The sequence below is a fragment of the Phodopus roborovskii genome, unplaced genomic scaffold (genome assembly GCF_943737965.1).
Source record: "Phodopus roborovskii unplaced genomic scaffold, PHOROB, whole genome shotgun sequence".
NCBI classification, from domain to species: Eukaryota; Metazoa; Chordata; class Mammalia; order Rodentia; family Cricetidae; genus Phodopus; species Phodopus roborovskii.
In genome coordinates, this window is record NW_026126448.1 from 6,646,618 (window position 1) to 7,161,832 (window position 515,215).

A 515,215-nucleotide genomic window follows, 5' to 3' on the forward strand; every position below is an offset into this window, starting at 1 on the left:
AATCTCCACTAGAACATTGTCTCGTAGGTATTTTGGACTTCAGAGAAAATGCAAGGTTGACTATCTGTTCCCTTGACACCCCACCCCCAAACCTACAAATCTGTCTCTAGGCACATCAGTCTTCTTTCTGTTAAATTACAATAGGCAGCTCTCTTCCAACCAATTCTATCCTTCATATGTATTTTGGATTTTATTTCTTCTCACTTCTAATCTTTTCAGTTTTTTTTTTCCTAGCTGGATCAATCAATCTATATTTACACTTAAAATGGCTGGGTGTATAATGCTGGAGAGATGGTTGATCTTCCAGAGGACACAAGTTCAGTTTCCAGCACCCACATGGCAGCTGACAAACACCTGGAATTCTAGTTCCAGAGAATCCTGACACCTTCTCTGGCCTCCGTGACATTGCATGCCTGGTGGTGCAGATATACAAGCAAAACACCCATACACAAAAACTAATTTGTTTATAAAACAAAAATAATTTGGTTGTCCTCACTCTACTCTTAAATTCTATTCATACATTTCCCCTATCATCTTTCTTCATAGCAATAACTTCCTTCACTCGAAATTTCCTTTGAAGCGTTTAGTAACCATTGCTTATTTTATGAAAACTCATCTACCACTATAAGCCTTCCACCTAGTTTTCTTCTGACATGTTTCAGCTTTTCTAGTCTCACCGTAGGGTCTCTTTGCCTAAATTTTGACTCTGTCACTTAATTCACCTACTATGTCTCGGCCACTACTTTGTCTTGCCCAGACCTCCATCATAAGGTATCTCTTACATTGACTGTACTGGCGTGCAGGGTGTGGTGGTCTGAATGAGAATGGCACCACGTTCATGCCTGAATACTTGGTCCCCAGTTGATGGAACTGGGAAGGACAAGGTGTGGCCTTGTTGGAGGTGTCTCAATAGGGGTGGGCTTTGAGGCCATTCCTTTTCTCTCTCTGCCTTCTGCTTGAGGTTCAAGACGTGAACTCTCCGGTCTCCCTGCTGCCATGGTGGGGTTTGTTGTTAGGTGTTTGTGTAACTCTGGCTGTCCTGGAGTCACTGTGTAGACCAGGCTGGCCTCAAACTCGGGAAATCCTCCAGCTCCTGCCTCCCAAGTGCTGCTGGGATTAATAGCATGTTCCACCATGCCTGGCAGGTGGTCTTACTAATAAGGATCTCACTTTTTAATGTTTTCCGTATTAGCTGTGTCAATTGAAGTGTTGGGGACCTTTTGGGTTTTCTTTCTTATTTCATTACATAGGCAATCCTTATGTAAGTTTAATTATCTTCTGGATAGTTCCTCATTGTTGACAGGTTTGTGTACTATTTTCTCATATGAACTATTGCAACCTGTCTACAGCAGAATAGACAAGCTAAAACAAGCCCGATAGCACTTCTCTGAAGTTGCCTTTCAGAAACTCCTCCCACACTGCAGTTATAAAAGGGGTACTGCTGTACTTGGGTTGATGCGTGGTGGCTGTGCTCCCTCCTGCTCACTTCCAACCTCCCAGGACTATTTCCAGGAAATAGAAAATGTTCCCCCTCCCCACATCCACCCCCTTCGCCTATGCTCTGGTGCGTCTGACCAGATCCTTACATGAGACAATCACCACAGCTTCATCGTCCTGTGAGCTTTTAAACAATAGCCTGTGACCTGACTTCAGTACCCAGTGCACCAGCCCAACCTCTGCAGCTAATACATAACAGCAGGTACAGAACTGTCAGAAATGTACAGGGAAGGCATTCCAGACGGACCAGGTATCTCTTGGAGCCACCAAGTCTTCTAGCCTGTGATGCTACTAACTCTAATCATAGCACCTGATGTACTTTTATTCAAGAACAGAAGTAAACCATATGTAACCTTAGCTGCTAGCATACAGCTTTTATGTAGAAAGGCTTCAGTTCGTGTTGTATGGGAACCTGTTATTGTCAGTCTTATTTTCATTTTCCCCACGTACAATGGCAAAGCTGCAAGCTGCAGTGGACTGGAACACTGACTTTGGCCTCCAGGTCTCCCAGCACTTCCTTCAGAGGCACATCTTAGATCACGGGGCAGGATGTTTGCAACTCTGGCCTTACCACAGAGACTCTTCCAGCCTTGACATTCCAAGCCTGCTTCCCCACAAGTACAGTTCTAATTATTAAGAGCTACTCACTACAATATTTACCAGAAGTCCTACCTCACAATAGAAATGGTCATCTGTCTTGTCAGCATTGTACGTGGCCACTCTACCTCCTAGTTTGAAGCTCTTTGCCTCTCTTGGATCTTGTGTACGTGTTACTGACTGAACTCATGCCAGACAATTCTACCACTGAGTTTTATCTCCCAATTCCCTTTCTTTAAGTTGCTGTGCCTGGGTGTCACTGTTGAGAAAATGTAGCTCTCACTTCCATATATTTTATTACCTTCTGGACACCCCATATATCCTCAAAGTAAATATATCCAAAGTTAAACTCATCACTTCCTTGTGTCAGAGGCCTGAGTCCCAATCCCAAACTGTATTGCCTAGGGCAGGAAAGCCCATTTCCCTTATCAAGGAAGCAGGCATGCTAGTGGCCACAAGTCTTCGTCCAGTGCTCTCTCACCCAAAGGGTCTGGGGACTAGCATCTGCTTTGTTCCTTGTGTAAACTGCTGGCTATGCAGAAGGGTGTAAACCAGTCTGTCTTTAAACTGTCAGACCCTGTTCTACTTTGTGTGTAACACTCTCGCCATTCTTTCCTGAACCACTCACTACTCTCAGAAAAGTTTACCATCCAGCACCCACTTATGTCTGAGCTCAGATATTTCATAATCTGAGAAATGCAGCTGGATTGGGTTCTCTTCCAGAGACTGGAAACTTAGTCATTATAATATGATCCCAGTAGCAACAGGCCCCAGACCTAGAGTTATCATACACATGACCAATAGAAAGAAGCAAACAAGGGCCAAGAATGTTTCTAGGAGGGTGTATTACACAGGTGTGTAAGGAAAGCAAACCCAACTGCTAGGTTTGCTTTAAAAGCTCATCTGATGCCAGTGCCAAGTCCTGACGCTTTTGTTGGCCCCCAGGTTCTTGGCTTCTCCAGAGCAGACTGTGTCCAGTTTCTGTGCTGAGGGGGTAGGCTCTGCATGGAATGTCCTGCCTCCTGTCACCTGAGGCATCAGGCACTTCCATGATGCTCAAGGCTGGCGGCTCTTTCTCCATTTGTTCACATTCAGACTCCCATAGCCAGTCTTGGCTGGGGACCTCATCAGGTGGATAGGTTAGCCCAGGGACACTAAGTGATGGTGGCTTCTCCTGTTCAGGAGACAGGTTCTTAGGAGGAGTTTGAACTGTGGTTTCCAAACCTTGGGAGTTAGCTGGCTCATCTGTCCTTGTTATATTCTTGTTTGGGGATGCCCTGTCTGGACCTTCAATAAAGAATTTCCAGGACCATGTTCCTGGCTTTCCAGAGGAGGCGGCGGCAGCAGAACAACTGGTAGGGGGAAGTTCTGAAGAGCTGGGACAAAGTGCAGCTAGTGCCTGTGTGTGGAGGTGCTGGGCCTTCCAGCAGCCTTCGGAGGGGGTGGGACTTGTGGGCCCAGAAGTACTCAGGCTGGGGGCTTGTAAGGAATTGTTAACTTCCTCAAAGGTTTGTGGTTTCCGGACCCTCCTCTGGGAAAGCCCAGGAACCTCTATTTGGGGGGATCCTAGTATGACCCCTGTCAATAGGCCTGTGAGTACAGGACCCTGGTTCTTTAGATCTCTGTTCAAGAAAGCTTCATCATCCTTTCCCTGTCCTGAGCCTGTAGGGGGTGGGTGCTGGCCTGCTTCTGGCTGGGGTGCCAATCCTGGCTCCTGTGTGGCCTGGCTTTTCTCAGGTTCATCATCAGTGTCGTCTTCTGAGGAGTCTACTTCCCTGATAGCCTCTTGCTTTTGCAGTGACTCTCGGCGTTCAGCTCGATCCTGCCGGAGGGTCCCAAGGGCCCTCGAAGGAGCAGGCTGCAGCACCCCTTTTCCTGGAAGTGGCCCTTTCCCGGACAGCACACTTCTGGGTCCTACTACCTCCAGAGGGCTGGCTTCCCTGGGTGGCAGTTCCTTCTTTAGCTCACCATGGGGCAGGTCAAGACTATGCTTGCGGGAAGGGGCTAACTTTTTCTCAGAAGCTGCCAGTGCAGCAGCCAGCTTTTCAGCAGACTGCACCCTCTTAAGCAGTGGAGAACGGGGTGGTTCTGCACTCTTGGGCCGTGAGAGCTGCCTACCTAGTGGAGGAGACAAGTGAAGTTTGGCAGGAAAGGCCTGGGCTCCGTGTCCAGACAGAGGCGATGGGGAACGCTGAGGCGAAGCTGCTGCTGCTGGTGGAGAAGGGGTATGGGCCAATGGTGACAGCGGGATGCTGCCTGCTGACTTGCGCCGTGGAGAGCGGTATTGGCGTTGGAGCTTGGGTGCCAGACCATGTAGAGAGCTGGGCCGTGTGTGTCCAGAGCCAGCAGGGGAACTGGGCACACTGGAGCTGGGAGAGCTGCTCTGTGATGAGTTCCCTCCCACTTTGGTTAGACACATGGATGGAAAGAAACAGAAAACAACACATCAGTGTTAGTTGTTAGAAGTGAGTGGCAAGGCAGAACTTAACACTGAAATGCCCTCAGGCTGTCCTCTTTTTCCACCCCCATCCTCCATCAATTAATTCCTCCCAGGACTTCCGGCTCTTCAAGGGTGGGCTCAAAGAGATTTAGAGTGGAACCTATGGGAAGCAGAGGGCTAGGGTTCATTCCTGTTTCCCAAGGAGTGGTTTCTGATCTGCAGAGAGCTCCCTGTACCTGAGTGCACAGTGTCAGGGGCTACCCGGTAGCCCTGGGGAGGAGATCTTGGAGAGAGGCTGTGGCTGTGTGTGGGAGAGCCTGGACCGCTCTCTCCTGATGACAAGGAGCGGTTAAGGGAAGAGAGGCTGCGGCTGGTGTGTAGCAAGGAGGCCTGCTTGGTGATCTTCCGGAACAGGGAGCTTCTTTTTCTGCTGTAGAGGTAAAGGCAACATTGAGTTGCAGAGGGCATCGAAAACGCTAGGCTGTGAGCCCAGACGCACAGTAAATGTGAGCAACCAGGTCTGTCTCACCTTTCTTGCCCATCCTTGCCTCGGTTCCGTTTGCTCCTTCGGGCCATCTTGGCTTTGTAGCTGCCTTTCCGCGCTGGCCCCACTTTGATAGAGGTATTCTCTAAGGGAGTTGTTGATATTGATACCTTGTTTCCACTCTGAGAAACCACACAGAGAAAAGAATGGCTTTGGTTAAGGGTGGGCTCTTTTTTTGTCTTGCTCTTACCCTTTGCTGCACCACAGTTCCAGCTTTTGCTCTTACACACCACATAGAAAATGGTTCCAAGTGGCATCCCAGAGTGATTTAGGAGTGGGAGGACAGAGCAGCACCTCTCCTGTCCTGCTCATCTCTCCCACTTAACAATTTAGAAGAGTCATTGGGCCTTGGCCAACAAAGGCTAATTACCAAGTGGAGAAACTCTCCCTACATCTGCCCTTAATGCTGCATGTATGTGTATCTGACACTCCCGCTCCCCCTACGGCTGGGCTAGCCCAGGTTCACAAGTCTAGGACCATTCATAATACCGCACAGTCAGCATTCCCAGCACTAACCTTCAGGACCAGCTCCACCACTTCTGTATGGACCAGCCCATGCACAGGCTCACCATTGACATGGGTGATGAGGTCACCCTGACGAAGCCCTGCCTCGCTGGCTGGACCACCATCCTCCACATGCTGCCCCAGGAAGAGAAGAGTCTTTAATTTGGACCTTGTTTCTGCTGCTGTGATCCCTTGACCACCACCCTTTGGTTTCTGTGAGTAATGTGGGCAGTGACCAAAGAAAGGGCGGATAGGCTCTGGTAAAGGGAAGGTAGGAGTAACAAAGCTAGAGGACACCAGCTCTGCCTGGCCAGACATACCCACACCATGTGGTGTACAGTGTAGACATCTGAGTCACCCATGTAGACACGAATGGCCCTCAGGGTGAAACCATACTTCTTGCCAGCTCGGTGGATGATGATGGGAGGCCTCAAGCTGCCAAGGGCTGGCAAGAAGTCCCTGCTTGGAGAAGAGTCCCTGGAGGATGGATTAGATGACTGGGAATGCGGGGACATGGGGCTGGCCAATGGTGAGCAGGTGTGGTGTTCTAGAGGAGAAACCAAGACTTAGTGATCAGAGACCTTGACCTGGCCACGATCCCAGCCCACTCATAGTCTAAGGGCTAAGGGCACTCTCACCTGTACAGAAGTTTTTGGGCTGTTGGTTGGGGAGCAGGTAAATGTTAAGCTAGCACTTCTGTGTGTATAATGGACTATGTAAGCACATCATAAGCATTTGAACAACACAATTACCCTGTGAGATCATTATTTATATATCCATTTTTGTTGTTGTTTCTCTATATAGCTTCGTAGCCTGTCCTGGAACTAGCTCTGTAGACTAGGCTGGACTCCAACTCACAGAGATCCGCCTTTCTCTGCCTCCCAAGTGCTGGGACTAAAGGCATGCGCCACCAACACCCGGCTCTCCACTTAACATTTTAAAACAGTGATTTATTTCTATTTTATGTGAATTGGTGTTTTGCCTGCATGTATGTCTGTGTGAGGATGTTGGAAATTTAACCTGAGTCCACTGAACCATCTCTCTCCAGCCCCATATTCCACATTTAAAAAATGAAGAACTTGGGGCTTAAAAGAGTCAGACAGGGTATTCAATTCAAGGTCAAGAACCTTTAGCATTGATGATTTAAACATTAGCTCTTTGCCCCAAAGTCTATACCTCATAGACATCAACACGAATCTTCAGAGACAGTCTCTCAGACACCTGCTTGTACACACATAGCTATCTGTTGCACAGAGACTCCTGTAGATCCCCAGCCTCCAATGTCTTTCCTGTGAGTTTTATTTTAGTTCCCTGGTGGCCTTACCTGAAGGTATGAGGAGGGAAAGGGCTGTAGCTGAGGCAGACTTGATTACTTTGTTGACGGGGCGAGTGGTGCGCTTCTCTATAGAGTCTCCAGAGAGTAGCCGGTGACGAGCCCTACGCACAGCAAGGTCACTGATGGCTTTGGCTGCTCCTTCCTCAGCCAGCTGTGGGGTCCCGCGGCCTCTTGTCTCCATGGCTGTGGGCCCAAGTGAATAATGAGACCTTCAGTGTAGCTAAGCCTCCCTCCCTGTATGCATTTCACCATCCTCTGGGCCACACCTGGACGAGTCCCACTGTTTTGGCTAGGAGGCTCTTCATCCAGTCTCAGCTGCCTCTCCAATGGTCGTTCAGTGATAGGTCCAGCTGACCCCTCTCCAGATGGCGGTGTGAGGATCCATATGCCCTCCTGTTGTTGCCTCCGAGGGGTGCTACTGGTCTCCTCAGGGAAACGAGGCACATCTGGGAGGCCTGAACAACGGTGTCGTACTGTCATTGGAGGACTTGAATCGCTCTCTGTGTGGGATGATTCAGACACAGACAACCGCTTCCGTAATCTGTAAAACAGAGGGCCCAGGTACTACAGTGTGAAGCAGCCAGGTCATCTCCTCTCCCGCCTCTGCTGAGACTACCAACACCCAACTCTCTCTCGAATCTGATGTATGAACCCTGGTGAACCCTGGGTGCTTACATCTCAGGGGAACCAATCACCCAGCTGCGGTCTTTGCCCTTCAGCCCTGCCAAGCCATCTGAACGATCTTCCTTCTCCTCACTCAGGCTGCGCTTAGTTGGGGGTGGTGTCTGGCGTTCCTCCAGCAGGGAAAGCCGCTCCATGCTACTGTAAACCTGTGGGCACAGGAGACACATGGTATGGCTCTGACAGCTATATTTTTCCAAGGAACAAAGGGTCTCCCAGCCTTTATGCCCTCCTCCATCCAAGTTGCTCATTTGCAGAAGCTGTTCTGCTGACCTGACTCTGGCAGGACCTGGGTGATCCTACAAGCTCCTTCTGTATGTAACCCTAGCCCTCTGATCTTTTTTCTGGAAGTGGTTAAAACTCCTTGAGCCTGCCCTAGGTATATCCTCCAGGAGGCTCTCTTCTCCCAATTCCCCCAGCAACCTGGGCTTTCTTAGCACACCTTGCTGAACCTTGGAGAGCAGGAAGAAAACTGGCGGATCTCAAGGCAGCCATCCTCACTCACTTCCTCTTCATCCTCAGAGTCTACATGGTGGTATCGTTCTGAACGGGCTAGACCAAATACACAGTTTAATTAACTTCAGTGCCCTTGTTAGTGGCGTCTTGGTAGTACCAGCTGGGCCCCGAGCAGCTGCTCCTGACCAAGGGATGCATAGATATTTCCTGGCAAATATAGGCTCATGCTTCACTTCACCCCATCAGCAGTCTTACTGTCAAAGTAGCTGGTGTCGTCCTCTGACTCCAGCTGAGGTATGAATTCAGCCTTTTGGCGCAGAAGTCCTGTCCAGTCCAGGCCCGTGAAGAATGAGTGCTGTTTCACTTCACAGGCGCCACCTGCAGACAGAGGGCAGGCCATTGAGTCATGTGAGAAGCTAGACTAAGACAGTGGGACTTCCCACTGCACTTTAGGGTACACAGACTCAACCTCCATGACCCCCTTTCCAAGTGGTGAGAAACAGGAGAAAAGCCCAGCTTACTTGTGCCTAGTCTTTCCAGTGGGTTCTGATGAAGCAGTTTGGAAGTGAGGTCTTGGGCATCTGGTGGAAGTGCATCATCACCCTCAGGCCACACAATCTCATCTACAGATCACAGGTAAGAGAAAGGAAACATTGTGGGCGGAGTGGGGAGATGTGTAAAAACAGCCAAGTATAAGGAAGGGGAAAAGCTGGGCTTTGAGCTCCTCAAAGCCTTGTTCCCCTGCTAGGGGAGTCTCACAGCCCCCAGAACATAGCTTGTTCTTTGATGCAGTGTGGGCATTCCCAACAGTGGGTTCCTGCTCCTGAAGCTCCACAGAACTCACACTCACAGATATAAGCACAGCACAGAGCACCATGACACAAAAGCGACATGAACATGCTGCCTACAAGGCACACACACTGACTGAGAAAGAAGCTCAAGAGCCTCCCAGCTGTATGTATACAACCTGACTTCACACCGACTGGGTTGACAGTACCTACCACTGATCACTTGCCCAAAGAGCTCCTCCGGAGTGTCTCCAAAGAAAGGGACGCAACCCACCAGGAACTCATACAGGATTATGCCCATGGCCCACCAGTCCACTGGCTTCCCATATCCCTGACGCAGGATCACCTCAGGTGCTATATATTCCGGGGTCCCGCATACCTGAGCAAATAGAAAGCAGGCTGGCTCAGTACCCTGAGGCTGGAGCAGGGAAATCTCTGAATGAAGATGCAGCTTTCCTTAACTAATAAATAGCAATCCCAGAGACCCAGAGTTAAAGTTCTTGGTCAAGAGGGTTTCTTTATTTTTCCTAATTAACCAAAACATCTAATTCTAGCCTAAACACATCATTCTCTAAACCCTAGCTCTTTTGGGTCTGGTCTTCAAATTGGTTCCTGTCCCCAGAACAGAACCTACCAGTCGCCTTTGGCCATCACAAACTGAAATATTAAGTCAGAAGACATCCAGGGGAAGTGTGGAGCTGTGTCTCAGACTGACCTCACATGAAGATATATCAGCAGTTAAGACACCTATTTCATCCACATTCCAGGGAAAATTTTATACCCATTTTCACAGGGCTCATCCTGTTTTCCAAATGTGCTATCTATTTCAATGCTTCCCTGAAACTAAAGGCAAAAATGTGGGTTCTTATGTTAATACTCAGGAACAGATTATAACCAAGTAGCTCCAAGGCCTTATTCTGAGGCCTGAATTTCAACCCCCAAGGTCCCCCATGTTTCCTACCTGCTTGTCTAGGAACTCCCGGGCATCCTTTTCAATGTGGCCCTCATACAAGTTGGTTGTCAAACTCATGAGGCCAATTTTAGAGAGTCCAAAGTCAGTGAGTTTGATGTGCCCCATGGATGTAATCAGAAGGCTGTGAGACCACAAAAATAACATGGAGTTATATTAGCCTCTGCATGACACCAAGTGGAACAAATGGGGAGCTAGGCAGTTAGAAAGCAGCAGCCCTGGCTTTGTGAGTGCCATTTTCCAGCCCTCCCTGCAACTCCTCCTCTTTGTTATTCTACCTGCATTCTACACCCGGACAGGTATTGGCAGAAGAGATTTCCTCCAGGGCTGAGATCAGCTATCCTAAAGAAGCTGCTGTAGTCATTAACAACCCCGCTATAAGCTGAGGGACTTACAGTACCCATCTTAGGGAGAAGATGACTGATGAAATCTTTTTTTCATCCTTGACTTGGGAGGGAGAAACTAGAAACCAGAGACTGCTTACATACTTTGCCTGGGCCATTCTACTTGATGCTAAGGGCTTCGCCCTGCCACCCCTCTATTCTGGTTATTCCCAATTACTATCTCTGGTCCTGACTTCATTTATTTATTTGAGATGGGGCTTTTTTGATTACTCCTGGCTGTCCTAAAACTAGCTCTGTAGAGCTCTACCTGCCGCTGCCTCCCGAGTACTGGGATTAAAGGTGTGAGCCACCACTACTCTGCCTTGACTACTTTAATGGACTCTGTGTCGATTGCTCAGGTCACAAACTCAAACTATCCCAAAGTCAGGTTTCATACCTGTTTCATCATCTGAGTAAGAAACATGTTCTGTGACCCACTGAGTTCTGTGATAAGTGTCTCCAAACTGTTCTGGAGTATCTCACTAGCATGCATGAGACCTTGGTTTTGATCCACAGCACCAAAGGGAAAAAAGTGGGGAGACAATGATACTGTTTCTAGAATACTCAGCACAGCAACTGTGCTATTTACAGAAGGAAGGAATTTGAGATTCAAAACTGACTCAGTTAATAAGCACGAGTGGCCATCTGCATAATTTCAAAGCTATTTTCTTTTTTAAAGTCAGGGTTTCTTTGCAGCCCTGGGTTCCTGGAACTTGCTTTATAGACCAGATTGGCCTCAAACTCACAGAGATCCGTCTGCCTCTGCCTCCCAAGTGCTGGGATTAAAGGTGTGCACCACCCTAGCCTGGCCCAAAGCTATTTTCTAGAGTGATTCTTAGATGCTGATTCTTTTGCTCTGCTTAGTTTCTTCTGTTTCCTACTAGTCATTCACGTTTTGGTTGTCCCACTTATCAAGAGACTTAAGAGCAAGACCTGGACAACAGAAACAGACAGTGGGCATACTTGTCAGGTTTGAGGTCACGGTGCACAATGCCGTAGTTATGTAAGTATTCCAAAGCCAGTACAGTTTCTGCAAAGTACAAACGTGCCATGTCCACAGGTAGGGCTCCAATGTTCTTCAGCAGAGTGGCGCAGTCTCCCCCTGTAAAAAGCCCAGGCAATCATGTTCCAGTATCCCGCTCCAGCCAGTTCTCAGGCTCTGTGGTCCCTATGGAGATAGGTACTAGAAAGCAGGAGATGGATTTGATGGTGACTTTCAATGGACAGAAGGAAGGAATCTATACCTTCATAATGACTTGCAAGTAAAAGACTAAGTATTATTTTTGTTTTATTTTTCCAGACAGGGTTCCTCTGGAACTTTGGAGGCTGTCCTGGAACTTGCACAGTAGACCAGGCTAACCTCAAACTCACCTGTCTCTGCTTCCCAAGTGCTGGGACTAAAGGTGTAGTTGAATACTGTATTCAACAAATCTGCTAAGACATTCATGTTTGTTCACTTATTTCCCTCTCTTTCTAACTAAAGTAAAATGCAAATACCCACTACAGTAAAAGCATGGTTTTGTACAGGTTCAGTTTTTTTTTTTTTTTTTGTAGCTGTACAAAGTGAGGGGGTCCTAGGAAGGACTACTGCAAAGCTACTGCCTGCTGATGACAAAGAGATCTTGAAAGCTGGAGCCTGAACTTCACTGCTCTACAAAGAAGCTGTCTTTAATTAGGTCAAAGTTCAGACTGCACTTTGCCTTCCACACAGATCACGCTCCCCCAGTACCTTCGACATATTCCATCACCATGCATAAGTGACGCTTGGTCTCAAAGGAGCAGAACATGCTGACCACAAAGGGGTTTTCAGCGAACGTCAGTATGTCTCGCTCCACAAATGCCTGCTGGATCTGGTTCCGTAGGATCAGGTTCTGCTTATTAATCTTCTTCATAGCAAAGCGCTGCCGAGTGGACTTGTGCCGCACCAGAAAGACAGCCCTGGGGAAGACAGCCAGCCCAGCCCAGCACCCAGGGGCTCTTAGCACCTCAACTGTACCTTCCATAACCCCAAACTGCCTCTTCATCCCACATATGTTCACAGAACAACAAATTTCTTGGGGATATGCCTACTAATGAGAAGAATCTGGGCTTCTGGCCCAATTAATTAAATCTTCCATTTCCTGGCAGAGGAGGTCCTGAGGACCCAGTCAATGTTTCCAGAACTCAGAGGAGTGCTACCAAGACAGGTGGGAATCCTGGCTGGTCAAAGGACTCTTGCCACTCCAGGAGAATTCAAGGAGGGAGTGGCTCCACCTTGGGGCATCTTTGCCCAGGGGACTGGGAATCATACACTGTCAGAAGGAAGAGACCAAGGGCCAATTCAACTCTAGCCCTGGCCTTAATCTGACCCATGCCTTTACCCATAAGCGCCATTGCTGATAAGCTTAATGGTTTCAAAGTCCTCTTCAGATGGGGTCTTTTTATTTGGCAGAGATGCCCCACGACCCTGGAAGACAAAGGAAAAGAGAGGCAGTAGATATGATCTTCAGAGGATATATGCTTGGGGAAGCCATGTATCCCAGTCTCAGCTGGGCATTCATGCAGCTCCTGCCCGTTCTTTCCCAGGAACCACATGACTTCTCATTATTGGTAGCACCAACTCCCCATGGTTAGTATTCAGGCATCTATAGTGAACTGCCCTTGGGGTCCTGACAGGATATGTCCTTAGCTGCAGCCACGAAGAGCACCCACTGTGCACATTTGCTATGCTCCCCTTTAAAAGTGGGCCTTGCCTACCTCCCATCTCTCTCCCTCTCTTCTACCACTCTTGTCACCAGGGACCAGTCTCTGCCCCGTCTCTTCCAATAAACCTCCCATGTGAAACTTGCTGTATGGTGTCTTTCTTTCTAGTGTAGCCTTTTAACTACAATGCTCATCCCTTCAGCTGTTCCTTTTTATTTAAAAAAAAAAAAAAAAAAAAAAAAAAAAAAAAGACTGATTTATTGTTATTTTACGTGTATGGGTATTTGCCCACATATATGTATGTGTGACTAGTGTCTATGGAGGTCAGAGGAGGGCACTGGGTCTCCTGAAACTACAGTTACATACAGTTGGTTGTGAGTCACCAATGTAGGTGCTAAGAACTAAACCTGGGTCCTCTGAAAGAGGCTCTTAACCACTGGCCAATCTCTCCAGCCCCTAGATGTTCTTTCAAGGGAAACTTATAGGACTTCAGTCTCCAAAATTGCAGAGGATCTCAGGATCTTTACCTCAACTGAATCATCTGTCTCTGGAGTATCAGGACTGTCATAGCTGCTCAACTGGGCCATTTCTAGAAACCAGAGGAAATTGCATAGCAGTGACAAGCATTTCAACAATACCCTCAGATCAGACAACACATACATGTGCAGTAGGTATCAATACTGATACAGTTATCAGCCCAAATTATAAATCTAGTCCTGTGGTTCTATCATCAGTAAAGTACAGATTTTACACAGGGAAATAAGCTAAATATATTACTCCAACATTTCTAGAAGTTCAGTGCCATTTACACAGCCTGGCACAATCTAGAAAAGCTTCTCTCAAGCTTGGGCATTTCCTGGATGATGGCCTAAGGGAGGCTTCCAGTACCCATCCTGCAGGCAAAGACTACTTTACTTATTGGGGCAGGAAAGCAAGCAGATGGGGCAGAAAATCTACAGAACAGGACAGGGAAGCCCAAGGTTCATGCTGGAGCTCATCATAAGGTTCACAAGAACAGCTAAACTCTAAAGAAGAACTGGACAAACCATCAACAGGAAGGCTTATAAGGTGGCCAGTAAGAGAGGGAACTATATAGAAGGGGAATACTTTTTAAATGTTGATAATGGCTCTTCCTTGTTGACCTTGTTTGATCTGAGGCTCTAAATCCAACCTCGCTGGGCCCAAGGGAACTCTGTCTAGGACACAGCACGCGAATGTGAATAGTGGTTCCAAAGGAAAGGCCGTGTAACAGCAGAGATCACAGAGTGTCTCCTGCAGTCCTGAGACCCCTGAGGTCACATTATGTCCATGTCTATGCTAATCTCTTTTTTATGGCCACTAAACAGCATGCTTACCCTCTAGGGGATCCCGTGTGAGACCCAGCTGGCTAACAATGTAGCGGGGAATGTCACATTTAATTCCGTGTCCCTCTTTGGCATGACCCTCAGCTGCTTCTAACAGGTGATAGAATTCTTCAGGGTCAAATTCCTGTACCAGAGAAAAGAGGTGGTCAGTGGGGAGAGATACAAGTGTATGCTGCTGCCTTTCTTGGCATTAAAGCACATACCATGGGTAAAGAAATTTGGTCCCTCGACATCCAGAAAAACCTGTTACAGATCACGTAATAAAGCTGCCTTATAGGTCACCTCTAGGTGATTATCCAAGGATAGTATAGTCAGTCTTCTTAGAAATAAGCACAAGAGCTATAGCCTGGTCACCTGTTACAAGTCGGATTCTTTCACCCAGGTGGCACTGTCAGATGTGTTCAGGTGGTCAGTCTGGAGCATTCCTGGTGTATACTCAATCATAGCTGATTTAGCATGTGGGTAGGCCAGACTAATAGTTCTTACTGCCAGTCCCCCAAGTACTTGCAAATCATATTTTAAAAAATAATTCACCAATAGAAATGTTAATGGTACTGTCAGTTTTGTTGTTGGCAAGACACTTCCTTTGCATCCCCCATTCCCCACATGCACACCAACCCTCCATGCTGGCTCACCAGGCATTCCAGGAGACGAGCTGGGCGGGCAATGACAATCATCAACTTTTTTACCAGCTGTATCACAAAGGCTACATCTGAGCTCTCTGAGCGCTCGTGAGCCTACACAGGAAAGAGAGGCTGTTTATATAATTATCCTACTATGGGTAGGTTAAATAGGATCAGATTGCTTAAAGCTAACTAGAGGAAGAAATATGGAATTAGAAGTTGAGGACTCAACGGCAAATTCTTTGAGACACAGCCTACACTGAATTCCCCCTCTATTACAAGGACCAAGTAAATGAGGGAACAAAATTGGAAATGACCAATTAGAAAGCATCAAGTGTTCTTCCAAAGGCACCAACACCTAACCTCAGGGATAGTCAGTCTGAGGAAAGGCCTGAAGGGTTAAGCAAGACTGTAACTTGAACATTTTCTATTTATTTAACTTTTATTTTTCTGTGGGTACTGCCACACAAACTCAGGTCATCAGGCTTCATGGTAAATAGCTTTACTTGTTAATAAAATCCCTTAACTCTGACTTGAGCACTTAGGAGCATATGTCCTCTGTCTAAGCTGACCAAGAGGCTCTGGTAGAAGGATCACTGGAGCCCACTAATTGAAGACAAACCCAGGCTACACAGTGGAAGCCTGTCTTGAAGAAAAGCAAAAAAACCTTTTAAGTCATTCAATGTCAATTCTTTGTATGATCTACCTATCAATTTCCTGATTTTTTTTTAAAATTTATTTACTTATTATGTATATAGTATTCTGTCTGCATGTTTGCCTGCAGGCCAGAAGGGGGTGTCAGATCTCATTAACAATTGCTGTGAGCCACCATGTGGTTGATGGGAATTGAAACTCAGGGCTTTTGGAAGAGCAGCCAGTGCTCTTAACCACTGAACCATCTTTCAAATGTCTTTGGGAACCTCCCAACTCACCATTAAGAAAAATGTTAAAAGAAAGCTATTCTTTATTTTGTTGACTTTTTTCTTTCCATTTTACATGTGTATATCTATGGCAAGTTTGTATGTATCATTTGTCATACAGATGCACATATATTTAGAAATCGATATTGGGGTGTCTTCCTTTATTGTTTTCAAAAAAAAATTTTTTTTGGGGGGTGTTTCGAGATAGGTTTCTCTGTGTAGCCTTGGCTGTTCTGAAATTTACTTTATAGAGCAGGCTGGCTCAAACTCATTTTTTAAGACAGTATCTCTCTTACTGAACCTATCATTCATTGATTGGCTATACCGCCTAGCCAGTGAACTCCAGGATGTTATAACCCGTTCTTTCCCCTAAGGGATTATAGAAACATGTTCTCACACTTGGCTTATTACATGGGAACTGGGGATCCAAACTTAGGTCCTCAAGCTTATGTGGCAGCCACTTTATTAGCTGACCCATCTCCTCTGCCCCTTGATGTTTTTTTTTTTAAAGATAGACTTACTATGTAGCCTAGGCCTCAGTCTCCTTAGTGCTGGGGCTGTAAGTGTGCCACCATATCTGGCCATATTTTATTTCTTGGTTAGAAATATCCACCCCTGCCAGGCAGTGGTGACACCTTCATTCCCAGCACTTGGGAGGCAGAGGCAGGTGGATCTCTGTGAGTTTGAGGTCAGCCTGGTTTACAGATCGAGTTCCAGAACTCCAAAGTTACGGAGAAACCCTGTCTCAAAACACCAAAATAAGAAATAAATCTCCACTCTAGTACTAAGAATTACTAGGACCTCATACAAACTACATTTCTGTTTATTTTGTGTGCATGTGAACATGCTTGTGCCATGGTGTGCATGTGAAGTTTCTCTCCTATCATGTAGGTCTGGAGGATCAAACAGATCACCAGGCTTGGCGCGAGTGCCTTTACCTGATGATCTGTCACCAGTCCCAGAACTTTACTTTTTGTACAGAAACAAACAACCGCTTTTCATGGGAATTTGACATTCTCAAGTTGCTCTTATACAACGTTTATATTTAAGTATCCATTTTGAAATCAGAGAAATTTTTATAGGCAGAATTACTTTTTAAACATATTTAAATAAAACTTTCTCACTGTAAAACTACAGGGTACAGGGACTGATTTATTAGCTGTCTAGTATTTGACAGTAATAATCATGATCAGTTTGAAACATATGCCCCTAGATCAACTGAAATTCCCTGCTCTTTCTAGACCTGTATCAAAGTCCTCAGCTCCATTAATCTACTCCTGAGAGGAGTCTAGAAGAGACAGGGATTCTTAATTACTTCAGTGACATGAAGCACCTGCCAAAAACAAGTGCTTCCTTCTCCTCAAATGTGTTAATGGTATCAGCTAAGTGAGAAGGCATCTGAACACCTGACCTGAGAGGTTGACAGATAGCAAAGTGAGTGAACAAGGGCCTGAGGAAGGCAGTGCTTAAGAACTTATGTATGCTTTGGTTTTTGCTACTACTGGGTTATTTTGTCTTTTATTTCCCAGAGACTTAAATTTTTCTTCTTTCTTTTTATTTATGTGTATAAGCTTGTGTGTACAGAGACATGAATGAAAAGTTCCTGCAGAGGCCATAAGAGGGTGTCAGATATGCTGGAGATGGAGTTATAGACACTTGTAGTTGCTGGGAACCAAGCTAGTCCTCTGCAAAAGCAGTACGCACTCTTAACTGCCAGCCATCTCTCCAGCCTTCTCAGACTTAAAATTTATTTATTTATTTATTTTTATGTTTATGAGCATTTTGCCTGCGTACGTACGTATGTATGTATGTATGTATACCATGTGTGTACCTGGTGCCTGGGGAAGCCAGAAGAGGGTGTTGAATCACTTGGAACGAGAGTTATAGATGGCTGTTAGCCATCATGTGGGTGCTGGGAGTTGAACCTGGGTCCTAGGAAATACCAGCAAAGTGCTCTTAACTGCTGAGCCATCTTTTCAGTTCCTCCCAGAGACCTACCTGTTTATACTAGAAAGGGTCACATTTTTAAAGTTAGAGCTTATTACTGTGTCAATGAAATATCAGTTAATGGACACACTCACAGGTTAAGCCCTAGCCCCGCTTCCCCTGGGTTGAGAATGGTTTTCTAACTTTCTAGTTGTGCTGAAATAAATGATTTTCAGTAGAAGACAGTTCATATATCCACTGCTGTATTTTGTATTATTACTTGTGTTTATTTGTTTTAAGGTCTCACTATGTAGCTCAGGCTTGGCCTGACACTGGTTTAGAATTTACTAGGCTCTGCCTCAGTCTCTCAAGATAGGATTCAAGGTGTGCATCACCACATCTGGTCAACCTCTGCTGCATTTTTATAAAAAGTCAAGTATCTATGTATAGTACCAAGGTTAGTTGGTATTGGTAGACTCCAACTACCAATGTTGGAGAGTCTCAGACAGAGGAATGGCTTTGGTTTTAGAAAACCACTCACAATGAGGCTGGAGAGATGGCTCAGTGGTTAAGAGCACTGACTGTTCTTCCAGAGGACCTGGGTTCAATTTCCAGCACTCACAATGCAGCTAACAACTGAATTGTGTGAGACCTGACACCCTCACACAAACATACATGCAGGTAAAACATCAATGCAAGTAAAACAAAAAGAAAATAAGCTGAGTCCCTCTGAAAATAAGCAGGTCTCTCTTAGTGACAGAGAGGCATATGAGCTCACCAGCACCAAAGCTGGAAGTTCCCTCATATTGGTGAGGAGAGCTGGTGGTGGCTATAGCATCTGGGAAGAGTAGGCTCTGTCAATTCCTGAAATTACCTTGTGGAAACTTCACCAGTTCCTACATCAAGACACTTACATCTTGCAAAAGCTTTTCCAAATTCTCTTGAAGTTCGTAGAAATAGTGTGATGTAATGAGGCCACTCCGAGATTTGTCCAGGCAGTCTCGGGCCATCTCAATCACCTGATGGTGAATAAAGCTTAGTGTGCCATCTGCCAAGGGCAACACACTCTCTGGAGTGTTACAGGAAATGAATTCAGCTAGTCGCTCTTCCATTTGTGCAGTGGCCTGGGAATAAAAGAAAAAAAATGATAATTCCCTTCTGGTCCCACCTTAGCTGCAGCAAATTCTGAAGGGCTGGATCTTACTTCCTCATGCTACCCTGGGAAACCTAATGAAAGAAGACATGAAGAGATCACTTCAGATAAGCCAGACAGCCCAACACTAGATCCGAGGCCCTTTATCATCTTGGTTTGCCTGTTTCTTGCCATACCCTATACTGTAAGCTTTTTGGTTCTATAGACACACAGGTTTGCTAGACTCTTACTGGCCATATTTCATGCCACTGTCTTTGTTACACATTCTCTGGGGTGGTCTTACTTAAGCATCATCAATCCCCAGATGAGACTTTTGCTTCCTGGGAAACAAAAAGTTCTCTTTCTTCTGTGTCTTACTTGGTCTCCCTGACTGCGTAACTCAGTGCATAGATGATGTTGATTTCTGAACCTTTTTCTGCACAAGAAGTTCTGGCAAGTCAGAGAGTTTCATTATCGTAGGGTTCTCCTTTTAAACATGAGTTCACGCTGAATACAACATGTGCTCAGAGAACATGTATAGAATACATGAATCTGCCTGGTTTTGGAAGCCAGGATGGAATGGAGGGGTCTGATTGCAGTAAGACCCTGGCCTCTATCCCTAGCAGAGAAGAAGGGAGGTCTGGCTCAGAGCTCTTTTGGGCCCTTAACTCTCTTAGGCGTTGACTCTGTATGTGTACAGAGGGATTTTTAAAAAGTGAGAGCAGCAGGGAGAGAAGGGAAGAATTCTTAACATATTTTCTCTAACAACAGCCCATCTTATTTGAAGGACAAAGAAATAACTATAAACACCAAGACATAGTGCTAGGTGTGTCAGAACACATCTCTGTACAAAGAGGATGAGACATGAAAAACACATTTTTCAGTACTGCACACTCTGCAATTTCATTGTCAAGTGTAACAACATAGCTTCCTAGCTGCTTTCCTATTCTTCCTTTATTCTTACTCTTGTGTCTACTGCAAGGCTACCATGGGAAGACCAGAGAGAACAGATTAAACAGATTATCAGCTAATATTACTGAGTACTTATGTCCTGCATACTGCTAGAAAACCAGTGTTCATTTATCCTCATATGAGACAGAATCAAATAGGATTCTATTATTATGAAGTGTCAATGAGGCAAATGAAGCTTAAGGAAAGTAAATAATCTGAACAGAATCTTGAAGCTAATAATGGAGCAGAGAGAATGTAGGCAGTCTGGGTCCTTGTTACAAGGTTTCACTGGTGTTATGTCAAGAAAGAAAAGCACAGAATATTTTTGTCATCTTCCTCAGTTGTCATGTGTATGCAAGAGACTGTATAGTTTAAGGGAAGGACTTTCGGGAGCAGCAGGAAGCACACACCCCAGATATAAACAGAAAGACAATCCAGGGAGGCCTGGATAGAGAGGATAAAAGAGGCCTGAGCACCTCACCCCTCCTATTGTCTCTCAAATAGGGCTTGTGATTGCTATTTTGGTTGTCATCTTGACTACCTCTAGAATGAACTAAAATCCAAAAATGGCTGGGCACACCTGTGAGGAATTTTGTTTAATTAAATCTTTGAAGTGGGAACACCTACTTCTAATCTGTATCTTTGAGGTGATAAGACACACTTTTAATCAGACCTTTTGAGGTGGGAAGACCCATTTCTAATCTGGGCCACACCTGCTTTGAAGCCTATGTAAAAGACATTTCTTTCTGTCTGTTTGCTCTTGTCCTTGCTAGCAAGTCCATTCCTTCACCAGCACTAGAATCTTTGGTATTCTGGTGTATACTGAAAACCAGCTAAGACACCTATCCACATGGACTGAACATCTACTCAGTTATTGAACTTTACATTCATAGGCAGCCATTGTTGGATTTGCTGGACGAGAGCCTGTAAATCAGTCTAATAAATCCCATTTCTTTCATTTTTCTTTTTTGAGACACAGTTTCTCTTTGTAACTCTGGCTGTCCTGGAGCTCACTGTGTAGACCAGGCTGGACTCAGATTTGCAGAGATTCGTCTGTGTCTACCTCTTGAGTACTGGGATTACTGGGATTAGAGGCATGTAACACTACTACCCAACCCATAAATCCCATTTCTATATAGATATATTTTTACAAATTCTATTACTCTAGAAAACCCTGACTAATACATGGCTGACTGCTTTCTGTAGGAAACATGTCTACCCTCAGAAGGTCAAGAGGTTCTTGATCAGAATTGCAAATTCACACCCATAATTCCAGCATTCTCAAGGCTGGGGCAGGGCCGAGTTTCAGGCTGGTTTAGGTTAAATATCAAGTTCCAGATAGTTCCTGCTACAAAGTGAAACTGACTCAAAAAACAAAACAAAAAAACCAAACAAGCAAATTTAAAAAAAATAAAGGAGCATAGTGGAAAGGTGGGGAGACAGGCAAGGGATGTCCTGGTTCCAGACTTAAGGTTTGTAGTAGAAGTATGAATACTATTTCCCAGTTATCTTGGGATAGGACCAATCTCCCTTCTCACTTTGAAATACAAATGTTAGCAAGCCACTCTAGGTCTCCTGCCTCTTGCCCTATTGTTCTCTTGGCTGCTTTTTCTACCAGCTCAGTGTACCTCTACCTGTGCATGTTCTGGGGTGCTACTGAAGAAATCTTTGTCAAATGAAGGTGTGACCAGAGGGCAAATACTGTCAAAGGTGGGAGGAGGAGATTGGGGACAACCTTGAGTCATGAATGCACTAGACCTCCTTACTCTGGAGTCTTTCTGCTGGGTTGACTATAGGTAGTCATCTTAGGATATTATTTTTTTTTCCTTTAAAACAAATCCTTACCTTAGGGAATCTTTCTTTGTACACATGATTCATCATTATTATTTCACTGTCGAAGGAAACTGGGGACCGCCCCGGACTGAATTAGAAAGAAACAATCATGTTATTTTAACGTCACAAAAACATCAATGAGAAATATGGCCATTCCTTGAGCCCAAGCCCCAAACTGTCTTCAGTATCTCACATATTCTTACATTCATGAGAGCTAAGTTCAGGCTTTCTTTATTTGTAGAGCTCCTAGCACATTTGTTTATAGTTTTAAAATGGTATTATGTGGAAATATGCTACCTTCCTTCAACAAGTGTAGCTTTTACACAGCTCTCTACCATGGCTGGGTAGAGGGGAATCTACTTGCCAGTCCATCCATGGCTGGCTTCCTTAGGATAACCTCTTTGAGAAAAGGACTCACTGTCCTTACAGCTTTGCTTAGTGGGATAAGCAAACATGTCCTAGGAATCAAATCAAATAAGCAACCAAAGACTGTATATACCTATTTTCATCTCTAAAACAAGCTACAGCTAGTAGTCTACACTGACTGTCACCTAGAGGATGCAAAGCCACAATAAGTTCTAAGTCTAGGTCTTTTTCTGAGATTAGACAGTAATTTTTCATAGCAACCTGTAGCTTTCCATCTAGCACACTGTGATCATATCTCCTTAAACATTTCAAATATTGAGTCAAACAGTTGACTATCCAGTTTAGCGCCTAGATACTTGAGCTCAGATGTCAGCTGGGTTAGATTTAGAACTGTCCTTTGGCTTTTTTTAGTTTAGGGACTTCCCTGAATGTCACTATGGTCCTCACAATTTCAATTGGCTTATAAGATACCCATAGTCCCTGTGAGTCATGAGACGATCATGATCTAGGTGTGCCTTTATGAAATCAAGAAAATCCCTAGGATCCACACTCTCATTGTATACTCTTTACCTTTTGCATTTAAGCCCCAGTCATATTTTCAGTCTGTGAGTCTCAATTATGTCTTTGCGATCTGGCCAATGACTCCCTGTCACTCACAGTGCCAACATGGGATTTTTTCCTGGAAGGTACAGCTCCTCTGGAATTACAACCGTCACTTTAGGCACCCAAAGAAAGCCGAACTTAGTGATTAAAGTCATGCTCATTTTCACAACTGATATCACAAGCCTCCTTTACCAAATGGAGTCTGGAGGGAAAAGAAATCCAGCTACCTGCACTTGATGCCAAAATGGTTGAGTGTTACTGTACTTGACTCACTCAAGTTTTGACCAGGAGTCAGTGAATTATGGTTTGTGATCTTTTTGTAAATAAAGTTTCTAAGGAAGTTGCCCAAGGAAGTTAACTGTACTGCAAGAGTAAAGGGACAGTTTGATAGAAATGACCTGACTGCAAAGCCTAAAGCATTTACCCTGGTGGCTCTTTGCGGGACATATGTGCTGAGCCCTGCACCATGCAGGAGCCCACAGGTATGAGGGCAATAAGTAAGAGTAGCCCTTACCTGAGGCTGCGGGAACGGGGCCGCATAGCTGGAGACTGCCGTCCCTCCTCATCTGGTACATTCTCTGTGCTAAAATGCTTTGTCAAAAAGTGTAGCTCATCAGCTGTAGGCTGGAAAGGTAACTGATGAAGCTTTTCTTGTGAGGAACATGATGACTAGAAAACAAAAACAAAATGCACCAGCATTAAAGACACATGCAAGGGATCTGGAGAACTATTTCAGTGGTTAAGAGTACTTGTGGCACTATCAGAAGGTCGAGGGTTCAGATATCAGTAGCCATACAACAAGCTGGGTGAGTAAAAATCAGATTCTTCTACACGAACTCTTTGCCTTCATTAAAGCATCTAGTTAGTTGGACTAGCAATTAACAAACCACGCTTCCTGCTCCAAAAACATTCCAGTTGAATAAAGGTACCTTATTTTCCGTTCCATAACCCTGACCCTGGGGACAACTCAGCAATGTTTACTTTAGTTATTTGTTGTCCAGAGAATAATTTTGCTGAAGTTAGAATGACCATGGTGGGATTCCAGGGAAACTACAAGTAAAGAAAATCCAGCAGCAAAGAAAACTGCTGTTAGATCTAGATTTAAACATTAGACTTGGTATAAAAAAACAATCTCAAGTTCTCAACAAGACTTAGGTACTTAAGAATTTCTGACAAGGGTCCACCATTCACAGCAGACCAACTGAGGGAACAAGTTGGTGCTATGGTGGGAATTCCACAGATGTAGGAACTCTGCAAGAGTCACAAGATTTCAGGACTCCAGAGATCTTCCTTTACTCAGTAAGATTAGCCCAGACAGCAGGAAAATCAGACATCACTGGCCCAGTTTTCACACATCAATCAATTGAGGGCTTGGAGTTCAACTACCTAAATATGCTTAGTGTTTAAGCTTCTGTATCCACTGAGAGAACTACAGTTGTAGGGTCATGAAGTGAGAAATGAACTCTGACTGGGCCATTAGTACAAGCCTCTCTCATTAAATGTTATAATGCATGAAGCTTAAAAAAATTCTTATTTTGTGTGTGTGCCTGAGTGTGTATATATATATATGTACCACATGTATACATAAGCTCAGAGAGGTCAGAAGAGGGTGTTGGATCCCCTGAAAATTGGAATTACAAGCAGTTGTGAACAACCATGTTGCCTCTGAAACTGAATCCAGATCCTGTGGAACAGCAGTGCTTTTAATAACTGAATCATCTATCTAGTCCCTAAAGCATGGAGTTATAAACAGCTTGTGTGGTTTTCACAGGGTTTTGATTTGTATCTAAGGTGTAAATAGACTACTCACTCATTTGCAACTAATAAGGATCTAGTGGGCAATGTAAGTTACAGCATACAAAACTGGTATTTTAAAGAATTTCAACAGCTGCATGTGGTGGAAATGTTTGTAATTGCAGCACTCAGGAGGCTGAAAACTTTTGAGGCCAGCCCAGAGTACATGTGAGGTAGAGACCCTGTCTCAAAGTGTGTGTTGGGGTTGAGGAGAGTAAGTATTCTGATAAGCTGGAGTAATAGGTTGGTCTACTAAAGTTGAATGAACAGAAATACTTATGTGCTACATACATACACACAGAAAGACACATTAATATGACTCTCCTTAGGGTTTACAAAATACCGTTTGTTTGAGTAAAAGATTATGGGAAAGGGGATGTTTATTAGGGGAAAGATCTTAAGTTTAACTGCCAAAGACCAGTAAGACCTCTGGATTAATAGTGACTTGGAGGCCAATGGAAGAACTAAGTACTTTTTCTTGCTTGTGATTTATGACTATAGATAGCAGAGAAGACCTGAAGACTGATATAAGAAACAGGGCTAGGGTCATCAAGTTTATGTTCTACAAAGCTAAAACACTACTTGGTCCTTTTCTGACAAAATCTGTCAGCTTTATCATCCTAGCTTTGCTGAAAAGTTGCTCCAAGAGGAGGATGCAGGATCAATTGTACATAACCACATTAAGCACATTGGAGGGAACTATTGTCTAAAAACTGAAACTCTCTCTAAGACAAACATTTCAGAGACAGATCTAGCTTTTTGTTGACATAATAAACTGAGATAGCAAATAACCTCCTTGAAAGGTTTTAACAATGATGAAGGCTACCAAGCCTTTGGGAAATGGAAAGAATGATAAGACTTTCTTGCAATCCTAGAAATAAGGTGTATATGCGTGTGTGTGGGGGGGGGCAGGGAACCATGATTAGTAGCTCCCACACCTGATCTCATCACAGAGAGAAGCTATTTTCTGAGTTCACTAGGAGGAACTGGGGAGACGACAGTCTAATCCTTCCAAGGCCTTGTAAATACAATTATGGCTGTGAAAGTTACCAAGACTCTTCCCCTCAAAAAAGTCTTTTTATCCTCAAGAAATCTTGCTGAGTCTGGAAGAAAAGCTGAGTATCATCTCGAAGGACAGGATGAAGAACAATTATCTGTAAGAAAATACTTCCAGAGTGAAGAAGGAATGATTACAGCTCTGGCTACTTACCGAGACAGTAGAGCTAGGAGTATTGGTCCCATATCCCGAAGAAGGCAAAGAGGCCAGAGACCAGCGCCGTCCATCAGTCCTACATAAAAAAGTAGTATTATCAAGTTCCTACAGAGTCCCACTCTAACTGTCAGGGCCATTGACATTTTTGGGCAGTTAATATTCTGACTCACAGTACAAGGTATGTTGTCTGTCTAGCTTGAGGTCTCATACCTCTCACTGTGTGGGACTTGCTGTGTGACTTTTGTTTCAGAGACACCTACCAAAACTAGAGTCTATGAATCTGAATGAGAGTACTGGTTATGGAGAAGTCAGATGGCCTGACAACCTCAGTTTCAGTACCCATATAGTAGAAGAAGATCTTATAAGTTGCCTTCTGACCTCCACAGTTGCACTGGCACATACACATTCAACGAATTTAAAGCTTTGGTGACACAGTATGTATGTGGAGGTAAGAGGGAAATACGAAGGAATAAGTTCCCTCTTTCTATCATGTGGGGCCTAGGTACCAAACTTAGGTCATCAGGCTTGGCAATAAGAACATATATTTGCTGAGTCATCTTGATGGCACATAAAAAGCTTTTTTTTTGTTTGTTAAATCTGGGCATGGTGATGCACACCATTAATGCCAACACTTGGGAGGCAGAGAGGAAGGGTATCTTCGAATTGGATAACAGCCTGGTATACACAGCAAGATCCAGGCCAGCCTGGGATATAAAGTGTGATCTTGTCTGAACAACATTTTTTTTTTTTTTAAAGGAATGTATATTACGTGGTTGGTGAGATGACTCATTGAGTAAAGATACTTGCCACCAAGCTTGATGACCTGAGTTTGATTTCAGGGACCCATGATAAGTAGGTAAGTATGGCCCATGGACTGTTTTCTGACCTTCATTTGTGCTCTACAGCACTCATGAGAGAGAGAGAGAGAGAGAGAAAGAGAGAGAGAGAGAGAGAGAGAGAGAGAGAGAGCGAGCGCATACACACACATCTGATAAATGTAAAGAGTATTAAAAAAATTACTTTATGCCACATCCCATCATCCAGACAAATCATTACACATCCATGTTACAAATGCTGCAGCTCAAATACCTGCTTAATTTTTGTCTATGACAGTAAAGCACAGAATTGTGTGGTATTTATAAAAATCCCCACTAGTCGGTTTCACTGCCAATACAATAAACCAAATCAAACCGAATTAGTAAGACCAGATTTAATAACAGAGCAAAGCAGAATGAAGCAATTCCCAGGTGATTCTTGGGAAGGGAGGAAGAGAGATCACATGGCAGTCCTAAGGTCTGGGTCTTAAATGCCCTGTAGGTATGGTCTTGAGCCTGATGGGGATGGGGGGGTGGGGGCTGAGGCAGAGCTTACATCTAAACACTGTGGCTCTTTGTGCAGAAAGCTTTAGGGCCATCACTCTGAAAACAGCTGGAAGCCTCCTCCAAAGTCGGAAACAGCCAACAGTCACTTCCTTACTTCTTCACAAGGTTACTACTGCTCTTTGGTAAATATTCTTGAAGACAGTTTATGTCTTCATGGATCCTACGGAGTCTGGAACTATTTACTACTGATGGATATTTACTTCAGACTCAAATAGTGTCCACTTCTTTCTGTCAACCCACTGGCCTAGGGAAGACTAAAGAGCCTTTACAAGGGGTGCACATATGGAAATAAGAAAAAGATGGCTTGTGGGAGTTGGTTCTCTCTTTCTACCACATGGGTTCTGAAGACTGAACTCATGTCATGTTTGACAAGCTTGGTGACATATCCTTCTCAAGTCGAAGCTCAATAAAAATCTTTGCTACCATTCATTGAATATTTAAAAAAAAATTAAAATTCATTTTTATGTGTATAGTTGTTTTGTTTGTGTGTATGTCTATGTACCATATTTGTGCAGTGCCCATGAAGGCCAAAAGACAGCTTCAGCTTGCCTGGGCCCAGAATTACTGAGGTTGAGAAAAGCCATGTTGGTACGTGGAAGTAAATCCTGACTTCTACAAGGGCAGCCAGTGCTGTTAACCACTAAGCCATCTCTCCAGACCTGACTCACAGATTTTAAAACATCAACAATGGAGGATCTTTAGCAGTTAAGCTCTGACTACAATTTGCATGGATTTGTCTATTTGTTCAAATCTTGCCAGAGCTTTTCTTTTTTCAAGTCTTCCTCCTCATCTTCACCAGTATTATTTAGCTTTTCTACCACAATTTTTAAAGAGAGGTTCCATGCTACATGCACAGGATTCAAATTTCATGCTACTCAGACAGATGCGTATGAAAACTAGAACTCTGCTGGAACTCAGTCTCTGAGGCAAAACTGTGTCCAGAAAGGTGCTAAAACATGTTCTTTCTTACCTCTTTGATGGGTCCTGGGTGGTCTATCAAGTCCAGGAAAACAGAGCTTAGCAAAGATTAGTCAAGTAAAACTCAGGGATGGATTTACTATGACCCTAACAAATTTGTTTTTTCACAGGTTTTTTTCAATCCTTTAGATCAGCAGTTCTCAACCTGTGGGTTGAACCCTTTTTGGGATTTGAGATACCCTTTTTTCACAGTGGTTACCTAAGGCCATTGGAAAGCACAGATATTTACGTTATGATTCAAAACAGTAACAGACTTACAGTTATGCAGAAGCAATGGGAATAATTTTCTGATTGAGGTCACCACAATGTGAGGAACTGTATTAAAGGGTGTTAGGAAGGTTGAGAACCACTGCACTAGAGAAAAAGCAAACTACTTGCAAATTGCTACTTCTCTGTATATACTAAAGAGCAGGGACCAAAGTCAACAAGAAATGTGACCACTGAATGCCTGTTTCCTCTTCTGTTCACCTCACTGGGAGACTGAGGCAATATGTAAGAATGAGGGTGACTTGTCTCTAGGCTTGTTTGAAACCTTGGAAATTATCCAGCAAATTTTGTCTTCAACCATGAGCTTTCTGAGTCTGAGTTCCAACAGGTAAGACTGAAATCTCATAGGACCTCTTTACTAGAAAGGCTTAAGGTTCACAACCACATTCAGAAAAGCAAACATCACAAACAGTTCTCCCATCAAACACAAAAATCACAAACTATATTGACAGGACATGCAGAGCATTAGCCAAGCCAAGCCCCCCACCAAACCCATTATTACCTGTCTGCTCTGTGGCCATGGCTGTAGTGAAAAGATGTACATATGAGAACCAAAAGGAATCAGTATAAGCAATTCAACCCCCAGTATTTTATATAGCTTGGTAGAGACAAACCTTTTGTTTAAGAATGAGTGTGAGGTAGTTTGAAGAAGAATTGTATGACAGATGGTCTATCCTTAGCATTTAATCAACTCTGTCTTTTCTGTGATATGATACAAACCTGTTCCTGAAGGGATCCTTACTTTACACACCTGGCCATTTTCCCCATATGTTCTATAAAAGGATTGCCTGGGGACTTATATTCCATGACTATAACTCAAATGTCATACTCCCTAGCCCAGTCATGTTTGATTCACATTGGTTGATATCAGGCTTCAAAGCCTTGGCTACTCCTTCAAGTATAAATGAAGCAGTTACAAGGGCATTCCCTCTGCTTAGAATAGTTTTTATGCCTTTGTCCTCATGCCCAATTTGGTAGCTACTATTTCTTAGCCTCCAGAGGGGTTTTATATATCCACCTGGTGGGGACCTTGTTCCCTTTCTTTTCTCTCATGCAGCATTATGTTCCCTCCCTTTAAGGATTATTAGTTTTTAAATTTGTCTTCCCTGCTCCCCCCCCCCTTTTTCCCAGAGTTGAGGATGGAACCAGGGCCTTCACTGAGCTAACCTCTACTACCTGGTTTATAACTATGCATCCCTTTGCTTCTTCATTTACTCATCTGACCAATAACCACCAAAGGCTTATTATTTACCAGTAGGAGGTTTTCAACACATTTAAGGTATCTCGAATTAAAAGATGATTTGATTCTAGTTTAGGCAAGATAGAAAACATGCAAGCAAGAAAATATCACACACTAAGATGGAATGGAATGATTCAGACTGTGTGGTTAGAAAAGGTCTCTCACGGCAAGAGGGAGGGCTTAGTCCCTACTACTCCAAATGACTTGACATATTTTGTTGATCCCTCCTGGAAGGTATCACCCTCCCTATGGAGTAGGGGATGGGGGGTGGGGGAGATGGGAGGGTGGAGGGGTGGGGGAAGAAAGGAGGAAGGAAGGGAGGGAGAACTGGGATCAATATGTAAACTAAGAAAAAATTAATTAATTAATAAAAAAAGAAAAGAAAAGGTCTCTCACTGGGCGGTGATGGCGCATACCTTTATTCCCAGCACTTGTGAGTGTGAAGCCAGCCTGGTCTACAAAAATAGTTCCAGGACAGTTAAGGCTGTTACACAGAGAAAGCCTGTCTCAAAAAAGAAAAGAAAACAAAACAAAACAGAAAAGGTCCTCTCTAAGGAGACAACATTTAAGATATAAATGGCAAGAATGAGTCAACTAAATTAAGGTGTAGGGGGTAGTTCCTTATACCAGGGTAAGTACACAGACTATCTAGTAAGATCAAAGTTTCAAGAAATCTGAGTATATGTATGTTCACTGTGTTACCATGGAATAACTAAGCACCCAAGGAGCCTGGCTCAAAGTTAGTTCTCAGTAAATACTTATTGAACAAACAGGAAATAATCCAATGCCACCTATGTGAATCTGGTAACAGGTCTTGTTGTCCCAGCTCACACTTAACCTGGTACTATGTTCATATATAGTCCACATTGATCAGTTCAGCACAATCTTACAGTATCTTCCTACTTGAACCCTTGATTAACCAGATGTATGTTATATGAGACATGTGAGTTCACAGAACAAACCCACATGAGATTTCTTAAGAGTAAGGCAACTGAGCAAGGAGAGGAGAAGCATCAGGGTCAGCCTCAAGTCCTTCCTCACTTGTCCTTTTCAGCCACACAAAATTCTAGAGAGGAATGGGATGCATTTCTTCTCTGTTGAAATGTGAATAGTAAGTACTAGTCCTATCAATCTCTTTTGTTTCTGCTTTTTATTTTATATGCATTGATGTTTTGCCTGCATGCATGCCTGTGTGAAGATGCTGAATGCCCTGGAACTATATACAGACAGTTGTGAGCTGCCACATGGATGCTGGGAATTGAACCCAGGTCCTCTGGAAGACCAGCCAGTGCTCGTAATCATTGAGCCATTTCTCCAGCCCTCTGCTTTAATTTTTGTTGTTATTATTATTATTATTTTGAGACAGGATTTCACATAGCCTAGTTTGTCTTCAAATAGGTGGCTGAGGATGATGTTCAAGTTCTATTCCTCTTGCTCTGACATCCCGAGTGCTGGGATTAGAGGTGTGAGACATTAGACTTCATTTATGTGGCATTCAGTGCATATTAAACAAGTCCTCTACCTACTGAGCTACAGGCCCAGCCCTCTGCTATACCTTTTAAGAAAGTAACCCTCTCTCCCAGTGCCACTCCTGAGACAGGGTTTCTTTGTGTGGCCCTGGCTGTCCTGAAACTCTATCTGTAGACCACGGTGGCCTTGAACTCAGAGATTCTCCTGCTTGTATCTCCTGAGTGCTGGGATTAAAGGCTTGTGCCATGACTGCCCGGCCAAGAAAGTAGTCTAATAGTAAAAACTGCTCTTAGGTTTCAAAGCTGGAGCTTTATTATTGTTTTTTCTAATGGGCTTTCCCATTTATAATTAAAGACCACCACCTCAAAAACAAACAAGCAAACAACCCCCTTAAATTAAAACAAAAACCCCACAAACTTGAACTTTGGCTAAGAGGGAATCTTAGAATAAGTTCTGAAAAGAAGCCATGCATATGTAGAGAGGCTTAGCAAAAGGTCTGAAGAGATTCTGTAGGCACAGGCTTCTCCAGAGGCCACTTAATGTGGTCTAGTCATGGGCGGAGCTGTTAGGGTTGCTAGGAAAGGCCAGAGGCAACACTTTATCACTTGCAAATGGGAGACAAATGAGATGTGCTAAATCCTTCCAAACTCAGGTGATAGGTTTTTCTATACCCACACTTGGACTCCCAGCTCCAAGCTGAGATTTGTAATCCTTGCATTTGGAAGGCAGAAACAAGGCAGATCTCTGTGAATAAGCAGCCCATATGGTCTATATAGTGAGTTCTAGGCCAGTCAGGGCTACATAGTGAGACCCTGTTTTGTATTTTTTTTGTTTTGTTATGTTTACAAAACAAAACGAATTAAAAACAAAACAAACAAAAAACCACAAAAGCTGAGAAGAAAGGTATGCCAGGTCCTTTTAGCTTCTTGGAACTAGATGGGATACAAGGTAAGAGTGTTACTTTGGATCCTTTCTGAGACCAGAGCCCATTTTCTTATCTATCATCTGAGGAAAACTCTAAATTAGGTATAGTGCCACGGAACATACTCTTAGGGCACAAATGCCTTGTGTTTAAAGATTATAAAAAAAACAATCTAATATTTTTCTGTTTAGCTACAAATACATAGTCACCTCAAAAGCAAAATTTGAGCAAGATAATTATGTTCTGGGAGGAGGACGACAAGGAGAGTTTTGAAGGCTAGTAGTTCAAGGTTACCCAGTAATCATGAAAGAACACAGATTTGAAGGAGGACTCTGCCATTTAGCAAGCACACAAGTCAGCCAGGAGGCAGTGGCACACACTTTTAATCCCAGCACTTGGGAGGCAGGCAGTTCTCTGAGTTCAAGGTCTGCCTAGTCTATAGAACAAGTCCCAGGTCAGCCGGGGCGTGAGGGGTGGGGGAGAAGAAAGCACACGCCAGTCAGAGGAGTTCTCAAGCAACTTACCTACGGGCAGGAACAAAGGAAAAGTGAGCAGGAGCATTTGGAGAGAAATTCCGAGGGCTGTCCAAGGGACTGTTACCTGTGTTGAAAAAAGGAAAAGAAAGCTTTGAGGCCTGCTTTGGGGGTGAGAGGTGAGTGTGGGATGGAACTGGTGTAACTTCAGATAAGAAATCGTCCTCTAGCATTAAATTAGTATATCTGATTATTTTCTCATCAGCAGTTTATGATTCTTTATAAAAGTTTCACAGGCCAGAGATTTTTCTCTCTTGCTCTCAAGGTGCCTGTGATAACCTGTGACTCTCTGACATCCATTTGAACATAATTTATATGCCTCCTGTCCAGCCAGGAACTGATCAATTTATAGTATTTCAAAGGCTTAAAGATTTTTCTAAAGACAACAGGATGGCTAATCTAAAAGTTACTTGCACATATAACTTCGAACACTGCATCCAAGGGGCTAAACAGTAACGTGCATACTTTGAAGGTAGACAGAAAGTCTCTGGCAGGAATTCTGAATAGAAGCATACCATAAATCCAAACTCTGAGGTCAGAAAAGCATGGTCAACCTCCTCAATTAAAATGACGTGCTTTCATTTATGCTAGTTACTGGTATTTTGAGACAGAAGCTCAGGTTGTTTTTGAACTCTCAGTCCTTTTGCCTAAGCCTGGATTCACTCACAACCTGACGTTTTGATTTGTGAAATGAGGTGTGTGTTTATCTTACTTACTAAGATGCCTAAGGTGACCTAAAACTCTTGAGCTTCAGTGATCCTCCTGACTCAGCCTTCTACTCAGCTGGGACTATGGGTTCTACCTAGACAGGTAAGATATGCATATTTCAAACAAATCATGTATCATGTCAGAGGATTCCAAGAAATAGAAAATCTAACCACATTACAAATGCATGAAGTGCCAGGTCGTGGTGGCACAAGCAGTCAGATATCCGAGTTTGAGGGTATCCTGGTCTACAGGACAGCCAGGTCTGCACAGAGAAACCCTCTCTTGAAAAACAAACCAACCAACCCAAAACAAAACAAATACACAAAGCAGTGTCAATGAAGGAGTAAGAAACTTTAGAAATGGAGTCTATAAAGCTAAGGGCAAAATGGACTATAAAAGGAAGTTCTGAATTCAAGTTGACAAAGATGTTTCCTACAGGGTACAGGGGAGTAGGGAAAAATGTATAGCTCAATAAAAAAAAAATATATAGACAACTTTAATAACACTAACAAGCAATTTTATCTAACTGACATAGAATGCTACAATCCAACAGTATAATGTACATTCTTTTCAAGGACAGAAGACTATCACTGACTTAGTTAAGGTTTCCATTTCTCTGAAAAGACACCATGACCATGGCAACTCTTATAAGGAAAACATTGAGGGGGCTTGATTACAGTTTCAAAGATTGAGTCTATTATCATCATGATGGCAGTATGTAGGCACTTAGGGTGCTGGAGGAACAGTTCAGAGTGCTACATCTTGCAGGTAACAGGAAGTCAACTGATAGTCACACTGAGGGAAGCTTGAGCAAAACAGACCTTAAAGCCCTCCCCCCTCAGTAGCACACTCCCTCCAACAAGGCCACACCCACTCCAACAAAGCCACACCTCCCAATAGTGCCACTCCCTATGACATTATAGGGACCAATTACATTCAAACCACCACAATCATATTCAGAGCCATAATAAAATGCAATAATTTTAAAGGATTTAAACCATATAAAATAATTTTTGCTCACCATGAAATTTAATGTTAGCAAAAGAAACAATAAGAGAAATCTTTGGGATTTGCTTTTCATCAATTAATGAAAGGGTATAAGTGTGTATACAGTGTATGTGGAGGTGAGGGGGGCTGTGAAAGATTTTTGAGCAAAAAAAAAAAAAAGTTTTTGTAAAGCAAGGGGAAATAATGATGGGTTCCTAAAGCTAGGCAGTCTAGAAAGAAGGTCATTCCCTCCAATGGTCCAGAGCTATTCTGATCCCACCTCTAACTGGGGTACTATAGTTCAGCTGTGAGAAAAAGCATAAAAGCCTTAGTGTAGATCTCAGACAGGTTATGAGCAAATCTTCAGTAAGACTTCCTGGGGTAGGAAGTTCCTTAAGACCACAAATTTGTTGAGTTTCCATAGTTCCCCTTGGGGGTTCAATAATTCACTAGAACAACTCACGGAAGCAATACACTTACTCTAGTTGTATTTTAAAGAATATATGAGGGGAGGATTCGGTCTGAGGGAAATCAGAGCTTCTGTGCCTGCTCTGTGGAATAAGGAAGTATCACACTGTCAGCACATGAATGTGTTTACAAATCAGGAAGCATGGATGGAGGAAAGATGCCCCTCAGCCTACAGTTGAGGCAGGTGGGTAGCTTGCCCTACATCTCAAAGCACCCCTGGGCAACACAATAGGGCCAACCCTGTTGGGGGAGGTTTGCATGAGCCAGCCCTGAAGCTGTGAGCATGAGAGAGCTGCCCCCCCACCTTACCCCTCCCTGCTCCCTAGCTTCAACAGAAGGAACTGCCCCTCCCTCTTACCAGCACACAGCAAAAATGGAACCTGCACCTTTGGGCAGCGCAGTAGGGCTGACCCTATTGATGGGGGTAGGGGGAGGATGGGTAGACTACCTGAGAATGTGAGCACGGGAGAGCTGGCTCTACCCCTCACCTGCCATATGGTGGGGTGTGTGTGTGTCCTCCATGCATCTTGTCCCTCGCTGCTTGTGGCAGGTGGGAGAGCTGAGGTCATAAGAATGGGAGAGCTGCCCCTGACCCTCACCAGCTATAGCACTAGGGAAGGTGGCCCCTACACCACATCTGGGCAATACAATAGAGCTGACCCTGAAGGTGCAGGTGTGATAGAGTCAACCCTGAAGGTGTGAAAGCAGAAGTAGCCTTGGCCTTTGCTCATAACTACAAGTGGTGAACTAGCCAGGGAAGAAATGCTTGAGAACTCACCCTCGTGGTAAAGATGGGGGAGAGGGGTTTGGACTAGAACTAGACTTGGCCTACCCCAACCTCCAACCCATCTATGATCTTTTAAAGAACGTAAAGGGGCTGGTCCTACAGATCCAAAGCAGTAGGATCTCCATGACACAGGGCAACAATAGGACATCCAAGACAAGTCCCACTGGGGGCCCAGCATTGATAGTGTGGCCTTGAACCAGACCAATGACTCTTGGCAATGAACATTTGCATGGCTACTCACTATGTCACACTACAACTTCCATGACTAGATTTTTTTCTTGTCTTTTCCTTCTTTTTTTCTCTTAAATTTTATTTAAGAGGTTGCAAGGTCAGAGGATGGATACAAAAAGGTGGGAAATGCATGGGATCTAGGTACATGATGTGAAAGACACCAAGAATAAAGTTTAATAAAATAAAAAAAAATTTACTCTTCTTACAGCTCTGCCTGTTACAGTAGCCATGTTTTGATCCCCTTTACCTCTGACAACCACTAGGCTCCTTTCTGTTTCTAAGGAATGCCTACTCTGGGCATGTCATGGAGATGGAGTTACATGAAATGGCCTCTTGTGTTACAGTTTGTCTGTTTTTCAACTTAAAAAAAAAAAAAAGCCAACCTTTTTGCAAAATGGTCCTACTATTTATATTCAGGGTCATTGTATACATATACATACATACATACATACCCTGATCACTTACTAAGCTATTACTGGCAATCACAGAAGAAAATCATCTTGTGACTTTGTTTTTAATTTCACAATTACTAATGAAATTAGTGTATCTTTTCATATATGACTTTAGATATTTCAATCATACTATCTATTTACAAGGGTTCTGAATCCAGAGACCCTGTCACATATAATTACTTTCTTTTTCCTGTCTTTGGAGTTTTTTGTTTTGTTTTTAATTTTTTTTGAGATAGGGTTTCTCTGTGTAGCCCTTGGAATATCTTTTAATAACTAGAAGTTCTTAATTTTCTTTTTAAAAAGACTTATTTATTATGTACTACAAGTTCTGCCTGCACGTATGTCTACAGGCCAGAAGGACGCCATATCGCATTATGGATGGTTGTGAGCCACCATGTAGCTGCTGGGAATTGAACTCTGGACCCTTGGAAGAGCAGCAGTGCTCTTAACCACTGGACCATTTCTCCAGCCTTGAAATTCTTAATTTTTATTGTCAGGTTCCAAAGAAACCTGGGACAAGTCTCAGTACTTGTGGTTCCATCCAGCATCTCCAATCCTGGCCCCTACACTAAACCTCTCCAGCCAACATTGCCTTCTGATTCTGATTCCCATATAATCCAGTCATTTTGATCACGTGCTCTCTTGGTCCTCCTCTCTTGGCCTCTTTCTCATTTATGTAGGCCCAAAGTCGATATGGATTTCTTCCTTGTTTTCCATTTCACTTACTGAAGAAGGGTCTCTTGTTGAACCTAGCACTCAACAATTCTCCAGCTATTCTCACTAGTCAGGTTCTCAGGGAATTTCAGGTGCAGGGATTATAGGCAGGCTTTCACTCCTGCCAGGCTCTTACATGGGTTCTGGGGCTTCAGATGCTTGCCTGACAAATGCTTTATCCACTTGTAGATACAGATATTCAACTGTCCCAATACTTCTTAATGAAAAGAAGTAACTTCTGTCATAAATCAAGTGTCTATGTGGACACTGGAAGAAGAGTCCTACTAAATCTAGTCTTTCTAACATTTGTTCCTTGCCTCAATTAATGGCATCTTTACCCATTAATCACTCTAACAGGAAATATGGTGGCACTGCACACCAGTTGATTTAGTCACTCATATTACCTGCTCATGTATTTCTTCACTTCTAATAACCTCTTATATCTGGATAATGACAATGGTCTCTTAACTGGTCTTCCAATTGCCAGCTGTGGCCTTCCTTTTAGTAACATTTTTACTAATTTATTTATTTATAGTTAACTTTTAGGGCATTGGATCTCCTGGAACTAGAGCTACAAATTGTTTTGAGTCACCCTGTGGGTGCTGGGATCAAGCCTAGGTCTTTGGAAGAGCAGCCAGTGCACATATCTATCGAGTCACCACCCCAGGTCCAACTTGGATATTTTTAATCAGATAATTATATACCCATGGTGAAAAGGTAGGGCAAGCTGAAAAGTAGCAAAAGCTTTGCTTCCAAAAAGTTGTTTTAATGTGTGTACATGCATACCTCCACAGAGGCCACAAGAGGGCACTGGATTCTTTGGAACTGGAATTACAGGCATTTGGGAGTCATTCAACATCAACATGGGTAGTGAGATCTGAACTCCAGTCCTCATAAATGGAACAGCAATGGCTCTTAACCCATCTTTCTAAGTCCCCAAAATGTTTTTTCGTTTTTCTTCTTTTTGTTACTGTGGTAAATGCTCACTTTTAGGATTTTGTGGTTCTAATTCTTCTAGACTTTTGTCTGTATTCCTATTAAATCTATTTTCTATATTGTTCTAAAAAGAAATTTAAGCATGTAAACCTTAAACTTTGTGATTTAACCCTTAAAGAACACTCACTTTTTAGATTAAGAAACAACCTTTGGAAAATTTCATAAAGTCTCCTTCCAGGAAAATGAAGAAGGTAAATGCGTAAAATTGGCAATTCAACTTTAAGAGACTTACAAGACCTCATAAAAACATTCACAGTCCACATATTTTAGGTAAAATAAATGACAAAAGATATTAATATATTAACTCTTTATACAACTTATAGCCCTCCCATGACTTCTTGTTTAGACTCTTAATCAAATTCAATTAGCACTTTATAACCTGGAAACATACACCATGAAGGCCTACACTTTTTAATTTCTTAAATACAGCATTTGATACTTCAGAGCTGTTGCCTCTGCCTGAACCAACTCTGAAGACACCTTATTATACATCTACGTTAGAAGGTATCACCTGATTTTTGATAGTAAATTAAATGAGCATAAGTTTACTGCAGCCCATAGTTCAGGCTGAGCCTTGTAGATGAGCTGGGGCAGCTTCCTCTGCAGCTCTCTTTTCATGTAGCCCTTATGACACTGGACCTAAACATCTTACGAGCTTTCCATTTCCTTCCAGGCATTCCCCCTTCTCTGTTACGAGCAGGTCTGAAATCACCTAAACAAAGTACATACACCTTTTCACATACCCTTCACTTTAAATATATTTACTCTTGAATCCCTGACATTCTCTTTACCATGATTTTGACAAGTGATTTCAATGTCCTCACAGGCAATCTTTCAGCATCCCAGCCTCAAGAAGTATCTAGAGAATGCCACACAAGGCTGTCCAGTTTCATATTATACTTATGATTCACTGACCCTGGTTCTGCATAAAAATCAGACCACAGTTTTATTGTCTTTTTTCCCCCTCACCTTTGTTTAAGACATTATTTTTAGAAAATATCCTCTGTCCCCAGGCTCTCAGCTAATTACCTCACTTTTGACTTCAGTTAAGGAAAAAATACCTCCAATAGGCTCTCGTTACTGTACCCTTTATTCCCATCTTATTACTTAAAACATAAAAGAATACTTTTTCAAAAATATTAGTAATTTGAGACCAGCAAATCTATTTTCAAAGAAGTATTTTTAAAGCTCCATAAAGAATAAATTACATAGGTAAGAAAATGATTCCACATAAAGAAAGCCTATTAAGTGAAGGTAAATAAAAACCCATTTTTCTTATTCTTTTAAAAATTATCTTTTGAGCCGGGGAGATGGCTCAATGGTTAAGAGCACTGGCTGCCCTTCCAGAGGACACAATTCAATTCCCAGAACCCACATGGCAGCTCACAACTGTAACTCTAGTTCCAGAGGATCCCACACCCTCATGTAAACATATGTACAGGTTAAACTTCAAGGCTGGAGAGATAGCTCAGTAGTTGGGAGCACTGGCTGCTATTCCGGAGGTCCTGAGTTCAATTTCCAGCAACCACATGGTAGCTCACAATCATCTGTAATGAGATCAGGTGCCTTCTTCTAGCCTTCAGGCATACTTGCAGGCAGAACACTGCATACATAATAAATAAGTCTGAAAACAAAACAAAACAACAACAACAAAAAAACAAAGAAACCACCAATACACATAAAATAATTTTTCTTATTCCTTTAAAAAATCATTTTTAGTAAATATTTTTAAAGTTGTATTTATATTTTTTTTGAAACAGGGTCTTACTACGTAGTTCTAGCTGACTTGGATCTCACTATATAGACCAGGCTATCCTGTAACTCACAGAGATTCACCTGCCTCTGCTGCCCAAGTACCAGGATTAAAAGCATAAGCCACCATGCCCAGTTCCAGCAATGTTTAATAATAATAATAAAAAATAATAGGAATTATTTATTTTTAGATTTTATCTTCTGTGTGGGCATTTTGCCTACATGGATGACTGTACCACTTGAATACCAGGTACCTTTAGAGGTTTGAAGAGGACAGCAGATCCATTGGAACTTAAGTTATAAAGCTTGAGAACTGCCATGTGGGTACTAGGAATTGAACCCTAACCCTCTGGAAGAGCAAGTGCACTTAACCACCAAGTCATCTCTCCAGTCCCAATTTTCTCATTCATAATTCACTTAGCAGATGTTCAAAGTAATGACTGTGATGGTAAATATTAGCTGTCACTTGACAAGTTAATGTATAAGGCAAGTCCTCTTCTAGGCATGCTTTTGAGTGACTGGATTGGGTTAACTGAGATAGGGAGACCCTGGGCTGGAGGGATAGCTCAGTCATTAAAAGCTAGGCTCACAGCCAAAAATACAAGAGATAGGGAGACCCATCCTTACTATGCCCATTGTATGAGCTTAGATTCTGGACTACATTAAAAAAAAAGAGAAAACAAACAATACCAGCACTCATCATTCTCTCTGCTTCCTGGTTACAAAAGAACCCAACTATGTTGCTTACAAGCAACTAACTTTCAATATAAGGACACATACAGGTTAAGAAAAAGGGAATGGAGGAAAACCTGGTTATATTTACTTGTTTCAAATATTGCTGATACCTGAACAAGGAAAATTATCAGAGACAAAGAGTAGCATTACATAATGGCATTACTCCAGAGTGGTAGAGCACTTAGATAGCATGTGGTTGACTTCCCAGCACTTGATGAAAAAAACAACACATAGAAGTTTCTTTTTCTTTTTTTTTTTTCTCCTTCAAAATAAGGATTTATTATTTTTTATGTGTATGAGGAGTTTTGCCTGCTGGCATATAGGTATGTATGTATTCTACATGAATGCCTGGTGCCTGATAAAGACAGAAAAGAGAATGTTAGATCCCTAAACAGCACAGTTAGAGACACCTGAAGCCACCATGGAGGGGGACACAGCTGCAAGCCAAATCTGGATGCTAGGCTAGAACAGCAAGTGCTCTTAACCATTGAGCTCCAGTATGCCAAGACTTAAAGTGTATTTGCCAAAGAACAATAGAGCATCACAACACATATGGCAAAAATGGAAGAATCGGGAGTGACAGAAGATAATATAATAATTTGAATGTTTTTTCAACAGAAATGGGTCTAGAAGGCAGAAAATTACTGAGGACTTAGTTAAGTTTATCACAGTAAATCACATGAATATAAGAGATATCTACATACTTTTTGCATGTTCATATGAAACATATATAAAAAGACCACATTCTTGGTAACAAAATATATCTCACTAAGCTTAGAACAGAAATCATTTTATATCTCCATAGAACAAAATGAATTAAGTTAGAAAGCAACAAAAGGTTATCTAAGAAACTCTACAAATATTAATTATCATACCCTCAAAAATCTCAAAAGTAATTTCAACAAAATAAAAACAAAAACACAATTTATCAAAAGTTGTAAGATGCAGTGAACTTGGTACTTTAAAGCATTAACACACATCAGAGCAGACACACAATCTACGTTTACACTATTTGAAACTAGGAAAAAAGGCAAATTAAATTATTATTTAGGCAGAAGAAAATAAAATCTAGAGCTATGATAAAATTATAAATCAACACGGTGCAAAGTTGGTTATTTGAAAAGATAAACCAATTTGCCAAAGTAAGGTTCAGGAAGAGAGTGTGGGAACACAAGTGGGGAGGGAGACCTGGGTCAGGAATGAAGGGCTGGTTACCAGCAAAGATCTCATGAAATAAAAGCATTAATAAAGAAATTCTATGACGAGCTGGAGAGATGGCTCCAAGTTTAAGAGCACTGTCTGCTCTTCCAGAGGACCACTGTTCAACTCCCAGCACGCAGATGGCAGCTCGCAATTGTCTAAAACTCCAGTTCAGGGGATTCAACACTCTCACACAGTCATACATACAGGCAAAACACCAATGTATATAAAATAAAAATCAAATAAAAAATTCTATAAATAACTGTCCACAAATCTCATAATTTAATTAAAATGGACTAATTTTTAGAAAGGTAATTTGACAAAGCTATTTCATATAATAAATAGGAAATATGAATAGGTCTCAATCTAACAAAAAAATTGAATCAATAATTAATAACCTTCCAAGACAGAAAGCACAAGTTCCAGACAGGTTCATTTTGTAAATTCAACCAGACATTTCACAAAAAAGTATACCCTTTCTTCACAAGCTCTTTTAGAAGAGAGAAGTACAAGGAATGCATCTCAGTCTATTTTGAAACCAGCATTAACCCTAGTACCAAATAAGACAAACACAAAAATTAAAATCATAGACTATTATCTTTCAGGAACTGATGGAAAATTATCAAAGAATTATTAACAAGTTGATATAGCAATGCTTAAAAAGAACTATACTCCATGACCAAGTAGACTTATTTCAGAAATGCAAGCTAGTTCAACATTTGAAGAAAATCAATAAAATAGGCATAGCAGTGGAAATGTTTCTGCATGGTACTATAAAAGGGAACACATATCATTATGAATATGTCTAATGTGTATCATCAGTAGTACACTCAAATGCAAAACTACTGCTTGGGTAGTAAGGATTTTTCAGTATAGGTTTACCACCTGGAACAAGCGTACCATTCTGGTAGCCTCTTAATCTGTGGGGACAGAGTATATATCTTGAGCTTTGTTATTAGCCTAAAATTGATCTAAAAAACAAGGATCACTTCAAAAAATTTACAAGAAGGTATAGTATACAGAAAGTTGAGGGTTTAAACCTGTGTGTGTATGTGTGTGTGTCTTTCTCATTCCCCCTCCAAATAAAACAAAACTAAGAAATGCTCATTTCTGGAATTGCCTATTGAACCAATCTTTACTAGAATTGTACCTGTAAATAAGATATTTAATACTATGGCCTAAAGAGATGGCTAAGCATATAAGAGCTCATACTGTTCTTCCAGGACCAGAGTTCAGTTCACAACACTCTGACAACTCAAAAACCACTTATAACTCCAGTTACAGGGGGAATCCAACATCTCTGGCCTGCACGGGCACCTGTACCCACATGCACATGCTTAGACATATAATTTAAAATAAAAAAGATCTACTTAACAATACACTGATCTGTACAGAATTTAGTTACTTTCAAATTAACAGATCTTTATTACTCAACAGATTCAAATCCTAAGAGCAAGCAAATAGGACTTAGAAATTTCAGATGTCTAAGATTTGACAATATAACTGATGTCAAGTTGGAACTGTATGGAACAACCAGTGCTGCTCAACAGATGATTAAGAATTGTGAGACTAGCACAAAGACCTGAGCAGGATGCAGCCCCATACCCTGAGTCAGTGGGATGTAACTAAGACCATGAACACCTCCCCCAAAAGGGAGAGGCCCATCAAAAATGGACAAATAACTCAAGATGTCCTTCTGCTGAGACTAAAATGTTGCAACTTACCCAAAAGAGCCAATTAGATCAGTAGTGATAACTCTAACTAGATCTTGAACCATTCCCAAGAATGTAACTATGCAGTTTTGGATTCCCCCAAAGGGCCCCTTGTCTAAACACAATAAAAGCCCCCACCCTATGCTGCTCAAGGTCTCTCCTGGTCTGCTGCTGTGTGAAATGGACAGAGAGGCCTGAGTTAACTTGCAACAAAGACTCTTGGCTTTTGCATCTTATCAGGTGCCATGGTGGTCTTTTGGGGGTCTGGGCTTTGGGCACAATCCAGATCCCCAAGCCTACCATAATCACCCTCTGCTGAGTTTTGAGATGCCAACTATTAGTTAAATTTCTGAATTGCCAGGCAAATTCTGTATTCTGTTTCTTAATGATGGAGCTCTTTCTGTGAACCCTGCTTAAGACATGCTGGAGGATCACAGGCAGGGAGCCCAGAGGATGCTCAGGGATCCTGCTGTGGGTCAGGGAGCCCTTCTGAGAGGGACTGCATCCCCCTAGTTCCTTGGCAGAGACTGAGTGGGTCACAACTGCGGACCATTAATCTGGTATTTCACTTTCATATCTGTACATGGCCACCTGTTTTTGTTATTGTGTATGACTTTGGTTGTGTTTGTCCTGTGACCATGGTTGAACATCCTGAAAAATATGGGCAAGACATCCAGCTGCCCTCCCACCCTCAAGCATCCTCCTTGAGTGTTTAAAAGATTTCAGGGACTGCGGTTAGTGTTAAAAGATTTCAGGGACTGCGGTTGACAAGATGGATGAGAACACCTAAAGGCTCATCGCCTCTGGAACCTCTGTGAACTGGAGTGGCCATCCTTTCAACTAACTGGCCCACAGACGGCACTTTTAACCTATCTCTCATTAGTCGAGCTAAGGATGCCATCTATGGATAGATACCCTGAATACCCTGAGCAGGTTCCTTAGATCAACATCTGGAAGGACCTGGTTAGAGATAATCCCATGCCCATCTAGCTAAAGCCATTACTCACAACTGACTTGGGGGGATTCTCAAAAGTGTTTTCCTTGGGAAACACCAAAAACTCCCCCAAGGATCCCAAGTTCTCAGCCCTCCCCTGCCGCCGATTCCCCAAGGGGGACTGGAGGAAGACCTACTATCATCAACCCTACCGTATCTCCTTCCCCTACCTATTTAACCCCAGGCTGGAGCTTCTCTCCCCAATATCACCAAATGTTCCAGGGGAGGCTGAGCCCATCCTTAGTCCCCCTGGTAACATGATAAAACAAAAGATCCAAAGACAGATATTGGGGTTTAAGCTTCAAGCTGAAGATCAGAGAAGCAAAGAAGCCAATAAGCCGGCCACTAGCTCTTACCTCTACCTATGCTCAGACCATAGGGGTGATCCTCAAACTAGTCCATTTACATTCACAAATTGAGAGAAAATACATTATCTTATCTTAGTGAGTTCAAAATCTTGTACCTAACTTATTTTCTATTCTAATTGGTATTATCAAATTATCTTTTAATGGCACTCAACATTTTATACTTGACATTTTAGTGAGTCTGGTAAACAACGAAAACTATAACTACCTAGTCTTCAACTCCCTCAGAGACCCAACAAGGAAACAATATTAACTGAGTAGACAGGAAGCGGAAACAAGTGAAAAAATAACAAAAACAGCTGACTGCCTGTACAGTTACCCAAGATTCCTCTGCAATATTGGGGCACCCATTTTTGGACTATATGCCTAGCATAACTGACAGACTTTTCTGTGAAACAGTATTTTCTTAAGGAACGCTCTGCCTTGTCTTGGCAAGGTTTTCAGTCACTCTTTTTGGTGTCCACTTTGGACAGCACACTGTCAACAGTTGAGGTAAGGGCACTTTCTTGCCCAGTGGCTTCCTTTCACCACAAGAAAGTAAACTCCATGTGAAGTTACTTTGATGTCCATCATTTTCTCTGAAGTGGATTGGTTCTGTCAGGAGCAGACATGTCTCACTGTCATAAAGAGTACCTATGTTACTAAAACAAATTAAATGCCATATTCTGTAGATCTTGGAAGTGTTTGGAAGTCTTTCTAAAATATAAATGTTTGACCTTGATAACATGCCTAAAATGAGAAGTTTTCAATAGTTGCCTACTCACCCACTTAACATTTTCTTATTTTTTACAGTTGGTAATAACTTTCAAGAACTATAAATTTGCATTACATTGATAAATAAGCTGCATAGGTACAATACTTTGAACAATATTTGAAACATATGTATAGTATGTTTTAAACAATTAATTTCAAATTTTTATTAATATACAATATTTTATATAATAAATAAAAGTCCAATCCCATGTAAAATATTTAAAACTAGTAGTTGCTTTTAAGGGTAGATTCAATAATCTACCTTTTTAATCTCGTCATATCTATACTTTTTTAGAACTAGATTCAATAATCTAGCTTTTTATCTTATCATATCTATATCCTTCCTTTTTTCCTTTCAAGAGTAGATTCAAAATAAACCTCACTCCTTACATATGGCACCCACTTGGCTAATAAGAACTTCCACTTAAAATTTAACAAAAGCTTTAAAAAAGGGTTTTAGAAACAAAAGAACAGAGACAAGCAAGGTTTCTTGGTAGCAGCATTTTTCTCAGTTGGACTATGCTTTGTGAGAGACAAGCAGATAATTGTCCGGCTCCTTTAAGGGAAGATTCCTGACTCAGCATAAGTGGCCAAAAAAAAAAAAAAAAAAAAAAAAAACCGAACAGCTTTAAAGAAGCACTGCTAACAATTTATTGGTGTGTACGAGAGTTGGCAATGTCAGTGACCACATTTCCAAGCTGGCACCATGCAGCTGGATGGCAGCGTAGACAAGGCAATGAGCACAGCTCTGAGTGCTGGCAGTAAAATAGCCGCCACCATCTTTGATAAACTGCGGCAGAAACAACTATGACTTTCATTTCAGCATTCAGCAATGTTGTTGTTTACCAGATAAAAGACTGGTGGCCAGAAAAAGATAGAAGATTTACAGTAAAGACAGATTCACATTAAAAAAAAAAAGTGCTAAAGGTTTACAGTGTGTTTTAAAATATACGTAGGCTTGGCAGAGGGGAAAAAAAAGTAATAAAATGGTTTTAAAAAGACAGAGAGGAACTGGGTATGGTGGCACACGCCTTTATTCCCAGCACTTGAAAGACAGAGGCAAGCAGATCTTGTGATTTCAAAGTAAACCTGGTATGCAGAGTGAATTCCAGAACAGATAAAAGTTACACAGAGAAACCTTGTCTCAAAAAATGAAAAAATATAAGTAAAATAAACAGAGTAATAAAAAAGCCACGTAAAGATGGAAAGCACAGAAAAATTATGGATGCTATATGCTATTCTGTTGTCTTTAAATTGTTTGACTGCTGAGGAAATAACAACAACTGATAAAAGAAATGCTGCTGGATTAATTCAATTTATATATTTTAAAAATGCCTTGACTCCAAAATTTAAGTCTAAGGACAAGTTACTGGGGAAAAGGATTTCTATTTTTGTTTCCATAGAAAATGAAAAGCTGTGGATTCCTTCCAGACTAATGTGGTTTGAGCAAGCCAGACCCCCTGAAACAGAGTACCAGGTGATCCTACATTCAAAACAGCTGGACAAAGCAGCTTTGCAGACTACAGCCCAAATTCCCAAATATTGTTTATGTTTGTTTTCATTTAAATGGGCTTTGTTATAAATGGTTAGTGACCATAATCAATCTTTTAAAGGTAAAAGGGGAATTATGGTATAGATATGAATACTTTGTTTTGAAATGGATTTTCATTTATTAATTATTTTGTGTTGGAATGGATATTCATTTATTGATACAATTTAAGGTCAATTTTGTGATATGTATATTTCTCCTCTTGTTTAGGTATTGTGTTTATATAGCTCATTTAGAAATATAATGTATAATATAATACAGATTTTAGATAGTTACCTATGATAGTCAAAGCTTAGAGTTAAGTTAGTTAGGTTTTTCAAGATACACAAAGATGTATTTGAGATAGACAGGCATTCTTCAAACCTTTCAAAGACCTACAGAATATGGCATTTAAAATGGTTTAGGGTTTTTTTTGACAGTGAGACATAGATGCTCCTGGCAACACCACCTGAGTAAAGATGGACATTGAAGAAACAGGTTATGAAGTTTACTTCTAATATGGAAAGGCAAGCCATTTGGACAAGATACTGCTCTTGTCTGGACTGTTTGACTTTATGCTGTATAAACTGGACATGCAGGACCCACAGAAAAGTGACTGCTGATTCAAGATGGACATTGCTACACAGAGTTCCTGCTTCATGGAAGAGTCTGACAGTCTGCAGGATACAGAGAAAAGTGCCAATACAAGAAGACAGTTTAAAGTTTCCTGCTTTGCTGAAGAGTCTGCCAGACACACTATGGCCTATGGGCTGAAGATGGAAGATTACAGAAGAAATTCGGGTTACTGACCAGGAAGCGAGTTGTCTCTGTCATTTCTAGAGTTTATATATTATCCTTCTGTGGTCTTTGATGGAGTTGAAGACAAATTGTTATGGTTATGTTTTCCTTAGTTAGGATTAAAGTTACTTAGACTTTAGACACACAAAGATGGGATAGATGATGGAATATTTTCTTCAAATCTTGCTAAATGTTAATGGACTAAATATTGTTAACTGTGATTCTTACTGGATAACTCTTGTGTGATATATTTTGCTATGTTAAAGTTAAAACCCTTTTTATTTTAGACAGAAAAAAGGAAATGATGAGAGATGCCATTCTGTAAATGTGTTTCTCATACTGGTTACTGAATGGAACACTGTTGGCCAATAGGAAAGCAAGATAGGTGGGACTAGGAGACAAGGAGGAAAGAGGAAGAAGGAAGGAGGAATCAAGATGGAAGATGGAGAGAACAGATGCCGGCGGGCTCTCTCTCCAGTAAGATAAGACCACGTGGAGATTAATAGAAATGGGTTAATACCTAAGACAAAGCTAGCCAATAAGAAACAAGTAACTGGCCAACAGCATTTATCTAATACATAGTCTCGGTGTATTAATTGGGGCTGGCGCAGTGGCGGGACAAGACCAGCAGCAGGGAAAAAAAAAAAAACCTTACTCCTTACAATCTGTATTCCTTAAAAAAAAAAAAAAAAAAAAAAAAACTTGAATCTAATATCCTTTGTTCAACTTTTTTCCTGACTGTAACCAAAAACATTTTATAAACAATCTCCCTAAACAATGACAAATATCCATAACCCATTGAATGTTCAAAAACCATCCACCCCACCTCTTGGGAATGTGGGCATTGTATTCTTAAAAGTTAATTCCTGCTATCTGGGGGTGACGGCATCTTTATGGGATCCTGAAAATAAAAAATTGGGATTAACTGTCAAGCTATATTATATTTGTCCAGTCTCTGCACAAATGGAAAGTGCAGGGCTTGTCTCAAGTCCTAGCTAGAGTAGTCTGTGAGGCTGGGTCATCTCAGCTAGCAACCTCAAAATTGTTATGAGCAGTGTCTGTGAGGCTGGCCACCTCGAAATTGTTCTAAGTAGTTTGTAGTCCAAACTCGATCTAGTTGGTATTGTACAGCTTTTAGGTCTTGGTGAAATTGTTGTGGGGCGCCATCCTCCATCTGGAAACTTCAAAGGTCACTGTTAGGCATAGTCATGATCACTGTAGAAAGCTGGTAAAGACTTAAACCCAAAATCATGTACAGGAAAACAGATAAAATCTTTTCCTAGAATTAGTTAGAACTCTATGTGACCACTGATATCATGACAAAAATTTTAAATACATCTATATTCCTACAAATTTTCATATAAATATAGTATTTATGCTTTAAGAAAAGCTGTTAAAAGTCAATATAAAACCAAAGGATTATGAGATTATAGGCAATATAATAAATAGTCCTTAAGTATTTGTTTTTCTTCTGTTCCGTATCAGGTGGCTCTTCTGACATGAGACAGATGTAATGAGAAATCCACCCCACGTGCACCTGCACCTGTTGCACTGACCGTGCCCATTGGGGACATGGGTACAGGTGCAGATGTGACCAAAGGGAGGTGAGGTCTGGGGTCCCGGACCCCAGCTTTCTCTCTTGCTCCTGATCGGGTCACAGAGGGCAGCTGGTGTGGGTCTCGGAGCAGGGACTCGCGGCGGTCATCTGCATTGCATGTAAGTGATTTTTCTCTGAATAAAATTATATTAATCTATATTTGAGCCAGTCCCGTGAATCTTGTGCCATGTATCAGTTATCTACTTCAGACAGAGGTTTCTGACTTTTCTTTAACAAGTATGATTGGGATTAGAGAAGCAGAGAGCCACACGCCAACTCCAAAGTCAGCTTTAATCTTTAATTGGACTAGGACTACAAAAGAACCATTTGCATTATGTCTATAGAGAAAAGCAGAAACCAACATTTGGCAAGATTTATGAAACTTTAATCTTTTAGAAATATGATACATCAATAGGTCAATTTACTCCTTGCCTGGGGACCATTTCTCTAGATTATTTGTCCTTTTTCTTCAGATGTCTCATTTGTTCAATGGTCCCCAGATTCCTTAGATGGCTATCATTATTCTCCTGAAAAGACAAGAATATAACCCTTCTCAAACCCTAAATTTTGGGGAGGTTCTCCTTTTGCAATTTGTATCTGATCAAATAAAAACATGTTAGTTTTATAGATTAAACAGCCATGCTGCTTGATGAACAATCATTTCATCTAATTAAGAGGGATCTTGTTCAAATTGAATCTTTATCAATTTTGATGGTATCCATAGCTTTTCTTCACCTGTGGAAAACAAAAGCAAAACCTCTTCCCCAACATAACACATGTCCTGGTTCCCATTCAGAGGTCAAGATATCTTTAAAGTATATCGGCGGATTTAATTATGTAGTTTTATCTATTGTCCAATGTCTCTCCACAGCTGTTGTTCCTTTCTCATAAGCATACAGAAAATTCAAAGTTAATAAAGTACTATGCAATCTATTTTTGGGGTGTTTATCATCCCATTCTGTTAGTTAGCATATCATTCAGAGTTCAATTTGACATTTCTGTAAATGTCTGCCCTGTAGGATTGTGTGGTATATCTGCAATATACTTTACAATAAGCAAAAAATTATTTCATTGTACTAGAGACATATGCTGGAGCATTTCATATCTTTATTTGTACAGGTATACCCATGATGGCCATAAATTCTAGAAAATGTGTAATTACTGAATCACCCTTTTCCATACTCAAAGCAGTTGCCCACTGAATACCTGAATAGGTATTAATGTGTTCATATTTTAATTTTCTAAATGGAACACATCCATCTGCCAGATTGCATTTGTTTGAGTACCCTTTGGGTTACTTCCTGCAGGAAGAAGAGATAGGTTGTATAGAGAACAATTAGGTCATTTTCTTATAATTTCCCTGGCCTGTTGCCGTGTGATAGAAAAGTCTTCTTGGAAACCTTCGCTATTGGCATGGTGTTTTTAATGAAATTGTGAGGCTTTTTTTTTTTTTTATTAATTTCATCATTACCTTGTACTAGAGGGCCTGGCAGGCCCGCATAGGATCGACTGTGTGTGTGTGTGTGTGTGTGTGTGTGTGTGTGTGTGTGTGTGTGTGTGTGTGTGTGTGATGATTACTGTCTCTGACTATCTTGTAACTGAATAAATAATAAACCAATTCTTTATTATGTGGTATAAATTAAGCACTTTCAATATGCACAAAAACTCTTTCTGCACATTGGGTATCAGTAACTACATTGAGAGATTCTCTATGATCCATTAACACAAGAATGGCATATAATTCTGACCTTTGGATACACTTCACTTAAATTTTCTGATTTATAACCTGCCTTTCCTGATTTATGAGCATCAGTATAGAATGTAGCAGCTCCAGTTATTGGGTGTTTCCCATACAGTGTGACAAAGGATCCAGTTAGTTCTTTGTAAGTTTAATTCTCTTCCTTTAGGGATAATTGTTTACCTCATCAAAAAAAAAAAAAAAAAATCTACAAACTTTTTGCCAAAGTTCACTGTCTACTTATAATTTGTGAATTTCATCATTAGTAAAAGATACTATAATTTCTGCTGGATCTATTCCTGCTAACTGACAAAGTCTCAATTTTCCTTTTAGAAGCAACTCAGAGATCTTTTGCATATAAGTTTTTATTTTTTTACTTGGTTTATGTGGTAAAAAGATCCTTTCTATGATAATAATGTCTTCCCTCTGCATTAAAATTCCTGTAGGGTATGCTTAGAGGGTAATATGACTAGAATGCAGTTAATCTTTGGATCCACACGATCCACATGTGCAATCTGTAAATCATCTTTCACTCATGCCAATTCTCTCAAAGCTTCAGGACTATTTAAGTCCTTATCATCATCTAAGGTTTTGTTTAATTGATCAGGTTTTATTCCAATAATGTGTTGTAGATGGCAAATGTTTTCTAGCAATCTTTGAAAGTCATTACTGAGTCTGCAATCAATCTCTCTTAATTTGCACCTTTTGGGTCTTTTTTTTTTTTTTGTATAACTATTTTATAGCCTAAATAATTAATAGCATCTCATCTATTTTTCCAAAGGAGGCAAATTTTTCTTTCTAAATTATCTACATTTGAGCCACACAGTAAAATGTCTTCCATGTAATGGTAAATTATAGATTGAGGAAATTGCTTACATATTATTTCCAACAGCTGCCTTAGAAAATATCGGCCCCGGGTGGGGCTATTTAATATTCCCTCTTCCACTGATCTCTCTTAGCAGGCTAAAAATTATTATAAGTAGGAACTGTGAAGGCAAATTTTTCTGTCTTTTTCTTGTAATAGTATACTAAAGAAACAATCTTTTAAATCAATAACTATGAGAGGCCATCTTTTAGGCAGTAGAGAAGGCAAAGGAATTCCAGACTATAAACAGTCCATTGACTGAATCACCTTATTAACAACTCAGTTACCATTCTCCATTTTCCTGATTTCTTTTTAATAGCAAATACAGGAAAATAGCAAGGGCTGGTTGGTTCTTCTACATGCTGAGCATTTAGTTGCTCCTGTACCAGCTCTTCTAAAGCCTGCAGTTTCTCAGTTGTTAAAGGCCATTGTGCAACCCATACAAGTTCATCTAGAAGCCATTTTACAATTGGGCTGTTGGTGTCTTTGGACCAGCTGTCATGTCCTATCTGAATGGTCAGTGATTATTTTTTATAATACCTTCTTTAATTTTTTTCAGAACCATACGTTAATTTGTTTTGTTTCTAATTTTGAGATATGTTTATCTTATTCCATTGTTGTAATAAATCACACCCCCACAAATTCATTGCAATATTAGTAACATACAGCTTTAACACTCCTCTCTGCTGTTTGTGCTCTATACATTTGAGCCATCTCATGCTCTGTTTTACCTGGGAAAAAGTTCCATTCCCTAAAAGTTTAACATTTACCTCCCAAAGAGGCCAATTTGAATGCCAAGATTCTTGGGCTATAATTATTATGTCTGCACCAGTGTCTATCAGACCTTCAATGATAACATCATTTATTTGTGCTTTTAATTTTAATCTCTGTTCATTTATGTAAATTGCCAATATACTAGCTTTGTGATTTTTTTTTTCTGACTGTTTTGTTCTCTCTTTTAAAACTCTATCATCCAGAGCAGTAGGTTTTCTTACAATAGTTATTAGGCTCTTTAATTGCTCTGGGAAATGGTTTCCATGGCGACAGGAAGGACTAAACTGAATCTGGCATAGGGTTTTGCATTGGGGCCTTTAAGAAGTCCTTCAAGGTGTTTCCTGAGGGTAAAGTATTACCTTGATCATTTCTTGTCAACCTACATTCCTTTGTCCAATGCTTGCCTTTGACACACTTTTCGCATAATTCAAAAGGAGTGTTCTGTTTGGATTATGTTTATAAAAAGAATTGTGTCTAGAAATGTCATGTTTAGGATCCTTTTTCAGGTAACCTTGTCTGCCATAAACATCTGATATTTCAATTTTTCTTTAAACATCTTGAAATCATTTGTTCTATCCATGTTTCATCATTCTAGCCATGAGATTCAATATTAATTATATCTCAGATCCAATCCTCCAAAGGTGCTGATTTTGCTTTTAAAGGTCTAATTACCCCTTTGCATTGGGCATTAGTATTTTCAAAACCCATTGTTTCATTTATTATTATTCTAGCTTCTCAGTTTGGTATCATTCTATTTATTGATAATGACAGTCTTTGTAAGAAGTCCACGAATGCTTCCTTTTGGCCCTGTATAAATTATGTAAATGATTCAATTTTCTTTCCTGCTTCTCCAATTCTATCCCAAGCATTCAAAGCTGCTATACAGCATAAACCCAAGAGGTGATCATCATATTGACATTGCCTTTCTGAAGTAGCATAATCTCCTCCAAGAATTTGATCTTGGGAGTTATCTATACCTCTAGCTTTAGCACATTGTTCAATATTCTTAGCCTCTTCTCTGAACCAGGAAGTCCATTGTAATTGTGGTCCAGGTGAAAGCAAAGCTTTACTCAAATCTATCCAGTCTATAAGGATAACCCTATTACAAACTGATTACTTGTTTATCTTCTGCTTCAAAACTGGTGAATGGATGCCATATGAGATTACAGCTTCCTTGAATTTCCCTAAATCTAACATTGTCACAGGCTTCCAAGTTCCCCTTACAGAAATCTCTTTCATTTGGCACTTCCTGTAGGGTTACTGGCTATATGAAAGGTGGTTCTCTTAAGACCTTAGAGTGGTCCTTTTAAACCTAAAATTTTAATGCTTGTTTCTTCAGGTAATTAATTCCTCAGTGTAGGTTTGAATATTCCTATCATCTGTATTAATATGTTTTTCTAAGACCTGCACCTTAACATCCATATCAACCAACTTTTTTTGGAAATAAACCAAGAATTATCAAAATGACTACAAAGATTATCAAAATGATAATTAACAGTATGTAAATTCTAGTTGATTATCCCTTCATGGTCCTTTTTTTTTTTTTTTTTTTTAACCATCCATTATATAATCATACAAAGGCTAAATTCTCTCCATTCTAAGTGGGTGGTTTTGTTTTTGTTTTTGTTTTTTTCAAGACAGGGTGTCTTGTATTGCTTTGGAGGTTGTCCTGGAACTAGCTCTGTAGACTAGATCCGCCTGCCTCTCTGCTGGGATTAAAGGCATACAACACCAACACCCCATCACCCAGCTAAGTATTTCCTACTTTTTAGTGTGGGGGGTGGGGTGGGGGCCACTCTTTTTAATTAATCCCTTCCTTTAAGAATTTCCAATTGGCTTATCAAATTTGCTGACAATGTCAGTGAACTGTGAGGCATAGTACGTATGAATCAAAGCACTAGCTTGTGGCCATGAGTTCAAGGAGAAGGGCTCTAGGAAAGGGCCAAAAGCCTCCCAAATTTTGGTGACAGATGAATACTGTTTAGAAAAACTACAACTGAAAATTCCATACTTGCAAGGCAATGGCCACTATGGTTCTCAAGGACAGGTGCCATCCTGAGTTGACAAGGTCCAGTCTTTCTGAGAGATAAGTCACTGGCCTTCACCTCTGAGTTAGGCCTCCTTTGGCTACTTCTTTGTTTTTGCATACATATAGACAGAAGGGCATTGTGCTATTGGTTAACAAATCGCCATCAGCCTATCTTAAGATTAATGGAGGCTTTTAGGGCATACTCTTTTATGGATTCCGAGGCAACTGAACATAGGTTAGCAATGGTCCTACCACCTGATATCAGAAAAAAGCTCCAAATGATAGATGGCTTAGGCAGTAAGTTGATAAATGACTTGATGGCGGAAGCAAATAAGGTATATAATAATAGAGTCTACTATAGAAAGACAAGTTAGACTGAAGACAGAAAAAAATGAAAGGCAAGAGATCAGGGCAGCAGAAAGAAAAAGGATCAAAGAGCCAGAGCAGCTGCAGATGAAAATCAGGCTCACAACATAGTTCACATGCTGCTAGTGGCATTGGCTGCAGATCCAGAGGAAAAGTGAAAACAACTTCATTTCTGACCCATGAACAAGATAAGGTGCCTCAACAGAGCAACAAGCCAAAGTTGCCAAAGTACCAATGTGCCTATTGCTAGGAGATTGGGCACTTGGTCAAGGGAACGTCCCATAAAGAGGGGCCTTAAGGAGCCCCACCACAAGCTGGCACCTCCCTGAACCCTATTCTTGGAGGAGAAACCTGTCCAATTTATGGTTGGATACAAGTGCCTAACATTCAGTTCTGACAGGCCCCTTGGGTCCAATTTCAAAGGAAAAACTTGGGTACAGAGGACTATAGGCATGAACCAATATTCATAGACTACTGGAAGACAGGTGGACCTTGGCATGGATCTGGTATCCCACTCTTTCCTAGTCATACCTAATTGTACCCCCTTTGGGGAGTGACCTACTCACAAAGACAGGAGCTCAGATATCTTTTGACAAGGACAGGGTGACCATGACTGACTGAAGGGGAAGATCGGTACAGTTTTTAACCATATGACTAGAAGATGAATACAGACTTGCAACCCGAATTAATAAAGACCCAGAGACTGATACTGGAATTCAAGTTCAAAGCTAAGGTTCAGTAAAGCAAAGCAGCCAGACACTAGCTCTCAGCTCTAGCTCAGGCTGAAAGGGCTAATCCTTGTAGGAGCTCTTCACCAAGTCTCAAACTGCTGTCTCTTCTCAGTGCGGCTTGAGAATGAATGTCTCTTTAAGACTTTGCTTCTGTCTTATATACTTCCGTAATGTTGTGATTAAACTTGTGAGCTATAATTCTTTTAGACTGATTCACTCCTGTATAGATCTGGGTGGCCTTGGACCTGACAACCCTGAGACTCAAACCCACTCCACTCTTCGTCTTACTAACCCTAGACAGGGCAACCAGTAGCCCACATCAACCCCTATACCTTATGTGACACTTCTTAGGCATCCATGGATGTTAGGGTCCAGGAATTATGCTGGCCCGACCCCTGAGATGTAGCAGGATGCACCCACCCACTTACATTCAGGCAACTATTTACTTAGGCCAGGGGCCCTACAGCCGTGTGTCAATACGTCGTCTGTTACATGGCTGAGTAAGACTCTGATCATATGCACAAATGTTCTCTTTTAAGCAAGCCCTGCCCCCCCCCCTTTACTTTCTTTCTCAGTTGATCAATCACCATAAGCTCTCCCTCCCCCTCCCAAATCCCACAGTACCTAATGTCTAGTTCAAGACTTCTGGCCCCTCTATCTTGTGGTGCCTAATCCCTACAACCTTCTCTCCATTATCCCCTCAGGGACCTCTCATTTCTTAGTACTGGATCTCAAGGATGCCCTTTTCTCTATCCTACTCAGCTCAGTCTCAAAATATATTTGCTTTCACCTGAACTGACCCTGAAACTTGTCTCTCCACACAGCTCACCTGAACTACTCTACCTCAGAGATAACCCAACAGTCCACATATATTTGGGCAGGTCCTAGCTTCTGACCTGCTCTCTCTGTCTCTCCCCAAATCTAAATTCATATAGTATGTGGATGATATTTGGCTTTGTAGCCTGTCCTTAGAAATTAGGCAAACTAACACCTTTGCTCTTCTAAATTTCTTGTCCAGCAGGAGCTACAGAGTCTTAACTTCCAAGATCCAACTGTCCATTCCCCAGGTCACCTACTTGGAACCAAACATTACCCCAAATCACAAAGCTTTTACTTTAGACAGAAAAAAAGCAATCCAGTGCCTTGCAATCCCCTCTATTAAAGATAGTATTTTGTCACACCTAGGAATAGCTAGATTCCCTCTTCTTCCCTCCTGGCCTGCCCCTTATATGAGGCAGTCTTAGGCCAACCACATGAATCTTTCCTTAATCCTGTTACTCTAAGCACTTTCAGAAGCTCCAACAAACTTTAGTCCAGACTCCAGCTCTTCATCTCCCACACCTAACTTGTCCTTTCTCCTTCTATGTAACAAAAAAAGAGGGATATTTCCTTGGGGTTCTAGGCCATCAGCTGGGGCATTCCTCTGCACCTGTAACATATACCTGTCAAAAAAAAACGAGATCTTATGACTCAGGAATGGACACCCTGCATATGCGCGTTACCATCTGCTGATCTCCTTATTCATTAATCAAAAAACTAACTTTGGGTTACACACCACTATCTTCTCCCACAACCTGTCCCATCTCCTAACTTATAAAAGCTTATAAACTCAACCTCCTTCCCGAGTTCTTTCTCCCCAGGTGGCAGTAGTAGAAGATGCCACACTCCAGGGCCCAGACTCAGGGAGTTCATACACTACAACCCATGTCCCCACAGTTACCCCCTGATACTTGACACATTCTGTCCTACTTACACCAGCTCTTTCATCCTAATAGTCAGGCCCTGTCTCATTTTTGTCAACCCTCCACTTCAGCCCACTCCCGAGGACTTGCATTCTTAAGAACTATTACTGTTTCTTGTAAAACCTGTCAGATGTCAGACCCTAATTCCAGTTATCAGTCTCCCTTTTCCTACCCACCAGTCCAGGGGCTCACTCTGAGGGACTGACTGGTACCTTGACTTTACCCACATGCCTACAGTCAGACGTGTCAAATTATATCCCAGTATAAGTAGATATGTTTTCGGGGTGGACAGAAGTGTTTCTGACCTCTAACAAGATAGCTCAGAGAGTCCCTGACCTTCTTCTTTGGGAAATGATCCCCCAATTTGCAATTCCAGCCTCTCTTTAATCAGACAAAGATCTTGAGTTCACCTCCCAGATTTTCCATACCTTACCTAAAGCTCTCAGCATCTCTTGGCATTTCATATCCCACGCCTACCCAAGTCCTCAGGAAAGATAGAATGACCTAACTGCTCCTTAAAAACACTCTCACTAAAATGTCACAGGAACTTCGCCCTGACTAGGTCAACAATATCCCCAGAGACATCCATATTTCCAGACTCAAAAAAAGACTCACAGAACAGGTTTCAAAACAACGTTTTACTATTAACAGCCCTCAGAAAACAACTACCTGTGCCTCCTGAGTGTTGAGGTGACACCATGAGGAAGAAACAGGTGCTTTAAGGTTTGCTTATGTAAAGATAAAAAAAGAATAAAACATGTTCTAGTGCTCTCTCTCTCTCTCATTATGCCTACCAAAGTTCATAGTCTTAACATTAATTGATAAAATCCTAATAAGCTATTAATCTGGCAAAATAACTACCACTACGTGAGTATACCACCTTTTCAGCAATATGGACTTCTAATACAAATTATAAAGTGAAAATGCTAATGTATTTAAAACTTACCTTTTATAAACTTGTAAGTTCCACGAAGTCAACTCAGATTCACTTCAAACAGGTCAGACTCACCCAAGGTAAGTACTGTCAATCAACAGCCAAAGTCCCCATCACCTTTCCCTGGTCTTGACACCCCCTCCTTCAATTACCAGGACCTAAGACAATTTTTTTTTCCTAAATTTAATTTTATCTTCTGCTCTGATAGCATCTCACCATGTCCAAAAAACAGTGGACAGTTCCACATAGCCTGGATAGCAGTGAAATGATCAGCTACTGATCAGCTACTAGCACCCCAGCTTTCTCGGGTCACCTAAAGATGGTTGATACCCTCTAAGTCAGCTGGAAGCAGTTTTAAGAACTTGGCACCCCCATCCATGCCCCACCTGGTACAGGCATTAGACTGGCCCGCCCCATCAGGATGTGCCCATTGGCATTCAGGCAAATACTTACTCAACCCAGGGGCCTGACATCCATGAGTCACTATGTCATGTGCTGTGTGGCTACGTCATGGGTTGCATGGCTCTGTACATATGCACAAGTGTTCTCTTTTAAGCAAGCTCTGCCTGCCTCTCTCTCCACTTCCTTTCTTGGTCAATCATCACAAGCTTCCCTCTCCCCACCCCCAATAAACTGCCACATGGATTTGTTGCACTACATTACTTTTTTCTCACCACCAAACCATCTAGGAGCCATATTTATTCTTTGGTTGATAGTCATGGCCCCTTCTCCCTGCCCTTAGGGGGATAGAATACGAAAAAGATAGGGCCCAACAAAATACTGGCTCAACCTGTACCACCCTTTTTCCCCAACAAAGTGCCAGATGGCCCCATGCCAACTCAGTCTCCTTGTCAGGTTGCTACATCCCTAGACACACTCCATTTCCCTACTTCATTGTCTATTCCAGCCAGATTAGAACCAGACCCCCCCCCCCAACTTGGGTTTGCTGGAGGCTTCATACCAGGTCCTGAATGCTACTACACCAGACCTCACCTGTTCTTGTTGATTGTGCCTTGACACCAAATTCCCCTACTACGCAGGGATAGCAGCAAAGAGAAACTACAGAATCTGACCAGCCTTCTCAATGTTGTTAGCAACATTGAGGGGGAAACCAGGCTCACATTACAGTCAGTTAAGGAATTTGGCTTTTACCTAGGGACCATACCTGACACCTATAAACCTCTAGGCAACCAGATAGTCCAGACACCCCCTCACAGTTATCTCTTACCTCTGGTAGGTGGGCATGCTCTTCCGGGCTGGCCCTAGTGTTCATGGGCAAGTACTAAGTCAGACTAAGGACTTCTGCATATTATTATGTCTGTCCCAAAGATAACTTATCATACAGACAGAGCGATATATCAAAGACTAAAAGGATACCTGACTGAAAAGGGAGCATATAACCACCCTCACATTAGGTGTCCTCCTGAGCTTTGGGCTGGCAGGTACAGTGACTGGAACAGCATCTTCGGCAATGCAAGACAAATATTACAATAATTTATGGACTGCCATTGACCTAGGCATAGAAAGGCTAGAAAACTCCATTGCCTGTTATAGGATTCTCTATCCTCCCTGGCTGAAGTGGTGCTGCAAGGGGATTAGACCTTGTATTTTTACAACAAGGTTGGCTTTGTGCAGCATTACGATCATTCAGGAGTGGTAAAGGAATCACTAACCAAAGTAAGAGAGGGACTAGCAAAAAGGAAAAAGGAATGTGAACCATCTCAAGACTGCTTTCAATCTCTGTTTAATAGCTCTCTGTGGTTAACTACCTGAGTCTCCACATTGCTAGGGCCCCTGACAATCCTAATATTCTTACTCACTTTTGGGCCCTGTATCCTTAATAGGCTGCTTAACTTCATTAGAAAAAGGATGACACAGTGCAGTTAATGGTGCTACAGTCTCAAATACATCCCATCAGAGACCCTCAATGAGAACCCTGAACCCATGATTGGGTCCTCTAGAGTAAGTTCTATAGGGGGGAATGAGAGACCTAGGCCTTAGCAGAACTGCTGCCACAGCACAAAGGCCTGAGCAGGATGCAGCCCCCACCCCCTCAGTCAGCGGGTTATGACTGCCCCTGACCTTAGCTCTAGTTATAGGAAAGACCATGAGGCCAATCAGAAATGAATAAACAACTCCAGATGTCCTTCTGCTCAGACTAAAATGTTGAAACTCCCCTAGACCCAAAAAAGCCAATCAGTTCTTCAGTCCAAATACCCCTAACCAGGACGTGAGTCAATCTCAAGCCTGTAACTACGCAGTTTTAGAGTCCTTCAAGCCCCACCTTGTCTAACCACAATCAACGTTCCCACCCCGTACTGCTTGTGGTCTCTCCTGCTCTGATGCTGCATTAGATGGATGGAGATGTCAGAAGGACAGGGATCAGAGTTAAGTTTGTGGTCTCTCCTGCTCTGATGCTGCATTAAGATGGATGGAGATGTCAGAAGGACAGGGATCAGAGTTAAGTTGCAATAAAGACTCTCTGCTTGTGCATCGTATCTGGTCTCTTGGTGGTTTTTTGGGGGGTTCTGGATTTTGAGTATAGTCTACAGTATAGTCTACACTCATCAATGGAATGGACTTTCACAGCAATTTTTCCTCTCTGTAGTTTCTGCCATGATTTGTTGAAAGATGATGATGACTCAAACATTTATGAAGTACTAGGCATGTGAGAAATACTAACTCAATCAAAGCCATTTGAGTAAGGAAGATTTAGTCCTAAACTCTGTCAGAAATCTAGAGATAATCAATTTCAGAGAGTAGCAGCCAGTAGTAATTACTGTCCAGTACTCACATTTACAGCTATATAGATGAGCTAGATTTGTTGTTATGTAATGAAAATACAGGTCAGATATATGTTGAAATTCTACAAAGTTCTAGAGTAGGACTGCTATTTAAACAAAATCAAAACCCACTTTAAAAAAAAAAAAAAACAAATAAACAAAAAAACCAAAGACGTATATAAGAAAAATGAGAGCTTTTCTGTAAAGGTCAAATGTGTCTATAATTCCCCATAAACCCTTTGTTGCTGGTGATGTCTTCTTTTGTTTTGAAATAAATTTCCCCCTTTTAATTTAGAAACAATCATTTTACATGGTGATGTCTTCAAAAGTGACAGTTTTTCAGATGAGTCCTTTCTCCAAAGATGAAATTTAAATCAGAATTCCTCTCAGGTTATTGGCATCTAATCAAACAGTAAACAATGAGCAAAAAGACAAGCCCACAAGAATATATAGGTCTTAATGAGTTTGATGTCCACCTGTTTCACTATTTAATGTCCCCTTTTATTGTTCGAAGACAAACAAAGATCAAGCTAGGGATAACAGTCCCCAAGGATTAGGAAACCCAGGAAATGATCTTCGAACGACTTCCTATCTTTCCTACCATTCCAAGTCTGCACCATTTCCATTAACCCTATATTAAGAGGTTCTATTGTAAATGCTGACAATGAAATTTCAGGGTACCACAGCAGTTCTTTCAGCAAAGGTAGGTCTGACTCTGATCATACAAGCCATGAACAAAGTACCTGGCTAAGTCAAATGATGTCTTCTGACCCTCTCCTAGGAAGTAGTGTAGGCCTGAGTGAGTGCTAACCTCATTGTGAATACATCTTTCTCTTAATCAGATGCAAGTAAATTAGCTCTCACATTGTAAAAGTTCATATTCTAGACAGAGCTGATATCGATTATACAGAGCCATGTGTTTCAGTTCTAATAGGCAAAAATCAATGTCAAAATGAAGCAAATATCCCTCACATTTTTTGCTTCCTTTGAGTTTCAACAGGGAAAATTAACAACAATCTCACAGGGAAGGAAAGTCTTATTGACCTAATTCTTGGGCATGATAGGTGTGGTTTAAGTTTTCTCCGAGATCAAAACATTACAGCCTGTAGGGAAGATTAAGAGTAGGAACATAAACAACTCAAAATAGCTTCAGGAAGTCCCTAAAACTGACTAGATCCACTAGAGCCCTCCCTGCCAGAGTAAACAATAAAAGCTGAGAGTCCCTCAAACAAAGCTAAGCTATAAAAAATTACTCTTAAACTAGTAAAGCTACAAAGAAGATTCTGAGACCATACCAGCTGCCTAAAATGAAGCAAAAAGCTGCCTAGAAGGGGTTTACACAAGCTAAATCACTTGGAAACTATACTTTCAAACCTGCTGAGTTGTCTACAGGTTATCCAGTGTGCTCTGGGATCCCAGCCTTTGTGAGCTGTCACCTGTGCTGGGGTGGGCTTTGGTGATGTAGCTACCTTTGAGCCATTTCTGTGTCTGCAAGTACCCCAGTACAACTCACTGGCTCACCACTGAGTGGACTTTAGTGGTACCTATAATTTGGTTTGTCATCAAAAGACACAAGTGGCTTCAAAAGATGTACAAGATCAGAAGGAATGTTGTAAGGGCAAAGAAGACATAAGGGTCAAAAGTCCACTGTACAAATTCTCACACAGAAAGAAAGTCTATGAACTCTATATGCTGAATCCACAATGTGAGAAATAGGAAAGGAATCTGGTATCTGCGGATATGTTTTATTAAACTTTTTAATAACCTGTAAGCACTTACCTGTGTGGCCATGGAGTGGGGAGTGTGGCCGTGGTAGTGTAGGTGATGTGCTAGAAGTTACAATCAAACTCTTGCGGTTACTTGTCCGACAACTGCAATAAAAACAAAATGTCAGTTATAACCTTGTCCATGGCCTTAAGTGGTAGATTATGGAGGCACCTGAGTAGCATGACTCCCTGGGTTGAGCAATATAATGCTTTAAACTTCATTGCTCAGCAATTACTATGTCAAACACTCAGACTTCATAATTCAGTGTATTCTACTTTGGAATAATTTTTGTCACAGACCTGACTATTGTCATGACTAGCATTTTCCCTGTTTGCTTCCGGAAGAAACCCGTGAACATCTCTAAGGGCAATAACCTTGCCCTAAATTAAGTTTAATTTAGTTTAATTAAGTTTGCTTCTGGAAGAAACCCATGAACATCTCTAAGGTCAATAACCTTGCCCTAAATTGTAAACTTAAAATCTGGAATTAAACATGTCAAAATATTATTTTATCTAGGTTAGTATAGGATACTTGTCAAGCACATGCAAAGCCCTGAGTTTGGCCCTCAGCATAAATTACTAAACAAATACACAAAAGACCCCAATTTTACATCACAAATTCAATGTTTTGTTATTAAAAAAAAAATAAGGCCATTTAACACAAAATGTTAAATTGTTATTTTTACAAATAGTTAATTGATGAATTACCTAACATCCTCATTTTGGAGTTGACAATTCAGTAAAACTGAATTTTCTTACAAGTTAACAATGGCTTTGTTTTTCCTATGGTCAGAGAAAACCAGATCATGATGAAAAGCCATTTTAAGCTGTATTTGTTACTAAAAAGAATCTTAAAATGCATTTGAAAGTCAGCTCATCTTTTAAAGACACCAGAAAGCAACATTCAAAACCTAAGAAAAACAAAAACAAATATAAAAGGCATAAAGAACTCGGTTTCCCCTGCTAGCCATGGACCATCCACCTGAACCCACCAATAGTTGACAGGGTACTCATGAGGCAGAACAAAAATCAAGACCTGTATGGTCAATGAAAATATAAATGAAAAATAAACAACCTAACACGACAAAAAGTCTGAAAAGAAAGAAAGAAAGCTGAAGATGGTGAAAACCATGTCATTTAAAAGCAGCCAGTAATCATGCAAGAGTCCTGGATGATGATCCCAGACAGCCAGGAAAGGTTAGAGGCTGCATACAGTGAAAAAGTCTTAGAAAAAGTTGATGAGTTTGGATTCCATGAGGTTAGAAGTCTGCAAGTTTCATGTGCAGGTTGTTAGTATTACTTACTAATGAGTTCATCTTTAAAAGAAAGAAAAGAAAGAAAGAAAGAAAGAAAGAAAGAAAGAAAGAAAGAAAGAAAGGAAGGAAGGAAGGAAAAGAAAGAAAGAGGCATCAGGGAAATTTGCCATGGACAATAATCGAAATAAGTTTAACTGAGTAGACCACCTTTTACATACTAGGTACTGTTCCAGGTGCCAGGAAGGAAGTGAGGAGTAAACAGACCCAAGGAAAAAAAGAGAAAACGGGAAAAAGAGAACGAGGGAAAAGTGGTGAAGAGGGGAGAAAGAAAAAGGAAATAAGACTGTCCTGGCAGTGGGAACAGTTGTACCCAGGGAAGGTTTGACTCCTGAGAAGAGGTTTGAACAGAGATCTGAATGTTCTGAAAGACAGAGGTACAAGATCCCAGGGAATAGTACAGGTATAGAGAAAGAAGATATTTACTATGCGAGAGACCCAGGCTCCAGAAAATCCCTGATCTGCAGCCTCTACACAGACCCTAAACTGTTTGGCCCCAAGCCCCAACCTAGTAAAAAAAGAAACACACCCTGGATTTGGGACCTGAGCCAGCAAAAGAGACACTTTATCCCTGAGAATACAACCAGGAAAAACACACTAACTCTGAAACTAGCGTCAAAGGAGCACACCTGGCCCCTGGATTCGCGACATGCAAAAGAAACTCTCCCAAGGTCCTAGAGTAGGAGCCATCTTTGTCCCTGACTCAAAACTAACCAATGCAAGGCCAGCAGTCTTGGAATTCTCTCTGGGTTTGGAATCTCCTCAGGCCCCTAGGCAGGGAGTTCCCACCACTTCATGGGGGCAGCCAATCACCATCCAGAAGGCGTGGAATTCCCCTAGATCCAGGGCAGCAAATAAGCTCAGTTCAGGCTTGAGCCAACTGCTGTAACCATGCAGTTTTGGAGGAACTGAACCAATCCCAAGTCCGTAGCTAGGCAGGTTTGGCATTCCCGACACCCCGCCCTCCTGCCTGGCCACTATATAAACCCCCTTCCCTCAGTGCTCAGGTCTCTCTGCTCTGCTCCTGTGACTGCTCCACCACCTCCAGACATAGACTGAGGGACCCGAGTTAACTTGCAAATAAAGGCTCTTTGCTTTTGCATGGGAGTAGGTCTCATGGTGATGATTCAGGTTCCACATTTGGGGCTTAACACTATGCTTAAATACTATTGGATACTAATACTAATTCACACATTATCCTCAAATAGTACATCCAATTTTCCCTCATATGCCAACGTTGCCTTTCATTGAACACATGATAGATAGACTTTAGAAAAACTCAACATGGTGGACTACTCTCTTTGCTATGCAGATGATGGGAGATGTCATTCTGAAATGTTTCTCATGCTGGTTAATGAATAAAGCACTGTTGGCCAATAGGAAAGGAAGATAGGCGGGACTAGGAGACAAGGAGGAAATAGGAAGTAGTAAGGAGGGGTCAAGATGGAGAGCCTGGAGAAAGCAGTATGCAGGCCGGCTCCCCGGTAAGAGAAATACATAGATCAGGAGAAATGGGTTAATACTTCAGACAGAGCTAGCCAATAAGAAACAAGTACCTGGCCAACAGAATTATATCAAATACAGAGTCTTGGTGTGTTAATTGGGGCTGGTGCGGTGGCGGGACAAGACCAGGCGGCGGGCGGAAAAACCGTACTCCTTACATGCAGGAGCTTTTCAGTTTAGTGAATTCCTATTTCTTATTCCTGCTTTTGTGGACTGGGCTTTTTCTCTGATAACCTAAAAAACTTGTACCGCCAGAAAGAAGAAAGGATCACAAGTTATAGGCAGTCTGGGCTATATGACAAGGTCCCTCCTGGTGAGACAGCACTTGCTATCCTTCCCAAGGTTCTGAGTTCATTCCCAGCACACAGGTGGTTTTAAATACCTGTAACTCTAGCTCCAAGTGAAATCCAGTGCCTTCTTTAGGCCTCTGAAGGAACCTGTGCACCTGAGCCATTATAGACACACACAAATATGTGTGGGAAACATTTCTCAAAAATAAATTAAACCAAATAAACAAACAGTAAATTGAACTCCTTAGGTCAAAGGAAAGTGATAGCAGATGCAAATCTGGATAATTACAAAAAGAAGCCACTAGAAACATGCATAAATTCTAAGTCTCATGTTCCTTTTAGAATAATTTTAAAGAACAGCTTTTAATTTTTTAGTGACTTATTTTTATTTCATGTGCATTGGTATTTCCCCGCACATATGTCCCTGTGAGGTTGTCAGATACTTATAGATAATTATAGACAGTTGTGAGCTGCCCTGTGCGTGCTGGGAATTGAACCCTAGTTCTCTGGAAGAGCAGGCAGTGCTCTTAACCACTGAGCCATCTCTCCAGCACCTTAAAGAATATTTTTAAAAGGAATTATCATTAACTTGGAGAGAAGAAATATAGATATGCTGCTTTGAAGCTCTTATATTAAATATGACATGGTATGAGGGTCAACAATCACAAAGTACATTTTTGTTGTACTATAAATACAAAATATTAAAAAAAAAAATTTGAAGAGAGCTGGTGAGATGACTCAGTGGGCAAAAGTGCTTTGCTGCCATGGCTAACCATGAGGACACCAGAGTTCAATCCATGCATGGGTTTCATAGTGAAAGGAAAGAACTAACTCTTAAAAGTTGTCCTCTGACCTCCTTCATATGTATGCTATGACACAATTACACATGGCTTACACAAAATAGTAAATGCAATTAAAAAATTGTTTAATGAAAAAAGTCAAAACAGGACTCAAAAATTACAGTTGAAGCCAGGTGGTGATGGCACATGCCTTTAATCCCAGCACTTGAAGGATGTGGACCTTTGTGAGTTGAATCTAGCCTGGTCTACAAAACAAGTTCTGGGACAGGCTCCAAAGCTACAGAGAAACCCTGTCTCAAAAAACAAAAACAAACAAACAAACAAACAAAATGGAATTATACAGTTGAACTAAACAGAAAGCTAATGTTAGACAATAGATAGTAATACTAATCCAAGCTAAACCAATAATTACATTATGTATCAATGTTCTAAACTATGTATTATCAATTAAGCAGAGATTATCAATAAGGATGAAACAGCAGAACTCAACAATATTATTTGTGACAGCCAAACAAAACAAAATAACAACTCAGACCTACTGCTGCCTGAAAGATAAATCATAGTACACAAACCATTTTACTCAGTGAAAGATTACTCAGCACAGCAATAGCAAGGAAGGAATTGTTGACTCACAAAATGGATAAATATGAAAAATAAATCAATACTTCAAGGCTACTACAAGTGACATTACCTTTGCTTATGTTTTCACCAGAGAGCACCAGGGTTTGATTGCATACCTCCTTCAGGTCTTTGTTAAATACATTCTTAGTGAATTTCCATCTAAGCCAGTGGTTCTCAACTTTCCTAATGCTGCGGCCCTTTAATTTCTGGTGTTGTGGTAACTCCAACCATAGAATTATTTTTGTTGCTACTTCATAACTGTAATTTTGCTATTGTTATGAACTACAATTTGTAAATAACTATTTTCTGATGGCCTTAGGTGACCCCTGTGAAAGGGGTCACAACCCACAAGTTGAGACCACTGTCCTAAGCATTTCATTTAAAACTGTACCCCTCCCAAACTCTACCCTCCTTTCCTGATAAAGTTTTCTCCACAGTACTTAACATTATTATTTTACTCATCCATTTTGCTGTCTGTTTTGCAATTAGACTCTGAAACTCTAGAGGATAGTGACTTTTATGTTTGCGATGCTTATTTCATGTTGCTAAAGGCCTAGAACAATGTTAAGATAGGCTCTCAAATGTTTACTAAATGAATAAATTAATGATTATGATTTGCAATAAGGACTAAATAAAGGCAGTATGTAATTACCTGTTATATGTAAATCAAATTATTACATTTAAACTTACTATGTATAAAATGAAAATCCCATGAAACAAGGGATGAATATATTAATATGAACTACATTTGCTTCTTTAACTTTGAAATAAAATATAGAACACCAAAGATCATATTTCTAGGCCACATGCCTTTTAACAAAGGTACACATAATCTCACTTGGCTAATCTGTTAACAGCTACAAGAGGGAGAAGAAAGGTCAAATACTCTGGTACAGATGCCAGGATCAGCTAAGACCCAAAACAAGGAACTGGATAACTTTTCCCTTTCAAGAGGCTCTAGCTGTTTCCCCAGGATCAGAAGAGGATCAAGACTTCATTCTTTCATCTCAATGAGGAGAAGGTACTTGGTGTCTGAGAGTCAGGAATACTAACTCAACTGATGGCAAGTAACCTGAAAGTTCACTGAGCTGATGCTCTGCTGCTAACTACAAAAATCTGGTCAGTAGAGTGAGGCCTGGCATTTCATCTCACATGCCTCACTGTGGCCATCTCAATGGACTGTGGAAGCAGCACAATGTAGACAGGATGCTCAGCAGATTCCTTAAGCATCTCCAAGTTTCCAATCCCAGAGGTCTAGTTTCTGTTTGAGCACTTGGCTAGTTACTTTAGGGTCAGGAAAAGACCACTTCTGTTTCATTCCGTGTAAACAAGATAGAGAACCCAGAGCAATTTCAGGCCAACCATTTCCAGACACTGTTTTATAGTAATAACAGAGATGATGTAATAACCAAAATGATGTCCTTGTTAAGACCAAGATATGTGCATAGTAGAAAATTATGGGAGGTTTACTTAAACACCACATAGTAATAATTATCACCAATGCATTCTATTTCTTACACAGATTACTTCTCCCACCCCCCCTCTCATTTATCCTCTTTTCCTACTTCTACTTTATTCCTAACACAAGAAGGACACTAATGACCTCTTTAAAGTATAAATTATACAACTTCACTCTTCTGCACAAAAGGCTATTGATTCTAAATAGATCTGATATGTTAACTAATGGTTCCCTTTTTCCTAGAATGACCTTTTCCAGCAAACATGGCAAAAAAAAAAAAAAAAAAAAAAACCTCTGTACTCCTTTAAAACTATTCAAATGCTACCTTCCCCATTTCACTAAATGGCAATAGGATTTACTCTCCTTTATCTTCACTTCCTAGGAACAATTATCATCTTCTGACAAACTATACAAATTAAAAAATTTGTTAGGAATTATGTCTATCTCTTCTCCAAGAGATATTCCTGTCACTCAGAAATAGTGTCTCTAGCAAGGTCAATTTTTCTTTTTCCTTTTTCAAGGCACTGCTTCCCTGCACAGCCCTGCCTGTCCCCCTGCACTCAAGAGATCTGCCTGCCTCTGCTGCAAGCTAATTTTTCTAATGTAAACAAATTAATATATTTCCATAGCAACAGGTAGCCAGAGTCCTCCCCACTCCCCAGGATACCCAATCAGAGAATCTAGAGGGAAGGCCTCTATTATAAGCCCCAAATTCCTTTTCTCCAAGGCTAGTGGCATCTCTCCTTGAATTAAGCTATCCATTAGAGATGCTTGTTTAATTAGCCTCTTCATCCTCTTTCTGACAGGGGCCAGAAAGATGGCTCAGCAGTTATGAGTGCTTACAGAGAATAACCATTTGGTTCCCAGCACCCATATCAGGTATCTTCAGCTCCAGGGGATCTGCCATCCAAAATAGCCCTCTACAGGCATCCTCACCCTCGTGCATTCCATCCCCTCCCTAACACACTTTATGATGGCAGGATAAACTTTGTTTTTAAGATAGGGAACTAGTCTGGAAAGGAGGGAGAAAAGACATAAAAAGATATATACAAATGGTCACAGAAACAGCGTATGTAATTATGTGTAATAGTTCTAACTGGAAACAATCCAAATGTCTATCACCTGGTGACTGAACAAAATACTATCTATTGAAAAAGGGAATAATGGCTGGGCAGTGGTGGCGCACACCTTTAGTCCCAGCAATCGTGGGGCAGAGGCAGGTGGATCTCTTGAGTTTGAGGCCAGCCTAGATAGCCAGTGCTATTACACAGAGAAACCCTATCTCAAAAATAAATAAATAATAAACAAAAACAAAAAAAGTGATAGCAAAAAGGGAATAATGATTAAACTGTAAAAACATGTAACTCAAATTAAAGAAGCTAGAATTGAAACACTAGAACAATAAAATGTATGTGAAATGTTCAAATACATGTCTTCAATCCTAGCACTCCAGAAACAGACAGATCTCTATAAATCAAACCCAGCTTTGGTCTACATGGTGAGCTCCAGGCCAGCTAAGACTAAATAGTGAAATCCAGTTTCAAAATAAAATATCAGGTCATCTGCTGCCTAGGGGTAAGACTAACACAAACACAAAGATTAAATACAAATGGGTAAAAGGGAAATTCCCAAGAAAAGGAAACATTCTACACAACTGTCTATTTCTCTAAATGTAAAAACTACCACATTACTTATACTTGGTGTGTTATATAACATGCAAATTATATCTTAAAAACCTATTTTTCTTGAAACCCTGTACCCCTGAGCCACATCCCCAACTTACTTGTGGTACATTAGTGGTCTTCTTAATTCTTTTTCTTTCCCTTCTTTCCTTTCTTCCTTCCTCCCTCCCTTCCTCCTTCCCTCCCTCAATAATTAAGTTTAGAAAATAGCCAAGCAGTGGTAGTGCACACTTTTAATCCCAACACTTAGGAGGCAAATGGATTTCTGTGAGTTCAAGGCCTGCCTGGCCTACAAAGCAAGTTCCAGGACTAGCTCCATAATGACTGAGAAAACATGTCTTGAAAAATCAAAAACCAACAAAACAAAACATAAGATGTGTGGTGGTCATATGGGTCAGGGTAGGTAGTAAGAGATGCTGAGGTGTTATCTACTTAAAGAAAATAGTGGTATTGGTGTGTCATGAAGTGTAGGAAATCAACAAGGTAAGGAAAGCTTTTGTACCCACATATGGTCAGAGGGTACAGAGATTCATTGTAAAGTGAAGAAAAAAAAGTAACAATAATGAGGATAACTGTAGTCAAGGTTCTCATTAGCAAAAGAAAGAAAGAATGAATGAATTATAAAACAGAAACTACAAAAAAGCTAGAATGAGCTAGAATTGAAAGCAGAGATATCAAGTAAGCCAAGAGTTTTAAGATATGTGTAATACATGCATGCATTACCTAAAACAGTGTACATAATAAGTATCAGCAAGTTCTTTTAAATAACATTCTCTAACCACAAGAACTATACATTAGATAGAAATAGTTAAATCCAGGGTTAGAAAAGAGAAGGTAAGAGATAAACTAAACAGGAATACTTTATGGGACCAAAAAAGGAAGTTTTCACAAGAATGACATGTCTATCATATATATACTTGATATATAATATATTTCAAAAGGACAGAGGCCAACATAAAGAAACACCTTTGGAACAAATGGTGTAACTTCAGCACCAGCACATATAAGGATAGTAACAGATTATGGGACCGAGAGACGGTGATGGGAGATATCATTCTGTAAATATGTTTCTCTTATTGGTTAATGAATAAAGCACTGTTGGCCTATAGGAAGGGAAGACAGGTGAAACTAGAGACAGGGAGGATTCTGGGAGATGTAGAGAGGAGTCAAGATGTAGGACGTGAGAGGAGTAAGGGGTCTGGACCCTCTCTCTGGTAAGATAAGACCACGTGGAAACAATTAGATTGATAGAAATGGGTTAATAATTAAAAGAGATCTAGCCAATAAGAAGCTCTAGCTATTTGCCAACGGCTTTATAACTATTCTCTGTGTTATTTTGGGACTGATGTGGCTCTGGGACCAGGCTGGCTCCTACAACATGAGTACTAAGAACTTCCACTTAAAACTTGACAAAAGCTTAAATAAGGATTTTAGAAACAAAAGAACAGACAAAAACAAGGCTTCTTGGTAGAAGCATTGTTCTTGGTTGGGCTCTGTTTTGCTAGACAGAGACTCTTGAGGCTCCTTTAAGGAAAGTTTCCTGACTGGGCCTAAGATGCAAAAAACCCACAGGGCTCTTTAAAGAGGGCCTAAAAACAACTGAATGGTGTATACAGAGCTGGCAAAGCAGTGACCACATCTCCAAGCTGGCAGCATGAGGCTTGATGGCAGCATAGACCACAGGATGGTGGTAAACGCCAGCCGCCGCCCCCCCCCCCACCACTGTCCCTTTCTCTACCTCATGGTGTTGTTTAGCAGATAAAAGACTCGTGGCCAGAAAAGGGTAAAGATTTACAGTAAAGACAGATTCAGATAAAGGAAAACTCTAAAGGTTTAGAGTGTATTTAAAATATATGTGGGTTTGGAAGAAAAATGAAACAGGATAAAGTGGTTAAAAAAAAAAATAGAGAGTAGCTGCATATGATGGTGTACCCCCAGCACTCAGGAGTCAGAGGCAAGCAGATTTCCATGATTTCAAGGCCAACCTTGTGTACAGCATTAACCCCAGGACAGGCAAAAGCACACGGAGAAACCCCGTCTCATAAAATGAAAAAACAGAAGTAGAAGAAATAGAGTAATAAAAAAGCCTCGTGAAGATGGAAAGTACACAGAGAGTCTGGATACTGTAATGCTATTGTGTTGTCTTTAAATTGCTCAATTGTTAAAGAGGGAACAATAACTGCTAAAACACACAATTATCAATGTTACTAAATTAATCCAACTTATCTATTTTAAAAATGACTTGACTTCAAATTTAAGTTTAAGGACTGAGGAAAAGAATTTCTATTTTTATTTCCACAGAAAGTGAAAAGCTGTGGATTCCTTCCACACTAATATGATTTGATCAAGTAAGACCCCCTGAAACAATGTCACAGGTGATCCAATATTCAAAACAGCTGAGTCAAGGCAGCCTTGCAGACCACTACAAACAGAATTTCTGGATCTTCTTGAGATCCCCAAAACAGCATCCTCAACCAGCAGGAAGCAGTTTGGAAAGAGATATTGCGGTAAATAAGGATCAGGATAAACAAATAGGCCGAATAGATGTTTATTCAGGGAGAAATAACTTACAACCTAGACAGATGAACACCAGGAAATTCAACCCGATCCTCTCCTGTCCGAGTCACGCCAGAAAGAGAGAGCGCCTTCCTGGCCCCCTCCGACCTCCTTCCTCAGGTCACCTCCACCCATCGCTCCACCCCCCAATGGGCGTGGTCAGTGCTACAGAAGGACTACCTCACTACAATTCCCCTTTTAGTCTAAAGAAAAGATTTAGGCTTAATACAAAACTATATACAAAACAGTGAATAACAAGTGTGCTCTAAGAAAAGGAGAATCGAGAACAAAATGACCTACATATCTAGTCCTAGGGTGAGGGCATAATGGAGTTTACAATAGAGTTGTCCTAAGCTGGAAAATGTAAGTCTAGTACCTAATATATCTAACTAGGAAGAGAGAATAATAGTTGTGATAGTTTAATCTTCAACCTCATCAAGACCTGAGAAGGAAATTAACAATACTAGAGTAGACAGGAAATGCGGATGGACAACTTCCAAAAGGTGCAGCAAGGACAGAAACAGCAAGCCACCTGAACAGTCACCCTAGGTCTCACAGCGACGTTGGTACACCCAGATTTGGCTAAGGCCAAGAGAACTTGACAGACCACAACAACAGCAGGGAAATAGAATGGCTGTCTTACCCTGACTTGGCAAGGTCAAGCAGTCTTGTATATTTGTCTCCTTAGGATCCCCATTATGAAGTTTGCTTCCAATATGGCAAGACTAGCCATTTGGACAAGATACTGCTCTTGTCTGGACTGTTTGACTTTGTTCTATATAAACTGGACATGCAGGACCCACAAAAAAGTAACTGCTGATTCAAGATGGACATTGCTACAGAGTTCTGCTTCATGGAAGAGTCCGCCAGACAGTCTACAGGACACAAAAAAAGTGACTGACAAACTGCCAAGATGACAGTTTAAAGTTTCCTGCTTTGCTGAAGTGTCTGCCAGACACACTATGGCCTATGGGCTAAAGATGGAAGATTACAAAAGAACTTCGGGTGACCAGGCAGTGAGTTGTCTCTGTCATTTCTATAGTTTATATACTATCCTTCTGTGGTCTTTCAAGGAGTTGAAGACAAATAGTTATGGTTATAGTTTTCCTTAGTTAGGTTTAAAGATAAGTTACATATAGGACTTTAGACTCACAAAGATGTAATAGATGATGAAATAGTTTCTTAAATCTTGATAAATGTTAATGAACTAAATATTGTTAACTGTGATTCTTATTTGATAACTGTTGTGTTATATATTTAGCTATGTTAAGGTTAAAACCCTTCTTTTTATTTAGACAGAAAAGAGGAGATGATGGGAGATGTCATTCTGTATATGTTTTTCATACTGGTTAATAATAAAGCACTGTTGGCCAATAGGAAAGGAGGATAGGAGGGACTAGGAGACAAGGAGGAAGAGGAAGTAGTAAAGGGAGTCAAGATGGAGAGTCAGGAGAGAGCTGGACGCCAGCCGCCTCCCCGGTAAGAGAAGGCCATGTGAAAATACATAGATCAGCAGAAATGGGTTAATAATTAAAAGCAGAGCTAGCCGATAAGAAACAAGTAACCGGCCCAACAGTATTGTATCAAATATAGAGTCTCTGTGTATTATTTGGGGCTGGCCCGGCAGCAGGACAAGACCAGCGGCGGCAGGCGGAAAAACCATACAGGTTACAAAGAACAACACCAAAAATCCTAAATGTTTGTTCTCATTTAAATGGGGTTGGTTATAAATGGTTAATGATCACAACCAATCTCTTCTTAAAAAGTAAAAGGGGATTATGGTACAGAGATGAATACTTTGTTTTGGAACGGATTTTCATTTATTGATACAAATTTAAGGTCAATTTTGTGATATGTATATCTCTCCTCTTAAGTATTGTGTTTATAGAGCCCATTTAAAAATGTAATGTATAATTAAGTACAAATTATAGTTACCTGTAATAGTTAAAACTTACAGTTAGGTTTGTTAGGTTTTTACAGATAGAGATATATTTCAAATGGATAGGCATTCTTCAAACCTTTCAAAGACCTACAGAATATGCCATTTAAAATGGTTTAAGGGCTTTTCTTGACAGCGAGGCACAACTACTCCTGGCAACACCGCCTGCATCAGAAAGGAAGATGGACATTGACAAAACTCGTTATGCAGTTTACTCCCAATATGGCAAGACTAGCCATTTGGGCAAGAAACTGCTCTTGGCTGGACTATTTGATTTCATGCTGTATAAACTGAGCATGCAGGATCCACAGAAAAGTGACTGCTGAAACAAGATGGACATTGCTACAGGATTCCTGCTTCATGGAAGAGTCTGCCAGACAGCCTGCAGGACACAGAGAAAAGGGACTGACAAACTGCCAATACAAGTGGACAGTTTAAAGTTTCCTGCTTTGTTGAGGAGTCTGCCAGACACACTATGGCCTATGGGCTGAAAATGAAACATTACAGAAGAACTTTGGGTGACTGTCCAGGCAGCCAGATGTCTCTGTCCTAGAGTTTATATATTATCCTTCTGTGGTCTTTGATGGAGTTGAAGACAGATAGTTATGGTTATAGTTTTCCTTAAGATTAAAGATAAGTTACATATAAGACTTTAGACTCACAAAGATAGGATAGATGATGGAATATTTCTTTAAATCTTGCTAAATGTTAATGGACTAATATTGTTAACTATAGTCCTTATTTGATAACTGTTTTGTCATATGCAATTTCACTATGTTAAAGTTAAAGCCCTTCCTTTCATTTAGACAGAAAAGAGGAGATGATGGGAGATGCCATTCTGTAAATATGTTTATCTTATTGGTTAATGAAGCACTATTGGCCTAGAGGAAAGCAAGGCAGATAGGTCTAGGAGACAAGGAGGATCTAGGAGATGTAGTAGACAGGAGGCAAGATGTAGGCTTTGAGAAGAATAAGAGGTCCAGATTCTCTCTCTCTCCAGTAAGACTACGTGGAAACACTGAGATTGATAGGAATGGGTTAATATTAAAAACAGGGCTAGCCAGTAAGAAACGCTAGTAACAGGCCAACTGCTTTATATCTAATACAGCATCTCTGTGTGTTATTTTGGGATTGATGTGGCCATGGGACCAAGCTGACAGGGAAGTGCTTGCAACAAGATGGTTTGCAGTTACATCAGATTCCCAGCACCTACATAATAGTTAACAATAGTCTGTAATGCCAGTTCCTGGGGGATTCAACACCCTCTTTTGGCATATATGGGTACAGCACTCATGTGGCACACAGATTAAAACACAGGCAAAACATACACCTACATGTGTAAAATAAAAAATTAAAAATATTTTAAAAAACAAATTATACCACATTGAGTAAAGTAGGAAGCTATTAAATTCATGTGATATAGTTAAGTGAATAAGAAAAGGAGAAAGTTTTCTAAAGTACTATTTAGCAACCCAAGCAATGTAATCATCACAGAACAATAAAAATCAGTGGGTAAAGTTATTATTATTCTATGTATCTATTTATGTAGCTATGTGTCTATGTATGTATGCACATCTATCTATCTATCTATCTATCTATCTATCTATCTATCTATCCATCTATTATCTAATCTATCACCTTTCACTGATTCTGGGTTTCAAAACCAGAGCATTAAACATGATAGGCAAACCACTCAATCACTGGATGACATCACCAACTCAATGGGTCAAATTGTGATGGAAAATAATTTAAATATTAAAAATTTGATAAGGAATAGGGGCTTAGGAAAACAATTTCATAAAATATTTGTCAATTAAGAAGAGATTTAAAAGTGCTGGTAAGATGGTTCCTTGGATAGAAGGGTTTGCTGCTCAGTCTAATAATGATCTGAATTCCATTTCTAGAACCAACAAGGTAGAGAAAGCCAGAACCAACTTCCCCAAGTTGACCTCTGACATCCACAAATTTGTTGTGACATGAGTGCTCAACCCAAATACATTAAAACATAATTTTAAAAACTGTTTAAAAGTTTAAAAGTATTTTAAGGTAACAACACTGAAAACAAGCATGTATTACCTTATTCAGATCATCAAGGTTAACTTCATGATAATGGTATAAAAATGAAGCCTGTGTCACTGAGTGGATGACATTCTTACCTGAATCTAATTGTAATGATTAGCAAGCATGAATAGATGAATGTTCTATCAAATAGCTGGCTGCAGTGGAGTTTTTGTTTGTTTTGTGGGGACTGTTTTGGACAGTCCTGTGTAGCCCTGGCTTTCTGGAACACACTCTGTAGACCAGGTTGGCCTGGAACACACAGAGATCCACCTGCCTCTGCTGCCAAGTGCTGGGATAAAGGCATGCACTACCACTGCCCAGCTTCCTCATGTGATGGGAGATGTCATTCTGTATATGTTTCTCATACTGGTTAATAATAAAGCACTGTTGGCCAATAGGAAAGGAAGATAGGAGGGACTAGGAGACAAGGAGGAAATAGGAAGTAGTAAGGAGGAGTCAGGATGGAGAGTCTGGAGAGAGCTGGACGCCAGCCGCCTCCCCGGTAAGAGAAGGCCATATGAATATACATAGATCAGCAGAAATGGGTTAATAATTAAAAGCAGAGCTAGCCGATAAGAAACAAGTAACCGGGCCAACAGCATTGTATCAAATACAGAGTCTCTGTGTATTATTTGGGGCTGGCGCGGTGGCAGGAAAAGACCAGGCGGCGGGCTGGAAAAACAGTACTTGTTACACTCATGCATCTCTCTCTCTCTCTCTCTCTCTCTCTCTCTCTCTCTCTCTCTCTCTCTCTCTCTCTCTCTTTTTAAACTCTGAAGTTGTTACCATTCCTCAGGTTTTTAAAATGTGTTTATTTATCCTGTATAGTGTTCTGTCAACTTGTTTGCCTGCATACCAGAAGAGGCCATCAAATCTCATTATAGATGGTTGTGCTTAACTATGTGGTTGCTGGGAATTGAACTCAGGACCTCTGGAAGAGTAGTCAATGCTCTTAACCTCTGAGCCATCTCTCCAGTCCACCTCTTGTATAGTTTTTATCACTCTTTTATTATATAATTTTCCCTTATTATTCTAATTGAATTGTTTTCTGTGCTATATAGAAGCTTTTTTGCTTTTTGGTTTTGTTTTTCAAGACAGGGTTTCTCTGTGTGACTGTCCTGAAACTCGATTTGTAGACCAGGCCTCACACTCACTGAGATCCAGCCACCTGCCTCTGCCACCACAGCACTAGGTTTAAAGGCGTGCACCACCACTACTCAGCCTGTAGCTTTTTCATTATAATCCTACTTATCTATTTTTATTCTCATTTCTTTTACTTTTTTGGGTTATACTGGATTAGATCTTTGTGCTTTAAGAGTTTACTGGGACAGTAGCTGAAATATGAATTAACATTATGAGTCAGTGACAGTATTTATGAATTTACTGGCTTAAATGTATATTTCATAACTATAAAATGTGCATAGGAAGTATGTACTATTCAGAAACTGATCCTTGAATACATTAGGTATGAGGGAGGGTCTAAGCTTGTTCTGTAAAGGGGCACATAGTGTCTTGGCTTTAGTGGGCTACATGTAGTCTGTATTGCATTTTCTTTGTTTTGTTCTAAATATATGTGTGCCATGGCACATATGCAGCACACATATGCAACACACACAGGCAGGCAGGCAGACACGAGAACAGTAAAGAAAAACGGGATCTTGTACTTCCATATATACATACATACATACATACATACATACATACATACATATATCTTTATCACTTTCTCCTGTTACAAGCTAAAACTTTGAATGGTAGACAGAGAAAGTGATGGGAGTTGGGGGGACAGGGGAAGAGGGGAGGGTGAGGTAACTGGGATTGACATGTAAAACAATCTTGTTTCAAATTTAAATAAAAAAAATATCATAAAAAAAGACAGAAAAAGTGGATAACCTTGTGCTGTTCCTCATTTTAGAGGAATTTCTTTCCATTTTTTTCCTGTTTGGTATAATGTTGGCTAATGGTATGTCATGAGTGGACTTTATTATGTAGTAGTATGTGGCTTTTATTTAAAGTTTCTTCAGTGATTTTATCATGAAGGGATGTGGAACTTTGTTAAAGGCTTTCTTCTTGCAGCTATTGAAATGTTTTTGTTTTGTTTTTGTATCTTAACCTGATGTATGTTTTGTACTATATTTCTTAACTTCTGTATATTGAGTCAAACTTGGATCCCTAAAATGCAAACAATTAGGTCATGGTACCTGGTCTTGCATTTAATTTACAAAAATTTTATTGTGAACCAGGAATGGTGGCACACAACTTTAATCCCAGCACGTAGGAGGCTGAGACAGACAGCCTCCTATGAGTTTGAGACCAGCCTGGTCTACATATCATATCTGGCATCAGGCCAGATAAAGTGACACAGTGAGACCGTGTCTCTTATAAACAACAAAATATAAGAAAGAGTTTTACTGCATTCTTTTTGTATCTATGTTCATCAAATAAATTTGTCTGTGCTTTTCTCTTTGTATTTTTACTCAGTTTGGGTATCAAGATAATACTGTCTTTGAAGATTAATTTTAGAAAATTATCTTGATACTATCAAAACAGAGGCTTCAAAAATTGCTTCATTTTGTAGGAAGCCCCTAAGAGCACCTATCTTTTTGCCAAGTAAGTCTATAGGAAGTTTCTTCTACCTGTGGTACAGGAGGTGCTGGTGGACCCAAATGGCACCAACCACTGCAAGCTTCAGAAAGAAACTACCTGTTGATGACTGTTGTTAGATGCTGTATGGAAGGAATTACTAGGCAACAGGGAGTGAGCTAAAGCTAGAGTCCTTCAAATACTGGGCAGTGGTGGCGTACTCCTTTAATGCCAGTCTTCAGAATGCAGAGACAGGCTATCTCTTGAGTTTGAGGCCAGCCTGGTCTACAAATCGAGTTTCAGAACAGGCTCCAAGGCTACAGAGAAACCCTGTCTCAAAACACCCCCCAACCTCCAGTGGGGGGGGGGGTTTAAAGAGTCCTTCAAATACCAATTATCACTCTCACAAAGATTTCTTGCTGTAGCCAGGTTAATCTCTGTGAGTTCGAGGCCAGCCCAGTCTACAGAGCTAGTTTCAGGACAGTTGGGGCTACCCAGAGAAACACTTGAAAAACAAAAAAAGAACAAAACAAACAAAATTCCTCAGTGTGAATCAAGAGAGCTGTAGTAATTAAAAACTGACTTCTGTGTCCCACAAAGTTGCTAATAACAAACTTTTATTTCCAGTTAATTTACAAGTGGGTAAGTGACTAAACAGAGAAACAAACACTACTTTGTGTTATCTATTGCTTACATTATTTATCCTCTGATGACAAATCAACCAATACATATAAAGCACTTAAAAATGTTTAATACAAACAAATCTCAGCAAATAGCACATACTCTTATTCTTTGGTAATTTTATTTCTTAACCTTTTCTTGCTTTTTCTTTTTAATGTTATTTCATTTTAAGCAAGGCCTCATAGCTGGCTTTGAACTCCAATCATCCTGCTTCACATCCCAAGAACTGGAAATTTTATAGGCATGCACCACTTGGTCCAGCTTCACAGCTTTTCTTGATAAAGCATGATAAAACACAATAAAAAGAACCTGGTACATTTCTACTAGGTTTAACAATTGTGTGAGTTGGTCAAATATCACTATCTCATATCAGAAACATGAGCTCAAATATTAAGAATACTAAGATGATGAGGAAACTAATCAGAATAACTTTTGTGTCTTTAATACCATCCAGCCAACCAACAAGCCAAGCAACAATCATCCAGGTATGGTGGTATACAGCTGTACTTCCTTTCAACTACTTAGGAGGCTGAGACTTGTAAAAGGGAGATCTTAATTGGTCTAGATAATAAAAGTCCAGAGTCAGATATAAGGGGAATTCTGAGAGATCAGAGAGAAGGAGCAAGCCACAGCATACCTTATCTAATAAGGGTCGCTGCAGAGAAGAGAGCAATTTCCTGTTTCTCCCTGCTTATATCCTGTTTCTGCCCAGCTACACCACTTCCTGTCTGTCTGAACAGACCACCAGACCTCTATGATTAGCTACTGGCAGGCTCCATTCTCTGACCCCTAGACAGGCTTTATTTGTGCAAAAAAGATAACACCACAGAGGCTGAAAGATCACTTAACTCTATAAGGATACACAAAAGAGCCCAAAAATCTCTCTTGAGTTGAGGAGACCGAATTTGGAAAGGAGAAGTTGACCAGAATTTTCAAGACAGAGTATCATAAGGAAGACAGCTACAGAAAAAACTATGAAAATCGGCAAAGCACAATTGGCTGTAGCTGAGTACTAATCACAGAAAGAAAATAAGGAGGTGGCATACTCCTCCACCTCACACAGACACAACACTCCACATTCCCACCAATCTGATTGCAAAAACTTACAATGCATAGAAATCAAGACTACTACTCAGAAAAGGGGAAATGAGTTCCAAAATATGTTCAGATTACACCAAAGATTAAAAGTAATCCCTAAAAGGATCCAATGGCTTAATAAGTACATTCTAGAATCTTAAGACTAAAGAAATACAAAAATATTCTGTAAACATTAAACTAGTATTTTACACTGAATAGTGAACAAACATGCAAACAAGTCTACCAACAAACCAGCAGATTCATATTTTCATTATGCCTATTAATGTATGATACTGTTCTAAAACTACAGTTAACTAATCCAAGTCATGTGCCAAAACTAGACCCAAATTAGGCATCAGTGTCTGTGCCAACCTCACACGTGAAGAGGTGTTCAAAGACAGGGTCAAGCTCCTGGCATTGTTCAATGTCTAACATTATCCCAAGACCTGCAGATTTTGATCTCCAAAATCAAATCATGTCATTTAAATCTGAATACTCTGTAAGTAAAAACTACTTAGCCTTTTGACTTCTCTGGCACATTTTTCTTTCTTTCTTTCTTTTTTTTTTTTTTCCTAGTAGAAAACTTGGCACATATATCTTCATTAATTAACCTTCCTTTTACAAAATTTTACCCCGTTGGCTTCCAAGATATCTTTTTGGTTCTTGCTGAGCAGTTACTCCCCAGTCTTTACTCTGCTAGTTCATTATCTCCCTACCCTCTAAAAGTCACACTGCTGACTCTGTCCTTTGACATGTCTTAATTTTCTATCAACAGGAATTCACAGATGATTACATAAATCACTAATATGCTCTTAATTTCTAAATATATTACCTGTTATCTAGATTTTTGCTTCTTACTCATTGACTATGTAACTAACTATCTTGCAATTTTCAAATCTGTTACTTAACTCCAGTTTTTGGTTAATGAATCCAAAATCTTTAGCCATCCCTAACTTCCTTTTTCTTAAATCCCACACTGATTCCTTTAACAAATCCTATCAATTATACCCTTAAAATAACACACTAGGTCTAAGGAAATGGTTCTATAGGTAAAGTACTCACTGTGTGAACATGAGGACCTGAGTTTAGATCCCCAGCAACCTATACATAGGCCAGGAGTGGCTACATGCACTTGCAATCCCAGTGCTGGGAAGGTGGAGGCAGGAAGATAACTGGAACTCATTCACTCACCAACCAGTTTAGCTGAATCTGAGTGAGGTTAAGCTTATTTCTTAAAATATAAGAGAATGGTTGAAGCAGACACCCAATACCTCAATCTGGCCTTCAAATCCAAGTGCACATTCATGTATGCATATTTGCACACTCATGTACACGAATCTTCTCAAACAGGTATACTACACTAATACAAACAGTAAAAATAATTTCCCAAAGTTGATCACTTTTCACCTGCACCATCACAGGTTCAAACAAAGGTATCTTAACCTGGATAATACCACTAGCATTCTAATTATAATCAGAGTGATAATTTTATTTACACTTGATTTTTATTTTACATACTTTTTTGTTTTACATATTTGTGGCAGTCAAAGGACTATGTTGAACTACTTTCAGGCGTCAGTTCTTTCCTTCCACCGCCTGAGTTCTGGGGGCTAAACATAGGTCATAAGGGCTGGCTGCAAGTACCTTTACACACTGAGCCATCTCTCTTAACTCTCTTTTAATTACTTTTGAGACCATGTCTCATGTAGTCTAGGGTGGCCTGTATGCACATACTATGTATCCAGGTTTGCCTTGAACTTCTGACCTTCCTTGCTTCTGATTCCCAAGTGCTAAGATTTCAGGATTGGGCCACCATGCCTGTCACAGAGAAACCTTTGTACCCATCAATTTTTGTGCTTTAAACATTTTGTGTCTACTCACCTCAGCATAAAAACAAATACGCATACACTGGCCTTCAAAGCTCCACTTAATCTGACCAGCTCCACATTACTCCTCACATCTCATTTCACAGTATTCCCCATCTAGCTTATGACACACCAGCTTTGTGGAACTCTGTTGTACAAATCACATAGGAAGGGAACTCTTAGACCAGCGGTTCTCAACCTGTGGGTCACAACACCTATGGGGTTCAAACACCCTTTCACAGGGGTCACATCAGATATCCAGCATATCAGATATTTACATTACAATTTCTAACAGTAGCAAACTCATAGCTATGAAGTAGCAACTAAATAATATTATGGTTGGGGATCACCATGACATGAGGAACTGTATTTTTTGTGGTGTTTTGAGACAAGGTTTCTCTGGCTATCCTTGAACTTGCTCTGGTCTCGAACTCAGAGACCCACCTACCTTTACCTCTCTGTTCTGGGAGAAAAGATGTGTTCCACCATGTCCAACCAAGGAACTGTATTAAAGGGTCACACACAGCATTAGGTAGGTTGAGATCTACTGAGCTAGACCAAGTCCATGACAGGTAATATGCCTAAGCTTCAACATTCTTCCTGTAAATAGCTTTAGCAGGGCTCTGTGACAACTTCTTTTGTTGTTGTTGTTGTTTGTTTGTTTGTAAGTTCTCTGAGGATAGGGACTTCACCATTTTGTGGCCATTGCTTTGTCTCCTGTACCTAATGCAGTGCCTAACAACATATGTTCAAACACCACTGGATATATAAAAAGAAAAGTATAAAGAAAAAGAAGGAGAGCTATTTCCATCAGTTGGAATAAATCATTTGGCCTTTTTTTATTCTTAAGTATGAGTGTGTATTTAATGATTCATTTATTTTACTTTATTTATCCAAATCTTCTGCCTATATGCCTACTTGATCCCCTAGAACTAGTGTTACAGTTGTGGGTGATGGGAATCAAAGCCTTATCCTCCACATGAGCAAGTGCTCTTAACTGCTGATCCACCTCTCTAGGCCCTATAACACAGATATTTGTGCTATATAAAAGATGGATGTGTAATGAGGTGACCGCAGTCACAGGGTTAGGATGCCCACAAAAAATATCTTATTACCAATAAACTACCCTATACTTTCTTCAGAAAATTTGAATATAGCAGAGATCCATGAAGGACTTTTACAGCCTCTTACCAAAGTCTTCCCATTACTAAGGAGCAAAGTACAGATTTTATCTATGAGATCAAAAGCAACTGCCAATAATCCAATCAATTCATTGCAGGCTTCCTTACCTCCACTGCAGTGTGCGGCTGGAACAGGGACTGCAGGGACTGCTGTGGGCTTGAGGGTTCAAGAAAAAGACAAGAGGAGAAGTAGACAGCACACAATCAGCACTAAATGGGACTTTAGCCAGGGAGAGGGCTGGAGCCGATGAGGGTGAGAACATGTGCTGATTTACGTCGGCTCCTCGGCAAAGAGTAGAGATTCTGACAAGGTATCATAGTAAAAAAAAACAAAAAAAAAAAACAAAAAAACAGGGTCAGTGTTAATTTCTCCACCAAAAAGAAGCATATTCAAAGTGAATTAAGTTACTAAATTTAAGCAAGAGGCTTAAAAAAATTTGGTCAAAAATCATTCTCAGATATTCTATACCAGTACCAACGTTGGCAAACAGCACACAGACTAAAACGTATCCTACAGAGGACAGATAGTGCCTCAAATGGTACATGTCTATAATCTCAGTGCTTGGGCAGCTGATACATGAAAATCATGAGTTTAAAGCCAGCCTGGACTACATAGCAGGGCCCTGCCCCAAAAGAGTAAAATAAATTATAGTGCCCCCCAATATTATGGGCATACCTGAATTTTCACAAATGTAACATATTTTCCCCTTGTATATATGTTAGGATTCACTAAACCCTACAATAAGCTACTCTGTTGTTATCCTGTAAAATAATCTTAATTTTTAAATCTTTCTCCTTGAGTTGCTCAAGATGGTCTCTATCTTGTGGTATCCAGGGAATTGGATTATAAGCACCCATCACCATACTTGGCAGTCTTAAATCTTATCACATAATGTGAGGCTTAGTCACTTCAATGTATGTTATCAGGATTATAAAAATCTGGAAAAACAATCTCATTTTTATTTTGCTCCTAATTATTACTCTGCAACTAAATTATACAACGGTCTGTAGTCTAAAAAGGACAGATAGTGCCTCAAATGGTGGTACATGTTTATAACCTCAGTGCTTAAGAGGCTGATACAGGAAAATCATGTGTTTTAAAGCCAGCCTGAACTACATAGCAAGGCCCTGCCTCAAAAAGAATAAAATAAATTATAGGCATACCTAAAGTACTACAATGGACTTAGTCTAAAATGGATTGTTGGGGGGGGGTGGAGAGTAACAATAACAGTGGCCAGTTGTGGTAGCACACGCCTTTAATACCAACACAGGGGAAGCCAAGGCAGGTGATCTCTCCAAGTTTGAGGCAGGCTGATCTACAGAGTTACTTCCAGGACAGCCAGGGCCACACGAAAAAAATTCCTGTCTTGAAGGAAGGAAGGAAGGAAGGAAAAAAGGAAGGAAGGAAGGAAGGAAGGAAGGAAGGAAGGAAGGAAGGAAGGAAGGAAGGGGGGATGCTTATTGGCCCCTCCATCAGGGTTCTATTTCAAATTCATCTCTGAAACTGATATAAGACTCCCAATATAATGCACCAATGTTCATAGATTGTAACTTGACCATGCATATTTTTGGAAGTTTGCAAACTCCATTTAAAAATTTATGCTCAGCTAGATAGTCATATTGACTTTAAACACTATTTCAATTGATTATGCTTCCTTTTGTGATCTTTTTACTCTAGTCTCTGGTAAATCAAGTTTTGGGTTTTTTGCTATTGTTTTCTTTAAAGTATATGAATATGGCAATTGGAATTCAAATGAGTGCTATTTTCTAGGGACTAGTAGAAGTAGTAATTCAAGGAATGAGCATGATAAGGGCTTTAACCTACAAAAAGTCACTGTAAGCACTAATACCCAGGAAGACAGTATGCTCCCTCCACTCTGGGATTTAAGGCATGGCTCAAACATACTGAGGAAATATGGACATTAGGATTCTTTCCTCATCCATGACTTACTCAATGATTTTTCCAAACACTTCTTTTCTAAATAAACCCGAGCAAATCTTGAGGAAACCACCCTGAAAATAGAAACCACCTTATTTCTCAGCTTTAAAATCTTCACCTCATAGTTTCCGTCTAAGGCAAACGATCCCACTTGGATCTGCAAGGGAGACCTGAGGTTAGGAGCTGATAGGCCAAGGGTTGAAATACAACCCACCACACCCTGAGTCAAAGGAGGAATGCTTTTCATTTCCATTTTTGTTTTTGTTTTCTCATTCTTGAGACTTTTATTTTCAACTTTAATAATAACTTTACAAATTTGCTTTCAAGACAAGGGGAAAACTATGATTATTGTTAACCCAGATTCCCCAAGCACCTAAGAACTCCTAAAATTACATCTACATATGAATCCAAAAAGAAAAAAAGAAAAAAAACACAGGTCGCTACTAAGGACCACTCTTTTGACCTTGAATTGACAAAGTCAGCTCCACCCTCTTCCTAACAGACATTTCCCATGCAGAGTCTTCATCCAAGCAAATGAAGGAGTTAACTTGGCATTAGTTCTTTTTCTGACACCTGCCAGTTTCGAGTCAGAGACCCCAACCTCCTTACTGAATCCGTAGGCACGGTGCTCCCAGTCTCTCTCGCCTCCGTTTCATCATTCTCCTGCCTACTCAAGAACTGCCTCTCACACTGGAATCTCAGCAGACACTTCTCTCATACAAGGGGCATTTTAGCCCATGAAAACCTAAAAAGGTTCTCAAAACTCATGGGTAACATTGAGGTTTTTTTTTTTTTCAAAAAACAAAGTAACCAGATTGGCAGTCAGAATCCCCTCACAAAAATCAAGAGCCCAAGAGAGGGAAAAGTTCCAGTCCCCAAATGAATCAGCTGTCCTCTGATCTGCCTGACATCATTCACACTCAGCCTGCAGCAAATCAGAGACCCAGAGAGCACCATGTTCCCTCATGGTCACAAGCACCCTCCCCCACAAATCAGCTGTACCCTCCTACTCTCAGACTTGGCAGCAGCAAAGGCTCTGGCTGAAATTAAAAATACCAACTTGAAAACTCACACTGTGTCAGAAATACTATTAACCCAGGAGCCATGGGGCAGCACACAAACAGCTGTTGCAAGGGGTAAGGGATTGGATGAAAGCCTCTTACAGATCCCAAATTGGTAAATTAAAGAGCTAAGAATAAGTAGGTATTTTGGCAACACTATTCATTCTCAAAACCAGGCCTGGTGGAAGATAACAGGACTTTAATTTTAAGATTCTAAGCATAGTCATTACTCAAATTCTAAAACCAACCAATTTAAATATTTTCATTCTTTCTTTAAATTTTTTACGTCAATTTTAATTATTCTCTTATCATTTCAATAACCTTGGTGAGAAATGAGGTAAGAAAATAAGTCCAGGCATGGTGATACCTAGACTTGGGAAGTAGAGGCATAATGATCAGATTCACGGTCATCTTTACCTACACAGCAAAATAAGACCTGTTTCAAAACAATACAAACAAACCACTGTAAGCCCAGAAACTAATGTAATTTGATCTAATAACTGTACAGAAACCATTTGCATTAAAGACATGTAAGACTTTAATGTAGATGGGTGTTGGTGGTGCACGCCTTTAGTCCTAGCACTCGGGAGGCAAGAGTCAGGGGGGTCTCTGTGAGTTTGAGGCCAGCCTGGTCTACAAAGTGAGAAAGCGAGTTCCAAGACAGCTGGGGCTGTTACACAGAGAAACCCTTTCTCAAAAAAATTTTTAGAAAGGACTTTAATGTAAACTACTTATATATACTTTAGTTTTCCATCTGTAAAATGGACGAATAATATGTAAAACAGAAAGTGCACAGCACAGAGAAAGAACTGTGGAGATGTTGGTTACTATTACACATCTTTCTGTTTCAAATAAAGAGACACACCTGAGTAATAGTAAATCATCTGAGAAAAACAGCCCGATCTGTAGAAAGCTAAGCAATCAAAGGAAACTGTACAGGAGCTAAAGAGTAAGAAGTCTCATCCCTTGCTCTAGAGCTCCAGCCAACTGTGACAGACTCTTAACCCATCTACACAGCAAAGTATGTCCAACTATTCTCCAGGTTAACGTCAAAAGATAAATTTATACTCTAACAAGTGATTCTGCAACTGCAGGTTTAGTCACTCATCAAATCAAGGGAGGAGGGCAGGATCAACCTTTTTTTTAAAGGGGGAAACAAAATATAGTGTGTCACAGTATTATACACAATAAGGTTAAATGCTGTTTTATGAAATTACTTTGTTACAATTACTACTGAACTATATAAAATGTGTGCAAACATGTATGATAAGATATAATGTAAAATGTTACTAAAAATCTAAAACATTTGAGCTGGGTAGTGGTGGTCCATTCCTTTAATCCCAGCACTTGGAGGCAAGAGGCAGGTGGATCTCTTTGAGTTCGAGGCCAGCCTGGTCTACAGACCAAGTTTCAGGACAGCCAGGACAAATCCTGTCTCAAAAAACCAAATAAATACACAAGTTTCTGCCCAATATTTTCCAGTTCTTTAATATCCAAACCAAAATGACATAAAAATCAATCTTTATTAAGTGCTTAGTCAGTAAGTTAAAATCTAAGTATTTCCCAGACAATTCCCATATACTCACAGAAGCCCTATAAAATATGTACTATTAATATTACCATTATTTCAAACAACACTAACAACCCAAAACCAAACAGGAGAGGAGTAAGCCATATTGGTAAACTGAAAAATCAACCTCTCCTCAATTCTTATGCTTAATTTATGTATGAATTTTATTAGCCTAAAATATCCCTATCTTCAGTTTCTGAACCAAAGCACTCTGTCTCTACAGTGATAGAAATTTCTGAGCTACACTTTTCAGTGAAAGTGTCTGACATCAACAGCAAACAAATCTTTCTCTAGATTGCTTTGCACTAATAACTTCAGGAAACTTAACACAACATTGAATTTCTTTAATAATTTTGAAAATGGAAAGTATTTATGATCTTAGAGAATATTAAGTCATATCTTATATCCTTTATTTAACATCAAAGAGGATACTACTTTTACCTCCAGAGTTTATTACACCACCAGACAGAATACTGAGGTCCATATACCAATATCCCTGTGCCTTTGCCAGGATTGGGAGGACCTAACACTTTATTGAACTAACAGGGTTCAAATGTAGCACAGCAAATAAAATGTCCAACTTTTCCTATTCATTCATAGAAATAGTTGCAGACTATGTTATCACTCAAATTAGGGGGAAAGGGCCTGTGGGATATATCATTCACTTTAGAGATCTGCTAAATAGTACAAACAAAAACTAAGCTCCTTATAGAAATGAAGCTGCCTCTATCACAAGACCTAAGCATCTACACTGGCAAAATGGAATGCTAAAATTCCACCCAAGAGCTAATTGTTTGGAATGCAGGAAGATTACATCTTTTTTCTCTCTCCTTAAAAGTATGGAGGGAAAACTATCAGAATTCCACAAATGTGATAAAAATAAACCAACAAACAAACAAAACTGGAAACTTCAGAAAGAGAAAGAATTCTGTCTGAGAATAATGACTATCTAAGCAGAAAAGGGTCTAAGAAACAAGTGAAAAGATAAAATAACCCATGACATTTATCCACTTAGGAATCACAAATACAATTGATGTCTAACCTAGAAAATTATATTCCTCTGGTGGTTTAAATAAGAATGACCCCATAGGCTCATATATTTGAATACTTCCAGGAGTTGCACTATTTGAGAAGGGTTAGGATAATAAGAGTTGCCTTGGTTATTGTATGGTCTGTTCACAATGACTAAGACACTTCTAGTAGAGTAAACACCAACTTACCTGACTGCATTTTGTTTCAATTATTAGTTACACCGGTACTTATACTACAGGTCAGTGTTCATACAGTTATGTGACATTTTGGAGAATTAAGGAATTCATATTAATAGACTATGTTTACAATATAAGCCTACATATAACATGTAAGGCAAGAAATCAATACTCTATACTAAAAAACACTTAAAATTAGAATTATATCTAGCTTTTTAAAAGCATACATTAGATTTAGAGCTGATGGGTGAAAACAACAGAACAAGTGGTCACTGGATAGGAAAGAGTATAAATAACATTAACTTGGCTACGTGTGGTAGCACAAACCTTTAATCTCAGAAGCAGGAAAGGAAGATCTCTTAGAGTCAAAAACCAATAAAAAAGTACCTGGTAATAAGAAAACTCATGCCTAACCTTTTATAAGGTATTATTATTCATCTATATAGATTACAATAGGAACAGAAATCAAAAATAACAAATTTTATTGTGTGTGTTATTGAGTATCTTGAAGATGAAATCAAGGAGTAAAAGTAAGAAACTTCTCATTAGCTTAACTTGATACAAAAATATAGTACTTTTTGAGAGAAATAGTTAAAGAAAAACTTCCAACTTTAGCATTAACCTACTAGCAAACTTCTACTTGTAGCTGACTGAAAATACTGAAATAGAACTAGTTATTCTTAACAAAATACATGAGGCAACAGCTTTCAGATATATATATATATATATATATATATATATATATATATATATATATATATGGAATCTATAACTGAAGGGGCCAGGCATGTCAGCACACACCTACATGCCAGGAATTCAGAAGGTGAAGGCAAAAGGAACAGTAGTTTAAGCCATCCTCTTCTTCAAAGAGTTCAAAGCCAGTCTAACATACAGAAGACTCTGCCCCACAAGAATAATTAAAAAAAAAAAATCAAAATCCATGCCTGTTTTTCTATTGCATAATAAATAGCCAAAAACCTAGCCACTTAAAGTAACACATATTTATTTGCTTACAATTCTTATTACAAACTCAAAAGCAGCCTAGCTATGTTTCCTATTTAGGGTCTCAGAAACCTATAATCAACATATTATCTGGGCTACTTTTTTCACAAGGAATCTTGATTCAGAAAAAAATCCAAATCTAAGTTCAGATCACTGGAAGAATTCACTTCCTTGTGGTTTTAAGGAAGACAACCCTAGCTCTTTGCCAGCTATCAACTCTAAATTACCCTTATATAACCTAGAAGAAGCTACTTAGTTCCTTTTTACATGATGTATTAGTTACTTTTTCTTATTGTTATGATCAAATACCAGTTAAGAGCAGATGAAGGGAGGAAGGCTTAACAGTCCAGTCCAGTGTAGCAGATAAGTTGAGGCAGCAGAAATGAGGAGTAGGTGTCACACTGCATCCACAGTCAGAGAAGAACGCTAATGTTCAGCCTACTTCCTCCTTTTTCAACCAAGCCTGAAGTCCCCGGCCATAGAATAGTGCCATCCACATTTGGTGTTCCTAGATTAATCCACTCTAGAAACTCCCTCACAAGCATGACCAGAAGCTTGTTTCCTAGGCAATTCTACATTATCAGTTTTTGCAATCTATATTAACCATTACACTTAGACCTTTGCCAAGATGGATGCTTACTTCATTAAACCAGTACAGACAGCCTATGATGAAGTGTATAGCTACACAATACTATATGTGTTGTAATATAGCTACAGAGGCTGGAGAGATGACACAGCAGTTAAGAGCACTAGCTGTTCTTCTAGTGGACCTGGGGTTCAACTCCCAGCATCAACATGGCAGCTCCTGTTCCAGAGGATCTGGCACCCTCACACAGGCATACACACAGGTAAATAAAAACAAATGAATCATGGGGGGGGGGGGGAGAGTGCAATATGGTTACAAGAGTGACATCCCAATGACCTGAAAATGTTTTGCCATATCTTATTAGGAAACAACAAACAACTCAGTACCTTTAATATTGACTTCAATTGTCTAAAATACTCATTTAGTAATTACATTGCTTTAAAATTTGTTATCAAATATCTTATGGATCAATGTAGTACCCCTACTCCTCCAGACAGGGTTTCTGTGTAGCTCTGGCTGTCCTAGAGCTTGCTCTTTAGACCAGGGTGGCCTTGAACTCACAGAGATCAGCCTGCCTCTGGCCCACTCCCGAGTGCTGAGATTAAAGGCACTGCCGCCACTACCACCTGACAGGATCAATATAGTTTTACAAAAATATTCATGTTTTATATTTATTCTGGACTCCCTTTTTAAGATTTATTTTATGTTTATGCACACAGTGTTTATGCATACAGTGTTCATGGAGGCTAAAAGAAAAGTATCAGATATCCTGGACTAAAAATTGCTTGTAAGTCATCATGTAGGGCACAGTTTCTCAGCTTATGAGGTCTCAACCCCCATGGGAGTTGCATATCAAATACCCTACATGAGATATTTACATTACAATTTACAACAGTAAAGTAGCAACAAAAGTAATTCTATGGTCGAGTCACCACAACATAAGGAACCATATTAAAATGTCGAAGCCTTAGGAAGTTTGAGAACCACTGACTGATGTAGAGGATAGAAATCGAACCTAGGTCCTCTGGAAGAACAGCCTGTGCTTTGAGCCACTGAGACATCTCTCCAGCCCCAACCCTGACTCTTTTTACATGTTAATTCCTAGTTATTTTTAGTACACATATTGAATAACAAGATTAGCATGTCATAATATTAAGCCTCTGAGTGATTATTTAAAATCAGGTATGGGACAGGGTGGGACAGAGAAACCTCCCTTTACATGTGGCACCTGAACACTCACACAAAGCCTGAGAAAGCTTTAAAAGGATTTTAAACAAACAAAAGGACATACCTTCTTGGTAAACTTCTAGGTTGTTTGCTAGTAGCAAACACAGCTCCTTTAAGAGACAGCTTCCAGGTTCAATACTGGCAACAGGGATGGCTCTTTCAGGAGGTCCTGATATGGAACACTTAAATGGGGTTTGTGGGCAGCAGGCTGCATGCTACTTAGTAACTGCTTCCCAGAGTTATGGTGGTAAGCATGACTCTTGCTGGTACCTCCACCATGAGACTAGACACTCAGAGAACTGAGGAGAGGCTAAAAGCAATGTGCTAGTGCCATTCCCTAAAGCTGAGCAGTGAAGGCAGCAACCATCCTGCATGAGGTAACCCAGTCACAAAAAGAGGAACATGGCATGTGCTCACTCATATATGGATTTTAGTAGACACAGAGCAAAGATCACCAGCCTACAATCCACACCGCCTGAGAAACTAGGATACAAGGAGGAACCTAAGAGATTCATACAAGGTCTCTCACAGAAGGGAAAAGGGACAAGATCTCCTGAGCATATTGGAAGTGGGGGTGGGCAGTGAGTGGAGAGGGAGTTAGGAGAAAGAGAAGAGGAGGAGAGGAGAGGAGACCAGGAAGATTGAGTCAGGGGACAAATAGACAAAAGCAAAAAAGAAGAGATACCATAATAGAGGGAACCATTATAGGTTTAAAGAGAAAACTGACTCTAGAAAAATGTTCAGAGACATACAAGGATGACCCCAACTAACAATGAGATTGATAACTCACTTATATGCCATCACAGAGCCCTCATCTAGTAGCTGATGGAAACAGAAGCAGACACCCACAGCTAAACATTGAGCCTGGAATGAAGTTGCAGAGAGGAAGGAGTGATAACAAAAGGGGTCAAGAACAGGCTACAGAAACCCACAGAGACAGCTGACCTGAACAAGGGGGAGCTAATGGACCCCCAGACTGGTAGCTGGGAAACCAGCATTGGGAGACCCCCTGAACATGGGTCTCAGAAGGCCTGGGCAGTCTAAGGGACCTCTGACAGTGGAACCAGGACTTTGAGAGCACATTCCCCATGGAGGGATACTCCCTTAGCCTAGAGGCAAGAGGGAGGTCCTAGACCCTATTCCAAATGACCTGACAGATTTTGATGATCCCTCCTGGATGATCCCTTCATGTGGGTGGGAGGGGGGGGGGCATTGGAGAGGGGACTGGGATCTATATGTAAAATACGGAAAAATATATACTTATATAAAGATTCATCTCATGCAACCAAAAAACAATACAGACAGGCAATGAAGACAGATTCAGACTGGGGGGGGGAACAAAAAACAACAACAAAAAACCCTCTAAATGATTACAATGTGTTTAAAAATGTCCATAGCCTTGGGAGAGAGAAAAGGGTAGAGACAGTCATATAGTTTTTAAATGATTTAAAAATAATAAAATAAAATCCTTAACAGAACAGAGTAACAAGAATATATAAGCCACATAAAAATGGAAAATACACAGAGTCTGGATTATGTGTATTATGATGTTATCTTTAAAATTCTTTAACTGCTAAGTAACCTTGGATTATAAAAACTGCAATATTAAACTAACCTACATATTTTTTAATTATCTTGATTTCAAAACTTAAGTCTAAAGATAAAACACTTTGGGACAGAAGTTTTGCTTTTATTTCGACAAGAAATGAGAGGCCATGGATTCATTCTGGGATTAAGAAAAATCAGGTTTGGGCTGGGTAGAGGTGGCACACACCTTTAATCCCAGCACCTGGGAGGTAGGCAGATATCTATGAGTTTGAGGCCAGCCTGGTCTACAAGAGCTAGTTCCAGGACAGCCTCCAAAGCCACAGAGAAACCCTGTCTCAAAAAACCAAAAACAAAAAACAAAAAAAAAAAAAAAAAAAAAAGGAAGGAAGGAAGGAAAAAGAAAGAAATTCAGGTTTGACTGAGGAAGACCATCTGAAAAATCTCCCACTGATAGCCCACATGATCCAACATTACACAGTGCCTCTGCTACAATTTCCTCTGAGTTCTACATCCAACATAGTTTCAAGGCTGCTGGCTGAGATGATCCAGCCTCTAAGTCAGGACTTGACCATAATTCTAAATTTTTTTCAGGGTCCCTCAATATCACCAAAGCCAACCAATTAACAGGCTAGAGAACTATCCCCAAATTCCCAAAATATTGTTTATAAAATGTTTGTTTCCATTTAAGGGGGATTGGTTACAAATTGTTATTGGTCATAGTCAATCTCTTTCCAAAAGAGATATGATATAAAAATGATAGAAGGGAAGTATAGATTATTGAATCCACTTTAATTAAAAAAACCTGTTAATCTCAAAATATTTTACATTAGTATGGATTTTAGTTTACTGATATAAATTTAAAGTTACTTTGTTATACTGATATATATTTCTAATCTTGTAATGTATATTAAGAAATACAGATTAATAATCATTTACAATATTCAAACTTAAGGTCATGTTAGATTTTCTAGATATACAAAGATATATTTCAGATACATAGGTATTCTTCAAACATTTCAAAGACCTACAGAATATGACACTAAAATGTTTTAATAACTTAAGACTTTTGATGACAGTAAGACATGCCTGCTCGCGGCAGCACCAATGTACTCCAGAGAAGATGATGGGCATCAAAGAAACTCTGTAGAGAGGTTAGTTTCTTTATGGCAAAAGGTAGGCATGTGAACAAAGAAACTACACTTGCTTCTCCAAACTGAACCAGTAGGACACAAGAAAGGCACTGCCAAGCTTTGCCAAGACAGGGTAGGACAGTCCTTCAAAATTCCCTGCTTCATAGGAAAGTCTATCAGATATTCTACAGGCCTTGGGTGACTGTTTAGGCAGTCAGCTGCTTCTGTCATTACTCATATTTTTCTGGAATTCATTTGTCTGCACTTTCTGCTTACTCAGATAATATTATTTCCTTCTCAGGTCTTTGGTGGAGTTGAAGACTAGGTTTTTATTATTATAGTTTTTCTTAGTTATGACAAAAAGACAAATCAGATATAAAACTTTAGACTCATCAAGACAGATAATAAAATAATTTCTCTAATTTTTGTCAAATACAAACAGACTAGATATTGTAAATGTAATTCTTACTTGATTAACTGTCTTACATGTAAATTTTACTATATTAAAGTTAAAGCCTTCCTTTTTGATTAGACAGAAAATGGGAAATGCTGAGAGAAGATCCTTCCATATGCTGTGAAGTTGTATTGCTATCATTGATTAAATAATAAGGCTGATTTGGCCTATAGTCAGGTAGAAAAAAGCTAGGTAAGAAAGCCAAAGGGGTAAAGAAGGAGAAAGAAAGGCAGAGTCAAGAGAGATGTGAGTCAGACACCCAAGAAGCAAGATGCCAGAGAACTGGTAAAACCACATCCACATGGCAATTCATAGATTAATAGAAATGGGTTCATTTGAATGTAAGAGCTAGTTACTAATAAGCCTGAGCCAATACGCCAAACATTTTGCAATTAATATTAAGCCTCTGGGTGATTACTTAAAAACAGCTATGGGGCTGGGTGAGACAAAGAAATCTCCATTTACAATGTCACATTTTAGGTTTGTTTTCTCTATAATTATATTCATCATGTTTTTTAAATCAGATACACCATTACCTTCAGAAAGAGCTATTTTATAAACAGTTTGTTCAAATCTTGAATTGGCTTTACTGTTTTTTCCCTTCTTTTTGGGGGCTGGGTGGGGCAGCGTTTGTTTCAACACAGGGTTTCTCTCTATATATGTTGTCCTGACTGTCCTGGAGCTTGTCCTATCGGTCAGGTGGCCTTAAACTCCACAGATCCACCTGCTTCTGCCTCCTCAGTGCTGGAATTAAATGCAGGTGCTACTACCACCCAACTGTTTTGTATTTACATGGTATTAAGCAATTTAATTCATCTGTTAATTGTATCCTCTTAATAGATTTTTATCAGAACTTTTACATTTTAAAGTTACTGGTAAAATAACCATAATTATTTCACATCTCCGTCATCTACAGAGACCCTCTTTCATAGTTATAAATCAATTAGTAGCCAGAGTCTGTGTTCTCAGCAAAGAAAGCTTATCTCAGCTACAAGGCACAGGAGTCATCAGGTATTTAAAACTATTGACATGTCAAAGAATAGACTCTTGGGCACAGGCTTCCAGTGGTATCATTAGGACAATTGGAGAACTTCCAGATCATTCCAGTAGACTGAGTCAGAATTTCCAGAACTCTTTTTAGTAGAGAAGCAGACTGCTAACATCTAAACCAGTAAAATAAAAATTAATATACAGGACTGAATAAGCTGAGGAGGAATGACTATAGTTACTTGTCCAAAATATTCATTTATTTTCTAATATATAAAAGAAGCCCATTATCTTTCTCTGTAGGCTATTTATAACCCTTCAGTTTGTAGCCTCAATTCTTGAGTAATGAAACACTGATAAATCACTCCAACTAGGATTGAGAAAGGCTTCCTAAGTCTCCTCACTTTTCAAAGCAATATAGTTAGTTATCTGAATAGGAATTAAAAAGTCTCTCTCTCTCTTTCTCTCTCTCTCTCAAATAACTGTAAACAGTTTTGCAAGTGAGAATTTGCCTCTAATGTCACATTTCAGAATGATATTTGTTCAATCAGGTTTAAAAAGACATTTTAAAGGAGGTACAGATAATTCTGTGTGACCAGTACAAATAAAATCTTCCCAGGAAAACTGGCCTGGCACTTGACTTATGGAGTCAAATCCTAACAGCAAGTATGGAAAATCTTTTCCTGGAATGGCCAGGGCTTGTATCTGAGACCATGAAAGAAAACGAATCCACCAATCCAATGGAAAATTCCTTAGAGGCTTCCTATCCTCAAAATAGAAATAATGGAAGCCTTCAAATTTTCATGAGATTTTTTTAAAGTAAAAATTTTACTTATTTTCATTGATGTGTATGTGCCTGATTGTCATCTGTGCACCATGTGCATGCACGAACCCTCAGAGGACACACAAGTGTCAGGTCCTCTGAGAGTACAGTTACAAGTGTTGGTGAGCCACCTGATGTGGGTGCTGGGAACTGCAGTCTTCTTGCTAGAGCAGCAAGTGCTCTTATCACTAACCAACCAATCTGAGATTTGTTATGAGTTAAAACAACATTAAAAGGAATATGGTTAAGAACAGGTAAAAGGAGGGGACAAAATAAGAAGTAAAGGGAGGAGAGGATAGAATAAAATTTGAACACTAGGTATTTCCAAAGAAAGGCTATATGTTGAGAAAACATTTTTCTATTTGATTGTAGTCTTTTATTGCATTTAAACTAGTTCTTATAACTAACAAGTTACCTATAACTGATGGCAATACAAAATATTTTGTCTATCTACATGCAAATAAATTCTGTAAAGATCCAGTTACTTCCTGTTTTCCACAGAAAACCCCAGTTTGCAAAGATTTGATAAAATCTTTTCTTTAATCCATGTAAACCATACTTCTTTGAACTGTTACATCTGTCTGCTTACCTTACTAATAGTTTAAAATAATTAACATGTTTTTTAAAAACAGTATTTTTATTCATATTTTACTTATATCTATCAAGTAATTCGATTTAAAGTACACATTTTAGGGTTCTAACTTTACTGGTTTTTGTTGTTGTTGTTATTGTTGTTTTTTTGTTTGTTTGTTTGATACAGAGTTTCTCTGTGTAGCTTTTTGGAGCACGTCCTGGAACTCACTTTGTAGACCAGGCTGGCCCTATCGCACAGAGATCCACCTGCCTCTGCCTCCTGAGTGCTGGGATTAAAGGCATGTGTCACCACCACCCAGCCTTTTCTAGCTTCTTTACTGAAAATGCTAAGCAGTACTTTTGCCTGTGACTAAACACTGCCTTAAAAGCCCTGTCCAGTTCTATGTAAAGAAATAAAAATAAAAAAAATAAAAAAGGTTCCATGAAGCTTCGATTATCTGAGGAAATGACCAGGCATAGAGATAAGGTAGTCATTCACTTCAATTCATATAAGAAAATCAAAGTGCAGAAATTACAGTTCCTACTTAAAGCTACTTCACCTCAAGGTAGGAAGAAGCAGGAATAAGGGTCACAGGCAGAAAATGTTAAATGGGAGTGATAGCTGTAGTGGGATATTCCCTTTGGCTCCTTCTATGGCACTGACCACGCCCATTGGGGGTGGAGCCAGGGGCAGAGGTGACCTGTGGAACTAGGTTTGAGGAGCTGGGGAAAGCTCTCTTGCTGGAAGGACACAGAGAGGAGAGCATCCGGTGGAATCTGCTGGTGTTCATCTGTCTAGGTTGTAAGTTATTTCTCCCTGAATAAACATCTATTCGGCCTATTTGTTTATCCTGATCCTTATTAAACTGCAATAGACAGCCTCATTTCTTTTAAAATAATTAAATCTAGTACTAGGGTTATTATATCAAAAAGAAGAGGGAAAGACCTTTTTCTGATTATTATTAACTTAAAATGCTTGGAGTAGCTTAACTTTCTTTGCTAATGTTTAAGATACTTTGTTTTAAAAATAGAGTATCTCTATCAGTAAAATTATATCTCTCCTTTTCTTTCTTCCCTAAAACTTTCTTCACTTGTTGGGCTTTGATTTCATTTAAGAGTGTGAGTGTGTGTGTGTGTGTGTGTGTGTGTGTGTGTGTGTGTGTGTGTGTGTTGGAGGTGACTGCCTTTACCTAAATGAGCAATCTTGCTAACTCAGTTTCATTTAATATTAAGAAATGGAAAATCTCAGAGAGCTTCCAAATAAAGAAAAAAGGGGAAAAGAATGACATATAAAAAATAACCATATACGGGCTGGCGAGGCAGACAACATGGTGGCGTCCTTGATGGGCTCGCTGCTGCGGACTTTCCGGCAGGCAGTTCCTCCATCAACATCAAGTCAAGTTCGAGGTTATTATGTAGACTGGAAAATGTTGCGTGATGTGAAGAGACGAAAAATTGCTTATGAATATGCAGATGAGAGACTTCGGATCAATTCGCTCAGAAAGAATACCATTTTGCCAAAAGACCTTCAGGAAATAGCTAGTGAAGAAATTGCTGCCCTTCCACGGGATAGCTGTCCTGTGAGAATCAGAAATCGGTGTGTTATGACATCCCGTCCACGTGGTGTAATCCGTCGTTGGAGGCTTAGTCGAATTGTGTTCCGCCACTTAGCTGACCATAGACTACTTTCTGGAGTTCAGCGAGCAATGTGGTAAATCAGCTTCAGAACCTACTCAGCTGCCCAAGAAGTCAATTCTGGCTAAAAGATCAAACCCTAGTTTTTATAGGGTCTAGTTTGTTTAATCTACATGATACTGTCTACAGTTAAATTGTTTTTAGGTTTTTAAATGAAGAAATGCAATATACATATTACTCCCATACTGGTTTAAGAGAGGAATAAAAATATTTTCTGTGGGAGAATGGTGTTTTCCTTCAAGTTTGATGTTTAGTAAAATAACTTGTTTTTTAATAGTGGTTTGACAAAACAGTTATAGATGTCCATCTAATTGACTAGTTGCCTTTCTATGGCATTGTACCCATCAGCTTGCTTCCCTGGCCTGCAGTTACTCTCACTTTTGGAATAACAATAGAGGAAGAGTTAAAGAGGGTATCTTAGATCATGTTTAGTGTTAACTTTGTGTGATGGTGAATAAAAGGACTGCTAACTTAAAAAAAAAAAATAACCATATACATACATACATGCTGAAAAGCCACCATTTCTCCTGCATAATCACTCAAGACATCCCTTCAACTGACTCCTAGTGGGGATCCTGACTTCACCAGCTTTGAGAAGATTCAGGATACATGGGAAATAAAACCAACTGTAAAACTGAGTTTAAATAGAGGGGCTAAGAGAGGTGGTCAGTGGTTAAGAGCACTGGCTCCTATTCCAAAGAACCCAGATTCTGTTCCTAGCTTCAACAACTCTAGTTTCAGTGAGATCTGAAATCGTCTTCTGGCCTCCTTTTTGGCACTTCATTTCAGAGAATAGGAAACTAAGATTTAATTAAAAATGAAGTCATCTATCTAAGTTTATAAAGTCTATTCTGTGATAGAGTCAAGACTGAATCCCAGTTCTGACTTGTAGCCAGAGTTCCTTTACATTAAACTCTACTAAGCTTTTGTAGGAGGAGGAGGAGAAGGAGAAGGAGGAGGAGGAGGAGAAGCAAACAAAACATCATTCAGGAACAAGTTAAATACAAAAGTACTAATACAAGTAAAATACTCAAATAATAGTGACAAGACTACCTGTTTCACACAATAAAATATACAGAAGTATATTGGGGACATGGAGACAAGTGGATTGAGGTCAGTGGGGTAAACAACAGAGAGTGGGGCAGGCCAAGCATGCTCATGTCACCCACAGGTGGCAAAAGCCCTCAAAACAAGGTTTTCAAATACAAACAAAAAGAGGAGGAGGAGAAAATTTGAAGAGCCAAAAGCCAAGGCCATGGGGGAGGACACCTAGGTCACAAACAGAATTAAGAAATCTGGCAATAAGTTGTTCCTTGTGATGGTGACCCTCTTCCATTCCTACTTAAACACACAGATTCTCTGCCATTAACATCTTTTACCACCTACAGGTGGAATGAGGTGTTGCCATGGAGCTTGTTGTACATTTTAATAAACTTTTGTTTAAAAAAAAAAAATAAGAAACTGGTTGCTATCTATAGTTCTCATTCAGTCACTCCTACCTCAACTCCTCAACTGTGAATAGTAGGCCAGAGCCTACTATTCCATCTTTGTTATAATCTGACTTCTGTATCACCTTGAATTGAAACAATTCATTTAAATGGCAGGGGAGGAAAGGCATATGATGCAGTGTATGGGGGGGGGGGAATAGACAGACAGACAGACAGACAGACAGACACACACACACACACACACACACACACACACAGGCCAACAAATGGTTCAAAAGGTAAAGAAAGGCATTTGCATTGACCCTAATAACCTCAGTTCAAGCCTTAGATAGAGAAAATGGGTTCCTGCTAGTTGACTTCTGATTGCACATATATGGTAGCATAAGCATGTTCATCCACACATACACTAAATCTCTTTAGCATACTTAATAAACAAACAATACTATTGTACCCACCTCATATACATAAATAGCTCATGTTTTCATAAGGAAAAGTTTCAAAGCCATTGTTTTAATAGTCACCAATGTGTTCTCACAGGTGTGTATGTACAGGCACGCATGTTTGTGTGTGAATACACGTATGTCACAACAAGTGTGAAGGTCAAGAGGGCAACCTCCAGTGTTTGACACTGTCTCTCTGTTGCTTACCTGTACCTGCTCAGCTAGCTAGTCCTTATTTTTTTAGGGATTCTCTTACCTTCACCTCCCATCTCCCAATAAGAACACTGAGATACATATATGTGGTACCAAGCCACCTTTAGGTGAGTTTGGGGGATTTGGTCCAGGTCCTCCTGCTTGTACATCAAGCATACTGTCCACTAAGACATATACTCAGCCTGGTGTTTTCCAAATTTTGACCCTTACTCAGTCAATGGCCATTAGAAACACAGCAGGATAACTAATATTCAACAGGCTGACCTACCACATGAGTCATAGGGGAGCTCCACCTGGCAAGGCTATGGAGTCAATGGCTGTGAAAATCAGTTGTTCCTGTCTGTAATTTCTCTCATGAGTCACTTCATCTCTTCCCTAAGAATAGCTTTGGGTGTTTCCAAAGCTTGAGTGCATTTATATCATGAAAATATTCCATCTTCTGAGTATATTAATCTGTGGGAAGTCAGGAGGATGACTTTTCATTTGGCTGTATAACCTTGATATATAGAATATATTTCTGGGAGCCTTAAATTCTCAAAAAGGCCCCAGAGAAAGGAATTCCTTCCTTGTCACTCAGGCATCAACAGTAAAGAATTTCCACTGCTTACCCTGAGGCTAGAAGCAGCAGCCTCTGGATTTTACACTACATACCCTTAGTTTTTCCCATTGATAGAGTGCTGAGATGTTCCCTTTAATCAACTAACATTTGACAAAAATGCTAATGCAGACCAAATGCCACCTGTTTTCCTTCCACAGCTTATGCAGCTTGCATCTTACAATGGGGCTTACATAATCAAAGCAACTTTGGAAGAAAGCAGAAGAAATGTTTGGAGAGCGAGTATCAATGCTGTGCTTTCTTCCCCTTTTTTTCTACGCTTATCAACTACAAACTTCTAGCTTACCTGGCCACACAAATGTAGTTTTACGTACTAACATCCCTTTTCCCTTCATTGAAATCATAGCCCCTTACTCCATTAACCCTTTTTCCTGCCTCCTAAGTTTTTGCCTGACGTTTACAAGTCACATCCCCTCGGAGACATCAGGTGCCCGCTTTGTCATATCCTTGAACTTGCCAGAGAATTGCTAATTGTGTTTGTGTGAGTATATAAACTAGAAACCTTGTGGGATCTGGGAGAATTCTGGAAGAATAAAGAGACACATTGAGAAAAATACGTGTATGAACTGATTCATTCATCCTCAGATACCCTTAGCAATATTCCATGCTTGCTTAGCATCCTGGGAGGACACCAGGGCTGGAACTTGGAGGTTCTTGATATTAGTCAATTATAGAAGATGTTGGTATGAGTGTAAATTAGGAAAAGGTGAATCAAGTAACAACCGACAGGCCTTAGATTGGAAATTCTAATTCAGTAAATTCATATTCTACCTTTTCTTCCTCTGTATTGCCAGAAATGGAACCTCATGCATGAGATTCAAACAAGCTAAGCACATACTCTGCTGCCACCGAGTTACTACTTCTCAAACACTAATTTATGCTTTTTAATACATATTCCACAGATCCTAATTAGCCAAATCAGCAATGAGTCCCCAAACATTCTTAGGAAAAAAAGTACGCAAACAACACATAAGAAATTAAAATCCAAGGACAAAGACTACTTTCCAATTTCCACTAACCTTGAATCCAGAATAAAATAAAGAATAATAATAAACAGGAACCTGTTTTAATCTACTCTCTAAATGTGGCAACCTTTGCTTCAACTTATCAGAAGAACCATACTCTGTGGTGATATCTTGTTTGTACAAATAAAGCATGACTTAAGATCAGAGGGTGGAGCTTGCCACTAGCTAGCTAACAGATAGACAGGAACTCGGTCTCTTTTTAGTGGGAGGTTATCGAGATAAAAGGTGGCTGTGGCTTGCTCCTATATCTCTCTGATCTTTCAGCTTTTACCCTGACATCTGACTCTAGGCTTTTATTATTAAGACCTATTAGAACTTGTGCTACAATTCACCATAACTGTGTTGTGGAATACAGACACAAAGAATTTCAGATTAATTCTCTAACATTGTTAGTTTAGTAAGTCTACTAAAAGTAAATCCCAAAATAAGAATATAATTGTGATGGATATGTGATAGCACCTCTACCAAACTGTTAGGCAAAATTTGGGCCAGAAAAGTGGACTAAGGACAAAGAGGTTACTGAGGAAAAAAGTTTTTGACCTAATGGGAAGCATAGCAGTAAACAAGATTTTGCACATAAGCATACACGATGTCTGTATTCCACGTGTGTGCTTGAGTGTGCCTGTTGCCTGTGAAGGTCAGAAGAGGGCATCATATATCCCTTGGAATGGAGTTATGGGCGTCTGTAAGACATCATGTGGGTCCTGGGAACGGAACACAGGAAATGAGCCATCTATCTTTCCAGCACCCCCCAAAATAAGACTCTTGAGTGAGATTTCTACAATGGATACTAACAATAGGTTCTTAAGGACAGTTCCCAATCAGGAGATCATCATAGAAAAAAATCATAATGGTAAGAACCATCTACTTACAAGCTGCCTCTCCTTGGAAGGCTCAATTCCTTCTGAAAAACAAAACACATCAATAAGTTAGACAAAAGAAAAGTGCCCATCTGAATCCTATGAACCTGCCTAAATGGCCTAAGAAATGTATAGCATCATCTTAATAATAGCACACTAATGCTTCAATGTAGTAGTCTCTTCCTTTGCCTCTAAATTTGATGAAAGTTGGGCATGGTGGTGGAAGACTTTAACCCTAGCACTCAGAAGGCATAGACATGCAGATCTCTCTGAGTACCAAGCCAGCCAGATCTATACTCCAATGTCTATTGTCCCTCACTGCAGCTGTTTCAAAAGCAGCAAAAGAAGATGAAAGTCAGGTTTTACCATAAGACCTACATCTGAACCACTTTTCATGCTTAACAGTCAACCCCTATACCAGATGCAGGCTCCTCTAGAAAAGCTGCTCACATGCAATCTTCAGGCATCTTTTTACAACTAAATGTATAGATGTGCAGTATATGAATTTTTTCATTCCCTTCTTTTTTGCAGCACAGAGAATTCCAGCCCAAGAATAAGGCCATCACAGAGTAATAAAGCCAAGTTGTGATTCTTCCAACTAGTGTCTTCTTTCACATAAATCATTAAATAAACCAGTGTATGTATACTCTAGTATTTGTTATCACTATTTTGTAACAAAATTATTACTCTACTTTTTTAAAATTTCTTTTACTTTCAAAACAGCTGATCTGATAAAGGCCAATAGGAAAGCAAGATAAGTGGGACGAGGAGGATTGAAGGAAGTAGTAGGGAGGAGATCCAAGATGGAAGACAGAGAGAAAAGAACGCCAGTCCCTCTCTCCAGTAAGATGAGACCACGTGCAAGTACTTAGATTAATAGAAATGGGTTAATAATTAAGACAGAGCTAGCTGATAAGAAACGAGTAACTGACCAACAGTGCTTTCATTAACCAATAAGAGAAATATATTTACAGAATGAATCTCCCATCACGTAGACCATCCCCATCCCAAGACCAGTACATGAGGTTAACTATTGAGCCATCTCTCTAATCTCTATGCTTAGTTTTGGGGGTTTTGTTTGTTTGGATTGATTTGGTTTTGTTGATACAGGGTCTCACTATGTAGCGCTGGCTGTTCTGGAACTAACTATGTAGACAAGGCTAGCCTCAAAACTCACAGAGATGTGCCTGCCTCAGCCTCCAAAGTGATGAGACTAAAGATGTATACTACTATGCTCAGTTTTTGTTTGTTTATTAAACTGTCTTCTTTAAAGTTACTGCAGTTTTCTCCCAGAAGTTAGTAATCACTTAGTTGTGTCGTTTGTTTGTTTTGAGACATAGTCTCCCTTATGTAGCCCTGGATGGCCTCAAACTCACAGAAATACCAAATGCAAGGACCAAAGACTTGTGCGCCACTAACTACATCACAACATCAGGCCATTCTCATCAACTGTACAAATTAACATCTTTATATTACTGCTTTATAATACCATTGTATATAATGGTATTGTATATAATGGTATTATATACAACACATCTTTACTTCTATCAAAACATTTCATAGTGTTTCTTTGTAAAGGTTATTTTTTTAATATGGGGAAATTCTATTGTTAGTAATAGTAATGTGTCTTCTATGTATTTTTTAAATGGCTACTACTAGTATACTAGAATATTATTTTTTGATCTTGTGTCTGATAACTTTCTTTAGCTGTTTAAGACCAATCTCTGCCTAAAATTTATTTCATAGCTGAGGCTGGCCATAAACTCTTGTTTTTTTCTGCCGCCACCTCTCCAGTGTTGGCATTACAGACTTGTGTCACCAGACCTTTCCTAAATATCCCATTTTCTTTCTGAGGAAATATATGTATCCCAGAATGATCTCAAAGTCATTATATAGCTAACACAATTTAGACATGTGGCATCACTTCCTGATTACAGGCACAAGAAATCACACCTCGTTTATATGTACTGGGATACATACTGGGATTCAACCCAGGGACACATCCATGCCTGGAAGGATGAATGTGTGCGTGCGTGCGTGTGTGTGTGTGTGTGTGTGTACGTGTGTGTGTGTGTGTGTACCTTCATATAATGTAACCAAGACCTAAACTTTTTAAGTTAGTAATTTTTAGTTAATTCCTTAAGCATTTCCAGCAAACAACAATCTCAATGCATCTATTAGAATTTTTTTCTTTTTAATCAATATTTATGCAGTTTTATTTTTCACTTATTACACTGTCTAGAACTTTTTAAACTTAGTAACAATAATAAGGAAGCTATTCTTTACTTCACCGTTGTGCTCACTCATGTATTCAGCAAATGTGGCTTTGTACTTGGTCTATTCTCATCACTGGCTATAGAATGGCAAACTATCACATAAGGTCCCTTCTCTTGGGGAAACAATTACTGTATTGCTTCTTCCAAGAAACCTCATAAAGGAAGTTGGTAGGATGAAATCAGCTTTTACCTTGGCCGATTTTCTGAAAAAAAACTTTTAGGTAGTCCAACTTATTTCACAAAATTACTATCAGTGAGTACTTACTTAACTAGGTACACAATTACCTTTGGTATGCTTAGGCACACAAACCTAAAACTTGCTTGGAAAGTTTTATTTCTTTGAATAACTGAACAATCTAAAGTGCTGCTTTTCAAACACTGTCGCTATTTCAAAATTTGTCAGTGCAGTCTTCTAGAAAATAAACCTTAAGGTAATTATAATAAAGAACATACAGCTATTAAAAACAAAACAAAACAAATGCACCCTCCAGCTATGTAATCTGACAGTTTGGTACTCTCACTAGACAAAAATAGATTCAAAAGAAAGGGCTTCAATAAACAAAGTAGCAGATCCTAGAGAATGCCTTAGTCAGTAGAGAAAATAAAACAAAACACTAAAATTTACCACCAGAGGAATAGGATTCCATTTATAAATATCACCAACTAATGAGAAATACATATATATTAGGAAATATAATTAAGCATCTTTATGAAACCAATCATTTTTAATTAGCAGTTATACTTGCCTATACACTACTACTTATGAGGGAGTCTTCTGAATACTTCTTAAATGTATTTCAGAATTTCCCTGAGACATCAACTGACAAATCACTGAATCAACTGTTGCAGGAGACAATAAAGCCCACAGGGGTTTGTGGTGAGTTTTGAATGGGACAACTGCTGAAGAACTCCATGGGTGTTCCTCATGGCTTTTGAGTGTTTTCAATACACAAATATTAATAAGATGCACTATCCTGAGGCTGGAGAGATGGCTCAGTGGTTAAGAACACTTATTGCTCCATCAGAGGAATACTGGCACTCCATCTGGTGGCTCACAAATGCTAGTTCTGTGGTATCTGATGCCTGCCCCCACCACAATCTCTCTCTCACACACACACACACAAATACACACACACACACACACACACACACACACACACACTGAATAAAAAGTATAATCATAACAGAACTACAAATACCATTTGTTTCAACTTATTTTAAGTTTAATAATCCTATCCTACACACATTCTTTCTGAACACACTAAGAAATCAAAATAAAATTAATTCACAGGGATTAAGAGGACCCAATGGGAAATGGGATGGGAGGGGGTGAGGGGTGGGGAGAAGGGAGGGACAGGGAATTGGGATCCATATGTAAAATAAGAAAACAATAATAATAAAAAACAAAAAGAGGACCCAATGTGCTTTGGGAGGGTGGAGGATAGCTTTACAAATGTCAAATAAGACAAACTAAATACTGTTTTTCACAACTAGATCATTGTAAGTTGGTTAACTAGCTAGAATTTATACTGGAACTGTTATTGTGACAACTGGCAAAAACAATCAGTGATGAGCTAGCTGGCTTGTTCTTTACAAATAAGAATAGGGCAAGATGATCTGATTTATATCGTATGATAAACATCACCAAATTTGAAAGAATTTGACAGGTTATTTTAATGCTAAAGGTATTCATTAAAATTCAATTTAAAGTTCTCTACTAGTCTCTATATTTCCTCTCATTCTTAAATACCTTATTTGCCTTTTCATGTACCAAACATTTAGGAACTGAGGAAGATGGAGGATGGATGGACAGACAGATAGATAGACAGATAGACAGACAGACAGACATAGACAGGCAGATATAAATGGATGGCATATATGCACAGCAATGTTACACACACGCATGACTTCATTATGAGGTAGAAACAAGTATGATGGTCAGAAACAGAATGTTTACATATCTAATATTGAAAATTAGGTTTGTATCCAACATAAGTTTGATTTGATTGATCTAATCATTTAATTCAATTCATGTAAGTCTAAGCAGCATTTTCTATCAAAACTAATAATAGATAAGCAAGGTGTGGTAACACCCTGCAATACTAGCTATTTAGGAGGCTTGGGAAAGGAGAATCACTTGAGCTCTGGAGTTGGAAACCAACCCTGAGCAATACAGCTCTATTTTCTAAAGAAAACAGAGTATCAAGGTCTTAACAAAAATCCTCTAGTCTGAAGTATATATAATGACACACCCCTTCCTTGCATGCACTGAATAAAATTGCAACAATCTAATACATCTTCAAAAGGTGCTAATAGTATTTTTTAAAAAGGCTTTCTTTGACTCACCTGTAACCCTCTCCTTCTCAGAATACTGGAATCATCCATAGCAAAGATCAGACAAAAAAAAAAAAAAAAAAAAAAAAGCCACTCCCCAGACACCAACAACTACTAGCGCCTACTTACTGCTGGATAAAGAGGTACAGCCCATTCAGCACAGCAGGCTATGTCCAGTAACCCACCGCACTGCTAATCCAGCCAGCATCAGGACACAATTACCTATTACTAAGAAATACAGAAAGCTCTCAGTAGAATCAAAGCAAAAACAGAGAAAATATTTGACATTTGCTTTCCTTTTCCATACATAGGTTCCTTTGTCTGAAACTATCGTAAATACCAAGAAAAGAACAAAGATCCCAGGAAAAGAAATTCCAGTCTTTGCTATGCAGACTTCCCTGATTATTAAAAAGGCTTGGCAAACAAAACAAGAGTCTCCACCTACAGCTACTATGCTTATAAAATCCGTGTCACGTTTTCCTTTCCAAAAATAAAACTGCTCCACATCCATTTCTTAAGGCAAACAATTCTTCAAAACCAAAAAACAAAAACAAAACAAACAAACAAAGAAAAAAAAAACCCACGTATTATTCTGCTGCCTGTTTTCAGGCTCAAACTCATGCGAAAACCAGTTATTGTTTTGGCTAAGTCGGCAAAATTCCTTTCATCCTTTGTACAGACAAAGCAAATGTCAGATTCTTTCGATACTGTCACAGGCTCTTTTGTTTCTGTATCGCTACATACACAGATCTTCTTTTGGACAGTCCTGAAGCCTCTTTCTCTACCCCCCCCCGGCCCCGCCCCCAAGCCCACATCATTGCTAAGGTTGGTCTTACTGCTCTTTTATGTCCCTGTAAGAAGAAAGTACACATGTTGTGAGTTCTGAGCACGGATGAATTCATTCATCTATTCATCGCAGACAGTGCTGCCACAGGAAATGCTCCCCGTTCCTCCAGATGTCTAAAAGGACACAGCAAGCAAAAGCTTAGCTTTACCCAAGCTATAATAAGCTCAGAATTCTTTCTTTGGTCTCTGCCTGCCAAACTTAAAGTAGGACTTCTGCCAAGTTTTAGGATGTCTATTCCTTAAATCATGGATCAAAATATTTTTTAAGATTTCAAGAGCAAAAAGGTTAGCTCTTATGATAAGATTGTGTCACGTAAATATTCCTAAGTGTTTAAAATTTCTAGCATTGTAGGGATTGTTAAAATCCTAGTAGACAATGGAAAATTCAAGCAACCTGGTGATTTTTCTAATAAATCACAGGAAAATTCGTGGAAGTGGAACTACATAATCAAGATGATTATTATCTCTTAATTTACAACCATTGTTCTTCAAACTACAGTACACATTGCAAAAACTATTAACCCCACAAAGTTCAGGAATTAACCCAAATTTACTACTTTGACTGAGAAAGCTATGTACAGAACACCTGAATCAGCCTTTCATGATCTCTAAGGAGTAAATACAGCAATAGCTATAGGGCAGATTCAATCTGTATCCCACAAGAGGAAAAGCTCCCCTCCTATAGCTATGACAGCTGCAACCAAGCCTGGGGCTTAAAGGAAGTTCTATTTAAAAGATCTTTTTCTGGTCCTCTTATACACTGACTATGGAAACAAGAGTTAGCCTCACTGCTGAAAGCAGCATAGAAAACAAGATGCATCTCTCTTTCATTCATCAAAAAAATTAAAATCCTTTAACACAACCAGTGTAGTTGTTCATTGTGAAAGCTAATAAATCCAACCTCCTTCTTCTACTTCTTTAAACAACCAGATTATATCTAGGGGGAAAACAAACAAGACCTGAGCAGACAGCTGATTTGCATAAGGTATGCAACATGGTACATTACTATCTACAAAGTCACAGACTTTTAAAGCCATAGAATCTATCAAACTTTACTAGCCAAAACATATGTGAGCAGAAATCAAAGATTTCATTCAAGACCAATTTGTAGAAATATTTTTAAAGTACATTCTGATAAGATGTTCAGATAAAAGATTCAAAACTTCTTTCTATTCCTTTACTAAGGGCTCACTTATTATGCTAACTCCTGAGACAGGGATGAAAAGATTATAACAACCAATTACTTTTGAATATATTCAAGAAAAGCCCAAATCCACATGAAGCCAAAGAGAAGTAAGTTATGACCTAACACAAATTCTGTATCAGGTACAAAACAAAGTGTATAGTGGTTAAGAAGAGTCAGTTCATTACACTGGGAAAGCAGCAAGAAAGACTTCCAAGGAAAATGTCATCTGGTTACTGAAATTAATGTTTCAGAAATATCACTGCTTGCTTATAACAGGACTTCATACATAAGCGTGTACAGAATTGAAAACCTTTCAACTGGGCATGGTGGCACAAACTTTTAATCCCTGCTCTCAGAAGGCAGAGGCAGGTAGAACTCTGTGAGTTTGGGAATAGCAAGTCTACAAGCAAACCAGAACAATAGTGAAACCCTGTTTTTGTTAAAAAAAAAAAAAAAAAAAAAAAAAAAGCTAAGTAACAACTCCTTTCCTTGGTATTCAGAGTCCCCACAATTTACAAAAGAGCAGATTTTTATCTCCATCCCTCCCCTGTAACTTAGTCTTCCACTCAGAAAGAATAATATATTAATTTCTGAACATATTCCTCCTCAAATACTTTCTGAGTTTGTTGTGAAGGGCCATTGAAATGATAAATACCATTTTTTTTTTTTAAGTAAAAGAAAGTTCTTCTTTGAGATTTATCATATATTTATGTTTGTGTGCCTGTATGAGTTATGGGAATGTTTGTGTAGGTGCCCATAGAAGCCAAGGGTATCAAATACCCTGAAATTTACAGTTACAGGTTTGCTGCCATATGGGTACTGGAAACGAAACCCAGGTCTTCTTCAGTAGGAACAAATAAGACTTTTAACCAATAAACAATCTCTCCGGCTTTTTTGTTTGTTTTTGGTTTTGGTGTTTTTAAACATGTATTTATTTATGGTGAAGGGATAAGCATGCAGTTGGCTGAATAGATTATCTCCTCCTACCATGTAGGTTCCAGGGATTAAATTCAGATCATTGTTAGACTTGACAGTAAGCACCTCTACTTACTGAGTCATCTCATTGGTGCTTCTTAAACTTTTTGAGTATCTGATAGGCCAGAGTGCACACTCTGTATTAAATTTCCTCTATAACTTGGATTCTCTACAATCTAACATTTGATTAAAGTTTATTTTTTCAAAACTTTGCAACCTCCTAATAAATATTCAGTATTAAAATAGTATTTGTATTTATAGTATATTTATAGTATTTACTACTGAGTAACTATAAGAAACTGAAGATGAGTTATCAGAGAAGTAGAAGAAACCCAAGACCGAATGCTATGAAAAAAAGCATAGTCAACAGTAAAACAAGATGCATAGAGGCCCACTGCCAAAGAAGTTCCCTTGAATGTATAGTTTTAGAAGCTGCTGGTATCTTTTTAATAGTTTAGGGGGTAGGTGCATGGGTGGTAGGAGTCAAAGTCCAGAAACAAAAGGCTGTACAGTGAGTATGAGATGAGAAAATTAAGAGAGTAAATAGAAATATTTAGACAGTTGAACTGATTTTTTAAACTTATTAATTAACCTATTATTTTATGTGTATGAGTATTTTGACTGCAGGTAATATGTGCCCCCACCTGCATGCCAAAAGAGGCTAGAAGACAGAGATGGATCCCCTAAAACTGGAGTTACAGACAGTTTTAAGCCACCATGTGGGTTATGGGAACAGAACCCAAGTCCTCTGGAAGAGGAGACAGTGCTAAGCCATTTCTCCAGCCCCTCCACTCAATTCACAACCATCTGTAACTCCAGTTCCAGGTGGTTCAATCTTTGTGAGTTCAAGGCTAGCCTGAGTTCTAGAACAGCCAGGGCTACACAGAGAAACTCTGTCTCAAAAAAAAAAAAAAAAAAAAAAAAAAAAAAAACTAAAACTATAAACAAAGGAGAGGAGCTGACAAAAGGACTGACTCAAAGAAATTGACCTCTAACCTCCACACAAAATCTACAGCTCATACAGACTTGAGGATATGCTAGCGCTCAAGCGCACTCTCTCCCTCCCTCTTCCCCCACACTCACACTCATTTACTCTCTGTGTAGCTCTGGCTGTCCTGAAACTCATCCTGTAGACCAGGCTGGCCTCAAACTCACAGAGATCCACCTATCTCTGCCTCCCAAGTGATGAGACTAAAGATGTACACCACCACCTCCTGGCTACCAACCTAAATTTGATCCCCAGAGGAAGAAGAGAACTAACTCCTATAAGTTGTCCTCTGACTACCACACAAACACTGTGCCATACACACATCCACATATATAAATAAATGAATGAATAAATAAAATGAAAAGTTTAAATCTATGCCTATATATCATTGGGATTGGAGAATATTTAATGCTTATTGACTGGTTTTGACATTGTACTGCTTGCTAAGTGACACCACTGGGAAATTGGAGTCACTGAATTCTCTATATTCTATTTTTTAAGGTTTGTTTAATTTTTATCTCTTGTTTACACGTGTGTCTGTGTGCATTTTGTGTGTGCAGGTGCCAAGAAGGCCAGAAGAGGGTTTTAGACACCCTGAAGCTGGAGCTACAGGCAGTAGAGCCACCTGATATGAATGCTGGGAACTGAACTCTTAACCACTAAGCTATCTCTCCAGTCCCTCAACTTTTTCTGCAACTTCCTGTAAGAGTGTAATTATTTCAAAATAAAATGTTAAATAAACAAATGTAAATTCATATTTCCTGTCTTCCTACAAATGCACTTTACTTTATCCTCTAATTTTCCATACACTAAAAGACCTTGTCTTGCTGAGTTTTAACCCTATTCAAAGAAAATCCTCAATATGGCTGGAGAATGAATGCCTGATCTGACTACTGAAGACCCTGCTCCTACATTTTATACCTCTCTGGTACTGGGATTTAAAGGTGTGTGATTCCAGGTGCTGAGATCACCTTTGTGTGACCTGTTTCTCTTTAGGACTGGATCTATCTTGTCTAGATCTGGGTGGTCTTGAACTCACAGAGATCCATCAACCTCTCATCTTAAATCCTAGGATTAAAGGTGGCACACACCTTTAAATACCAGAACTTTGGAGGCAAGAGGCAGGAGGATCTCTGTGAGTTTGAGGCCAGCCTAGTCTACAGAGCTAGTTCCAGGACAAGTTCCAAAACAATACAGAGAAACCCTGTCTCAAAAAACCAAAACAACAATAAACAACAACAACAAAACAGCCAAATTCACACAAAACCAAAAGGAAGTAGATTAAATCAACTTTGAAAAGGAACAAAGCTATCATATATTATGTAACATCTAGAACTTTAGTGCTCTAATAAATAATATCATACTGTCATCAACAGAGACAGAATGAAGTTATAGAAACAGGCTGAGAATCCATTTTTTTTTTTTTTAAGGTTTTATTTACTTACTAATGAATACAGTGTTCTGCCTGCATATATGCCTACACACCAGAAGAGGGCACCAGATCTCATTATAGATGGTTGTGAGCAACCATGTGGTTGTTAGGAATTGAACTCAGGACCTCTGGAAGAGCAGCAGGTACTCTTAACCTCTGAGCCATCTCTCCAGCCCCAAAATCCACCATTTTTAATTGAGGTGCAAAGTAAATCAGCAAAAAAAGGACAGTCCTGTGGCAGAAAGTAGCTCAATTGATATTGGATGCTTGCCTAGGCTGCATGAAGACCTGAGTTCTATCCAAAACATCACATAAAATGCAGTCTGTGATTCCAACACTTGGGAATAGATACAGGAGAATCAGGAATTCAAGATCACTCTCAGCTACATAATGAGTTTAGTCTACATGAGAGAGAACAGGCTGAAATGGTTGAAGGACAGAAAGCATAAGGGGGGAAAAAACAGTCATTTTAACAGTTTTACAACAAAAAATATCTACATTAAAAATACATATAAAACAAATCCATGCCTCCTATTATGTACAAAAATTAATTCAAAATAAGAAAACATAACAATACTGAAGAAAATAAAAGAGAATATTTCTAACATTTGATTAGGCAAAGACATTTTTGATAAATCAAAGCACAAACCCAGAAAGTATAAGAACTTATGTATTTAATTTGAAAATTGGAGAGGTGGTCTAGTTAAGAGAACTGGCTGCTCCTCAGTGAACCAGGTAATTTCAAACATACACACAACAGCTCACAACTATCTATAACTCCATTCTCAGAGGAATGAAACCTTCTTCTGTCCTTCAAGGGCACTGCACAATCATGGTACACATACATACATTAATGTAAAACACCCATACAGATTAAATTTTAAAAATAATAACAAAGGGAAAGCAATTTTTAAAGAAAGAAAACTATGAATTTCTATTCTTTAAAAGTCATTGTTAAGAGAAAAAAAGCAAGAAATGAAGAGACAGCTCGGGGGACTGGAGAGATGGCTCAGAGGTTAAGAGCACTGTATGCTCTTCCAGAGGTCCTGAGTTCAATTCCCAGTGCCCACATGGCAGATCACGTCTGTAATTTCAGTTCCGGGGGATCTGATATCCACATACATACATACATACATACATACATACATATATACATACATACACACATACATGCAGGCAAAACACCAATGCACATTGGATGTATGGATGGACAGACATGTCTGGGTGGTGGTGGTACATGCTTTTAATCCTAGAATTCAGGAAGCAGAGGCATACTGATCTCTGTTGAGTTCAAGGTCAGCTTGCCCTACAGAGTGAGTAGATACATACATATACATATACATATACATATACATATACATATACATATACATATACATATACATATAGTTGCCTAGACAAGACATACACAATAACATCAGCAATAAAAAGGAATCAATTATTTTTACCTCTAACAACTTGAAAAATCTCAAAAAGTATGCTAAATAAAAGAAGTCAGGTAAAAATAGTATATAGAATATAATTCCATTTATATGAAAGCCAATAGGAGCTAGGTGGTGGTGGTGGTGGTACACAACTTCAATCCCAGCATCCCAGAATTTGGGAGGCAGAGGCTGGTAGATCTTTGTGAGTTTGAGGCCAGCCTGGTCTATAGAGCTAGTTTCATGACAGCCAAGGCTACATAGAACGTGTGTGTGTGTGTGTGTGTGTGTGTGTGTGTACGTGTGTGTGTGTACACACACGTACACACACACGTACACACACACACACACATATATGGATAAATAAGTTTGAAAAGGTGGCCTTTTAAAAATCCATTAAAGTATGGTGGCATAATCCTAGTACTTGGGAGGCTAAAGCCAGTTTGTTCTACATAGCTGAATGGTTCCAGGCCAATTCTTTAGTTACATAGTAAGAAACTGTATAAAAATCTTTAGGGCAAAAAAAAAAAAAAAAAAAAAAAAAAGAGTAGGCCAGATGGTTCAGTGGGTAAAGAGCAATGTCATCAAACCTCATGACCTGAGTAGACCCACCTGGTAGAAAGAGAACCAAATTCCTGAAAGCTATCCCATGGATTTCCATGCCTGTTACAAACATCAGGAACGCACAAGCACACGCACACGCACACACACACGCGCGCACACACACACACACACACACACACACACACACACACACACACACCAAAACTTTAGAAGGAAAATGCTCTAAGGAATATCTTGGATTTTTTAAATTTTCTTTCAAATTCATAGCATTCATGTGACATAAAAATAATCTGAGGCAGGGTGGTTGGTAGAGCACACCTTTAATGCCAGCACTCAGGAGGCAGAGACAGATGGATCTGAGTTCAAGGCCATCCTGGTCTATAGAGCAAGTTCCAGGACAGCCAAAGATACACAGAGAAACCCTGTATTGAAAAACCAATATAATAATAATAGTAATAAATTAATAATAATCTGAAATTCTATTTAAATTAAAAATATAAAGCCTTAGACATGCCTCAATACCCATTAGGAATGACTATTAGAAAGACAAAGATTTAAAAAAAAAAAAAAGAAAGACAAAGATATACTCAACTTGGAACACTTACATTTTGCTGATAAAAATGTAAAATGCTATAACAAATCATAGTTATGTGATTTTTCAGGAAATTAAACGTAGAATTATCAAGCAATTCCATTCCTTGGTATCTACTCAAAACTCCTAAACCACATACAAATGCTCACTGCAGCACTATTTTAAAACAGCCAAAAAGTAGAGACAGTACAAAAGTCCATCAAGTGACGGACAACAAATAGATACACAAAATTTGATACCATAATCCTGCTCCCTTACTCTAAGAAGGTATGCTTCAAGACTTCCAGTAGATAACTAAGACTATAGATAGTACCAAAGCCTACACAGTATGTCTTTACCTTTTTGTTTTATTTCATTTTATATGTATGGTTATTTTGAATACATTAATGTCTATGTACCACCTTCTGCCGGTATCTACAGAAGAGGGTGTTAGACCCCCGTAACTGCAGTTACAGACAGCTGTGAGCTACCTTGTGGGTACTGGGAAGTGCACACGAATCCTCTGAAGAATAGTCAGTGCTCTTTTCACTGAGCCATCTCTCCAACCACTACCCTGTATTTCTCTATTAGTTAATATTCTGAGATCAGATAATGTATAAGGAAGAGATTTACTTGGCTCATTATTTGAAGAACTAAAAGTCCAAGATCAGGAGACACCACAATTTTAACCTCTAATGAGGTTAAATTTTTTTTATTTTTTATTAAATCACCGCAAACAGCATTACAATGGTCATGACAAAGGAAAAAAAAAGTGTGAAGAAGAAACAGACTTACTCTTTTTTGTAGTACTGTCTTTTAAAAATGTTTTTTTCCTCTTCCAAGGACAGTACTTAGAGATATTCAGAATCCCCCCTCCAGGGGCTTCCAGTATCTTACACACCTCTGTAGGCTTTCCTACAATATTGCTGCTAACAAAACTAGGCTATCTTTGAACCCCTGGTAATAGAATTGTTTACCTTTACACCAAGATTTGCAAAGCACCAAAATCCACTTGTGGTGTGTGCCCACTTCAAGGGATTCATTCTATAAAACCAAAGTCCTTATGAGATTATCTAAAACAAAGAAATCAAGAGGCCTAAGATGGTTCCATGTGTGCTGCTTCATGACCAGATCAAGCAGTCTTCCTTTACTGAGCAGCATAAAATCAATCCCTTGTGTTGAAGGCACAAGTAGAGGTAGAAAATAAACATGAAGCTTTTTTTAAGTAATAAAAAAAAGAAAATCAAGTCTATATCAAGAAAAATGTTTATACATGATAGAAGGACAATCTCTAGGAACCAGCTCTCTCCTTCCACCATGTGGGTCTGGGGTATGTCAGGTTTAGTATCAAAAAGCTTTATCCATCTGGTCAGGCCCCAGGCTCTCTTTCAAAACAAATTATCTACCCAGAAGGAACAAGAATCTTACAAGACCTACCTTAATCTTTCTGTGAGCAGCATTCCCCAAAAACCAATTGACATTCAACTAGATCCTACCTCAACATCACCACATTGAGAGCAAAACTTCTACTGTATGAACTCTTGGAGAACAAACTATAGTAACAGGCATATCTATGATAAAGTTTAAGGTATAAGGTTATATTAAAACAATTACAGTAATATATGTAGTAAAACTGCCATATAACTAACTGTTCTTGTGCTTTGGGCAGTTATTAATTAAAATCAGGATTACTTTAACATTAAGTATAGTGACACTAGGATGGTTGTTTGATAATGAAGATGGTTATTAAGATACAATCAGGTGAACAACATATATGGGTGAAGAAAGGAATGACTCACATCCTGGGAACAACTAGATAAGATGATACAAGCTTCCATCAATCTACTCAGAATATATGCAATTTAAAAAATTATAAATTATTTATTCCTGGAAATTTCCAGGATATATTTTTTAGACTGCTAAAACCTCTTGTAAATTAAAACCTTGGATAATAAAAGTAACTATAAACAGGAACAACCATATATCTACACAATGGAATCTTATTTACTCATAAAAGAGTAAATTTATATGTGTTACAATGGAAAAAAAACTCTTTAAAAGCTAACCATTAAGACATTATCTGACCTCCTTTGTCTGAAAATAATAAATCCCCACTTCAAAAAGAATTCTCCTTTATACCTTCATAAAGAAACTATAAAGTAATTTAAACAGGCAAACCTAGCTGGGTTTCCACAAACTATTAGCATCTGATAATAACCATTTCTATACCAATTCTCCACACTTCAAGCATGCCTACAAATCTCCATAAATAACCCTAAAAACCTAGAAGTTTACACAGCTTCTGAATGACTGAGAACATGAAGGCTTGGCTTATAGGCAGTCCAACAAGAATTCATTCATATGCCAATGGAGACGGTACACCCCAACTCACAAAAACACTTGGGACTCTTCCAAACCTAACCTTATATAATTTTTCAGCAGCTTGTTTATATCTGTCCTTAAAGTATCATTCATAATAAACTGGACAGTATATATTTCCCTGGATTCCAGCTAGCAAGTTAATCAAGCCTATTCAGACAATCATGAGAATGCGAATTTGTAGTCAGTCAGAAATTCCAGGGGTCCAGACGGCAAATGTCTGAAATGAAGGTACCTTCATTGTTGGGATTAAGCCTTCAAATGTGGGATCCTCAAATCGTCTAGGACGTTGGAATATATAGTAAGAAAAACTGAAATTGTTTTCCTTTAGTAAAATTACATTAATGAAAAAAATTAAAATAACACAGTTCCCAAAAGTATGTACATGTTGGGCAAGAGCTCTATATTGAAATTATATACCTAGTCCCACTGCAGGACATTGGAGGGGTGTTTGTTTTAACAAATATTCCTTACAAAATTTATCAAGAGGAATCCTTTATCGTCAAGGTGCCAAAGTGATGATTAAGAAAAGGAAAATAAAGTGACATCATGCCAGGATGGTCATGACATATTTAAGCAATCTTTTTATATGGAGCATCATACTTCAAGGAACTTTTATAAATCCAATCAGATATAACACATAGCTAACATACTTATCCTATAAGTTCTTTGCTCCTTTAATAACTATAAAATTATTACTAGATATACTCATGTAACTAGGAACACAATGGAAAGACATACTCCTAACAAATGATCATACCTGTAAAAAAGGCAATACTTTCTCAAAATAAGAAAGGGCTGGTGAGCCAGGCATTGGTGGCGCACGCCTTTAATCCCAGCACTTGTGAGGCAGAGGCAGGTGGATCTCTGTGAGTTCAAGGCCAGCCTGGTCTACAGAACTAGTTCCAGGACAGGCTCTAAAGCAATACACCGGGGGGGGGGAAGAAAGGGCTGGTGAAGATAGCTCAGGGTTAAGTAAAGGTGCTTTGCTGGCAAGCCTGATGATGACCAACATGATCCCCAAGATTAGAAAGAAAGAACCAGATCTCACAAGCTATCTAGGAATCTTGGGACTTCCATCCCATACATGTGTGGCGGCACATGCACACAGAGAGGGAGAGAGAGACAGGGAAAAAGCAAACACACAGTGTAATTTTGAAGATTACTCAAGAAAAAAAAAGAAAAGAAGTTAACATTATTTTACAGATAAGAAAATGAAGGCTCAAATAAGTTTAGTCTTCACTCAGATTCAAATAGCTAGTTATCAGACAGATCTTGATCTTCTAATTTCTCACCTAGAGGTCTTTCTATATATCTACTATATACCCTAGCTGACCTGGACTCATAGATATTGACCTGCCTCCACCACCACATGTTCTCTTATGAATCTTCAACACTAAATTTTAACAGTATGTATCTTTTTAGGGGCTGGGAGGAATGTCTATGCAGTCCTGGCTGTCCTGCAACTTACTGTAGACCCGGCTGGCATTGAACTCACAGACATTAATCTGTCTCTGCCTCCTGAGTACTGAGATTTAAAGCTTGTGCCACCACACCCATCTACAGTATATACTATTTAAAAAATAGTTATAATCTTGAGTAAAATGTTACCTTTTTATCCATTCCTAGGAAGAGATAAAGATATAAATATGGGATCTGATTAATAATATGTTCTGGGAATAACCAATTAGAATCATAGTTTCTACACACACATATAAAACCTCAACATGTCCATTTCATATTTGAAATATTAAATGAGAAGTCCAAATATCTTTCCATAAACATAATGTCAGTGGTTCTCAACCTTCCTAATTTTGCAACTCTTTAATACAGTAATTCCTCACTCATGTTGTGGTGACTCCCAAATCATAAAATTACTTTACTTTGTTGCTACTTCATAACTGTAATTTTGTTTCTGTTATAAATCATAATGTAACTATCTTATATGCAGGGATATTGGATGTGTGATCCCCCCACAAAGGGGTCATGACCCACAGGTTGAAAACCACTGCATTGTGTAGTTGGCCTAAAAATTAGAAGATTTGCTTCATTAAAGGCTTTTGCTTACCTGTTTTCCAGACTCCAATTAAGTCTAACCTTTGGCAAGTTACCTCCCAGATAATTAGAGTCAAAACAATTCTTGGTTGCTTTGAGTTTTTGTCTTGTTTTATTTTTCTTCTTTTGATTTTTGAGACAGGATTTTTTTGTGTAGTCCTGGCTGTCCTGAGCTCACTCTGTAGACCAAGCTGGCCTTGAACTCAGAGATCTGCTTGTCTCTGCCTCCTAAGTGCTGGGATCAAAGGTGTTCATCACCACCACCCAGTACTTTTAGTTCCTTTTTTAAGTTTAGGGATTTTATTTTGAGACAAAGTCTTCTGTATCCCAGCCTGTCCTCTTTAACTATAAAGTTAAAAAAGATCCTGAAGTTCTGATTCTCCTGTCTTCACCTCCTGAGTGCAGGAATACAAACATGTACTACAATATCAGATTTATGGATTGCCAGGGAGACAACCCAGGGCTTTGTGAATGCTAAATAAGGATTCTAGCAACTGAGATAGATCCCCAGCTACCTTTTAGTCACTTTAAAAATCATAACATACAATTTCTGTAAGTTTTACATTTTATTACTCTGACACTGGATGTTTATTCTACGTTGTCTTGTTATAATCTAAAAGCTCTCTAATGGCTGGGTTTTAGATTAGATTAGATAGATAGATAGATAGATAGACAGACAGACAGATAAATAGATAGATAATGACTCTAACAAATTCTCACTTAGATTTTTTTCAAATACATAACAGCCAGAGCAGGAGAAATATTAAATACATTTCAATATGCAGCAGGACTTTAATACAAACTAGTAAATGTGCCACCAAACATAAATATTCAACTGGAAATTTTTAAGCATTTGAATAAAAAAATCTAGCCTGAGGTTACAGTTGGTAAATAAACATGATAGAAAAGCACCAGAGAAAATTAAAGGCAGACTGCTAGGAGAAAATAATTAACTCTTCCCTTGAGACATCCACCAGGGACTGATTACAAAATCTCTCAGCAATATTAAAATCAGAGAACTGTTCAAATTCCTTCTATAAAATGCCACATATTATTAGGCTGGAGAGATGGCTCAGCAGTTAAGAACACTTGTAGTTCTTGTAGAGGACAACCTGTTGGTTCCCAGCACCAACATACTGATTTACAACCATCTATAATTCCAGATCCGGAAGATCCAAAGTCCCCTTTGACCTCCCCGAGCACCAGGCACACATGAGGTGCCATATCCACACATGCAGGCAAACATTTTCACACATAAAATAAAAACATCTAAAAGCTATACATTTACACATGATCTAACCACATCCCTCCATATACTTTAAATAAGCTCTAGATTACTTATAATGTCTACTATAATATCAAGGCTATGTAACTGCTTATTATTGTAGTTTGTAGAATGAAAACAAGAAATGTCTACAATGTTAAGAGCAGATAAGAACTGGCTGTGCCTACAACTCATCACTTCACACAAGTGGGTCTAGGGTAGCGTTCGGTACAGAGCAAATTCAAGTTTAACATCTGAAAACTTCCTGGATTTTTCTTAAATATTCTTTACCCTATTTTCAATTGGCAAGATTCAGAACTCATAAATTCAGAACTCATGAATTCAGAGAACTATCAAGTCAACATAAAAAAAAACTAATAGTAATTAAGTAAATAATGAGAATAAAAGTACTCAGTTTTAGCCAGATGGTGATGGTGGCACATGTCTTTAATCCCAGCACTCAGGAGGCAGAGGCATACAGATCTCTGTGAGTTTGAGACCAACCTGGTCTACAATATGAGCTCCAGGAGAGCCAGGGCTGTTACACAGAGAAACCCTGTCTCAAAACAAATGAAAAAAGTACTCAGTTTTTAAAATGGGCAAAGAATTCAGACACTTCTTCAAAGAAGATATACAATGTCCAATAAGCACATGAAAAGATGATCAACACTGTTAGTTATTACAATGAATAGCATCAAAGTAACAAAAACTACTTTCATCTGGATGAAAAGAAATGATAATGTAAAGAAACCAAAATTCTTCAAATGATTAAATACCATATAAGCAGTAATTCCATGCCTAAACGTACATGAACACACACACAGGAGGTGATATTTTAAGATCTACCAAAGCCTGCTACACTTGTTAGCCATAGAGGCCAGGCAGTGGTGATACACACCTTCAAACCCAGCACTTAGCAGACAGAGGCAGGAGGATTTCTGTAAGTTTAAGGCCAACATGATCTACAGGGGGAGTTCCAGAACAGCCAAGGCTACATAGAGAAACCCTATCTCCAAAAATCAAAAGAAAAGTTCAATCATACTCAATTATTTTCTCGATAAGAAGTAATCAGTACAAATTACAAAGTAAGAGATCAGAACATATTTAATAAAAATTTCAATCTTATTCACTTAGAGAAACTACTGAAATCCTAAAACTGAAAATAAAACACACATCAATGTGATAAATGAGGATCAAGCATTCACTCCTAAAGCAATCCCAAATCTTTACTAAATAATCACTTACCAAACCAGCAGTAAGGGAAGGTGCAGACTGCCCAAGCGATTGGTTTCTCATTCGTACCAGGTTTGACGCTTCTCCTGTAGACTGCCAAGTTACCTGCCCGACACTGCTGTGTACACTGCTGGACAAAGGGAGCAGCTGCTTACCTTCAAACACAAGGCAGAAAACATTCATGTAATTTTATTTTGACAAATGAATGAAAAAATACAAACACAATGATGTCAAGTGAACAAAAAATATTGACCCAAACCAAAAGAGGTTCTTCCTTATCCATGTTAGAATCTTACAGGGTAACTATACCAGTGATGAGACATGCAAGTAGGATACTGAACCAAATTAAGCATATTCAGTTCTCAGTAATATTCAACCACCATGCTAACCTCACACCTTAACACTTAGTCTAGCATTGTTAAGAGTTTTCTAAGTCCTTCTACTACCCTACTCAAGTGCAATGAGTGGTGCATAAATATTGTTCAAAACAAGCCTGAGCTAGGTGGTGGTGGTGGTGGTGTGGTGGTAGTGGTGATGGTGGTGTGGTGGTGGTGGTGGTGGTGGTGGTGGTGATGGTGGTGTGGTGGTGGTAGTGGTGTGGTGGTAGTATGGTGGTAGTGGTGTGGTGGTGGTGGAGTGGTGGTGGTGTGATGGTGTGGTGGGGTGGTGGTGGTGTGGTGGTGGTAGGGTGGTGATGGGGTGGTGTGGTGGTGTGGTGGTGGTGGTGGTGGTGGTGTGGTGGTGGTAGTGGTGTGGTGGTAGTGTGGTGGTAGTGGTGTGGTGGTGGTGTGGTGGTGGTAGGGTGGTGGTGGGGTGGTGGTGGGGTGGTGGGGTGGTGGGGTGGTGGTGGTGTGGTGGTGTGGTGGTGGGGTGGTGGGGTGGTGGTGTGGTGGTGGTGTGGTGGTGCAGCATACCTTTAATCCCAGTACTGGAAACAGAGGCAGGCAGATCTCTGAGTTGAGGCCAGTCTGGACAGAGAGTTCCAGGAAGAAGAAGGGAAAAGAGGGGAAACCTGAGCCTTGTGATTTCAGAAGGCAAATACTAAATCTAAACTGTTCTCACCAGATTCCATGTGCTCAATGTAGGTTTACAAACCACATTAATTGCAAAATTAATGAAAAAGTGGAAAGGGGAAGAAAGGGGAAAGGGAGGGGAAGAGAAAGGAAGGGAAGGGAAGGGAAGGGAAGGAAAAGATAAGACCTAAGGGATAAAGCAAGAGACAAGGTTGAGGGAATGGAGAAATGGCCCAGCAGGTAAAAGCATAGTTCAATTGGGCAGTGGTGGCATACATCTTTAATCCAGCACTAGGAAGGCAGAGACTGGCGGATCTCTGTAAGTTCCAGGCCAGCCTGGTTTACATAAAGAGTTCCAGGACAGCCAAAGCTACACAGAGAAACCCTGTCTCGAAAAACCACAAAACAAAAGAACACAGAGCAATTCCAAAACCCACATGGTGGCTAACAATCATTTGTAATCCAATTCCAAGGGTGTCCTACACCCACTTCTGGCCTCCATGATACACAGACATACATACAAAACAAAACAAAACAAAACAAAAAAAAAAAAAAACCTTTTTTTTTTTTTTTAAATGTAAGGCTGGAATCAAGGTAACTAAAAATGCCACTGATAGAATAGTCAAATAATTTCCACATTTTACAACACTCTACCACACAGAATGAAAGAGAGCATTGAATAATACAGGAACTGAAGTTTTTTTTAAAAAAACATTAAGGAACTAAATAGACAGCTTAACAGTTAAAAGAACTTGTTTCTCTCTTAGAGAACCCAAGTTTGATTCCCAACACATATAGGGCAGATCACAACTAACTAACTGTAATTCCAATTCAGGGGGACCCAACACCCTCTTCTGACATTCTTGAGAACCAGGTGGTGTATAAACATACATGCAAGAAAAACATGCATTCATACAAAATAAAACATTTAAGTATAAAGGAAAAAAAACTAAAGAAAAAAGAAAGTCCAATGTGGTGGTGAACACCTTTAATCCCAGCACTTAGAACAAAGGCAGGTGGATCTCTACGAGTTACTGCTAGCCTAGTCTACATAGTGAGTTCCAGGCTAACCAGGGCTACATACAAACCCTATCTATCTATCTATCTATCTATCTATCTATCTATCTATCTATCTATCAATAAATAAATAGGGGTAGAGAGATAGCCCAGCGACTAAGACTGTTTGCTGCTCACCCTATAAATAAATAAATAAATAAATAAATAAATAAATAAATAAATAGGGGTAGAGAGATAGCCCAGTGACTATGACTGTTTGCTGCTCACCCTGGCACCCATGTAGTCGATTACAACCCTCTATAACTCCAATCCCAAAGGATCCAATGCCCTTCTTCTAGCCCTCCTCTGGCACCAGGTGCCCAGACATACATTCAGGCAAAAATACTCCCACACATGAGATAATACATTTAAAAAAATAAATAAATAAAACATATCTTTAAAAGAAAAATTTAACCACTTAAATTTAAAAATAAAACTGAGGGATTGGAGAGATGGCTCAGTTGTTAAGAGCACTGGCTGCTCTTACAAAGAAAGGTCCTGAGTTTAATTGCCAGCAACCACATGGTGGCTCACAGATGATGAGATTTGGTACCCTCCTCTGACCTGCAAGGTTACATGCAGACAAAATACTATATACATAATAAATAAATCTTTAAAATAAATAAATAAAATACCTAAAAGACCCAGGCATGGTAGCTCATATCTTTACTTCAAGCACTCAGAAGGGGAGGATCTATGAGTTGTACCAGCCTGATCTAAAAAATTGTATGTGTGCACAAATGCATAAGTATATTGAGATATACATGTATGTGAAGACTTGGGTGTTTTTTCTCAGGGTGTTTTTCTCACCTCAATTATGTGTGTGAGAGACAAATTCTCTTGTTGGACTGGAATTCACCAAGCAAGCAGGTTGTGTGCTAGCCAATTCAGTACACTGCAGCAACCTTCAGAGCACTGGGATTCTAAGTGATGCCACTACACATGACTTAGCCAACTTAGTTATCCCTCTAGCACCTACAGTTTTCTTCTTTTTTAACGTTTTTTTTTTTTTTAATTTATTTACTTTATGAGTATGAATGCTTTGCCTACATGTGTGAGTATGCATGCTTGGTGCCTACTAAAGTCAGAAGAGTTAGACATCCCTCAAATTGGAGTTACAGATGGCCATGAGGTAACATGTGGGTTCTGGGAATAAAATACTGGTCCTATGCAAGAGCACCAAGTGCTCTTAACCTCTATGCCATCTATTCAGCCTCAATTTTATTTGGTTTTGTTTCCCTTTTTATATTTGTTTATTTTTTGGTTTTTCAAGACAGTACTTCTCCTTTAGCCTTGGCTGTCCTAGACCTCACTCTGTAGACCAGGCTGGCCTCGAACTCAGAGATCCATCTGCTTCGGCCTCCCAAGTACTAGGATTAAAAGTGTGCACCACCACTGTCTAGCGAATTTTTCTTTTTAATTCGTAATTCAAAACTCTATTTATAGGGCTACTGAAATGGCTCAAGGGGTAAAGATACTTTGCAGCCAAGCCTTATATAACCTCACTGACCCTCCAGATCAGCATGGTAGAGAACGAACTCCTAACAGTTGTCCTCTGATCTCAACATGCATGCCATGGCAAACACCACACACATACACAAATCTGTAAGGTGTTTTTGTCTTTTGGGTTTGTTTGTTTGTTGTTTTGGTTTGGTTTGGTTTGGTTTTGGTTTTGGTTTTTCCAGACAGGGTTACTCTGTGTAGCCTTGGCTGTCCTGGAACTCTATGTAGACCAGGCTGGCCTCAAATTCAAAGAGATCACCTGCCTCTGTCTCCAGAGTACTGGGATTAAAGGTGTGTACCACCACCACCCAGCAGTAAGTTGTTGTTTTTCTTTTTTTTTTTAAAGTTCAAATTATCCACAATCCTTTTCTTAAAAGATGAGCAGAATTCTATGGAAAGAGCAGAAAGCCCAAAATAAAAATAACAGCACAACAGTGAGACAATAAGGCCTAGAGGACTATCACTGAAAAGGAACTAGAAGAAAAAGAACTGAGAACTATTTACTTTGGGGAAGAAGTACAGCAGGACATTTTCCTCTCTACTTACCTTCTCTACTGGCCATACTCTTTTTGTTTTTTTTTCGTAAGTCTATTGATTGAATAAAATTATACTGTATCTCAACTGTTTTCTACCAGAACCAAGACTTCTTTTACAATTTTGTACCTTGAGTCTTATAATTGTCTTTTCTTTGGAGGAGGCAGAAAGGTAATTATGTGACTCTGCTGGAGTTATTGCTCAGTGGCAGAGCACTTGCCTAGCATACACAATGTCCTGAATTTTTCCAGCACAGCTGGAGGACAGAGGTAGGGGTAGACATGGGGAGTGGGATGGTAGAGGTGAGAAGGATGTGAAATCTATAAAGTTGTAGAAGGAGAAAAAAGTCATACTGGGGTAGCCAAGAATACTAGTTAGTCAAGAGAAATGTTCAGGTGGCTAGCATTCAGAGAATCTATAAAATAGTAGAAAGAAAACAACAGTATTCTATACAATACTATCAAAGAAGATGCTGTCAAGAAGCCATAATAACTGATTATCTTTAAATATTAGCAACATGCAGGGGAGTGGTGGCACACACAATCCGAAAATTATTCCCCATCCCCCCTTTTTTGTTCCAGAGATTGAATCCAGGTCTATGCACACTAAGCACACTGTCTACCACATACTAACATGCCCACTGTCCCACATTCCATTAAAAAACCAAGTTTGGTATTTACCTGACAGAGAACTGGCCAGGCTTCCTCTCCGTAACTTACAGTCATCCTGACTGAGTTGTCGGTGGAGTTTAGCTTTTCCAGTAGACGAGAATAAGTCAGGATTACTAAGCTTCCTGAAGATCAAGGGACTAAGTCCAGTAACCATATCCTTCAATGAAAAGAAAAAGGATGAAACATGAATCCTTAGTATCTTTTCTAAAGAACTTTATAGTAAACATCTATACAACATTCATTTTAATTATAAAGTACCATTAGGGCTAGAGAGATCAGTTGCTCTTCCATTGTACAAGGGTTTAATTCCCAGCATCCAAATAGCAGGTCAGAACCATCTCTAATTCCAGTCCCAGAGGACCCAATGTCCTCTTCTGGCCTCCACAGCTACTATGTATACATGATGCACAAACATATATACAGGTAAAATACCCATACATATGAAATAAAAATACAAATTTTAAAGTACCAATTTTCAGCACTTGGCAGAGGCAGGCAGATCTCTGTTGAGTTCAAGGCCAACCTTGAATGAGCTACAGAGTACATTCCATGACAACCAAGGCTACAAAGAGAAACCCTGTCTTAAAGGAAAAAAAGTGACCATTTTTAAAGAACATTTATTCAGTTATTGGAGAAGGGGTATGTATGTACATGGCACAGCACAAGTATAGAAGAAGTTAGAAGACAACTTCCAGAAACCCATTTTCTTTCCATCACGTGGTTACAAAAATTAGAACTCAGGCCAGATCCCTCTTACTAGCCTAAAAAGTACCACAATAAACACTGATGTACAAATATCTCTGACAGGTTAACTTGAAGTCGTTTGGGTAAATACCCAGGAGTAATATAGCTGCATCAAAAATGTATTTCTTAGATACAATTCAATGTCCTATTCAAGGACATGAAATATTAACATGGTTAATATTATTAACATGGTTAATATTTCATGAAATGCCAAATGAAACAATGAAAGGATCAGTTTACAAGATGAATTAGGACATTTTGATATGAGTGTGAATCTGTTTACTTAATTTATTTCTTTTTATTTTCTCTCTCATCACCACTTCTATCATGACATACATAGCAAAAAGTGCCCTCACTTTGAGCTCAAGCCATCCCAGCCTCCAGAAGTGTTAAAGATACATTTATATTAGCCAGGTAGAGGTGGCACATGCCTTTAATCCCAGCACTTGAGAGGCAGAGAGGAGGATCTCTGTGAGTTCAAGGCCAACCTGGTCTGCAAAATGAGTTGACATCCAGGGCTGTTACACAGAAAAACCCTGTCTAGAAAAAACAAAAACCACTTATAGTTTGTAAGCTAACTGGTTTAAGGTATTTTGTGATATATAATGATACCTCAGTTAAGAACAGTTACTGCTCTTGCAGAGAACTTGGGTTCAGTTCCCAGCACCCACATGGAGGCCTGAACAGGTACACCAGTGCCACAGTGAACATAAGGATGTAAAAGGAAAACTTGCAGGAGTGAGTTCTCTTCTTCCACCACGTGAGTCCCAGGAATCAAACTCATGCCATAATGCTTGGCAGCAAGTGCTTTTACCCAATGAGCCAGCTCAAGCACGGCATCTGGTTTTCAGATAAATCACTCTGTTGCCTGTTTTCAGAGCATTCGATTTCTGTTTGCTTTCAGAACTTTTGGTTTGCTAATTTGCTAGTCTATGTCTTCTGCCACTGCTCCAGTATCTAATTCTGTATTTTCCTGCATCTTATGCTTACTACAATGTTTCTTGGTTTAGGAGTTTTTTAAGTGGCTGATTATAAGGAGGCTGAACAGATACTTGCCTCTTCATCTCAACAGGGTAAAGGGTAACAAGGGGAATACCTCTATAAGCTGTAATTGCCTCATACCAAAAACCAACAAACCATACCCCACTATTCAAGGAATGGCTGGAACTTTATTGGCTCAGCCAGAAAGATACACAAAAGGGTTAATTATCCATTGTCTTGAGCTTCCTCATGTTCTCAGAAGTGCCAAAGACAAGCCCAAGATTCAGTGGGAGAAAGCAACCCTTGGGTTCAAGAGAAAGGGCAGCCAGGCTCTGGTGGCACACACCTTTAATTCCAGCACTTGAGAGGCAAAGGCAGGCGAATCTCTGTGAGTTCGAGGCCAGCCTTGTCTATAAGGCTATACAGAGAAACCCTGTCTCGAACCCCCCCCCAAAAAAAATCACATAAAGTTCATCCAACACAGAGATCTCCAGTCAGTGTAAAAAGCTAACAATCTTAAGTATAAAACAGAAAGAAAAATTATTGGAAAAAAATGCCATTTTATTTTATATACAATTACTGTATTGATATAACTCCAGCTAATTTTATATACAATAACTGTTTTGAGGTGCAAGTATTTGAAAAAAAAAATAAGATAATCTGGCTACAGATTTTCCACAGTAGGAAATAATGATATTCCTGAAATGGATCTTGTGGGATGTCCTTCTGTATGCTGAAAATATGTGTAGCTTTTATTGGTTGATAAAGCTGATTTGGCCAATGGCCATGCAGAATAGAGCCAGGCAGGAAATCTAAACAAAGACATGGAGAGAAAGAAGGCTGAGTCAGAGAGATGCCATGTAGCCAGGAAGGAATAACATGTCAGAACATTACTGGTAAGCCACAACCATGTGGTGATATGCAGATTAATAAAAATGGGTTAAATTATATGTAGAGCTAGTCAGTAATATTCCTGAGCCACTGGCCAAGCAATTATAATTAATATTAAGTCTTAGTTATTTGGGAACTAGTGGGCAGGATGAGAAACCTCCAGCCACACCTTTATGTGAGGGTACTGGATCCCCTGGAACTGCGATTACAGATAGTTGTGAGCTTCCTGTGGGTGCTAGGAACTGAACCCGTGTCCTATGGAAGAACAGCCAAGGTTCTTAAGCACTGAACCATCTCTCCAGCCCATTTCTATCTCTTTAGCCCCAAGAGTTTTTAAAATTTCATCTAGGTTAAGAGATGTTAAAAAATACCTAGGATGCCAGAAACTTATAGGATGTGATGTCAGAAACTTATAGGATTTGCTGAAGGAGGCAGAGGCAGGAGGATCTGAGGTCAAGGTCAGCGTGATCTACAGAGAGAGGTCCAGGTCCAGGACAGTCAGGACTATACAGACACTTTGTCTCAGAAACACTTTGTCTCTAAAAAAGGAGGGAGGAAAAGAGGGAGGGAGTCAGGAAATCAGGAAGTCAGGAGTCAGGAAGAGAAAAGTTTTGGAGCCAGGTGTGGTGGCACAGGCCTTTAATTCCAACAGACCAGAGATCCAGGTCAGCCAGGGCTAATACACAGAGAAACTCTTGTCTCAAAAGCTCAAAGGAAAGAAGAAAAAGAAATAAGTTTTGCATACAATTAAAGTTAAATTATTACCAATTCAACAAGGCAGTAGTGGCTTGTGCCTTTAATTCCAGCACTCAAGAGGCAAAGGCAGGCCTCTGTTGAGTTTGAGGCCAGCCTAGTCTATGTAGAGAGTTATAGGACAGGCTCCAAAGCTCTACACACCACACACACACACACACACACACCAGTTTCAAAAAAAATAAAAAAAAAAAAAATACTACTAATTTAACTTAGAGTGTTAGAAATTTAGGGGTTGGAGGATGTAGGTCAGTGGTAGAGTATTTAGCATATTTTATACCATGTATTTGATCACCAGCACAACAAAAAATAAAAACTGCAAATTTAGGATGTCATATATATAATCTCCATAGTAACCAGAAAGACAAGACCTAAAACTCACATACAAAAGAAAATAAGAAAAGAACCAAACAGTTCTCTACCACACACACACACACACACACACACACACACACACACACACACAAATAAATAAATAAATAAATAGGACACTGAGGTTATAGTTCAGCTGGAAAAATATTTGTCTAGCATACACAAATCCCTGCCTTCTATCCACAACATTTCATAAACAGAGAGTGGTTGGCACACACCTATAATTTTAGTATTAGGGAGGCAGAGGAAGACTTCATCTTCATCTACAAAAGCCCAGCCTATAGTTCCCTCCCCCCAAAAAAAGCAGGGAGGGGCTACATCCCAACCTCTATAAGTAATTCATTTAAATTATATTACACGGATAATATCACAATCTAATAATAGATAATAATCAAGGCTTATTAGTGTGGGAGGAGTCAAAGATCTGCTATTCCAAAAGCAAAGGAAAACAAGTTTTTTCAGATTTTCCATCAGGCTTGGGGAGCAAGGCTTTTTCTTGTATTCAAAATGGTTGTGACTCAAAATTCTGTGGGTTCTGAAGGAATAAATGGAAACTAAAACTATACTAACTATACTGAGGTTAGAGATCCACAGCACAGAATAGCAAGAAGTTGAGAAAATTGATGATTTCCCTTCCTCCTAAGCATCTACATCATGTTCTCAGCCCACTAGCAGTTAGACAAAGGCCTGTAACTGAGTCTGAAAGTAAAATACAACTGAAAGTGACTATGCTGGCCCATCATCCCAGTTTCCTCAGGTGACCTTGCAAGAACCTAGATAGAAAATGGGAAAGTGTGTATCAGTCTAGGTCACTCTGAATGTATCTGTTACAGCAACCAGTCCCTAACTAATATAAAAACCAAACCTGAGCTGGAATAACAATGTCCCCTTTCTTTTACTAGTCAAAGGCAGGAACTAAATATCCCAGGTTACTGAACAAAATCACATTAGTAAGATGCATTTGAAATAACTTTAAAAACTATTATCAACTATATCTAAATGCTCTGATTCATAAATCATTCCTAAACACCTAACAGAGAGCCTAACAATACTAGAAAGTAGCTCTGCTTTGGTGAAACACAGGCAGAGGTAAAATAGGTAGCCAATTAATCTCCACTCAACTAAGTATTAAAAAATTTTGCGACAGCTCAATGTCTCCCTCTGCGAACAAGCACTGCTAATACTATATAGTTGCCACAGCTGAGATGATACCTCAGAATTCAGAAATGAGAGTCTCTTAGAGCTGATCTTAATTACATTCTCAAACTAAGGGACATAACTGCTGGCCACTGGTGGTGATTGCCTTTAGTCCCAGTACTCGAGAGGCAGGAGTATCTCTGTGAATCATATATTCCATTCAATTTCTTTCTATCTTATCTTTCTTTTTCTTTCCTTTCTTTCTTTCTTTCTTTCTTTCGTTGTTGTTGTTCTTCTTCTTGGTTTTGTTTGTTTGTTTGTTTGTTTTGAAGCAGGGTTTCTCTATGTAGTTCTGACTGTCCTGGAACTCACTATATATACCAGGCTGGCCTCAAGCTCAGAGATTCTCCTGCCTCTGCCTCCTGAGTGATGAGATTATCACCACCTGTCCTATAACAGTTTCTTAATAAAGAAATCTATACATTTCCCTAAAGCCTCCGTTTTAAGTACAGGTACACTCTAGCCACAGTACAAGTATAGAGCTCAGAGTAAACTTTCAAAAGTTGGTTCTCTCCTTCCTTTTCTTGAAGGTGGGGTCTTTCTTACTGACCTGCTCCACTTCATTCTTCAAGCCAGACAGATGAACTTCTGTTGATTCTGTTTCCACCTCCCACCTCAACACTGAAGCGCTATAATTATAGATATGGGGGGCTTGTCTTGGGGGATTGTTGTTTTTTGTTTTGTTTGTTTGGTTGGTTGGTTGGTTAGTTTTTCAAGACAGGGTTTCTCTATTGCTTTGGAGCCTGTCCTGGAACTCGCTCTGTAGACAAAGCTGGCCTCAAACTCACACAGATCCACCTGCCTCTGCCTCCCAAGTGCTGGGCTTAAACTCAGGACAGCCAAGGCTACTCAGAGAGACCCTGCCTCAAATCCCCTCCCTCCAGGACTATAGACTATATATAGTCTTACCCTGTCTTGTCTTTCATGTAAGTTCTATAAGTCTCCTAATTCATCTTCCAATTCTATACTTTTTTCCTCAGTGTTTTATTTTTATGTGCATGGGTGTTTTGTTTATATGTCTGTGTGAGGGTGTCAGATCTCCTGGACCTGGAGTTACAGGCAGGTGTGAGCTGCCATGTGGGTGCTGGGAAATGAACCTTGAGACCTCTAGAAGAACAGCCAGTTCACATTACCACTGAGCCATCTCTCAAGCCCCTCTAGTTCTATACATAATGTTTTTTTTTCTGTGATATTTTGCACATAGTAAATCATTCCATAAAACCTTAAGAGCTTGTCACTTTTCTACTTAAAAAAAAAAAATAAAATTTACAGTTGTTTCTGTCACAATTTAGATCCAAGTCCAAAGTGCTGATGACTTTGTCCTATAAGACATTCTGTAATCTGTCCTTTGGCTCTCCTTGGCCTCATTTCTTCCTTTTTTTTTTTTTTTTTTTTTTTTGTTTTGTTTTGTTTTGTTTTTTGTTTTTTGTTTTTGTTTGTTTGTTTTGTTGTTGGAGACAGGCTTTGCAGGCTGTCCTGAAACTAGCTCTTGTAGACCAAGCCGGTCTCAAACTCACAGAGATCCACCTGCCTCTGCCTCCCAGGTGTTGGGACTAAAGGCGTGCACCAACACTTCTTCATTCTTGTTAACTAGTTCCAGTCACACTGGCTGCCTTGGTGTTCCCCAAGTATCTTAAGCATTTCTTTCTACCTGAGAATACTTTTAAAAAATGACTATTACGTTAGGAGTTTTTCACTTGATGATTTTTGTACCTGGAATTCCCTTTTCCAGATGGGTGCATATGGCTGATTTTCTCATTTTGTTCATATATGCTGAGATAATACCTTTTGTTGTTGTTTTGTTTTTGAGACAGGGTTTCTCTGTACACCAGAACTGGTTGTCATGGAACTCACTCAGTAGACCAGGATGGCCTCAAACTCACAGAGATCCACCTGCCTCTGCTTCCCACGTGCTGGGATTAAAGGTATCACTACCTGGCTCTGTAATCTTATAGTATATGTTATGATGGAAACAAGTAGGGCAGTTTCCTCAACTAAATGTAGTACCTGACAGACACGTGGAATGAAAGGTTAATAGAATCATAGCGCCAACAGATGAACTCAATGAGTAAAGGTACTTGTCATATAGCCTAATGCCCGAGTTTCAGCTTCAAGATCCACATAGCAAGACTCCTTAAACTTGTCCTGTGACCTCCACATGTGTGTGTCGATACAAGTATACCAACACACATACATAAAACATACAGGGTGGTGGTTTGAATGAAAAAGGAACCCATAGATTCATTGAGAGTGGTTCTACAGGGAGGTGTGGCTTTGGAGTGGGTGTGGCCTTGTTGGAAGAAATGTGTCACTGGGTGCAGGCTTTGAGGCTTCAAGCCCAAGGCAGCCCAATGTCACTCTCCCTGCTGTCTACCTATTTGTATGCAGAACTCTCAGCTCCTTTCCAGCACCTGCATGCTATCAGGCTTCCCTCCATTATGACAATGGACTAAATTTCTGAACCTGTAAGACAGTACAATTAAATGTTTTCCTTTATAAGAGTTGCCGTGGTCATGGTGTCCCCTAAGACAAACAGATATACAAATAAAATAAAGTTTTATAAAAAGAAATGAAATGGATCAAATCAGTACCTCTTAGGTTTAAGTAGGAGGATTTTAAGTCTAAGACTATCCTCTGCCCCTACCTCCCAAGTGTTGGGATTAAAGGCAAGCTGCACCACCACCACCTGCCCTTTTTTTTTTTTTTAAGATCCTTCTTCCAGCTTGTGATAATATAGAGGTGATGGTGGCATTGGCCTATGCCTTTAATCCCAGAACTCTGGAGGCAGAGGCAGGCAGAGCTCTGTAAATTCAAGGTCAGCCTGGTCTGCAAAGCAAGTTCCAGGAAAACCAAGACTATTACACACAGAAACCCTGTCTCAAAAACCAAAAGGGGGAGGGATGTAAAAGTATGTGACAAATTAGCCAAGACTTTAAAAAGGAAGTCCATACTGTTGACAAGAATCATCCAGTGAAAAAATAAAAACAACAATTAACCATTTTTTTTAAAAAAACAAGTCTTACTACATAGCATTGGCTGGCCCAGGTTTTCGTCATCATACAACACATAATTATGTAAATATGTGAGGTATCACACAGTTTTAATACATTTCTACGCTATATAAAGATCAAATTAAGGCAATTAACATAGCCACCAAACAATTATGGTAAAACATGAAACTTTCTATTTTTAGATACACAATGTATTGTTACTGTTTCTTGCTATACAAAGAATACAGATTTTTGGTTTGATTTGGTTTGGTTTTTTGGGACAGGGTTTCTTTATGTAGCTCTACAGGCTGACTTTGAACTCAGATATCCTCCTGCCTCTACCTCCCAAGTGCTAGACTTAGAAGTCAGTTCACCAACAACAACCAGGATGACATTAGAATTTATTTTCAACTACAAGTTTGAACCTACTGCCCAATCTCTCCTTAGCCCTCTATTTTCATTAGCCTTCAGTAACCACCATTTTCAGTTTCCATGAGGCTGGCTTTATCAAATTCAAATGTGAGAGACCACTCAGTACTTTGTCTTCCTATGTTATATACCCTCTAGGATTAACCATGGCAAATTATAAGTTTCCATCTTTTATAGCTTAATTGTGTGTGTATGTACATATATCACATTTTAACTGCTGATAAACAAGTCGATTTACTATCCTGTCTATTCTAAGTAGAGCTACCATAAAAACGGAGTTGCTACTTTCTCTTAGATATAGACTTAATTTCTCTTAGATATACAGACTTAATTTCCTTTAGGTATAATACCAATAATAGAATTACTGGGTTTATAGAGGTTCTTGTTTTAGTGTTTTGTTTATCTCTGGTACTAGGATTTCAACCCAAAGCCTAACATATGGTAAGCATGTATAATGCCAATGAGTAACATTCTCAACATAGCTATCCTTTTGCATAATCTTCATACTACTGGCTATAATAGCTATAGTGAAAGTACTAATTAACAATCCTATCAACAGTCTGTTTACTTTTCTTCACATGCTCCATGGTACCTTTTATCAGTTCTTTTATCAGAGCCATTGTAACTGAAGGTGCTCTACGACTTTCATATGCATTTGCCTGATATTAGTGATATTAAACATTTTTTCATGTAATTACTGGCCTTTTACATGTTACCTTTTGAGAATGTCTAGTCGGATGTTTTGGCTATTTTTAGTCAATTATTTGGGATGTTGCAGTTGAGTTCCTTATATATTCTGGATACTAACCCTAAATCAGAAAATCAGCAAAAGTCTTTTCCCATTACATAAGCTGTTTCTTCATTGTTTCCATTATTGTGAGGAGCTTTCATCTGATGTAATCATTTATCTATTTCTACTTTTGTTGCCAGAGCTTTAGATCTTACCCAAAAATCTTTGCCTGGTGCACTGTCATGAAATATATCACTGGAACATTTTCTAGTAGTTTCAGGTTTTGCATTTAATTCTTTAATACATTCTGAGTTTATTTTTATGTATGAAATTAAGGAATAGGAAAAAGAGTCTAGTTTTCTAGTTTCCTTCTGCATGTGTGCATTCAGTACTTACAACAGCTTATTAAAAAGATTATCATCTCTTCAATTATGTACTTAACATCTTCATCAAAAACCAATTAGCTGTATAACCAGGCAGTGGTGGCTCATGTACTTAGGAGGCAAAACCAGGCAGATGTCTTAGTTCAAGGACAGGTCTACATAGTGAATTCCACTGACAGCCAAGGATACAGAGAAATTACATATGTGTGTGTGTGTGTGTACATATACATACACACAAATAAATAAAATCAGTATTTAAGCTCTAAATACTCTATTCTAGTTTACTGGTTTACATATCCATTTCTATGACAATACCATGATTGATCATAGCTTACTAGAGTTTTCTGTTTAGTTTTTGTTTTTTTTTTTTTTGTTTGTTTGGTTTTCATGGCAGGGTTTCTCTGTATTGCTTTGGAGCCTGTCCTGGAACTAGCTCTTGTAGCCCAGGCTGGTCTGGAGCTCAAAGAGATCCATCTGCCTCTGCCTCCAAAGTTCTGATACTAAAGGCATGCGCCACCACTGCCCAGCTCAAGGCACAACTCTTTTTAAGAGGCCCTGCTACTAAGCACTTGATTGGGTTTTATGAGCTGCAAGCAGCACAATACAGATGTCTTTTACCTGCTCAAACAGAAAACAGAAAATCATCTCTAACTGACTTGTGCACATTGCACAATTCAAAATTGTGTTAATGAATGTATGTATGTTACCTTTAAAAGTTTGTGTATTTTCAGAACAAAAGAACCAGACACAAATGAAGACAAGTAGCCCAGGTGATCCAGCCTCTCAAAATGTCTCTGTTGCAATTTCCTCAAAATTCTGCAATCAGACCAAATTCAACATTGCTAGCTGAGATGGTTCAGCCTCAGACTACTCCAGCCAGAACTTCTGATAAGGTCTACTTTCCCATCACACAGAGACTAAACAAAAAATATTACAGCAGGCTGGAAAGATAGCTCAGAAGTTAAGAGCACTGGTTGCTCTCCCAGAGGTCCTGAGTTCAATTTCCAGAAACCACATAGTGGCTCACAATCATCTATAATGAGATCTGGTGCCCTTTTTTGGCATGCAGGCATACATTCAGGCACAACACTGTATACATAATAAATAAATAAATCTTTAAAAAATATTACAACTAGCTCTCCCAGGTCTTGACCATTATCTCAATTTTTTCAGGGTCCCTAAAAGATGTCATCACCTCTAGATAACAGGAAGGAGTATAGAGAAGACAACATCCGCATATCCAAGAAGTGGGGGTGGGTGGTTTTTGGTCATTCAGTACATTATGGATGTTTAGCATCATTTAGGGGAATTGATTACAAGTAGTTTTTGGTCAAAGTCAGGAAGGAAACTAAGCAAAGGAGATTAGATTCAAGGATTTCATTCAGAAAAGAAAAAGGAGGATATAGAAATGATAGGATAAAAGGGTAGATTGTTGAACCTACTTTTAAACTAAAAGAGCAACTTACAAATAGTTTCCAAGTATGGGTTTTTATACATTAATACAAAATTTAAGGTTATTTTTAATATAATATATATACATACATATATACATACATACATGTGTATGTATATATATGTGTGTATATATATATGTTTCTACTCCTGTTTAAGTAGGTACTCTTGTACCTATACAGCTCATTTGAAAATGTCAAGTTTTAGTCCTTGAGAGCTATATAAGATAATAAAGAAACACAGGTTAAGTCTTCTATAACAATCAAATTTATAGTCATATTAGATATGTTTTAAAAGTTAAACAGATATATTTTAGATAGATAGATGGTCCTCACAGACATACTACATACAGAATATGCCATTTAAAATGTTTTGTTAACATAGGGCTTTTCATGACAGTGAGACACGTCTGCTTCTGGCAACACCAATTTACTCCAAAAAACAATGATGGGCATCAAAAAACCATATGGAGGTTTTATGTGGCAAACCTAACCATAGGGCAAGAAACAGCCCTTGCCTCAACTGCTAACAGTATGCTGTCCAAATTGGACAAGCAGGAAACAAAAGAAGACAATTGCTGCACTTTGCCAAGACTAGGTAGGGCAGTCCTTCAAAATTCCTGCTTCACAGAACCCACATTGCAGAGAAAGCTGGGGTGACTTTGCAGGCAGCCAGATGTCTCTGTCACTTCCATAGTGCTTGCTCTGCACTTCCTGTTTACTCGGGTTATATTATCTCTTTCTCCAGACTCTGATGGAGGTGAAGACTAGATAGTTAAAGTTTTACAGTTTTCCTTGTTAACTAATTCAGAAAAGAAATTTACATAAGAGATGTAAAGTTTATGAGGTTGAGAAACATAAACGCTTAAGTTATTTATCTAAGATGATGTTTTAAGGTCAAAAAGATATTTTTAGGATGGTAATACAAGTTATGATAGAAGGTGGTTTAGGTATAAAACTTGGACTTTGGATAAGATAAATAACACTATTTTCTCCGAATTTGCCAAACATATATGGACTGGACATTGTAAATGTAAAAGTGCTTGCTACTCTTCCTGATGAATTGAATTCCCAGTACTCATTACTCCAGTTCTAGGGAATCCAATACCCTCTCTGACCTTGATGGGCACCTGCTCCCACACACAAACACACATGCAACAAACATACACATAATTTTAAAAAATGGAATAAAATCTTTATAAAAGAAAAAGGTGCCTCTAATTCCAGCAATCCAGAGGCAGAGACAGACGTATCTCTGTGAATTCGAGGCCAGCCTGATCTATGGAGTGAGTTCCAGGACAGCCAGGACTAAATAGAGAAATCCTATCTCAAAAGGCAAAACAAAACAAAACAAAAAGAATAGAACACATGGTCAAAAGTGGCAAATATTTCGCATAGCTTGAGAAGATGAAGATTAAGGAAAAACTATGAGATTTAATTATATAAAAAAGTTCTGAGCCATTCACAGAATTCTCTTTTTAACTTTTTCAAATAAGACTTTTCACAAATATCCACACCCTATTTTAAGTTGCAAAATAAGTTTTAGTATGACTACAACTGTGGAAAATTATACAACAATGAAAAAGAAACATATTTCTATAAGAAACTAACACAGAAGAGATGCACAGAAATTGTTTGAATAAAATATTTCAGTAACAAAGACTGCAAACTTCATTGACTTTTTATTTACATTCGATATTATCTAAAAGGCAATCTATGGTGCTAGGAGTGAGAAGTTGGGTAAACTTTGGATAAAGGTAATAAGTAGAAGAAAGAGTAAAGGAACAGTCTGGGAACTGGAAATGTTCTCCACCTTGATATGAGTAGTGAAAATATGGGTGTATTAGTCATAAGAATTCATAGGCTGGCCAGGTAATAAATAGTGGCACATACCTTTAGTCCCAGCACTCAGGAGGCAGAGGCAGGCAGATCTCGGTGAGTTTAAGATCAGCCTGGTCTATAAGAGCTAGTTCCAGAACAGCCTCCAAAGCCACAGAGAAACCCTATCTTGGGAGGGGAGGGGAGAGAATCATAGACTGAATGAACCTTAGATTAGTCAAATCCCAGTGTTAAAAACAAGCCAAATTGCTGGGAATTGGTACCACACACCTTTAGTCCAGGCACTCAGGAGGCAGAGGCAGGCAGATCTCTGTGAGTAAAAGGCCAGCCAGCCTGGTCTACAGAGCTAGTTCCACGATAGAGAAAACTTGTCTCGGAAAAAAACAAAAAAACAAAAAACAAGCCAAATCATCCAAATCATGACCTTGAAGGCAGTTTGGGGAAAGTATAAGTATACAAGACAAACCATAATATTAAGATTATATACACAAAGTAAAGAAACTGAGACAGAATACAAACTCAAAAAGGTTGTTGGTAAACCAATAAGATAAAGCATATTAGGAGGGAGAAAATAACACATTTCAAGAAAATTATAGTTTTTATTTTATTTGAGCTATAAGACAGAGAACAACATAACTAAGGCCTTCAACAGACAAAAGGATTATCAAAGATTTAGCCTCAGAGAAAAGGATAAACACTTCTTTCTCTGTGATTGCTAAGGATGGGTGAATATAGAAATTACCTTTTAAACGAGGACAGAAACTAGAGAGACGGTTCAGCAATTAACAGTACTTGCTGCTTTTGCAAGAGACCTGGGTTTGGTGAGAGCCACCAGCGGCTCACAACATCTATAACTCTAGTTCCAAGTGAGATGACACCCTCTTCTAGTGTCCAAACTATGTGATATACTAACATACATGCAAGCAAACACTCATATACTTAAAAAAATAAAAATAACGGGGGGGCAAGATGGATCATTGATTAAGAGCAAGATGGATCCATTGATTAAGAGCACCGGCTGCTTTTTCTGAAGTCCTGATTTCAGTTCCCAGCAACCAGAAGATGGCACACCATCCATAGTAGGATCTGAACTCTTCTGGCATAAAGGCATATATGCAAGCCAGGCGGTGGTAGTGCACACCTTTAATCCCAGCACTTAAGAGGCAGAGGCAGGCAGATCTCTGTGAGTTCAAGACCAGCCTGATCTACAGAGCTAGTTCCAATCCAGCCAGAGCTGTTACAGGGAGAATCCCTATCTCAAACCCCCCCCAAAAGGCATACGTGCATATTAAACACTCATACACATAAAAAATATTTAAAAATAAATAGTAATAAAAATTATTTTTTCAAGACAGGGTTTCTCTGTGCATCCCTGGCTGGACTGAAACTCTCTCTGTAGACCAGACTTGTTCCAAACTCAAGAAGGCCTCTGCCTTCCAAGTGCTGGAATTAAAGGCATTCACCACCATCACCTAGCTAACAAAGTCTTTTTTAAAGGGGGAGAATTGGGGCTAGAGAGATGGCTCAGCTTCTGGCTGCTTTGACAGAGGACCTCTGTTTAATTCCCAGCACCCACATGTTGCTTACAACTGTGTAGCTCCAATTTCAGGAAATCCGATACCTTCACACAGAGATAAGTGAAGGCAAAAAAAGAACTAATGCACATAAAAAACTAAATCATTAAAATTTATTTAAAAAAGAAAAAAGAAAGACCAAGTAGCCTTGAGCACATCACTGAAGCACACAATAAGGTCGACTGCACCAGGTAAACTAAGTCAGAGGAGGAAATACATTTCAAAAGTTTTGAATAGATATTAGAAGGGGAATAAACGAGTCTAGAAGTCATGGCAAAGCTCCAAGGCTCAGAGAATAAAAAGTTGGGAAACAAAAGGGGAGAGGTGGATTAAAAAAACATAGGCTAACATAGTATAACTCAAAGTATATAATTATGCCTAAGGAAGCTTATTTTATATGAAGGGCAAGATTCAGGAGACCTGGAAGCCCAAAGACTCAAAGATGAGGTCTCAACTGGAGTCTGAAAGAGAACTGTACAAAAGCAACGCTGTCCCTGGAATTCGTTATTACGGAACATTTTCCTACAAATCCAACAAGATCAAGGATCTTCCAATGCCCCTTCTTGGCAGTCTCCTTTCACTGAACTTTTACCGCTGTGAGTGGCAGTTTATCCTTTCTGATAAACTTTGCTGACCTTTATTCCCTACTCATAAATACACCCTACTGTTGTCTAATAAAGTATATAAACACATCCAGTCCATTCGGAAATCTCACGACTACTTTTACATTTCTCTTTTCCCATTAAGGGTAAACTAGAAGGCAGAGCCTTCATCTATAGGTTCTCTGTCCACAGCACAGGTCTTGAAATTGCACACACGCAGGTATTTGTAAAGTGGTTTGTCATTCAGGAGGTGGTTACTGAGAATATTAACGATTGTGAATACTTGCCTATAAAAGTATAATGACTACCAAATCAAAACGCCCAGGAATGACCCGTTTTTGTAAGTGTGGGGATAAACTCTAAAGAAACCATCAACACTATCAAACTGGCATTCCTCCCTTAAACTATCCACGCCTCTAGATAACTCAATAAGCCTACTCTTTGCTGCTCATTCACCCTGTCTACATTCCAGCACCCCTTCTCTCCATCCAGAACCCTGGACTACACATGCCCCCAAGAAGCAGTTTATTCATTCCTCCAACCCGCCCTTCCCCAAGTCCACTGCAACCCCAGGCCCCCTTTTCTCAGCCTCCTCAGAACTCCCACTCCTCCCAACCGACTCAGTCCCCACCCCTCACCTCCGCAGCCCGGTCCTCCCGCGAGGTCCCCTCCCCCACGGCGCCCACCCTCGCCCGCCGACTCCAGCCCGCCTTACCTGCTCCCTGCCGTCGGGCCCCGCGGGCCCGCTCCTCTCCTCCAGTCGCTGCCTCCCGGGCGGCGCTCGCCGGCGCGGGGGCAAGGGCTGCGGCTGGGGCAGCTCGGCCGCCCGCGGAGCCGCATCCTCCCGACGGGCGGGCGGCGGCGGCGGCTGCGGCCGCTCGCGGCAGCGACTCCGCTTCATCTCCGCGTCTGGGCCCCGCGGGCGTCAGCACCGCGACTGCGTCGGCCTGGCTCGGCCCCGGGCCGCAGCGCTGCCGCGGCAAGCCCGGTCCACAGCCACCATGGCCCGGCGGGCGCTCGAAACCACCCGCAGCCGGCCCGCGGCGTCTCCGCGCTTCCTGTCGGCTCAGGCGCCGAGACCTTCCCGGCGCGCCTCACGGAGGCAGCATAGCCACCGCCGCGCCCTCCACGCCCGGCACACGCTCGGCCGGCCACCCGCCGCCGCCGCCGCGGGCTCCGCAGCCAGCCGCCGGCCCGCCAGCCCGCCCGCCGCCCGGCCCGCCCCGCCCCTCGCGCGCGCGCGCGCGCACGAGCAGCCCGCCTGCCGCCCACAGCGCGTGGCCTGCCGCGCACGCGCTGGCGAACGGTCACGAAGACCCGCCCGCGGCCGCGCTGCGCGGTCTAAGGCGGAAGGGGGCGGAGACCCCGGTGCGCCCGCCGCGGCTGCGGCTCGCCCATTGATTCTTCCATTCATCCCTTTGGTTTAAAAAAAAAAAAGTGCCTGCGGAACCGAGCGCTGTCCAGGCTGGGGATCCGAAACTGACTTCTAACGGGAGGGGCGATACTAACACAGTTTACCGGCAGATGCTCACCTAGTTCACACCTCACTCCTCAGAGACAAGTTAGCTCACCCCCCCCCCATTCAGATAAGGAGACTGGGGTTTAGGGAAACGGACGTGGTCACCGACGTATCAATAGTCACGTTAGAGAAGCCCTCAATGCTCGTCCTCTGTCCTGTTTACACTCTTTGACCCGTCCAGACTATGTATAAAGTCCTGTTTAAAAAAAAAAAAAAAAAAAAGTGATGCATTCCTTCGGGGTGCAGGGACTTAAAAGGTTCCGGAAAATATAGGCTTCCCACTGACAATGAAGTCATCTTGTTGCCACGGTCCAGCCCGCTGAGGCCTGGGCAGCCTGACCTGCCCCTTCCAATGACTCATCTGCTTTAACAACACGTGGCAGACAGCTCAGCCATGCCTGGCCTCCTCCTGGCTTCAGACGTTCTGCCACAACGCTGTTTTTCCTCTTTGACCTAACCAGAGTTCATTCCCAGAAGCCTTTCCTGCCTGTTTCATCCATTTGTCATCGTCCTCCTCCCTGAATCCTTTCTGAGTAGTGATAATGGATAGCACAATGACGCCTAGTGGATTCCAGACACTGCATTCAATTCATATACACACAAAGATGGGGTCAGAAGTTTCCATTTTACAGTTGAGGGAACAAGCTGAGTTATAGTGCAAAGAGGACTCAGACCTCAGTCTGTGAGAAACCAGAACCCACAACATAACCAGTTTGTTAGACGACTCATGCTGCTTGCTTCTGTTTTCCCTGTTCCAGCTCCTCCCTATCCATCCAGTTACCTCAAATAGACAGAGCCATCCTTGGCTCCTTCTTTCTCCTCATTCCCTCTTTTCTAATAATGAAGAAGGCCTGTTGCTCTGTAACCTCACCATCTCTCCAGTCGGCTTTTTTTCCATTCCACTGGCACTGACTCCTATCCAGATTTACCTTTCTGCATCTGTTTGACTGGGAAAGTCTCCCAACTGGTTCCCCTGCATCATCTTATTATCTTAGGACCATCTTCGCAAGGATCTTTATAAGAATCTTCATAATACTTTCTTGCTTAGAATAGTAAAATAAATCTTAAGATAAAGTGTACACTTTCTAAGAAGGCAAGGCCATCACCCAAAATCCAGTCTCTACCTACCTTTTTCTTCTATTAATCCATACTGTGACCACTATTTATAGTTATCCCTGCTACTTAATAGGGCCTGAACATACTTGCTTACAAACAACAGAAACACATGCAGAATCTGGAATGGGCATACAAGAGAAGATTAAAACTTTTTGCCTGGGGTCTGAAGATACAGCTCAACGCTAGAGCGCTTGGCTGTCATTCACAAAGTCTCAAGTTTAATTCTTAAGATCTTTAAAAATGAAATGTTTTTTGTTTGGGGGCTGGGAATGTAGCCCATTTGGTAGCATGTTTGTCCAGCACACACAAAGCCCTGAGGTTGATCCCAAAACTACATAAACAGAGTGTGTCAAGAGAATTCAAGAGAAACATGAAACATTAACATTCTCAAAACAAAATGTGACAAAAATGAATTACTATACACCCTGCAAAGCAGTGTTACCCAGCATCTGGGGATATTGGGGAAGAAACAGTATCCTGAGTTGTTTGTTGATGTTTCATGAGGCTGTTTCTCCAATCTCTGCTTGATTCTGTGGTCTTTTCTAAACAAACTCCTCTAGGCTTAGGCCAATTCATCTCTACAAAGATAAACCATTGACTCAGCTTTGAGATCAAAATCTCATCTACCACTATTAGGAATGGGAAAGCTGGAGGTACAGACAGACACTGAGGTGGGTCTCATAGTCACCCCTTCCCTAGGATCTACACCCTTATGTGATTTTTACCCTTTGACTTGTTAAACAGAATATCATCACTTCCATAATTATGTTACATCATGTAAGATGGTATCTTGGTAGAAGTCTTACTCTCAAACTCATAATGGCCTTAAAGACGAAAATGTCCTTTATGACAGGGTAGGGTATGTAACCCATCCTCCTTTTTCTTCTCCTCAAATGCTCCCATTAAAGGACTGTGCCATGACACCTAGCTACAAAACTCATGTTTTACATTGGTGATGGAGAGGTCCATATAGCAGGAAATAGCATGGCAACCTGCAGGAGATTATAACAGTAGAGCAGCCCTAACCAAAAAAACAAAAACAAAAACAAAACAAACAAACAAACAAACAAAACAGTTCTGTACCCAGGAAGAAGTTAATTCTGACCAATAATGAGTGTGTCTCCAAGTGAAAACAAAGCCCAGCCATTACTTCAAAGGAAGCCTGATGAGATCCTGAGACAGAGAACCCAGCAAAGCCAGGGGTAGACCTGTAACCCACAGAAAGCATGAGATAAAAGTGTATTATTTCAGGAGATCATACTAATCAGTTTTGTTTGTTTGGGTTTTATTAATCTGACACAAGCTGGAGTCATCTGTAAAGAGGGAACCTTAACTGAAGAATTGCCTTTATCAGACTTGCCTGCAAACTAATTTGTGGAGCATTTTCTCAATTAATGAGTGCCAGCCCTTGGAAAGTGGTCCTGAGTTGTATAAGAAAGCAGGATAAGTGAGCCATGAATACCAGGCCAGTAAGCAACATCGGTCCATGGTCTCTGCTTCTGTTCCTGCCTCGAGTCCCTGCCCCGACTCCCTTTCATGATGGACTGTGCCTGGAGTTTGTAATCCAAATAAACCCTTTGCTTCCAGGTTGCTTTTGGTTATGATAGAAAACAAACTGGGACAGGACTAGAGAGACGGTGGCATAGTTAAGAACACTTGGTGCATTTGTCAAGGACCTGGGTTTGATTCCTAGCACCTGTGTCAGGAAGCTGACACCCTCCTATGATACCAGCTCCAGAGGATCCAATGCCCTGTTCTGTGTGGGATATTTGTACTCTATACAAAGATGTGTTATTGTGACTGGTTTAATAAAAACTTTAATGGCCAATAGTTAGGCAGCAGAAGTTAGACAGGACAGAGAGAAAACTCAGGGGGTAAAACAAGGCATACAGCCTTATCCATTGAGACATGGAGGGAGTCAGGCATACAGAATGCAAGAGAGGAGAGAGAGAGAGCTATGTGGTAAAATGTAGATTAATAGAAATGGGTTAATTTATGTTATAAGAGCTAGCGGGACAAACTTAAGCTAAGGCCACACTTTCATAATTAATAAAAAGTTTCCATGTCGTTATTTGAGGTAGGTGGTCCAAAGAAAGCCTGCCCACACTGTTCTGGACTAATTGTGTACCCGCATCCATGTGTGCAGACACTCACAGATGCATACACACATATAAAAACTTTTTAAATGTGACCAGGCACCGGGTGTTGGTGGTCATGCCTTTAGTCCCAAAACTCGGAAGGCAGAGGCAGGTGGATCTCTGTGAATTCGAGGCCAGCCTGGTCTATAGAGCTAGTTCCAGAACAGGCTCCAAAGCTATACAGAGAAACCCTGTCTGGAAACACCCTCCCCCCCCCAAAAAAAAAGTAACCAGGCATAGTGGCACATGCTTTTAATCTCAGCATTGGGAACAGCAGAGCTTCCTGCACACGCCCACACTCACACACATACAGTTTAAAGTGATTGCCTAAAAACAACAAATACTTCTCTCTTTTTGTTTTTTGTTTATTTGTTTTTTGGTGTTTGGGGGGGTTGTTTTTTGTTTTTGTTTTTAGTGTGTGTATGGTGCTTGCATATGAGTGAGTGGGTACACATTTGCATGCAGAGGCCAAAGAAGAACATCAGGCATCTTCCTCTATCACTTTCCTTATTATTATTTGAAGTTAGAGTCTCTCACTAAATCAGAAGCTTTCTTTTTATGATAGGCTGGGTAGCTAGCCAGCAGATTCCTGGTATCAGCCTATCTTTGTGCCCCAAATGCTGGGCTTATAGGCACATGAAGCCATTCTTGGCTTTTTGCATGTGTGCTAGGGATTCAAACCGAGGTCATTGTATTTTCACAGTAAGTACTCTTACCCACAGAGCCATCTACCCAACCCCAACAAATACTTGTTTAGAGTTGCCAATTGTGTGGGCCAGTTCTATGGGTCTTATGGTCTAGAGTAGTCCAACTGGTCATTGCTGAGCTTGGACATGTGTCTGCAGGCAGCTGAGTGTGGTTGGTGACTAGATCAACAGGCCTCTCTCACACATCTGGCAGTTGGCTATAGCCGTGAAAGCAAACAGGACATAGATGCTGCATCACCCATTAGGCATGCATGAACTTCTTCACATGCCAGCAGTAGTAGGAATCCCAAGAGAAAAGCAAGACTTAAGATGAAAGTACTTTTCAAGTCTCAGTTGGTTCCACATTGGTGACTGTGCCATTGCCAAAGCAAGTCATGAGTCACAAAGCAAGTCTGTGTGGGTATATGTCAAAGAAGACTGAATTAAGGGAAAGGGAAGATTTTGTGACTATCCCTGAACTCCAAGTCCAGCAATAATTAATCTATTATAACATTTGTCTTCTACAACTATGTTATAGATCAAATGTTTCTGCTACCTCAACATGTATATGTTGAAATCAGGCATCCCAGCACTTGGCGAGAGTGAACATAAGGACCATTATTTCCAAGTCATCTGACTACTACTTTAAGGGGATCCAGACAAAGAAAAAAAATTCTAAATCTCATCAAGAATTTAGATACTATTGCCAGCTTGCAGTAAAACTAGGGTAGGGAAGGATGAAGAACCATGTCATGAGACCTATATTAATCAGGGTTCTCTAAATTAACAGAATTTATAGAATGAATCTCTATATAAGTTTATTAGAATCACATACAGACTGTGATCCAGCTAATTGGATAATGGCAGACTATGAAAGGAAAGTTCAAGAACCTGGTTCAGTCCATGAGGGTGGATGTATCAGCTTGAATTCAATGTACACCAGAATCCCAAGAAATAAGCTCTAATGCCAACAAATGAATGGACTGGTAGTGAGGAGATTGGATGGACTGCTAGTAAGGTAAAAACAAGCATGCAATGAACAAGAGCTTCCTTCTTACATATTCTTACATAGGCTTCCATGAGAAATCATGACCCACATTAGAGATGGGTCTTCCTGCCTTGAAAGATCTGGATTAAAGATGTGTCAAATTAAGCAAAAGTCCTTCACAGCTGTCCCCCTCCATTTTTGGGTTTTAGTTCATTCCAGATGTAATCAAGTTGACAATGAAGAATAGCCATCACAAGCCTAATCCAGCCCCTAACACTGGCATTGCAGGCATGTATCACCATACCAGCCTAGACATGGTTTCCTTTTCAGGAATATTCCATGTGTGCTGCTGTATACTTCCCATTGTACCAATCAAGAAGCACACAGTAACAATAGATGCCACTGGATTGTTTTGTTTTGTTTATTGTTTTTCAAGACTGGGTCTCTCTGTAGCTTTGGAGGCTGTCCTGGAACTCACTCAGTAAACCAGGCTGGTCTTGAACTCACAGAGATCCATCTGTCTCTGCCTCCTGAGTGCTGGGATTAAAGGCATTCACCACCACTTGGTGGATATTCCACTTTTAATGATGATAAGAATAAGCAGGTTCCTATGCTGTTAACTGGATCCATTTATTATAGACTTTCCTATCAACCATTCATCTAATGGTTTTAGTAGATAGTGATGATCATTGCCTGACTACATTATTACATTATGAAGTCTAAATATAATGTTTGATTTTATGGAAAAGCCAAGATATATGACTAATTTTTATCTGTTTACCAATTTTCACAATAATGAATGTTCTACTGTCTCCATAAGAAACTGGTAAGGTTTGTTTCATATAACAATAGCTATAGATTCATAGTTTCAATAATTATAGTCATTATCTTTTTATTTGTTGCATTATTTTTGACTAGTGGGAGACTCTTTATAATGGCTCCCAAGTCATCTTGTTCTTGATAAATCTCAATCACCTTTGGTACTTTCTTTGCATTCTGTCAAAAAAAGGGTATCCAAAGATTATCTTGTTTACTGTATCAAACCTGGAACCAACCTGTTCTGCCTTCCGAATAAACTTTCCTATTTAGCTAGCAGATGTTGAGTGGCACTTTCATCTATCCAGTTGCCTCATCAGAAAAACTAGGAATTAGGTCAAGTGATGGTGGTTCATGCCTTTAATCCCAGCACTAGGGAGGCAGTGAGTTTGAGGCTAGCCAGATCTACAGAGAAAATTTCAAGACATCCAAGGCTACACAGAGAAACCCTGTCTCGGGAAAAAGAAAAGAAAACAAACTAACTAGGACCCACTGGGCAGTGGGCACACAGCTTTAATATCAGCACTTGGGAGGCAGAGGCAGGCAGATCTCTGTGAGGCCAGTCTGGTCTACAAATCAAGTTCCAGGACAGTCAGGGCTACACAGAGAAACCTTGTAGTCAGATTTTCTTTGGACTGCCAAAGCTGTCCTTAGCTTAGGCTTGTTCCCAAATAGCTCTTATAACTTAAATTAACCTGTTTATATTAATCTACATTCTGATATGTAGCTAGTTACCTCTCCTCCATACTGTTAAGTCTGACTCCCTCTGAGTCTTGCTGGTGAATTCTATCTCTCCTCTTTCCAGAGTTCTTATTTCTGCCCTGAAGTTCCACCTATCCCCTCCTGCCTAGCTATTGGCCATTCAGCTCTTTATTAAACCAATCAGAAGATAACTTGGCAGAGATACATCTTCACGGTATAGAAAAAGATTATCCCATAACATTATTCTGTCTCAAAAAACAAAACAAAACAAAAACAATAACCTAGTAGTCATTCTTGATACTACAGACTAGTTATTGCCCCATTCAATTAACTACAAATTCCTGTTGGCTCTGTCTATAAAGAAATATGTCAGTTCATCAACCTACTTCACCTAATCTCTACCACCACGTACTTAATCAAATCCATTATCATTCCTCATTTTCAAAACTGTAGTAACCTTATAATTGGAATATTTTTTTGCCTTTTGTTTTAGTCTTTCTACATAGCAGAGATTTACCTTTAACACTGAATCCTCCTGCCTCAGCTCCCAAGTGCTGACATTAGAAGCATACAGTGTCAGACTCGGACAAACCAAGGCCTGATGTCTAAGGTCTATCTATATTCTGAATTTGAGATTTAGAAACATTGGTGGGGTGGTATTTGTTTGTTATGCTAAGAATTGAACCCAGGCCCTCTCTGTCTTCTCTACCCTGGGAGCAGCTCTCCTGCCTTGGCCCCTCACCCCTGAAAATGTATGCCTGCTCCAAGTTCATCTCCACCCGCTCCTTGATCAGGAGCACCTCTCAGCTGCTGAGTCGTCCCCTGTCTGCAGTGGAGTTGAACCGACCACAGACTTGGACAGATGAGGGCTTCAGCAGCTTGGCAGCCCCTCGTCCTCTGACCTCACTCATCCCTAGCCGCAGCTTCCAAACCAGCGTCATTTCCAGGGACATTGACACAGCCGCCAAGTTCATTGGGGCTGGGGCTGCTACAGTTGGGGTGGCTGGCTCTGGGGCTGGCATTGGAACTGTTTTTGGGAGCCTCATCATTGGTTATGCCAGGAACCCTTCTCTGAAGCAGCAGCTCTTCTCCTACGCGATTCTGGGCTTTGCCCTCTCAGAAGCCATGGGGCTCTTCTGCCTGATGGTGGCCTTTCTCATTCTCTTCGCCATGTGAAGCAGCTGTCTCCACTTCCACCTCCCATAGTTCTTTCGTGTCCGGTCTGCCCTGTATGTTCCTTTTCCTGTACCTCCCCAGGAAGTCTGGGGAAAGTGTTTGGCTCAGGGTTTGACAGAGAGAAGACAAATAAATACTGTATTAATAAGAAAAAAAAAAAAAGAATTGAACCCAGGGCCTCACCCCTGGCAGGCAAGTGCTATACCGCTGAATTATATCTCCTGCCCCCCAGCACTGTTTTTTAAAGAATGTGTGTCAAAAGACTTAATTTAATATGCTAATCTGAGCATATGCTTTCACAATTTCTCTTCCAAAAATCCCACTGGACTTGTACCAAAAATTAATAAAATAAATCTAATTTGTGACAAATTCCTAGAAGACAAAAAGCTTCTGAATTGTTTCCCCATAGCTATTTCACTGCCAATCCCTTTGTGGTTAGTTTGTTTCTTTCTTTTCTTCTTCTTCTTCGTTTTTTTTTTTTTTTTTTTCCTTAAGGTTTTTCTGTGTAACAACACTGGCTATCCTGGAACTCCCTTTGTAGACCAAGTTGGCTTTGAACTCATAGATATTGGCCTGCCTCTGCCTTCCAAGTGCTGGGATTAAAATTCCTGCTATTTAAATTAGCTACAATGGGGACTGGAGAGATGGTTCAAAGTTTAAGAGCATTGACTGCTCTTCAAGAAGACCCTGGTTCAATTCTCAGCACCCACATGGTAGCTCACAATTGTCTGGAGTTCCAGCTCCAAGGGATCCAACACCCTCACACACATACAGGCATACATGCAGTCAAAACACCAATGTACATAAAATATAAATAAATAAATATGCTACAATGGCATGGCCTCTGTTTTTCTGACTAGAACTTGGCAGATATAATTAATCTAAGTACACACATAGACCATAAGAATTAATGCCACAGGTTAGAGAGAGCACTGATGGCTCTACCAGAGGATCCCGGTTCAATTTCATCACCCACATGGTAACTCACAGATGTCTGTAACTACAGTTCCAGGGTACCTGATACCCTCACCTGAACAATCAGGCAGACTAAACACCAGTGCTTATAAAATAAAAATAAATACACACCTTTAATCCCAGCACTTGGGAGGCAGAGCAGGCAGATCTCTGTGAGTTCCAGGCAAGCCTACAAAGTTACACAGAGAAATCCTGTCTCAACCCCCCCCCCGAAAAAAAAAAAAACCTGTGTGTAAATGGAAGTAATAAGGAATATGGATAGAGAAGAAGCAACTTGTAACCAGATCTAAGAAATGCTCTGAATACCAATCTTCAAAATATAGACCTTACACACTGGGTCTTGGTTTAGCAAACTGCCACACTAGCACCCAATTTGGGCTGTAACTTGATTTTACAGTTAACACTGACAATCAAGTTAATGATAGAGTTCCAAGTAAATGAGATATTATCTTTTCCCAAAAGGAAACTTCATTCTTTCCACTAGTAGCTTGTATTATATTTTAAAGAACATACTCAATTTTTATTTGTTTAGGATATTTTAGATAGGGTTTCTCTGTGTAGCCCTGTCCTGGAACTCACTCTGTAGACCAGGCTGGCTTTAATTCAGAGATTCACCTGTCTCTGCCTCCCACAAGTGGGATTAAAGTCATGTGCCACCACCTCATACTATAATATTTATTATTTTATTATTTTTTGAAATTTACTTTTAAAAATTGTAGAGATTTGCTTTCTCTATTGTATACATATCTGCAAAATATCCTTAATATTTCCTCTTGCTCCACAAAGACAGAAATATTTACTATATGACTTTTTACTATGGACCAGTATGATGGTTCAGCAGGCAAAAGCATTTGCCAACCAAACCTGAAGACCTGAGTTAAAGCCCCATGACCCACAGAGGAAGAAGAGAACCAACTCCCAAAAGTTGTCTCCTGATTTCCACACATATTTATACTCTTACAGACATCACACACACACACACACACACACACAAATAAAAAGAACTTACTATATGTCTCTTTGCAGAAAAAGTTAGCTTATCTCTGTATTGGGAAGTAAATAGCAAAACTGAGGAATATGCTTTTGAAAGGCTTACTACATTTACATACATTCCAAATAAAGCAGAAAATTAAAAACAAATCACCTTTAATCCCAGCATTCAACAGGTAGAAGCAGATCTCTGTGAGTTCAAGGCGAGCCTGGTCTACAAAGCGAGTTCCAGGACAGCCAGAACTACATAGTGAGAGACCCTGTCTCAGAAGAAGGGGGGAGGAAGAAAGAGAAGAGGAGGAGAGTAAAAACAGGAGGAGGAAGGAAATATCAAGTTCATCTTCAGCTACATAGTAAGTTCAAAGCCAGCTTGGGCTATATGAGATCTTGTTTGGAAAAGCAAAATGAAAAGGAAGGAAGGAAGGAAGGAAGGAAGGAAGGAAGGAAGGAAGGAGGAAGGAAGGAAGGAAGGATGACAGAGCCAGCAGGAGCACAGAGGTTCCTGGGTCTTTTATGACAAGCTTGTACCTGAAACAGCTGATCAAGTCTTAGAATGCTTTTCTCCAAGTCTTTGTGAAAAGGAAACAAATATCTATATGTTTAACACACTTGAAGTAACATCTCTTAACTGAGTTATAGAATTGGTTAGAACAAGCCTACAATAACTGGCAAATAGCACAAACTGAACTGGAACTCAGGAACTATATTTGGCAGTAGCTGGAGCTGTCTAGTTAGTTCTTCCCTTTTCTGCGATTGGCTTTGACTGGTTTCTCTCCTCTCTTGCTTTCGTCTGTCTTTCTTTACTCCTTGGTCCATGTGGCATTAAATATGGCCAACAATTTTTGTGTTTTGCATTAAATGTATATAGCCAGAAGATATTCCTGAAGAGATCAACTGCACTGTCTTCCTAGATATAGAATGGTAAAAAGAAATTCACTGGTCCAGTGTCAGCCAGATTAAGATGATCAATCATAGGTAGGTAGGGAAGGTCAAGTTACATAATATCTACAGCAAGAACCAGATGGATAAAATTGCAGCAGTGATTGTTCTTACAAGAAAGGGAATGCCTGCCTGTGGAGAGCTGAGGAAGCCCTGAGTGTGTGAAGTCCTGAATGAGTACTATTGACATAAGCTGAGTCATGTCAAGGACTATAGCCTCAGACCCAGGGGAAAACGCCAAAGACTTCCCTCTTGGTTCAAATGTGGATATTGGTAGTGTGTGCAGAAAATGTCTACCATAGCTTTCTCTCTCCTCCCTCCCATATTTAAGGCTTGAAGACTTCCCTACAGAGAATGCACCTACACAGATTACCTAAACCTATCTCCTTGATCTAGCTGTATGCCATAATCCTAGTCTCCTTGTTTATTAAATGTGAAAACCCCACCTCCTTGTTCAGCTGTATGCAATAACTGGGCCTCCTCTGTTCCAATCTATAGAATAAACTCTGAGCTTGGGGGAGGGGTTGGTTTCTCTATTAGAGAGCCCAGTCCTGTGTGTCTGGTGTATGTCATTTCTTCATTCACTCACAACCCCACTCACTACCCCAGTTAGACTGAGGACTCAGCACCTGGCAGACAAAACAATAGATATTTACTACTGTTGCTTCTGTTTGTTAGAGGAGGGATTCTAAATACAATTAAGGGAATAATTCATAGATCACTAGGGGGAGGAATGGAGAAAAAGAAGTTGAGAATGACTTCAAAGTGTCTTTTTTTAATTTTTATGTATTATATTTTATGTATGAGTGTTCTGTAGGTACACCTGCAGGCCAGAAGAGGGCATCATATACTATTATAGATGGTTGCGAGCCACCACGTGGTTGCTGGGAATTAAACTCAGGACCTCTGGGAGAGCAGCAAGTGCTCTTAACCACTGACCCATCCCTTAGAGTGTCTTCCTTCCTTCCTTTTTTTTTTTTTTTTTTTTTTTTTCCTCTTTGGTGCTGGAGATTGAACTAAGGCTCTGGCTCATCCTAAACAAGAGTTGTCAGTGAGCTAAATCTCTACCCGTACAGTTTCTGTTTTCTTATTTAAAAAAGAAAAAGAAAAAAAAAATGAAAGAGTGGGAAGAAAGACAAGGATATACTTCACATGGTTTTTGTTGTTGATTTTGTTTTTCAAGACAGGGTTTCTCTGTGTAACCCTGACTGTCCTGGAACTTGCTCTGCAGACCAGGCTGGCCTCAAACTCACAGAAATCTACCTGCCTCTGCCTCCTGTATGCTGGGATTAAAGGTGTGTGCCATCACCACCTGTTGTGGAATATTTCTTTACACTGTGTGAAGATATGTCACTGTGATTGGTTTAATAAAAAGCTGAATGGACACCGGGCATTGGTGGCAAAAACCTTTAGAGCTAGTTCTAGGACAGGCTCCAAAGCAATACAGAGAAACCCTGTCTCAGGCCTAATAATCCTCTTATACAAAGTTACATAATCATAAAAATTATGAAAATTAAAATTATGTAGCAACATATCATAAATATCCTTGATTATGGTAGCTTTAATTATAATTATGTTATACTCCACATGTAAATCAAATAAAACAAAAGCAGATGAAGTAAAAGATGAGGCTGAGGCAGGAGAATTCTAGATTCAAAGTCATCCTGGATTATAGAGTAAAACTACTGTCTTGAATAACAGCATTTAAAAAAGGAACAAACAGAAATGTCATAAAGATACTGGAGTGTTTTACTGAGTAGACATGGAAATGTGGGGATCAAAAAAGCACAGTGGAATGCCTAAAGGAGGGTTTTTTTGTTTTGTTTTTTGTTTTTTGCCTCTTTTTTTATCTCTTTCCAGAGCTCTGCCCCATTCTTCCTTTTTTCTGTAGACATCACAGTTCTTTCCATTCAAAGTAGCCTAAAACTAAGCCAGAACAGAATTCCTGATCGACAAGCATAATGCAACTCATCTTGTTTGGTCAGTTGTCTGTCCCAGTACAATTGACAGCAATCAGTGAATACAAATTGTACTCATGGAGCTGGAATCTGGGAGGTAGTGCTTTCAGAGACAAGTGAAACTGTATGCTGGCAGGATACCCCCCAAAGACATACACGATGACCTCCATGTGCCCAATTCCTTCCTTAACAGTGTACAAGCAAGTAAAATCGTTCAGTCAGATGACTCAAACATTTTTAGGATGGCTTCTATCATCTGTATAGTACTTGTGTTATTTGCCTATTATCCTTCTTTTTCTGGCTCTGAGCAAATAGGTGATCTGATGTTTTACTAATTTGAAAAGAAAAAGTGTTACTCATTGTTTTAATTTGGCACTTTAAAAAAAAGATTTATTTTGGCTAGGTATGGTGATGCATGCCTTGAATCCTAGCATTTGTGAAGAAGAGGCAAGAGGATCTCTTATGAGTTCAAGGTCTACACAGCTAGTTTTAGGATAGCCTGTCTCAAAAAAAATTTTTTTATTTGACTTTATATGCATGAATATTTTGCCTGCCTGCATGCATGCATGCATGTATACCACATTCGAGTGCCTGTTGGATCCCCTGGAACTGGGGTTATAGATGGTGTGAGCAACCATGTGGGTGCTGGGAATGGAACTTGGGTCCTCTGCAAAAACAACAAATGCTCTTAGGCACTGAGTGATCCCTCCAGGGAATTTGCACTTTTAAAAACATTGTAATATTGGGTACTTTCTCAGAATTTTGTATCCTTGCACTTGTTTGTTTTTCAAAATAGGGTTTCTCTGTGTAACAATCCTAGTTGACATGGAACTAGCTCACACACACAGAGATCTGCCTGCCTCTGTCTTCCAAGTGTTGGGATAAAAGGCATGAGCCACCACCTGATGTATCTTGACACTTGCAATGAACAGGAAAGACTGTTTTTTCCAACACTGTTGGTTAAAAAGAGGAATTTGGCTTTCTGAGAAGAGAGACAACTGGAAAGGACACACACACACACACACACACACACACACAGAGTCATCTTTTCCTCTTCACAGGAGCCATGGCTGTATTTGTCCTGGTCTCCCAACTCCATCTGCATTAGGAGGCATTGAGAATGTAGCAGCTCTATCATGCAGCGCAGAAGCTGAGTTCTTAACTGTAATCCCAGAATTGTCTGCAGCCTGGAGAATCCATCTCTGCTCACTGTGAACTCAGACCAAACCTTCATCCCCTTACCCTGCGTCACTCCATGAAATCCCACCCACCCAGTCCACAGCCTGTAGCCTAGAATTTCACCATGTCATTTGATATATTGTGTTGTCATTGTACTTTTGTTTAAAGCCGCCCCACTGCAGCAGAGTATCAACTCCCTGAGACTGACAGTTTCTGTCCTGCTTATCTCCTGTGCTCAGTGCCAGAGTATTCTACAAAGTTTTACAGCCAGCACCAATCAGGCCCCCGTAGATAACCACCTGGTAGAGAAATGGAACCTAAGAAAGATCAGTTGTCATTCAAAATACTAAAGAACATGTAAAGGGAAATGAGCATTTTCTAAGGACCTGCAGAGAGGTGAGCATTTATGTTATTTTTAATCTTCTTCTCACTTGTTTGTTTGGTTTTTGTGTTTCTTCCCTGCATATGGGAAAGAGAGAAGGCTGTTTCTTTTGGCCCACCAACCAGCTCCCAAATCATGACAGGGATACTTCTTATTAGTTATGAATGCGCAAACTAGCTTAGGCTTGTTTCTGACTAGCTCTTTTCTTTCTTTCTTTCTTTTTTTTTTTTTTTTTTTTTTTCTTCTTCCCAGATAGGGTTACTCTGTATTGTTTTGGAGCCTGTCCTGGAACTAGCTCTGTAGACCAGGCTGGCCTCAAACTCACCAAGTACTGGGAGTGGCATGTGCCACCAACACCTGGCCTGGCTGGCTCTTTTAATTTAAATTAACCTGTTTCTCTTTATCTACCTTTGGCTCTGGGATTTTTCCTTCTTTTCCTGCTTCTTCTGTGGCTGGCTGGCCTGGGTGTGTCTTTCTCTCTCCCTCATTCTCTTCTCCTTCTCCAGCTTAGATTCTTCCTCCTATTTATACTCTCTGCCTGCCAGCCTCGCCTATTCCTCTCCTGCCTAGCTATTGGTCAGTCAGCTCTTTATCAAACCAATCAGGTGCCTTAGGCAGGCAAGGTGAAACAAATGCAACACATCCTACATTATTAAATAAATTTATCAGAAACAAATGTAACACACCTTTATACAGTTAAAATAATATTCCTCAGCAGAAACAAATGTCATGCATCTTTGCCTAGTTAAAGTAATAGTCCACAACAGAGCAGTCAGAATTCCCCGGCTTACATTTTCTCAGAAACTACACTCTTCTAGTAGTGAAATGGATCAACAGGTAAGGGCACCAAGCCTGACAGGCTGAATTTGATCTCCAGAACCTATAATGATGGAAGAAGAGAAATGAATCCTGAAAGTTGACTTCTGACTTCCATGTGTGTACTCATGGCACATGGAGGAGGAGGAGAAAAATGAGGAAGAGAAGTAGCCACTCTCGGGCAAAAGGGCTGTACAAGCTAACAGTAACAACAACAATAATGTTTCTGGATTTGATGACAGGAAGATCCCTTGAGACCAAGTTTTAGGCCAACCACATAATAGAGAGACCCCTATCTCAAAACAAAAAGAAAAGGAAAAGAGCAGTAGAAAGGAAAGATAGCAAACCTAGGTGGATCTGCTTCTGTTTCTAGATCTTCAGAATTGATGTTAGGATAGACAGGAAAATGTCAGGTCCAGACAGCATCATCAGTCCCTAAGCAACTGGGATTGTTTTGAGACAAAACATAGTCACACTTTATTTATGTGACCTACTTCCTTCTCACTACTCTTTACAAAAAGAAAAAAGATTACTTGGTCCTTCAAACTGAGTTCTCCTGTTATCTCCACTCTTTTTTGTTTTTGCTTTTTGTTTTTCAGAGATCCTCCTGCCTCTGCCTCCCAAGTGCTGGGATCAAAGGCATGTGCCATCAATACCCAGCTCCACTTGCTTTTTAAAATGATCTTTTAAAAACATCTATCTATTGTGTGTGAGAGAGAGAATGTGGGGTGTGCAGTGATGGCCCAAATGTCACAGCATATGTGAGCCACAATGTGGGTGCTGGGAACTGAACCTGCGTCCTCTTCAAGAGCAGCAAGTGCTCTTAACCATTGATCCCATTGATCCCATTGATCCATCTCTCTAGCTATCCTTTTTTTTTTTTTTCCTCTCTCTGTGAATCTGGTTGTCCTGGAACTTGCTCTAGGACCAGGCTGGCCTTAAACTCACAGAGATCCACCTGCCTCTGCCTCCTGAGTGCTGGGACTAAAGGCTGTGCCACCACCACCTGGTTCCATTTACTTTTAAAAGCAGATGTATTGCCAGTTGAGTTGGCACAAGAATTTTTATTCCTCACTCAACAAACAGAGGCAGGTGGAGCTCTGAGAGTTTGAGGGTAGCCTGATTTATATGAGATCTAGGCCATCCAGAGCCACATAGTGAGACCCTGTCTCAAAATAAATGAATAAATAATAAGGTCTATATAGATATGTAGATATATGTTGTATGAGCATGAGACTGTAAGTGCACTTATGAAGGTCAAAGGATAACTTTCAGAAGTCAGTTTCTCCTGCCATGGATTCTAGGGATGGCCCTCCTGTTACCAGGCTGGGTCACTAAGTGTTTTTAACCCTGTGTCTCTCTGGAAAATGCTAACGATTGATTACACAAGTTGACATAGTGTCCTACTGTCCTGCTCTAATCCTTTTTTAATTCAGTCACATGAAAAATATAGGACATTTTCTTCTATCAAACAAATAGACCTACTTAACAACCAGGGGCTTGGAAAAGAAGTGTTTTTCTAAGTGTTCTCTCTATCTAATTTAACACACATTCACATATGTACTTAGCCTCCACTTTGGCCCAAGGATAAATGGTTCTGACTTCAGCAGCTGTCTCTTCAGCTGACAGTTTATCTCTATAACTTAGCAACAACAGTAATAACAAGGTAGGCCCCACGCCAGTTGCTCAAAGATACCTCTGACAACGTGGCTACTTAGTAAAGCCAAATAGCCCCCTGGCTTCCTTATCCCTGTCCTGTTTCCAGACAAAGTCATAAAATTGATTTCTCCTGGATAGAATAATCTACTCCCTAGCTCCTGTGCTGCTATATGAATTACAAAAGCTGATGAGAGCTCTTGGGTCCTTTGAAATAGAAGTACAGTACTTTCTAGGCTCTCCTAGAACTCAGGGTGAATTCTCAAGCCTGGCCTGGATCTCTCTGTGTTACAATTTCCAGGTGAAACTGGTTGACCAGCTAGTCTTCAAAATTAAAGCCGAAGGCAGAGGCAGAGGAGGCAGAGGCAGAGGTCAGTGCTACACAGAGAAATCTTGTCTCAAAAACAAAACAAACAGACAAACAAAAAACTAAATAAAGAAACAAAAAGTAAAGCTTTCAACCCACCTAAAACCTTGTAAAAGTAAACAAAGGATTAGGAGTTTGTCTCAAGGGTAGAATAATACTTGCCTAGCAAATACAAGGTCCTGGATTCAATCTCTAGCTCCAAATGGGGGTGGGAGAAAACAAACACTCTTCTCTTTCCTCTCTCCTCTCTCTCTCTCTCTCTCTCTCTCTCTCTCTCTCACACACACACACACACACACACACACACACACACACACACACAGACTGGGCTTGCTAGATGGCTCAGTGGGTTAAGGCACTTGCCACCAGCCTTGATAACTTCAGTCTAATCCCTGACACTTCCATGGTAGAAGAAGAGAACCACATTGCCTGCTGACCTCCAACTGAGCATAATCCTTTCTCACATCTACATATACAAAATATGTGCAATAAACTTTTGGGAGGTAGGAGTTGAGACAGGGTCTCTCTATGTAGCCCTGGTTGTCCTGGAACTCGATCTGTAGGCCTCGAACTTATAGAGATCCACCTGCCTTGCCTCCAGAGTGCTAGGATTAAAGACATTCACCACCATTGCCCAAAAGAAGTCTTATTTTCATATAGGACATTTCTACTGTTTAAGATTAATTGAATTATGATTTGTATTGAGTCAGTATATTTGTTTGTTTTTAGACAAGTTCTCGCCATGTAGCCTAGGCTAGCTTCAAACTTGCTATGAGTCTATAATGGCCTCAAAGTTGGAATGTTTCTGCCTCATCCTTCTGTGTGCTGGAATTATAGGCCTTTGTCACAATGCCTACCTCAACATATATTTTGGTAGAAATGGAATCCCAGTGTTCAAGAGAAGGAAACTCTGCAGCTCAGCCTCGGCAAGTTGGAAAAAGACAGATAATGGCCTGTGGACTTCATGGAAGTAGCTTTGAAGTAGAATGGAAAATATATGTCCATGGCTAAAAGAACAGACTGTAATTTGTGAGAAAGTTATTTAGTTTTGTTTTGTTTTGAGACGGGGACTTTAGCCAAGGCTGGTCTTAAACTTCTATCCTTCAGCTTCTCCCTCCAAAGTGCTGCAATTATAAGCCTGCACCACCATGCCCAGTTTATGGAGTGTTAGGGATGAACCCCTGGGCTTCAGGCTTGCAAGTCAAGCAGCTTACTACATAAACTGCAGTCTAAGCCCAAGACAAGAGCCCCAATATAATTTTTCTCTCTGAGTTTATTTCTTGTAATAAACTCAAATCTCTACTTTCCAGTTTCTTAAATTGTGGATTATAACCTATGGTGTTTGCATAACTGGGGCTGCAAAATTTTTTGATAATAATGAAGGATTTCTGACTCTGCAAGGACCAACAATTAATTCAAAATAAAATGCAAGGTGAATCTTAAGCATTTATTCATGCTCACTGTGTTGTGTCATGCAACCTTACTACAACCTTGGTTTGGAACATACAACACACACACTTCCCACTGCATGTGCTATTATACCACATATCAACAATGAACCTGACTAAGGCACTCTGATTTGAGACTATTTTATATTTGAACTGCAGTTTTTTACTTCAGGTACATTTTATTTTTCTATAGAAACATAATAAATAAAAGAAGGCAAAGTCTTTTAATATTTTCCAACCATCAAACCTTAGCATGTAAGTGATGGGAGATGTCATTTTGTAAATATGGTTCTTGTATTGGTTAATGAATAAAGCACTGTTGGCCAATATGAAAGCAAGATAGGCAGGACTAGGAGACAAGGAGGATTCGAGGAAGTAGTAAGGTGTAGAGAGCCACCGGTGCCATTCCTGAAGATGGTGCCGGTTTCCTGTCCATAAGCCAGCAAGGCACGGATGTGCAATCCACCTCATGGGGTGACCATTACGGCCGTTGCAGGCTGCAACTGTCAGTAACGGACACAGCTCCTCTGCAACTGTCAGTAACGGACACAGCTCCTCTATATAAGCAGAGCCCTTTTTCCTCCTCGGGGGTCTTCCCTCAACTTGCTGTAATGAGCCGCGCAATAAACATAGCTGCAGAAGAATCCTGTTGTTGAGCGTAGTTCTTGCAGGCAAGGCGATAGCACTTGACAGTAAGGAGAAGTCAACATGGAAAGACTGGAGAGAACAGAGGTCCGGGCCCACTCTCCAGTAAGATGAGACCAGGTGGAAATACTTAGATAAATAGAAATGGGTTAATAATTAAGACAGATAAGCCGATAAGAAACTAGTACCTGGCCAACAGCATTATATCAAATACAGAGTCTCGGTGTGTTAATTGGGGCTGGCGTGGCAGTGGGACCGGCGGGACCAGACTGGCGAGAAAACCTTACTTGTAACATGTAAGTATCAGATTAGTACATTTCCTGAATCGCTTTGTATTAGAATATTTGATTATGGGGCTGGAGAGATGGCTCAGTGGTTAAGAGCACTGGCTGCTCTTGCATAGGACCCAGGTTCAATTACCCCCAGTACCCACATGGCAGCTCACAACTGTCTGTAACTCTGGATCCAGGGGATCTGATACCAATGCACATAAAATAAAAGTTAAATAAATTAAAAAAAAGAATATTTGATTATACAAATTGCTGTTTGAGGTGCAGCAAGATGGCTTACCACAAAGCTTGATCACTTAGGTTCTCTGCCTTAGGCTACATGCTGGAAGGAGGGAGAACCAATTCCCACAGGCTGTCCTTTGATGTCTACAAATGCACCATGATAAGCCCCATGCTCACAAATATAAATCAATCAACCAATCAATAAATAAATGTAAAAAAATTACATGAATTTTGGCCTAGGACAAATTTTCCAACACTTTCTATTCTTTTGTTTTTTGATTGTTTTGTTTTTGAGACAGCATTTCTCTGTGTAGCCCTAGGCTGTGCTGAAACTTACTCTGTAGACCAGGGCTTCAACTCAGAGATACCCCTGCCTCTGCCTCCAGAGTGAGGTGATTAAAGTTCTGTGCCATCACCTCCTGGCCCAACACTTTCTGAAATAACACTAAACATGCTCATCTTTACTACACATTTATGAAGAGTGATGTTCTCAGCATTGACGATTAGAAATTCAAAATATTGTTCAACTTTTCCCCCACTGGACTTTACTCTGTAGACCAGACTTGCCTCAAATTCAGAAACCTGCCTCTGCCTTCTGAGTGCTGTTAGTAAAGATATGTGCTATCACATCTGATACTGGTCAACTTTAAAATTTTTAAAGATGATTTACATTCAGCAATATGAGTTATTCAACCAAGGTTTTATTTTTTACATAAAAATAAACAAGCACATTCATCTCATTAGTATGCACATTTACTTTAATTTTAAATAAATAGTAAAATTATATCCAATATTTATTTTATTTTATTTATTTACTTATTTGGATTTTTTTGAGAGATGGTTTCTCTGTGTAACAGTCCTGACTGCCCTGGGACTCACATTGTAGATTAGGCTGGCCTCAAACTGGGAGCTGCCTGCCTCTGCTTCCCAACTTCTGGGATTAAAGGCATATGCCACAACCACCCAGCCTTATTTTTTTATTTTTTAAGACTTATTTTTATCCAGTTGGTGGTGTCACATACCTTTATTCCCATTACTTTGGAGGCAGAGGCAGGTAGATCTCTGAGTTTTGGAACAGCCTGGTCTACAGCATGAGTTACAGGATGGTCATGACTGTTACACAGAGAAACCCTAAATGGGGGGGGGGAGCAGAAACATATTTTTATAATTTTTATTTATGTGTATGTATCTGTGTGACAGAATATCATATGTGTGTACGCCTATTGTCTTGACAGTGTTCTATTGCTGTGAAGAGACACCATGACCATAGCAACTCTTACAAAAAAAAAAAATGAGGTTTTCAGAAGTTTGGTCTGTTTTCATCATGGCAAGAAGCATGGTGGCAGGTAGGCAGGCAGACGTGGTTCAAGAGAAGTAGCTGAGAGCTCTGCATCCAGTTCCTCAGGCAGCAGGAGAAAAGAAAGAGCCACTGGTCCTGGCTTGGGCTTTTAAAATCCCAAAGCCTATCCCCAGGGACACATCTCCTCCAACAATGTCACACCCACTACAAGGCCACACTTCCTAACCCCTCTCAAGTGGTGCCATTCCCTAATGACTGTGTATCAAATATGAGCCTTTGGGGACCCTTCTTATTAAAACCACCACACCTGTACGGGCCAGAATAGAGGGTAGGAGCTAGAGTTACAGGACATGGGTGCTGGGAACTGAATTCACATCTTTTGAAAGAACAGCAAGTATTCTTAACTGTTAAACTATCTCTACAGTCCCAAATAAAAAGTTTAAATAAAATTCTTTGTGACTTATTATCAGTAAATGTTTGATTTTCATGTCTATTTTATATCCTTATATACTCGGAGTCATGCAAAAATTTCTGTGACAGCCGGGCAGAGATGGTGCACACCTTTGAGCCCAGCACTCGGGAGGAAGATACAGGCAAATCTCTGTGAGTTCCAGGCCAGTTTACAGATCAAGTTCCAGGACGGACTCCAAAGCTTCACAGAGAAACCCTGTCTCCAAACAAACAAACAAACAAAAAAAAAAATCTGTGACACAAAGAGTTTGCAAGTGGTAATTTTAGGAAGCCCCAGTCTCATGTCACCATGTTCCTGGTATCAATGACAACATTTTGACACCATAACTCATCTAGCATCCACATGTAAAATGCCTATCCAGGAACAGCTATATAGAGAGGTCCTTAGATCCCAACCAAACCTCACCATAGATAGTCAATTTCCTTCTTAATCCTCAATTCCTTCCTCTGGTAGATGTAACAGGATATATTGGATAAAGCTGAACTAAATTCAGAATCTGAATTATGGTTTCATCAATGAGCTGATGTGGGTTCTCTGTGTGTAAATTAACACACAGGAGGATATTCCTAGAAGGAGACAAAAGTGGTAAATGGGAAGGAAGTATCATGGACTCAGTCCTATGTATGCCACGGGGATCAATTTTTCTCTGGAAAGTGTATGCTTTCATTTGGATTCCCTAGAAATAGACCCTGAAGCAAGAATGCAAGTAGTTTATTAAGAGGGTTGAGGCTGGAAGGAAAGAAGGCAAGGAGGGAGGGAGGGTGAGTTACATTTGTTTCTGCTGCCTTTGTTAATGATGTAAAGATGTGTTACACTTGCTTATGCTGCATTTGTTTAATTATGAAATGATGTATTGTTGTTTCACCTTGCCTGCCTAAAGCACCTACTTAGTCTAATAAAAAGCTGAACTGCCAATAGCTAAGCAGAAGAGGGATAGGCATGGTTGTCAGGCAGAGAGAATAAGTAGGAGGAGAAGCCTAGGCTTGAAAGAAGAGAAGGAGAAGAGAACAGGGGAGAAAGAGAAGGACATACCTGTGGCAAGAAGCCAGGCAGCCACCAGCCAGCCACCAGCCAGCCCAACATGAGAAGCAGTGAAAGTAAGATACAGGAGGAAAGAAAGATAAAAAGCCCCAAGGCAAAAAGGAGATGAAGATAAACAAGTTAAGTTATAAGAGCTAGTGGGACAAGTATAAGACTAAACATTCATAACTAATAAGAAGTATCCATGTCATAACTTGGGAGCTAGTTGGTGGCCCAAGAGAAAGCCTGGTACACAGCATTTCTAATGTGTGTGAACCTCTGGGTTTGATCTTTAGCACAAAATAAAACAGACATGGTGGTATACATGTGTAATCCCACCACTCAGGACGTAGAAACATGAAAACCAGAAGTCCAAAGTCATCGTTTGCTACATAGTGAGTTCCAAACCAGCCTGAGCAATGTGAAATCTTCTTTCAAAAAACAGAGAGAGGTGGGTGCTGGGAGAAAGAAAATAAAGAAAGAAATATTTGTGGGATTTGTGGCATACATGGGGAAATATTGGAACCCCAGTTACAGAGTTCAGGAGCTGATAACTGATTTTTCTCTTTCCCTTGTCCTCCACCCCCACATGCATGCTGTGGCCAGCAGGAAGATGCTTATGCCTGCTGGAGATTCTAATGAAGCAGGCCAGACAAAGAGAAAGCTCCTAGAAGAGGTGACTAGAGCATAGGAATAGAAACAAGTCCCCTTATTTCTGCATATGAAGGTTAGACTTAACTGCCAGCCTGATTGGAGTTAGAAATGTCTGGGAGGTTATTAAAGCAGACCTCAGTAGACCTGTGAGGTCACTGCCAGAAACAATTAAATCATGACGATTCTGACTTAAAGAACAGATTAACCCCCTTGACAGATTTCATTTTTCTTTTTTCTATTTTTTTTTTTTTTTTTTTGGGTGGAGGAGGTGGTGTGGTGGTTAGAGACAGTAGAGAGACATGGTTTCTTTGTGTCTGGAATTCTTTCCATAGACCAGGCTGGCCTCAAACTCACAGAGATCCGCCTGCCTCTGCCTCCCATTTAAATAGAGACTAGTTAAATGTCTAAGTAGATGACAGGATTGAATTGATGATTTATAGTCTAGGGAGGCCCAAGCCCTGAGCCAAAGTGTAAGAGCGCATGTAGACAGTGTCATAGCCATTTCGTCCCAAATAAACACACTGAGGCTTATATTAATTATAAACTGGCCAATATCTCAGGCTTCTTATTGGCTAGCTCTCTCTTAATTGTTAACTCATTTTTATTAAACTATGTATTGCCACCAGGCTGTGGCTTACCCATAATGTTCCGTTGTGTTACTCCTTTGAAGGCTACACGGCATCTCCCTGGTGATTCTGTTTGTTCTTCCCAGCCTTCTAGTCTGGTAGCTCCACCTATACTTCCTGCCTGGCTACATCCTGCCTGTCCATTGGCCGAAACAGCTTTATTCATCAACCAATAAGAGAAACATAATTCACAGCATACAGAAGGACTTCCCCCATCAAGTGCTTTTATGAGCATAAGCCGGGAAACTGAAACAGAAAACAGGAAAAGAAGTGATAGGTGAGGACAGAAACAGAATGAGGTGGCATAAAAGCTGGAGGCAAAGGTGAAGAGCAGTGACACCCTTATCTATGACATACAGGATCCAGAGAATGGTTTTCCAACTGCTTATCTCAAGAGACTCAGATCAACTAGGCAGCACTTCCTGGATGGAATCTGTTCAATGCCAACCCAACCTGAAGCAACGCCAAATGACAAAATAAACCATTTGCATGAAGGAGGAAACTGAGCTTGGCTACACAGGGACCCCCACAGCAGCTAGAGCTTGAGCAGATGCATGCTCCCGGTGCAGGAAATCCATTAGCCTATTTGGCCATACAGGAAACAATCACACTCAAAGGAACAATGCTGTGTGTTTACACAGGGACAAACCAGAGCATGAGGTCCTTTAACTACGTTATCGCGTTTTCCTTTCTAATTTTTTCTAACATGTATTTATTTATGTGGGTGTCACACATGTGTGCGTGTTGGAGCTCAGAGGACAGCTTCCAGGAGTAAGTTCTCTCTTTTCATTGGGATCAAACTCAGGTCATCAAGCTTAGTGATAGATACCCTTACCCACTTAAGCATCTTGGCAGCCCTATTATCCCTAATGAAACTTATGTAGGTTCCTTGGGGACAATGCCCTATCTACTGATAGATAAAATAATGCATAAAGGTTAAATGGTTTCCTGTGTTTATGTAACTGGTTGGTGACAAGCTGAAACTGGAATTTAGATGTGTGTCCAAAATGCAAAAGATCTGTTTCTTTTGTTTCCTTCCCCACATTGATTTTTTCACTGTTCCCTTTGCAGAAACACGTGGGATCCTGTAGAAAAACAGGGTTCCCTTTCAGTTGAGTCTAAAAATTTAGTTTTCCTTAAGTAAGTAGGGCCCTCAGTTCTCACGCACAATTCTCTCTCTTCCTGGAAGTTTACCCAGGAAAACTTGCATGAGCTGAGAAAGCAAAGATTTGAAAGCAGAAAGTTTCTGATAAGTGCTGTGTGTTTGCAGCAAGTACTGGTTCAGCTCAGACAGAGAAAGCAAAAGTAATTCTAGGAACTCCCCGTCAAAATCAAGTACTAAGACCCTCATCCTAGAAAAAGACCTGGATGCCTTTAGCTCCTGGTTATGAAAATATCAATTTTCTTCTAGAAGATTCTTAGATTACTAATAATATTTACCTGAATTTATAGAAGAATAAGTGAACTAGATTGTCCTTTTGCATTTCAGACCCTCCTCCTTTTTCTTCTCTTACAATTGAGTGAACTCATGGCTTCACTTTCCATCTCTAGAGAAAAAAAAAAAAATGACATCTCATACTGAAAACTATGCATCTTCGTTTTCAGAGTTAAAACTTTTGACTGCAAGTGCATATGATGGAATAGAACAAGCTTCCTGTGCCCAAGACTAGCTTGGGGTATAGGAAGTAGAAAGTAGTTGAGGGGAAGCGAGGAGGGTGAACTGAGTCCAGGCTTGATTGATGGGGTGTGGTTATGGCAGAAACTTCAGTCCTGGAGAGAATCCAATTACAACGTGAACCTTGGCATCCTTTTAGATAGAGGATACAAAGGCAGCAAGCCCAAATAGAGATGTTTTGGTGGTGTTCTTGGGTAAACAAGTCTTTGGCCTCTACACCCTATTCCCAGGGTAGGCAGAGAGGAAGTAACAAGATTCTACTGTTCCCTAGAGTAGCATGGAAATATCAAGTGACAGAAAGTCCTAGAGTTTCACGTGACCCTAGTAAGTTATAAGAGCAATAGAAAGGTCTAGATCTCTGGTTACAGTATGAATGATCTGAGACAACCGATATAAAGAAGCCAGGGTGGGTATGGAGAGATGGCTCAGTGGTTAAGAGCACTGGCTGCTCTTCCAGAGGACCCAGGTTCAGTTTTATCACCCACATGGTAGCTCTCAACTACCTGTAACTGCAGCCCCAGGGGTCCCAGTGGCCTAAAGGTCACAACATATGCACATTGTTATAAATACTTTGCAAGATTGGACTGTGGTGAGAGGCCCCACAGCAGGTGAGGGACAAATGGCAGGTGAGGGACACAGACTTGGAGACAAAACTTATGTGGAAAGTTTATTGGGGAAAGGGAAGAGAGGGGAGAAAGAAAGAAAGCGACAGAGAGATAGTGACCTGCCTTCTCAGAGAAAAGGCAGAAAGTAGGCAGAGCTCGTTTCTTAAAGGACCTTTGCACCTGCATACAGAGCCAGGGTACTGCCTGACGTGTGCCAGGTCCCAAGGGGTGGGGTCAGGATTACATTTGCCTGGATGGTAACATTCCTCCCTTGTTTTTTATTAAAAAGGTGAGGAATTAGGTGTGGCAGGTTAGGAAATGAGGGCATAAAGTTCTTGAGATTGCTTTTGCTGATCTGGGGATGGAGGCATTGACCATCTTTGGGTGACCTGAGAAAGCTGGGGTGCTGCCATGTTTTAGAATAGCTGGTTATTTTTATTGCTGTCCAGACTCTATGGAACCATCTGCTGTTTCTTAGACCTGGCAAGATGTTGGCAGAGCCGAGAACAAGATTAAGTTTAGGAGGAAATTTTTTTCCTTAGGTCCTGGTGATTGATGGGGAAGGTGTCAGGACCAGGGAAACGTGGGGAGGCTTGGGCTGCTTGGGGCCTGGTAATTGAGGGACAGATGCATCTGATCTGTTTGAGGTGAATCTTTCACCTGGAATTAACAAGAATTCTTTAAGTCTGTGAAAACATAGGTTTTAGGCACATTAGCATTTCCATTGTTTATAATCTGTACTGAAATTTGCATTGTAGAAATGGCAGTATACTCATGTCAGAAATTATTTTGGTTGAAAGATATAACACTCTTCTTTGCATTTGGAAAACTGACAGATGTTATTAGCACAATGAAAAGCTCCTTTGAAGTCTATAGTTAGAAAACAACAAAGGGAATTTAAAATCTTGAGTTTGTGGTTATGGTATAGTGGTGTAGTATGGTGTTTAGTACTCTGTCAGAGTTGGATTAATAACTTATCATAACTTTATTGATTAATATTAAGACAATGAACAATAGCATAATGAGAAAGAAAAATCTGGAATGTGTTCATTTTCTTTTAAACATCTCAAACCACTTTCTCTTCATCCTCAGACCTTCATAACTTGCATACAGCTTAATAACTTACATTTGTACATCTTAAAATACCTTCTTAGACCCTAAAACATTCTTAAATCCTCACATCTTAAGCTTTCATGTCCTCACATAAACTTTATACCTCAAAGCAACTTCTTAGACTCTAAAACACTGCACCAAAGTTATGAATACAGCTCCAGGTGGGATCTTGGCCGGAAGCCCCATGGTAGGTGAGGGGCAGAGACCTGCATATAAAACTTACGTTATTGAGGAAAGGGAGGAGAGATGAGAGGGGAAAGAAAGAGAGATGGAGAGAGAGAGGAGAAAGAGAGAGTGACTTACCTCCTCAGAGAAAAAGTACAAAGAGAAGTAGGCGGAGCTTGTCTCTTAAAGGGACCTTTGCCCCTGCATACAGAGCCAGGGTACTACTGCGGTTAAATAAGGATCAGGATAAACAAATAGGCCAAATAGATGTTTATTCAGGGAGAAATAACTTACAACCTAGACAGATGAACACCAGCAAATTCCACCGGATGCTCTCCTGTCCGAGTCCCACCAGCAAGAGAGCATTCCCTGGCTCTTCCTTAGACCTCCTTTCACAGGTCACTTCCGCCCATGGCTCCACCCCCCAATGGGCGTGGTCAGCGCCACAGAAGGAAACAAAGTGAATATCTCACTACAGGGTACTTCCTGACATATGTGCCAGGTCCCTAAGAGGCAGGGCCAGGTTTGCATTTGCCTGGATGGTAACAAACATGTTATACAGATCCATATGCAGGCAAACACCCATACATATAAGATAATATACAAAATTTTAAATTTACTGTGCCTTTAATCCCAGCATTCAGGAGGCAAAGGCAGGCCGATCTCAGTGAGTGTGGGGCTAGCCTGGTCTACTGAGAGTTTTCCAGGGCAACCAGGGCTACACAGAGATATCCTATCATGAAATAACAAAACAAACAAAAAAGAAAAAGTTTTGTACCACTCTACATAGATGTAAGCAGTAGCTCTGGAGGTGAAGAACATTATAATTTTAAAAACCCAGGTGAAGCCAGGTGGTGGTGGCTCACGCCTTTGATCCCAGCACTCGGGAGGCAGAGGTAGGCAGATCTCTGTGAGTTTGAGGCCTGGTCTACAAGAGCTAGTTCCAGGACAGCCTCCAAAGCCACAGAGAAACTTTATCTCAAGAAAATAAACAAACAAACAAAAACATAAAATAAAAAAAGAAAAGAAAAACAAAACAAAAAACCTAGAAAAAATTCTTTCTTAATTGCCTTTGGAAAGCACTTTGTGGGAGAAAAAGACTCATTTGGAAGAAGATACAATGGTAGGGATATGATTTTTCTCTGGCTAATCCCAACTCCCAGAAGTACTGGAATTGACCTCTAGAGGAAATAAAATCCAGATCACAAGGTACCCATCCAGCATTCACCTCTCTCCTGCTTAGCCAAAATAAAACCGTAAATGTTAGATAAAAGTCAAAGCCAGCATGGCTTTTTTAGTCAGCATTCAAAGAGGGCTGAGGTTTGAGGGAAGCAAAGACAATGGTGGACTGTGAACTTTAAGTTCAGTTCTCTAGTGTGCAAATGAGCTACTTAGCCTCGGATTTCCTACTGATTTAAGCATCAAGTGAGCATATGAAATGACTGCAGGATGATTGAGTGCTTCCAGGCTGGGCACTTAAACCAAGCAGAAGGCACTGTGTATATATAACTTGCTGGCAGTTCCTTTTCTTAATCCTCTTCTCTAGGAAACCACCACATTGTTTCCTTTCTTCTCTGCATTTCAGGGTTAATTCAAACAGATCTGCCTTGCCTCTGCCTCTTCCTCTGATAGTTTTACAGCAAACTTTGCATCCAAACCTGAAAACAAGCTCTTTTATGTAGAATGATTTTGGTTTTGGTTTTTAATCTTTAAGAGACATTATTACATTAATGTTGCTGGAACAATAGCTCATTAGTTAAGAGTGCTTACTGCTTTGGCACCTCTTAAGTGCTGAGATTACAAATACATATCATCATGCCCTGGGTTAAACAAGGTTCCCCCCCCCCAATTAAATCTTCTAGACTCAAACTCATCACTTCCACCTCAAACTATTACATTTCAGAAAAAATGAGAGAACTAGAGAACTTCACTTAAAAAAAAAATTTTTTTTTTTTATCTATTATGTGTACAATGTTCTGCCTGCATGTATGTCTACAAGCCAGAAGAGGGCACCAGATCTCACTATAGATGGTTGTGAACTCAGGACCTCTGAAAGTGCAGCCAGAGTTCTTTAGTCATCTCACTAAACCAAGAACTTTGCTTTTGATTAGTACATTTTTAGATTAGCTGTTGTGAAATAGGTTAATTGGAAAATCTGCGCTCTCTTATTAATATGATCTTCCAAAGATAAGGGTTGATTTGTTTGTTTACTTTTGAGTATACCAGGCTGACACTGAATTTAGCATTTTCTTGCTAGTAAGAATTAAAGATATATCCCACCCCAGCCCAAGAAAATGTTATTATCCAAAAACTGGATTTTACCAACTCAGAATCTTCTGAAGATAATACATAGGTTCTAACTCTAGCAATTAGTTGTTTGTGGTACCCAACTCTAAATGCCATTTGCCATTATAAAGGATCTTTGAGGTATGGCTGGAATTTCTTTCCAGCCTGATCCTGCAGCCAATTCACCCCAAATAAACACACAGATGCTATATTAATTATAAAACCGTTGGCCAATGGCTAGGTTTTCTTATTGGTTAGCTCTCTCTCTCTTAATTATTAACCCATAACCACTAACCTATGTATTTCTACATGGTCTTATCTTTTTTTTTTTTTTTTTTTTTTTTTGGTTTTTCGAGACAGAGTTTCTCTGTATAGCGTTGGAGCCTGTCCTGGAACTCACTCTGTAGACACCAGGCTGGCCTCAAACTCACAGAAATCCACCTGCCTCTGCCTCCTGAGTGCTGGGATCAAAGGCGTGTGCCACCAATGCCTGGCTTACATGGTCTTATCTTAACAGAGAATGATTGGCATTTCCCAGCTTCCTGGTCTACATGGTGCCTCTCTTGTGGCTTCCCTCTATCTCCTTCCTCCTTCCTCTCCTAGCCCTGCCTATACTTCCTGCCTGGCTATTAGAAATCAGTGTTTTGTTCATCACCCAATAAGAGAAACATATATTCAGAAGGATACCCGCCATCATTAACAGGCTGGAGAGATGCTGCTCTACCATTATTATTATTTCTTTTAAGTTTTTCTTTGAGACAGGGTTTCCCTGTGTAGCCCTGGCTGCCCTGGAACTCACTCTGTAGACCAGGAAGCTGTCTCTGCCTCCCCAGAGGGATGGAATCAAAGGTGTGCATCACCACAGAGCAGACTGCAAGATAGTTCTTAACCTTTGGCCCCCCTCTACACAATCTTTTTATGCTGGGAGAAATTGATTTTTACCCTAAAAGAAATGGAAAGTCACCGCAGAGCTCTGAGCACAGGAATTACATGGTCTAACATTAAACAAGCACATCAGCTTGTTTATTGAGCTATAACTCATATGCCACAACATTTACTCTCTTATGGCAAACAGTTCAATTTGTTTTTGTTTTTGTTTTGTTTTGTTTTTTTGTTTCCATAGTCATGCAACTGTCACCACTACCTAATTTTAGAATGTTTTTATTATATCAAAAGTAGTCCTGTATTCTTTAATAATTATTCCTTCCCTTAGTTCCTTGTAAATGCAAATTTAATATGTTCCTATTCTAAATATTTCATATTAATGTAATCATACAATGTATTTTTTTAAGATGGGCTTGTCATGTAGCATAAAATTTTCATACCTATTATAGCATGTACCAGTCCTTCATCCTTTTTAAAAATGTTTATAAACTTTATTATAGAAATAAACTTTGCAAATAAAATAAACATCATACATTAAAATTAACAAGACCCAAAGTCTAACATCTCAATGACTTCTATCCAGCTATTCTGCAGCTGTGGAATTCATACTGGATTTACATTTCACTATAGAATATATTTTTCTTCTCTCATCAACCACCAAAAATGAGAAAATTCCAACAAAAATTAAAACCAGAAAAAAAACTAGTTTTATACACTCTTTAATAATTAGTGTCCATTCAGAACTTCCTGATCCCCTGATATTTAGACTTTCTTCTTCTTTTCTGTGTTATATTTATATTGTACTCATATGTACAGTTGTTTGCATATAAAATATATTACTGGCTAGACCCTGCATATGAGGGAAATCATGTAACTTTTCCTCTCTGAGATTGTGTGACTTTGCTTAATATTATGCATTCTAAGCCTATCCGTTTTCCTGCAAATTTCATCCTTTTGGGGGGATTCAATTTCAAGGCAGGCTTTCTTGGTGTAGCCCTGGCTACCCTAGAACTTTCTCTGTAAACATGGCTCGCCTTTGGTTCCAGAGTACTGTGATTAAAGGTGTGCACTACCACTTCCTTTTACCTTTTTCTACGTCCTCAACAAGATTCCTGCAACTTTTTGCAGAATCTTTTTTTTTTCTTCCATTTTTTCATAATGAAACGTAAAGCAGAAATTTAAAGGCATGTGGGGTATATATAAGTAATCAAAGTTTTGTGACCATTTTGTTTTAGTTACACATCTGTATCTACAAGTGTGTGGTATGTGTTTGGTGTGAAATATTTCTGTGCACTATAGACCAGGATTTAAAAACAAGATCAAAGAATTTGAAGGTTGGAGAGATGATGGCTCAGTGACTAAAAAGACATCTCTCTTTCCCCCTCCCCCACTGGTATTTTTTGAGGAAGGGTCTCTCTACATAGCCCTAGTTATCCTGGAACCATGTAAACTGAACTAACCTCGAATTCAGAGATCCTCCTGCTTCTGCCTCCTGAGTGCTGGGATTATAGGACAGGTTGTGACTCCTGGCAAAGAGTTCACTTCATTTAAATTAAGGAGGACCTGAGTTGTTCCTAGCCTGTGCTCCAGCAGCAGGGGATGGCTCTAAGGCCCTCTTCGGGGCCCTGCACTTACAAGCACACACATTTAAAATTAAAATCTTTAAAAATTATTCGGAAGTCACCAACGAGACGCATTGTGGTGTTCTACACTGAAAAGGAGCTGGGCGTTTTGAATCCTTCCCTCAAAGTAGGCAGGAGTCTGTCAAACAGAGGCTCAGGAAATGATTCCATAAAACTGGTAGAGAAGCGCCGTGTACTTGTTTTTCCTCAAAGCTGACATCGATGGCGGGGCTGGGACACCTCAAGACAGAAAATGTGCATGTACGGGGCTAGGGGAGCCCACTAGCCCAAGGCATGGAGGAGGCTTGCAGATCGAACAGCTGCAGCAGCGACCCCTGCCTACAGTGCCTGTGGCTGTGAGACGACGGGCCCAAAGCTGAGCATGCGCAGTAGAAAGCCCCCCCCCCCCAGGGCGTGGAGGCTGCGCCCTCAGCTGTCGCAGCCGCCAGTCACTGCGAGCTGTCCCCGCCCCCTCGGCTGCCCGCCACGACTGCGCGCGCTGAGCCTCTGAGGGCGCCGGCGGGAAGGGAAGCGGCGGGTAAGCAGTGCGTGCGTCCGGTGTTTCTCAGGGTTGGGAGCTTCCTCGTGTCTGGCTCTCCGGACCGGGAAGATGCGAGTGACTGGTGCTTTGGAACGCACTTTTCCTCGGCTTTCCTCCTGCCACCTCCAGAGGCCCTCTGACCGTCCAAGTGTTGTCGCCGTCGCCGCAGCTTCCTCCCGTACACAGCGCCGCGGCCTCTGCTCTCCCCACCCCCACTGGGGAAACCCAAAGCCGGCTGCTGTCCCTGACTTCTGCCGGCTTTGTGGTCTGAAATTCCTTACCTGCTTGCGTTGTCAGTAGCACCGAGTTGATTTTCTGCCTTTAGTGTCGATCAGTTTAGGGAGAATTCTAGCTACAGACTCCAAACTCAAGCACAAAGAGTCTCAGTTGTTTTGATGCTCAACTGGACTTCTGATTACCTTACGGAATCAACTTTCAGATGCTCTTGAGAGGAAAATCGAGGCCACCGAAACATAGGTCCTCTTTAATTTCTCTGATCGTGTCCATCGTTAGCCAATAAACTGCTTTTCAAGTTGTATCTGTCGAGGCATAGTCCTTAGATCCCTCCCTATGCACTATCCCAGAACTATGTTTTTCCTATTTGTGTGTACAGTCATTTCCCATGCTACATTTTGGGATGAGGCACTCCACAGGCAATGGGATAGACTCAGCATTTACTGGGAACAAACATTTCGGCTCTCTACTGCCAAAGTGAATATTGAGATAACTGTTTCTTGTAATAGGAGGCATTTTGACTTAGTGGCTGTGCTTTGATACCTTGAGTAAGAGACAAATGTAGGAAACCTGGCATCACACCTCAGGGGTTCAAAATATGCTACCAGGGAGAATACAAAGCAGAAACAAGCCTGACAGCCATGTCATGATTAGTAACATCTACAGGTTGAATTTCTACATGAGGGAAATAGACTTCCTTGTAGGATGTAGGCATCCTGTTCATGCTGAAGTGAAATTTTAGTGGCCCCCTTCCAGCCTCTCAGAAAGTTTCTAGATAGCCATGATTATCAGTTTTATTATTAAGACAAGGTATCGCTATAAAGTCTTGGCTGTTCCAGAACTAAGAGATCTGCCTGCCTCTTCACGGCCACACCCAGCCCTAGCCTGTTTTTACTGATAATTTTGACTGAATGCTGTGTATCAACTATTTTTTTTTTTTGTTTTTTGTGTTCATTGGTGTTTTATCTACATGTATGTCTTTGTCAGAAGCCTTAGAACTTGAGTTATAGACAGTTGTGAGCCACCACGTGGATGATGAGACTTGAACTGGGGTCTTCTGGAAGAGCAGAGAAGCTGGTGCTCTCAATCACTGACCCATCTCTCCAGCCCCATGAACTAATTTTTTTAAAATGTCAGCTTACAACAGTTCTATCAATGTTATTACTAGTTTTCCTTCATACCTAAATTTCAAGACCTTAATCATCTTAAATTTTCCTCTGCTTTATCTGCCAGAATTCATGGTTTCTTTATTTAGTAACTTAAATTTATCCCTTTGAGTCTCATTGCAACCTGTCACATTACTTTATCTCCAGCTTATTGTTGTGACATAAGAAATGCTAAAAGGATTGGAGTTTTGTTATCTCCTATTCAATGCCTACTTGAAGAGCCCAAGAGTTCTGAAATAGCTATTGACATGTTTTTGTTAAACCTATAAAGATTTAGGTTCAAGTTTCTGTACTTGGGTTCCATTTTCTACAACCCAGTTTGATAATTCCTTTTCTTGTTTGTTTTTGGGGTTTTTTATTTTTTTATTTTTTATTTTTTTGAGACAGTGTTTCTCTAGTTCCTGCTATGAAGGGACTATCTTTAAAGAACTTTGTGTGTGTGTTTGTGTATGTGTGTGAGCTGGGGTTAAGATGGCAGGAGTATCTAACAAGGTTAACTATAGTATAGGCTATAATATAGTAAGATTAGGGTGGCTGAAAGTCTAGAGGAGGGAGAAACAGGAAAATGTTGTCTGGAAACACTATATTTGAACAGAGTCTTGGGTTATGACAAAGATTAATAAAGGCTTTGCATGTTAAGGGAATCATGCAAATTGAAAGATTTTAAGCAGACATTTGAGCTGGTCACAGCTGATTTTTAGAAGTTCATCCTGCCAGCCAGGAAGTGGTGGTACACACCTTTAGTCCCAGCACTCGGGAGGCAGAGGTAGGCAAATCTCTGTGAATTTGAGGTCACCCTGATCTACAGAGTGAGTTCTAGGACAGTCAGGACTGTTACACAGAGAAATCCTGTCTAAAAAAAAAAACAACAAACAAAAAAGTTCATCCTGCCTAAATGTCTACTTGTAGCAATCCAACTTCTGCCTTCGAACCTTTATTCCTTTACCCAAGAAGGGTTTATTATCATTCCTCACACTTTACTGCTATTTACCTTTTAGTGCTCAATTTAATGCTTATTTCTTCTGTGAAGCATCCTTTGGTGTATACATTCCATCACCAGAAAGTGTATTAGAAATCATACCATACAATTTAGCCCTTATTTGTTTGGTATGTGTTTTATGATCCTAAATAAATGATAGAGAATGTTTCATCTAATTGTGAATATAAAATATATTAACACAAAGATATGTTGTTTGATCTTGCAGATAATGGGTAACAGTCAGTATCTTTAACTAACCTGTGATCATCATGTCTAAGGAGGAGTGTGCCAAGGCTGGTGATAGTTCATTCTCCTCTGATAAGCATGCCCAGCTCATCTTGGCCCAGATCAACAAAATGAGAAATGGGCAGCACTTCTGTGATGTACAGCTACAAGTTGGGAAGGAAACCTTCCAAGTTCATCGGTTGGTCCTGGCTGCCAGTAGTCCATACTTCGCAGCTTTGTTCGCCGGAGGAATGAAAGAGTCTTCCAAAGATGTTGTACAGATTCTAGGAATTGAAGCTGGAATCTTTCAGTTACTTCTAGATTTCATTTACACAGGTATATCCATGTATTAGCTTTCTTTTGCTGCAATAAGATATCATGACCAAAGTAACTTATATAAATTTATTTATTTGTAAAGGTGTAATGTATTCTTATTCTATATGAATGAATGTTTTACCTGCATGTGTAGAAGTGTACCACTTGCATGTAATACCTATAAGATCAAAAGAGGGCATTGAATCTCCTAGAATAGGAATTATAGATAGTTATGAGCCACCATATGTGTTGGGAACTGAAGACATGTCCTCGGGAAATGCAGCAAGTGCTTTTAACTTCTGAGTCATCTCTCCAGCCCTTAATTACTCTTAAAGTTAGGAAACAAGTACTTTATTTGTTCTAGTTTTGACAACATACTAGTTCTTCTTAAGAAAGTATGTAGAAGGATCTAGTTGGATGTTTCAGTGGGTAGAGGTCCTTACTACCAAAGCCTCTTGACCGGAATTTAATCCCTGAAACCCACATGGAGGAAGAAGAGAGCTGACTCCAGGAAGTTGTTCTCTGACCTTCATTCGTGGTGTAGTGATGTGCATGTACGCACAAACACACATAGGGTGGGGGTGGGGGGAAATATTTACATGTCCCAGTAAAGTATTTTGCTTTTTAAATGCTTGCTATTTGAGGCTGGAGAAATGTTCCCATGGTTAACACCACTTACTGTTCTTTCAGAGGATCCAGCTTTGGTTACCAGCATCTGTATAGCCCTCAAAACCAACTGTAGTTCTAGTTCCAGGGAATCCAATGAACTCTTTTGATCTCCACCTGTATGTCTATGGTGTAATACATACAGTCACACATGTACATATATATATATATATATATATATATATATAAAATAAATATTTTTAAATTTGAGAAAATACAAAATGATTTGTTTTCTTGTATTTGTTCCTTGGAAATTTTCAGTAAGCAATGATAAAATTACTTCTGCAGCATATATATATATAATATATATATATATATATATATATATATATTATATATATATATCACCTTGCCGGATCCTATGGTCTTATACTTTTAAACCTAAATTTGTATTCAAAATACTCTTCCTGTTACTTTAACCCTTTTGGTTATTCACTCATAAATAATTTTTTGAACATCTAGTTTGACTAGATCATTGGGAATAGAGAAGGCAAGCCATGTCTGAACAAACTTTAATATATATATATTAAATCATTATATATATATATATATATATATAAAATTTTCTTCCCCCAAGACAGGGTTTTCCTGTAACAGCCTGGCTATTCTGGAACTTGCTCTATAGACCAGGCTGGCCTCAAACTCAGAGATTGACCTGCCTCTGCCTCCCAAGTGCTGGGATTACAGGCATGTATCACTATGTCCAGGCCAAATTTTATAAATAGAACCAAGAAAATTAGACAAATAGTTTAATGCAGTGATTGTTATAAAAGGCTGGGGGTGGCCAGCTATGGTGGTATATACCTTTAATCCCAGCACTCAGGAAGCAGAGGCAGGAGGATCTCTGTGAGTTCAAGGGCATCAAGGTCTATATAACAAGTTCAGGTCGGCCAGAGCTACAGTGAAACCCTATCTAAAGAAATAAAATAAAATAAAAATAGAGTATAGTTTAGTGATAAAGTGCTTATCTATTATGTACAAGGCTCTACGTTGTCGACAGATTCTTAAAAGAGATAAAAGTATAAGACTAAGAAGCACTAATTAAGAGCACTTGCTGTTCCAGGACCCAGGTTCAATTCCCAGCACCCACATGGCAGATCACAGCTACCCATGACTCCTGTTCTAGGAGATCCAACACTCTCACACAGACAATACATTTAGGCAAAACACCAATGCATGTGAAATAAAAATTTAAAAAAGCACAAGACTAGATAGAAAGTTTATTAGGTAAGAGAATTATAGTGTTTCTACTACCTTAAATATAGTTAGCTATTTGATGTCCTCCAAAGATGTTCATAAAGTATGAAAGTGAAGCGGAGTATGGCAGCACGTAATTACAATCCCAGTTGGGGAGTAGAGGCAGAAGAACTAGGAACTCAAGGTCATCCTCAGCTATACAGTGAGTCTGAGACCTTGTCTTAGAAAAGAAAATGAACATGGAGTCTTTGGGGGAAGAAATCCAAATATTTAGGGAAAATGTTTAGTAGTTTCTCCTGTGTTAATAGATTCTTAATTATACCTCATATTAAAAAACTAACACTGTATGACATTTTATCATAAAAGAATATAATAAATCTGCTTTCTTCCCCCTCCCTAGTAACTCAGTAAGTTTGTTAATTGCATATAATCTATGTTAAAAGTATAAATTTTACCAGATGTAGTGTGCACTCCTTTAATCCCAGCACCCTGGATGCAGAGACAGGAAGATTGGGAGTTGGAAGCCAGCTTGCTCCATATAGTGAGACTTTGTCTCAACAAGCAAGCGGGGTGTTGGCTTTAATGTCAGTCTCTAATCTGCAGCTTACTCAGTCAAACAATATTTTCAAAACTTTTTTTGTCTCTTCAAGACAGGGTTTCTCTGTGTGGCTTTGGAGCCTGTCCTGGATCTCACAGAGATCCACCTGCCTCTGCTTCCCCAGTGCTTGGAATTAAAGGCCTTTGCCACCACTGCCTGACTTCAAAAACATTTTTAGAGAGTTATTCATTTTTAAGTTCTGTGTAAGAGTTTTCACCTGCATGAGTGTATGTGCATCACATGTGTGCAGTGCCTGCAGTGGCCAGAGAGGGCTTTGTATTCCTAAGGGAAATTAAGTTATAGGCCACTGTGAGTCATCCTGGAGGTGCTAGGCACTGAACCATGGGTCCTCCGCAAGAACCGAAAATGAAGTTACTGCTTAGCCATCTCTCCAGCCTTTCTGTCATATAATTTGGAGAAGAATTGTTTAAACTCCTTAATTCTGTTTACTTAATACAATAAAATTTATATCTACTATCCAGGATTACAGTGAATATGTAAATGAGTATAAAGCAACTAAAAGTGTGACTGGTTTATTATAGTTATTCCATAAATGTTGGGGTTTTTGTTTTGTTTTGTTTTTTCCAGACAGGGTTTCTTTGTGTAGCTTTAGAGCCTGTCCTGGAACTCGCATTGTAGACCAGGTTGGCCTTGAACTCACAGAGATTCATCTGCCTCTGCCTCCAGAGTGCTGGGATTAAAGGTGTGCACTACCACTGCCCTGCGATGGGTTGTTTTTTTGTTTTGTTTGAGATGGAGTCTCATTATACAACACTGGCTGTCCTAGAACTCACTTTGTAGATCAGGCTGGCCTTGAACTCACAGAAAGCCTCTTGTCTCTACCTTCCAAGTGCTGGTAGATTAAACACATGCATCACCACATCAGGCCTAGTTGTTCCTAGTTAAATATCATTGTCAATTTAATTACTCCCATATATCCTGTTTACTTAGTTTCTACTCTGCAAAAATTAAACTATTATTGAAGGCAAGTTAAATATTAAGCCAAATGTTTGTTTTGACTCATTGACTATTTTATCTTCCTGTTTCCTTAGGACTAGTGAACATAGCTGTGAATAATGTTCAAGAGCTGATTGTTGCAGCAGACATGCTACAGTTGACTGAAGTTGTTAATCTTTGCTGTGATTTTCTGAAAGGACAAATTGATCCACAGAACTGCATTGGACTCTTTCAGTTCTCTGAGCAGATTGCCTGCCATGATCTTTTGGAATTTACAGAAAACTATATTCATGTCCATTTCTTGGAAGTTCATAGTGGAGAAGAGTTCCTGGCGCTTACAAAAGATCAGCTGATCAAAATTTTACGAAGTGAGGAGCTTAGCATTGAAGATGAGTACCAAGTTTTCTTAGCTGCAATGCAGTGGATTCTGAAAGACCTGGGAAAGAGAAGAAAGCATGTGGTAGAAGTGTTAGATCCAATTCGATTTCCTTTATTACCATCTCAGAGGCTTTTAAAGTACATAGAAGGTAACTCTTATACTTTGTATCAAATTAGTTGATCTCTAAAATTTTTTTACTGTTGTGTGTTGTTTGTGTGTGTGTGTGTGTGTGTGTGTGTGTGTGTATGCAGATTTGTGTAAAGAAGGTGTGTGTGCATGCACTTAAAGGCCAGAGGTTGACCTCAGGTGTCTTCCTCAGTTGCTCTTGACCATATGTTTTGAGACAGGATCTCTCATTGAACCTGGAGCTTGCTGATTCATCTAGACTGGCTAGCTAACAAGTCCCAGGTTTCTTATTGTCTCCATCTCCCCAGCTCTGGGATTTCAGGCTCATGCCACCATGTTGGGCATTTTCACAAGGGTGCTAAGGATCAAACTTAGGTCCATATCCTTTGGTCAGAAGTAGTTGGCCAACTGAGCCATTTCTCTAGCACCACAAGTGGCTTTTTCTTATCTGAAACTGAAATGTGGTAGGATTTTTGTATGTGTGTGTATTTTTTATTTTGTATTTTTTGACAGGGTTTCTCTGTTTAGCCTTGGCTGCCCTGGAACTTGCTTTGTATGTAGTCTAGGCTGGCATTGAACTCATGGAGATCTACTTGCCTCTGCCTCAAAAATGCTGGGATTCAAGGTGTGTGCCACCACTGGGCTTTTTTTTTTTTTTTTTTTTTTTTTTTTTTTAATGTTCTACAACATTAATGTCGCTGGGTGGTGGTGGTGCATGCCTTTAGTCCCAGCCCCTGGAAGGCAGAGGCAGCTGGATCTCTGTGAGTTCGAGACCAACCTGGTCTACAAGAGCTAGTTCCAGGACAGCCTCCAAAAAAAGCCACAGAGAAACTCTGTCTTGAAAAACAAACAAAAATCAGCACTTCATGTCATTCTTGAAATTAATTATTAATAATAGAAGATAATAGTATTGTAGAGACTGACAGAACTAACACTGCTATGCTGTTGAGAGTACCAGCTTTTTCTGATCATTCTTTGCTGTTTGATTGAGGAGGCAGTATGACTTCCCCCTCACACTGCTGCCACCATGCCTCTCCTGCCATGACACTCTGTAACCTCAAACCCTAACTTACTTAAAAGAAGTTTTCTATTACAACTTTGAAATACTCACCAAAACTTAATATCTGTAGCCATGGGGCAGTGGTGGGATTGGGATTGGCTAGAGAGACGGTTCAGTGGTTAAGAGCAGGTTTGATGCCCAGAATACAAATGGTGATTCATGACCACCATAACTCCAGTTCCAGAGTATCTCACCTGGCATCCTCTGGCGCCAGGCATGCAAGTAGTGCACAGACATATATGCAAACAAAACACCAGTGTACATTAAACAAAGGAATAAATGAAATGATAAACCAATAAATAAATAACTACATTAAAAATTCATATAACCTGGTTGAGGTCACAGGCCTGTAACACACCCACCTACCCCATATCCTGTCCTTGGGAGGCTGAGGGAAGATTGTATTTGAGGCCAGAATGGTTTACATAACAAGTTCCAGGCTAACTTGGTATGTGGCAAGTTCCTGGCTCCATTCAATCAATCAGTCAATCAATCAAACTTCAACAACAAAAAGCTATTCCTATATTACCACAAACAAAATCAAAACTTGATACTGCTGCAAATCCTATAGCTATAACTTGAGGTTTGTTTGCTTGTTTGTTTTTTCAAGACAGTGTCTCACTATGTAGTTCTGGCTGTTCTGGAACTCACTCTGTAGACCAGGCTGGCCTCTAACTCAGAGATCTGCCAGCCTCTACCTCCTGAGTACTGGGATTAAAGGCATGCACCATTCCACTTTTCTTGAGTTTTACATTGATATTGTATTAAGGCTTTGTGTAAACTTTGACTCATCTTTGGGGGTTCTAAGCATTTTCTTTCTTTCTTTTTTTTTTTTTTTTTGTCATTGTTAGAGATTTTTTAATTATTTTAAGGTGTAGTCTAGGCTGGCTGAAGCTCATAATCTTCCTGGTGGGGTTTCTAGTTCTGAAGTAACAATAGCTGAAAGGAAACACACACACATACACAATTAATAATGAAATAAAACATTAAAAATCACAATAACCTAGCAGCTGACTTTGGACTGTAACTTAGTGATAGAGTGTATGAAAAAGCAAGGGTTTAATCCATACTATAGCAAAAACCAACCACCTAATGATAAATTACCCAGAGTTAGCCACCCAGGAATAATCATTTTGACACAGCCAAAGTGGCTCATGCATGTAATACCTAGCACTTGGCTGACAAAGGAGGATTGCCATTTAAGATCAGATTGATTTACATGTGGAGTTACAATGCAGCATGGGATATAGTGCAAGACTATCTTCAAACAATAACAACACTGGGTATGGCACATACTTTTAATTTCAGCACTTGGGTGTAGAGGTAGGTGGATCTCTGTGAGTTGGATGCCAACCTGCTCTACAGAATGAGTTCCAGGACAGCCAGAGCAACACAGAGAAATCCTGTCTCAAAAGACACACACACACATATATATGTACACATACGTACATACACAATACATTTATATAAATTCTAAATAGTAGCAACTATCTGCTAAGAAAAATTAAGGTCTTAACATTTTTATTTTTCTTTCCATCCACTTTTCTGTCTAAGCCCTCAAGGTTTATAGCCATTATTTATATTTATGTTTACAATCATGAGTCCCTTGGTTTTATGCCTTTAGCTCTGTATTCAGATGATTTTAATGCCAACAGATTATCAGTTATAGTTTGAGTGTTTAAGATAGGGTCACGTGTATCTGGGGTTGATCATTAACTAAATATGTAGGCAAGAATGACCTCACACTTCCATTCTTCTTGACACTATCTCTCAAATGCTGGCTTATAGGCGCATGATACCATACCCAGCTTCAAATATGGTATTTCCGTTACCATATTTCCCTTTTTGGGTTAGTCAGATTAAAATTTTATTTTTACTATTTTAAATTTTTATGTATGTATTTTGCTTGCACGTATGTCTATGTATCATGTGTATGCCTGGTGCCCAAGGAGGCAAAAAGAGGGTGGTCCATATCCTCTGGAACTGAAGCTACAGATAGTACCACATGGGGGTACTAAGATCTGAACTTGGTCCTTTGCAAAAATATCAAGTGTTCTTAACACTTGAGCTTCATGGATTGGCTGAACTTTTTTGTTTATGTTTGATGACCTAATTTTATCAAGTTTTTCTTTAATTTGTTTTGCTTTATTTGGTTTGGCTTGTTTCTTGAGATAGGGTTTCTCTGTGGAGCTTTGGCTATCCTGGAATTTTCTATGTAGACTAGGCTGGCCTCTAAGGCACAGAGATCCACCTGCCTCAGCCTCCTGAGTGCTGGGATTAAAAGCATGCAGCACTATGTCTGTCATTTTTCTAGAAAAACATGACTGTTTTAGTTCCTGAATCTTTTCAAATTTGAAAATTCCTGGGTGTTGCTTTTTTAATTAAATTTTGGTTTGTATAATATTCTTTAGTTGTGATGGTATTCCTGTTCTTTTTTGATTTGGTAAGGCATAGTTGGTTTTTTGGGGGGTGGGGATGCTTGTGTTATTTTGTATGGTTGGCTTTGGGTTATGAGAATGCGTGTGAAGGTCAGAGAACAACTTGTAGGAGTGGTGTGGATTCTTTCCTTCTACCTTATGAGTTCTAAGGATTAAACTTAAGTTCTTCAGGCTTGATAATAAATGCTGTGACCCACCGAACCATCTCAAATCTATAAGACAGTTCGTTCTTGTTTTCAGTGATTTCTTTTTTCTGGTTGAATGCCTTACTGATTCTTTTTTTGTTGTTGTTTTGGTTTTTTTTTTTTTTTTTTTTTTTTTTTGTTCTTTGAGACAAGGTTTCTCTGTGTAACAGCTCTGGCTGTCTTGGAATTTGCTGTGTAGACTAGGCTGGCTTTGAGCTTCCAGAGATCCACCTGCCTCTGCCGAGTGCTGGGATTACAGGCATGTGCCACCACCACCTGGCTTATAGATTCTTTCATTATTCTTGGTGTTATTGTTGTTTTTTTTTTTTGTTGTTGTTTTGAATTTTGCTATTTTTTTAAAATTAGTTTCTCTCACATTTTCTTTGTTTTTGAAGGTTCTGAGTGTGAGGGGGCATTGTGTAATTCCAGTACAGGTGGCAAAGACAGTAGAATCATTGCAAATTTGAGGCCAGCCTAGACTACGTAGTGAGTCAACCTGAACTAAAAAGTAAGGTCCTGGAGCCGAAGAGATAGCTCAGCAGTTAAGAGCCCCAGCTGTTCTTCCAGAGGTCCTGAGTTCAATTCCTAGCAACCACATGGTGGCTTACAACCATCCATAATGAGATCTGGTTCCCTCTTCTGACCTGCAGAAACATATTCAGGCAGATCATTGTATACATAATAAATAAATCTTAAAAAAAAAAAGAAAAGAAAAGGTGAGGTCCTGTTTCTCCAAAAACAAAATGAGTTTAATTTTTCCTTCTCTTTGGGGAGTTTTTTTGAAATACTGAATACATTTTTTTTTTTTTTTCCAAGACAGGTTTTTTCTGTATTGCTTTGGAGCTGTCCTGGAACTGGCTCTGTAGACCAGGCTGGCCTCAAACTCACAAAGATCCACTTGCCTCTGCCTCCCAAGTGCTGGGATTAAAGGCATGTGCCACCAGTGCCCTGCTTAATGGATAATTTGGTGGAAGAATGAATAATTAAAAAGCAAAGCAAAGAAAATTGAGAAATAAAATAATCAGTACAGTATTTTGGTTGGGGTAGAGTTCAGATGTGGCACTAGGTTTGATCCCAAGTAAGGACATGAACCCTAGTAGGGCTTTCTTCCACCACCCTCATGTTTCAGGTTAGAAAGACAGTGAGACGTTTTATACTGCAGAATACAAAGTAATTGTACAAAGATAAAAAGAATGAGAGGGAGAATTAGTTCTTTGTCAGAGCATGGTTTGAATAAGAAGGCCATGTAAACAAGATACAAAAAAAAAAAAAGTAGATCCCAGGGAAAAAAAGAGAAAGAAATTGAAGAATTTAGCCTGGGTGAGTTGGGGTGGGGTTGAGGGGGAGATTAGTCATAAACAGTAACACAATCCTCTTGAAATTCAGACAATAGAGTTACTTGAAAACGATAAATTTTATGAAACAGGAATGTAGCAGGAGATGCAGTACTAAGGAAACAAAGTGATAATTGAAACACCAGGCATATACATGGTGCACAGACATGCATGCAGACATTCATACTCATAAAAAGAATTAATTACACAAATTTAAAAGATTTTTTATTTGTTTCTTGCTTTGTCTTATCATTTTGAAGGTTTATAACATAAACGTATTTTCTTTTTGTTATTATATTTTATGAAAAAAGCTTGTAACTTTTAAAGCATTTTCTTAGAACCCAGGTACTCACACATGTAGGCAAGTGAACCTGGCCCTGATAATTGTGAATTTAGTTCATTTTGCCATCTCTGTCTGGAAAGCATTCTCCATCTATTTGCAATTTTCTGTTGTTGATTTTTGAGACAGTGTTTCTCTGTGTAACAGCCATTGCTGTGCTGAAATGCACTATGTAGACCAGGCTGGCCTCCAACTCACAGATACCTGTCTGCCTCGGCCTCTGCCTCTGTCTCCTGAGTGCACTTCCTGGCTGGTATTGCTTTTTAAAATATTTTTTAAAACTTTTAAACTACTTTTTTTTTTTAATCTACTTGTGTGCGTGGGTGTGGGTGTGTGTGTCAGGGGAGAGGGTCCTGAGTATACCTCAGCATGAGTGCAGGTCAGCAGACAGTTTGAGAGAGTCGCTTCTCTTCTTCCTCCATATAGACCCCTGAGGGCTTGGCAGCAAATGCTTTTACCTGTTGAACCATCTCCCTGGACTCTTTAAAACGGTTGGGTAGATTTAAGGAAAGTATATTCCTTAGCAGCAATGATAAAAAATAACATTTTCTGTTGTAATAAACATACTGTTGTTTAATGATAAGTTTGGGTTTTTTAATGGTTTTATTTATTTATTTTTGGTTTTTCAAGACAGGGTTTCTCTGTTTCTCCTGGAACTCACTCTGTAGACCAGGCTGGCCTCAAACTCAAAGAGATCTGCTTGCCTCTACCTCCTGAGAGCTGTGATTGACGGATTTATTTTATCTTAAATACTGTATATGTGTGTAAGTATGTGCATGTGAGTTTGGGTACCTTCAGGGTGTGGGTGCCCATGGATGTGGATCTCTTTGAGCTGAAATTATAAACTGGGAACTGAACTACTAGAACAGTATACTCCATTAGCTTTCTCTCCAACACTGGTGATGAGGGTATTTTCCCTGTTCTTTTTAGCTGCTGTTTTTTTGTTTTTGTTTCATTTGTTTTCTTTTTGAGACTGGGTCTCACTGTTTAGACCAGGCTGGCCTCGGACTTGAAGAGATCCACATGCCTCTGACTCGTGAGTGCTGGGATTAACAACTTGTGCTACTCTGATTGACCAGCAAATGTGTCTTTTCAGTAATATGTGAAAGTCTTTTAAAACATTGTTTTTTAAATACTGTTTAGGAGTATCTGATTTTAATCTTCGAGTTGCATTGCAAACACTTTTGAAAGAATATTGTGAGGTCGGCAAGTCTCCCAAAGAGAACAAGTTTTGTAGTTTTCTGCAGACATCCAAAGTTCGACCTCGGAAGAAAGCAAGAAAATACCTGTATGCAGTAGGTAAGAAGCTCTCAAAAATAATAGAGATTATTTTCAGGATAAGATCTTTTTAATAGTTTGCTGTTATTACTATGTAGGTATTACTAATATACAAATCTATCAAAGCATTTAATTTCATATTTAGGCTTAAGACTAGTAAATTGAATTTGCATAATTTAAAACTTAACAGCTCCTCATTCAACATTTAATTCAATGTTCTGAATCTTTGGTCTCTACCTAATTACCATCAAATGTCTGCAGATTCATTTATTATGTATATGCACATGCATGCATCATAGTATGTGAGTGAACATGAAAGGACAATTTAAGGGAATTGGTTTTCTCTTCCCACTTTGTAGGGATTGAACTCTGGTCATCAGGCTGAACAGCAGTTCGTTGCCTTTATTGCTGAGGTATTTCACCAGCACAAGAAACATTTCTGTAAAAGTTAAAATTTTGCCAGGCATAATGGTTCATGCCTACAAGTCTGGCATTCTGAGACTGAGACAGGAATGCTGTGAATTCAAAGCCAGCTTGGGTTACATAGTAAATTCTGGGTCAATCTAGGCTACAGTATGACACTATCTTAAAAAAAAAAAAAAAAGCAAACCTAAATAAATAAATTGATTAAAGATCTTAAATTCAAGTGAAAAACAGGGAAATAGAACTGTTGTTTTAGGTGGTCATTAGGGGTGGTAGATAAGTGGTTTTTAAAGTGTCAGCAGCACGATCCTTAAAAATATCAGAGGACTCTTTCTGCCATCTTGGCTTCTCTGGAAGCATGTTGGGAAAAGAAGTTTCAAAAGCAAATATGTCTGGAAGACTGTGGTGTGAGGCCATTTTTGCTGGCTATAAGCAAGGTCTCCAGAACTAAGGAGAGTACACAGCTCTTCTTAAAACTGAAGGTGTTTGTCCCTGGCAACAGAAGGAGTTCTTGGGAGAATCTGATCCAGCCAGGCATGTTTCTGGGCCAGAGCTCCAGGGCTACAAATCCAGAGTCCCTCCAGGGTTCACAGGATGTCCATTGAGTTACTTGGCCATCTGTGAGCCAGTTGGTGACTGAGGCTTGGGGTGTAACATGAAATAAACACTTTGTTCCCCACCTCAAACAAACAAACAAAAAAAGAAACCCAAAAAACTGAATGTGTTATCCCTGAGATGAAACTGAATTCTACTTAGGCAAGAGATATGTACATAAAGCAGAAAACAACACAGTGATTACTGGAGGCAAACCAAACCGAACTAACCTGGGGAAAGGAAACTTGGACCCATGTGTCAAATTCCAAAGCAACCTTCCTATGAAAGTCACTGGGCAGAGAGTTTCTGTCCCGGTAGTCCCAAACAAACACACAGAGGCTTATATTAATTATAAACTAGGCAATGACTCAGACTTCTTATTGGCTAGCTTTCTCTTAATTTATTAATCCATTTCTATTAATCTGTGTATCTCCATGTGGTATTAGCTTACCTGTGATGCCCAGACCTCTTGCTCACTCAGCAGGTACATGGTGTCTCCTTCACTGCACCTAATACTTTTCTTTATCCCTATTTGGATTTCCTGCCTGACTAAATCCTGCCTGTCCATTGGCCAAAACATTTTTATTCATCAACCAATAAGAAAAACATATTCACAGCATACAGAAGGACATCAAACATCAGTAGGAAGGCAGAGGGAGGCACATCTCTTGAGTTTGAGGCAATGTACACAGCCAGGGTTATGTAGAGAGACCCTGTCTCAAAATTTTTTAAAAAGTGGATTTGTGTAAAAAAGTATCAGAGAAACGTTAAAAATTTTCATTTTAAACCATTAAAGTTGATAGGTATAGAGAATGTATGGTTGTCCAGAAATCTAGATATACTATAGTTTCTATATAATTTTTTATGTATAATGTAGATTACAATTATATATGATTAATTTTATGTATATTTTACCATATAACAATATGTAAACATTCTTTTGGAGTATATACCAAAGTTTTTAGGTTTGGTTTGTTTTTTGATTTTTGTTTTTTTGCTGTACAGGGAAAATATGAATTTCAATCCACTATTTTTACTTCATATTACTTTTATTGTTTGTTTTGTTTTGTTTTGTTTTTAGAGGAAGGATTTCTCTGTATTACCATGGTTGTCTTGGAGCTCACTGTATGTAGACCAGGCTGGCCTCAAACTCAGAGACCCACCTGCCTCTAAGAGTGCTGGGACTAAAGGTGTGCACTACAACTACCCAGCTTTTGCTTTAGTTTTTAAACTTATTTTTTATTATTGTGTGTATGATCTATGTATGTTCATGCACATGCCATGTGCATGTGTGGAGGTCAGAGAACATTTGTGGAGTAAGTTATTTCCTTTCATCTTAATGTGGGTTCCAGGAACTGAATTCAGGGTTTCAGGCTTCTGTGAAAAATGCCTTTATTCACTGGTCATCTCAACAGCCTTCAATCCACATTTTAAAAGATATATTTTATTTATTTATTTATTTATTTTTTATTTCTGGAAACAGGGTTTCTCTGTATTGCTTTAGAGCCTGTCCTGGAACTAGCTCTGTAGACCAGGCTGGCCTTGATCTTACAGAGATCCACCTGCCTCCACCTCCTGAGTGTTGGGAATAAAGATGTCTGCCACTACCACCTGGCTTATTTTTTAATTTTAATTATATGTATATATGTGTGTATCTCTGTGTGGAAATGTGCATGTTTGAGTACAGGTGCCTGCAAACTCCAGAAGAGAGCATCAGATCCCTGGAATTACAGGTGGTTCCCTAGTCCTCTGCAATAATATGCACATAACCACTGAGCAATCTAACCATCCCCTCAATGCACTGCTTTTTAAAAATATTATTTCATTTATTTTTATTTTATGTGCAATGGTGTTTTGCCTGCATGTATGTCTGTGTGAGGGTGTCAGATCCCTGCAACTGGAGTTACAAACAGCCATGAACTGCCATATGGATGCTGGGAATTGAAACCAGGTTCACTGGAAGAACATCCAATGCTCTTGACCACCAAGCCATCTCTCTAGGTCCATCAGTGCACTATTTTTAATTGAGACATTTAGAGGTGATAATGCAACTTTATAATTAGACAAAGAATGTTGCCTAGATTTATATTTTATATAGTCTTCTATTATAACTGAGAGAGATGGTAAAACATTGAGGTTAACCTTCTCATTGCATGGGTAAGCCATAATTTTCCAGGGCTTGGCATAATTGAGAGTTACATATTTTAAATACTATTTTTATAGAGGTGACAGGCACTAAGCTGTATAAATGTTTAGATACAGGGCCCTGTATTTTCTTTATTACTGCCATTTTCACATTTACAATAAGTGGTTTGCTGTATATTTTTTCCTTCTCTGATTAGGTGGATATACACGGTTGCAGGGGGGCCGTTGGAGTGATAGCAGAGCCCTTAGCTGTGTAGAACGTTTTGATACCTTTAGTCAGTACTGGACCACTGTTTCTTCACTTCATCAGGCTCGATGTGGACTTGGAGTAGCAGTTTTGGGAGGGATGGTCTACGCTATTGGAGGTAACAATAAAAATATCTCATTTCTCTCATTAATCTACTTGACTACATTGTATATGTGCTCCCCCCCAACTATGTAATGTACTTTGATCATCTTCATTCTCTTTAGTTTTCTCCCATCTCTTTGAACTTTCCTTTATGCCATTATGCACTTCACATTTAACGTTCTACACCAAAACCTGTCGTTTCCTCCCATGACTTGCCATATACTGGATAGTAATGATGATTTGCCTAGTGGGTAAGAACAAAGCTTTAAACGTACTTTTTTGTTCCTTCAGTACTGAGTAATTAATCCTAGGGCCTCGTGTATGTGAAGCAACCACTACTACTGAGCTAAAGCCCCCTCAAAGCTTTTGTCATTCCATGTTGTCTTCCTTTCACGAATACAGTCAGTCCATCTGTATTTATGTCACTATATCTGCTTCAAGATTATAATAGCCAAGTCTAGTTGTTTCTGTTTTTATCTCTAAAGCCTATTCTTACATTATGAATCTATTCATGTTATTGTCCTATTCTCTTTTTGTTGTTGTTGTTTGTTTTTGAGACTGGGTTTCTCTGTGTATCCCCAGCTGTCTTAGAACTCACTCTACAGATCAGGCTGGTCTTGAACTCACAGAGACCCACAAGCATCTGCCTCCCAAGTGCTGGGATTAAAGGCATGCACCACCACCACCGAACTTATTTTTCTTTTCTTATAAGTTCATTTATGTTAAGAAACTCTGTACCATTTTATTTAAAAAATATTATTGTTTTATTGTTACAGTTATGTATATAATAAATCTGGAATTGAGTTTTTATGGATAATAGGCAATAATAACTCCCCACATATATAACCAGTTATCACAGCCAGTATAAAAGACTTATTCCCCATTGTTCTGTAGTAACTTTGACATATCCTGGAATGTCATGTTTCTTTAGTTTTTTATCTGTCCCTATCTTAATTACTTTGACTCTCTTAAAAATTCTTAGTTTAGGGCCAGCAAAATGACTCAGCAGATGAAAGTGATTACACCTGAACCCGAGTTTCCTGTGTGCTGGCTATTGTTTAATCAACTTGACCCAAGATAAGGTCCTTGGGAAAGGAAGAATCTTTTTTTTTTTTTTTTTTTTTTTTTTTTTTACATGTCCATCCCAGTTCCCTTTCCCTCCCTCCCTCTCTCTCCCCCCACATATGCACCCTGACCACCCTCCCCTCCCATGCCCCCATCCCAATTCCACATGTAGGGTGATGCCATCCAGGTGGGGTCGTGTAAATCTGTCAAGTCATTTGAAGTAGGGACTAGGACTTCTCTCCTGTCTCTAGGTTAAGGCAGTATCCCTCCATGGGGAATGTGTCCGCAAGGTCCTTTTGTGCACCAGGGATACATCCTGGCTCCACTGTTTAAGGTCCCTTAGACTGCTCAGTCCTTCTAGCTGAGACCCATATTCAGGGGGTCTGAGTCAGTCCCAAGCTGGCTTCCCAGCTATCAGTCTGGGGGCCCATTAGCTCCTCCTTGTTCAGGTGAGCTGTCTCTATGTGTTTCTGCAATCTGGTCTTGTCCCCTCCCTCTGCATCTGGATTCTAGTTCGACTCGGTGTTTACTTATGGGTGTTTGCTTCTGTTTTCAACAGGTACTTGATGAGGGCTCCATGATGGTGGATAAGTTAGGTGTTGCTCTCACTATCAGGGAAGGGCATTTATGGTAGCCTTTCCACGGTTGCTCAAATTGTTAGTTGGAGGCAATCTTGTAGGTCTCTAGACCTTTCTTTATGTTCAGTTTTCTCTTCAAACCAATAATAGCTCCCTCTTTTATGTTTGTTCTCTCTCTCTCTCTCCTGTCTTCTATTCCTACCCCGACTCAATCTTCCTAGTTGCATGTGCTTTCCTTTCCTCCCCTTTTCTTTCTCCTAGTTCCCTCTCCATTCACTGCCCCCACCCCACTTCCCATGTGCTCTGAGGGACTTGTCCCTTCCCCCTTCTGTGAGGGACTTTATATGAATCTTTTAGAATACACCTTGTATCTTAGTTCCTCTGGTGGTATGAATTATAGGCTGGTGTGTAAGGAGTACGGTTTTCCACCTGCCGCCGCTGGTCTTGTCCCACAGCCATGCCAGCCCCAAATAATGCACAGAGACTCTGTATTTGATATTATGCTGTTGGCCAGGTGCTAGTTTCTTATCGGCTAGCTCTGTCTTAATTATTAACCCATTTTTATGTATTTCCACGTGGTCTTACCAGCGAGAGGCAGCTGGCGGTTCTATTCTCTCCAGACTCCCCATCTTCGCTCCTCCTTCCTCCTTCCTATTTCCTCCTTGTCTCCTAGTCCCTCCTATCTCCTTTCCTATTGGCCAACAGTGTTTTATTCATTAACCAGTATGAGAAACATATACAGAATGACATCTCCCATCACTGGTGATCCTTTGCTCTAGGTCTAAAATCCATATATGAGCAAGTATATACCATGTTGTTCTTTTTTGTGACTGGGTTACCTCATTCAGGATGGTTTCTTCAAGTTCCATCCACTTGCCTGCGAATTTCAAGATTCCATTATTTTTCTTCTGCAGAGTAGTATTCCATTGTGAAAATGTGCCACATCTTTTTTATCCATTCTTCAAAACAGCTAAAAGAATACAATGGGGGGAGGAAAGCATCTTCAACAAATGGTGCTGGTACAATTGGATGACGGTGTGTAGAAGACTGTAGATAGACCCATGTCTGTCGCCATGCACAAAACTCAAGTCCAAATGGACCAAAGACCTTAACATAAATCTAGCCACACTGAACCTCTTAGAAGAGAAAGTAGGAGGTACCCTTGAACAAATTGGTATAGGAGACCGCTTCTTGAACATAACTCCAGGGGCACAGACACTGAGATCAACAATTAATAAATGGGACCTCCTCAAACTTAGAAGCTTCTGTAAGGCAAAGGACACAGTTGACAAGACCAAATGGCACCCCACAGACTGGGAAAAGATTTTCACCAATCTTACATCTGATAAAGGGCTGATCTCCAAAATATACAAAGAACTCAAGAAACTAGTCAACAAAACACCAAATAACCCTATTAAAAAATGGGGTACAGAACTGAAGAATTCTCAATAGAGGAAATCAAAAAGGCTGAAAGTGGAAAGGAAGAATCTTAATTGAAAAATACTTCCATTGTGTTGGCTTGCAGGGAAGCTTGTAGGGCATTTTCTTAATCGGTGATTGATGTGGGAGGGCCCATCACACTGTGGATGGTGCCAACCCTGGGCAGGTGATCCTGGGTGCTATAAGAAAGCACCAAAGCTGGCCGTTGGTGGCACACGGCTTTAATCCCAGCACTAGGGAGGCAGAGGCAGGCAGGTCTTTGTGAGTTCAAGGCCAGCCTGGTCTACAAAGTGAGTTCCAGGACAACCTCCAAAGCAGTACAGAGAAACCCTGTCTCAAAAAAAAAAAAAAAAAAAAAAAAAGAAAAGAAAAAGAAAAAAGAAATCAGACTAAACAAGCCATGAACGTCACGCCAGTAAGTAGCATTTTCCATGGCTTGTTCATCAGCTCCTGCCCTGACTTCCCTCAGTGATGAACTACAAAGTGTGAGATAAACTAAATAAACCCTTTCCTCTCCAAGTTGCTTGGTCATGGTGTTTTATCATAGCAGTAAAAATGCTAACTGGCTGGGCAGTTAGCCTTTAGTCCCAGCACTGGGGAGGCAAACACAGGTGGATCTCTGTGAGTTCACGGGCCAGCCTAGTCTACAGAGAGAGTTCCAGGACAGGCTCCAAAGCTACAGAAAAACCCTGTCTCAAAAGAAACAAACAACAAAAAAAGAAACCCTAACTGTGACCTTGTGTAACCCACATTGTTGACAGAGAGAACTCCTGCATGTTGTCCTCTGATCTCATGTGTATATACATTCCTACCCCTGCCAAAAAAAGAAAAAGTTAACACATGCCAAAGTTGTTTTTTTCTTTCTATTCTTTTCTGACTATTCTTGGTTGGTTGCACTTTGTCTTAGCTAGTTTCATTGCTGTGATAGACACCATGACCACAGCAATTCTTGTAAAGGAAAGTATTTAATTGGAGCTGACTTACATTTTCAGAGGTTTAGTATAGTAATATTTTGTTTGTAATCTTACAAATAATGCTTGCCTGAAGATGAGAATGCAGAGCTAAGCCACTAGTTAACCACAAACCCAGTTAACAGCTAAGCCACTAGTTAAGCCATACACCTAAGCCACTAGTTAGCCATAGAGGACAGGCCATGGTTGCATGGGAGACAGAGGCAGTTGGATCCCTGTGAGTTCAAGGCCACCCTGGGCTACATGAGAGTGAATCAGTCTAAAAGAGAAACAGAGCTCACATCTTTAATCCCAGCACTCAAAAGGAATATAAGACAGGATCTCAGTGAAGTCTCAGGGCAGTCAGAGGTGGAGAGCATTGATTGCAGTCTGCAGTCACTCTGGGGACAGGATCATGTTACGGACAGCTTCCTGCTAGCCTGGTCCCACAGCATCAGCCCCAACCAAATAACACACAGAGACGCTGTATTAGATTTAAAGCTGTTACTAGCATTTCTTATTGGCTAGCTCTGTCTTAAATCTTAACCCATTTCTATTAATCTAAGAGTTTCCACATGGTTTTATCTTACTGGAGAGGAGAGAGGGTCCAGACATCTTCTAATCTCTCTAATCTCTACCTCATGAATTCCCTCTTACTACATCTCCCAGGATCCTTCTTGTCTTCTAGTCCCGCCTATCTTGCTTTCTTATTGACCACCAGGGCTTTATTCATTAACCAATAAAAGAAACATATTTACAGAATGTCACATCCCTTTTGTCTGAGCCTTGGTAAAGGTAAGAACTCTGTAGTGGCTTGGCTGCTTTACTTTTCTGATCTTCAGTTTGAATCCCAATATCTGTCTCTAGGTTTTTATTATTTGTGCTACAGTTTAATCCATTATCAACATGGTGGTGCAGGCAGACATGGTGCTGGAGAAGCTGAGATCGAGATCCTCTGGGAACAGTGAGAGACAACTGGGCTTGGCTTGAGCATTTGGAAGTCCCAAGCTCACTCCCACTCCCTTGACATATTTTTTACAATGGCCATACCTCCTAATCCCTATCAAGTAGTGCCACTTCCCAATGACGAAGCATCCAAATATGTGAGCCTATTGGGACCATTCCTATTCAGACCACCACATACTTCTGTGTAGGTGGAGTTTTCCTGTCCCAGGAGCCACTTCCAAATAATCACTCTGAAACTTATTTAATTATAAATGATGGGTTGATAGCTCAGGCTTATTACTAACTAGCTATTACATTTTAGGTTAACCCATATTTTTATTTACCCTCTGCCATATGGAGATAGCTTTATTAGCATGGCACATTTATCTCCTGATCCCTTTGCATCTAGCTGGTGACTCCTCTGACTACGCCCTTCTTCCTCCCAGAATTCTCTGTCAGGTTGTCTTACCCAATGTCTTCCTGCTCAGGTATCTGCCAATTAGCTTTTTATTAACAATGAAAGCAGTGCACATATACGGTATACAAAGATTGTCCCACAGCACTTCTATATCAATTTTTTTCACAAGTTACATATGCTTTTATTTAAATTGATTTATGTCATGGTAAATTATAAAATGTAAATTGTGACACATTGATGTTCAAATTGAAATTCAAGACATTTCCGATGAAGCAACGAACTAATTTTTTGGAGGGCTTTCGTAGTTGCTTCTTAAATATGCTATAAAAATTGGATTGGGGTGCCGGGCATTGGTGGCACATGCCTTTAATCCTAGCACTCGGGAAGCAGAGGCAGGAGGATCTCTGTGAGTTTCAAGACCAGCCTGGTCTACACAGCTAGTTCCAGGATAGGCTCCAAAGCTACACAGAGAAACCCTGTCTCAAAAAAAAAAAAAAAAAAAAAAAAAAAAAAAAAATGGATTGGGGCAAGGGTTACATTAAATCTGTGTATTAGCCTATGGATCCTATGGATACTTATTATCTTTACATTGGCTTTTTCTGAGTTTTTCTGTTGGCCCACAGTAATATGTTTCATTATGGCATTTGTCTTCCTCCATCTCCTTCTTGTGGATTTCCTTTATCCCCAAGTAGTCCTCCCTTTTGCTTTTATTTCACATGTATTTCATTACCCTTCGTGTTTTTTGTTTTGTTTTGTTTTGTCCTTCTCCCTGTTTAAGGTCTCTTTCTCCCACTTGGAGTTACAGTGATACCTTTTTAAAGTCTTGTTTATTTTATTGTGTGTATATGAGTGTTTTGCATTTATGTATATATGTGTACCACATGAGTGTAATGCCTGAGGAGGTCAGAAGAGGATAGATCTTTTGGAATAGGAGTTATGGATGGTTGTGAGCCATCATCATATGGGTGCAGAGAACTGAACCTTGGTCTTCTGTAAGAGCAGCAAGTGTTCTTAACTGCTGAGGCAACTCTCTAGCCCCTATCCCTATTCTGGACTCTTTCAATTTATGAAAATGATACACCTTTATTTTTCTAGATGTTCCCTAATTTAGAATTTTATCTGGTTTATCTTAAGAATTTTATTTTAAGACCGGATCTCACTATATATACCAGGCTGGCCTTGAACTCACAGAGATCCCCTTGATTCTGCCTCCTGAATAATGGGAATAAAGCAACGCACCACCATGATCTGATATCTCAGTATATAAATTCTGTCAATGGGAGTTTTGCAAGTCTTTGGTTAGATTTGTGGTGTTTGTGTGTGTGTGTGTGTGTGCGCGCGCGCGCACACTCATCTGTATGGGTGCACATGTGTGTTCTGAAGATTTAACCTAGGGTTCATGGATGGATGCTAATCATACCCCTTCTTCCCAGGAGTCCCCTACTTATTTTCATTTTATTTTATTTTTTGGTGTGTTTGGTATGGCTACTAAGTTTAATTAGTTGCTTTCATGTAGATAAGTACAGAAGTACAGATTATTTACCATAATGTAGAAATGCCAGTGCTTAACCTATCTAAGAAAACAGCCTTCCTTTATCTACCTTAGTCTATTAAGTATAGTGTATTTTAAAATTCCATTTTAAGAATATAGTTTCTTAAATTTTATTTTCTGTTTGCTGCTACATATGGATTATAATTACATTAAAAATCAAATTGTACCAGGCCATAAACTTGTAAAAGGAGATTTTCCCATCTAATCTGGGTCCCACTGGACCCATTTTCTCTCTACCCACCAGTTTCCACAACTGTTTAATACAATAACCATTTAGAGATTTAATATATATATTTATAATTGTTTAGCCAATGGCATAGGCTTCTTACTAGCTATCTCTCTCTTAATTATTAATCTATAATTATTGATCTGTATATCTCCACCTAGCCTTGATTTACCAGAGAATGCCCAGGCATATCACCTTCCCATTGGCTACATGGTATCTGTCCTTTGTCTTTCTTTTCCCTGCCTCATTGTTCAGAATTCCCACCTAGCTAATTCCTGTCTGTCCATTGGCCAAAACAGCTTCATTCATCAACCAATAAAACAACACATATTTGCATCGTACAGAAGGACCTCCCACATTAATAAGCCTAAATTATTACCTGGAAAGAAATGGGAGTGTTGAGATGGAAATTGTTTCCTCAAAATTTATGAATTGTTTCGGGGGTAGAACTAGAAATAATTAGAATGTCATGTGCTTTTGTTTCATAAATGGCCTTTAATAAATGGCAGTGTTTTGAATTAAAAATCTTGCTTGTAAGGCAAACACTTTTAATGGGTATTTTAAAATTAGACCCAATGGTTGATTTCTGAAAACAAAAACTGTTAATGCTGTTGAATATTGTATTCTAATTCTATTCTCTTTTTCAAAATCAGGTGAAAAGGATTCGATGATTTTTGACTGTACTGAATGCTATGATCCAGTTACAAAACAATGGACAACTGTTGCTTCAATGAATCACCCGCGCTGTGGCTTAGGAGTATGTGTGTGTTACGGGGCTATCTATGCTTTGGGTAATTATGCTGTTTGACTTAAGAATAACTGATATTAATTAAGGTCTTGGGGTCTGACAATTTTAGAGATGCTCCTTACTGACATAAGAAATTTGCATCTAGATTTGGGGCTGGAAGAGGCAAGGTAGGTAGATGATAGTTCAAGGCCAGCTTGGTTTACACAGTAAGTTCCAGGCCAGGGAGGGCTGCATAGTGAGACTGTGTCTTGGAAAAAAAACAAAACAAATGAATCTTCTTAAATTCCTTTGTTTTCTTCCTTCCTTCCATTATTTATTTATTTTTATTTTGAGACAGAGTCTAGGGCTCAGGCTGCCCTAGAAACATTGAACTTGCCATTTTCTTGCTTCTTGAGTGCTATGACTGTGGGTGTCGGCTGTGATACATAAATAAAGGGAACATTTTCAGTTTCAAAAACTGGAGAATGGGCCAGTACTCTGGAATTAACACTCTCAGGGATTACTGCAAATAACCATCCCTACACAATGAGTTTCAGGCCAGACTGAGATACATTATATCTGTTTCAAAATACAAGACACAATATCACCTAAGGCTCAGAGATTATTGCAAAAGAGGAGATAGAAAGAATGTAGGTCAGTTTGCTATGAGACTGTCTTCTAGGAATGTCAGAAGATACACCATCAAGTCTAACCAGTAGTAGACATACTAACATGGATGCAGGGAAGCCCCAACTCTACACAAAGAATTACCAGCAACCAAGAAATGCTGAGAGAGGAGAAATAATCTTCCCCAGGGAAGAGTACACCAATTGGCTTAAATGGTCAACCCTGAAAATATACATACAAGTAACATATAGGTTGAACAGGTTTACTATATATATATATGTAACAGTAACTAATGAAACAATATGGGAGAATTTGAAGGAAAGAAAGAGAAGGAAGAAATGATGGAATTATAATCTCCAAAAATTAAATAAATAAAAACTAACTTACAAAAACAAATACAGCACAAAAATAACTGGATTTGAGGCAGAGGCAGGCAGATCTGTCTGAGTTCAGTGCCAGCCTGATCTATGTAGTGAGCTCCAGGACAATGAGGGGTACACAGTGACACTGATTCAAACAAACCTGGAGACTATTTAGAAAAGCCTTTGTGAAGTCTCTAAGTACATCCTAAATAAGTAGTATGCTGTGGTTTGGCTTAGAATTGGCCTTAATAAGTATTAGCAATTTTGAAGATATAGAAGTCATGTTAAAAACTAATTTGGGTGACAGGGCATGTTATCCTATGCCTGATCCCAGTACTTGGGAGGCAGAGGCAGTCAGATCTCTGTGAATTCAAGGTCAGCCTGGTCTGTAGAGTGTGTTCCAGAACAGCCAAGGCTACACAGAGAAACCCTGTCTCAATAAACAAACAAAAAAAAATCTTAATAAATTTTTAAAAGAAAGAAAGAAAAGAAAAAATAGTTTGGGGGTTAGGTGTATTAGTATTTATCTTTTTTTATGGTTTTTGACGACAAGATTTCTCTGTATAGTACTGGCTGTCCTGGAACTCAGACCCTTCTTCCTCTGCCTCCTGAGTGCAGGAATTGAAGGGTGAGCCACCATCATTCAGCTGTTATGTATATCTTTAATCCTAAAATTCTGGAGGCCGATCTCTGTGAATACCAGAATAGCCCAGGTTATGTGGTAAAACTGTTTCAAAAATTAAAAATGAAAAAGTTTTGGGAAAAATCATATTTCTCATACTAAGCTAATTTTTTTCTTTGTTTTATTCTAATGAGAAAATCTGAACTTTAAATGATTATTTTTTGTTTTTTTCCAGGTGGGTGGGTTGGAGCTGAGATTGGCAACACCATTGAACGATTTGATCCCGATGAAAACAAATGGGAAGTTGTTGGCAACATGGCTGTGTCTCGCTACTACTTTGGGTGCTGTGAAATGCAAGGTAATGCTTTTATAAGGTATTTTTTCTGTTCAGTTTCCAGCAATACAGTATTTATCACTTGGTATATAAGTGTGTGTTGACTTAGAATTGGTCTTGATTAGTATAATAACTTTGAAGATATGGAAGTCATGTTAAAAAATAGTTTGAAGACAGGCCAGCCCAGCATCTGGGCCATGGGCAGGCAGGCACCTCTGTGGTGATGACCAGGTATATGGTGTAGAAATGGGAGAGAAGGAGGAGCAGAATGGTTCATGTACTGTGGAGAGAGGCAGAACTGAAGATGTGGTGAGGAACAGGCTGATATGGGTGGCCTACATTACCACCTGGGGCCAAGTGATATCTGGGCCTGTGCAGCAGCAGCCAAGGTCCTTGCCAGGCCCTACCATGGCTGGGTTCTGTGTTGATGTCTGTGGCCTAAGTTACCTGAGAAGGCCTACAGATGTAAATGGAAATTTATGTCCCATCCCATCCTTCAGCCATTCAGTCCCAAATAAACACACAGATGCTTGTATTAATTATAAAGTGTTTGTCCTATTGCTCAGTTTTATTACTAACAAGCTCTTACAACTTAAATTAACCCATAATTTTTATCTATGTTTAGCCTCGTGGCTTGGCACCTTTTCTCAGTAAGGCATTCTCATCTTGCTTCCTGTATCTGGCTGGTGACTGTTTCTTGTCTTTCCTCTTCCCAGAATTCTCCTAGTCTGGTAGCCCTGCCTATACTTCCTGCCTGGCTACTGGCCAGTCAACATTTTATTAAGCTAATATGAGTGACAAATATTTACAGTGAGCAAGAACATTATCCCACATCATACAGATGCCTGTGGTCTGGGCCTGAGGCCACCAGGGGCATACTAATCTGAGTTGTCTGTGCTGTCAATCAGGGCCATGGTGATGTCCGGCCCCAGCTCCAGCAGAGGGACATTTTTGGGTCTTTGCCCTTACTGCAGTTGTAGTCTGTGTTGATGTCTGAGGGTTTGTTACCATTGGGAACCATGGGACAGCTGGCTTTGATAGCATGTGCAAGGGAGAGCTGGCCCTGACCCTTGCCTGAGGGAGATGGTCCTGGTGGAGGCCTGGACTGACCAACTCAGCTACCACCCAGGCCCATATACAAGGCTTTGAGGTTGGTCAACCTCATCCGCTCCCTCTATGAACTGCTGGAGTGTGCAAAGAAACAGGCCCTGAAGAACCATAGCCACAAGATTTACATGACTCAGGGCAACAGCAGGATATCCAAGAGAAGTTTCATGAGGGTCCAGTATTGATAGTGTATCAGAAGCCAGAGTCCTTGAACCAGAACAACAATACACTACAATAAACATTTGCAAATAAAGCTGTTTGGGCAAAAGAGCATACTGTGTAATACATTGCAGCTCCCAGGGCTACTAGGACAAATGAATATGTGATAGAGAGGAGGGAAATATGGAGGAGTGGAGTTTTTCTTTTTTTATGTTGTGGGGAGGCTACAAGGGTGGAAGGCAGACATAGAAGGACTGGTAAGTTAGTGGGATTGGGGTACATGATGTGAAATACCCAAAGAATCAAAAGAAAATTTTGGGGAACCAAGCATGGTGGTGCATGTTTTTAATCCCAGCACTTGGGAGGTATAAGTTTATATATAAAATTCTGTGTATAAAAATAGTTTAAGGGGCCGGGTGGTGGTGGTGCATACCTTTTAATCCCAGTACTCAGGAGGCAGAGGCAGGCAGATCTCTGTGAGTTAAAGGCCAGCCTGGTCTACAAGAGCTTGTTCCAGGACAGCCAAGGCTACACTGAGAAACTCTGTCTCAAAAAGCCAAAATAAATAAATGAATGAATAAATAAATAAAGGAATGAGTAAGTTTGAGGGGCAGACAAGACAGCTCAGCAGGTAAAGGCGCTTCCACCAGGTCTGGCTCAGCTTGATTTCTGGAACCCACATGGTAGAGGAGAGAACCACTTCCTGCAAACTGTTCACTGAATTCCACACATGTGCTGTCCTGTCGTATGCACACACAGGTACACATGAACATACAAACTAAATAGATATAAATTAAAAAACTGATCAAGGCCTTATTTTCACAATGTATTTTAAGACTTATTGAAGAATTAGTGCTAATGATATAGAAATTCTCACTTTTACCTCTTGTGTTACTGACATTTTGTTTCTGTGTTGCTAGAATAATTTTCCTGTAATGAAGAAAACTAAGTTAAAAACTTAGTATGATAATGCACACCTTAATTCTAGCACTTGGGAGGCAGAGGCAGGTGGATCTCTGTGAGTTAGAGGCCAGAATAATCTAAACAGAGAAATCCTGTCTCAAAAAAAAAACCAAACCTAAATAAGTAAGTAAATAAATCCTTCAGGTATGTGCTAGAGAAATGGCTTAGTGAGTAAATGTGCCTTCATCCAGGCCTGACAACCTGAGTTTGATACTGAGGACCCAAATAGTAGACTGCAATTGTTCTCCCTTCCCCTTTGGGGGGGGGGTCTGTTACCCAGCTCCCAAATAAATACATGGAGACTAATTCTTACTTACAAACGTCAGCCTTAGCTTGGCTTATTCTACTCAGCCTTTCTTAAATGATCCCATCTACCTTTTGCATCTGGGCTTTTACCTTTCTCTATTCTATATACCTTTCTTTGAGTCTTAACCTGTGACTATATTGTGGCTGAGTGGCTGGACCTTAGCATCTTCCTCTCCTTCTCCTTTCCTTGATCCTCTATATCTCTCTCCTGCCTTGCTATTGGCCATTCAGCTCTTTACTAGACCAGTCAGATGTTTTTGGTATTTAAAGTAACACAGTTTCACAGAGTTAAACAAATGCAGCATAAAAGGATACAACATATCTTTGCATCATTAAACAAATATTCCACAGCATAAACAAATATAACACATCTTAACCAATATTCCAACAACTGTGGACAGTGTGAATTGACTCCCATAAATTGTCCTTTGACCTCAACATTCGTTACATGGCATGCAGAACCAATTTATCATTCTTTATTGAAATGGTCGCCACCAGTAAGTGTTCAAATTGGTTTTATACCATCTTTCTTTTACAGATCCATAGACAATCATTCAAATAAATGCTTTATTAAAAAATAAGAAAAAATAGGCCAGGCAGGGTTGATGTATACCTGTAATCTTAGCATTTAGGAGGCAGAGGCATACAGATCTCTGTGAGTTCAAGGCAAACCACAGAAAGAGTTCCAGGGCAGGTTCCAAAGCTACAGATAAATCCTGTCTGGCCAAAAACAAACAAACAAACAAATGAAGGAAGTAAGGAGGGAGGAAAGAAGGAAAGAGAGGGAAAGAGAGAAAGAAAAGAAAAATTAGGCTGGGCAGTGGTAGCCCACTGCTTTGATCCTAGAACTTGGGAAGCAGAGGCAGGCAGATATCTGTGAGTTCAAGGCCAGCCTGTGTTCATGCGTAGTGAAGTCCACAAGAGCCTGAATAAAAGAATATTAAATACTTATTTGGGAATAACAATAAATGTAGATAATTGCTTAGGTCTTCTAGCCTGTGGGTTCAGGATGTTGTGATTAGATCTCTAGCCATTAAACATGAGAGAAAACATGTTTCTTCTCCCTCTTTTCAGTCCACCTGTAGCACCTGAGACCACGCATTAATGGACCAGTACAGGATTCCAGAGGCTGTTGGTTGAATGAGTTCTCACAACACCAGCCTGGTCTACAGAATGAGTTCCAGAACAGCCAAGGCTACAGAGAGAGAGACACTGTCTCAAAAAAAAAAAAAAGGAAAATTTCAGATGGTCAGAAGTAACTGTATTTTAGTGTATCTTACATTGTCATTTTCTCTTATATTAACATCTAAGTTATTTTTCCAAAGTAGAAAGTACCAAACCAGTTTCGTTTCTGTTTTGTTTATTTTTAAGATTTATTTATTTATTTATTTACTATGTATACAGTGTTCTGCCTGCATATATGCCTCCAGGCCAGAAGAGTGAACCAGATCTCATTATAGATATTTGTGAGCCACCATGTGGCTGCTGGGAATTGAACTTAAGACCTCTGGAAGAGTAGCAGCTAGTGTTTTTAACCTCTGAGCCATCTCTCCAGCCCGTATTTTTTATTTAAAAAAAAAAAAAAAAAAACCAGAGTCTCACTATGTAGCTATAGCTGTTGTCTTGGAACACTGGTCACTATGCAGACCAGGCTGGCCTTGAACTCAGAGATCTGACTGCCTCTGCCTCCTGAATACTGGAATAAAAGGTCTGAACCACCATAATTGGATTATTTCTTTTCCATAGAAACTGAGCACAAATCTTCTGTTTTTCAGGTTTAATTTATGTAATTGGAGGAATCAGCAATGAGGGACTAGAGCTTCGTTCTTTTGAAGTTTATGATCCACTTTCCAAGCGTTGGTCCCCACTTCCTCCTATGGGAACCAGAAGAGCCTATCTTGGGGTAGCAGCACTCAATGACTGCATCTACTCTATTGGAGGGTGGAATGAGGCACAAGATGCTCTTCATACAGTGGAAAAATACTCCTTTGAAGAGGTAGGTTAGGTGATTTCAAATGTTTAGTATCTTATTTTCTTTTAGTACCTGTTAGATCTGTAGTGATTTGTTCTCTTTCACTCTGAAGTTCTGGCTAGAGTGTTATAAGAAGTTGGACCATCTCAGCTAGCCAATTTGGAATTGTCTTGAGCCATTTTAGTCAAAAGCCAATCCTTGAATGGTGTTTATTGGCTTAATGGCATCATTATGAACCAGGTAGATTTGTTGTTGTGGGACCCCATCTTACTTCTGGAGACTTCAGACATTGCTGTTAGGAAAATTCATTGTTCACTGTAGAAAACTAAAACATTATTAATATCAAAATGGAAAGTTTAAATTTGTGGTAGATATGCATTCAAAGAAGGTTACTATAGAGATGAAAATAAGGATGGGGAGAAGTAGAATTTTGAGGAGATAACAGAGTTTTGACAATAGTCCCTAGATTTTTTTTATTTTCTTTTGTCCTACACCAGGTGGCTCTTCTGATATGAAACAGAAACTCTGAAATTTTCTTTTAACAACAGGCTTGGATTTAGAGAAGTACAGAGCCACACTATCAATTCCGAAACCAGCTTTAATTTTATTTATTAATTTGTTTGGTTTTTGAGACAGGGTTTCTCTGTGTTGCTTTGGAGTCTGTTCTGAAACTCACTCTGTAGACCAGGCTGGCCTCAAACTCACAGAGACCCATCTACCTCTGCCTCTCGAGTGCTGGGATTAAAGGTGTGTGCCACCACTGCTTGGCTCAGCTTTGATTTTTAAATTAGTCAGGACTATAACTATTCTGAGAAGTAAAGAGATAGAGATGTGTAAGTAGTTAGATTGGTACCATAGGTCAGATTTCTCTTAGCTTGGTAATTTTTTTGGATATCTAGACATCTAGATGTTCAGGGTCTTTTGATTTCTTTAAGGTGGGTATCTCTACTTTCTTGAAAGACAAAAACAGAACCCTGCCCTGACCCTTGTGAGTTGTCCTTGCAACGTATAGGATTATCACACCAGTGGATGAACTATTTTTTTCTCCTTATCAAGAGGCTTCTCTTGTTCTAATAGAATCTTAATTCATTTTGATGGTATTCATAGCTTTTCTTCTCCTGTGGAAACAAAAGTGAAACCTCTTCCCCAATGTAGCACAATCCTGGTTTCCATTCTGAGATCAACACATCTTTGAAGTACATAGGCTGATTTAACTCAGAAGTTCTTTCTATTGTCCTGGGTCTCTCTGTAGCTGTTGTTCCTTTATAATTAGCATTAAGAAAATTCAAGGTTAATATGGCATAATGCAACCTATCTCTGGGGGGTCTTGGTTCCCCCTCCCTGTTTATTAAGTATTTCTTTTGAAGTGTAATTAGATCTCTCTACAACTACTTGTCCTGTAGGATTATGTGGTATACCTGTGATATGCTTTATATTATAATATTAAAAAAAATTGTTTCATTTTACTAGAGACATATGCTGGAACATTGTCAGTTTTAATTTGTGAAGGTATACGCATGATGGCCATAACTTCTAATAGGTGTGTAATTCTAGAATTAGTCTTTTTAGAACTCAGAGCAGTTGCCCATTGAAATTCTGAAAATATGTCTATTGTATGGTGTATATATTTTAATTTTCCAAGTTCTGCAAAATGAAACCATCCATTTGCCAAATTTCATTTCTTTGCATACCTTTAGGGTTACTTCCTGAAGGTAAAGGAGTTTGGTTATAGAAGGAGCAAGTAGAACATAATTTTACAATTTCTTGGCTTGGATGGAAAAATCCTTTTTCAAACCTTTGATATTATTGACATGGTATTTTATTAATGAAATTCTGAGGCCTCCAGAATGCTTCCTATTAATAGTTGATCAATTTCATCATTACCTGGTGCTTGAGGACCTAGCAGACCCATATAAGATCTGATGTGATGTATATATTTATGCATGTATATTTTTATATATGATGATTCTTACTCCTGATTATCTCCTATAGCTGTATAAATAAGAAGTTAATTCTGTTTCATAAGGAATACATTCAGCAGTTTCAATATGTAAAACAACTCTTTCTACACATTGAGTCAGTAACTATATTGAAAGGTTCTGTAAAACCCATGAGTACCATGAGAATGGCACACAATTCTGACTTTTGCACGAAGTTGTAAGGGATTTGAACCACTTTACTTAAATTTCCTGATTTATATCCTGCCTTATCTGATTTGTTTGCATCAGTCTAGAACATAGAGATTGGTGTTTTCCTTACAATGTGGTGAAGGACCCAAGTGGTTCTTTTTAGGAATTTAATTCTCTCACTTTTGGAACAATTATTGTTAATCTGCCCCCAAAAGTTACTGCAACCTCTTTGCCAGTATTCATTATCTTTCCATAAAGAGGAAATTTACTCATTAAAGTGCTATTTCTTCTGGGTTCATTCCTATCAGTTGAAAAGGCTCAATTTCCCTTTTAAATAAAATCTGAAATCGTTTCCACATAAGTCTTTAATTTCTTACTCTGTGTATGTAGTAGGAATAGCCATTCCAATATATCTTCTCTCTGCATCCAAATCCCTGAAGGGTGTTGCCTAGAGGATAATATAACTAGAATGCAGTCAAGCTTTGAATCCATAAGATCAACATGTGCATCTTGTATTTTCTTTTCCACCAAAGGCATTTCTCTCTTAGCTTCAGCTGATATTTCTCTTGGACTACTTAAGTCCCTGTCCCCTTCTAGGGTCTTGGCCAAATTATTCAGTTCATAGTTTTCTACTCCATTAGTGGGCCTTAGATAGGAAATGTCTCCTAGCAATGTTTGAAAATCATTAAGAGTCCAAAATCGATCTCTCCTGATCTGTACCTTCTGTGGTCTAATTTTTTATAGACCTATCTTATAACCTAAATAGTTAAAGTTTTCTCTCTGTATTTTTTCAGAGCAATTTATAATCCCCAGTGAGGCAAAACTTTCTTTATTCTTTGAACATGTTTTCTAAAGGGTGTCTATCTTTGAATCAGCCAATAACATATAATCCATAGCTGAGCGTTGGTGGCACACACCTTTAGTCCCAGAGGCAGGCAGATCTCTGTGAGTTCAAGGACAGCCTGGTCTATGGAGCAAGTTCCAGCAATACAGAGGAGCCCTGTCTCAAACCCCAAAAAAGATATTATCCATATAACGGTGAATTATAGATTGTGAAACTGTATCAATTATTTCTAACAGTTTTTGTACAAAATATTGGCATGGGTGAGGCTATTTAACATATCCTGTGGGAGGACCTTCCATTGATATCTCTTGACCAGTCTAGAGTTGCTAATAAGTAGGTACTATGAAGGCAAATTTTTCCCTTTTTCTTGTAAAGGTATAGTGATGAAAGTCTTTTAAGTCGATAACCATAATAGATCATTCTGCTAATGAAGTTGGGCTTGAGCAAGCCTTGCATCAGGTATCTTTGATAACCATCTCTTCCTTACAGCTCTGGTCCTGGTCAGCCAGCAGTATGTGCATGGCCTCACAGCACCCTCAAACTGAGAAGTAGACAGTGGTGTCAGTGGGATGGTTGAGGTGTCGACACACACATGGCCTCAGTACTGTACAGACCATAACAGATCTTGGGCACAGACACCTTTTCTTTAAACTTTTTATCTCCTTGATTGAGCACTGTACTTCATTCCATTACACGTCCTCATCCCCTTTCCTTCTCAACTGTACATTTTCATTTTTCCTTGTCTGTGTGGTCCTTTTCCATTGTAGAGCTGTGTAAGAGTGACAACTAGTAACCACATAACATAGTCAATACTAGGTTGTCTTGAAATCTCTGTCAATTCTAATAATCTAAACCTCTTCAACTTAGCCTCTGAATGAAAAAAAAAAAAACTAAAAAAAGGAAAGGACATAATTGTTCCTAGGTATGGTGGAGAAGAAGGTTTGTTGTAGATAAAAGGGAGAGGGTAGGTAGAGGCAGAGACATCTGGAAGAGTCCAGAGTGGACATGACTAGACTGACCTGGGTCATGGCAATGTGTGGGATGGGGGCACCAGGTACAACAGCCAGAAGGCCACTGGTCCAAAAAAGAGTGTGTAACCAAAATGTCTAGATTATATAGGGAAGAACCTCTTGAGGAAGGGCAACCTAGCTCTGGGCTGCAGAGTTCAGGGTAGAGGGTGGGATTTGCCAGCCATACTCTGTAACAGATAGGGAATGTGGGATGCTAGGAGAACTTGGTGGCCAGGTCCACTTTGATATGTTATATAAGTACCTCAGCCTTTTGCCCTGGGTTTGAAACTTAATAGCCGTTAGCAAATGTTTAAGACAAGGACAGAAAGTAGCTATATTCTTCACCCACATATCACAAGAATGGTCTCTGGGCCACTTATTAGTGTATTCTTCCCCTCAAACTTCTTAGGTGGCGCCATCATAATTTACATTGCTCTCAGCACCACTGTCTTACATGTTCCTACTAGTATGGCCATTAAACCTAGCTTAAAGCATCCAGATGATTTTGTATCCCAGAGTCCCAAAGTCTTTCATATTTCTCCAACACAAACAGCTAGGTCAGACCTGTCACAGCACTACCTCACTTCTGGTTTAGTCACAGTTTTATTGCTGTAGAGAGACCATGACTAAGGCAGCCCTTATTAAAGAAAGCATTTAATGGGAGCTTGCTTGGAGTCTCAGAAATTTAGTCCATTATCATCATGGCAGAGAGCATGATAGTATGCAGACAGGTGCTGGAGCAGAAGCTAAGAGCTACATTCTGATTCATAGGCAGAGAGAGAGAGAGAGAGAGAGAGAGAGAGAGAGAGAGAGAGAGAGAGAGAGGAGAAGAGAAGAGGAGAGGAGAGATTGATCCTAGGGCTGGTATGAGCTTTTGAAACCTCAAAACCCACCCCTAGTGACACTTCCTCTAACAAGACCACACTGTTGCCTGATTAGATAAATGACCCAGAGACTGATATTGGGGTTCAAGCGTCTAATTGAAGGTGAAAAAAGGAAAGTAGCTGCCCACTAGCTCTTACTGATACCTCAGGTTGAAAGGACTGATCCTGCTGCCTCTCCTCAGTGTGGCTGGAGAATCCTGAGACTGGATGTCTTCCTAGCCTCCTTAATACTAATCCTTCCTATCTTCAGTGTGGCTGGAAAATGAATGCCTCCTACTGAATACTGAAGACCCTGCTTCTTTTATACCCCTCTAGTGCTATGATTAAAGGCATGTGATCTGTTATTCTTTTAGATTGATTCAATCTCATGTATCCCTAGGTGGCTACCTCTTAATCCTGAATCCAAGGATTAAAGGTGTGTACCACCACCTCCTAATTTCTGGCTGCTGGGATTAAGGATGTGTGCCTAGCTTCTATGGCTTGTGGCTTACTTTGCTTTCTGAATCCTCAGGCAAGCTTTAATAAATCGTAAATAAAATATCAGTACACCACACCTCCTAATCCTTCTAATCCTTTCAAATATTACCATTCACTGATGATGAAACACTCAAAAATGTCACCTTATGGGGGCCATTATCATTTAATCTACCACAGGTAGTTAAGTCCTTTTAACTCCTGAGCTATCTCTCTAGCCACCTAAATAAAAAATTTGAAGCATTTTTCAAAAATAAAGGCTTTTAATATATAAATTCCCCCCCTTGGATTTTTGTCATCTCTGTTTTGAATATATATTACTTACTTACATTTTATTAACTTAGGTTCTCAGAATGCTGGGCTTAAATGAATCCTAAGCATTTTAAACCTGATTTATTTAGTTGTGTGGGTGTTTTGCTTACATGAATCTTATACCACATGTATACAGTGCCTGTAGAGTCCAGAAGGAAGTATTAGGTACTCTGGAACTGGAGTTACAGATTGTTAGCCACCATGTACTGAACCTCAATCCTCTGCAAGATCAGGCAGTGCTTTTGACCACCAGCCCCCTCTCCAGTCCCTCTATATAGTGTCTAGATCATTACCTGACCATATTTTATAGTCAGATATGTTTAACTATTCTCTAGATTCACTGTTATCAGAACTGCCAAAGAGTTTATTTTAAAATGTAGTATATACTTACTTGAATTGATTTTAAACATGTAAAGTCTAGAATATAGGATTTCTCAGAGATTTCATTACCATTTTATGACACTATTAATGTTCTTTTCTCACTTTACTAGGAAAAGTGGGTTGAAGTTGCTTCAATGAAAGTGCCTAGAGCAGGCATGTGCGTTGTGGCGGTCAATGGTCTCCTGTATGTTTCTGGAGGCCGCTCTTCTAGCCATGATTTCTTGGCCCCAGGTACCTTGGACTCAGTTGAAGTTTACAACCCTCATTCAGATACATGGACAGAAATTGGTAACATGATCACTAGTCGTTGTGAAGGTGGTGTTGCTGTACTATGATACAAAAAGCATAAAAGCACAGGAAACATTTTGAAAATGTAAGTTCCGACATTTTGTAAATCAAACATATATTTATGATATGACCCTCTGATTCTTTTGAAGATTACATGTATTGAATAGATAAGTGTGTTTTTTTTCTAAAAATTTGAGTGAGAATGGATATGAAATATATCTTAATAAAGAATGCATACAAATTTCCAAAGTTTAGCAACAATACAAATGGTATTTATGCCCTACAGTTATTCAGTTATCAATAGAATCCTCCTTGTAAAAATTGTTTCCTAGAAACTTCTGGGAAATTGTGCAGTTCTCTCGTGCAGTTCAAGTTGTAACATAGCCTGTATACAATGTAAGGATAACAATCTCCATGGGACAGTATAAAGATTTCTACTTCATAATTGGTCCATAACATAGTTTCCATGGCGTCATTTAACCTACAGAGAAAATCCAGTGGCAGGAGTTTTCACTATCCCCAAGCACTAAAATATTAGGATGGACATAGTAAATATGTGGGGGTTTTATTGTTTTGGGTTTTTTTTTTGTTTGTTTGTTTTGAGATAGGGTCTCTACATAGCTTTGGATGTCCTGAAACTTTCTGTGTAGACCAGGCTGGCCTCAAACTCACAGAGATCTGTCTGCCCCTGCTTCCCAATTGCTGGGATTAAAGGTCTATGCCACTATACCCAGCAACATCTAGCTATTTAGACAGTTAAGTTTCTGCTTTTGGTAGTTTAAGAGAAATTTTACCCACTCAAATTTCCTGTTTTGATTCTGAGAACACAAGTAAAGAATTAATAGTTTCTTGCTGAAAGTTCTTTATAAAAATAGTTTTACTTTTTAAAATGTATGTGTTTCTGCTTGTCTGTATGTGCACCATGTGTGCACAGATGCCTGCTGAGGACAGAAGAGTGTGTCGTATACCCTGGAAGTGGAGTTACAGGTGCTGTGAGCTGCCTGAGGTTGGGTACAGGGAACAGAACCTGAGGTCCTCTTAAAGAGCAGCAAATGCTCTTAAATTTTTAGATATGTAGTCCCCCTTGATGGCAGGGTTTTTATTATTATTATTATTTTGGTGTGTGTGGTGTGGTGTGTGTGCGTGCGCGCGTATGCTTTATCTCTTAGTTTTGTCTGGGATTTGGCATTACAGATACTTGTGAACTGCCATGTGGGTGCTGGGGTCCTCTGGAAGAGCAGCCAGTGCTCCTAACCTGAGCTATCTCTTTAGCCACTTGATCAACAGCTCTTGATTGAAATAATATGTAATGAGTATAATCCCCCAGATATTATGTGCTTAGAAGTTTCTTCTTTACTTTCTAGAGTCACCAATATTATCTATTTAGTTTTAGGAAGAGGAACTTTTGTTAGATTATTAGACTTTCTTTAATTTACATGTGTGTTACTTGGGTAAGCATATGTAATAGCTTAGTATAATGTCTCTGCCTGGCTTGGAAAAAACTTGTAGTTAGAACTTTTTTTGTTTTGTTTTTTGTTGTTTTTGAGATAGTCTCACTATGCAGTCCAAGTTATCCTTGAACTCTAACAATCTTCCTGGGCTAACAGGCATGTGCCATGAGTTTTGATGAACCTTAATGTGAAATCAGAAAACTTTAAATGCTGATATCCAACGCCCCCCCCCCAAAAAAAATGTAGGTTTCTGATTTTCAGAATAGGGATGCTCAGCTGATAAATGCTGCATAGTCTAAAATTTGGTGTATTCTGAAGCCCAAAACATTTCCAGTTCCAATCATTTCAGATCTTTATCAGGAATTTAACCTGTACACATTTTTATAAACAAAGATTGTGTGAGTTATAACTACCTTGGATCTAAAACCAATTCTAAAAACTTGTTTTCCCTAATAATCACTCTCAAGAAATGCTGAGTTCTGAAGGCTGTGATCACTGCTTATATTTTTGCTAGACAGTGAGAACCACATTATTAAGCATTTGCATCTTTTAGGTTTAACTGGATGCCTCAAGGTTATGCTTTCTCATTTTTTTTTACTAAGGTCTTTCAGTATATTGTTAGAAACATCAACACCTTAATTAGGTAGAAAACCTTTAATCTGCATTAGACATGTTATACAGCAGTCAGAAAGCAGTGTTTCCTATAAAATATCCTGAAAGTTTATAGTTAGGATCTCTTAAGATGGCAGAGAATGAACACCAAGAGTATTTTATTGTCTACTTAAGCTAACTCACGTGTTCCTAACATTTCTCATTAGAGAACCTGCTTTTTGGTTCAAAACAGATTCACAACATAAAATTCAGTTTCCCGTTATTGCCCCGTATCAGACAAAACTGGCAAAGAATAAGATACACATACACACACATCTGTGGTAAAATGTAATGTCAACACATTCAGGATTTGCTATGTATGTGTGATTAGTCAAGAAGTTCCCTGAAAAGTTAACTAGATGTGTATTATTTCTCAGGTGATAATATACTGTATTTGAAAGATTGTACTAATAAAGTTCTATTTTCTTTACTTTGAATTAACTTGTTCACCAGCATTACTAGATACCCAAACTATAATAGGATTACACTAACGTTTGTTTTAACTTTAGGAATGTACACATTTAGTTACATAATTTCATTATTGGAAAAATTAAAGTGCTCTTTCCAGAATGTTTGGCAGTTTCAGTATGTTTATTTTCTTTCTTTTGGTTTTTCTTCACAGGGTTTTTCTCTGATGCTCTGGCTGTTGTAGAATTCACTCTGTAGACCAGGCTAGCCTTGACCTCACAGAGATCCACCTATGCCTCCTGAGTATTAAAGGAGTGCACCAGCACAGCCTATCTAGTTTCATTGTGTTTCTAAATACTCTGTCCATTTTATGAGGTGGCAGATACCTGTGAATCTCATCTACTGGAGGAAACTGAGGACAGAGTTTAAGGCTACATAAAATACGAGAGTTGGAGGACTGCATTTAATCCCTAGCACCTCCAAAAAAAAAAAAAAAAGTTAACTTTTTTCTTTTAAAAACCATGTGTAATGTAATTGAGAATCCGTTTTCAACCTGGTATAGTGACTCACACCTTTAATCTTAGTACTTAGGGAGTGAACAAAAAAAAAAAAAAAAAAAAGCATCATAAATTTGAGATTAGTAAGGTCCAGGCCAGAAGCAGCTATGTAATGTGGTCCTGTCCCAAAATACGTAACCTTTTTTTTTTTTTTTTTTTTAAAGACACAGAATCTCACCGTAGGCCTGACTTGGAACTCCCTGTGTAGATCAGTCTGTCCTTGAACTCAGAGATCCACTTGCCTCTGCCTTCTGAGTGCTGAAATTAAAGGTGTGTATCACTGACCAGCTGTAACAAGTTCTTAAAGTATTGTAATTAACCTACAAATTAGTATTTTGAAAGTGAAACTGGGCAGTCAGCTTGAAAGTATGACTAGCTTCTCTGGAAGACAACACATTTGAGATTAAGGGAAAACTTGAAGTAACTAAATATAAGCAATTCAGACGCAAAGAAGCACTTCCTCATCAAAATAGTTGACTAGAATCTGAAAAGCTCTGTATTCTGTATATATAAAAAAAGTTCTAGCAGGGCGTTACACCCTTAGTCCCAGCACCAGGAAGGCAGTGGCAAGCGGATCTCTGTGAGTTCAAGGCCAGCCTGGTCTACAAGAGCTAGTTCCAGGACAGCCTCCAAAACCACAGAGAAACTTTGTCTCCAAAAGCGAAAAAACAAACAAAAAAATTCTAGCCATTCTTACAATACTCAGTGGTAATGAGGCCTGGTGTCTATTAAATTGCTATTGCTGCTGTTAACAATATGCTGCAGAAATTTAAGCAAAGGGTTGAGGAGTTGGCTTGCTGCTTACTTCTAAAGACCAGAGTTCAGCCCTCCAGTTATTTACTTAAATTTGGGTTAGATATGGCGGTTTGCATCTAATTCCAACCCCAGAAGGATGAGGTGGTATCTCCAGAGCAAGCAGAACTATCTGTATCAGCCAGTTCTGGTTTTGAGACACCCTGAATCAATGATTAAGATGGAAGAGTGATCAAGAATGATTCATGCCATTGACCTTGGGCCTCCACATGTACAAAAATAAACATACACACATGAAAATTGTCAGGGGTAAGGGCAAGCAATATATTACTCCTGGAGGATATAACTGTGAAATCCGTGTTCAGTTACTTCCTTTTGAGAGTATGAGGAATGACCACTGATCTGATCTGGTTGGTGGTGATTAACCATACTCACATGGTATTTTTTCCCCATGTTCCCAAATATTCCTTTTTTTTTTTCTTTTTCTTTTCCTTTGTGTAAGAGCCCTGGCTGTCCTGGAACTCACTTTGTAAACCACTTGTAGATCCATCCAGCTGTCTCTACCTCCCATTAAAGGCACGTACCATCAACACCTGGCCCAAATATTCCCTTTACAAAAACAATAATTATCATGTGAAATTCCATCACAATTACAAATTAAGCCTAATTACATAAAGGCCCCCTTTATGAAAGTCACATGACTTCCTAGAGGTTAGGAGTTCAAAAGTTTGATTCCTAAATGGATCTATAAAAAAGTAAACAGTAGCTATTCTTGTGTCTATAATCAAACCCACATAGATCTCAATACAGTATGTTAACCTTGAACAGATGGTGAAAAATTAATACTTATAAACCAGTATGGTAATTAATGTACTGTACCAACTCACCACATAAAACTGGCATGCTCTTTTCCAAAGTTGACACAGAACCTGAATCTTCAAAAATTCAAATGTGTATGTATGCAATATATGTATACATGACCTATAGCATCAGTAGCAACGACTTTTCTTGGTTCTAAATTCACCTGAATAAAATGTACAAACATCTAGCATATTTCATAAAAAGATAAAAAAAATACAGCAAAGTTTTGTTACTGTTGTGATACCTGGAATGAAAACATTTTAGAATAACATAAAAAACAGCTCTGAAAAAGTTATTATGTTTACCTTCATAGCAGGAATTACTAGAATAGAGTGTGTTTGTGTATATACACACACATATACCTATCTATAGTATAATTTTCTCATAAAACTTGTTAACTGCTATTAGAGTACTTGTTTCATCAAAGATAAGACATTCAAAATGACATAATTTTGATCCCCTGAATTGATCTCATGAATGCCAGGATTGAAGACTTCTGTTACATTTAGTCTGTGGAATTCAGGAACCAAATAAAGGCTTTGTGCATGGTACCACCTGCTACCCTCCAACCCTTTTAAGTTAAAATCGAATGGATTAGGCTGGGGCTGTATTGTTCAGTAGCAGTGCATTTATAGCATTTATGAAGCACTAGATTCAATCCCTAGTGCTATGGAAGGACAAAGGAACAAAAGTCGTATTTTTGCCATTTTACTTGAGACATAGCCTCTCTATGTAGTACTAACTGACCTGGAACTTGCCAAGTAGATCCAGCTGCCTCTGGATTAAGGGTGTACTCCATACTCCACCAGACCTGGTTGTATTTTTTTTTTTTTTTCTTTTTTTGATTTTTCTAGACAGGGTTTCTCTGTATTTCTTTGGAGCCTGTCCAGGAACTAGCTCTATACCAGGTTGGCCTCAAACTCAGAGATCCAACTGCCTCTGCCTCCTGAGTGCTGTAATTAAAGGTGTGCGCCACCAATGCCCAGCAGAGGCCTGGTTGTCTTTTAGTTTTTTTGTTTTGTTTCTGTAGACAGGATTTCTGGGTGTAGCTCTGGGTAACCTCAAACTAAAGAGATCTGCCTGTTTCTGCATCCCAAATGCTAAGAGTAAAGGTGTGCAACACCACCACCCAGCCGTATTTTTATTTATTTGTATGTTTTCGATTTTTCGGGAAAGGGTTTCTGTTTGTAGTCCTGGCTGTCCTCAAATACATAGAGATCTGCCTGCCTCTCAAATGCTGGGATTATAGTTGGGCCCCAGCACAACCTGGCTTTAATTAAAGAATTTTGTTTTTTGTTTCTTTTTAATGTGTATGGTGTTTTGCCTGTGAACCACACATGTGCCTTGTCTCAAGGAGTCCACATTCAAACCTGTTGAACTGGAGTTACAGTTGACAGCACAATGTGGGTATTGACAATAGAGTATGATGCTTCTTAACCACTAAGCCACTTTGCTATTACAGTAAAAGATCCTGTAGGCTAGGTCTGGTCAGAAAACACCAGCAAACAAAAACTAAGAAATTTGTCAGCTTTTCTGTGAAAGTGGCTTTTCTCAGAACACTGCTATCCACCACCTTTACAGCCATAGGTCATTTCAGTTCATAAAACTAAATTATGTCAGTCAAAATAAGCTTAGTATAGTGGCACATGCCTTTAATCCCAGCACTCGGGAGGCAGAGGTAGGCAGATCTTTGCGTTGGAGACCACCCTAACCTACATAATAAGTTCTAGGACAGACAGAGCTACATACTGAGACCCTTAAAAAAAAAAAAAAAAAAGGCTTAGACATGCAATTTCCAATAGCAAGTACCTATGCAAATTGACAGAAATATCTTTATTTTTAGCATGTCATGGACTTCCTAATGAAAAAGTATTCCTTTCATGATATGTGACTTCATGTTTATTAGATTCTAACAAAAGATTTTTCACATGGGCCAACATCACCTAGCTAAAAGAAAAAACTTTTAGAAAAAGATAAAGAATAAATTCCTGCTGGGTAGTGGTGGCACATTCCTTTCTTTAATCCCAGCACTCGGAGGCAGACGTCTGTGAGTTCAGGGCCAATCTGGTCTACAGAGCAAATTCCAAGGCAGACTCTGAAAGGTTACACAGAAACTCTGTCTCCAAACAAAAAAAAAAAAAGAAGAATGAAAAGAAAAATAAAATCCCACCAGTAAAAGGAAAAAAGAGCCAAATAAGGAAGCCAAGTGTGATGATAAAGTGCAAGTTCACAAGCAAGAGATGGAGGTCTCAGTGGTCAAGACCATGTATTATGGACCCAAGATTAGTTACCAGCCCAGACATGGAGTGGCCTTTAACTATAGCTCCAGGGAACTCAATACCCTCTTCTGGCCTCTACAGGTACTGTACTCTGCACACACATCTTTCATGACATAACCGAAAAAAAAAAAAATTAAAATGTAGGTTTACAATATTTAGAGCCAAGTAGCAAATATCAGTAGACTTCCCAGTCCCACCAGCCAAAATAACCACACAGAGACCATATTAGTTATTGATACTTAGCCAATAGCTTAATCTTGTTTCTGGTAGCTGTTAAATTAGCCACTTCTATTAATCTATGTGCTGCCTGGAGGCTCATTTACCTCATGTACTTACTTCCCATCATGCTCACTGGTGGTATCTCCTCTGACTCTACCCTTCTCCACAGCATTCTCTCTGCAATGAAAATCCTGTCTTGCCATCGGCTAATGAGCTTTTTATTAATGAGAACAACAGATCTTCACAGTATACAGAAGGATTATTCCATAGCAAAGTAGTTTTATATTTCTACTTCACTAAGTCTCTTAGGTCCTTTTTCTGGATAAATATTTTTAAGTATTAAAGTGACTACAAATGAGAAAAAAGCCACTAAAGTACTTACTAGCCTCAAGGCTTTGAACCAGTTGGGATAATGTGGCAGAAGGAAAGTTTCATTATGTAATGCTATCCCTAAACCTATTATTACTATGACTATGGCTTCACTGAGTCTTTCAGAAAAGAGGATGGCTATCCATGAAAATAGAACAGGACTCATACTACTAGCTAAATTCATGTAGTCTGGTTTGGCCGGACTACTTTCTAGCAAAGCATAACCCCATCTGACCCCTCCCAAGAAAGCTAGGAAACCAGCTCCATAAGCCATCTGAGTAAAAGCTAGTATGGGGAAATAAGACTTTGTTATGACCATAGTGACTGGTGGAGCAATAAAGGGGATTAACCCCACCAGACTTATATATAATGCTGGCTTTGGGCTATCAGGTAGGTAAGTGATGGTGCTTGGTGTCTTGGAGAGAAGGAATGCTTCCTTCTGATGTCTTTTAAAGTTGCATGGTGATGCATGATAGCATTGTATCTTCTTCATACACACTTGAAATGATGTAGAAAGCCAAGTCCTTGGAGACAAAGGGGAAAGATTCTGCTGAAGAGATGTCTTGGAAGAAAGTATATCTATTCTGCTGGCTCTGAGTCTCACTGTAGAAGGGTACTTTAGCATCTATAAAGGAAATAGAACCAGGAAAGAGAGTTTAAAAATAACATGTGGCACACAGACATATATGCAGGCAAAACCCCATATATATAAAATTTTGAGATTGGAGAGATAGCTCAGCGGTTAAGGGCACCGACTGTTGCTCCAGAGGACCCAGGCTTGACCATTCCCCCACCTCCATGGTAGCTCACAACCAGCTGTAATTCTAGTTCCAAGGACACTGAACACCCTATTCTAGCCCCTACATGCACTGGTACACGGACATATATGTAGCAAAACACCCATACACCTAAAAATATTCCTTTCAAAATTAAAAAGGAACAGCTATTTAAGAATCTTGATAAGCCCTCAAAGACATGCTAAGAATGATCTCACTTGGCATTACTCCTTTTGTCTCCAGTTAGAATTTTTTCTTTCAGCTATCTACAAGGCCATTCTTTCATTTCTGACTTATAAAAGTCCTATCTTTATTTTCTAGTAGGATTTATTCTTAGGTGTGAGTGTGTGCCTTCACAGGAAGCATCAAGTCTTCTAGAGCTGGAGTAACACTAGTTGTGAGTCACCCAACATGGTTGCTGGGATCAAACTAAGGCCCCAGCAGTATGTTCAAGGCTGAGCTATCTCTCCTGGTCCTGTCAATTCTTGATATTCCCTATCCTCCTTCCCTAATGTATGATTCTCCAAAGCAGTTACTACTTGACATAGTAAATATTTTACTTATTCATAATTTATTCACTGTTGTTCTTCCTTACTAGCACACACATACACACACACACACACACACACACACACATACACACACACACAGAGCCCTAGCCAGACAGTTATGGACAAATAGTGCTCAACTAACCTTTGAAGAGGCTCCAGAAAATCTCTGGAAGAAGTGAAGCATACTGGTCTCTATTCAGAGTCTTGTTCCAGAAGATGCAGTTCTGATTAATATATTTTTACAACTAATTGATCCAGCTGAATTTGAAGCAAAGGTGCTATACAGAAAATAACATATCACTTAGTTGTCCTCATTTTATACATTAATTTTACAATAGTAATAAATCATGAAAATCTCTTGGATGGAACACGGTTTCTTTAAAAAAAAAAAAAAAAAAAAAGAGTTTTTCCCCCAAAGAATAACACATAAAATAAGATTTTTTTTTTCCTGATCATTTTTAGTTTTGGCTGTCCAAAAAGAGCACTGTGCAGAAACTGAACATATGAATTTTAGTAACCATCTCTAACACTTCCTTAGATGCTAGTTTTCTCATCTTTAAAATTAATGGTCATACCAATCTCTTCCCATTAAATATCTATCCTCTTTAGTTATTGTCTACTTTGGAGCTATGGAATTTTTATACTTCGAATAATGATAGCAGCCACAAATATAGCTTAGTTGTGAACCAGGCATGGTTAATTACATGTTTTTCATATATTATCTGTACACCTTTTGGAACTTTGTAACCACTGTAGCACATGGTTTTGAATTTGGAAGTATTTCAAGAAAGTGTTAGTCTGAACGGCAAGCACTTCGGAGAATAAGGACAGAAGTTCAACGCTCAATTCTCCCAGTATAGTGAAAACGATCAAATGTTTTCATGTCGCCGATACCACACTCAGAACCTTAAGCTGACATTTTAGATAGGAGAATTTAAATGCAAGGATTCGTGAGACGCCTAGGCTGACAGGACAGCTATTTACCAGCCCTTAGTGACACCCCAACCACCTCCTGCCCAAAGTACACCCTTTATATCCCTTATTCATACTTGCCACTATCGCGCAGCGGAAAAGTCGAACAACAAATTCACCAAGAAACACAGAAACCGCACTTCCGGCGACTGGAATCACACAGCCTCCACACTTCCTGAGACTAGAAAAATGAGTCCGGGTGGAAACTTAAAAGCTCCGACTTTCCTTCTTCCGTTTTTGTGCGCTTTCCTCCCTCAGTTATATTATTTCTAATGTGCGATCGTGCACTTGAGGTGCAGATCCCCTACAGTATAAGTACTGGGAGCTGACCCTTGAGCAAACTCTGTAGCCCCGGAGGCTAGTCTAAATTTAATTCTATTGATGTCGACTTCAAGGTACCTTACTAGTCTCCAGGATTTGTAACCAGCAGAATATATTTAGCAGTTCAGGAATGTAGAGTACAATTTCTGAAACATTCTTATGAATGATAGTGGAAGAATTTAGAAGGAGACTTGGAGTTTTCCTGTGTTATTTGGACGAATTAGTATCTACGGAGCTTTATTTTTTCTTTTTAAAGACAAGATATCATTTAGTGTGTTACTCTAATGGGCTGGAACGCTTAACTTTGCAAAAAAACAACGGGGTTGAGTCGACTGGACCTATCTTCCCTTTTTTCGACTCCTATTACTCGGCAGGGGTGAAGGGAACGATTCTGTTTTTACTTCCATTCTCTTTACTAGTACCTAGAAATTACATTGAGAAATACAGAGGCCTAGGAGCAAAATTCACAATGAATTAAGTTGTGGCGGCGTTAAAGACCTTGAGCTTGGAGGTCATCCAGGAAGTCCTTTTTTTTTTTTTTTTTTTTTTTTTAAACTTATTCACTGTAAGTGCCTCCCATCAGCTATTAGTCGGCCAAAGGTACAGGCACCAAGCAATTTGAGCATTCTTGGGTCTTTGTGCAAAAAGCTGAAAACAAAAAGGAGCTCACTTACATAGGGGCCCACTGTGGCCAGTTCCTCCACTCTTCTAGGTAGGACAACTTGCAGATGCGTTCCCGTGTAGTATTGAGAGTCTCGGGCAGCTATCAAGGGTTTCGCATTTATTCCCTTGTGCCGCCTCTTCCTGTCATGCAATACCCCAATGGAATGCTAAGAGACCCAGAAGTCTATTAGCAAAGACCAGGCTGGACCAGAATTCCAACCTGCGCCTGGGTGGCTCCAGTACGCCTGCAATGTCCAAGAACTACAACTCCCGGCAGGTAGCGCGCCCCACACCGCTGCGCATGCCTCTAGTGCTGAGGTCTATGGTTCGCCGAGGGCTGGAGTCTCAACGACGCGTGCACGTGGAGGAGGAGCGAGAGGTGTGCAGGGGCCGGAAAACACGCTGTCCCATAACTGGTTTGCTAATTCCGGTAGTTGGCGAAACATCTGGGTTACAAGTGAGGTGTGAGAAGGTGAAGAAAGAATGGGCGGGGAAGAACTGGTGCAAATATACCCACCCACATTTGCATTCACGTGCTCCCAGGCCGGAGTCCCGGCAGGGAGCTTTAAGGGGAAGTGCTGAATTCGGCCTGCGAGCGGCGCGAGGAAAGGCGAAAGGCTTTGCCGAAGGGAGAGCCGGCCAGTCTAAAGTCGCACTGAAGGGCGCCGGGGGCGGGGCGGGAAGTAACCGCTAATGGAGCGGCCCAACGTTTGCAGAGCGAGCCGCGGGCGCCCGTGCAGGGTCACCGAGGCATGGTCATGCGCATGCGCGTGCGCCTTTGCTAGTGGGCGTGTGGGAGGCGGGTCGGAGCGGCAGAGGGAGGGCCCCGCTGGTTGTCGCTCCTCCTCCGCCCGCTCTGCCCCCTCCTGTGCCTTGTGGGCCGGGCAGCCATTTTGGGAAGAGCTTTGTTATGGTTGTGGGCTAGTCACCTCTGCTGGTCGGAGAAGCTGGGGACGCGTACTTTGACGCGGCGACTCGCCCTTGACCGTATCCCCGCGGCTGCCGGGTGAGTGCGAGTTGGGGACATCGAGCAGAAGTGGACCTCGAGTCGTCCCGGCACGGGCTCTACCGGCTGCCTGACTTAGCGTCTATGAAAACTAGTTGGAAGAAGGTCTTGCACAGGTGGTTGGGTGTAGGTCCGCCTGGGGCGGATGAGAGGAGCTGCGAGCCGTCTAGGTGGAACGTCCCCCTCCCCCACGGGAGGAGCCTTGCACACTAGCGTCGCCGCGGCGGTTCCAGAGCGCTCCGACTTCAACTTCGGTTCTGGGTCGGAAACGCTCACCTGCGGCTGCCGCTGCGGCTGCGGCTCCGGCTCCTTAGTGGTGGTTGAGTGGCTTCGTTTACTCGGTTTTTTTTTTTTTTTCTTTCCTTAAAATAAGAGGGGAAGGCTTCTGTTTTCCAGTCAAAGAGAAACAACGATACGAGACAAAAAAGTCGTGTAAGTCAAATGTGTATCTGGGGGAAAGGGAACTTTCACGCCCGGAGTCCGGGTTCTCCGGGGTGGTGAGACCTTTTCCCTCAGATTTTCTTACCAGTTATCTACCACACTCCGTCCCATTGGGAAGGAGGATTTGTCTTGAAGTGGCCTAACTAGTGATTTTTATTCCATGCTAAATCTCCCCAACCCATAAAATTAAAAAAAAAATAGTAATTTAAAATGGCTGTAGCCTGGGGAAGTACCCTCTTTAAATGTTTAAATACGGAAACATTTCGGTCGTTTTTCCTTACGGGACATTAGCTGGCCCTTTTTGCAATTGGTCTCTTTGGAGAGGTAAAAACAAAGGTGAGTGAGGCTCAGGAAGTTTACTTCAGAAGTTTACATAAGAATGGGTGCGGTTTTTTGTTTTTGTTTCTTGGTAGTGGCGAAAAGTACTGAAATTCTGCTGGGGTACCAGTTTTTCTGCCGCTTCTGTGACCTGAGGTTGGCTTGTATATTGTATTGAATAGTTTGATATTTCTTGCTTACTCGGAAGACCTGAAGTTAGTGGCTGTTATGTTTTTTGTTTAGTAATCATCATCTTTCCTTTGTAAATCTCATTAGAAAATGAGAGTTACACCTCGGGAGACGGAAATTTGTAGTTTATGGAAATGTCATTTTTTTTAAGGTCGTTTCATTTAAGATTCCACGAAGTTTAGGTATTTATAAAATAACAATTTTGTGAGTGAAAACATCAGAAGTGAAATGCCAGGTGGTTGTGCCTTTAAAGGGGGGGATGGGGATCTTTCTGTTTGTTGCTCAAAACAAGCGAACAGAAACCCACACCGCAAGAAGTAAACAGAAACAACAGGAAATTTTAGTTTTTGGAAAAGTGATTGAGTTGAAGTTATCTATTCAAAAATTAAAATAGGATGCCAATTGTGAATGGAGCTTTAAAATCCATTCACAAGATAAACTGATCTTTCAGAGAGTTGGTTTCAATTGCTTTCATGCATTCTTTTATAAACAGGAAGGTTTTTGTCTGTTCTAGGAACTTTATTTTATTTGTATGGGTATTGTGCCTGCATATATGTCTTGAGTACAGTGAACATCCCCTAGAATTGGAGTCAGACATTTGTGAGCTGCCATGTGGGTGCTAAGAATCAAACCTGAGTGCTCTGCAGGAGCAGCCAGTGCTCTTAACTTTGTCTCTTCAGCCCCAGGGTTCTTTATTTTATTGGTCTTCGAAGAAAATCATGTAAAGTTCTTTTCATGAATTACAATTGCTTTCGGTTTTGACCTTATTACTTATAGTATTTTGGAGAGGCCTTACTATAAATTCACTTTTACTTTTTTTCTGAGGGTTCTCAAAATGGTTTGCATTTGTTCATCCAAACATTCTTTCAGTTTATTATGGACAATGTTTTCAGGGTTCTTGAAATTGGGGAGAGGTTTGGGAAGCCTTTATTTTGAATTTAACATTTTTTAAAGATTTGATTATTTATTATGTGTACAGTGTTCTGCCTGCATGCCAGAAGAGGGTACCAGATCTCATTATAGATGTTTGTAAGCCACCTTGTGGTTGCAGGGAATTGAACTCAGAACCTCTGGACAAGCAGCCAGTTCTTGTAACCTCTGAGCCATCTCTACAGCACTTAATTTAACATTTCTTATCTTTGTTTGTTTAAATCTTAGTTGAAGTGAAGGGTATATTCAACCACTATCAATAATTTGCACATGATAAGAAATCTTGGAATGTATTGTGTGTGTATACATGTATACATACATACTTTTTTTTCTTTAGTCTTGCTTTGTAGGTTGGTGGTACTCAGCTTTCCTACTGTTCCAGTAATTACTAATTACTGAATAGTACAATACTTCCTAATAAAGTTCCTTATGTTGTGTTGATCCCCAACCCAAGATTTTTTTTTTTGTTGTTGTTTTTCGAGATAGGGTTTCTCTGTGGCTTTGGAGACTGTCCTGTAACTAGCTCTTATAGACCAGGCTGGTCTGGAACTCAGAGATCTGCTTGCCTCTGCCTCCCGAGTACCATAAAATTATTTACTTGCTGCTGTTATGAATCATAATGCAAATATGCTGAAATTAAAGGTATGCACCACCATACCTAGCTACTCTTTATTTCTAAATTGGAGAAATTGAATCCATGCTACAAGCATACTATCTCTGTGCTATATACCACCGACCTATAATTTATTTGTTTTTATTAGTTTATTATGTAATGTGCATAAGTGTCTTGCCTGTATGTATGTATGTATATGCATCACATGTATGTCTGGTGCCTTCGGAGGTCTGAGGAGGGCCTTGGATTGCCTAGGACTGGAGTTACATTTGGTTATGAGCTATCATGTGGATTCTTGGAATTGAACCCAGGTTCTCTGTAAGTGCTTTTAACCACTGAGTCAAATCTCTAAGCACTATAATTTATTTATCATTTTTCAAGACTGGTTTCTCTCTGGAACTTGCTCTTTTAGACCACTGACCTCAAACTCAAGAGATCCACCTGCCTCTGCCTTCCAAGTACTGGTAATTAAAGTCAAGTGCCACTGCCCAGCCCTGTATATTTTTAAATCCTCATTTAATGATAAAACTCAGTTCTAAATTTTCTTTCAGAAGATAGCATATCTTAATTTTATGGTTTAAGACCAGGGAGAGGCTGTTGCCCAAAATTTCGTTTCTTTGAGACAGAGTCTCACTGTATAGCTCTGGCTACCCTGAAACTCTGTAGACCAGGCTGCCTCCATCTCCCAAGTTCTGGGATCAAAGGTGTGTACCACCATGCCCAGCTCAAAGTGCTTTCTATTTATTAACTTAATTACTTTGTGATGGTATATGGGTTTGTCTTTTACTTTCCTGGTATTGAAAATTGATTGAATTGAGTGCCTCATGGGAGTTAAGCAAGCACTTATACTTAACTGTAACCCTAATGTTATTGAGACTAGGTCTCACTAAGTTGTCATTGCAGGCCTTGGACTGTGAACCACCTGCTTTGCCTCCTCCCAAGTAGCTATGATTACAAGTGTACAACATGCCTTGCTAAGCTGATAATTTATTCCTTATTTTGTAGTTGAGAAAAATGAGGACAAGACCTATTTGGTTAAATAAACAATTGAAGCCACAAAAGCCTATGTGGACTGTCTTTGGGTGACTTGCTGCCTTTAACTGGGGTGTGCATATGTGTTTGTTAAGATCTTGTTGGTTGCTTGTGGGTTTTTGTTGTGTTTTGTTTTGATACCTAGTCTCACTCTGTTAGCTCTGGTTGGCCTACAATTTGCTGTGCAGGCATAGTTGGCATCAAATTCAATAGAGATCTGCCTGCTTCTGCCTCTCTAGTACATCTGACCTTAGTTTTTTTTTTTTTTTTTTTTTTTTTTTTTTTTTTTTGTTTAGTTTTTGAAATAATGGAGGTTGAACTGCTTGCCTTTAAATATGAAAATTAAGCTGTTGTAGATAGCAGTAAGGGGCAAGAGCCATCCTAAAAGAAAAATAAAATGGTTCACAGAAGAGGCAAATTTAGGGTGGACAAGATAGCTGGGTTGGGTAGTGAAGGAATGGATTTTCATTTATTGATACAATTTAAGGTCAGTGTTGTGATATGTATATTCTCCTTTTGTTTAGGTATTGTGTTTATATAGCTCATTTTAAAATGTAATGTATAATTTAGTACAGATTTTAGATAATTACCTATAATAGTAAAAACTTAGGTGAGTTAGGTTTTCTAGATATATAGAGATGTATTTGAGATAGATAGAAATTCTTCAAACCTTTCAAAGACCTACAGAATATGGCATTTAAAATGGTTTAGGGTTTTTCTTGACAGTGAGACATAAATGCTTTCTGACCACCTGAGTCAGAAAGGAAGATAAAGATGAACATTAAAGAAACTTGTTATGGAGTTTACTTCTAATATGGCAAGACTAGACATTTGGACAAGATACTGATCTTGTCTGGACTGTTTGACTTTATTCTGTATAAACTGAACATGCAGGAGCCGCAGAAAAGCGACTGCTAATTCAAGATGGACATTACTACAGAGTTCTTACTTCATGGAAGAGTCTGCCAGACAGTCTACAGGACACAGAGAGAAGTGACTGACAAACTGCCAATACAAAAAGACAGTTTAAAGTTTCCTACTTTGCTGAAGAGTCTACTAGACACACTATGGCCTATGGACTAAAGATGGAAGATTACAAAAAAACTTCAGGTGACTGGCAAAGGCAAGATATCTCTGTCATTTGTAGAGTTTATACTATCCTTCTGTGGTCTTTGAAGGAGTTGAAGACAGATAGTTATGGTTATAGTTCTCCTTAGTTAAGCTTAAAGATAAGTTACATATAGGACTTTAGACTCACAAATATAGGATAGATGATAGAATAGTTTCTTCAAATCTTACTAAATGTTAATGAACTAAATATTGTTAACTGTGATTCTTATTGGATAACTGTTGTGTTATATATTTTGCTATGTTAAGGTTAAAACTCTTCTTTTTATTTAGACAGAAAAGAGATGATGGGAGATGTCATTATGTATATATGTTTCTCATACTGGTTAATGAATAAAGCACTGTTGGCCAATAGGAAAGGAAGATAGGAGAGACTAGGAGACAAGGAGGAAAGAGGAAGTAGTAAGTAAAGAGTCAAGATGGAGGAGAGTCTGGGGAGACGAAACACTGGCCCCTTTTCCCGGTAAGAAGACCATGTGGAAATCCATAGAAATGGGTTAATACTTAAGACAGAGCTAGCCGATAAGAAACTAGTACCTGGTCAACAGAATTATATCAAATACAGAGTCTCTGTGTATTAATTGGGGCTGGCGTGGCGGCGGGACCATACCAGGCGGCGGGCGGAAAAACCATACTCATTACAGGGTAGCTGCTAAGCCTGAGAGGACCTGAGCTTCATCCCTGTGATCTTAAGAGTGTGGTTGTTAATAGAACCAACTCCAGTAAATTGTCCTTGCCTCACAAGCATGAGGACTTGGATTTGTAACAGAGCTCATGTGGAAGCATTTCTAGTCTTTTGTCCAGTATTCGTACTGGAAAACAGAGACAGGAGAATACCAGAAAGCATGTGCACCTAATAGCCTGGCATTTGCAGCAAATGAGACCATCTCCAACAATTAGATGACATGACTGACATTGGGGATTGTCCTAGTAACATCTAGTGCAGTGGCACATGTTCCACCTTCATTCACAGGAACGCACACACCACGTACACAGATTTACTTACTTATTTTTTTAGGGAAAGGGCACATGTGGGTTTGTGTCTTTTCACACAAATGGGAGGGAGGCTCTTGGTACACAGATAACAATTCCTTTATAAGTCATTGTAATTGGTACTATTTGGAATTTAGCATATAGTTGTTTGTGCTGGAGATCTAACATTCCACGTTACTTCTACATCAGACCCAGTGCTATGTCTGCCTCAAACAAAACTACCCACAGCCAAAAAAAAAGGTTCTATAAGAGAAGCTGAACTTCTTTAACTTTAATTGTAAGTTCTATTACCTAATGTAATATAAGTTGAGTTTTATGAGTGATTTCAGATACACCAAAAGCTATAAAAGGGGAACTATTACTTTATTTGCTTTTACTAGAACAGTCAGTCAGCCTTTACTGATTTACTTGGCAAACTAATTTTTCAGCGAAACAGACATCAGAGTCAGTACTGTTGGTGCCAGTTTCAGTGGCACCAACTGGTGGCTGGGGGGGTATCAGGTAGACCATAAAGCATCATTCCCACAACCAAAGAGTTTCACAGTTTGCCAGCTGAAGTATAAAAACACAGGACAACACCACAGCTACATTTTTCCTTTTTTCTGTTTTGGGGGAGATGGGATGATGGAGCATAGAGGTGGTTCTGGGGATTAGGCCAGGGGCTTTATACATGACACATAATCAGTGGGCTATGCAACAGCAGCCCAGTAGTCTTTTTGTTTGTTTTTTTGAGACAGTTTCTCTCTGTAGCTCTGTAGACCAGCCTGGCCTTAAATTTACAGAGATCCATCTGCCTCCCAAGTGCTGGGATTAAAGGCATGTGCCACTCATTGGACTCTTTAAACAAATTTCATATTTATTTATTTGTTTGTTTATTTATTTATTTGTATATGTGCAATTGTATGGGTATATGCATGCCTTGGCACATACGTTGAGGCCAGAGAACAACTTTTTTGTATCTTTGAGACAAGATTTCTCTGTGTAGTTTTGTAGACCAGGCTGGCCTTGAACTTACAGAGATCTGCCTGCCCTTGCCTCCTCAGTACTGGGATTAAAGGCATGAACCACCCAGCAGAGTCAGTTCTAATATGTGGGCCCAAGAATGGAACTCAGATTGTTGTGCTTGCCAGCAGATGCCTTTATCCACTGAGCCATCTTCCTGGCTCTTCACCTGAGTCTTAAAGCACCTAAAAAGTCTATGATGGAGTGGAGAAGTTAAGAGCACTTACTACCCTTGAAAAGGATCCAGTTTCAGTTCCTAGAACCCATGTAGTAGCTCACAATCTTTTCCAGTCTAGGATCATTGTGCATGATAGACAAGTACTCTGAACTGAGCCATGTCTCTTCTTGAGAAGAGATTTTTGTTTGTTAGTATTTCAAGGCAGGGTTTCTCTTGTGTAGTTCTGGCTATCCTAATGCCTCTGCCTCCCGAGTGCTGGGATTAAGCCCAGTGAGATTTATTTTAATAGTTTATTTTGTATGTGTCACAGTGCTAGTGTGAAGATCAGAGGACTTTTCAAGAGTTTGTTACTTGAGAACAGATTTTTAGAAATAATTCTTAGAAAAATTCAAATGAGGTAAAAATGTCTTATATAAATATACCCTTTCAAGGTCAGTGCTGTGTGAAATTATTGATAAGTTATCTCTTTTTGTTTAATTGTTTGAGTTGAGACAGGTTCTCATTTTGTAATCTAGGCTGACCAGGGACTCTTTAATCCTTTTACCTCAGCCACTTTAGTGCTATAACTACAGACATGAATCACAAAGTTTTGAGTGTGTGTGGTGGGCTGGGGGAGGTGGGGAAGGTGACTTTACTAAATAACTTGGTTGTTTGTGTTTAGTGACTTGGAGCAGGTGTTGAAAAAAAAAAAAAAACCAGCAACAGAAAAATGTGGGGTTTTTGTTTGTTTGTATTTTGTTTTTTCTGGTTTTAAAATCTTGAAGTTTTGCTGGGCATTGGTGGCATATGCCTTTAATCCCAGCACTAGGGAGACAGAGGCAGGCAGATCTCTGAGTTCGAAGCCAGTCTGGTCTACAGAGCTAGTTCCAGGATAGGTTCCAAAGCAATACAGAGAAACACTGTCCTGAAAAACAGCAACAACAAAATATCTTAGAGTTTTAGGCTGGGCAGTGGTGCACCCACCTTTAAATCCCAGCACTCAGGAGGCAGAGGAAGGTGGATCTTTGTGAGTTAGGCACCAGCTTGATCTACAGAAGAAGGTCCAGAACAGGCAGGGCTACCCAGAGAAATCTTGTCTCAAAAAACAAAACAACAAATTGGGGTTTTAATATTTAAATGTTGGGGATTTATCCTAGTGTTATATTATTCCTGATCTGGGTTATTTTCTAGCATTGTAAAAAGAAAAGTAAATAACCTTATAATTTCATAAACAGCATGGTAGGTAACTCAATACCTATAATCCTATCTCTTGGGATGAGGAGGCAGGATAGAGTTGACATCTTCCTCTGACATGTATTTAGTGAGTTAGTTGGAGGCCAGCCTGGACTAAAAACTAGGGTTGTGGTTCAGCTGTGAAGAGCACTTGTTGCTTTTTCACAGGGCCCAGGTTTGGTTCAGCATTCACATTGTGGCTTCCAGCTGTCCGTTAACTCTAGTTCTAAGGATCTGATGCCCATTTCTGACCTCCATAGCTACCACATACCCACATCATACATATGCACACAAACGCACATAAAATAAAATTAAAAAAGCAGTTTCCACCAAGAAAATGTTTCAAGATCTTACATAAATATAGCCCCTTTAATTATCTGAATCTTAAAAGCTAGAAGTAATGATCAGATTGGTAATAAATATGCTTCTTTGTTTTGTATTCTGGGCTCTGCTAGAGTTTATTTTATCTTGGTTTTATTTAAATATGTCATTCTTATTTGGAACTGTTTGCTTTTTAGTGGATTTAATTTTTGAAAGGTTTGATAATTTTATTAGGTTTGATTGCATTCAATGTTTTCTGAATGAACTACTTGAGAAAGGTTACAAATATTACTATTTTCTGAGAATTTCAGAAAGATTTTGGAGCAGACATGCAGGAGGTATATAAGATAAGAGTTTATCACTTAGTTTTGTTTTCTATGTTTTGATGTTTTTGCCTACCTGTATATTTATGTGAGGGTATCAGCTCCCTAGGAACTGGAGTTACAGTTTTGAGCTGCCAGGTGGATGCTGGGAATTGAACCTGGGTCCTCTAGAATAGCAGCCACTGCTATTGCTCTTAACAACTGAGCCACCTCTCCAGCCCCCACTATTTGATTTTTAAAAAATTCTTTTTTATATTGTGTGGTGGTCAGAGGACAACTTTCAGAAGACTTTTCTTTTTTCACTTTATGTGTTCTGGGGATCACATTCAGGCAATCAGGTTGTGAGCCATCTCACTTAACCAATAGTGTTTGTTTTGTCTCTGCAATTTTAGCCCCTTTTATATTGGTTTTTCATGAATCTTGCTGGGAGAAAGTGCTTAAGAGGGTGCATACATGAATATGTATACCCAGGCTGTGCCAGTGAGCTACAAAGAAGTAAAGACAATTTAGAATTCATTCCTTTGGCAGTTGGTTGGATTGCTAGCAGGCAGTTTTCTAAAACCAGCCTTTCCTGTGTTGTGACCATGGTATTGGTTTCATCTGCTTAGCCTCTGTTGTTTTGTATGTTTGTCAAGTCAATCTCTTAATTCTCTGAACTCCGGTGGTGTTTTAATGAATTCCTTTTCTGGTTAAGTTACCTAAATAAGGCTTCATTTTGTTTTCAGCTAAGGAGCTTGATTTGCACAATTTGCTTTCTCTAGTATATTTTATTACTTCTATTTATGGTAGTCTCAATACAACATGAAGTTGAAAGCTTTTGTGTATGTTTTTTTTGTTTGTTTGTTTGTTGTTTTTTTGAGACAGGGTCTCTGTAGCCTTGGCTGTTTTGGAGCTTCCAGAGATCTGCCTCCTGAGTACTAGGATTAAAGACATGCACTACTATCCCTGGCAGGTTTTTCTTTTTTTCTTTCTTCCTTTCTTTCTTTCTTTCTTTTCTTTTCTTTTTTTTTTTTTTTTTTTTTTTTTTTTTTTTTTGAGACAGGGTTTCTCTGTATAGCCAGGCTGGCCTAGAACTTAGCAAAGAGATCTGCCTGCCTCTGACTTCTGAGTGCTAGGACTAAAGGCTTGTGCCAGCACTGCCTGGCAGGTTATTTTCTTAAAAGCATGCAAAATAATGGGGTTTATTATGACATTTTCATAGGTTTATCATTGTATGTTGGTTATATTTGGCCTTATTAACCTCCTTTACTCCCTTCTACAAATATTCCCTTCCAAATAGTCTTCTTTTGAATTTATGCCTCTGATTTTAAGTGTTGATTCCTTGTATGAGTGAAAACATGCAATATTTGTCTTCCTTCAACTCTTTCTGGATTAGTTACTTTTTGGTGCTATGATAAAATACCACAATCATAAGCAACTTAGAGGCCAGGTGGTGTACACCTTTGATCCTAGCACTTGGGAGACAGAGGCAGGAGGATCTCTGTGAGTTTGAGGCCAGCGTGATCCAGGACAGCTGGGGCTGTTATACAGAGAAACCCCGTCTCAAAAACTTACACAAAGCAGCTTACAGAGGAAAGAATTATTGTGGGTTATGGTTCCAGAGGGAAAGAGTCCATAATGACCTGGAACACATAGCAAGTGTTTTCATCCACACACAGGAAGCAGAGAAAGCCAGCACTGGAAGCAAGGCAAGTCTATTAAGACTTCAAAGTTCACACCTCAACCCCCTTACCTCACTGTACCCTACCCCCAGTACATGCTTTTTCCAGCAAGGTTTTACTTCCTAAAGGTTCCATAATTTCTAAATAGCACTGCTAACTGGAACCAAACATTCAAATATATGAGTGTCTGGGGAACATTTCCATTCAAACCACTCACCCCTCCCCATGTAAAATGTTTATAGGTGGTTCGGCACTATTATTCCATTGCAAAGGAGGAAGAAGCAGTAGCAACATCCAGGAGTTTGAGGTGTTGTTAATACTACTAGTATACATGATGAATTCCAGGTCAGCCTTGGCTGTATAATGAGACTGCCTCAAAAAATCAAAACCAAGAAATACGTATCTTAAAGTAAATGATATACAACTTTGACTAAAGTTTTTCTCATTAAGGGTCATAGTGTAAAGAGAAGATAACTCATAATGGAGAGTATTTGCAACTCTGGGCATTTGAATCAGTATATATTTTAGCACCGTGTCAAATGCTAAGTGTATTTTACAATGGCTAGAGTCATAAAGCTTAGTGATAAAGCATTTACTTCGCATGTTAAAGGTCCTGGATTTATCACCATTGCCACATTTAAAAAGCAAAGCAAGCTAAGTGGTGGTGGGGGTACATGCCTCTAATCCCAGCACTTAGGAGGCAGAGGCAGACAGATCTCTGTGAGTTAGAGGCCAGGCTGGTCTACAAAGTGAGTTCCAGGACAGCCTGTTAACAGAGAGAGACCCTGACTCTGAAAACTTTAAAAAAAAAAAAAAAAAAAGCAAGGAGCTAGAAAAATGGCTCAGTGGTTAAGAGAGATCCCAAGTTCAATTGCCAACAACCATATGACATCTCACAACCATTTATAGTAGGCTCCTATGCTGTCTTACAGTATGTAGGTGTACATGCAAACAGCACTTAATACATAAAATATATAAATAAGTAAATGTTTTAACAAAAACAAAACTTAGAGGAGCTACAGAGACTGGTCACTGATTAAGAACTCATCTGCTTTAAGAATTTGAGCTTGGTTCCCTGGTGTACCCATGTCAGACAGCTCACAGCTGTCTGTGACTACAGTTCCAGGGAAGGCTATGGGGGAAAGTCAACACTATGGTGAAGCTGATAATTACTGTAAACTGGTAATGCCTCCTTGGAAAGCAATGTGGCATTGTTCTGTAAAGTTGGAAGTTACATATATTCTCCTCATTATAAAGATTCAGCAAATCTTTTATTATCTACAATGTGCCAACTAGTATTTGGTTTTTATTGTTGTGTGTGTGTGTTTGTTTGTTTTGTGCTTGGGATAAATGGATGACTGGATAAAATTAAATAGTTGAACTGGATGTGGTGGCTCATATTAAACCCAGCACCAGGTAAACAATGGCAGGTGAGTGAGTTCCAGGCCAGCCTGGTCTATATACCCAGTTTCAGATCAGCCAGAGAATCACAGTGATATCCTGTCTTAAAGCAAAAGCAAATAGCTATTCCAGTTTTAGCATATGCTAAAGTATGACATATAAACTAGTGTTCTGTATGATTAAAAAAAAAAGCATGTGATTAGTACAGTGGGAGAAATGTTATGTAGTAGAGTTAAAACAGTTCAATTAGCTATTCAATTTAGCTGAGACCTAAACTATACCCTTTTCCAATTCTGTGTAGTACACAAATTATGAATCCTCTGGTTTGTAAATGATTTGTTATAGACAGATTCTGGGGTGTACTTCATAGAAGATTTACCAAATTGCCAAATTATAGCTATTACTCTTATACTTAAAGATTGTTTGTAAAGCCAGAATTAAATAAGACAAGCTAGAAAGCATCCTGAATTTTAGATTTTTAATAGTCTACTAAAAGAAAGATCCTTACATGGTAGCCAAACCAGCATTTATGTAGTAAAAATACAGCAGATAACTGATTTTATGGTTAAAGATTTTTATGATTGAAGGTGTGCTTAAAATGCTTGTAACAGAATAAAAATGGCAGATCAGTACCTGAGGGCAAAGTTAAGGAATTTTTTTGAGGGGGGGGGTGTTCAAGACAGATTTTCTCTGTGTAGCATAAGAGGCATTGTGTTTCTAGGTTATTTTTGAGAAATGAGTTTTGTATTAAGTTTTTAAAGATTATTATTGTTATATCTTATATTTTTTTTTCAAAATAGATTTTTACTGTGTAACTCAGGCTATGCTAGAACTCACTGTGCAGACTAGGCTGGGCTGGAACTCACAGAGATCTGCCTGCCTCTACCTTCTGAGTGCTGGGTTTAAAGGCATGTGCTTTTTAAAATTTTTTAATCATTATTGTGTGTGTGATTCTGGGAGTGGGGGAGGTGGCATACATGCCATGGTACTTCTGTGGAAGTGACAAAGTAACTGGAGTTGGTGCTCTCCTTCCTTTGCACCTTCTGTTTCCTCTCCATGTCCTCTTCTTTCATCCTGGAAGTCCTGCCTAACCACTTTCTGCTTAGCTATTGCCCTTCCAGCTCTTGCTTGATTAAACCAACCAGAAGGTGCCTTGGCAAAGATATCTTCACAATATACAAAAAGATTATTCCACAACACAGGCTTTTATAACTTTTTTTAATTAAGCTAATCTGTTTAAAAAAAAAAATACCCTACAGCCTTAAATTGTAAATCAAAATTGGATGCTTCCCTTTCATGTCTCACTGGACTATCCTTTATGTACTGTCTGAACCTCCACCTTCCTCTACCTGCCCAGAATTGTTAACTCTAGACATTCTCTTAACCTAATGTGCTAAGGGGCAACACAAACTCACAGTTTTCCTGATTCTCATATTTGGGGCAAAGAAATGTCTGTTGGGGCTGTAGAGATGGCTTATTGGTTAAGAATAGTTGCAGCTTTCCCCAAGGACCTGAGTTAGAGTTAGGTGGCTTGTCACTGTGCCTACCCACATACATGTGGTTTATACTCAACACAGACACGCACAAACTAAAAAAAGAAAAGGAAAAAAAAAAGTCTTGTTTCAGTTCCAGCTTGGTTTTTCCATGTATTACAACCAAAGTATATTGTGTTTTCAGCAGTGGGGTCTTACAATCTACTTATTCTAGACAATCCACTAGTGGCAATAGCTTGTGTGGCTTCATTGGTCTCTCTGACCAGTAACTCAGGGAGATATCCTATACCCGATATTGATATTTTTATTTAATAACTAATGTCTTGTGGGGGAAACATTGCTCACCTGTGCAGAGTATCAAAGTTTTTTTTTTAGATTAAATTACAAAGAAATGTGTTTACATAATCCATTTCTTTAATTTTTATTAACCTGTCACCAAACATTGAACTGTCTCCCTGGCCTTATGTGTTATTTTTACTTATGTTTGCTGTTGTTTTAAGACATGGTCATTGTGTGGCTCTTTCCTATCCATGTCCTTAGACGTGTCTCCCATGCCTAGATTCATCTCTAATTCTCTCTCTCTCTGCCCAGAAATTCTGTCTAACTTCTTCCTGCTTAGCTATTAGCCATTCAGCTCTTTATTAAACCAATCAGAAGGTGCCTTGGCAAAGATACATCTTCACCTTGTAAAAAAGGTTATCCCTGACAAGACAGAGTCCCATTGCATTCTCTACCTGGCCTGTGCCTCACAGAGATCCATCTACCTCCCAAGTGTTGATTATTAAAAATGTATATCACCATACCCAACGATATGAGTCATTTTTATGACTGTTCCACATACATTCAAGGAATATAGGTGGAAGGCATTTATCTTTTACTTAAACTTTGTATGTACTTGTTTTAATATTTAAGTATTAGAAGCACATGAAGAGAATAGACTAAATGTTTTTTACTCAGCACTTGAAAAACAGTGATTAAATACCTCTGATACCTCCTTATGGTTCCTTTCTCTTTCTTCACAGATATATAGGTTTGCTTTCTTGATCTTGGTATTTTGTATTCCATAAACTTAACAGAGTAATGCATAGGATTTGTCAGCCTATTAGAACCTTCTCAAAGATAGAAAAGTTCTGTCAAAAAAGATTGTAGTCCCTGGGAGAATGTTGGCAATTTTCCAAAGATATCTTCATCATTTAGTACATATCAAGTTAGATCAGAAAAGCTTTATATTTATCTCTAAATTGAAGTTATCTGAAATATGTAAGGTATAGATATATAGGGCAGATAGGTTGTCTTAAAGATCTACCTTTGAATAATACCTAATAATACCACTGGTAGTATTTCTACACACTGTGTATGCTTTTCACCAATTAGGTAAGTTGAAACTCTAGATGTAAAAAGACCCAGTAATTGACATTTCTGAATTTCCTTTGTTGTCTACTTGAAGAAAGTGTTTTAAAAAGTCTGTGGTCACCAGGCAGAGGCAGTCAGATTTCTGTGAGTTCTAGGCCAGCCTGGTTTTCAAACTACATAGAGAAACCCTAACTCTTGACTCAAAAAAAAAAAAAAGTCTGGTCAAAATACAGATAATGTCTGTCAAGGGCTTAACAAAGGTTATGTGTGGTAGGCATTACCTATAGACTGAATACTTGGAAGACTGAGGCAGAGGCTATTCCGGTCAGGAAAAACCTGGACAGAGTAGTAATTTCTGTGTCTCAACAACAAAAAAACTGTTGCCATGTTTTAAGCAGTGACAAATAAGTATCTAAATTGAACTGAAGAATTTTACTGTCAAGATCATGGTTTGATACATTCACTCAAAGTTAGATGTGACTGGTTTTTGCCTCTTCTAATTATGTGTTTTGTTTTCTCGTTTATAGATTGGTAGATTCAAGTGGCCTTTTTAATGATTGAGTAATGATGGAGATGGACCCAAATTAGAAAGTGGTCTTCAATAAAGCAATAGAAGATTCTTCGTATCACTTCTGGAAAGCTCAGTTCAGTTTTTGGGAAGGAGGAGAACAAGTGAAATACAGAAAATTGATAAGAAGAAACCCTCATTGTGGAATTTCTCCTTGACCCTTATCTTTTCTACTTACAATTTTGCTTTGAATTTATAAATAGTAAAGACCAAAGAAATAGGATACATATTTAGAAGCTTTATACCAAGAAATTTGCCTTGAAAGCTGCTATTCTGTGGCAGGAAAATATCAAGTTTCTATCTGATTCCTTTATTTAAAAAAAAAAAAAATCAAAACAACAAACCCACCAAAACAAAATTTCTTATAGCTTTAGATTTTGAAGTTTAAGACAGATAAAAGAATATATCTACACACTGTTTTAAGCAGTTGTGTAAGATAATGAGATTTGTGTTTTAAAGGCTTTTGTTGTGGATATTTTGATACTGGGATTGCTCGGAAGATCTCTTATAGTGCTTTACTATTGCATTTTTGATCTTTCACCTTGATGACATTTCTTGCCCACACCTGAAACCACCTGTCTTTCTAGCCATGACCTTGTTATGAACAGTATTTGCACTCACTGTGCAAATGTATGTGTTTTGCCTATTTAAGCAACATCATAGTGCCATTACTCAAGGAAGTTGAATGAGGTGAAAGTAGACATAGCTTTTCCCCCTTTCCCCCCTTTTTTAAATGTAACAAATAACTTTTTATGTTCCCCTTCCCCTTTCCCCTCCCCCCTTCCCCCTTTGGAAACGTGTCAGGAACTAGGTAGTTCAGGATGAGTAATTGAGAGGATTAAGAGAGTGAGCCACACAGAGCTGGGCTTCTTTGTGCTTCATCACAAGGCGTGCTGCTGGCCAGGCTGCTTAAGCACCCTTTTTACAAGAAAACCTCGTGGAAGATACAGCTGGCAACTTTGGAAACAGGACCACAGAGGTGACACTCTGAGGGTAAATATCATCCATGTGTCTTTAGGAGAAAACATACACAAGTATATGCCATGGGGGAAAAATGTATTTAAGTATTTAATTTTGGAGAATATCAATGATTTGGGTACATCAGTGAAACTCTGAGGAAAACTGATAGAAGTTGGTGTGTGAGGAAATGTTTGTAAGGTAAATGAAAAAGCTCATGAGGTTCTATAGAAGTGATTTTCAATATTTAATGCTGTGACCCTGTACATTCTTTGTGTTATGGTGACCCCAAACATGACTTATTTTCTTAGCTGCTTCTTTACTAATTTTGCTATTGTTAAGAATCATAATATAGAAAACTATCTGATAGGCAACCCCGTGAATGGTCCTCCCCCACAGGAGTTGCAACCAGCATTGAGAACCAATGTTACATTGTCTACTTGGGTGTGTGTGTGTGGGGGGGGGGGTGTTAGTTCTTTTCAGGGCCATGTTTCTCAGTGTAGTATTCCTTGTTGTCCTACAACTTGCTTTGTAGACCAGTTTGGTCTTAGACTCACAAAGATCCATCTGCCTCTTGAATGCTGGGATTAAAGGGATGTATCACCAAGCCCAGGTTCTACTGTTTTTTTATTGTGTTGTTTTGTTTTGAGACAGGGTTTCTCTGTGTTGCTTTGGAGCCTGTTCTAGAACTAGCTCTGTAGACCAGGCTGGCCTCTAACTCACAGAGATCCACCTGCCTCTGTCTCCCTAATGCTGGGACTAAAGGCATGTGCCAGCAAACGCCCAGCCTCAACTGTAATTTTTTTTTAAGTATGTGTTTGTTTGCCTAATCGTTAGAAGTAATCTGTAGGCAAATTCAGGGGTTAGGTCTTTTGTAAAGGAGGATTATAGATTAATGACAGACTCCTTTTATGTCGTACTGTTAGGACCATGAGTGATTTATGTCTTTTAGATCCTGGCCATGAGGTTGGATGCCTCATCTTGCTGAAAAGACACTGGACCTAAATGGCGCAGCATGACTTTGTTCCTGCTTGGCTAAATTTCTCAACGCCACAATCAGCTAAGGTACGCCTTTCCATTCCTTCTAACTACCCAAACATGCCAGTTCTTCTCTTTTCTTTTTCTTATATTTGGGAGGTGGGGGTTGAGGCAAGATTTCTCTGGGTAGCCTTGGCTGTTTCTTAGAACTAGCTCTGTAGACCAGGCTGGCCTCAAGCTCACTGCTTCCTGAGCATATTCTTTTCTTAAATTTTTTTTAAAGATTCATTTTACATATGTCAGTGTCTTGCCCAAATATATGTATCTATGTGTACCACATGTATGCCAAGTGCTCAAAAAGATCAGAAAAGGGAATGAGATCCCCTATGGATGGTTTTGAGCCACCCTATGGATTCTGGGTCCCTTCAAAATAACCAAAACAAAAGCCTGGTGCTGAAGGAGCATCCCAGCACAAAGGAGGCAAAGGCAAGTGGATCTCTGAGTTCAAGGCCATACTGGTCTACAGAGCTACACAGAGAAAATTAAATAACCAAAACAAGAACATCAGTACATCCTGAAATCTGAAACAGAAGCCACATACCAGTCAGGATGAAAAAGAACCCGGGATGCTGGATGTTGGTAGCACTCGAGAGGCAGGCAGGTCTCTGTGAGTTAGAGGCCAGCCTGGTCTACAAAGCTAGTTCCAAAACAGCCAAGGGTTTGAGAAACCCTGTCTCCAAAAAAAAAAGGAAGAATAGTGTGAGTAATTATGCAATTCACATCAATGTCTCAAAGTCTATCTTAAAGCCAGTACCTCTCAACCTCTCTTTTAATATGTATGTGTATATATATACACACACACACACACACAAAAGTGCCCTTGAAGGTCTTTGAAAAAATGGCTTGCACAAGTCTGTGTTTCAAGGCTTAATAAATAGAATCTCCTACTAGTAGGAGGGGGGGGGTGGACCAAGGTCCCTAATAAGGTCAAATGCTGGACGGTAAATGCTTTGCTGATCTGCTTTTCCTCACATTTATGTAGATAGTGCCAGCAAAACTATCTTTCTAGTTCAGTTTTACTAACCCTTCTCTGGAAATCACTCATAATCATACTCAAGATAGTCCAGTGAAGCTGACAACTTAAATCAACCATCTGTATCACTTATAGGTAAAAGGCTGGGGAGAAGGCTTGGTTTATAAAGTACTTGATGTACAAGCATGGGAATCAAAGTTTGGATTCCCAGCACTCAACTTAAAACCTGGGCAGGTACAGTGACCTGCCAGTAATTTTATTGTTAATCCCAGTACTAGGGAAATGGAAACAGGATCGCTCAGGCAAGCTTGACTAGCTGAATAAGTGAACTCCAGGTTCAGTAAGTGCCCCTGCTTAGGAAATGGAGAGCAAGCTAAGAAGACATATTATGTCAACCATAAACTTCTATATACCTACATGTGTCCAGACACTCACTTATACACACACACCCAAAAAAAATGAGACTTAGAATAAAAATATATGGAATAGGAATATTACAGTTAACCTGTGGTCTTTCAAAAGCTTCTTTCTTTTGTTTGTAAATTTGAAGAATTACAATCCCCCTGATTTTTTTCCTCATGTATAAATAAGTAAAATGAAGCTGATACTAAAATTATAGTATTGCCACAAATGTGAAGTAAAGTTTAGAAAGTAGTATTTTAAGACCATGGTAATGCAGGAGTGGTGGATCATGGCTGTCTGTAATGTAATCCCTGTAATCTGGAAGCTCAGGTAGGAGGATTGCCATAAACCTTGGCTACGTAGTCTATTCTAGGCCCTTTGTGTTAGAGAATGAGACCCTGAATCAAAAATCAGAGATTATAGTGAACTGGTTATGATGGTTCACATCTATGGAGTTATATCTCAATCTTCTTAATGCTAATATTGGAATACCACAGTAGGCAGTTATCTTTGAATACCTGATTTAGAACCTAATAAGATACTGAATCTCAATCTTTTCCTCTCTACATTTTATAATATTAGTCATCAACAACCACCTTTGACAAACACGGAGAGCACCTATCCCGTGGAGAAGGTAGATTTGGAGTTAGCCGTCGTCGACATAATTCTTCTGATGGCTTTTTTAACAATGGACCTCTAAGGACTACGGGAGGTGAGTCATTTCCAGCTGTTGTGACCATATATTTAAACTACTATTTAGAGCCAGACATGGTGGTGCACACAGTTAATCTCAGCACTCAAGAGACAAAGGCAAGTGGATCTCTTGTGAGTTCCATGCCAGCTTAGTCTGCCTAGTTCCAAGATAGACAAGGTTAAATAGTGAGGTCTCAAAAAGACCAGAACAGCAGTGGTAGTGCATGCCTTTGATTCCGGCAGTCAAGGGGCAGGCAGATCTCTGTGAGTTCAAGGCCAGCCTGGTCTACAGAGCTAGTTCCAGGACAGCCAGGGCTACACAAAGAAACCCTGTCTCCAAAAGCAGGAAGGAAAAAAAAAAGATAAAAACTGCTGTTCAGGTCAGTCTGGCTATATATCAATAATGTTGAAATAGTCATTACCTAGTTTCTACATCTAATATGTTTTCATAAATCATCTTTTTAGTCGAAGAACTAATTTAGAAGGGCTGGGGATTTGGTCAGTGGTATGTGCACTTTAACACAACAGGACCCTCAGTTGGATCTCCCAACACCATGAGGCTGGGAGCATTGCCTCACAAGAAAAGGTGCATTTAATGGTTTCTTTGTGTGGACTTCTTTTGTTTATTGTTTTTTGTTTTGTTGTTGTTGTTGTTTTTCCAAGACCGGCTTTCTCTTTGTAGCCTTGGAATTCATTCTATAGACCAGGCTGGCCTCAAATTCACAGTGATCTGCCTGCCTCTGCCTCCTGAGTGCTGGGATCAAAAGCATGTGCCAACTCTACCTTGTTTGTGTGGACTTGAAGTTTTCTGAAGGCCTTTTGAAAGTAACTTTGACCAAAGCTGGAAGCATCTGGCCAAGTTATTTCTGGACTTATAAGAAACAGACAAACACCACCTTACTTTTCCTTGCTATTTTAGATTCTTGGCACCAACCCTCTCTATTTCGCCATGATTCTGTGGACTCTGGTGTCTCTAAGGGAGCACATGCTGGAACCACAGGGAGTCTATCTGGTTGGCATGGCTCTTCCCGAGGTCATGATGGCATGAGCCAACGAAGTGGAGGTAGCACAGGAAACCATCGACACTGGAATGGCAGCTTCCACTCTCGGAAAGGCTGTACCTTTCAAGAAAAACCACCAACAGAGATTAGGGAAGAAAAAAAAGAGGATAAAGTAGAAAAGTTGCAGTTCGAAGAGGAAGACTTTGTAAGTATGAAGCTTTTAAGTGCATAGTTAAAAGCAAACAGTGTCTTTTAAAAATACAGGACCCTATTTTCTCTATTTGTGTCAGGGTCTCACTTTGTAGACCAGTCTGACCTTCAGACTTGGAGCTCCACCTGCCTCTGCTTTCAGAGTTCTGGGATTAAAGATATGTGCCAGTACTCTCAGCCTGGGGCCCATTTGAATTTATTTCTGTTTATATATATTATGCCTTTATCATAAAAGTTCGCTTTTCTGTGGATTATGTTTGGGTTGTTAACTATATAGTCAATGAAATTTGATGCTTAGATTATAGTTTAATTTTTATTTTTATTATATGTGTATGGATGCATGTGTGCCGTGCATGTACATGTCTTGAGGTCAGAGGACTACTTCAAGAGTTGGTCTTTTTCACTGTATGGAGCCTTGGGACTGAACTAAGTCATTAGGCTTGATGACAGGCACCCTTAGCTACTGAGCCATCTGGCTAGTCACAAGAACAGCCTTTAAGGATATGTTGTCATATAAGCCTGTGAATGCCCACATGTTGTATGTGTGGGCATGCATGCAATAGTACATGTGGTCTGTTGAAAAATACAGTTCTTCTGCCTTTGTTTGAGATTCAGGGATGGAATGCAACAGGAGGCAAGTGTCTTTACTCACAGAATCATCTCTTTGACTCCCTTTTAAGAGCTTTAAAAGTAGATCTGTTTAACAAATATGTTCAGTATATTATCTTCTTAGCATATAGTCACTGTCATCTTTATTCAATAATTTACCCTTTTTTCTTTTTTGAAATGAATATACAAACCAGGCGTGGTGTCACAAGCCTCTGATCCCAGCACCAGAAGGCAGAGACAGGCAAATCTCTTGATTTAGAGGCCTGCCTGATCTACATAAAATCACCCAATATTCTGTTCTTGATCAAAGCTCTTCACTAAGGACAACTATTGGCAGTATAATCTAGATTGAGCTGTGTGCAGACAGAAATAATAGACAAAGGAAAAAGTTTAGATAAAAGATAAGAGGTAGGCATTAAAGAAAGTAAAGCCAGGTGTTATGGTGCGCGCCTTTCATCACCCTCAGAAGAGGCATAGACGGAAGAGGCACTCTTCTGTGTAACCCAGCCTGATGGTGGGTGAGGAAGAGCACTCCAGTGGTTCACTAGCCAGCCATTGTAACTCACAGATTACTGCAGGTTAAGTGAGAGATTCTGTTTGAGAGCAACACAGGACTCAGTGTCAGCCTCTGGATTTCACACCTGAGCACACAGATGCATACACACATGTATATATATATCAAAGACTAAGGATATTCTTTCTTAATTTCATGACAAAATTACTAGAGACTAAGCTTCAGACAATCAGAAAGATAATCAACAAAAGGCAAATGTTCACTATGTGGTCAGTATCTGTGGTTATGACTCAGTGACAGAGTTCATATTGTCATGTGAAAGCTCTCCCCCTGATTCCAGCTGATTACTTAATAGAAACAGGAACTTGGAGGGCTAAGATTAAAGGCAGGAGTACTTTTCTAGCATGCACATGTGCTTGTGTGTGTGTGTTTGAACTAATAGAGATTACAACATATACTATTTAAAGTCCCTAAAGTGGAGATATATTGTAACTAGTTCTGAGGAGAAAATGAGAAAAACATGTCTGAAAACACTAGTGTTTTAGTTTAGTGCTATCTGTGAAATATTGGCATTGCTACTTGGAGACTATTTTATGTATCATACATAGTCTAAAGTAGGTGAATGTAAGGTAGAGAGCATCCTGCTGCAGGATGATCTAAGCCATCTTCAAGTTTGGGCTGGAGAGGTGGCTTCATGATTAAGAGTATTGGTAGCTACTTCAGAGGACTCAGTTCAGTTCCCAGCATTCACCGGGCAGCTCACAACCATCTGTTGTTACAAGAGATCCAGTGCATTTTCCTGGCCTCCACAGGCACCAGGCATGTATGTATTACACAGACATACTTGCTGCCCAAACACCCATTCAAATAAAATAAAACACAAAACCCAGACTTGCACCCAACTTAATTGGAAATTTCAATAAATTATTAAGTATTTGTTTTAATTTGAATGTTCCTATAAAAGCAGAAATCAAATCCCTCTATCAGTGAACAAGCTAGGACCTAGATTGTGGTCTTGAAATACATTTGTGAACAGGGAATTTCTAAGATGAAGTATTTTTTTTTTTCATTCTACATGGGAAAGGATTAAAGGCTACTAGAACTCTTTTAGATAAAGATTCGTGGGCCAGTTTGCTGGCTCCATGGATAAAGTTGCCTGCTACCAAACTTGACTATACCTTAGTTCAGTCCCTAGGACCTATGCCAAAGAAGAGAAGTATCTCTTAAACTGCACATTCACTGAGTGCATGCATGCTTACATACATACACAGACACTCAGCATACAAAATGAGAAAGTAAAAAATGGATGGAGAGAGATGGCTCAGCTATTAAGAGAAGGTACTGCTTTTGCCAAGGACATGAGTTCAGTTTTTAGCACCAACATCAAATGGTTCACAACTTCCCATAAGTCTAGCTCCAGGAATATTAAGGCATATGGCTTCCAGGCATACAAGCATACATATAATAAAAATAAATTTTAAAAAGATGAAAACTGGGCATGGTGATGCATAACACTTGGGAGACAGAAGCAGATCAATCTCTTAAGTTCAAGGCCAGGCTGGTACAGGGCTACACAGAGAAACCCTGTCTACAAACAAAAAAAAGAGTTACCACAAAGCAAAGAAAAACAAAGTTAAATTAATGTGATGAGATTGGAGATACTGCATAAATAGGGATAGTATCTGAGAAGTATATAGGTAGAATATAATTTAAGAGCACATGTTCAGTGCTAGTGGCATGGATATGTAGTTAAGCATACTAACACCCACATAAATTAAAATAACTTTATAATCTGTTTGTTTGTTTAAGATAGATTTCAATTGTGTGGCTCTGGCTGGCCTGGAACTCACACAGGGGCAGGGAAAGCCTGCCTATGCTGGAATTAAAGGTGTACACCAGCATGCCCTATATTAAATCTTTAGTTTTTGTTTCTTGTTGTTTTGTTTGTTCGTGTTTCAAACCCAAAAACATATTTCTTAAAAGGAATGTTTTGTATGTAGCTCAGGGGTAAGAGTTTTTATCTAGTATGTGTAAGGCCTTGAGTTCAATTTCCTGCACTGGTAGGGAAGGAGAGTGAAGAGCTTTTTTTATGTTACAACAGTATTTACTCTGGACAACATTGTGTTTGATCCCTTCTATCCTCTACACAGTAAGTCTATGGAAAAATTGGTTTGTTGTATTTATTAAGCTTTATTCTTGGAATTATTCCATCATCACCTGTAGTTGAACTTCTCATTTCTCTGCCAAGCACTTATCCATCCCTCGGTCATCCTTCCCCAGTGTGAATTTTTGTCATAGTAGAACATTCTATGATACGTGGTTATTAGTTTTATCTTTGTAATGATGAATAACCCTGTGATAACAGGGGCTGTTTTAATTGCCTTTGTATTCTTTATATAATCCTGGAATATGGCTTTCTTCTAATGCAGTCTTACAAATTGAATGAGTACTATGCATTTCACAGACTATTCTTACTCTCTTTGAATTTGATTCTTGTTCTGTGGCTTTCTATGCCTCCTCCTTTTGCATATCTATAATATAGAAAGATGGAAAACTACATATTTATATTTTATGTGTAGCTATATGTGCATAAGAGATTCTGTAACAAAGAAAATAAAACTCAAGCTACAATGAAATATCTGTTGATTTCAACATAATTTTTGTTTTTAATATACTATTAATTGGAGCTGATAATTTATAATTTTTTTGGTAGTTTCTTTGGTGATGGCTACTTTGTGAAAAATTCCAAAGAGATGAGATTTCTTTATCAGCCATTCATATCCCCCTTTTTTCCCCTAGCCTTCTTTGAATCCAGAAGCTGGCAAACAGAATCAGCCATGCAGACCTATTGGGACCCCTTCTGGAGTGTGGGGTAGGTAGATTTTGCTATCTTAAAAGCATAACTTGAAATTGTTTTAAAGATCTATGTATTTATTGTATACACAGTATTATGTCTGCATGTATGCCTGCATACCAGAAGAGGGCACCAGATCTTTTAATAGGTGGTTGTGAGCAGCCACCATGTAGTTGCTGGAAATTGAACTCAGGACCTCCGGAAGAAGAGCCAGTGAGTGCTCTTAAACTCCGAGCCATCTCTCCAGCCCTGAAATTCTTATTATTGAGTAGAGAAATAAAAATTCTTCCTCCTATTTTGTTTTTGCTACTAATTTAGTTTTTGTTTCTCATCTTTTTGCCTAGGATAACTAACACATGTTAGCTCTTCAATAATCATCCATAAAGATAGGAGAATAGTCTATCCCCATAAAACCATCCAAGCATAATAATTTTGGTGGAGTCAGAATACAGACCATTGAAAGCTTGTTGAATCATAATTGAGATTTGGGTTTTTTGTTTTCTGGTGGTTATAGCTTGAATTGTTTGTTTGTTTGTTTGTTTGTTTGGCTTTTCCTGTTTATTGGGAGCTTCTCTTCAAATTTTTTTTATTACGGAGATTAAAAAGTTTGGAAGTTTAAAATGTTCTAGTTTTAGGAGAGAGGTGTGTATGCCTGTGTATGTATTCAGGTAGCTTGGGAAGTTCAAATGAGGATGATAGCCTTTCCTAGAACTGTAGTTATTGGTGATAATGGGTCCTGGGAACTGAACTCAGATCTTCTGCTAGAGCAGTATGCACTGAGCCATCTCACTGGGCCTCATAATGTTTGTTAGTAGTGGTTTTTTGAGACAGTGTCTCAGTGTGTGACCCAAAGAGATCCACCTGCCTCTCCCTGATTAGCATTAGCATTCATTCTTACTTGGTTGTGCCTGACTAATTGCCCTATATATCTTACAAGCGAAACTCCTCTAAGGACTTCTATTCTTTGTGCTTCGAGACTGGTTTATAAACTTAGTGATTCATATGCTGCCTTTATTTTTCTGTACAGTTACCAAATGGTATTGCCTAGAAGAAAAAAAGTAATGGCTAGTCCTTGAATTCCAGTACTTAGGAAACAGATAGCTGGATCTCTTGAGTTTGAAGACAGTCTGGGCTCCATAGTGAATTTCCAGGCTAGCTAAAGCTACATAGTGAGACCTTTTCTCCAAAAACAAAATAAGGGAATGGAGAAATAGTTCAGTGTTTTGAGTATTGGCTACTTTTCTACAGGACCAGGGTTTGGTTCCCAGCACCCACATGGCAACTCATAACTATCTGTAACTCCAGAGTATCTGACATCCTCCTCTGGCCTCCACAGGTACTAGGCATGCATGTATTATGCAGACGAAACTCTAATGCACATTAGTTTAAAAATAAAATGAATTTTGAAAAAGTTAATATTTTTTCCCTGAGTGACATGAGCACATGCATGCACATACAAAGGCAAGATGTTGTCAGCTTTGAGCTCGTGTCCTTCAGGAGCCATCCACTCAGTCTTTTAAACAGTCTCATTGACGTAGGATGGTAAATTGGTGGGCCAGAGAATCCCAGGGATTCACCTGTCTGCCCAATGCTGAGGTTACAAGCATGTGTACCTTGTTTTCTTTTGTTTTTAAATTCAGGTTCTGGAGATTAGCTCATATACTTATGCTTACATTCACCAACTGAACTACCTCCCTACCCATAGTGTCATTTGTCAGGGTATTTGTTAAATGAACACAAGGTAATGTTTGTCCTTTATTGAAGGTAAGGCTATTGTTTAAACTATAAACTGTTTTGTGTTACTTACCAAATGTGACATTCTTTTGTGTCTCTACTCTTATCCTTCACAGAAAATCCACCTAGTGCCAAGCAACCCTCAAAGATGCTAGTCATCAAAAAAGTTTCCAAAGAGGATCCTGTTGCTGCCTTCTCTGCTGCATTCACCTCATCAGGGTCCCATCATGCAAATGGGAGCAAAGTGTCAACTGTGGTCCCAAGTGTCTATAAGAACTTGGTTCCTAAGCCTGCACCCCCTCCCTCTAAGGTATGAATTGCAGTCACTATAGGAATTTTGAAAAACAGATTTGATAATAAGTCACACACTATTTAACATTTTTATTTTCTGACAAATTATTCATTAGATATTCAGTGCTTGTTACATGTATAGAACTGTACTCTCATCACCAGACCCTGCCAATACCAACTCCCTAGTTTAATTTTGTAAGCTTGTTTTTTAGTTTTTTTAACGTCTGTCTGATCATTCATGATGAATATCTTGACTCCCACTTTCCTCTTACTCTTTTTTTTTTTTTTTTAATTTATTTATTTGTTTGTTTTGTTTTGTTTTTTCAAGACCAGGTTTCTCTTTGTATCTCTGGCCATCCTGGACCTTGCTTTGTAGACCAGGCTGGCCTTGAATTCACACACATCTTCCTGCCTCTGCCTCTTGAGTGCTGGGATTAAAGGCGTGTACCACTATGCTTGACCCATAAGTATATTCTACTTTATTGTCCCATTTTTCCTCTTAGCTAGGAAGAAATTCCTATTGAGGTCTTTGCCATCTTCTGTGACTCCTGTGTGTCACATACATACAAACATCTGACTAGTCCTTCCATCTCTATCATTGCATACATAGCATAAGTCTCTTCAGTTACAGCACTCATCACATCAATTTATTTTCATCCTGTATATGTATCCTTAAGGCTGAAAATATCATTTCTAGCATTTTCACCAAAACACATAGTTGCTTGGTTGAGTTTCTTTCTGTATTGATTCAAGAAAAATGTATTGTTTACTAGGAGCAAACCCTAGTGAGCGGAAGCTCACTTTCCATTCTGCACATTTAATGTTCTTGGATTTTTAAGAGCAGTGCAAAGAAACATCTGTTATGCTCTTTTTACTGAAATGGCTAAATATAGTATTACACAGTTGAAATTAAAGAACAAATTTAAGTACATTTCAATTAAACTAAGTACTAAATACAACTCTTAAGAGCAAGAGCAGTGTAGCCTGTGGTCTAGAATTTGGTGAGTGTTTGACATTAAAGAAGCAGTTATTATAGAAGTTCTAAGACGCAGCAAACACTAGAAGGGTGGCTGGTGGCTGGGCCATTTTAATTACCCTTAGTAATTAAAACGGGAATATGTCTTTTAAAAACATGTATTTTTTTTATATTATCCATATATGTATGTATGGGTGTGTTTGTGTGTAGGAGGCATGAGGTTGACATCAAGCAACTTGAGCCTGCTGATTGAGTTAGTCTAACTAGCCCACCCCAGGATTCCCTCAGTGTTCCTTCTGGGTAGTTGAAGTACAAGAGGGCTAATCTGCACAGCATTTTCATACATGTTTTCTTAGGTGTTAGGGATCCAAACTCTGGTGTTGACACTGCTTGAGCAGCTAACAGCTTATCTCTACCTAGTCCCATGATAGCCATTATTACAGTAAAAATGGTTTTACAGTAGGTCAGATTATCTAGGCAAGAGGATAGACAGTAAGGAATGGGAAAAGAACTTAGTTGACACAGTTAAATACTACTAAGAAATTATAAATGATAACCAAGAAATTATAAATGATACATAGAAAATGTATTATTTTATCACAGAAATCTGAGCTATATTTACAGTATCAGTAATGCTTGTCAATACTTGTCACTTGCTGCTGGCAAGTTGAGGAAAATAACTTGAATCAGGCCAAAAGTTATGTTCCACACCTTTTATCCCAGCACTCTAGAATCATAGGTAGATAGACAACTGCTGAGTTTAAGGACAGGTTGTAAGTTTATTGGCAGGTCTATATAGACAATTCCAGGCTAGACAACTGCTGAGTTTAAGGACAGGTTGTGAGTTTATTGGCAGGTCTATATAGACAATTCCAAGCTAGACAGGTGTACTTTGTTTACAAAAATAATAATAATAATAATCCTGTTTGCAGCTAGAAAACATTTGGTGACTTGAATTAAGGCCTTAAGAGATAAAAAGTAGCAGGTATATGACCTGCTATATGACATGTTGGTAAGCTACTTTTGCCAAGATCATGGCAAGCTTCAGGTTCAGTAATAGGCCCTGTCTCAAAGCCTAACAGGGAGAGCATCTGATACCATCCTCTGTCTTGGGCACATCTACCTGCTTGTATGGGTACACACACACAGTGATAATCTCTTTCAGGTAAGTAGGTAGACTGATCAAAAAGTGGAGACCTCTAGGGTCTCCTCAGTAAGCTAGCTAGCTAGGCTAACTATGTCAGCAAACTTGAGTTCAACTGAGAGAACCTGATTGACAGAATTCAGGTGAGGAGCGAAAAATAACATGAGTGGGGCTGAAAAGATGGCTGCTCTTCCCAGCAACTACATGGTGCCTCACAACAATCTATACTGGGATCTGATGCCCTCTTCTGGTGTAAAGTCATATATACAGTAAATAAATAAATCTTTTAAAAAAGAGCTGTGCTTTTACTTTAATCCCAGCACCCAGAAGACAAGAGGCAGGCAGATCTGTGGGTTTGAGGCCAGCCTGGTCTACAGAGTGAGTTCCAGGAAAGCCAGGGCTACAAAGAAAAATCCTGTCTTGAGAGAAAAAAAAAAATGAAGCATTCTGGAAACCCCTTGGTATATTCTGTTGTGTCACCCAAGAATGCATCATGGAAAAGAATTTTTTGTTTTTCAGGACAGGGTTTCTCTGTAGTTTTGGAGCCTGTCCTGGAACTTGCTCTGTGGACCTGTCTGACCTTAAACTCATGGAGATCCACCTGCTTCTGCCTCTGCCTCTGGAGTGCTGGTATTAAAAAGCATGCTCCACCTCAAAGCAGAAAGGAGTTCTTTTTATTTAGATCTTCTCTTTCTTCTGTTTCATTCTTGGTGAGATTACACGAACCTCTGTCTCACTCTGTTGATCTCTGTCATCTTTGATCTCGTCAGATGGTGTGATTGACTAAAATGGACTATTCCAACTGTACTATGCTGGTAAGCTTGGGACCATGGCCAGACCACAAAAAACTGAGCCAAAGAAGGGCTTCTTGGTTTAAACAAGGACTGTGTGCCATTTACAATATACATCCTAGCATGGAATATATCCTATCACTATCAAATCTCTAGAAAACTACATTTTATTTTCTGGTATGCTTTGTAGAAATTAACAATCACTTACACACACACACATACTATTATAGAGATTGGGGCTTATAAATGAGTAGAAATTCTTTGTGTGTAATTAAATGCTTTGAGAACTATTATGGTAAAGAAAGCTGTTAAACCTACCCACACCAGGGCTCATGGCTTTTCTGTTGCCCATCTGCCTAAGCTCAGAAAAGTTTTGTGCATATTGACAGGTAAGCTTTGGGAATTCATATTCCCACATAAATATCACACTTTTTTTTTTTTTCCATCTAAGTGCTTGTCTGTGTGTTACTTTTGGCTGATTTGTTCTTTATTCCCATATAGCCCAATGCTTGGAAAGCTAACAGAATGGAACACAAGTCAGGATCCCTTTCCTCTAGCCGGGAGTCTGCTTTTACCAGTCCAATCTCTGTTACTAAACCAGTGGTACTAGCTGCTGGTGTAGTTCTAAACTCTCCCAAAGAGGTGAGTGAGGGTAATAATTTTCAAATAAATTGCCTTTTTTTTTTTTTTCTTTTATTTATTTAACTATTTTGTGTTCATTGTTTTGCTGTGGGTGTCAGATTCCCTGGAACTGAATTACAGACAGTTATGAGCTATCATATGTGTGCTGGGAATTGAACCCAGGTCCTCTGGAAGAACACTGAGCCATCCATCTCTCCAGACCTGGGGAGCTAGAGAGATGGCTCGGTGATTAAGAGCACTCGCTGCTTTTCCAGAGGATCCGGATTCAGTTCCCATCTCTCTGGATCCTCCTTTTTCTTTTTCAAAAAGACAGGATTTTATGTAGCCTATGCTGACTTTGAGGGTGACCTTCAACACCTGATCCTCCTGTCTATGTCTCCATCCAACAAGTACTAAGATTACACACACACACACACACACACCCCTATGTCTCCAACTCACAAGTACTAAGATTTTATGCATACACTATTATGCTCAATTTTGTGCAGTGCTGGGAATCAAATCCAGGTCTTTGTTAATTCTAGGTGCCACTAAGTCACATCCGCAGCCCAAAAGTTGGAGTTTCTCTCTCTTGTATAAAGATTTATTTTACTTATTTTAGGAGTATGAGTGTTTTACCTGGATGTTATATGTATGTGTATATAAGATCACATCCCCTGGGCAGTTACAGATAGTTGTAAGTTGTTGTGTGGGTCCTGAGAACCTAACCCAGGTATGGCATCTTGTTCCACCCATATCTAGGTGCTGTGGAAGGGCAGCCAGTGCACTGAACACCTAACCTATTTACTAAAACTTGTGAAAGAATAATTTGGATGAGTTGTTCTTTCTGAGCAGTGTGTGATTGTAAATGCCTAAGTCACAGTAGAGCCTGAGGCAAGAGCATCATTCTAAGTTCCTGGCCAGTCTCAGCTATACACTATACGGTGGGATCTTCACACACACACACACACACACACACACACCTTAGACGTTCCCATTTATTTATAATAAGGTATGCAATGTGAAGTATAGTTACAACAAATACCATTTCTGTTATGACTACACTTACCTGACAGTAGCTTCTGATAGCCGGGTGGTATAAACCAAGACTGGCCCTCCCCTGGTTTCTGTGAAAGGATTAAAATAGGTGTATGATTTAAAACAGGGGTCTATGTTATAACTAATGATTTTAAATGAACTGGTTTATGGGGAAGTTTTTAATGTTAGGTATATGGGTGTTTTGCCTGCATGTGTGTCTTGAATCCCTAGAGTTACAGAATGTTGTGAGCTGCCCCATGGGTTTTAGGAATTGAACCTGGGTCCTTCAGAAGAAAACCTCGTGCCCTTAACCACTGAGCTTATCTCCAGCCCTGTTTTTTCAAGCAAAAGACGAGAATCAATAAGGTATAGAAAGTAACTCAGGGATTCCTAGTTTTTGCCCTTTACTGTTAGGAGCAATCTGTTTGTGGTGTTTGCCCAGAGTCCCTCCAGTACTACCCCTCCAATTGAGATCAACACCTCTCGCCTCACCAAATTGACCCGCCGAACCACAGACAGGAAGAGTGAGTTCCTGAAGACTCTGAAAGATGAACGGAATGGAGACTGCTCAGAAAGCAGAGATTGTGACAAGCTAGAGGGGGTAAGAGTATGGAATTGTTCTGGTGTACTATGTGTTGTTGTTGTAGTATATGGGGGTTTTATTTGTTTTCTTGTTTTGTTATGGTTTGTGTTTTTTTCCAAGACAAAGTTTCTCTGTGTAGCTAGCCCTGGCTGTCCTGGATCTTACTCAGTAGTTCAAGCTAGTCTCTATCTAACTCTACCTGCTGCTGCCTCTTGAGCGGTGGGATCAAAGGCGTGTATCACCTTAACCAGCCTTGCCTTGATACTTTTATGTATGGTTTTATTAGAAGGAACATTTAAATATCAAGCTTTTTATATTAAAATGTAGAATTTAAAAATAATTGTACTCTGCTAAGAAGTAAAGTATGGATTTCCATGTGTGAATTTTACATTTTAAAGTAAATGTAATTGCCGTCTCATGTTTTTCTTCAAAAAATAATCATGAGGGCCGGTGAGATGGCTCAAAGAGTGAAGACATTTGTTGAATTTTAACTGTTCTTTATATATTATAGAGATTAATCCCTTACTAGATAAGGCTTTTACACATATTTCCTCCCTGTCTGTCTTCCTGTCTTTGCGGAAGGGGATGCTGTGTCTCGCTATATAACCCATATTGGCTTTTTTTTTTTATTTTATTGCCTCTGCCATATTGATACTAGGATTACAGACATATGCTGTCACTCTAAACTTGTTTTTAAATGAAGTCTAGTTAAGGCTATTGTGGGTTGTTCATGTGTTGCTTTATCTAATAGTCACAGCCATGCTCAAAATCTGTACACTCTCCTGCTTATCTTCAGTTCTGTACACTGTAGATTTAGATCAGTGACTTTTGTTGAAGCCCACTCCACACCACCCCTAGCATTGCATATTCTGGATCTTTTGACTCTCCAGTTAGTTTATTGGCACATTGGGCATCAGTTTTTAAGTTGGAAAAACCTTTTCTAGATTAAGGGAGAAATGTGGTCTGAGAAACACTATTCTAACTCCTCAGTTTTGCTGGTTGCTTCTCTTGCCAGAAACGGTTATTGAACTAAGTCCGTCTGTCCTTGTCTTGCAGTTGGAGGGCAGCCACACGCCCGAACCAAAGGAAAATGGAGAACAAGGGTGTCTTCAGAACGGTCTTTCTCTACCCATTGTGGAAGAAGGGGAGGTCCTATCCCACTCTCTGGAAGCTGAGCACAGGTGAGAATAAGATGTATGGTGTGTAAGACCCTTAAACATACTTAACACTTAGGAGCGATGTGACCGTGAAATCTGACTTACTTTTGGTAACCAGTTAGCCTATTGCCCACTGGGCATTCTCTCAGATTTGGTCCCATATTTCACAATAACCCCAAGGTTTTTTTGTTTGTTTGTTTTTGTTTTGTTTTGTTTGGTGAAGTTTAATTTCAGATTTGGTTTTAGGGATACAGTCATGGGAGAGACGAGATTTTACACTGATGTGTTCTTGGTTCAACTGAACAATTTCTGTAAAATCTCTTTAAAGGGGCTTTGGGAAGCCTATATGTGGAACCAAATGGTTTGGGGTTTTGTTTTTCAAGACAGGGTTTGTCTGTGTAGCTTTGGGCCTGTCCTGGAACTTGCTCTGTATACCAGGCTGGCCTCGAATTCACAGAGATCACCCTGCGTCTGCTTCCCAACTGCTGGGATTAAAGGTGGCCACCACCGATGCTTGGCAGAACTGACTGTTTTAACTGAAGGCCTTATATGTAATCTACTTTCTACAACCACATAGCAGATGACACCTACCAAGTATGTGATTCTCAGTCTTCCTAATGCTAAGACCCTTTAATACCAATTCCTTATGTTGTGACCACCAACCGTAAAATTAGTCTACTTCATATGTAATTTTCCTACTTTTATGAATCATAATGTAAATATCTGACGTGCAGGATATGATATGTGACTCCTGTGAAAGGGTCTTTTGACCCCCAAAGGGGTTGTGCCCCACTGGTTGAGAACCACTAGGCTAAAGAAACTTTATAGAGGTTATCAAGGTTGTGTGAGAGATCTACAAGGCCATGAAAGAGCTATGCAGCACAGAGAGATGCTCTAATTTGTACACAAGGAACAAAGAATAATTTCTTCCTCCTCCTGTTTGGATCTATGAAAACATTCCTTGTAAAGCAGGTTTTTAGTTATTTTCTATTTTGTTTTGTTGGGGTTTTTGTTTCTGTTTTGTTGGTACCATCTTATTTGCTGTTTCTACCCTTTTAATGGATCATTTTCCCTTTAACCATGAAGAGCCTCCTTTTAATTATGAGCACCTGAGAAACTTGTCCTACTAGGGAGAAAACAAAATTGCTTCTGTAACATCCATTGGCCTTGGGCAGGCATCTCCCATGGATGCTAGCTAGTGAGCTGTGTAGTCAAGCTTACTAGCATGTTTACTGTCCTTTTGCCTCCTCCAGGTTATTAAAAGCAATGGGATGGCAGGAATACCCTGAAAATGATGAGAATTGCCTTCCACTCACAGAGGATGAGCTCAAGGAGTTCCACATGAGAACAGAGCAGGTATGCACTCAGCCCTGTGGTGGGTATGCACAACTTTAATCCCAGCCTAGTCTACATCCAGTTCCAGGATAGCTTGGGCTACCTACGTAGGAAAAAAAAAGGGGGGGGGGGTTCAAAATGGGGATATGGGCTCAGCAGGTAGAGCACGGACTGCTTTTCCAAAGAACTCAGGTTCAATTCCCAGAACCTTCACAACAGCTCACAGTTGTCTGTAACTCCAGTTCCCGGGTTTTTAACATCCTCACACAGACATGCATGCAGACAAAACACCAATGAACATAAAATACAAGTAAATTATTAAAATAAAAAACAGCTGGGCAGTGGTGGTGACTCCCAGCACTCAGGAGGCAGAGGCAAGTGAATCTCTGTGAGTTGGAGGCCAGCCTGGTCTACAGATTGAGTTCCAAGACAGCCAGGGCTACACAGAGAAACCCTGTTTTGAAAAACCAAAAAAAAAAAAAAAAAAAAAAAAAAAAAGACAAGAAAAAGGAAAAGAAAAAACAGGATTTTATATATACAGTTCTGGTAGTTTGGAACATATTTTTATTTTTAAACCAGGCTACTGTGAATCTACAGCAGCCCTCTTGCCTGCGCCTCTGCTTTATAGTTGCTTGGATTAGAGTCATGTGCTACTGTAGCTGGCCAGGAAACCCTAAAGTTGAGAGAATAGAGTGGTGGGTGGGTGTCAGACTGACTGTACAGTAGAAATTTCAGGCCAGTGAGCAGATGTAGAAAGTAAGTAACAGCTTTTATGCTCACCGCTCTAACTCCTTACCAGAACCACAAACTGTGTTCTAAGTCCTTAGGAAATGATCCCTGTCCTTTGCTAAGTAGACAAAAGGCTTATGTAAACTGACTCAGTTAATGCTTGAATTCTTACTGAGTAAAACACTATCAGATCCTAGGTTTACAGTACAAAAAATAGAACAAAAGAAATTCTATAGACCTCTCTCACCCTCTGTAGCCATCCACCTACACCATTGATAATGGGCTGGAGACAGAATTGGAGTTTGATTCTTGGCAGCCATGTTGGCTCACAACCACATGTAACTCCAGCTCAATAGGGTTTGAGGTCTCTGGCTTCCATAGACACCACACACATGATTAAAAATAAAAATCTTGGGTGAGCAGTGGTGGCACATACCTTTAATCCTAGCACTCAAGAGGCAGAAGCACGTTGAGCTCTGATTTGAGTGCAGCCTGGTCTACAGAGAGAGTTCCAGGACAACCAGGGTGATTGCACAAGAAAATCTGTCTCAAAAAAAAACAACAATAATAATAAATGATAATAGAAAGCATTAAAACATAAATGACACCTGGGAAGTCTCATAATAGGGCAGTGTATAGGCTTCCATAAGATTTTACCACTTAGGCCTGGTCTACAGAGGTAGATCCAGGGCAGCCTCCAAAGCCACAGAGAAACCCTATCAAAAAAGGGAGGGAGGGGGGGATGGAGTTTACCACTTAGAACTGTTCAGAAGTAGAGACTCTAAAACCTCAAACTAGACAGACTGAGACTGAGCTTAGATGACCCAGGTATAGTAGCATCCATCTTCAAGCTCAGTCCAGCACTTGAAGCAGAGGCAGGCAGATCTCTGAATATGGGAGTTCCTACATAGGAACTACATAGGGAATTGCCAGGCTACACAGTTAAGACCCTGCCTCCAAATAAATGGAATCCTTGTAAGATCCATCTTACTGAACTGAAAAGTTCTGCTATAAGAGGAGTTAGAGCTCTTGGGATTCTCCACTTGGACTAGTATAGTCATTGAAGGGTTTTATTTTCTCTCCTATGCCCCACAGCTACGAAGAAATGGGTTTGGAAAGAACGGCTTCCAGCTGAGCCGCAGTTCTAGCCTGCTCTCCCCTTGGAGAAGCACTATCAGTGTAGAGTGTGAAGATTCCGACACAGAAACAAGCAGCAGTGAGACCTCAGATGACGACGCCTGGAAGTAGGAATACGAGTGCTTACAGTTGACCTGCCCCACTGAGCTCAGCGTTGTGTTTAGAGAATATAAAGTGTTCTTTTCCTTTTCTTACGTTGTTGAATACTTCATGCACAAGGGACATAATCATATCCCAAAGAGAGAGCATTGTCTTGCTTAGCTTTTGTTGTTCCCTGTTATTTGCTTAATAGAGAGACATTTGCGTGGTGGAATTTTTAAAGCACATACACAGTACCTGTGGGGCCGTGCACAGGTGGGAGCTGGCAGGGCAGAGATACAGGGGGAGCTGCCACTCTGCTCAGCAGCTTCCACTACCAGCCCTTGGGCACGCACTCACCCCTGTGCTCAAGCAATCATTGTCAATGACAAAGTGACTATTGAAGTTATAATTGTATTAAATTAATGCTAATAATTTGGATATTTTATTTTATTTTTGGCTGCTCGGGTAATTTAGCCCTTAACCAAGCATATGTGGTTGTTTTTTTGTTTTTTGTTGTTGTTTTTTCTTTCTGGGTACAGCTGTAAAATATTTGGATATAGGAAATGTTATTCTTGCAGCCTTGATATTCAGGGTGGATTGTAAAATATGAATTTTTGTGAGATTTCAGAGATTAAGATTATTTTGATAACATTATTTACAGATTTAAAAGATATGGTTATCACAAGTCTGTTGAGGGGAAAAACTACTGCATAAAATAACTAACGTGGAATAAATATTTTGCATCAGTTTGGATTGTCTTGTGTAAGAAATATATTTTCTTTGAAATTAGATAGTGGATTCTTTTTTTTTTTTTTTTTAAGGGGAAATATTTTTAGAAGTCTGGGAGAAAACAATTTCAGCAAAAATTCTTGATGCAGAAGAACCTGTGCAATAAATTATTCATGCACAGGATTTACCAATATGCAAGTGTTTGGGGGGCTTTATGAATGTTTTAAAGGAGGCCTGACTTGGTTTTCATACATAACAAGAACTGGATATATGGGGAGTGAATGAACCAGGGCTGGCCAGTGGCTAATGAAGTAACTGTTCTAGAACTAGCATCCTTTGGATGTACATATGAGATATAAATTGATAACATGCCTTGATAAGATAGGGAGATGAATAATATATAAACCTGAGTGCAGTGTTCAAAAAGAAAATGTAGCGTGGGCTTAGCCAAAGGAAAGATATAGCAGGATATCCACTGCATTGTAAAGACCAGGAATGTACACTGTAGAAGAATGTGTGACAGACAGCCTGTGCTGCTTGCAGTACAGCATAAATGAGTCAGCCATTTGCTAATCTTGAAAGATGACAGTTGAGATGGAGCAGTGGGAATTGTTGACTGGGGCTAGTAAAATGGATTTAATAAACAAGCTTACTGGCCAATAGCTGAACGGTAGGTGGGAAAGGTATGAAGACACATGAGCAAAGCATAGATAAGAAATATGGGTTGTTTTAAATTTAAGAGTTAGCTAGTAACAAGCTGTTATTAGCCAATCATTTATAATTAATATTATCATCTGTGTTTGGGAGCTGCTTGGGGGACAGGAAAACACCAATAAAGCTGTACATATGCACACAGCATGCACACATACACATGAAATGAATAAAGAGGCTGGAAAAGATGGCTTAGCATTTAGGAGCAGCTACTGTTCTTACAGAGATCATGGTTTTGGTTCCACACCTGAGTCTATTTTAGAGCCACTAAGATGACTCAATGGGTGAGATATCCAGACACCAAAGTTTGATTGATTCCCTCAAGCTCTCCTTTGACTCTCACATGTCTTGGCATGCATATGCTTACTGACACATACAGATATGCACAAACTGAATATTCAAGTTTTAAGATGTGTTAAGGAAATTTGCAGTTAGGGATATAGCTCATTGGCAGAACACTTGCATTGCATGACCAAGGCCCTGGATCTAATAACCTAGAACCACAAAACATCAACCTAAAAAGGAAAATCTAGCAGCTTCAGTATAATGCTCATGCCTTGAGTCCTGATGTACACATTAAGAAAATATTGCTGGACTTGGAGGAAAGGCCCAGTGGAGTACTCACTGGCTGCTCTTTCAGTGGTCTGGGGTTTGAATGCAAGCAGCAGCCATAACTTTAGTCCCAGGGTTTCTAGCTTCTAGCCTCCTCAGGAACTGCATACATTTAGTGCACAAACATACATGTAGGCAAAATATCTATACACACAACAAAAAAGGAAAAAGCACCTTTAAATAAATGAATTAAGAATGTTCTTTGGGGGAAAAAAAAATCAAACATGGGTTGAAAAGTGGGTAAAGATTAAGACTTAAGCCAGGCATTGGTGGCACACACACCTTTAACCCCAGCACTTGGGAGGCAGAGGCAGGCAGAGTTTGAGGCCAGCCTAATCTACATTGTGAGTGCCAGTACAGGCTCATTAGACACTTTGTAACATGTCCCTCATACTCGGGATGTGGGGCAAACACCTTAAGGGCCCTATCTTGTTTAGGAAAGGAGTGCTTTGAAAACTCTTATTTCCTGATAGATATGCATAGATTTGTGTGGAGCTGATAATTTGGCCAATCTTTGATTCCTTTATCTCATAGATTATACACTCCCCAACCCAACCTATCCCCCAGTTTTCATTTCTTATGCTGTTCAAATCTTATCTACAGCTGGAGAAATAGGAGTCCCAGAATAGGAGTTAGGAAGACAACTATTTGGCGGGTTAATTCTGTAAAAGAGATTGTGTAGAGGTATGCTGTTCTATGAGCTTTACCTTGTGTGGAAAAGATGGCTTCCAGGCAGAATGCAGAGGAGAATAGCACTAACTTGAATTCTGTCCACTTCAGAGATCAGCAGTGATACAGACAACACTTGCCTGACAGAGGTTGTAAAATGACTAAACTGATAAAGGCCCAGCAAGGTGAAGAGGCTGCCATTTCTATAGGCAAGGAAATCAAAGCTGCTGCCACAGTGAGACACGCTGTGTGACACTCTCAACTGGGCCTCCCAAAGGTGACAGGACACAATGTCTTGACCTGCCTAGGCCTGTACTTGCTGTCAAGGGAGCTAGGGCACCTCCCCAAACACAAACATAAACTTGAAGATCTTGGGAGACATAATAGGGTTGGCCTTTATTTTTTCCCTTCTCTTTTGCCACATCTGAAGGACTGACTCCCACTAGTTTCAGTAACGGATCCCATCCCAATGGCCAGTTACTCTAAGGAGCCAGGATTTCTGCCCTGTGAGTCCTGTGGTATGGTTTTCAGCTCCTGGGCTCTGTTGGCCACACACACACAGCGATTCTGCATTGGCCGGCTGACTCCGGAGGTGACACAGCCATCAGTAGCCATGGACCAAAGGGGCACCACGGTAAGAGTTGCCTATAGCTGTGGCTAGGTTTCCCTGAGAGCAGGATTCTCAAGATTCTCCCTGCCCCCAGATTACAACAGAGCTATTAAGAGCAGGAGGCCAGCAAACTTGATCTAAAGAGGTTGACAGGAGAGGTATACACCCAACATAGCTACAAACTTCCTATCTGGAGATCACCCAGTTCAGAAATAGCGGGTTCTTGTTACCTGCTGTCCCCACAGGAAATGCGAATCTGGGCGACTGAGGGTCCCACCTCCCAGACTGCAGGAAGCCCTAGGGAAAGGCTGCGGGCCTTGCAGGGAACCCGCGACAAGCGCTTGGCGGAGACAGAAGAGCAAAGCAGGGCCCTGGAGCGCCGCAGCCAGGGTGAGAGCTAGGGAGGGATTGAGCTGGGTCTTCCCGCTGTGCTAGGACTCGCCTGACTCGGCCCCCGTCTCCCTCAGAACTAAACCAGCGCCTCCTTGACGTAGCAGGACCCAAGGGAGGAATATCCGCACCATTCGGTCTGGAGCGCGAGCTCCGAGCACTCAGGGCCGAAGCGGGCCGGACGCGGGGCGCTCTACAAAGGCTGGGGGAGTGCATCTTGGCGCTCCAGTCACAGCCCAGGTGAGGCTCGCGTGGAGCCTTGCTGCTGGGACGGGGTCTGGGGCACTGGTCCGTGACGTCATCTCCCCGCGCCAGGATCCAGCGACATTATTTTGAGGAGCCAGAGTTGTGTTCCCAGTCGCTTCCGCCCGAACCAGTAAAGCTTCTCGCAGAAATCCAGTGAGGTCCCGGGCATGAGGTGGGAGGGGAGAGGTTGAAGGAGTCGGGTACTGTTCAGTCTGGGGAGACTGCTTTCTGCTGCCTGCTTGCTAGGGCCCTACGAGAGGCGTACGTGTGCGGTGGAGGCCGGGACCCAGGAGTTCTGGACAAAATATGGCAGCTACAAGTGGAGGCTTCAGCCCTGGAGTTGCGGCGATCGCAGACCCGCAAGGGTGAACAGAAGGGGCCAGCCTGGAGGACTTTTCCACATTGAGTCCCTAGACTTGAGAGGAGCAAAGAGTGTGAGGGGGGAGGGCACCACTAGCATGGGAGCTGCCTAAGCTCAAGGTAGAAAAACCCTTTGTCAGGTGACAAATCCTGACTTGTGCAGAAAACCTTAATGTTGGATAACAGTATGAAAGTTACTTTAATTCTTCTCAGATAAAGCGAGTGCCACCTCTGAGGAGCTTGTAGTGGTGGAAGCAGAAAACCGGCTCCTGGAGGCAGAAATACAGGCCTTGCAGAAGGGTCTGGTGCCCTGGGGTCAGTGAAAAACCCAACCCCTCTCACCCGTCCCAGAAGGGGTGAAGGGACCATGCTTGGAGAAGGAGGCCCATGTCGGTATCATTGGTTTGTGTCTATGCATCTAGCCTTGTGTCTTTGGTATATGACCCTGTATTCTTATTTCTTGTTTCAGTTTAAGGCTTCCTCCAGCTCAAGCCTACTTTTTTTTTTGTTTCTAGGACCCAGGGAGCACCACCTCCTACTTGATCTCTGGCCATGCCTGAGTAGAAGGGGTGATAACTCCCTCCTTGCACCAGCTGCACCCCCAATGCCACCACTTACTAGTTCCACAAAAGTCCAGAACTTCCATGGCACTTCAACGTCTGTAAGGAAGTTGGCAGGGACTGGGTTGGTGGCTGGCAATCCTGACATGCAGTTTGGGGAGCATGGGCAATATGCAGTTCTGTATGGTTGAATTCTTGTCCACAGCACATACTTAAAGGAACCAAGACAGGGAACGTATGTCTGGATCGACACATCCTACCAGCATCTGATGTCCTAGGCCCTGCATCCTATGATGCTGGGTGAGGCCTGCTCCTTCCTTCAGTCTCTTTAACTCAGCCTCTACTGACATTTAAGGAGACCCACAGGGTTGGAGTACTGGCTGGGGGGAGGCATTTGGTGATTTGTGTTCTTAAATTCATATTCTTTAGGGCTGGTCTTGTCATTTTCTATGACTTCCTGTGGGGCCTTGAGGCTTCTTGGGTTTGGGTGCAGCTAATCACAAGCTTGGCCCGAGATGGACAGGATACAGGAGGGACCACAGCATTGCCTCCAGCCCTTTGCTTACCATCACCTTCACCTCCTGGACCTATGGGCAACTGTGCCATCCTTGCAAGCAAGCAGCCTGTACCCAGGTCAGTAGGTGTCATTCATTAAGGCCTCACCTCATATTATTCAGTCTGTACACAGGGGCCCCGGGCCCAAGGGCTAAGTCCTACAAAATCCCTAGTAAGGTCTCAAGACATGGCTTTGGTTGTTCTACAGGTTGCCTCCATCTCCACTGGTGTCTTTGATCTGTGAACTACAGGCATGGCAGGGAGTTACATGGGCACCACAACCAAAGGCTTGGGCCTCACTATTGCTGTTTGACCAAGATAAGCAGATGCTTAGTGGTCGTTGGCGCCTCCCATTTCGGGTCCTTCCTAAGGCCAACCTCAGACTTGGTGGGCTGAATGAGATTCCCCAGGTGAGTGCAAGAAGGTAGGGACAGAGCCTACTCCAAGATTCAGTTACAACTTACCCTCCCAGGCAGGTCAAGCTGAGCTCTTTCTGAGGCTTGTGAATGCAAGAGATGCAGATGTCCAGACACTGGCAGAGATCAATCTAGCAAGTGCCCATGAATACCAATACCCACCACTGGTAAGAATCCACTGGTATGAGCTTCTGTTGGCTAACCAGCTTCGATTAACTAGTATGCATCAATGACTATATTAACTCATTTGATCCTTAAATTTACCCATTAAATAGTGTGGAAGCAACAGAACTTTTACTTTTGGGTTTAAAAAAAACTATTCATGTTTTATAGGTATCCAATTCATCTTCACTGGAAACCAGTTCCTTCACCCACAATTCTGGACTCGCTGACCCCCGACCTCCCACAGAAGATGATTTCATAAATGTCAAAGATAAAGATGAGCATTTGAGCCCTCACCAGTTTTGACCCATAAGGTTTCAGAGGTGAAAGGCCTATCTAGACTTGAACCTTTCCTAATGAGGTCTGGAAGTAATGCTAAACTCCAACCAAGCCAGCTAGGGCTTTTTCCTGTATCTGTTTCCTTTTGTAAAGTAGTAAATGATTTCAGATATTCACAACAATGGCCTGGCATTCAAATCTCTGAAAATAGCTAGGCTTTACTAAAGCCAGCTTTATCAGCAGCCTTCACTCTACTCGCACCTTCTTCGGGACTTCTAGACAGAAATCTATCCACGATCTCAATCTTCCAACATAACAGGAAACTCCTGAAGATTGAGATTCCAGGGTAGACCTTAGCCCAATTGTTCCAGCCAAGCAGAGGATCATGTCCTGGAATTGCATTTTGGACCCAACTACAGATCCAATCAGCATTGGTCATATCAAGTCTGTTCCAACGGAAAGACAATAGGGAAAAACACTTTAGGACTCAATATAACAATACAAAGACAGTTCAAAGTCAGGGTGAGCCAAGCTTTAGTGGCCATGCCAGAGAATTAAAAACTCATTCAGCTCAACACCATCATCAATTCTATACTGCTCAACAGTATTGTGGTTAAATAAGGATCAGGATAAACAAATAGGCTGAACAGATGTTTATTCAGGGAGAAATAACTTATAACCTAGACAGATGATCACCAGCAAGTTTCACCGGATGCTCTCCTGGATGCTCTCCTGTCCGAGGCCTGCCAGCAAGAGAGCATTCCCAGTTCTTCCTAGACCTACTTCCACAGGTCACTTCTGCCCATGGCTCCACCCCCCAATGGGCGTGGTCAGTGCCACAGAAGGAGACAATGTAACTATCTCACTATACAACAGCAATGAGAGGAATCATGTTTCAATAGTGCCATTTTAAAGACCCAGTATAAGGCAGCGCAATAAGAGTCGGTTCTCAATTCATACACCCTGATTGTAAGAGCCCAGTGGCATCTGACCACCATCCCTCAACTAGACACCCAGAACTAATGGAACAGCTTGCCAGTCCATCCCATATCCAACCAAGAGGTACCAGGCGACCCTTTTTGTTAAATCTTTGACATGTAATTCCAGAACAAGGTAGGGAAGTTTTTTTTTAATTAGCATATTTATTTTTATTATAAGGCAAAATTGCAGACAATATAACAATTCTAGTTATTGACATGCTGCACTCTTTCTATACAAAACAGACTTTCTCCTCCAGATTCTTCCAGGTGTCCCCACCTCAACCTGAGCCTTTCCAGTCAGAGTTCATGTCTCTGATTCAAAACACCATTTTCCTCAATGATCCGTTTTTCCAGGATAAGATTAGTGGGCTGACACTGGAAATCAGGTGAACAGACAATAGGCACAACACAAGACCTGGTTCATATTCCAACATCCATTTTCAGCACCCAACACTATCAGTTGTTTGGCCGACCCCATCCAGGAACAGCACCACTGAAAGTGTCTAAGACACCTGAATGTGGCCAATAATTTGGAAATAGAAACATAGCACCAGAAGATGAAGGGCTTCTAGCCACACTTGATCACCTCCATATTAGACAGGAAGTAGGTTGTCCATCAGCAATACACAAAATAAACACATACATACACCAAAAATAAAAACGTAGTGGCCCACGGCATAAATTCTGCCAATATTTAAGAAAAAAAGCCATCAAAGCCTTAGCTGTTGCCTACAATCTTTATTGAAGTTATACAAAAAGAATCCCCAAAAGTGAAAAAATACATTATGTACAAAACCACTTTCCCTCACTCGGGAGAAAGGTTCTGCTCCCTCTTTAACATGCAGTGCCTTCAACTGTAGCTGCAGTACTTTCTACGGTAGCTGCAGACTCCACTGTCCCCTCTTCTGTTGCTGGGCTTGCAGTCTGATTTTCAGCCTAAAAGACAAAGGGCCTAGGTATAACTTATGCTGACTTAAGCCATCCCATAATATACAACAGAGCAAGCTTCACTCATAAGTAAACATAGGTGTCCCTGCACTTCTGTATAGGAACAAGAACTATAAGATGATAAGGCTGACAAATCAGCAGCTGACACATGGAAGGATCAAGTAAAAATGATCAAATAGTCTTGCTGATCTGTGCCTTTCTATACTCATTAGACAAATAAATAAAAATCCATCTGTCAGACATCCTATTACTTCATGAACAAACTACCTTTAGTAAATTACTTTCTGTGAGTGTCCCATATGCACTGAAGGCCTGGCTTCCTAGTCCTAAGAGCAACAGATGAGGCAAGTGGCCACTAAACTACCCACCTCAGCCTCCATGTTTTCTGAAACTTCATTTCCACTAGGGACAGCATCCCCACTGCCTCCATTCAGCTCTGGTTCTTGTTTGGCTTTCTTTGCATCATCTTTCCGGGGGCTCTCTTCCTCTGGTTTCCTCTAAAAACAGAATCGTGAAGGAGGCCTTCATATTTTCCGACAATTGCGAAATAATCCCATAGTCCCCGTGGTCCCAATATACTGAACATGACTCACAGCTCTATGGATCTGCTCTCTAGTTACAGAGCAATGCTGACCACTATACAGAGGAATAAAAAGTTATGCCCCAATGTCCAATGTATTTTTATCTTAAAATTTTCATTAGTTGGGATACATGAAATTGGTGAGGATGAGGGGTAAAGACCTGAACAGTAAAGGAGTACAAATAGGTTACCTATTTTCAATCATAGAAAAGTGAAGGTTTACCATGCAGGGAAAGAATAATTGATTGGGACTATTGGCAAAATAGTTCTGCTACTGAAGAAAACCAGCCAAATCCTAAAACATACTCAATTTCATCAATCCTCTTAAATTTTCCAAGGAGCCATGAGTTTGCTAGGGTATTCTAAGTGAAAACAGTCTGTGCAAAGCATTAGCTCTTTTGAAGGTGAGTGTTACACTGTGCCACTTAAGAGGATGAGTTAATTATTGCTAGTGTATTATTTCAAACTTCCTACATTGGGAAGGCATACTGAGGAAAAAGGGTTAAAAGCAAATAGGTACATGTAAATTTTACCTTCTTTCTAACAAGATGGGAAATATCAGTCACACAATTTGATGAGGAAGCACCATCTGTTGGTTTTCTACTGGCAATCTGGCAAAAATAAGCCTTTGTTATTAGCAATTTACAAAGACTTTATTTGACTCAGTAGGCTTATTGAAAAATACGTGATACGAACCATGGAGACTGAGGCACCAGCCCCACTGGGAGTGAACCCTGAAGAAGAGCTCTCCACCTACAACACAAAGACACAGATAAGTTGGAGCACAGAACCCCAGCCACCTGGGTCTAAGTTACCGAAAACACAAGCACTTGATTAAAAGCTGAAATGCCCATGGCATCAGCATCACAGCAAGGCCTTCCACACAAAGACACCCAAGAAACTCAGAGTAGGCATGGAAACTAAACCCTCCATGTCCTATTTCCAACATAGAACATTACCCAGCATGCCAGTGGCCAGGAGAGGAGCTAGGCAATTTAGGGTTAAGAGACTCAATGACTAATGCCTTTTCTATATGGTATTGTCAAAACACTTTTACACAGATTACACAGAATTTACACCAAAAGACAAAGAAATGTCCAGTGGTCACACAAAGGTAGCAGTGACATTTTGAACAAATTTGTTCACACATACAGCCTGCTTTCTAACCACTGTACTATTTGGTACAAGTTGAGATGAGCTCTCATTCTGATCAACTCCCTCAAGGGTGGTGGTGCACACCTTTGATCCTGGCACTCAGGAGGCAGAGGACAGCTACACAGAGAAACCCTGTCTCAAAAAAACAAAACCAAAAAAGAAAAGAAACTCCACAAACCAGTGTTGCTTTCAAGGCCAGTTCAGCTACATTCCCACTACGCTGAGACTCCTTAGCATCTTCTATCTTTTCTCTAATTTCAGGTAGCAGTTCTTTCAGCTCCTCGATTTCTTTCTCATATTCAGTGAATGATCCTTCAGTCTCCTTCATCTGCTCATTTAGTACAGCTACAAAGAAAGGCTTAAATCATTAATAACAGAAGGACCTCCCCCCCAATAGTAAATTGCTGCTTCATTTAAGCATAAAGTAACTACTGTTCACTCACCCATTCTCTTCTCAATGACTTCAATAGATTTGCCAAACTGTGCCACTGCCTCATCATACTGAGAGTTGTAACCATAGGCCAAACCCAACTGGTAGTGGGTTTCTGCTAGGAGACGGTCATGGGCTTCCAAATATTGTTCTTGGAGGCTTAGGCAAGCCTGAAACTCCTCCACAGCTTGGGTGTAATTCTCTAATAATGACAGAACAACAAGAATTGTATAGCATTTAATCTAAAGCTCTTTCAGAATTTAGTTCAGGAATAGATTTCTCATCTCATATTTCTTTATATCTCTTCCTCCCTTTTTCCTCTTTCCAAACAGGGTCTCAATATAGTTTGGGCTGGCCTAGAACTATGAGGCCATGCTGGTCTTGAGCTCAGAGATCTACCTGTCTCTGCCTCCTCCTCCCATGGTTTAACTGTCAAGACAAACCATTTACAAGGCTGCTCACTGCTCTGGGCACTATAAGGAACTCAGACCTTCTGTTCTTCTATCTATAGGAACAGGAGAATGGGGATATTTAAGGGAAGTGAGGAGACAGCAAAATGGAAATGAATTACCAGATTCAACACTGACTTCTCCAAGTTTAAGATGGGCTTGTGCAGCATAAAGCTGGGCTTCTTTAGTTTCTTGCCTAAAAAGAAAGATGATTAGTAAAGCCCTAAAAATAATTGTCTGATCCTAAAAAAGTGCTTTCTATTTTCAACCCTAAGTACCCAGCTAAAAGCACCAAAAGGTTTACCTTTTAAAAATGATCTTTGCTAAATCCAGCATATCCCAGGCAAGTTCCAGGTTCCCAATCTCTTCCTCCTCATTTTCTTGAAGAGACTAAAGTATATCCAAATCATTGGCATTAGGCAGATGTACAAGATAGGAAGACATCTTGAGGATAAATCTATATATGTTATTTACTATAATTTGAAAAAAAAAAAAAAAAGCTGGCTGTTAACTCAAAATGCAGGTCTTTGCCCTAAAACCTACCAAATGGAGCCACCTACTATAAGGTCTCTAATTTATGTCACCTTATGTCAGTGAAATATAATTGTGATGTTGCATTTCATCTTATAGAAGATCTCTAAGCCCTAAGAACCAGCTATCTACAGTAACCTTTCCTATACCATAAGAAAGTTGTAAAGGTTAAACAACTTACCTTGTTTTCAAGAACTGATTCAGTTGGTGTTTCTTCAGCCTTGTCATTCTCTTTGTCGTCTTCTTCTGAACCTTCAGTTTCTACAAACAAAAATTCCTCAGTACTGAGATGTAACTAAGGGTATTTTCTGATAAGGGTCAGTTTCTGATAAATTATCTGTCAACCTACATTCTAAGACAGAACAGGAAAGAGGATAGATAATCCAGCTCACAAGTTAAAAGTCAGTGGTTAGCATCTAATTCAAATCTAAGCTAGTCTATTCATCAAAATGTCAGCAGTTTAAAGACTAAGGATTTTCTTATGAACCTTGCATCTACTCAGCAGATAGGTGTTAGTGATTTGTTAAGACAATCATATTAAACTGAAAGTATCAAAAACCATTCGAGCCCATTCAGAACGATAACCAAAAGACCAGCTTTCCTACAAGCTATGGGGAACAGGCATATCTTGCAACAACTCTCCCCCAAAAGAGCAGATCTAGCAACCTTAAAAAGATTGGGAATGAACAAGCCAATTATTACTTAAGGTTTCATATAAGCCTGGTGGTGGTGGTGACACATGCCTATAATCTCAACAGAGGGAGACAGAGGTAGGTGGATCTCTGTGAATTTCAAGGACAGAGCAACAGAGGAAAGCCAGGGTACACAGAAATCCTGTTTTGAAAAAAAGAAAAAATCATTTAAATATATAGCCATTCCTATACCTATTTTGATATATAGCCATAAGTCAGTCAGTTATCCAAAGAACAACCTTTCATAATAAATTAATAATCAGTCAACTTAAAATCCAAAATGACAGCCAGAAGGTGGTGGCATACACCTTTAATTCTAGCACTTGGGAGGCAAAGGCAGGCAAAGATTTTAAGGCCAGCCTGGTCTGTAGAGCAAGTTACAAGACAGTCAAGGCTGTTACAGAATAACCCTACCCACCCACCCCCCAAAAAAAGCCCAAAATGCCAGCCATTTCAGTTGATACATATTAAGTATGTACTCACTGCTATCTTTCATTAAGCTAGGTGGGGTTTTCTTTTGTTTGCTATTTTCCTTTTCATTTAAGATTTATTCTGCCTGCATGTATGCCTGCACAGCAGGAGAATGTACCAGACCTCATTATAGATGGTTGTGAGCTATCAAGTGGTTGCTGGGAATTGAATTTCACAAGAGCAGCCAATACACTTAACCACTGAGCCATCTCTCCAGCCCTCTTTTTTTTTCTTCTTCTTCTTCTTCTTCTCAAAGCAACAAACTTAATGTATAGCCCAACCTAGCCCCCAAAAACCAAGTAACAGCAATCCTTCTGCATCTCCCTAGTAGGTGGGAGTACACAGTTGGCAGCAAGCTCAAAAAATTTGTTGCCCCCCCCCCAGACAGTTTCTCTGTACTGCTTTGGAGGCTGTCCTGGAACCCAGAGATCTGCCTGGCTCTGCCTCCCCAGTGCTGGGACTAAAGGTGTGCACCACCAATGCCCGACCATGCTCAAAATTGTTAACTCCAGAAAAAAAGATTATAAATACCACAAGTTAACAACCCATTATGGGAATGGAAACATGGAAAGTAAGCCTTAGGATCTCTTCTGTTGTTGTTTGAGTCCAGGTCAACCTTGGCTATTCTTAAACTTGACATGTACACCAAACTTGCTTCAAACTCAAAGATCTGCCTTCCTCTGCTTCTCAAGTGCTGACACACCTGTGCCACAATGCCTGTTTGAGCCTATTTAAATGTCAGCAGTTTTATCTACAAATCAACACTAATTTGAAAACAGGCATAGAAAATTCTTATATATATATATTGCCATTTACTAGCACAAACCAGTAGTACTTAAACTATTTGAAAGTAACAACCTAAATAACAAATATAGCAAACCATATTAAACTAAAAGGCTCACGGTTTTTGTGTGTAAAGTTTATGTCCATGGAGAGAAGTCAATGTCAGGTGTCTTCCTCTACTATTCTCCATCTTTTTTTCTGAAACAAGGTCTCTCAATGAAAATGGAGCTCCACAAATGGCTAGTTATCAAGTTCCCAGAATATAAAAAAGCTTACTTATTTTGTTTCTGACTATGCAATCCAGTGTTTCTGAAATAGAGCTGCCAATCATGTTTTAAAGATTTTAATCGTGTTTGTATGCAAACACCTGTAGAGACCCAGAAAAGGATGTCATTTGCCCTGGAGATGGAGTTACAAGCAGATGTGAGATGTCTAATGTGCTAAAACCCAAAAAGGTCCCTTTTAAGATCAGTATATACTCTTTAACAATTAAGCCATCTATCTAGCTCCAGCACTATTTTTTTTTTTTGTTTAGTGTAGTTCCCCAAATTTAGACTAGATGTTCATTTTAATGACTCCACCCATCATCCCACATTAATCAGAAGTAGACTACTTATTTGTTTATTCATTTGCTTATTTATTTTTACTCTTTAAAAGCTGGGCAGTGGTGATGCACACCTTTTGATCCCAGCACTCAGAGAGAAGTGGCAGGTGAATCTGAGTTAGAAACTAGCCTGGTCTACAGAGTGAGTTCCAGGATAACCAAGTGATGAGAGATGTCATTCTGTAAATATGTTTCTCATACTGCTTAATGAATAAAGCACTGTTGGCTAATAGGCTGCACCTGTCTGAAAAAATACTTGGAGGTGGGCAATAGCTACATTTAACTTATTAGTGAAACGAGGTTATAGAGTGAAATGCTCTCAAAAAAAAAAAAAAAAAAAAAAAAAAAAAATCAAAATTACAGACATCTAAAGCTATATTTTTAGTCTATTGAGACCTATTCATACCAGAATGCCATGAAGTTTAATTTAGTATAAAATATTTTATTACTTTAGAATTTTATAGCAAATTTGTACATTAAACTTCTTACAACAACCTGATCATGGGTTTCTCTTAAGAAATCTAAGGGAACAGTAGAGATGAGCTAAGTTAATAAGAAAAGCCAGTACTGTCCCAAATTTGTTAACAGTGATCAAGCACTAATGGGAATGTCCCAATGTCATCAGCAAACAAATTTATATTTTTCTAAAGTTTTTGAAAATGGAGTATTAATAGTCACATGCATATTCCACTTTTCTTTTTTATATCATTTATCTGATATTGTGACATTCTTAAAATAGGAACATACCAAATCCAAATGAGAAATTATTAAAATTATACTAAAAATAAGCCAAGCCATGTGTGATCCTCACATCTGTAAATCCCAGCATAGAGGGCTCTAAGGCAGGACTGCTATATTGGAGGCCAGTCTGGATTATAGTGAACTCCTGCCTCAAAAACAAATTAACAGAGACATCCTGAGCATAGCCAACCTTTATGACTACAATTTTAATTTTTGTTCAATTACTAACCACATCTAACATGACAAAAACACCAAAAGAGAGGGAGAGGGAGACAGACAAAGAGAAAAATAAAACATTGATTATCTACATGAGTGATATACATATCCCAGAAGTGGCAAAAAGTCAAGTACCTCAAATGGGTTATTTTCTTGTGGTGTTAGCATCAAACACAGAAATTTGCACATGTTAGACAAGTATTCTACCACTCATTGTCATCCCATGCATCAGTGTTTTGATTGTGTGTAGGAACCTATTTATGTAAAAGTGGGTACACTTACATTATGGCATCTATATAGGTCAGAGGATGACAGCCTTGGGTTGGGTCAGAGACGAGATAGGATGTCTTGTGTGTCAGGTTTGTTCCACAATCTTCTGAGAATTGTTTTTGGCTCATATCTCCCTTTATGAGCCAATATTATAATGGGAGTACATGGCCAATTTTCTGTGGGTTCTGGGGAATCAACCTTAAGTTTCTCACATGTAAAATGTGGTGGACTAATATAACATCTAACATAAAGGAACCAACCACAGAAAATGGCTGAGTCCAAAATCACCCTTCTCTTTATTAGGTGTGTGTGACACAGACTTCCTCCTCATTCCTTATTTGTAAAATATACAAAATCTTTACCAACCAAATAACTTTTATAGATTTGAGTATTTGGTTCAAGATTAAAGTGCTAGGTTAACACACATGAGGCCCTGGGTTCAATCCTCAACACTAGGGAGGGAGGAGGAAGAATCAAGACATTAATATTTTCAAAAACATGAGGAACTCAGTCTGTGCTTTCTATTAAAGATGTCCTGAAGCTCAAGAAGCCTAACAGTACTGTGCCAGTTGACAAGTTCGCTTCTGGCTGTGATGCTGACTGGAGTGCAGAGACCTACACATAGGCAGATGCTTACCAGAATGGTCAAACATTAAAGATGAGTCACTTAAGAGAACTCTTGGAACAGTTTACACAAAAATTACAAATTGAAATACACCCATAATTAGACAACTCTTGAAAAAGTCTAGCAATTACACAGGATATTATTAATTGAAATAAGACCTGTAATTATTAATGCCAATGTTAGATGAAACTTATATACAGTAGAATCCCCAACTGAGCACAACTCAAGTCAGACGTGCCAATTAGTAATTAGAGGCTTTAAAATCTTAATAAAATTGAACCACAATTAAGCCACTAACAGTATAGTTGGTTAGCAGCCAAAGCAAGCATGAAATGAGAAAGGAAAGCAATAGCAGATAAATGACAAGTACTTGGCTATCTCTTTTCCATGAATAGGGGCGGGCCCGTCTGACTTACCCTCTAAACATTTCTATGAACAAAAGGGGAAAGGGCACCAGAAGGCTAACTGCCGTCCTTTATTTAAATGGCATGCCTGCTTAAGTGTACCAATTCAGTGGATTCTACTGCTCTGTTCCTATCCTATAGCACTTAGTAGAAACCATGTGAGCAATAAATTTAAAAACCCAAAAGCATGCAAGTGAACATCCATTCAGCATTCTCTGCCAGCCTAGCCTATTCCCCTACCTATCCCACAACCTATTTCTAATCCACCCTTCATATAACCTCATTGGCTAGTAGTATGGCACAAGTTATGAGAGCTAGCCAAGTTTTGAATCAGAAGACCTACTTAGTAGTTAGTAAAATTATTAGTTACCAGCCAGCTAAACACTTGCTGCTCTTGATTTGACCTGCTAAACCTATTGTCATGTTCTTGAATCCCATTTTCATTTAGCTATTTCCTAAACAAAGCCTTTCCTAAATCCAAGGCAGACTGAAAATCCTGAATGGAAGGCTGACTTTTACCAATGATTAGTGAGTCAAATCTAGAATGTACTCCACCCATTGCAGCTCTAGCGTATCCCAGTTACCTTCACCCTCTTTCATCTGTTCGTCTCTCTCTTGTGTCTCTTCATTAGCAGCTATCTTAAATTTGTCTTCAGGTGCTTTCTCCGTAGCCCTCTGGGCTACCTTGGTCTCAACCCCATCTCCAGCTGCCTCAGACTCTTCTACAAGTGGCATAGCTTCCTCCTTTTCAGGAACCAGCTCTGTCTTGGCCTTGTCTACACTTGAGCCATCTTTATTAGTCTCTGTCAGTCTTTCTGCAGAAATCTGTGGGTCACTAGGAATCTGATCTCCTGCAGCTGATGGTCCATCAACTGAACCATTATTAGGAAGAATTGTAATCTCCTGCCCTGGCTTCTCAGAGACATCTGATCCAGCCTCTGCAGTCACCTTTGGTGACACTTTGACATCTTGCCCTGACAGTTGCTCAAGAGCAGCCTTTCCTAGTTCACTCTCATAGGTAGCTACCTGATCATTTGGTTCCTCCCTACCCATGTCCACTGACTTGACTGTGGGGTCTACTGTTTCAGCTTCTACCTTCATTGAAGTACCCTGCTTTTCTGGAGCCCCAATAGGATGATCTTCTGAAGTTTCTTTTGGCTTTTTCTCTATGCTTATTATTTCCTCTCCTTCCTTTTCCTGATGCACAGTTTCTCTGCTTTCTTTATTTTGAACACAAGCTCCAGAAATTGATTTTCCTTCCTCAGTACACAATGATTCCTGTTCTGTCTTCCCAGAAGTGACCTCAGCTTCATTCAGTCCTGGTATTGCTGCTTCTTTTGCCTCTCCAGAGGATTCAGTTAACTGCTTTGAAGTCGATTCAACTTTTTCCTGTAGCTTCTCTGTAGGCTCACTTATATCCATATCTTCTCTTCCACCCTTCTCCACTTCACTTTCCTGTTCTGTATCAGTTTCAGGCTTTGACAGAGACTTGCCTTCTGCTTTTTTGGCTTCTTTTTCTCCCATGGCGTCATAAACCTGTTCTCTCAACTCTTCCCTTGCTTCCTCTACATGGTTAAAGAACATGAAGCATAAACATGTCTCCAAGTTTAATGATAAAAGCATAAATGGAAACTAGAAATACAATCCCTTTAAGCCTTAATTAGCCTAACTAAAAAAGTTTTAGCAGGTGCCCCCAAGAGAAAAGCAAAGGGAGAATCAAAGCTAGCAAAGCAACATACTGCAAAAGAAACCAAACCTCTTCAGACTAGACACTGCATGGGCTTCAATTCAAGTCATCTGATTACCAGTCAGGGAAGACATGTCAAACTTTCTTCCCTCTCTTAATCATTATACTTATTTGATTTGTAAAGTTCTAACAGCCAAACTCCGAAAATTCTTAATTTTCTAAGATTGAAAAAAAACACAAGAGTGCTCTAAGGACTTCTATTACAATAAAAGGGCTCTGCAATGTGTCTTTAATACTCTTACTATTTAACTTAGAGTTAAATGACTGATTAATACATTTAGTTACTTTCTTAGAGAGGCTCACTGTCAACTTTATTTAATAGTAGCCTATATCCATTGCATCAGCCCAAGTACCTTAACTTAAAGGAAACATAGGTCGCCACATCTCTTAGATTTAGCGTGCAACTCTACATACCATCTACATTATCATTATTTTCTACCATAGATTCATCTTCTGTTTTTTCTTCCTCCTCTTCTACATGCACTCCTTCCAATGCATTTCCCAACACTCCATTCTCCATTCTACAAGACAAAAAAGCATGAAAGTATAACTGTTTCCTAACAAAGTATTTCAAAATGGAAATCATAAGCAACAGAAAAAGAATCAAGTAAAGGGAATACAAAACTACAATTCAAACCAGGAGGAGTTCTACAAGTACCAGGCTAGCTAGGTACAAAAGTAAGACTAGACTTAAAAATAAGAGAAGAGCCAGATGGTGGTGGCACATGCCTTTAACTCCAGCACTCAGAAGGCAGAAGCAGGCAGATCTCTAAGTTGGAGGACAGCCTGGTCTACTGAGCAAGTTCCAGGAGCCCCTAATCTACAGAGAAACCCTGCTGTAAAAATGAACGAACAAATGAACAAATGAATGAATTTGGGGGAAATAAGGGAATAATTGGGAAGGAGAGTAATAACAGGAATGGGAGGAGCATGAGAGGTTAAACGGGGGTAAAAATAATTGAAATATATGATGTATATGTAAAAGTGTCCTAATGAGCCCATTATATAGAATATGCTAATGAAACTTTTTAAAAGACCTATTAACATAAACTAACACTGCATGAGGCTGCATTTCTCTAAAGGATCAGTGACATTTTGTCAACATTTTCATACCAAGTCATTAAATGCATTGAATAATCACAAAATTAGGAACTTAACAGAACTATTTGTAAAGGCTAATCACACAAAATATTTAGTCATGTTAATAAATTTGTTGAGCAGTTTCCAAGAATGTCTTTTACTAGAGAGAGGTACATATGGGTTTGGGACAGGGTCACTCTGTAGCTTACTCTGCCCTTGAACTTGATCCTCATGCTTCAGCCTCCCCAGACCCCAGCTGTTGGGAAATTCACAAATGTGAAACCATACCAAGCAAAGTCTTCCTTACTAGACATTTTCATGTGCTATTTATTCAAATTGTCCTCCATACAAACCTTGTTGAATTTTGAGCTAGCTCAAATGTTCAAATTCCTGCATTAAACTGATAAACCACTGACTATGATTGAAAATATCACTGCTTCTACTAATTGAAACCATCAAAATTAATTTGACTATTTGCACAAACAATTTTAGCCAATAAGGAAGCTTCGATATTTAAACAGACCAAAGTGATACAAAACATTCTATTTACAAAATGAGGCTTCCCAAGACATACCTGGCCAACTCCAAGAGTGACTTCCCATAAAAAAAGAAGGCTTCTCCACATTCATTAGCTGTTTCTCCATACTTCTTACCTCTACAAAGAAAGTAAATAAACCTAGTCTGCACATTATTAAATGCTAGTTAACACAAGAAGTTAATGTTACATATTCTTCATACATATATAATAATGTATATTTTAAGTGCCACCAACCAGGTATTGTACAATATTCCTCCTACCACACTATCAATATCATTGTGGACCAGAACTGTTATAATACCTTTGGTTAAGGCTTAAATGATTTAAGAAGGGGGAAAAAAAGAAGTATGAAAGGCATGCTGAAATGAAGAGCACCACATATATAAAATAAATCTTAAAAAAATAAATTTAAGGGGCTGGAGAGATGGCTCAGAGGTTAAGACACTGGCTAATTTTCCAGTGATCAATTCCCAGCAACCACATGGTGGCTCATGATGATCAGTAAAGAGAACTGGTGCCCTCTTCTAGCCTGCTGGCATACATGCAAACAAAGCACTGTATATATAAATTTAAAAATAAATAAATTTAGTGGCTGGAAAGATGGCTCAGAGGTTAAGAACACTAACTGCTTTCCCAGAACCTGACTTCAATTCCCAGTAACACATCGTGGCTCACAACCATCTGTAATGAAATTTGGTGCCCTCTTTCTGGCATGCAAGAATACATGCAAATACAATACTGTGTACATAAACAAACCTATTTATTTTAAAAAAATAATAATAAATTTAAAAACCAAATAGTCCCAAGAGGCCAAGGGTATAGTTTAATTGTAAAATACTTGTTTTCCATACACAAAGTCCTAGAATTCAACCCAATCATTTCAAATAGAATAAAAATAAATTATGTCTTCTTAATATAGTGTAAAAATCACCTTACTCAGAAAAATTACTGAAATTACAATAATATTCAGGTTGTAGAACTCCAAGAAAAATTTCACCACAGGCTGCTGGGCAGTGGTGGCCCACGCCTTTAATCCCAGCACTTGGAAGGCAGAGGCAGGTGGATCTCTTTGAGTTCTGAGACCAGCCTGATCTACAAGAGCTAGTTCCAGGGCAGACTCCAAAGCCACAGAGAAACTCTGTTTCAGAAAAACAAAATACAAACAAACAAAAAGAATTCCACCACAGGAAGAACAGAGTTCACATACATTAGCCAAGGTCTATACCATTAAAACATACCCCTATTCTTCTTAGAAAAAATTTTAAGGGTTTGTTAACAATATACTACTGTTTAAAATAGAACATGTACTTACAAAAGACTAGCTGCTTCCTGGAATGCATTAACAGCCGATGGAATGTCTCCCATCACCAGATGTTTCTGTCCTAATCCCAGTAGTTTCTTAGCTTCACTATCCACATCCAGACTACAAGAAAAATATTTTATTTAGTAACAAATCTTGTTTAAATAAATACTCACTGGATACATGTTACACTGAAACCATAACAATTAAAATTTTTAACTTTTGATTTCTATGGAAGACCTGGCAAACTAATGGGGAATGATGATACATATCCATAATCTCAACACTATAGGGAAAGGCAGGATGATTGAGAATGAGGCCAGCTTGAACTATATAACAAGATCCTAGGAGAGAGAAAGGGAGGGAAGGACAAAGGGAGGGAGGGAGAGAGGGAGGAGACAGACTTAGCTAAGTCACACTTATTTACCACTATCACAAAAAGTAAAAGCCCTAGTATGGGGGAGGGGTGGTGGCAAACACCTTTAGCCCCAGCACTCCTGAGGCAGAGGCCAGCCTAGGCTACAGAGCTAGTTACAGGACAGCCAAGGCTACATAAAGAAACCTTGTGTAAAAAACAAAACAAAGATAAATAAAAAGGCAACATTCATAAATGCTTACAGATGTTACATGTTATTATACCTGACAAAAAATAACCACTAAGGAACCCCAAAGTCATACAAGTTTACTAGTTAAAAGGAAAAATTTAAAAAACAAAAAAACCAAGGCAGGCAGTGGTGGTATACTAAGGAGGAAGAGGCAGGTGGTTCTCTTAGAGTTCAAGACCAAAATTCCAGGGCAGCCAGGGCTATACAGTGAAACTCTGCCTTGAAAAATACCAAATAAACAAACAAAAAAACAAAACAGAACAGATAGAGCTGAGAATGGAGATGTACCTGCTTTCCTAACATGCACAGAGCTCTAACCCTAACCATATAAACAAGACAAGGTGGTGGATACCTTTAATTATCAGTACTGAGGATATAAAGATGAACCTAGTTGTGAGACAACTCACCCCCCATCTAAAACCAACCTTTAATCCCAGCACTGACAAGGCATAGCTGGCAAATCTCCATGAATGGAGGCCAGAATGCTCTACATAGTCCAGGGGAAGCAAAGCTATAAATTTCTGTCTTAAAAAAAAAAGCAAGGGGGGAGAAAGGGGGGCTCACAGCAGTTAAGTACATTCAGTTAGTTCTTAGTACCCACAAGGAAGCTCCCAACCATTATTAACCCCAGGGAATCTAATGCTCTTTTCTGATTGTTAGCACATGGTACACATACATATACACAGGCAAAATAAATTTAAATTAAAAAAAAAAACATAACATGTACTTTGACTTGGAAATACAGCTGAGTGGACTCAATTAAAACCTTTGCTTAGCATGCATGAGGCCCTGGATTTAACCAAGCACCTGTACCATAAAAGAAAAACACTTAGGAGATGGTGATTAGATAGAACATTATGGGACTGGAGAGATGACTCAGCATTTAAGAGCACTGAGTGCTCTTCCAAAGGACCAGAGTTCAATTCCCAGCACCCACATGGTGGCTCACAACTGTAACTCCAGTTCTAAGGGACCTGACACCCTCATACAGACATACATACAGGCAAAACACCAATGCCCATAAAATAAATAATTTTTTAAAAAGACATTATGGTATTAGCATGAAGGTAAACAGACCAGAACATAACACAAAATAGACCCACACAATTCAGGCAATTAAAATGCTGACAAAGGTGCCAATACAATCCATGGAAAATGGTTAATCCATATAACAAACATTCCTGGAATAAAAAAAAAAAAACTAATGTTAAAAAAAAAAAGTAGGGGTCTGGAGAGGTAGCTTAGTGGTTAAGAGAACTGGCAATTCTTGCCAGGCGTTGGTGGTGTATGCCTTTAGTCCCAGCACTCAGGAGGCAGAGGCTAGCAGATCTCTGTGAGTTCGAGGCCACCCTGTCTAAAGAGCTAGTTACAGGACAGGCTCCAAAGCAATACAGAGAAACCCTGTCTTGAGAAGCCAAAAAAGGAGAAGAGAAAAAAAAGAAGAAGAAAGAGAACTGACTATTCTGAACCCTGAGTCAGTTCCCAGCAACCATACGGTAGCCTTAAGTGTCTGTAACTCCAGTCCAGGAAAACCAATGCCCTCTTCTGCCCTGCAGAATCCTGAAGAAGTTAATTTTAAGGCTGGCTCAGATAAAACTGCTTGCCTCCATACCTTGACAACTTGAAATCAATCCCTAGCATTCATATACCGAAAATGAGAAATTCATACAAGTTGTTATGTATGGAACCTCTACCATCCATGCCATGGCATACAAATTCATACATACACGTATACACACACACACACACCGTTTTTATTCGTTTTGTTTTCTGAGACATGGTTTCTCTATGTAACAGTCCTTGCAGTCCTGTAACTCACAAAAATCTGCTGGCCTTTTCTTCCAGAGTGCTGGAATTAAAGGCATGCACCACCACCACCACCTGGCCACACACAAACTCACAGCGATCAGCCGGCCTCTGCCTCCTGAGTGCTGGAATTAAAGATGTGCACCACCGTCAACTGAACACACAATGTTTAAAAAAAAAAAAAAAAAAAAAAAAAAAAAAAGGAGGGATTAGGTGGAACATTAGCCAGCCAGGTGTGGTAGTGTATGCCTTTAATCACAGCACTTGAGAGACAGAAGCAGGTAGATCTCTGAAAATTCAAGGCTATCCAGGGTTACATAGAGTACTATCTCAAAAAAAAAAAAAAAAAAAAAAAAAAAAATGAACAATGACATACCTCAGTTAATGTTTGCCTAGTATGCAAATACAAAAGGCCCTAGGTATGATCTTGAGCATTGTATAAAAGGAGGTATGATGGCATTTCTATAATCTCAGCAATAGAGGCAAGAGAATTCGAAATTCAAGATTATCACAGGAAACATTGGGAGACTAAAGCAAACCTATGTTACATGAAACTCTGTATTAGGAAGTCCAGCAGGCCTGTGGTGGAACATGCCTTTAATCCCAGTACTTGAAAGGTCATCCTCAGCTACATAGCAAATTAAAAGACCACCTTAGGTAAGTTACACAAGACTATGTAAGACAAGGGTAGTGGTGCATGATTGTAATCCCAGCAATTAGAGAATTCAGAGTGGGTCTCACTAAGTTGCAGAGACAGACCATGAAATGACGCTAAAGCAATTAACCTTCCTAGAATAGCTAGAATTATAGTTAACAGCTTAGCTCTTACCAAATTTTTAAAGTCACCTCCAACTTCATCAGAACATTTTTAAAAAATTAAGATAGTCAAATTCACCATGGTCAAAAAAAAAAAAAAATACTTTTCCAAAATCTTAAAGTATGTGTTTTATTGCTATTATTTGTGAGATAGTATTTCTTGTAAGAGGAGTTCTTAACTGGTCTATATAATAAAAAGCTGGAGTCAGATATAGAGGGAAATGCTCTGTTAGCAGTTCATAGTGGTGATTGTAACACAAGTCTTTATGTTGAGGGGATTATCAAGTTACCCATCCTGTGTTTACATTAGCACCAATGGTATGAACAATGAAAGATTTTCTTTATAAAAATAAACTAATCGGGAGGTGGTGGCATATGCCTTTAATCCCAGCACTAGGGAAGCAGAAGGATCTCTGTGAGTTCAAGACCAGCATGGTCTACGGAGTGAGTGCCAGGACAGCCAAAGATACACAGAGAAACTCTGTCTTGAAAAACCAAAACAAAAAATAATAATAAAAGTAATAATAATCATCTAAATGTGCAGAGCCGTGATGATCACTTTTAATCCCAGCACACAGAAGCAGGTGGATCTCTGTGAGTTCAAGGCCAGCCTGATCTGCAGCCTGTTCTACAGCCAATGTCAATGCCACACAGGACTCCCCCACTCCACCCCACCTTTTTTTTGTTTTTTGTTTTTGTTTTTCAAGATAGGGTTTCTCTGTGTAACAGTCCTGACTGTCCTGAAACTCATTTTGTATACCACTGAGATCCAACTGCCTCTTCCTCCCAATAAAGGAAGGTCTCACCAATGCCCAGCCTACAAGTACCCAGGAGGCAAACTTGAAGGACCAATAATACAGTGTTTGACTATACTATGAAAGCCCTTGAATTGATTTCATGCCCAGTCAGCAAACTACCATCAGTTATATTACTTCACTTCTATTCCAGATATGACCATACTTGTACCATATAATCTTACCTCTCCATTTTATCTGCAGAGGTAGAAGGAGCAGGAGCATCTTCAATTCTGTAATGAATAAAAAGAAACAATAAAAATGGAAAGTACTTTAAATTTGGATAGAAAATGTCACCTCTGTGGGTTCTAGGCCAGCCAGACTTTGCAAGTACCACTGAGCTACCTACATCCTCCAGTCCTAAGGATTACTCAATTATGCTGATCCAATGGCACAGGCACAAATTTATTAACTAGTATGGTTAAAGAACTAGGTTTTATTTCCAATATGTAACAGTTTTTTTTTTTTTTAGGAAATAAAAGACATGTCACAGGATGATGTCAAATTGTGCTGCATTTCAAAATATCCTAAAGCTTTGTACATTTCACTGTATACTATTAAAAGTTCACAAAACACTATAAACTTATCTCTGCCACCCGAGTGCTGGGATCAATGAAGGTGTGTGACACCACACCAGGCCCTAAAAATTAATTTTATGTTTTTAAATAACTGAGAGATTAGAGTAGACAAGTAACTTAGCAGGGTTTGGAGGCTCATGCTGTAATCCCAACACTCAAGAGGTAGAAGCAGGAGAATCAAATAAACAAAACAAAAACAAAAATAAGATATTTGAGGCCAGCAAAACCGCTCAACAAGTAGAAGTAGCTAATAACCTAAGTTTGAATCCCCAGAACTCACTCCTGAAACTGGAGTTGTCCCTGATCACCATGAGTGCTCTGGCACCACTTAAATACATATCATATATAATAATAAATAAGATAATATCTTTCAATATACTTGTTAAACAAATTATCAGACAGGCATGATGGTCCTTGTTTTTAATCTGCCAGCACGTGGGAAGCAGAGGTAGGCCTGAGTTTGAGGCCAATCTCATCTATACTGTGAGTTCCAGACAAGCCAGAACTACACAATAAAACCATATCTCAAAATAAAATAAACAATAGAAAACATTTCTAGGAATAGTCTCTTTTTAGCTGTCAAGGGAAGTGAGCCTATACAGTAAAGTCAATAGTTTAACAAAATTTACATATTTGTAATTCACACTTGGGAGGATGAGGTAGGAAGACAACTAAATTTGAGAAGAGTATGAAGAACACAATGAAACAGTCTCAAAAAAAATTATAATGAACTATTTTCATTTCTGTTGCTATGATAAACAACCCTAATCAAGGGCTGGAGACATCTCAGTGCTTAGTTAGATTGACTGCTCTTCCAGAAGAACTGGGTTGGGTTCCTGTATCCCCAATCATCCAAAACTCCAGTTCAAGAGGACCTGAAGCCCTCTTCTGGTTTCCTCAGGCACTGTATACACAGTGCAAATATCTATACACGGGCAAAACACTCACATAAAATCAAAAGCAAAAAAAAAAAAAAAAACACCTCATATCTGGCGAGTAGTAATACATGACTTTAATCCCATTGCTCAGGAGGAAGAGGCAGATGGGATGGATCTAAGTTTGAGGCCAACCTGGTCTACAGTTTCGAGACAGGGATTTCTCTGTGTAGAGAAATCTTGTTTTGAAAAACCAAAACACAAAGCATCTCAACCAACATCAGTATCAGGCTATAGTCCATTATATCATAACCCATAATGAACACAAAGAAAAAAAGATGTACCCATGCTGCCTGCTTGATTGCTACTGGCCTAACCCTCTCTACTATTATAGGGTCCAGGCTGTAAAACAATGGAATGGTTTTGTCACCGTAAGAAAATTCAAGACATACACAAGCCAACCTGATCTAGACAATTCTTGAGACTCTCTTCCCAAGTAATTTAATCGAAAACTAATCAGCACAGTGAGGAAATGCTAACAGAAATAAGTTGGAAAAAAGATGTTTTATTATTGTGTACTTATAATGGGTAAGGTGATGAGGGAGACAGTTGACATAACAAGGTACACATGTAGAAGTCAACAATTTTGTGAAACTGGTTCTCTTCTTTAACATTTAGTTGGGTTCCTGGGATAAAATTCAGGCCATCAGACTTACATAGAAAACATTTGTGATGCCAGGCGGTGGTGGTGGCAGATACCTTTAATCCCAGCACTTGGGAGGCAGAGGCAGGCAGATAGATCTGTGAATTTGAGGCCAGCCTGATCTACAGAGGAAGTTCCAGGACAGGCTCCATGAGACATGGAAATCATGTCTCAAAAGAAAAAAAAAAATAAAAAAGAATGCATTACGTCATCTCTCTGGACATCCCTCAAAATTTTAAGTCCATCCATTTTAAAGTATTTAAATGAAACCAGTGTCATCATATGAAAAAAGACTAAGAAACTAAGAAAGCAGGAAAAAAATAAACAGCTTAAAAAAAATATTTCATTTTTAAGCCACTTTTTTTCTTGACATAACACTCACTCCAGGGCTGGGCATTCGTGGCACACACCTTTAGTCCCAGAACTCAGGAGGCAGAGGCAGGCAGATGTCTGTGAGCTTGAGGCCAGCCTGGTCTACAGAGCGAGTTCCAGAATAGACTCCAAAACAATAGAGAAACCCTGTCTCTGAAAAAAAAAAAAAAAAAAAAAAAAAAAATTGTCCTGACAAGACTTTGAGTTTATACTATAGTCATGTGACTCAGTAAGAATTTACTCAAGAAAATGAAGATGAATAGATGGGCAGTTAAGAGCCCTTGTTATGCCTGTCAGTAGTGTTGAAAGCCTTTAATCCCAGCATGGGAGTTGAGTTCCAGTGGTTATACTATCTCAAATCAAAAAACAAGCAAGCAAGAAAAAGTGTACTTGTTGCTCTTAGGGAACCCAGATTTAATTCCCAGCACCCATAAGGTAGTTCATAACTATCTGTAACTCCAGTTCCAAGGACTCTGCAGTCCTCTTCTGTCTTCCTCATACACTAGGCATAAACATGGTCCATACATAAATGCAAGTAAAATATTCACATATATAAAATCTTGAAGATTTATTTATTTTTTTTGCTCTGTCTGCATGTACAACTTTATGCACACCAGAAGAGGGCATCAAAACCTACTGCAGGGGAGGGAAAAGATGGAGATGGCTCAGTGGTTAAGAGTATTGACTGTTCTTCCAGAGGGCCAGAGTTCAGTTCCCAGCACCCATATGGCAGCTAACAAATGACAGTAACTCCAGATCTGACACCTTCACACTGATATACATGCAGGCAAAACACCAATACACATTAAAAAAAAAAAAAAAAAAAAAAAAAAACACTATGGTTGTGACCCACCATGTGGTTACTGGAAAGTGAACTCAAGACCTGGAAAAACAAAAAAAGAAAAAAAAATTTTTTTTTTTTTTTACAAATTCTACATGTGGACGGACAGTAGTGGGGTACCACTTGAATCCTAGTCCTTGGGAGGCATAAGCAGGCGTGTGTTTGAAGCCAGCCTGGTCTACAAAGTGAATTCCAGGACAGCTAGAACTGTTACAAAGAGAAAACCTGTCTTGAAATAAATTCTACAGACTTCCCTAACTCAATCTACTCTAGCCCTAAGAAATCAATGAGGCAGCAGGAAATTGATGATTTGAGAACCACTGCTCTTCAAGAATGCACTAGGAAAGGAACCAAAAGGTGATAGGTAAAGTATGCAAACATACATTAATATCTGGTACAACTGTACTAATTGAAATGTCAACTAAAATACCTAAACCTATAGAAAACTCATTCAAAATTCTCACAGCCAACTTTACTTTTACGAGAGGCAAAATTCTAAAAAGTACAGGGATGAAAATATTAGCAGGCACCTAAAAAAGACAAAGGACACTTTTAATCCCAGCAGGCGGATTTCTGTGAGTTCAAGTCCAACCTGATCTACATAGCTAGCTCCAAAGCAATAAAGAAACCTTATCTCAACCCCCCCCCAAAAAAAAAGGACAAGGGAAGGTTAGAGAGTAATTCCTACTATATGGAAAACTCTCGTTTCCTTCAAATGATGGGCATTTTTGTGCACTATCCAAAAAAGTAGCTCATGTATGATTAGCACTGTGAAGCTCTCAAAGCAATTATTCCCTCTTTGGGATCCTTTACCTTAGCAGACTCATCATCTAGCAAATACGGAATGCTCCGTGCAGCGTTTACCGAAGAGGGTTATCAGTGTGAAAATGTCCCCTGAAGCAACCAAATCTCCGACCCACACACTGAAAATCTAAAGAATCCTGAGGGTTCACAGCAAAAGTGTTGAGTCGCAGAGCTTCAGTCCCGTAAAGACCCTCAGATTACAGTAAACTACAGAGGAATGCAGGAAAAAATTCACTACTTCCCACTGCTCTGGCAGGAGCTGCTGAAACCCCAAACAATGGAGTTTTCCCGCCTCCTCGAGGCCCCGCCCCCTTCTCCTGAGCTAGGACGGGGAACGCACGCGTGCAAAGTCCCGCCCTCCCCGAGGCCCCGCCCACTCAGGTCCCTTCAGTCCAAGACTCAATCCTCGTGTGTGTGGGTTTTTTTTTTCCTTTTTGGCGCCAAATCTGTTGGTCGTTTTCTAGATTCCTCTACAGACTCTCTAACAAGACTCACGCTAGAGCGCGAAAAGTAAAGGCTCAAGAGTCGACCGGAGACGGAGGGGCCCCGCCTCCCACCGGCAGCCCCGGGCCGGGGGAGGAGGAAAAGGGGCAGGCGATGGAGACAGCCGCCGCTGCCCCCGGCAAGATGGCGGCCGCGAAAAGCCGGGCAGGGGGCGCCAGCCACCCGCCGTTACCGCTAGTCGCCATCTCTTCCTGAGAGGGGCCCCTCCACAGACCTGCTCTCTCCGAATACCCGCAGTTGCTTAAGGCAGCTGTCCCACCCACCAGTCTGTCCCGCCCGCGAAGCCCAGTCCACCAGCTCTCCCCGCGGACCGGCCAGTGTCTCAAGCTCGCCACGGTCCGGCTTACTTGTCAGCGGAAGCCAGCTCCCCGGCGATGGCAGTAGTGGCTGTAGACTCTGTGGCCATCGTTCCCCTGACGTGGTGGGCCAGTGGGTAGAATACTGCCTGTGAAGAAAACAGAGAATTCAGGACAGCAAAGACTTACTCAGGTACAGAAAATGGCAGATTGGAGACCCCGCGCGATTGGGGCCCTCTTATATATGAGGCCTCTTGTCCCGCCCATCCACTTCCGGATCCTCCCCCCTGTGTTTAAAGGGCCAGAACTCAACACCTTTCCGTCACAAGGACACTTCCCCGCAGCCCTTATCTTCCCTCCCTGGTCCGCTTTTCCTTGAAAAAAAAAAAAAGAAAAGGAAAATAAAAACAAACAACAAAAGAACTTCCTGCTCCTGTAGCTGCTAGCCGTGTTAGAAGCACCAGAATCTTTGGTACTACAACTTCTGATGGAGTCAGCCTAGAGCTTCCACGTTAAGTGGAGCCAGTGAGGCTCTGCGGGTGTGAGAAGAGTAGCCGAGGGTTTCTTTCTGGCGGGGATACCCGAGAAGGTAACAGGTCTTCTGTAAGCCCTCTCAGTCTTAACGGATGGAAACGCAAGAGCCGAGCACGAGTACAACAGCAACGGCTAGAACTGACCAGAGAGACTCGTGGCTCTAGGCCCCGGCAACTAATGACGAAAAAAAGATGCTGTTCTAGGATTGGCTACAGATAAAGCTATAGCGCTAGATTCAAAACTCAGAGGAGCAAAGGAACGGATGTTTTCTCCTCCCTCTAGATCCACCTACTTTGGCTGGCCCAATCTTGTGATGCTGTCATCTGACACCCTACCCTACCCACATTCCAACACTGAGTTGAGTTGAATTCCTGTACTTAAAACACTTTTAATTTTTTAGATATTCTACTTACATCTTTTGTATACATGAAAGGGAGAGGGACTCACAATATATCCCTGGCTGGCCTCTAACTCACAGAGATTAGCCTCCCAAGTGCTGGGATTACAAATGAGCCACATCCATCTTGTTTTACAACTGTCAGTAACTCCAGTTCCAGGTATCCAGTGTCCTCCTCTAGCCTCTAGAGGCACTAGGCACATACATGGTTCACATATATGCATGCATGTAAACATTCATACACATAAAATAAAAGTGGAATTTAAAAAAAAATAACTTCTTTGGTGGGGCATGGTGGCACATGCCTTAAATCCCAGCACTCAGGAGGCAGAGGCAGGTGGATCTACCTGAGTTCAGGCTAGATTTAGGACACTCTGGGTACAGTGAGAAACCATAATAATAATAATAACAACAACAACAACTTGTTTAAAAGGCTAGGTGTAGTCACAAACATCTTTAGTATCAACACTCCAGAGGCTATGAGTTCCAGGCAGCCTGATTTATATAGTGAATACTAGGACAACCAAGGCTACGTAATAAGATCATGTCTCAAATGTTTTTAATTTTTTAAATTATGTACATGATGTGTCTCCAAATTCTAGTCCTCTAGAGAGCAACAATTGTTCTCAACTGATGATCCGCTTTTCCAACAACTGATTTTCCCTTTTTCAATTAACTGTTAGATCCTTACTTTTACTTTTTTGAATTTTTGTTTGTTTGTTTTTTGTTTTATTTTGTTGTGGGTTTTTTTTTTTTTTTTTTTTTGAGACTGTTTCTCTGTGTGACAGCACTAGCTGTCCTGGAACTCTCTTTGTAGATTGGGCTGGCCTCAAACTCACAAAGATCCACCTACCTATGCCTCAAGTGCTGAGAATAAAGACGTGCACCACCACGTCCAGCTTTTTTAATTTTTTTAATGTTAAACAAGATAAGATATTTGAATCAAGAACTTCTGTGGTTGTTTTCTTTCTTAAAACAGGGTTTCTCTGTGTAGCCCTAGCTGTCCTGGAACATGCTCTATAGAACAGGAGGACATCAAATTCAGAGATCTGCCTGCCTCTGCCTCCTGACCACTAGGTTTTGTTTTTGAGACAGTCTCATATAGCTGATCCTAGCCTCCAACTTTGTATAGCTAAGGATGATCTTGAATTCCTGATCCTCCTGCCTCTGCCTCCCAAGTGCTAGGATTATACCTGAGTGTCACCACACCCCAATTTTCTGGGGTTTTTGAGATCCGGTCTGACACAGCCCAAATGAGATAGAGTGAGACCCTGCCTCAAAAAGAAAAAGAAGTTAAAACAAAGTCATTAGAATGTGTTTTAAATCCTGACTGGTTTGCTGTTAAGAAGTTGGGAGTGGGGGAAACATCTTTAATCCCAGTACTGGGGAGGCAGAGGCATGCCTATCTCTGGGAGTTTCAGGCCAACATGGTCTACATATCAAGTTCCAGGATGGCCACAGCTACTGTAGTGAAACATCTCAAATAGAAAGGGAAGGAAGGAAGGGAGGGAGGAGAGAGAGAGAAAGGAAGGAAAATTGGAAGGGCTGATGAACTGGCTAATCAGGCCTAAGTACTCCAGTTCAATACCTGGATCTCATAAAATGTTAGGGGAGAACTAAACTGCCAAGAGTTGTCCTGACCTCCACACCGTCATACCGAGCTCAATCTTTGCCCCAGATTGATTTTCTAAAAATTCTTTAATGTAATAGGAAGCTGTAGAAGGATTCAGAAACACAACCAAGGGTGAGGGGAGTAGCTCAGTGGTAAAAGTAATGTCTGCTTAGAGGGAGAAAGAAAAAAGAGGGATTGGATCCTTCTATGGGCTAACAGAATTACATTGTTGTTTTGTTTTGTTTTTTAAGATTGAATTTTTCTATAGCTTTCAAGCCTGTCCTGGAACTTGCTTTATAGACCAGGCTGGCCTCAAACTCATAGAGATCAGACTGCCTCTGCCTCCTGAGTGCTGGGATTAAAGGCAAGCACCACCAACACCTGGCTAAAATGATGTTAAATTTCATCCAGTACTTAGAATTTATTTATTTTATGTACATTGGTGTTTTACCTGCATGTATATCTGTGTGAGGGTGTCAGATCCCCTAGAACTGGAGCTACAGACAGCTGTGAGCCAGCCTGAGGGTGCTGAGAATTGAACCCAGGTCCTCTGGAAGAGCAGTTAGTACTCTCAATTGCTGAGCCATTCAGGCCTCTTTCCTTAGTTTAGTAGTTCGTGACCAGCCTGATCTGCAGAGTGATTTCCAGGACAGCTAGGTCTATACAAAGAAACCCTGTCTCAAAAAAAAAAATAAATAAATAAATAAATAGTGCTTGCCTATAAGCAAACTGAAGGGTATTTTGAACCCCTAGGCAGGTGGTTCTGGCCTGTATAAAGAAACAAGCTGAGCAAACCATAGAAGCTAGTAAACCATACTTCTTCATGGCCTCTGAGTCATTTCCTGCTTCTAGATTTCTACCTTGATTCCTGCCCTGACTTCCCTCAGAAATGGAGTATGACCTGAGAGTTATAATCTAAAATAAACTCTTTCCTTCCCAAGTTGATTTTGATCATGGTAGCAATAGAACTTTTAATGGTTCTCACAGTCTTCTTTGAACACTTGGTTCCTAGCTGTTGGTACTAGTTTGGAAGATTCTGGGATATTTAGGATGTGGTGCCTTACAGGAGGAAAGGGATCACTAGGGGAGGACCTTGAGGTTTATTGCTTCATTTTGATATCTGAATGGCAATTTCTTCTTTCAGATGTGAGCCAGCAGCCTCATTCTCCCATCACCATGCCTGCCACCATGTCTTCACTGCTGCAAAGGACTGTGTCCCCAAAAACCATGAACCAAAATATATCCCTGCTGCTGTAAGCTATATTCTTAAATCTTTATTACCATATGTTAATTATCAATGATGGATTTCGTTACATTTTCATATATATCTTTTGATTATATTCATATTCTATTACCCTTTTTTAATTTTATTTCATTTGCATTGGTATTTTGCCTGCTTGTATATCTGTGTGTCAGATAGGCATAAGCTGCTATGTGGGTGCTGGGACTTGAACCTCTGTCCCCGCTGTAAGCAATTTTGATCAGGTTTTGAGCACAGTGAAGAGGAACTAACACAGATAATGTGGTAGTTGTAATGACAATGGCCCCATAAATTCATGTATTTGAATGTTTTTAGTTGGTGGGACTTTGGGGAAGGATTTGGAGGTCTGGCCTTGTTGGAGATGTATCACTTGGCGTAGGCTTTGAGGTTTCAAAAGCCCAGACCAGGCCCAGACTTAGTTTTTCTCTACCTCCTACTTGCTGAAAAGATACTGCCCCAACTCTGCCTGCCTGCTGCCATATTCCCATCATAATGATCTTGGCTGGACTCACCCTCTAAGACTGTAAGTCCCCAATTAAAAGCTTTATTTTATAAGTTGCTTTTGTCATAGTGTCTCTTCACAGCAATAGAACAGTGACTAAGACAGAATTTTATATCTTACCGGTTTCGTGTTGCTTTGTTGCTTTCCATCTTGATCCAACTTTTCACTTAAAAAAAAAAAAAAATAGTTGGGCAGCAGTGGTGCATGCCTTTAATCTTAACACTCAGGAGGCAGAGTTGAACCTCTGTGAGTTCATGGCCAACCTGGTCTACAGAAGCCAGTTCCAGGACGGGCTCCAAAGCTACAGAGACACCCTGTCTCTGGGGTTAAAATGTATAGGCCAGGCAGTAGTGGAAGATGGTTCTCTTTCACCTCACATGGATTCCAAGGGTGAAACTTAGGATGCAGCAGGCACCTTTACTCACTGAACCATCCTTTGGAGTTTTTTGGTAACTATTTTGTGTGTATCTGTGTATGTGTATGTGAATGTGTAAGTGTAGGTGGCCAGAGTCATCAGATCTGGCCCCTTGGACCTAAAGTTACAGGTAATTGTGAGCTGCTAGATATGGAAGTTGGGAATTAACTCTAGTCCTCTGCCAAGAGCAATATGTGCTCTTAACTATTGAAACACCTCTGGCCCTCACTGGGCATCTTGACAGCCTGATTTTTTTTTTTTTTGGGGGGGGGTCTTATGGAATCTCAGACTGGCCACACAAAAAAACATGAATTTCTGATCCTCCTGCCTCTATGGCCCTAGTGCTAAGATTACAGGTGCTCAACTACATATTCACTTTACTTGGTGAAGAAGTTTTCAACTTGCTAGGCAAGCATTCTACCATCTGAGCCACATTCCCAGATCCTCTAACACAATATAATCAACAAGCCCTTTATTACTAGGATCCTACCATTTTGCCATCATCCTTCTCCTCCCTTCACACCTCTGTACTCACTTTTAGTTTCTGTCACATCTTTTTCAAGCTTTTCCAGTATCTTCTAATTTCAAAGCTTTTCCCTAAGCTGTTCAATTTGGAATGCAGTTCCCACTCTTAACTCCTTTAACTAACTAATTAATCTATTCATCCTTAAGATCTCAGCTAATTAAATAAGGAGGCTTTTTGATGTATTTCTTCCAACTATAATTAAACTAATTATGCAATTACTTAATGTCTGTCTCAAGTAGACTATAGGGACCTGCATATCTTAGTAATACTATACTCCCAGGGACTAGAACTATGTTTAAACCACATGTACTTATAAATATTAGAAAAATGCTTTAACTTGGGAGGCACCATGTGGACAGAATTTAGAGCCAGTTTGAATCACTAAAATCTATTAGTAACTCTGAGGGAGTGACAAAGTACTTATTGTCTTAATGTGAAAGCTTTGGGCCTGATTGATACCTACTTTCTTTGGATTGCCTATGCACACTCACTACAGTACCCAAGAGAAAAAAGCCCACCTCCACCTTTCATAATTCTGCAAGCTGAGATCCCCAAACATATAAAATGTGTGTGTGTGTGTGTGTGTGTGTGTGTACACACACACACACTTTTTTTTTTTTGGGGGGGGGGTCTTCCTATTCCTAGATTTAGGCACTGACTAGGGCAGGAAAAGGTAAAAATTCAAGTTTTGCCTTTTAAACCTCAATAAGTACCAGAATATCAATTCAAAGATGACAAATTTATGGCATTTTTATAGTGTTAGGGAAGCATGTAGAGCCTCTACAAATAAATAAATAATGAGCAAATAGTAAAAAGCCACTAGATGGCACTACCTGAATTCAGCTGTATACAGGTCACTCAAAAGCCAATAAAAATAAGGGCAAGTTCTATGTAGCAATCCTGAATCTGTGTGCTGTCCCTGAGGACAATTTTCCTCCCAAGCCTAATAGGACAAGTAAATCAAGCAAACAGAGCTTTACTTTATACTTTAATGGCTTTATTGGCTTCTTTTTCTAGGGGTAGCAGGCAACACACTTAGCAGGAGAGCTGAAAGGGAAGCTGAGAAACTATGGCCTCAGTAGGGGTCATTAAAGGGATACAGAGGGTGTCCAGCATCTCTGGGAACACTCTTCCCATCCACCTAAAAAAGAGAGACAAATAAATGAATACATTAGCAAGCACTGACCCTCCAACTCTTCTGAAGAATTTTACCTATCTACAGCACTATGACAGCTGACCTTAGCAGGACCCAAGCCTCAGTGAATGCTAAATCAACAGTGATTCCAGTGGTACATGGTTGATCTTGCCCTCAAGACTTCGTAGACTCAACTGAAATAATGTGCCTAGAATCTGTTTACTTCCTTATATGTAACAGACATCAACAAGGGTCAAGAATGTTTTCTGAGCTCCTTTCTCTTTTTTTAAAAAAATTATTTTTATTTTATTGGAGTTTTGCCTGTATGTATATCTGTATGAGAGTGTTTGGCCCTGGCATTACAGACACAGTTGTGAACTGCCATGTAGGTGCTGGGAATTAAACCCAGATCCTCTGGAAGAGCAGTCGGTGTTCTTAACCACTGAGCCATCTCTCCAGCCCCCTAAGCTCCTCTCTTATTAACTAGAGAAATTAAATAGGTTACAAGATGATCAAGAAGCAGGACTAAGACTCACAGGTTATGTACATTACACCTGAGACATACTAATTTGCCCCAACTTCAAGAGAACGAGACCATTGGAGAAGAGCTTGATGTAGCCCAGAACTTGGTAGGATGAGGCAAGAGAATGGAGAATGAAGTTTAAAATCTGCCTAAAAGGAAAGAAAGGGAAAGAGAAAGGCAAAGGGAAAGAAAGAGAAATCAGATAGGAGAAACAGAAGTTCAAAATCAGCCTGAGCTGTACAGTGAGTTCTGTAACAGCATGAAAAACAGTGTAAGTCCCGGTCTCAAAAAAGAATAAAAGAAAGAAAAACCCAAACAAACAAAAGCAAAAAAACAAAAAATGGGGAGGGGAACCAGCATTCAGAAGGCAGAGACAAGCAGATCTCTGTGACTCCAGGCCAGCAAGGGCAACATAGTGAGACCCTGTCTGTCTCCAAATAAATTTTTAAAGAAGGGAAGGAAGACAGGGAAGAAGGAAGCAACGAAAAAAACAAGTACTGAATCCTGGGTAGCAATCCCACCAACATCCTGTCCCTTCTCTAGCCAGCAAGCCTGAGGCCATACCTGGGCCATTACAACCCAAACCTCCTTACCGTAATCATGGGCACAATATACCGCCAATTTTTGTTCAGAGCATCTAATTGCTTCATTTCCTCTGGGCTAAAGGTGAAATCAAACACCTGAGGGATAGAAAAAAATAAGCCTTGTGAGTGGTAGCTGGAGTCCCTCACTACTGGCTTCTTAGCAGGCAGAATCTGGGCCAGAATTTATCTCAATAGATTAACGAAGACAGAACTTGATGACTGAGTACCTGAATGTTCTGAAGGATGCGAGAAGGAGTGATGCTTTTAGGGATACAGATTACTTTCCGCTGAACCTGCCATCTAGGTGGGGAATAAAGACAAGAAAAATGAGTTAGCATTCAGAAGCATTATTTTAACCTTCCTAATTCCTTTTTGTTTTTTTGAGACAGGGTTTCTCTGTGGTTTTGGAGGCTGTCCTGGAACCAGCTCTTATGTACCAGGCTGGTCTTGAACTCACAGAGATCCTCCTGCCTCTGCCTCACAAATGCTGGGATTAAAGGCCTGTGCCACCAATGCCCGGTACCTCCTAATTCCTAGACCTTCCTAAATCCTAGACCACCTGAGCTTCATAGTAGTCTCACTCCATACCACATGGCAAAATCCTCAGCATTACTCTAACAAATTAAAAAAAAAATCATTTGAGTAAGGTATGGTGGCTCAAACCTTTAATCCTACATTCTGGAGGCAGAGGCAAGTGGAGCTGTAAATTCCTAGCCAGCCTAATCTAGACAGAGTTCCAGGCTAGCCTGTCTCAAGAGAATAGTTCCCTCAGTCCTTCCTTCCCAATGAGGTCTTTCCATACCAGAGGCATATTCCTTAAAAATGTTCCATACCTGAGCAAGATCTGAGCTGGAGATCGGCCATGCTTTTCAGCTAGCGCCAAGACCACTGGTTCCTCAAGAAGGACTGGCTCATCAGGATGGCGCCAAGCACGATCAGAAGAACCCAAGGGGCTATAAGCAGTCACCTCCAAGCCTCGTGCTTGACAATGAGCAATGAGCTCATTTTGAGCCAGGTATGGATGGCATTCCACCTGCAACAAGTAACAAAACTTATGCACAGAGTGACCATACTCAGCTTACTAAAAACTCTGGATATAATAGCCCTCCATTGCTGACCTCTAAGACCACTTGTTTTCACATTCTTCCAGGACTTCAAATCCACCTTTATACAGATAACTCCTTCAATATCAATTCTGACAACTTGCCATCTCCACTAAAGAGATTCATCATCTTACTCCTGCACCGTACACACAACCCATCTTCCATTCATCTGTTTATAGTGCTCACCTGCAGGACAGCTGGGCGCACAGAGGCCACACTGAGAATATCATCAATCTGCCGACTGTTGAAGTTGGACAAGCCCAAGGCTTTTACAAGCCCCTTTGCCACCAGTGCTTCCAGAGCCTTCCAGGTCTCCTTATAGTGAGTAGAGTCATATCGGATGGTTCCATCGGCATTCTTGGGAAAGGGATTATCTCCCCTCCTGAGTGAAAAAGAGGCCCCCACCACCAAGGGTTGGCAAAAATGTTTGCTCACTCAGCTATTCCATGTGCTATACCTTAAGACCAAGGGATAAACTGACAAGAACTAGGAACAGCAATGCCTTTTTTATCCTTCTACTTTATAACTCAGGTATTTCATCCACATGGAATGTCTATCCTCCCCCCTCCCTCGGTTTTCTGAGACACGATTTCTCTATATAACTGGCTATTCTTGAACTCTGTAGACCAGGCTGGCCTGAAACTCAGAGATCTGACTGCCTCTGCCTCCTGAGTTCTGGGAGGATTAAAGGCATGCACCACCACTGCCTGACTCTTCTCCTTTTCATGAACCTATATCTTCCCCCCCAAGACAAGGTTTCTTTATAGCCTTCGCTGTCCTGGAACTTGACTTATAGACCAGGCTGGCCTCAAACTCAGAGATCCAACTGCCTCTGCTTCCCAGGTACTGGGATTAAAGATGTTTACCACCACACCTGGCTCAGAGGCCCAGATTCTATCTTTTTCTCTAATACAGCTTCCTAAATGCCATCTTCTTTGGGAGAGTTCTGGCTATCTGTCAAGGGTACAGTGCTGATTTAAGACTTCTCACACCCTCTGTTGAGAAACACTCACAGCTAAAACCTTGGGGGACCTACTGTAAAAGAACAGCAGCATGTTTCCTAAATGAACAATAGATCACTAGAGACTACTCATATAAACGTAGGGTATATACTGAATGTTATCTTTATTATATACCTAAACACCTGGCTACGGAAAAGGCAAGGATGCCACAGTACATAAGCTCCTCTGTTTGTTGCATAGATAAATGTTCTTATCCTGTTATGCAGCTGTGAATATAATAAATTACCAATACTACCAAACCCAAACTTCAACTTCCAGGAAAAGTTGCAGGGGCAAGACTTACTCGAAGGCATAAGGCCAGTGCATCAAATAGAGGTCCAGATATTCCAATTGGAGATCAGCCAGTGTCTTCCGGAGGGCAGCTTCTACATCCTCAGGGTGGTGCTTAGTGTTCCACAGCTTGGATGTCACAAACAGTTCCTCTCGAGGCACTGCCTGTGACAGAGGCAGAACCCACTGTGAGAAGAGCCCTGGGCACCCAGTCTTACCCACCCATACCTATGGGAGAGGAACAGAGGTATGCCCCACACTGTGACCTAATGCAAAATCATTAACTTAAAATGACGTTGTCTTTTTCTTCCTTCCTTTCTTTCTCCTCCCCCACCTCTTTCTTTACTTTTTGGTTTTTCGAAACAAGGTTTCTCTGTTTAACAGCCCTGGCTGTCCTAGAACTCACTCTGTCCACCAGGCTGGCCTTGAACTCACAGAGATCTGCTTGCCTCTGCTTCCCCCTCCCAAGTGCTGGGATTAAAGGCATGTGATACCACTGCCTATTTAGGTTTTCTTTTTAATGCCACCATGTAATTCTCAAGTATATACTTTATAGATGACAATGTCAAAAGGGTGGACATGCTGGGAGCTAATGCCAGTTTCCCTCATCCAAGACCGAGTCCCAGCTTCAGCTCTAAGTTCTCATAGCCCATTGATTTGTGTCCCCAATTCTCACCTTGCCTGGTCCCACATTTTCCTTCAGGGCCTCCCCAATTTCAGTCTCGTTGCCATAGACAGCAGCACAATCAATGTGGCGGTAACCTACACTAAGGGCATATTTAATGGCTGCTTTCACCTGCCAGGAGAGAAAAAGAGATTTTTAGTTCCATTGGTCTGAGGTGGTAAGGGAGAAAGATTATATGAAGGTTACCATGCAGGTCAGAGGTGAGAAGACGAAAAATAATTCTAGGCTAGAGATATACTCAGGTGGCAAACAGCTTTCCTAGCATGTATAAGTCTTAAATTTGACCTCTAGAATAAACACAGACTGTGCTGCCTTATGCCTATAAATGGACACTCAGGAAATAAAGGCAGGAGGATCAGAAGTTGAAGCTCAGGTCTAGAGAGATGGTTCAGCAGTTAAGAGCACTGGCTGCTCTTCCAGAGGACCTGAGTGCAGGTCCCAGGATCTATAAGGTGGTACGCAATCTTCTGTAACTCTGATTCCAGGGGAACAGGTGTACTCTTCTGATGTCTGTGAGCACCAGGTACACACATTGTATACATACATACACAGATACAAAACATGTATAAATAAATCTAAAACAAAACAAACAAAAAAGGCTGACTCAAATGCCTTTAATCCCACAACTCAGGAGGCAGAAGTAGGTAGAGCTCTTTGAGTTCAAGGTTCTACAGAGCTAGTTCTAGGAAAGTCAAGGCTACACAGAGAAATCCTGTCACAAAAAAATAAAACAAAACAAAAAAATTCCATTAAAAACTTTTCCTAACTCTTTAGCTGGAGAGATGGCTCAGAGGTTAAGAGCACTGACTGCTCTTCCAGAGGTCCTGAGTTCAATATTCAATTCCCAGCAACCACATGGTGACTTACAACAATCCATAATAGACCTGGTGCCCTCTTCTGGCGAGCAGGCATGACACTGTATACGTAATAAATAAATCTTTAAAAAAAAAAAAAAAAAAAAAAACAAACTTTCCCTAACTCTTGTCTATACAGTTGACCCAATAACTTCCCAAGCTTTGGACTATGCTCCCAACTCCAAAATATGTACTTGGGAAAGGCTCAGTTCTCAATAAGCTACATGTGTAGGTCAGGAAATGTGATCCCAACACGGGATGGTAAGGAATATATTAGGACTCAAGGACTCCAACTCTGCCATTGCATTATGTAGAGAAGCTCTATGAGCTTCAGTCCCTCCTGAGTCAGCTAAGGAAACTAAGGGCTCATGATTGTTCCTTCTTCCCTCATCTCTTCCCACTACCCATATCCTTACCAGAAACATTATAGGGGTTACTGAGGAAAATATAGGACCCCTCTTGCAAATCCCTCCTACTCCCAGACAAAGACTCAAGAAGCCTCCCTCCTCTTCCAAGTCCCTCACCTGGCCAGGGTTACTCTTCCATGTCCCCAGACCAATCAGAGGCATCTTCTGTCCAGTGTGCAGGAGGACATAGGAAGCCATCTTCGCCCCCTAACACATGGATAGGAAAAAAATGGTGAGGAAGTTAGTGTCACCTTGCACCTAGCCATCTACTGCTGTAAAACATGGTTCGGAAAAGGGGTAGAAACAGGAGTGGTGCCCGATGTGGGGAGCAAACACTTCGTTATATTTGGGCCTGTGAGCACAGAGACAAGGTACCTGAAATCAACCAAAGCAAGGAAGTAGCTCCTAGACAAACACTAGCCACACTACTAGCCTGGCTGGTCTTAAAGAGCAATGTTCAAAAGCTCCAGTTTGAGAGCAGCCCAGTGATACAGCACTTGTCTAGCAACACACATACATGTAACACAAACCCAGCAGAGATAGTCTATAACCCCAGTACCCAGGAAACTGAGATGGTAGAAGGATAAAAAGTTCCAAACCAGCTGGGCGGTGCTGGTACACACCTTTAATCCTAGCACCTGGGAGGCAGAGTTCGAGGCCAGCCTGGTCTACAAGAGCTAGTTCCACGACAGGCTTCAAAGCCAAAGAAACCCTGTCTTGAAAAACCAAAAAAAAAAGTTCCAAGCTAGCTTGTCTCAAGAAATAAAAAACCTTTCCTAGCAGCACTTAGGAGGCAGAGGCTGGTGGCTCTCTGTGAGTTCCAGATGAGCCTGGTCTACATAGTGACTTCTAGGCCAGTCAGGGCTAGTAAATAACAACAACCAAATACTAAACCAAAACAGAAGGAAAAAAAAAAGTATATTAGAAGGCTCAGTGGATAAATGACTTGACCTGAGTTTGATCCCAAGAACCCACATGGTATTGGAAGAATGCTGATCCACAAGTTGTGCTCTGACATCTAGGAGACACTCACACAAACATAGTAACAACAAAAAGAATGTGCTCATATAATCCCAGCATTAAGGAAGCTGAGATAACAGGATCACTGTGAGTTCAAGACCAGACTAAGAGACCTAGCAAGATTGTCACAAAATAAAACTGAAAAGGGGAAGCTGGAGAAGACTCAGTTGGTAAAGTACTTGCCACTCAAATATGAGAACTATAAACTCAATCCTAGAATCCACATAAAAGCCAGGCATGATGTTATCTCCATACACATCTGTAAGCCTATCCCTGAACCCAAACATATAATATAAAAGCACACATAATCACCAGGCACTGGTGGCACACGCCTTTAGTCCCACAACTCGGGAGGCAGAGGCAGGTAGATCTCTGAGTTCAAGGCCAACTTGTCTAATGGGGGGGGGGAGCAAACAAAAAAGGGACACATAATCAGTCTCACCCTTATGCCCCCACCTGAGACAGGGTTTCTTGGTGTTATACCCCAAGCTATCCTGAAACTCACTTTGTAGACCAATTTGGTAAATCTCTTTATTAAAAAAGAAAAAAAGAGAGAGATTGAAAGGGGGCTATGACTTTAACCCTGTGATAAAAGGATCCTTTGGGGGTGTTTGTTTTGGTTTTTGGTTTGTTTTGGTTTCTCTGTATTGCTTTGGAGCCTGTCCTGGAACTCACTCTGTAGACAAGACTGGCCTCAGAGATCCACCTGCCTCTGCCCCCCCCCCCCCAGTGCTGGGACTAGAGGCGTGGGCCACCAGTGCCCGGCTGACCCTATGTTTAATACTACCTAAAAAGAGGGAGAGAGAGAGAGGAAGAGGGGGTGGGAAAGAGAGACAGAGAGAGAAATATGCTGGTCTTTCCCAAGATTCAAAGGGAAAAAGTCTTTCCTACAAGGGGAAACTAGACATATAACTTCAATACAGCACAAAAGTAGTGAAGCATAAATTTCCAACAGAACAAAACAGATAATTAGAGCATGTGTCCACAAGCTAGGAGTATAGTTCAGTTGGTAGAATGCTTGCACAGGTTTAATCCCAGGACCATATAAACCATGGTTGCACAAGCTTGTAATCCCAGTACTAAGGGGTAAAAGCAAAATGGTGAGAAATTCAAGGTTATCCTTTGCGACATAGCAAGCTGGAGGCCATCATAAGCTATATATAGAGACCTCATCTAGAGAGAGAAAAGTCCAGGCATGGTGGCACATGCCTTTAATCCCAGAGGCAGAAGGAAATCTTTTTTGAGGCAAGCCTGGTCTACAAAGCACATTCTAGAACAGTGAGGACAACATAGAGAAACCCTATTTCAAACAAAATAAGACAAAACAAGTAAAAGATAGGCCTATGGCAATAAGCCTATAATCCCAGCCATTTGGAAGGAAAAGGCAGGAGGATTGCAAGTTCAAAACCTACCTGGGCTACATAGTGAATTGAAAGCCATCCTAGAAAATGCAGAGAAACTTTATCTCAAATTAAAAAAAAAAAAAAGAGGTCTGGGGACATAATGATAAACCAGCTACTGTTTATAATCTATTTCTCAAGGATTGGGCTATCCCCACCACCTTACCTACAAATGGTTCTGTACTGCCTGTTTTAGGAAATGGCAATCATGTCTTTGTTATAACTACTTTGTTATGATCACCTTCTATAGTGAGATATTCACCTTGTCTGCACCTGTCATAGACCACGCCCATTGGGGGTGGAGACAGGGCCAGACATGACCTGGGGGAACTAAGGCTGAGTAGGGGGCTCGGAGAGCTTGCTTGCAGCAGGGGACAGGAGCACATCAGGAGTCATCCTTGGGACCAGGAACCTATTGGTGTTCATCTGTCTATGTTTTAAGTTATTTCTCCCTGAATAAACATCTACTTGGCTTATTTGTTTCTCCTGATCCTTATTAAACATCAATAACCTTCCTATGTTCTGCTACTATAAACCAGCCTATTCCCTACCAAATCCCCCATTTGGAAACACCCTACACCTGAACTATAAATCCTTGTCTTCCTCACATCCAGTGCTGATCTCTTGAACCCCATCTTAGGGGGAGGTAGCCTGTGTACACAAAAAAATTATCAGTAAACAATTGAAATATGCATAAATTAACTGCTTTAATACATTTGACCATGATGATTAGGGTCTTTCACCTCACATCTTTGAATTAATTGTGTAGTGGTGGAATACTGACCTAACATGTTTGGGACCCTGGGCTCAATACCCAGTAAGTAGGGAGCAAAGTAAACACGACTTATCAAAAAGAGAAGGGAGAAGGAATATTTACTTCAAGAGCAAATGAATTAGAAATAACCTTTCCCCTTGATCTTATCGGTACCATAAATATGCTCCTAGGACTGATCTACCTGCCAATAACATCTTTATAAATATGAACTTTGTTCCCAAGTTTTGAAAGATGTATGGGCAGGTAATAATACAAGTTGTGAGTAAATGGACACACCAAAATTGTCTTCCTTGTATTTCTGACTGAAAGAATTTTATAGCCTAGCAAAGCTTGAATGTAAAAGCTATTCTTTCTGCTAAAACTACAACAAAACCAGTCAATCCAGGCAGCAAACCAAACTGCCAAGTGCAATCATCTTTGTAACCAGACTTCCTAGGGATCAAGCAAGCAGCTCTATGGCTAAGTTCCTACAGGGGCTTAATATTAAACAATAACCTGTTTACTTCCCCCAGGTTTCTCCAGCAAGCACATGAGATGGCTCTGAAATTACAAGGGCGGAGACTGAACAAAGGCCTAGCTTATAGGGAACATGAAAGAAATCTTAATCTTGCTTCTTCATTACTTTTGCAGGTGAAATTAAAAACCAAAGGAGCAGGATAAAAGGCAGGAGGAACAAAGTTCTACAAAGAACAAAACTTCTGAGAGAGGAACAAAGGGCCACAGCAGAAGTAGATTTCCTTCAGGACAGAAAATCATCCTCCACTGCCTTGTGATTTTCTAGTAGTCTGCTTTAAGCAACAGCATAGCCCAGTAGAGTTGCTGACAAGACAAAACTGTTTCCTGACTCCACCCCCACCCATGCCAGTGTCCTTTGACTTTTTCCCCATCCTCTTTCCTTTGGTCAATTTGTGTTTTCAGTGACCATCTGAAACCCTGACTTTCCCATACCAGTTTAGTAAGCAGGTTTTGTTCTTCTGGGCCTTTCTGTCATCATGATCTATAGGTGCCTCGGAATGCAGAATAGTCTAGGACCTAGAACTGCACAAACCTGGGTTTGCTCTCAGCTCCACTATGTCAAAAGAAGCTACATCTAAAGCAGTATGCACAGTGCCTGACCATTCTCCTCTTTCTGTATATACTAATTCACCAGAAACCCAAAGCCCAAACCAGACAACATGCTTACAGTATTTATTAGTCATGGAACTCTTTAAAGTTATCAATCTAATGGGCAGTCCTGACAACCTGAGTTCAGTCCTTAGTATCCATCCACAGTAGAAGGAAAGAACCAATGCCTAAAGTAACTTACCCTCTGGGACCTCCACACCCACTTACAGAGTAATAACAAAATATTTTTTAAAATATCTCATATAAGGCTGGAGAGATGGCTCAGAGGTAAGAGCACTGGCTGCTCTTCCAGAGGTCCTGAGTTCAAGTCCTAGCACCCACATGGTGGCTCACAACCACCTGTAATGAGATCTGGTGCCCTCTTCTGGCCTGCAGGGATACATGAAGGAGGAACATTGTATACATAATAAATAAATTTTAAAAATTAAAAAAAAAACTCATCTAAGGGAGCTCTAATATTCTCCTGCTCTTCTAAAAACCCTGCTTAGAAATCATCCTAAATATATAATATTGGCCCAGATTTGTTCTGTTTGCTGCATCCCGTTAGGTCATTGCTTGGTGGTGGTTGTGTCTGCCTTTAATCCCAGCACTTAGGAGGCAGAGGCAGGTAGATCCCTGTGCCTTCAAGGTCAGCCTGGTCTACAGAGTGAGTTCCAGGAGAGTCAAGATACACAGAGAAATCCTATTTTGAAAAACAAAAAAAATTCTGTTAGAAGCCAGTGGTCAGGAGGCACAGGCAGAGTTGGGGATGGGGTAGGAAATGGACTGACACAAAACAAACAATAAATAACAATAAACATACAAGCCCGAAACCTCTCTAAAAATATATACTTCCTGAGTTAGGTATGATTATGCACATCTGAGGCTAAGTAAGGCAAGCTGATCCACAAGCTCATGGTAACACCATACTACATACTAAGATCCCATCTCAAAAACACCAAAGTAAAAAAAATATAAAAATTTCCTGAGGCTGGGTTATCAATCTTTTATAGTGTATTTACATCAGCCCCCACTGTTTCTGCCTTAGCTGTGACCACTACCATCCCTTGCCTAAACCAGGTACTATTTTTAAGTTGGACTTGTTCAAAATCCATTCACCAAATCCAATCATGTGACTCGTTGGTTCACACTGTTCAGCAATTCTCCCCAGATTAAAGTCCAGGACTCTTTTAAAACCTGACTCCCACATTCCTCATTTCCCCACCTCTTCATTCCAGACTCTGTGAAACAACCACAACTTGACTCCTGATCTCTGCACATTTTCTTTCTCCAAACTTCACATCTGCCTAGCTAATTGTTACTCCCCACTGTGCTAGTACTTGGGATTTCTGGCTCCTCCCTGAAACTTCTAACCATTTTTGTACATGATTGTTTTATGAGAGAAAGAGAGTACTAACAGCTGTATGCATATTTGTCCATATAGTGGTTTCCCCCAAAAACCTGGGTCATTTATCTGAACCCCTTACCATGCACACAGAAGTTAATGGAGGAGAGACCTTGAATACGGGGACTTTTCTTTTTTATTTGGTTTGGTTTTTCCAGATACAGTCTCATGCAGCCCAGGATAGTCTTAAACTCTCTATGGCCAAGAATGACCTTGAATTCATGATCTCCCAGCATTTTCCTTCCTAACACTGGTTTCACAGGCACAAGATACCTTGTCATGCTAGCTAGACAGCTCAGCTTGCTAGAGAGGCATCTGGTGAAATTAATGATTCCATTATCTTCATTCCTTCTTGGAAAAACTAAAGTGCATGTGGGTGTGTCACATGCCAATATGCCAATTCTACCTCCAACCTGTACCCATTGGTCTTTTTTTTTTTTCCCCCTTTCTGGTTTTTTGAGGCAGGGTTTCTGTGTCTGTGTAGCCCTGGATGTCTCGGAACTTGCTCTGTAGACCTAGACCAAGAGATCTGGCCTCAAACTCAAGAGATCCACCTATCTCTACCTCTGGATTGCTGAGAATAAAGACGTGCATAACCACTCCCTAGCCACTTGTTAGTATTTTATTAATTTTGGCAAAAAAAAAAAAAAAAAAAAAAAAAAACCCTGGGCCAGGCAATGGTGGGCACACCTTTATTCAAAGCACTCCGGAGGCAAAGGCAGGAAGATCTGAGTTTGAGGCCTGGTCTACAGAGAGAGTTCCAGCATCCAAAGCTACAAAGAGAAACCCTAAAAAACAGGGGGAAAAAAAGTAGATTCGGTGATGTGAAGGTTCGGGTATTTTCACTTTTAAAAGAGCTCCGTGGCAAATTTTCTCAAACCCAAGGCGACGGCTCGATCAAGCTAATTTCTCGCTCCCACTTGCACCACTCCCCAGAAACACCCCCTGCACCTCCATCAAGAAAGGCAGAGACCATAGAAATGTCGTGTAGATGAGAAAACAAAAAGATGGCAACTAAAATTTACAAAGCACATTCAAAGGGTCATCCCAGTTCTCGCTTTTTTTTTTTTTTAAATCCTAGTCCTCGTTATGGCACCGATGTTCCTGCTTATTCCAACTCTAAGGAAACAGAGATCGAGAAAAACAGACGTTATCTGAGAGCATACAGAATCGGAGGAAGAGCTCAAATCGGAAACTAATCTCATCCGTGTAAACGTCGGCGCTCACTGCTCAATCCAGGGCAGGCCGCGGCACTGAAGGCCCGGGGCTTCTTCCTCAGGGAAAAAAAAAAGAAGGAATAAAAAAAGAACAAAGGATGGGTCAGCATTAGGAAGAACTCACCTTGGCAGTGAGCGCAGGCTGTGGAGAAGACAATGTGGCTAGAATTGAGCTCTGCACTCCAGTACTGAGGCGATAGGCCTCGGCCTATGTCTGACGGTGAGGAAGCCCCACCCCAAAGAGGAGGAAGGGCACGGCTTCCAGAATCACGCGCAGGACGGAGTAAACCCCCGCTGTCCTGCGAAGTCGTTGAGGGGGTAGAAGCCAGAGCAGGGACTTTGCACATCCCTCCGCAGTGAACCTCTCACTTCACAGCGACCGTCTTCGATGGGTCGGGGTCCCCAAACTGTGCATGCGCACAGGCTACGTGGACAGTTCTGGGCGGCTGGCCACGCCTCTGACCGTCCCACAGTGCACCGCGCAGGCACCTCTCTAGGCGTGGATTCCTGTACTTCCTGGAGAAGAAGAAGCTCTGTGATACCTTGTGGGTCCTTCTAGCCCCCCGCCTTTCTTTCTCTAAAGTGAAGGCCCAATTCTCAGAACGGCCTCAACACAAAGTTGGACTAGGATACTGGAAATAGAGCCTCTGCACACTCCATTCTAGAAAGTTACTGATCTCTCAATCAGAACCTTGCACTGGCACCGTGCTAAAGACTTCATAAATATGGACTGGGGATGTAGCTAAATTACTACAGTCCTTGCATAACAAAAAGGTCTGGGCTCAAAATCCCAGGACTACATAAAACTGGTTGTGATCCCAGCAGTCAGGAGGTGAGGGTAAGGAGGATCAGAAGTTCAAAGTTGCTGAGGATGTAGTTCAGTTGGTAGAGTGCTTGCCTATCATGCTGTGGGTTCAAACCTCAGCACTTCACGGTGGCACGTGCTCCCATCTGAGCCCTCAGGTTGTAAGGGCAGAAGATTACACGTTCAGTCCCATCCACTCCTACCTACATAATGAATTTGAGGCCAACCTAGAATACATAAGACCCTTGTTTAAAGAAGTCATTCTCTTCCACCCTGGGGAGATGGATATGAGCAGAATCAGAAGGTTGAAAGTTTGCTGCCTCCTACACAGTGAGTTTGAGGCCAGCCTGAGATTCATGATCCCTATTTAAAAGGAAAAACTTGTGAAAGACCCCCACTATGCTTATTGCCTGTTTAAATTGCTCTTGCTAATTTGCCAAGGTCAAGTTATGAGAAAAGTACAGGAGGGAACCAGGTGCTGCTCTCATCCAACACCAACCAGATATCTGTGGTCTGCAGCTTGGACCAAAGCAAGGTCAGCAAGACAGTGCCCAGTATGCTGAGATAGTCATAACTGAATTCTTTGTATTCTTTGTGCCCAACCCGAATAACCAACTGTCCTTGGTTAACTACAATCGCTACATTTAGATGAAACAATGAAACCCCTGTAACCATGCTTCTGCTTCTGTAAGCCTGCTTCTTGCCACCCCAACCCTATATAAACTGCCTGAGTTTTAACCTCAGCACGCTCAGTCCCCCGAAAGACTGAGGTGTCCACAGGTACCTGTGTAAACAAAACCTCTTGCACTTACATCCAGTGGTCTGGTCTCATCTCTTGGGGGCAAGGGCCTTCCCCCTGACAGGCTCCAAACTCTTGGGGTCTCCTGGGGGTCTTTCACTTGGAACTGGAGAGATGGTCTGTGGGGAAGGGAGATGAAAAGAACACTTGCTGCTTTTTCAGAAAACCCTCGTTCAGTTCCCAGTGTTCGTGTCAGGAGGCTTACAACTACCTATAACTCCAGCTCCAGGAGGTTTAACACCCTCTTCTGGCCTCCATGAGCACCTACATACAGACGACACACATATACATAAATAAAAATAATTCATAATCTGGGTGGTAGTGGCACACCCATCTAATCCCAGCACTCAGGAGGCAGAGGCAGGTGGATCTCTGTGAGTTCAAGGCCAGCCTGGTCTATAGAGTGAGTTCCAGGACAGCTGGGTCTACATAGAGAAACTCTGTCTTTTAAAAAAAAAATCATGAATAGAATTTTTATTGAATCATCATGATACACAACTCAAGGCATTTTGTTTGCTTGGAGGTTGATTTATGTTTGTTTTTTGTGGGGGTGGTTGCTGTTGTTTTTGAGACAGGGTCTCACTATGTGTGTGGCTCTGGCTATCCTGGAACTCTCTATGTAGACCAGGCTATCATCCAAATCACAAACATCTTCCTAGGTCTGCCTTCTTAGTGCTGAGATTAAAGAAACCACCACACCCAGACCTTTTTCTTTTCTGTTTGAAAAGTTTATTTTATTGGGACCAGAGTGATGGCTCAGTGGTTGAGAGCAGAGGTTGCTCTTCCAGAGGACCTGGGTTCAATTTCCAGCACCCACATGCCAGTTCACAACTGTCTGTAACTCAAAGATGTGACACCCTCACACACATATATATATACAGGCAAAACACCAATGCACATAAAATAAAAACTATTTTTTAATTGTGCAAGGCATAGTGGTACTTGGGAGACAGAGGCAGGCAAATCTCTGAGAGCTTGAGGTCAGCCTGGACTAAAAAGCAAGTTCCAGGACAGCCAGGGCTACCAAGAGACTCTGTTCAAAAAGAAAAACATAATAATTATAATTAATTAATAATTGTATTGCCAAGTGTTGGTGGTACAAACATTTAATGCCAGCACTCAGGAGGCTAAAGTAGGCAGATCTCTGAGTTTGAGGCCAGTCTGGTCTACTGAATGAGTTCCAAGATGGCCAGGGTTACACAGAGAAACCCTGTCTCGAAAAAAAATTATTTTTTGTGTATATGTGAGTGCCTTAGTATATGTCTGTATAACACATGCATGCAGGAGCCTGAAGAGATCAGAAGTGACCTGGACCAGTTGGGACCAGAGAGGACCAGGAGATGAGAAGATAAGGAGAAAAATATGTTTGGGATGGGGAGATCTTTTACAAGCTATGTCTTATGCCAAGCAAGCCTATTAAGAAGTTTAGCATCTTATATACTATTTCCATGGGGGGGAATGGGAAAGAGTCAGCAGAAATTATCATACAATGGACTAAGTCAGAGGGAAGCTAATCAAACAATGTTGCATAAGGGGAACACAGGGTATCTGGAAAACATTACAGACCAAGCACACTGAAGCCTTCAAACTGATAACCAGAGCCCCATACAGTGGGTGGGAAGAGTTGGGTTCTTAGTTTCTGAAGCTGAACTCCCCCCAAGGCCCTGCCTCAGGTCATTACTTGCCTTGCCAAGCATGCCCCTGGTTTCCAGAAGAACTGTGTTCCTTCTCCATACGTCAGAGCCTCAGGAAATGCCTCAGTCAATCTGGCCCTCAACAAGAAGAGTGTCAGATCCCCTGGTACTGGGTTACTGATAGTTGTGAGCTGTCATGTGGGTGCTGGGAATTGAACCCTAGTCCTCTGCAAGAGTTCCAGGATGCCAAGGCTACACAGAAAAACCCTGTCTTGAAAAGCTAAACTAAACTAAAAAGTAAATTCAAATTCCACTTCATGGTATCAGAATATAGAATCCCTCAAACACATATTAGCCCAACAGATTTACCATCAGGAGAAACATACTATATTTCTCATTGAGGGGGGTCCCTGCAGGTGTCAAACAGAGAAGCAAACTCCGAGAAGAAACAAGAATGAAAACCAAGAGCAGACTGACTTAATCAACCTGGGTCACTCAGTGAGTCTAATGCCAGGTGGTTCACTGTCAGCAGATTTAAAACACAGAACAATTTGGGAAAAGATTTCCAGGCAACCATCAGTCCAATTCCAGGTGCATACTGAAGCTTAGGTGTGGCTACACCAAGAGGGTGGGTTCTATAGCTAAAAGGGCTAGAATCTAGTATGGTCTCTGATCATAGCAGAGAGGTCAGCAGGCCATAAAGTAAATGTGGCATCTCCTCTAGGAATGGGTAACAGTCTAGGGAGGGAAGGGTCTGAGATAATCATTCTGGGAAATTTGGGTGAGGCCTCTACAGGAAAAGGTGGGAGAAGTCTGCCTGCACACTTAGCAAAAAGGTCTCCAGGTCATTAACAAAATCCACTCAGCTTTCTGAATATAATGCAAGCTTTTGATTTTCTCTCCTCCATTGAAGAGACACCCCTGCATACTTAACATTTCTGGTTCTCTGTGAGTACAAGGACCTTTGTGCCCCCAACATCGCATCTTATTGCTTCCACCGTCTTCTGCAAGGTGTGTTGGTCTTTCTCTCCATTTTTTTCCTGCTGAATCTGGCTTCCTAAAAGTCTGAAGTCCAACAAGCAGTAGTGACCTTACCAACTAATGAACTGCTGAGTCACTGCTGTAACCCAGATGCCTTCTTTCCCAACTCTGAGACTACAAAGTGTCACATGTAACATGTAACCCCAGCCCACCAAGAATTTTTCTAGTAGAGTTGAATGTGTATTGTTTTCCAGAACTAATTAATCTGTTTGCTGAGGAGCATGGTGGATAAGGTATCTAATCCTAGTACTTGGAAGTTGGAGGAGGTAAGAAGGTCAGTAACTCAAGATCAGCCTTGGCTATATAACAAGTTAGAGGCATACCTGGGCTACATGAGACCCTGTCACAAAATAAATAAAGAAAAATCATAATTTTGAATGGTGTAGTTTGTGACTTGGGACATTACCTAGTCTGGCCAGTGTGGGTACCATACACGTGGGCTGCAGCCTCTCATATCAGACATTAATAACAAAAATAAAACACCCCCCACAGACATGCCTACAGGCCAATCTGATGGAGACAATTTCTCAACTTTAAGAGTCTCTCTTTCCAGGTGACTCTTATTTGTGTCAAGTTGACAAAAACTAACCTGTTGTGGAATATTTGTTTAAATTGTAATGATGTGTCTCTACCTAAGGCACCTTCTGATTGGATTAATAAAGAAATTAATGGCCAATACCTAGGCAGGAGAGAATAGGCAGGACTTCCTGGGCAGAGAGAGAAAGAAACTAGGAAGAATCTAGACATGTGACAAACTCAGAGCAAGTCAGATATCTCACGCTAAGAAGAGGTAAATGAGCCACGTGGCAGAATGTAAATTTAAAAAACACAGGTTAATTAAGTTAATTAAGTGAAAAAGCCTAAGCCAAGGCCCAAGCTTTCATAATTAATAATAAGTTCCCGGGGTCATCGTTTGTAGAATGGTGGTCTAAAGATAGTCTGACAAGAAAACTTACTACACTAACCAGGACAGATGCATAGTGTGGGCTTAAAATAATTGCCATTGCTTTAACAAAGCTCTGTCTCCGTCCTCTTAGTGTTACCAGAGGTTTTAGGTGAAAGTCTGGGACCTAGCTGCCCCAACAAGCTTAGCTCAGCCACTTGTCCCCAGTACATCAATTAAATGTACAAGCAGGGCACAGCAAGATGGCTCAGTGAGTAAAAGCACTGTAAGATGTTGAAATAACATGTATTTAACTGCCCCGGAAGGAAAAAAGATAGGGTGAGACTTTTATATATCTAGGCAGAGAGTATCAGCCTTTACCATTAATCTGCCCGTAAAGAAGTGGGGGTGGCAGGGAGTTATTTTTGGTCATTTTAACCAAGCCTCCAAGAGCACTTTATCTTTTGGGACTTAGCTGTATTGTAGGAAGGCAAAAGAGGAGAGGATGGGGCTGGAAAGAGAAAAGGCTGTGGCTGCAGCATCCTTGCAGGCCAGAGAAGCAGTTTGGAAGTCTGTGGGTTGAATTAAGGTACTGAAGGTAAATCCCACTTGTAAAAGCCAGTTAAAGCTGGGCTGGGCCAGGCTGGTGGCAGGAGCACCAGTTTTAAACCAAAAATTAGCCAGGTAATGGTGGTGCACATGGCCTTTAATCTCAGCGCTTGGGAGGCAGAAGAGGCAGATCTCTGAGTCCATAGCTAGCCTGGTCCACAGAGTGAGTTCCAGGACAGCCAGGACTGTTATACAAAGAAAACCTACCTCAAATAAATAAATAAAAATTAAAAAAAAAAAAAAAACAGATCCATGAGAATTAAGCCAAGGTCTACTGGCATGAGCTCTGAGGGTTGGGCAGCCTCAGACAAACCCTGCTGAGGGCCTGATGAGGGTAGAAGAGTTGTCTACCCACTGATAGAGGTCTCAACCTACCCAGAAGGAAATAGGATAATTGCTTCGGATTTGAAGAATCAAGGCACAGTTACTAAGCTCAGACTGTGGGTGGGAAAGGGCAAAGAGATTTGCTAAGTCCTGCAAAGAGCTAGTTAGAAGGAGAAAATAAAAAAGTCTAAAGGTCCTGGAGCTAGGAGCAGGATTGGCACATGAAAGTGTAGGATGAGGAGCAGAAAAGGCTTATAGATAGGAAACTTCCTGCCACTTGTTATTTCAAACTCTTCTATGATGTTATCAAGATCTTTGAGAATTTGGAAGTCAGACACCCCATTTTTCAGCTACTAAGCCACTTTATACTGGAGCCGGGCTAAATAATCACTTACCCTTGAGACACAGTTTAGAAAGGATGGGTAAAAAGGGACCTCAAGGAGGACTTGAAGTTATTTTGAAAATCTAGGAACCCATGCTGTTGAGGGGAGCCCAGGGTGTTCTGAGGATTCCAGACCCACTGATAGGTATCCCTACATGGATTTCAGGCAGCAGCAAAACCTCTCTGGAGAGGTCAGAAAAGGCACAGAAGGAATGTCAGTAGACCTTGACCACACCGAGCTCCTAGCCTGCCAATGCCTAGGGAACTGATCTCACAGGCTCCTTGGGAGAGAAACAGGAGACAGAGGAATCAGTTACCACATCCAGAGTTGGGCGTGAAGACTGGGCCCTCAGAAGCTAAAGAAAAGAGATAAGAGGAAGTAAGAGAAATCACCTGGTGGATTACCCAAAGGGCAATCAGAAAGGTTAAGACCTGCCAAAAGACTGCATGTGATTTGGGGTACCTGTAGAGTCACCCTGGCCTGGACCTGGAAGTCCCAACAAACAGACAGCAACTCTCATGCAAGACAGAGGCTAAAAGGAGGGAGTGGGGGAGGGGAGTTAAGCCTGGATTACAAGGAGGTCCTTGCTCCTAGCACCTGTTCTCACACATGGCACCAAATGTAAGAAGAAAGAGGAGATGGCTTTATAGGAGTGACATGTTTATTTCAGGATAAACCTGAGAAGGTTCTCATCAGAGGGAAGAAGGCATAGGGGTATGAATGATAGTAAACTACCACATGGGTCCTAAGAGCTGAACCTGGGTCCTCTGCAAGAGTGAAAAATGCTCCTGTTTTTGTTTGTTTGTTTTTAGTTTTTTCAAGACAGGGTTTCTCTGTGCAGCCCTGGCTGTCCTAAAACTCTCTCTGCAGACCAGGCTGGCTTTGAACTTACAGAGATCCAACTGTCTCTGCCTCCCCAGTGCTAGAATTAAAAACATGTGCCACCATAACCTGGCACAACAAATGCTCTTAACCATTGAGCCATCTCTCCAGACCAATTTTAAACTTTTTAAAAACTTTATTTATTTTATGCATTGTATGTTGTATGAGTGTTCTGTTTTTTTGTTTTTTTTTTTTTTTTTTTTTTTTTGTGTGTGTGTGTGTGGTGTGTGCGTACATGCCTAGTGGTCTCTGAGTCAGAAGAAGATATTGCATCCCATGGAACTGAAGTTTCGGATGACTGTACGATACCATATGGGTACTAGGAATCAAACTGAGTCCCCTTTCAAGAAAAAGTGTTTTTAAACATTGAACCACCTTTCCAACTCTATCTTCATTTTAAAAATTTACTGGAACTCACAGAGATCCGCCTGCCTCTGCCTCCCAAGTGCTGGAATTAAAGGCGTGCCACCACCCTGCATGATGTTGTTTAAGTGCCTGGGATGCCAGTGAGATGGCTCAGAGTGGGTGAAAGGGCTTTCTGTGTGAGCCTGAAGACCTGAGCTTCAGTTCCTAGGACTTGTGTAAAGGTGGAAGGAGAGAATCAACTCTACAAGGGTGTCCTCTGACTGTGGCAAAAATGCACCTCCCATACACATGCACCTCCACAATAATAATAGATAAAAATTAAAAAAAACAAGTGTCTCATTCCCAAATGTGCACCAAAGACATGATAACAAGAGAAGCACAAACATCCCAAGTCAGGCTGCTGACCATCCGACCCGAGAAGTTTCGGTTATTAGCATTCTTTTCACACAGGGCTCAAATATCTCACAACAGAGGAGCAAGGCTGAACTCTGCAGTGGACGACTGCCTTTACTCCCCCACCTCTCTCTCCCTATATCCTCTGGTGGCTGGAGTGGAAACAGAAGGCAGTTTCTGGTTTGCGGGGTGTGTGGGTAAGGTGTTCCTTTGTCAATACACGCATGTGTATGGTGGCCAGAAGTCAACGTTTCCATCTGTTAAGGAGTTAGGTTTTTCTTCCCGCTGCTGGATAGGAGCACAAACCAAGGCGGTGAGCACAGCTCTCACTGCTGGCCTAAAGGTGAATACAACCTCTGACTGACTAAAAACTGTCTATACGTAAGTGTGTCTGCATGTGGGTTCCTGTGAATGAATACAAGTACCCGTGGTGGAGGCCAGAAGAAGGTGTCAGATCTACTGGAGCTGGAGTAACAGGTGGGAAGATTGTTTAGAGCTACAAGTCAGGGAGGACTGGAATAGCTCAGTGTCTTCTGGAAGTGACCACTGAATCCGTGAACGAACATCAGGTGTGGTTGTGTGCATAAGACCACGCCATTCAATATTCTAACATGCAGGAAAAAGTCTCATAAGCACTCACCTCTAAGTGAGGAACTATTGACGGTTGATGGCTTTTGAGGGCGGGGGAGTCAGTCTGTCTTTAAGGATGCAGTTCACACATTCGACATATCCCAGCGGATGGTCCCAGGCCCGTAAGTATATGGGCAGCACACATTGAGCTCGGTGGGTTATTAAAAAAAAAAAAAAAAATGCTGGAGACATGGGTTAGTGGCTAATAGCACTGTCTGCCCTTGCAGAGGATCCGACTTTGGTTCCCAGCACCCACATGGCAGCTGATAATCATTTGTACCTCCAGTTTCTAAGGATCGAATGCTCTCTTTTGAGGGCACTACATACAGACAAACATTGGCAAAATACCCATACCTATAAAATAAACAAACTTAGAAAAATATTATATGTGGCAGAAGCAGAAGCTTCAATGCAAGTTCAAGACCAGACAGGGCTGTGTATTGAAATCCAAATAAATAAAAACCCAAAATAAATAAGAAGAAATTTTAAAATCCTAGTTTATTGAGATATTTTGGGGTCAAATGAAATAATCCAGAACACTAGTAGGGATTGAATGATAGTAGTTATTATTTGTTATTATTTATTAGACTGCTGCAAAGTAGCCTGGGATAGAACTGTCACCTCCTCTCTCCTACTCTACCCCTTCAAAGTGCTACATAGCCCAACAGAGTCAGAATGATTCAGGACGGCTAGACTCTATAACTCACTAGGTTGTACATTTTCCTTCCTTTTACATGAATGCACACAGGCAGTCATACCCACACATGTAAACACATACACACACACACACACACACACACAAGCCTTCATGCAGGGATACAGCTGCCAGCATAAAAGATCTAGTTAAATTAAGGCAGGCATCAATGCTGAAGTGAGCTGGGGGAGAAGACTGCAGCCAGCTAAAACCACTGGGTTGTGGCTGGAAGGTGGGAAGGAAGGGGAGGGAGTGGTATGGGCAGAGCTGGCAAGGCAAGGGGGAAAAAAACCGCAGAAGGAAGCAGACAGCCTAGGTCATGGGACAGTACTGATTTCCTCTGTTAACTTCATTTCCTGATTTTACAGACTTCTATTGCATATGTCACCCACAAACAATGCTTTGTTATAAGTGGGTAGAAGTGATTGGGTTAGTCAGGTGTTATGGTCCCTGCCTGTGATCCCAAGAGCATACTAAATTCAAGGCCAAGTTGGGATACATAGCAAGATTCTAGCTTTTTATCTTTTAAAAGAAATGTTTTTGGGTTTTGTTGTTGTTGTTTGTTTGTTTATTATTTATTTATGTATTTATTTCTGAGACAGGGTTTCTCTGTGTAATAGCTCTGGTTGTCCTAGAACTAGTTCTGTAAATCAGGCTGGCCTCGAACTAACAGAAATCCTCCTGCTTCTGCCTCTTAAGTGCTGGGATTAAAGGCTGTGCCACCACCGCCTGGCAAAAGAAGTGCTTTTTGTAGTTTAGTGGCAGAGTGCTTGACTAGCATGTACAAGGCCCTGAGCTGAGTTTGCTGGGCATTGTGGTGTATGCCTTTAGTCCCAGCACTCGGGAGTACAGTGCTAGTCCGTGGACAGGCTCCAAAGCAATACAGAGAAACCCTGTCACTCTGTCTCAGAGAGAGAGAGAGAGAGAGAGAAGAAAAGAAGATAAAAAAAAAGAAGAAGAAGGGCTAGAGAGATGGCTCAGCACTGGCTGCTCTTCCAGAGGACCCAGGTTCAATTCCCTGCACCTACATGGCAGCTCACAAACTGTCTGTAACTCAAGTTTATCTGACACCCTCACACAGACATACATACAGGCAAAACACCAATGAAGTAATTTAAAAACATAAAAGAAAGAAAGCAAGAAAAATAGGGAAGAAAGAAAACCTAGAGAGACAGTTTAGTGGTAAGATTACTTGCTGCTCTTCCAGAGGATTCAAGTTCAATTCCCAGCATGCATATGAAGGCTAAAGGCCTTCTGTAACTCCATTCTAGAGTATCAGATATCCTCTTCTGGCCTTCAGGGGCAATGCATGCAGGTACATGGTGTACAGACACACATGTAGGCAAAACAAACACCCATGTTAATAAAATAAAAGCAAATATGTCTTTTTAAAAAGGGAACATAGATAACTAGCATAGCTTACACATGTTTCTCACTAATAAGGTGCTTAAGACACAAGGACCTCAGAAAAAAATTAAGTAAATCCAATAGAGAATAAAGGAAAAATTGGGAAGCTGGCTCAGTGGCCAAGACTGCTTGCTCTGCAAGTCTGTGAACCTGAGTTCAAATCCCCAGTGCTTACATAAACCTAGGCATGGCTGTACATGCCTATAGGTCCGGCATTGGGGATGGGAATAAATTATGAGCATTTCCTGGCCAGCCAGCCTAGAGGAAAAGGCAAGTTTCCAGTTCATGAAGAGACCCTGTCTCAAGGCAGGAAGACACAGAGAAATAAAGGAAAATTTTCCATATCCCATTCTGGTCTCCATAGGAACATATATGGGGATATACATCTGCCTATTCACCTGCATGCTCTGAACACACATGTTGTGGGATGTTTTTACACTGTGTGAAAATGTATTCCTATAATTGGTGTGATAAAAAGCTGAACAACAACCAGATGTTGGTGTTGTATGCCTTTAGTCCCAGCACTAGGGAGGCAGAGGCAGGCAGATCTCTGTGAGTTTGAGGCCAGCCTGGTCTACAGAGCAAGTTTCAGGATAGGCTCCAAAGCAATTCAGAGAAACCCTGTCTCAAAAACCCGGAAAAAAAAAGAAAGAAAGAAAACACTCCCCCAAAAAACAAAGTAATATAGAGAGACCTTGTCACTGAACAGCCAATAGCTAGGTAGGAGGTATAGGCAGGATTTCCAGAGAAAGAAAGGAAAAGGAGGTGCAGAGGAAATGCCAATGAGACATGGAGGGAGACATTCAGAATGAAGGAAAGGTAAAAAAGTCATATTGTGAAATGTACATTAATAAAAGCAGATTAATTTAAATTGTGATAGCTAGTGGGACAACCCTAACCTAAGGCCAAGCTTTCATAATTAATAATAATTCTCCATATCCTTATTCATGAGTTAGTGGCCCAAAGAAAAACCCTATACGCGCACACCCCATATGGAGCTGGAGAGTTGGTTTAGTGGCTGAGAACACTGGAAGCATTTCCAGAGGATCCAAGTTTGCTTCCCAACACCCTCATGGTGGTACACAGCCATCTGAAAGTACAGGCCCAAGGGACCAGAAGCCCTCTTCTGACTTTTGAAGACGCCAGGCAAGCATGTGGTGCACATACATACAAGCAGGCAAAGTCAGGCTCTGTTTCAAAATATAGGTAGGAGGGGAAGTAAAAATGGATGGTTTATTGACATTATAACTCAATAGAGCTCTTCTTTTTAAAAATGTTTATTTGTTCTTTGGCTTTTTTGTTTGTTTTTTGTTTTTGTTTGTTTGTTTGTTTTTCGAGACAGGGTTTCTCTGTGCTTTGGAGGCTGTCCTGGAACTAATTCTGTAGACCAGGCTGGCCTCATACTCACAGAGATCTGCCTGCCTCTGCCTCCCAAGTGCTGGGGCTAAAGGCGTGTGTCACCAATGCCCACCTTAAAAGATGATTTTTAACTAAAAAACTATTGTGTGTTTGAGTGTTTTGCCTGCATGTATGTATGTATGTGCACCATGTGTGTGTAAGTGCTCAAGGATCCCTGAAGAGGGTGTCAGATCCCCTGGAACAGGAGTTATGGATGGTTGTGAGCTACCATGTGAGTGATGAGACTCAAACCTGAGAACTCTGCAAGAACAGCAAATGCTCTTAGCTGCTGAGCCATCTGTCCAGTCCCTGTGTTTATTTTTGAATTATGTGTGTGCATGTGAGTAGATGCATGTGTGTGGGAGTGCCTTGGAGGCGAAAAGAAATTCCATGTTTTGGAGTGAAAGAGTTATGAATGGTTGTGAGCCACCTAATGTGAGATCCACACTTGAGTCCTCGGAAATAGCAGTATGTGTTCTTACCCACTGAATCATCTTGATATCCTCAATCAAGCTGTTGCCAAAGAGATGGCTTATTGGGTTAGCACACTGGTCAGATGACCTAGCTGGATCTCTGGCTCCCACAAGGTGGCAGAAGAGAACTGATTTGTGGAGTTGTCCTCTGACTTCTGCATTCACACACATACACACAAATTAAATAAATAAATATTTTTAAAAGACAAAAAACTAGGAGCTGGGCATGGTAGTGCACACCTTTAATTCCAGCACTTGGGAGGCAGAGGCAAGGGAACTTCTCAGTTCAAGAAAGTTCTAGGACAGCCAGGGATACACAGAGAAACTCTGTTTCAAAAAAAAAAAAAAAAGAAAAGAAAAGAAAAAAGAAAGGAAGGAAGGAAGAAATGAAAGAAAGGAAAATAGTTCCATCTCTCTTAGTAATAATTATTAATATGTTAAATATGTGTCCCTTGGCATCGGGCAATTATTAAGAATTTAATCTACATGAACAATAGAAAAGTGAAAGGGATTTACTGTGTTTCCTTGTAATTCTGGGGGTTGGTCCAAGGGCCTTAGGGGCCTTGTTAGGCAAGCACTAGCATGCCTTTCATTTATTTATTTGTTTGTTCATTTGTTTATCTATTTATTTATTGTTTTTTTTTTTTTTTTTTTTTGAGGGACGTTTTTGTGTAACAACCCTGGCTGTCCTGAAACTTTGTAGACCAGGCTGGCCTCAAACTCACTGCTGGGATTAAAAGTGTGTGCCACCTTACTGGGCTTACTAACACATCTTTTTTTTAATTTATTTATTTATTACTTTCTATCTTGAGACAGACTCCCAAATTGCTTTAGCTGACTTTGACCTTGTAATGTTCCTGCCTCAGTCTACCTAATGGTAGGGTCAGAGACTTTTACCGGGCCCAGCTATTGCATTGTTTAGAAGAGAGAGAAAATGCCTAAATGTTTCTAAGAATGAAACTGGCAAATAAATTACTATGCATCTATACTGTAAAAGCCATACAGTCACAAAAAAGATAGACGTGTAAATGTTGTTTAGAGTACTGTCCATGATATGTTACATGAAGAGGGGGAAAAAGAAAACGCTCAGTTATGATTACCAAAGGTGGATTTGGTATTAGTTATATTCAGTTTATTCAGCTCCAAGGATCAAAGTCCAAGAGTTTCAGAAGGCCATTCACGGTAGTTCCTGCCCCTGGATAGAGGTTGCGCAAGCTGAGGGAGGAGGCTGGCCCTAGCCTGGATGGGTGTGGGGATTTCTTTTTAAGCTCTGTCTCAATCAGGGCAGAGCCCGGCAGCCTGCATTTCCTTATCTAGACAGATTGTGAGTGAAGGTTAAAGCCCCAGTTATATTAATAACGTGTTTTTTTTCCCTACCTCATTAGGGTGAGAAGGCGATTTCTTTCAGCAATACTGGAGTTGGGTTTTGAGGCTCTCAAATCTTCCTTCCTTCCTTCCTTTGTTTTTTCCTTCTTTCCTTAATTCCTTTCAGAATCTAGCAGATAAACTGTAGTTACAAAGGTAGTCTTTAAGTTAAAGGCCAATGACAATCAAGTTGCTTAGCTTTGCTGTGTTCTTGTCCAACTGTAGAAGAGATATTTGAGTTCATTTCATGAAATTTCAGATTCCCAAGAACTAAGGCAATGGGCATTTGACAAACATTAATTAAATTTCACATAAGCCTGGACTTACAGTGAGATCTTAGGAACCCCAATAGCTTTTTTATTAGCCTTAATCTTTTGGGACTTGAGTATTGGGCAGGTATTATTACTTGAATAGCCAATTAGTAGCTAATTAGAACTCTGGAACTCCCTGGTCAGGTGCTGCCTAGAAACCCTCTTGAGAATGAAACAGTAAATCCAAGTGGTGGGGGTGACTCGTGGTGGCACAACCAGAAACCCTGCCCTAGGCAGGCTCAGGTAGAACAAACATGAGTTTGACTACAGCCTAGGCTATGTAGTAGCCTTTATCTAAAGGAAGGAAAGAAGGGAGGAGAGGAAAATCTAGCCTGTAACTCCTATTTATCAAAAATATGCTTCATTGAAAAATCCCCACATTGGGGCCAGGGGATATATGTCAGGTCAGTAGTAATAGTGTGTGCTCTTCTGCTCTTCTAAGGCATCAGCCTTAAAAATTATCACCAAATATATAGTTAGCTACCTGCTGTGATATGGATATAGTTTGCCTCCTGGAACCTAATGTCAGATGTTAATGAGTCAATCTGATCTTTTTTTGTTTAGAGGTGAAATGTTTAGAAATAACTAGGTTTATATATAAGTTCATTAAGGTAGAGTACTGGTTATTGAATGTTGGTGGTGTTATAAGAGGTACAGTGGCAATGACATCATGCCAAGTCATTCTCTATACCACCACAGTGTTGCCAGGACAAAGGAAATCTCCCCCCTCCCCTGGTTCTTTGAGGTAGGGTTTCTCTGTCTGTCCTAGCACTCTCTCTGTAGACCAGGCTGGTCTCAAACTCACATAGACCCACCTGTCTCCCAAGTACTGCGATTAAAGGCACGTACCACCACCGTCTGCCCGGAAAAGGCCATGTTTAGTGAAGTAATGCTACAAAGAAAGGCTCTCACAGGTGTGTGCACCAAAACTGTAAGCTAAATGTACCTATTTTTTTTACGAATTTAACTTGCTTCTCAGTCTTTCATTATAGCAGTAGAAAGCTGTATAGTTTTGCCTACATGTATGTCTGTGTGAGAGTGTCAGATCTTGGAGTTGGTTGCCACATGGGTGCTGGGAATTGAAGCCTGGTTCTCTAGAAGAGCAATCAGTGCTCCTAACCACTGAGCCATCTCTCCATCCCCTCACTGTTTTTTGTTTTGTTTTGTTTTTCTTTTTCTTTAGATAGGGTTTCATTATGTAACTCTGGCTAGCCTAGAACTTACCATGTAGACTAGGCCAGCCTCAAACTCATTGAGATCTACCTGCTTTTGCTTTCTGAGTGCAGGCAGTCCCAGAAGGCATTTGCTTCCATGCCCAGCTACGATCTTCTTCCACCTGAAGAATCTGTGTCTCCACATTCACTAAGTGTTAATTGCTTACAGGCCATGTGCTGGATGTTGAGATGCATAGGTAAAGTTGCTGCCCTACCTTTTATTTTTAATAATTTATTTGTATTTTATGTACATTGGCATTTTGCCCACATGTATGTCTGTATGAGGTTGCCAGATCCCCTGGAACAGGAGTTATAGACAGTTGTGAGCTGCCTTGTAGGTGCTAAGAATTAAACCTGGGGCCTCTGGAAGAGTAGCCAGTGCTCTTAACCACTAAACCAACTCTCCAGCCCCCTGTTGGCCTATCCTAAGTGATGAATGAACAGTTCAGTACAAGGAATGGCTTCCAATTAGTTTCCTTTCTTTCTTTCTTCTTTTCTTTCTTCCATTCATTCTTTTTTTATTTCTTTTTTGGTTTTTCGAGGCAGGGTTTCTCTGTATTGCTTTGGAGCCTGTTCTGGAACTAGCTATATTTAAATTTTTTAGTATTACATTTACTTTTTTGTGTGTTGGGGGGGACATGGTGCACATACGGAAGCCTACAGACAACTTTTGGGAATCAGCTCTCTTTTTCTACCATGTAGGTTCCAGGGATTGAACTCAGGTCAGGTTTGGCTGCAAGTGTCTTTACTTGATGAGCCATCTCTGCAGCCTTCAGCCAGTTTCTTTTCAATGAGGTATTTACAACCATGGTGACCTTGGCTTACTCAGATAATAGTCTACTGGAAAAGGGGAAGAGGAAATAATTAACAGTTATAGAAAGATGTGATAAGTGCTCTATCTATAATAGAAATATACACAGGAACAATAAACACAGATAAGGCATCCAAAAATGACTGGGAAAGGAGGAGGTGTCAGGAAAACTGTTCTGAAATTGGTAACTCTGTTTTGAGAGATAAACAAGAGTTAACCAGTCAGTGAACTGGATATGGGGCAGCATAGCAGTCTGCAGCATCATAAGACACTCAGAGGATTGCAAGTACACCTTGTAGCTACATAAGGTCTGCATGAGAAAGGAGAGCAGGGTGTCGGTCATAAGGTAAAGGGCCTTGTGTATCAAGCTAAAGAAAGAGGGTGAACTTGATGCCAAGGCAAATGCCAGAGGCAGCATTAGGGATTTGAAAATCATGTCACATGTGGGTAGATGGGAAATACCATGTTTAATATAAATCCAGCTTCAGTGACATGCAGTGTTTTGTGTGTATGTGTTGTTGTTGTTACTTCACAACTAGTAAGGGCCAGCCTCTCCTGGGTCATGAACCTGTATGATGCCTTGGCTGACCTAGAACTTACTATTTCAGTCAGGTTAGTCAGGAACTCACACAGCTCAGCCGGCCTCTGTCTCCTAAGTACAAGGATTAAATATGTGAGTTACAATCCTTGGCTAATGCTCAGATTTAGGGGCAGATTATTGTAATTAAAAGAAAAAAAATCGGTGTGAGAGAGAAAGATGCCGTGCAACAGAGTTAGAGTTTTTTTTTTTTTTTTTTAAATTAGGGAAAGGGATCATAAAAAGGGGGAAGGAAGGGGAGAAGGGAGGCAGGCCTCCAGGGACAGGGGCACATGGGGAGACAGGAAAGAGAGGCAGAGAGAGAAAGAGAGGCAGGGAGAGAGAGGGGGAAGAAAGATGGGGAGCTAGGAAGGGCCCTTTTAAAAGGAAACAGTGACTGTTCACAGGTGGTGCTCTTAGTGGCTGCAGCTGAGGGTGTATCCTGTCATAGCCCCAAGGACAGGCAGCACAAATGCCTGAATACCAACACAGATCATCACCATCCAGCTCTCTTTGTCAGATGAACCAGATATTCATGAATATGAGCCGTCTCTGCTTTGAACCCTTTCAGTTTTTTTGTTTGTTTTGTTTTTTAAAGTCAGGGTCTCTGTGTAGCTTTGGAGCCTGTCCTGTAACTCACTCTGTAGACCAGGCTGGCCTCAAACTGGCATCTCCTGGCTCATGAACCATGCAAGATGAGCCTTGGCTGGCTTAGAACTTGCTATTTTGAAAGACCCGCAGAGGGCGTGGACCCTCACGCCACGACTCACGAGAAGTAGTGAAGCGGTCTTGATGCAAAAGTATGAGGTCTCTTATATTCCAGTGCACTAGGGTCCGCAGCCATACTCCGTGTGGGGTAGAGGACTGGGAACCCTGGGCACAGGGTTCAGGCAGCTTTTATAGGGTTATAACAAAGCCCGCGCATCATAAACCAATCATCTCATAGCATCCAGTGCGGACCAATCAATTTGAACTATCCAAGCCAGGGCTTAGCCCAGGAAGTCTGCTTTCACTAGGGCTTCTGGGTGGTGACAAGGCTGTTGTAAAAAGCCCTATTGTAAACAGTCAAGAATGTGACCTTTTGCCTACTCACTGCTAGGGGGCAGAGTCTAGGGAGAGTTAGGCTAAATTTTTCCATCCTTATAATTTCAGTCAGGCAGTCTTCAAAACCACAGAGATTTTTCTGCCCCTGCCTCCCAAATGCTGGGATTAAAGGGGTGCACCCCCACCACCTGGCCTCTTTCTGGTTTTATAGGTCTCGGTTAGTGTTCACTTGTCAGCCTTGTCAATCCTTGGGGAAAGTGGAAGGAGAGGATATAAAGCCTCTAGAACCACCTCTAGTTCTGCCTGAGGAACGTGACTAAGTGCATTAAGTGAGGTGAGATCACTGCCTGTGGTAAGAGGTGTGGTGAGGCTAAGAGAGAGGCAAAGCTCTCTGTTCCCAACCACAGGCTTTCTCAGTCTTTTGTGACTTTTTTCCATCCTCCAGGCACATCTGTCAAATTACAAAGCAGCTATGACTCTTTGTTTTGTTTGTTTGTTTGAGACAAGGGTTCTCTGTGTATTCCTGGCTGTTCTGGAACTCACTCTGTAGACCAAGCTTGCCTTGAACTCATAGGTATGCCTGACTCTGCCTCCTAAGTGCTGGGATTGCAGGCATATGCCACCATACCCAGACATGGCTTTCTTTTATAAGCAAATCAAAGAGACATGTCTGGTCCCAACATCACAACTCTTAATCACAATGCTTTGGTAAGAAGGGTCCCCTTTTCCAGGAAGTTGTGTCCAGGAAAAAGTGCTAGAAATACAGGTGCATAAAAGGATATCTTCCTCCTACTTCTTGATGCCAAAGCTAACCCCGCCAATGAGGTCAAACTAGCTGAAGATAGTACAGGGTAGTACAGCACTTATTTCACTTTCTCTAGCTCAGTGGTTCTCAGTTTAGGATGACTCTGTCACCTAGGGAACAGCTGGCTATGTGTTTGGGGATGTATGCAAGGGGCAAGGGGAAAGCAGGTATGCTACTGGAATTTAGAGGGCAGAGGTCAAGGTGTTCATAAATATCTTATTATGCACAGCCCCAACCCCATAATAAGGAATTATTTAGACACTTCAAGTGTCTGCAGTGTCCAAGATTAAGAAATAACAGAAAAAATTGTTTTTACTTGTAAAGATGTGTTTTGAAACCTGAGAATTAACTAGTTCTGGTATACAAATGAACTTTAACATCAACTTTTTTTTTTTTTTTTTTTAAATTAGATACTGGGTAGGAGATTTAGCTCAGTGATAGAGCACTTACCTAGCAAGAACAAGATCTTGGGTTTGGTCCTCGGTTACAAAAAGGAGATCTCATAGTAGTCTTGGCTGATCTGGAGCTCATTAATTATGTAAACCAAATTGGTCTCAAACTTGAAGTAATCATCCTGTTCTGTTTTTGCCCATGTCTCTGAGTACTGGGGTTACAGAAATGTGCTGCCATGCCCAACTTTATACGTATTCCGAATCATCATGATGATCGCATAACAGAGCCATCTTGTGATCTGGTTTCCATGATTTTCTTTTATATTTGCTGTTACAATTAAATAAGGCATTTAGCTTTAATAGTCCCTAACCTTAATTTTAATATTTTATGTGTTTAGGGTAGGTTGTCATTATGTTAGCAAGGGGTAATATAAAAAAATGATTGTTGACTTGTGCTTTATACTGATTTGTTGAACATTAATGGAGCTGCCTTACCTGTTATACTTAGTTAGCTATGAAGAAGGAACAATGGTTTTTCATGAGTCAGATAATTATAATTGTCTCTCATAACAAATTAGGCCCAAGGCAACTACTTACAAAGAAACTATGATCAAAGATTCTATGCTTCTTTATAGAGACAAAAAAAAAAAAAAAAAAAACGAAAAGAAATGGTAGAATTGAGTCACCATCCAAGGGTGTAGGCAAGGAGCCCCACGCCAGAAGCCAGGGCCATCTCCAAACAGAGTATGATTCAACCTGCATTCCCACCCTGATTTTGATGACCTTGTTTTTTATTTTATTTATTATGTTTTGTTTCGAGACAGGGTTTCTCTCTGTAACAGCTCTAGCTGTCCCTGAACTTGCTTTATAGACTAGAGAGGACTCAACTCATAGAGATTCAGCTGCCTCTGACTTCCAAATGCTGGGATTAAAGGCATGTATCATGCCTTCCATGCATATATATATGCTATATTTAGGGGCTGGAGAGATGTCTCAGTGGTTAAGGGTACTTGCTCTTCCAGAGGACCTGAGTTCAGTTCCCACAAGATGGCTCACAACTGTCTATAACTCCAGTTCCTGTAGATTCAAAACCATCTTCTGGACTCCTTGTGTGTTAAGCATGCATGTAATACACATACACATGTAAGCAGTATTCTCATACACACTTAAATAAAACTAAATAAATCATTTTAAAAGTTGAAAAACAAAAGCTGGGTAGGCTGTGGTATTGCACACCTTTAGTTCCAACTCTGGGAAGACAGAGGCAGAGGGATCTCTGACTTTGAGGTTAGCCTGGTCTACAGAGAGAATTCCAGGACATCCAGGACTACACAGAGAAACCCTGTTTCAAACAAACAAACAAACAACTACAAAAAAGCCATATTTACTTAAATTGGGCTAAGAAGAAACCTTTTTAGTCATTATTCCTTTCAATTATGTATGTCTGTGTGTATATGTGCACATGTGTGTGTGCCTGTGGAATAGAACTCAGGTCCTCTGCCAGAATAATAAGTGCTGAATTGATTAATTGATTAAATCCTGAATTGATTCTTCCCATTCATGAACATGATACATTTTCATTTATATAGTGTGAGGTGTAGGGTTTTTCTGCCCACCACCTGGTCTTGTCCCGCCACCACGCCAGCCCCAAATAATGCATAGAGACTCTGTATTTGATATAATTCTGTTGGCCAGTTACTTGTTTCTTATCGACCAGCTCTGTCTTAAGTATTAACCCATTTCTATGTATTTTCACGTGGTCTTACCAGCGAGAGGCGGCTGGCGGTTCTGCTTTCTCCAGACTCTCCATCTTGACCCTCCTACTTTCTCTTTCCTCCTCTAACAGTGCTTTATTTATTAACCAGTATGAGAACATATACAGAATGACATCTCCCATCATCTCCTCTTTTCTGTCTAAATAAAAAGAAGGGTTTTAACCTTAACAATATAGATGTTCTTTAATTTAGGATTTTATCTTAGGTTTTTTTTTTTTTTAATATTTATTTTGAGACAGGACCTGCCATCTGCCTGCTAGGGCATACAAGTGGAGATTAGAGGACAATTTAAGGGAGTGCATTCTCTCAATCCACCTTGTAGGTTCTGGGAATTAGAACGAGGTTGTAGGCATAATATTAATTGTGAGCTCTTCAACAACTTAGTCAGTGTGAGGGTCTTCTCTACAGTATTTTAATTGTGATTCTAACTCTTAGTCTCAAAACTTAATTTTAATGGTTCGTCAGGTTCTAGGAAACAACATCACATTAAAAATATATAAATACTAATATTTAAAGTTCTAATAGTAATTCAAAATTTAAAAAAAATGAGGTTATAAGATTGGCAGCAAGTGCATTTACCCACTGACCTTTCTTGCTAACCCAGATGGTAATTTTCTTTCTTTCTTTTTTTTTTTTTAATATTTTTTAGAAATGCATTTTACATGTATGAGTGTTTTCTTGTGTGTGTGTGCATGCATGTGCGTGCATGTGTGTGTATGTATCTAGTGCCCTTAGAGGCCAGAGGTTGTCAAGTCACCTGCAACTGGGGTGTGGACTATATATGTAGCTTGTTCTATAGCTTCTGCCTAGCTCATGGAAGATCTGAGGTCCAATCTGTAGCATCAAAATATAAAACTTGATTATGTGTGAAATCTATCAGAACTTCAGAGGCTGAGTAGGGGGACTGCCTCAAGTCATTCTAGGCCATATAGAGAGACTTGGTTTCAAAAACAATGGCTAGGAAAAATGGCTCAGCAGGTAAAGGACCCTGAGGAGGCCAAACCTGATGAACTGACTTCCAGCTCTAGGGACCACAGGTGGAAGGGAAAAACTGACCCCTAAAAAGCTGTTCCCTGTCTCACCTTGTTCTCATAAGAAAGAAATGAGTAATGACTACAACTGTTCATCTTCTGGATAAGAAGGAAAAAACAAAGTTACAAGGGTCAGGAGAGATGTTTCAGTGGGTAAAAAGGCTTGCTGTATGAACATGAAGACTTGAGTTTGGATTCCAGCTCCTTGGGTGGGTGGGGCTTTTGTAGTTGCATAGATCTATCTATAAACTCCCAGTGCTGTGTGGGCAGAGACCAGAGCATCTTTCACCAGCTTTGCTTAAGGTTCTATGTTTTTTTACAAAGATATAACACCCAACCTCTTTCTCCTGTCTCTGCTCAAGTGTACAGGTACATGTACCTGCAAACACACACACACATTCCAAAAAGCAACTCAACAAAAAATTACTGTTGTCAAGAGAATTGAAAAATGGAAAAGAAAAAAATTAAAAAGCCAGATGCTCAGGCAGCATGACATAGCACTTCCCTATTTCTGTCCTAGTTACCAGGGTCATGGGAACAAATGGGGTTAATTTCTCCACTAACTGGAAATGAATAATACAAAATAAATGGTCAACCTCATGCTGAGATGGAAAAATAAAATCACTATTGTTGTAAGAGATGGTTAAATACCCAAAATTTGAAATATCCAACTAGAATGACATTGCATTTCCCCTATTTCTTATCCTATTATGTTACTAACAAGAGTCAAGAGAGTTAGAGAGGGGACAAGCATACTAATACATTCCTGTAATACCAGCACAAGGGAGACACAAGCAGGAGAATATCTGTGGATATGAGGACAGCCTAGTCTACATAGCAAGTTCCAGGACAACTTGTCTCAAAAAAAAAAAAAACCATTCATTAAAAGCCCAGAATTCCCCTTCTATATCACTTGCTGTGTTGTGATTTAGGGACACAGAGATGGATGTAATCCAAATCCACAGTCTGGAATAGTGGTTCTCAACCTGTGGGTTGAAGGACCCTTTCACAGGGGTCGCTAAGACCACCAGAAAACACAGATATTTACAACATGATTCATAACAGTAGCAAACTTGCAGTTATGAAGTACAAATGAAAATAATGTTATGGTTGGGGGTCACTACAACATGAGAAACTGTATTAAATTGTGGCAGCAAGCCGGGCGTTGGTGGCACACGACTTTAGTCCCAGCACTGGAGGCAGAGGCAGGCAGATCTCTGTGAGTTCGAGGCTCCTCTACAGAGTTAGTTCCAGGACAGGCTTCAAAGCAATACAGGGAAACCCTGTCTCAAAAAAACAAAAAAACAAAAAAAAGGGTGGCACGGCAGCATTAGGAAGGTTAAGAACCACTGCACCACTGCTCTAGAAAACCATGCTAGCAGGAAGAAGCAGACATGTAAGTAAGACTAAAGGATTTTATTTTTTTCATGGCTGTACAGGTTATTGTTTAGGCATAATGGTCAATTGAAGGGACAAATGAAAGTAAGTCAGTAACACTGTTAGAGGGATTGCACACATAAATCAAGGTCAGGAACAGCTTACAAGAAGTAATGCTTATCTGAGTCTTTAGGTCAGGTATGTCCTCTCGGGGACAACTCAGGGGAACTGGTTTTCCTGGTATGAACAAATAGACTTGAAGCAGTTCTGAGTTTTAAGTGAGGAAGATGGAAAATGTACAATAAAACTACTAGTTAACATCTTTATTAATTAGTAATAGTAACAATAATATAAGAACTAAGTATTATGAGCCAGGTTTGCTGATGCATGCCAATGATTCTGGCTCTCAGGGATGCTGAGGCAGGAGGATCATGAATTCAAATCCAGCCTTGACTATAAATGAGATACTTGTCTCAAAAAAACAAAAACCTACCATCATAGAAAAATTAGGTATTATTCAAATTAACGTTAATTATTTCCATTAAGATACTATAATTAACCAGCATTCAGGAGGCAGAGGCAGAGGCAGATGGATCTCTTGAGTTTGAGGCCAGCCTGGTCTACAGAGCATGTTCCAGGAAAGGGCTGTACAGAGAAACCCTGCCTTGAACTGCCACCCTCCAAAAAGATATAATAGAAGTATTCCATTTTATAGGCAAGAAAAGACAAGGCTTAATAGGATTACATTTTACGTAAGGTCACATATAGAACAGTGACTTTTTGTGGGGGACAGGGTCTCACTATTTAGTGCTAACTATCCTGGAATTTGATCTGTAGACTAGACTGGCCTGGATCTCTGAGATGCACCTGCCTCTGCCTCCCCAGAGCTGGGATAGTCGTGAGCCACCACTGCAGCTGGAACAGTGACTATTAACTCAGGAAACTGACCACAGAACCCCAGTTTTTAAAACCACAAATCAGATTAGTGACAAGATCAGATTCAGAAAGATTTAAGAGTGTGGGAAAAACAGATGCAAGACAGAAAAGCAGTCAGTATACAGTCATCAGTAGGGTGCCTTAAGTGGTGTGGGTTTACTGAGGACTAGAGCGGGTTTTTTTTTTTTTTTTTTTAATGATTTACTTCTTTTTATTATTTTATGTTCATTGGTGTTATGCCTGCGTGTATGTTTGTGTGCAGGTGTTGGATTCACTGGAAAGGGAGTTACAGGCAGTTGTGAGCTGCCACGTGGGTACTGGGAAATTGAACCCAGGTCCTCTGGAAGAGCAGCCAGTGTGCTCTTAGCCGCTGAGCCGTCTTCTCTATCCTAGAGCAGACTTTTTTGAGGCCGGGATGCAATTGGGAAATATTGGGGTGCACAGTTTCCCGAACATGACGTAATTAGGCGTGGTCTCCGGTGAGCAGATTGGAAGACCCTTATTCCAGCTTGGGTCTTGAATGCACCACATATAGGGGTCCTGGGAATAAAGAGCGGCGAGGTTTCCCAGGTATCCCGGATTAAAAGAGATGCCTCAAAGGGCAGCCTTGTCCCATCTCTCTGAACAGCAGCAACGAAAGCTTGACCTTTTTTTTTTTTTTTTTTTTTTTATTGTTTTCTTTTCTATGGTCCCCCAAACTTCAGTCCCATCGGGGAAAGCGCTGAGTCATCCCAGCAGGGCGGTCGGGCCGGGGCGGGGCTCAGCCAGATCCCCCTCCTCTCGCACCCCCGGCCCGCTCCGAGTCTCGCGATAACTTTGTGGGCTATAAAAAGTGCGCCCCCGCGCGCGTCTCGGGCGTCGTCTTCCTCGCTCGCTTAGGTTGTTCTTTTGTCGGAGAGCTGTGACTCGGCCCTGGTGAGTGTGCGGGTGTCGCGGCCGCCGAGACGGGGCTCGCGCCTCACGTCAGCGGTTCCTTCTGCCCCAGACCGGTCCCGGTTCCGCAGGGGCGGTCACGGTCTGAGCAGCGGGACGAGGCCTGGAGCCACAAGTGCTCGGACGCTACTCGGGTTCTTCACGTGGCCTTTAGTTCCCGGACCTGTTGGAACCTGAGGAGTGTAACGTTGAGTTTCCCGCCCTCCGGGCTGTCTTATGGAGAGCATAGATTGGCGCGGTGGGACTGGTAGTGCTGGAGTCTTCTCGACCAAGCTCACTGCGCGCAGTCCGCTTGTGTCGTGGTGCTTTCTGAAGTGCTGGGGTGGGTGAGCGAGAGTGGCAGGAACTACCTCCGGTGAGGTCGCCGCGTGACTGTCTCCGGCATTCCGGGCCGATTCCTTTAAAAGAGGCTTCGCGGCGGTCTGAAGTCAGTTTTTCGGGGTTGGCTGGGCTTTGGAAGTGGCAGGCCAACTCGCAAAGCAAGTTGATAAAGAAGATGGTGTGTCATACCAGATAGGTATTGCTAAATTGTGGCATGCCCTTGAAGAAAACTTTGGTTAAATTAAAGATGATGTTTTTAAAAGAAAATTTCGCGATGAACGACGCTTCTAGCCTTTCTTTTGGTTATTTGGTGTTATGAACCAAGCAGTTTGAAACTAGGAGCATTCAGATTTGAGTGGTGTAAACTTAGTTTTTCATTATGTGTGTGTCGACTGTGTCGTACGTGCATGAGAGAGTGCGGCTGCTCGAGGAGGTTAGAAGTGTCAGATCTTTCCTGGAGCTAGTTAAAGGTGGTTGTGAACTACCCGAAGTGTGTGTTGGAAAGCAAACTAGGGTCCTCTGCAAAGAGCAGTGCAGGCTCTTAACCGTTGAGCCATCTCTAAAGCTTCTAATGGTGTAAATCTTAACAATTTATCTAACTAGGGCTGCCTAATTTGGCTAGCCTTGAACTTTCTTGCTCATCTACTTCCCAAGTTGGCATTACACTTGTTACCCCAATTCCTACCGGTAAAGTGACTCTTGGTATACCAAGATCTTGGCCCAGAAGGAAGAAACCTAAAAAAAAAAAAGGCATTTATGTATGTATGTGGGCCCTGGTGTTAAGGCAACCTGTAGAAGTGAGTTTTTGGTCCATCTTTGTACAGGTGCAGGGGATTGAACGAAGGTCGGGTAGCATGTGCCTTAATTTACATAGTTTAACTGATCCAGAAGAAACTTCAGTATCCTCCTGCCTCAGCATCCAGAGTGCCCAAATTATGCTCCATCTTTCCTAACAGAAACCTTAAAAAACAAAGAAAGGACATGGTCTCTCTTAACTGACACTGGTCTCAAACTAGTTTTTCAGAGAGAACTATTGAAAAGAATAAAATGCTGGTTTCCTGGCATTGTGTTGCTTGGATTCTTATGTTCCCCTTCTTTCCTACTTCTACCCAATGGATATGTAAAATAAAATGCTGTTGCAAAAACTGGTTCAGAAAGGGTAGTAGAGCTGACTTAATTTAGACACACTGTGGAGCTGTTTGTAGTGAAAACAAAGGCTGATATTCAGTCTTGTTTTACCCAGAAGTTGGAGCATTTGGGTTGTAGCCTGTGCTTACTATTATAATATAAAACAATGTATTTAGGCCACTGGACAGTTCCTTGATTGAACTCCAGTTAAGTTCCTAGGTAGGTGAAAGCTGGTGTCTATATTTAGAAAAACAGGCTTGTTTCAATTTTTTGTTGTTGCTTTTTCAGCTGTTAGCAAAATGTCTTCTGGAAATGCAAAAATTGGGTATCCTGCCCCCAACTTCAAAGCCACAGCTGTTATGCCAGATGGACAATTCAAAGATATCACCCTAAGTGAATACAGAGGTGAGAATTAATTATATTGGGCAACATGTCTCCATGTTGAAGTCAAGTCATGGTTACAACAGTGATTAATTACAAGGGTAGTTATTAGGTCTAAACCTCTTACATTTACATGATTACCTTGTTAGTCTACTTATATTGTCAGGGAGATTCTTTTTTATATATAATTTGTGTTTTAATTTTATTTTATATGCATTAGAGTAAAGGTGTGAGATACTCAGGAACTGGAGTTACAGAGAGTTGTGAGTGGCCATGTGGGTACTGGGAATTGAACCACTGTCCCCTGGCTGACCTGGACCTTGATATGTAGACTAGGGTGGTGTCAAAATCCTAGAGATCTGCCTACCTCTGCTTCCATTAAAAGTGCCATCAATGCTTGGCCTTCTCCCCTCCTTTCATTTACTTATTTTAAAGGTTTATTTAGTTATTATTTATACACTGTTCTGCCTGTGTGCCTGCAGGCCAGAAGAGGGCACCAGATCTCATTGCAGATGGTTGTGAGCCACCATGTGGTTGCTGAGAATTGAACTCAGGACCTTTGAAAGAGCAGGCAGTGCTCATAACTGCTGAGCCATCTTTCTTCCAGCCTTTCCTCTTTTAAATTGGAAAATTTGTAAAACATTTTTTATTTTTATGTGTGGGAGGGTTTTCCCTTCGCACCATATGCATACAAATAGGAGGGCATTGGATTCCCTGGGACTGGAATTACAGATATTTGTGAGCCCTCACATCAATACTGGGGCCTCTGAAAGAGCAGTCATTGTGATTAACTGCTGAGCTGTCTTATAGTCCCCTTCATCTCTTGTTTTAAGAAAACTTGAGTACGTTTAGTCTTAGAAATCAAGTTTTTGGAGCTGTTTGCTTCTGCTCACAGGGATGACTTGATAATTGCAATCACATTTCATGTTGCAGTAGTGATATATCAAGTGGATCTCAGAGTTTTAGGTGAACCAAAGCTGTATAGTGAGACTCCATCTCAAAATAAAATAAAAAAAGAATAAATTGACCACCTTAATTAGTTTTTATATTTTTGGTTGTGAGCCTAGCCTTCAACAGCTGAGCCATCTCTTCAACCCCTTAATTAGTTTTTAAAGATGTATTTATTTTTTTTAATGTGTGAATGTTTTGCTTGTGTGTGTGTATGTGTACACTGCTTGTGTGCATGGGTGTTAGAACTCCTGGAAGTGTAGTTACAAATGGTTGTGAGCTGCCATGTGGCTGCTTGGATCCCAACCAGAGTCCTTTGCAACAGCAGCACAAATACCTTTAACTACTGAACTCTCTCTAGTCACCATTCTTCCTTTCCTGCCTTGCAGTCTCAGCAACTAAGTCTTTTGGGACCACTGAGAACATAGATTCCTTAGGTGCAAGCCTCAAACTCTGCCGTTAAAAGTACCTTTCTTAGTGGTATATGAGTTTCTGGAGATAGCTTTTGGGGAAAATATTCAGTTAAATTACCTGACATCATACTTTGTTGTTGGGATGAGAACAGATACTATGTATCCTATGGAGAAGATCTCTTACAGCAAACAGCTTAAAAAGCACCTCTAGGGAGGTGACCCTGGCACATGGTCTAGGGAGTAGTTGCTCTCTGCCCTGTAGGGCTTGGTCTACTGAGGCTTCAACATGCTTGTTAAGCAAAGCCACAGAGATTGCTTAGATGAGTCAGGGACTGCTTGTTTTTAACTTTCAGACATAGTTGCTACCTGAAAATAAGTGGATATTTGGAAATGTTCCAGTGGTTCAGCCATTTGGTATGGTGAAAGGCTTCATGGCCCATTTGAAGATTTACTTTAGTGAATTTAACCAAAGTGTGAAATTGCAGCTAGAAGTCCTGTTACCTACCAGTACTCTGGCTAGGTACATGTAGTTGTGAAAATTTTCTAGGCCTTTTCTGTTGGACTTGATAGGAACACATCTGTTGTAATTCATGAAATTACTTAATCATTATCCATGAAGGCTGGGAACATGCTCATCATGTAAAAGTGCTTGCTGTACAAGCCTGAGGACTCAAATTTATTTTAATTCATGGACCTACATGAAAAATAGAGTTCGTTGGTCAGACTTTTATGTATTAATTTTCTAGACAGGGTTTCTCTGTAGCTTTGGAGGCTGTCCTTGAACTCACAGAGATTCCACATAGCCTGAGTGCTGGGATTAAAGAAAGGCATGTGCCACCACAACTGCCCTCCTTCTTTGGTTGGATCCTATAATCCCACTAGTCCTATTCAAGATAGATGGAGCCAACTAGTCGTAGTGCTACATCTTAACAGCAGAAACAAGAAACCCTGCCCATAACAAGATGTAAAGGGAGACTATTTAATACCCAAGGGATTGCCGAATTATCCTTCCATCCTTTCATAAAGGCTTTGACTTCCTGTCTTTGTTGTTGGGTTTTTGGTTTTGTTTTTTTAAATTTAGTTATTTTATGTGTGTCTGCATATGTGTCTATATCATATCTGGTGCTGGAAGAGACAGAATTACAGGCAGTTGTGAGTCATCATGTGGATGCTAGGAATTAAATCTGGGACCTCTAGAACAGCTAGCTCTTAACTGCCAGATGACCACAAACTCCTGATGCTCCTGTCCCTACCACCCAAGTCCTAGGATAATGGCCTTGAATTTCCATCTCTAACTTTTGTTGTTGGTTTTGTTTTTTGTTTTTTGAAACAGTATTTCTTTGGCTATCCTAGAACTTGCTCTGTAGACCCGGCTAGACTTGAACTCACAGAGATTCATCTACCTCCTGAGTGCTAGGATTAAAGGTGTTTGACATTACCACCAGGCAGTTGTTTTTTGACATAGGATCTCCTTCTATAGTCCATGTTAGCTTGGAACTTATTAAATAGCCTAGGCTGGTATTGAGCTTTTGATTTTCCTACTTTTGTCTCCTGAAAGTGGGATCACAGGAAGAATTAGCTACCATACCCAGTATTTTTGTGGGTGTGTTTTGGGGTAGGCGGTTTTTTGGAGACTCTCAGTATGCATCTTGGAGCTAGCCTGGAGTTCACTATGTAGCTCAGGCTGGTCTCCCAACTTTCAGTCTTCCTGACTCTATATCCCACCCTGACTTCCTTTTTGGGTTCATCATTTTACAGTAGAGGAGAGAAATCAATCCATTTTTGCCTTTGTTTTCTGTGTCTACCACCACACTTGATTTTCTAGGTACTGTTTGTAAGCACTGGTATTGATCATTTACTAAATGAATTACATCCTTGTCACCCCACTCCCCCCCAGTACAGTTGAGCAGTGGTGGTGCGTGCCTTTAATCCCAGCACTTGGGAGGCAGAGAGAGGCAGGTGGATCTCTTGAGTTTGAGGCCAGCCTGGTTTACAGAACAAGTTCCAGGACAGGCTCCAAAGCTACACAGAGAAACCCTGTCTTAGAGAGGGAAAAAAAAAGTCTTTCATAGGAAAATGTTTTTGCAAAGGAATCTCCTGGAAATTTGTTTTCATTGAGAGTGTCTCTAACACTGATTCATCTGGTTCTTAACTGTGTAGTTCAGGCTGGCCTCAAGCTCCAAGCAATCCTTCTGTCTTGAGTGCTGGAGTCACATGCATGTATCAGCACCCCTAAATCAGAAACTCTTATTTCAAAGCTAACCTCTTGATTACTGTTTTTTTCCTCCTAGGAAAATATGTCGTTTTCTTCTTTTACCCTCTTGATTTTACTTTTGTGTGCCCCACTGAGATCATTGCTTTCAGTGATAGGGCAGAAGAATTTAAGAAACTGAACTGCCAGGTGATTGGAGCTTCTGTGGATTCTCACTTCTGTCATCTGGCATGGTAAGTTTTGATCCATTTGGCATGTGGGGTTTTTCTTTTTCTTTTTTTTTTTTTTTTTTTTTTTTTTTGAGTCAGGATTAATATGTAACTGGAGCATATTTTCTTTCACCTAGTAGTATCTCCAACTTTAGCCTCAAGAGTAGGTGGTCAACAGGCATATACCACAACACCTGGCAGTAATTTGAGGTTTGGCTTCTGGGCTCCAACTTTCTTTTACTACCTAGCAGCAGAGGCAAAGCAGCTTGAATTATTGATGTCTGATTTATACTGGTGACCACTTAAGTGTTGTCAAGCCATCCAGGTTACTGTTGCAAAATTTTTGGTGAAAGGGTACCCAAAATGTGAGGGATAGGTTCAGTTAATAGTCTTGCTTCACAAAGGTATGAATGAATGGATTCTTTTTTTCTTTTTAGTTTTGTTTATTTATTTTTAATTATTTGTTTTTTATTTTACATGTCGATCCCAGTTCCCTCTCCCTCGCCTCTCTCCCTCCGTTGTTTTTTTTTTTTTTTTTTTTTTTTTATTGCATTGGTGTTTGGCTTGCATGTATGACTGTGTGAGGGTGTCTGATCCCTGGAACTAGAGTTACAGACAGTTGTGAAATGCCACGTGGGTGCTAGGAATTGAACCTGGGTCCTCTGGAAGAACAGCCAGTACTCTTACTGTTGAGCCATCTCTCCAGGCACTGAATGAATGGATTGTAATAATGGCTTTTGCTGTAGGATTAATACACCCAAGAAACAAGGAGGATTGGGACCCATGAACATTCCCTTGGTATCAGATCCAAAGCGCACCATTGCTCAGGATTATGGAGTCTTAAAGGCTGATGAAGGTATCTCTTTCAGGTATGTACTTAAGAGTGGGAGGTGGCAGTCACTATGAGAATAGTTTAGTTAGCTAATAGTCATTTATTTAGAAAAGTTAGAACACATAATCTGAGGAGCATCCTTCCTCATGTCATTTTCATTGTGTATATGTGTCCTGTGACTGTCAGAAGACAACCTGGAGTGTTGTTCCTGATTGCCCACTGTTTTTTGTACTGGAACTAGCTCTTGTAGACCAAGCTGTTCAAGACCAGCCTGGTCTACAAGAGATCCACCTGTCTCTGCCTCCCAAGTACTGGGATTAAAGGTGTATGTCACCAATGCCCAGCTGTCCACTGTTTTTTAGAGATAGTGTCTCATTGGCTACAGACTTGCCATGTAGGCTGGACTGGCTGGAAAGTGAGTTCTAATGATTTGCCTATTTCTACCTCCTCAGTGTTGGGATTACATTGATTAATTTTAAATATATTTATTATGTGTGTTGTGTTTAAAAACCCAGGGTTTTCTGCATGCTAAGCAAGTACACTGCCAACTGAGCTATATCTATTTCTCCTTGCATTATTCAATATAGAGGTCTCACTAATAGTAGACTAATATAACTCATAGAACAGCCCTTTTCCTTGACTTCCAACAATGCAAAATTTTGACTTGTAATGCCTTTTTCAATCCTCCAATCCCTTCTACCCAGGGGCCTTTTTATTATCGATGATAAAGGTATCCTTCGACAGATCACTATAAATGATCTTCCTGTTGGCCGATCTGTGGATGAGATTCTGAGACTAGTCCAGGCCTTCCAGTTTACTGACAAACATGGTGAAGGTAAGTCATCTGCCTGCTAATGAGACATTGGTATGGTAGGGTGCAAGGGCTGTTGGGTAAAAGGGTATGTAAGAAATACAAGTCTGAATTAGAGTGGTCTGTGGGAGTGGGTTAATAAATAGATTAGCCTGGAAGTTTTGTTCAAACTTCATATCTTCACCTCTCTTCTGCTAATTTGGAATCACTGACTGCCAATTTTCATGAGGATCTCACTGTTAATCCCAGCAGTCAGGTAGCAGAGACTAGAGGATTTTTGAAGTTTTGATATGAGCTTGGTGGACAGGTGGAAGTCAGCCAGGGCTACATAATAAAACCCTGCCTCAAAGGGGCGGCGCGGGGTGGATTTTTTTGTTCTAGATCATCCAGAACTATATAATAAACCCTGTGGAGAGGGGAGAGGAGAGAGAAAAAACAAAACAGGGTTTCTCTTGGCTGTGCAGCTAAAACTTGCTCTCTTTACCAGGCTGGCCTCAAACTCAAGAGATCCACCTGCCTCCAAGTGCTGGGATTAAGTGCATGCACCACACTTGGTGAAAGGTTTTTTTTTTTTAAATGTATAAATAAAGAGAGATGAATCAGTTTAAGATCCCTGACTGCTCTTCCAGAGGACTGGGGTTCAAATCCCAGTATCCACACAGCAGCTAACAACTGTCTGTAATTCTAGTTCCAGGGGATCTGGGACCCTTACACAGACATACATGTAGGCAAAACACAAATGCTCATTTTTAAAAAAGTTTTTTTTTAATAGCTGGGGAGGTTAAATTTGTACCTGGATTTGATCCCCAACACACACGATGTATCATAGATAATCTATAACTCTAGTTCTGAGAAATCCAGTGCCCTCTTCTAACCTCCAAAGGCACAAGGCATTCGTGTGGTACATATGCACACATGTAGGCAAAAAACTCATGAAACTCCCTGAGGTTCCATGTCCAGCCCACGTGCTGTCAAGAATATTTTGGGGCTGGGGATGTAACTTAGTATAATTTAGTACTTTTGGGAGGAAGAGGCCTGAGAATCAGGAGGTTAGGCTCATGCTGGTCTGTTGAGTGAGTTACAGTGCTACAGTGAGTTGTGGGGTTATCTGCTCAAAAGAGGGTGGGGTGAGTGAGAAATAGAAGGTAGGGTAACATTATAGAGTTAATATTTTGTCATGTAAAAGTCTGTTCTTGCTACTTGTACTGGCTCAGTTCTATAATCCAGCACATGCAAATTCAAGGCAACCTGGGCTAAAGAGTTAAAGTCTGTGTCTGGTATTAAAGGCATGTGACCCTACTGCCTAGCAAGGCCACTATATTCTACATTGCAAGTGTCAGGTAGCAAAGGGAAGAGAAGTTCTCCCAAAAATATTTGAGGAAGGGAACTAGAAAATGGCTTAGTAGTTAGGAGTTAGCTCTTGCAGAAAGCCTGGATTCAATACTTAGCATTCATATCAGATTGCTTATAAATGCCTGTAATTTGGGCTCCAAAGGATCTGTCTCTGGGTACTCATATATATACATACACACACACACACACACACACACACACACACACACACACACACAAACACACAATTAAGAATAATAAATGCTGGAGAATGGCTCAGGGATTAAGAACACTGGTTGCCTATTCAGAGGACTATGGTTTGATTACCGGAACCCACAGGGCAGCTCATGACTATCTTGTAACTCCAATTGAAGGGAACCTGATACCCTCTTCTGGCCTTCTTGGGACATTGTGGTGAATAGAAAAATAAAAATGAAAGAAAAGTTAAAAACAAACTAAACCTTATGGGGGAGGAGAAATAGGGTGGGGGAAAACATCCATATACATAAAAAGAAAGCTTAATCTTTGTAAAGTCTATATAATCAGTGCTAGCCTTCAACTGTGTAGCCCAGACTGTCTTTAGACTCCTACAGATCTTCCTCTAATAAAATTTCATTTTGTGTGTGTGGATGCATGCCATGATGCATTAGTGGAGTCAGAGGGCAGCTCTAGTGTCAGTTCTTTCCTTCCATTGAGGGTTCTCGTCATCAGAAAACTTAGCTTAGCTTGTCAGACTTTTCTGGGAAGTGTGTTTACCCACTATGCCATTTTGCTGGCCCCACTTTTTTTTTTTTCCCCGAAACAGGGTTTCTCTGTAGCTTTGGAGGTTGTCCTAGAACTCACTCAGTAGACCAGGCTGGCCTTGAACTCATGAACTCATAGAGATCTGCCTCCTCTGCCTCCCGAGTGCTGGGATTAAAGGTTTGTGCCACCACCATCTGGCTACTGCAGAGCTTTCTGCAACCATTATTATTATTGTATGTGTGTGTGGGTCCCATGTCTGTTTTGGCTTGTGTGGAGCTCAGAGGATGACTTGTGTGATTCAGTTTTTCTTCTGCCATGTGGATCTCAGGTCATCAGAATTACAGGTAAACTCTGAGGCCTGGTTCTTGCTGTTTCCTAGATAGGAATACTTTTTGGACCCATTAGTACTTATTGGCAAAATTTTGGCCTAGGTTTGTTTATACATTCCTTCCTTCCTTCCTCCCTTCCTCCCTCCCTCCCTCCCTCCCTCCCTCCCTCCCTCTCCCCCTCCCTCCCTCCCTCTCTTCGTCCCTTCTACATAAGTTTAGGATCTTATTTAGCTATGGTGCCACAAAAGCCAGAAAATGAGCCATGGTGCTGGTCATGCATGACTTTAATCCAAACACTCAGGAGGCATAGGCAGCAGATAGATGGATCTCTGAGTTTGAGGCCAGTCTGTTCTACAGAGTGAGTTCAAGGACAGCCAAAGAAATCCTGTGTCAAAAGAAGCCCCCTCCCAAACAAAACAACCCCCCCCTAAAAAAAAAAAACAGGTAATGTTTAACAGATGAGATTTCAGTATGGCAACCTTGTTTTTGAAACAGGTCTCACTTGCCTGGAATTCCCTATGTAGTAGACTAGGCCAGCCTTGAATTTCCAGAGATCTGCCTGCCTCTTCTTTTTTTGTTTTTCGAGACAGAGAAATCTGTATTGTTTTGGAGCCTGTCCTGGCACTGACTCTGTAGATCAGGCTGGCCTCGAACTCAGAGATCCTCTGCCTCCGAGTGCTAGGAATAAAGGCATTGTGCCATGGAAAATTTGTAACCTAGACTTCTTCCTGCTGTCATTTCTTCATATCCTGCTAGCATGTGTGCCATCACAAGGAGACAGCCCTTTGTTTGTGGAGGTGGGGGAGGGAGATACACACTATTGAACAGATTGATGATTAATGATCCCTTTCTCTTGCAGTGTGCCCAGCTGGCTGGAAACCTGGTAGTGATACCATCAAGCCTGATGTCCAAAAGAGCAAAGAATATTTCTCTAAGCAGAAGTGAGCACTTGGGGCCATTTTTCTGCCAGGCTGCACCAGGAAACTCTTATACTCTGTTCATGCTTAAACACAAAACAAAATGTGTGATCCAAAACATGCCTTTCCTACAGTGCTGGGGCAGTTAGCCTTTCTTCCATTATTGGGAATGGCCTGTGCTGTGTTGTGGGTAGACTGTACACCTGTTACTGAAATCAACCTGTTTGTTCTTTTTTTAGTGTCTTATTAAACTTGAACTCCGAGAACTTGGTGATTCATTTTAAGGCAATATTAGATTTTAAAGAGGAATTTATTTTTTATATGGGGATTCATGTGTGTGTGTCAATATGGGAGCCAAAAAAGGGGGTTGCTTGGTGCTGTTTATACTTTTTTTTAGGTTTTATATGTATGAATGTTTTCCTTGCATGCATACTATGTGGGTGTTGGAAGTTGAACCTGGGTCTACTGCAAGAGCAACAAGTGCTCCTAACCACTGAACCATTTCACCAGTCCCTTACTATTTGAGGCAGTCTCTCATTGACCTACTTGACATGTAGGTGTGGCTAGCAAACTCTCAGGATCTGCTTCTCCAAGGCTAGTTTTATAGGCATGGCCTGCTATACCTGGCTTTCATTTATTTATTTTAATAGTAGTTCCATGGTGCAAACTCACTTCTTCACAAGATCACTTTATGGTCAAGCTATCTCCATAACCCCTGCTGTTCTTAAACAATTAGGTTTAAGAGCTGCCTCAGGGCTGGAGGTGTAGCTCATAGGGTAGAGTACTTGCCTGGAGCTTCTCATTGCTGTGTTAATTATGTGGCTAAAAGCAACTTGGTCCAGGACCAGCTGGTATTGTGTACAGTGGACTGAACCTCTTAAGTGAGTTAGCTGCCAACAACAACAAAATAATGACCTACAGAATAGAATGCTCACAGTCCAGTCTGATTTAGGTAATTCCTCAATTGGGGTTTCCTCTCCTGGGTGATTATAGTTTGCTGTCAAGTTGATAGAAATTAATTACTATGCCTTGTGTGCACAAAGCCTACTGCCACATAAACAGGGTGTGGTGGGACATACCTATAATCCCAGCACTAGAGGAGTGAAGATAAAGTTTACCTGTGTGGAGAATACTCCACCCTGCACTGGTCAGTTATCCAACAAAGAAGAATTTCTTTAACACCTGACTTGATGTTTTACTTGATCTTTACACTTGGTTGCTAGTTATTAAATTGAACAGTGTATGTGTGGGTCTGAGTCCAGTCCCCAAATGCCAGAGCCATGCTGTTTCTGTAATCTAGTGCAGAGAAGTCAGTGAGACAGGCAGATTGCTGAAGCTTGCTGGCCAGCAAACCTCAATAAATATCAAGTTCAGTGAGACTGTCTCAGAAAAAAAAAAATAATAATCAGGTTGTGATAAACTGTTTTTGATCTATTAAGGCTTGCCTGGAGATCAGAATGCAAAACTAGCCAGAGGCCAGGCAATGGTGGCATTCACCTTTATTCCCAGGACTCGAGACCTCAGAGTTCAAGGCCACTCAGGGCTACATGAGACTGAATCAGTCTAAAAGAGAAACAGTTTATGCTTTTGTCTTTAATCCTAGTACTAAAAAGCATAAGGCAACTCAGTGCAGTTGGAGATGCAATCAAAGGATATGATCAATCCTTTGGTCTGAGTATTGGTAGAGTTGAGAACTCAACAATGGCTTGCTGCTTTGCCTCTCTGATCTTCAGCTTTAATCCCTATATCTGTCTCTGGGTTTTTACTATTTCTACTATATCAGGTGGCTCACAACTTCCTCTAATTCTAGCCTCAAGAAGTAGGCCAGCACATGCTTCTGGTCTACACAAATGCAAAGTCTTGCCTTGTAGCCTGGGTTGGCTTTAATCTTGCACTCATCTCAAGAGTTCTGGGATTAAAGAACTGATAGGCTTGGCCATTGCGTTTTCATTCTTTTAAATTAAATTTTTGGGCAGGGGTGTATCTGGTGTATATGGGGTCAGAGGAAAATTTCAGTGAATCAATTCTCTCCATCATGGCAGGCTTAGCAAGCGTTATCTAATGAGCTTATTACTGGCTTTTGTTTGTTTGAGACAGGGTTACTCTGGCTTTGAAGGTTGTCCTGGCCTCCAACTCAAAAGAGTGCTGGGATTAAAGGTGTGTGCCACCAATGCATGGCCTCTAATTCTATTCTTTTGTTTCCTTGCAACCCTCCCAGCAAAAAAGTAATCTTAATGGGAGTATCATAAATTGTGCTATGGCCAGCAGTGTAGTAGAGCTTGGGTCTGTTTTTCTATCACTTTCCTGTGCATGTATGTACTTTCAGTTGATGCAGCTTTTTCCCCCTTGAAAGACAGGACCTTATGTTTCCCACAGGTAAATCTCTGATCCTTTTTGTGCCTTTTGGGTGCATCCATCACATGACAGTTTACCAATATATTACACATGACAAGCACTTCACCAACTAAGCCACCATCTTAGACCCTGGCAGTGAGACTTGAAAAATCAGGATTGGGAGGCTTCTATCTCTTTGGAGAGAATAGGCAAAGTTAGTGGCTTTGGATAGGATTATATTCAACCTCTTCCATTCTGGCTATAATCATAGCCAGAAGAATACTCCTTTTTGATCCTCAGTGTTAGCAAGAAATTTCTTCTGGATTCTTGGTGAGAGCAGAGAAAACAATTATGTGCTGTGGCCTTCCAACATTCCAGAATCAAACTAGATGTATTTGATGAGCAGAAGTGTAAGATTCCTTAAGCCTTCAGTAATAACATAACCAGTTACTACAGGTCAGATAGTGTCAAAGTAGTTTGCCTCGACCTGAGGAACTTCAATCTAGAACCCAAAAACCCAAAAAGGGGATGGGGGCAAGAGACTCGGGGGATTGACTACAAGACAAGATTCTGATCAAGTGGCAAACTTTATTTTTCTACCCGGAGCTTATATAGTCAGCACAGCAAGGATGTAGGAAAATGGGGCAGGGGAAGTAAGAATGGTTGAGAACTAGGTATTCTTGCAAGCAGAATATAGAAAATCACAAACAATGGATGTTGATATGGGTAGAAAGATCAGGAATTATGAACAAGAAAGGTTACTATGATGGTGGGACTAGTGGTTATATGCTAGGCTAATCTTGCTATTTAGGGCTAGTTATTAAATCATCTAACCTTTGTGGAATAACTGAAGGCTCTAAATGTACGGCCAAGGGAAAGCCAGAGTTCAGCCAAGGTTCGTTCCATAACTGAGCATAGATCCAGCCTCAGTTTCCAACAGTAGTTTATTTAAATGATAACTTGGCATAGCCCTACACAATGTGTACCATTTAAAGGGTGTATGCTCCTAGGACCCACTAAATCAGCAGTTCTCAGCCTCTGGGTCAAGACCCCTTTGGGGTAGAGCACTTTTCACTATCAGAAAACATTTACAATACGATTCTTAACTAACAAAATTAGTTACTTCAATAACAATTATGATTGGGGATTATCACAACATGAGGAAAGAACTATTAAAGTGTCACAGCATTAGGAAGATTGAGAATCACAACTTAGTATCTTGAAGTGCTACACAAAAATAGTAATGGTAGGAGTCCCATTTGAAGCCTTGGCATGTGATTTGTCTTGACTTTTTAAGAGCGTCTAGGAAATAATACTCAAAATCTGCTTTTTTCACTGGGTGGTGGTAGCATACCACTTGGGAGGCAGAGGCAAGCAGATCTCTTTAAGTTGGAGGACAGCTTGGTCTACAGAGTGAATTCCAGGAAAGCCAGGGGTACACAGAAACCCTTTCTTGAAAAACAAGCAAAAAAAAAAAAAGTCAAGGCAGTGGTGGCACATGCCTTTGATCCCAGCACACAGGCAGAGATAGTATCTTTGTGTCCTGTTTCAGGACAGGCCCCAAAGCTACAGAGAAACCCTGTCTTGAAAAACAACAAAAATAATGCTTTTTCAAATCCCCAATTCTAAACAAACCTACCATAAGTGGAAATCTCAGAAGGGCAAAAGTATCAGGGGCCTGGGGATGCAGGGGGTGAGACACTGGGGCTAAGCCAGCTTCGTTCCCTGATAGGACTCAGAGGGTTGGTAAGTGTGGAGCTGGCATGCTCAGTTGTAGTAGTAGGGTGTTCTGAGGGCTGGGCTAAGCCTAATAGGGCCAATCGTTGGGCAGGTGGGGTGGAAAAATAGATCTTCTGTTCTTCTGAGTACCGCTCTTCAGGAGTCACAGCATCCCGGTAAGTCCAGTCACGCCAATGGAAATTGAAGCCTTCAAGTAGAGTGATTCGGCCAGCTCTTGTAGGCACACAATCAGGGGGCTTTCTGAGTGGCAAATTTGGCACTTCAATCCCTGGCAGCAACATTACCCCTCGGATAGCAAACCAGCCCCCAAATCGGGGGTGTATGCACACACCTGCTATGTGCTGGGGAGAGGGCAAAGAAAAGCAGGGTTACAGAGGTCATTTTGACACTAGATCAACTACCATTATTGAAAGCTTTTTTTTCTTCAATTTATTTTTATGTGTATGACTGGTTTCCCTTCATGTAAACAGTACCTACAGAGGTCAGCAGAGGCAAGTTACAGAGATGGTTGTGAGCAGCCATGTGGGTGCTGGGAATTGAATGCAAGTCATCTGCAAGAGCAACAAATGGCCCTAGCCTTTGATTTGAGCTTCTATTTTTGCACACTTATTTCTCACTCCATGCACACTGATCCCATGCAGAAGTCTCTTTCCCTCGTGTGTGTGTGTGTGTGTGTGTGTGTGTGTGTGTGTGTGTGTGTGTGTAGTTTTTCAAGACAGTTTCTCTGTAGCCCTGGCTGACCTGGAACTCATTCTGTAGAGCAGTCTGGCCTTGGAACCCAGACATCCACCTGTCTGCCTTGCAGTTGGTGGGATTAAAGGCATGTGCCACCACAGCCTCATTTTTAAGAAACTTGTTATTGTGTGTATGTGAATGTGCCTATGGGGATCAGAAGATAATTTCATGAATCTGGTTCTCTCTTACCTTTACATGGGTTCCAGAGATCAAACTCAGGTTGGTATGCTTGTGTGGTACATAGTGCCTTTACCTCCATCTCAATGTCCCTGTCCTCTTCCTGACCACCTATTCATAGAATCATTCTAAAGAATAAGGAAGGGCTCCCCTGAGCAGTGACCTCAGGCAGCTTCCCAGTTTCAGTACTGGTCTGCTGATCACTGCCCTGCCTTTGGGTTTTCCTCAGACAGCCATGTAACACAAAGGCAAGCCTGGTAGTGGTGGCATACCACTACCTGTGAAGGAGAGGCAGGTTTGTCTCTGAGTTCAAGGATGGCCTGGTCTACAGAGTGAGTTCCAGGACAGCCAGGATTACACAGAGAAACCCTGGCTCAAAACCAAAAACAAAAAGACCAGGTCAGGCCAGGTTTAGTTGCACATGCCTTTAATCCCAGAGGAAGGCACTATCTCTACGAGTTTAAGGCCATCCTAGTCTATACAGTGAGTTCCAAGGCAACCAGAGATGTAGAGCCCTTGTCTCAAAAACAAAAAACAGACCAGGAAATTGGTGAGATGATTCAGTGAGTGAAGGTGTTTGCAGACAAGCTTGACAACTTCAGTTCATCCCCAAGGACTCACATGGTGGAAGGAGAGAACTGACTCCTGCAATTGTCCTCTGACCTGACCTCCATAAGTACCCTGCACAAATAATAAATGCCGTTTTTTTTTTTTTTTTTTTTAAATAGACAGAGTTTCTCTGTTAACAGCCCTGGTCATCCTGAAACTTACTTTATAGACCAGCCTGACCTCCAATTTACAGAGATCCACTTGCCTCTGCCTTCTGAATGCTGGGATTAAAGGCATGCACCACTACCACCACCTGGCTAGTAAATACTTTTAAAACATTAAAAGGGACTGTTAGTCTCAGGTAAACCAGAAAGCAGGTTAAGGGGCCAGAAAGAAGGTGGGCTGTTTGTTTATCAGGACTATAGACGCTTTGTTCTGGGTTATGCATCAACTTCATCACAGGAAGGTGAAGGAATGTGGGACCTCATAGAGATACTCAGAGGGGCCTTTACTATTGTTTTTCAGTTCCCACTCATTTATTCACCTGTATTCACTAACCTGGGTCCCCCATGGGTCAGCATCCACATCATGTCGTTGGTAGTAGTAAGCAGCACCTGCCACGTGGGCTGCGGTCTGGGCTAGAATCTTAGGGCGTCGGTTGGGGTGGACCTCATAGTCAGCAATGATTTTCATTTGCAGTTCTGGAAACTTCTGGGACAAAATAAGGAATTCCTGTTAGCATAATGGTAGTCATGACCTTGTTCTACAAAGGCCTAAGTTGTGTATTAACATGGTCCTGTTCTTTATAAGCTCACGGTTTGGTGTTTTGAGACAGGACCAGAATGACCTTGAACTGGCTATATATATAGCCAAAGAATATTGTGAATTCCTTTTTTTTTTTAAAGATTTATTCACCTGCAGGCCAGAAGAGGGCACCAGATCTCATTACAGATGGTTGTGAGCCACCACGTGGTTGCTGGGAATTGAACATAGCCCTAATCCTCTTGTTTCTACCTCCCTACTACTGGAAATCTCTATTAAAAGCTCTGTTTGAAGGGGAAACATAAGTTTAACCCAGGAAGCTGCTAAGTGAAGGAAATTAACGTTCCTTTGCCCTCTCAGAAAGGCCTATGCTTGAAGGGAAATACAAAAGACTTTGCTCAGAAGCCTCCATTATCAGGAATTATTGTGCCTTGAATTGCACAGTTATAGGGTGGGAAGACTCTAGAATTTATATGTACAAATTTATGTGGATATAAATGAATACAGGCTAGGAAATATTCTGTCTTCAGAGACTCCAAAGTCAGCTTAGAGTTTGTAATCCCAGATCAAAGAACAGTGAACAATACCTAAAAGATGTTGGTTTTACTCATATTGAAACTGGAGATTAAGATTAGCCTGAGGTTCATATAGCTGCCCATCGTGTAGTCACCCTACAAAACTAATTTCAGATGGGGAGTCTGCTAAAGAAAAGAGTAAAACCTGGTTCCTAGTCCTAAGTTTATACCCTACACTGAGCTTGATCAACAGGGAAGCAGATGTAGGTTGAAGTAAATTTGAGCCTTACCTCCGCAACACTTCTTAGGTGGTAGGACACACACTGATCTACGGGGTCTCTCAGTGGTTGGAGGTGGTAGCTCTTTAAGAAAGGTTTGAGGGCTTTGTCAAACATAGCAGGTGTGCTGAGTACCAGGAAGGCCAGAGTAGGTCCTGGGAAGGGCAAGTGGAAGGCTGGAGGCACCAGTTCATTGTACCATGCCACCTGGAACACAGAAAGTTCAGGTTTGGTTAGAGAGCAGCTTGGGCCTGAATTAAGTCCATACCTTGGCTTTGTATTCAAGGCTTCGTACATTTTGCACCCATGTCTATTTCATTCATTCACGGAACTTTGATTGATGATATGTAATATATGCATATTAACCTTATATGGGCAATCTATCTGCAATTGATGGATTTAGGATTGGAAAAAGTTTATAAACAAACCATAAATAGGAAGTGACAATTATGACCAGTCTTATGGCAGAACCAGATAAGTATCCTCTGACATTAGAAAAACACTGAAATCCAGTTCTGGGGGCTGGTAACTGAAGGTTAATATGGAGGATAGAGAATCTGCTGTTTGTTTGTTTATTCGTTTATTTGAGATAGGGTCTCACTATGTAGACTTGCCAGTAGAAATGCACTGAGCTCCTTGGGCTGTGATGGCACATATCTTTAATCCCAGCACTCGGGTGGGGAGTTGGAACAGAGGCAGGTGGATCTCTGAATTTGAGGTCTATAGAGTAAGTTCCAGGACAGCCAGGGCTACACAAAGAGATCTTGTCTTGAAAAACCAAAAAGAAAAAAAATAATAATAAAGAAAAAAAATGTACTAATAGCATTTGAGAAGAGCAGAGTATCTAGTCTGGTAGATGAGAACAGTAGAGAGAAAAGGCTTGAGAGATTAGTAGGAGTGAGGTTGTGCCTTGCCTTAAATATCAACTTAAAAACTATGACTCCAATTTGGTGAAAGTGAGGAGCCATTTAACTTAAAAAAGAAAAGTGACCTGTAGTTTAGAAAGATCTGGTTGCAGTGTAAGGTTGGACTGGAGCCAAGATGGCAGCAAGATTATAGTAATCCTAATGAGAGAAGTGTTATGGAATACAGAACAGGTTGTTGGGCTAAAAAACTATGAATTTGGGCTGGGCCTAGTGGCTCACACCTTTAATCCCAGCACTTGAGAGCCAGAGGCAGGCAGATCTCTATGAGTTTGAAGCCAGCCTGGTCTACAGAGCAAGTTCCAGGACAGACTCCAAAGCAATACAGAAAAACCCTGTCTCCAAAAACCAAAAAGAAAGAAAAAAAAAAAAAAAAAAAAAAAAAAAAAAAAAGAAAAAGAAAAAAAGAAAGAAAGAAAACTGAATTTGGGAGACTCAGGGTACATTCATGGTGGCTGTTGGATGCAGGACTGGGAAGGTGAGTAACAGGACCTTATAACAGGCAGAGAGAGCTACAACTAACTCTGTTCAGTATACTAGTTTCCATTACTTAGACCACACACACACACTTTTCAGACAGGGTCTCATTATATAGTCCTGGCTGACCATATGTAGACCATGTAGTATCAAAGCCTCTGCCTCCAGAGTGCTGGGGTCAAAATCTTTTGCCACTATGCCTGGCCCTCATGAAGGCACTCCTGCCATCCATCACTGCCTCCGAATTCTTACTCTAGGACATACATAATCCTCCCTCTTTTCACCAGTTGTTTTTCTGCTTTTGAGATTAAACCCACAGCCTTGCCAATGTTAAGCTAGTATGTTATCACTGAGTTATAATGTCAGCTCTCAGTTTCATTGTTTTTTCTCACTGCTGAGGACTGAACCTAAGATCTCAAGCATGGTGGTCAAGAGCTCTGTAGCTACATCCTCCAGAGGTTCAACATTTCATTTTTTTCCCCCTCCAGTAAATGCTTTCAAACTAGATTTAACTTACTTCTCTATAGTAACTCATTCTAAGTCTTACTGTGGGCAGCTCATTGGAATGGGTAGGAAATGGGAATTGTCTTAAGATAGGTTAAAGGCCTCAGGATGATTTTAGGTTAAGTTTGTGTCCTAAGCATATTATGTTCACTCAGTACTGTGGGAGGAAAATGTGGGAAAGGGCGGGGTCGGGTGTGGTGAAGAGGGCCGGTGGTTACAGAGACTTCTGTACCAGGCAAGCGTGAGGAATTTCTATGCTCAGTCCTGTATTGATGGCTAGCAACACCGTGAATTAGCCTTCTGTTGGCTGGTGGAACAAACTAGCCAATTGTGCCTTGTTCAACATTAGAAATACTCTTCTCTCTTCATCTGACCTAATACACAGATAGCCATGCCAACCTTCCAAACTTTGACCTCTATTAGTTCCTTTGGAAGCGTCGGGTGATTCCAGACCAACAGGGGAAAATTTCTCCTGTAAATGACGGAGATGAGGTTATATAGATTGTGGATTGTATCCAATCCATTTGTTTGACATCATAAAGAGGTAAACGGGCAAATATGGGGACTGTTTCTCAAACTTTTAAACAAAGCCCCATTTCACATTACGACCCAGATGTAGGAGCTTGGGTTGGATAAGAAGGGCTCACCGGGCCTCACACTTTTGGTACCCAGACCAATCATACAGCTGTCCCTAGGGCCACAGGGAGGACAAACCAACCTGGAAGGGGTAAACCTCGAAGCCAAAAGGACACAAGCTGTCCTCAATCTTCAACTTCAGTTCTGCGACAAGCGGCTCCATAACGCACGCTGGACACTGAGCTAGCTGGGAAATGGAGTCTCGTAGTTAAGTTGAGCTCGTACGCTTCAAGCCGGACTGAACTAAATTTCCCAGGAGGTAAAGGACCAGTAAGGGAGTCAGTTGACTCTGCACGATGCATCTTGGTACATGTAGTTCATTTGGTCCTCGGAGCCCAAACTTAACAGAGACTGTAAGACTCCATGTCCCGACAAGCTTCACGGGGGTGTGTGTATGAACGTACGGGGGCGCTTCCAGGGAAACGTATTTCCGCCCTCTATTGCCTGTTACCTCCGCAAGAAGCGGACTCATTTTCCCGGGTGGCGCTGCGGCACCGCTTTAAAGTCTCATTCTCTTCCTACCAGAGTTTGAACTCTTGGGCGGTAGTGTTGGCTGACATAGACTTGATGTGTAGATTGTGCTAGTGTCCTGGATTTGGAGAGGTTTCAACCAAGATTCAGTTCATTCTACCCTCACTTGATATCTGTGTTGTATAGTACTCTCCTTTCTCCCACTTCCCAAGAATTTCGTTCCCTAGTTCCAGATTCTCAGTTTTGCTGCCGTACTGTATTTGTAGCCTCAGTATACCATTCCCACTTTGCTCTTTCCATTCAACACTGTGTCCTGTACTGGGCTGTACTGCGGGTATCTCGGTGTGAGAGAGCAAGAGCAGTAAAAATCAGGGATATAGTCCCCAGTGCTCCAGGATGAATAGGAACCCTAGCTGGTCTGACCAGCTTCATGCAGTTCTCAATTCAACTGATGAAAATATGGCCCGGATTAAGGTGAGGCACAGGAACCTTCCCTCCCCATCTCCCCGGAATTCCCACTCCCCTATTGGGAGGCTAGGCTAGGGCGTAGGTCAAAGGACACTGGCTCACTGGCTTGTGAAACTGTTTTCTTTTGTAGCAGAGCTTGTATCCTCTTCGAGTTTCCTGTACAGGTAAGTATTGTCCTTTCTCCCAGCCGTTTCTCTTTTTAAGCCTTCTTTCTTCCATTGCCGGCCTGTGTCATCTACAATTCTGTACACATTCCAGCTACTTCCCTTCTGGAACTCTGATTTCCTACACAAACCCTGCTCTTTCTTGTCCCTTCCTTATTCCTTCAATAGGGAACCTGGCTGACACATCGCCACTTGCCTCCTGGCTTTCCCCTCAACACTTGCCTCCTCAGCCAGGGGTCCAAGCTCATCAGCCCTGGGCTCTAAAGACTCCCATTCTTGGAGAGAGACTGAGCTGCACTGAATCCCACAGCTCATGTTCTCTCTGGGATGAAGTTACTAAACTCCGATCCCAGCTTCAGGCTCAGGCCCAGGTGAGGTATTAGGTGTTTGTATGTGGTGGTAATGTGAGAGGATAATATTAGGAGTTGGGAAACGACTTAGAAACTAGTTTCTGGGTTTTCTCTACTTGGGTAGGTGACTGAGGCTCTAACACATGCTGTGCAGAGCCTGTTGAAGGATCGGGAGCAGCAGATAAACAAGATCAGTACTCTAGAAGGTATTGGAGCAATTCTTTTCTTCATTCATGTATAACATAACAGAGTTTTAAAATTAAGACCAGGGTCTGTGCATGCTGAGCTTTAGTGGTTGACCCATCTCTTTAGCCCCATACAATTTTATATATGTGCCCACAGTTTTGCTATGTAGCTTTTGTATGTACACTTGTTTTGATTTGCAAGTAGTGCCTGGGCTCGTATGTGAAACTCTTAGAACAGTTTGCCTTTACTTGTCCCACTGCAGCATCATTAAAATTGCTTCAGGAGGGCCCAAAAGGGAGAGCCCTTCTGGAACAACGCCTGGAAGGATTGAGAAAAGAATTGCAGGGCCTTCGGAACAAGGTTCAAGAGCTTGTCCAAACCCAAATGAAAACAAGACCAGGGAAGTTCAGTAGTACCAGTGGCTTTCACCAAGAGCTGCAGACTGAGTAAGTAATGGATAAGACTTAGTCTTTTTGTTTATTTATGTATTTAAGATTTATTTTCTGGTGTTGCACACCTTTAATTCTGGTGCTCAGGAGGCAGAGGCTAGCAGGGGTCTGAGTTTGAGACCAGCCTGTTCTGCATATTGAGTTGTAGACCAACCATGGCCACATAGTGAGACTTTGTCTCAGAAAACAATAAAGAACAAGAAAAAAAATTTTATGTGTGGGCTCCTTTAAACCCACCTTCACTCTCCACATCTGAGGTCATGCCCCTAAGATGCTGCTACCACCACAAATCCACTGGTGGAACAAGATGCCACTACATTTTATATGTATGAATGAATGTTTTACCTGCATGCATGTATGAGCACCACATGTATGCCTGATGAATCCCCTGGAATTGGAGTTAAAGATTGTTTTGAACCACCATGTGGATGTTGGAAATCAAGATTCTTTTTAAGGGCAACAAGTTCTCATAACCACTGAGCCATCTTCCTAGCTCTAAGGCTTCCTCTTTAGAGGCTTCTGAACCCTTGGTATACCAGAAGTTTGGTCTCCTTACTTTGTTTTTTTTTTTTTTTCTTTTTGTGATGTTGAATATTGCACCCTGGACCTGGTGCATGCTAGGTAGACAACCCTTAGTATTGAGCTGTAATCTCTAGCGACTTTGGGTTTGTTATTTGATTCTAGAATGACACTGCTGTCACTCATGCAGGCACCAACTTTTGTGGGAAGAGTCAGAGATTCTTCGGGAGGAACTGAAGTTGCTTCGAGACCAGCTGAGTAAGTAAAAGATTGAGAGAATTTCCTTGTCCTTTTTTTTTGTAATCTTCTTGTTCTTCCATAACTGGCCATACCTTTGCCTGTTTGAGCTATTGAAAAATCTGGAAAATCATCATCATCATCATTACTATTATTGAGGCTGGGTCTCTATATAGCCCTAGCTGTCCTGGAACTCACTATGTGGACCAGGCTGGCCTTGAACTCAGAGGAACCCACTGCTTCTGCCTCCCTAGTTCTGGGGTTAAAGGCATATGACACCATCCATGAGCAGGCAAATTATTATTGCTATTATTGTTACTATTATTTGTGTATTGTGTGATTTGTATGTTGTATGATGCTGGGTATCAAATGCAGAGCCTTGTACTTGCTAAGCATGTGCTTCACCACCAAGCTTCATCCCTAGCCTTTGGCAAAATATTTTATTTTGGTCTTTGTCTCTTATGGTGTGAATTTTGTGTCTCCCATCAGCTTGGAATCTTTCCAGTCACTGGACCAGAACATGTTTAAGTTTCTTCTGCCAGTCCAGTTATAAGGCAGTGAAGGAGTGAATTTGTAGAATTATCCCCTCATATTTGGTCCCATTTTCAGGCCAACATCAGGAGTTGCTGCTGGAACAGATGGCCGAGGGGCGCCGGGTTCAGGCCCGCAGCTGGAAGGTAGGAGGGGGTTAGACCAGTCTCCACATATTTCTTCATGGGGTCCCCATCCTTTTTGTCGGTCCTGCTCTATAGAAAGGCCTAGATCTCTTCTCCCACTTCCATCTCTCCCCAGCATCCTTCCCTATGCTGATCCCTCCAAAGCAGTTCTTCCTGCTCTCTTGGCTGTAAACATGAGTCACTGTCCTTGCCTGTATGAAGACACTCACCTGTTGAGGAGAGGAGAGTTGTGGGAGGGAGTTTTCCTTGTGATGGGAGAGATTTAGTTCTCCCTCTGCACCATGGTCTGGCAGACATTGGAACACCTACAGAGTGACCAGAAGGGCAAGGTTCAGACCTTGGAGATTACCAGGACAGAGGCCCCTGATGCCCAGAAGGAGGACCCTTACTTCCTCAGGTCAGAAGTTTTGTGTGCTTTGGCAGTAGAGGGGGTTCGTGTCTCAGAGATCAAAGTTCAGCTATTCTAAATTTGGTCAGGATTGGTTGGGGTAGTGGGTCTCAGTATCTGGGGTTTTATTCATAAGAACAGCATTGGACTTTCTAACCTAGGCTGTCCTTAAACTCCTGATCCTCCTGCTTCTACCTCCCAAGTGCAAATGTTACAAGAATATGTTACCAGGCGACTCAGTATTTATTTATTTATTTATTGATTGATTATTGAGATGAGTTGCACTGGGTAGCCCATATTGGCCTCAAACTCACCAACCTACTGTCTTTGCTTCCTGAGTATAGAATAATAGGTGTGTGCTATTACGCTCACCTGCATTACTAAATTTTTTCTTTTTTTGCTTTTTATTTATTCATTTAGTCTGCATATGTGTGGCCATGTATGTACCACAAAATGCATGTGGAGGTCAGAGGACCAGTAGGAATCAATTCTCATCTACCATGTGGGTTCTCAGGACCAACCTTAGATTGTTTGGCTCAATGGCAGGCATTTTATCAGCTGAGCCATCCTGCTGGCCCCAATGTTAGGCACCCGTCATGTGACTCAGTTGGGATATATCTTTATATGTTTGAATGATAATGGGGGGAGCAAGGTGGGAGTCTGGAATCCTGACCTCAGTCAGAAAGGAAGACAGTTTTATGCTGGAAGAGTGTCCTAGATCGATCACCACCTATGCCTCTGATTATTCTTTCTAGGAACTCTGTTCATGCTCAGCAATCTAAGCTGCCTCTGGCCACCATCTTCGCCATGTCTATTTCTTCATCTAGCTCTGAAGTCAGTCTTCCAGACTGTGACCATAGCTGGGAACTTTTAAAGAAACTAGATAGGGGTAAGGACAGTTCTGGGGGAGGCTGAATCTTAATGGTGCTTGAATGCAGCTGTCTGTCTGATCATTTGGCATTGTCTTTTTCTGTGTGAGTCCATCTACCCATGTTATATATCAGGGAGAGTTAAGCTACTTTATTGTTTATTATGAATTTAATGAAAGGCAAAATATATGATTTGAAGATAAATCAAAGTAGTTATTATTTAATATTTATTTAAAGGCCAGGTTTTCCTTTGTAGCTCAGGCTTGCCATGGGGCCCAGCCTGCTCTGAACTCAGAATCTTCCTGCCTCAAGTTCCTGAGTGCTAGCGTTACAGACATGTGCCACTCCATTCTTCACTAAGCCATTTCATTGCAGTTGGGGGACTGAAACAGGGAGACAGTGAGAAACCACATAGAATGGGCATATAGGCATCAGGCCTGTATGTTTTCCAGGGAGGTCCAGGGCCTAGTTTTATGCATATTACAATATTGCTAATGATTTGTTTTTCATTTTCCTTCCTCTTAGAACTCCAGAATACCATTTCTAACCTGGAACCCCGAAGCTCTCAGTGCTATGCCCGGAGTCTTGGGCAAGAGGATCTGTTCCATCAGGGCCCCAAGATCTTCCAGAGTGACTTGTAAGAACTTATAAGAAGAATGAGATGAGGCTTCCATCTGGGACAATCTCACCCCCTCTGGTATGTGCCCCTCTTACCGAGGCATCTCACTGTTCAGTCATTCCTGCTCCCCGAGCTAATTTAAAATAAAGTGGCGTAGCTCTCCCTGATGTGTTTTCTACAAATGTTCATATACATGGGATCTATTCACCTGTATAGTTCCTTGTTGTTACCTAACTGTTCCCTGTGACTTCTGCCTCTGAAATCTGACATTTATAGATATATCTTTTTGTTTGTTTGTTTTGATTTTTTGAGATAGTGTCTCTCTCTAAATAGCTCTGGCTGTCTTGGAATTCTATCTGTAGACCAGGATGGGTTTGAACTCATGGAGATCCACCTATCTCTGCCTCCAAAGTGTTGTGATTAAAGGTGTGCTCCACAGTTCACCTTTGTAAAAATTCATTAATTGGCTGGGTTGTGGTGCACGTCTTTAATCCCAGCACTCAGGAGGCACAAGCAGGCAGATCGTTGTGAGTTAAGGCCAGCCTGGGCTACAGAGTGAGTGCCAGGATAGATTCCAAACCTACCCAGAGAAACTCTGTCTCCAAAAAACCAACAAATAAATAAATACATAAATAAATAGTTAATTAATTTATTTATATGAATGTTTTATCTGCATATTTATCTGTTTGCCACATGTGTGCCTGATGCTTGTAGAGGTCAGGAAAGGGCATCAGATCCCCTGGACTTGTAGTTACAGCTGATTGTGAACCACCATGTGGGTGCTCTAAATTTAACCCTGGTCCTCTGCAAGAGCTATCAGTGCTCTTTTATTTTTATTTTTCAAGGGTTAGGGTTTCTCAGTAGCTATGGAGCCAGTCCTGGAACTTGAACTCACAGAGCTTGCCCTGCTTCTGACTCCTAATTATGGGATTAAAGGTGTGCACCATCACTGCCCAGACTGCCAGAGCTCTTAAGCACTGAGCCATCTCTTCAGCTTCTTATAGATTCTCAGGGGAATTTGGAAAGAAATAATTTCTCCTGTCTGATGAGCAGAATGGGTTAGGATATTGATCTGAGGCAGTATTGATAAGATTGCAGAGGAGACTGTGATATTCTGGTGGACACAAGATCTAAACAGTCACTTGGCATACTGCTTATTGAGGCTTATTCCAGAGTCCTTATTCTTAGCAGCAAACAAACAAAACAAAACAATCCCCTGCCCAAATCTTTATTATTTGTTTCCTTTTAGGTAGGATCTCTGCATATAGTCTTGGCTGTCCTGAAATTCGCTATGTAGACCAGGCCTTGAATTTGCAGAGATCCTATTGCCTAGGTCTCTCTAGTTCTGGGATTAAAGTTGTGCGCTGCCATACCTAGCCAAAAAGTACTTTTTGCTATAATTGTCATGAGGAAATAAAGAATCCCATTATTTAGATTCTACTATAAATTATTTCTTGCTGGGTAGTGGTGGCGCATGGCTTTAGTCCTAGCACTCGGGAGGCAGAGGCAGGCTGATCTCTGTGAGTTTGAGTTCAGCCTGGTCTACAAGAGCTAGTTCCAGCACAGGCTCCAAAGCAATACAGAGAAACCCTGTCTCAAAATACAAAAAAAAAAAAAAAAAAAAAAAAAAAAAAGTGCCACCAACCACCTGGCAAGGTATATCTTCTTAGGCATTGAAGGGCAGCTTCTCTTTTTCTGGACTTCGTGCTCTAGAGGTTTCAATATTTACTAAGGATCAGCAGCATTTTACAGAGAACACATGAGGCCTCTTCCAGTGGTAACTGTAGACAGAAGATAATGTCATCCATCCACCAACTAGGTCCTATGCATTTGCCCTGAAGTAAGATATGTATAGTCAGCTTATGGAAAGGTTCCAACACTTAGTTCAGGCTGGCAAGAGGAGAGCTATCTGAAATACAAACAATAAAAGGCCAAGGCAGTAAGACAGTAACTTTCAGTAATGGGATCTATATAAATCTCTGTCCCAACTAGTTGCCAATGTTATAGGGAGAGGGCCTTAGACATTGAGTAGCTACAGGGATGTCTTTCACATTCTTTCCCTCATTGTGTAAGAGTGTGTGTGTGTATATGTGTGTGTGAGATGCTCTGAGCATGTATATGTGATGGGCAGAGGTAGGGTCTCTTGATGGCTGTGGTGGTGCAAATCATTAATCCCAGCTCTTGGGAAGGGAAGTGGAGGCAGGTGGATCTCTGAGTTCAAGGCCAGCCTGATCTACATAGCAAGCTCTAGATCAGCCATGATTGTATTATGAGACCTTGCCAGAGAGAAAAGGAGGGGGAGAGGGAGAAAGGAATGGGGAGAAGGAGGAGAGTTTTTATTATTTTATTAAAATTTTTATTTCATGTGAGTGTTTTGCCTGCAGGTGTGTCTATATCAATGTGCTTGCTTGGTACCTGGTGCCTACAGAGGCCAGAGGAAGGAAGTGGATACTTTAGTAACCTATGGGTGCTGAAAATTGAGCCAGGATCCTGTAGAAAAGCTACTGAGCCATCTCTCCACCCTTGTTTTTATCTATTATTTATGTAGTGAAATAAGAACTTGAAGTTGTTTACTTCCACATGCCTTTGATCCCAATACTCGAGAGGCAGAGGCAGGAGGATCTCTGTGAGTTTGAGACCAGCCTGGTCTACAGAGCTAGTTCCAGGGCAGGCTCCAAAGCTACAGAGAAACCCTGTCTGGAAAAACCAAGGGGGAAAAAAAAAAAAAAAAAAGGAAAAAAGAAACAGCAAGAAATAGTGACTCTTAGGCTGGTTCAAAACTCTGTAGTTCAGACTGGCCACAGCTTGTTTCAGTCCTGCCTGAGCCCTTATTGCTGGGACAAGTGATACAGTGATATCATACTTGACTTCAGACCTAGTTTTATTTATTTATTTGTTTGTTTGTTGGTGTGTATATGACACAATCCTGAGTTGTCCAGGCTGGCTTCAAACTCTATAGCCAAAGATGGCCTTGTTCTCCCAGGTGTTGGAATTATAGGCATATGTCTGTGTGTGAATGAGTGTGTTCATTCGCACTCTAGTGCACACATTGGGATTAGTCTTGGACTCCCATCTTCAGTGGTGGGAGTGCTGGGATTACAGATTCTTCCTCATGCTTGCATGGCAAATGCTTATGTCCACTGTTATTTTTCCTCCCCCTTCTGTTTAATATTATTTATTTTGAAGCCAAGTATCAAGTGTCCCATGCTGGCCTAGACTCCATATGTAGCTGAGGATGACCCTGGATTCCTGGTATCCTGCCTCCATCTCCTGAAGACTGGGGTGATAGGAATGTGCCACCACACCTGGCCTTCATGTATGCTAGCACTCTGCTAACTGGACTTCATCCCTAGCCCCAAATTTTAAAATTTTGTTGTTTAGGTTGACTATTTTTCGTTTCCCCTGAGACAGGGTTTCTCTATATCCCTGGCTGTCTTGGAACACGATCTTTAGTCCAGGCTGGCCTTGAACTGAGAGATTTATAGGCCATCATTGCTGTGATGTTTAGACCCACTTTTAAAAAGCATCACCAAACCTCTCCTTGTCTTTCATTGGGCAGATAATTCACCCGGCGTGGTGGCATTTTAAAACTATTTGATACCAGTGGTATTTATCAACTGTATGCATCAAGCTCTATGAGAGACACTTGCAAGGGTGCCAAAACTTCCAACGGAAATGTTAAAGAACAGCGGAACAGTAACACATGAACTGCCACCAGGTGGCAGCACATGATTTACGACAGAATGATTCTGAACAGGCCAGGAAACTGGGCCCCAGTGATCTCCCTTCAGAGATTCTGTAAGCTACTAATAACTCTTCCTAAAACAATGCCCCGTTTTGGTTATGCTTCTGTTCAAGAATAAACCACACAGCATTAAAGCAAAATTATAATGTTATTACTCAAGCTCCATCCGCATTTAGCCTCTTCCAATTTTGTTTCCTACATTAAACTCATTGCCATCGGGACAATCTTTATTCTGTTGTCATGTCACACTCTACCATTGCCTTCTGCCCCAGTCATTCATATATATGTGGTTTTTCGAGACAGGGTTTCTCTGTATTGCTTTGGAGCCTGTCCTGAAACTCGCTCTGTGGATCTGGATGGTTTGAACTCACTGAGATATGCTTGCCTCTGCCTCGTGAGTGCTGGGACTAAAGGCCTATGCCACCACTGCCTGGCTAGTCCTATTTCAGTTATTTATGTCCCATATATTTGCCAAGAAATCTCTACTTCCAGGAAGAGGGAAGTCTTTAGATTTTTGAAGGGAGGCTCCTAAACCCAGGGAGTAAGGCCCATATTCCATTGTACCTATCTGCCCTTATTCTTCTATTGCAGTCTGCTCAGGTATAAGATTATAAACCCTTGCTGGGTGTTGGTGGCACACGCCGTTAGTCCCAGCACTCGGGAGGCAGAGGCAGGCGGATCTCTGTGAGTTCGAGACCAGCCTGGTCTACAGAGCAAGTTCCAGGACAGTCTTCAAAGCAATACAGAGAAACCCTGCCTCGAAAAACCAAAACAAACAAACAAACAAACCCCACAAACCCATTGAGATCCATGGGTGTGGAAAGTGTGATGAAATCTGTACCTGATGAAGTTAGATAAAATTAACCCCCACGAAGATCTTTCATAATTCTCCTTTTCAAGCCAGCTCGTGATACCCATCCTTTAAGCCTTCACCAAATCCAATCTCTTCCCTTGGCACTTTGTTTAGTTCTACTTGTTGCAATTTCTCAAGTTGCTAGGAATTATGTATTAATTTTAGCTTCTCATTATATTGCCATCTTGCAGGACACCTTATTCAAAAGCCGCGCCAGCCTAGGGCTTGTTCTGTTGGCTTAATTATCAATCGCTTCTGTTTGGGAGATTTTGATTGGTTTATCTTGTGTTTACTGTCCCGCCCTCTTAGAGAGTCTTTAGGTTTTATCCCAGGTGTATTCTTTGCAGTTGGGTTCTGCTTTTTCAACACACTGTCTCTTCTGTTTTTACCTAAACTCTCTTCCTATTGGTTCTCTTCGTCTTCTAAGAGTTGGCGCCTAGCGTTGCTGATTGGCTTCTCTGGACGCCCATTGTGCCCACCCTCGTACCACGTGGCATTTCTTGCGCTAATTGGACAATCCTACTAGCTCGTTTGTCAAAGGTTGACGACTGATTGGCTGCTCTGAGGGAGGCCCGAGAAAGGGGCGAGGCCTCCACGGCTCCGCCCCAGCCCCTGCCCCCCCCCCAGGCGTTTCAGACGCTCACCCGCGGGGAGCAGAGAGTTTCCAGTTGCCCTCTCAGTGCTAGCGGTGATCCGCCTCCGGGCCCCGCCGAGCGGAGCAGGCGGGGAAAAGCAGCCCAGACCGCAAGGCCATGGCAGTAGCTTCCCGCTCCTGCGCTGCCACTGGCCCCGCGGAATCGCCGGCTTCTGCGCGAGGGACCCTCACTTCCTCCGCAGGCTAAACAGCCACGGCCCGCAGCTGCTATGCTGGCTCTGGGCCGCCGCCTCCCTCGCCCTGCGGCCCACGCAGACGCCCCCTCGCTGGCTCAGTCCTGCCTCAGGTAACGTCGGGGGAGTTGTCTGAGGAACAAGGCTCGGCATCCTTGCCGCGCGCGTAGCCTTGACTCACGGGTCGCCGAGCACTGGACAGCCTGGGTGCCTTCCGTGAGATTCTCTAAGGCAGGGGACGGACGGTCTCTCGTCCCTTTCCCGCTTTCCTTTTCCTTCTCGCTTCGCTCAGAATCCCGGGACAGTCCTCACCTTCTCGCTTCTGAGGCCGGGAATCCATTGCAAGTTATACCTCCAATCGACATTATGGTGTCTGACCTTCCTCACTTGTGAAGTTCTGAAATTCTTCGCGTCCCGCTCCCCTGCTGAGCGTGCCTCACTGGTCTCAACGCCCCCTTCTCCCGCTGAGATCTGGATTCCTTCCCTCCCATCAAACGTGCCTACCCCTTTTAAACACCCTGACTTACAGCCTCAGAGGCTTCCTCCCTTCTCCTTTTACTGACTTACATTTTATACTTCTTTTTGAAGACCCCGATCCAAACTACGATTCAGATTTAGCTTGAAATAAAATCCAGATTACTCCAATTGAAAAACTTTTCAATTTATACCTCTGAGAACACCTCGTTAAAGAAATTGAACTTTAGATACAGGGAGCCATTGAAGGTTGTGAGCAGGAGCTTGATAGGGATTATCTCTGGGAAATGTGAAGGAAAGATGGAAAGTAGAGGCGGGAGGACAGAAGGCCTCCGTAGGCAGGAAACTTGTGCTACTGTAGGTGAGAAAGGATGAATGAACGGGAACAGTTGTAGGAAAATAGAGAATGAAAAATTCTAAAATTTTTCAAAATAGAGTTGAGAGGTTATTTTGCTTTTGTCTTTAGTCTTTCCTGCTTTTGTAAGCAAGGGGTTTCCTATTGTTTTTATGGTATTGGATTGGTGGTGTTAATGGAAACAATGAAAAGAAACAATTTTGTAGAATGATAGAGTTGTGACCATGTTCATTTCGAGTTTTTCAGATAGAGTTGGAAAATAGGGCATACAACTGAGAAAGTTTGGATATAAAGTCATAAATTGGAGAGTGTAGAGAGAATATATAGGGATTTTTGAACCCTTAGTAGGAAGTAGTAACCCTGGAAGCAGAGAATTGGGTTGTGGGTCAGAAGCAACATCACTGGGGATAACACTGCAGGAGAGCTTAGAAGGTGGGGGGGACAAGAGCCAGAACACAACACCAGCATTACAGAAGCCCAAGGAAGGCAGTTTCAAGAAGGGAGGGGAGTAGTACCCTGTGTCAGGTGCTCCAGAGGTCAGGTAGATTGGAGTTAGAGTCAACTGGGAGTTCATTTGTTTGTGTTTTCCAAAACAGTTTTGATGATTGAATAGTCAGCTCATGGATTTAGGAGTAAACAGAAGGGCAGTAGTGGGTAAAAAGGTTTTCTTTTCCTCTTTTCTTGTGTGCTTGCTTGCTTGAGTCAGGGTTGTGTAGTACAGGCCAGCCTGAAACTCTGTATGTGTTCTCACACCGAACTGGCCTTATTTTTATTGTCATCAGTTATCTGTGGACATACCAGTTTTTTTCTAGAGCTTGAAAGAACTGTATTGAGTTTCTAATGTGAGCATTATGGCCATAGGAATCAGCAGTGGAAAATATCAAGGATTTTTTAAAATTGTTTTTTATATTTATTTTTACTTTATGTGATGAGTGGTTTGTTATTTTGTTTTGAGACAGGATTTCACTTTGTAGCTCTGACCAGCTTGGAACTCATTATGTAGATCATGCTGTCCATGTATGGTGTATGAGTGTTTGCTTGTGGTGTATGTTTATTTACCACGTGTGTGATGGCACCCTCGGAAGTCAGAAAAGGGCATTGGATCCCCTAGAACTGGAGTTGTGGACCGTTGTGATCTGCTATGTGGGTGCTAGGGCTTGAATCTAGGTCTCTGGGAGAGCAACTGTAAATGCTCTAAACTGAGCCATCTCTAGCATCAAGAATAAAGGACTTTTTGGGTTTTTTTTTTTTTTTTTTTTTTTTTTTGAGACAGGGTTTCTCTGCATACACTTGGCTGTTCTGGAACTCCCTCTGTAGGTCATGCTGGCCTTGAAATACATGTGCCACCACTGGATTTTACATTTTCTCTAATACCCTTAGAACAGGAAGGGGGGGAAAATAAGAGAGATTGGTTCATTCAGAACTGTAGTTTGCAAAGGAGAAATATAAAATGGAGAAACACTTTACACTGTTAGTGATAGTGTGGGATCTATGATAAACTGCACAGTCTAAATAGGTCATAAGTAAAATCTGAGCCAGGTGGTGGTGGCCCAGGCTTTTAGTCCCAGCCCGCCAGGAGGCAGAGGCAGGTGGATCTGTGCTTTCAAGCCCTACATGGTCTACAGAACAAGTTCTAGGATAGGTTGCAAAGCTATACAGAGAAACCCTGTCTAAAAAGAAGTAAAATCTGTAGTTGAAGAGATGACTCAGTTCTTCAGCTGGCCTAGATCAGATGGTTGCTCTTCCAGAGGACTCAAGTTCAGTTCCCAGTGTCCACATGCCAGCTAACACTATGTGTAACTCCAGTCCAGGGGAACCAAGCACCCTTTTCTGGCCTCCTTGGGCAATGCATACATTCAATACACGAACATACATGGAGGCAAGACATTCATACACATGAAATAATTGACATTTAAAAAAGAAGTAAAATCTGTAAGAAGGCTAGTGTACTTGGAGAATGAAGAGATAACCAGAAATGTGATTAAAGACTAGATTTTGTAAGAATACATGATTGGAAAGTTTAGAGTTCTTTCAAATAAAAGGGAGGAGAAAAAAAAAAGCATAACTGTCTCAGTGCTGTTGAAGGGAAATGTTGCTATAGGTTATTAAAATAGTGCTAAGTGTTAAGGGATATGCTGACTATGTGATCATGTGGATGTCATAATTACCCAGTGTGAGAGCAGGAGATGGAACACAGGAGACATTAGGTCCTATGGGTGGGGCCTATCATCACCAAGGAGGGGCTCAAATTGGAGATACTTTGGCATTTGTTAGCAACTAGTACAATGGTACAGATGTTTGTTTCTCAATTAACAGTGATGGTCTTAGATATATGGGTGATTTTGATACATATTGTGTTTATTGGCTATACAGATAAATGTTTGTGTCTCTCAAACACTATCCTGTCTGATTTAGCATATGAGGGTCTTAATTCTGTTTAAAACATGTACATGCTAATAATCTACTGAGACTCCCCGATGATCTTTTCTTTTCTTTTTTTTAAAGATTATTTATTTATTAAATGTACAATATTCCAGCTCCATGTATGCCTGCATAGCAGAAAAAGGCACCAAATTTCATTATAGATGGTTGTGAGTCACCATGTGGTTGCTGGGAATTGAACTCAAGACCTCTGGAAGGCAGTCAGTGCTCTTAACCTTTGAGTCATCTCTCCAGCCCCCCAATGATGTTTTCTATAGTTGTAGTTCATTAGAAGAAGAAAATTGTTCCCTGGCTGGTTTAGAGTAGAAAGGGGACTTGCTTTTAAAAATATATTCCTCCTTTATATTAAAGTGCTTATAAATACATTATTAATATCACACACTTAATTTTGTTCTGAAATGTTTTATTAGAGTTTGAAATCTGGGGTAGGGGCTTTTATGGGAAGTTTATCTCCTTCTGGTAATAGAGCCTAATTATAGCATTGTATGGGTGATGGTGAATGTTTCAGACCAACAATGGGCATTATGCTATTTCCCGAGTCATCAAATGAGGATGACTTCAGTGTGGTCTCAATAGGGTCATTTGCGAGTGATCAGAGGGGTTAGTTGTAATAATGTGTCTATCATTTAGTCCTGAAATTTTATTTTATTTTTTTACTGTTTATTTGTGTGTGGGGGGTGTGTGTATGTGTAGGTATAAATGTAGAAGAAAACTTGCAGAAGTTGATTCTGAACTTTTACAATGTGGGTGGTAGGGACTGAATTCAGGTCATCAAGTGTGGCAGCAGTTACCTTTACCCATTTTACTGGCCCTCTGATTTGTGTGTATGTATGTATGTATGTATGTATGTAGTTTCTTTGAGACAAGGTTTCTCTGTTTAGCTTTGAAACTTGTCCTGGAACTTGCTCTGTAGACCAGGCTGGCCTCGAACTCAGAGATTCACCTGCCTCTGTCTCCTCTCCTGAGTGCTGGGATTAAAGGTGAGTGCCACCACCTCCAGGCTCATCTGATATTTTATAAAGGCAGTGTGAAATAGGGAAATCTTCATTGTAAATCAAAACTGAAATTGTTTTATTAACTAACTGATTATCATCAAAATACTAACCTTCTATAAGCCTTAGTGTTTTGTTTTCAATTTAATGTTTGAAGTTGGGTGCTGTGGGGCACTCCTGTAATCCTAGCATTTAGGAGACTAAAGCAAGAGGATAATATGTTTTGGGTTAGCATCCTAGTCTATGTAGTCAAATCCTATTTCAAAAATACCTAAATAGTGTATTCCTCCCTTGGAATTAGTTCTACTCTTGGGACCTTTCCTCACTTTTTCTTAATACATGTTTGCCCTGCTGAAAACAAAACACATACACACAATATATAGTATTTGAAAATATAATATATTCCAGTGGTTAAATATAAAGCTGTTTACATATAATAGGATTTTATGTATCTATAAATTATGTATAAATAGTTTCAGTTTCATGACTGTTTTGTCTACCCAACTCCGTGGTTCCTTCATCTCTCCCAACCATTTTTTAAAACCCTGGGGGCTTGTGGCTGCAGATGAACCTAGGGTATTTTTTGTTTGTTTTTGTTTTTCAAGGATTTCTCTGTGCAGCTCTGCCTGTCCTGGAACTCATTCTGTGGACCAGGTTGGCCTCAAACTCACAGAGATCCTCCTGCCTCTGCCTCCCAAGACAAAAGGTACATTCCACTAACACCCGGCTGTCTTTGTTTTCTTTTAGACTTTGTTTAGGCAAATGCTTCCAAACATTTATTTTCCTGAAAAAAGCTGATGGTTTCTCACAGTTCTGCTCTTGACCTCACTAGGCTTGTCTTTCATTTTACTATATCTTTGAGAGCTTCCACATTCTCTAAACACCTACTTTGTATTCCATGGTTTCTTTTGGGTGTAGCTGGGTGTGGAAGTGCATACTGGCAATCCTAGTACTCTAGAGGCAGAATCAGGAGGATCTCTGAGTTCAAGGTCAGACTGGTCTACTTAATGAGCTTCTGGACAGTCAGGACTACATAAAGAGACCTTATTTCAAAAACAAAACAAAACAAGCAAACACCCTTCCTTTTCTCCCTGCAAAATGCTTTTGATCCTGAGATACCTTCATAGAGCTTTGAGTTTTATTTTTGTATTATATCATCCTGTTTCAAGGACCATAGTTTATAGATGGTTGGCTGTGTTAAGTGGTACAGAACAGACATTGGAAAACAAGGGGTGGGCAGTTACATCTGGGCCTCCAGGGAAATCTGAAGACCACTAGTAACCTCTTTAGGTTTGCTGATGGCTGAGACAGGCTTTCAGTGGAGGAGGATGAATTCAGGAGCAGAAAGGGATTGATGCTTCTTGGTTGAGTACAGATAGGTCTCCTTACATATCAGTTCTGTTTCCTGTTGAACTAGTCCCACAAGGTTTTTGTCTACTTGGGGCTAGCACTGTTCAGAATTTAAAAGATGCTCCACAGGCTGGTGTGTGTGTGTGTGTGTTAGAGCATGAGGTTCTGAGTTCAACCCTCAGTATTGCAAGGAAAATAAGAGATTAGATTTCTACCCTTGTGGCCTTCCCATCTGTAGAGATAAAATCTTGACCAGGTATTTAAAATAGCAATACTAACAAATTCCCACAGGTTGTCCTTTGGCCTCTAAACACACAGATAAATGAAATGTAATAGAAAAACATTATTTTAAAGAAACACCAAGAAGCTGTTGAATGTGTGTATGGTAACTTGTTCCCTATTATGTACGTTCCTTTAGCTGTTTAATATTCTAAGCACTGCTATAATGAAGACCTTGAACATGTCATTTTTACATGTGCGCAAGGGGATTTGAAGGATAAGTTTACAAAAGCAGAATTCATTCCTCCCTTATTCTCTTCCTCCCTTCTTCCCTTCCTCCCTCCCTCTTTCCCTCTCTCCCTTCCTCCTTTCCTTCTTTTCCGAGACAGGGTTCCTCTGCGTAACAGCCCTGGCTGTCCTGGAACTTGCTTTGTAGACCAGGCTAGTCTCGAACTCACAGAGAGCTGCCTGCCTCTGCCTCCCAAGTGCTGGGATTAAAGATTTGCGCCACCACCACCTGGCCAAAAGCAGAATTTCTAAGTTAAAGTTGATATACATTTATTACCATGAATTTCTCACTTTTCTTCCTTAGGTATTTTTTCCCATCAAAAGTTGACTGTTTATTCAACTAACATTGCCTGTGTCATATAGCTAATGCTTAACACAGTGTTTATTTTATACAGTGACTACTGTTTTAGGTACTTTATATAGATTACCTTGTTTAATCTTAGTAAAATTCCTTTGAGGTGGATACTGATAACTTTCTCAGATGAATACATTAAGGAATCGTTGAAGTACCCAAATTCATAGCCACCAGTCTACAGAAATTCCAGTAAGCACTCTTGTCTAGAGGGGTCAGTGTTAGTATTATGCTGTGCTGTTATCGATCTTGGACTTTTGCCAGTGTGATAGATAGAAAGAAGTGATAGCTCAGAGTGGTTTTAGTTTTATTTTAATCATGCTGAGACTTGTCTTTATGTTTTGAGTCATCCTCATTTCCTGTTCTGTAAACTACCCAGTTTAAAGTCTTTAACATATTTTTTCTGTTGACTCAGGGATCTTTCTGATTTCTAGGACTCTATAAAAAGTTAAATGTTTGTGATATGTTTTACAAGATTTTATTCTTGGATGCAGGGTGTTGAACCCAGGACCTCATGTATACCAAGTGTCTGCTCTGCTGTCAGGTCCTCAGGCCTGCTTTGATCTTTGCCTTTCTGATATCTTTTATTTTATTCCCCTATAGAAGTTCTAGATGTTTATGCTGACTCTTTTCTTTTATTCCCCCATGGAAGTTGTAGATATGTAGATATGTAGAAAAGAAGCCAATCTTTTATGGCTTTTGGAATTTGAAATATAGGAGGAAAGGCCTGTATTTAGCCCTTGCTTTTTGAAGCTACCCAGCTGTAGCAAAGATACAGAATTGCTGTAAGGGTCAAAGTGCTTTGTGAATTGTAAATCATTAGACAGATGAAATATAATGTTATTTATTAATTTATCATCTCTGAACAAGCTATACAGAGGCTGTCATGTTTTCCTTTGTATTAAATAGAATAGAATGATATAATTTTATTTGTGTAATATAGAAAATTAGGAGCCAGGCCTGGTGGTGCATGCCTTTTATCCCAGCACTCAGGAGACAGGGGCAGGTGGATCTGTGTGAATTTGAGGCCTGGTGTCATAGTGAGTTCCAGGACAGCCAGGGCTCTATAGAGAGACCCTCTCTCACCCCCCCAAAAAAAAGAAAAAAGAAAATTTAGATGTAATTGATCTTATTGCTTATGTTTTCCTAGGACAGTTTGCATGGGCTCTTTTTTTTTCAAAATGATTTCCACAATGAATTCACTATGGTAATCTTGATATCTTGATAAATTTACATATTTTATTTTTTAATATATTATACTTTTTCCATTCATGAGATATTTATGGAAATAACACTGAAGGAGAAAAAGCAGTATAATCTATACATCGTTACTGGAAACTGTATAGAATCATACCAAAAAGGACTTTACATTAGGAATTAATTTCTAATTGAAGGAAAGTTCTACTTTCAGAAACAAATCAGCAGAACAACATATTCTTATTTAACGTTAAAGACTGGCATGCTGAGCAAGGGATGTTCTTATTCTTCTTAGGAGTTCATTCTTAACTGTCAAGTATGGGGCTCTGCCTTTTGGAGTGATTTTAGCCATTGGGTCATTAGCAATAATGTGTTCTGGTTCTTTTTCTTTAATTACTTTACAGTGTGCCTTCACTTGATCTGTCCAGTCACATTCAATTAAAAAGGAAAAGGTCACTGGCTGCTCTCGCAGAGAACCTGAATTCAGTATCCAGCTTTCAGGCTCACAACCATTTTAACTCCAGTTCCAGGGAGTCTGATGCTCAGCTTTTGTGGGCACTGTACACAAACATGATATGCGGACAGAATGTGCAGGCAAATCACCAGTACACACAAAATAAAAATTAAAAAAAATCTTCTATGAGTGTATGTGTTTATGCCACATGTGTTCAGGTGCCCAACGAGGCCAGAAGGAGGTGTTAGATCCCCTGGAGTTGGAATTGTAGGTAACTGTGACCTGCCTGACATGGGTTTTGAACTCATGGTCCTCTGGAAGATCAACAAGGCTCATAACTTCTGCACTTTTTCTCAGCCTTTCTAAAATTATTCACAGTTTTCTTTCAGCTGTTTCTATTAACATTTGGTTAATAGATGCTCTTATCTGTGCAGCTGTTTTTATTTTTTTATTTATTTTGTTTAATGAGCATAGGTGTTTTGCCTGCATGTATGTAGTCGGATGTTTCTTTGGGCTGCCAGCTCATAAAAAGGGACACTGAAGCTTATTAATTATGAAAGCTCAGCCTATTGCTTAGGCTTGTCCCACTAGTTCTTATAACTTAACCCATTTTTATTCATCTATGTGTTGCTACGTGAATCATGGCTTTTCCTCTCCTCCTGAGTGTCTGAGAACATGAAACTAATGCAGTGGCATATACCTGTAATCTTAGTACTTGGAGGCTGAGACAGAAGGATTTCAAGTTTGAAGATAGCCTAGACTACATAGCAAGACTGTTTCAAAAAGTTAGGAATGAAGAAAGAATTGGTAAGTAGAGAAAATTTCATAAGATATGTTTCTGCCTGTGTTAGTGTTCTGTTGTGGTGAAGAGATACCATGACCAGGGCAACTCTTTATAAGAGATAGGGTTTCTCTGTATAGCCCTGACTGTCCTGGAACTGGAACTTGCTGTGTAGATCAGGCTGGCCTTGAAATCACAGAGATCTGCCTCTACTTTCTGAGTGCTGGGATTAAAGGTGTGTGCCACCACCACCCAGTAAGAAAGCATTTAACTGGGGTCTTGCTTACCATTTCAGGTTTTAGTCCATTGTCATGGCTAGGAGCATGGTGTCATGGAGGCAAGTGCTGGAACAGTAGCTGAGCACTACATTCTGATCCAAAGGCAGAAAGAGAGAGAGCGTGCCAGAGCGCAAAGTTGCTCCTGGCATGGGCTTTTGAAACTTCAGAGCTTACCTCCAATGATATACTTCCTCCAATAAGGCCAAACCTACTCTAATAAGGCCACACCTCTTTATCCTTCTAATCCTTTCAAATAGTGCTGCTCCTTGGTGACTAAGCATTCAAATATACGGGCCTGTGGGGGCCATTTTTCAAACTACCACACTGCCCAAGATTCACTAAGTTAATAGCTATTTTGAACATGCATATATCCTCTTTTGCTATGCATGTCTATATTGTTAAACTCTCAAGGTCTTGGCATGGTGTCTGACCTCTAGGAAGCACTAAATAAAGTATTTGTTGACTAAGCGAATGAAAGAGTGAATATATTTTTCACAGAGTTTGAATCTTGGTAAGGTGAGATAGCTCAGTTGATAAAGTGCTTGCTATACAAACTTGAGGATTTGACCCAAATTTGGTCTTCAAAACTCAGGTAGAAAGCTGGTACGTACAATCCCAATGCTAGAGAAGGAGAGAGGATAATTCCTGGGGCTCCCTGGCCAGCCAGTCTAGCCTGATCAGCAAGATCCAGTCAGAGATTCTGTCTCAGAAATACCTAAGTGGACAGTTCCTGAGGAATAGCAACGTAGTTTGACCTTCGTCCTCCACATACACAAGCACACATGTGCACCAGAACACATCTGCTTCTTCAAACACACAAAATGTGAATCTCAACAAAAAGCCAAACCACATCTCAAATAAAAAGCAGTAACGTTTGAATCTCAGTATCTAAATCTTACTTTTCCTCTCAACTATACGTTTTGACTTATATCCAATATTAAAATTTATATACCATAATTCATTTGAAGGTGAGCAATTTCAAGTCCAAGACCTTATGGAGCTCATAGTCCAGTGAAGAAAGTAGATAAACAGTAATTAATGTGCAGTAGGATAGCTGTAATAGGATTTGTTCAGGACAGTATTATTCAAACCATAGACGAAGGAGATTGAAAGGTCAGAGAACACTTCACATATTATTTGATTCCTGAGAGAGCCATGTGGAAGAAACCAATAAGAACACACCAGGGAGAAAGAATGTCACACAGAAGTGTCAGCAGTAGTCTACAAATAAGTAGCCTAAGGAAGAAGGGGTTTGTTCTGGCTCACAATTGAAGGGTGCAGTCCATCAAGGTGAAGTCAAGATGGCAGGAATGTGAAGCAGAGAGAGATGAATTAGCATGCTACTGCTCAGTTCTCCATGGGATATAGTCCAGGACTGAAGCCAGGAGTGGTGCCATTCACAGTATGTGGGTCTTTGCCCCTCATTAATGCAATTAAGATGATCCTCACAGCCGTGCCCAGGTGAGATGAGTCTAGATTTTGTCAAGTTGACAATTAACACTAACCATCATAAATTGACTGTGTCTATGGATAGAAGAGAAAAGACATGAAATTGGGGCTAGGAGGGCTGGGGTGATGGCTCAACAACTAAGAGCACAATTGCTTTTCCAGAGGACCTGGGTTTAATTCTCAGCACCCACATAGTGTCAAGTGACTATAACTCCAGTTCCAGGGGATCTGACACTTCTTCTGACCTTTGAATGCATGTGATGCACAGACAACATACATGCAGACAAAACACCTATGTTTTATATAAATAAAAATAAATCTTTTTTTCATTTTATTTACTTGATTTTTTTTTTTTTTTTTTTTTTTTTTTTTTTTTGAGACAGGGTTTCCCTAGGTAGCTCTGGCCATCTTGGAACTCCCTTTGTAGATCAGGTTGGCCTCAAACTCACAGGGAACCACCTGCTTCTGCCTCCTGAGGATTTAAAGGCATGTGCCACTACTTCCTGGCTAAAAAAAAAAGAAATTTAAAGAAAGAAGAAAAAGACATTGGAGATAGCAGTAGGGGCCAAATGAGGAGGAGTGTTGTTACATATAAAGCATTTTTAGAAGTTTATCCACATTGGATAATAGATTGTAAGGTATGTGAGTTAGGAGCTTGGAAGACTCAAAAGACGTTTGCTAAATACCAGTCACTAAGTGAGAATGGGGTTCTGGGTGGCTCGGCAGTTAAGAGTGCTTATTGGCAGGTTTTAGTTTTGGGACAGTGTTTCTCTGCATAGCTCTGGCCGTCCTGGAATTCCTGTAGATCAGGTTGGCTTCAAACTCACAGAGATCCAGCTGCCTCTGCCTCCCAAAGTGCTGGGATTAGAGGGGTGCACTGCTTGGCTAATTTGACAGTCTTACTCCTCTTATTATTTGAGACAAAAATTTCACTATCAAGCCATGGCAAGGGGCATTGCTTTGTAGATCAGATTCACCTGCCTCTATCTCCCATGGCTTGGGTTAAGGTGTGTTCTGCCACACACAGTGGATCCCTCTCCCCTTACATGGGAGATAATGTATACTTTGTGGAAATGTCATGAACATTAGAGGAAACATACATATAATAATTGGTTGGGTCTGGAGAGATGGCTCAGTAGTACAGGCTGCTCTTCCAGAGAAGCCACATTCATTTCCCAGCACCTACTTGGCAGTTCACAAGTGTCTGTAGCTCTAGTTCCAGGGATCTTGACACTTTCACACAGACATACACGCAGGCAAAACACCCAATAAAAATAAACTAAAAATTAAAAAAGCAAAAACAATTGGCAAAATGGTGTCTGCAGCTATCTATAGAAGCATTTCATCTAAGTGGGTGATCTGAGAGTCCTAAAAGTTTCCTTGGTCCTTTGGAAAAGTAAAACATAATATTAAGTGTAGGATATTTAGTTCACTGTTTTTTTTCCAATCATAATTTTAAAAAAAAATCACAATTTTATTTTTACTTACTTATTTGTGTGTGTGTGTGTGTGTATGTGTGTCCATGAATACACTTACTTGTTCAGGTGGAGAGTATGGACAGCTTCTGGAGTCAGTTTTCTTCTCCTACTATGTAGGTGTTGGGGATGGAACTCAGGTCATTTGGCTTGGTGACAGGTATCTTTGCCCATTGCGCTATCTCACCAGCCTGATCACAACTTTTAATTGTACCTACTTTCTTTCTTTTAAAAAGTTAAAATTAAAAAAAAAAATAAGTGTATGAGTGTTTTGCCTGCATGTATGTATCATGTAATGGCTGAGCTCCAAAGAGGGTGTCCTATCCTCTGGAACTGGAGTTACATACAGAAGGTTGTGAGCAGCAGTGGGTCCCGGGAATCATAACTGCTGAGCCATCTCTCTAGTCCCACACTTTACTTTCTATGACAACTCAATCTCAATATAAATAAGAGGTCTCGTCTGCCTCTCTCCTTTCTTTTCTTCCTCTATTTTCTCTCTTGCCCCTTCTCCATCCTCTTCTACCCTCCTTTCCCCCTCTCCTCTCCCCCCTTCTCCGCTCTCCTTTCTTCAGTCTAAAAGTGTCCAAGTTGAAACACAGGGTCTAAAAAATTGTGTTTGGCCAGGTGTAGACCTTTAATCCCAGCACTTGGGAGGCAGAGGCAGGAGGATCTCTGAGTTTGAGGCCAGCCAGGTAAGTGTAGCAATGCTATTCTAGGCCATCCAGGGCTACATAATGAGACCTGTCTTAAAAAACAAACAAAAAATGTGTTTGGTTCCTTGTAAGCCACATAATTTTGACATTTTTGAAAGACCACTAAAGGTCATTTCCTGGTTAAGAACAAAAGCAGTAAAGCTTTTCCAGCACAGGGTTTCTCAATTGGGTGCTGCTGGCATTTCAGACAGGACAATTCTTTGTTGTGCAGGGCTGTTGTATGCATTACAGGACATTTAGTTTCCCTGGCTCCTGCCCACTAAAATACCAGTATTGCCTACCCAACACCCCCAACATTGTCATAAAAACTCTTCCTTGACAAGGATGTCCAGCTTCTCACAGGCAGGTTTTCACATCCCTTTCTCTATTTGCAAAACAGTGAGACTCTACCTGAAGTATTATTGTATGAAGCAGGTCAAGTATTACCAATTTTCATTTTTTAAAAGAAAAGTCCATGTTTTGTCTGAGCATTTGCTCAGTGAAGAATTCTCATCTAGCATGTGCAAGACTCTAAGTTCCATTCCTAGCAGTAAAAATAAAATCCAAGTTTTTACAAGCTTAAAATTACTCATACTTATCTCTTGAAAAAGGTGTCTATATTGTGCTTAAAATCCATGTTTTTCTTCTTTCCCTTTCTCTCTTCTTCACTTCCCTCCTCTCTCCTTCCTTCTCTCTTTTTCTCCTTCTCTGTCTCTGAGACATACACACATATATAATAATAATTAAATGTGGCTATTTAGTGGCTGGCCATGGGAATAGAAGTCACAGATTAGATGTTTTCCTTTCTTAGAATTTCTAAAATGTATCAATGAAGTCCTTATTCCCATGAAGAGAACTATACTTTCTACCATTCATCTCAGCTGCCTGATGACTAATATTATTTTAGCATAGGAGAGGGTCTCTAAACTAAATATGTTTCATACACATTCTTTTCTGCTTTGAATTTATGACTTATGTAAGTTAGACTCTCTTAAAAGTTTCCACAGTGCTTTTGAGACTTTAGTATGGGATATAAATATTCCTTGAACCAAAAACTGTAGTGGAACTGTTATAGAATAGTTTGAGAATCTGGAGGCTTGGCCTGCATATTGGATTGCTGTTTATTTGCCAGATTGCTTTGTGTTTTCTTGGCATGTGTGTGTTGAATAACTCTTACATTAGCAATATACTTAAGAAAAAGAAAAATTAAGATGTTTTCTTTAAAAATGTTTTAAGCCAGAGCTTGAGGGGTGAATGCCTTTAACCCCAACATTTAGGAGCCAAAGATAGGGGATCTCTGTGAGTTGGAGGACAGCTTGGTCTACATAGAGGATACGTTGTCTCAAAAAACAAGACAAAACAAAGTTTTAAGACTGTAAGAAAACTCAGTACTCAGAAAAAGTATTTGTTGGGTACCAAAGAGACCTGGGACAAGTCTTGAGACCTGACAGTCTTATTATAAATAGCAAATTACCTTAAAAGTAAGTTTATTCTTTTTGAGACAGGGCCTCATATTATATGTGTTGCACGAGACTGGACTTTTAAAAATTTGTGTGTCTGTGTTCATGTATTGGAGTATGAGAGAAGGAGGGAAAAAGAGTGTGCAGGTGTTCATGGATGTTTGTTGAATAGTGTGTGTGTGTTCATTCTTGTGGAGATAAAAGGACAATTTGTGGTAGATGATTCTTTCCTCTATGTGGGTTCCAAGGAGCCAGCTCAGGTTGTTGGACATGATGGCTTGAATTCTCTTGACAGCTTGCAAAGTTATTTCTTAATAAAAAGAAATAAAACAAACATAAATTAGAATTCTCTTTTACTTTCATTCCACCTCTCATTTTTTTCCCCTATCAAAGCAGCTGCTGTTATGAATTTAGTTTCTATATTAGTGATTTTGTTTTGTTTTTGTTTTTTGTTGCTGTAGACGGGTACCTCACAAAAAGCAACTTAAAGGAAGAATTTATTTTGGCTTACAGTGTGAAGGAACCCTGTTCATGATGGTAGGAAGGCATGGTGGCAAGTGGCTCTGTAACTGGGAGCTGTCTACTCACATCTCTTTAAAGAAGCAGAAGAAGAACACCGACACTCATGTGGTTTTCTACTTTGTTCTTTGTTCAGACTCCAGCTCGTGTGTGTATTCTAGCTGTGTTTTTCTCTCTTAGTTAATCCTCCCTGGGAAAGCTCTCACAGACATATCCAAAAGTGTGCCTCATTAATGTCCCAGGGATCTCAGAATCAAGTTGACAACTAAAATGAACTATCACAGGTTCATTCTTTATCAACTTGAACCCAAAGGTTCTCAACCTTCCTAACACTTCAATACAGTTACTCATGTTGTAGTGACCTTAACCATAAAATTATTTTAATTGCTATCTCATAACTATAATTTTGCTATTGTTAATGAATTGCAAAGTAGATATTTTTGGAGGAAGAGGTTTGCCAAAAGGATAGCAGCCCACAGGTTGTTGTCTCTCTTTCTGTCTCTTTCTTTTTAACTGGATCTTGTAGCCCAGACCTTTAAAGTCATCATGTAGCTGATTTTTCAAGTGCTGGGATTATAGGTGTGTATAGGTCACGTTTTAACTGTGAGGACTTATAACATCAAGAAAAAAACTACTTTTTTCTCCCCCCCAAGACAGAGTTCCTCTGTAGCTTTGGAGCCTGTTCTGTAGACCAGGCTGGCCTCCACCTCACAGGGATATGCCTGCCTCTGCCTCCTAAGTGCTGGGATTAAATAAAGGTGTGCACCACTACCACCCAGCTTCTAATATACAATGACTCAAAGCAAGCATTCACATTCCAAAAGGAAAAATATTGGCTCAAGGCAGGACCAAAACCTAGCAGCACAAATATCAAACCATGTAGTTCTGTGACTCCTTGTGACATTATCTGGGCTCCAGTGTACTTGGATAGCCTTAACCCTCCAGTTCTGCTTACAGTATACACAGCCTTCCTCTCGGGTAAGCTGTACTCAGTACCTACAGCTCTCTTTGGTAGGTATCTCATATTTCTGGCGTCTGCAGTATCCTTGAATCTCCACTGTAAGTTAGACTTCTCCTTTGTCATGCACAAACCATTCAGTATCCCCATGCACAGAATCCAAACCTGCTACATGTTGCATGGCTTCAGCAACTCTGCCATTTTAGTGCCAGCCATCATGACCTCTCTTGTATCTTGCATGCCTGAAAAATCAGCACCATGTTGGCAATGCCAAGTTCTGCCAGCTCAAAATGTAGCCAGGAAGGCTGGTCTTGTTGACACACACCTCTAATCCTAGCACTATGAAGGCAAAAGAAGGGGTATCTCTGTGAGTTTCAGGACAGCCTTCGCTACACAGAAAAGCCCTGTCTCAAAAAACCCAAAACAGAGGAGACAGAAAGAGAAGAGAAGAGAGGGGTGGGGAGGGGAGAGGAGGGAAGATTAGGGGAGAGGGGAGAAGAGAGGAGAGGAGAGGGGAGAGGGAAGGAAGAGGAAAGGAATGAGTGGTGGCACATGCCTTTAATCCCAGAGGAGCAGGGGCAGGCATTCTCTGAATTTGAGGCCAGTCTAGTCTACTAATGTAGTTCCAGGACAGCCAGAGCTGTTACATAGAGAAACCCTGTCTTGATCTCCCCCCCCCCACACCCCAGAAAAAGAGAAGAAAAGTAGCCAGGCCCCCCCTAGGGACTATCATTGCATCCTCTGTGTCCTTTGTGGCTGAACATGGGAAAACAGTTTCTCGGGCAGCCATTTTCCAATAGGGCGCCCTGAAAGCTCTGTCTTCTTGGACGCTGTCACATGAAATTTACTGTTACACCTTGGAGCTCTCAATGGGTGGTGTCTTATTTCCTGTTGTGCTAGTGCAAAGTCTGAAGTGCCTCCATAGTGGTGTTAGCCTTTAACTTACAGCTGCTGTGTCTCCACCTGCCCAGCCTCACTTTAATTGGGTTCAGGTTCCTTTCCTTTCCTTACTAAGCTGTACATTTCTATCCATAACTTTGACAGGGTTCATGCTATACACTTTTTTTTTTTTTTTTTTTTTTTTGCCGAAGTGCACATTTTTTCATGTCTTTCTGTTCTCCCCCCCCCCACAGTACATCTGGGTAAATACTGTAAGCAATAACTGTGCCATAGCTCTTTTTTTGTATTGTCTTGAAATTTCCTTCTTTAAACAACTTAGCCCATTATTTTTAAATTAAATCTCACTTCAGTTTTCAGGATACGGTCAGAAGCACAAAATAGAAAGTGAATGGCTTCTAGCTCAATTGCCTGTAGCCCTCCTCTCTGAATCCTCGTAGTCTTCACTGTCCACATTTTTACTGGCATTCTGGTCTAAGTGCCTATCAGAATGAGTTGGTTTAAAACGTTTTAGGGTTTCTCTAACCTTGCAGCTCCAAACTCTTCAACATTCCTCCCACAAACCAGCCCAGAAGTTGTATGATCAAGTTTATTTTAGCAGTGGCCCTACTTTTTTTCCTATGCCAGTTTTCTGTAATATTTCCTTTCCAGGTGCTCTGATTAAGTTCCTGACAAAAGTCTTTTGAGGGAAGAAGGGTTATTTTGGCTTGAAGTTTGAGGGGATATTGTCCACGATGACAGGAAGGCTTGGTGCCCTTGTTCTGTTGTGTCAGGAGCATGAGGCTGCTGGTTCACATATCAGTGAACCAGGAAGCAGATAAAGGTAGTGCTCTGCTCATTTTCTCCTCCTTCTCTTTATTCAGTCCAGGATCCCAGCCCATGACTTGGTGCTGCCTACATTCAAGGGCAGTCAGTATTCCCACCCACCAGGTAATCCCTTCTGGAAGAGTTCACACATACCCCAAAGTGTGCTTCATTGGTCCCTAGGCATTTCATAGACCATTCGAGTTTGGCAATTAAAATTAAGCATCGCAGTGTCTTTATAACTCATACTTCTCAACATTCACTATAAACAATGTATTGTTAGGCAATTGTTTTGACATGAATTGCATGTTTACTATTTGTCTAATCAATAATCATTGTATGACTTAAATTAACTAATACATACATATGCTATATGTATAATTATAGCCACTGTTTTTGTTTCTTTTTCACAGATGAGGACTGGCCATGCAACAAGGCTAATTATATCTAGGTTCATATAACTACAAGTTAGGGAGCAGCAAGGATTTGAACTTGAATTGCTTGCTTGCTTTGAAAACCATAAGGCATATTACTATGATAAACACAGAGTATACCAAGTGAATTTCCTTTGTTACCTCTTTTAAGCATGTCCTCCTTTGTTATGAGTTGTTTTCCCACCAGCCTGATCTCATAGCCGTGCCAGCCCCAAATAACACACAGAGGCGCTGTATTAGATATAAAACTGTTGGCTTGTTATTAGTGTTTCTTATTGGCTAGCTCTGTCTTAAATATTAACCCATTTATATCAATCTAAGTATTTCAACATGGTCTTGGCTTACCAGAGAGAGGGTCCAGAGTTCTGCTCTCTCCCGTCTTCCACGTTGAATCTCCTCCTACCTCTCCCCGAATACTCCTTCTCCTAGTCCCACCTGTCTTGCTTTCCTATTGACCAACAGTGCTTTATTCATTAACCAGTACGAGAAACATATTTACAGAATGACATCTCCCACCAGACCTCAAACTTGCTCTGTAACTGGCCTTGAAATCCTGAACTTCCTGTCCTCCACGTTTAGATTACCAGCATGCATGTAAAATATACCTGGCTCTTTTTAATTTTATTATTACTATTTGAGCAGATCTCACTCCTATGCCTGCCCAACTTCCTATGTAGCTGAGGCAGGCCTTGTTTTATTTGTTTGAAACATGCTTGCTATATAGCACAGGCTAGCCTTGAATAATACATGGCCCACATTTTTCTTAGCCTTTCTAGTGCTGAAATTGTGTATAAATGCTTCTCTTCCTGGCTAATTGTGTGTGCTGGTTACTCTTATATCAAATTGATACATAAACCACCTGTTATCTTAAAGGAAGGAAACTTACTTGAGAAAAAGCTTCCATAAGATACAGCTGTAAGGTATTTTCTTCGTTATTGATGGGGGATGGTCCAGTCCATTGTGAGTGGTTCATCCATGGGTTGGTGGTCCTGGGTTCTATAAGAAAGGAGATTGAGCAAGTCATGGGGAACAAGCCAGTAAGCAGCACTGCTTCATGGCTTCCTTCATCAGCCCCTTCCTTCAAGTTCTTGCCCTGTTTGAAATACTTCCTTGTTACGAGCAGTTTTTCCATCCAACTGCCTGGTCCCACAGCCGCACCAGCCCCAAATAATACACAGAGACGCTCACTGTATTAGATACAATGCTGTTGGCCTGTTCCTAGTGTTTCGTATTGGCTAGCTCAGTCTTAAATATTAATCCATTTCTATTAATCTGAGTGTTTCCACGAGGTCTTGGCTTACTGGAGAGAGGGTCTGGAGTTCTGCTCTCTCTGTCCTCCATGTTTAATCTCCTCCTAGCTCTCCCCGAATCCTCCTCCTCGCCTAGTCCCACCTATCTTGCTTTCCTATTGGCCAACAGTGTTTTAATCATTAACCAATACGAAAAACATATTTACAGAGTGACATCTCCCATCACTTCCTGTCCTGACTTCCTTTGGTGATGAACAACAAAGTGGAATTGAAAATTAAATAAAACCTTAATGCCCTAACTTGCTTTTTGCTCATAGTATTTGGTTGACGCAATAGAAATCCTAAGACATTGTGTTACCAAAAACAAAATGAACCCCCAAACTTTTCTCCCTCTTGAAAAATGTAGTGGTATATGGATATTATTTCAGCACTCCAGAGGCTGAGGCAAGAAAATATGAAGCTTGAGGCCAGCCTGGGTCAATCGGTCTTTCCTTCCTTCTTTTTTTCTCTCCCTCCCTTCTTCCCTCCCTCCCTCCCTTCCTCCCTCCCTCCTTTTCTCTCTCTCCTAACCCCCTTTCTCCCTCTCTCATCTTTTTGTTTGTTTGTTTGTTTTCCAGGCAGGGTTTCTCTGTGTTAGAGCCCTAAGCTGTCCTGGAACTTGCTCTGTAGACTAAGCTGTCCTCAAACTTGAAGAGATCCACCTGCTTCAGCCTCATGAGTGTGCTACCCAGCTCATTTGTTTATGTCTTGTATTTTCATTTTCTTGTCTATATAATTTGTTTCTCCAGATTTAAAAGTAGATGACTGTACTTGGTGAGCCCTTCTGGCTGTAAAATTTAATGTTTTATTCTTGTAACATTAAATTTTTTGTTATGTTGGTCTTTTTGTTTTTTGTGTTTTGAAACAGGGTTTCTCTGTGTAATAGCCCTGGCTGTCCTGGAACTCACTCTGTAGACCAGGTTGGCCTCAAACTCACAGAGATCTGCCTGCCTCTGCCTCCCGAGTGCTGGGATTAAGGGTTTAGGCCACCACCGCCTGGCAGGATCACAGGATTTTGAAACAGTGACAATATGGTTACCTGATCTCTGTGCAATGGGCATAATATTCCTTATCAAGAATGATTTGTCAAAAGACAAAGCTCTCAGACTAAGTGTAATCTCTGTTCCTCGTTTATAGCCTCAGATCATGCTTTTACAGTTTGATTTCTGCAAGAGGGATGGCTGGCTAATGAATGATGGATTGCTATTTTGTTATTTAGAATGTAGTCTATAAGGCTAAAGAGATGGTTTAGTGGTTAAGAGCATATGTTGTTCTTGCACATGTCCTGGGTTTGGTTCCAAGTACTCAGATGATGGTTCATAACTGTCTCAGTTAGGTTTCATTATTGTGATAAAGAATTGATCAAAAGCTTTGGACAGGAAAGCATTTGTTTCAGTTTACAGTTCTATATCACAGTCCATCACTGTAGGAATTCAGGACAGGAACCTGGAGGCAGGAGCTGGTGCAGAGGCCATGGAGGGGTGCTACTTACTTGCTCTCCATGACTTGCTTTTTTATAGAACCTAGGACTACCTTCCTGCCCAGGGATGGCAACACCCACAATAAGCTGGGCCCTCCCATATAGTCAGTAATTAAGAAAATACCCTACATACTTGCCAACCCAGGTACATTTTATGGAGGCATTTTCTTAGTTGATTGTCCCCTTTTCCAAGTGACTCTAGCATGTATCAAGTTAACATAAAACTAGCCATAACAAGCTGGTGGTGCACACCTTTAATCCTAACACTCTAGAGGCAGAGGCAGGCAAATCTCTGAATTCCAGGACAGCCAGTGCTGTTACACAGAGAAACCCTGTCTCAAAAAATCAAAACCAAACCAAACAACCTCCTCTGGTATCAGGAATTACAGACAATTTTGATATTACCATGTGGGTGCTAGGAATTAAATCCCAGTCCCCTGGAAGAGCAGTCAGTGCTCTTAACCACTGAACCATCTCTCCAGCCCCGAAATAGATAAATCTGAAAATTTTTTTGTTTGTTTTGTTTTTCCAGACATCGATTCTCTGTGTAGCCCTGGCTGTCCTGGAACTCACTCTCTAGACCAGGCTGGCCTCAAACTCAAAGATCTACCTTCTTCTGCCTCTTGATGCTGGGATTAGAGGCATGTATTACCATAGATGGGCTTAAAAATACCTTTTTTTAAAGAAAGTAATCTATGATTTTTATGTACAGATTCCCTTTGTGTGTGTCAATGTTTTGAGAGAGAAGACATAGGAGTACTATTTAGATTTGGAAAGCAAGAAGTAGAATGCAAAAGGAAATAAATATTTTTCCATTGAGATTTTGTTTTCATGTAGTCATTAATGATTTTAGTAAAATGTGTTTTTTTTTTTTTTTTTTTTTTCTTCTGTAGTGTCACACTGGAAAAGAAGTAAAACTGAATAAACTATGAGTGGAGTTCCTTCTTAAGAGAAGAAGTAATTGTTGAGATTATGGATCGGAGCAAGCGGAACTCAATTGCAGGATTTCCCCCTCGTGTGGAGCGTCTGGAAGAATTTGAAGGAGGTGGTGGAGGGGATGGGAACACTAGCCAAGTGGGAAGAGTTTCATCATCTTCATATCGTGCAATTATTAGTGCCTTTTCCAGACTGACAAGTTTGGATGACTTCACCCGCGAAAAAATAGGATCTGGGTTCTTCTCTGAAGTGTTTAAGGTGAGTGGTGGTCTCAGCTTACTTCATTGATTTTTCTGATGGTCAGAATCACTACAGAGTTAATAGTTGTTTATGGTGTTTTGTTTGTTACTGCTTTTTAGAGATAGGGTCTCTCCAAGTAACCCAGGCTGGCTTTGAGTTCACAGAGATCCACCTGCCCCTACTTCTATGTGTTGGGATTACAGTTGTGTACCAACCACCACACTTTCACTGGTTCTGCCGCAACCTTCTGAGGCTAGGGTTATATAAGCTGTGAACTACCACATATGATTTAATATTTTGAGAGACCTCATTCATATATGTACCTTCTAACTGGTTTTTTTGTTTTTTGTTTTTTTTGTTTTTGTTTTTTTTGCTTTTAATTGTTACAATATTGGCAATGGAATCCAGGGCCTTGTATGTGCTAGGCAAACATTCTGTCACTGAACTACCTATATATCCCCCTCCTTGTGGAGTGTATGTGTGTATATAAGTTTGCAAGCATGAGTGTTCTGGCTAGCCTCAAACTTACTGTATAGACAGGGCTGGCTTTGAACTTAAACCGACTCAAATCTGTTTCCTAAATGCTGTGGTTACTAGAGTACACTACCATATCTGATCATGTCATGTTTTAAAATGTTCTATTTTTGTCCTTCATTGAGCATATAATTTTACTATAATTGAATATATTTATCTTAAATTTTATGTGTATGGCTATTTTGTTTGCATGTGTCTGTACACCATGTGCATGTCTGGTGTTCATGGAAGCCAGAAGAGGGCATTAGATACCCTGGGACTGGAGTTACAGACAATTGTGAGCTGCCATGTGGGTTGTGGGGATCAAATCTGAGCCTTCTGGAAGAATAATAGCAAGTGCTTTTAACTGCTGAGACATTTCTCTGGCCCCAAACTTATTTTTTAAAAATTACATTCATATGCACTTTGGTTTGAATATGGTTTGTACCTTCCAAAATGCATGATAAAGTTTAATCAAATCCATTCTAAAGTGTCTGTGGTGTTTAAGAGGTGTGGTTTTAGAGGTGACCAAGATTATATAAGTCACAATATAGGGTCCCCTACTGTTTGTTCTGCAAAAGAAAGACCAGAGAATGCACATATGTTCCTGTGATATCCTGCACTGCTTTAGGACGTTGCTAGAAAGAAAGCAAGCCTCTTGAGCCTGAATTAGACCATGAGCCCAAATTTTATTCCTTTTCTTCTTCCTATTCCTCCCCCTTTTGTTCTTTAGACAGGCTCTCACTGTGTAGTTTTGGATGGCCTGGAACTCATAGAGACCTGCTCTGCCTTAACTTCCTGTTTTATTATTTGTGTGTGTGTGGGCCATGAATTAAATGCATGTACTACTATGCAGGGCTCCACTTCATTTATTATTATTACTGTTTATTTTCTTTTTTGGCTTCTTTTTGGACTTCATTTTGAGTCATTATCCTATCTATTCATATATCAGTATACATTGTTATAATAATTTAACCTTGTGGCTTTGACATTTGGTTAAGTTAGTTCTCTTTTGTACTTTTTGAAGAATTTTCTTAGTATTCTTTCCTTCTTTTTTTTTTTTTAAGGTTTTATTTTTGAAGAAGTATTGGGACTTGAAAACAGGCCTTGTACATGCTACACAAATGTTCTACCATTGAGCTACTCCAGCTCCCTTTTTTTGGTTTGTTTTTCAAGACAGGGTTTTTCTGTGGTTTTGGAGGCTGTCCTGGAACTAGCTCTTGTAGACCAGGCTGAACTCACAGAGATCCGCCTGCCTCTGCCTCCCGAGTGCTGGGATTAAAGGTGTGCACTACCTGGCCTCAGCTTCCTTATTTTCTATGTGAATTTTAGAACTAATTTCTAAGAACTGGCTTTTGCTATATTGAGATTGCATTTGTAGATTAACTTAGGCACAGTTAATAGTTTTTAAAATGTAATTTTTCTTTTTCTTTTTTTAATTTTGTCTGATAGAATCTTATATAGCCTAGGATAGCCTCAAACTCCCTAAGTAGCTTAAGATGACCTTGAACTTCTGATTTTCCTGTTTCTACCTTCCAAATGAATTACAAGCATGTGCCACCAAGCCTGCTTGAGTGCTTTTTTTTTTTTCTGTGTGTGTGGGGGTGGGAGTGGGGGTGGGGTGGGGTTGGAAATAGAGTTTCATTTTATAGACCAAGCTAACCATAAAGATCTGCCTTCTGAATACTGAGTTAAATATGTTATGTTATGTCCTTTCATTTAAAAATATATTTATTTGTTTACTTATTTTTTGGATTTGTGTCTGGGAAGGCCAAAGAAGGTGTTAGATCCTCTGTGAGCTTCCTAATGTGGGTGCTGTGAATTAGACTCTAGTCCTCTGCAAAAGCAAGAACTCTTAGCAGTGAACCATCTCTCTAGTCCTAGACTGACTTTATTTTAAATGTTGAGGTTTGTTTGTTTGTTTTTAGATAGTTTACTGGATCTAAGTTTTGCAGTAATTTTATTTTTTAATGTATGCCTGCAGACCGGAAGAGGACATCCCATTGTGAGCTGCCATGTGAGTGTAGGGGATTGAACTCAGGGCCTCTGGAAAAGCAGCCAGTGTTCTTAATCTCTGAGTCATCTCTCCAACCCCTGCAATAGATTTTAAAGTTGACTTGCTTTGGTTTTTCAGCTTGCTAATCATATGTGAATAATGATACATTTATTTTCTACTTTCATACTTTAATAATGTTTTTCTTAGCAAATTGTATTGATTTAGGCTTCCTGAACATGTTTAAAATAATGGCTTTTGACATCTTTGTCTTATTCCTGACTTTAATGGGAATACTTGTGTTTTCAGTTAAACATGCTATGCAATTCAGAGTCTAAGATAGATATCCTTCATTCTTTTTTGATTTATTTATTTTATGTGTATGTTTTTTTTCTGCATTATATGTATGTGCCGCATGTGTATACTAAGTGTCTGTGAAGATCAGAAAAGGGCATTAGGGCTCCAGAAACTGGAGTTATGTCAGGTTGTGAACCATCATGTGGGTGCTACTAACCTAACTCTGGTCCTCTGGAAAAGCAAGAAGTGCTCCAAAATGCTGAGCCATTTTTTTTGGTCCCTATCTTCAAAATCTTAATAACAACAACAACAAAAAAAATCTGGGCTATTGAGATTGCTCAGCAGGTAAAGGCCTTGCCAGCAAGCCTGACAATCTTTCTTTGATTCCTGAGACCCACATCGTAAGAGAGAACTGATTCCCACAAGTTGTCCTTTAATGCCCATACACATGCCATGGAAAATGGGTATATGTGCATGTGTGTGTACACACACACAATCGATAAATAAATATAATAAAAAAATTATTTAGTGATGCAAACCTTTAATCCCAGCACCAGGGAGGCAGATGCAGGCAGATCGCTGTGAGTTCGAGGCCAGCCTGGTCTATAGAGTTCCAGGACAGCCAGAGTTACACAGAGAAACCTGTCTTGAAAAAAACAAAAGCAAAATAAAAAAAGCAAAGAATTCTGTTTTGTTGTTGTTGTTTTTTCGAGACAGGGTTTTTCTGTATTATTTTGGAGCCTGTCCTAGAACTCACAGAGATCCATCTGCCCCTGCCTCCTGAGTGCTAGGATTAAAGGCGTGCGCCACCAATGTCCAGCAAAACTCGTTTTTAAAAGCATTTTTTTTTTTATTAAGAAAGGATAACAAAGATATTGAAATAAAATGTTTGAAAATACAAAAATGAAACCCTGAGTTTTGTTCCTGAGTATACAGACATAGAAGGGGGAAAAGATAGGTAGATGTTGGAGCTGGGGACGCAGCACAATGGTTGGATACTTGTTTAGTATATAAGGTCTTGGCTTTGATTTCTAGGACTCAGGGAAAAAGAAAATGTTGAATTTTGCCAACTGCCTTTTCAGAGTCTGGTTGTGGTAATTTTAGGTATTATCAGCTTGTTACCTGGGTCAGTGAGTATCAGATACTTGGTCAGGTGTTACTACGGATGTGCTAGAGTGCATTTATTTATTTATTTATTTATTTATTTATTTGTGTATTTATTTACTTCTTTCTTTATTATTTGATTTTTTTTTTTCCCCCTCAGACAGGGTTTCTCTGTGTAGCTTTGGAGTCTGTCCTGGAGTGCACTATAGATCATGCTGGCCTCGCACTCAGAGATCTGCCTGCCTCTGCCTCCTTAGTGTTCTAGGATTAAAGCCTTGTACCACCACCACCTGGTTTAGAGTAGCTTTCTTAACGTTGATAGCCTTCATCTGATCATTTGAAAATCGGAAAAGAACAAAAAGGCTGACCTGGCAAAAGAGAACTCCTTCCTTCCTGATTGAGCTAAGATAATCATCTTTTCCTGTCTTTGGAATGCAGATAAAAATGCAGCTTTTCTTGGGCTTTGAGCCTGTAGCTGTTTGAAAAAACACTATTTCAAGCAAGAAGCACAGAGTAGGGACCCATAGGGGCTGAAATCACGTAAACTCTCATCATTTATCTTTAGCATGCTTCTTAATTCTGTATGTCCTGGTTTCTTGTATTTGTTTTTTTACTCTTGAAGAGGTAACCATTGGGGGATGGAGTCCTGTGCGGGTATATCTCCAGTGAACCAAGGACTTCATACCATAGGCTCCAGCTCCTGATTTTCTTAGGCTGGCCCCAGTCCTGCCGTGTAGCCATGGATGACTTTGACTTCTTGATCTTCTTGCCTCCACTTTCCCAGTGCTGGGATTATAGAATTGAGCCACCAGATCTGTTTTATTTTCTAAATAAGTAAATCATTTATGAGGCATTTATTCATTATTTATGTATACTTGAAAGAAGAATTGTATACAGTGTTTTCTGTTCTCTGTTAACAAGATTATGAAAAGAGGGTCTAAAATATTTATGAATCAAAACACAACTGGGTTATACATGAAATACAATGAACACTAAATCTATATACAGCTGTGCTATGAGACAGAGATGGTTTTTACTCATGTTTCTATTATCAAGACAATTTAACTTATCTCTTGAGAAAACAAGCCAGTGTTGGGTCATGAAAACCCATGTCTGTTATTTTTAGCCTGTCTCTTAGTTTTTTTGTTTTTTTTTTTCTATCCCCCATTTTTTTTGTTTTCTGTGCCTGAGTATTGAAGAGGTAACAGCTTGAGGGGATGTCAGCAATATATCAGCTACAGAGGACCCCATTAGTTCTTAATAAAGACTAAGATCGTTTCCTGAAACATCTGTTCAGGTAGCTGTTGCCCCCTTGTAATCCATCTGTGTGAGCAGCAAGTGTGGATTTTACAGCATGATTGGTCAAGAAGGCCGACAATGGAAAGGAGTGTGGTGGACACCCAAAGACCACAGTGGTCACGTTGCATACAGTGTTAATTTATTTTTCATGGCTGCTTTGTGCCATGAAACTGAGCAGTTGTTAGAGACCACAAGGCCTCAGGGCTCTATTATAATTACTGTCTGATCCCAAACAGAAAGTTTGCCAACCCATGATTTAATAGCTATAGTGTATGGCTGAGTGGAAGTTAGATTTTAGTTTTGATTATAAAGTGCCAATGGTTATAGAACCTTAGTAGGGTAAATGGAACATCAATGACAATGAAAAGAAATATTTGACTTCAGATACAAGTTACATAGGCAATTTAATGACCTTCAGCTGCCCTAAAGAGAAAGAAAAACTGGGAGGGGAATGGTGGCAAGCTATGTTGCCATATGCCTTAATCCCTGCGCCAGCACTCAGGAGGCAGAGGCGTGTAGCTCTTGGGGAGTGTAGACTAATGTGTATTTTTCTAAAATAATTCAGTTTTGCAATTTAAGATCCTGCAGACATTGTTAGCAATAAGCCTTCCTTAATTTTATTACCTACTTAGGTTAGACTGCCCTTTGTTTAGATCTAAAGTCTGCTCTATAGAAGTAACTCTCTCCAAAGTTCTGAGTAGCTCAGACTACAGACTTATACCAGTGGGCCCTCTCTGACTTTTTTTTTAATGGTTCTTCAGTATCTAGTACTGCTCTGTCACCTAGAGAGAATGCATTAGGTATTTGTTGCATAAGAGAAGACATTTATGTATGCATTTTGTGTGTGTGTATATACATACATTTACATAATAGAAAGAGAATCCAGAGACTCACTGTCTGGATCTCAACTGCCACTATAAAGTTTCTAACATTGGTCAAATTGCTTGACTCTGTTTCCATTTCTTTATCTGGAGATCTTATTTCAATCAAGCCTGATAACCTGAGTTTCATCTCTGGGATTTGCATGATGAAAGGAAAGAATCAACTCCTGCAAATTGTCCTGTAATATGCACACATGGGCTGTTGCATACACATGTGCTGCCCTGCCAGTAAATACATAAATGTAATTGTTAACAATTAAAAAGCAAATGAAATAATACCTGCCTTATGGAGCTGAAGATATGCTAAGATAGTATATGTAAAGGACAATGTCTATATATAACAGCCTATTTAAAATCTACTTGTTAATTCTTTCATATGTCTAAGAACTATTCCGTTCTTTGTGCTAGATACTATGCTAACTTTTATATATTATCTTGTTTAATATCTACAACAATCTTGTAAATAGTGTCACTTCCATTTTTATTTTATTTATTTATGTATTTATTTTTAGTTTTTGGAGACAGGGTTTCTCTGTATAGCCTTGGCTGTCCTGGAACTCACAAAGATCCACCTTTAAGCCAGGTGGTGGTGGTTCACACCTTTAGTGCCAGCATAGGAGGCAGGTAGCCGGATCTCTGTGAGTTTGAGACTGAGACGAGCCTGATCTACAAGAGCTAGTTCTGGGACAGCCTCCAAAGCCACAGAAAAACCCTGTCTGGAAAAACAAAACAAAAGATCTATCTCTAGAGTGCTCGAATTAAAGGCCTGTGTCATTGCCACCTGGCCACACTTCCATTTTTTTTAATTATATTTATTTATTTGTGTGTGTGTGTGTGTGTGTCTGTGTAAGTGTAGTGTGTATGTCTGTGTCTGTGTAAGTGTATACCACATGTGTGGATACCCCAAGGAGGCCAGAAGAGTATGTCAGATCCCCTGGAGCTGAAGTTACAGGCAGTTAGTTGTAAGCTCCCTGACATAGATGCTGGGATTCAAACACATTTAACCACTGAGCCATATCTCCAGCCCCCACACTTCCATTTTATAGTGAAGAAACTGAGGTTCAAAGATGTTTACTATCTTGTGAGGTACACTGTATGTAACATGTACTTGCTGAAGCTAGGATTTGAATTCCTAGTAGTGGGAAAATGCTCAGTGGTTAAAATACTTGGTGTGCAAACATGAAGACCTGAGTTTGGATCTCCAGTATCCACACGAAAATCTGGGCATGGTGGCTACATGTTTCTCCAGTCCTTAGGGGTAGAAACAGGAGGCTCCTCAGGGCTTGTTGGTTAGCCCGTCTACCCCAAAAGGCAAGCTTCAGGTTCAGTGGGAGTCCCTGTCTTAAGTAAGATGAGCCAGGCAGTGGTGGTGCACACCTCTGATCCCAGCACCAGGGAGGCAGAGGCAGGCAGGCAGGCGGATCTCTATGAGTTTGAGGCCCACCTGGTCTACTCCAGGACAGGACAGGCTACACAGAAACTCTGTCTTGAAAAACAAACAAATCCAAAAATAACACCCACAAATAAAAGAACAGAAAAGAAAAAAGGGCTGGAGAGATGTCTCAGTGGTTAAGAGCACTTACTGCTCTTGCAGAAGACCTGGGTTTTGTTTCCAGTACCCACACAGTGGCTCACAACCACCTGTAACTCCAGTTCCAGAGGATCCAACAATCATCTTCTGGCCTCCACAGACACTAGGCATGCTCACAGTGCATATACATACACATAAGCAAACATTCACACACACAAAATAAACCTAAAAACAATAAGTAGAGAAACAGTTGAGGAAACTCTGACCTTCTTATGCATGCATATGCATAACATGATTACTCATACACTTTCACACATACACACACATTTCCTTTTTACCCAATTAATAGATTTCATTAGATTTTCCCTCAGAAGAAATTGACTGCTCTATTAATTTTAATTTTTGTTATTTTTAGAATATGAGTGTGTGTGTGTTACAACATATATATATATATATATATGTTGTAAGACCAAGGCTTAACTAATACCCTCTACCCTCTCCCTCTATTTGGGTGGCATTGAGACAGTGTTTCTCTATAAAATAGCTCTGTCCGTCCTGGAACAACTCACTTTGTAGACAGACTGGCCTCTGCCTCCCAAGTGCTGATATTAAAGGATGTACCACCACCACCAAGCCTTCTCCTTTTTTTTTTTTTTTTTGGTTTTTGTTTTTTTGAGATAGAGTCTCAGTATGTAGTTTTGGCCAGCACGGAACTCTATGAATTTACAGAGATCCATCTTTGAGTGCTAGGATTAAAGACATGTGCCATTGTACAACATTTCTGATTTTTTTGTTTGGTTTGGTTTGGTTTTTGGATTTTGAGACAAGTCTCTCTCTAATATGTAGCCCTGACAGTCCTGGAACTTGTTATGTAGATTAGGCTGGCCTTGAACTCAGAGATTCGCCTGCTTCTCCCTCCGTAGTGCTGGGATTAAAGGTGTGTGCTACCATGCCTAACCCCCATTCTTGATTTTGAAGGTACTTTAATTCTCTGAGTATTTAGAACAGCTCAATTCTGAAATGTCTGGTTTGATAGAGAAAACAGACAAAGGCAAGTGCGCGCACACACATACATTCTCCTCTCTCTCTGCTCAGGGATAAGAAAGAGTTCTGATTTTCTCTTGTTAATATTTTTCTAAACTGGTAACACAAATGCTAACTTGTAAGGGTCAGTAAACTTACAAGCTAAAAGAATACAGTATTTACCATCTGGTTGGTACTGAAATATTGATTTATTCATGTTTCTGGCTATGCATTTATTATTTAATACACCTACAGCTTGACATGCAAACTCTGTAGCATTCTCAACAGTTGTGGCTTAAAGAAAGCAGGGAAACATTTTAGCAAACACATATTGTTCTATGATGTTTATTTTTGTGATTGGGAAGGTAGTCTTACTTGTACATACAGGTGTGTGTAACCATTTTGGGCTTTGTGCATGCTACAATGCCTTCTGTCACCAGAGATACATCCTTAGCCAGAGGTTAAGTTTTTAGATTCTCTGGTAGCTTTGTCTCATAATTCAGATATTTCAAAATGCTAGTGCTGGGCTGAAGATGTAGCTCAGTAAGATGCTTGTCTACCATGCATGAAGTTCCAACCCAAACACCCCATAAAGTGGGTATAGTGGTGTGTGCCTATAATCCTAGCACTTGGGAGGTAAAGGCAGGAGGATCAGAAACTCAAGGTCATTCTTTGCTATAAAATATGTTTGAAGCCGGTTTGGGCTACTGTTTTTGAGACCCTATCTCTAAAAACAGCCATTGTAGTGGCCTCCATGTCCCAGTTCTCCCCAAATCTGATAATTTTGGGGTGTGTGTGTTCATGTAAGTTTTCCCCACCTTGCCTAGCCTAGCCTGAAATTCCTGGCCTAAAGTAATTTCCCTGTTTCAGCCTCTCCAAATCGTTGGCATTGTAGGTATGTGCCACCACAACCAGCACCATTATTTTTTAATGTTCTAAACTATAACTTATGAACTTTGAAAGAAAGCAGAGCTACCTCTTTTTCTTTTCTTCTTTTTCTTCTTGGCTCCACCCCTCCCTCTTTTTTCCTTTCTGAGACAAAGTTTCATGTATCTCAGGGTGGCCTAGTTTATATTCCCACCAGCAGTACATAAGGGTTCTCCTTCCTTCCTTCCTTCCTTTCTTCCTTCCTTCCTTCCTTCCTTCCTTCCTTTTTTTTTTTTTTTTTGAGACAGGGTTTCTCTGTGTAGCCCTGGTTGTCCTGGAATTCACTCTGTAAACCACCAGGCTGGCCTGGAACTCAGAGATCTGCTTGCCCCTGCCTCCTGAATGCTGGAATCCAAGGCTTGTGCCACAATACCTGGCTTATCAGCATTTATTCTTAGTCTCCTGCTCCTTAATGTGTGAGTGTGTCTTTTGTATTACTCAGTACTTTATTTCCTTAATATAGGATCTCTAAACCTGGAGCTAGGCTAGCAGCCAACAAACTGCAATGATCCTCCTCCTCCAGTGCTGGGTCACAGGCCATGTGTTCAGCTGTGTTCAGCATTTTACATGGTGTTGGGCTGAGAACTGATGTAAGACAAAATTTGAGTGTAATTTTGATTTGTGCTTCTCTGATAGTAGTGATACTGAATACTCTTCAATATGTTTAAACTCACCTGTAGACTAGGCTGGTCTCAAATTCACAGAGATTCACCTGACTCTACCTTCCAACTGCCTGGCAGATTATGTTGTCTTCATCTCCTTCTCATGCTCTTCCTTCTCTTTAGTTTTTTGAGTTCTTTTGTGTATTCTAGATATAAACCATCTGTCAGATGCATATATCTAGCCAATATTTTCTCCCATTCTGTAGGCTGTACCTTCACTCAGTTGTTTCCTTTGCTGTAGAGTGGCTTTACAACTTCACATGGTCCATATGTCTATTGTTGGTCTTATTTCTTCAATGGGGTCCTATTTAGAAAGTTTTGCCTACTAGACATTTCAGACATACCACTTTTTTCAAAAAAATTTTTTCCCCCCTGATGTGTATAGCAGGATATACCAGTGCCATTTGATGAGCAAAGTAAGGAGCGGTCAGAAACATCTCCAAATCCTAGAATATCCTGGAGCAATACTAGTGTTAGTGTTAGCTTCTCCGCCTTCTTGTATCAAACCAACCACCTCAGAATTGAACTGCCTCAAGTAGCCAGAGAAGTAAGGTAACCCTCACAATCGGTGAGTAAGTGTAGAAAACCCCACTGTTAGTCTGCAGTAGATGCATTGCTGTTTATCAAATATCTGTGAAAATGAAAATGTGTTAAGTGTGAGAAACAGATGAAGAGCATTACAGTTGTTCAGTCCGTCATTGCTGTGACAGAACACCCAGTGGAAGCAACGTAAGAAAGGAAGAGCTTATTTCCCTCTAGTTTCTGAACTTTAGGACTAGAGTCTGTGGTGTACTGATCCTGGCTTGTGGTAAGGTACAACCTCAAGGGATTAGGGGTGGGGAAGCATCTTCCATCTTCACCTTGTGACCTACAGGAGAAAGGCAGGAAGGGGCCAGGAACAAGGCTCCCCCCACCCAAACTGCTCTTACCCACCTAGTTGCTTCAGCTAAATTTACCTCCTAAGATTTCTAGAACCTTCTTGAAATAACAGCAGTAGTTTAGAAGCAAGCACTCATATAGGGACCCCTGGGGAGAAACAGTTCATATGCAAACTAAGGACAAGAGAATTCAAACAAGTATTGAACCTTTGTAAGTATTTTTATTAGGAGAAGGTGGAGAAAGAAGGAAAAGAAGTTTGCAGGAGAGGGCTGGACAGATGGCCCAGTGGGTAATGTGCTTGCCAGTAGAGTGTGACAGAGTTTCTATCCCTAGAACCCACAGAAAACCAGATGATAGTTTGTAATCACAGTGCCTCTGTAATAAAATGGGAGGTCAGAGGAAAATCCCCACAGTAGCAAACAAGAAGAGACACTGTATTAAGGTATAAGATAATGTGACATTGACACCCAGGGTTGTTCTCTGATGTTCACATGCATACTATGGCACATATACAAACATACACACATAAACACATACAAAGATTTGTTTTTGTTTTGTGTGTGTGTGGGTATATATTGAGACAGGATCTCACTATGTATCCCTGGCTGACTTGGAACTCAACTATGTGATCAGGTTGGCCTCAAACTCTAGAGCTCTACCTGCCTTTGCCTTCATGTGCTAGATTTAAATGTGTGTGCTACCACACCTGACCACACAGTTAAAAACAAAAACCCAAAAACAATGAAGTAGCAAGACAGACAAGTAGAAATCAGAAATAGGTTCCTAATCGCAAGTAATTTGCCAGATCTGCCATAAATTTCAGAAAGCTTGTGATTATTTTTAAATTCTTTTAAAAAATTTATTGAGTATGTGTGCATGCATGCGGTGGCACACATTTAGAGGTCAGAGGATAACTTTCAGAAATTGGTTTCAGCTGGGTGCTGCATGCCTTTAATCCCAGCATTCAGGAAGCAGAGACAGTTGGATCTCTGTGAGTTAGAGGCCAGCCTGATCTACAAAGTAAATTCTAGGACAGCCAGGGCTGTTACACAGAGAGCCTGTCTCAAAAACAAAACAAAACAAAAACCCCAAAACAAAGTTGAATTTGTCTTAATAGTTCCAGAGTCTATCATGGTTGGGAGACATGGAAGCAAGCGGCAAGCAGCACACATGGCAGCGGGATCAGAAAGCTAAGTGCTCTCACATCTTCAACCACAAGCTTGAAGCAGAGAGGGCAAACCTCAAATGACAGGAGGCTTTAAACTCATAACAGTGATGTAACTCCTAAACTCCCCCAAACAGCATCATAGACTGTAGACCAAGTTTTGAAATACATGAATCTATGGACAGTATTTATTTTCTTTCAAATCACTGTGGAAGGATAGACAGGGGCCAGAGGTAATAACTATTTTACTTAAATTTCTTGTTTGTTTTCTTGTCTCTTTTAAGTTTCTCTTTTTATGTGTGTGAGTGTTTTGCCTACATGTATGTATGTATACCACATGCATGCCTGTTACCTGAGGGAGTCAGTTCTCCTGGAACTGGAGTTTTTCTTGATCAGAGTCGTTGGGCATTATTTTTATTTTAATCTGTTTTTACTAGTATTTCTCTTCCCTCACTTAAGTTTTGGTTGTTGAATAGTTTCATAGAACTCTATGAATAGTTTGTTTTCTGCTTCATAATTCTGCTTTTGTCTTTATAATTACTTGGGGTTATTCTGTACTTTCCTAGTGTTTGAAGGTGACATTTAACTCATTTTGTTGTTGCTGTTCTTTTTGAGGTAGGGTTTCATGTAGCCCAGGCTGGCCTCAAAATTCTGGAAGTTCTTATTTTCCTGCTCCCTCCTCCTTAGCCCTGGGATTATGGGCATGCATGGCCACACTGTGTGTAGAAGGCAAAGGTAAAATGTTTGGTGTTTTCAGTTGCTCTCCACCTTATTTTTTGAGACAGTGTCTCTCACTCAATCTGGAGTGACTGGCTGATTTACAAGCCTCAGAAGTCCTCCTGTCTCATTCATTCTCTTCTGCTCTTGGATTACAGGTCCTTAGTTCATGTCCAGCAAGAGCCTTACTGACTGAGCCATTTTGCTAGTTCTCCGTTTTTGTTTTGTTCTCTTAGTGTGATTCTGGGATTGAACCTAAGGCCTCATGAATGCTAGACTGGTTAGATTTAAGAAAAACACCGGCCTTGGGATATAGCTCAGTACTTACCTAGTATGCAGAAGACCCTGGATCTGAGTTTCAACATCACAGAAACCTGTTCTAATTCTATTTCCTGCACTTGTGAACTGGAGGTAAGAGAGTCAGGAGTTCATTGCCAGTCTCCACTACATAACAAGTTTGAAATTGATGTTAATCCCAAAGATGCAAGGAGGAAAGACCACCAACCAAAATCATCATGGCCAAATTAATTAAAACAAGCAGTTAATTAAAGCAAGCTTTTGTGTGTGTGTACGTGGCTGTCTCCTCCTATGGAGGGATCCCAGAGGTCAGCAGTGGATGTGAGGAAGACAAGGTTTTTATAGTTCAGGGGTAGGGGAGTTCTAAATGGGGAATTTGTTGAACAGGGTTACAGGAGCAGAAAATGAGTATAACAAGTTAATCATAATGACCTCCTGAAATAAAGGCATGAGATTGCAGGTGGTCCTAACAAGGTAGTCATAGCAACACAGTAGTAACAACCTTTTGAAACAAGATAAAAGTTCTAAGATGGTTATAACTTTTTGAAACAGAGACATGGTTGCTGTCTCCTGGACTAGGTAGTGTAGAACCATTTGTAGTTAAGATTACAGGTAGGACACAGTCCATCCTTGAGAAACAGAGATTTAATCATAAACAGGAATGAACCTTGTTTGTCTTTACTATTAAAAATGGCTTAGCTGGGCAGTCTCAGCACTTAGGAGGAAGAGGCAGGCAGATCTCTGAGTTTGAGGCCAGCCTGATCTGCAAAGGGAGTTCCAGGACAGCCAGGCTATACTGAAAAACCCTGTCTTAAAAAACAAAAACAAAAAAACCAAATAAACAAAAATCATGGCTTTTAACTGTAAGATGGAGGCAGACTGGTTCATCACTAACACAGTCTACAGTAGAATCCATCTCAAAACAGCAAACAGGACAAAATCCACTCCATGCTGGGAGCAAAACAGTAGAACAGAGATGCTAGTAGCATTAAAATAAAAATATAACAGAAGACTAGATTCATTTGTATGTGATAAAAGAAGGTGTAATTTGTCAAAACAAACTCCACTGATAAATGAGAACAAAAGCAAAACTTGTTCTTTCTGGCTTTATCTGAGTGTCTGTGACATTTAATCTTGAGTGTCTCATTATAGGGAAAATGTTGAGTAAGTGTATTGATAACTTGCATGTAGGAAGCCAAAAAACACACTTTGTGCTTGTATCTGATGCTCTGATAGGAAAGACTAAATAAATTACCCTGGATATAAAGTTCCCCACAGAGTCTGACACAGGTGTGCCACCCTGGCCTTCATCTGCCAGGAACAGCCTTGCCTTTGGTGGCCAGAAGCTCTGAATTGCCAATCAACTTGGAAGCATGTTCTGAAAGAAGACGTTTACAAGTGATTCCTTTCCTTGAAACCAGAATGTGGGTCTGGGAGAATATAGTCAGTAGTGTGCCTAGTAAGTATGAGACCCTAACTTCAATTCCCAGCTTTGAAAAAAAAAATTAGCATATGTTAAAACCATTCAAAGTAGATAGATTTCTTTACATAAAAGAGATTCAAATTGAGATGGCTCAGTGGTTCGGAGCACTGACTGCTCTTCAGAAGCCCTAACTAATTTCAGTTCCCAGCAACCACATGATGGCTCACAACCATCTGTAATGAGATCTGCTGCCTTCTTCTGGCCTGCAAGGACACATGCAGACAGAACACTGTATACATAATAAATAATAAAATAAATCTTTTTTAGAAAAGAGAGAGATTTAGATCAAATTAATCTTTTTTTATTTACATGAATGGCTGGCAAGGCACTTGAATTTTAGTTAGCACATGGATGATGCTTGTGCAGGACCATCCTGTACCTTGTAAGATGGTTTTAATCAAGCATCTCTGGCCAGCAGTACTCCTCAGCCCTGGTCATTCTTATAACCAGAACAGTCTCCTGAAAACTTTGAGCACACCCCCCAAATGAGTTGTTATAATCTCTGAAAAGTTACTGCTTTGGACTCTATTTTGTTTGATATTGATATTGCTATACCAGCTTACTGTATATTTGTTGTACACTTGTTTTGACACCTTGACTAGAAGTCCAGGCATCCTATTTATTTATTTTGATTTTCTGAGACAGGGTCTGTATATGTAGTTCTTGCTATCCTGGAACTTGCTGTATAGATCAGGCTGGACTCAAATTCAGAGATCTATGAATTTGTGCAATACTACACCCAGCATTATCTATTACCTATTATTATTATCAATTTCTTCCAGAAAGCAAGCCCCCCTCATCTCTTCCTTCCTTCCTTCCTTTCTTTCTTTCTTTCTTTTTTTTTTTTTTTTTTTGAGCAGGGTTTCTCTGTGTAACCACCCTGGATATTCTAGAACTCACTCTGTAGACTAGGCTGGCCTTGAATTCACCACAGAGATCTGTCTGCCTTTGCCCCCAAATGCTGGGATTAAAGTCATGAGCCACTATGCCTGGCTTTAAATTAACCATTTTCAGCAAATAACTTTTGTGTGTGTAGTCAACAACTAATAAATGCTAATTTAAATTTAAGTTTTCATATGTTAACAGTTGAACTGTTGCGCCCCCCCCCCATTTGTTTTCTCTTATGCCCTTGTACTGGGGATGAGACTCAAGGCCTGAGCTTGTTTAGCATGCAACACTACCACTGAGTGATACTTCTGGCCGAAAGCTTGAATACTTTTCTATATACTTTGTTTTTAAATATGGTTAAAATGTCAACATAAGCGCATAATATTAAAAAACATTATAGTTGAACTAAAGTTTCTCTTTTATTAACTGTTCCTGTTTTTACATGATTTATTTGTTTGTGTGTGGCTATGTGCTCTGTCCATACATGGTGCATATGTGGAAGTCAGAGGACAATTCAAGGAAGTCATTCTTCTTTTACTTCAATCAGGTCTGAAGGAATAAACTCCGAAGTCAGCATGGTGGCTCTATGATGAGTGTCAGTCCAGTTATCTAGGTTATATAGCAAGACTCTATTTCAAAAATGATAGCAAAAATCTCGAGTGACAGTTTTCAGATGATGGGAGGGGAAAGGTGACAGTAGATGGAGAACCCCACTAAAACATGTTTTCTTGTAAGTAGTGCTGGAAAAACAGTCATTCAGAGCTTTGTATATAAAGATCTCTTTTAACTTATCCATGCAGGATCTAGAAAGGAAAGCCACTTCTCTGTGTTCGATCACGGGATGCATAACAGCAGTATCATTGATGCACTAAGAAGAGAGTTGGTTTTCAAATCTCTAGGAGGATCTAGAAGGGGGGAGAGCCTGCCAGCATTTTGCCTCTTTATTTCTGACTATGGCTTCTGTAGCTTCCCAGCTTTTCTCTTCTGTTATGGCCACTGCACACCATTGTTGCTTTGTAAGTACAGGAAAAGCTGCACTGTCCTGTATTAATGGATAAATAAAACACTTAGAGTATTGGTATTCATTTGTGCCTTTGGAGGGTGAAGACTAAAGCAGATGTGAAGTAATACTCCTGAAGTTCACAGAATGACAATAGCTCTACATTGCAAATCCCTCTTCTACCAGTTTTGGGATTAAATTTTAAATTTTCCATTTATTGATGGTGTGTGCGTGTGTGCGTGTGTGTGTGTGTGCACGTACAGCTTGTGCTTTCCTTCTGTGTGGGTCCTGGGGATGGAATTCAGATCATCAAGTTTGACATTAAGTATCTTTACCTATGAGCCACTACATTGGCCCAGAATTTATTTATTCTTTTTTTGTTTTATTTTAAATTATGTGCATCTGTGTCTGTGAGTGGGTATGTACATATTGAGTGCAGTTGCTCATATGGACCAGAGGCATCAGAACCCTCTGATGGCTGTGAACCACCCAATATAGACCCTAGGAACTGAACTCGTGCCTTCCTATTGTTGGAACTAAAGGCATGTACCACCACTCCTGGTCTAGTATGACAGTTTTTAAAATAAAACCAGTGAAGTGTATGCTTTGAAATGAGGAAACAGTTTCCATGAATACGATGCAGTGAATTCTTTAGTAGGCATCTGCTCCTAGGAATAGACTTGCCATTGTATGTATATGGATAATACTGTGAATGGTATGACCCATGTTTATTGTATCCAACTTTAGTGTTTATATCATTATCATGTGTTCTGGGTTGTATTACTACAATATGTCTTCTAAAAGATTCACTGACCTCTTTCTCTGTTTAACTTCTCTTTCTGACCCCCCATCCTTATGTGTATGCATGCATGCATGAGAATGTGTTCAATGCACTAGGGTTAAACGGCTTTGTGCATGAGTGCAATAGTCTACCTTTGAACCATGCCCAGCCTGTTTTTTTTTTCCCCCCTTAGAGATACAATTTTATGGTGCTTAGTGTGAGCTGAAAGTATATCATTTTCATGCCTTATAAAGTGTCTTATAAAGACAGTTTTATAACTCATTGTTATGTAAGGTTTACTCATATTTCTCCTCTTCCCCCCACACATAAAAATCTACAGAAGGGACTGTTTCCGTCTAGTAGCCTAACTCACCAATGTTGGCTGTAAGGAAGTAGCCTAAAAAATGTCATTATCCAGGTGTGGTGGCTTCTGCCCATAATCCAAGCATTTGGAGGGTGAGTCAGTTAGGCAAGCTACAGAGTGAGTTCCCAGCCATTCAGAGTTACATAGCAGGTCTCTACCTAATCACATCCTTGCTGGGTGTGGTGGCACGTGACTGTAATCTCATCTAGAGGTGGCAGGTAAGGTATTTTGTTCATCCTCAGCTGTATAGGAAGGAAGTTTGGGGCCAACTTGGTCTGTGTCCCAACTCTCCCCTGCCCTCCCCAAGATATGGAAATAACTTTGGTCTTAGATGAAATAAATTTATCTTCGTTAGTGGAGTGAGATAAATGTAATTTTTTTGAAACAAGATCTTTTTCTTTTTTAAAATTACTTAACCATTTTATGTGCATTGGTGTGAAAGATCTCCTGGAACTGGAGTTAGAGACAGCAGCAAGCTGTCTTGTGGGTGCTGGGTCCTCTGGAAAGGCAGTCAGTGCTCTTAGCTGCTGAGCCATCTCTCCAGCCCTGAGACAAGATCTTACTGTGTAGCCCAAACTGGCCATTTATTTATTACATTCCTATAGCAGAATCCAAAATGCAATATTTTTATCTAAACTGGTGTGTTCTATATATGGAGACTCTGATACCATATATAGCTGCTGCCTTTGACATTCTTACTCCAAATTTCTAGGTGAGACACAGAGCTTCTGGTCAGGTGATGGCTCTCAAGATGAACACGCTGAGCAGTAACCGAGCAAACCTGTTGAAAGAGATGCAGCTCATGAATAGACTGTCCCATCCCAACATCCTCAGGTAATGAATGGATTGTCTGTCTCCCCAAGATCAGTAAGAGACATTATTGGAGGCTTGCTACAGTAGTACTTTATCTTAAGGAATCCATCTTGTTGGGGTTTACCTAGGCTCTAGGTTTTTTCTCCCCATTACAGCTTAATTTCCTATAATTAACAAGTATTTAATAAGGCAATTTCTCTCACTAGAATATTAGTACTAGCTCATTAGAATAATTGTTTCCTACTGTAATAAGCAATTTGTCAGAGATAAAAGACTGGTCTCTATGTGGTCTTTTAATTTTCTTAGTTGCTTTATGAAGAATTGTGATTAAATTAGTGAATAAAAATAACAAAATTATGGCATAAAACTATCCACCCTAAACCATGAGTACTCACTTTAGGAGACATAGTTTACTGTTGAGAATTATTTTTTCATATGAAAGCTTGGACAGCAAGATGACTCAGTGGGTAAAGGTGTCTGACCCATGCCTGATGACCTAAATTTGGCCCTTGGGTTCCACATGGCAGAGGGAGAAAATACAATATTGACAGAAAAACATTCCCCATCAGGCTCTACTTTTAGCTAAGCTTTCATTGACCTCTTTTTATGTTTAACATGTTCTTTCTGTCTCTTTCCTCTCCTTTTCCACACACACATATACACATGCATGCATGGAATAAATATAATTAATTTTTTTTTAAAGATTATACTTACTGGCTGGAGGTAGATTAGCAATTAAGACCCCTGGCTGTTATTGCAAAGGATAGGGATTCCATTCCCAGGATCCATATGGTAGTTCTCAGCTATTAGTAAACTCCAGTTCCAGAGAATCCATCACCCTCTTATGGCCTCCATAGGTACCAGGCATACATGTGGTGCAAATGTACACAGACAAAATACTCATACACCTGAAATAAAAATAAGTAAAATCTTTTTAAGGCTGAATATTTAGTAATCAATATCTGAATATTTTTTATTTTAATTATCTTGATATATTTAGTGAGGTAAGCATGTTTCCAAATGAAATTGCACAAAGCAATATATATTAAATTATGTTTAATATGTATTTAAGTAGGATTTATGTATAAGATGCTTATAATGTCAGAGTGTTCAGGCTGGCCTCAAAATCCTATTGACAGTAAAGATCTAGAGTTACAAATGTGTGTCACCATAAACACCTTCTGTAAGAAAGCCCTCTCATCCCCTATTGATAGGGTCTCTGTAGAGTGGGCTGGTCTTGAACTCATTACATAGGTGAAATTGACCTTGAACAGGTCCTGATCCTGATGCTTTACCACCCAAGTGCTATAATTACAGGCATGAACCAGCAAGCTGGCTGAGTATGAGTCTTTTGCCTGCAGGTATGTGTGTCAGTGCCTTTGTAAGTCAGAAGAACTTGTGGAACTGGAGTCACAGTATGAATTTAGAATTGAACCCAGATTCTCTTCAAGCAGCCAGTGCTGTTAATCTGAATAATCTCTTTAGCCCCTAGTTTAAGGGTTTTAAAGAAAGGTTGTCCTGAGCTGGGTGTGGTAGTGCACACCTTTAATCCCAGCAGAGACAGAGGCAGGTGGATCTCTTGAGTTCTAAGACACCCTGTTCTACACGGTTTCTGCGTAGTGAGACTTTGGCTTCAAAAACAAAATTAAAGAAAGAAGGGAAGGAAGGAAGAAAGTGACTGAGTTAGTGATTTGGAAAATCTATGTGGCAAAGAAGGCTGTGGGAGACCTACTGGAGGGCAGGCATCTGATCCTCTGACATACCTTGTTCCTCTGCTGCCAGAGCTACTGCATGCCCAGCAGGAGAGGGCGAGCTGAGCTATTGGAGTTTGTCGGGGGGTTCCCCCCCCCTTCTTAACACTAACCTCCTTACCACAGTTTTTCCTTTTACCATCTTCCCCACAAAGATTTTCATTTACAAGGAAAAGAATGGCAGAATGTGGTGACACACACTTATAATCCTAGCAATGGATAGGTAAATAAATAAATGAAAATGAGTGGACTGAGTAAGGCATTTGGGGTGGCAGGTGTATACATTTTGTTTGTATATTTTTATATTTAGATATAGTTAAGATTGGTGGGTTTCATATCAGTTGTTCTAAGTTATCAGTTAAATAAACAATGAAGTACTTTGTTGAGCTCGGAGGAATTGATAGTGTGGGCTTCTTGTGAATAGAGTTGTTTATGCCAGGAAGTCTTGTGCTCAGGATCTGTAACCCAATTCCACATCCTGCTAATTTCCATTCCCCAATGGCCTTTCTGAGGACCTGGCCAGGATTTGTTCTCATGTCTCTTTGTTATTCTTCATGCTATGAGGAATTTAATATTTCTTTTAGAATCCTCATACACATTCTAACACTTAATTTTTATTTTATTTATTTATTTTTTGTTTTGCCTTTTTTTTTTTTTTTTTTAAAAGACAAGGTTTCCTCTGTGTAGCTCCAGCTGTCCTGGAACTCACTCTGTAGACCAGGCTGACCTCAAACTCAGAGATCCACTTGCCTCTGCATCCCAAGTATTGGGATCAAAGGTATGCACCACCATCACCCAGCTAAAACACTTATCTTTTTCTTTTTATTAAATTTGATTACTATTGTGTATTTATATGATATATGTAGTGGGGGGTTGGTGAATGTGTGTGTATGTGCTATAGTTCATGTATGGAGATCAGAGGACAACTTCATAGAAAAAGTTTTCTCCTTTGATGTTTACATGGGTTCCAGAGATTGAACTCAAGTCATCAGGCTTATACATTAAGTGCTTTTACCCATCAGACCATCTTGCTAGCCTGTGTCTTTTTCTTTTTTTAAGACAGGTCTTATGTAGCCCAGTCTCTCGTAACTAAACTGTGTAGTAGAAGATATCCTTGCATTTCTGATCCTTCTGCCTCCACCTCCCAAGTGCTGAGATTACAGGCATGTACCATCACTCCCAGTTTTATGCAGTACTGAGCATAGAATCCTGGGTTTTATGCATGCTATGTCAACTCATCTATATCCCATCCCTTCTAATTAAAAAAAATTAATGCGTATGTGTGTGAATGCCCGTGTGACATGCACTGTGTGGAGGTCACAGGACAACTTGCAGAGTTGGCTCTTTCACATGAGGGTTGCTATACTACTTGCTGCATCCCACATCTGTTTTTTGTTGTTATTGTTGTTATTGTTTTTTGAGACAGGGTTTCTCTGTGGCTTTGGAGCCTGTCCTAGAACTAGCTAGCTGTGTAGACCAAGCTGGCCTCAAACTCACAAAGATACGCTTGCCTCTGTCTTCTGAGTGTTAGGACTAAAGGCGAGCACCACCAACACCAGATTCTTACCTCTGTTTGTGAGACAGGATCTTGCTATTTAGAAATGCTAGCCTCAAATTTGCAATCCTCCTGCCTCAGCCTTCTGCTGAGTTCTTCAATTACAGGCATGATCTCCCCATACTCAGCCTGATCTACTACTAGTTTTTTGTTGTTCTATTTTTGGTACTACTAATTGAAAGTAGGGCCTCACTCAAGTGTTATGTCCCCGGGCCCTGCCTACTAATGTTTGTTCAGAGTTTCTTCAGCTCAAGCTGGACATGGTAATATAAATTCCTGTATTCAAGATAGAGGCAGAATGACCGGGAGTACAAGTTCAGCTTTGCAGCAAAGTAAAACTGTATTTGTTATAATGGAGAATGTGATTTCCATTTACCAAGGATTTACTTGGAACTACTTAGGTCAGTTGTGAACAGATTACCTAGTACAAAGGAAGCAGGGACCCATTTTCTCCTAGTCCTTTTAGGAAGCAAACTGTGCATGTAAGAAATAGATAGGAGCAGTGGTAGTGGCACACACCTTCAACCCCAGCACTTAGTAGGCAAAGGCAAGAGGATCTCTATGAGTTCAAGACCAGCCTGGTCTACAGAGCAAGTTCTAGAACGGCTAGGGCTACACAGAGAAACCCTGTCTGGAAAAAAATGTAACTTGATGGTAGAATGCTTGCCTAGTGTGAATGGGCTAAGTTTTCAATCACTAGCACGGAGAAAGAAGGGGACAGGGTGGGGGGAAAGACTAGGAAAGATTAGCATCAGCAAGCACCTTGAGGATTGTTGTTAAAATAGCCATCTTTCCAGTTAGCCAACCTGAAAAATCCTAAGCATCTTCAGTATTCCTTTGTTCCTTGGCTGAATCTTGAAGACATGTGCATCTGTTCCTTTTGTTGTACATCAACCTTCTTCACTTTTACCTTGAGTGAACATTATTTTCCCTTTTTGTCCTGTTTTCACTCTTCCTGATACAGCTAATTGGACAGCTTCCCCATTCTCCCTTTTCTTGTGCTGGGGATGGGATGTAGAGCCTCTTGTTATATTCCTTAAAGAGTTTTCCATGAATCAATATTGATTTTAGACGTGAAAGAAATCCCTTAGACAAATCTGATGTTTTTCCTGATTTATCTTCTGTTTGTTCTTTCTAACATATTTAACACAGCTCAAATATCCTGTTATTTAGGGCATATTATCCAATCTCTGGGCTTTGGTTTCATTGTCAAAGGAAGGATTAGGAACACATCAGTAATATTAAGTCATCTAAATTAAATGCTGACTCTTAAATGATGAGGTTTAGAAATGGATTGAATTAGAGTGTGTATGTATGCCTGCAAAGGTGCACATCTGTGCATGTGTTCCAGGGTGGTTTAAAGAAAATCTCTGATTTTATTATTGTAATTCTAGTATCGAGGTGAAAGAGTCTTCAGAGATGAGAGGTTTTTTTTTTTTTGTTTGTTTTTGTTTTTGTTTTGTTTTTTTTGGGGGGGGGGGAGACAGGGTTTCTCTGTATTGCTTTGGAGCTGTCCTGGAACTAGCTTTGTAGACCAGGCTGGTCTTGGACTCACAGAGATTCACCTGCCTCTGCCTCCCAAGTGCTGGGATTAAAGGCATGTGCCATCACTGCACAGAAAGAGATGAGAGCTCTTTTTTTTAATTATTTTTTTTCTTATTTTCATATCGACCCCAGTTCCCCCTCTCTCCCTCTCTCTCTTCTTCCCTCTCATGAACCCCAACCATTCTCCCATCCCCCCCCCCTACAGGGAGTGTGATATCTTCCAGGAGGGATCAACAAGATCTGTCCAGTCATTTGGAGTAGAGACTAGGCCCTCCCTCCTGCCTCTAGGTTAAGGCAGTATCCCTCCATGGGGAATGTGCTCCCAAAGTCCTTTTGTGCACCAGGGATACATCCGGGTTCCACTGTCAGAGGTCCCTTAGATGCCCAGGCCTTCTAACTGAGACCCAATCCCAAACGATGCTTTAAGAGCTGTCCTCTCGGCCCTCTGCTAGAGGCTCAGGCTGACCTGGAACTCGCAGTCCTCCTGCCTCACCCTTACAAGTGTTGGGATTTCAGGATGTCTGACTTTTAAAAATCTTTTTATTTTAACATGGAGACCAAACTCTTTGTGTCTTTAGAAAATATTCAGTAGTCATGGACATTGGCACCAAGTAGGCAATTGGATCAATGTCGAGAGGGCTCTGAAATCTCTTCCAGAGATAATCCAGGCTTCAGTTACTACTCTGTCCCTAATTCCATTTGTCTGTGTGTGTGGATCTGTGCAAATACTTTCTTGTTGCTACCTCTGGGGACATATAGTCATATCTATACTTTTCTGATGATTGCAATAAACTGGGCACTGTGTCACACAAATTTAAAAAAAAATAAATAAATAAATAAATCTTTTTATTGCCAGAAGGTGGTGTCGCATGCCTTTAATCCCAGAATTTAGGAGGCAGAGGCAGGTAGATCTCTGCGAGTTCCATGCCAGCTTGGTCTACAGAGTGAGTTCCAGGACAGCCAGTGCTACACAGAGAAACCCTGTCTCAAAACCACCACCCTCAAATTTTTTTTATTAATATTTTTTTAAAATTATTGAGTATGTGTATGTGTGTGTTAGAATTTCTATTGTATTAAAACACCATAACCAAAAGCAACATGAAAGGAAAAGGTTTATTTCACTTTATAATTTTCATGTCATAATACATTGTTGAGGGAGGTCAGGGCAGGAACCTGGATGCAGGAACTGAAGCAGAGGCCAGGGAGGCTGCTGCTTACTGGTTTGTTCTCATGGTTTGCTCAACCTGCTTCCTTTCCGTTCCATTCCAGTTGTTGCTTTTTTGTTGTTGTTGTTGTTTCTAGACAGGGTTTCTCTGTGTAATGAGTATAATGGTTATGAATTTCAGGAGAGATATTGGACTTTGGAATGAAATATGAGGGACAAACGTTTCTTAGTATTTTTGGCAAGGTTCAGAAACCATATTCAAAAGAATTCATGATTCTGTTGGTGACTTTGAGAAAGACTAATGGCGGGCATAAATTTTGAAAGGCAAAATATTGTAGAAGAAATTAAATGTAATTACATTACAACAGCTGGTCTAATAATGACTATAATCAATTGTAGTATAAATGCTGAGCCCAGATTTCCCCTTCTAATATTAATGTTACCTAGGCTTGTTTCATAATGATAATGGAAGGAATGGAAGGGACATAGCTTGCCATACCCTCTACTTTTCTCCTTTGAAGTTGGTTGAAAAGATCAGCAGTAAAGGTAAATAAGAGATGGGTAAAGGCTAGGTATGGTTGCTCATGCCTGTAACCTGTATACTCAGGAGGCTAAGGCAGGCAGATCTCCAGTTTGAGACCAGCCTGGGGTATCAGTGAGATCTATCCTTACCCTCCCCACACCCAAAAATGAATAAAAGAAGAAATAGCTGAAAAACAAAGTTGCAGTTCCATTTGTGGAGTAGTATTCAGTGTATTTAGACAAAATAGAGGTTTATTGTTTCCATTATATGCTATTTGATCATCTATAAGTATGTAAATGATCGAAGGTGTTTGCATGCTGTTACAGCAATCTAGACAGACCTGGTGGTAGTAGCTGAGACCATGTGATAACAGATAGTAGTAGTTGGATTAACTCAGTACTTTGAAATAAGGACTAAGATTTCCCAACCAATTTGGGTGTGGGAGGTTAATGCAAGGGATGAAGATGTCAGGGTTGACTCTTTAAGAGTTTTACTTGAGTAGCTGGAAGAATTGCATCACACTGCCAATGGCAACACTGGGGAAGATTTGTGGGGAACAGGTTTTGGGAATGGGAGATCAGTAGATAACAAAATTGCAGTTGGATAAACAAAACTGCAATTCAGAGGTAAGGTTCAGGACCTCTACAAATAATGTAGCCTCTGTAATCTCCGTTTTCTGATCTTTGAAATAGGGAGAAGTAATAGTACTGTTTGCTATACTAGGTCAGTAGTAGGATAATGCACATAAACAATTTGAAGGAGCACTGGAGGATCACTTGTAAATTAAAAGTACTTGTTCTTGCTGAGGAACTAGGTTTGGTTTTCAGCACCCATGTGATGACACACAACTGTTTCTAACTTCAGTTCCAGAGAATCTGACTCGTTTTTGGCTTTCTCAGGCACTGTATATATGTGGTACACAGACATATGCACAGATGAAACAAACACCTATATATGTAAAATAAAAATAAATTATTTTAGGCCAGACATGATGGTACATGCCTTTAACCCCAGCATTTGAGAGGCAGAGTCAGGGTATCTCTGAGTTTGAGGCCAGTCTGGTCTTCATAGTGAGTTCCAAGATAGCCAGGGCTACACAGCGAAACCTTGTTTTGAACCACTCTCCCCTCCAGAAAAAAAACAAAAACAAAACCTCACAACTTTACCAAAAAAAAAAAAAAAAGAAAGAAAAAAAAAAGAATTTGAGGAAGAGAGCTGATAAGATGCCAAAGTGGGTACAGGTGCTTGTACTTGAGTTCTATCCCTAGAACACACATAGAAGCAGAGAACAGATTCCTAATAATTGTTCTCTGAATTCTATATGTCCCCTCCCATCATTAAACAAGTGTAAATTAACTACAAAAAAAAAATAAATAAAAGAATTTGAGGTAGGCTGTGGGTATAGCTCAGTTGGTATTAGACACTTGTCTAGCATGTAGATGGTTGTGGGTGTTTGTTAGATATCCAGAACAGCATAAACCAGGCATGGTAGAGAGGATTAGCCAACAGGCTGAGGAGATATGATTCGGGGTTCATTCTCAGATGCGTAGTGGTTCAAGGCCAACCTAGGCTGGTATCCAAAACTGGTACCATCATTCTTGCTGTGAATTACTTCAAGAAGTCACTATTTGTTTCTATAATTCAATTCCTTTTACTCTCTTGAATTGTGCCTAATGTATAAGCAGAAAAAAACAAAACAAAACAAAAAATCCTCTCAAAAATGTACCTAACAAACAACTCTGCCATTTGCAAGTTGTGTGCCTTTGTGTAAGCCACCTTATCTGTCTTCAGTTTCCTTTCCTGTAAAATGATAATGATAACATTTAGTGACTACTACCAATGTTTTTATAAGGGTTAAGTGAAGTAATTTATATGACACATCCTTTTTTTTTTTTTTAATTTTGATTCAGGGTCTTTCTATGTAGCCTATGCCAGTCTTGAAGTTTATCTTAAGGTTTCTATTACTGTAAAGAGATACCATGACCATGGCAACTCTTACAGAGAAAACATTTAGCTTACAGTTCAGATATTCAGTCCATTATCATCATGGTGGCACATGGCAGCATGCAAGCAGACATGGTGCTGGAGAGGTAGCTACTACATATTGTTATACAGGCAACAGGATGTAGATTGTCTCATTGGGCATGATTTGAGCATATATAAGACCTCAAAGCCTGCCTCCACAATGACACACTTCTCCAACAAGGCCACACCTCCAAATAGTGCTGCTCCCTTTGGGATCCATTTTTTTTTTTTTTTTTCAAACTACCACATTCCACTCTCTGGCCCTCAAAGGCTCATAGCCGTATCATAATGCAAAAATACATCCAGTCCAACTTGAGAAGTTCCCATAGTTTAAAATAGTCTCATACTTATTTAAAAGTTTGAAGTCCAAAGTTTCTCCTGAGATTAATACAGTGTCTTAACTGTAATCCTCTGTAAAATCAAAATCAAAAAGCAGAACACATACTTTCAACATATAATGACACAGCTTATACATTACCATTCAAAAACATGGGGAAGGGAGCATGGTGAGGAATTACTGGACCAAAGCAAGACTGAAAACAAGCAGGGCAAACTTCAAACTCTGCATCTCCATATCTGATGTCAAAAGTGCTCATCAGATCTCCAACTCCTTTCAGCTTTGTTGACTGCAACACACTTCTTTTTCTTGGGCTGGTTCCACTCCCCGTTAGCAGCTTTCCTTGGCAGGTATTCCAAGGCTCAGGCATCGCCAACATCTTGAGGGGTCTCCAAGGCAATCCAGGCTTCAACTTCACAGCTTCATACAATGGCCTCTCTAAGCCTCCATTCAGGGACACCCCTTACATATGCCTGGCTTCGGTGGCTTTCTTTAGTCATAGGAACAAATTCCATAGCCCCTTTCTTTAATCCTTAATTCTAGAACCTCATGTCCAAAGCTGCCAGATTCTGCTGCTTGCTGGTGCTAGAACATGACTCCCTCATTAAATTATATCTTCACCAACTTTTTGTTTTAGATGTTTAGATCAGACTGGCCTCAAATTCAGAGATTCCCCAGCCTCTGCTTTCTGAGTGCTGGGATTAAAGGTGTGCACCACTACACCCGACTCTTAACTTTTCTTTGGTTCCTTTTCACAGATTGGAAATTTGGCTGAGTGGGATCACCACTCCTTTTATTCCATTTCTTAATTGGTTTTCCTGTTTTGGTGCCTGTGTTTTTGTGACATTATTTTATTTGTTTTACTTATTTCTCGAGGCATTGTCCTCTAGTGAGAGACTCTGCCTCAAAGGAATGGATAGATAGCATTTCTATGGCTGGCACCTGAGGTTATCCTCTGGCCTCCATGTTTACTTGCATACAAGAGCACCCAAACACACATATGAACATGTATGTATGTATGTATGTATGTATGTATGTATATACACACACTTACCTGCACATACAGGCAAATACTAGACAGAGAGGGTTGAGGGTAGTGGTAGACATCTGTAATTCCAGTATCTGAGATGTGAAGGGAGGAGGATTGTGAGTTTGAGGTCGGGCTATGCCCATGCCCTGATGGTGATGAACAGGAAAGAAGCTAGACTTAGCCAGTTCTGCTGAGTGAGGTTCAGCCGAGTTTTCCTTATGAATACTCTTGTCTGGGACCTTGCACAACCAGTTTTCCGTGATATACTATATCCAGAGCACATTTAAACTGTGTAGTAAAGCTTTACCCAAGGATATTACTGTATTGCCTTTTTATAGAGTCATAGTTTCCTTGCAACCCTGAGATCTGTGTCATTATCCTCTTCTACCTTCTCTTTTTCCTTCTTTTTTGTTTCTGAGATAGGGTTTTTGTTTGGCCCTTGCTTCTTTTTGTGGACCAGGTTGGCCTTGAAAATCAGGGGCTGGGGAGATGGCTCAGCAGTTAAGAGCACTTGCTGCTCTTGCAGAAGACTAAAGTTCAATTCCCATCATGAAGATTAAGACTTACAACTGTAACTACAGTTGCAAGGTATCTGATGCCCTTTTTGGGCTTATGTGGGCATCAGGCCTACATGTGGTGCACAGACATAGATGTAGGCAAACACCTCTATATACAGAGCATAAAAATATAAACATTTTTTTGTTTGTTTTCAAGTCAGGGTTTCTCTGTGTAGCTTTGGAGGCTGTCTTGGAACTCACTCTATAGACCAGGCTGACCTCAAACTCACAGAGATTCACCTGCCTCTGCCTCCCAAGTGCTGGGACTAAAGGCTAGAGCCACCACTGCCGGACTCAAAGTTTAAACTTTTTAAAATTAAAAAATAGCATCCCAAGTTGAGTCCTTTCCCTGTTGTATCTCCCCCCCCCTTTTTAATTTCAGTAGCTTATTTAGTCTGTGACAATTGCATACATACATACATACATAATTTTTTATATTTATCCCCCATATTTTATCATTCTGATAATGACTCTTGTGTTTGTATTTTTCCTTCTCTGACAACAGTATTTAGAAGGACCCACCTCTTTAATTTAGAGTAATTTTTAGGGTAACTCTCCCCCCTTCCTTCACCTGTTGCCTTCTACTAGGTATGGAAACTAGAGCAAACTCTACTATAGAGATCATATTCCCAGTTCATTTCTGTTTTAAAGTAAATTGACTAGTAATGTAAACCACCCCCCAATTTCAACTTATTTTTTCTTTGGAGAAAGAAGTTTCTCAATGTTTAACCCAGGCTGGTCTTGAATGTCATAATCCTGTTGCTTTTGCCTTTTGCATATGGAGATTATAGGCAAGCACCACCATGCCTAATATGCAGTTTTAATTCTGTCTGTAACTGTCGTTCATTCCCCTTGCTTTATAACATTTATAGTTTCTAGGGATTAGAGTGTAGATATCTCTTGGGGCCATTAGTAATCTACCACAGTATCTCATTAGGAAAACATTTTTGAGTGTGTTCCCCTGTGCTACTATTAACTCATAATTAAATATTAGTAGCTTGGGCTGGAGAGGTGACTCAGTGATTAAGAGTACTCCTATGGAAGACCTGGCTTTGGTGAGCTCACATATGGAAGTCACAATTGTCTCTAACTCCATATCTAGGGGTCCAACACCCTCTTTTGACCTCTGATGGTTCCTGCATACATATGGTGCACAAATAGAACATTCAGGAACACACATTTACACATAAGATACTTTTAAAAATGATAGTAAAGCTAAATTTCTCTTTTTGCATAAAAGTTCTAATTTTCTTCCTATAATGCTAACAGATGATCTTGGTCCCTTCCCCTGTTAGAAGTTTACAGGGCCTAGGAAAGGTCTTGCCTTGGGATAAGAATTTTTAATTTTAACTAAATTTAGTAGTTTTTTTACTGAACACTAACAACGAACCAGGCTATTGGTCTAGGTGGGGTTAATTGCTGTAGTAAACAAGATCTCCTAGCCTTAAAGGCATGTTTCTCATTCCTGTCCTGGTGTGGTGAGGTTGGGTGGAAATACTCTTTTTCTGCTAGGACCAAACTTCATATTCCTTCACTGGATCTTCTGCATCTGCCGATGGATGGAGAAAACTTAGAAGATGATGTTGAATTGTTCTGGGATAGGCCTTAGTATGGCACAATCTGCCCACATACCATGGTAATGGCCAAGAGAGGCAAAAACTAGGAAATGTGTACAGCAGAAGGAAAAGTGAAGCAGCCTGATGAAGAAGCAGACATTCCCAGAGAACCTGTAACAGTAAAAGACCTGGGTATAGATAAAACGTGAGGTAGAAGTTGGGGCCTCTAAGTTCTTCAATAGAGGCTGAGGGAGGGGGAGAGGGAGAGGGAGAAAGAGAGAGGAGAAAGAGAGAGAAAGAGAGACAGGAGGAGGAGAGAGAGGAGAGAGTGAGTCAGTATCTAGGGAAGGGAATGCTGATGAGAAAGATCAGAGAAGTAGTTGAAATGACATCTCTAAATAGATGATAGCCAGCTTGGAAAGGCAGTTTAGACTGTGTGGAGAACACTGGGATTCAAACTAGGACCTTGCACACAAAAAGCAATCAGCCTACATCTCCAGCCCTCTTTAAAAAAGATTCATTTTTATTTTTCTTGTACTATGTACATACAGTGCCCACAGAGTCCAGGTGATGACTTTGGCTACCCTGGTACTAGAGTTATGGACTGTTCTATGGGTGTTGGGAAATGAACCCCAGATCCTCTGGAGAAGCAGTTTCTGCTCTCTCTCTCTCTCTCCCCCTCTCTCCTCTCTCTCTCTCTCTCTTTCTCTTTTTTTTAAAGTGGTTTTTCAAGACAGGGTATCTGTGGTAACAGTACTAGCTGTCCTGGAACTCACTTTATAGACCAGGATGGCCTCAACCTACTGAGATCTGCCTGACCCTCCCTCCTATGTGCTGGAATTAAAAGCCACCACTGCCTGGCTTGTTTTGTTTGTTTTTCAAGATAGGGTTTCTCTGTGTAGCCCTGGCTGTCCAGGAACTAGCTCTGTAGACCAGGCTGGCCTCAAACTCACAGAGATTTTTCTGCTTCTGCCTCCTGAGTGCTGGGATTAAAGGTGTATGCCACCAGTGTCTGGCCTTTTTATTCATATTTTGAAGTTCATGTTCTTAAAACCCAACACTTTTTTTATTTTGAGACTAGTGTCACTAACTTGTCTAGGAATTTGCAATATTCCTGTATCAGCTTTCTGAGTAGCTGGAATTTTAGGCACGTGCCACAAGGTCCAGCCAATTTAAGGGATTTAATGACATAGTATGTGGCCACACACTGGCACACCACTCACAGAGATTCCCCTGCCTCCACTTCCTGAATACTGGGCCTAAGTGAATGTGCCACCATTTCTGGCTTATTTGAAGATGATCTTAACTGAGTTTTTAAGGATTGGTAGAATTTTTGAAAGACGGGTTTTAGAAATACTCATTCAAGCAACAGTGTAAAAGTATGAGAACTCTGAACATGCGTAGGAGTGGCAATTTATATAACTACAATAAAGAGAATGCTGGTGGATGGGATAGGAGATAAGAGGCTGAGTCAGAACATTCAGACCTTTTGTGTGTGCTATTTTATTTGCTTATTATTTTTTGTTTTCTGGTCTTTGAAGACAGAATCTCATGTTACCCAGGCTGGCCTTGAACTTTCAGTGGACCTAAGAATAACCTGGAACTGTTGTCCTCTGAGGCCACCTCCCAAGGGCTGAGGTTGTAGGCATGTGACACCATGCCCAGCTCTTTCAGACTTTCGAGTAACACATTGAGGAATTTGGACTGTAATCAGGAGCTAAAAAGCTTCTAGTAATCAGAAGCTCAATAAGGAAAGGGCTGGGTTTTGTTTATCCCTACATTTTTGGATTATTTGTTCGTTTTAATATTTTATTCTTTTTGTTTTGTTTGTTTGTTTGTTTTTTGAGACAGGGTTTCTCTGTATTGCTTTGGAGCCTGTCCTGGAACTAGCTCTGTAGACCAGGCTGGACTCAAACTCACAGAGATCCACCTGCCTCTGCCTCCAGAGTGCTGGGACTAAAGGTGTGCGCCACCAATGCCTGGCTAATATTTTATTCTTATTTATATGTATATGTGTTTTTGCCAGCATGTATGTGTGTGCTGTGTACATGCCTGGTTCCCCCAGAGGTTACAAAAAGGTGTTAGACCTTCTAGAACTGGAGTTACAGATGGTTGTGAGCCACCATGTGGGGGCTGGGAACAAAAGTTAGGCCCTCAGCAAGAGTAACAAGTGCTCTTAACTACTGAGCAAACTCTCCAGCTCTTTAATTTTTACTTTATTTTATGTGTATGGGTGTTTCACCTGTGTGCACCGTGTGTGTGTGTGTCTGTTTCCAGAAGAAAGAACTTGATCCCTGGGACTGGAGTTACAGATAGCCATGAGCAGCTATGTGGGTGTTGGGACTTGAGCCCAGGTCTTTTGGAAGAGCAGCTAGTACCTTTAACTGCTGAGCCCATTTATTTATAACTTCAGCCCCTTATTTATTTACCTAATAATTTATTTAACTTTATTTTATGTGCATTGGTGTGAAGGGTATCAGATCTTCTGGAATTGGAGTTACAGACAGTTATAAGCTTCCATTTGGGTGCTGGGAATTGAATCTGCATCCTTTGAAAGAAAAATCAGTTCCTTAACCACTGAGCCATTTCTTCAGCTCCCACTTACTTTTTTTTAAAATTTATTTTATTTTATGCGTATGAGTATGTTTTTGCCTGCTTATATATAAATGTGTCACATAAAGGATGTTAGATTCCTTATAACTGGTGTTATGGATGATTATGATTCTGGGAACTGAACCTGGGTCCTCTGGAGAAGCAGCCACTGCTCTCAACCACTGGGCCATCTCTCAACCCCAATAAAAAGTCTTTTAAAAGAAATAAGGTGGAAACCAGAAGGTGATGACAAACACTTTAATCACATCACTCAGGAGGCCGAGGCAGGAGGATCTCTGAGTTCGAAGCTAGTCTGATCCACAGAGCTAGTTCTAGGATGGCTAGGACTGTTATACCAGAGAAACCCTGTCTTGAAGAACAAACAAACAAACAAACAAAAAAAAAAAAAAAAAAGAAAGAAAGAAAAGGAAAGGAAAAGAAGATGGAGCGTGAGAGTGTTAGGAGAGAATCCTGATATTTATTTTCCTCTGACCTCCATCTGTGTAAACTAGAATAGTGTGCCTGTGTGTTCACACACACACAATAAATAAGCATAAAATAAGTTACCAATTCTCTTTTCAATATTAGTCAGTATATAATATAAAACTAAAAATAGGGAAATTGAGCCATCACTAAATTTTTAAGCACTTACCTAAGACTATACTCCCAAGACCAGAAATGATACACGCCTTTAATCCCAGTACTTGGGAGGCAGAGGCAGGTGGGCTCTCTGTGAGTTCGAGGCCAGCCTGACCTACAGAGTGAGAACCAGGTCATCAAGGCTACATAGTGAGGCTTTTTCTCAAAAAAAAGAACACACTTTCATCCTGAGTCAAGTAAGTAATGCTAGCTGTTATGATTAAAGTGGGAGTGGGGAATCATTCAGTGTGCTGGCACAGGAGGAGCCTGAGTTTGAGCTCATCCTCAGCTACACTGTAAATTCAAGACCACTTGGGCTACATATGACTTTTTCTCAAAATAAAAAACAAAACAAAACAAAAAAATCCTTAAAGAAAGAGAAAGGCAGTAAGGAGAGGAAGAATGAACCAGGAAGTGTGTATATAAGTGCTTCCTTTTTTGGATCTCTCTGTATAGCTCAGACTGGCCTCTGAAGTCCTACTGCCTCAGCCAAAGTGCTGGAACTATAGGGACATGCTACTACTGTAACTAATGTGACTCGTTTTAATGTGGAAAGTGGAAATAAACTTGTATTGCCTTTTTTTTTTTTTTTTTTTTTTTTTTTAAGAGCCTCAAATTGCAGACTTGCCTCAAAGTTGCTGTACAGAAGGGTGACCTTGAACTCAGATTTTCCTCTCTACCTCTTGGATGCTGGCATATAGGCATACACCACCACACACTGTTTATGTTAAGTTGGGCAAGTCAACTGTGTTCCCAGCCCTATGACACCATTTTGAATGTGTCAGTGGTAGTCATCTGTGTAAGGAATGAGGCAGAAAGGTCGGGTAGAAAAGCAAAGCAGTGTGGCACAATTGTGATTGAGTGATGCCAGAGTGGAGTGGAAAAGAAAGCAGAAAATTGTCATACAATGCCTGTGCCTGTCTGAATGTGCTGTACACCCTTGTGAATGGTAGAACTTTAGTGCCTGACTTCTTTATAAATATTAATTAAATAAGTCAAATACATCTTAACATTGCAGCCTAGTACCTGCCTCAAAATATTCTTTCTTTTTCTTTGTGCCTTTTGGAGACATGGTGAAATATTCTTTCTTGCTGGGTGGTAGATGCACACACTTTTAATCCCAAGCATTTTTACCTGCTAAGCCATCTCATGAGTCCAAGCTCTATTCTCTTAAAAGCTTATGTATATTCCAGGTGGGGAAATAGTGATGTTAAAGAATAACTATACTTTCTAGTGAGTATCATGATCACTTCCTCTTCAAAATGGCTATAGGACTTAGGCAATAGTAATATTCCTGTTTTAGGTGTGATTAAAACATACACACAGTATGATGATGATGATGATAAATAAATAAATGAATAAATAAGTAAATTTAAAAACAGATCTTGAGTATGTGATGGAGTCTGTAGTCGTCTGGCTTTAGACTCAGATGACTTCACTTAATGCCAACCAGCAGTTATTCAAAGAAGAGGAAAAAAGTGCTAGCAGTACTGTGGAAAGTAGAAGGAAGAGTTATTATGCTAATCACCTAAGTCAGACATGGGGAAGATGAAATTTTAGCTGATCTTGGGAGGGTGATTTTCAGTACTATCTTAGTCACTGTCTGTGGGTTTGTATTGCTGTAAAAGGACACCATGGCCATGGCCATTCTTATAAAGGATACATTTAATTGGGATGGCTTACAGTTTCAGAGGTTCAGTCCATTATCATCATGGTGGGACCTGGCAGTGTGTAGGCAGACATGGTGCTTGAGAAGTAGCTGAGAGTTCTACATCTTGTAGTCAATTAAGGGTGTGGCTTTAGCATATATGAGACCTCAAAGCCCACCTCCATAGTGACACACTTCCTCCAACAAAACCATACCTGCTCCACAAGGGCACACCTACTAATAGTGCTACTCCCTTTGAGATTATGGGGACCAATTACATTCAAACTACCCACAGTCTGCATGAAGAGACACTATGACCAAGGCAACTCTTATAAAAGAAAGCATTTAACTAGGGGCTGGTTTATAGTTTCAGAGGCTTAGTCTATTTTCATCATGAGGGAACGTGGTGCTGGAACACTAGCTAAGAGCTACATCCTGATCTGCAGGGAAAGAGGGAGAAGGAGAGAGGGAGGAGAAAGGAAAGAGAGAAATGGCCTAGCATGAGCTTTTGAAACTCTCAAAGCTCACTCCTAGTGACATATTTCCTCCAACAAGGCCAGACCTTTTAATCCTTCTCAAATAGCACCACTCCCTAGTGACTAAACGTTCAAATATACAAGCCTTTGGAGGCTATTCTTACTCAAACCACCACAAGTACATACATCCAACTCAAGGAGGGCACTTCAACCATTAATAAATTCCTAGGTCATAAAAACCATTCATACTAGTCAATTAATCTTGGATTACAGGGGCTAGAGAGATGGCTCAGAGGTTAAGAGCACTAACTGATCTTCCAGAGGACTTGGGTTCTTCAAGTCCCAGCACCCTCATAGCGGTTTACAACTGTCTGTAACTACAGTTTCAGGGGACCTGGCACCCTTACACCATATGACAGACACTATGCTAGGTACTAGAAATGCAGATATCTATAAAACTCTAGATCTTCTACCAAGAAGAAAGCTGCTAAATGCAGATTATAATCAGTTTATAAATGAATGTCAGGGTCAGTGACTACTCCTGTAATCTCAGCACAGGGAAACAGGTGGGATGCCTTTGTGACTGGTTGAGTTCCAAGGCAAACCTGAGATTTATAGTGAGATTTCATCTTTACACCCCACCCCCATACCCCCTCTAATGTGCCATTATACCATACTAGCTTTCTTTTTAATTCACTTTGGAAACTATTTATTTATTTGTTCTGGGGATTGGACCCAGGACCTTGTCTTTGCTAGGCTATTGTTCTATGGTTTAACTACATCACTAGCCTTTAAGAATTCTCAAAACAGGCTCATCTGTTAAGAGTTCAATTCCCAGCAATCACATGATGGCTCACAACCATCTGTAATGAGATCTAGTGCTCTCTTCTGGCCTGCAGGCAGATATGCAGATAGAACGCTATATAAACAAACAAACAAACAAATCTTTTAAAAAACATTTTATTTAAATTAGAAACAAATCTTAATTTACATATCAATACTTGTTCCCTTTCCCTCCCATCCTCCCCTGACTCCCCCCCCCCCCCAGTCCTTCTCCCCATCTACTACCCAGGGAGAGTGAGGCCTTCCATAGGGATTATCAAAAGTCTGTCACATCATTTGGGGCAGGGCCTAGGACCTCCCCAGTGTATTTAGGCTGAGAGTAACCCTCCGTAGGATAGAGGATGGGCCTCCCATAGGAGGCCCCATAGACTGCCCAGGCCTCCTGTCATCTACATTCAGGGGGCCTGGTTCAGTCCTATGCTGGTTCTCCAGCTGACTGGCTGGGGTCCGTGAGCTCCCACTTGCTCAGGTCAGCTGTTTCTGTGGGTTTCTCCAGAATGGTCTTGATCCCTTTGCTCATCATCAGTCCTCCCTCTCCACAACTGGATTCCAGGAGTTCGGCTCAGTGCTTAACTATGGATCTCTGCTTCTGCTTCCATCAGCTACTGGACGAAGGCTCCAGGATGGCATATAAGGTGTAGTCATCAATCTCATTATAGGGAAAAGGCATTTAAGGTAGCCTCTCCACTATTGATTAGATTCTTAGTTGGGGTATCCTTATGGATCTCTGAACATTTTCCCTAGTGCCAGATTTCTCTTTAAGCCTATAATGGCTCCCTCTATTAGGGTATCTCTTTTTTTGTTCTCCTCTATTTATCCTTGGACTGAATCTTCCTGATCCCTCATGTTCTCCTACCCCCTCCTCTTCTCCCCTTTTTTTACTCCCCCCCCCATGCTCCCAATTTGCTCAGGAGCTCTTGTCCCTTTCCCCTTCCCTGGGGGACCATGTATGTTTCTCTTAGGGCCCTCCTTGTTTCTTAGCTTCTCTAGAGGTATGGATTGTAGGATTGTAATCCTTTGCTTTATGTCTAGCTAATATTCATATATGAGTGAGTACATATCATGTTTGTCTTTCTGTGACTGGATTACCTCACTCAAGATGGTTTCTTCTAGTTCCATCCATTTGCCTACGAATTTCAAGATTTCACTGTTTTTTTCCGCTGGGTAGTACTCCATTGTGTAAATGTACCAAATTTTCTTCATCCATTCTTCAGTTGAGGGCATCTAGGTTGCTTCCAGGTCTGGCTATTACAAATAATGCTGCTATGAACATAGTAGAATGGATGTCCTTGTTGTATGAATGTTTTGGGTATATGCCTAAGAGTGGAATTGCTGGATCTTGAGGTAGACTGATTGCCATTTTCCTGAGAAACTGCCATACTGATTTCCAAAGGGGCTGTACAAGTTGTTCTATCACAGGCAATAGAGAGGAGCATTCCCTTTTCTCCGCATCCTCTCCAGCATAAATTGTCGTATTTGATTTTAGCCATTCTGACAGGTGTAAGATGGTATCTCAGAGTTGTTTTGATTTGCATTTCCCTGGTGGCTAAGAATGTTGAGCACTTTCTTAAATATCTTTCAGCCATTTTAGATTCCTCTATTGAGAATTCTCTATTTAGTCTTGTACCCCAGTTTTTAATTGAATTATTTGGTGTTTTGGTAGCTACTTCTTGAATTCTCTGTATATTTTGGAAATCAGCCCTGTCAGATGTGGGGTTAGTGAAGATCTTTTCCCATTCTGTGGACTGCCGTTTTGTCTTGTTGACTGTGTCCTTTGCCTTACAGAAGGCAGTTTCTCAGTTTGAGGAGGTCCCATTTATCAATTGTCAATCTCAGTGTCTATGCTACTGGTTCAGGGAGTGGTCTCCTGTACCAATTCTTTCAAGGGTACCTCCCACTTTCTCTTCTAAGAGGTTTAGTGTGGCTGGATTTATGTTGAGGTCTTTGATTTATTTGGACTTAAGTTAAAATAAATAAATCTTTAAAAAAAAAAATAGAATTGCCAAAACAAGCCAGGTGTGTTGGCGTATGCCTTTAATCCCAGCACTTGGGAGGCAGAGGCAGGCAGATCTCTGTGAATTTGAGGTCAGCCTGATCTACAAACTGAGCTACAGAAACCCTACCTTGAAAAAAACAAAATTTGGCCGGGAGGTGGGGAGGGAATGCTAAGACAAATTCAAGTGAAGGTTTCCTATTTTATTATTTTATTTTGTTTCATTGTGGCAATTCTGTGAAAGTGAATCTAGTGAGGGCTATGCTACTAAACTACAGCTCCAGACTTCCCATGCTGTTTTCAAGGTTTGCTAGCCTTCGTCACCATTGTACCATTGCCTTCTACTTCTAGGTATGCTGCCACCAGACATTTAATGAAGTTTGTCAGACATCTTTAAAATAAATTACATTTATGAGACACAGAATATACACATGCCATGGCATATGGAAGTCAGAGGATAGTGTCTTAATTAGGGTTTCCATTGTTGTGAGGAAACACTAAGACCAAAAAGCAGGTTAGAGAGGAAGAGGTTTACTTGACTTGCACTTTTGCATTGTAGTCCATCATTGATGGAAGCCAGAACACGAGGCCATATAGGGAGGGGTGCTGCCCCCTGTCTTGCTCAGCCTGTTTTGTTACAGAACCCAGGACTATGAGCCTATGGATGGCACCACCCACAATGGGCTAGGCCCTCCCCAAGCCCTCCCCCATAAATCACTAATTAAGAAAATGCCCTGCAGCCAGATCTTATAGGGGCGTTTTCTCAATGAAGATTCTCTCCTTTCAGATAACTCTAGTTTGTGTCAAGTTGACATAAGACTAGCTAACACAGATACCCTACAGGAATTGGTCCTCCTAACATCGAGTGGATCCTAGGAGTTGAATTTATTTAGCATGCTTGGTGGCAAGTGCCATTACATGCTGAGCCATCTTGCTGGCCTCAATCTAGTATCTTATTCAAGATTGAGATAGTACTGGAACTTCACAAGTATTGCATTGTTTCCTATGCCTAGTAAAACAACTAGTTTTTCCATATGGAATTTTATTCTTGTCTTTCATTTTGTTTGAAAAAAAATGTTTTTTGTTTTTCAGGTTCATGGGTGTGTGTGTACATCAAGGACAGTTGCATGCACTTACAGAGGTATGACATCCATAAGTGTGCTGAAGTAAATTCTTTGCCTTTGTTTCAGCATCTGTGATCTATTTTATGTATGTAGTAAAATACACATGCAATTATATTTACACCAAAATGGTAATGTGTTTGTTTGTTTGTTTGTTGCCTTGGGACAATAACCTTAGCTCCTATGCTCTTATATTCCCTCATAATATTTGCTGAGTAGCCTGAGAACATGAATGTTCCTTCCAGTGTAAAATTGGTTCTTGTTTTCTGGATTTCTCCCTTCCAAATGAAAGGATGCCAAGGCTTGACTGCAAGCCCTTTCTTGGTAACAAATTCCCAGACCACTAGGAAGGTGTTGTTATGATCTGGAATCAACTGGTTTCCTGTTCTTTCTTAATATTTATTGGAATCAGTAATTCAATGGGTGGGGACAAGTAAAGGCTTCTTGAATTCAGGTGCCATGTTTAGTAGCTGCAGAAAATGCTTGAGTTCTTGGAAACAGATTCCTGGAGTCTAGGTTGAATCTTTCTGGATAGGTCCCATTTATGTTCTTTGTTTTGTTAAGACAAAGACTTGCTGTGTAGCCTCATCTGGTCTTGAACTGAAATTTTCCCTGCCTCAGTTTATTGAATGTGCAGCCCCATATCATCATACCAGGTTCCACATCTGTATTTTCCTTTCCCAGTAGTCTTTTAAAGATTTATTTATATATTTTATGCATATGGATGCTTTGCCTGCATGTCCACCAGAAGAGACCATCTAATCTCATTGTAGACAGTTGTGAACTGCCATGTGGGTACTGGGAATTGAATTCAGGACTTTTGGAAGTGTAGCTACTGCCCTAAACCATTGAGCCATCTCTCTATCCCCAAAACATGCTTTTTAAAAAAATTTTCAAGGGGTTTCTTGGGGTAATAGTTCTGACTGTTTTGGAACTCTCTCTGTAGACCAGGCTGGCCTTCAGTTCATAGAGATTCCACTTGCTTCTCCCTCCTGAGTTCTGGGATCAAAGTGTATGCCACAACCTCTTTCCCATTATTTTTAATTTTTGTATTTTATTATTTATTTGTGTGCTGTGGGCATTCTTCCTGCCAGTCTGCTCCCAGAGCTGCATCAGACCCAAATGAACACACAGATGCTACATTAGTTATAATACTGTTGGCCGTTGCCTGGACCTTCTTATTGTCTAGCTCTGTCTTAATTACTGACCCATTTCTATCAATCTATGTATTGCCTCATGGTCTTATCTTACTGGAGAAAGAGTCCAGCCCTGTTATTCCTTTCTTGTCCTATATGATGACTGACTCTGCTTATGTTTCCCAGAATCTTCCTTGTCTCCTAGTCCCACCTATCATCCTGCCTTATTGGCCATATTGCTTTATTCATCAACCAATAAGAGAAACATAGCCTCATGTGGATTGCAACTTCAGGTGGAATTCAGAGAACAACTTTCTGGGGTTGGTTCCCTTCTTATACTCTGTGGGTTTGGGGAATCCAGCTCAGATTGTTAACCACTGAGTCATGTCACTAGCGTAATCATTTTTATTTTTATTTAGTATATGTGTACATGTGCATGTGTGGATAACTTTGGCTCTGAGGATAACTTTGTGGAGTCACTTCTTTCCTTCCATTTTTGAATGGATTCCAGAGAGTCTCTCTCTCTCCTTCTCTGTGTGCAACTTACGGGAGTCAGTTCATTCCATTTTGGTTCTGGAGATTGAACTCAGGTCATCAAGGCTTGGTGGCTAATGTCTTTATTTGCTGAGAAGTCTACTGCCTCCACCCCATCTGTACTATTAAAAAGTCTCTTAAAGAGAACAACTCAACAGAAGTTGTTTCTCTGATCCCATGTGTGCAACAACACATGCCCACCTCCAAATACCAAATAATCAAAAGACATTCTCCTAGGAATGCCTTTAATCTCAGCACTTGGGAGACAGAGGCACCTAGGTGGATCTCTTTGAGTTCAAGGCTAGACTGGTCTACATATTGACTTCCAGGATAGCCAGGGTTACCTAGAGAGACCCTGTTTCAAACAAAACAAAATTAAGAAAAATAACCCACAACTCCCCCCCCAAAAAAAAACAACCAAACAAACAAACATCCCTGAAAACAAGAAAGTCTCCCAAGCATCTAGGTTTAACAGTCTTTGTTCTAGAGTATTTTCACATTCCTTGTCAAGACGTAATTACCAAAGTGTAAAGTGAAGAAACTAAGGAAGGAAACTGGTAAATAGAATTTGCAAGAGTAAAGTTTCCTGTTGACTTGGTACCTGGTAATTGTCCTTAATACCTTAAGAAAGAAAGTTCCATGTGCCCCAGATATATCTTTTTCTCAGTTACTGAAGGTTAGAATGTACAAGATCAGGCCAATCCTAGCACTTAGGAGGCAGAGACAGGCCCAGTCTACATACTGAGTTCCAAGTTCCAAGTTAGCCATGACTATATAATGAGATACTATCAAAAAAAGAAAAGATTATAGAATGTTTTGCCTCTAATGTGGCCAGAAGGATGGAAGATGAGAGGAAGTCAAGAACATAGCATCTTGATTGCCTAGGTTTGAATCTGTTTGAACCTACATGTTTTCATGTGTTAAATGGAGATATTAATAGTTTCTGCTGTAAGGAGCATAGAGAAGAGGAAAGGAACCAAGCTCTGGAGTATTTTTGCTGTAGCAGTCAGGAAGGACAGACTGAGGAGTGGATGGTGAGGGAGGAAGAAAAGCTGTTGGTCTAGAATGAAAAATGAGTTTCAAGGAGGAGGGAGCAATTAAATGTGACCTGTTGCTGATCAAATGGATGAGCTAGTTAGGATACTGAGTGTGTGAAGTAGAAAATGCTCATTTAGCACAGTGCCTTGCATATGATAATTGCTCTTGTTATGGTGGAGGTTCCACCCAAGCTCCCCTCTCCCATCTCCCCCAAACCCTGCTGCATCTCAGAAAGTCCACCAAATGATGACCCCTCCCCCAGAGATGCTCAAGACCATTCCCGCACAGTATTTAAACTTGTGGTTTTGGTGTCTCCCTTTCACCTCTCTTTTCTGGGGAGCTGGAAGGCCACTCTATTAAATATTGTATCTATTAAATGTGGACTTTTTCTAATTCTGTTTAATTTGGTCTGATTTGGATTGCTGAATAAGCAGAGAGGCTTATCTGGGTGTAGAAACATCAGCTTTAATGCATGCTAACTATTGAAACTTGTATTTCTCAGTGACAAGTCTGTCCTTTGAGTTCTGGTATGTCATTGTTTTTATTATGCTTCCATTAATGTTAAATTTTGAAGAGCTTTTCAATGAATTATAATGTAACAAAAGATGCACATATATGGAAAGAAAGTATTGTTCATCAAATTTTCCCAAATGAATATGCTCATAATTAGCACCCAGATCTAGAAAGATTTGCTGCATATTTCTGTTCTGAAGAATGAACCTACACATTCTTTGAGGATTAGCCGGGCATGATTCATTATACTTGCAGTCCCAGCACGTGGAAGGTAGAAACAAGAGGATAAGAGTTTGGTTTGTTAGGGTAGTTAACTTGAGAAATTTTTGTTTGTATGGATTGGTATGTGTTGCTTCTGAGCAGGCTTTGTCAGACTTACAAGAAGCCTTATATCATCTTTGAATTTAAGGTGAAAGGAAACCCTATGGGTTCAGTGACCTAAGACATGCATTATTTATAAGAATAAACAGCTAGGCCCCAATTCCTGCTTCTTGGTGTGCTGTGATATTGCCAGTTGTCTCTTGCCTTGTTTTGTGTAGCTGAATACAAAGTATTCCTTGTCCTAATTTGTCTTGAGTTGGATACACTGCTGCCAGGTTATCCTGTGTTAGGTTAACTTTTGGCAGAAGCATGCATGTAGGGCAGTTCTGGGGAGGCTCTTTGTGACTCATGGTAAAGAAGACTACTAAGAATACTGATTATAATAGCTTCTTTGAGGCTGGACAGTGGTGGCACATGCCTTTACTCCCAGCACTTGGGAGGCAGAGGCAGGTGGATCTCTGTGAGTTTGAGGTCAGCCTTGTCTACAAAGAGTTCCAGGTTCCAGGACGGGCTGTTACACAAAGAAATCCTGATTCAGAAAAATGAACAAAACAAATAGCCTCTTAATTTCATAGATCTCTAAAGGACTAGTGATTCATGTATTGCTTTTATCTTTACAGGAGTTTTCCCCTGAGTTGCTTTTGGCTCATTTATTCATTAAAAAATATTTATTTAGTTCTTACAATGTATCCACTACTCTTCTAGGTACTGGGAATGCAATAATGAATAAATAAAATCTTTTCTCTCATGGAATTTCTATTATAATCAATAATAAGTGGGCAGAAGAGCTATATTAAAGGAGAAAAAAAATTATATCGTGTCATCTGTGACTTCACCTAAGAGACAAAAAACTTAAGGGAGTGAAGAGAACCTAGTTGAACATAAGAAAGTATGAGGAAGCAGGAATAGCAAGAGTGAATACCCAAGAGAGGGGCTGCAGCTGCAGCGAGGAGAACAGTCATTTATGGACAGCAGAGAAGAAATGCTACAGATCACATAGTCTTGTTTGTAGACCTTTAAGAACTTTAGCTTAGCTGGGCGGTGGTGGCGCACGCCTTTGATCCCAGTACTGGGGAGGCAGAGGCAGGGAGATCTCTGTGACTTCTAGTCTAGCCAGGTCTATAAGAGCTTCCAGGACAGGCTCTAAAGCTACACAGAGAAACCTTGTCTCAAAAAACAAACTCAGGATGGATTGTGATGTCTCTGGAGGTTTCTGAGTAAACAGCTGACAGGGTGTGGCTAGCTCTGTGTGGTGAGTACTTGAAAAAGGATAAGAATAAAAGAAGTAATATCTGCAACAGAGGCCTATGGTGTAGCTCACTGATAGAGTGCTTGCCTAGTATTTGTTGGTGCCTAGCTTTGATCTCAAACTCTGGAAAAAAAAAATGGACTGGGAATATAGCTCAGTCATTGAACTGATGTGATCTCTAGTACTATAAAAGAATGATATGCAATAAAAAGACCATGGGAAATAGATGAGAGATAGCTGGTGATTCTGAATCCACTTTTTGCAAGTAGAAAACCAGTTTTCCTAACACTCTGTATATGGGGTATAAGGAAATCACAGATCACTGAAGTTTCCGTCTCAGATACCTGAAATACATAGCTGTAGTGAATGGCAATGGGCAAGACGAGAGAAGCAGTCAATTTGAGGTCTTGGGATGTAACTGAGCTGGTGGAGGGTTTTTCAAGCATGCACAAAGCCCAGAGTTCATGTGCCCAACTCTGAATAAGCCAGGCTTGGTGGAGCATGTGTGTAATTAGTATCTAGGAGGTAGAGATTCAGAAGTGCAAGGTTACCCTTGGATACATAGTAAACTTAAGGCCAACCTGGAATACTTGAGATCCTATCTAGAAAAACAAACAAGCAAACAGCAAAAACTAATGAACTGAGGCAATAGTTCAGTTGGTAAAAATGCTTTCCGTTCAGTCCTCAGCACACATATCATAAGGCAGATGTGGTAGTGGAAGTTTGTAATCCCAGTGCTGGGATGGTGGATTCAGGCAGATTTCCTCAGAGTTCACTAGACAGCCAGTCTCAGCTAATCTCCAGAAGCCCCAAGTCCCAGTGAAAGACCCTGTCGCAAAGAGCAAGATTATATGGGACTGAAGAGATGGTTCTGTGGTAAGAGTGTGTTTCTGTCCTTCGGAAGGATCAAGATTCAGTTCGAGCACCCATATCAGGCTGCACACAGCCACTAGGGTCTCTGACACCCTTGACTGCTGTGGGCTTTTGCACATAGTATATATAATCACTTGTGTACATAAGTTTGCACAAGTAAAAATAAGGCTAGGTGTGGCAGGTTACACTTTAATCCCAGCATTCTTGAGATCACGAGACAGAGGCAGGAGGATCTATGAGTTTGAGACTATTCTGGATCTATAGATTGATTTCCAGGACAGTCAGGGCTACACAGAGTAACCCTGTCTCAAATAAATGAATAAATAAATCTAAAGACAACACAACCCAAGATTGTGGCCATCTAGTTGGCTCATCAGGTAAAGGCATCTGCTGTCAAGCCTAACCAACTGAGATTAATACCTAGGATTCACATGATGGAAAAAGGTAACCAATTCCCACAGGTTTTCCACATGTGTTTGTAGGTGAGTTTCTTGTGCATGTGCGCGCGCGCATACACACACACACACACACACACACACACACACACACACACACACACACGGGACTGGAGAGATGGTTTGGCAGTTAAGAGCACTGGATGCTCTCCAGGGGTCCTGAGTTCAATTCCCAGCAACCACAGCCATCTATAATGGGATCTGATGCCCTCTTCTGGCATGCAGGTATACATATAGACAGAGTGCATCCAGAGGAGTGTACAGGGTTGTCGCTACTCCACATCATGCTGGAGGGAGCAATGCTGTTTGTTGAGCATGGTCCAAACAAGGAATGTTTCTGATAAAGTTGTTCAGGATTTGGAGATAGAGAATCAAACTGGGTAAAACCGTCAAGTTTGTCCAGATTTAGTTCATGTCTTGATGATGGGTGTATAGATCAAATGGTACCCTGGGTTTAGTCCTGGGTTTACCCTGGCCTTTAACTCACAGAGATTTGCCTGCCTCTGCCTCCCAAGTGCTGGGATTAGAGTCATGCATCACCACTGCCCAGCCATTTACTTATTTTGTTTGTGTGTGCACATATGTGCAAGTATCATTGTAAGGATTCAGGCCTTATGCTGGCCTGCCCCTGTCACCTGGCAGAAAGGACTCAGGCAGTACCCTGGTCAGCCTATAGTTCTATGAGTTCTAGTCTGCATGCAAGTGCAAAGGACTCCTTTAAAAGAAAAAATAGGCCTCCGCCCACTTATACTTTCTTTCTCTGCTCTCTTCCCACTGTTCCCCTGGGGCATACAGGACTTTTCCTGTCTCCCTCTTTTTGTCTGTCTTCTCTCTGTGTCTCTTTACCTCTTTTTCTTTTCCTCCTTCCCTCCGTCCCTCCCCTTTCTAATAAAACCTCACTTAAGCTCTGTTTGCCTGGTGTGTTTGTCCCCTGCCATGGAATCCGCCATGGTCCCCCACCCAGGGTTCCCCTAAAGCTTTATCCTAACAATCATAGCACATATGTAGAGATCAGAGGACATGTACAGTTACTTTTCTCTTTCCACTGTAAAGGTTCCAGGGATTGAACACAAAGTTTATTCAAGAGTCATTTGCGTGACTGTGGCTCAAAAACACAGATTTTTGTTACCTCAAATTCCATGTGGAAGCTTTTTCACAAATTTTTTCTTTTTCTTTTTTTATTATTTATTTTTCCACAACATTTTTTTATAGTTTTACAGAACAAGGACAGTCATAAATGAAGGCAAGTTTAAAATACATTGTTGGGTATATCAGAGAGGTAGGTACATCTGTTATAACTTAAAAACAGCAGGAAGGAATCATGCCATAGAACAGGGCTCATGTGGAGGGCTTCTTTTTGGGGGAGGGAATGAGAAGGGGGTAGAGAAAAACAGGCAGAGAGACAGAGATGGGTGGAGCCTGTCTATTTTTTTTATTTATTTGTATTTGATAGACATTGGTGTTTGCCTGCATGTATGTCTGTGTGAGGGTTGTTGGATCCACTAGAACTGGAGTTACAGACAGTTTGAGCTGCCATGTGGGTGCTGGAAATTGAACCCTAGAAGCTATCCTTGAATAGCTCCTCTTTCAGGGGTGTGGGCTCAAGAGCCCCTTTTCCATGTTAAAATGTTAATTGGCTTGATCTGCAGGTAACCACAGTTTCTATGAATTCATGAGCACAGCACTCCAAAAGACTGTTTTGCCCCAGTCCTGGTGGGTTTCTGGCTCTTCTACCCCCTTCACTGATGGTCTCTCAGTATGTGGTAGTGGTGTTATAGACAGTGACAGCCCATTTGTTTATTTCTAAATTGTTATTCATGTGTCCATGTTTATCTATGTCATGCGTGTTAGGGTGCCTGTAGAACCCAGAAAGCGGCCTTGATCTGTGGACTCACCTGACATTGGTGCTGGGAACCAAATGGGTCCTTTGGGAGAACAAAGAAGTGAGCAATCTCTCCAGACCCTGTTTCCATTTATTTAAGTGCATTTCATTTTTTCTTTTCATTCAATGATTTATTGTTGGATGTATACAGGCAAGGAGGTTCATACCTGTAATTTTAGTTCTTGGGAACCTGAGGCTAAAGGATTGTAATTGTTCTGTTAGTAGCAAAGATAGTTTAATTAGAGACCTCATGTCCTTCCCTGTGGCTTTAAGATTGTTGAGACAGTGGACCCCCAGGAATTTCATGCTGTGAGAAGGAAATGGCAGAAACCAGGTGCTACTGCTTGAGGAACTTGTTTCCTAGGAGAATTTACACAGTTCTGACAACTTGTTAGCCACTTTGCAATAGAGTCTGGAGCTGAGAGACTTTGTGGGTCAGTGGTAGGTGCAACCAACCATGCCTTGACCAGGACTGTTTATTTATGCAGACCTTATGCCTTCATTTTAAACCTAAATGTCATATTAGGAACAGAAGATGGCCTTGAGGTGGCAGTGAAGTGTAAGGGTCATGGAATCTCTCTGCTTCTCTCCCCAGCATGGCCACTTTCAAGAAGTCTCCTTTCTTGGCTTTTCACTGTTTTATTGGCCTATTGAGGACTGGTGGCAATCCTAGTTTGTTAGAGCTACTGGGGCCTAGGCACTGACCCTAATAACTTTGATAACCCAAGCCTAGGTATATAGTGCATTCTAAATGAGCCCTGTTTCAAAAGAAAATTAAAAAAAAAGTAGTTCTTTCCCAGACTACCAGGCTTGGAAACTTCAGAAACACTTAGTCCCTATCACAATATTATCACTGTGATTAACAGGAGTAGAAATATGTACAGGATATAGAAGTGGGCTTGGAAGGGTGAATAAAAATTGCATGGGGGAATAAAGGCATATGAGAAAGCAAACAAATGAAACATTTAAATATTCTGAATATATTGTGGGTTAGTAAAAGCTGTTTTGTAGCCAGCTAATTTTCCCTCTTTCTTGACTCCTCTCAAGCAGGCCGTGATGAATCTCCTGGATGGGAGGTTGTACAGTGGCAAACAGGGCTTAGCAGATGTGCAGATGTAAGCTCTCACACTGGCTGTGGATCCTCTAGCTGAGAACAGGAGGCTCCTATGGAGCATAAGCCTCCCACAGGGTGCTCCTGGGGCGCCTGTCCTGGAATTACCCAGGCCAGTAACAAAGCTTTCTTTTCTTCTTTAAAGCAAGCCAGTGGAATGAGACATCTACTAGCCTTTGTGCTTAGAGCAGACCAACTAGCATCCAGTGGCTAGCACAAAAGCATTGTTAGACTACAGTGAAAAGTAGGCCGGCACCCAGGCCCCTCTCTTTAGAAGGCCCATCCAAAGAGCAAGGGTCCAACAGGCCTGGACTTAGCTAATTGACATCGATTCTAGTTCCTGATTTACTGATGACACAGTAAATTGGATAAGATCCTGGGATCTCTTCTCATTGCTGCTCCAAAAATCTCAATTTGGAGATTTCTGAGTTGTCTTTGACTCTTTTCCCCCGCTCGGTTCTACATGTCTACTGTCAGCACTAGTAGGGTGCAGGCTGGAAGAGCAGCTCCACACTGTCTCCCAGAGCATCCTGAGTTCTTTTTTAGAGATGTCCACTCAGGATTCTTGGCTTCACTACAGAAAGGATTTCAGCAAAACTGGAGTTTATTAAAAGATTTATAGCCCTGGGTGTGGTGACATACACCTTTAATCCCAGCACTTGGGAGGCAGAGGCAGGCAGATCTCTGAGTTCAAGGCCAGCCTGATCTATAAAGTGAGTTCCAGGACAGACAGGGCTGTTACACAGAGAAACCCTGTCTTGAAAAACCAAAACAACAGCAACAACAAAAAGATTTATAGCATAGATTTTAAGCACGGAGGTAAATGGAATAGAGAGATAGGGAAAGAAAGGCTTAGAGACTTGAACTTCATTGTCATGTCATTTTGGTGGGCCCTCAAAGAATAGCTAAAAATTGAAATTGAATCGTAGGGTGAACCTTGAGGTGCGTTGGATAGTATTTCAGCTGATGAGATCATAGGTGTGGCTTGGGAATTTAGGATGTTTTTGATGAACCAACTTCCCTCCATCGTAGGCTTAAAAGCATCATTGTAAAGACAAACTAGGTTGGTCCCTGTTTATGATTAAACCGTATTTCTCAAGGTAACCTTAACTACAAATGGTTCTGCACTGCCTGGTCCAGGAAACTGTAACCATGCCTTTGCTTCAAAAAGTTACCTATTTATTTGTTTACTTATTTAGGTCTTCTGAGACAGGGTTTGTCTTTGTAACAGTCCTAGTTGTTCAGGATCTCACTTTGTAGACCAGGCTGGCCTCAAACTCACTGAGATTCACCCGTGTCTGTCTCTGCTCACCAAGTACTAGGACTAAAGGTGTGCCCCACCGGACTTGGATGTCTTTTATACTCCCAGCTCACCTATGGGATATCATGAAATGGGACTAAACCCTCAACAGTTAGTGTTAGACAGGTATGGGGCAGGGAAGCGCATTTCATGTTAATAGTGGGTAAATGTGCAGGTTAATTGGTTAATAAGCAAGAGTGAAAGGCTTTGTAAACTACTCAGTGTTGTGTGGTGGTTTTGTTTGTTTTGAGACAAGGTCTCATGTGTCCTTGAGCTTGATATGTAGCCATGGCTGGTCTTGAATTCCAGATCTCCCCGCCTCTGCCTCCCAAGAGCTGTTTTTAAATGTGTATGGGTGTTTTGTGTGCAGGTATATCAGTGCACCATGTGCTTTGTCAGTGCCAGCACAGGTCAGATGAAGATGTCAGATACCTTAGACCTGTAGTTACAGCCAGTTTTGAGCTGCTATGTTGGGATTTGATCCTGGGTCCTCAGGAAGAACAATCAGTATTCCTAAATTTTGGGATTTTGAGTTTTAGTCCAAAAGTAATAGAAGATCATTGAATAATTTAATGTGAAAATGGCTTAGATTTGCATTTCAGGAAGACTGTCTTGGTGAGGATATGCTATAGTTCAGGGATTGGGAGGCAGAGGAATAAAGATTACATGTTTGTTCAAGGTTAGCCTGAGCTACCATATCTACTAGATGTGATCTGGACTGAACTATGAATTAAGGGAATCGACTAGCTGCCTATCCTAAGTGTTTTCACTTAAAAGATTTTTAGCATTTTTGGGGGTAAATGGGTAGAATGTGTGGACTTTTTCAGCACAGTCCTGCTACTTAGAGTGCAGTAACTCTGCCACACAGCTAGCAGCATGTACCTCCCTTAAGTGGTTCAGGTTCTGGCCAAATGAGTGTTTGCTGAAAAGTAGTTACTAACTGTTCAAGCATCTGAAAGAGGGCCAGGCAGTGGTGGTGTCTGCCTTCTTGTGGCTTTCATGGGCACCTGCACTCGTTTTTACAAAAACATATACAAATACATATACATAATTAAAAAAAAAAAAGGCCCCCCTCCCCCCTAGAGAGCTTGGAAGTACTGCGCCTTAAAGATGGCGCTGGCTTCCGCCTTTCACCTTCCTGATGGTGAGCGCTCTCTGTCTTAAACAAGTCCTTATTTGGCTAAGCCTGTTCAGCTTGCTTGCTTCCGTATAAGAGCAGCCTATCTGCAGGATCCATGTGGCTCACTAGGGTTGGTCAGCGCGAGGGGATTTAAGCCTGTGTGGGGCAGTTCCCCAGGGTCAGAAGAAGCTTGTTCAAGGATCCTGATTAAACTGCTAGAAGATCTCCCCTGAGTTGCGTTTTCCTTGCTGGTCGAGGTTGGGCACGACCCCCTCCCCCCCAAAAGTGAGATTATTTCTAGAGCCTTTTGAGACTTGGTCTCACTGGAACTCACAGAGACTTCCTGCCTCTGCCTTAGTGCTAGTATTAAAGGCCTGTGCTTGTGTGCTATTCTACCCTGATACTTTGTTTTGTTTCATTCTTTTGTGAAAGGGTATTGATGTAATGCCAAGGATGGTTTTGAATTCATATGCTCAAATGATCCTCCAGCCTCAGCCTCCAGAGTGGTGAGGGATAGACAGACAGACAGACATTTTTGTTTTTGAGACAGGGTTTCACTATATAGCTTTTGGCTGACCTGGAACTTGACTGACCCTTATTATTCAAGTACCAGTAAAGACAATTCCCTTAATAGTATCATCTTTGGTATTAGCTTTTTGTTTGCTTGCTTATTTACAGACTATTTTTATAGACTATGTAGCTCTGGCTGTCTTGGAACTCACTATGTAGAGCTGGCTGGCCTTAGACTCCCAGAGATTGACTTGTATCTGCCTCTCAAGTGCTGGAATTACCAGGGAGAGTAATCATGCTCAGCAAAATTAATTCTTTTAAGTGGCAAGCTAATTATCCACTTAAATGTATGTGTGGTGGTTTTTAATTTTTTTTGTTATTATTTTGTTATATGTATGAGAAATGTTTTGGGGGGCACATTTGCAAATGTGTGTAAGTGAGAAAACCACTATAGTTTGCCTATGTGGGTTTCAGGGATTGAACTCAGGTTGTCAGACTTGCTTTGAAATCACATCACTGCTGAGCCATCTTGATGTTTCACTTGTGAATTTTTAAGAATGTTAGTATATGTTTTCTTACCCTTTAATAATAAAGACTTATTTACATTATGTTTCTTAGTTAACTTGTACCATATAACATATAACACATATCTTAGGAAAAGGTATTTATAGTGAAGTCAGATATCAAGCACAAATCAAGTGAAAGTCTTGGCATGGTAGCGCATGCCTGTAATCCTAGCATTCCTGGGGTAGAAGCAGGAAAAATCAGGAGTTCAAGGATAGCCTTGCTACATAGTGGTTTATAACCAGCCTGGGCTACATGAGACACCATCTCAGAAAACAAAGGAAGAAAGAAAGGAAGGAAGAAAGAAAGAAGAATTAATTAAATGGAGAGTGTTAGACCCCTACATATAGAATTATAGCCTTTTTACTCCTTTCTGTATATATTGGCTCATAAATTACACTGTATCTGTATGTGAATATGGAGACAGTTAACATTTACCAACATGAACGTGTCTATTTTCTTTTGTTTAATAAAAAGATCAAATGAAAGATGTTGTAATATTTTATTATACTATGAAAAGAAGCAGTTTTGGGTATGGATAAAGTTGATATATGTATCATGTAAGAGGTACTGAAGTACCTATAACTCCCATTTGAGAGGTAAAGCAGGAAGATCCAAGAGTTCAAAATTGGCCAGGTGGTGGTGGCACATGCCTTTAATCCCAGCACTCAGGAGGCAGAGACAGGTCTCGAAAAAGAAACAAAAATTCATCCTCATCTACCTGGCAAGTTTGAGGCCAGCCTAGACTAGAGAGACCCTGCCTCAAAAAAATTAAAATTGAAATGTTAAAGCTTCTGTAAGATATTTAAATATGATGTTGTCTTGTTCTGTAGGACAACCCAAGGGGATAGTCTGTAAAGGAAAAAAAAAAAAAAAACTGAACACACAGCATCTGTGATTCCTATCTAGCAAAGCTGAACATGCTAATACAGCTGTTCCTGCAGAGGGATTTGTTCAGAGGTTGCACAGCTGAGTCTGCAGTGGGAGTTGCCTATGGGGAAGTGAATGTTCCCACTAATGGGGTACACAGTGTTTAGCAATCTAGAAATCTTCCTTGTTGGCAGATCTCAAACTTCCTTTCTTCATACATGCATGCATGGCTCTTGAGACATAGAGAAGTTGTGGTTTTTGAGGGCCCAGAGGCTTATCAGCCCCACCAATATATTCTCCAGCATCAGGCAAGACAAATGGATTGTTGTTTAAAAAGAAAATAAAATAGTTTGTTTTTCCTGTCTGGACCTGGTTACTACCTTTCCATCCTGCCTAGAAAGCCAGAGTCTGTTAGTAACTATGAGCCCTCATCTTTTCTTTGCTCTCCACCTTCTAGCTAGGTCTATAGATTTAGTTCTTCCCTTCATTCCTCCCTTTCTTTTGAAATGGTTCCTTCTGTGTAGTCTAGGCTAACCTTGAACTCACTATGTAGTCCAGGCTGACCTTGAACCTTGCCTCAGCTTCCCGTGTATCAAGTGTAGATGTGATCTACTACACCCTTCCTTTCTTGGGCTTTGATACATATTTGTAAATACATACGTCTTTCTCTGAACCAAAACCAAGAGTCCTGGCATCCCAGACCTTCAGAAAATGCATAGTCTAAATTTCTTCTGCTTGACATTCAGCCATGTAAGCAGAGTGGCTCCCAAAGACAAGCCTTCCATGTCATGCTGCCACCTTGTCAAAGAAGCAAACTCTGTTTCTTTAGATTTTTTTAAGGAAGTTTGCCTACATGGTCAATGTTAGCTGTACTGCTCCCTATTGTTTGGAGTTTACAAGTTCAGTTTCTCAGCATTTATCCTCTCTATTGTGACCTTGGGCAGATTCCCCTAGAGTGAGAAGTCATTGTGCTAATGCTTCCTTTATACACTGTTGTAAACGTCCAAGGTAGATTACAAAGTGTGGTTAAGCAAGTGGACAGACTCTCCTTTCAAGAGTTAGGTGTGTTTTAGGAGTTCTCTCTACATTACCAAACCTGCTGTGCCACATACAGGCATCTATCTGATGTGCTGCGTGGTGCTGCCCTCAACTGGTTTCTTCTGATGCTTCTATTACCATATCCATTTGTTTTATTATACTCTCATTTCAAACAACATCAAACAAAAAGATGTGAGTTAGGCAGATCAGGTATGCCTACCTGATAAATTGGAAAACTGAAGGACATCTAACCTTTTTGTTTTTTTCAAAATTAAATGGTTCATAGAAGGATAATTGACAAGAATTCAACTCAAATCTCTTGCTCATTATATCATTAGGTCCTCAGTGTCATTCTAAAGAAATGCCAAGATACCCATTTTACTTGTAGAATTTGTTCCTTTTCCTCCCTTGGAAAGAGGAGGGAGATAGTATATCTTGAAAGGGTTGAGTAAATTTACTTTTGAGTTCCTGTTCTGCATGGAACTATCTCACTCAAATATCTCACTCTATCTCCTTGTACAGTGAATGTAGTTGTAAAAAGATCTACTCTGGAGCTAGACTGTATTGTCTGCCAGATTCTGCCCTTAATAATTGAATAACATTGCTTAACCTTTAAATGTCTTTTGTAATATGAGAGTAATGCAGATAGATCTATGTACATGTTCCAAAATTGGAAAAACTCTGAAATCAGAAACACCTTTGATCCTAAACATTTTAGACAAGGGAGGGGTACTTAGCCCATAATACGCTTACCTTATGGGCTGTTGTATAGATTAAATGAGATAATGTGCATACAATTTTTAGAAGTATTGGGTATAGTACAAGCATTATATAAATATTCACTGAAAAAATAATTACTGTTATTGTGATGTGGTGTGTGTGTGTGTGTGTGTGTGTGTGTCCGTGTCCTTAGACAGGGTCTTACCATATAGCACTGTCTGGCCTCAAACTCAGAGATCTGCCTTGAAAGTGGTGGGATTAAAGGCATATACCACCATACCCAGCTACTTCTTTAGTCTTTTGGTTTTTCAAGACAGGGTTTCTCTGTTCCTTTGGAGGTTGTCCTGGAACTCGCTTTGTAGAACATGCTAGCCTCGAACTCACAGAGAGCCACCTGCCTCTGCCTCTCAAGTGCTGGGATTAAAGGCATGAGCTACCAATGCCCAGCTTACTTCTTCAGTCTTACAAGGAAAAAAATCATGCCAGGCATGGTGGCACACACTTTTAGTCCCAGCATTTAGGAGGCAGAGGATTTACATGAGTTCCAGCCCAGTCTGGTCTAGAAACTGAGTTTCAGGACAGCCAGCCATGGATACAGAGAGAAACACTGCCTTGAAGTTGGTTCAGAAGTTAAGAACACTTCTTCTCCTCCTCCTCTTCCTCTTCCTCCTCCCCCTCCCCCCCTTTGGTTTTTCAAAACAGGATTTCTCTGTATTGCTTTGGAGCCTGTCCTGGAACTAGCTCTGTCTTTTTATTTGAATTTTTCTTTTCCTAAGGATTCTGGTTTCTCACCTGTGTGTTATCCCCAAACTGTTTTCTTTATTACTTGGCATAAGTAATCATTCTAGCTCAAGATTGTTACTTCCTAGGTTTTATTTTCCTGCAAGACTTAGTTCCGAATTTTTTTCTTTTCTTTTTTTAAGATAAGGACTCACTTTGTAGTAGGCTTAGAACTCACTACGTAGGCCAGACTGACCTTAAACTCATGGTAATCCTCCTGCTTCTGCTGGGGTTACATGCCATGAGGCACCATGCCTGGCATAAAATATTTTCTTTTCTTTCCTCTTTTTGAGACAGGGTTTCTCTCTGTAGCCATGGCTACTCTGGAACTCAATCTGTAGACCAGGATGATCTCAAACAAATAGAGGTCTACCTGTCTCTGCTTCCCAAGTGCTTGAATTAAAGGTGTATACCACCACACCTGGCCATAAAGTGATTTTTTAAAAAAGATGTTTGGGCCCGGGGAGTGGAGGATGGCTCAGCAGTTAAGAGCACTGAACAAGTTCAGTTCCAGGTACCCATGTGGGGCAGCTCACAAATACACATAACTCTAACTCCAAATGATCTTGACACTTTTCTGGATTCCTCAAGTGACTGACTGACACATCCGCCATTAGACTCATACTGACACACAAATGGTGGTGTACACCTTTAATTGAAGCACTTGGGAGGCAGGCAGGCAGGCAGATCTCTCTGAGTTTGAGGCCAGCCTGGTCTATAGAGTGAGTTCCAGGACAGGCTCCAAAGTTACACAGAGAAACCCTGTCTTGAAAAACAAACAAAATAAAACAAAAGAATGTTGCTTGTGATGGTATATACTATTAATCCCAGCACTCAGGAATCAGAGGCAGGTGGATCTCTCTGTGAGTGCAAAGACAGCCTGATCTACAAACTGAGTTCCAGGGCAGCTAAGATTATATAGTCTCAAAAAAAAAATTTTTTTTTTTCAAATCCAGACATGGTGGTATATGCCTTTAATCCCAGCACTTGGAAGGTAGAGGCAAGGAAGATGAGTTCCAAGTCACCCCTGGCTACACAGTGAGTTTGAGGTCACATGAAACACTACTGCAACAGGTCTTTCTTTGAACTACCAGCTTCCAAATAATGACACTTCCAAATAATGAGACTTTTTATTAATTGTGAAAGCTCGGCTTTAACTTAGGCTTGTTACCAGCTAGCTCTTATTAAGGCTTATATCTCATCAGTCAAATTTTTATTCTTTCCATTATTGTGTTATGACATGTGGCTCATTGCTTTTCCTCAGTACAATGTGTCTGACTTCCTCCACTTTCTTGCTGGGAATTCCTCAGCCCTCAGATTCCTTCCCAAATCCTATCTGCCTGGAAGTCTCACCTGTCGTTGTCTGCCTAGCTTTCGGCTATTCAGCTTTTATTAAACCAATCAGAAGGTGCCCTAGGCGTTGAGACAGGACAGAGACATCTTCACATAGTATATGAGAAGATTATCCCAACACACTACCCCAAGACAAAATAAATGGCTTTAGTGATGGCTCAGAGTTTAGGCGCACTTGGACGTGCTATTCTTGTAGAGCATCTTTCAGTTCCTAGCACCCATGTGGTGGCTTACAGCCACTAACTCCACCCTCTTCTGGCCTCAGTGAGCACCAGGCATGCATGTGATATGCATACATGCATGCAAACATTCATACACATAAAAGTAAATCTTTATATTTGATCTTAGCAAAAAAAGCAGAAACACAGCAAAGTAAATCCTTAAAAAATAAAAGAACAAGTATTTGCTCTTTCATGCTTTTACCACCAGCCTAAACATTTCTGATAAATACTAGCTGGGCTTTTCTTTTGTATTGCAGTATATCAACTCTGGGAACCTGGAACAGCTGCTAGACAGTAACCTGTATTTGCCCTGGGCTGTGAGAGTGAAACTGGCCTATGACATAGCAGTGGGCCTCAGCTACCTTCACTTCAAAGGCATTTTCCATCGGGACCTCACATCAAAGGTATGAAATTATCATTATAGAACCTAGAAACATGGGGATCTCTATTCTAGAGATCCAGTATTTGATAGTTAATCCTTAGAAAGCTTCTATCTGGGCTAAGGATATAGCTTAGTTGGTAGGGTGCTTGCTTAGCATGCACAAAGATTTGATTCCCCAGGACTGGATAGAAGCAGGAGGATCAGAAGTTCAAGATCTTTTTCAGCTACATAGAGCTCAAGGCCAAGCTATAGATCCTGAAAATCAAAAACCAATCCAGCCTCTGTCTGCTCAGAGCAGGAACGTTTGAGTATGGAGCCAGGTGATACACACGAGAGCCTTTGTTTAGTCTGCTGAGCGTGTGCAGCAGAAGCACATGGAGAGCTCAGGAGAGCAGCAGAGCCCTGTCAGTTTTCTCCTCCACGGCCTCCAGGAAGCAGCTCTCATAAGAGCAGAGTTGGGCCATAGTGAGTCAGGAGAATGCACGTTTGGATTGCTTGGTGGGCCGCCGTGTGCTGACCCATTTCTATTGTGTGATTGAGTTTCTGCCATCCTGCCAGTTCTTCTTTGATGTTAGCTGGTCTCTGTGGTATTGTTTTGTTGTCCAGATTGCTGTGTGACCAGGTTAGAAAAGACTTTCTTTCAGAGAAAGTTGGCTTTGTTACAAAGCAGGAACTTGAAGGCTGAATGTCCCAGGATACTTCCATGACAAGGCTTTTATTTTTTATTTTCTTGTTTTGGCTTTTTGAGACAAGGTTTCTCTGTGTAACCCTGGCTGCCCTGGAACTTGATTTGTAAATCAGGTAGGCCTCAAACTCACAGATCCACCTGCTTCTGCCTCCAAGTGCTGGGATTAAAGGTGTAAGCCACCACCTCCTGACTCCATGACAAGGCTCTTAAATATTATTTGAGCTAATGGAGAACTGTAAGGCCACCTAGGGTACTTAGTATGACATCTGCCAAAGAACCAAATTAAAGTCTTCTAAGCTTTGTTAGAGGGTTTGTTTTGAAGGTTTATGTTCATTTTATATGTATGAATATTTGCTTACATGAATGTATATCCACCATTTGAATGCCTGGGCTACAGGGGCCAGAAGAGGGTATCAGACCCCCTGAAACTGGAGTTCTTGTCTGTTGTAAGCTGGCATGTGGGTGCTGGGAAACAAACCTGTATCCTCTGCAAGAGCAGCCAATGCTCTTCTACTGAGTCATCTCTCTAACTCCAGAGTATAGAAATTTTATAACATATCCAAAAATAGTAGTTACTTTATTCCCTACCCCCACATATACACATGTGCATCTAGCCAAAATCAGGTATCTGTCTTTCTGCTAAAAATATTGTTTCTTCTAAAGTAGAAGAAATTTGTAACAAGTTATCCTCCATACCTACATGAATATGTCCTATGCCTGGATTCATGGATGGATAAATAATAGAAAAGGGGAATTTCTAACCTATAGTTACATATGACGTCATTGAGAAATAACTAAAGGAGCCTTGTTGTAGTGGCACATACCTTTAATCCCAGCACTTGAGAGGCAGAAGCAGGCAGATCTCTCAATTGAAGGCCAGCCTGGTCTACAGAGTGAGTTCCAGGACAGCCAGGGCTACACAGAGAAACCTTTGGGTGGGGAGGGGTATGAAGGAAAGGGAGGAAGGGGGAGGGGAAAGGAGAAAGGGGAGGGATGGGGGAGACACAGAGGGAGGAGAGAAGGAAGAGAGAGAATAAAGAACACATAAGTATTTTATAATTGAATATTCAGCTGCATGGACTTTAGGCTTTTATCACTGGGGAGATCACTCTAGGCCAAGATGGTAAAGATTCCTGGAAGAAAACGCCCTGCTCCTCAGCAGTGTAGCATAATTCCCTTTCTGTACTTTATCATTTGGGTTAGTATTCTTTTTGAGCTTGTGTTGTAAAAATCAATGAGCTCTCTGGGCACAGATAGAAATGTTTATAATTCGTGCTCGCTTCGGCAGCACATATACTAAAATTGGAACGATACAGAGAAGATTAGCATGGCCCCTGGGCAAGGATGACATGCAAATTCATGAAGCGTTCCATATTAAAAAAAAAAGAAAGAAAAGGAAATGTTTATAATTCCAGTGCTTATATGGGTGAGGTATGGTGGTCAGTTTGAGGCTAGCTTGGGCTATCTAGTGAAACTTTCCAAGAACCAAATCAAACAAAAAAAAGACCAAAAAGGAAAAAAAAAAAAAAAAAGGTCAAACTAAAATAAACCTTTTGTGAGAGTAAGTATTCTCTTTACCAATGGGCTTAAAAACAAAATGTAGGGAGGGCTGGGGAGATGGCTGAGCCATTGTGATTGCTGGCTGCTCTTCCGGAGGACAGAGGTCCCATTCCCAACCTCATGGTGGCTCATTTGGTGCCCTCTTCTGGCCTCTGCAGGCATTGTATGCCCATGGTGTTCACACATACTTGCTGGCAAAACACCTATACACATAAAACAAAACAAGATACACCCTAGGAACTTAGAACAATTCCTTTTATAAGTAACACTGGCTGGCTTTAAAAGGGTAATCCTTATGTGTCTGCCTCCTGAGCACTGGGATTACAGATGTGCACCACCACATCCAGCAACTCCTTGTTTCTAGGCTATATCCCTCCTTGGGTCTGGACTTTAAGGTAGAATTGAGGATACTTGGAAATGGTGAGCTTAAATGACTTTTTAAGGTCTGCTTCTCTAAAACAGTAGATTTAGCTGGGCAATGGTGGTGCATTCCTTTAATTCCAGCACTCGGGAGGCAGAGGCGGATCTCTGTAAATTAGAGGCCAGAATATGATGATTCATTCATATTTGTAATCTAGTCTTGGCATCCAAGGTAGCTGAGGGAGGATGAGGCAGGAGGATCACAAATTCAAGGGCAGCTTGAGCTACATGGGAGATTCTGTCTGAAAACAGGAGTGGGGAAGCTTGAGAGATGCAGGAGTGGCTATCAGGGCACCTACAGTTACTACCTTTTTGTTTCTTTTCTGAGACAGGGTCTCACTATTTAGCACTAGCTGTTTTAAAACTCTGTATAGACCAGGCTACCCTCCAACTCACAGAGATCCTCTGCCTCTGAACACTGAGATTAAAGGTGTGCACCACCACACCTGGTCAGAGTCTCTAGAAACTGTAAATCAGTCAGTAAACAGGACATTAGACCAAACCCTAGAGACTAAGTCTTGAGTTGTTGGTAAATCAGGAAGAGGATGAAGGAAAGAAGTGAGGGATATGAGCTGCCTCATAGGCTTAGTGACCCCACCTGGAGTTTTAGCTAATCAGTTGGCATAGGGCCCATCTTTTCATAGACACAGTCAGGGATCTGAAGTGCTGAGCCAGCAGAGCTTAGGGAGGAACAAGTCAGGGTGAGCACAAGGACAGTCCTTGGAAGCCACCCAGTTCAATTCTCTGGGGTCCAAGAGTGAGTGTGATGAAATAACAGATTCATTTTAGCTCAGGGAAGAACACATCAAGGTCAGAAGAAGCAGTTAATATGTACCTGGTGCACAGTAAACCCGAGGTGACTTAGTCAGATTGGCAAATGAGGGGGAGGGAGGAAGGACGGGAGGACGGACTAGCCTAGGTCAGATAGGTCCTGGGTGGCTCCACAAATGTTTCTGTAAGCCAAGAATCCCTGCTCTATGCTGCCTCTGGAGGATCAGGTGGGGTGCAGGGTTTCCAATCCTGGAGTGTCAGAGCTATTTTCATTGCAGGTATGTGGGGAGAGCTAGTTGCAGCTTTGAGTTATTTATAGATCATTTGTCCCTCCTTTCTCTATAGGTGGCAGTATTTGTATAGTACTATGGATGTCCCTACCCTCTCTCACAAACCGATGCTAAAGAAAGCTCAAAACCGAACCTTCTCCTGAGGTCTTCTAGTCTGTAAAGAGTGGTACAGAGGAGCTAAGAAGAAAGGTTAAGGCTGGAGAAGTCAGGATTGCAAAACTTGTCTTAAAGCTTAAAAGATAACTTTTCCTAGGTTAAAGGAAGGTTTGGTGAGTTTAGGGGTGTAGCTGTGTAGCTTAGTGGTAGAGCAGATAGAGCAATCTGCACATGTGAGCCCTGTGTTTAATCCCAGTAACAAACCACACACACACACACACAAATTCATGGGTATCAGAAAATATTCCAAATGGAAAAAAGAAAAAAAAAATATGAAGCAAGATAAGATAGATGTAAAGGAATTCTTCAAGCTTGGTAAGTCTGGGCTTGTCCTGGTCACTTGTATGTGTTGCATAGCAGTACCAGAGGTAGGGATGTGGAAAGTGGGCCAGATCATACTTTTGGTGGATGGATGCTAAAGACTGAACCAAGAATCTCATGCAAGCTAAACACACATTATACCACTGAGAAGACCATGCTTAGTACCTATAAGACAAGGATATGGATTGGAGAGATGGCTCAGCAGTTATGAGTATCCTGCTTCTGCAGGGGACCTGAGTTCAGTTCCCAGCATACGTGTCAGATCGTTTACAACCACCTGTTAATTCCAGTTCCAAGGGAAGCAACCCCCTCTTCACATATGCATAATTAAAAATAAAATAAATCTTAAAAAAATGAAAAAGAGCTGGGTGTTGGTGTCCCATGCCTTTGGTCCCAGCATTCCAGAGGCAGAGGCAGTTGGATCTTTGTGAGTTTAAAGCCAGCCTGTTCTACTGAATGAGTTCCAGGATAGCCAGGACTGTTACACAGCAAAACCCTATCCCGATAAACAAGAGAGGGAGTGAGGGACAGACAAATGGAAGGAAAACATTAGTGCTTTGGAAATTCAGCACTTGGAGGCAGGAGGTTCAACGTCATCCTCAGATAAATACCAAGTTTTTAGCCAACCTGGGCTCTATCAAACCTTGTTTCAAGAAAAAAAAACAACCAAAAACAAAACAGCTGGGTGGTGGTGGCACATGCCTTTGATCCCAGCACTCTGGAGGCAGAGGCAGGCAAATCTCTGTGGAAAGAAGAGGCAGTTCTAAGTTCTAAGCCAACCAAGGCTACATAGTGAGAGTGTCTCAGAAAACACACAAATAAGTAGTCCAGAGTAGTTCTGCTCATATTGATTGGTGCCCACTATGAGAAATGTGCAAGTTCTGTATCTACTTTGTCACAGTACCCTCAATGGGAATAAGAATACTGCCATGTAGCTGGGTAGTGACAGCACACACCTTTAATCTCAGCACTCAGAAGGCAGCAGGCAGATCTATGGGGGTTCCAGGCCATCTATAGAGCTAGTTCTAGGCCAGCAATGCTACTAAGGAAACCCTGTCTTGGGGGCCTGGAGAGAAGGCTCAGAGGTCCTGAGTTCAATTCCCCAACCACATGGTGGATCACAACCATCTGTAATTAGATCTGGTGCGGGCAGGCAGAATGCTGTATACATAATAAATTAAAGAAAACAAACCTGTCTTGGACTCCCACCCCCACAAAAAAGAATGCTGCATGTTTTCCTGAAGTTACACTATCATAAGCATGACTGGTCAGATGGTGGCTATTCTGTCTTCATGTTAACCTGCTTCTTACATGCTGTGGAAATAGGTAAAAGAGATTTTGGACTACTGCTCAGAAAACTGTATGGGACCTCAAGCACAGTTTCTTGGATCAAATGAAGACCATTATATAACTGATTCAATCCCTTTACTTTTGGGAGTAGGTGGCTTAAATCAATATTTAGGTGGGGGGGGGACAAAAAAAAAAAAAAACAAAAACAAAAAATCCGGGGCTGGGAAAGTAACTCAGCAGTTAAGAGCACTGTTTGGTCTTTCAGAGGATCCAGGTTCAATTCCCAGAACTCACATGGCAACTCAAACTATCTGATACTTAATCATTTTTAAGATCCAGGATTAATTAGTCAGACTTGGGTTGTTTTGTTTTATAGACTGTTAATTAGGGTTCTCTAAAGAAGTGGTTCTCAACCTATGGGTCAAGACCATTTTGACAAACCTCTATCTCCCAAAATATTTACATTCATAACAGTAGCAAAATTACAATTATGAAGTAGTAATGAAAATAATTTTATGGTTGGGTTACCACAACATGAGGAACTATATTAAAGGGTCACAGCATCAGGAAGGTTGAGTTCCAGTGGTCTAGAGGAACAGAACGTACAGAAGGAATAGGTATTAGAATGGCTTACAGGCTGTGGTCCAGCTAGTCCAACAATGGCTGTCTACCAAAAGAAGATGCAAGAATCCAGTTCAGTCCACAAGACTGGATGTCTCAGCTGATCTTTGGTATATACTAGAATCTCAAAAGAAGTAGGCTCTAATACCAGCTAAGGTATGCACATGTCAGTGAGACTGAGGCAAGCTTCCTTCTTCCATTTCCTTTATATAGGCTGCCAGCATAGGGTGTAACCCAGATTAAAGGTGGCTCTCCCTACCTCAAAAAAAAAAAAAAAAAAAAAAAAAAAAAAGTGGATTAAAAGTGAGTCTTCCCACTTAAATTGATTTAAAACAAAACACTCGCTCATATGCCCAGCCATTTGGGTTTTAGTTAATGCCAGATGTAGTCAAGTTGACAATCAAGAATAGCCATCACACAGTGTCTGGAGCTCACTGCCTCCCAGTGTTGAGATTAAAGGGTGTGCTATCACACCTGAATTATAAATCTAATTAACCTAAATCAACAACAACAACAACAAATGGGGAGTCAAATATTGGGGTAAGAACATGGAAGATCACTGAACCAGGAGCTTCCTGCCTGTCCCCTTCCTGCATCCAAAAAAGGTTCAGATCCTTCTCCATTCTACCTGATCACTTCCTGTCTTCACCTCCTGAGTGCTGGGATTAAAGGTGTGAGCCACCATAGCCCAGTTTCTGTGGTTAACTAATGACTAGCTCCACCCTCTGATTACCAGGCAAACTTTGTCAGAACACAAAGTATCACATAGTACACACCAACCTCAGTTGCTATATAAAAGCCCCCAGTTTTGACCCTGAGATCAGGCTAAGTGTGTGGTTCACCAAGAAACAGGACAAGATTTTCTGGTAAGGAGACATGAGTACTAACTATATGGCTGGCTAATCCCTACTTTTTTTTTTTAAGATTTATTTATTATATATATAGTGTTCTGTCTTCATGTGTGCTGCAAGTCAGAAGAGGACATCAGATCTAATTACAAATGGTTGTGAGCCATCATGTGGTTGCTGGGAATTAAACTCACAACCTCTGGTAAAGCAGCCAGTGCTTTCAACTACCTAGCCATCTCTCTAGCCCTAGCTCCTACTTCTAAACTACTTTATTTTCTTTATTTATTTATTAGAACTGCCTGATAAAGAGAGATGAAAATGGTTACTCTGCAGTGGTAGCTGATTTTGGCCTGGCTGAGAAGATTCCTGATGCTAGGTGAGTAACCCTAAAGACCATAGGCAATAGTCAAAACCAAGGGTAAATCCAGCTGCTTTTCCAAACGTCAGAACCCAGACACAGTTCAAGTTCATTTTTTGACTTGACCCCTCTAAGCGTATACCCACTCTTGGGAACAGCAAAACCCAAACAGTCAAAAGATCTAATTGTGTAGTCAAGCATGGTGGCACACACCTGTAATCCTAATACTTTAAGGGAAAGGCAGGAGGATCCCTGCAAATTTGAGCCCAGTAAGGGCTTTGTGAGCCTGTCTCAACAATACAGACTCAAGAGCTGAGAATACTGTAGTTCAGTTAGTGTAGTGTTTTGTTGCACAAAGCCCTGAGAAAATTCCAGCACCAAGCCAGTCATGGTAGTGCATTCCTGAAGTTTCAGAATTCAGGAGGTAGCTGGAGAATCAATAGCTGCAAGTCATCCCCCATTATGTATAGTCTAGGCTATGTGAAACCTTGTCATTTTTTTGTTACTTCCCATTGTGTCAGTCAGTAACCAGCAAGCTGTCTTCCTTTACTTCACAGTACAGGAGGTGAGAAGCTGGCTGTAGTGGGCTCACCTTTCTGGATGGCACCTGAGGTTCTCCGAGATGAGCCTTACAATGAGAAGGTAAGTCTGGAGATTTCAAGGCCTGATTATCTTTTGTGGCCCAGGTAAGGAGCTGTATCCTGCTTGCTAAATATAGGGCTAGCATGTCACTGTTAGCAAGTGGATGACTTGAATGGAATATGGGTAATGTAGCCCAGACCTAGGCTGTTAAGAAGTGGGGGAGGGGCAGGGAAGATAACCCACTCCTTACTTCATGAGAGGAAAACTGAGGTCTGACCACCTACCAGGCAGATGTGTTCTCTTATGGTATCATCCTCTGTGAGATCATCGCCCGCATCCAAGCTGATCCAGACTATCTTCCCCGCACAGAGGTGAGCCACCAGCATGGGACAATCACCACAGGGATAGGGTTGGTTTGGTTATGGAACTGTTTTATCCTTGGGGTGGAGTTACTGGAACTAATCTGTAGCTACTTCTTATGCAGTTCCCAGCCTCTTCTGAATAGCCCAGGATAAGTGTGTATGATTAATGACTTATCTATTCATGTCCCTTGTACACTTATTTCTCCACTTAATTCATCCACAGAATTTTGGGCTGGATTATGATGCTTTCCAGCACATGGTGGGAGACTGCCCCCCAGAGTTTCTGCAGCTTACCTTCAACTGCTGTAATGTGAGTGTCTTTACCTGGCTTTGGTCAGATGCTGAGTCCTTTTCATTTGGTTAGGACTATAGGGAAAGGCTACAAATTAGTTTCATAAGGGGCATGGCATCATATTCCCCAGATGTGTAGCACCAAGCATATTTCCTACTCTGGCCTGTACAGGCTCTCCAGAGTGCCCTGAACCAAAGGGGGGAAAAATAAAAAATAAAACACCTTGTATTTTTTAGTCCTTAGCCTGCAGGGTAGACCCATAGCTGGGCCCTGAATACTGACCAAGCTTTGCCAAGTTTTCTTTGTTGAACTATAGCACCAGTCAGTCCTAATGCAAAAGAAAACTTTAGTTACCCAACCTGAATCTAAGATACCAGGAAGAGATTCAGATTTCATCTTTGGGATGAGAAGTGCAGCACAGGGCTTATGGCTGGTATGGATGCCTACAGATGGACCCCAAACTTCGACCATCCTTTGAGGAGATTGGAAAGACCCTAGAGGAAATTATGAGCCACCTACAGGAAGAAGAGTTGGAAAGGGGCAGGAAGCTGCAGCCCACAGTGAAAGGTAAGAGATCAGATACTCAAATCTGACCTGAAGGGAGGAGTGAGACTGTAAGACAAGTGGGGGTGGTGGTTATGGACCATAGAATACTAAGTTGTCTTATAGCTGTGACTTGGTACATTGCTCCCCTGTTTTCTCATTGATGAAATGGGACAACTATCTCTCTTTCCTCAAGAGAAAAATATAATGAAGTGTTGTTTATATTGACTGAGAGTAACTCAGGCTTACTGATCTTCAGGACTGGAGAAAGTGTCTGGAGGGAAACGACTGAGTTCACTGGATGACAAGATTCCCCATAAGTCTCCACGCCCAAGACGTACTATCTGGCTGTCTCGAAGCCAGTCAGACATTTTCTCTCGTAAGCCTCCACGTACAGTCAGTGTCTTGGACCCCTACTACCAGCCACGAGATGGTGCTACACGTACTCCCAAAGTCAACCCTTTCAGTGCACGACAGGACCTCAAGGGTGGCAAGATCAAATTCTTTGACCTGCCCAGCAAATCTGTCATTTCCCTTGTATTTGACCTGGATGCACCAGAGCCTGGAACTACACCCCTGGCTGATTGTCAGGAGTCTTTGGCCATGTCTTCCAGACGGTGGCGTTCTTTACCTGGTTCGCCTGAGTTCTTGCGTCAGGCTTGTCCATTTGTGAGCTGTGAAGAATCACTATCTGATGGGCCTCCACCACGACTCAGCAGTCTCAAGTATGGAGTAAGAGAGATCCCACCATTCCGGGCATCTGCACTATCAGCTGCTTCAGTCCATGAGGCCATGGATTGTTCTAACCCCCAAGAAGAAAATGGTTTTGGATCCAGGCCCCAGGGGACTAGCCCACGTGTTGAAGCTGCCTCTGAGGAGATGGAGGTGGAAGAAAGGCCACAAATGGCTCCTGTCCACTTCTCTATCTCTGGAATAAGCTTGCAAACCCAGGGAGAGCAGGATGGGTGAACTGGGTTAGGACTAGTTCCTGCCACACCACAGGAATGGACCTTTTAGCTGAAATTGCTGAATCCCCTTGGTGCACAGCCTGGCTCTTCCCTGGAGCCCACAAAGCAGGCAGGCTGAGGAAAGCCTGGCTTAAAAATTGGGCTTTCAGTGCCCAATGGCTGTAATATGAGGTGTTTCAATGGTTAGGACCAACCTAATTCTAAGCCTCTGAAATCCAGCAAGGAGCTCTGGCTCCCACTGACTGCAGTGCATGTCCTAGACAGGACCAAAGGACTTAGCTCCAGGCTGAGCTGGCAGGCAGCTATGCAGCTAATACCAGTTCCTTTCCTATCCTAGGTTTCTTGTGCCTATTCTGGGGCACATAAGGTACAGGATGGAAACTGAGGCTGTAAAGGGCATGGCTGTTTCTCAGACTGAAGACTGGGATGCTTCTTGCCAGTATGTCTAAGACACTTGAATAATTGCTGTTTGCACTTACTGTATGGTCAGACCACATCACTACATCTCTATGCAAGGGAGAGACTAGGGATGTGGTGGTCAGAGATCTTTTAGCTAACCTATTCAAAGACCTTTCCAGTTGATTAATCTATTTTCGTATTTATAAAGAAGTCTTAATGTTTTGCCTCCAGACTTTCAACCTTGGTGTTGGGAGTGGGGCTGGTTTTGTAGGCCCCAGGGCCTGCACTGTGTATGTGTCAACAGGTGATACAACCAGTAGCTAATGTATTATATATACTTGGACTGATTTTTCTCCCTGCTACAGCTGGAGCTTTGGGACCAGTCTGTCCTTACAGAGTCGCAATAAGAAATAACCAAAGAATGAAGTTGGTCAAATATTTTCATCATTTCTGTTGATTTTTTTTTTTCTTTCGTAAAACTTTTCCCAAGACACTTTCAGATTAAAAAATAAAGTTGATGTTGCGAGTACTAGTTAGCCTTATTTTTACCCTTGGGTCAGGCCTCTGTATAAGAGAAAATAGTGAAGTGCTCACTGTCTCTGCCAGTACCTGCTCAACAACTCTGTAGTACTTAAAGGTGACACATACAGGCTAACAACTCAAATGACTTCCTTTTTTTGAGATAGGGTTTTGCTATATAGCTCTGGCTGACTTGGAATTCACTATGTAGGCCATGAAATTGTAGCAGTCCTCCTGCCTCAGCCTTCAGGTACTGGGATGACAGACACACCCACACTGCCAAACATCTCTCTCCTAGGCCTATGGCCAGGCAGATACTGAGTCAGCTGCTGCTCCAAGCCAGCTTCATTTTCTGGTTGTGGGCTTTAGAAGAATGAGAAAACTGGCTCTTGGCCACTGTGAGGGGTACAGTTTTGCCACTTAGATACACCTTGTTGTGACATTCAGGAAGCCAGGGTCCAGAACTGCAGAGTTGAGGTCCCTGGCTCAGTCCCACATAGGCCATCACATAACCTGTCATAAAGGCATCAAAACCAGCACGATGTAATCCATCCCCAGGCATAGGATTAGGACTGGCTTGACTCACAGGCAGTTCTGAGATAGCCACATCAGCTGTTTCAGAACCTGTTGCCTTATGCTCCATTTCTAAGTCACTTTTGTGACCTTGCTTGGAGTCAAGCTCATCCCTAGTTTCCCTCTCTGTTACTCTTTGTTCAAGTTCTTGTGTCTTGAGGTTATCTTCACAGACCTGCTTTGTGGGGGGACCATCATCAGCTTCCTCAAAGTTCTGTGTTCCTAGCTGGCTCAGCAAAGCCCTCCTCCGTTTGTCCTTACGTCGCCGCCGACGCCGCTTGTCCTCTGCTACAGCCTCATCAGTGTCAATGATAAGATCAATATCGTGTGACTGAGGACACTGAGGTCCTAGAGGGCACCAGCCATAGGCCTGGAGGTTGGAAAGAGGCTAAGAAGGGGTTCCATACATCAGAGCCTCCCCTCCCCAAGACATGGATGAATGCTCTCACCGAGAACTTGTCGCAGATGCTGGTGGTGTGAGAACGACGGTAGGTTACAGGGGACAGACAGCATCGGTAGTCAATATGGCCTCTCATGCTAGATGGATAGCTGCAGAACTCCAGGACAAGATGTGGGGTGCCAGCTGCCCGCCGCTTCCCATTTTCCCGCTCACTGCAACAGCGCAAGAGGGTATTGCGCCACTAGTGTATAAGCGCCACGAGAACAAGGGGGGGGTTGTGTTTTGTTCACTGCTGAATCCTCAGCACCTAAAGACAGTGCCTAGCATATGGTAGGTACTTGATAAACAATCTTAGGTGAATGCAATAGGTTCATACCAGGCCCCACCCCTTCCCCTCAACCATGTCCTCACCATTTCCGGAAAGCATATTCTAAGTAGGAAGCTACAAAGCGGGCATGAAACTCTGCAGCATATTTGGTGTCATAAATGCCTGCTGGGAACATCTCACACAGGTCAGCAGTGAAGGTTCCCAAGTTCTCAGGCAAGTGTGCGTAGAAGTTCTGGTACAGGAACACCAGGTCTATAAGGCCATTATGTAGCACCAAGGGCCGACGGGCCCGAATCAGTTCAAGGAACAACGTTCGTACTGACTGGCTCTGGCTTTCATCGCCCTAAGGGGAAGGGAAGGGGTCAGTTGGAAGAACATTACAGCACATTTACCCCAGGTTTCCCACTTGGAAAGTACTACCTCATTGTCTAACCCAAGCTACCCTTCCTTGAATGTCTTGTTTCCCTAACCTTGTCACCAATGACTCCCCATATTCACAAACAGATACGTTCTCCAGGCGTCAGCTCATGGTAGCAAGAAATAAGGCAAACAAAATACACACTCAAGACTAGAGAAGCTGGAGCCCTACCTTGTCATTGCCCTTATGGTAGGGGATTCCCTGAGCATACTGCCGGTTGAAATTGAAGCCATGCTGTACCAGGAACTGCACAGACTTTGGCTCTATAACATACTCCTCCATGCATAGTAGGGTGAGATTGAACACTTGGGTCAAGTAAGAATTTTCACCCTGAAAAACAAGAAGGATCTGTTCTAACAAAAGTCAGGAGGAAAAACTCATAACACTCTCCAGCACACCTCAACCTCTTCTACTCCATGGTAGCTCATACCTTATCTGCCTGATGCTTAAAACAGGCGAGGCCCAGGGACAGAACAGAGCGGGTCCTGGCAGCATGACACACTGCCTTGTAACGTTCCTCGATGCACCTTAGAGTTGGATTGGAGCATAGCTGTGGCTGAGTTAGTTTCACAAAGGGCCCAAACTACCCAGGGCTGGGACTCTCCAACCCTGGATTGAGATTTACACACTTGTTAGAGCTGGGATTAAAGAAAAGGCTTATACTTACTGGTTCAGCAAACTCTTCCTGTCCCCCAGCCCACTCAGCTCCTATGGATAGGTAAAGGACTGTAATTATTCCCCACACCCACCAAACCTTTCACAACCACCTGTCCTCCCTGTTTTCTGTGCCTCACCGTATCCACAGCCACAAAGCTAGCTGTCTTTAAGGCCAGCAAAAGTGATGGCCATATCTCTTTGAAGTTGTCACTCTGTACATCCACCACAGGAACTCGTATTACAAATTCCTCCGCAGATTTTGTGTTTTTGTTGACACCACCTAGGGATAAAGATAGTGATGGGTTTTCATGTTCCCATAAGGTCCCAGTGGATCAGACACCAAGCTAGATGTAGGAGAGCGGTTGCCCATTGACAAGCGTTTTCCTAGTTTTGAGTTTGCCTTCACTGGCTCTACACAAAAGCCTTGGAGTGGACAGTGCCCTAAATTTGCAAAGAGGGCTTTACGTGGGACTGGGAAATCACTTCCTTTTTTGCCATCATAATCAGGAGGGAGGTAGACAACCTTTGAGGATTCTTTATTCTGCAAGCCTGTAATTCCAGGACTAGGGAGCATAAAGCTGAAGGACCTTGAGGTTGAAGCCAGCCTGAGCTACAGACCTCAAAAACAAACAGATCCCATAAAGCCACATATGGCTCCTCCCAGACACAAGAGTGCTTCGAAGTTAGACCCAAGCTACACACTTGCCAGGTGTTATCGATTGACAGCCACCGGCTGGATCCGAACCACACCTCCCAACATGCCTCACTGCTCTACAATCTAACATTATGGGCTTTACAGTTGCACGCGCTGCACACTGGGACTTGTAGTCTTCTAGGATATCTGGCGAAAGAAGAAGCTACAGGCCTGTCTCTAGAACTACCGGCCCGAGGCTTTTCCCACCTCAGAACCGCGCAAGCTTCTGTGGCTATTCCCGGAAAGTCGCTTACCATCAGAGGTCGTTGGAACTGAAGGCACACCGTCGTCACTGTCGGCGGCCATGACGCCGCGCACACCGCGCAAGCCTGTGGGTACTCGGAGACTTCCGCTTCGTCTCACGCAAAGACTCCGGTCTAGGATGGGGCGGGGTCTCGGTGTCTGGGTCTCGTAGGGTCCAACTTCCGTTCAGAGCGGTCCCGAGTGCGGAGAGAGGACCTTGCGCGCGCTGAGTGTCTATTGGCTGAGCGTCCGGACTGAGCGAAGCCACGCCCCTTGGCGATTTCTCTGGGGCTGCGGGCTGGAGACTGCGCACGAGGTAATTTACTTTTCCGTGTGTTCTGGCGGGAATTTGGAACCTCTAAGCTTTGCAGATCTTTTCATCTATACAGCCCAGGGTTGGGATGGACAGCATAGGCTTCCCGGGAGTGGAGGAGAGAGTGCCTCCTGTGCTGAGCTAGGACCACGCCTAGGAGCTCGGGAGAGGTGGGCGCACGGCAGAGAGTGCTTAAGCACCACAACCCCGGAAAGATGAAGTGAGAGGCTTTCTACAGGACACGGGCGGATAGGTAGTAAAGCCACCAACTAATAGGAACGCTTTTAAGACAACTCGCGTGAAGCCGAGCAGTGGTGGCCTTTACTCCCAGCACGTGAGAGGTAGAGACAGGGGTGGGGGGGATCTTCTGTGAGTTCGAAGCCAGCCTAGTGAGTTCCAGGACAGTCTCCAAAGCTACAGAGAAACCTTGTCTCGAAAAACCAAACACACGTGATAATGTGCATAAAGTTAAGGCTTTGGTAGTAGGATAGCAAGAAAGAGCCAATTTGATTTTGACTGTAGAAGAGAGTAACACTGTTGGAAACCAGTCCCCACCACAGGGCGTTCACATCCTCTGGGACCACCGACCTGGATTTCCCTTTACTCAATAATTTTATCAATTGAAAAGCTTCTGCGCCCCGATAAGCCTCTCCGTCTATACAGCAATCCAAACCAGACCAAATCAAACCGAATTAGAAAAAGCCCACATAATGGATACAACGTTCTTGATGGCCTTCCAGCCCCACAGAGACTAGAAAACAAGTCTATTTTCTGGGAAGCAGTTTAAATACCCAGTGGGAGTGGTCTTGAGCATCTCTGGGAGAGTAGTCGTCATTTGGCGGGCTTTCTGAGATGCCACAGGGTTTGGAGGGAGATAGGGTGGGACTTATAATATTCCAAACGTTGGGTATATGGTTGCCAGGGACTAGGGTGAGGCTTCCCCTTTAACATCAATATGCAGCATTACCTGACCTCACTGAGAAAGGAATCACATTCAACTTTTTCCCCATCCCATTAAATAATTTAACAAACATATATTGTGTATAACATATTTGGCGCTGCTCTGAGAAGATTTGGAGGGTACTGTTCTTATTTAAGATAGGGCATACGCCTTTAATCCCAGCATTCAGAGACAGGTGGATATCTTGAGTTCAAGGTCAGCCCGATCTAGAGAGTCCAGGACAGCCAGTGGCTACATAGAAGAACCCGGTGTAGCCACGAGCAAACAAAACAACAACAAAAAGATAGGGTCTCAGGTAGCACAGGCTGGCCTTGAACTTCCTTTAAAACAACAGCAAAAGGGTTATGGGTGTCACCACCACCCTGATTTGTTTTAGCAACAGGGCTTTTCTGTGTAGTCTTGGCTGTCCTGGAACTGTGTATATGTTGATCTCGAATCTGAAGATCCTCCTGCCTCTGCCTCCTGAGTTCTGGGATTAATGAGCCACCACCTCCAGGCTTTTTTTTTTTTTTTTTTTTTTTTAAGATTTATTGTTATTCTTAGCCAGGCATTGGTGGTGCACGCCTTTAGTCCCACCCAGTACGTGGCGCAGGTGGATCTCTGAGTTTGAGGCCAGCCTGGTCTATAGAGCTAGTTCCAGGACAGGCTCCAAAGCAATACAGAGAAACCCTGTCTCAAAAAACCAAAAAAAAAAAAAAAAAAAAAAAAATTATTGTTATTCTTTTTAGTTACGTGTATGTATGTGGGCTTGTGCATGTGAGTGCAGGTGCCCATGGAGGCCAGAGGCATAGAGAAAGCAAGGTCTTTTGATGAAAATGAGGTGCTGACATTTAAACAGGTTTGGTAGGATTATATATAGCACAGCTAAAGATGAGATCAACTTGCTTAACTAACCTCTGCTTCCTGAGCCGAAATGGAAGTAATAGTTCCTGCCTCCTGGCACAGTCAGGTGGAGTGCTCAACACAGTAAAGCACCCACTCTGAGTGTTAGATTACTTTGTAAAAGCCTGTTCTCTCATTTATTTTATTTTTTATCTGTTCAGCCATCCTGCCATTCCCTGTTAGTAATATTTTTGCAGTTAGAGAAAAGATAGCCAGGAAAAGTGTGGCAGCAGTCAGCCAGGTGTATTTTCTCATTACCAATGGCCAGCCAGTTATGATTTACTAGCTCTCTCTTCTCATTGACTTGCCATCTGCTCTCAGGCAAATCTTTTTCCCTCTTTAATTCTTGTTTTCTCATTTCTCTGGTGACTAGGTGACTACTAACGGTTAGTGTAACCATTCTAGCTATCTAAGCAGACACTTATTATCCCATATGCTTAGACACCTCAAACAACCCTTAATCATATATGCATGTTGGTAAGCATCAGGTATATTATATACAAGTGCTCTTTGCTCCTAGGCCCTGCCCTGCCCTGCCCTGCCCTACTCTGCCCTGTCCCTTCTCTTTGACTATTACTAGGCTGCCTTTATAATGATTCCCTGAAGCCACTTGCTCATTTGTCCCATAGTTAGCCAGTACCAAAACCATGGCCATTATCTTAGTTACTGTTCTATTGCTGTGAAGAGACCATGACCAGGGCAACCTTTTTTTTTTGGGGGGGGGCTTTTTGAGACAAGATTTCTTTGTGTTGGTTTGGAGCCTGTCCTAGAGGTCACTAAGATCCATCTGGCTCTGGGATTAAAGGCACATGCCACTACTGCCCATCGCCCAAGGCAACTCTTATTTATAACAAAAACAAACATTTAATTAGGGCCTTGCTTCAGTTTCAGAGGCATGACATTGGAGCAGTGACTGAGAACTGAGAACTTTGCTTCCTGATTCAAAGGCAGCAGAGAGAAAGAGATACAGACAGACAGACTTCCCCCTGTTAATGGGCTTTTTAAACTTCAAAGCCCACGCTCAGTGACACACATGCTCCAACAAGCCCACACCCAATCCAAAAAAGCCACACCTCCTAATCCTTCCCAAACAATTCCACTAACTGGGGACCAAACATTCAAACATATGAGCCTATGGGGACCATTCTCATTCAGACAACCAAGGCATCTTGAAAGCACTTAAATGATAGACACGTTGGGTATAATTGTGCACATGTGTAGTCCCAGTAGTTGGGAAGTAATGACAGGAGAATGGATAGAATGAATGTACATATTAAAAGGGGATTTATTCAAGTGGCTTATAGGCTGTGGTCTGAGTAGTTCAGCAATGACTGTATTCTGGTGGAAAGGCCAAGAATCTGGTAGTTGTCCTGTCTGAGACTGGATGTCTCAGCAGTCCTAATCTGTGCTGAAGTCACCCAGGAATCACTAGAGTGTTGCTCTTCAGTCTGTGCTAGAACCCTGAAGTAGGTTCTGATACCAGGAAAGAATACCCTCAGCAACAGATAGATACACTTGCCAGGGAGTCAGGGCAAGCAAGTAGAAAGCCAAAGTTTCCACCTCCTTGTCCTATTATGTGGGCTGCCTCCAGAAGGTATGGCCCAAATTTAGGGTGTTTTCCCACCTCATATGATCTGTCTTAGGGTTTCTATTGCTGTGAAGAGACCCCTTGACCACACAGCTCTTATAAAGGAAAACATTTAATTGGATCTGTCTTACAGTTTCAGAGGTTAATCTATTATTATAATAGCACAAAGCATGTAAGCAGACAGGCAGCCTACTGGAGGAGTTGAGAGTTCTACAAACAGGAAGCAACTGTGTGTCACACTGTGAAGTTTGGACATAGAGAACTCAAAAGCCCACTCCCCCCCACAGTGACACTACCAACAAGGCAAAATCTACTCCGACAGAGCCACGCCAGAGCCACTTCCTTTGGGCCCCCCCCCCTTTTTTTTTTTCAGACCTCCATATGATTCAATCAAAATCCTTCAGGTGGGGTGGTGGTGGCACATGTTTTTAATCCCAGCACTTGGGAGGTAAAGGCAGGTACATTAACGTGAGCTCAAGGCTGGCTTGGTTTACAGTAGTTCCAGGACAGCCAAGGCTACCCAAAGAAACCCTGTCTCCAAAAAAAAAAAAAGAAAGAAAGAAAGAAAGAAAGAAAGAAGAAGAAAGGAAGGAAGGAAGAAAGAAAGGAAAAAAAATCCTTCATAGGCATGCCTAACTGCTTGAATTTTAGTTGATTACAGACATAGTCAAGCTGACAACCAAGATTTAGCATCACAGAGGACCAGAAGCATGAAGCCAACCTAGGCTACATAGTGAGACCCTGTTTTGAAAGACAAAAATGGGTTTGGAGAGATGGCTCAGCATTGAAGAGCACTTGCTGTTCTCATAGAGGAATTCAGTTCCCAGAATGCATATGGTGGCTCACAAACAGCTATAACTGTTTGTGATCTGACACCCTCTTCTAGCCTCTGAGCATAGTACATGGTGCATGCATGCAGACAAAAAGGAAAGCTGGGCATACTGAGTGATTGAGGGAGAGGTGGCTATAATTCCTGCAGGATTCCTAAAATGCAGCCTCAGTTTGGCTGACCACAATATCTGTTCCAGATTATCATGAAGAAGCTACGAAGATCCATTAGGAGTCACAGAAAGCAGTCAGTCAACCTCGAGAGAAGGGGAAAATGTGCCCTTAGCAGCAGCCAGGCCAAGCCTTCTGCCCCTGCTGGTAAGGAGCTGGCTCTTGCCAGAGTGTCAAGAAACTGGTTTCACTGACCACACAAGAGGGCACATACAGTCTTGCTGTGTACCAAGGAGTTAAGATGCTAATTCTAACTGTTGCTGTGTAACTTTGGGCCAAAAGTCTGAATGTATTTTGAAAGTAGGGAAGTACCCTGCATGGGTACCTATTCTGCCTAACTAAAAGTATTGAGTTTTCACTTGTGGCCCAGAGAGAACAAAGACACTCTGACAAAATTAAGACCAGAAATTTGGCTGAGGCCACACATAACTAGGCCTAATCTGATTATAGCTCTAAAGCTTGAGTGAAGTATTTGGGTAGGAGAAGCCTTAAATGGGAACAGGCTACTATAGTTTGCTATGCTCTGGATCCCTAATGAACCTGTGCAAAACTGATCTCCGAAAGGGCCAGCAGGATGGCTCAGTGGGAAAAAGCTTTTGCCACATAAACCTAGCTAGTGGCCTGAGTTTGATCTCCAGAATCCACAGAAAGGTAGAAGGAGAGAACCAATTCCAAGAATGCTACCCTCTGACTTCCACATGCACACATGGCATGCTCATGCTTTTGCATCATACATACACAATAAAAATAATAAATATTAAGTACTGAAGAGCCAGGTGTAGTGATTACTCTTGTAATCCCAGCACTTGGGATGTTGTGACAGGAGGATTAGGAGCTTGAAGCTAGCCTTGGCTACACAACAAGTTTGAGGCCAGCCTGAATTGTATGAGATCCTGTTGAGGCTCTACCTCAGAAAACTGAAAAGGGTAGCAGGTAGTTCACAGCTGCCCAGAACTCCAGCTCTAAGGAATCAGATAGCTACCTCAGATACACAAGCACTTAAAAATAATTTTTTTAAAAAAAATTGGAGGTGGGGTTTGATCCCTGAGCATCCTGGCTGTCCTGCAGGCCAGGCCAAGCAGAAGGGAGAGGAGTTACTGCATGCCTCTGTCTCCCCGTACCATCTCTTCAGAGATACAGCCAATGTCGAGACTTTCCGGAGGAACTTGCTCAGCTGGTACGACCAAGAGAAGCGGGACCTACCTTGGAGAAGATGGGTAAGTGGGACAGGGACAGTGGGGTGGGAAGCTGGCACTTAGCCCTTTCGATATTAAATCTCCATCCGTGGTTTCACTGACAGGTAGAGGAGGAGGCCGACTTGGACAGGCGGGCCTATGCTGGTCAGTACAAAACTGGGCTGATTTGCCTGTAAGTCCTGGGGTTTAGGGGTTATGCTTAGGTTTGGGGGCTAGGGGCTAGGTGCAGGAGTGAGTTAGCAGTACCTCATGTTAACCCCCTCCCCAGTATGGGTGTCAGAGGTTATGCTGCAGCAGACCCAAGTTGCCACGGTGATCGACTATTATAACCGATGGATGCAGGTGATGCCAGGGAGGGAGAGGAGGGTGGGCGGGAAAGGGTTCCTCCACCACCCTCACCCTTGACCTTATTTCTTACCTGTCTTGGAACTACAGAAGTGGCCAACACTTCAGGACCTGGCCAGTGCTTCCCTGGAGGTGAGCCACCCTTGGGTAGGGAGAACAGAACCAACTGAGGGGACGACCACTGATTTTTGAACTCTGACATCCACAGGAGGTGAACCAGCTCTGGTCTGGCCTCGGCTACTATTCTCGAGGCCGTCGGCTGCAAGAGGGAGCTAGGAAGGTAAATGGGTGGTGTATTGAAGAGTAGGAGGCCAGTGGCCGGAGATGTCTTCAGGCTGTGAGCCTTTCTACTCCAATCAGGTGGTGGAAGAGCTAGGAGGTCATGTGCCACGTACAGCAGAGACCCTACAGCAGCTCCTGCCTGGTGTGGGGCGGTACACAGCTGGAGCCATTGCTTCCATTGCCTTTGGCCAGGTAAGCCCATATGTCACCTGTGTTTAATCTCCCCTTCCTCCATATCCAGTCTGACTCCCAGGCTCCTCTGTGCCAGGTAACTGGTGTGGTAGATGGGAATGTCGTACGGGTACTGTGCCGTGTCCGCGCCATTGGTGCCGATCCCAGCAGCACCTTTGTCTCTCATCATCTCTGGTAGGATACTGGGATAATGGGAAGTGGGAAGCGGCTATTCATAGGGTTTTTGTTTATGTTAGTGTTCCTTACCCTTAGGAGCCTAGCCCATCAGCTAGTAGATCCAGCCCGGCCTGGGGACTTCAATCAAGCAGCCATGGAGCTGGGGGCCACAGTGTGTACCCCGCAGCACCCTCTCTGCAGCCAGTGCCCTGTGCAGAGCCTGTGCCAGGCGTACCAGCAGGTGAGCCTCCTGAGGAAGAGTTGGGGTGCCCTAGTGAATGACCCTTGCCCTATGACACTCTCCTCTATCTCTCTCAGATGGAGTGTAAGCAGCTCTCAGCGTTGCCAGGCAGTCCTGAAGTAGAAGAGTGTGGTAAGCACCAGCTCTGATCCCAGCCCGCCCTCATTGCCCTGCCTTCCTGCCTTTTCTTTTCAAGACAGGGTTTCTCTGCATTGTTTTGGAGCCTGTCCTGGAACCCACAGAGATCCTCCTGCCTCTGCCTCCCGAGTACTGGGATTAAAGGCATGCAAGAAGATTCTGTAGTGGCGCTAAGCCTCCCGCTGGGCTTGGCACCTAAGGCCACTTGCGGAGCAGAGTTTGGGATCTTTGTTTCTAGCTCTCAAGACTAGACACTGCCAGCTTTGCCTACCTCCCACAAAATCCTGGGACCCCACGCTGGGAGTGGCCAACTTTCCTCAAAAGGCCAGCCGCAGGCCTCCCAGGGAGGAGTACTCTGCCACTTGTGTTCTGGAGCAGCCCAGAGCCACTGGGAGTCCCCTCATCCTGCTGGTGCAAAGGCCTAACTCAGGTACCCGAATATGGGGATTAGAAGGCAGTGTCACAAGCAACAGGAATAGAAGGGGGAGCAGAAGGAGCTGACCCCGTATCCCTGCCATCAGGTCTGCTGGCAGGATTGTGGGAGTTTCCATCTGTTGCCTTGGAGCCCTCAGAACAGCAGCCGCACAAAGCCCTCCTGCAGGAGCTGCAGAGCTGGTCCGGACCCCTCCCAGCTACACGTCCCCGTCACCTGGGGGAGGTAGGTTAGCAAAGGTGCCAGGTATCCAGGAGTGAGAGCTTTTGTGTTCATATTCACAGACCTGGTTCTGCCCCTTCTCCCCCCAGGTGACCCATGTCTTCTCTCACATCAAACTGACGTATCAAGTGTATAGTCTGGTGCTAGAAGGGCAGACCCCAGTGACCCCCGCCCCTCCTGGTGCTCGATGGTTGACTTGGGAGGAGTTCCACACTGCAGCTGTCTCCACTGCCATGAAAAAGGCACCACCTTTGTGGTCTTTTCTTGTTTGTCTCTTACATGTTTTACATGAACTTACTGCTGTGTAAACGAAAAAGAAATGTCTATTTTAAACAAGATTGCTGGGGCTGACCATAGGCTGGGGTGGAACTCAGGGTATTGGTTCTTTCTGGAGAAGGTGCCAGCCCTGTTTTGTTTCCTCCCACCTCCATCTTGGCTAGGTGTTCCGCATGTATGAAGACCATCGGCGAGGGACCTGCAAGGTGAGCCTCAGGAGGCTCATCCTGTCATGTGGTGGTTTTTAAGTCACTTACTCACATTTTGGGATAAATGTTATCCATTCCAGGTTTCACTGGGGGCAGTTTGTAGAGAATGATTGTACAGTGAGAACTACAGGGTAGAGGGACAAGGACATTAGTGTGGGTTCTGGTGTCACAGGTAGATGAAGTGTTTGTGCTGGGTTTTGTGAAATGTGGTAGGGAGCTATTTCTGAGACAAAGATCAGGAAAAGCTGCTTAATGAGAATAACTGCTCGTTTGAGTTCTAGAAAAGGTTTATCTTTATTATTTTTATTATGTGTATGTATCTGTGTATATGTACATTGATTGTAGTGCCCATAGTGGCCTGAAAAGGGCATTGGATTCATGGATTGATGTTATAGATACTTGCTTTTGAACCATGCAACTCAGGTCCTGGAACTTGCTTTGTAGACCAGACTAGCCTCAAACTCTCAGACATTTGCCTGCCTCTGCCTCCCAAGTGCTGGGATTAAAGGCGTGTACCACCACCTGGCTACCACATACACTTTTAAGCACTGAGCCATCCCCCTACTCCCCACCCCCTTGAGATAGTTTCATGTAATGTTGGTCTCACCAACACTGTAGCTGAAGGTGATGTGGTTGAACTTCTTTGATCCTCCTCCATCACGAGATTCTAGGCCTGTGCCTATCATACCCACTTCTATCTAACACTAGGACCCAATCCTAGGACTTTGTATATGTTAGGCAAGCCCTCTGTCAGCTGAGCTATGTCCACTATCGAAGCTTTGCACTTTAGCTAGATTTTCTTTGGCACCTTTTAGTATTGACTAAAGGGATTGGTACTTGAGGGCAGGTGGAAAATTCCACAGCATTAGGCTAGATTAGTAGAGCAGGCAGACAGAAGATTCCCTGATGTGTACTCATTACCTCCCATCTTTGGATTTTGCACAGGGTTCTAAAAGTAAAAGATCCCGGGTGTCTACTCCATCAAGCCGGAAAAAACCCAGCCGGGGCCAGCAAATCCTGGATAGTTTCTTTCAACCTCATATTCCCACGGACATACCCAACAGTGTGGCCCAGTGACAGCCCTGTGAAGCCTACCCCAATTCCAGTCTAATAAAATGCTTATTTTTGTAGTCCTTTTGGAGAGAACATCCCACACTTTCTCTAGCCCATTTACTTACTTGTGAGAGGCTAAGAAAATGGTAAAGTCGGCTTGGTTCTGACTTCATCTGGCTGAGCTCCCAGACAGCCCTGGAGGCTGGATGCATGCATTCTGACTTGAGTGTTCTTCCCCAGTAAAGAGTGAGGGCAGCTGCAGAGAGCACCTGTCTGGCTGACATCCATTCTGGGTCTCAGGCTCTGATTGGAGCAGGTGGTTGGATTGATTAACCCTGACCTAGTTTGTCTGCACCTGCAGCCATTGCTCCCTAGGGAGGTCAACACAGAGGAGCGGTTGTATTAAATTCCTTTTTATTTAGGGTACATTTCCTAAGTAATGAAAGCACAAGTGTTAATAATCACAAGACCTGAAGGGTTGATGGGAAGGAAACAAAGAAGACGCAAGGACTCCAGAGTGTCTTGTGACCTCATTTCTTTATTACCTAAATGTGTTAGTTGGACATTTTAGGGGTTATTGTTTTAAATCCCATCTCTTTAGAGTCTAGCAAGAGACTACAATTGGTAGAGCCTGGTTGAAATGAAGACCTGCACCTGGCCCTGAGGGGATGGATGGCCTTTATCTGGGGTGTGGCCCTGTGGAAGTGTGTCACTCCCAGCAGGCCTGTGCTGGACTCCTCAGAGCACTTAAGTCTAATGGCAATACCCACAATCTACCCGGATTTAGGTTCCTTGGGCCCTGGCAGCTTCCTCTTGCACTGACTGCCATAGTGCCCGGATGTTGTTCTGGCCAAAGCCTGTGGCCCCTTGTCTCTGAATCAGTTCCAGAAAGAAGGTGTCCTCAGGGAAGAGAGACTTTGTGAAGACCTGTAGCAAAAATGTGTCTTTATCGCCATCTAGCAGAATTCCCTGCCGTTCTAGAAGGCTGGGTTTATGCCCTGCAGCTATGATTTGTTCCTCTTTGCCCGGCTGCTGGTAGTAGGCTTCAGGAGGGGTCAGGAGCTGGACTCCCGCCTTCATCATCCCCTCAGAGGCTTCCATGACGTTAGGAGTGTACAGTCCTACATGCTGCAGGCCCGGCCCCCTGTGCCGGGCTAGAAATTGCTCTACCTGGTCCTGTTTGCTGGTAGGTCCTGGTAGGGATTCTGCCAGAACAAGGGTGGGGACAGTGCTGTCAGGCGGGATCTGCAGGGCAGTAAGCCTTAGTCCCCCTCGTCCAGGCCCTGCAGCCACCTCAAGGCCCAGCTCCGGATCTTCACCTGGGCTCAGCGGCAAGTGACAAAACCCAAGGCAGTCGTGGAACCAGCGCCTAAGTATAGGGGAGGTGCCAGAGGTGCAGGCCAAGGTCAAGTGGTCCACGTGGCTGACCCAGCCAGGGTCAGGTGTGCAAGGTAGCTGTCTGAATCCCGGCAGGAAGGATCCGCGATAGCCAGCACGCTGAAGCAACGTAAAACTTAGATTACCGGCCGGAGAGTTTATCACTGTGTAGATGGCTGTGCCCTGTGCATCCTTCACGCTAGTGGGAGGTACCGGCATGATGCAGCCCCGTGACGCCAGCGCTCGGGCGGCGCCGTCCACATCCTCCACATCGAAACACAGGTTCGTGGCGCTGGGCACAGAGTGATGTGAATCCAGGCCATACAGTGGCTCCCCTGGCCCCGAGCCCTCGTTCACTAGAAAGACTGCATCTCCGCTGCGCAGAGCCAGCTGTTTCCAACCACCTGCTTCCCGCACCGCCAGGGGCTGGAAGCCGAAAAGACGGTGTAGGTCCTTCGCTAGGGGCTGCCCAGCTGGCACATGGAAAGCAACATGGCACAGTCGGCGGGCGGGAGCAGCCATGGCGAGCCCAATGGCCGGTCACCCAGCCCTGTCCTGGGACCGCTCACTTCTCCAAAACTCTTGGTCCAAGACTGGTTATTGGAAGCCGATGGAGTTCAGGTCTGCCAGAAGAGTGCGTTCTTTGGTCTTTTCTGGGCAGAGGTCACAGGCAGACCTTGGAGGATTGATACTCTCTTCAGCGCAACCTCAAACTGCAAGCTGGCTGAGAACCGCAGGCTCTGGGGGGTAAAATTGTATGAGAACCACGTGGACGCTGAACCGAGCGGTCCTGAGGTCGGGGTGGAGCCTGAGACTCCGCCTTTGACACTCCCTCTCTCCCAGAACCGTCTCCTCGGGTACAGCCGGGACGAAGGGCAGTTCCTTCCCAGAGCCACGGACCAGGTCACACCCTTGGCACTGAGCCACCCCTTCTGGGGCCTGGGCAGTCACAACAGCCACCTTCACTCGATGCCAGGCGCACTCTTCCCCAGACTCAGAGCTAGGCTTCTGCCCGGGTGGGAGAGGAGCCCGAATCGTTCCTCCACAAGCACGGAATTTCTTAGTCTGGTGCTTTTTCCTCTATGATTCAGTAAGTCCTAGTGCTCCATTCATGTTTTATTTAATTTTCTTAATATTAAAATATTTTCAGTTACAGATTTTCAATCCCTAAACGGGGCGGAGAAATGGGTCAAAGAGAAAGTATTTACATATCTTTCCAATCATCCGGGCAATCTCAACTTTATCTGCCTTTTCAAATCTACTTCCACATTTAATTGAGACTTGAAGGGAGGAAAAAAAGATCCTAAAAATACTGTTGCATTTTGTTTGTTGTTCTATAAGGAACTACTGTTCATCGCTGTAATAGGACTCCAACTACAACTCAGGCCTTCCTTACTCTTTAAACTTCCTAAAGATAGGAGCCAGGGGGCCTAGGATGAGTGAGAGCACTAGAATGTCTTGTGGGATTTCAGCTAGAAGGTTCTTGAATTAAGGTTAGACAAAGACATTGAAAGGACAAAATGCAAACCTTAAGAGAAGATGCAAGCCGAATTAATCGTGATTGTGCCAAAAAAGACATTTGTGAGGGACACCATGGCCCAGCCAGAAACTCCTTTGTCAGGGAGTGAGAAGGTTGGCTGCCATAGGGGACCAGACTTAGACTAACAGGCTTGGCTGGGTGTTCAAGTAAGAGGGGAAGGCAGGACCTCTTTTGCTGACCAGTGGTCAGAACATGGATTCTGGGTTACTTTGCATGCATGACTTTGGTCATGTTGCTCTATTAGTTGGAGTTTTCTTATCTGCAAAAAATGGGATTTCAGTGCCTCTGTGCTGGGGATCAAAACCCATGGTCTCACACATATTAGGCAAGCATGCTATTTAATTACACTTCCCCTTTAACCCAGATTGCTGTGGTTAAATGAGACAGTGTTCAATCAATAGTAGCTGTTGCTGTAGCTATTGTTCTATTCTCATTACACAGTGTCAATGGTACCTCCCAAAGGGTATTGGGTAACCTATTTGGGGAGATGGGGTGGGGGGCAGAGACTACTGGCTTGGGTGAAAGGCCAAGTCAAGGAGCAGCTCTGATAATGGCCCAGAACAGGCTGTAACTCACTTCAGGAAGTCTTGCAGCATTAATTCCTGACTTTTTTTCTCCCCTTGAAAGACCTAAAAAGTAATGTTAATGATGGACTAACCTAGAAACCAATATCTGTTCCTTGGAATTTGCTAGCTTCCTCTCACAGGGCCCTGAGATAAGAAGAATTCACACTGCCCCTCCTTTCCTGTGAGTCAACAGGTGGTAAATAGGGTCAAGAGATAGCTGTAACTCTGGTTTGCCCAGACAAGATTAATTAGCACACCTGAGGCCCTGGGGTCTGCTGACCCTAATAGCAGACCATCCGGCCTCCAAGGGTCACGTACTCAATGGACAGAGGGTCCCACCCCCTCCCTAAGCTTGTGGGTTTGCCTTTAAAAACACCTGGGCCCAGGGGAGGGGGCTTCTCTCTAGCCTGCTTGCTGGAGGAGCCCGTTTGCACAAACGTTTCCTGTTCATTAAAGCCTCTTGCGTTTTTGCAGCAACTGGACTGGAGATTGAGTCCTTGGGGTATCAACCGAACCTGGAAGACTCCTCATTCTGAAGGTCTTACACCCTGATGCTAGAGATTGAACTCAGGGCCTTATGGATGCTGGGCAAATACTTTTTATCATTGTGCTACATCCTACAATCCCCTCCCCCATCCTTTCCTCTCTCGTATCCCCTTGGACCTTAGCTTCATCCCTCTAAGATTTCTAAGCCTGAATCCCTGTACAAAGTATAAGGACGGCCTTAGGGAAAGGTGTGTCCCAGTTACAGCCCAGCTTACTTTATTGTTTGCTGCATGACCGTGATTAATGCAGCAAGTCTTAAACCTGTATAATCCAGCTCACTTTCCCCCCAAATACTTCATACTGAGCAGGGTGCTAGTGGCTGGTCTCATGCCAAAACCTTAACTGACTGCAGATAAATGAAACTTTTAGATAGTGGAACCCTAGAGGCCTCACCTGTCCTTCCACCAAACAGGCAATGTCCCTATCATTAGACCCTAGATTGTGCTGATTTTCTCAGACGTGCAGCTGAGGAATTGCAACCTACGGAAAGGCCTAGGCTTTACACCCTGAACCTGGGTCTGATAGTGTAGGGCCTGGACTAAGGTGGCTTTGACCCAGATATTAGTGGGTTTAGGTCAGACTACACAACCAAGACAGGAGGGTCACCTTGTAGCCTCAAAGGCAATACATATTTAGGGCCACTCTTAGAGGACTTAGGAAGGCCCTGTTTTTGGTAGATTCTGAGAAAGGAACCTGGAAATATGGCTCTCTGTGAACGCTAGAACATAAACAGGCTTCCCTGAGTTTTTATAGTCAGGGCTTCATAATCTGTAACCCTCTAAGTCTTTGACTCAGACCCAGACATTTGCTTTCAAGTGCCCCAAATACAACGAAGTAGGTATAAACAAGACACTGGCCCTTCACACCCCACTGGCTCGGGAAGGGAAAGACAGGGCTTATGGAAACTAAGTGGTATGTATGTGTATATGATGGTTTTAGCGGGGGAGTGTGATGGCGGGAAAAACCAACACACTTGACACAGGTAACAGACAGACTGGGCTTTCAAGGAGTGAAGGCATCTGCAGGTGCTGGTCCCCTGTGGCTTCCAGAACGTTACCCACAAACTGGCTTCTCAGCAGGACGACTGCCCTCCTCCTTGGGTCCCCAAGACTGAAGCGATACGAAGGACTCCACTGGAAAGAAACTGGAAAGAAAGTCCGCAGGCCAGGGAGAAGCAAGCTTCTTGCCACTCCTGCCTTGGGTGTTGGCTAGGTCAAGTGAGGTAGAGGTGATCTTGGGCTGTGGAAAGCTGAGGAGTCCAAGTCCTGCCACAGCGCCGCTCCTGCAGCTGCTGACTCTAAACCTACCCGACAGCAGTAGCTCGCTAGGAAATCCTAGCTCTTCGCACCCCAATCGAGAGGGACCCACAACCTTGATCGCCCCCGGCCCCGCCCCCGGGGCCACCCAGTAGCTCACTCCTTTAAGGATCTGCCACTCCCAAATCCTTCCTGGTCCCGCTCAGTGCTCTTTTACCTTTCCCTTCCGCCGGAAGCGCCTCCGAAAGCTGCCCCATTTTTGGATCCGCCTCCATTCTCGCTTCATTGCTGAGGGTTGGCTCAGAAAAACTTCCCAGGGAAGGTGACTTTAAATTTTTTTCGAGTTGTAAAATACACATATTTACTAACGAATTAAAACACCACCACCAACACATACAGGGTATCCTGGTAGCCCAACTGGTCTCTAACTCGTTCTGTAACTGAGGGGACTTTGAACTGAAGATCCTGCTGCCTCCAGAATGCTGGGATTATAGGTTTATGAAATGCTAGGAATGGAACCTAGGACCCGATGCATATCACCAACTGAGCTACATCCCCAGCTCCCAATTTAGCTTTTAAATGTGATAGTAAGTACATTTAAGCCGGGGAAAGGCTGCAGGACAGGCCCCTAAATGAAAGGAGCTAGTCGAGAAGGCAGGAGGGAGGGAGGAAAGGGAAGAAGGCAGAAAGTGTGTGTGTGGCAGGTAGCTCCAAGGTAAAGGGCTTCCCTAACATATTACAGGCTCTGGGTTAATACCCAAAACAGTAACACCAAGATAGAATGTCAAGTACTGTACAAGTCCATTTTCATGAGGTCCATTCCTGGAGTAGTTAAAATCATAGACACAGGATCAAGGGTCTGGTCAGCTTCAGTGTGGCAAGCATGACAGGCAGGCCTGGTCCTTCTCCCAGGTTTCCTCTGCCTTGGTAAACAAACAAACAAACAAACTGAAAGATTTTAGTTTGCAGCAAGGATATGAGAAAGGGGCAGAAGAATAATTCTTGCAAGCGGAATATAGAAAATCATAAAGAATGGACGTGGACATGGGAGGAAAAAACAGAAATTATGAGAACAAGAAAGGTTACTGTGGTGATGGGGCTAGTGGTTATATGCTAGGCTGATCTTGTTAAATAGGGCTAATAACTGAATCATCAAACCTTTGTGGAATAACTGAAGGCTCTAAATGTACAGCCAAGAGAAAGCCAGAGTAGAAAAAAGTTTTTCACAGGTCTTGGACCACAACAAGGAAATAAGCCCCCAATCCTGGAACAAATGGTCCCAGATGAACAGCCCTGTTTGGGTCACTCCTGGCCAATGCACAGTCTGGGGACTTTCCAAGTCATTCTATGGTTTATCCTTTGAATAGGAACAGGTCATACCTGGGTGATCTGTCAAACATGAGATCATACTTTGTAATCAATCACCTTGTGCCCTGTGCATGTATGCTGATTGTGGTCTTCTTTATAAAAATAGAGCCTAAACCCTTTGGGGTGTGTGCAGCTTTCCGAGAGATTGCTGTCACCCGAGTGCACTCGTTCAATAAACACATCTTGCTTTTTGCATCTCCTGGTTTTGGCGTTTGTGTCTCAGGGCTCTCCCATCGACCCATCAGGACCCCGGAATTAGAGTTCAACAAAACAACCCTTAGATTACATTTCTAAAGCTAGCCCCAAGGTCTAATCCCTTATTTGGCCACTTCCTCCTCCCAAGGCTCACTACTAAGGTCCAGCTATCAAAGTATTGAATTCCCCCCTTTGTCTCACCTAATTAACATGCCCAATTATCCCAATACCTAATTAACATGCCCAAATCATCCTAACAGGGGTTTCCCCCTTTACCTTTGTAGACTTCCTTTTTTTTTTTTTTTTTTTTTTTTTTTTTTTTTTTTTTGTTTTTTGAGACAGGGTTGCTCTGTGTAACAGCCCTTGCTTTGCTGTTCTGGAACTCACTCTATAGATCAGGCTGGCCTTGAATTCACAGAGGTGGGGCTGCCTCTGTATCCTGAGTGCTGAGATTAAAGGTGTGCACCACCACTGTTTGGTTAAACAGCTGTTTTCCTCTGTGCCATGTCTGTCTCTATCCAGAGGCAGTCTTTTGTCCTGCATCCCCACCTGCCCCAGGACAAATACTCCTGCCCCCCTTTCCTTATTCCCTTCCCCTTCTCCCTCACCTTCTATCTCCTGTCCTTGCCTCTTAATCCCTGCCCTCTGTTCCTCTGAGGCAAATAAGTCTCCTCTGTGCTGAGAACTTGGTGTTGGGGTCCTGAGCCAGACCTCTTCCTTTCACAGATGAATGGTGGCCTCCTGAAGTGAGGAGGTGAACACGGGATTTGAGATATTAGGAGTATGAAGTTCCTGTTGGGGTGGTGATGGCCATGCTTGAACAATATCCTGTTTTTATTTCTTTGGAACAAGGTCTCACTCTATAGCCCAGGCTGACCTCAGCCTCCCAACACTAGTCACAAAATAGAGCTCCAGGATGTGTGTGTGTGTGAGTGCGCGCGCGCGGACGACAGTACATGTGTATCATAAACATGTGAAGATTGGAGGACAACTTCTAGAGTTTTCTTCCACCGAGTGTGTTTTGGGCTGGATCTCAGGTTATCAGGTTTGGTGGCAAGTGCCTCTAGCTGCTGAGCTACCTTGTTGGTCCACTGTCATTTTAAAACTATACATACTAGGCAGGCCTATAATCCCACCGGCTCAAGAGGCTGATGCAGAGCTACAGAGTGGATTTAAGGATAGTTGGACAATTTAGTGAGGCTGAGGATGCTGCTCAATGAAAGGACACTGGGTTAGCATGTCTGCGGCTCCAGATTCTATCTCCAGTATCACAAAAAATAGTAAATAAATATATAGTACTTACCTGCACTGGTGACTTAGCTTAGGGAAATTTACTTGTTGGGGGCTGTCTTTGTGGGGCTGCAATTGGAGCCAGCCATGCGGCCTGAGAGGGGGAGTGTGGATGAGGGAAAGGCTAGCTAAAGAGGTTAGGAATCCAAGACAGAGACACAGGATAGCTGTCAGGAGGGCCATTCAATCCATACTGAAATGCCCTTAGTTTATTCTTACACCATCTTATGTATTCAACCAACAGTAAGGACAAAACTGCAGAAGACTTCTATTATCATGTTTAAGGGACAGAAAGACTTACTTCCCTTAATTCTCCAGGTATTTGCTAGCCACACCTGCCATCTGGCCTTCAGGGTTGAGAGTAAATGCACCTGGGTGAAAACCTATTGTTATGTAGATAAGAGACATCCCCTGCCAAGGCCAGAACATCCTGTGGCCGCTGAGCTATAGACTTAAGGACATAAGAATGTTTTTATACTCTCTGACCATTTAGTCAAAATGAAATGGACTTCTTTACTCTTTAGCTCTTCCTGCCTCAGAAAGGCTTTTATACAGCTGGTCACTCCTTTTTGTCTCTTGTCCCAGTTTCCAAAGTGCCACACCCACTTTTCCACTAGCCAAGCTGCACCTCCTCTGGCAGCCTTTGTTATGTTTTATAGCATCGGAGTCCTGTGTGTAGCTTTGGTTGGTCTTGAGCTCGTTATATATCTGAGGGTAACCCTGAACTCCTGACCTTCCTGCCTCCACCACCCGAGTGCTGAGATCACCGGTGTGCATCACTTTAACCCCTTTGCCTACTCTTAAATATCCAAGCTTTTACTGTCCTCAAACTGATATCTCCCTCCCTAACATTATCCATCTGCTCATTAGCTTTCCTGGCTCGGATGTCCCACAGGTCCCTCAAATCCATCATATCCAACATTGTCCTTAACAGACCTACGGGTGCCAGGTCCCCTCCTGTAACACCACAACTCTCACCTCCCCATCCCTTAGCCTGGCCTGTTTTGTTTTGTAACACCTCTGAAGTCATGGAATCTTTCTCTTCCATCTCCACTATTTTGCATAATTTGGACAATAGGATGACTTTTAATTGCCTTCCTGGACTTGAGTTTGCCCCTAAGCAAGAACTGAGGTCTAGTAATTTACTGTCCTGATTAAAATTCTTTGGCAATTTCTGACTGTTCTTGGACTCAAGACAGAAATATTCCCTGTGACAGATTAGGCCCTGATGCTGTCCTGCTCTTTTGTAAAAAACATATTTCTCTCCTGGTGGTTATAATAATAAGCAAGCTCCACCAACCTTAATTAAATGTATTTACTTTGTATATGCAGTATCTGTGCATCTTGAATCTGTTCATGCCATGGTGCATGTATAGAGTTCAGAGGAAAATTCTGCGCAGTTGGTTCTCTCCTTTTACCATGTGAGACCTGGGGATCGAACTCAGGGCCATAGGCTTTGTGGCAGGCCCCCTTAACTGCTGAGCCTACTCCTTGGTTGTTATTAATATCCTCTTTCCTCATAATGTCGCTTTTGCTGTTCTTTCCTACCTGAAATACCTTCTCAGGTCTTTGAGACTTTTGCCTCGTGTGTATAGCATAAGAGTTGGCATATATTGAGGTAAGTAACCAACTAAGCCATTAGGAGCCAAATATGTTGTTTCAATGCTGCAGTTTTCACATCACCACTAGGTGACACCGTTGGCTTCATTTTAACCAGCTCTTGTCAATGGGCCCTCCTGGTCTTTCCACCCAGCAATCTGGGGTAGGTTATGAGCAACCCAGATTCTTCTAGGTTTGAAATCTCCATCAGGCTTGGAAAGGCTGCCTTGATCCGGTGGTGACCAACCATCCTAGAGTCTCTGGGACTGAGGTTTAGATACCTCAAGGTGCTAAACCCAGATGGTGATCCATGCTTTTTTTTTCTTTAGGAGGCAGGATCTCAGTCTCACAATGACTACACTCACACAGGGTGGCCTGAAACCCAGGAGGCTGTCCCCCAACTCAGACCCACCAATCCTGCCCCAGCCTCCTGGGTTGCTAGGATTACAGGCATCTGCCACAGTACCAGCCCATGATCCACCTTCATGTCTTCAATCTCAGAACTGGGGAGGCAGAGGCAGGTGGATTGCTGTGAGTTCGAGGCCAGACTGATATATATATATATATATATATATATATATATATAGAGAGAGAGAGAGAGAGAGAGAGAGAGAGAGTTATGGCTAGTTAGGGCTACATAGTGAAGCCCTGTCTCAAAACAGAGACAATCCCATATGAATCGGGAAAATTATGGTTGTATCAAGGCTAATGCTAATACAACACCTTGCCCATAGTTTGAGTTCATTAAATGGCTGCAATGTGAGCATGGCCAGACTCCTCTTCTTCCAAGAGGAGTAAAGTTATTTATTCATTTAAAAATTTGATTTTAGCTGGGTGGTGGTGGTGCACTCCTTTAATCCCAGTACTCAGGAGGCAGAGGCAGGCGGATCTCTGTGAGTTTGAGGCCAGTTTGGTCTACAAAGCAAGTTCCAGGACAGCTAGGGATGTTACACAAAAAACCCTGTATAGAAAACACCAAAATATATAAATATCATTTTATTTATTATGACAGTCTCTCTCTCTCTCTCTCTCTCTCTCTCTCTCTCTCTCTCTCTCTGTGTGTGTGTGTGTGTGTGTGTGTGTGTGTGTGTTACCACATGTGTGGAGGTGACTTCCCTGCTTTCACCATAGGTTCTGCGGATTGAACAGCAAGCACCTTCACCCACTAAGCCATCTGAATGGCTTCTTTTAAGTTGGTTTTATTTTGGCTACAAATTGAGCTGTTTGAGCATTAAACAAGAGTTGGTTGTGTCTAGATTGAGTTCTAACTTGAATGGACAGCCTCATAGAAACCTGATAGCCAGGAATCCACTCCATAGGAGGTATAATAAGCCAAGTTCTGGATTCCTTCACATTAAAAAACAAAGTTAAACCCCCCTCAAGCATCTTGCCTTTGTTTTTGTTTTTGAGACAAGGTCTCTCTATGTAGCCCTGGCTGTTCTGATGCTCATTGTATAGACCAGGCTGGCTTTGAACTCAAAGAGCTTGGCTTCTCTCTGCCTCCTGAGCGCTGGGATCAAAGATGTGCAACTCCATGCCCTACATTGCCCTGACTTCTTTGATGATGGACTGTGGAAGTGTAGGCCAAATAAACCCTTTTCTCCCCAGGATGCTTTTAGTCATGGTGTTTTATCACAACAATAGAAACTCTAAGACAGGGACCTTGAGAAATTAATTTAATCTCAAAATATTAATTTCTTCAACTTTGATAGAGGAAATAATGTTTCTGTGAGAAGTTTGTTCTGAGGTCTAAATTGGCTGAGCAATGTATATAAAACCATAAACATTTCCTGAGCAATTGTAGTGGATCAGGGTTAAGTTGCTTTATTAGCATAGTACCAGTGCATAGGACCCTGTGTGTTGTGTGCTTTCCTTGTCTGTGCTCCGTAGATGCAAAGGCTGGGAGAGAAGAGCTTTAGTGACTTGACCACAGTCTCAGTACTGGTGGGATGGGGGTTTTAGACCTGGGTTCCAGTTAGTTCCCAAGCACCAGTCTTGTAAACCAGGATGCCATATGGAGCAGGGCTGAATAATGAATAGCTATTATGCTCATTGTAATTTAGCCTTAAGTGCTTTTTATATCCATGGTGCTAAGTGTTAATTATTAGTGTATTTGGATGCAACATTTATCCTTTTTGTTCCTATTTTTTCCACAGCCATGGCAACAAAGGGCCCTGTACTCTCTATAGCCGAGCACCCTGCCTTTGTCCAGTCCAGCCCGGTGCACCGGTCTCTGCAAACAACAAAAGATGTGGCCACCCGGCTGGCTTCCCTGCCCCCACCAAGCACTAACCAAGACTGAGGCGTTTCTGAGCATCAGGCAGGTACAGACCAGCAGACCAACAGCAGGGCTCTCAAGTGAGGTCATGCTTAATAAACTTGATTAATTTCTTTGAGCAGCAGCCATGCAAGAGGACAAGGGTGAAACAAGAGACAGTAATTCATCCTGATTTCAAGGCACAAGAATACAGCTAAAACCAGCAGAGATTTTTGTGAAGATGCTGTTGGGGCCTGGAGAGTCTGGTGTGGCTCAGCTATGGAAACAGCAGGAAAACTCAGTGAGGGGGAAATATTTGCTCATGGTGACTTAGTGAAGAGGTACCCAGGATCAGAGGACCAGAGGAAGAACACAGACTGCCTAAGTCACTGAACTAAGACAAATTCTCTTGCTTGGATCCCTTGAAATGTATTCCCACCACTTCAATAGCTACAGTGCTGGGTGTCAAGTGCTTTAAGAGAGTTTAAGAAAGCTGGACTTGTATGTAGCTCACACCTTTAATCCCAGCACTCGGGAGGCAGAGGCAGATGGATCTCTGAATTCAAGGCCAGCTTGGTCTGCATAATGAGTTCCAAAATAGGAACATTCAAAGCTACATAGAGAGATCCTGTCTCAAAAATTAGAGATAGAGACAAAGATAGATAGATAGATAGATAGATAGATAGATAGATAGATAGAACTAGCAAAGGGAACCTGCCTAAAGTCACAGTTACTTATATACAATGGGGACTCCAACCTAAATTGGGTGCATCTGTAACTGAGTGTAATGGTGTGTCTCTTCCACCAGACAGAGGTCATCTCCACAGCAGGAACCATGACTGATTTAGTCTTCCAGCAGACTTGGAGAGCTGCAATTGCAGGATCATGCTAGGGTCATGTACATGTTCGTAAGCATGTACACTTTTAGCTCCTATTCCCACATACTGGAGGAGACACATAGTTGTCTCACTACCTTCTATTCTAGCCCAGCCGATCACTATGAGCCTTTCATAGTTATCTCATTCTTCTTGCTGGTAATTGGTTTGGGAATGAAGGTATGCTGCTGTCTTTCCCAGGGAAATTAACGGAATTGTCTCAGGCACATTCCGTTCCTTTAACAGAATATTATAGACTAGATAACTTAAACATATTTTTCTTTCAGTTCTGGAATATGGGGAGTCTAAGGCACTTGAATATTCAGTGTCTGGTGATATCGTGCTTCTTATGGCCTTCTTCTTGGTAGAATTGCATAGAAAGGGGGCTAGAGAGTTGTCTGGTCCTTTTTGTAAAGACACTAATCCCATTAATGAGGGTTTTACCCTTTACTGCGCCCCTCTCCCCACCAAACACACATAAGGCCCCATCTCCTGACCTTTTTACCTTAGTGGTCAGGATTTCAGCATATAAGTTTAGAGATGCTGTATTAGTTACTTTTCTTGTGTGACCAAATACCTGAAAAGAAGCAAGTTAAGGGAGGATGAGTTTATTTTGGCTCACAGTTAGAGAGGACACAGTCCATCAAGTCTAAGAAGGGTCCTGGTGACAGGAGTGTGAGGCAAGCGGTCATATGGAGTCTGCAGTCAGACTAGGAAACTAAGCCAGACTATAAAACCATAAGACTTGCTTACAGTGACCTACTCCCTCCAGTGAAGCTCCACCTCCTGAGGGTTCCACAGCCTTCCCAAACAGCACCATTATCTAGGAACAAAGTATTCAAATATATGAGCCTGTGAAGGATGTTTCACATTCAGACCACAACAGAAACATTTAGTACGTCATACAGACTTTTGCTGAGGTTGGAGGTGGGTGTTTGAGTGGGGTGATCCTGGGATAGGTTTCCTTACTCCCAGGAGAAAGCTACTGGAGCAACAGTCTCTATTCCCCAGGAATGATGTCTAACCTGGAAGGGCCTGGAACTGTTCTGCTAACTGCTGAGGTTTTCATTAACAGCAAAGATGACATCATGGAGAACTAGGAATCTTGTCCTTAACAACACCTCATCTTCTAAAACTCTGGAGGCCATATTAATGCTGAGCTTCCCCAGGAAAGGTGACTCAAACATGGTCATTTTTCAATCACCACTTTTGTTATTGTGTAGAAAGCACCCTGGCTAATTAGACCAGGGCAGCATTGTGCTTTTTTGTGGGTCCTTTCTACATTAAAGTTTCTCCGTTGGTGTTAAGGAAAGAGCATGAGACATCATTCTCATATCAGGTGTGCACTGTGCCACTGAGGTAGACCATCATCTCCCAAATTAAAAAAAAAAAAAACAACAAACAAAAAAGTAGCCAGGGCATTGGAGGGCCATGCCTTTAATTCCAGCACTTGGGAGACAGAGGCAGGCAAATTTCTGTGAGTTCAAAGCCAGTCTGGTCTACAGAGTGAGTGCCAGGACAGGTCCCAAAGCTACAGAGAAACCCTGTGTCGAGAAATTAACAGCAAAAAAGAGGACAACTTGCAGGAGCCACCTCTTTTATCATTTGGGCCCCAGGAATGTAACACAGGTTATCAGGCTTTGTAGCAAGTGTCCCTACCTGCTGAGCCACCTCCCCAGCTCAACTTATATTTTATGACCAGATTAGAATGAAGTTAAAATACTATATACTAAGTCATCTTTGGCTTAAGAAATAGCTTTCCTTCTGAACTTCAAGCACATATAAGTATTTTTTGTGAGTCCTTAAGGTATTAGGGGCACTAATGTGTCCCTAATAGGCTGGCAGTAGATACAACTCCCAAATGGAATGTTTGTTCGTTGGATGACCTTGAACTCTTGATCATCCTGCTTCTGCCTCCCAAGTGTTGGGGTTACAGTCTTGTGTTCTCCTGCTTTGCTGGCCCACATCTTTCATTTGTCCTGTGTGAGTAGGTACTGCTCAGTTGATTGCACCAGCCAGAAAACTGGACCCTGTTTCTCCTCACTCCATATTCCTGTAACCAGTTTTTTGTCTTACGAGCATGTGTGTGTGTATATGCATATGAACATGGCTACACATACATGTAATGCATATGTGAATGGAGGCCAAAGGTCAATGTTAAGTGTCTTCATGTGTCTTCTTTTTAAAAGAAAATGTATTATTATTATTATTAATCATTATTATTATTATTTAGTAGTAGTAGTGGTAGTAGTTCTTTTGTGTGTGTGCCATATCATTTGTGGATGTCAGAGGACAACAGGTGGGGTGAGTTTTCCCTTCCACCTTTACAACCAGTTCTTGGGCTAGAACTCAGGCATCGGTGAGCCACCCATGTGGGTTTTGGGAACTAAACCCGGGTCCTCTGCAAGAGCAGTCAGTGCTCTTAACCATTGAGGCATCTCTCCAACCCAGGTTTTTTTTTTTTTTTTTTTATTATTATTATTGTGTTTGCTTGCCTGTATGTATGCTATATACATTCAGCATTCATGGGAGCCAAAAGAGGGTATCAGATCCTCTGATGGCGGAATTTGGGGTGACCAAACTTGGGTCCTCTATAATAGCAGCTGGTGCTTTTAACCACTGAGCTGTCTTTCCAGTCCCAGTATTATAGAATTCTAACTTCCAAGGTGATAAAATCAGAGTTTTGGAGCTTTGGAAGTCACTAGATTTCTGAGTGGAGCCCTAATGAATGAGACTAATGCTTTAGCAATACAGACACAATGGTGAGGTTGGTGTGGTGGAATTTGCCTGTACTCATGACACAGGAAAAGGAAGGCAGAGAAATCACAAGGTCAGGTGTGTAGTTAGTTGCAAAGCTCCTGGTGAGGACAGGAGAAAGGACCACAGAGAAAGTGAGATGCAAGCAGACTTTTGTGGTCCAGAACAGAAATTCGGGTCAGAGTAGCAGTGGGAGTCGGAATGGAAAAGGAAGAAAGTGGGTCTCCTTTTCCTTCCCTTTTTTCTTTTTCATTTTCCAAGACAGGGTTTCTCTGTGTAATTCTGACTGTCCTGGAACTCACTCTGTAGACCAGGCTAGCCTCAAACTCACAGAGATCCACCTGCCTCTGCTTCCTGAGTGCTGGGACTAAAGGCATGCACCACCACCATCTGGCAAAGTTTCTTCTTTTAAAAGTGTGTGTGTATGTGTGCACGCGCACATGCGCGCGCATGCGTGTATCCCTATGCATGCACATATGGAGGCCAGAGGTCACGGCCAGATGTCTTCTATCATTTTCCTGATCCTGAAGATCAGCTGACTAGCCTTGCTGACCAGTGACCTCAAGACTACCCCTTCCCTCTGCCTCCCCTGTGCTGAGATTATGAGGCTTACATTGGTGCTGGGGATCCTAGCTCAGCCCCTCTTGTGTAAGCTGCACTTTGCTCACTGAGTGTCTCCCACTCTCAGCTCAGACATGTTTCTCAACTAATTGGTGCCCCCCTTGTGATTTTTTTTTTTGAGACAAAATTTCTCTGTGTAGCTTTGGAGCCTGTCCTGGAACTTGTTCTGTACACCAGGCTGGCCTAGAATTCACAGAGATCCGCCTGCCTCTGCCTGATTGGTGCCTTTTTTTTCTCTAACTGACATAGGAGGGTTTGATCCCTAGGACCAGGAATAGAAAAAAAAAAAAAAAAGAAAGAAAGAAAGAAAGAAAGAAAATTCATATGTAAACGGGCAAATGCATGGAAAGTCTTCTCTAAGAAGACAATGTACTGGTAAAGAAACACAGGAAAAGATGAGCAGTGTCTATGCACATCAACATTTCAGTGTGGGACAGCAGGGATGGCAGAGGATGTGGGTAGAATGCACAGACCCCTGGATCGATCCCTGATGATACAGGGGCAAACTCTTACAATGACACACCACCTTACACTGAAGTCTTCGTCTAAGCTATTCTTTTATCAATAAAAATCAGGACTCAGATAGGGAGGTAAAAACTGATTGATCAAAGAAGCAGTGGACAAACAGGGACCTCCTGTCCTTCCCCGATTCAAAAGGGCCTGTGAATCTTTTAGAGCCTCTCCCTACTACTTCCTGTGTCTGTCTGTATGTGCTGGGTCCTCCAAAACCTCTATGTCTAATTCTGGTGAGCTAGTAGCTAGCTCCACCCTCTGATTCAAGGTAAATTTTGTTGTTAGTCTTGGGAATGTCAGAATGTGATCAAAATATCCCACAACAATTTTCCATTTTTGTCTAAATAAAAAGGAAAGGTTTCTTTTTTTTTTTTTTTTAAGCTTTAATACAGTTAAAACTGTATACAATAAAAAGAATTATCAGGCAAGAATTACATTCACAATATTCATTCCATTTGCATTTGGCAAATTCAGAGAAAATACTCCATTACCTATCCTAGCTTGGTGAGTCCAAAGTTTTGTAGCTAATTCTCTCAATTCTCTCTCTCTCTCTCTTGGTTTTTCAAATTAGGGTTTCTCTGTGCAGCTTTGGAGCCTGTTGTGGAACTCACTCTGTAGACCAGGCTTGTCTCCAAGTCACAGAGATATGGCTGCCCTCTACCTCCTGAGTGCTAGCCCTAATTCACTTTCTATCCTAACTTGTATTACCAACTCAAAACTATCTTTTTAGACCTCAAAACATTTTCTTATGTGTCTCTCAACCTTATACACTTTAGAACTCTTTTGTGAGTTTCTTTTTTTAATTTGGTAACAAAGAAAATTGTAACTATAACTATCTAGTCTTCAACCCCATCAGAGACCAGAGAAGGATAAATATTACTTGAGTAAACAGGAAGTACAGAGTAAACAACTTCCAAAACTGTGGAAATGACAGAGACTGGACAGTCACCCAAGGTTTCTCTGCAATGTTGGGGCATCCATCTTTGACCTACAGGCCTAGAATATCTGACATGCTTTTTTTGGTGAAGCAGGAATTTCAAATGACTGTTCTACCTTGTATTGGCAAAGTTTGGCAGTCACCTTCTTTTGTGTTCTGCTTATCCAATTTGGACAGCATACTGTCAGTAGTTGAGACAAGGGCAATTTCTTTGCCTAGTGGCTAACTTTGCCACAGTGAAAGCAAACCCCATATGGAGGTTCTTCAATGCCCATTATCCTTTTTTGAAGAAAATTAGTACTTCCAGGAGCAAATGTGTCCCACTGTTATGAAAAGCCTTATGTTATGAAAACATCTTAAATGCTGTATTCTCCAGGTCTCTAACATGTTTGAAGACTATCTGTCTATCTAAAATGTATCTCTGTTTGACTGAAAACATACCTGACATGGGAACAAATTTGATTGTGAGATGACTAACTACTAATCTATATTTAATTATTCCAAATAGATTGTAGTAACAATTTTCAAGAACTAGAGATTTACAGTATATTGTATGGTGTTCTTTATAAGAGTTGCCATCATTGCCGGGCATTGGTGGCCTATGTCTTTAATCCCAGCACTCAGGAGGCAGAGGCAGGTGGATCTCTGTGAGTTCCAGGAAAGTTTCCAAAACAATACAGAGAAACCCTGTCTTGGAAAACCAAGAAAAAAAAAAAAAAAGTCACCATGGTCATGATGTCTCTTCACAGCAATAGAAACCCTAACTAAGACATTCTGTTACTATAAAAAAACGTCAAGAAACTGCTTCCATGTTAGAGCATAGACCATGGTCACTCAGACTTGGCACTAGGGTAAAATATCTCTTATTCCCTTTGAGGTAAGAGCTGTGATTTTTTTACATTGACAAAAGATTAATTATATTTGCTACTCCACTGCACATTGCCAGGATTTGTTGGCCCATAACACAAAACTCTTTCAGGCTCACCTAGTCACGGTGAAACTTCAGCCAAAAGAGTTTGGCATTGTTTACAGATCCTAGTGTGCATTTCTGCCCAGTCTTTAAAGATGTTGAACATGTTTTAACCAAATATTTGTCTCTCCTGAGATGACAAAAGCCAATCAAGGATTGTCAGCAGAGTCCCAGGCTCCTTCCAGCCTTACCCGAAGAAGACAGAGGATTTTCTTGAGAAGTCTTAACCTTCTAAGAGGTGACATCTGTGATTCTGTGCTCCCAGCACAGAAGTAATGCTTGGTACACACACACACACACACACACGCACGCACGCACGCACGCACGCACGCACGCACGCACGCACGCACGCACACAGACACAGAGCAGGTGTCCCAAAGGCTTTGTTAGGTAAATGAGTAAGTGAAATCTCTCTGCTCATCTACCCCTTGAGATGTTAACTGTTATTCCAGTTGCTGAAGTAGCTGGGAGTATATAACTATTTGGCAGAAGGGACAGCCTAAATTATGTAACATCAGTTTAGTAAGTACAGCAACTGTCTTGTTATTGTTTCCCAGGCTTACATTTCTTCACAAAAATAGAACTTTTGGTTTACAACCGTGTGAAATGTGAAATGTTTTTGGTTGTCATTTTTTTTTTTTTTTTTTTTTTTTTTTTTTTTTTTTTTTTTTGAGACAGGGTTTCTCTGTGTAGTCCTGACTGTCCTGGAACTTGCTCTGTAGACCAGGCTGACCTCCAACTTAGAGATCTGCCAGCCTCTGCCTCTTGAGTGTTGGGATTAAAATTATGCACCACCGCCTGGCTGGTTTACAACTGTGTGGTCAGCTATTGACCTATTCTATAGAGTGACTCTCTAGATATCTGTTCTGGTCTCACTATCATGCTTCTTCCTGGAAAGCAGTCAGGAAAGTCTGAGGCTTCATTTCCCAGGCTCCTTTGCTGCTGGTGTTCTGAGTGAGAGTTTCCTTTAAGCAAATGCAATCACACTGGGTGAACTGAGTTAAGCAGAGAGAAATCAAAGGAGAGCTTGGGGTCCAGATGACCATAAGGCAATGCATTCTAGATGTTGCCATGCATGCTGGCTATGATATCTTCATTTGGCAGACAGAGGAGCATGGTTTCAGAACTAGTGACTTAAGTATCAAACTCTGGGACAAAAGGCTGAGGTGCCTATTTAACACATCAGAGGGAGCCAGGCAGTGGTGGCACATATCTTTAATCCCGGCACTCAGGAGGCAGAGACAGGTGGATCTCTGTGAGTTCGAGGCCAGTCTGGTCTACAGATCCAGTTCCAGGACAGCTAGGGCTGTTTCACAGAGAAACCCTATCTCAAAAAACAAACAAAAAAAAAAAAAAAAAAAAAAAAACCCCAAAACAAAAAAAACTCAAACATCCCCCCCCCAAAAAAAACTCAACTAAAATACACACAGCATCGGACTTTGACGCATATAGGACCATGTCCACACAGTGTTTCATTTTCTGACCCTGTATCTCTCTCTTTCATAGCCTCAGATTTTATTACTATAGTTTGGCCTCAGTACAGATCAGTGGCCAAAAATTAGAGCACCTGCCCTTGATTTCCAAATTCTTGTAGATTGCAACAACTTCTGCCACAAGCAAATGATCCCAAAGTCTTTTATCTCTAAGGTTCTACATTCCCCACTCTTAAAAACCTTTTATCTCTACTATTTTTCTGAACTCTGTTCTCACAAAAACCTCTGAAGACTGTATTGTAAACTATATCTTAAGGTTTGTAAGTTCATTGACTATGATTTAAAATCTATAAAATCTGTAGCAAAATCTGGCTTAAAATGCTTAACAAAAGGCTTGCAATAGTAAGTATTTTAAACAAGAGTTGAATCCAAGTTGCATATATAGCACATTCTAAACCAAAGTTAAGCCACATATATAGTATGTTGTAGCAAATTAAAATCACCTATGAACAGGTTTTACTTGTAAGCCCTTTGTTATACATTTTAAGCCACATTTTGTTTCAGATTTTAAAGATTTTAAGCCATACCCAAAGAACTTACAGTAACTCTGGTGGTTACTGCCTGGTTGATGCAGCTGGCACAGTGGTTAAGAGCATTGACTGCTCTTCTAGAGGACCTAGGTTCAATTCCCAGAACTACATGACAGCTAACAACTGTCTGCAATTCCCAAGAGGATCATGCCCTCTTTACCTCTTTGGTCATCCTATGCATGTGGTACACAGACACATGCAGGCAAAACACTTGTCCCATAATTAAAAATAAATACATGTTAAAAAATTGAGAAAAATGTTATCAAATTTAAAGTCTGTTGACACACATGCTTGCTAATGCTGTTAAGACTGTGGTTTGTATGCCAAAGAATTCTACTAGATATAATCAAAGGAAAAATGGGGTCATCTCAGGGAACCCAAGGGCAATAATACAACTAGACCTTGGGAATGGTCTGTAGTGTTAAGTGGAGAACAGAATGTGCCTTGTTTTTCTTTTTGTATCCTATCCTTGTAACTTTTCTCTGCCTCCCAATTGACACTCTGTTTTTAAAGTTTCCAATGACTCTATTTAAGAGGACAGATGGACCAAGGCCCAATGCCCCCCTCCCCCAGACTAAATTCTAGAGTTCTGGGGGAGGTCTATAAACAGCCCAGCCCAGTTCAGACAAGTTGCATATACTTGTTATCTTTTTTAGTATGTAAAGGGTACACCTGGAACAAAATGGTTTGTATAACAGAATGTAATGATGTCCTTTGGGTGCTACCATCCTGGATCCACCTGTGAGTTATTTTGTGAGAACCTGAGAGTATTGCTCCTGTAAACATGTAAGGTGAGCTGGACCCTGGGAACTCTAGAGATAAGTTAATGTAGCCATCCTAAAAATGACTTGTAGAGGTTATTTATTTATTTGACATGGGTTTCTCTGTCCTGGAACTCACTCTTTAGATCAGGCTGGCCTCAAACTCACAGAGATCTGCCTCCTGAGTGCTGGGATTAAAGGGGTGTACCACCACTGCCCGGCCACATTTATAGGAATGAAGAAATAGTTGGATTTGTGAAGTGCTTGCTATGCTAGGCCAAGCTAGAGGAAGCTGAAACAGGAGTTTCCCTGGGGCCCATTGGCCAACCAGCATTGCCAATCAGTGGCCCATGGCACTCTGACCTGAGAAGGTCAGACGCAAATAATACTCTCTCACACACACAAACACACACACAAATAATATACTGATTTAAAACATATTAGACCAGGAGCCAAAAACTATGACCCACAGGCTGAATCTAAGTTGTGCTGTTTTGGTAAGCATGGTTTTATAGGAACACAGCCACATTATTTGTTTGAGTTACAGCTATGGTTTTTTTTTTTTTTTTAATCAAGAAGAGCACAATGCAGTTGTGGCAGACAGTAAAGTTCACAGAGGCTATGAAAGTTACTGTCTGGCTCTTTACAGCAACATGTTGCTGACCCCTTACTTAGTTCCTGGTCACTTCAAAGATGGTGGTAGAGTCAGTAGACCCAATGCCACCTGGGTGCTTGCCAGGCCTCCACCTCCAACCACTAGGTGAGAACTCACTGTTTAACCTTCGGGACACTCAGAAGTTTGAGAAGTGCTACGTTCAACTGCTCAGTGGGTACAATCAATACTATTGAAACTATCCTCTCACACAATCTCCATCAAGGCTGTTGGATGTGTGCGATAACACACGTTAGGTTAGTGTGCCACTATCTCTGCATTTGATGTGATGATTTCCTTTTCTGACCTTCTCAGGTCACCGTGGGCCACCGGCTAGAATCTTGACCTGGACTAAGTTTCCTAGATGCCTACACATCTGTTCAATGGAGGGCATAGCCTGTGCCAGGCATTTGACTTTAGCAGTGAATGGATCAGCATAGCTGAGGCCCTCCCAGTATGGCAGAGTTGTAACACTTCATCTAGTTCTTCCTAAAACCTCTTATGTGGATCCTTTAATCTCCACTCAAGTGCCAGGGTTTAGAGAGAATAATTTACTCACTCAGAGTCATATATGGCTGGCCAGTGGCGGAGCTGAAGAATTGAATTTACGTGTTCTGACGCTATAGTCTATGTGTTGTCTGTGCAGTGCTGCTAGACATGGTTCCCGGAGATTGTAATCTAAATGAGATCTACAGCCAGCAAGCAGTGTTTCATAGATAAGAAGCAGAGTATCGTTATCTCTCCCTTCCCAAATATGACCGCGATGATACTGAAAGATTGGGGAAGGCTGAAAATGAGAGAAGTCAGGCTCTTCTCTGCTCTCCAGAAAGCACAAGCCCGCCACCTCCATCTGGGACTCTAAAAATCATTCCTTTAGATACCCCAAGGAAGAAGTCCATAAGAGGCCATGGGTAGCATAAGAAAGAAAACACTGCGTCAGGGAGAGGTGGGCGCTGGATTCACAGGTCCTGTCCATGATGTCCTCCTGCCTTAACTGCTTCCTTCACTGCTGTGAGAAAGACCAAATAAAAGCAACCCCAGGGAAGAAGACCCCTCTTGGCTATGGTTTAAAGGACATTAGTCTGTTGTGGAGGAAACTTAGTGGCAGGGTCACATTGCGTCAGCACCCAGGAAACAGAGGGGTGAATGCCGGTGCTTAGTTCAGCCCATGGAAAGTGTTGCCCACCATGATAGTCAATCTCCCCTCCTCAGTCAAACTTCCCCAGAAATACCTTCACAGAAATGCCCAAGGTACGTCTCCTAGATGATTCTGAGTCCAGTGAGCTGACAGTGAATGTAAGCATCACAGACTCCCAGGATGAGTCCCATTCACAAGGTCACCTTGCCTTTCCGACTCCATTTCCCACCACTCCCATGCCTTCATTTGACCCAGAACTCCTGCTTTGCCTTTTTCTTCCATAATTCCATTGCGCTTTCATAAATGTTGACCCTGACACTTACAAATACACCTTCCCTGTATATCGGTATCCTGCAATTGGAGCAGAGAGTTAGGCTCATAGAGTGTGCTAGAGGGGTCAGGGTGTGACTGAGTGCTGAGGAGGGTTGTTGGGCTATACACAGTTGAGGAAGTGGCTGGGAAGGGGAAAAAGAAAAATGCAGGAGCAGCAGACACAGTAGGGTGCTTGTTGAACAAATAAATAAATAAATAAATAAATAAATAAATAAATCCCCACAAATAGGGGCTGGAGAGATGGCTTGGCAGTTAAGAGCACTGGCTGCTCTTCCAGAGGTCCTGAATTAGATTCCCAGCACCCATGTGGTGGCTCACAACCATTTATAGTGGGATCTGATGCTCACTTCTAGCATACAGGTATACAAGTAGGTAGAGCAATTATACTTTTTAAAAAGTGTATTTTAAGGTCAGGGAGACCTGAGTTCAGAGCTGGGTATGGGGGCACACATTTTTAATTCCAACACTTGAGAGGCAGATGTGAGTAGATCTCAGTGGGTTTGAGGCTAGCCTGTTCTCCATAGCAAGTTCCAGGCCAACCAAAAAAATAAGGATTAAATTAGATGTGTGTGTGTGTCTGTGTGTGTGCGTGTTGTGTGCTTGTTCACACATACCAGAAAATGCACATGGTGGTCAGACAACTAATTTATGGGTGTCAGTTCCCTCTACTGAGTAGTTCTCAGGGATTGAACTCAGATCATCAGGTTTTATAGCAAGTGCCTTTCATCCACTGAGACATCTCTCTGGCCCTCTCCCATCTCCTGAATGATCCTGAATATGACATTTGAGTTCCATTGTCTCATCTGTGAAGTGAGAATAACGATACCCACTCATAAGTTCCTCTCCAGAGCTGACTCAAGTGGTGAGAGCTGCTCCATGCGGGAGCCTTTGCCCACCATGTTCGAGGCCCCGGGCTGGATCTGTATTACTGCCACTAAATAATAAAATCTTTAAAGTTTCTGGCACATAGTAGGTCTTTCATATATAATATCTCAGGCTGTCACAAATATCAGCTACAGTTGTACATGACAAAATGTGTTGTATATGTGTGCTGACACATACTGTTTAGTAGTGGCTAGATGACTTCTGGGTGTGTGTGAGGCATTTCAGAAGAGACAGGCATTTGAGTTGGTAGACAGAATGAAGAACTATCTTTGCTGATAGGCAATGAGCATCATCCAATTTATTAAGGGTCTTAACCTATCTGGAAGGGTTCCTCCTTCTATCTCTCACTGAGGTTATCTTCTTAACTGTACCAGACTGAGTTCATGAGGGTAGGAACACATCTAGTTTATCCTGTAGTTACCCCCATTCTCTTTATTTTGGCATTTTTCCCCCCTCAGGAAGGCTTTTATAAAGTTTTTTTTTTTTTTTGTTTGTTTTTTTTTTTTTTTTTTTTTTTTGTTTTTTTTTTTTTTTTTTTGAGACAGGATCTCATATAGTCCAGGCCAGCCTCAGAGGATAGCCTTGAACGTTTGATCATCCTGCTTCTACGTTCCTAGTGTGAGGATTACATGCATGTGCCATTGCATCTGGTTTTATTCAGTGCTGGGGATCAAACCTAAGATTTTGTACATTCTAGGCAAGCACTCTCCAAGCCCTGACACATCCCTGGCCCTCATTCTATAGCCTCTATTAACATGGGACCCGCTTGTCAGATTGAAGCACTCAGGAAATGGTCAAGCTGCCTTCCATTATGTTCCCATGACATTTGGAGTATTATTACATTTTATGATAATTATTTTCTTAAAATGCTTGGCACCCAACTGGGGGTGTGAGTTTTAGAATACTAAAAGGCCAGTATTTGGGACACAATAGATGCTTAGTGAGTATTTGTTAGCTGAATGATCACAATGGGAGTATTTTTAATTGAATTACTCTCTATACAACCCTTCAACTAAATACTGGCCCATGCTACCTTAAGGGAAGCCCAGTTTTCTTTATTAATCTACTTAAGCGTAGAAGAGACGTATAGCTGAAAATGGTGTCAGCATGGTTAAGGAGGCAATGTGATGGAAGCGCTCTTAAATGCAACATGACAAAGTAGTCATCTACTTCTTTAGCCAAGTACAGTGACATGCAAGGATGGATGGCGAATGTAGTTAAAGTTACCATGCCTAAAGCACTGCTTTTCAACTTTTCAAAAGATGAAAGACAGGCAACTGAAAAGTAAAAAAAAAAAAAAAAAAAAAAAAAAAAAAATCAGCAACTAGAATTAGGAGCTCTCCCAGGGCTGAGTCTAGAGGAAACTGAAAGTCAGGCACCCAGAAAAACAGAGGCAGGTTGTGAGAGGGAAAGGAAGTAGTTTGACCTTGGAAAGTGCCTTCCATGTAAGCTGTGAAGCCAGTCATAGGGACAGGGGGTTAATCAGTGGTAACAGATTCTACCTCTCATCATCTGCATATTGAAATAAGTTGGTGAGGTTTGGATTTAATAAACATTAAAATTTAGGAACATATAAGAACTGCTCAGGGAAGCTGCAGAGAGCGTGTAAGACTAGGAGGTTCCTAAGGCTGGACTATACAGGCATCTATTATGGATGCTTTGACTCTACCCTGCTGTCAAAGAGGGTACCTAACAACCCTGGGGCGCTTCATTCCAGACTTCCAGAGAGCAGAGGGGGTTACAATGTTGCCAACGCTCATTCAGCTGTTTCATCTCTGAGGCCCTGCTTCTAATGCAGATAGAATTGACAGTATTTTCTCTTTTCACTGCTGTTCATCCATATTCCTCTAAAATTCTACCAGGTAAGCTGATTTGAAATTTGCAAGACTTTGAATAGGTTTGGGGTAAGCTGAATTTTGCTTAGCAGACCCTTGTCATCACAGATTAAAGTTGCTATTTTATTTTATTGTTTTTCAAGACAGGGTTCCTCTGTGTAACAATCCTGGATGTCCCGGAACTCACTTTGTAGACCAGGCTAGCCTTGAACTCACTGAGATCCACCTGCCTCTGCCTCCCAAGTGCTGGGATTAAAGGCATGTGCCATCAATCACTAATTAATAAAATGCCTTACAGGCTTGCCCACAGGCATTTTCTTAATAGAGGTTCCCTCCTCTCTGATGACTCTAGCTTGTTTCAAGTTGACATAAAACTAGCTAGCACAAGGTTGGAGAAGTTACCACCAAACATCAGGAAAGTACCACCAAAGAGCTCACCTTGAAGGGCAAACAGGTGAACTGCTCTCAAGAGCTTGCTGGGAAGGTTCCAGAGTTCTCGGCGAGCCTGAGCAGACTCCTCCAATTATCTCAGTATTGTGCAACAGTATGTGGAGTTTTCTAGAGCTCCCTGGATGGCTATATGGCTCTCCCATCTGTCCACATATCTGGCTGCAATTGTCTTTAGAGAATAACGGTTTTCTTTAGCATTCCAAAGTGAGATGCCAGTGTGTCTCATAACCTGGAACTGTCAACGTTGGCAGAGATGGGCTCCACAGCAGTTTGGAGAGTTCTTTTCAGAGACCTCCACTCAGTTAAAGCTGATTTTGTCACTGACAGGGATTTCAGGATGAGCCAGTGTAGTGGCTTGAATAAGAATGGCTCTCATTAGGCTCATATATTTGAATTCTTAGTCACCAGGGAGTGACATTGTTGGAAATGATTAGAAGAATTAGGAAGTGTGGCTTTGATGGAGTAGGTGTGGCTTTATTGGAGGAAGTACATCACTGGGGGTGGACTTTGAGGTTTCAAAAGCCCATGCCCTGCTCCTTCTCTCTCTGGATCCGGACATCAGGATGCAGTTCTCCTGGAGAAGGTTGTACACTCCAGCATCTGCCTGCATGCCTCCATGACCCCACCATGATGATAATGGACTAAACTTCTAAAACTGTAAGCCCCAAGAGTTGCTTTGGTCATGATTTCTTCTCACAGCAATAGAGCACTAAGACAGTCAGTATGAAGTAGAGTTGGAGTCTATTGAGAGAGATTCTTAACATAGATTTAAACACAGGGATTAATAGAAAGAATAGGACCAATTGAGGTCTGGGTGTGGCTTCTCAGAGATCTCGTTGTAAATACTTCATGGTCTTTATGATAGTTATATGTACATTTGATGAGCTCTGAAGTTGCTGTTTTTGAAGGGCTGTTAAAAAAAAACTTCAGTGTCTTAGCACTTGGGATGCAGAGGCAGGAGGATCTCTGTGAGTTTGAGGCCAGCCTGCTCTATGGAGCTAGTTCCCAGACAGCCAGGGCTACAAAAAGGAAATCTTGTTTTGAAATACCAACCAACAAACAAACAAACAAAAAACAAAATAAAAGAAAAAAAACTTCAGTGAAGCCAGGCATGGTGGCACATGCCTTTATTTCAAGCACTTGGGAGGCAGAGGCAGATGGATCTCTGATCTACACAGTGAGTTCCAGGACAACCAGAGCTATTTAGGGAGAGTCTGTCTCAAATAAGCAAGGGAAAAAAAAAAAAAAAAAAAAAAAAAAAGGAAGCCTTGCAATGGTGGCATTTGCCTTTAATCTCAGTGCTGGGGAGGCAGAGCTAGGTGGATTTCTGTGAGTTTGGGGCCATCCTGGTCTACAAAGGAATAGCAAAAGCCGTTACACAGAGAAACCTTGTCTCAAAAACAAAGCAAAACTTCAGTGAGATCACAGGGTGGTTCTGGAAAGGATCACAGTGGTAATGAATAAAGCCTGTTTGGGGGTCAGAGAATGGAGCTTGCTAACCATAGAGGTTGGGAGGTCTGTATGGACAGACAGGAAGTGACACAGCTGAGCAGAACTAGGATATAAGCAGGGAGAAACAGAAAATTGCTCTCTTCTCTGTGAAGACCTTTAGAAGGTAAGGTGTGCTGTGACTTGCTCCTTCTCTCTGATCTCTCAGCATTTCCCTCTGTATCTGACTCCAGATTTTTATTATCTAGACCAACTTAGAATTCCTTTTACAGATCACCATAGATAAAATCCTAGATCACAGGGCTGTCAGTAGTTGGGGTTTCTTTACTATAAATAAAAGTTAAGAGTCTTGTTTGTGAACCTCCTGGAAAATATCTGGGAGAGAAGTAAGGATGTATTTGAAGGGCATCTATGCTCAAGCTCATTGCATTTCCAGATTCTGATTTGAAGATATCTTCACAACAAACAAGGATCGTCTGTATATAGGCAATCCTTATGGAAAACTCCAAATGTGCTGGAATTATTGAGTCTCAGCTAGCAACAGGTTTCAACCACACTGGGGCGAAGGGTTCGTTTCCCTTCTCATGTCTCCATAATTTTCTTGTCTTTCTGTCCTGCTCAGAAGCTCACCAGGAAGGGGACCTGGAAAACGTAAGTTCCTAGCTCTTATCTCTGTGACTCTTAGGGGTCCAGAGAGGATAGTAGTGATGCTGAGTCACTAGTAGATGGCCAATACAATCTACACACTATCCACTGAGCCACATCTACACTCTTACCCACAATTAACTCCCAAATGAAAATAACAGTATTGATTGGGAGAATAGAGAAAACAAACAAAATCAACAAATAAACAACTACATAGCAAGCCAGGTGTGGTGGCACATGCCTGAAATCCCAATACCTTGGAAGCTGAAGCAGGAGGATCACAAGTTTGAGACTATCTGGGCTGCATAGTAAGACTCTGTCTCAAAAATAAGTGGAAGGGAGTCTACATGTAACATCCACAAGGAAAGGAAAAGAGGGCATGGATTTGAGAGGGAGCAAGGGTGGTATGAGAAGGTTTGAGGATATATTTTAATTAAAAAAGAACCTAAAAAATGGAGAGATTTTAAGTTTTAGGTTTATATTGTTTCTTATGAATAAGGAGAGATGGTCATGACATAATACACAATAAATAAATAGGTAAGGGGAGGAAGGAAGAAGATATGGCTACTTTGTCTTATTTTTTGAAGAACTATTTTCATTTTTAGTATCTGTGTGCCTATGTAGGATGTGCATGGGAGTGCAGGTATTTGTGGAGTCCATAGAGGGAGCTAGAGTTGCAGGCAGTTGTGAGTTGCTCAACATGGGTGCTGGGAACTCATAAAAGCAGTGTATTAACCACTGAGCCATCACACCAGTGTCCTCTACCCCTCATAGTTCTTGTTTTCTCAACTAGTCATGTAGCCATATTTGATATTTATAATTGTGTTTTGCTGTTCCCCATCCAGTCCCCCCTGGCTGGCCTGAGACCTCTCAGATGCTGGTTACAAGTATGTGACAGCACGTCCAGCCATTTTGCCTCTCTCCACTTCCAGCTGAAAGCTTGCTGGTGGTTTTTTGGAGGGGGGTGTTGAGACAGAATGTCTCTGTCCAGGAAGGAAACAACACATTTAGAATAAGTATTTCAGCCAACAGTAATTACTGCACTTCCATAATACAATATAACCAAACTGCTGTGAGGTGGTTGGCTGCTCGCTATTTCTCCAGAGAATGGCATCATATTGAAGGCTGGGTGTTGACTTCTAATATTGACTGCTTGAATACTCACTCATGACTGTAGCCTTTGTAAAGGGTAGTTAATGCTGATATTCCTTGCACAACTATCCTGCCATCGGGGCCACTGTTCATGGGCTTTTAAAGCAAGATAGTCAGGAAGAAGGTGCTTTGGGGAGGAGGCTGACATGCAGAATTTCCCGCCTGACAAAGAGCCTCCTTTGTGGTTACTGATTGGTGGGAAATCATAGGGGTCCCAGTATCCTTTTAGTGAACAAAGCTCCAAGCATGTATCTCTTCTTCAGATTTCCCTCCATTCCCATTTCTTCCAAGTTACTATTTATTAACCACTATCTAAATATTTGTAAAGGCATACTTCTGGCAATCTCTTTTCTTGGGCCCTCTAATGTTGTGGAATATTAGTTGAAGATGTATTACATTTGTTTATGCTATGGAGTATTTGTTTAATGATGCAAAGGTGTACTACTGCATTTCTTTATGTTTCATTTGTTTAACTCTGTGTTACTTTACCTGTCTGAAACACCTGATTGAGGCGGGGAAGAAACACCTGGCTGGTTTGGTTTAATAAAGAGCGGAGTGGCCAATAGCTAGGCAGGGGAGAGAAATGAGCAGGGCTACCAGGCAGTAGGAGAGAAGGAGGAGGAGAGAGAAAAGGAGGAGAGGAGGACACAGGGGCAGCCACAGAGTAAGAAGGAAAGAAATGTATACAGACTAGAGAAAGGTAAAAGCCCAGAGGCACAAGGTAGATGGACAGTTTAAGTTAAGAAAAGCTGGCTAGAAATAAGCCAAGCTAAGGCTGGGCATGTATAAATAAAAAGACTCTTTGTATTTATTTGGGGGGGGGTGCTATAGGCTAAGACTGAATAGTGGTCTTAGCCAAACACCCAGTGAGTTGCTTAAGATTATGTACATGGGAGGGCTTTCTTTTCAATCAGAGACATCCCCAAGTGATGCTATGATGCTTTCAGGTGATGCTACCACACTGGAGACAGACAGACCAGGAAACCAGGCCTGGGGCTGTGGAGGTGGCTCAGTCCTTAAAGTGCTTGCTGTACAAGCATAAATTCCCAGCACTCAACTTTAAAAGCCAGGTCAGCAGTTTGTACCCTTGATCTCAGCACTGGGAGACAAAGCAGGTGGATCCCTGGGGCTCCCCACCAGCCAGCTTACCAAAGTGGCTAGCTCCAAGTTAAAAAAGAAAAAGACAGAGAGCTATTGAGGAAGACAACTGATGTCAACCTCTGACTTCTGCCTGCACGTGTGCACACATTCACAGGCACCCATATTCACACATGAACACACACACAAAGAACAGAAAACCAGGGCTGGAGAGTATACTATGATGGCTCACATGGCTCACATCTATAATGCTAGCACTCAGAGGGGCTGGCTGAGGTTCCAGGCCAGGCTGGACTACAAAGTGAAATCTGTCTAACACACAAACAAGGACAAAATACACACACACACACACACACACACACACCCCACCAGAAAATAAAAGACAGTCAAGTTTGGATTTTTCCTCCTCGTGTAGCTGTCGATAGGCATAGATGCTGGTCCCTTACCCTTGCTTGTCCCATGGGAGTTTGAGTGCTTGTTTGTGTTGTGCAGTCGCTTGTATCTGTTCCCACAGGCAATAAGCGCCTGGAGAATAAGGGCAGTGACAACATCTAACTTAGTGCATGTTTAATAGCAGGTGATCAATAAGTAGTTACAGGTTTTCATGTTTGAATAAATGAGAGTAAAACTGGATTTCATTTTAGGTTACAGCATGTACAGAGTCCCCGTGTATTCCTCACCCAGGCTCCTTCATTGTCGGTATCTTACATTATTGTGATATGTTATCAGAAAGAAACCAGCATTGCTACAGCTTTATAAATGATAATTTTTGTTCCTATCATTGTTCTCTTTTTGTTCCAGGACCCAAGGCATCTCATCGCATTGCTTTTTCTTTTTTTTTTTTTTTTTTTAAGTTAGCGTCTCACTAGCTAACCTAAACTGGTTCAGAACTCACAAACTTAGGCCGGGCTGGGCTTAATCTCATGGCAATACACCTCCTGAACCGCCTGAATGTGCCACTCTGGTGCATTTCATCACTATGCATTCTCTCAGGTCGGCGAAGTTTTTCAGTCTTTGAAAGCGAGGGTTAATTAATTCACTAGACCCAAGATAAATGATAAATGAATGTTTTATTGGGGAGCAACTTACACAGAGCAATAAAGAACCGGCGAAGCATTTTCTCTCCCTTCCGATCTGTCTTTCCGGTTCAGTCCGCAGCTGAAGCCACGCCCCAAAGGGGTGTGGCCACGTTACAGGTTCACAGGCAAGAGTCCCGACAAGTCTCCCTTTGTTTTTATGACCACAACACTCCTTGAGAAATACCAGCAGGTGTTCTGAGGCATGACTCCCCCCCCCCCCCAATCTGTGTTTGCCTCATGTCTTCCTGTGACTAGTGTGGGTTTACAGGTTTTCAGAAAGAATAACACAGGGAAGGAAGTGTCCCTCTCATTAAATCCCGTCAGGCGTTATGAACAACTGTGACTCCACCTATACTGTTAACCTTCATCACCTGGCTAAGGCAGTGTTTACTGCTGTCCTCTCCTCTCCCTGCACTACCTACCCATTCATAAAGAACCGCTGGGCCTAGCTCATTTGCAAAGGAAAGAGGGTGAGAATTAAGCTTCACTTTATGGAGATAAGGACATCTACATAGGACTTTCTTTCCTGAAAGAAGAATAATTTATTCATTGGTTTTTAAGGCACAGTTTTTCTGTAACAGCTATGGCTGTCCTGGAACTAGCTCTATAGACCAGGCTGACCTCAAACTCACAGAGACCTGCCTGCCTCTGCCTCTCAAGTGCTGGGATTAAAGGTATTTACCACCAATAATTGCCATTTTAATTATAGATCTATAACACAGTTTCTATGGGGCTGAGGATCAACTGTAGAAGAAGAATGCTTGCTTAGCATGAATCAGGCCCTGGGTCCAAAACAAATAAAATAATTCCTATCAAGGGCTAACCTTCTTCATTCACTAACAAAAAACCTTGCCTATATGTCTTCCAGAACTTAAAATTAACTTGATAAGCTTTTGTGTCCACTCCCCACTACCCCCAGTGGGTCTCCAGCCCCTGTGCTGGCTGGGCTGATGTCTCCAGCAGCTACCATAATCATCTACTGGAACCTTATCAGCCATAAGCAGTTCTCTGACATCTACAAGATCCAGGAGGGCAAAGGTGGGCTGTGCCTGGAGGAGGGAGGGCAAGGCAGTTAGCGGAACAGAGGGCAACATTGGCGACTTGATCGTTGATGGAGATCCTGCTAAAGGCAGAGGCCGAAGGTACGGAAAGCACCGTGGTCATCTGTGTTGATATCATCATGAACCATCCATCACTCACAAGAAACCAGCTTCACAAAAGAGGCCTCCAAAGTACATCAAAGACAGCATGAAATTATCATTCAAAGGCAAACTTGAAGAACACATACAGGAACAGTAAAGCCTTTTATGACTGGGGTTGCACACATCCTTGCTAATTTCAATGACTACCAAATTTTTTTTAGTGAAAACATGAATCCAGATGGCATGGTTGTTCTCCGTCCGAGACTGCTGTGAAGACGGTGTGACTCTGTTTATGCTTTCTTCAAAGGATGGCTTAAAGAGGGAAAAATGTTTACAAACTGGGCAATTATTTTTTGGGTCTGTCAACTGTCACCATGACTGTCACCCATGTAACAGCAGGACTTAAGCAAATGGGAGGGACTTCATCTTGAGCTTTTATTTTGACCATGATGTATTTGGAGTAGAGGCATTGTTTTCAAAGAAGCAAAAACATGCCATGTAGATTGTCTTCAAATAAAGTGCATTTAAGTTAAAAAAAAAAAAAAAGTGAAATGAAATAAAATTAACGTGATGAGCTGATTAGAATTACATTTAACAATTCACTGACTTAGAAGGAATGATATCTGAGACTATGGTGTTTGTCTCTATTTGGCCAAATCTTCCTTTGTATTTATTGGAATTGCAATGTGTTGGTAAGTTATTTCAAGAATCTGTTTTGTAGCCAGATAGCACAGTTTCTGAGTCTTGACAACAAGCAAAAGGGAGATTGAAATAAGATCTGGGGGTCCTTATTGGAGACACAAAGCTTGAGGCTGTTACTGAATTTTGAAACATTAGAATAAAATGTAGAAAAAGCAGATTATGAAACCCAGAAGGAGGTTTGGGAAAAATGCCAATAAAGCCCAAACTCTCCTTGAGAGTTCTACTCCCTGCTGCCACAGGCTGGCACACGAGAACACCAAATGAAAAAGCAGTGGATAGTGACCCAAATTCTTCTTGAACCTTTGACCATACCACATGTTCTGGTAGGATTACAAATTCAAGGACATTCTTGGCTATATGAAAAGCCTGAGCTACAGGAGACCCTGTCTCAAACAACAATCTTTAGTCACATTACATCAAGGTGTATAACATAGCAGCTTCTGTGGGTGATTTCTTTTACTTGTTTATAATCTTTGAGGAACTTGTCACTAGTTTTATCTTTTTTAATTAGTGCCAATCATATATTTCACATTTAAGTTTCACTGAATCATAAAAGTGACATCAGTGTGAGCACATGGAAAATATGCATAATGGGCCTGGGGAGATGGTTCAGTCTAGGTAGAAGGTTTACAGTACAAGTATGAGGGCTGACTTCAACCCCAGCCTGCACATAGGAAACCAAAGGTTGTCTCTTTCCCTCATGTGAGCTCTGGGGGTCAAATTCAGCAAGTGTCTTGACCTAAACTTCAAGAGTCATTTCTTGAACACATAGACGCCAACATCCTGCCAAACACTTTGTGTTCAAGCACGTGTGCCTTTTGTATCTTTGTTCCGTTCTTCCTGAGTCTGGGCCTCTCTCACTGGTTTCTGTGAAGCTTTAAATGGCACAGCAGGCCTAGGTTGAAATGTCATTTGTTTAGGGAGGTCTTTTTAATCCATTAGGTTTCCTAGGGCTATTGTTATGTGACCCCATGTGATGACACTGAAGTGGCTGTCCCTGGAAGAAAGGACCCTGAAGAGCGGTCAGCTGACAGCGGCTGGCTGTTAACCCTTTCATTTCCATCTCAGGCTCTCAAAGGAGGTTATGTTCTTCTCAGGTGTCCTAGTCAATAACCAAGACTGGGATACAAAACCCCACCAATCTCTGCTCAATGTGGCCCTTGTGATAGTCCATCTTCTAGAATACCCCACTGGACTGCCAAAGATGTTGACACATCCAAATTGCAGTCTTCTGGCCTCTAGGGAGAACCTCCTGCCTCCATCCTCATCCTTTCTTGATAGAACACGGGTGTTTAGCAAGAAATCTTTTATTTTCACTATTTCCCTTTGTATTTGCTTTCTGGAAGACTCAGCTGCTATATTTGTTTTGGTAAAGCTGGAATATAGAGATTGAGGGGGGAGAGTTCTAAAACTACTTGCAGAAGATGAGTCAGCTGTAGGCCATACTGAGTATTGTTTGGTTGGTTGGTTTTTGGTTTTTCCAGACAGGGTTTCTATGTGTAACAGTTCTGGCTATCCTGAAACTGGTCCTGTAGACCAGGCTGGACTCAAACTCACAGAGATCTGCCTGCCTTTGTCTCCCGAGTGCTGGGATTAAAGTTGTGCATCACCACCACCCAGTGTCAGTAGACAGTTTTAAGTAGATTGGAGTGGGATAGAGAAAATGATCAAAGAGAAAATTGGAAAGACCACTCTGATCTTCTGTATGGGAAGGACTAGAGGTGTGGAAGACTGAAGGTTGAAAGATTAGGAGGGAGTCTAAGAAGAGACGATGGCTTGGACTAGGGGGAGACCAGAGCTATTAAGCATTTGAGAGCTTTTTAAAAGACACAATCTCAGGATAAAGAGATGCATCAGTGGTTAAAAGGGCTTGCTGTTCTTGCACAAGATCAGAGTTAGATTCCCAGTTCCCCCATCAGGCAGCTCACAACCTATAACTCCTGCTCCGGGAATTAATATCCTCTCCTAGCTTCCTAGGGTGCCCACACATACATACACACAAACACACACATACGTATAGAAATAAATCATAAATATTTTCTAAAATTTAGGTTCATTTACTTTATCATTTTATGTATATGAATGTTTTGCATGCTTGTATGTACGTGTACCATGTACTTCAAAAGAGAGACTTGGATCCCCTAGGGCTGGAGTTACAGAAGGTTGCGATTTAAACCTGAGTCTTCTGTAAAAGCTCTTAACTGCTAAGCCAACTTTATCATCATAAATCTTTCCAGATGTTCCCTTATTGCAAAAGGAAGAGTTGAGATCACCTAGGAGAAGTAGCCTGTCAGTTTTGACAGAGGATGAGGGTAGTAAATGAGATGTAGGCTAGTGAACATAGCATCATGGAAACCCAGAGAGTGTTCTCTGCTCATTTGGTTGTTGCCAGTTTTTGAGACAAGGTCAGGTCATTATATAATAGCATGTGGTTGTCTTCCTTAGGGGAGAGGCTGAAGGCATCCAAAGGGAAGTCTGTTCTTCCCGTTCTGGTGAGAGTGTCTACTCTCTGAATCCTTGGGAATTATGTCGTTCAAACCTCTCTTTGATGGGCCATAAGGGAATTTTATTCCAGTGGCACACTGAATCTTCAGTCAACGTTTTATACCTTATTTCTATTTAAGCACATCTGATAACATGACCCTAACAGATTTTAGGGAAACTAAGCCCTTACCCTGAAGCATACTGTCTACTCCATTAACAGCTAATTACACATCTTAAGTGTAGTTGGGCTTATCCTTTCCATCACACCAAACTCTGGAGCCTTTTCAACTCTGTGACGTTTAGATAGGAACCATTGTGAAAAGCTAATATGAATGCTCTGTTTACTCATGGCTTTTATATAATTTATTCATGCTCTTTTATGCTAGCAAAATTATTCCCATGTTATTTTAGTATTTCTAATTAACTAAAGTGAACATTGTTGAAGAGTGGCAGGGCTTCTCAGTAAAGAATGCCTTTATGCTGAAGTCAGCACCCCTCTGGCAGTAGAGGAGAGAGTCTCAGCCTGTTTTCTGGTGCCGACGGGTAACTTTACAGATGTTTATCTATTCATAGCTCTGGCTTTCATGAGGGAAAGTGATAGTCACCTTTCCTAGGTCTGAATATGTCCTCAACCAACAAACTCTTTTAAAAATTTGATTTCCTGGGCTAAAAGATGGCTCTGTGTTTAAAAGTGCTTGCTGCTCTTGCAGAGGACCAGAATTTGGTTCCCAGCACTCACAACAGATGATCACAACCACCTGCACCTCCAGCTCCAGGGAACCTAACACCCTCTTCTGGACTTTGTAGGAAGCAGCAGTGACATATGAGTGTTACCTCTGTACAGACACACATAGGTGTGAATCATTTAAAAAAAAACTCAAAAACGGAAATAATGTGTTGATTCTCAAAACCGTTATTTAAAAAAAGCCGCTATGTTAGATGAGGCTGGCAGCATACCCCTGCAATATAGTAGAGACTTACCATGTCTGAGGCCTGAGGCTCAAGCCCCTTTACCAACCCAGTGACAACAACAATGTCTGATACAGGTATGATGGAATTAGCTGGCTAGAGATTTCCTGTAAGGAGTTCTGATGCCCTCACAGTCAGCACTCCTTACCATGGCATTGGAAGGACGTCTATTTGGGTTACAATGAATGACTTCATCTTGTATGTAAGAAGTATTACTGATTGTAATTTGCTCACAGTTACATGTGGGGAGGCAAACACAACTGTTTAGAGGCCCAGAGAAGACGTGTCCTTAGTGTAGGATTAGCCAGAATGAAGAAATGAGCACATTCAATTCAGAATCTAGGCAGTCCTTCCTTCCTCCCTTCTCCCTCCCCTCCTTCCCTCCTCCTCCTCTCTCTCTGTCTTTCCTCTCTCCCCCCCCCCCCAAAAGAGGGTTTCTCTGTGTAACAGTCCTAGCTGTCCTGGAACTTGTTCTGTAGATTAGACTGGTCTCAAATGCAGATCCACCTACCTCTGCCTCCCTAGTGCTGGGATCAAGGTGGGTGCCACCACTTTTGTCTAAACTAATGCCCCTTTACACACATAGCCTCATGCTGACCGCAAACTCACCATGTGGCTGAGGATAACTTGAACTTTGCTCCTCTTGCCTCCCTATGCTGAGTGCTGGGATTGCAGGCATGATCAGCTTCATTCAGTTCATGTGATACTAGGTACCAAACCCAGGGCATCATACATATTTGGAGATTCATTTACTGAGTTACATCCATAGCCCGAATTCATTTCACTGTTGAGAACTTTACAAATCTACAATCTATTTTTCTTGATTCAGATTTCTCATTTTAGCTCAAAAAGAACAACCATATGCAAGAACATCCTAGAAACTATGCACAATTTATGTGACTTGATTAGGTTTCCTTTGTTTCTTCATACTACTTGGATCCAAGGCACCCACCAATTATCACTAAGGTTAATTCCCAGTATCTTCATGCTTAACTTAAACCCCTCTCCTCAAAATTTCAAAGGGTGATTAAGGCAAAGTGTGGTGTGAGATTTTTAGAATGGCATACAAGTTAAAGCTTACGTTTGTTTATTTTTAATTTTTTTTACTAAATGTTTTTGTGATGTAAACCAGGCAGTGGTGGTGCATGCCTTTAATTCCAGCACTCAGGTGGCAGAGCAGGTGGATCTCTGTGAGTTCAAGGCCAACCTGGTTTACAGAGTGAGTTTCAGGACAGCCAAGGCTACACATAGACAGCTTAAAAAACAAACAAACAAAAGAAAAGAAAAAAGAAAAAGAAGTTGAGTGGGTTTCAAAGAACAAGTATAGATTGTGTGGTTAGAAAAACAAACAAACAACAAAAAAACCCTCACATTTTGCTTACTTTTATACCAATTGTTAGAGGTTAACTTTATAGTTGTTTCTTTAAAGTCTTTGTAGTAGGAATTGAATTCATGTAATTGTTTAAGTAGCAGGGTATTGAGAGGGACCCTGCTTGAATTTAAGGAGTAATTAGTAAAGCAAGTGATGGATACGATTACTATTTGGACTATTCATCTCCCCATTTTATGGACAGGGTGAGAAGTTCATCTACATGTGGAAACACTTTATTGTCTGGAGGTTTGAATGTGTGCACACCAAAGCCAAATGGACAGACTCTACAGTTACTAACTTAATCCTCCACGGAGACCAAAGTGCCCTTCTGTGTTCTGGAGTTGGCCACTGTCAGCATTTCTGTTTTTCAGCTGGATTAATGTGTGTGTGTGTGTTTTTTTTTTAACAGAGCTCTAGAATTCTAAAAGGTAACGGGAAAGATGAATCTTATCCTGGTTCCAGTGAGTGGGGTTTTGACATCATGAAGGAGGCCTGGCAGGCAGTGCTTACCTCGGCAGCCCTCATGGACCAACTGTGACCTGCATCCTTCATCATCCATGCTTCTCTGCTCCCTAGCAGGTTGCAGTTACAACCCCACTGCAGTTACAACCAATATGTAACGTGCAGAAAAATCTTCTGTGGTTCAGTGGATGACTCCTCCAGGTCAGATCCTGATTGGGGAATGGTTTGTTAAGATTTCCTGTCATCTGGTGAGCCAGTCCCATGGACCAGCTCTGACCTCCAGATACCCTCTGTAAGAAAACCTGACTCCTTTTGCATTTGAGCTCAGCATCCGAATCTACCTCTGTCAGCAGAACTGGTGTGTCCCCAAGTAAACAGGATTGGCAGGAAAGATTCAAGGGATCTTGAGAGAGAGATAACTGTAAATGAACAAGTCTTGGCACATGGGGCTAGAAAGTGAGACTTCCTAGGACTGGTGACTGTTGAAGTTGCAGGTATGGGAGTGTCCTTCTTGAATAAAAGAGCACCATTCTCGGTTCCTCAGCTCTGCGAAGCTGCTGATCCTATTCAATTCCTATTGAATGGGCAAAGAAGGGATGCTGGGTTTGGGGCATAGGCAGCTCTACCTAGAAGTTTGAAGTCCAACAGATTGCCAGACCACAGGCTGAGAGCCAACAGCACATACATACTACTGAACTCAGCTTCTCTCATTTAATCTTTAAAAAATGAAAAATGTATGATGGAGCACAACATTGAAACTAAATATCTCTCCCCGTTTCTGTCGTGTCCCGTGGCATGTCCCGTGGAGTGGCCCCTCCATCCCTGCTGGGGATCAAACACAAGCCTTGAATGTGCCGTGCACTTTTCTTTGCTTGCTTTTCCTTATGTGTTGATGGCCAGTGGTTTCATTCTACTTCTTTCCTGCCCTCCCCCCCCTAACTTCATAGGCTTGTTCTTGGTGATCCTGTCTTCTTCCATGAGACACTCCCCCTGTTAATTTCTGTTTTCTAGACATTGCAATAATGTTAAAGAAGTATCGTTAGATTCTCACATTCTTTTAGAAATGGGTCAATTTCTCACCAGAGGAGAAGGATCAAACAGACAAACTTAGGCCCAAAGCCAGTGTTAGCCCAGATGGCCCGGGGTGAGAATTGGCAAGAGGCACTGTTTATTCTGTCTAGATGTCCTTGTGTGTCTATAGGTTTATGCTGTGGGTGTGGCTACATCTCATTCTCTGCCTCCAACTCCATTCTCCCAGTTCCCCCCTTGCATCAACCAGTGGATACTTCTGACTCACTAGCCTTCCTCAGACTCTGCCTTATGACAGTTGTTCATCTCTCCACAGTGTCTTTACCAGCTTATTGCTGCCAAACCAGGAGTGTTCGGGTTCTTTTATTATTATTATTATCATTTTTCAAGACAGGGCTTCTCTAGCTTTGGAGCCTGTCCTAGAACTTGCTCTGTAGACCAGGCTGGCCTCAAACTCACAGAGATCCCCCTGCCTCTGCCTCCTGAGGACTGGGATTAAAGATGTACACCACCACTAACCAGCTGGATTTTTTAAATTAGGCATTTTAAGGTTTTTCACAATGTCTCCTATCTCCTTTGCATTTTTTCTTACCAATTCTCACCATAAACTTTGAGTTCTTGTCAATCTGGGATACTTGCTATTCCCAACATCATTTTGCATATTCCCAAACGTCTCACATGACATGTTATTGCCATCTGTATTTACATGTTTGTTCAGTGTCTGTTTCTGGAAGTAGACTATGAGCTCCTTGCTGTCTGTGTGTATTGGATTTTGTATTTAGAGCACTAGAAAATGTCAATACCAACAAACTGGGATCATTTTCATTCATGCCATAGGATTATCTTGAATGGAGTTGGCAGTTGTCAAGTGACCTCACATGGCTCCCAATTACAAATACACCACCCACCTCTGTACTCACTCCACACACCGTGTACTAACAAGGCTTTACTTTGGGTTTCATTATTATCCCACTTGCTTACATTTCTAAAGTCTCTTGCCACACACCAGTGCTGTGTCTCCTTTTCCTTCTGTCTTCTCCTTCTTTTTGTTTTTGTTTTTGTTTTTTTTTTTCCCTTTTCCTTCAGTTTTTCCCATGTGAAGAAGAAAATGGAATGGTTCTCAGACTTCACTGGAAATTCGAATTGCCATTCCTGCCTTTCCTCATCTGTGTTTAGAAGAGATAATCTACGGTCATTTTGATGCCACTCTTACCAAATTCTTTGACACAACCATGGTACCAACAGGAAATTTCACTGGATTCAGAATTTAACAGCATGGATTTAAGTCCTGGATCCAGTACTCAATTGCTTGTGTCCTTAAGACCCAGCTTTTCTCAGTCATCCCTGACATAGTAAATGGGGATAAAAGTGCCAGTCAGTTAGGGATACACAACAGAATTCCAAAGCAGCATTTAGAAGCCAGCTGAATTAAAATGGTAGTACTTTTGACTGACACAATTCAATGTTATTTTTCCCCAGCTAAAAACTACAAAAACACTGCACTGATTTACAGTGTCATTATTACTGGCTTCCCCTGCTTTGTATCATCTATCCCCAGTTCTAGAACAGCCTCAGTTAAGGTGCTTTCAGGAAAATAGCACTCATGTGCAGTGCCAGTGAGAGTTGGTTGTGGCAGGCAACATTCAGTATGTCCCATCTAATCTCCTTTTCTGGAGCAGTCTTCTCTGATACTGAAGTGGGGTTGGATACAATAGTGAGGGCATGTGACCTCCCGGGCTAGGTCATAAAGGCATTGTAGCATCTACCCTTGCTTCCAATACTTTTTACGGGCAACCAGTCTTTTGGAGAGAACTCCTGGGTTCTATTAAAACCTCCTCAATTTTCCAGTCACATGACTGCCCAGGTAAGCCTTCAAATGATTGCACCCTCAGCCAACACCTGATGCCAATTTCAGGATCTTAAGCCAGAACCAAAGAGCTAAATTACTCCTAAATGACTTCACTCACAAAAAAACTGTGAGAGGGAATAAATTAATTTTATTTGGCACCTTTAAATTTTGGAGTAATTTGTTACTTAGCACCAGCTTCAAATTGTCAGCATTCACTACAAGGGAAAGTACTTGTATTCTATAATTAAATTCCTTTCTGGTCACATTTTCAGGAAAGATTCTAGAATATATGATATAAAGAAACCCACAGAAGAATGTTCATTAAAATACTATTTGTGAAAAAAAAAGGAAACCTTAATGTCTACCATTAGTGAAATAAATACACAAATGACAGCTAATATTTATTAATAGCTTATTAATAGGATAGATATTATTCTATACAATTCACATATATTAATTATAAAACACCCTTATTAGATAAGCACTTTACAAATTAGCAAGCTGATGCATATAGGGTTTAGGTCACTTCTTTCAGTATTTATAGCTAACAAGTAGGGGCATTCTGGTTTAAGAATTTCGAGATATTCTTTTTCTGAGATAGGACCTCCCTTGCATAGTTCAGGCTGGCCTTGAACTCACTTTGTAGCTCAGGCTAGTCTTGAAATTGTGATTCATCTGTCTTAGCTTCTGAAACACCAAGATTGCAGGCATGAACTACAATGCTATGTTCAAAATGTATCATACTCTTTTTTTAAAGTTCTTTATTTTTTTTGTGTGTGGAGGTATGCACATGCCACAGAGTGCAAGTGGAGATCAGAGGACATGTTTTGGTGGTCTGTTCTCCTGCCATGTTGATCATGGGAATCGAACTCAGATTTGGAGGCAGGTACCTTTACCCATGGCTGGCTAATAAATGAGCTCTGAGGAGCTACCTG

General features: G+C 41.0%; 16 protein-coding genes, 1 non-coding gene and 1 pseudogene across 40 annotated transcripts; 11 read left to right on the top strand and 7 right to left on the bottom strand.

Moving 5' to 3' along the window:
* Positions 1-2,922: 2,922 nt before the first annotated feature.
* Mast2 (microtubule associated serine/threonine kinase 2) lies at positions 2,923-145,331 on the bottom strand. 9 transcript variants are annotated; one of them, XM_051188519.1, is made up of 31 exons: positions 144,869-145,331; positions 129,227-129,374; positions 124,453-124,595; positions 104,929-104,960; positions 84,620-84,814; positions 62,914-63,005; positions 32,387-32,462; positions 28,733-28,753; positions 25,601-25,679; positions 23,111-23,265; positions 21,640-21,715; positions 18,626-18,835; positions 14,878-14,979; positions 14,234-14,366; positions 13,406-13,467; positions 12,557-12,642; positions 11,926-12,134; positions 11,160-11,298; positions 9,805-9,937; positions 9,057-9,222; positions 8,577-8,678; positions 8,311-8,433; positions 8,042-8,151; positions 7,594-7,748; positions 7,185-7,459; positions 6,907-7,101; positions 5,903-6,129; positions 5,595-5,717; positions 5,064-5,200; positions 4,771-4,961; positions 2,923-4,497 (listed from the first exon to the last, which is right to left on the bottom strand). In XM_051188519.1, the coding sequence occupies exons 1-31, from the start codon at positions 145,052-145,054 to the stop codon at positions 2,975-2,977; spliced, it is 5,604 nt and encodes a 1,867-aa protein (XP_051044476.1). In that variant the 5' UTR covers positions 145,055-145,331; the 3' UTR covers positions 2,923-2,974. The 9 variants fall into 9 exon arrangements, with proteins under 9 accessions (XP_051044476.1, XP_051044475.1, XP_051044478.1 ...); XM_051188518.1 differs by having other exon boundaries at positions 4,771-4,964; XM_051188521.1 differs by lacking the exon at positions 84,620-84,814 and having other exon boundaries at positions 4,771-4,964.
* LOC127225201 (28S ribosomal protein S14, mitochondrial) lies at positions 99,935-100,426 on the top strand. The gene has a single exon (XM_051188528.1). The coding sequence runs from the start codon at positions 99,948-99,950 to the stop codon at positions 100,332-100,334; it is 387 nt and encodes a 128-aa protein (XP_051044485.1). The 5' UTR covers positions 99,935-99,947; the 3' UTR covers positions 100,335-100,426.
* A 7,474-nt stretch (positions 145,332-152,805) lies between the features above and the next one.
* Positions 152,806-153,453, top strand: LOC127225202 (ATP synthase F(0) complex subunit C2, mitochondrial). Its single transcript, XM_051188529.1, has one exon. It carries the CDS (start codon positions 152,869-152,871, stop codon positions 153,292-153,294), a length of 426 nt encoding a protein of 141 aa, XP_051044486.1. The 5' UTR covers positions 152,806-152,868; the 3' UTR covers positions 153,295-153,453.
* A 27,277-nt stretch (positions 153,454-180,730) lies between these two features.
* Ipp (intracisternal A particle-promoted polypeptide) lies at positions 180,731-217,464 on the top strand. 2 transcript variants are annotated; one of them, XM_051188530.1, is made up of 8 exons: positions 180,731-181,065; positions 184,558-184,989; positions 191,468-191,623; positions 194,962-195,129; positions 202,941-203,078; positions 204,861-204,983; positions 209,270-209,490; positions 215,611-217,464. In XM_051188530.1, exons 1-8 carry the CDS (start codon positions 180,774-180,776, stop codon positions 215,833-215,835), a joined length of 1,755 nt encoding a protein of 584 aa, XP_051044487.1. In that variant the 5' UTR covers positions 180,731-180,773; the 3' UTR covers positions 215,836-217,464. The 2 variants fall into 2 exon arrangements, with proteins under 2 accessions (XP_051044487.1, XP_051044488.1); XM_051188531.1 differs by lacking the exon at positions 191,468-191,623.
* A 5,718-nt stretch (positions 217,465-223,182) lies between these two features.
* Tmem69 (transmembrane protein 69) lies at positions 223,183-226,707 on the bottom strand. 2 transcript variants are annotated; one of them, XM_051188571.1, is made up of 3 exons: positions 226,631-226,707; positions 224,806-224,941; positions 223,183-223,961 (listed from the first exon to the last, which is right to left on the bottom strand). In XM_051188571.1, the coding sequence occupies exons 2-3, from the start codon at positions 224,845-224,847 to the stop codon at positions 223,248-223,250; spliced, it is 756 nt and encodes a 251-aa protein (XP_051044528.1). In that variant the 5' UTR covers positions 224,848-224,941; positions 226,631-226,707; the 3' UTR covers positions 223,183-223,247. The 2 variants fall into 2 exon arrangements, with proteins under 2 accessions (XP_051044528.1, XP_051044527.1); XM_051188570.1 differs by lacking the exon at positions 226,631-226,707 and adding an exon at positions 225,713-225,818.
* Positions 226,708-226,881: 174 nt separating this feature from the next.
* On the top strand, positions 226,882-264,400 carry Gpbp1l1 (GC-rich promoter binding protein 1 like 1). 4 transcript variants are annotated; one of them, XM_051188549.1, is made up of 12 exons: positions 226,882-226,998; positions 242,741-243,774; positions 244,691-244,803; positions 246,734-246,863; positions 247,764-248,050; positions 251,978-252,050; positions 253,883-254,076; positions 257,470-257,610; positions 259,070-259,228; positions 260,267-260,391; positions 261,621-261,723; positions 263,527-264,400. In XM_051188549.1, exons 3-12 carry the CDS (start codon positions 244,744-244,746, stop codon positions 263,677-263,679), a joined length of 1,425 nt encoding a protein of 474 aa, XP_051044506.1. In that variant the 5' UTR covers positions 226,882-226,998; positions 242,741-243,774; positions 244,691-244,743; the 3' UTR covers positions 263,680-264,400. The 4 variants fall into 4 exon arrangements, with proteins under 4 accessions (XP_051044506.1, XP_051044504.1, XP_051044507.1 ...); XM_051188547.1 differs by having other exon boundaries at positions 226,941-227,091; XM_051188550.1 differs by having other exon boundaries at positions 226,967-227,081.
* A 2,421-nt stretch (positions 264,401-266,821) lies between these two features.
* Positions 266,822-270,124, top strand: Ccdc17 (coiled-coil domain containing 17). Its single transcript, XM_051188580.1, has 12 exons — positions 266,822-267,004; positions 267,226-267,370; positions 267,448-267,610; positions 267,686-267,769; positions 267,863-267,981; positions 268,190-268,295; positions 268,538-268,637; positions 268,742-268,836; positions 268,966-269,169; positions 269,300-269,501; positions 269,564-269,674; positions 269,841-270,124. The coding sequence occupies exons 1-12, from the start codon at positions 266,840-266,842 to the stop codon at positions 269,973-269,975; spliced, it is 1,629 nt and encodes a 542-aa protein (XP_051044537.1). The 5' UTR covers positions 266,822-266,839; the 3' UTR covers positions 269,976-270,124.
* Positions 270,125-271,651: 1,527 nt separating this feature from the next.
* Positions 271,652-294,189, bottom strand: Nasp (nuclear autoantigenic sperm protein). 2 transcript variants are annotated; one of them, XM_051188538.1, is made up of 16 exons: positions 294,068-294,189; positions 293,538-293,635; positions 288,699-288,746; positions 284,505-284,615; positions 283,229-283,309; positions 281,989-282,095; positions 280,412-281,392; positions 275,203-275,282; positions 274,795-274,880; positions 274,613-274,686; positions 274,055-274,243; positions 273,790-273,956; positions 273,153-273,209; positions 272,990-273,067; positions 272,245-272,373; positions 271,652-271,864 (listed from the first exon to the last, which is right to left on the bottom strand). In XM_051188538.1, the coding sequence occupies exons 2-16, from the start codon at positions 293,594-293,596 to the stop codon at positions 271,763-271,765; spliced, it is 2,349 nt and encodes a 782-aa protein (XP_051044495.1). In that variant the 5' UTR covers positions 293,597-293,635; positions 294,068-294,189; the 3' UTR covers positions 271,652-271,762. The 2 variants fall into 2 exon arrangements, with proteins under 2 accessions (XP_051044495.1, XP_051044496.1); XM_051188539.1 differs by lacking the exons at positions 280,412-281,392; positions 294,068-294,189 and having other exon boundaries at positions 293,538-293,705.
* Positions 294,190-299,714: 5,525 nt separating this feature from the next.
* Akr1a1 (aldo-keto reductase family 1 member A1) lies at positions 299,715-312,680 on the bottom strand. Of its 4 annotated transcripts, none has more exons than XM_051188559.1 (10): positions 312,362-312,677; positions 305,434-305,523; positions 304,047-304,166; positions 303,384-303,535; positions 302,265-302,460; positions 301,809-302,008; positions 301,203-301,275; positions 300,985-301,071; positions 300,405-300,536; positions 299,715-299,874 (listed from the first exon to the last, which is right to left on the bottom strand). In XM_051188559.1, exons 2-9 carry the CDS (start codon positions 305,512-305,514, stop codon positions 300,417-300,419), a joined length of 1,029 nt encoding a protein of 342 aa, XP_051044516.1. In that variant the 5' UTR covers positions 305,515-305,523; positions 312,362-312,677; the 3' UTR covers positions 299,715-299,874; positions 300,405-300,416. The 4 variants fall into 4 exon arrangements, with proteins under 4 accessions (XP_051044516.1, XP_051044517.1, XP_051044520.1 ...); XM_051188560.1 differs by having other exon boundaries at positions 300,405-300,540; XM_051188563.1 differs by lacking the exon at positions 304,047-304,166 and having other exon boundaries at positions 312,362-312,680.
* A 24,805-nt stretch (positions 312,681-337,485) lies between these two features.
* Positions 337,486-348,169, top strand: Prdx1 (peroxiredoxin 1). Its single transcript, XM_051188576.1, has 6 exons — positions 337,486-337,511; positions 339,267-339,383; positions 343,012-343,165; positions 343,888-344,010; positions 344,678-344,808; positions 348,049-348,169. The coding sequence occupies exons 2-6, from the start codon at positions 339,278-339,280 to the stop codon at positions 348,132-348,134; spliced, it is 600 nt and encodes a 199-aa protein (XP_051044533.1). The 5' UTR covers positions 337,486-337,511; positions 339,267-339,277; the 3' UTR covers positions 348,135-348,169.
* Positions 348,170-351,947: 3,778 nt separating this feature from the next.
* Positions 351,948-357,986, bottom strand: Mmachc (metabolism of cobalamin associated C). Of its 2 annotated transcripts, none has more exons than XM_051188568.1 (4): positions 357,819-357,986; positions 355,209-355,403; positions 354,200-354,349; positions 351,948-352,521 (listed from the first exon to the last, which is right to left on the bottom strand). In XM_051188568.1, the coding sequence occupies exons 1-4, from the start codon at positions 357,897-357,899 to the stop codon at positions 352,111-352,113; spliced, it is 837 nt and encodes a 278-aa protein (XP_051044525.1). In that variant the 5' UTR covers positions 357,900-357,986; the 3' UTR covers positions 351,948-352,110. The 2 variants fall into 2 exon arrangements, with proteins under 2 accessions (XP_051044525.1, XP_051044524.1); XM_051188567.1 differs by having other exon boundaries at positions 354,200-354,352.
* Positions 357,987-358,259: 273 nt separating this feature from the next.
* On the top strand, positions 358,260-363,300 carry Ccdc163 (CCDC163 homolog). 3 transcript variants are annotated; one of them, XM_051188557.1, is made up of 10 exons: positions 358,519-358,681; positions 358,809-358,839; positions 359,008-359,210; positions 359,314-359,395; positions 359,638-359,821; positions 360,534-360,601; positions 361,190-361,257; positions 361,551-361,654; positions 362,401-362,534; positions 363,040-363,300. In XM_051188557.1, the coding sequence occupies exons 1-10, from the start codon at positions 358,604-358,606 to the stop codon at positions 363,153-363,155; spliced, it is 1,068 nt and encodes a 355-aa protein (XP_051044514.1). In that variant the 5' UTR covers positions 358,519-358,603; the 3' UTR covers positions 363,156-363,300. The 3 variants fall into 3 exon arrangements, with proteins under 3 accessions (XP_051044515.1, XP_051044514.1, XP_051044513.1); XM_051188556.1 differs by having other exon boundaries at positions 358,520-358,681; positions 358,806-358,839; XM_051188558.1 differs by lacking the exon at positions 361,551-361,654 and having other exon boundaries at positions 358,260-358,681; positions 358,806-358,839; positions 360,509-360,601; positions 363,040-363,145.
* Tesk2 (testis associated actin remodelling kinase 2) lies at positions 363,091-459,315 on the top strand. 4 transcript variants are annotated; one of them, XM_051188543.1, is made up of 11 exons: positions 363,091-363,211; positions 390,092-390,392; positions 408,891-409,012; positions 430,319-430,367; positions 448,193-448,339; positions 455,576-455,658; positions 456,198-456,282; positions 456,510-456,593; positions 456,808-456,894; positions 457,326-457,443; positions 457,679-459,315. In XM_051188543.1, the coding sequence occupies exons 2-11, from the start codon at positions 390,171-390,173 to the stop codon at positions 458,386-458,388; spliced, it is 1,707 nt and encodes a 568-aa protein (XP_051044500.1). In that variant the 5' UTR covers positions 363,091-363,211; positions 390,092-390,170; the 3' UTR covers positions 458,389-459,315. The 4 variants fall into 4 exon arrangements, with proteins under 4 accessions (XP_051044500.1, XP_051044501.1, XP_051044498.1 ...); XM_051188541.1 differs by lacking the exon at positions 363,091-363,211 and adding an exon at positions 368,348-368,672; XM_051188542.1 differs by lacking the exon at positions 363,091-363,211 and adding an exon at positions 379,790-379,828.
* Positions 450,278-450,384, top strand: LOC127225508 (U6 spliceosomal RNA). Its single transcript, XR_007834795.1, has one exon. It is a non-coding gene; the product is annotated as a U6 spliceosomal RNA (small nuclear RNA).
* Positions 459,209-462,756, bottom strand: Toe1 (target of EGR1, exonuclease). The gene is made up of 8 exons (XM_051188545.1): positions 462,630-462,756; positions 461,819-461,961; positions 461,692-461,732; positions 461,455-461,551; positions 461,196-461,354; positions 460,690-460,949; positions 460,328-460,490; positions 459,209-460,248 (listed from the first exon to the last, which is right to left on the bottom strand). Exons 1-8 carry the CDS (start codon positions 462,679-462,681, stop codon positions 459,628-459,630), a joined length of 1,536 nt encoding a protein of 511 aa, XP_051044502.1. The 5' UTR covers positions 462,682-462,756; the 3' UTR covers positions 459,209-459,627.
* A 57-nt stretch (positions 462,757-462,813) lies between these two features.
* Mutyh (mutY DNA glycosylase) lies at positions 462,814-472,181 on the top strand. Its single transcript, XM_051188579.1, has 16 exons — positions 462,814-462,934; positions 467,391-467,508; positions 468,430-468,578; positions 468,662-468,701; positions 468,826-468,899; positions 468,993-469,034; positions 469,111-469,182; positions 469,263-469,376; positions 469,453-469,550; positions 469,629-469,773; positions 469,851-469,905; positions 470,150-470,341; positions 470,433-470,569; positions 470,656-470,808; positions 471,007-471,048; positions 471,997-472,181. Exons 2-16 carry the CDS (start codon positions 467,397-467,399, stop codon positions 472,126-472,128), a joined length of 1,557 nt encoding a protein of 518 aa, XP_051044536.1. The 5' UTR covers positions 462,814-462,934; positions 467,391-467,396; the 3' UTR covers positions 472,129-472,181.
* A 706-nt stretch (positions 472,182-472,887) lies between these two features.
* Positions 472,888-474,032, bottom strand: Hpdl (4-hydroxyphenylpyruvate dioxygenase like). The gene has a single exon (XM_051188554.1). The coding sequence runs from the start codon at positions 474,001-474,003 to the stop codon at positions 472,888-472,890; it is 1,116 nt and encodes a 371-aa protein (XP_051044511.1). The 5' UTR covers positions 474,004-474,032.
* Positions 474,033-505,221: 31,189 nt separating this feature from the next.
* LOC127225066 (translationally-controlled tumor protein-like) lies at positions 505,222-505,819 on the top strand (annotated as a pseudogene).
* The last annotated feature ends 9,396 nt before the right edge of the window (positions 505,820-515,215 follow it).

Excerpts from the sequence above, each read along its gene's own strand:
- Gpbp1l1 (XM_051188549.1), top strand. The coding sequence starts at position 244,744 with ATGGCGCAGCATGACTTTGTTCCTGCTTGGCTAAATTTCTCAACGCCA. Across the intron at positions 244,804-246,733 it reads CAACGCCACAATCAGCTAAG|TCATCAACAACCACCTTTGA; the intron begins GTACGCCTTTCC and ends TTATAATATTAG. Across the intron at positions 246,864-247,763 it reads ACCTCTAAGGACTACGGGAG|ATTCTTGGCACCAACCCTCT; the intron begins GTGAGTCATTTC and ends TTGCTATTTTAG.
- Tmem69 (XM_051188571.1), bottom strand. The coding sequence starts at position 224,847 with ATGCTTCACTTCTTCCAGAGATTTTCTGGAGCCTCTTCAAAG. Across the intron at positions 223,962-224,805 it reads TTTCTGGAGCCTCTTCAAAG|ATGCTAAAGTACCCTTCTAC; the intron begins GTTAGTTGAGCA and ends TTTCCTTTATAG.
- Ipp (XM_051188530.1), top strand. The coding sequence starts at position 180,774 with ATGTCTAAGGAGGAGTGTGCCAAGGCTGGTGATAGTTCATTCTCCTCT. Across the intron at positions 181,066-184,557 it reads TCTAGATTTCATTTACACAG|GACTAGTGAACATAGCTGTG; the intron begins GTATATCCATGT and ends CTGTTTCCTTAG. Across the intron at positions 209,491-215,610 it reads AAAAATACTCCTTTGAAGAG|GAAAAGTGGGTTGAAGTTGC; the intron begins GTAGGTTAGGTG and ends TCACTTTACTAG.
- Tesk2 (XM_051188543.1), top strand. The coding sequence starts at position 390,171 with ATGGATCGGAGCAAGCGGAACTCAATTGCAGGATTTCCCCCTCGTGTG. Across the intron at positions 456,283-456,509 it reads ATGAGCCTTACAATGAGAAG|GCAGATGTGTTCTCTTATGG; the intron begins GTAAGTCTGGAG and ends ACCACCTACCAG. Across the intron at positions 456,895-457,325 it reads TTACCTTCAACTGCTGTAAT|ATGGACCCCAAACTTCGACC; the intron begins GTGAGTGTCTTT and ends GGATGCCTACAG.
- Ccdc17 (XM_051188580.1), top strand. The coding sequence starts at position 266,840 with ATGGCCAGTTACTCTAAGGAGCCAGGATTTCTGCCCTGTGAGTCCTGT. Across the intron at positions 267,371-267,447 it reads CCTGGAGCGCCGCAGCCAGG|AACTAAACCAGCGCCTCCTT; the intron begins GTGAGAGCTAGG and ends CGTCTCCCTCAG. Across the intron at positions 268,638-268,741 it reads TCCATGGCACTTCAACGTCT|CACATACTTAAAGGAACCAA; the intron begins GTAAGGAAGTTG and ends TCTTGTCCACAG.
- Mmachc (XM_051188567.1), bottom strand. The coding sequence starts at position 357,899 with ATGGAGCCGCTTGTCGCAGAACTGAAGTTGAAGATTGAGGACAGCTTG. Across the intron at positions 354,353-355,208 it reads ACCTAAGAAGTGTTGCGGAG|AAGTTTCCAGAACTGCAAAT; the intron begins GTAAGGCTCAAA and ends ATTTTGTCCCAG. Across the intron at positions 352,522-354,199 it reads CTGACCCATGGGGGACCCAG|CACATAGCAGGTGTGTGCAT; the intron begins GTTAGTGAATAC and ends CCCTCTCCCCAG.
- Akr1a1 (XM_051188559.1), bottom strand. The coding sequence starts at position 305,514 with ATGGCTTCCTATGTCCTCCTGCACACTGGACAGAAGATGCCTCTGATT. Across the intron at positions 304,167-305,433 it reads GGAAGAGTAACCCTGGCCAG|GTGAAAGCAGCCATTAAATA; the intron begins GTGAGGGACTTG and ends CTCTCCTGGCAG. Across the intron at positions 302,009-302,264 it reads TGCGCCCAGCTGTCCTGCAG|GTGGAATGCCATCCATACCT; the intron begins GTGAGCACTATA and ends TACTTGTTGCAG.
- Prdx1 (XM_051188576.1), top strand. The coding sequence starts at position 339,278 with ATGTCTTCTGGAAATGCAAAAATTGGGTATCCTGCCCCCAACTTCAAA. Across the intron at positions 339,384-343,011 it reads CACCCTAAGTGAATACAGAG|GAAAATATGTCGTTTTCTTC; the intron begins GTGAGAATTAAT and ends TTTTCCTCCTAG. Across the intron at positions 344,809-348,048 it reads TACTGACAAACATGGTGAAG|TGTGCCCAGCTGGCTGGAAA; the intron begins GTAAGTCATCTG and ends TTTCTCTTGCAG.
- LOC127225201 (XM_051188528.1), top strand. The coding sequence starts at position 99,948 with ATGGTGGCGTCCTTGATGGGCTCGCTGCTGCGGACTTTCCGGCAGGCA.
- Mutyh (XM_051188579.1), top strand. The coding sequence starts at position 467,397 with ATGAAGAAGCTACGAAGATCCATTAGGAGTCACAGAAAGCAGTCAGTC. Across the intron at positions 468,702-468,825 it reads GGACAGGCGGGCCTATGCTG|TATGGGTGTCAGAGGTTATG; the intron begins GTCAGTACAAAA and ends CCCCCTCCCCAG. Across the intron at positions 468,900-468,992 it reads ATTATAACCGATGGATGCAG|AAGTGGCCAACACTTCAGGA; the intron begins GTGATGCCAGGG and ends TTGGAACTACAG.
- Mast2 (XM_051188518.1), bottom strand. The coding sequence starts at position 145,054 with ATGAAGCGGAGTCGCTGCCGCGAGCGGCCGCAGCCGCCGCCGCCGCCC. Across the intron at positions 18,836-21,639 it reads ACAAAGAAAGATTCCCTAAG|GCCACTGCACAAATGGAAGA; the intron begins GTAAGGATTTGT and ends TTTTATTCCCAG. Across the intron at positions 8,679-9,056 it reads CTTTGGGCAAGTGATCAGTG|ATGAGATTGTGTGGCCTGAG; the intron begins GTAGGTACTGTC and ends TGTGATCTGTAG.
- Ccdc163 (XM_051188556.1), top strand. The coding sequence starts at position 358,604 with ATGAATAGGAACCCTAGCTGGTCTGACCAGCTTCATGCAGTTCTCAAT. Across the intron at positions 359,396-359,637 it reads CAAGATCAGTACTCTAGAAG|CATCATTAAAATTGCTTCAG; the intron begins GTATTGGAGCAA and ends GTCCCACTGCAG. Across the intron at positions 361,258-361,550 it reads TTCAGGCCCGCAGCTGGAAG|ACATTGGAACACCTACAGAG; the intron begins GTAGGAGGGGGT and ends ATGGTCTGGCAG.
- LOC127225202 (XM_051188529.1), top strand. The coding sequence starts at position 152,869 with ATGTATGCCTGCTCCAAGTTCATCTCCACCCGCTCCTTGATCAGGAGC.
- Hpdl (XM_051188554.1), bottom strand. The coding sequence starts at position 474,003 with ATGGCTGCTCCCGCCCGCCGACTGTGCCATGTTGCTTTCCATGTGCCA.
- Nasp (XM_051188538.1), bottom strand. The coding sequence starts at position 293,596 with ATGGCCACAGAGTCTACAGCCACTACTGCCATCGCCGGGGAGCTGGCT. Across the intron at positions 274,687-274,794 it reads GCAAAGATCATTTTTAAAAG|GCAAGAAACTAAAGAAGCCC; the intron begins GTAAACCTTTTG and ends CTTTCTTTTTAG. Across the intron at positions 274,244-274,612 it reads AGAAGTCAGTGTTGAATCTG|AGAATTACACCCAAGCTGTG; the intron begins GTAATTCATTTC and ends TGTCATTATTAG.
- Toe1 (XM_051188545.1), bottom strand. The coding sequence starts at position 462,681 with ATGGCCGCCGACAGTGACGACGGTGTGCCTTCAGTTCCAACGACCTCT. Across the intron at positions 461,962-462,629 it reads AGTTCCAACGACCTCTGATG|GTGGTGTCAACAAAAACACA; the intron begins GTAAGCGACTTT and ends CTTTATCCCTAG. Across the intron at positions 460,249-460,327 it reads GCATCTGCGACAAGTTCTCG|GCCTATGGCTGGTGCCCTCT; the intron begins GTGAGAGCATTC and ends TCCAACCTCCAG.